Source organism: Somniosus microcephalus, chromosome 15, assembly GCF_052327205.1.
Source record: "Somniosus microcephalus isolate GS21.2 chromosome 15, FLI_Smic_1.0, whole genome shotgun sequence".
NCBI classification, from domain to species: Eukaryota; Metazoa; Chordata; class Chondrichthyes; order Squaliformes; family Somniosidae; genus Somniosus; species Somniosus microcephalus.
In genome coordinates this window covers 55,440,522-55,898,085 of record NC_141001.1, presented here as the reverse complement: position 1 = coordinate 55,898,085, position 457,564 = coordinate 55,440,522, and the positions used below count along the sequence as shown (strand labels likewise).

At 44.1% G+C, this 457,564-nt stretch overlaps 1 protein-coding gene across 1 annotated transcript; it reads left to right on the top strand.

Annotated features, from left to right (window-relative positions):
• Positions 1–75,586: 75,586 nt before the first annotated feature.
• On the top strand, positions 75,587–407,753 carry otog (otogelin). Its single transcript, XM_086008512.1, has 48 exons — positions 75,587–75,608; positions 76,025–76,179; positions 80,476–80,597; positions 85,794–85,999; positions 91,940–92,266; positions 92,767–92,897; positions 95,760–95,866; positions 96,145–96,254; positions 97,126–97,251; positions 97,948–98,056; positions 109,489–109,535; positions 110,947–111,092; positions 114,337–114,469; positions 115,716–115,893; positions 123,764–123,888; positions 127,526–127,738; positions 133,794–133,959; positions 137,895–137,938; positions 140,116–140,281; positions 224,716–224,823; positions 227,798–227,936; positions 229,461–229,595; positions 229,951–230,097; positions 236,400–236,519; positions 239,778–239,894; positions 246,605–246,761; positions 247,670–247,696; positions 249,577–249,744; positions 251,460–251,520; positions 251,867–252,198; positions 301,260–303,568; positions 304,799–304,976; positions 311,116–311,261; positions 333,019–333,205; positions 334,719–334,939; positions 338,086–338,224; positions 342,362–342,553; positions 342,798–343,010; positions 345,123–345,227; positions 347,020–347,124; positions 348,685–348,786; positions 352,080–352,178; positions 360,879–361,057; positions 362,618–362,722; positions 364,507–364,626; positions 378,447–378,492; positions 395,766–395,845; positions 406,729–407,753. Exons 1-48 carry the CDS (start codon positions 75,587–75,589, stop codon positions 406,927–406,929), a joined length of 8,871 nt encoding a protein of 2,956 aa, XP_085864638.1. The 3' UTR covers positions 406,930–407,753.
• Positions 407,754–457,564: the final 49,811 nt, after the last annotated feature.

The window sequence follows — 457,564 nt, the reverse complement described above, 5'->3', positions numbered from 1 at the left end:
CCTTTAAATATTGCTGGAAATGGCGGCCTCCCAAATTGTGCATGGTTTGTGGGAGGGATGAGGAACTAATGGTAGCAATGTGTGTAGAAACAAAAATGCCATTGACAGTCTTGACAATGTCATTTAACCCCGTTTTGCATATATCTATGTCTTACATTTCTGAAAATCCAGGATCCAAAGGAAGATGCTAGAGATAGTGCTCCAGGTGGCAGATAGGTTGCACGCACATAGATGTACTTAAAGTGACTTATGTGGTTTTCCTACATTACAACAGTGACTACACTCCAAAAGTAATTCATTGGCTGTAGAGTGCTTTGGGAGGTCCTATGGCCATGAAAAGTGCTATATAAATGCAAGTCTTTCTTTAGTAGTTTTGGGAAAGTTGTGCGGACATGTTGGACCAGTGGGAGGGGTAGTGAGGAGTGGGAGAAATGGAGAGGTGTTGCAATATGTAGTTATTAGAAATAACAACAGAAAATGCTGGAAAAACTCAGCAGGTCAGGCAACATCCGTGGAGAGAAATTTGAGTTGACGTTTCGGGTCGAAACCCTTTTTCAAAACTGGAAAGGAAATAAAATAGATCGAAGGCAGGGCTGCGATCGAACAAAAGAAGTAAAAGAGACATTAAAAGGTATTCAAAACCAGACGAGATGGTAATAGGCCAGTGGAGACAAAAGACAGCTGAGATTAGGTGTGAAGTGTACTGGCAGGATAAGAGACAGCTGCCAGGTGGGAGAGAGAAAAAAAAGGAAAGGGGGGGGGGAAAGGAGGACCCAAAACAAAGGGATGGAAAAAAATATAAGTAAAAAAGTAATAGGGGCCGAGGTTATGATCTGAAATTGTTGAACTCAATATTGAGTCCGGAAGGCTGTAAAGTACCTAATCGGAAGATGAGGTGCTGTTCCTCGAGTTTACGTTGAGCTTCCATGGAACAATGCAAGAGGCCAAGGACGGTGAGGTCCGAGTGGGAATGGAGTGGTGAATTAAAATGACAGGTGACTGGAAGCTCAGGGTCACCCTTACGGACTGAATGGAGGTGTTCCGCAAAGCGGTCACCCAATCTGCATTTGGTCTCCCCAATGTAGAGGAGACCGCATTGTGAGCAGCGAATACAGTATACTAGATTGCGAGAAGTACAAGTAAATCGCTGTTTCACCTGGAAGGGGTGTTTGGGGCCCTGGACAGTGGGAAGGGGGGAGGTATAGGGGCAGGTGTTACATCTCCTGCGCTTGCACGGGAAGGTGCCAGGCGAAGGGGAAGGGCTGTTGGGGGTGATAGAGGAGTGGACTAGGGTGTCTCGGAGGGATCGGTCCCTACGGAATGCTGAAAGGGGAGGGGAGGGGAAGATGCATTTGGTGGTGGGATCACTTTGGAGGTAGTGGAAATGGCAGAAGATGATCTGTTGAATGTGGAGGCTGGTGGGGTAAAAGGTGAGGACAAGGGGAACCCTATCGTGGTTCCGGGAGGGAGGGGCAGGGGTGAGGGCAGAAGTGCGGGAGATAGAACGGACACGGTCGAGGGCCGTGTCAACCACAGTAGAGGGGAATCCTCGGTTGCGGAAAAAGGAAGACATGTCGGAAGCACTGGTATGGAAGGTGGCATCATCAGAGCAGATACGGCGGAGACGGAGAAACTGGGAGAATGGAATAGAGTCCTTACAGGAGGCTGGGTGGGAGGAGGTGTAGTCCAGGTAGCTGTGGGGGTCAGTGGGCTTGTAGTGAATATTGGTCGATAACCTATCCCCAGAGATGGAGACGGAGAAGTCGAGGAAGGGAAGGGAAGAGTCAGAGATGGACCATGTGAAGGTGAGGGAAGGGTGGAAATTGGAGGCAAAGTGAATGAAATTGTCTAGTTCGGGGCGAGAGCAGGAAACGGCACCGATACAGTCATCAATGTATCAGAAAAAGAGGTGAGGGAGGGGACCTGAGTAGGACTGGAACAAAGATTGTTCCACATATCCCACGAAAAGGCAGGCATAGCTAGGACCCATGCGGGTACCCATAGCAACACCTTTGATTTGGAGGAAATGAGTGGAGTTAAAGGAGAAGTTGTTCAATGTGAGAACAAGTTCAGCTAGGCGGAGGAGGGTGGTGGTGGATGGGGACAGGACGGGCCTCTGTTCAAGGAAGAAGCGGAGCGCCTTCAGGCCATCCTGGTGGGGGATGGAGGTGTAGAGGGATTTTACGTCCATGGTGAAAAGGAAGTGGTTGGGGCCAGGAAACTGGAAACTGTTAAAGTGGCGGAGGGCGTCCAAAGAGTCGCGGATGTAGGTGGGAAGAGACTGGACAAGGGGAGAAAAGATAGAGTCGAGATAGGAAGAGATAAGTTCCGTGGGGCAAGAACAGGCTGAAACGATGGGTCTACCAGGGCAGTCCTGTTTGTGGATCTTGGGAAGGAGGTAGAAGCGGGCTGTGCAGGGTTGGGGAACTATGTGGTTGGTGGCAGTGGGGGGAAGATCTCCAGAGGAGATGAGGTCAGTGACAGTCTTGGAAACGGTGGTTTGATGTTCGGTAGTGGGGTCATGGTCCAGGCGGAGGTAGGAGGAGGTGTCGGAGAGTTGGCGTTCAGCTTCCGCTAGGTAGAGGTCAGTTCGCCAAACAACAACAGCACCACCCTTGTCAGCGGGTTTAATGACAATGTCAGGGTTGGATCTAAGAGAATGGAGTGCTGCAAGTTCAGAGGGAGGTAGGTTGGAGTGAGTGAGGGGAGCAGAGAAATGGAGACGGCCGATGTCACGGCGGCAGTTTGCGATGAAAAGATCTAGAGAGGGTAAGAGGCCAGGGGGAGGGGTCCAGGTAGAACGGGAATTCTGCAAGCGGGAGAAAGGGTCAGTCGTGCGGGGGGAAGACTCCTGGCCAAAGAAGTGGGCACGGAGATGAAGGTGGCGGAAAAAGAGTTCAACATCGTGCCGAGCTCGAAATTCATTGAGGTGGGGGCGTAAGGGGATGAAGCTCAGGCCTTTGCTGAGGACTGATCGTTCGGGGTCAGAGAGTGGAAGGTCAGAGGGGATAGTGAAAACGCGGCAGGGGGTGAGATTGGGAGAAGGGGGGTCAGAGGAAAGTGAAGGGGAAGAAGGTTCCGGAGGGGCGTTGGTGTCCAAGAGTTGATGAAGCTTGCGATCCTTGACATCGGAAAGGAAGAAAAAAAGTTTTTTGTTGAAGCGTCGGATGAGTCGAAGGATGAAATGGAACTGTGGACCTGGATAGCTTTGAGATAGAGTGCGCCGGTGTTGCTGAAGAGAGAGGTCGAGAGTGTTCATGTGGCACCGCATGGCGTTGAGCGTGGATCTCAGGATGCGGCGAGAGCAGTAGTTCGAGGAACGATGAATATCTTGGAGATATTTGTAATCCTGGGTGGATCCGAAACACGAAGGGTGGAAGTTTAGTTGGAATCCACGTGGAATAAGCCGGAACCGGAGACAGTTGCTGAGGAAAATGATGTGGCTGTGAAACTGAGTCTTGGCAGATACCTGATCAAACATGAGAAGGGAAACTGAAAGTAATGAAGATGAACAAGGTTGAAGAGCCAAACGGAGATCCCGTCGAAGAGAAGAGCAGAACTTCTTCAAGGTAGGCATTCCTAGAAGAGGTGTGGCAGTGAACCAAACACTAGTATGATAGCAAAATACTGCAGATGCTGGAAATCCGAAATAACAACAGAAAATGCTGGAAAAACTCAGCAGGTCAGGCAACATCCGTGGAGAGAAATTTGAGTTGACGTTTCGGGTCGAAACCCTTTTTCAAAACTGGAAAGGAAATAAAATAGATCGAAGGCAGGGCTGCGATCGAACAAAAGAAGTAAAAGAGACATTAAAAGGTATTCAAAACCAGACGAGATGGTAATAGGCCAGTGGAGACAAAAGACAGCTGAGATTAGGTGTGAAGTGTACTGGCAGGATAAGAGACAGCTGCCAGGTGGGAGAGAGAAAAAAGGAAAGGGGGGGGGAGGGGAGGACCCAAAACAAAGGGATGGAAAAAAATATAAGTAAAAAAGTAATAGGGGCCGAGGTTATGATCTGAAATTGTTGAACTCGATATTGAGTCCGGAAGGCTGCAAAGTGCCTAATCGGAAGATGAGGTGCTGTTCCTCGAGTTTACGGTGAGCTTCCGTGGAACAATGCAAGAGGCATTGTAGTTATTAGAAATGGGGTCCTTAGATGTCAAAGTAGTAGGGGATCCTGGGTAATGGAACAATGGGAGTTGGGTTGTAGAGTGCTGCTGAAAAAAGTGCCAGAGCTGTGTTTGCAGCCATAACCTGGGAACTGGCTATAAGTTATTTAAAGCATTTACTGCACTTTTATATTGGCCCAGAAATTGGTGTCGGGGGCTTCCCGCGGGTGCAAGCCCCCGACCTACACTTACATAGCGCGCCGACAGTTGAAGCCTGGCCCTGCGTGCATTTCCTCTCTGTGGCCCGGTTCAGCTCCCGGCGCGCTGTGCTTGCATGATCCAACGGCGTAGTTAGTTCGATGAGCCGGCTGGGATCACGTGAGCACTGGGCAACCAATCGGAGGTTGCAAAAGTTCATTCATGAGTTTGATAGTAAGAACTGTCAAACTTAAGAAAACTCCGGGTGCCCAAAACAGTACTTAAACTTCAAATAAAAGTTTTTAAAAATCCCACTAATTAAATGAACTATTAATAAATGTAAAAAAACTAATTTAAACAATTATTCAAATTTTTGAAAAAAATAATTTTTTAACAAATCGGGTCTAAAAATACACTTACCTTACTGTAAAGTCTTTAAAAATAATAAACCTGTGGAAAAAAAATTCTAACTTTAATTGATAGACCACTTACCTTTTAAAACTAAGTACTTACGTCTGCTTTTTTCTCACGTAAAAACTGGAGGCCTTATCGCACGGGCAACCCTGTAAAAAAAAGGAATTTCAGCGCGCACGCGCAGACTCCTGCGCACACGCGTTCCACCTCTGAACCCCTTGGTTCAGAGGAAAGGAAATGCCGGTTTTCTGCGCATGCGCTGTGCATGCTGAAAACCGGCACTTCCATCGGGCCCACGCGTGAGTACACGGTGCTTACTCACGCGTTGGGACCCGAATTACTGGGCCATCATAGTTTTTCCTTTTTATTCCACAGTATTTGTTGTTCAGAAGTGAAGTTAGTGTGCCTAATAGAATTATTGTGCAAAATTTAAATTGTATGTAATAATACAAACTATTCATGTATACAAATGTAATTGTTCTAATGCATATAATGGTATAATGCAATTTTATATAATACTGTTTGTTATTGTACACAATTTCATTTGTTGTATACAATGGGGAAACACATTACTGTATATATGTGTAAGAACATATATAATTTGTTAATATTAACATCCTAACCACTTTATTAACTTCATATCACCACCTAGTGGAAGAGAAATTGCTATGGCAGACATCCCGTGCAAGTGGTTATTTGAAATATTGTGTGATAGAGGCATAGACTACACCGCAGAAACTGGCATTTCAACAAAATACATGGAAGATCTTCAAACTAAATATAGGAAATGATTTTAATCCTACCCGTCCGGCGTAAACCGAGTGTATGGGCAGTTAATATTGCCGAAGTTACTTACTCGCCAGGAGTTGACCGTTTGTGAGTTTAACCTGCTCAAATGAGCAGGTGGCAAAGAACGCCCACTCAAAGCTGGCGGGATTCTGTTTAACATATGGATGTTGGGTCCCAATGATGTCATCGGGCCCCATCGCAATTTTACATCAGCAGCCTGAGCGGAAGGCCACAGTGAGTTTCCCACCAGACCAACCCAGTAGGGAAGAGTAGGGAATCGGCAGCAGAGGCGGCAGCACAGGATAAAGAGCGCGGGGCCACCTAATTCCAAAGGAACGGCAAAAGCAAGGAGTGATGTCACAGGATTTCAGGTAGGTGATTGGTGGGTGAGCATTAGTGTTTTATTCTCTCTAACGTAACTAGATAAACTAATTAATATAACTATAGAATAAAGACTTTAACTAAGAGAGCGAGAGAAGCAGCCAGAGATAAAAGTAGGCCCGACTTTTAAGACTCTTAGAGCTAGAAATTCGGCTCCTTTGCACACGTCGTTGGAGCCTCCAAGGGCCGCTAATGGGGCGCAAAATGCTTATCGCCAAGGGGGGGCGCGAAAAAATCGCCTCCTGAGAAATTCAGCGGGGTGTTGTTGAGGCGCTACCTGATAGCGCCGTGCCCCCGCCGCTAGCACCCCGGGCGATTATGTCATTGCCGTGCGCTGCGACCCCTTAGCGCCCCATCGTGGCCCCTTACCACACCACAGCAGAAATTCAACTGCGCTTCGTGAGACTGCCGTGGGCGAGGTCAGCATCAGCCTCGCGGGTCGCGAACCGGGCCTACCTCCGCTCAGGTGGCGGTATTTTAAGGGGAGGTGCAGTCGCGACCCGAGCCGCCATTTTCTTTTTTTAGCCGACCTCTAGATCAACCCTCTGTGGTGGGACGTGGCGTGGTCCTGGCTGCCATTGCGCAGCCCGGTACCGCAACTCGGTGCCGGGCTGCAGCCGTGGCACCAGGCCGCCCTGGTGGCCTAGTGTGGGACATCGGAGATCCTGCAGAGTGCGCAGCTCCCCTCTCCTTTAACTGAAGGGGAGGTGCATTGAAACGTGGCAGCGCTTCGCAGAGCCTCCGCAGTGCGCTGCCGATCACGCCCCGACATCACCTCGGTTATGTCCGGCCCCAAAAGGGGCGTAACTGAATTTCACACCCTTAGTCTTAAGTTTATTTCTGAAAGTTAGTTAATAGTCTATTAAATAGAGGCATGGCAGGGCAGCTCAGTCCCACGGAATGCACATCCTGTGCCATGTGGGAAATCCAGGACGCTTCTTGTGTTCTGGACAACCACGTGCGTAGGAGGTGTCATCAGCTGGAGGAGCTCGAGCTCTGGGTTTCGGAGCTTGAGCGGCAGCTGGCGTCACTGCGGTGCGTCCACAAGGCTGAGAGCTACGTGGATAGCACATTTCAGGAGGTGGTCACCCTGCAGATAAGGAATGTGCAGGCAGAGAGGAAATGGGTGACCACCAGATATAAGAGGAGAACCAGGCAGGTAGTGCAGAAGTCCCCTGAGTGCATCTCACTCTCCAACCGGTATTCGGTTCTGAGTACTGGTGAGGGCGATGGTTCCTCTGGGGAGTACAGCCAGAGCCAAGTCCGTGGTGCCACGGGTGGCTCAGCTGTACGGGGGGGAGGAAGAAGAGTGGGAGAGCAATAGTGGTAGGGGATTCGATAGTTAGGGGAGCAAACAGGCATTTCTGCGGCTGCAGATGTGACTCCAGGATGGTATGTTGCCTCCCTGGTGCCAGGGTTAAGGATGTCTCTGAGCGGCTGCAGAACATTCTGAGGGGTGAGGGTGAACAGCCAGAGGTCATTGTCCATATTAGTACCAACGATATAGGTAGAAAAAGGGATGAGGTCCTGCAGGAAGATTTTAGGGAGGTAGGAAAGTGATTAAAAAGCTAGTAATCTCCAGATTACTCCCGGTGCCACGCGCGAGTGAGTATAGAAATAGGAGGATAGAGCAGATGAATGCATGGCTAGAGAGATGGTGTAGGAAGGAGGGCTTCAGATTCCTGGGACATTGGGGCCAGTTCTGGGGGAGGTGGGACCTGTACAGGCCGGACGGGTTGCACCTGAACAGGGCCGGAACCAATATCCTCATGGGGAGGTTTGCTCGTGCTGTTGGGGAGGGGTTAAACTAATTTGGCAAGGGGATGGGCACCAGGATGTAATATTAGAAAGGGGAAATAAAGTGCTCAAAGGACTGGGAGAGGCAGAGAGCACTAAAGTAAGAAATGGTAAGGTATTAGGTGGGGTCAAACTAAGAGAGAATACAGGATGGTCTAAGATGAGTTTACAGTGTATGTATGTGAACGCACGAGGAGTAGTAAACAAGGTAAGTGAGCTGCAGGCACAAATAGCCACATGGGAATATGATGTTGTGGCAATAACTGAGACCTGGATCAAAAAAGGGCAGGATTAGGTATTACATTTTCCTGGTTATAAGGTGTTCAGGAAAGATAGGAGGTGGTGTGGCAGTGTTGGTTAAGGAGAATGTTACAGTGCTGGAGAGGGAGGATGTCCTGGAGGGGTCAAGGACAGCATCTGTATGGTTAGAGTTAAGAAATAATAGAGGTGCCATTACACTACTAGGTGTATTCTGCAGACCACCAAATAGTGGGAAAGATATGGAGGAGCAAATTTGCAGTGAGATTACAGAGAGATGCAAGAACTATAGAGTAGTAATGATGGGGGACTTCAACTATCCTAATATAGACTGGGATCGTAATAGTGTTAAGGGCAGAGAGGGGGAAGAATTTTGAAGTGTGTTCAGGAGAACTTTCTTGATCAGTATGTTTCTGGCCCAACGAGGGAGGAGGCATTACTGGACCTGGTTCTGCGGAATGAGGTAGGTCAAGTGAAGCAAGAGTCAGTAGGTGAACATTTAGAGAACAGTGATCATTGTATCATAAAGTTTAGATTAGTTATGGAACAGGACAGGGAGCAATCTAGAGTTAAAAGTTTTAACTGGGGGAAGGCCAATTTCAGTGGGATGAGAACAGATCTGGCCCGGGTATACTGGAATCAAAGATTGGTACGCAAAACTGTAATGGAACAATGGGCTGCCTTTAAAGAGGAAATAGTTCAGGTACAGTTCAGGTACATTCCCACTCGGGGTGGGGGGGGGCAAAGGCAGGGCAACTAAAGACAGGGCTGATGGAAGAGATATTGAGTAAGATGAAGCAGAAAAAGAGCGCGCATGACAGATGTCAGTTTGCAAATACATCTGAGAATCAGGCTATATATAGAAAGGTCAGAACAGAAGTGAAAAAGAAAATAAGAGGGGCAAAGAGAGAGTATGAGAATAGAATGGCAGCCAACATAAAAGGTAATTCAAAAGTCTTCTGTAGGCATATAAATAGTAAAAGGGTAGGAAGAGGAGGGGTGGGCCAAGTAGGGACCAAAAAGGAGATGTATGCACGGAGGCAGAGGGTACGACTGAGGTACTAAAGGAGTACTTTGCATCTGTCTTCACCAAGGAAGAGGATGCTGCCATAGACATAGTGAGGGAGGAGGTAGTGGAGACACTTGATAGGATAAAAAATGATAAAGAAGAGGTATTAGAAAGGCTGGCTGTACTTAAAATAAATAAGTCACCAGGAGCGGATGGGATTTATCCTAGGATGCTGAGGGAATTGAAGGCGGAAATCATGGAGGTACTGGCCATAATATTCCAATCCTCCATAGATACAGGGGTGGTGCCAAATGATTGGAGAATTGCAAATGTTCAACAAAGGGTGTAAAGATAAACCCAGCAACTACAGGCCAGTCAGTTTAACCTTGGTAGTGGGGAAGCTTTTAGAAACAGTAGTCAGGGACAAAATTAGCAATCACTTGGATAGGTGTGGATTAATTAAAGAAAGCCAGCACAGATTTGTTAAAGGCAAATCATGTTTAACCAACTTGATTGAGTTTTTTGATGAGGAAACAGAGAGGGTTGATGAGGGTAATGCGGTTGACGTAGTGTACATGGATTTCGAAAAGGCGTTTGACAAAGTGCCACCTAATAGGCATTCAACCAAGTGTCACATAATAGGCTTGCCAGCAAAGTTGAAGCCCATGGAATAAAAGGGACTGTGGCAGCATGGATATGAAATTGGCTAAGTGTCAGGAAACAGAGACAGTAACAGGACATTTGGATAATCATAATTTAATAGGACAAAGTCAGCATGGTTTTATGAAGGGGAAGTCATGTTTGACAAATTTGCTGGAGTTCTTTGAGGAAGTAACATATAGGGTAGATAAAGGGGAACCAGTGGACGTAGTGTATTTAGACTTCCAAAAGGCATTTGACAAGGTGCCACACAAACGATTATTGCTTAAGATAAAAAATCACGGGATTGGGGGTAATATTCTGGCATGGATAGAGAATTGGTTATCTAACAGAAGGCAGAGAGTTGGGATAAATGGTTCATTCTCAGACTGGCAATCAGTAACTAGTGGTGTTCCGCAGGGGTCAGTGCTGGGTCCCCAACTCTTTACAATCTATATTAACGATTTGGAGGAGGGGACCAAGTGTAACATATCAAAGTTTGCAGATGATACTAAGATGGGAGGGAAAGTAGTGAGTGAGGAGGACATAAAAAACCTGCAAGGGGACATAGACAGGCTAAGTAAGTGGGCAGAGATTTGGCAGATGGAATACAATACTGGAAAGTGTGAGGTTATGCACTTTGGCAGGAAAAATCGTAGAGCAAGTTATTATCTTAATGGCAAGAAACTGGAAAGTACTGAAGTACAAAGGGACCTGGGGGTCCTGGTGCACGAAACTCAAAAGGTTAGTATGCAGGTGCAGCAAGTGATTAAGAAGGCCATTGGAATGTTGGCTTTCATTGCTAGGGGGATAGAATATAAAAATAGGGAGGTATTGCTTCAGTTGTACAAGGTATTGGTGAGACCGCACCTGGAATACTGCATACAGTTTTGGTGTCCATACTTAAGAAAAGACATACTTGCTCTCGAGTCAGTACAAAGAAGGTTCACTCGGTTAATCCCGGGGATGAGGGGATGGACATATGAGGAGAGGTTGAGTAGATTGGGACTCTACTCATTGGAGTTCAGAAGAATGAGAGGCGATCTTATTGAAACATATAAGATTGTGAAGGGGTTGGATCGGGTGGATGCGGGGAGGATGTTCCCGATGATGGGTGAAACTAGGACTAGGGGGCATAGTCTTAGAATAAGGGGCTGCTCTTTCAAAACTGAGATGAGGAGGAACTACTTCACTCAGAGGGTGGTAGGTCCATGGAATATGCTGCCCCAAAAAGCTGTAGAAGCTACATAATTACATAAATTTAAAACAGAAATAGACAGTTTCCTAGAAGTAAAGGGAATTAAGGGTTACGGGGAGCGGGCAGGAATTTGGACATGAGTCTAGGTTCGGATCGGTCATGGCCCTGTGGGTAGCGGAGCGGGCCCAGGGGCCGTGTAGCCCGATCCTGCTCCTATTTCATGTGTCTAATTCTGTTAGATTCAGGAGATGGTTCTGTGATAGTAGATTGGCGGTTAGGATCAGATCAGCCATGATCTTATTGAATGGCGGAGCAGGCTCGAGGGGCCGATTGGCCTACTCCTGCTCCTATTTCTTATGTTCTTATGTTCTTAGTAGTGGTGAATGGTTGTTTTTCGGACTGGAGGAAGGTATGCAGTGGTGTTCCCCAGGGGTTGGTTCTAGGACCACTGCTTTTCTTAATATATATTAATGACTTAGATGTGGGTGTACAGGGCACAATTACAGAATTTGCAGATGACACAAAACTTGGAAGTATGGTGAACAGTGAGGAAGAGAGTGATAGACTTCAGGAAGACATAGACAGGCTGGTGAAATGGATGGACACGTGGCAGATGAAATTTAATGTAGGAAAGTGCCAAGTGATACATTTTGGTAGAGAGAATGGGGAGAAGACATATAAACTAATTGGTATAATCCTGAAGCGGGTGCACGAACAGAGAGACCTGAGGGTATGTGTGCACAAATCATTGAAGATAGCAGGGCAGCTCTTCCCTGCTAGCAAGTAGCTGGAGAGCACCTTGCTGCACATCAGTGGGGCCATGAAAACCCACGTCTACACTGACATACCTCCTAGAGAGGACATCAATGAGCCTCTGCCATCTATTCTCCATAGCCATCTATCCTCTATAAATACCCATCTATTGTCCATTGATAGCCACCTATCCTCTATAAATACCCATCTATTGTCCATTGATAGCCACCTATCCTCTATAAATACCCATCTATTGTCCATAGATAGCCATCTATCCTCTATAAATACCCATCTATTGTCCATAGATAGCCATCTATCCTCTATAAATACCCATCTATTGTCCATAGATAGCCATCTATCCTCTATAAATACCCATCTATTGTCCATTGATAGCCACCTATCCTCTATAAATACCCATCTATTGTCCATTGATAGCCATCTATCCTCTATAAATACCCATCTATTGTCCATTGATAGCCATCTATCCTCTATAAATACCCATCTATTGTCCATTGATAGCCATCTATCCTCTATAAATACCCATCTATTGTCCATTGATAGCCATCTATCCTCTATAAATACCCATCTATTGTCCATTGATAGCCACCTATCCTCTATAAATACCCATCTATTGTCCATTGATAGCCATCTATCCTCTATAAATACCCATCTATTGTCCATTGATAGCCACCTATCCTCTATAAATACCCATCTATTGTCCATAGATAGCCATCTATCCTCTCTAAATACCCATCTATTGTCCATTGATAGCCATCTATCCTCTATAAATACCCATCTATTGTCCATTGATAGCCATCTATCCTCTATAAATACCCATCTATTGTCCATTGATAGCCACCTATCCTCTATAAATACCCATCTATTGTCCATTGATAGCCACCTATCCTCTATAAATACCCATCTATTGTCCATTGATAGCCACCTATCCTCTATAAATACCCATCTATTGTCCATTGATAGCCACCTATCCTCTATAAATACCCATCTATTGTCCATTGATAGCCACCTATCCTCTATAAATACCCATCTATTGTCCATTGATAGCCATCTATCCTCTATAAATACCCATCTATTGTCCATTGATAGCCATCTATCCTCTATAAATACCCATCTATTGTCCATTGATAGCCATCTATCCTCTATAAATACCCATCTATTGTCCATTGATAGCCATCTATCCTCTCTAAATACCCATCTATTGTCCATTGATAGCCATCTATCCTCTATAAATACCCATCTATTGTCCATTGATAGCCACCTATCCTCTATAAATACCCATCTATTGTCCATTGATAGCCATCTATCCTCTATAAATACCCATCTATTGTCCATTGATAGCCACCTATCCTCTATAAATACCCATCTATTGTCCATAGATAGCCATCTATCCTCTCTAAATACCCATCTATTGTCCATTGATAGCCATCTATCCTCTATAAATACCCATCTATTGTCCATTGATAGCCATCTATCCTCTATAAATACCCATCTATTGTCCATTGATAGCCACCTATCCTCTATAAATACCCATCTATTGTCCATTGATAGCCACCTATCCTCTATAAATACCCATCTATTGTCCATTGATAGCCACCTATCCTCTATAAATACCCATCTATTGTCCATTGATAGCCACCTATCCTCTATAAATACCCATCTATTGTCCATTGATAGCCACCTATCCTCTATAAATACCCATCTATTGTCCATTGATAGCCATCTATCCTCTATAAATACCCATCTATTGTCCATTGATAGCCATCTATCCTCTATAAATACCCATCTATTGTCCATAGATAGCCATCTATCCTCTATAAATAACCATCTATTGTCCATTGATAGCCACCTATCCTCTATAAATACCCATCTATTGTCCATTGATAGCCACCTATCCTCTATAAATACCCATCTATTGTCCATTGATAGCCACCTATCCTCTATAAATACCCATCTATTGTCCATTGATAGCCACCTATCCTCTATAAATACCCATCTATTGTCCATTGATAGCCATCTATCCTCTATAAATACCCATCTATTGTCCATTGATAGCCATCTATCCTCTATAAATACCCATCTATTGTCCATTGATAGCCAACTATTCTGCATAGCGACCATGTGCTCCTCTGAGTGGTGCATTAGCTGCTCTATGCAGGTGGTCATCCTATCCATGGAAGAGCCTACAGTTGGCATCGCTTGCGACACAGTGGTGCTCATGTTGGAGATGGACTTCTCCATTCTCTGAACACTAGCAATCATTGCACTCACAAAACCTGTCAGAGCCTCCTGCACTTGTTCCTGCAGCTCCAGAATTGCCCTCTTTCTGGATGGTCCCTGAGGCTCAGCATCTACAAGCAGCTGACCAGAGCTGGGAAAGTCCTGCGCCCTCCGACAAGGAGTCTCCACTGCTGTCCGTCACCACCATCTGCTCTTACTCAGTTGTGATTTGTGAGACACCAGGTGACAACACTACTCTATCTTGCGAGGGACCCACCGAGGTGTGAGTTTCTGTGCTGGTGCTGGGTGCGCTTCTGACTGGTGATGCTGTGCCCTCAGAGGCTGGCGGAGTCATCTTCCTCTTGCTCCTGGACAGTGGTGGGGGCTCTTGATGGACCTGTGGGAGAGTAAAGAGATGAGTTAGATATGTCATATGTAGATTGGGTACAGATACCATTGTGCACATAATGACTGTTCAATGGCTGCTGACATCAGCCCTCATATGAGTGACTGATGTATGCCATGTAGCTGTATGATATGTAATTCTGTCACCAGGTTGCTGAGATGTCCCCCTCTCTCCGTCTCCTACCTATAGGTGCTTGGTGACTCCCGCCAGCTGTAATTTAGCCTCCTCTGCTGTGGTCAGGGTGGCCATTGATGCCATTCCATTGCCAGTTCTCCCCCTCTGCCTCTTATTGTGGGCTCTCTTTTCCTGCAAGGTGGGAAAGAAGAGAAGGTTGAGTGAGAGTGATAGAATGAGTGTAAGGAATGGATGGGTTACATCTTTAGAAGGAGACTATAATGGAGTGGGGTGGCAATTCCAAGTGGCCTCCTTGTGTGTTGTTAGTTGGTATGATTGCACTAGGATGAGGGTGAGTGTGAGGGGTGGCTCGTGAGATGGGGACGTGATAATGTAGATAGAGAGAGATGGGTGGAGGTGCAAGGTATGTTGGTGTGAGTAAGGATGTGCCTGAGTAGGGTTGGGAAGGCAGAGTGATGGGGATGTGATGAGAGGCACAGCAGGATGAAGGTGAGTGTGGCTTTGGACTCACCTTTCCTGATCTAACAAGATCATTGAAGAGTTTGCAGCACTGCACCCAGGTCCTCTTAACAACATCCTTGCTATTCACCTCCTCTGCTATTTGGAGTCGGGCTTCTTTGCTCTGCTGGGGAGGTCTCTTCCTCCCATCAGAAGGGAAGAGAACCTCCCTGCGAGCTCTGACTCCTTCCACAAGCATATGGATGAAGTCATCGGAGAACCTGGGTGCAGCCCTCTGCCTCTGTGCAGCCATATCTGGTGGTGTGTGCAGCAGTGGAATTGTGAAGTGCACTGACTGCACACGCCTAGATGAACCTTCAAATGTAATGTGGCCATGGCTTCTTGAAATATCCCAGCTGAAAACACGTCATTGATGACGTCACCAGACCCGCACCTTTTAATTGGGCCGGGTAACGCGCAGGGCGGGCTTATTAGGCCCCATTAACGTAAAGTTGTTTTGTTGAGCGGGAAGGAGCCAGCAACGGGCTCGCGACCCGCCATGGTGACTGCTTGCACCGGACCCGCCCAGCTATCAAAATTCCAGCCCCTATTTTTATTCATAGTGGTAGTTTTCAATCCTGTTTTGGTGAAAGGTTAAATCTGAAGTATTAACTTGTCTTTTTATTTTATAGATGCTCACTCTTCTGCTGTGTATTTTCAGCATTTTCTGTTTTTGTTTCAGATTTACAACATTTGAAATGTTTTCTTTTTATTTGCCTTTATTTGTTCCTTTATGTATGCATATTTTTTTTTATCTCTTATCTCTTTTAAATTCGAACATGAACAGCAAAATAGTATGCAACATGTACCAGGTTAGAAGTAGGCATTGAGCAGCACAACATGGAGAGAGGAGGGGTAATCAGGTTAAATAACAAAAGGGTCCTGGGCACTGACAGCAATGGAAGAGGAATGGTCCTGCATTTTGAAAAAAACTCAGGTGAGAGTCCTGTAGTTTGGCAGCATCATGACAGGAGCCAGCAATATTTTTCAATTGAAACATTTGTTGCTCAAAAAAGCAAGTGTATGGTGTGGATTGTTTAAATGGCATTCAACACAGACTTTCTTGCCATTGTTAAAGATCAGCTATCCATTTAATAATATTGATAAGGGAATCACAATCCTTTGCATTAGGATATTTTGTTTTGAAATCTCCGCAGAGGTAGACCTTGGCACAGGTCAAAGAAAAAGGCCCAGCCTGGGATAAACATAAGAACATAAGAAATAGGAGCAGGTGTAGGCCAATCGGCCCCTCGAGCCCGCTCCACCATTCAATAAGATCATGGCTGATCTGATCCTAACCTCAAATCTTCTATCACTCTCCATCCACCCGAACCCATGTGATCTCCCAGGAGAGGCGAAAAACCAGATAAAAAACCCAATGGCCAATTTGGGAGAAAAAAATCTGGGAAATTCCTCTCTGACACATCTAGGCGATCGAAACTCGTCCAGGAGATCACTCTGTCCCTATATTTTCTACAGTACTTACCTTCTGTAAAGGCGATCTCCACCCCAGCCAGGAACAGGAATAAAACCATCTCCTGAAATCTAACACAGAATTAGAACACAGTAGGGGCAGAACCAGGCTACACGGCCCCTGGGCCCACTCCACTACCCACAGGGCCATGACCATTCCGAACATAGACTCATGTCCAATTTCCTGCCCGCTCCCCGTAACCCTTAATTCCCTTTACTTCTAGGAAACTATCTATTTCTGTTTTAAATTTATTTAACGATGTAGCTTCCACAGCTTTCTGGGGCAGCAAATTCCACAAATCTACCACCCTCTGAGTGAAGAAGTTTCTCCTCATCTCAGTTTTGAAAGAGCAGCCCCTTATTCTAAGGTTATGCCCCCTAGTTCTAGTTTCACCCATCATTGGGAACATCCTCACCACATCCACCCGATCAAGCCCCTTCACAATCTTATATGTTTCAATAAGATCACCTCTCATTCTTCTGAACTCCAATGAGTAGAGTCCCAATCTACTCAACCTCTCCTCATATGACCACCCCCTCATCCCCGGGATTAACCAAGTGAACCTTCTTTGTACTGACTCGAGAGCAAGTATGTCTTTTCTTAAGTATGGACACCAAAACTGTATGCAGTATTCCAGGTGCGGTCTCACCAATACCTTGTACAACTGCAGCAATACCTCCCTGTTTTTATATTCTATCCCCCTAGCAATAAAAGCCAACATTCCATTGGCCTCCTTGATCACTTGCTGCACCTGCATACTAACTTTTTGAGTTTCGTGCACCAGGACCCCAGATCCCTTTGTACTTCAGTACTTTCCAGTTTCTTGCCATTAAGATAATAACTTGCTCTATGATTTTTCCTGCCAAAGTGCAAAACCTCACACTTTCCAGTATTGTATTCCATCTGCCAAATCTCTGCCCACTTACTTAGCCTGTCTATGTCCCTTTGCAGGTTTTTTATGTCCTCCTCACTCACTACTTTCCGTCCCATCTTAGTATCATCTGCAAACTTTGACAGCTGTGTCTGAGACTTGGGGAAGGGAACTGAATCATCAATTCGCTGTTCCTCTTTGACAGGCAGCTCAGCAGTCAGGGGTTAACAAAGGCAGTATTGTATTGGACTTTATATACTTAGTTCAGGAATCAGTTTCAGCTTTATTTTCATGGACAGAGTTAGCCCAGTTTAAGTATTTTCAGAATGTACAGTGCCAGATTTAGAAGTTTATTAGTTCTCTAGGACATATAAAGTCACTTATTAATAATAACACCCTTGTTTAAGGGCATATGACAAGGATTCTCCTTAGCTAAAGATCAAATTTAATTTTATAATTGCATTTAATGATGTGAAAGTTACTTGAAAATTTCTTGCATGACATAATATTTAATTTATTAGCCATTGGCATGCAAAAAGCCTATTCCTAAACTCTTTCCCCTTCAGAAAAGAGAGGCGACAATGAAAGGGGCTTCTAAAAACATGCAAGTTCTTGCGAATTAAAAATCAGTCACTCGTTGCCAGATGAAAGTTCAAATAACAATTTGTTAACTAAACTGAAATGAAATTACACCTCATTAGATTTTTCTATTTAATGCGAGAGAGAGTTTTAACACATTTAACATTGAAAAGCTAATACCTTAAACTGTGCGTTTTTCCATTTTCTCTGAAAAATGTAATCTTCTGAACCATTCACCTTCTCAAGTTACCTTTAATTGCAATCTTTTGATTACATGCTACAATGCTGCTGCTGCCCTTTTTACCTGCACAGATCATTGCTAAAACTGAATGCCTCTTAAAAAAATTTCATAAGGAAGTAGTAATTAAAAGGGATCTGGAAATTGTTATATTATATTTTCTTTCACCATGACAATCTTGAAATGTTATTAAAAAATAATTAAAAAAAGAAAATGCTGGAAATATACAGCAGATCTGTTAACCTATTTTCTCTTCACTGATGTTAACATTTAAGACCTTTTGTCTTATACGGAAGATCTGCATGGGTCTGGGCCAACAGAAAGCCCGATTGAGAAATCTAGGCCTAGTATTATTATATGAAGCAGGCAATTAAATATGACAATTTAACTTTAAAGGTACGAGTAAAATTATGCTTTTATGTTGCAGGTATCTCCTGGCACTGGTATATGCTTAGAGTGATGCAACTATTAGTTATACTGCCAGCTTCACATCATTCTTTAGTCAGATAAAGCAGAGCTCAGTGCATGTGTACCTTTACTACCATGCACACAGCTCCACTCAATGATGTCCAAATGCTGGTTACATTTTTCATGCTAGCAAAGAATTGCCAGGGCAGTTATTTCTTTGTTAACACTAGAAAGTAAGAAAACAAAATAAGTTTCCAGACAGCCCAATCTGGAAATTGTTAAAAGTTTATTTTGCGCCTATTGGTGATAGATTGGGAAATGTTGATGTACAAAGGGACCTGGGTGTCCTTGTACACCAGTCACTGAAAGCAAACATGCAGGTGCAGCAAGCAGTTAGGAAGGCAAATGTTATGTTGGCCTTCATTGCAAGAGGATTTGAGCACAGGAGCAAGAATGTCTTGCTACAGTTGTACAGGGTCTTGATGAGACCACACCTGGAGTACTGTGTGCAGTTTTGGTCTCCTTACCTAAGAAAGGATATACCTGCCATAGAGGGAGTGCAGCGAAGGTTTACCAGACTGATTCCTGGGATGACAGGAGAGATTGGGTTGACTAGGCCTGTATTCACTAAAGTTTAGAAGAATGAGAGGGGATCTCATTGAAATGTATAACATTCTGACAGGGCATAGACAGACTGGATGCAGGGAGGATGTGTCCCCTGGCTGGGGGGTCTAGAACGAGGGGTCACAGTCTCAGGATACAGGGTAGGGCATTTAGGACTGAGATGAGGAGAAATTTCTTCACTCAGAGGGTGGTGAACCTGTGGAATTCTTTACCACAGAAGGCTGTGGAGGCCAAGTCACTGAATATATTTAAGAAGGAGATAGATAGATTTCTAGGCAGAAAGGGCATCAAGGGTTATGGGGAGAGAACGGGAATATGGTATTGAGATAGAGGATCAGCCATGATCATATTGAATGGCAGAGCAGGCTCGAAGGGCCGAAAGGTCTACTCCTCCTATTTTTCTATGATTCTATGTTTCTATGTTTCTATTGCACTGTAATCTGTGGAAGTTATACTGTAACTGTGTCAGTTTGATTTGATTCCAATGTTGAATCCACAAAATTTGTGGTATAGCTGGCCTAGTTGATAGGAAACCATTTTATAAAATCTGCACTATTAATCACATACAATCACATGCAACAACAATCCATTTTACAAGAAAATATAGGAGTATGTTATTGGCAAGAGACATAAAAACAGATTGTAAACGTTTCTATAGGTATGTAAATAGGAAGAGATTAGTGAAAGTAAACATGGGCCCATTAGTGGCAGAGACAGGAGAAATTATAATGGGCAATAAGAAAATGGCAGAGACATTAAACAAATACTTTGGGGGCGATTTTGCCGGTGCTCAGGGATCGGGTTTGGAAGCGGGACTGCTGGCAAAATCAAAAAGATTGGCATCGGGTCCCGAACCCGCTTCCAACCCACCCCCAATCAATCTTCCTGGGATAACAACAGAAAGTGCTGGAAAAACTCAGCAGGCCAGGCAACATCCATGGAGAGAAAATAGAGTCAACGTTTCAGGTGAACCCTTTGTCAAGACAATCTTCCCGGGAGTCGGGTCCCCAATTTGCGCAGGGACCTGACTCCTAGCGGCGGGAACAGGATTATAGCCACTTAACTGCTTGTTAACAGGCAGTTAACAGGCAGTTAAGGGGTTTTTCCAATTTTGACAATTCTACTGCAGGCTTCCCAATGTCGGGAAACCCTGCCAAGGTAAGTGTGGCATGCTGTGGGTCTACTGTAATGTTTGTGTATAGATGACAGCTGCAGAAGTGGTGTGAAGGATCCAATGGGACACTGGTGAGTTGCAGAGGTAAGAAAATGTTGGGAAAGTCATTTTTAATGTGTTTAGAATTTTCTGTACATGACAAGCTTTGAAGTGTTTGTGTAGTCCCACCTCATTGGGAGAACCTCTCTCACCAGTGATGGATCGCTTCTGTAACCTCACCTGCAGCTGCCATCTGTTATAGCCTAAGGAGAGAGTCACTGGAGAGTATGGGTGCAAGGGCTCACCTTTGTACAGTGATTGTCAGTGTTTGCAGCACCTCAATGCTGTCAAACACTGAAAAAAATCATCTGTCAAAATGAAATGGTGATGGCCCCTTTAAGAAAACCGGCAGATGACGCATCATCAACTGACGTCATCTGACACCGGCTTTCCCTTAATTGGCCGGCAAGCCCGCAGAGCGGGCTTAACAAGGCCAATTGATGCAAAATAGCGTCTGTGCATCGGACGTTGCTGGGAGTGGGACTACAACCCGAAAGGCAGCAGTCCCACCACCAACGCGCCTCTACAGATAAGATCCCAAACTTTTTATCTGCCTTCATGGTAGAAGACACAAAAAAATTCTGGAAATAATGGGTACCAAGGGTCTAGAGAGAAAGAGAAACTTAAAGAAATCAGTATACGTAAAGACATAGTACTGGAGAAATTTATGGCGGCAAACCCCCTGGACCTGACGACCTGCATCCTATGGTTTTAAAAAAGGTAGCTGCAGAAATAATGGATGCACTGGTATTAATCTTCCAGAATTCCCTAGATTCTAAACAGTCCCCAAGGATTGGAAGGTAGCAAACATAACCCCGCTATTTAAGAAAGGAGGAAGAGAAAAAACAGGGAACTATAGGCCAGTTAGCCTGACGTCAGTCATAGGCAAAATGCTAGAATCTATTATTAGGGACGTGGTAACAGGGCACTTAGAAAATCATAATATGATTAGGCAGAGTCAACATTGTTTTATATGGGAACCAGTGGATGTAATGTATTTGGATTTTCAAAAAGTATTCGATAAGTTGCCACACAAGAGGTTATTACACAAAATTAGGACTCATGGGATTGGGGGTAATATATTAGCATGGATTGAGGATTTGTTAATGGACAGAAAACAAAGAGTAGAAATAAACAGGACTTTTTCAGCTTGGCAGTCTGTAACTAGCAGAGTTGATACAGTGTTGGTGAAGTCTTGACAAACTGTCCCAGAAAGTCTCCCAATGTGTTGAAAAAGTCCTCTTCAAACCTCCAGCAGCAAGTGAACAATAAAAGGTGATATGCCTTTAAGTAGTGTTCAAAATCCTCAGGAATGACTTGTTTACTCCCAATCAGCTGGTTGCTGTTAGAAGAGGGTGTTAGGTGAAGCATTATCCACCAAAATGTGTGCAGCCTCGTTAATGAGTGCTAGCAGGCAATTTAAGTGGCAATCAGCCCCTTAACAATCCTCGGGTGTCCGTTCCTGCGGCGCATTTCAACTCCTTTACCAAGATGGCATCTTGCGGCAAATGAGGGCTAAAACGGCGTTGCAGCTCAAGACCCCATCTTGGCCACCTCGGAGGCTCTTTAGTGCCTAAAGTATCTGGGGAAAATTGTTCCTATAAACTTTAGGGACACATTTGAAAATGCAACTGGGAAGAGTTATACTACAGTTGATGTAAAGTGTTTTCAGGTGTGCATTGATGCAAAACAGCTAGTACCACTTGGGAGTCTTTTAAACTTAATTTTGAATCTTTTTATTGTTATCAGAAAGCTGACACTCTGGTCAGTTGTGTCTCAACATTAAAAATGTAACCAAGAATGGGAAACCAATAAGCAAAGCTCGGCAATATGGGAGATAATGCAATGTGGGAACTGACAGCATAACTCAGTCTGTGGACTCTGCATTACATTTTATCAGATGTCAGTCTGAGACCATTACCACATATCCACAGCATAACTAAGACTGCCTATTTCCACTTCCATTGAAGGGATTTTTACTCATCCTAGCCCCTTTGGGGCTATCCCGGATCAGGCGTATTTCTCAGATGTTCACTTTCAACTAAAGTTTGAGGTAGCCGAATCCTAAAGACGCTTAATTGGGTCTAAAGGCTATCTCTCCCTAAAGGAAAGGAACAACCCGAGAATGTTACCATCCTCCAGATAGCGCTTTTAATAAGTTTAGCTAGACTGTAACTTCCTCGATATTATGAGGGTCGGAGAACTCCTTCAGAATTCTGTAACTCTTCACCAAAGAGTGTACAGAGATTGAGTTCACGAGTTATTGATACAGAAGACTTATGTGAGACAATTCTAAAAATATATAGAGATTTATTAAAAGAATATGCAATTTACAGTTGGTGAATCAGTCAATCGCAACGTTAACAGTCCTAAAAAGAGAAAAAATACTATCTTATTATTAACAGAGAATCTTACTTTTAAATCTTAACTTCGCTACAGTATTACAGTTCTTAAAGTTTTCTATACAGGATATCCATCAATATCAAATACCTTTGATCCCCGAGGTACAAAGAGTTGTAGACCACAGAGCCGCCTCTGTAGCTGAGAATCGCTTTGCCAGATTAAAGCGAGTCTGATATCCCATTCGAAACTTCAATATTTATACCCTTTTTCAGTGGTATTTCCTTTAAAGTTTCTGCCGATGCAAGTTAATTATCTCTATTCATCTTTCTGCTGACCTCTGCAATTCTTACTGCTACATCAGCTTGTAATATTCCAGAATCTTGTCTCATCTCCAGGTGTTCTGGGTTGACCATATAAAAACGGTGTGCAGGGCAGGTGTTCCTTATTTTATGTCATCTTTATGAGGCCAGATGTTCCTTATCCTTTGTGCCATCTTTACAAAGTTTAAATTAAAACACCTTACTCCAGTATGGACCATTGTTTTGTTCACAAAAGGTCAGCTTGTCGGAGCCATGCACCTTCTGTTTCAATAAGATTATTTATTCAAGGTCAACAACTGTCTTATCTCAATAGCCAGAACTCTTTCATAGCTATTTCATAGTTAGGTTTCTAAATTTCCAAACCCAGTTTGCTATGTTTAAAAAAGACCAGAATTATTTCATAAGATAGTGTATTTTTCTGAATAGTTTATATGGCTTATTCCTTCACGCCATAACATCGCCCATCTCTGCCCTTGCCTCAGCTCATCCGCTGCTGAAACCCACATCCATGCCTTTGTTACCTCTAGACTTGACTATTCCAATGACTGCTGGCTGGCCTCCCACATTCTACCCTACGTAAACTTGAGGTAATCCAAAACTCAGCTGCCCGTGTCCTAACTTGCACCAAGTCCCATTCACCCATCACCCCAGTGCTCGCTGACCTACATTGGCTCCCCGTTAAGCAACGCCTCAATTTCAAAATTCTCATCCTTGTTTTCAAATCCTTCCATGGCCTCGCCCCTCCCTATCTCTGTAATCTCCTTCAGCCCCACAACCCCCCCCCCCGAGATTTCTGCACTCTTCTAATTCTGCCCTCTTGAGCATCCCTGATTATAATCGCTCAACCATTGGTGGCCGTGCCTTCTGTTACCTAGGCCCTAAGCTCTGTAATTCCCTGCCTAAACCTCTCCACCTCGCTACCTCTCTTTCCTCCTTTAAGACACTCCTAAAACCTACCTCTTTGACCAAGCTTTTGGTCACCTGCCCTAATTTCTCCTTATGTGGCTCGGTATCAGATTTTCTGTCTTTTAATTCTCCTGTGAAGCACCTTGGGACGTTTTACTACATTAAAGTCGCTATATAAATACAAGTTGTTGTTGTTGTTATAGAACTGTCCCCCCCAAGTGAACATTCCCCAAGTTCAGTTATTGCGATGCCAGCCAAGTTTCTTTTATCAGCTATCCTAATTCTCATAAGCACAATAAACAATACAATACAATATATTCAAACAACAGAGAACACTTTTCAGACAAATATCTGTACACCATATTAAGGTATGCAGCTGGGATTCAACAATGTCTGTGCCACAATATAAAAGCCATAATAAGCAGTTGTGACAAAATGTGTATACAAAGGTTCTACTGTAGATCATAACATTTGTATAAAGCTCCTCAATGTCAGATCTAAGTTCAGATCAATGTCTCTCATTGGCTGGAATGTAAAATCATTGCCACCCCTTCAGAAATGTCAAAATTCAACGTTGAAAAATTCAGTACTTTAGGTTTTTTTTCTGCAATACAACTAATGAGATATTGGTCTGCTTAAGTTTCAACAAACTCATGCCTCACTGTACTCAGTGTAATTATTTGTTTTCACGTGTTTAAGGCAAGACTTATTGGGGGAGAAATTCCCCTAGAGGGCCATTTAGGGCGCTAAGTCAAAACTGTTTGAAAAGTTAGCGCCACCTTTTCAAACATTTGAGAAATTCCCATGTTTTGCTCCAAGAGGGAAGTGGAGCGCTTGCCTCTTGGAGTGCAAGAGGCGGGGAATGTCCTGATCCGGGGCGATGTGCTCCACAGCGCCACATGTGGCCACACATGGTGCTGCCGCATTGCAGGGGCTCTTCCCTCAATTAAAGGGAAGGGCTCCCCACTGTGAGCTCTGCATTTTTGGGGCATCTGCTGGAGCACCGGGGTGAAGCTGAGTATCGGGCTGACCGATTGCGGCACGTGCTGAGAAAAAATTTTGTTTTAAAAATCTGCAATTTTTTTCATGTCAGCCAGCCACCGCGCCTTTAAATGGTGCCTCGCGAGTGGCCGGCTGACCTCACTGTTCGCGACCCCTGCAGCAGTTGGCAACATCGCCCGGCGCTGCTGCGGAACAATTTTTCTCCCGAGGCACTATCAGGGCGCTGCGCCCGGAGATGACGTCATGATCTCCGGGTGCAGAAGATTGGGGTGATACCCAGTAGTGCCATCGCTAACCTCGCGGGAGGCGTGGTTCCGGGGGAGGTGAAAAGCTGGAGGCGCTAACGATGGGAATTTCTCCCCCATTGGATTTCATTTTTCATAGATTATTGACTTCTTTCCTCACCTCTTCATATTCCCTTTTGTCATCCTTTCCTTTATTGTCTATGTATTTAGTGTATGCCTTTTTATTTAATGTAAATTTTACCCTTATCTCTTTATTTATTCATGGTTTCTCAGTATTGGCAAGTTTGTTTTTGTTTTTTAGAAGACTATATTTCTCCTGAACTCTATTGATCAGTGTTTTAAATATTTCCCACTGCTGTTTTGTCTCTTTGTCTTTTTTCAGTTTACCTTCACTAGTTCCATTCTCATGCCCTCAAAATTAACTTTTTTCCAATCTATTTTGTCTTATTTATGTCTTTCTCAATCATTATTTTAAACCTTATTATGTTATGATCACTATTGCCTAGATGTTTCCCATGCTTACTTCTCTTATTTGGTTCATTTTCCATTACTAGATCCAATAGTAATTGTTCTCTTGTTGGGCTTCTTATGTGCTGGGTAAGAAAGGAATCCTTAACACACTGTAAAAACTCCATTCCCTTTTCCCCTTTCCCTACCTCTTCTTGCCAGTTTATTTGTGGGTAGTTGAAATCTCCCCCGATTATTATTCTATGGCCTAGAAATTCAGTTGTTTGCGCCAGCCGTTGCGCCTTAGGAGGAGGAGATGTGGGGCGCTAGGCGGCTAGCGGCCGGGCGCTGCGCGATCTGCGCCTCTCCCCAACTTCAGTAAAGATTTAGCGGCGGCGCAAAGCCTTTGCGCGCGCTCAGCTGCACGCGCAGATCCTGACGTCATTTCATCGTGCAACGCCCTTTGTGCGCACCAAACCGGAAATTCAGTGGCGCCGGCCTATTGCGCGCCTGGCGCCCCTAGCGACTGGTAGAGGGGAACGGTTCCCAGTCGCTGCGGGGCGCGCTAATTAAAGGGCACTCCTCCTGCAGTAGAAATGGCAGCCATTTTGCAACACTCCTTCTTTGTGAGAGACGGATCTTTGCAGAGAGACAAAGGTAGAGAGCTTTCTGGTTTGGCTCAACACTCGCACAGGTACTTGTGGCTTCAGGCCACAGCTTTGCACTTGTCTTTAACTTCAGAGCCATAGCATTGATTGGAAACATATAATGGGGGCTGCAATGGGTGCAAACGTTGGCCTTCTCCATTGCATTCAAAGGGCTCAGAGACGCCGTGAGAGAGTGGCAGTCATGGCCAGAGGGAGAAGGGGCAACAGGCGTCGGCTAAGGAGGCCTTACCCACCCAGGGTATACTGCCAGCAGTTCTCATATCTGAACATGTCTGACGAGCAGTGTGTTCGGAGGATGCGATTCCGAAGGGCGTTGGTCACTGAGATCTGCCACCTGCTTCGCGGAGATCTGCAGCCACAGTTGAGGAGCAGGGCGTCTCTGTCGGTGGCAGTGAAGGTGACGGTGTCTCTCAACTTCTATGCCACTGGCTCCTTCCAATCCACTGCTGGGGACATTTCCAACATCTCCCAGTTTGCCGTACATTGCTGCATCCGCCAGGTGACCAATGCCCTTTTCAGAAGGAGACGTCAGTTCATCTCCTTCTCCATGGCCCTTGTCAAGCAGCAACAGCGTGCAATGGGCTTTGCAGCATTAGCGGGCTTCCCCATGGTGCAGGGCGCCATTGACTGCACGCATGTGGCTTTGCGGGCACCTCTAGAGCATGCCGAGGATTACTGCAACCGGAAGGGCTACCATTCGCTCAATGTGCAGTTGGTGTGTGACCACAGGCAGATCATCCTAGCTGTCAATGCCCGCTTTCCAGGCAGCAGCCACGATGCCTTCATCCTGCGCCAGACTTCTGTGGCAGACATGTTCCAGGCCCAGCCTCACCCACGAGGATGGCTTCTCGGGGACAAAGGCTATCATTTGTGCACCTGGCTGATGACCTCGCTCCGTGCGCCCAGCACCCCTGCTGAAGAGGGATACAATGACAGCCATCAAGCAACCAGGAACCTCATTGAGCAAACAATCGGCGTCCTGAAGCAATGGTTCCGCTGTCTGGATCGTTCTGGAGGAGCCCTACAGTATTCGCCTGAGCGAGTCTCCCATTTCGTGGTCGTGTGCTGCATGCTGCACAACCTGGCTATCCGCAGGACTCAGCCACTGCCACCAGACATTGGAGGACCACCAGAGGAGGAGGAGGAGGAGGAGGAGGAGGAGGACCAGCGCAGGAGGGAGGCAGAAAGTGCAAGGGCCGCCCGTCGGCGGCTTATTGAACGTCGGTTCTAGGCCCCCTCTCAGGGAATGGCTTGTAATGGCACAAGATGAATGTAGCCGCTCCACAAGCCCTCAGCCGAGCAGGGCAACCAGGACTTCCAAAAGAAAGCATGGACAGTGCGATTTAAGAACATTTATTACTTTGATACCTCTGTGCCCTTCCCACATAACAAACTAATGGAGAGAAGCCCCCCCAAAAACACAAATCGAGCAGTCTCGGCCTTTCAAAAAACACAAATACACCAGTCTCGGCCTTTCAAAAAAACAAATCCACCCTCCCCCTTTAAGAGCTCACCGGTGCCAGAGTGTCTGCCGTCAATCAGCAACTCGCCGCACCTGCGCTGCGCCCGCCCTCGGGGGTTTCGCCCTGGGCCACCGGCTTAGCGCCTAATGATAGTCGTGCATCGCCTGTTTTTGCGCAGCAGCAACCTCTTGGGGGTGATGCCACTGAATATTGGCGAAGGTGGCGCGAAGTTGCGCCGGGCGCAAACTTTAGCGGCCGCCCGGCTGTAGCGCCCCAAACGTGGCTATACTGAATTTCTAGGCCTATGTCTTTTACTCATTTCACAGATTTTCCTACATATTTCTTCCTCCACTTCCTTTCCACTATTAGGTGGTCTGTAGAATATCCCTATTACTGTGATTGATCCTTTCTTATCCTTTGTCTCAATCCATATGGATTCTATTTCCATCTTAATGTTAGTTTTGTCCCTTTTTTCTACTGCCATGATATTATCTCTAATTAGTACAGCTAGCCCACTCCTTCTTCCTTCCCTATCCTTTCTAAATACATTATATCCAGCAATATTTAACTTCCAGTCCTATTCCTTATTAAGCCGTGTTTCAGTTATCCCTACTACAACTGGTTCCTCGCTACAAATTATGTCCTCCATTTCCCCTGTTTTGTTTCAGATGATATGCACATGCTTGTACAGGCAATTTAATTTGTTTTTATTTATTGTTCCTCTCACTTGGTCATCCCCCTTCATTTGTAATTTCTCTTTCCAGGCTTGGAATTCCCTAATCACTATTGGTTTATGTTACATAGAATTATGTAGAAGGATCTGATTTTGCTAAAGAAAACAATGATGCACAGTGTTAGTGATGCGCAAATCAGCCAGTAACTTGTAGAGAGGACGAGATACCCCGTGAATTGCGAATTGCCACAAATTGCTGTCCGATTTGTGCCACTCCACCATTAGCTTTGCGAAAACGGCATCTCGCGCTTAACCTCCCTGTGATTTTAATGAAGTTGCTGCATTTGCACATTAATTATCCATTAAACAGGCCACAGAAAGTTAAATCTAGTAATTTTAACATGATAATTGTAAATGACTGCCAATCAACCCAGAAAGTGAACAATTATAAGTGTGGAATCTCATTCCTTCAGCTTGTAAATTGTTTTAGTTGATTTTAAAAATGTTGTTTTCAATCTTTTTTCTTTACTTTTCCTTTCTGTCTCTTTTCTCTCTCTCTCTCTTAATCCAATCTCCCTCACTTTATTTCTCTTTCTATACCAGGTTTGATGTTGAATTGACCCACTCGATTTCACCCTCCTTCTCAGTCCTTTCTCTGTTTATTTCTCAATCCTTAAATCTCATTGGTTAAGGAGATACACTGTTTGTCCTGTTGTTCATCAAGGTCCCAGATGCCCTGTTGAAGTTATTGTCAGCTCGCACTTTCAGCAATTTTGTGGGCAATTTTTAAAAAACAGTTAAACATGCACAAACAAATCTAACTAACGGGACATGCTGCAAGAATCTACAGAAGCAGACCATTTTGCCTCCTCCCACTCTAATTACCTCTTCCCATCCTGCCCCTATATTCCACTATTCCCTTCTCAGTGTGTCGTGCATGCACCAATGCTATCTACTTCAACCATTCCATGTAGCAGGGAGTTCAACAATCTCGCCCCTCTCTGTGTAAAGAAATTCCTCCAAAATTCTTTACTTGATCTGTTAGTGGCTGTCTTATATTTATGCTCCCTTGTTCTGGACTCACTCACATGTGTAAGGGGTGGTGTTTGGGGTCAGCTTCGCCTCTGAGTTATGAGCGGTTTGAATCGCTCCCACTCCCTTGGTTCTAGACCTTGGACTTATTTGGGGGTTGTAATGAAATTGTAGCAGACAACTGATTTTGTTGATAGAACTTTGATCTTTATTTGAGAAAGAAAATACAACACAATAATCTTAACACTCTAAATTGGGGGAACACTTCGGAATATATGAGGGAAAATAACAATAGACAGAATACTTCACCCCTCCCAATCCCACTTCACTAGCTAAGTTGGGCTCCAGAGGACCAGGGATAGTGCTCACCAAAACGGCTTCTTTTGACAGTTGTAGAGGTTCGCGATTTCGTGGTTCTCTAGCTGTGTCGGTTGGGGCCTGCCATACTCCGGACGCGGTAGAGGACTTCACCTGCGTAGCTGGTCAGTCTTCGTGAGTCCGCTGATGTGGTAGGGTGCGTATTGGATCTATCAGGTGAGTACCCAATTTCTTTTGGTTAGAAGTAGGGTTTAGAGTCTTTTCAGTAAAATCTTACCCAGGGGTAAGTCAGGATAGATTGTAGAGTGGAAAACTTGTGGATCTTCGATTTCTTTCAAGTTGGCTTCTTGTTGGTCGCGGCAGCCCAATATTACCCGGTTGCTGGTAATAATTTTGGTTGTTTGTTTCATGGGGCCCTGATCTGCCACAATGTTGTGTTACTTCTTCGAGAGGGAGAACTGCTTCAAGATGGAGTTCTTGATCCCGACGTTGGTGGATCTCTTCTGGGTCGATGACTCCTTCGAACTTGAACTGTTGACTCGAACTGCTTGAACCTGGACTGCTCTCTTGAACTCCAACTCGAACTAACTCTGTTACTGTTACAATTATACAGATTGAGGCCTGCTAATCTGCATGCCAAATCAGTTCTGCCTTATTGTTAGTTTTGGCGGGCTCGTTAATTTTGATTGGTGTGAATTGTTTAATTGGTTTCAGGATGGTCCCATCGCTCTTAAGTTGTTTTAAGGATGTGTGAAGTGGTTTCGGGATGGTCCCATCAATTGTTTAACCTCTTGTTTAATTGCAGTAAAGTTGTCTTTTCCTGTGGGGGCCAAGGTTCTTTTGTTGGTTGGTGGCATGTTTTGCATTATGCAAGGTTTTGGATGGTTCTGTAATTTTGGCGGGAACTGCTTTTCCATTGGTCTATTGTCATTATGTAAAATGACTGAGACAGTCTAGATAGTCCCTAGACAGCTTGGTTAATGCCAATACCCAAAACTGTCCATTTACAGAGGCCAATCCCAATTCCTTTGTTGCAGCCTTTTTCCTTCCACAGGCTCGAACATGTTTTTAAAATAAAACCAAAATCCTGGGGTCTTTGATTTTTGAATCTCCCTTAGGCCCAATATTCTTATACCATTCTGACATGGTTTATTAACAGTCCAAAAATCCCTTCTTTAGGGTAATCTTCTTGGTTTTGGAGGATCTGCTGAATTTTGCGAATCTTACACATGTGCAAACAATTTCTCCAGGACCATCCTTTTCAAACCCTCCATAATTTTAAAGACGTCTATCCAGTCTCCTCCTCGTCTTCTCTTCTCCATAAAAAAGAGCCCCAGCCTGCTCAATATTTCATGAAAGTTGCATTCTCGCAACTCTTTTCATCTTTGATCCTCACTAAAATGTCCATTATTGTGAGAATAAAACGAATCCACGGTTTTTTTTTGTTGTAAAGTTATTCAGATTATAAAGTGAGAAGTTCTCGCCTACCATTAATTACTTCTGGATGAACTTCATCATTTTCAAACTTGATGGTGTACTCCATTAGCAAAATATTCTTCATGGCCCTACAACAGAATACATACAAACTACAATAACAACGCATGTAAAATGAAAATAAAAAGTCATGGGGGGGGGGGGGGGGGTGCAAAATCCAGAAAGCAAAACGTTTGCACTGTGTGGCCTGCTCGCGCTCGACCTGCGGCGCCAGGTGCAGCGGCGCCGGGGGAGTTGGGGGCTGCGCTAAATACCGCCGCTCACACGTGTCTCCCTCCCTCAGGGTGAGGCACCCGCTCCGGACTCTGAATCGCGCCAAGCCGGAGTCTGGAGGGAGGGCTCCCTTCCGCTCTACAGTGAGCGCCCAAAAAAAGCCAACTTGGAGAATATGTCCTGATTGCCGCATCTGAAACTCGCCCCCCCAAACTCCCCACTTTTCCTCAGTAAAATGCCATCAATCGTTCTGTACATTTCTTGCTTGATTACATATTCCGCGTCAGTACAGTATGTGATTTAATTCTTGAGGAAGTCCTATATACAAATCATGTAGACCACACAAGTAATGAAGAAAAAAACAAACCATTTTGCAGCTGTAATATTTTATTTTTATATATATTGTATGTGGTATCTCGCATGGTGAGATGTTGAGGGGATTGCAGTTATGGTGCAATGGGGAAAAATCAGAGAAAGGACAATCAAATTAGCTCCAGCATTGATTAATAATTCACTTCTATTTAACGTTATAAATGTTTAGATATTTGGAAAGTATTACAAATAAAAATGTGGATTGCTTTTTTGCAGAGTTGCGTATTGGAATTCAAAATACACTCCAGAAATGTTGAACATTGCAAATAAAATGTTACTTCTAGGGTTAAATCATTCAGATTTCTAGAAATAAAGGTTATGAAATAAGAGGTTATGAATCTTCTTTAAGATTGGACAGGTAATGAGTGTCATGATTTCACATTCTTACTCGGTATTACGAAATGATTTGCATACGCGCCTCCTCTTAACCAGTTAACGGGAAAGCGCAGAACTCAAACCCAGACCTCGACAGCGGGAGATCAGAGGCAGCTAACATCGGAATCATGAGCAATTGATACACATCGAGAGAAATCAAGTGTCTCGCTGCAGGAAACACACCTAAAGATTGAAACCAACCTGCATTGTAGGTGGCACACATGGAGTTCTCACCTCAGTCCAGAATAAAGAGCAACTTTTATTTCATTTCGTACTGTTTGGTAATATTAGCATCGCAAGGTGAGTTAAAATAACATAACGGTGATTTTCAGTGTGCATCACAGCTCAGCGGACATAGCGAAACGAATGTTAATCCGATTTAAAGCAACGCAAACTGTAGTCGGTCATTCGTTAATGTTGTCAATATATATATGAGTTAACGAGTTAAATGTCGCATTAACATCCACAGCCCGTAGAAACTTTAATTCGGAATTGTTAAAAATAAGGCCAATTCCGTTAAAGGTAACCAGTGCATTCGTTTTTTCCCTCCTCAGTGTTCGTTTGTTGGAGTGTGAACAACGTGCAAATGTCCATTGAGGAGACTTCAGAAAGGTAAGTACACCGTTGTCATTCGAAAAAGGCGAAATGGCGTGGGGATTGGAACAATTAATCCATCGCGTACTGCAAAAAAAGTACAGAAAAGGGTCGTTGAAAAAAGTTTGATTATGTTTATCTGAGTGAATGAAGTATTGGAGATGTGTTTTTTTTCTGATTACGGATATAAATGTTGATTTATTTCTGTAAGTGCCAAGTGTTCACGATTTAGTGTTGAGCAGCTAAGCTTTTATTCGCATTCCTTTGCAGCAATGCGCAGCACATTACCAATGAAGGTGCAGTTTACCTGTGTAGAACAAACCTATCCTTGTTCTCTTTCACTAGGAAAAGCAGCCGTATAATACGACAGAAACGAGATATCACTTCCCAGGGAGAGCAGGTAGGATCTCTCTCTCTCTCTCTCTCTTCTGCAACATTTACAATCGTCTGAAATGTTGGTTGAAATGGAATGCAAACGGTGACGGCCGTTCTTGGAAATTACCAGTGTAACAAACGGGTTTGGAATTTGAGCAACTGTTAGTTTTCCATGTGTATGAGTACACGTTTTCGTTAACATAAAAAAGTCAAATCTTATTTTTTTAAAGTCAGTGGCAATGTGGTAAAGTCCAAAGATAACTTCGTATATATTAATATTTAAGTGCCAGTTGCTATACACGCTCCAGCGTACACTATCGTGCGATAATGCTTGTGTATATATGTCCTATATAATGCTTCACTTTTCACAAGTATACACAAAAAAACAAAGCGAACTGAAAAGTATTCCATTGATTGTATTATAATCTCAAGAAGAGACTTGTTCATTAAAATAGTAATTTAAAAAACTACTTGACAAAACGCAGATTGTCAACCGTCCCGTGCAACGGAGTGGATAGCTAACCTTTCTCCAGCTCTGCATTTTCTTTCAATTAAAATACTGGCATCGACACTTTGAATACGTGAATAAAAATACAAATCATGTTCCTGCTGCACATATGATCAATCAGCTGCAAATTGCTAACTGGGAGTTTAGGATAATTGAAATGAGTAACTTTCAGCAATAACAGAAACAATAGTTTCTGCTAAAATAGAATATTGAAGGAAAGGGATTCAGGGTTTTATGTCTGTTTGCAGATGTTTGCGCCACACAGTTCCGTGAAATGATGTGCGGCATCTGTCAACTGAAATAGGCTGTTTAATTTTCCTCAATGTGTGAGGTGTCTCGGTTGAGAATGTCAACAATGCATTCATTTTCCTTAGTCCTTGCCAATTGACAAGTATCTTATTCTATTAACTCCTTCAATGTAACAGGATTAACATTTCCCCCCTGAAATGGGAACATCCAGGTCACAGAATTTTTAGCTATTGTGTTGACTTTCGGAATGTAAGAATATGCTTGCAAATTCCTTAGCATTTTCCATTTATATTAGAAGCGCAAAGCTTCCCCTATTGAGTAACCCCCCCAAGAAACAAAATCACTCCAGGTTAATGTATGTATTTTACTTAGTAACGGGGAATCAAAACCATTGGAGTTTTCTGTGTGAATATTAAAACTTGTAAACAATCACAGAATGAATAAGGTAAATTTTTATGCATTACTCTTGAAAATTTGCTAATCAAATGAATTCAAGTGTGATCCCCACTGTTACATTTTGGTGGGATGCACACTAAAATGAGTGAACTGAATCTTAGAAATTTGAAATGTACTTGTGCTATCTCTGTATGTATGCGATCAACCATTGCATTTTGACCCCCCCCCCCCAAAATGTACAAGTGTTAAATAATATACTAGATAAGTTAGTATTTGTTCAACCAATAAACTCAAATATTAGACTAGAAATTACTACTGGTAATATTAACAGACAAATACTTAACATGTTCTTAAGATATTCTCTGTCCGCTATCTTAATGGAAATGTTAACCCATTTTAAATAAACTAGTTTAAAAAAAATTAGCTGGTTGGCAAATAGAGCTTTGTGAATGGCCAAGATTTGTTGCCACAGAACATTAACAACAAGTATGACATTGTAACACAATTTACTGCCTGAGTATTGCAATTTTGTATGAAAGGTTTTTGAGGCAGCAGAAATTTTAATCTAAGTCTGAGTAATAACAAATCAATTGCCAGTGTGAAGTCAACTTATTAAAAAGTTACTGCCTGGGAACTATTTAAACATAAACAAGTGTTTTAAATTCGAGAGACAGCTCTCCTGCTCAACCTCTAACATTAACATGTAACTGGTTGCAAATGGGGCTCTGAAAATACATGCTTCTGTGTGTGTGCAGAGATCCTTTGTCACTGGGCAGAGTGTGACCTGTAGCTGGCAGCACATCATGGGTCTGCTGACTGTGCCTTGCACTTCACTGGTTGGAGACTGGCATGTCTAACAACACCCCGAAAAACTATGAACGAAGATGCTTTCCTCAATGTAATGGCTAAGTTTCCATAATGAAAGTGTTATGGGAAAGTCCTCACTTTTCTTCAATGCACAATTTCCTCACTTGCGTGTGTGCTGTAATTAAGAAAAGAATCACGAAAAGATCAGGTTTCCATTCATATTTAAGGATATTCTGACGGTTTTCACACTGTGAGAAATGTGTTATATTTAATGTTTTTAAGCAAAAGGTTCCTAGATGAAAAAAATATGATAATTCAAAGTTATTTTCACCAGAGACTAAACAATAAGTAATTTGTTAGTTCATCTGAGTAATCAAAAAAAAAACTCTCTCATTTGTGTTGGAAAATCCTTTAATACATCTCCGGTGAAGAAAGAGACTCCAGAAAAGGCAGATGCAGAAAAAGATAGTGGACTATAGGGTGAGGAGGTTTTGCCCTGGGTGTGGAACAGAATGCAGAGGAGTTATTCTGTTTAATTTAAGTAAGATGACTACTGATGTGGGGAAGCATAGCATGTTCATTATTGTATGTCATTACACAAAGATGAGTTGTATTAATTGGTTACACTTAACTGTTGCTCCATATGATCATTTGATGTGAAATAAAGCAGCTTAATTTGTATCAAGCCTCATTTCACCAAATGTTCACAGTCTGCTTTCAGAGAGATTGAAGAAATATATGTGTGAAACATAGGAATGTCCAGTTTAGATCATAAGGGGCTGTTGTTGCATTCCTGGATTATGCTATCGTACAAGCAGACGTAGAGTACCATGAATTCACTCCCCAAAAAATGAGATGCTTAGACTATTTATGGGAGTGACTGAACCCGAGAAACAAATGCAGGCCTACTGCAGATTCTATCAGTCCTGCTAGCCCTCTCTACAGAGCCTGTGGAAGATTCAGTCCCTAGGTGATACAGAGGGGAAAAGGTATGTCAGGTCTCTGCCCCTTGACCTTGCCCAGGATTTCCAGGGCTTTCCTAGAAAGGTAGATCCGAACATGCATCTACAAGGGCACAGTGCCAAAGCAGCCATGGAAATGAGGTGAAAGGATACATTCTCAATCCTCCCACCTAAGTTACCTCGGAGTGACTGAATCCGGGTAAATCCTGGCACTCTGAAGCCTAGACAGGTGAATCCGGGTAAATCCTGGCACTCTGAAGCCTAGACAGGTGAATCCGGGTAAATCCTGGCACTCTGAAGCCTAGACAGGTGAATCTGGGTAAATCCTGGCACTCTGAAGCCTAGACAGGTGAATCCGGGTAAATCCTGGCACTCTGAAGCCTAGACAGGTGAATCCGGGTAAATCCTGGCACTCTGAAGCCTAGACAGGTGAATCCGGGTAAATCCTGGCACTCTGAAGCCTAGACAGGTGAATCCGGGTAAATCCTGGCACTCTGAAGCCTAGACAGGTGAATCCGGGTAAATCCTGGCACTCTGAAGCCGAGACAGGTGAATCCGGGTAAATCCTGGCACTCTGAAGCCTAGACAGGTGAATCCGGGTAAATCCTGGCACTCTGAAGCCTAGACAGGTGAATCCGGGTAAATCCTGGCACTCTGAAGCCTAGACAGGTGCAGCACACTTCACATGTGCTGCGTCTATCCAGCACCTGGACAAAGGCGTGAGGAATATCAAGACCCAAAAGTTTTAGAATGGAAAACAGTTAAGAGTTAAGCAGGTTAAAAATGAGTTAGCTAATGTCATTCCTATATTTAAAAAAGGAGATGGAATAAGTATGAGGAGAGATTGTGTCGATTGGGCTTATACTCACTGGAGTTTAGAAGATTGAAAGGGGATCTCATCGAAACCTATAAAATTCTGTCAGGCCTGGACAGACTAGATGCAGGAAGGATGTTCCCGATGGCCGGGGAGTCCAGAACCAGGGGTCATAGTCTAAGGATAAGGGGTAAGCCATTTAGGACTGAGATGAGGGGGAATTTCTTCACCCAGAGAGTGGTGAACCTGTGGAATTCTCTGCCACAGAGGGCGGTGGAGGCCAGTTCATTAAATATATTCAAGAAGGAGTTGGATATATTTCTTAAGGCTAAAGGGATCAAGGGATATGGGGAGAAGGCAGGGACGGGGTACTGAATTTGGATGATCAGCCATGATCTCATTGGATGGCGAAGCAGGCTCGAGGGGCCGAATAGCCTACTCCTGCTCCTATCTTCTATGTTTCTATGTAAGTAAAGGGAACTATAGACCAGTTAGCTTAACATCAGTGTTAGGAAAGATAATAGAATTTTTATTCAAAGATATAATAGAAATGAAAAATATAATAAAGAATAGTCAGCACGGATTTCAAAAGTGATAGTCATGCTTAACCAACCTTATTAAATTAGTTGAATTAGTCACAGAAAGAGTAGACAAGGGTAATTTAGTGGAATAAAAACAGAAAATGCTGGAAATACTCAGCAGGTCAGGCAGCATCTGTGGAGAGAGAAACAGAGTTAACGTTTCAGGTCGATGACCCTTCGTCAGAATGGTAATTTAGTGGATGTAGTATACTTGGATTTTCAAAATACTCATGACTAAGGTCAGAGTATGTGGAGTCAGGGGACAAGTAGCAGAAAGTATAGCTAGCTGGCTACAAAACAGAAAACCGAGATTGGGGTTAAAGGTAGTTACTCAGATTGGTGGAAGGTTGGAAGTGGTGATCTACAGGGATTGATGCTGGGACCGCTGCTTTTCACCATTAACAAATGATTTGGACTCTGGAATCAGAAGTACAATATCAAAATTTGCAGATGACACCAAATAGGTGGGTATAACACTGAGGAAGATTGTGATAATAAAATACAATAAGACGTTAATAAACTTGCAGAATGGGCATGTAAATGGCAAATGGATTTTAATATGGGTAAGTGCAAGGTGGTGCATTTTGGTAAGAGGAATGAGGAGGCCACATACTCCTTGGAAAATAAGAAACTAAATGGAGTAGAGGAGCTAAGGGATCTAGGGGTACACATTAACAAATCATTAAATGCAGCAATGCAAGTTAACGAGGCCATTAAAAATGTAAGCAAAGTATTTGATTTCATTTCTACAGGGTTAGAATTGAAAAGCAGGGAAGTTATGTTAAACTTATATAGAACCTTGGGTAGACCACATTTAGAGTGCTGTGTACAGTTCTGATCTCCATATTACCTCACTTGTGGGGAGTCCAAAACTAGGGTAGTCACTAATACGTCCAATAAAGAATTTGGGAGAAACTTTTTTACCCAGAGAGTGGTTAGAATGTGGAACATGATACCACATGGAGTAGCTGAGGTGAATAGCATAGATATCTTTAAGGGCAAGCTAGATAAGTACATGTGGGAGAAATGATTAGAAGGATATGTTGATAGGGTTAGATTATGTAGGGTGGGAGAAGGCTCATGAGGAGCATAACACCAGCATAGTTCAGTTGGGCCAAATAGCCTGTTTCTGTGCTGTAATTCTATGTAAACAGAGTGAGCTTTAAAAATATTTGTTACACCAGCCAGAAATTATTAATGTTCTTGAAGCTTTCCTCTAAATGTGTCGGGAAGAGGGTTACATTACTGACGTGTTCTCAACTGAGATAAACTGAGATTCTGGCAATTACTTCAGCTAGAAGCCTGAATTCAGCAAAATCAGTATTTAGCACATTAAAATAAATAGGTTTATACAGTACTTCCATAGCAGACAGAGAAATATCATATGAACAAGTTAAGTAGTTATTGACTAATAACACCAACGGTAATTTCTAGCTTCTACTGTCTACATGTTTCTTTTTTTATCTTTAAGATTTCACTTTCTTTATCTTTTTGCTCAAATTATACGAAATCTGGTTTTATTAATCGTGCTTTTTACAAAGTGTCTTTTACGTTTCTAATTACTGTAAAAAGTGACTTTGTACAAATATTGGAATATTGAGCACTTTATATATTTTAGTTAACCTCTCACTGTGTTTGAAGTATATCAGATTGTTTTAAAATATAACTAGTATTTTGTAACTATATACTTTAAACTCCAAAATTTATATGGGCTTAAATTGTCACAGAACATTAAATTTTTTAAATATAGCATATGCATGCCAGGAAGATTGTTACCTGGACAGGCATTTATTTTCACAACCTATAGGTAGATGTGAAATTTGCAAAAATAAAGCCTAAGCAAATCTAACCAGTTTTATAGTGTTGGCTATAATATTGAGTGTAAGGTCACCTAACAAGAATCAAATGTACTAATTTAATTTTTTGTAAGTTAGTGATCATAGGACGACCTTAGCTGTCATAGATTTAAAAATGTTTTGATTTTTAGAATTGAGCTTGGACTTTCTTTTGAACTTTTACACTTTATTTAGATATTGCAATCGCCTCCTGTTCCTTCCTCCCTCTTTGCAACCACATCTATTGCATGGAGATCAGCACCTTTATTAGAGGCATCACCAAGTAAGTATGGATTGTAAAATTATTTGTTTAAATTTCCATGTTGACATCAGACAAAAATAAACATGTGTATTAACCAGCTCATCTGCACATCTGTAGTTTTGACTAAACTGATTTGACTCCCAAGTATACTAATTCCAAGAGGTGTGAGGCCAATTCCAGAAGGTATTCTCATGCCACTTGGGTGTCGCACCAGGTGCAGTATAACTACAGCAAGTGATTTACGGTTCACCACCACCTCCTCGAGGGTAATTAAGGATGGGCAATAAATGCTGGCCTTGACAGTGATACCCACATCACATGAACGGATAAAACAAATTGTCACTGGTCAGCATTCAAGATAAGATTGGATAGGTGGAAGAATAAAAAGGAGTTTAAGGTATAATGGGAAGAGGGACGGTAAATGTGTTTGGAACTATTTGCTCACGTGGAGAGTAAACACCAACACAGACTGGTTGGGCCGGTTTCCATATTGTAATTTCTATGTATTTCCACACTTGTGAGTAGCATAAAAGTACCACAAAACTTAACAAAAACAGTGGGGGAAAAAACAGTGGGGGGAATTTTAACCAAAAAAATGGGTGGGTTGGGACGTGGGGTAGTTGACGTGTTAAAAAATCGGAATCCTGACTTGAACCCACCCACTTACAGTTAATAGAGGCAGGATGGGTGGAGGGTGGGGTGGCAGGAAGCCAAGGAGGCAGGTCATTATTTAAATATTATAATAAGGCTGGCAGCCTCTTTAACCTCAATTTTGTATTTAACTTTAGCTGCTCGGGTTTTGTACCTCTCGTGAAACCCGCCAGCTAAAGCAAGGCGAGGACTGCTGGATCCAGGAGCTAAGTGCCTTTACACCTACCTCCTGGATCCAGCGTCCCAACCTAACCCAGCCCCCACGATCGGAGACACCCCCCCCGCCACACCACCCGATCCCCTCATGAGGCCTCCACCGCCCGCCCCCTCAGCCGCTCCTCTGGCCTTCCCCATGCTGCTCCTCTGGCTCCCGATCCCTTCAGACCCCCATTCCCACCCCCCAGCCCGATCCTCCCCCAGCCCCCGATCTTCTTCCCGGCACCCCAAACCCCGACCTCCTTGCCGAACCCCGGCCCCCTCGTGATCTCTCCCTCCCTGCTCTGTGGAACCTAGTGCCGCAGGACTACCTGCCCGGAGCCAGCCAGCCTCTCAATCTAGCTGGCTGCGGGTGGGAAACAGAGGCTCCCCATTCAAATTTGGCAGGGCCTGCGGGAAACCCGTTCTCCAGGATTTCCCGACCGCCTCTGAGCCCCTCTGCCTCAACCCACCTTCCCCATTAAATTCAGCCCAGTGTGTCTGAACTGATCTGAGTGATAACAAATTACTCGCCCTACGTGCAACCTAAATCTGGTGTCAAGGCAACTTTTAAAAATTCCTATTTGAACCTAAATTTGAGTGTTTTAAATTTAAGAGACCATGCTCCTGCTCGCCCTTTGAACATTAAAAAGTAACCAGTTGCAAATGGGGCTCTGTGAATGCATTCTTCTGTGTATATGCAGAGTTCCTTTGTCACTGGGAAGAGTATGACATGCAGTTTGCAGCATAACCATGCATGCACAGATCTCTCTCCTGGCATTGCAGCCAGTAACTGTAAATGGGTTACAGTCGGAGAGCAATAACTGTGCAGTACAGCATTCCTTTCTTCTTCACGCTGTAAAGGATTCTGAGATATCTTCCTGATGTGAGGAACATGCTATAAATACAGTTGTTGTTGCTATAGCATTTGACTTGGAAAGTATTAAAGTTTGAAGTTTTTAAAAAAAAAAAGATAATAAACAAAATTAACCTCAAAAATATTTTTACATCAGTGAGAAATTATCCCATGTTCTCGGAGTATTTCAGTAAATGTCACAAACTGTAGTTTGTCTCAGCCTGGGATAGAAACATAGAATATAGGAGCAGGAGTAGGCCATTCGGCCCCTCGAGCCTGCTCCGCCATTCAATGTGATCATGGCTGATCATCCAAATTCAGTACCCGGTCCCCGCTTTCCCCCCATACCCCTTGATCCCTTTAGCCTTAAGAAATATATCCAACTCCTTCTTGAATATATTTAATGAATTGGCCTCTACTTCCTTCTGTGGCAAAGAATTCCACAGGTTCACCACTCTCTGGGTGAAGAAATTCCTCCTTATTTCTGTCCTAAATGGCATACCCCTTATCCTTAGACTGTGACCCCTGGTTCTGGACTCCCTGACAATCGGGAACATCCTTCCTGCATCTAGTCTGTCCAGTTCTGTCAGAATTTTATAAGTTTCAATGAGATCCCCTCTCATTCTTCTAAACTCCAGCGAGTACAAGCCCAATCGGCTCAATCTCTCCTCATACGTCATTCCTGCCATCCCAGGTATCAGCCTGGTGAATCTTCGCTGAACTCCTTCTATGGCAAGAACATCCTTCCTCAGATAAGGCGACCAAAACTGCACACAATACTCAAGATGTGGTCTCACCAAGGCCCTGTACAACTGCAGCAAGACATCCTTGTTCCTGTACTCAAACCCTCTCGCTACGAAGGCCAACATACCATTTGCCTTCTTAACTGAAATTTGAGAGAGCGCCCTCAGCTAGAGAACCAGATTCAGCAAAATGAGCATTTAGATAGAGGGCACATGTGTACGGTATGTGAAATACATAATAACTGGCTGGTTAGAGGTTCAAATGTTGCTGTTTATCAGTAGAACTAGATTGTTGGGCTACAGGAAGGTTTGGAAAATGTGCAGAAGTTGAGTTTGTATCAGTTAGGTACACTGGTATTTTAGCAATGCTCTGTCATGCACATATGGATCATTTCCATCTGAATCACAAGTGCTGAGGCCATTGACATTGTTGAAAATTCCATCACTCCATATCTTATGGAATAAATATCAGTATTTTAATCAGTTTCAATAAAACTATCTTGTCACAGCAGCTGTATACAGAGATTAAAATAACAAATTTGAATTTTGGCTTTAGTTAATAAAAAAAACCAAACGCGACAGTTATAGCTTCTGTAACGTAAGAAAATGACTGAAAACGTCATGTCATATTTAATATCAGGATTGGCATTTTATTTAAGTAATGGAATATGGTTAACAAATAGCTAAGAGTTATTTTATCACAGCAAAAATGATATTTAAAGTTTATTTTAAAATATTTTCTGTCATTCTGTCTGCCATGATGGAGTCAAATTGCTCACCCCTTTCTTGTGTTAAGTTCGACTGAAAAATGCTTGCTTGGATACATCCCTGTTTTTGTCTGAGAGCAATTATGCTGCAGCTATTTGCAGCAGCAGTATCTTCTGTTGTTGTTTATATTGTTTGGCTGTGTTTTGGACTGTCAGATCCAGGAGCTTGCATGTGTTTACAGAGCACTGCTCCCAGGCATTAAGATTCACATGTATTGAGAGCACAGATGGGAATTCTCAGTACTTTTAAATCAACTCTTGGTAAGTTTATAAAATACCCAGAAGATCTAAGTGACCTACAGAGCAATTTATGAACAGATTTTAAACAACACTAGTTCTCCCTGTTATACGCATTAAAATTGCAGCATAACTGTATCTTTACAGTTTTTCCTGATATTCCACAGTTGAAATCACTCAAACTATAACTTACCTAATTTACCTATGCAAGACCACCAATGGTTAAAGTGGGTTTGGAATGCTTGAGAACAGAATTCCGGCCCTAACATGATTCCTGTCTGTAATGCTCTGGTTTTGACATCCGTGAATCCCCCTTAATGCTACTACTCCCCTTGTGTGTATGTGCCCCAGAATCACCTGCCTCTCTTCTGTCATATATAGACAATTTTACCACAATTCTTACATCACAGTGATGTAATGATGGAAAGGTTAGCTATTATGTTTTACATGCTTCCAGCAGGTTATCTTTACCAGTGCAAGCAAATTGCTGACAGTGTTGATGTCCTCTCTGAGTTTACATAGATGAACAAATTACTTGATTATGAAACATGTTGATCAAGTATAAATAGATTGGTGTGCAGGGATTTCAACTTTATTTGTACTGGTCTCGCTAGACGTGCTCCTATCTAGTTATCCAGCCAGCTAAACACTCATTCAAATAATTCCTCGAGAAGCGGGTTTGCTGTTTTGAAGCTTTACTTGAACAAATTTGTGAAACTGTAAACAAAGACAAAGTATGTTTTGTACATAGAACTGAGTACTATACATTAGATGTTACATAAGATATAAACATATTTACAACAATAGAATAGACTAATTGTATAACTAAATAGTTACCGAAGTTTAGCTCCAGTGCTAACAACTAATAACTTCTTATAGACAAAGTATTGTCAAAATACTACACTGACAAGGTTGCTATCCTGTTATTAAACAAAGATACTCACAGACATTGCGTCTTGCCTAGCATATAAGATGAGATGGCACAGGATTGAGAATCCCTAATGTGAGATTCTCCATAACTCAGCAGGTTCTTCCTGGAATTCTACGTCCGGGTCATAACAGGAAGGTCAAATAACATATTGCTATATACTAACACTGCTATACACTAACTACCACTAGAGGGTGCTATCTGTATGTAATAAGTCCAGAACACTTGCTATTAAAAGGTCAGTGGTTCGATGTATTTGTTATTAAGGGACTTAACAAAAATAATAAAATAATTAAAAAAAAACAACTAAGGATTCTACTTCCATGTGAATCAGGGAAAGTCTGGTGGCCAGAAATAAAGTTACGAGTATCAACTTACAAACAGCCACACAGACACAGCTTTCTACCTGTTATTTTGGTGTTATGGAATCTTTTCCACAATGTAAAATAAACCAAATTTCATAGTAGCAGGAGCCCTGGTCTATAACAGAATGACCTATGTTTGAAAAATTCCACAATATGAAAAGCTGATGTTCATCTGAATTATACTTTGTGTTTTTTCCTTTGATTTAGTCGATGACAAATCATCTAAAAAAAATAAGCTGAGGGCAAAAGATGGAGGCGAAGATTAAAAAGTTTGAGGGTGGGGGGGCGGGCGGCAACTGAATACTTGTTCACAACAAGTTACTTTAATCATCTACAACCTGAAGACAAGAGACAATAACAACCTGTCGGACCAGTGCTGAAATCTGGGGTTCTAGATATTCTGGTTCTTTTCTATGTTTTTAAAATTTAAATTTTAAAGTTGCATTTCTGTCCATTGTCTGCCATCTTCACTGAGAAGCTTCACTTCACATAGTAGACTTATTAGCAAAATTGAAGCCCATGGGATTAAAGGAGAAGTGGCTGCGTGGATACAAAATTCACTAGGTGACAGAAAGTAGAGCGTAGTGGTGAACAGTTGTTTTTTCAGACTGGAGGGAAGTATACAGTGCTATCCCTCAGGGGTTGGTATTAGGACCACTGCTCTTTTTGATATATATTAATGATCTGGACGTGGGTATGTAGGGCATAATTTCAAAGTTTGCAGATCACATGAAACTCGGAAATATAGCAAACAGTGAGGAGGATAGTAACAGACTTCAGGAGGACTGGTGAAATGGGTAGACACATGACAGATGAAATTAAACATAGAGGTGTGAAGTGATGCATTTTGGTAGGAAGAATGAGGAGAGGTAATATAAACGAAATGGTACAGTTTTAAAGGGGGTGCAAAAATCGATATACCTGGGAGGGTACGTGCACATATCTTTGAAGGTGGCAGGACAAGATGAGAATGCTGTTAAAAAAGACATGGGTCTTCCTGATGCCAGGGTCAAGGATGTCACTGAACGGCTGCAGGGCATTCTGAAGGGGGAGGGCGAACAGTCAGAGGTCGTGGTTCACATTGGTACCAACGACATAGGTAGGAAGAGGGATGAGGTCCTGCAACAAGAATTTAGGGAGCTAGGTAGCAGATTAAAAAGCAGGACCTCAAAGGTTGTAATGTCTGGATTACTCCCGGTGCCACATGCTAGTGAGTATAGGAATAGGAGGATAGAGCAGATGAATACATGGCTAAAGAGTTGGTGCAGGAGGGAGGGCTTTAGTTTCCTGTGTCACTGGGTCTGTTTCTGGGGAAGGTGGGACCTGTTCAAGTCGGACGGGTTGCATCTGAACCGGAATGGGACCAGCATCCTTCCGGGGAGGTTTGCTAGTGCTGATGGGGGGGGGTTTAAACTAACTTGGCAGGGGGATGGGCTACGGAGTGGAGCTACAGTAGGGGGTGATGCACTGCCAAATATAGAGGAAAAACAAGTCAGTCTGGAAGGCAAAGCAAATATGTAATGGCACAAGGGAGTATGGCAAGGCTGGATGGCAGTTATTTTAATGCAAGGAGTCTTACGAGTAAGGCAGATGAATTGAAGGTGTTGATGAACACATCAATAAGGAGGGACGATATCTTAGCAGGTTCCTCTAATGAGGCCATATGGGTAGAACTTAAAAACAAAAAGGGGGCAAGCACTTTGCTGGGTGTGTACTATAGGCCCCCAAACAAACAGTCAGGAGGAGATAGAGGAACAGATATGTAGGCAAATCTCAGAGAAGTGTAGAAATAATAGGGTAATAATAGTAGGGGATTTCAACTTCCCCAATATTAACTGGGATAGTGAGAGTGTGAAAGGCTTAGAGGGTGCGGAATTCTTAAAGTGCATCCAGGAGAGCTTTTTGAGCCAGCATGTAGAAAGTCCTACCAGAGAGGGGGCGGTACTGGACCTAATTCTAGGGAATGTAGCCGGGCAAGTGGTAGAAGTGTCAGTAGGAGAGCATTTTGGTGACAGTGACCATAATTCGGTGAGATTTAAGGTAGTCATGGAAAAGGACTAAGATGGACCGGAAATAAAGGTTCTAAATTGGGGGAAGGCTGATTTTAATATGAAAAGGCAGGATCTGGCCAAAGTGGACTGGAATCAGCTACTTGAAGGAAAATCCACATCAGAGCAGTGGGAGTCATTCAGAAAGGAAATAGAGAGAGTACAGTGCCAACATGTTCCCGTAAAGGTCAAGGGTGGGACCAACAAGTCCAGGGAACCCTGGATGTCAAGGGATATACAAGAATGGATTAGGAAGAAAAGGGAGGCTTTTGGCAGATGCAAAGGACTAAAAACAGTGGAAGCCCTAGAGGAGTATAGAAAGTGCAGGGGGGTACTTAAAAAAGAAATTAAGGGAGCGAAGAGGGGGCATGAAAAAACACTGGCGGGCAAAATAAAGGAAAATCCCAAGGTATTTTATAAGTATATTAAGGGCAAGAGGATAACCAGGGAAAGAGTAGGGCCCATTAGGGACCAAAGTGGCAATCTGTGTATACAGCTGGAAGATGTAGGTGAGGTTTTAAATGAATATTTTGCATCTGTGTTCACTATGGAGAAGGACGATGTAGGCATAGAAATCAGGCAGGGGGATTGTGATATACTTGAACAAATTAGCACTGAGAGGGCGGATGTACTAGCAGTTTTAGCGGGCTTAAAAGTGGATAAATTCCCAGGTCCAGACGAGATGTATCCCAGGCTGCTGTGTGAGGCAAGGGAGGAGATTGCAGGGGCACTGACACAAATTTTCAGAACCTCTCTGGCCACAGGGGAGGTGCCAGAGGACTGGAGGACAGCTAACGTAGTACCATTATTCAAGAAGAGTAGTATTATGTCCGTGTGTAATTGAGACATGGACTGCAGGAGTTGGTTATAACAGGTATTTACTGAGTGGAGACAAACTGGAACTAACTATGCAAAGTTACTACACAGGCTTATATACAGGGGTGGTCACTACTGGTACTGCAGTATACAGGGGCTGCAGAATAGAGTTCCTTCTGCAAAGTACATACACTACAATTCCTCCCCTTTTAGCTAAACAGTACATAACATTCAATTAATAATTAAATAACATATTTACAATTACAGTTGTCATATACATTAGCTGAAGCTAAGCAATTATAAGTTCAGTCTTTGAGGAGGCTTCCTGATTCTGTTTAGATAATGCCTCTTTGGGGTATCAGGTTCTTCTGGCAGAGTTGATTTGGAATCAACGTCGTTGTTGGGTTCGTCTGCTTCCAATATTCCCGATTCTGAGGTAGATGCAATTGGTACTTCGGTTTCATCACCAGGTGTATCGGATCGTGGTGTGGAATTGACGTTTTCCAGTGACTCTAGAATCTGGTCAGCACGGCGTCTTCCAATGCTCTCTCCAACGTCCACGGTATAGATTAGAGGTCCTTGCCGTGTACAGATCATTCCTGGCTGCCATTTCTCTGTGCGGTAGTCCCGGGCCAAAACTGGTTGACCTATCTTAAAACTCCTGGTCGGCCTTTCATTCATATTCTGAAACTGTCTGTTCTCCACATCTCTTCTGATGTTTGGCTTAACCAAATCCAAGCGGCATCGTAGTCTTCGATTGAAGAACATCATGGCTGGAGTTTGGTTGGTAACCGCATGTGTCGCATTCCGGTAGGCAAACAAGAAGTTATCCACCTTGTGTTGTAGGGGTATGTCTTCATTACACATTGCCTTGATAGCCTTCTTGAATGTTTGAACGAACCTCTCAGCCAATCCATTGGTGGCTGGATGATATGGGGCGGATGTGTAATGCTTAACACCATTGTTCTTTAAGAACCTCCGGAACTCTTCAGACACAAACTGTGGTCCATTGTCGGAGCAAATCTGTTCAGGCAGCCCATTTCTGGCGAATATGGTTCGTAAGACTGTGATAGTTTTTTCTGTGGTGGTTGAGGACATTTTTATTACCTCTGGCCACTTTGAATGTGCATCCACCGCAATTAAAAACATCAAGTCCATAAATGGACCAGCAAAATCAATGTGCACCCTTTGCCATGGAGATGAGGGCCACTCCCATGGATGTAGAGGGGCTTGTGGTGGGGCGTTTTGGACCTTCTGGCATCCTGTACAGCTCTTGGTCATCTCTTTGATTTCTCTATCGATTCCCGGCCACCACACAAACGCTCTGGCTAAGTTCTTCATTTTTACCCCTCCCAGATGACCCTCATGAAGCTCATTGAGCACTCTATCCTTCAATTTGGGTGGAATTACTACTCTGGATCCACACATCAAGGTTCCTCGGCACACTGACAGCTGTTCTCTTCTCGGCGAGAATGCTGGCAACAGTGGTTCGCCATGTGCTGGCCATCCCTTCACCGTTAAATCATAGACCCAGGAGAGTGTCGGGTCATTTCGTGTTTCCTTTTCTATGTTTGCATTCGTCACAGGTAGACATTCGACTATGGTCGAGTGGAATATCTCCACTGGATCCACTGCAGGTGCTTCTTCCACCGTCGGCAACGGTAGGCGTGACAATCCATCAGCATTCCCATGCTGTTTAGTTCCTTTGTACTCGATGTCATATTGGTGTGCCCCTAGGAAAAGGGACCACCTCTATAGCCGTTGTGCTGTCATTATCGGGACGCCCTTCTGAGGGTTGAAAATGGAGACAAGAGGTTGATGATCAGTTAGTACAGTAAATTTCTGACCGTGCAGGTAGTGATTGAACTTCTTCACCCCCCACACCAGGCTGAGGGCCTCTCTGTCAATCTGGGCGTAGTTACGCTCGGCTGAAGTTAACGAGCGTGACGCAAAAGCTATCGGCCTCTCTGAACCATCAAGGAATTTACGTGACAGTACCGCTCCAATGCCGTAGGGAGACGCATCACACGCCAGTTTTATCGGTAGTGATGGGTTGTAGTGAGCCAATACTTCTCTTGAAGTGATTAGGTCTTTACTCTTCTGAAAGGCCCGCTTACATTCATCGCTCCATTTCCATGCTACTCCAGTTTGTAGTAGGGCGTTCAGTGGGTGCAGAATTGTGGACAAATTCGGCAAAAACTTATGGTAGTAATTCACCAATCCGAGGAATGACCTCAGTTGCGACACATTTTCTGGCGCTGGAGCCATAACTACAGCTTCAATTTTGTCAGGGGACTTATGTAACCCCTCTTCATCAATCACGTGGCCACAATACGATATCTGTTTCTTAAAAAACTCGCACTTGGGGCGATTGGCTCGTAGCCCATGTTCTCTTAGTCTAGTGAGCACCTGCTCTAGGTTGGCAAGGTGTTCACTGGCATCTTCACCTGTCACTAGGATGTCGTCCAAGTAACACTGAGTCCCCGGAATCCCTTGCAGGACTTGTTCCATCGCTCTTTGCCATATCGCCGGAGCTGATGCTACTCCGAATACCAGTTGATTATACTGGTAAAGACCTTTGTGAGTGTTTATCGTGAGATAATTCCTAGAGGATTCTTCAACCTCCATCTGCAAATATGCTTGTGCTAGGTCAATTTTTGTAAAACGCTTCCCTCCAGATAGTGAGGCGAAAATATCTTCTATCCTCGGGAGAGGATATTGTACTGTGTGAAGGACTGGGTTCACCGTCACCTTGAAGTCCCCACAGATGCGAACCTTCTTTGGCTCCTCAGACTTATTGTTTAACGTTTTCTTCATGACAGGAACGATGGGTGTCGCCCACTCGCTCCAGTCTACCTTAGATAACATGCCTGCATTCTCCAGATTCTCCAGCTCTGCCTCGACTGCTGGGCGAATTGCATATGGTACCGGTCTTGCTTTGAAAAACTTGGGAATTGCATTCTCTTCTATTTTTATCGAGGAGGTTACGCCTTTAAGAGTTCCCAGTTCTTGTTGAAATACCTCTTTGGCGTTAGCTAAGATTTTTGACAATCGTCCAGGTGTGACGTCGTCATCCTTTTTACCAGCCACCGTCAGTGCCTGAATGGAGTGCCAGTCTAAACTTATCTTTCTGATCCATTCACGTCCCAATAACGGTGGTCCACCATCTTGCAGTATGTACAGATACAATTTCTGTATTTCCTTGCCATTGTATTCAACAGGCACCCTTATTTTCCCTCTGGGGTATACTTTTTGCCCCGTATACGTCTTCAAGACAATGGATGTCTCTTTCAAGGGTATGTGTGAGAATAGCCGCTCGTAGTCTCGTCGATTCATGACGGTCAGGGCTGATCCTGTATCCAATTCCATTTTGACTTGGGACCCTGCTATCGTGAGGGTGACCCAAATGGTTCGGTGATCCTCTTTTGCGATTACGTTGTGAAGTTTGAGACAGCTTAGTCTCTTGTTCCCGGATTCACTATCGCTCATCTGGTCTTCGGAACTACTGTCCGTCATCTTTTGTACTTTCCTGTACTGTTCCTTAGTAGCCTTTTTGTTGTCGTTGGTCTTCTTCCCAGACCTGCAAACTCGTGCAATGTGTCCCATCTTTCCGCATTGCCTACATATTTTGTCCTTGGACCAGCAGTCCTTCTGGTCATGGGTTGTTCTGCCGCAGCGATAACATTTTTCAAATCCCCGTGTCATTTCATGGGTGCCGTATTCCTGTGGCTTTTGCTGTATTTCCGCAGCTCCCCTTGCTGCTGTTTCGTACGATACTGCCACGCTGAAAGCCTTATCTAGCGTCAGCTCTTTCTCTGAGCGTAACCTCTTCTGGGTTTCTTCACTCAGGAGTCCACAGACAAATTTGTCCCATAGGGTATCTGCCAGACCTGCTCCGAACTGGCAGTGCTTTGATAGCTTGCGTAGTTCCGTAAGGTAATCAGCATTGCTATCATCCTTATGCTGATTTCTCCTGTGGAATTTAAATCTTTCTGCTATCAGCAGCGGTGTAGGATTTAGGTGTTCCTGTAGGATATCAACAATTTCATTAAAACTCTTCGCCATCGGTTTGGCTGGAGTAATCAGGTTCCGCAATAGGCCGTACGTTCTTGCGCCCATTAAGTTTAGTAGTACCGATGCCTTTTTCTCATCGGCTACTTCGTTTGCTTCGCAATATACTTCGACTCTTTCCACATACGTGGTCCAGTCTTCTATTGCATTATCGAAGGCAGTGATATTGCCAGTCTTCGGCATCTTGGAAATCTAAGATGGCGCCTACCGCGCTTTGCCTTCTTCCCCGATTTTACAAAATGGCGCCTCCCGCGACTTCCGTCTTCTCCGCTGCTGCTAGCGCTGTTGCTGGCGTTTTATGCCTTGATGGCGACGCCCTATGGTCTTTGCGCACTTCCCCCCGCACTGCTGCTAACGCCGCTCTCCGTGGTTCCCATGGCAAACTGCAGCTCCTCGCGGCTTTCTGCGCTTCTAATTTCTTTTATTTCCCCGTCGTTGGAGCAACCCTGTGGGACACTTTCCTCCCTCTTCTCAGGTCTGTACGCTGCCCGGCTTCGTAGCACCGGCCGCGCCCTGTGTGCTCCACCCTCTCTCTCTCTCTCCCCGACAACGCTGCTCGGCCCCGTTGAAAAGCCACCCGATCGAGCTCTAGCCCGCCGCAGCCCAGGAAGGATCAGTGTACTACCTGCCACCAGCCCGAATAGCTGGAACACCATCGACAGGATAACCAAGCCCCGCTGTCGACAGCCTCTCCTGCAAATCTTTCACTCCGATGAATCAGAGGCGGTTGCCCACGGTCGACGCCCGTTTCTTCTGATTGTTTTATTTATTTATTTATTTTCTTTCTTCCTTCTGGCCTCGACCTCTCACAACTTCGCTTCAGGGATGGATCCCCATGAGGTGGTGCAGACTGTAGGTAAGTTCGGATCTGCTCGTCGCCAGTATTATGTCCGTGTGTAATTGAGACACGGACTGCAGGAGTTGGTTATAACAGGTCTTTACTGAGTGGAGACAAACTGGAACGAACTATGCAAAGTTACTACACAGGCTTATATACAGGGGTGGTCACTACTGGTACTGCAGTATACAGGGGCTGCAGAATATAGTTCCTTCTGCAAAGTACATACACTACAAGTAGTAGGGATAAACCAGGGAATTACAGGCCAGTGAGTCTGACATCAGTGGTAGGGAAATTATTGGAAAAAGTTCTGTGGGACAGAATTAGTCTCCAATTGGAGAGGCAAGGATTAATCAAGGACAGTCAGCATGGCTTTGTCAGGGGGAGATCATATCTAACCAATTTGATTGGATTTTTCAAGGGGGTGACTAGGTGTGTGGATGAGGGTAGTGCAGTTGATGTAGTCTACAGGGACTTCAGTAAGGCTTTTGACAAAGTCCTGCATGGGAGACTAGTCAAGAAGGTAAGAGCCCATGGGATCCAGGGCAATTCGGCACATTGGATCCAAAATTGGCTTAGTGGCAGGAGGAGGAGGGTAATGGTCGAAGGTTGTTTTTGTGACTGGAAGCCTGTGTCCAGTGGTGTACTGTAGGGATCGGTGCTGGGTCCCTTGCTGTTTGTAGTGTACATTCATGATTTAGATATGAATGTAGGAGGTATGATCAGTAAGTTCGCAGATGACACAAAAATTGGTGGAGTGGTAAATAGCGAGGAGGGAAACCTCAGGCTACAGGACGATATAGACGGGTTGGTCAGGTGGGCAGAACAGTGGCAAATGGAATTTAACCCTGAAAAGTGTGAGGTGATGCATTTTTGGAGGACTAACAAGGCAAGGGAATACACAATGAATGGTAGGACCCTAGGAAAGACAGAGGATCAGAGGGACCTTGGTGTGCGCATACATAGATCTCTGAAGGCAGAAAGACAGGTAGATAAGGTGGTTAAGAAGGCATATCGGATACTTGCCTTCATTAGCTGAGGCATAGAATATAAGTGCAGGGAGGTTATGATGGAGCTGTACAAAATGCTAGTTAGGCCACAGCTGGAATACTGTGTGCAGTTCTGGTCACCACACTATAGGAAGGATGTGATTGCATTTGAGAGGGTGCAGAGGAGATTCACCAGGGTGTTACCTGGGCTGGAGCACTTCAGCTATGAAGAGAGGCTGGACAGGCTGGGGTTATTTTCCTTAGAGCAGAGAAGGCTGAGGGGGGACCTGATTGAGGTGTACAAAATTACGAGGGGCATAGATAGGGTAGATAGAAAGGAACTTTTCCCCTTTAGTAGAGGGGTCCATAACCAGGGGGCGTAGTTTCAAGGTAAGGGGCAGGAGGTTTAGAGGGGATTTGAGGAAAAACATTTTCACCCAGAGGGTCGTTGGAATCTGGAACTCACTGCCTGAAAGGGTGGTAGAGGCAGGAACCCTCACAACATTCAAGAAGCATTTAGATGAGCACTTGAAATGCCACAGCATACAAGACTACGGCCCAAGTGCTGGAAAATGGGATTAGAATAGGCAGGGCTTGATGGCCGGCGCGGACACGATGGGCTGAAGGGTCTCTTTCTGTGCTGTATAACTCTATGACTCTATGAGTTGGATTTTCATTCAGGGGCGGGTTGGTGTCGTGAAATCAGCATTTCGTGTTATCCACGCGAAGATAAATCGATGTGGGAGATTGATGCTATTTTAACTTAATTGTCCAATTTAGTTCCAGTGTGTGGGAACCCATGGCAAATGAGTTTTTCCAGTCAGAAAGTCGCATCTTATGACGTCATCATTGCTGCTGCATTTAAGGCCTGCAACAAGCCTTGCTTCTTCTGCAGGCTGCCAACCTTTTGGCATTTACTGTTAGAGGAACCTGCAGTCACAATGGCCAGCGACAGACCTAGGGCTGCTCCCAGGTTCGACGCCGTTGCCCTGCAGGCTCTGGTTGAGGGAGCTAGATCTCATAAGCAGGTGCTCTTCCCTTCATCAGGGAGGAAGAAGCCTCCCCAGCAGACCAAGGCTGTGTGGCTGCAAGTGGCAGAGGAGGTCAACTTCTTAACGGTTACCCGCAGAACCTGGATACAGTGCAGGAAGAGATTTCATGACCTTGTGCATACTGGAAAAGTGAGTATGCATTTCCCATCACCCTCAATCTGATCCCCATTGCCTTTCCTCACCAGCACTCAGCTTTAGCAATCTCTTCCTCCACATCCCACTTGACACTGACATCCATGCATCTTACCCATTCCCTTTCTCTCTATGCTCACATTCACCTAACTATTCGACTATGCAGCCCTCACACTCACTGTCACTGTGACGCTATGAAAACAACTGACAACACACAGGGAGGGCCCTTGGTCTTGCCACCTCACTCCCTCTTTGTCTCCTTCTAAGTATCTATGCTATGGAATCTCTACACTCACTCCTTCATTCTCACTCAAACTCCACTTGTCTCCCTCATTGCAGGAAAAGAGAGCTCACAATAGAAGGGAAAGAGCCAGGACAGGAGGAGGACCACCATCAGTAGCCCAGCTCACCCCCTGGGAGGAGGCGGTCCTGGAAATCATCAGAGTGGAAGATGATGCGCAAGTGGGGGACGGACATCGGGTGCATCACAGCCAGCTGGTGACAGAATAGTTTTCCATCTCTCTCATTGACATTGCATGAGTCGCTGATAATGATTCTGAAGCTCTAACAGATGCACTTATAATCATCTGCAATATGCAATGTGCGTGTAACCTTGACCTCACATCTCTAAATATTTCCTTTACTCCCCCATAGGACCATTGAGAGCCCCCATCCCCACTGTCCAGGAAGAAAAGCCTGAGCTTCCAGACTCCTCAGAGGAAGCTGCAAGCTCTGAGGGCGCAGCGTCAGCAGAATTCACCGCACCCAGCACCAGCGCAGACACTCACACCTCGGTGGGACCTTTGAGACATAGAGTAGTGTTGTCACCTGGTGTATCACAGCTCACAAGTGAGCATCAGCAGATTGTGGCGACTGGGACAGCAGTGGAGAGTCCTCGCTGGAGGGCGCAGGACTCTGCCAGCTCGGCTCAGCTGCATGTCGACCCTCTGCCTCTGGGTCCATCCACAAGATCAGCGGTGCTGGAACTCCAGGGACAGTTGCAGGAGTCTCTGGCAGGTTTTGTCTCCAGGGTCGCGGCGAGTGTGGAGCGAATGGAGGAGTCCATAGCAAACATGAGCAGAGCCTTTGTGGAGTCATTGGCACATGAACGCATCACCATGGAAAGGATGGCAACCTCCATGGAGGTGATAAGTCGCCAGAGTGCAGAAAACATGGTGAGTGCTCAGAATAGAATGACATCTCTTGATGAGCGATGGGCATCTATTGAGCAGAGAAACCAGACCTTCATGGAAGTCCTTCTGAGTAGGACTGCCAGTGCAGATACGGGTCCCCATGGCCCCCCTGATGTGCAGCAAGGTGCTCTCAAGCCACTTGCAAGCGCTGAGGGGGACCTGACCCATGAGAGGGAAGTTGGTGGCAGACATCAAGGAAGTGGGGGCTCCTCTCCAAGCGATCACACTTCCATGCCACTGTAGAGCCCTCGGTCAGAGCCCCACCAGAGTCCACACCCAGCTGAGATCGGCATCTCAACTCCTGCACAGCCACAGGAGCAGCAGACTGTTGATGAGCCCTCACAGGTTCACAACCTCAGAGGATGCCCGCCAAAGGTGTCGAGACAGGAGCAGCAGGAAAGTGAGCAAGGGGCCTCCACATCTGCTGAAGCCACAGGGGAAGCACCACGTAGGAGCAGGCGTAAGAGAAAGATTCTGCACAAATAGTCATAAGGGTAGTTACTTGGGTGAAATTTGATGTTTTATGTGAAAAAGCCATCAGATTAATAATGTTAATAAAAAATCTGATGGCTACTGCTGTAGTTGTGGTGTGTGTCATTTCGTGAATGGGACTTTCACACTGAGGGCTTAGGATTACTTGGAATTGTCATTATGGTGCTCAAATTGCTAGGAGTCAGCTGGTTCTTGGCCATTGTCGATGCTCAGGTAAGAAGATGCGAGGCAAAAGTTCTTGAGTGGCTAGGCTAAGCAATTCGGGCAAAGATGAGTGCGTTCCTTGCATTCCAGGCAGCAATGTTCTCGCGTACTGCTGCCGCTGGTTGATGGGCCTCTGCAAGATGTTCGTTTTCACTCTCCGCCTCCTCCTCCTCATCTGAGGAGGATAAGTGAGGAGCCACTTGGTCTTCAAGAATCTGCAAGCCATGACGCTGTGCCATGTTGTGACGTGCACAGCAAACCACGATGATTCTGGAGACCCTGGCTGCTGAGTACTGCAGGGCTCCACCTGATCTATCCAGGCATCTTCAGCGCATCTTCAGCAAACCGATGGTTTGTTCGATAATGGATCTGATGGACATGTGGCTGGAGTTGTAGTGTTCCTCAGCTTCGTTGGCTGGCCTCCTCAACGGCGTCATTAGCCACATCCTCAGGGGATAGTCCTTCTCTCCAAGTAGCCATCCGTTAAGTTGGTCTGGCGGACTGAAGAGCGGAGGCACACTAGACTGGTGCAGTATGAAGGAGTCATGGCAACTGCCAGGGTACTTGGCACAAACATGCAAAATTTCCTTCTTGTGGTCACACACCAGCTGAACGTTAAGGGAGTGGAAGACCTTGCGGTTGACAAAAATACCTGGATTGCGATGGGGTGCCTGAAGGGCTACATGTGTGCAGTCAACGATGCCCTGCACCCTTGGAAAGTCTGCCAGATTAGCTAATCCAACCGCTCACGCTGTCACATTTGCGTGATCCCTGGTGAAATGGATGTAATTGTGCACGAGGGCAAAGAGGGCATCGGTTACCTGCGTGATGCAAGTGTGTGCGGCCGACTGGGAGATGCCGCTGATGTCTGCTGATGATCCCTGAAATGAGCCTGAGGCAAAAAAGGTTGAGTGCGATGGTGACTTTGATGGCCACTGGTTAGGGTTGTCCACCTGGTCCTCTGGGCTGCAGGTCTTGTTGCAGCATTGCACAGATGTCACCCACTACCTCTCGCGAAAGTCAGAGCCGCCTTTGGCACTGCTGCTCAGACATGTTGAGGTAGCTGACCCTGTGTCCGTAGACCTTGTTTGGGGGGTATCTCCTGCGCCGACGGGCTTCCATGCGCTGGCCCCTTCTGGCCTGTGCAGCTTCAGGTGGGTGAGCAGCAGCTTGGCGCTCCTGTTGGCGCTGCTGTTGTTGGCGCTGCTGTTGTTGGCGCTGCTGTTGTTGGTGCTGCTGTTGTTCCTGGTTCTGCTGCTGCCGTGGCTGGTCTTCTTCCTCATTTACTGCCCAGAAGGGAAGGAAATAAATGGCTCCCATGCTTCTGGTATATGCCTCAGTTGAGGAAGCGCTCAGTGAACTTGGCGAGAGGGGTTTCCCAGGAGGTTATGCCTTCTAAAAGTTCCCCCAGACCTGAGACAGCTAAGTCCTGCCACCTGCAAATGTTGGCTGATCAAATCTCCTCTTTAATGTTTGAGCTGCAGCTGATAGTCAGCAATCCACTTGTGCTCCCGCCAGGTTTCACCGTCGTATTTCAGAACAGTCGTGTTTCACGTGGGAAAAGGGTTAAACTGACAAAGGCCTTTTAAAATGGCATCATAGAGCCAATTTAGTGGTTGTTAAGGGCCTTAACAGCCTCTTGGAGGCAGGACGGAGACGGGACCACTAGACACAAATTATTTAAAATGGCTTGGAGGCGGGATGGAGACGGGCTTGGGCCTGCCTGCCAGTTTATGGAATTTTAACCCCCCACATGCCTCCAATCCCGCCTCCATGGCGCAGTGAAAATTCTGCCCTATGACTCTATGACATATGGGATCCTTGGCTTTATTAGCAGAGGCATAGGCCATAATTTTTACTTTTAGACCCACCGGGATCAGGGGGTGGGGCCGGTAGACCATGAAATCCAGGTTAGGGTTAATTCCACAGCGTGCATGTAATGTCACAGACAGGTTTCCCGCCCGGAGGTCAGCATGATTGACAGGCTGGTTTCCAGTCGGGTGGGGAACTGTGGACAAGAGGTCACAGGAGCAGGTAGTTGCAAGCCCTGACCCCTGGGAGGGGAGCAGAGTCAGATCCGGGGGGGGGGAGTTCAGATCCCGGGGGGTCCGATCCTTGGTCCCGGGGGGGGTTCCGATCCACGACCCTGGGGAGGGGATGGATCCTGTGGGTGGTGGAGTCCGGGGGCGGGGGTTGGGGGGGGAGGTGGTTTGTATGGGATGAACTGATGTTGGGGGAGCTTAGGGGGCCAGGGGGAAGCACTCCTACTCCTCCTGGCCCACAAGGATTGCTCCATGAAGCTGTTCTCGCTTCGTTGCAGCTGCCAGGAATCCTGAGGCCCGGGAACCCCGGCTGGCCACAGTTAAATCTGCGAAGCATGTTAAGTACAAGGCTTCCAACCTCTTTAACATATTTAAAGTGGCAACCCGCCACCTGGGAATGGGTTGGCTGCCCGTCCCGCCTCCGTTAAATTCGGAAGTGGGCGGGTTGGGGTCAGGATTCAGATTTTCAATAACTCCCACCCGACCCCAAACCACTGTTTTTTTGGGGTTAAAATTCCCCCCATAGAGTACAAAAGCGAGAAAGTTATGCTAAACCATTATAAATCACTAGTTAGGCTACAGCGGGAGCATTGTGTGCAATTCTGGGCCCCACACTTTTGGGAAGATGTCAAGGCGTTGGAGAGGGCGCAGAGGAGATTTACTAGAATGGTACCAGGGATGCAGAACTTCAGTTACATGGAGAGACTAGAGAAGCTGGGGTTATTCTGCTTAGAGCAGATAAGGTTAAGGGGAGATTTAATAGAAGTGTTCTAAATCATGAAGGGTTTTGATAGAGTAAATAGGGAGAAAATGTTTCCAATGGCAGCAGGGTTGGTAAACAGAAGACACAGATTTATGGTAATTGGCAAAAGAACCAGAGGTGAGAGGAGGAGATTTTTTATTTTATGCAGCGAGTTGTTATGATCTGGAATGCACTGCCTGAAAGGGTAATGCAAGCACATTTAGTAATCATTTTCAAAAGGGAGTATTTCTTTAAATACTTGAAAGAAAACAATTAGAAGGCTGTGGGCAATGTTCCTTGGAAGCTGCGCTTTGTTCTGTGCAGCCTGTTTCTTTTAATGTGTAGTCCCTTTAAATTTCTGCACATTCTGCATATCTATATATATAAAACAGTATGTCTCTCTCTCTGTCTCTCTGTCTGTCTGTCTCTCTGTCTCTCTGTCCGGCTATACAATCAAAAGTTATAGAGCGTACCTACACATATGTTATATCAAAAGAAAGTTCATTAGGGGACTCTTGTAGGCATATTTACTTTTTGGTCGGACAAAAATTGTGCCGACGGTATCCAAAAAACGTTCAAAATTCCGCTTATTATCCGCTCATTAGCATCGAGAGGGGGCGGGTTCATTGTGTGTGCGGGCAGGCCATCCTAGAGTTGAGTGACGTGATGATTGACCAATCCTACAGTTCAGTGACCTGACGGTTGACCAATCGGTGCGTGTGTGGGTGGGCCTTATCATTCTGAACTGAGGTGAGTGTCAGCCATCTTGATTCGTAAGTTTATTTTTTTTTCCCACTTTCTGCGTGTTTCTTTTCAAATCTACATTTCCAGCAAAAAAAAAGTTGCTTTTAAAACACAAATTGTTTTTAAACAAAGTTAATTAATTTGTAAATCTTTTCTCTAACCTCTATAATTTTCCTACCTTTCACCGTTTTTGCAGGCCTGGAAGCCTGGGCCTCTGTTGCCCAGCCACACCCGAGCTAGGCACCGCCCCTCCCGCTGGGCCTGCCCCGCGATCACCGCCATCTTGGTAAAGGCTGGCGGCGCGGGGCTGGGTCGAGTGTAGCCATCGTCGCCATTTTGGTAAAGGCTGGCGGGGCGGGAGGGAGCCGAGCGGGAGGTCAGTTGCGGTCACCGCGGGGTTCGGGCTCAGCTGATCGGGCGCTCATCAGGGGTCGGCCCGCAACTCATCGACCGGAGGAGCGGCGGCTCTCTCTCTCCTCCCCCCCCCCCCACCCCCGTGGCTCGGGCGGGGGGCCGGTGCTCGGGAGGGTCGGGCTCGGGAGGGCGTGGGGCGGTGCTCAGGAGGGCGTTGGGCGGGGCTCGGGAGGCGGGGCTCGGGCTGACCGGGGCGCTGCGCTTGGCTGGGCCATGTCAGTGCGTGGGGCGGCACGGAGCTCCGCGGAGCCATCGCCGGCAGAGCGGAAAGGATCTGCTGGCTCCCCCCCTCCCTTTCTCCCTTGCCCCCCTCCCACCTCCTTCGCCCCCCCACACTCTTCCCACCCCCCCCACCCTTCCCAATCCCCCTTTCCCACCCCCACACACCCCCTCCCCCTCCACCCCTCCCCCTCCTTCGCTTCCCCCCTTCCTCTCCTCCCTCCACTACCCCTCCCCCTACCTCTCCCCCCTCCCCCTCCTCCCCCTCCGCCTCCCCCCTGCTCCCGCTTCCCCGTCCCCCTTCCCCCCAGTCACTCTCTCTCTTCCCCCCCCAGTCGCTCTCTCTCTTCCCCCCAGTCGCTCTCTCTCTTCCCCCCCAGTCGCTCTCTCTCTTCCCCCCCAGTCGCTCTCTCTCTTCCCCCCAGTCGCTCTCTCTCTTCCCCCCAGTCGTTCTCTCTCTTCCCCCCAGTCGTTCTCTCTCTTCCCCCCAGTCGCTCTCTCTCTTCCCCCCAGTCGCTCTCTCTCTTCCCCCCAGTCGCTCTCTCTCTTCCCCCCAGTCGCTCTCTCTCTTCCCCCCCAGTCGCTCTCTCTCTTCCCCCCCAGTCGCTCTCTCTCTTCCCCCCAGTCGCTCTCTCTCTTCCCCCCAGTCGCTCTCTCTCTTCCCCCCAGTCGCTCTCTCTCTTCCCCCCAGTCGCTCTCTCTCTTCCCCCCAGTCGCTCTCTCTCTTCCCCCCAGTCGCTCTCTCTCTTCCCCCCAGTCGCTCTCTCTCTTCCCCCCAGTCGCTCTCTCTCTTCCCCCCAGTCGCTCTCTCTCTTCCCCCCAGTCGCTCGCTCTCTTCCCCCCAGTCGCTCGCTCTCTTCCCCCCAGTCGCTCGCTCTCTTCCCCCCAGTCGCGCGCTCTCTTCCCCCCAGTCGCGCGCTCTCGTCCCCCCCCAGTCGCGCGCTCTCTCTCGTCCCCCCCAGTCGCGCGCTCTCTCTCGTCCCCCCCAGTCGCGCGCTCTCTCTCGTCCCCCCCAGCCGCGCGCTCTCTCTCGTCCCCCCCAGCCGCGCGCTCTCTCTCGTCCCCCCCAGCCGCGCGCTCTCTCTCGTCCCCCCCAGCCGCGCGCTCTCTCTCGTCCCCCCCAGCCGCGCGCTCTCTCTCGTCCCCCCCAGCCGCGCGCTCTCTCTCGTCCCCCCCAGCCGCGCGCTCTCTCTCGTCCCCCCCAGCCGCGCTCTCTCTCTCGTCCCCCCCAGCCGCGCGCTCTCTCTCGTCCCCCCCAGCCGCGCGCTCTCTCTCGTCCCCCCCAGCCGCGCGCTCTCTCTCGTCCCCCCCAGCCGCGCGCTCTCTCTCGTCCCCCCCAGCCGCGCGCTCTCTCTCGTCCCCCCCAGCCGCGCGCTCTCTCTCGTCCCCCCCAGCCGCGCGCTCTCTCTCGTCCCCCCAGCCGCGCGCTCTCTCTCGTCCCCCCAGCCGCGCGCTCTCTCTCGTCCCCCCCAGCCGCGCGCTCTCTCTCGTCCCCCCCCAGCCGCGCGCTCTCTCTCGTCCCCCCCAGCCGCGCGCTCTCTCTCGTCCCCCCCAGCCGCGCGCTCTCTCTCGTCCCCCCCAGCCGCGCGCTCTCTCTCGTCCCCCCCCCAGCCGCGCGCTCTCTCTCGTCCCCCCCCGCCGCGCGCTCTCTCTCGTCCCCCCCAGCCGCGCGCTCTCTCTCGTCCCCCCCCAGCCGCGCGCTCTCTCTCGTCCCCCCCAGCCGCGCGCTCTCTCTCGTCCCCCCCAGCCGCGCGCTCTCTCTCGTCCCCCCCAGCCGCGCGCTCTCTCTCGTCCCCCCCAGCCGCGCGCTCTCTCTCGTCCCCCCCAGCCGCGCGCTCTCTCTCGTCCCCCCCAGCCGCGCGCTCTCTCTCTTCCAACAACAACATGCCCTCAAAAAAGCCTAGGCACCGCCGGGCACTCCAGCTAGTTTACAATGTAAGAGCTGGTAGCGGCCTGCGCGGGACCTTGCAGATGACTGCATGGCTGCGCGTGCGAACAGCTTAGTGGGAACAATAGGCATGGGGAAAGAGCAGGGGAGTGGAACTAATTGGATAGCTCTTTCAAAGAGCCAGCACATGCATGATGGGCCGAATGACCTCCTTCTGTGCTGTATCATGCTATGATTCTATGTTTCTTTAAGCTGCACTCATTCCCGATGACCTGATGGATAAAGTCACAAGCTTAATGTCCCAGGTCTGTGCTAAATGAACTGATTTCAGACAGTTCATATGTGACAATTCGCCTCGGCACTCCTGTATTAGGGAAAGGTCAAATCTGCCTAGGTTTCCACTTCTGATCACTAGGCATATAGATTAGATTTGTGCATTAAATAGAGGATATTTTTCTTTTGTATGTGAAATCCCTGCTAAGTACCACTTAAATAGCATTGTAATTTATATATTATAAATAAATAGCATTCCCCTCCTCTGTAATGCTCTACAAGATGTAGTTTAGTGTTTAGTCAAAATTTCAAAGCACCATCTGGGGAATTGAATTACCTACATCACATAGGAAGCAATTCAATGGCCCAGTGATTCTCAATATGAAACGGCTGTTGGGGAACTGAACTTCAGCCATTTTGCATCAGCACAGTCATTCACATTGTACTGAGAGAACAATGCATCTACCGCAACCCTTGTTTAGGAATAAAAAAAAGTCTTAACTTATCTTGTTTAAGTTTTGTTCATGAGTAATAATGACTTCTTTTGAAATGTTATTTTTTTTTTAATGTTGAAATCTGCAATCCTTATTATTTACGGTAATAATTATTAAACTTTCTAGCTTTCTAATACAGTATGCTTCTAATCACTAATAGTAGATGCAAGTCTAAAACATAATGCACAAGTATTTAATTCATACATTAATTACTTTTGAATCATATACACAAAGTTCATGGTAATCAAAGATGTAATTTATTCTGTGTACCTTTCATTTATTTATTATTTAAAGTGATTACTTACTGTATGAAGGTGTTACTTTACTCCATCAAAATAACTGTTCATCCACACAAAAATAGCTTACATTTATGTCACACCTTAACATGGAAAAATATCCCAAATCACTTTGAAGGAGATATTAAGTGGGGTAACCAAAAGCTTGGTCAATGAAATAGATTTTAAGGAGGGTCTTAAAGGACGAGAGGGAAGTGGAGACGTGCAGGGATTTAGGGAGGAATATCGAGAGCGTGGGCCCAAGCTTCTCCAACCTGTTCTTGTAGCTAAGATCCCCCATCCCCAGAACCATTCTGGTAAATCTCCTCTGCACCCTCTCAAGGGCCTTCACATTCTTCCTAAAGTGTGGTGACCAGAACTGGATGCAATACTCCAGTTGTGGCCTAACCAGCGCTTTATAAAGGTTCAGCATAACTTCCCTACTTTTGTACTCAATAGCTCTATTTATGAAGCCCAAGATCCCATATGCTTTGTTAACCTCTCTCTCAATATGTCCTGCCACCTTCAGGGACCTATGCACATTAACTCCCAGGTCCCTCTGTCCCTGCACAGTCTTTAAAGCTGTGCCATTAAGTGTATATTGCCTCTCCCTGTTCCTTCTGCCAAAATGCATCACCTCACACTTCTCTGTATTAAATTCCATCTGCCACTTATCTGCCCATTCTGCTAGCCTTTCTATGTCCTGCTGCAGTCAATTGGTATCATCATCACAGTTTGCCACACCCCCAAGTTGGGTGTCATCGGCAAACGTAGAAATTCTACTCAGTATTCCAATATCCAGGTCATTTATATATATCAAAAAAAGCAATGGCCCCAGCACTGACCCTTGGGGAACACCACTGTCGACCATCCTCCAGTCTGAAAAACAGCCATTTACCACAACTCGCTGTTTTCTATCCTTACGCTAATTCCTTATCCAAGCTGCCACTGACCCACCTATTCCATGAGCCTCAATTTTGTTAACCAGCCTTCTCTGTGGTACTTTGCCAAATGCCTTCCTAAAATCCATGTAGACAACATCCAGTGCATTCCCTTCATCAATCCTCCCTGTTACTTCGTCAAAAAATTCAATTAGATTAGTCAAACACGATCTGCCTTTTACAAATCCGTGTTGGCTCTCAATTAATTTAAACCTTTCCAAGTGGCCGTTAATGTTTTCCTTGATTATTGTTTCTAAAACTTTACCCACCACTGATGTTAAACTGACTGGCCTGTAGTTATTAGGATTGTCCTTACACCCTTTCTTGAACAATGGTGTCACATTTGTCACTTTCCAATCCTCAGGCACCTTCCCCTCATCTAGGGAAGATTGGAAAATTATGGCAAGCCCTTCCGCTATCTCCTCCACCAATTCCCTTAGCAACCTGGGATGCAAGCCATCTGGACCAGGCGACTTATCCACTCTAAGCATACCCAGCCTTTCTAGTACATCCTGTCTATCAATTTTCACCTCTTCCATTGCTTCTACTTTTTCCACTTCTACCAATATTTTGTCAGCATCCACCTCCTTAGTAAACACCGATACAAAGTACTCACTGAGTATTCTAGCCTTGCCCTGCGCCTCCAAGCATATATCACCATCTTTGTCCCTAATAGGCCTTACCCCGCCTCTTACTACCCGCTTATTGTTTACATGCCGGTAGAAGATTTTTGGGTTCCCTTTTATGTTAACCACCATTCTACTCTCATATCCTCTCTTTGTCAATCTTATTTTCATCTTCACTTCCACTCTCAACTTATTGTATTTGGTCTGGTTCTCCCTTGAAGAATTCACCTGACATGCATCATACACCCTCTTTTGTTTCATCATCTTCTCTATCTCCCTCGTCACCCAAGGAGCCCTTGCTTTGGTTCCCTTACCCTTCCCTCTTGTTGGAATGTACCTAGCCTGTACTTGGAACATCTCCTCCTTAAAGATCACCCATTGTTCCGTTACAGTTTTTCCTGTCAGTCTTTGGTTCCATTTTACCCTGGCTAGATCTTTTCACATCCCATTGAAGTTAGCCCTATTCTAGTTTAGAAGTTCCACTCTAGATTGTTCCTTGCTCCTCTCCATTGCTAATCTAAATCTTATGATACAATGATCACTCGTACCCAAGTGTTCTCCCAGACACTTGGTCGACCTGGCCCACCTCATTCCCCAGCACCAGATCCAGCAATGCCTCCTTTCTAAATGGGCCAAGAACATATTGGTCAAGGAAATTCTCCTGAACACATTTCAGAAATTCCTCCCCCTCCTTTCCCTTTACCCTCGCATTATCCCAATCGATATTCGGGTAATTAAAGTCCCCCAATATCACCACTCTATAGCTCTTGCATATCTCTGCGATTTCCCTGCAGATTTGCTCCTCTGCCTCCCTCTCACTATTTGGAGGCCTATAGAATACCCCCAATAGTGTGATCATACCCTTTTTGCTCCTCAGCTCTAACCAAATGGATTATGTTCTTGTCCCCTCAAGAACATCCTCCCTTTCCAACACTACAATGTCTTCCTTAATCATCACTGCCACCCACCTCCCTTTTTTCCTTCCCTATCTTTTCTGAACACCTTGTACCATTGAATATTAAGTGCCCAGTCCTCACCACTTTTAAGCCACGTTTCCATTATTGCCACAACATCATATTGCCACACAACTAATTGTGCTTGTAGCTCACCAACCTTATTGACCACACTTTGTGCATTTATGTACATGCATTCTAAACCCATAGCCTGCTCCTATCTAATATGGTACTACTTCCGCCTCTAATACTACTTTCTTCTCTAGTACTATCCAACACACTCACTATTTTATGCACCTTATTCCTCCTTTCTATTCCTATATGCTGGTGCCCATCCCCTGCCAAGCTAGTTTAAACTTTCCCCAACAGCACTAGCAAACCTCCCTGTGAGAATATTGGTCCCGGCTCCATTGAGGTGTAACCCGTCTGTCTTGTACAGGTCCCACCTTCCCCAGAAACAGTCCCAATGCCTCAGGGATCTAAAGCCCTCCCTCCTGCACCATCTTTCTAGCCATGCATTCATCTGTTCTATCCTCCTATTTCTGTACTCACTAGTACTTGGCACCGGGAGTAATCCAGAGCTTACTACCTTTGACGTCCTGCTTTTTAATCTCTCTCCTAGCTCCCTATAGTCTGCCTGTAGGACCTCATCCCTCATTCTGCTTATGTCATTGGTACCAATATGGACAACGAGCTCTGGCTGTTCACCCTCCCCACTCAGAGTGTCCTGCAGCTGCTCAGTGACATCCTTGACCCTGACACCAGGGAGGCAACATACCATCCTGGAGTCACACCTGCATCCACAGAAACACTTATCTGTTCCCCTAACTAATGAATCCCCTATCACTATTGCTCTTCCACTCTTCATCCTCCCCCCCGTGCTGCTGAACCACCCGTGGTGCCATGGCCTTGGCTCTCCCCAGAGGAACCATCACCCCCACCACTTCACACTTCTCTGCATTGAACTCCATCTGCTATTCTTCTGCCCATTTGACCATCCTGTGTGTCATCCTAAAGCCTATAACTATCCTCATCATGATCTTCTACTTTAATCAAGTTTCGTATCATCTGCAAACTTTATAATGCTGATCCCTATACCTGAGTCTAGGTCATTTATAAAAATTGCAAAGTGTAATGGACCCAAAATTGACTCTTGGGGAACACCACTGCAAACCACCTCCCAGTCTGAAAAACATCCATCCACCACCACCCTTTGCTTCCTGTCACTGAGCCAATTTTGTATCCATACCACCATTTTCCCCTTAATTCCATGGGCTTCCATCTTTTTAAAAAGCCTCCTGTGTGGCACTTTGTCGAATGCCTTCTGAAAATCCATATATATAACATCTACTGCACTACCTTGATCAACCTTCTCTGTTACCGCATCAAAGAATTCAATCAAGTTGGTTTGCATGATTTACCGTTAACAAATCCATGCTGCTCTCCTTGATTAACCCATGCCTTTCCAAATGAAAGTCTTTTTTTGTCCCTGATAATGGTTTCCAATAACTTCCCCAATAACTGATGTTAGGCTGACTGGCCTGTAGTTTCCTGATTTATCCCGCTCCCCTTGAATAGTGGTATAACATTAGCAACTCTCCAGTCCTCCGGCAATCAAATGAGGATTGATAGATTGTGTCCAGTGCCTCTGCTATTTCTACCTTTTTCTTCTTTCAGCAATCTAGGATGCATTCCACCTGGACCAGGTGACTTACCAAATTTCAGTAATGCTAATCTTGTTAGTATATCTTCCCTATCTATTATTATTCTGTCCATTACTTCCCTCTCATTTTAACCTTCACATCATCTGTTTCCTTTATGAAGACTGATGCAAAGTAGTCATTTAATACTTTTGCCATGTCCTCTGCCTTTACATGAGGATTTCCCTTTAGGTCCTTAATAGGCTCAACTTTTTCCCTAGCAAACCATTTACACTTTATGGGCTTGAATTTCCAAGCCCCATGGAGGCGGGTTTGGAGGCGGGAGCGGTGGGAAAATTGCAGAATCGGGGGGCACAAACCCATCCCGCCCCCAAACCATCTCCGTGCCAATGTCCCAGGAGGCGGATATCCGACCTGTGCTGGGAGCCACCTCCCCGAGGCGGGAAGGGGATTAGTGCCAATTAACTGTTTGTTAACAGGTAGTTAACAGGCAGTTTTTTGCCTAATCCCTATTTTTAGCCCTGAAGTGTGGGCTTCCCGACGGCTCCGAATCACGCCAAGTTAGCGAGGCGGGTCGTCGGTCTGAAGGGGTTGGAGGGGTCAGGATGTCCGTTATGCAGGTGAGTGATGGGTGCATGTGTGCAGAGGTAAGTGTGTGAGGTAAGTGTAAAGTGTTTTAATAAGTTTTACTTACCTTAACGGCACAGAAGGAGGCCATTCGGCCCATTGAGTCCGTGCCAGCTCTCTGCAGAGCAATCCAGTCAGTCCCATTACCCCGCTCTATCCCCGTAGCCCTGCAAGTTTATTTCCCTCAAGTGCCTATCCAGTCTCCCCTTGAAAACATTGAGTGGTCGATTTTAACTCGGGAGCGGGCAATTATCGGGTTCCCCGAATTTCGTGATTCCCACACGAATCTAAATGGATGTGTGAGTTTGTTGCAATTTTAACTCAATTGGCCAATTGATTTCCAACGTGGGAAGCCTTTGCAAATGGGTTTTTCATGACTGCAAGTCCCCTCCGATGACGCCATCATTGCTGCTGCATTTAAGGTCCACAGCAAGCCTTGCTTCCTCTGCAGGCTTCCAAACTTTCCCCTTATGATGGCACAGGAGCCTGCAGGAACAATGGCCAGCGGGAGGGGAGGAGCTGCACCTAAATTTGATGAGGCATCACTGCAGGCATTGTTGGATGGGGCTAGAGCCCACAGGGAGGTCCTGTTCCCTTCTTCAGGGTGGAAGAGGCCTCCCAGTCAGACCAAGACTGTGTGGCTACAGGTGGCTGGGGAAGTCAACTCCTTGGGGCTCATACGGCGCACCTGGATGCAGTGCAGGAAAAGATTCCATGACCTTCATCGCACTGGAAAAGCAAGTATGAAGTTTCCATCACACTCAATCTGATCCCCATTGCCTTTCCTCACCAGCACTCAGCTTTAGCAATCTCTTCCTCCACATCCCACTTGACACTCACATCCATGCACCATTAGCCATTCCCTCTCTCTCTATGCTCACATTCACCTAACTATTTGACCATGCAGCCCTCACACTCCCTCTCACTCTGATGCTTTGAACACAACTGACAACACACAGGGAGGGGCCTTGGTCTTGCAACCTCACTCCATCTTTGTCTCCTTCTAAGTATCTATGCTATGCAATCTCTACACTCACTCCTTCATTCTCACTCAACCTCCACTTGTCTCCCTCATTGCAGGAGAAGAGAGCTCACAACAGGAGAGAGTGAGCCAGGACAGGAGGAGGGCCACCCTCATTAGCCCAGCTCACCCCCTGGGAGGAAGCCGTCCTGGCGATTGTCGCAGTTGATACAGATGCGGAAGTTGGGGAAGGACAGACAGGTGTATCCCCGTAAGCTGGTGACAGAATAGTTTTCCATCTCTCTCATTGACATTGCATGAGTTGCTGATAATGATTCTGAAGCTACATCATATGGACTTATGATCATCTGCAAAATGCAATGTGCATGTAACCTTGGCATCACATCTCTAACTTTTTCCTTGACTCCCCCACAGGACCATCGAGAGCCCCCATCCCCACTGTGCAGGAGGAAGAGCCTGAGATTTCAGACTCCTCAGAGGAATCTGCAACCTCTGAGGGCGCAACGTCAGCAGAAATAAGCGCACCCAGCACCAGCGCAGACACTCACACCTCGGGGGGACCTTCGGGGCATAGAGTAATGTTGTCACCTGGTGTACCACAGCTCACAAGTGAGCATCAGCAGATTGTGGAGACAGGGATAGCAGTGGAGAGTCCTCGTCGGAGGGCACTGGACTCTGCCAGCTTGGCTCAGCTGCATGTCGACCCTCTGCCTCTGGGTTCATCCATAAGATTAGAGGTGATGGTACTCCATGCACAGATGCAGGAATCTCTGGCAGGTTTTGTCTCCAGGGTCGCTGCGAGTGTGGAGCGAATGGAGGAATCCATAGCGAATATGAGCAGAGCCTTTGTGGAGTCAGTGGCGCATGAATGCATCAACATGGAAAGGATGGCTACCTACGTGGAAATGATTGCTGCTTCCATGGTAAGGCTGGCTACGGTAGAGGAGAGGAGGGCCATGGAGGAGGTTAGTCACCAGGGTATGGAAAACATGGTGAGTGTTCAGAAGAGAATGACATCTCTTGAGGAGTGATGGGCATCTATTGAACAGAGAAACCAGACCTTCATGGAAGTCCTTCTGAGTAGGACTGCCATTGCAGATACGGGTTCCCATGGCCCCCCTGATGTGCAGCAAGGTGCTCTCCAGCCACTTGCAGACGCGGAGGGGGAGCTGACCCATGAGAGGGAGGTTGGTGGCAGGCCTCAAGGAAGTGGGGGTTCCTCTCCAAGTGCTCACACTTCCATGCCACTGCAGAGCCCTCGGTCAGACCCCCGCCGGAGTCCACACCCAAGTGAGATAGACGTTTCAACCCCTGCACAGCCGCAGGAGCAGCAGACTGCTGATGAGCCCTCACAGGCTCGCCACCCCAGAGGACGCCCACCAAAGGTGTCGAGACAGGAGCAGCAGGAAAGTGAGCAAGGGGCCTCCACATCTGTTGAAGCCACAGGGGAATCACTACGTAGGAGCACGCGTAAGAGGAAAATAAAGCACAAGTAGTCACAAGGGTAGTCACTTGGGTGAAATGTTGTGTATATTGTAAAAATGCCATCAGTTTCTTCATGTGCATAAAATTTCTGATGGCAACTGTTGCAGTTCTGGCGTGTGTCATTTCACGAATGTGGCTTTCACATTGAGGGTTTAGGATTACTTGCAGTTGTCAGGATGCTGGTCAAATAGCTAGGAATCCACAGGGTTTGGCCATTGTCGATGCTCAGCTAAGTAGCTGCAAGGCAAAAGAGTTTGATTTACTAGGCTAAGCAAATCTGGCCAGGATGAGTGCGTTCCTTGCATCCCGGGCAGCAATCTTCTCGCGTAATGCTGCCGCTGGTTGATGGGCATCTGCTGGATGCTCGTTTTCACCCTCCTCCTCCTCCTCATCATCTGAGGAGGGTATGTGAGGAGCCACTTGGTCCTCAGGAATCTGCAAGCCACGACGCTATGCCATGTTGTGGAGTGCACAGCAAACCATGACGATTCTGGAGACCCTGGCTGCTGAGTACTGTAGGGCTCCGCCTGATCTATCCAGGCATCTGAAGCGCATCTTCAGCAAGCCGATGGTTTGCTCGATTATGGATCTGGTGGAAATGTGGCTGGAGTTGTAGCGCTCCTCAGCTTCGTTGGCTGGCCTCCTCAACGGCGTCATTAGCCACGTCCTCAGGGGATAGCCCTTGTCTCCAAGTAGCCATCCGTGAAGTTGGTCTGGCGGCCTGAATAGCGGAGGCACACTAGACTGGTGCAATATGAAGGAGTCATGGCAACTGCCAGGGTATTGGCACAAACATGCAAAATCTCCTTCTTGTGGTCACTCACCAGCTGAACGTTAAGGGAGTGGAAGCCCTTGCGGTTGACAAAAATACCTGGATTGCGATGGGGTGCCCTAAGGGCCATGTGTGCAGTCAATGACGCCCTGCACCCTTGGAAAGTCTGCCAGATGAGCTAATCAAACCGCTCACGCTGTCACATTTGCGTGATCCCTGGTGAAATGGATGTGATTGTGCACGAGGGCAAAGAGGGCATCGGTTACCTGCATGATGCAAGTGTGTGTGGCTGACTGGGAGATGCCGCTGATGTCTGCTGATGATCCCTGGAATGAGCCTGAGGCAAAAAAGTTGAGTGCGGTGGTGACTGATGGCCACTGGTAAGGAGTGTCCACCTGGTCCTCTGGGCAGCAGGTCTTGCTGTATCATTGCGCAGATGTCAGTCACTACCTCTCGCGAAAGTCGGAGCCGCCTTTGGCACTGCTGCTCAGTCATGTTGAGGTAGCTGACCCTGTGTCTGTAGACCCTGTTTGGGGGTATCTCCTGCGCCGACGGGCTTCCATGCGCTGGCCCCTTCTGGCTTGTGCTGCCTCAGGTGGGTGAGCGGCAGCCTGTCGCTCTTGCTGCTGCTGTCGCTGGTGCTGCTGATGTTCCTGGTTCTGCTGCTGCCACGCCTGGTGCTCGAGCTCCTCTTATGCCAAGAAGGGAAGGAGAAAAATGGCTCCCATACTTCTGGTATATGCCTCCGCTGAGGAAGTGCTGAGTGAGGGTGGCGAGAGGGGTTTCCCAAGAGTTCACACTGGAGATGTGTGTGAGGCTCCAACCTTCCACAGGTGTGGTTAAGCCTGGTAAAAGTTGCCCCAGGCCTGAAACAACAAAGCCCTGCCACCTGCAAATGATGACTGATCAAATCTCCTCTTTAATGGTTGACCTGCAGCTGATAGTCAGCAAGCCAATAGTGCTCACGCCAGATTTCACAGGCGTGATCCCCACCAGGCGTGTTTTACGTGGGAAAAGGGTTAAAAATGCAAGGACCTGTTAAAATGGCATTATAAAGGCCAATTATTGCTGATTAAGGGCCTTAAAGACCAGTCCCGCCTGTTGGAGGCGGGACTGATTCGGGACCATCAAACACGCCTGGGTTAAAATGGCTCGGGGTCGGGAACCAGGCGGGCGACGGGTCCCGCCCGCCAGTTTTAGCGATTTTAACCCCCCACATGCCTCAAAGCCCGCCTCACGGCTCAGTTAAAATCGACCCCTGATTGTCTTCACTTTCAACACATCCGTCGGCAGCGAATTCCAGGTCATCACCACTCGCTGTGTAAAAAAGATTTTCCTCACATCCCCCCTGTATCTCTTGCCCAAAACCTTAAATCTGTGTCCCCTAGTCCCTGTGCCATCAACTAGTGGGAACAGCCTTTCCCCGTCTAGCCTATCCAAACCCATCATAATCTTTTACACCTCTATCAAATCACCCCTCAACCTCCTTTGCTCTAATGAAAACAAATCCAGCTTCTCCAATCTGCCCTTGTAGCTAAGATCCCCCATCCCTGGAACCATTCTGGTAAATCTCCTCTGCACCCTCTCAAGGGCCTTCACATCCTTTCTAAAGTGGTGACCAGAACTGGACGCAATACTCCAACTGTGGCCTAACCAGTGCTTTATAAAAATTCAGCATAACTTTGCTACTTTTGTACTCAATACCTCTATTTATGAAGCCCAAGATCCCATATGCTTTGTTAACCTCTCTCTCAATATGTCCTGCCACCTTCAGGGACCTATGCACATTAACTCCCAGGTCCCTCTGTCCCTGCACACTCTTTAAAACTGTGCCATTAAGTGTATATTGCCTCTACCTGTTCCTTCTGCCAAAATGCATCACCTCACACTTCTCTGTATTAAATTCCATCTGCCACTGTTTTCTTCGAAGTTGTGCTGTGGGATCCTTTAGTCCACCTGAGATGGCAGATGGGGCCTCAGCTTAACGTCTCATCCGAAAGACGGCACCTCTGACAGATCAGCACTCCTCAGTACTGTACTGGAGTGTCAGCCTAGATTTTTGTGCTCAGGTCTCTGGAGTGTCCTAACATTACGACTCTATTTTTGTTACAAGCCTTTGAAATTTGCCCACAAATTTGCTCATCTATTTCCTTCTCACTGTTTGGAGCTCTATAAAAAGAACTCCCAACAATGTAACAGCTCCCGCTCTGTTCCTCAACTCAAGCCAAATAGATTCAATCCTAGAACCATCTAATAAATCCTTTCTATTTGGAGCTGTAATATCATCCTTAATCAATACAGCCACACCTCTGCCTCTTTTTTCCTTCTCTATTATTCCTGAATACTTGTTAACCAGGAATATTAAGAACCCATTCCTGGCCTTGTTTGAGTAATGCAACCATGTCATAATCCCATGTAGCAATTTGTGCCTGCAGCTCACCAACCTTATTAGTTACACTACGGACATTGACGCACATATCATTCAATACCTCCTTCGTCACTTTTGCTATTTTCCTCAATCTGCTCCCTGCAATTTTTGGGATATTCCTAATTTTCCTGCTGTTTATATCTTTCTGTCCTCTGATCTCATTTCTGTTTCTCTGCTATTTTCTGGTTCCCATCCCCCTGCCAAATTAGCTTAAACCCTCCCCAACAGTACTAGTTAACCCCTCAGCAAGAACATTGGTCCTGGCTTTGTTCAGGTGCATCCCATATATCTTGTACAGGTGCCTCTTCTTCCAGAACTGGTCCTAATGCCACAAGAATTTGAAACCCTCCCTCCTGCACCACTTCTCCAGCTACGCATTTATCTGCACATTTATCTGCACTATCATCCTGTTTCTATATTCACTCGCACATGGCAATGGGAGTAATCCTGAGATTACAACCTTTTTGAGGTCCTGTTTTTTAATCTTTTTCCCAGTTCCTGAAACTCTGCCTGAAGGACCTCAACACTTTTTCTACCTATGTCATTGGCTCCAATACTGAAATAAAATTTGTTCCTTTCAGCTCTATGTTCGCTCCCATGTCTAAATGCAGGAATATGTGTAAACATGGACCAGTGTGACTGCAGTGAGTTTGAGGCAAATGGAACACGGTGCCAAGCAGGTACAAATTTGATAAAAGGAGAAATTCCAATAGTAATTTTTAAATGTATATTGGTCCATAATTAAAATTTGACATTTATAAGTGTTTTTAATTATAGTAAGCTAATTACAAGAAAATCACATTTGAAAAGCAATTTGTTTAAGAGATTTTTTTCATTTGTTATGATCCCTTAATATGCATAAAATTTCTGATTTACAATGCCATACATTATTATGGCAGTTTGCAAGGGTGAGATGAATCTGAATTACTGGCTCCGGTTTCCTCCCACAGTCCAAAGATGTGCGGGTTAGGTTGATTGGCCATGATAAAAAATTGGCCCTTAGTGTTAGGGGGGATTAAATACGCGGGGTTACGGGGATAGGGCTTGGGTGGGATGGCTGTCGGTGTAGGGACCGGGTGCTAGGGTTTGGATGATCAGCCATGATCCCGTTGAATGGCGGAGCAGGCTCGAAGGGCCGAATGGCCTACTCCTGCTCCTATCTTCTATGTTTCTATGTTTCCAATTTACAAACACTACACATGTTGTTAATCTGAAATTCACCAAGAAAAAATACAAATATGATGTCAAAATCATGGAAATGTTAAGAGTGAGTGTCATATATGATTGGTAATAGTACCTCAGGTTTCAAATCAATTTAAACAGAAGTAAAATCAAAAGGGAGGACCCAAGAGAGTATAACTACAATTGGTAAAGAATCTTCTGGAAGGTGGAAAGTTGCACAATAAACTACTCTAGTTAGGTTTATTTCAAGCAAAAAAAGATAAAGCTTACACTAGGAGTATGCCACAGACGATAAGGCCAGCTCAAATGAAGCGGTAACGGGGGTAATTTTGACATTGGATGATGGTGTAAAACAGGCGATATCAGATTAACCGCCCGTTCTACATCTCTCCTGATTTTCATTTCCACTAACTTCAATGGAAATGAAAATCGCGAGAGATGTATAATGGGCGGCTGATACAATATCACCCATTTTGTACTATCGTCTAAAGTCAAAATTACCCCCAAGGGGTTTATGTGTAAAGAAGAAAATTATATTAAAGGGTGACTTCAATTAACTAAATATAAGTGTGTGTGTGTGTGTGTGTGTGTGTGTGTAACCCCACTGAGTATGGAATTTAAAGCATTATCTGACACTTGCACCCTATTTCAAATCTTGCTAAAGCGTGGTATATGAACGGTGCTTTTATAGTACTGTATGCAAGTTTTATTGGGTCCTTATTGGTTATGATAAAGTTGCATGTGTTCCAAGTCTGTTTTTACAATCCAGCGTAAGCAAATGAACTCTGCAGAATACTTGTGTAACTCCGTCAGAGCGGATGGCAAATGCAGCAGCATAAATTACAACGTATTTACTGTGCAAATTAGATTGTGGAAATACTGGGCCTTAATATATGCAGTGCAGTTTGCTCCTCAAGTATCACAATTTTGCATAAAAAGTTCCAGAGGCAGTAAAAATGCTGTATTCTGTGGGATCTAAGTGATAACTAATTATTTGCCTGAGGTATGAGTGATTGGGAACTGGGTTGATCCATTAGAATTCTATACAAATTAAGAACAAAGGTATAATAGTTTGGAATTTAATGGTTTGACAAATGTGCTTTTATCTAGACTTACTCAGCAACAGAATTTCATCTCTTTGGTCTGAAGGATGGTCCCAAAATGATTTAAAATACTTTAGAATAAAAAAAAAAGTTAACTTTTATCTGTTTTTCAGTTCCCAATAAAGGTAACAATCGTGATTTGATCTGTCGAACTTGGGGCCAGTACAACTATGAAACATTTGATGGACTTTACTATTATTACCCTGGAAACTGCACATACACACTAGTGAAGGAGTGCGAGCAAAGTCAGCAGAGCTTATCAATTCAGGTAAGAATAGAGACTAAAGGGAACATATTTGTAATTAATATTGCTTTTTTTCCCATTTGATCTCGGGATGCAGATGGCACTGACATAGACACATTTTAATTGCCCACCCCTAGTTTCCCTGAGAAGATGGTGGGCCTTCTCCTTGAACAGTTGCAGTCCTCCCACAATACCAGGATTTTAACCTAGCAATGCTGAAAGAATGCGGTATATGTCTGAGTCAGGATGGTGTGCGACTTGGAGGGGAACTTGTGGGTTAATGCATTCCCATGGCATGGCTGCTCTTGTTCTTCTTGGTGGTAGAGGTTATAGGTCTAGGAGGTAGTATCAAAGTAAGCTTGTTGAGTTGCTGCAGTGCATTCAGTAGATAGTAAATATTGAAGCAGCAATGCACCGATGGTGAAGGATGTGCATACTGCCTTGTTCTGTATGGTGTCAAACTTCCTGAGTATTGCTGTACTGCACCCATCCACATGAGTGGTGAGTATTCTGTCACACTTCTGACTTGAGCCTATTAGATGGTGGAGAGCCTTAGATGGGTGAGGAGGTGAGCCACTCATCAGCGTACCCCAGGTCTCTGCCCTGCTTTTGTAACAAAGTTGTTGAAATGGTTAGTCCTGTTAAGCGTCTGGCCAATGGTATCCTGTATAGGACTCTCTGTCTGTCTGTCTGTCTCTTTCTCTTCCTGCCATGCGATGCAATGGCTCCTGGGAATTTTAGTTCCTCAGGGCAGTGTCCATGTTCAGCTGCTTCATCAATGACCTTCCCTCCAACATAAGGTCAAAAATGGGGATGTTCACTGATGATTGCACAGTGTTCAGTGCCATTCACAACTCCTCAGATAATGAAGCAGTCCATGCCCGCATGCAGCAAGATCTGGACAACGTTCAGGCTTGGGCTGATAAGTGGCAGGTAACATTCACGCCACACAAGTGCCAGGCAATGACTATCCCCAACAAGCGAGAGTCTAACCACCACCCCTTGACATTCAACAGCATTACCATTGCCGAATCACCCACCATCAACATCCTGGGGTCACCATTGACCAGAAACTTAACTGGACCAGCCACATAAATACTGTGGCAACAAGAGCAGGTCAGAGGCTGGGTATTCTGAGGTGAGTGTCTCACCTCCTGACTCCCCAAAGCCTTTTCACCATCTACAAGGCACAAGTAAGGAGTGTGATGGAATACCCTCCACTTGCCTGGATGAGTGCAGCTCCAACAACACTGAAGAAGCTCGACACCATCCAGGACAAAGCAGCTCGCTTGATTGGCACCCCATCCACCACCTTAAACATTCACTCCCTCCACCACCAGCGTACCGTGGCTGCAGTGTGTACCATCTACAAGATGTACTGCAGCAACTAGCCAAGGCTTCTTCGGCAGCACTTCCCAATCCCACAACCTCTTCCACCTAGAAGGACAAAGGCAGCAGGCTCATGGGAACAACACCACCTCCAAGTTCCCCTCCAAGTCGCACACCATCCTGACTTAGAAGTATATCGCCGTTCATTCATTGTCGCTGGGTCAAAACCCTGGAACTCCCTCCCTGACAGCACTGTGGGAGTACCTTCACCACACAGACTGCAGCGATTCAAGAAGGCGGCTCACTACCACCTTCTCAGGGGCAATTAGTGATGGCCAATAAATGCTGGCCATGCCAGCGACGCCCACATCCCATAAACGAATATTTAAAAAAATCAGACTTCTGCATATGTATTTTGTTTACATTAGATGGTTACATTGTGCTTCTGAATGTGCAGGCATCCACGCACAAGAATACAAGACCCTCCATACACAAAAAAAGCTAGACCCCAAAAATAAAATCCTCATGCCAACAAAAAACAAAACCTCTGTATAAAAATAATGATACCCCATTTCACATAAAATGCAAGACTCCCATATACCAAAATAGAAACCACCATCTATACCAAAACTGCAAACCCAAAAGTGAGAGCCCCCAACGACACAAAAGAGGAAGATCCCCAATTCGCACAAAAACGGAGATCCCCAAAAGTGAAATAGTTATGTACACAAAAAGGGAGGCCTTCAAATACACGAAGCACAATCCATTATGCAAAAAGGCAAGTCCTCTCTCAATCTCCTTCCTCCTAAGTCCATCCTGCTCCTTCCTTGAAGCCTGAAAATTTGAAAGCTTGGACATTCCCAGGCTTGGAGGATTGGAAAAGACTGCTCTCTGATCAATGGATTTTCAGTGATCAGGCAAAAGTATTTGCTTAGGCTATCTTTTTCCTTCCTCACTTAAATTTATGTTTGTCTTTTTAATGGACTGGAGGACATAATTTTTCCAGATTTTTCCAACCCTCCCAAAGGTTTTGACTCCTTGCTGGAGTACAGTCCCGTGGGTGCTCGTCATCCACTGGTACCTTGCCCAAGTGCCATTATTTATCTGTGAGTTGAAAGTCTTGACGGCGGGTGTGAGCAGGCTATTTGACTGTGGGTTAATGCTGTCGCAACTATGCCTAGATTCTGTCTTCATCTGATGTTATCACACCCACACTTCCCAGTATAACCATTTGGAGCAGGAACCTTAACTGATTTTTCCATTCCTTATCCCAAGGCACTAAGGCAAGTTGTATTGCTCCTTCCGCCACCTGAGCTAAAATCAACTAATTGAGCACAGATTGAGATTGAACCTCATTTTCCTATCTTTATGACTACTTACTGGATTAACTGGGGGAGTTTTTTTTATTATTTTAAATTCACTGCCATTTTCTAGCATTTCTGTTTTATCTACTTCTGCTCAAAGTCCCCGTTGTTTGGGTAGTCAGTTGATTATATGGGTATCTAGCTAAATGTTTATTATTATATTTGATATTTGACATGCTGTTTTGGGGCCTTATAGATCATCTTACCTTTGTCTAAACTTGCATTTGGAATTGTTTTCCCACTATTTTCCTCTGCCAATAAATCTGGTGACCAACAGCACAAGGCCCATTTTTGTCTTATTTTACAGTAATCAATCTCATTTTGATGCAGCCAACAGAATTTCTAGCAGTTAGGGAGATTTATAGAACCACATAATTCATTTTCTTTGATGCAGAGCCAATGCTCCAGTACTGGCTGACATATTTGCCCATGAACATTGCTAATTGTTGGTTACATAACATAAGAACAATTTGCTGAGTTGCAATATTCTATGACATTAGTGACCTCAATGTACCAAATTTTGATTAAATGTGAACTGTTGTTTACAATGCAGTTTGTACCCCGAGATAGAAGGGCAAATTTAGTAAACAGCAAATTTGTTGCTCAAAAACTGTACTTGGTCCGAAGGGGATTTTTTTTCATTCACAATTTTCATTTGTCCTTCGAACCATTGTATAAAAGTCAAATAAAACTTCCTCTGAGTTTATAATTGATATCAGATTTTAGAACAGAACATAAGCACACATTTTAAAATCTAACAAGTGATGATTGATACATGAACAGAGCCTAAGATTCTTGTATAGATCGGTTAAACAAGGCAAATGCGAACCAATGTTGCTTAATGAGAAAAGGTGATCACTTTTTTTGGCTGAACAAAATGAGCTGTAAAATTGAATTGAACTGAAATTGCAATTTGCTTGAGGTTTTCTTATTTTCTATAGGAGCTAATACATAAATCACTGTCATTAAGTATTTAAAACTGTATTTCACACATGGTGATCAATACCTAGGAAATGTATTTCAAAACAGTGTCATTAGATTAATGAAAATGAAAGAGGTTTATAAATATTATCTGCACTGAGGTTTTGAAACACACTCCTGCGTATTGGCCTCATTCATAATTTAAAGCGATTTACTGAAATAATTTGGCTGAATAGAAATGAATGCTTCCCACTTTTGTATTGACTGACAAAACCAATTGTTGCATATAGGTCAGGTTCACTGACAATCTTACATTCATGTACCGTTGACTGCCTGACAAATGCATCCTTGTTCATAAAAATAAACTGTCCACCAGATTGACAGGTGTATTTAATACACTTTTGTGATTTGTGCTCTTCAGAGCGAAGACCCGCAGAATGAATAGAAGGTACTTTTGTGTTCTAGAATGGTCTTCATTATGGAGTTACTAGGCTGAGACTGATAGAACTTATTGAGATATTTAATCCATTGACTGTAAAAGGAAAAAAAATTCACCTTCTTTTCCCCGGGCTGGATTTATACTTGGGTTTCCAGAAGTAGTGAAGAGTGACCGATATTCGTGTAGTTTCGCTGCAGTGCCGCTAAACTGAAATTATTTCTAAATCAAGTTCTTTGATCTGTGTCTATTATATTTCCTGTTCTGCAGGTACACAATGACCCAGCATGCCAATCTTCTCCATATTCTTGTCAGCGATCGGTCAGTTTATTCTTTGCATACGAAGGAGAAATTATTCTGCAAAGCCACGAAGTCATCCACCATGGACAAAGGTAATTATTTTTTCTCTTGATAAATGTCAAATCCTTCTCGCTAATCAAGGATGTGGCTCAAAGAGATTTGGAGATTTACCTAGATAGAAATACTTCCTGTTTGCAATTACGACCTAATATCAATCTCAATGATCACTAAATCATTCAGGCTGCAACCCATATTAAGGAGATCATCTTGACACAATCTAAAGCTGCTTTTTATAAACAGGTTTTTCTGTATCACATCTTTAAATATATTCGACATCTTAAAACCGTAAAGAACTAGGAGGGATTCAGTGATGCAGGTAAAATGGAGCTGGATTTCTGCATTCCCGTAATCCTTTATGTCAGTAGCGAAGGTACCTGACTTCACTAAATTCAGCTCAGTATAATCATTTGAATATGTTCCTTACATGTTTTCTATGAGTCCAAGAAGCACAATGAATGGAAGGAGGTAGGGAACCATGAGAGCAGCAATTCTTAAAGGTCAGCAGCTCCACTGTAACATAGCTGCTGGCTTTTCCTGCATTGAAGAGCATTTATGAAGATCTGCAAGGTCACGATGACAGTTAGGATGTTCTATTAGATGAAGTGCAGCTGAGAAAGGTAGCCATATTTTGAGCTGAGAGGAACTTGCTCTCTGTCCCCCAATGTACAGCAAGCATGGCAGGAAGTGGTTGATTGTGCGATTGCCATCTCTCCTATTCATAGTTTGTTGGAGCAAATGAGCAAGCAATTCTCAGGCCTGAGGAAGAATGCCAAGGTCATTGTGTCCACAGTTTGACACCTCAAATTGCCTTTGCCCATAGTGTGCATGCACAAACACTGCATGCTGAACATCCGTATCAGCAAATGAGCAGGGAAGCACTAGTATAATCTTTCACAGCTTTCACACTTGCATTTATATGCCCATAAACTTTTGGCCTAAATATTGTGGCTAGCACTTGAAACATAGAAACATAGAAGATAGGAGCAGGAGTAGGCCATTCGGCTCCTCGAGCCTGCTCCGCCATTCAATGTGATCATGGCTGATCATCCAAATTCAGTACCCTGTCCCTGCTTTCTTCCCATATCCCTTGATCCCCTTAGCCTTAAGAAATATATCTAACATCTTCTTGAATATATTTAATGAATTGGCCTCAACTGTCTTCTGTGGCAGAGAATTCCACAGGTTCACCACTCTCTGGGTGAAGAAATTCCTCCTCATCTCAGTCCTAAATGGCTTACCCCTTATCCTTAGTCTGTGACCCCTGGTTCTGGACTCCCCCGCCATTGGGAACAGCCTTCCTGCATCTAGTCTGTCTAGTCCTGTTAGAATTTTATAAGTTTCAATGAGATCCCCTCTCATTCTTCTAAACTCTAGCGAATATAAGCCTAATCGACCCAATCTCTCTTCATATGTCATTCCTGCCATCCCAGGTATCAGTCTGGTGAATCTTGGCTGCACTCCCTCCATGGCAAGAACATCCTTCCTCAGATAAGGTGACCAAAATTGCACACAATACTCAAGGTGTGGTCTCACCAAGGCCCTGTACAACTGCAGCAAGACATCCTTGCTCCTGTACTCAAAACCTCTCGCTATGAAGGCCAGCATACCATTTGCCTTCTTAATCGCCTGCTGCACTTGCATGCTTACCTTCAGCGACTGGTGCACAAGGACACCCAGGTCTCGTTGCACTTCCCCTTTTCCCAATCTATTGCCATTCAGATAATAATCTGCCTTCCTGTTTTTGCCATCAAAGTGGATAACCTCGCATTTATCCACATTATACTGCATCTGCCATGCATCTGCCCAATCGCCCAACCTGTCCAAATCGTACTGGAGTTTCTCTGCATCCTCCTCACAGCACACACGCCCACCCAGCTTTGTGTCGTCTGCAAACTTGGAGATATTACATCTAGTTCCCTCGTCTAGATCATTAATATATATTGTGAATAACTGGGGTCCTAGCACCGATCCCTGCGGTACCCCACTAGTCACTGCCTTCCACTCGGAAAAAGACCCATTTATTCCAACTCTGCTTCTTGTCTGCCAGCAGTATTCTATCCAAGTCAGTACCTTACCCCCAATCCCATGTGCCTTAACTTTGCACGCTAATCTCTTATGCGGGACCTTATTGAAAGCCTTCTGAAAGTCCAAATATACCACATCCACTGGTTCTCCCTTATCTATTCTACCAGTTACAGCCTCAAAAAATTGCAGTAGATTAGTCAAGCATGATTTACCTTTTGTAAATCCATGCTGACTTTGTCCGATCCTGTCACTGTTTTCCAAGTGCTCTGCTATTACATCTTTTATAATGGACTCTAGCATTTTCCCCACTACCGATGTTTCTTCCCCGTTTTTTCTCTACCACCTTTTTTAAATAGTGGGGTTACATTAGCTACCCTCCAATCCATGGGAACTGTTCCAGAGTCTATAGAATTTTGGAAGATGACCAGCAATGCATCTACTATTTCTAGGGCCACTTCCTTAAGTATCCTAAGATGTAGATTATCAGGCCCTGGGGATTTATTGGCCTTCAATCCCATCAATTTCCCTAACACCATTTCCCTGCAAATACTGATTTCATTCAGTTCCTCCCTCTCATTAGACCCTATGTTCCCCGACATCTCTGGGAGTTTATTTGTGTCCTCCTTTGTGAAGACAGAACCGAAGTATGTATGCTTTAAATGCCATACATAACTGTTGCATATTGTGCCACCAACAAAATTCCCTCTGAAACTACTTGCATGCTGTTTAGTCGTCCACTCATGCAGGGTGGGTTATAGACTGGCACACTATATGCTCTTCTAAATGCTAAAAGTAAATCGGGCTGAAAATAATTGGCGCTGCTTTGTCAGAGCAGGCACTGGTGACTTTCACTTTGGACCTCACCGGAGTATGTGAGGTCAGGATGGGGTTGCATCATTTGTATTTTTTCAATGAGGACAGTGTGGGCACCCATCAGAGGAGCAGCACAGGCAATGTGGCGCTGGATGACCGCTTGGGTGGGAGGGTGGGGGGAAGTTGCTGTCAGTCCTTCTCCCACGAAGAAGTGCAGGAAGTAAATCTGATTGACTGACTGAATAAAAGTGTCAATCCAGGCAGTCACATCACCGATTTTCAGGGTCTTCTAGGCATGAAGCCAGCTCCTCCTTCAGTACCACACAGGCCAATCAATGCATTGTCACTGTGTGCTCAATTTCCTGCAAGTGTCCCAAAATGACATACCAGCCAGCAGAGATCAGCAGGGAACTGTGCCATTTCACAAGCATTTGTCACCTTAAGGCACTAGCACTGTTGTGTTTGTCTTTATAAACTTGGATTACTTGTGACAGGTTAGGTCCTTGCTTGCTATAAGTTATAAAATCACAGCACAGTTGTAAACATTATGTTGCTTCGCATGCTGTTTTCTTCTTTGCATGGGGAATGTGGTTTAAAAAAAACTTTTCCCTTTACAAATAAGGCTTCTGTCAATTGTTTTCTGCATCAGTTAACTGAAGACTGAATTGATGTGGCAAATATCATCAATGGTGGCTTCAAAGAATCTGGTAATGTAAAACTTTAATGCTGTGGTAATCTTCATACCCACATGCAGGGCTGTTACTGTGGTAGATCTTGTCTGGAGCTTAGCATAATGCCGTGACAATCTTCCTCATAAAACATAAACAGGTCTCTTCAGTCTTCCCCAAGTAGGCATATCTAGATATGAAGACTCAACTGCTAAGACAAGACTAGAAGTTTGAGGTGCACTTGCCTTTGTTCCATCTGGATGAACACCTGTTCACCTCCAAATTCATCACTTGCCATTAGAGTGCCCATTGAAATTCTAATGCTGAATATTGTGGTTGGTGCAAATGAGGCAGCAAGGTTGCCATGGGAAAAAGTATCTGCAAACTGAATCATCAAATAAAAAAATACCAGAGGAAGCACGAGGAGCAAGTTCTAATACAATACACCTGTGTGAAAACAAAACAAAAGCTTTAACCTATCAATCATACCTTTTACATATGAAACTGTTAAAGGTCAGAGCAGAAAATCTCAAGCAACGCTGAAAAGGTTGTTGATTTCAGCATGGGTTCAATTTACACATGACAGACTAAAATTAAGAAATGTAATAGGGCTGATGACATTTTCAAAATGTTAGAAAAATTTTCTTCCACAATTCAACATCTCATGAATCAGTTGCTCAGTCCTACATGCTGAATTAGTGAGGCGTGATCTGGAAGTTTATTGGTGCATTCAGCACATCATCACGGAATCGGCTCGAGTATGTTTTTTGGTTTATATCCCAAACTTGAATTACCTAACTACTGCTTTCAAGTTTATCTCCTCTTCTCTTTCATTGTTTTGACCTGCATTATAGGCTAATGGGCTTTCATGCTTCATCTATGCTTCTCAATTGTCTTTGAAATGACAATGCTATCATTCCAATAAAAAGTTTATTTTTTGGATCCTCCCTGATGCCTGACTATCATTCCCAAACCAAGTCCAAGATCTCCTAGGTGTCTGACAATGCTGCCCTGAAGTAAGTATGGGAAAATACCCTAGGGTTAAGATGGCCTTCAATTTTCCTTCCATCCCTGTGGGAACTGCTTTGCCTCTACTTACCCCCTCAATTGGATGGCTAGGATGAAATCTAAGCCTCACCACATTGGAAATTTTGAGTGTGAACTTGTGTCCTAACTACTTCATGCCTTCAGTCATAGCTATTGTTACAATTATGCAGGATGTCTATGAGCACCACTATACAGGAAACTTTGTGATATCCGGCACTGACGGGACCGGCGTGTTGCCGATCTATCAAAACTGCCGGACATACAAAGTTAATGTTGAAGCATACGGAGGTTTTCATCTCCGTATCTGACAACAAACACTGTTGCTTAGCAACAGCTTCTAAAGAGTCGGCTGCAGCTGCAAGCATCTCTAGCTGAAGCTGTTGCTATAGCTACAGACCTTGCAGTGCCTGACTGGGAAAAAAAAAGAACAAGAACTAAAAAAACTTATAGAAAACGGCTCCTGATTTTTGCTGTTAGATCGAGTATTCGGGACATACAACCTCCGGATTAACCAAAGTTTCCTGTATTTCCTGAATTGTATACAAAGTAATATATGTCCTATTAAGTAAATGTGATGCTGCCATGACAACACTACATTTTTTTATATAAAAAGCACTGGGGTGCATATCTTTAAAAAAAAATGTAAATTTGAATTTTCCTACTTCTGTTCCCCAGTGTTCAGCTGCCTTACATTATTGGAAACCTAAAATTTGAACAAATAGCCGGATATATACTGGTTAGACATCACCATGGATTTTCTCTGGCGTGGGATGGTAGTTCAGGAGTTTACATAAAGATGAACGTAGAGTATGTTGGGAAAACATGTGGACTATGTGGCAACTTCAATGGAAATATGCATGATGACTTGTACACTAGCTATGGTAAGTAATAGAAAATGTTAAATCAGGAAAGCACTAATATGGTAATCTGATTTAGCTGTGTAAAATATAACCTTGGACAAATGTTAGGTGTCTCAGCATGGGTACTGATACCTTCTATCTCAAAGTGCACAAGGCATGATTTTTTTGTACTCTAATTTAAATCTCCTTCATTGGCATCACACAAATGCTAAAGTCATTTTCACTGGATGTACAAAAAGGTCTTAGTTTTAAAAAAAATGTGGAGCAGTGGGCTAATTTACCATCGCCCTTTCTCTGGCCTGGGCACCTTTCTACTGCAGCTTACCATTGGAAGCGCCTGATCATGTAGTTGCCTCTTTATACTTTTTCTCCACCACCCTCATTCACAGAGCAAGAGGCTTAGCACATAGTTTTAATTATGTCATGGCAATGTATAGCACAGAAGCAGTTTTTTCCTCAGGACAAACTGAACAAAATGCAACCTGATGTGTTTAGCTTTTAAAAAGTACACCATTGAGGTGCAATATCTGGGGGTCTGAGTACATTTTTCATGTTTCATTTCTTTAATTAATTTTTTCTTCCATTGGATTTTTGTTCATAACTCCCTGGGACTATTTTCTGCTTTATTAAAGTGGTAGACTTACTTTATGACTTAAATGATTTTATGTTATTGCTTCATTGTATTTAGTTTTTGTATTAATTTAATTTTGTAAGCTTTATTTTCTTTGCATAAAGTTAATGGAACATAGGAGCAGGATTTGGCCATTCAGCTCCTCGAACCTGTTCTGCCATTCAATGAGATCATGACTGATCTGTATCTTAACTCCATCCATCTGCTTTGGCTCCATATCCTTTTATACCCTTGTCTATCAAAAATCTATTGATCTGATTTTAAATTATTAATTGTGCTACTGCTTTTTGTGGGAGGGTGTTTCACATTTCTACCACCATTTCCATGAAGAAGTGTTTCCTAACTACTTTCCTGAATGGCCTGGCTCAGATTTTAATTATATTTCCCCTTGTCCTAGACTCCTCCACCAGTGGAAAAAGTTTCTCTTTATCTAACCTATCAATTCCTTTCAAAATCCTAAAAACCTCAATCAAATCACCCCTTAACCTTTTATATTCCAGGAAATACAAGCCTAGGTTATGTAATCTCTTCTCATAATATAACCCTTGGAGCCTTGGTAATGCTCCACTGCTTCGAAGGCCTTTCTAAGATGCAGTACCGAGAACTGTACACTGGACAAACCAAGGCTTTGTATAGCTGTAGCAAAACTTCTTCTCCTTTTATATTCGAACCTTCTAGTTATAAAGGTTTACATTCTATTAGCCTTTTTGATTATTTTTTGTACCTGACTACTACATTTTAGTGGTCTGTGTGCATGGACCCCTAAATCTCTTTGGAACTTCTTAGCTTTTCACCAATTTATTAATACTCAGATCTATCCTTTTTTGATCCAAACTGGCTCCTCCATCTTCAACAACACTATCCCCCTAAACATAGAAACATAGAAGATAGGAGCAGGAGTAGGCCATTCGGCCCCTCGAGCCTGCTCCGCCATTCAATGCGATCATGGCTGATCATCCAAATTCAGTACCCTGTCCCTGCTTTCTCCCCATATCCCTTGATCCCTTTAGCCTTAAGAAATATATCCAACTCCTTCTTGAATATATTTAATGAATTGGCCTCTACTGCCTTCTGTGGTAAAGAATTCCACAGGTTCACCACTCTCTGGGTGAAGAAATTCCTCCTCATCTCTGTCCTAAATGGCTTACCCCTTATCCTTAGACTGTGACCCCTGGTTCTGGACTCTCCGACCATCGGGAACATCCTTCCTGCATCTAGTCTGTCTAGTACGATAGCAAAATACTGCAGATGTTGGAAATCTGAAATAACAACAGAAAATGCTGGAAAAACTCAGCAGGTCAGGCAACATCCGTGGAGAGAAATTTGAGTTGACGTTTCGGGTTGGACCCTTCTTCAAAACTGGAAAGAAAAGAAACTAGATCGGAGGCAGGGCTGCGATCGGACAAAAGAATAAAAGAAACAAAAGAAGTAAAAGAGATTAGAAGCTAGACGAGATAGTAATAGGCTGGGATTAGGTGTAAAGTGTACTGGCAGGGCAAAAGATAGCTGCCAGGTGTGAGAGAGAAACAAAAGGAAAAGGGGGGGGGGGAAAGGAGTGGAACAATTACAAGAGAAAATGAAATGGGGGCCGAGCTTATGATCTGAAATTGTTGAACTCGATATTGAGTCCGGAAGGCTGCAGACTGCCTAATCGGAAGATGAGGTGCTGTTCCTCGAGTTTACGTTGAGCTTCCGTGGAACAATACAAGAGGCCAAGGACGGTGAGGTCCGAGTGGGAATGGAGCGGTGAATTAAAATGGCAGGCGACCGGAAGCTCGGGGTCACCCTTACGGACTGAACGGAGGTGTTCCGCAAAGCGGTCACCCAATCTGCGTTTGGTCTCCCCAATGTAGAGGAGACCGCATCGTGAGCAGCGAATACAGTATACTAGATTGCGAGAAGTACAAGTAAACCGCTGTTTCACCTGGAAGGGGTGTTTGGGGCCCTGGACAGTGGGAAGCGGGGAGGTATAGGGGCAGGTGTTACAAGCGGAGGAGATGTAACACCTGCCCCTATACCTCCCCGCTTCCCACTGTCCAGGGCCCCAAACACCCCTTCCAGGTGAAACAGCGATTTACTTGTACTTCTCGCAATCTAGTATACTGTATTCGCTGCTCACGATGCGGTCTCCTCTACATTGGGGAGACCAAACGCAGATTGGGTGACCGCTTTGCGGAACACCTCCGTTCAGTCCGTAAGGGTGACCCCGAGCTTCCGGTCGCTTGTCATTTTAATTCACCGCTCCATTCCCACTCGGACCTCACCGTCCTTGGCCTCTTGTATTGTTCCACAGAAGCTCAACGTAAACTCGAGGAACAGCACCTCATCTTCCGATTAGGCAGTCTGCAGCCTTCCGGACTCAATATCGAGTTCAACAATTTCAGATCATAAGCTCGGCCCCCATTTCATTTTCTCTTGTAATTGTTCCACTCCTTTCCCCCCCCCCTTTTCCTTTTGTTTCTCTCTCACACCTGGCAGCTATCTTTTGCCCTGCCAGTACACTTTACACCTAGTCCCAGCCTATTACTATCTCGTCTAGCTTCTAATCTCTTTTACTTCTTTTGTTTCTTTTATTCTTTTGTCCGATTGCAGCCCTGCCTCCGATCTAGTTTCTTTTCTTTCCAGTTTTGAAGAAGGGTCCAACCCGAAACGTCAACTCAAATTTCTCTCCACGGATGTTGCCTGACCTGCTGAGTTTTTCCAGCATTTTTTGTTGTTATTTCTAGTCTGTCTAGTCCTGGCTTGAGGTGGCACCATAGTCCAGTCCATACATCTCCATAGTCAGAGGCCTTAAAACGGATGTGCAGGGGGCAGAGTTTGTGAGTCATGTGCCTGTGTGCTTGATGCCAGCACGTGAAATTGGTGCTGGGATCTCATTATAATGTGGCAGGTATGCAGCCAGCTACATTCATTAGCTGCATTCCTGTTTGGGAGAGGGGATGGAAATTGGGCTTGACTGATACCACTTAAAGGCAACCAGCACCTCTTAAAGGGAAGAGTGCTCTCTGGTGCAGACAAGAAAAATTTCTGAAGAAAGAAATTGCTGGAAGAAGCACTAACAGGGCACACAGATTATGTGACACCGCCTTGGAGGATCTGATACAGGCAGTGGACAACAGGAGGGCGATCCTCTTCCCCTCCAGGAAGCAGAAAGTCCTCCAGGCAATACCTGTGCCGCCAATGCGAAGATGTGGCTGAAGAGACCAATGCCAGGAGCTTAGTTCCAAGGACATGGATGCAATGCTGAAATAAGTTTAATGACATCACCAGAGTTGCCAAGGTAAAAATACTGCTTTTTTACTCTCTGCTCATAACTCCACCACCTCCAGCAATACTACTCACAGTAGGCCCCTCCCCTGCTTCCCTTTACTCTCCTACAATCTGTATCATACGTCTCTACATCTCCTTCTCCTCATACTCATGCACTATGCACTGCATACTCTGACCACTATTCCAACCTCACGTTCACATACGTCACATCTGTCACACTGCAGATGAGCTATTCAACCACTTTCTCAACATCTCATGGGGGTCTCACTGACAATCTCTTCCTTGCAGGTGAAGGTTGCCCACAATCTGAGACCAGAGACCACCACTGGAGGAGGCAGGACCCGCTTCTAGACAATTACCCCTCTAGAGGAAAATGTGCTGGCCTTCACAGGAAGGGCAAGAGTCATGGCCATGGCGATTGGCAGCACTGGAGGAGATGCCAAGCAGAGTTTCTTCGCACCTTATTCTCTTTTTCCCTTCTTCCTTCTAACTCACACTACACACTGCATGGCAAACTGCAGATGCTTTTACCAGCTCCTCCTTCACACCAGAAGCTAACCATTGTCCCTCTATTTCATGTCATATGTAGAAAATGTGGAAGACCCTGTGTCACTAAAGCAAGAAGAGGCCAGCATTCCTGAAGATGCAACATTATTCGATCTGACCCCAGCTCATATATAGGCACAACATGTACTTTAGAAGATAGGATCGAGGAGCAGTTTTCATGTGGTGGATCACCGGGCGCAAGTGTGCAGTAGATACGGCAGTGGGATTGGGGAACATAGGTGCCATCTCACTAGATGGCAAGATTGCATACATGCTCTGCTACAGCAGACTTGGATGCTGAGCTTGAGTGAACAGCCTACCATAGAATGCTTATGAGCATACACCAGAAAATGCTAGGTGCACTCTGTAGTCTGCCAACAAGCTTGCATGCAATTGGCCAGAGCATGAACAAGTCCAGCTCCAACTTGTGTCAGGGCTTTGTGGAGAGCATGGAGAGCATTCTGTCCAAAAAGGAGACTGGTCAGCTCCATGAACAGGATAGTGGCACTATCATGACGGAGCCTCTGGTGACAGCTCTGACAGCTCCCATGGCACCTCACACTGCTGCCACGGAAGCTCAAATGGCTGCCATGGGGCAATGTCAACAGGGGCTTCCAGAGTGTCTCATCACTCCTGCACTCTGGACTCGTGCAGGCGCTAGAGAATGGCATTGGCTCCATGGGAGAGGCACTCCTCTCTCAGGATGACAGCATGCCTGCTATCCTGCCACCCACTCCACTAGTGACTTTATTAGTGCCACACAGCCAGCTGGGCCAGACTGCCCCAGCCCATGCTAAGATTCTGCAGTCTGTAACCAGGCCCTCAATGCCCAGAGCTATTCAAGGTTGCCCACCACAAAAATCTGAAGTGACCTCAAAGGAAAATCAGCAGCCTTCCACCTCCCAAGCCTTAGCCACTAGGAATACACCTCATAAGAGCACTAGGATAGGTAAACAAGCACACAAGACAAGCATTAATGTGTTTCACAAGAGTGATTCTTAATTATTACTTTTAAATATTTGGCACAGCTAGAATTGAGTTATTGTATAAATAGTTTTCTGATATAGATTTGATGGTGGTGGTACTATTTGTAGTGAAGTGAGGGCAAGACCCATAAGGATGGACTGAAGGATGACGATGGGATGGTGGTAGTAGGACAATAGTGATAAGGATTGCGGAACTGTTGTTGTATTGGGGATAGGAGGGATGGTTCATGTGAAGCACTTTTGAATAAGCTGCTTGCTAAGAGCTGTGGCAGCTAGGGGCACTGGTAGTCGACGCTCCTCCTCCTCCTGCATTTCTTGCTAGCCAGGTGGTGGTAAGGGCTGGCCCCTCATGATGGCAAAGCTACAGAGCATGCAACAGACAAATACAAATATGGATTACCACTCAGGGGTGTACTGCAAATCTCCTTCAATTTGAGGCAGCCCAGAAAGGCAGGTCTCTGCGTGGCTTCTGGGAGATCATAGCTACCATCTATAGCCATGGCTGCTGACACCTGTGCATTTTCCCAGAATACCAACTAAGCGCCTATAACAAGATTCATTCTGTCACTGGCCATCATAGAGCATACAATTGGAATTTTGAGGATGCACTTCAGATGCCTGGGTCAGTGCAGAGGTACTGTGTAATATGGTTCAGCTCGAGCCTCAAGATCATGGTTGTGTGCCGCATGCTGCACAACTTTCCATTACAAAGAGGCCTCATCGTGGAGGCTCTGGAGGAAGAAGGCAGCCAAGGACAGCAGGAATATCAGCCAGTGAAGCATGAGCAGCCTAAAGAGGATGCAGAGGATTTGTGCCAATCTGATATGGGAGCCCTTTGCTTGGCCATCACATCTGGTACGTGACATCTGATCAGTCCTGATTACATATTCCCCCTTCCCATCACAAAGATGCCATCATCCACAGACATTTCTTTATGCCCCTGAACTTTCATGTCCCCTCATCTAAGTCACTTCCCAATCTTGTCCAGAACAATGTCTGCATCCACAAAAATTTCAGTGCACCCATAACTTTATTTCCCAGTGTGTGAATGTGTCTAATGTTCTTACTGTCATGCTTCCCATTGATGCCAGTGCATGACACATGAACCTTTAACACTAATCTAGTGCCTTGCAGTAGCATGTAAGCTTCCACTCCCACAATGGTGAGCTCCCAATGGCTGGTGTTCCTGGCACCAGCATCTTGCTGTCCTTCTGCAAATTTGACTGACTGTAGAAACCCTAGTGGGGTCAGCCCACTTTTCAGTGAGTGGGCACTAATTGTGGCCTGCTACTTTTCCTCTTGATTTTCAGTTCAAGTGGAAACTATTATTTTTATCTAATTATTATTTTTTTTAGGTGTGTTAACAGAAGAAATAGCTATTTTTGGCAACAGCTGGACAGAAGACATCCCAGATAAGAAACCTTGTCATGTTACTCCCGTCAACTACCCAGCACCATGTTCTGGACAAAGCCCAAGCGTAAATGAAGTTAGTTATGAATCAATTTAATTTTTAACCAACAGGGTTATTTGCAAGATATTAAACTGTCTGGATGTTGTTCATTGAAATATAAAAATAGGTTCAATGTTTTAGTCTTTGCAGAGATCAGCAGAATAAGAATACGACAAATAAATTGCGTCAATGTGTGTTCTTTAAGCTATAATAGATTCCAGTAATATACTGGTCTCTTTCTGCTGAGCAACAATTTTATCTTCCAGAACCTGTAACTGTGTAATCAGATAACAATTTTCAGAATTAGTATATGTCCTGCACTGTTGCTTGTGGGCCAAAGATAAGGCCATGCTTACAGTCTGATGGGATCAACTGTGGGGGAAGCAGGTGGAACTATTTTATAAAAAACGCATTAGGAGCAGAGAGGTCGAGGTCGACAGAGGAAAAGTAATGGTTGGAAATGGATAAGCTGGTAAGAGAAGAGGAGACAACAGCAGGTGCACATAGCCCAAGATCAGGAACAGAGGCTGGCTATACATAGTGAAGATGAGGTCAGCAGTGGAGAGGTTGGTTACAGAGCAGGAAAGTTGAGGTGAGAAATAGGAATGCATGAATTGGTCCCTAATAAATATGTGGTCAATAATACATAAATAATGAATCGATGAGATGGATCTACATGAATAAACAGCACAGGCGTGGTCAGATTAAGTTTTATATAAAATGTTATCACACTCTAATACATTAATATTATAACATGGAAAAGGATGTCAATAATATAATCTATTCAGTTATACTATTTTCAATAAACTGAACATTATGGATATATTTTAATTTTAGTCATCTTTTTTAGTAGGGCAACTCTAAATTGCTTCTAACTTCCATAGCTGATATTACTGGAGCAGCAGAAGAGAGAATAACCCCAAAAATGCAGGCTTTTCTCAGGACAGATTTTTCCAGATAGAAATTAGAGGATTATTAGAAAATAAAGCCCTGTTTCTGGAATCTCCATCTTCTTTATAACTGTATCATTGTCATGATTATTGTCCAACCAAGTTTCTAAGTATTCAAGATTGGCTTTGTGATGGAAGCAAAGTTTCATCATTTCAAATGAGGAAATTTTAATTTTTTATATAACTTTAGATAGACAGATTAATGTTGTAGTGTATGTGCCTTCAAGAGCCCCAGGTGTGCTGCAATGCCGGTAATTGCCACTTGGGCTATATAAGCCTGTATATTGTGTATATCCGTTAGAACCCCCCCCCAGACTTTGCTTAGTAAATACCTATGAACCAACTCCTGTCTTCAGTGTCTTTATCAACACACGGACACTACAAATGTGAATTTAAAATTTGCTTTGGGAGTGAGCCTTGGCTCATTGGTAGCGTTCCTGCCTCTTAGTCAGATGGTTTTTGGTTCAAGCCCCATTCCAGATAGCCCTGGTGAGTGGAGATGAGAGTTCCAGTCTATGAATACTGGGTTGGCATCTAGCAGGGTACTCGTGTCCGATAAGAGCAGAGTGGCAACCTCCCCGCCCCCCCTTCCCCCCCACCCCCCCCATTGCATCTAGCCGGTCCGCCAGGCATGGAAGAGAAGGAGAAGATGATGAAAGATTGGCTTCAGATTCGCTCTGTCGTTATAGAATCATAGAATCTTAAAGCACAGAAGGAGGTTATTCATCGTTCCTGTGCCAGCTCTTCGAAAGAGCTGTCCAATTTAGTCCCACACCCTAGCTTTTTCCCATAAACCTGCAAATTAGTCCTTTCCAAGTACATAACTTTAAAGAGTTACATTACCTCTGCGTCAGTGAATTACTTATTGGTTTTGCCAGAGCCTCAGTAGTCATTGAATTCCAACTAATCAAATTGGATTGTGCAATTACCCCCATTAAGAATGGTTTCTACGGCTGTCAAGTGTTAAAAAAAATGAACCACGAGTTGGTCAAGAATACTCCATTTACACGGCGGCATAGTGGTTAGCACGGTGGCATAGTGGTTAGCACTGTTGCCTCACAGCGCCAGAGACCCGGGTTCGAATCCGGCCTCGGGTGACTGTCTGTGTGGAGTTTGCACATTCTCCCCGTGTTTGCGTGGGTTTTCTCCGGGTGCTCTGGTTTTCTCCCACAGTCCAAAGATGTGCGGGTTAGGTTGATTGGCTTTGATAAATTGACCCTTAGTGTTAGGGGGATTAAATATGTGGGGTTACAGGGATAGAGTGGGATATGTGTTGGTGCAGGGGTTACGGGGATCGGGTGGGATATGTGTCGGTGCAGGCTCGATGGGCCGAAATGGCCTCTATCTGCACTGTGGGGTTTCTGTGATTCTGTGATACACCTTATCTACTTAAGTGTTAGAAATTATTAATATCTTAATTGCCTGTCTCTTGAAAATTCCATACAATTGTGAAATGAACCTGCTTCAACTTTTAATTAAAGGACAGAAGTATAATAAAAAGAAAGACTTGTATTTATATAGCGCCTTTCACGATCTCCTGACGTCGCAAAGTGCTTTATAGCCAATGAAGTACTTTGGAAGTGTAGTCGCTGTTGTAATGTAGGAAACTAATGGATTAGTAACACTGGCGGACCTTATTTCCCAACTTTGCATTGCCTATTTCACATGAGGTGGCTGAAAGGGGCTCCACACAGTCGTCATCAGTGTAATGTTTTAATTAGATTCAGTGAAAAGTTATTTGGGAACAGCTTATGTATTGTGTAACTGTTAATCTTGTTATGTTTCTGCTTCTGTAAAATTAATCTGACTAGTAACAGTTTCCATTTAAGTTTGTAATATGCTATTGTAAATGTAATGCTGGTTTCCATTTCCATTATGCAATGCGATGTATATTTAATTTACACCTAGACTATTATGAGAGTACTAATATTTTTATGATAACCTCCAGAAAATAAGAAACATGTGTACAGTGCTCCTTGGGTATCCATTTATCCTCTGCCATTACTATGTGCAACCTTATCCGTATATGGCCAGCTGTGTGAATGACCTCTGCATGTGAGTATGTTTAAAAAACTATAAATCTTAATACATATAATAAATAAATATATATTATAAATAGTTAATTACAATATATAACCTATAAATATTTTGTTATGGTAAAAGATTATGGAAGTGTTAAAGAATAATTTGTATCATTCTGAAGATCCAAATTCATTGGCTGGATTGCCAGGGCTCGGGGGCCAGATGCAAGACTTTTGATTAAATAAAGAAGGCAAGACGAATCTCACTCTGCAATTACTGTTCTATGTTGTTAATTTCCCTCATTCTATCAGGTATGGACCTGATAATGCAACATTGTGTGGAGTGCTGACCGAGTATGCAAGGGCTTGTGCACAAGCGAATCGACCACTACATGAATGGAGACAGCTATTCAACCAGTGTGGTATGATACAATGACAACAGACATATAGACCAGCTCTACTACACAGTCTGCATTGATGCAAAGTGATTTTGAATCACAAATTATGCAATTAAAATGAGTATAGTAACCCTAAACACATCTAGGCAAGAATTGTGAGACTACCTTCATCAACCCTAGAAGTGAACAATTTAGGAGCTGGCACTGTTCCTTGGATCTGTGACCCCACTTTGTACTATATAGGTATTAGTCTGAGACTGATACCTGTGGTATAACAATGCCCATAGAGAACAAAATGTTGTAAAGCAGAGTAAACACATTGCATTTGTAAAGGGGAACAAGTTAAATTATAAAATTTGTGTTGAAAATGGAACAATTGGTAGAAAGAAATTTGTGTAGGCAACACAATTGCTGCAAGGCTCTAATTATTCTTCTGTATCTCATAAATCATAGTTAACATCTGAGAGTGTGCTCACTTTTTTATGTACTGGCTTTATGAAAGTTGCTGGCAGTATTGCAGGCTCTCACAAGATCTCATTCAGATAGGCCATTAGGGTAGTTGGTGTGGGAAATGTATGATTCATGTAGACCTAAGTAGAGGGGCTCTATTTAGATTGAGATGAAGGCACATTGTTGGCAGAAGAGTAGAGGGAATTTTATTCTACATCTAGCCCATGCTGTACTGGAGCTAGAAATATTTGGTGTTGATATTGGGTGACAAAAGTAGAAAAATGTTTAATTCCTCAGAGCTGAAGTCCTTCTACTTGATAAACATAAGAATTCACAAACCTAGCACTTTTTAGTATAATATGATAATTAATTATTCAAAAATGAAAATCTCAAATTGTCTTAGTTGCTGACCTGTTGTGTTCTGGTGGTTTTTTTTTCCTCGCAGTGACAATTTGTGAAGGTGAATTTGTACATCGTGAATGTGTTGATTGTTGTCCCGCATCATGTGGCTTGGAGCAGGAGTGCATTGACAGTGATTTTCACTGCCTTGATGGATGCTACTGCCCTGAAGGTAAATTCATTACTTGGAACATTTAAGCTAAAATTAATGATCATGGTAATTAAGCTTCATTTGATTGCTTTTCCATTGTCGGCCTTTCCTGTTTTGGTATATCAAAAATTGACCTGGTTGGGCGACAATGAGAGTACATCAATCTTTACATCCTTATCATTTAATTGCCTTTAAACTGACCCTTGGATGCGGATTTTAGCCAATCAAATGGCAATTTAAAATAAATGTTGCCCTCGCCTCCAAATGAGAATCAAGGAGGAAGGGAAGAGAAATCAGGATGTAAATGGTTTTAAAAAATGAAAGGTGAGAATAGATTATATTAGTTGAGAGAAAAGTAAAATTATGGTTAAAATAATAATACAAAGACAGCGGGAAAAGATGCAGTGAATCAGATGAAAGGGTGAACAGGAGTGTTTACATTTTATTTTTAATTGGAAAAAGTGCTTTTAGTATTTACTTGTGTAGTTTAGAGTTAATGTTAGAGCAATAAAACTCTTCCTGATGCTGAATATTATTACTGAAATATTACTTTGTTCCAGTTTCACCAGCTGACTATCCATGAGATAGTCAGTTCCTATACCTGCTTACAATCTGAGGCTTAACCATGACTTCTAATACAATGACTTATAGAATTTTCTGACACCTATTATTTGCTTTTAAAAATGAGTTATAAATTGATGTAATTGCTTCTCACAGGTTTAATTCATGAAAATGGAACATGCCTGATACCCGCAGAATGTCCTTGTGTGTTTCAAGGTATTCCCTACACACCAGGCTCTGTAATTCAGGAGAAATGCAGCCACTGGTTAGTGACTTATTACTGAAGGAGTCATTTCCATTTTCAGTAGAATTTATTTTACTTTAAAGCACTATATAATCCTATATTACATTCCACGTATTATATGATGTCATAAATGTAATTTCAAGCTTTTATATATCTTTGTTAAATGTACTTGGTAGGGGGAGTTTTAAAAAGAGCTGGGCCTTCAATTGCAAAACCAAAGATAAATTGGAGAAAAATGAGATACTGAACATAAACTAGTGATATGAGTATGTTAGATAGATATATTTGGGGTAATTTTCTGACTTAACTCTCCCAGCAGGGAGTTGCACCTGCTGGGAAAGCAAATCAGAAATTCAGATGTATGCTGAGCACTATTTTTCAACCATTAATTTAAGTGGTTGGAAAATGGAGTGAAGGGTGTGCTCGGATTTCCGATATGCCTTCCCCGCATGTAAGGCTCCCTGCCAAGAGAGCGAGGTCAGAAAAGTACTCTTATTACATATAACAGGAGAGTCCCAGTATTCTATTATTTTGGACCATTTAGGTTCATGATGATCGATTCTCCTTCTTTGGCCCATATGCTAAATCCAGGATCAAATTGTGAGGTGGATTTGTGGGAAAATACTTGCCAGGAGAGAGAGCTCCAGCCTCCATCAACCTGTTCCTTAGCACCCTGGAGGGGGAATCAACCTTTTGCCATAGCCTCTCGCCTGAGGACCTGGATTAAACAGTTAATGATGGAAAAGTTTGGTTCACAATGGGCTGAATTTTGCCAGCACTCAGAGTTGGGTTTGGAGGTGGGTCTGCTGTCAAAATCAAAATAATTGACAGCGGGTTCGGAACCCGCCTCCATGTAAGTTTCCAAAGGTGTCGGGTCTGCGATTTCAGAACAGACCTGACACCAAACAGCGGGGGAGGCATTTAAGATAGTTAAATGCTTGTTAAACGCTTGTTAACTACTATTTTGCCAGCCTATTTCTATTTTACCTATTTTTTAATGAGGTTCATGTCGTTCGGAGATCACGTCAGGTAAGTAGGTCGGGTTCTCTATGTCTCCCGTTGCTGTGAATAGGTGACAGCTGCAAAAGTGATATGAAAGCTACCATTACACAGCTGTTCACTTTCCAATCTCAGAAGCTTGAGCCTTCAGGACTTGGAAGACACTTTTGAGCTGTATGCAGTTTGGCAGTGACATGAATTTTGTCATTCATGTGGAAATGACTTATGAAATGATACTGGGTGGCCTGCTGGTGGCACTGTCCAGGGAGAGTATAAATACTCAGGCATTGTCCCAGCTTGCTCAGGACATTCTTTAACAGGAACTAGTGAAGGACACAACTAGATCTCCATGTTGAAAAACAGTTGATTAAAGCCTTGTTTAATACTCAGACTAAGTGCCTAGTAGTTTTCTTACGCCAGGAAGTGTTTGGAGTAAACTCTCTATTCACTGTCACCTCCTTGGAGCAAGCTCTCACCATTGACAGATCGCTTCTATCATCTCAACTTCAGCTGCCATCTATTCCAGCAACATCAGTGCCCTTGAAAAAAATCTCATCTTGGTCCTCTGAATGACTCCATGATCAGTCCCAGCACCAACATCACCAGGCACCCCAGCATCACCAACAACAACACCAGCCTTCTCCGCAATCACCTGATGCTGCACAGGACACAGGGCATCAGCACCCGACCACATTGCTGCCTGGGACGCCAGCGATGGCCTCACCATGGCCAGATTTACTTCACTTGACGCTGTACACCCTGGCTGCCACATGATGTGCCAGGTTGACACCACCTCACACCAGCACCTTAAAGCATCCCTGCAATTCCCAATTTACACGCATCACAATTGGGGAGGGGGGGGGGTGGAATTTTGTCTCAACATTCACTGGAACTCACTAAGACACTTCCAAAAGTGATCACAGATCTGTCCAATAAGGTAAAGTGTTAAAAATATAGATTTCAATGTTTGACAACACATTATCAGAAAATTTACATGAACATTGCATGAAACACCCAAGTGCCTACCCTTGTATGTTGTTAGTTGGTATGATTGCACTAGGATGAGGGTGAGTGTGAGGGGTGGCTAGTGAGGTGGGGAAGTGATAATGTAGATAGAGGGATGGGTGGAGGTGCAAGGTAAGTTGGTGTGAGTAAGGATGTGCAGGAGTACTGTAGGGGAGGCAGAGTGATAGGGATGTGATGAGTAGCACAGCAGGATGAGGTTGGGTGTGGATTTGCAGTAACATTTTGTGATCTACTGAGATCAGTGAAAGGTTTGCGCCACTGCAGCCAGGGACTCCTGACAACATCCCTGCTTGTGCCCTCCTGTATAATGTGCTGTACAGGCTGTGCTGGTGTCCTGGGGAGGTCTCTTCAGCCCTTGGAAGGGAAGAGAACCTCCCTGCGTGCTGTGACTCTCTCCATCAGCATATGGAGGGAATCATGGGAGAGTCTGGGTGCAGCCGTGCACCTCTATGCCGTGCTTGTCAGTGTTTACAGCACCTCAATGCTGCAGAACACTGACAGCACAACTGTCAAAATGATTGTGAACATGGTCCCTTTAAGGAAACCGACTGATGACATGTCATCAAATGACGTCATCAGACCCTCTTCCTTTTAATTGGCTGTAAGCCTCGCAGGGCAAGCTTAACAAGCCCAATCAGGGAAAAATCCTTTTCACAGAGCAGCGGGAGCGGGACCCGCCAACAACCTCTCCCGCTACCGATGGCGAAATCGCAGCCAATATTTGACTTTGATATACAAAGCATGCTACAGTATTTGGTATTATGTCACTAGTTGTCTTGCATAGATCCTTCAGCATGCTAAAAGTGAATGTCCATTGTATAGTAGATAAGAAAATTATGAAACATAAAATGACAGATGCTGGAAGATGTTATATGGAGGCCAAGTACAAGACTATTTATATATCCAGTGTTTGGTGAATGTGTTGCAACACCTTCAACTGGGATATGGCGTGCTCATGCTGTGATTAAGAAGATGGTGGCAATACAATTACACATTTTACATAGTTCATGTTGAGTTGTACTATTCGCCATGCTACTCATGAGGAATACTTGTAAATTGCTGTCCAGCTAGCAAGGGCTCAAATACACACTTGTCAGTTTTCTAATGGCCAAACTCATTGGGATTTAGGCAGCTCAAAGATAATACACTAAACAATAGAAGATTAAAACGAGTAAACTCACTGTGGCAGACACAATAATCCAATATCTGAGCCAGGTAAGTCAGTAAGTACTCAAGAGCACTATTGAGAAATGACCAACCAGCTCAACTCCTGAATAGGACTTGGAAGGGTTGACCTGTTGGAATTCTTCCCACTCTGCTTCAGATAACACTGCAAGTCAATGTCCTAATGAATAGAATGGTCATAGCTGGTCAAGCAGTGGAACGTTTACCAGCAAATTATGTGATTTTTAAATCTAGCAGTATCCCTGCACAAACTTGGAAACAATAGACGTTTACAGCACAGAAGGCCCATCGTGTATTTGTTGGCTAGAACAATCCAAAACTGATCCCGCGGCCTTGCTCTTTTCTCATAGCTTTGTATCTTCATTTGCTTCAAATATTTATTTAATTTGCTCTTAAAATATATAATGGTCTCCACTTCAATCATTCCCTGTGGCAAAGCATTCCATGTTCCAACCACCTTCTGCGTAAAGACATTTCTTCTAACTTCCCTCGTCACTGTTTAAGTGAACATTTTAAATTGATGACCCCTCGTCGCTGATTCGCTAACCAGAAGAAATAGTCTTTTCTATTTACTCTATTAAAATCCTACGTAATTTTAAAATTCACTATTAAATCTCCTCAGCCTCAATGGAAATAGTCCCAATATTTCAAGTCTATGCTCATAACTATAGTTTCCCATCCATGCATCATCCTGGTGAATCAATCCTCGACACTCCCTGTGGCTTTAATGTCCATCCTACAATGGGGCAGCGAAAGCTGCATTTTGTACTCTAATTATGGCAGAACCAATATTTTGTACAAATTTATCATTATTTCTTTACTCTCTTATTCTACGCCCCTATTTATAAAACCTTCCTAATCTTCCTCTTAAGCAGTCCAACAGAAAACAGTCGGGAGAGTACCACCCTTGAGGTCTTATTTTTCAATCCTTAAGTTTCCTCTGCAAGACTGCCAACCTATCCATATCTATGTCATTGGTTCCAACATGGTACATGACTTTTGGCACTCTCTTTCTCCATGAAGGAAGTTAAAACTTATCCAAGGCTGGATGTCAGACAAGCAGTCTGAGAGTACAGTATCATTTGGAGGGGGTCGAGGGAAGTGACAGAGAGGTAGAGTATGGTACCATCGTGGATATATGAAGCATGTCAATGAGGAAGAGGTGACAGTGTGGAAATGGGAAGATAGCTATTGCTGTAGATGCTTTGGTTATATTCATATAGGTAGGAGTAAACCCATAGAAGGGCAGTCCTCTGAGGTGGGGAGCTGTTGAAAAAGGATTTTGTGATTGACAGTTTTTTGAATGCACTTTGTTAGCTTAGTGCAGACAGTATCTGTTGGAAGGAAGTGCCATGCTAACATTACAATTGATTGTAGGATGGTTTAAGTTGCCATTGAGTCTTCATTTGTACATTGTGTCTGGGTCTGTAAATGTAGGCCCTAGAATAATGACAGGTGCAGACATAACACCCCCAGTATTTATCATACCTGTATTTGCTGACCCTTCATAACCCATTTTTCTCATCTACATCATGGAACGTAATAGGAACTCTCAAAGGAATTCCTATTGTCAACACTTTGTTTGCTGCAAATTCCTTTGCAGCAACAAGCAACACACACACCAACCTAGAAAACTATCAAAAGCTGACCAACAGCTTCAGAAAAGATGACTCAATCCCTAAAAAATTGACACCCAAGAATGACTCTTGAATGGACATGAGAAAATAAAGAGTTACATGGGCTTTGTAACTTAAGCAGTAGGTATACACAACCTTCTCAGAAACAACTATAGATAAGTGTATGGTACTGCACATAGGAATGAAAAATGGAGGACAAATGAAAGGCATGGATGTATTAAAATAGCAAAGGATGAAGTTACAAAAGACCTAAGCATCTTCATACACTTGGCAATCAACATATCCAACCAATGCAGAGCAACAGTCAACAAAACCAATAGTATGTTCAACTATATAGCCAAAACAGTAGAATATAAGTCAGAGGAAGTCCCGAACAAAGTATACAATGCACTGGCCAGACCACACCTTAGTACTGTGTCCAATTTACGTCACTGAGACACCAGGGGAGACACTGAGGGGGAATTTTCCAGGGGGCCAGCGGGCGCGATTGGTGGTGGGTCGGGTGGGAATTTTTTTTTTGACCGGGTCGGGTCCCCGCTGACACGCGCCTTTCCCAAATGTCGGGTCTGCCAGCGCTGAGCAGACCCGACCCGTGGCGGCGGGGGAGGCAATTAAAATCATTAGTGGCTTGTTTACAACCACATAACAGTGCTTTTTTCCCAGCTTTTTTATTTTGACAAGTCGCCCATCGATTTCCCGTTGTGCCTAGAGCTCGTCAGTGAAGCTGAGGCAGGAGGTCACTTGCCATTCTTTCAGTTGATGAGTTGACAGCTTCAATGTTAAGTCAAAGCTCCCATCTGAACTAGATATCTTCCCTAGTATACTAGCTTCTCTAAACTGCATTTCCACTACAGATTCAGAATGCTGCAAGTCTTTACACAAGTTTCCATCCAGTCTGACTTCATAACCTCTCCCACCATTGACCAATCGCTTCTGTCATATCTACTGCACCTGCCATCTATTCCATCAGCATCAGTGCCCTTGAAACTATCTCAACTTGGTCCTTGGAATCTGACCACGATCAGTCCCAACACCAGCAGCACCAGGTACACTAGCAGCATCAACAACAACACCAACCTTCTCCGCAATCAACTGATGCTGCACAGGACACAGGGCATCAGCACCCGACCACATTGCTGCCGGGGAGGCCAGGGATAGCCTCACCCTGACCAGATTTACTTCACTTGACGCTGTACACCCTGGCTGCCACATGATGCACCAGGTTAGCACCACCCCACACTAACACCACAAAGCATCCCTACAATGCCCAAATGTAGAGATTCGCGTATCTCTGGTAAACAGGATCGAGTGCAAACCAATATGGTGGGTATATTGTGTTTAATCGGAATTTAGGACGGAATATAACACACTAGTAATACAGCAAAAACATACGACCATGACAAGCAGCTGGTACTGGACCCAATCGGACAGACAGCTGGCATGCATGAACAGTTCTCTGGCTTCCGACCTTTCTCTCTCTCTCTCTCTCTCTGTAGGGCCTTTGATGGTGAGCATGGGATCACGCTCAAAAGAGCGTTTGACCAGCCCAACTTCTCTTTGCAACTTCTACTCGGCTCTCCCCTCCACCGTCTGTGTGGTCAAGCACTCGGGGTGTCACTTTTATTCTCTTTTTAGGGGTGGCAAGACCATTTAACCTATAGAGATTCCTCTAAAAACTCATCATCCAATGACACCTCAAGTCCTTTGTCTTGGTTCTTGGATGAAAGCCCTCCCCAAAAAGGGGTCTCATTACTTCATCCAATTTGTTTTATTGTTTAATCTTTCTGAAGGTTCTTCCTTTGGAATTTGTGACTTATCTCTCTTGACTCTATCCTCCTTGACCCAGCAAGTACAAGGCCCGGCCCTGTTCCTCTTAATCATGGCCCCAGCCAGAGCTGTCGCACGATAGCCAGTCGCTATCTCACCTTCATCTAGCAAATGGCCCATTCTAAGATGGATACCTTAGCCTCCTCAAATTCCTTTCATTCTATGTCTTTTCCTAATTAACTTTTAATTATCTTCACAAAATTCTGTCTGTGGAGATTATAATATGGTTATTTTAGAAGAAATATAGGTTGGGCCTTCACTGGCCAAATTAAAGATACATTAACAAAGTCAAAACCCTAACTTACAAACAACAGATAACTAGCCTGGCAGGGCCGTCCTATGGACCCCCACGTGGAAGCTTTCCAGGAAGATGAAACTTATCATTTAAACACATTGGGCCAGAAATTCGGGTCGGGGGCTTCCCGCGGGTGCAAGCCTCCGACCTGCACTTACCTAGCGCGCCGGCCGTTGAGCTGTGGGCCTGCGTGGGATTCCGATCCTGGGCCTGCTCCAGCTGCCGGCGCGCAGTGCTTGCGTATCCCAGGGGCGCAGTTAGTTCGAAGCGTCCCCTGGGATCACGTGGGCCATGGAGAGCCAATCGGAGCAGGGAATCTCTATTCATAGATTTGACAGGAAGGCCCGTCAAATCTATGAATAGAAATCGGCCCCAAAACCTAATTAAAATTTCAAATAATTTTTTTTTTTTAAATCACATTTTTAAAATAACTATAAATTACATAAAATAACTATTTTAAACAATAATTTAAACTTTTGAAAAAATTAATTACAGTTTTTAACGGGGCTAAAAATAAGATTACCTTTCTTTAAAGTATTTAAAAATAATAAAAATGTGTTAATTTTACTTAATTCACCACTTACCTTGTTAAAAGCAGGCCTTGCACGAAACCGGCACTTTCATTGGCCCTACGCGTGAGTACCCAGCGCGTACTCACCCGTGGGGACCCGAATTTCCGGCCCATTATTTGTGTAGCCATATACATTTTTAGGCACCCCTAGTTTCTAACACAAGCCATTCCTTTCACACTCATCACCATTGCGGGGATACCCTTATGTCTGGGGTGGGGGGGGGGATACCCTTATGTCTCACCATTCACTGCAACTCACTAAGCCACTTCCAAAGTGCACACAATCTGTCCAAGAACACAAAGGCCTAGAAATTCACTATGGCCCCGCCAGCTGGCTAACGGCCAAAAGTTAGCGCTGGGCGCGGAGCCATGTGCGACCGTCCGATATTCACTTTTCGCGCCCCAAGTCGGAACCGGGCGCTATTCCAGGGTGTGCCCGCCACCGCTTGGGGCGCTGAAACTGAATATCAGCGCTCTAAGTGCCGCTGCGCCACCCGATGCGGTGCGGCAGGCTGCGGTACTGCAGGCCTCCTCCTTCTCTTAAGGTGGAGGTGCCTGCAACGAGGAGATCGCCGCTGGATTGTGCCGGCAAATGAGCCCGGCACCACGGAGAAGTGCCAGGCTCGCGGAAAGCAGCCGGCAATGCCGCGGGGGGGGGTGGTGGAGGAGGCCGGGGAAGGAGGTGCGGGCAGGCGGCCGCCGAAAAAGCGGCCGGCCGCACCTCCACCTTAAAGCGCCCCAGTAGCGCAGCAGTACGGCCCCGTTTTTCAATTGCTGTTTGTGGCCACTGCAGAAGAGGCGGCCGCAACTAAATATGGGGTTTGGGCTGGAAGCGGGGTGGAACCGGGGCACTGCGCACACCGATGACATCATCGGTGTCGGCGCAGCGCTACCGGCTACCGCCGCCATTACCGCAGCGCTGAATATCAGCGCACCCTCTTACACTGGCGCAGAAACCCTATTTGGGCGGTAACTGGGCGCAAAGCCCACTGAATTTCTAGCCCAATGTGTTGAAAATAAAGGTGTCAATATTTGGCACCACATTAACAGAAACTTTATACAAACATTGCATAAAACACCCAAGTGCCTACCTTTGTGTGTTGTTAGTTGGTATGATTGCACTAGGATGAGGGTGAGTGTAAGGGGTGGCTAGTGAGATAGGGAAGTGATAATGTAGATAGAGAGGGATGGGTGAAGGTGCAAAGTAAGTTAATGTGAGTAAGGATGTGCAGGAGTACTGTAGGGAAGGCAGAGTGATGGGGATGTGATGAGTGGCACAGCAGGATGAGGTTGGTTGTGGCTTTGCAGTAACGTTTCATGATCTACTGAGATCATTGAAAGGTTTGCGCCACTGCAGCCTGGCCCTCCTGATAACATTCCTGCTTGTACCCTCCTGTGCAATGTGCAACCAGGCCGCGTTGATCCCCTGGGGAAGTCTCTTCTGCCCATTGGAAGGGAAGAGAACCTCTGTGCAGTGCTTGTCCATGTTTGCAGCACCTCAATGCGGTAGAACACTGACAGCACAAATGTCAAAATAAATTTGCGCATGGTCCCTTTAAGGAAACCAGCTGATGATACAACATCAAATGACATCCTCAGACCCGCTTCCTTCAATTGGCCGGCAAATGCGCTGGGCGGGCTTAACAAGCCCAATCAAGGGAAAATCATTTTGGACAGCGGGATGGAGCCAGCAGCGAGACCTGGAACCGCCACCGACGTCGCCCGCCACGGACCCACCGAGGTTGGTAAAATCCAGCCCTGAATCATTGGAGGCAGTGCAGAGAAAAGACACGAGGCCTATCCCTATTATTAGAACTCTGAATTATGAGGAAAGACTGGAGAAATTTGGACTTTTCAGGCTTGAAATGAAGGCTGTGATTTTGCCGGTGCTCAACGAGGCAGGTCAGAGGTTAAGGTGCTATTGATTGACGGCGGGTCCCGAACCCGCCGTCAATCTGCCTCCAAACAGCTTTCCCAAGTGTCGGGTTCCCAATTTGCGAATGGACCCGACACCTAGTGGTGGGAATGGATTAAAGGCAATTACCTGCTTATTAACAGGTACTTGTCAGTAGTGTTCAGCTTATTTTGGGGTTTTCCTGCTTCTGGTTGGGTTTCCCAACATCCAGACACCATGCCAGGTAAGTGTGGCATATTGTGAGTCTGGTGTAATGTTTGTGAAAAGGTGACAGCTGCAGAAGTGGTGTGAAGGATCCAATGTTGTACCTGGTGAGTTTCAGAGCAAAGAAAATGTTGGGTGCTGCATTTTTAAAACATTTTCAGATTTCTTTAGCTTACAAGTTTTTAAATCCAACTATATGTGCAGTGCCACCTCATTGGGAGAACCTCTCTCACCAGTGACAGATCGCTTCTGCCATCTATTCCAGCATATGGAGGGAGTCATTGGAGAGTCTGGGTGCAAGAGTTCACCTTTGTGCAGTGATTATCAGTGTTTTCAGCACCTCAATGTTGTCAAACACTGAGAAATCAACTGTGAAAAAAAGATTGTGCATGGTCCCTTTAAGGAAACCGGCAGATGACGCATCATCAAATGACGTCATCAGACTCGCTTCCTGTTAATGGGACGGGCTTAACAAGGTCAATCAGGGGAAAATCACATCTGTGGCGTGGAGGCAGCAGGGGGCGGGACTGGAAGCCGGAACCAAGCTGTCCTGCACCCATCCCAACACCGCTGACAAAATCGCAACCGAAGTTTCTGAGAGGTGATCTTCTAGAGCAATGCAAGATAGTGAATTGAATGGAAAAAAGTAAATCTGGAAAACTGCTTCAAATTACAGGAAACTTTCTTTTATCCGGCACGGACGGGACCGACGTGATGCCGGTTCATCAAAAATTCCGGATAACCGAACGCTATAGTAAAAGATAGGGAGAGCTGACAGCTCCGTATAAAGCAACAAACCCTGTTGCTTAGTAACAACTGTAGAACAATGAACACAAGTTTCAAGCGTCTCTGTAGCTTAGCAACAGCTGCAGCCACACCCTTGCACAGCACAGATGGAAGAAGGCAAATAAATATGAAGTAAAACCTACTCCTGAATTTTGCCGGTTAACCGACATTTCCGGTTATTTAGGTGCCGGTAAATCGAAAGTTTCCTGTAAATTGCAAGCGTAGACCAAGGGATAGAGGTTCAAACTAGTAAAATCAAATTTAGGACTGATATGGAATGGACTAAAAGATAAAGGAGGAGAACATCCCGGAATGATTTAAGGACAATTGGATTCTGCAATGGAGAGACTTTAGAGTCACTCTCGATAGACAAATTAAGATGGGCCAAATGACATTTCTAATCTGTAATTATCTTGTGATCGTGTATGGAAAAGAAACAGAAAACATGAAAGTCTGAAGGAAAAAGACAAATGTTGAAAGGACAAAATTGGTTACATGTTTCTAGGAGGCACTTTACCCCTTCCAGATCTAGTTCTCAGAGACACTTGTATCCCATCCAATTCCCACTTTGTAACAGAGACACTGTTTTCTCCTCCCAGTTCATTTTGACACTCTTCTTCCTCTTTTCCCCTCCCTTAATTCAAATTGGCACTCTTCCATCCAGTTAAGCTGGTACTCTATATCTGTTCACCCAGATCAAGCTGACACTCTTCTCCCCACTCCCTCTCAGCTAATGTTAGGCCTCTTCCACACACGACCCACATCTTCTCCTTTTCCCCCCACTCACTGCTTCTGCTCCCTTCCCTCTTTCCTTTGTTACAATCAATTTTCCCCATTTCTCTATTACCATCTATTTCCCTCCCTTTCTGATGATACTAAATATTCTGCTGTAAAAATGTTAACCATTATATTTCTGAAGCATAATTTTAGGTGATTAAAAAGAAGTCCTAATAAGGCTTGAAGTGTTATTTCATGTCATGTCATTTTAAATATTTTTTTTGGTTCCAGTACGTGCGTAGGAGGCATTTGGAATTGTACAGAGCATAGCTGTCCAGGTAAAGGATTTTTCTGATTTTGTTCTACATATAGTGCACATTTGCCATCTAAAGTTACAGGGGGGACCTTTGGCTTGGCAGATGGCCATGATATTGGGGATACGCCTCCGGTGCCCACTCAATATGGCAGTCAGGAGGCCCAAACCACTTTCAGATTTGGGTCTCATTAACATTTTCTTGACAAGCTGCTGATGCCAGATAGGTGCCCGCTAAAGTAGTCAACTGCCAGGTAAGACTGCTCCTACTAACCCTGGCTCCACATTAAGGTAAATTTTTAAAAAAACTTACCTACAGGGGCTGCCTATAGCACCTGAAAAAGTAGTCTGAGTTTACAGCAATGCAAGCTCTGACTACTTTTTAACTTTCAGGGTCCGGAATTGGCTGTAGGAGCCTTATTTCAATATTGACTTCCTTAAAAAAAGGCACTGCTGAATTTAGTAGTGACCCGGGCACACATGCAAATTGGGCACAGGCCTTCCCACTGCTAAATTTATCATTGTTGTACCAGTTTTATGCTTGTAAAACAGACACAACAATGTTGCATTTAGAGCCTATTGAATTTTTACTTTATTAATGAATTATCATTTTGGTAACCTTTGTATCAGAGGTGAGCAACAGGTAGATATGGCATGAATAGGAGGAGTGTTTTCTTCCACAGTGACATTAACAGTTTACGGTTGACCTAAATATAAGAGAGAAGAATTTTTAAATACTAGAAGTACCCATTATGAAAATAAGCTAAAGTTTTCTCAGATCAGCCACACCTATTCCTCTTTTGCATCCCTCAATCACTGCTTTCTCCAGAAACATACCCATTTGTCTCTTGAATTCATTGTCACTGTCCACTCCAATGGCTTTCCCAAACTTATTCCACAACTCTGTTACCCTTTGGCTGTAATAATCATGCCTGACTTCCCTTCTTAGTTTTGATTTCCTAATTTTTAAGTTATGTCCCCTGATATTTAAATGTTGAGCAGCATTTGTTCTAATGAAGTAAAATGATTCCAACACAAGTTCACTTGCCTTTATTCCACTCTAAGGTAGGTTCACGGTCCAGTGAATATACACAACATTCGAGTTAAGACCAGTTGAAATGTGTTGTGCTGTGATGTAGAGCAGATGGCAAGTATGGTGGCACCACATTACTTGAATGTGTATAGTGCAATTCAAAGGCAGACTTCTGTGTCCGTACGGTTGCACGTTGATCGTGGTTTATGTTTAAATTGACATTGAAAATATCAAAATGCTATTAACTGTCATTTTTGTTGGAAACTCTTGTAGTCAACAACTTCTCAGTATATAGCAGACATTCCCCTCAATGACCCCTAAAGATCTGGCTTAAGTTTATACATGTGTAGATTAAAATACTTGCTTTACTGATTTTGCTTTGTGTTTTTCTTACTTATTCTAGCGGAGTGCTCAGTAACTGGAGATATTCACTTCAAGACGTTTGATGAACGGGTGTACACCTTCCAGGCCACATGCCAGTATATTCTGGCAAAGAGCCGCAACTCCGGAAAGTTTACCGTTAGCCTCCAGAATTCTCAGTGTGGCACAGTAAGAAACAAAGTTTGTTTTTGTAAGAGAGAATAAGGGGTTTGAACAAAATTGATTTTTCATAATAAAATAGGATTGAAGGAAAATAAATATATAAAGAGGGTGTTGGAGAAAAAAGGGTAGTGGCAGTGGTTGGTAAATTGGCAATCCAGTGATTGAACTTAGGTGCACACCTGTTCTTAGATAAAAGCCTTTCAGCTTATCTGAAACGGCACAATCAAGGCCATTACACTTCACCTGAAAGAAAAACTACAAGGTCTCTAATCCTTTAACCACAAAGCCAGCAATCTTCTGGTGCCAGTGAGCTGATGAAAGCGATATTCACCAAGACTATGTAGATTTTAAGAATCATGTGAAATTTGCAGACACATTAGGACAATAAATTGGACAAGAAGTTGACTGGATGGAACCTTATCTGTGACTCTGTTGAAATGTCAATGTCTTTGATGGTGTGGAGGATGAGAGCAAGCCAGGATAAAAGAAGTTTGCAAAGTGGTTGGTGAAAGAGACAGCAGTTGATATGAAAACACCTGCTGAATGTGGATTGATGTAGAGTTATCAAAGAGACAATTCACTAGAACAGAGAATTATTGTTGGCTTGAATTTCTCTCCTTTCTGGCTGTTTTTCTTCGTACTTTTCAAAAACTGTTTTGTGTTTTGGTGCTGCCTCCGGCCAATATTTAAGATCCACACTCAGTAGTAAATATTTAAAAAAAAGTAGTGAGAAAGAAGTAATTTTCTTTCTTGTTTGTATCTGAATATTCTGGTAATTTTTGCGTTTGGCCCTCCTTACTCAATGAAAAACTGTGGAACCACAGTGAGAATTTTCCATGCTCTAAAGTACTGTACAAAGGTCAGAAAACCTGTTACAACATGTGTCCCTTGGGACAGAACAGAAAGTGCTGGAAATACTCAGCGGGCCAGGCAGCATCTGTGGAGAGAGAAACAGAGTTAACGTTTCAGGTCGATAACCTTTCGTCAGAACTGGAAAAAGTTAGAAGTGTAACAGATTTTAAGCAGGTGCAGAGGCAGGGAAAGGGGGGAGGAGTGCTGGCTTAACATGATTAAGTCAAAGGAACTCGATGATATTTTCCATGTCAGTGGGCAGAGCCTTTGCCAAAGAAAAGCATACACTCTTAGAATTCTGTACAACTAATATGTGCAGTCCTTTACAAAGCTTTTTATTCTGATTTCAAGAACAGTGTAAGAACATCTTGATACTAAATCATACTGCATTTTTATCATCTAATTTCCAGGATAAATCTATTTGTCAAGGCATTGAGAACATTTGCTAATTTTATTTTTTTTTAAATTGTTTTTATATATATATATTTTTGCAGAGTTGAATAAGGTGAGATTAAGGGGTCATTTTCTACTTTGTACTCCCAGCGAGATGCATTGCCTGCAGGAGCACACATGAGAAATTCAAGCAAGTAATCTGTATGATTTTACGACCATTTAAATTAATGGTCAAAAATCGTGGGCAGTATATGTTCGAATTTCCGATTTGGGCATACAGCAGCAAAGCGCCTGCTGGAAACATGAAGTTGACAAATGACTTGTTCCATGCAGTCCTTGAGAACCAAACAGGTGATTTAGAGCGGAGATGCAAAGATGATAGATCCAGACCTGCCTTCTTGTGTTTTGGCTCTCTAATTATTTTTGAAGGATCTGGTAATAGGTTAATTTCTCACTTTCCATTTACTACACGCAACCTCAAATGCTGGTTGGGCCTTGTACGGGCAGTTGATGCTCCCATCTGAAGCAGGCAGGACCTTCATTTAGACTTTGGGAAAGGGGGTTGGGAAACGAGGTGGGGAAAGGCACAGCATCAGTTTTTGGTCCATGGGCATGCTGGATCCAAGTCTCCAGCATGCCCATGAGAACCTGGCAGGGGAAGGTGGCCTCGAGCCAACCTGCAGATGGGAGGGCCTTTAAAAGGCCCACAGACTTCAAAGGTATGTGGCTTAAGCCCATCTTGTATTTTTTACTTCCATTTGGCACTAGGCTTTCATGAGCTTTTGTGTCAGTTGCTGTGTATGTTTATTAGCCCCCCAGGGTTTGCCACTACAGATTCTCTCAGCTGGCATATTTGAAGGAAGAGAAGGAGCTATTGAGGAATACCACCTGGTCAGACTGCTCAAGGAGTGCTCTATATCCTCCCACTGGAACCCACGCCCTTACATCTGCAGAGAGAGAGAGGTTGCTGATGGGTTAAAATGCCTTTTAAGGCTCTCCAAAAGCTTTCTACAGTAAATGTTTTTACCCCTTCCTGTAACACTCCCTTTAATTGCCCCATTGCTTTAAATTTGAATTACACACAAGGTTTCTCTCTTATAAGTAGTGTCACCCTTGGACTCACCTGAGTTTGCACATGGATTTGTGATTAATTATATAAATGAGCTTTGACTGGACAGTTGAGTGCTTAAGATTCAGGTGGGTCTTAAAGTAGTGCAAACCAAATTAGAACTGAAGACAAAAAAAACCTCTATTCTGTTAACTGTTGTGTGTCAGTTTGTGTTAATTCAGCTCCATCCTATGGTCAAGCTTAGTAACAGTTTGTTGAATTTTATATGATAAAACAAGCACTAACCATTTAAATATATTCACAAACTGAATAAAAATAGAAAGAAAAAATATTAAAAGTAATAGTATTAACCATTTGATGTTTAAAAATGTTTATGTTGATTCAAGGGTGAATAAAGGTTGCAAATAGGAACAAAGGAACTGAAGTAGGCCATTTGGCCCATCAAACCTGCCATGCCATTTTTCTTAGCCATGGCAACTCTGTTTTGTTAATCCCAATTCTCTAACTTTTCTTCATATCCGTTAATACATATCTCACTTTTAAACATTTCAATTGTCTTTGCACCAATGATATTTCATGGCAGTGTATTCCACATTCTTATGATTCTTTGTGTGAAGTTTTTCCTGGATTCAATTTTAACTGATTAGTTTGAATTCTAAAATTATCACCAGGGATTTCCTTGGGTTATCCCAAGCAGCCTTTGTAACTTTAGCAGAAATTCTGGACACTGCATAAACAGAGTTTCAGCCGATCGTTTGGCGAAGATGCACCAGATAATCGGGAGAACCCTGAAGAAATTCTTGGTGTATGTTCCCTTTGTTTGGCTTACCCAAATAATGGATGTGTCAGACAGATTGAAATCGCAAAGCAAAGTCCTAAAAATAAATGGAGCAACACATATTATGAAACGCTAAAGAACTGTCTGTGTTTTCTCAGAATCTAAATGGTGCCTGCATTCAGTCAGTGAGTCTTGTTGTTGATGAAGATCTGAAGAAACAGGTGACGTTGACTCATTCAGGAGAGGTGTACCATTGTAATCAGTACAGGATCAGTTTGCCTTATACAGATGGTATGAAATACTGACCTCTTGCTGGAATACTCTTTGCAAATCTCTGAACTATCTCTTTTGGTACTGGTCTTTCTCTTTAGCCTTCAAAAAGTGCTGAGTGCTACCCCATAGCAAACCTGTGATAATTTGTAAGAATTAAGCATAGCCAAAATCGTGATTAATCACATTTTGTACTCGTTCTTTTTATTGGCTACATTTTTTACAGCTGGTAGCGATTTCCACATATTAAAATATTAACTAATTTAGACAATTTTTTTTACGATGTAGTATCAGCTTGGCTTGGTGACCTTTTTTATCCTTTTAATACAAGAACTGGTGTTGATGATTTTTATATCATTGAGGTGGATTGGGAACACTGCATTTTTAGAGACAATTTCTAATTAGATGTTTAGTACAGTCCAAATCTATTAAAATACTCCACGCCAGAGTTTTGTAGTGTATATATTTGAGAAGAATACAAGAAAGCATGGAATGAAAAATGGTTAATCAGCCTATTTTTTTGTGGATAATTTGCATGTCTGACATGCATGGAAACCTAATATTATGTTTAAGAGTCTTAAAACCCCAGAACAAACAAAAAAATCTACAACCACATGTAGAGTTTTTGTTAGTTAATAAGGAGTACACACTCTCTTCCCCAAAAAGACACATTTCAAGTCCAGAGAACTTGGGTGCCAATTGGCAGAGCCAAGGTGTGCACAGGGGTACTGCTGGAGTTAAACTGTCATTTTCTTCAAACATCCTTTTGCTTGCCAAAATAACATTATTTGAACCTTAACCAGAATGAGCTGATCTTCAAAAAAAATGTCAGTACAAGAAACAAGTTGGTGGGGTAGAGGAAGAGATGTAATTTGTCACATAGGATCATGTGCAGTTTTTTTTTTAAAAAGCAAAGAAATATACAATGAAGGGCTACAAATGGAAGGAAAATCCTACCAATGAAAGCAGGAAATTGCTTAGTTTTTCAACTCATCAAAGGTGGAAAGTCACCTAGTTGGAATTTTCCTGCCCGTTGAAAACAGTCACAAACTTACATAAGCTTGACTAAGATATGTTACTTTTGAATATTCATGAAAAGATGCATTGTGCATGTATGAGAAGTGTATGTGACTTAATTGCTGTTGGCATTACACCTAATATACTTGTTCAAACTTCAGCTAACTTGCACAATCAGCTTGACAGCAACTTGGTCAAGCAGAAATTTCACACCATATTCTCACGAGTACATTTCCTTGTCCTTTAACAGATTTGTTTGAAGTCATTGAGCTTACCTCTGTGTTTGTGCAAGTTAAGACCGACTTTGGACTCCGTTTGCAGTATGATAGAGAGGGGAGACGGCTCTACATCCAGGTGGATGCAAGATGGAAAGAGGACACCATTGGACTCTGCGGAACATTCAATGGCAATATTCAGGATGATTTCTTGTGAGTATTTGTCATGCTTTGAGGCTAATTGGCTTTGATTAGAACTTAATGACTGACTACAGTTTGGCTACAAAGAATGGTAATCATAATTAGAAAATTTCTGCACCTAAACCTTTGTGTTTGTTTTCAACAAGGATTAATTTATAACAGTACTGTAGTTCAACAGTGGGGTTTTGTTTCATATCTATGTCTGAAGCTTGGCAGAGACTTCAACCCTTACCTGCCAACCATATACCCATTCTTCATTTGTGCTTTTCCAGGTGCTCACATAGTTCCTGAAGTATAGGAGAAAACTGACTTTTTTTTACTATTTTAACCCATAGAGCAAATTAACACAGTTATCTTGCTAAAAGTGTTACCAATTACTGAGAGATGGAGACTGAAAATCTAAATTAAGCCATCCTGGGCCCAATTTAAATTTATGAATTGTAGGAATCTCCAGTATTTTCAAAAGAAATTTGCTTGTTTTCAAAATTGTGCAGAAATGCTTAACCAATATTTTAAATTTGTTTCGAGTTTACTCTTGCAATGCTAAATTGTCTCTGAGCTGCACAGTGTGAAATCATTTCCTTATATTAGCAGATTGCCTCATACGAGCAATGATGGTGAATAATGGGTGAATTTTCCTATGCTGGTAAGTCGCCTAGTGATGCCATTGGGGCACCTGGCTCATGTTGACAGCCGGGCCTTAGTTGCTTAGGGCCAGTGGGCTCCTGTCAAAAACCAAGAGCTTCGGCGCAGCTTTATGGCTTTGGACCGCTAGAATATAAGGCAATCCAGCCATCCAATATGGGGGAAGGTAGATTCCTGGGGGGTCCCAATCTGTGGAGTGGGGGGCCCAATCTGTGGAGTGGGGGGCCTGATCTGTGGATTGGGGGGTGGGTGGGATGGTAAAAACTGGAGTGGCAGTGTTCCAGGCTGAGTTTGTGGAGCCTGGTGGAGCACTCCTGCTCTTCCTGGCCCCACAAAAATGATGAGGAACTCACCTATGGGATCCTCTTCGGCCAGACAACCACTTGACACTGGCCGGAGAGTGCACGACACCGCTGTGCCCAGCTCACTCCAAAAATGGCAATCGGGGTCCTATGTACATCATTGGACCCTGATTAGCATTTTAAATTCGTCTATCGTCTCACCTCTAAGAAAATGTAATCTTTCCAATTTCTAACGACCAACAAAATATAGGTGAGAATTAGTGCTTTATAAATTCAACAATTTTGTTTGGTGGGGGGGGGGTGGGGGGGGGGAAATACATACACAATTTAAAATAAGGGTGGAATCTGTGTTTTTCTCTTTGTCTCACTGTGTCTGACAGCTGTTTGTAATTAGAATGTTTACATTTTATGCCAATATATCACAGGTTATTATCAGGTGAGACGATTAGAGGCCAATTTGCTTCAAGTTCAATTAATAATTTTTTTCCGAGATAAACTCAAATTACTGAGAGAGCAGGCGGGGCCTCGGTTTAATATCTCATCGAAAAGGTGGCACCTCCGTCAGTGCAACACTCCCTCAGCACTGCACTGGAGTGTTAGCCTAGGAATGAGACTCTACACATGTAAAATTAAATGTTCAGTGTCGGAGAGGTTGTTTGGCAGTAATTATGACTTACCACACCATTAAAAATTCACTTCCACCTGAATATAGCAGCCCTAACTTTTTCTGGCGTGTTTAGTGGGTAACTACTGGGTAAGTACCACAACTTCATGCCCTTGCATGGATTTCAATGCCGAGTCTATCAGCAAGGTACTGTTAAAGTGAAGTTTGTGGAACAGCAGGGTAACTGAGAATACAATTTCCGCATTTTACTGTGCATGTGTGTACTCCGGAAGTTGCTGTCTGATTTAATCCATAATAACTGTAAACGCTGTTAGACTCACCATTGTTATTATTAACGCAAAATCTGGGCCAAAGTTTTGTAGATAGATGTGTGTGTAGATAAAATTATAATAAGACATAGATAGATATTGTTGCACTGAAATGCCTAGTGTATCTGTTAGAGAACTGGCATGCGAGAATATTTTTCATTTCTCAGCCACAAATTGATACCAATAGAGCAGTGGTATTCAGTCAGTGATCTCAGCAAGAAAAAAAAGGGAACAATTATTCTGCTGCTACAAGGATAAAAATTCCTAGTCATAAGAACATAAGAAATAGGAGCAGGAGTAGGCCATTCGGCCCTTCGAGCCTGCGCCGCCATTCAATGAGATCATGGCTGATCTTCTGCCTCAATTCCATTCACCGGCCTTATCGCCATATCTCTTGATGCCCTTACGAGTCAGAAATCTATCGACTTCTGTTTTGAATATACCCAATGACTGAGCCTCCACAGCCCTCTGGGGTAGTGAATTCCAAAGATTCACCACCCTCTGTGAGAAGAAATTTCTTCTCATCTCAGCCCTGAATGGCCTACCCTTTATCCTGAGGCTGTGGCCCCTGGTTCTAGACTCCCCAGCCAAGGGAAACATTCTCCCAGCATCCACCCTATCAAGCCCTGTAATAATTTTGTATGCTTCAATGAGATCCCCTCTCAATCTTCTGAATTCAAGAGAATACAGGCCTAGTTTACTCAATCTCTTCTCGTACGACAGTCCCGCCATCCCAGGAATCAATCTCGTGAACCTTCGTTGCACTCCCTCTATGGCAAGTATATCCTTCCTTAGGTAAGGAGATCAAAATTGTACATAGTACGCCAGGTGTGGTCTCACCAAGGCCCTATATAATTGGAGTAAGACTTCTTTACTCCTGTACTCAAATCCTCTTGTAATGAAGGTCAGCATACCATTTGACTTCCTAATTGCTTGCTGCACCTGCACATTCACTTTCAGTGACTCATGTACAAGGACACCCAGGGCCCTTTGAGCATCTGCATTCCCCAATCTTTCACCATTTAGGAAATATTCTGCCTTTCTGTTTTTTCTACCAAAGTGGATAACTTCACATTTATCCACATTATATTCCATCTGCCATGTTCTCACCCACTCACTGAACCTGTCAAGATCCCCTTGAAGCCTCTTCACATCTTCTTCGCAACTGACACTGCCACCTAGCTTTGTGTCATCAACAAACTTGGAAATGTTACATTTAGTCCCCTCATCCAAATCATTGATATAGATTGTGAATAGCTGGGGCCCAAGCACTGATCCTTGCTATACCCCACTAGTCACAGCCTGCCATCCTGAAAAAGACTTGTTTATCCCTACTCTTTGTTTGCTGTCTGTTAACCAATTCTCAATCCATGCTAGTATATTAACCCCAATTCCATGTGCCCTAATTTTGTTCATCAACCTCTTGTGTGGGACCTTATCAAAGGCCTTCTGAAAATCCAAATACACCACATCTACCGGTTCTCCTTTGTCTACTCCACTACTTACATCCTCAAAGAACTCCAATAGGTTTGTCAAACAGCATTTCCCTTTCATAAATCCATGTTGACTCTGCCCAATCTTACTATTAGTTTTTAAGTGCCCAGTTATTGCATCCTTTATAATAGATTCCAGCATTTTCCCAACTACTGATGTGAGGCTAACAGGTCTGTAGTTCCCCGTTTTCTTGCTCCCTCCTTTCTTAAATAGCGGGGTCACATTTGCTATCCTCCAATCTGCAGGAACCATTCCAGAATCTATAGAATTTTGGAAGATGACAACCAATGCATCCACTATCCCAATGGCCACTTCTTTCAAAACCCTAGGATGTAGGTCATCCGGTCCTTGAGATTTATCGACTTTTAGTCCCATTAATTTTGCAAGTACTGTTTTTTTTACTAATAATAATTTCTTTAAGTTCCCCATTCTCGCCACACCCTTGGTTTTCTCGTATTTCTGGGAGGTTTTTTGTGTTTTCCTCCATGAAGACACAAACAAAGTATTTATTTAATTTCTCTGCCATTTCCTCATTCCCCCATTCTCCATTATAAATTCTCCCGTCTCTGACTGTAATGGACCTAAATTTACCTTCGCCAGTCTTTTACTTTTCACATACCCATAGAAGCATTTACAATCCGTTTTTATATTTTTCGCTAGTTTGAGCTCATATTCCATTTTCCCTTTCTTTATCAATTTCTTGGTCCCCCTTTGCTGTTTTCTTAAAAGGTCCCAATCCTCAGGCTGACCACTTTTTCTGGCAATTTTATGCTTCCTCCTTTGACTTAATACTAGCTTTAATTTTGTTTATTAGCCATGGTTGGATCACTTTTCCTTTTGGGTTTTTATGCCCTAGAGGATTATATGTTTGTTGCAAATTATGCATTATTTCCTTGAATGTTAGCCATTGTATGTCCTCCTTCATACCTTTTAGTGTAGTCTCCCAATCTACCATGGCCAACTTGTCCCTCATACCCTTGTAGTTTCCTCTGTTTAGATTGAAGACCTTAGTTTCAGATTGGACTACATCACTCTCAAACTTAATATAAAATTCAAACATATTATGGTCACTTGTCCCTAAAGGCCCCTTTACCACAAGATTATTGATTAGCCCTTTCTCATTACACAGTACCAGATCCAGAATAGCCTGTTCCCTGGTTGGTTCCTCCACATACTGATCCAGGAAACCATCTTGCATGCTGAAAGGGGAGGGGAGGGGAAGATGCGTTTGGTGGTGGGATCACGTTGGAGGTGGCGGAAATGGCGGCGGATGATCCGTTGAATGTGGAGGCTGGTGGGGTGAAAGGTGAGGACAAGGGGAACTCTATCGTGGTTCCCGGAGGGAGGGGCAGGGGTGAGGGCAGAAGTGCGGGAGATAGAACGGACACGGTCAAGGGCCGTGTCAACCACGGTAGAGGGGAATCCTCGGTTGAGGAAAAAGAAAGACATGTCGGAAGCAGTGGTGTGGAAGGTGGCATCTCCCAGTTTCTCCGTCTCCGCCGCATCTGCTCCGACGATGAATACCTCTTAATGTCTCTTCACTTCTCTTTTGTTCTTTCATCCCCATTTCCCCGCCCCCAAACTGGCCTTTTAATCTGTTTCATTTCCTGTGTTTTTTCAGTCCTGACAAAGGGTTTTGACCTGAAACGTTGACTCTATTTCTCTCTCCATGGATGTTGCCTGGCCTGCTGAGTTTTTCCAGCATTTTCTGTTGTTATTTCCCACCATTGTTTTCCGCCTTTTGCTGTTTCTTAGCTCCACCCAAACTGATTCTAGTTCTACATCACGATCTGCCAAGCCAAGATCTTTTAGTTCTACCATACCAATCTCACCCTTATTAACAGCGCTACGCCACCTCCTTTCCCTTTTTGTCTGTCCTTCCTAAATATTGAGTACCCTGGAACATTCGGTTCCCAGCTTTGGTTACCCTGCAACCATGTCTCTGTAATGGCAATTACATCATACCCATTTACTTCTATTAGGGCCATTAATTCATCCACCTTGTTGCGAATGCTACGTGCATTTAGATAAAGTGACTTCAACTTTGCCTGTTTAATATTTTTCTGCACTTTGACCCTCTTTACTGTTGGCCTTTGTTTCTGCTCCATACTAGTTTTGCTGACTACTTTTCTAACTTGCACTTCTAGCTTTGTTTCTCTCTGTTTTGGGCCTACACTTAGGTTCCTAGCCCCCTGACAAACTACTTTAAATCCTTCCCAACAGCACTAGCAAACCCCCCTGTGAGGATATTGGTCCCGGTTCTGCCGAGGTGTAACCCGTCCAGCTTGTACAGGTCCCACTTTCCCCAGAATCAGTCCCAATGCCTAAGGAATTTAAACCCCTCCCTCCTACACCATCTCTCCAGCCATGCATTCATCTGGTCTATTCTCCTATTTCTGCTCTCGCTAGCACGTGGCACTGGGAGTAATCCTGAGATTACTATCTTTGAGGTTCTGCTTTTTAATTTATTTCCTAGCTCCCTATATTCTGCTTGCAGGACCTCGTCCCTCTTTCTGCCTATGTCCTTGGTACCGATATGGACCACAACCTCTGGCTGTTCACCCTCCCCCTTCAGAATGTCCTGTAGCTGCTCAGTGACATCCTTGACTCTGGCACCAGGGAGGCAACATACCATCTTGGAGTCACATCTGCAGCCACAGAAATGTCTATCTGTTCCCCTTACGATAGAATCCCCTATCACTATTGCTCTCCCACTCTTTTTCCTCCCCTCCTGTGCAGCTGAGCCAGTCATAGTGCCACGGACTTGGCTCTTGCTGCATTCCCCTGAGAAACCATCTCCCCCAGCAGTATCCAAAATGAAAAATCTGTTGGAGAGGGAGATGGACCCAGCGGACTCTTGCACTACCTTCCTAGTTCTTTTACACTGTCTGTCTGGCAGTCACCCATTCCCTTTCTTCCTGTGCACTCTTTACCTGTGGTGCAACCATCTCGTTAAACGTGCTATCCACGAAGATCTCAGCCTCGCGGAAGCTCCACAGAGACTCCAGCCGCAGCTCCAGCTCCGAAACGTGGATTTTGAGTAGCTGCAGCTGGAGACACTTCCTGCACACGTGTTCACCCTGGACACCAAAAGTGTCCCTGACTTCCCACATAGCAGAGGAGGAGCACTCCACGCTGCCGAGCTGCCCTGCCATGTCCTACCATTAATTTACTCCCTTTACTTCCTCTAAATTAAAGAATATTAAATACACTAGGGACCTTACTTCACTTTAAACACTACTCACTCTAAAGTAGAGACCTTACTTTTACTTTAATGACTGGACTGTAGAAATACTCACCAGGTCCTACTTACCAATCAGCTCCTTCCCTGGTTGTGATGTCACTTTAGCGGTTTTGCAGTTGTTGTTGTTGTTTGACTGCTCCCGCTCTCGGACTCTTTCCTGGGTGTAAAGTAAGAACCAAATCCTACAGAGTCAAAAGTTAGGGAAAGCAAAGGTGAAGCAAGGGAGCTCCACCTTCCACTTCTCACCCACCTAACTCCCTCACTCACCCAACTCTCAGCACTCTGTGCAAACCGCAGATCACGCTGTGAAGCCTGTTTTTATAGGCCTTATTTCCCTACTTAACTGCCTTCAGCTGCTTTGAATTATCCTCTGCTTTCTCCGGGGCTGCCGACTCCTTTCAGGTCCGCTGTCCTCGGCCTCCCGCACTCTTTATCCTCTGCCTTCTCCGGGGCTGCCGACTCCTTTCAGGTCCGCTGTCCTCGGCCTCCTGCGCTCTTTATCCTCTGCCTTTTCCGGGGCTGCCGATTCCTTTCAGGTCTGCTGTCCTCGGCCTCCCATGCTCTTTATCCTCTGCCTTCTCCGGGGCTGCCGACTCCTTTCAGGTCGAAGGGATAGGGCTTTAAGAAAATCATTAGGCCTCAGGTTATAAAAGTTACCTGGAATATACAGTAATGCCCTCAGTTGCTTCTGTAACCATTAGCTTATTAGCTGTGATTATATACTGTGATTACACTAAAGGACAATCATTACTTTATTTTCCTGGCAAGTTTTTTACTTAAATTATTTTTATTCTGTTTCCATGTCCCCATTCACCACATACCATCTTAAACCAAGAGAAGATGCAGACCCACTATCGGGCCTCTGCCAATGTTGCTTTATAGTCAGTTCTTAGGTGGTGAATGAGAAATCCTGCCCTGTGGTCACTTGCTTTTTAATCTTACTTACCTTATGGTCAAATCTTGGCATTTCCCCACAATGACACAGTAGGTGTGGAACATACAGTCAATATAAAATATAGTTAATATGTTCCTGAAAATCATATCTAGTTATTTCTCACGGCATGTTTTGAGATTTATAGTTTTCTCTACAGGATTCTGTAACTTATGGTAAATCTATTACATTTTAATCACAGTGGGGTATAAACTTGTCTTGAGCGGTAGTGGAAAACGGGTGATAGCTAATTGGCAGCCTGTTTTTGCATGCTGCCTGATATTTGTTCCCATTGACTTCAAGTACAACTTTCTCCTTTTATCATTTGCAAAGGTCCCCAGGAGGAATGATTGAAAGCACACCGCAGCTGTTTGCCAATTCCTGGAGAATCTCCACAGCTTGTAACCCAGGCACTAACATTCCTGAGGTGGATCCATGTGACACACATCAGCAGTCTGGTGAGTCCTGGACAAAGTGTATTCAGTTGCTGACAGTCTTGGCCATGTTCCACTATGTTTGATATATTATTAAGAAGATTTGGATGTCCTTACTGAGACCAGTTCATAGTTAGCTGCTACAAAGTAACAAAACAACAAACTTCTGAGGAATATTTGTGATCCCAATATCATGTGGATTCTATCTGCAGAAAAGATAATTTAATAAGGTGCTGCTAGCATAACTTCAAAAATTTTTAACAGAGAAATCAAAATGAGAAGTTCAAAAGAGCAAGGACAATACTGAGGGTGCAGTCATATTTTTAGCTCTATATCTCAATTATTAAGTTAAAATACATGGCAGATCTTTTTTTAAACGTCTTGCAATAAATAATCAGATCAGCATATACCCTAATCAATGGTACAATTTGTAAGGAATAAGATTTTTTTCCCTGAACACTCTATTTGGCATGGAACACAAATTCATCTAAAAACACTTCACCTAAAAAATCCTTTCTGTCAAACAGTACTTTCTTCCCAGAGCAGTGGAAGAATTATACTCAGTCAACTTACTCCAATAAATAAGTTGTGCTGACCAACAAGAGATCAGGCCAAATCCTTTACTTAAACTTAGGCTGGAATTTTCCCCTAAAAAAGGGTGGGATTGGAGCGTGGGGGCAGCTAAATGATTTAAAATAGTATTCCCAACATGATTCTGCCTCCAACACTCTCACTTCAGGTTTTAATGGAGGTAGGACGGGGGGGTGGGTGGGGGTGGGCGCGGGCGAACAACCCACTCCCAGGGGGTGGAATGTCAATTGGAATACTATAATGAGGCTGGAAGCCTCTTTTTTAACCTCCATTTTGAATTTAACTGCATGTGGATGGGTTTCACATAATTCGTGAAACCCAGCATTTAAACAGAGGCGGGGCCTGCTGCACCAGGGAGGTAAATGGCTTTATACCTACCTCCTGGATTCAGGGGCCTCACCTAACCCACCCCCCATGATCAGAAACCCTCTCATGATGCCTCCGATCGCCTCCCCAGTTCTCCGATCCCCACCATGAGGCCTCCCCACCCCCCCCCCCCAACCGATGATGCTGAGGCCGGCCACAATCCTCCGGTGGCTGGCCCCGATTTCCCCCCCCTTTTTTTTTTCCCCTCACCATTTCCCCCCCCCCCCCCACTGTGATCCCTCCCCTGGGCCGACCCCTCGCTCCCTCTCCGCATCTGACGGCCCACCCACCTACAGCCAGCCAACCCCTCAATCTGGCTGACAGCTGGCGGGAACCGAGGCCTCACATGCAAATCAGGCCTTGCCGTTAATTTTGGCCTCCCGGGTTTCCCCATCACCTTGGAGGTCCCCTGCCCCCAACCCACCTACTTGCAGAAAATTCTGGCCTTCATTTCTATCACATTGATTTGCAAATAATTTCAAATCTGTATCGAGATGGGGCAGCATCAGAACAATTCCCAACATGTGTGGATCATTTAATTAGAGAATGTACATAATGGCTCAGGGAATTGCTGGAGCGAGGCATCTCATGGCGAGTGCCATGAATTGGATGTTTTGCTTCACCCTTCAGACTGTAGTATTTATGCTCCGTACTGGGAATGCAAATTGATAATGGCATGATGAGGTCAACGGGACATGTGGGATCTCCTGAACATCAGGTCCAATGGTCTATCTTATTAAGTAATGAAATTTAAGCATAGAGAAAGAAACAGAGCAAACAATGGAGAAGAAATAGGGTGAAATAGAGTCAAATTAGATACAGAAAGAAAAATAAAGGGAGATTAAGAGGGAGAGAAAAGAGACAAAGAAAAAAACATTTGAAATTCAAAATTTAAAAAACCTCTAGGAACAATTTACTACCTGCAGGAGTGAGACTTCACAGTTTCATTATTCCCTTTCTGGGCCTTTGAGGTTGAGTGGCATGTCAGGACCATAAATCATATTATTACCAGGGTCCTTATGACATGAAATACCAGCCCTAAATGGCTGCGATGAGATTAATTCATATTAATGGCATATATCCAGCAATTTCATGACACACTACGGGGAGGCTCACAGCAAGATGGTAATGGCTCAGAATTTGAGGTCGGGGGCGAAGGAAAAGCACTTGCCGTTCACTTCTCTGTCAACTGCCCACAAAGATTTGTCTGGCTTCAGTCATCAGTCTGTTCTAGCGCGATGCCCTCTACAGTGGATCTGTGGCATCTGTAGACAGGGCAAGAAAATAACAAGGTTCTTCAACCAATACAGATTGAAGAATCCTCACTGAGACAAGCAGAGTCCAAACCAGAAAGTATAAAGCAGGAAATATAAATAAGATTTAATCATGTAGAGAATGTGAAATAAAGATTGGGAAATACAGATGGGATTAAGGGAGAGGGATAAGAGACAGACAGTAAAAAGTAGAAAAAACATTTTTTAAATGTACAACATTAATTTTCTTCTGAGGGAGTGAGACTCCACATTTATAAAATTCATTTTTCAGGACCAGCGAGGTTGTTCAGCAGTAATTATCACTTAATATGCCATTAAAAACTCACTTACTCCTGAATGCACCAGCCCTAACTTTTTCAGTCATCTTTAGAATGAAAATAGAAGAAAGTAAGTCTTGCATTTATATAGCGCCTTTCATGACCTCAGGACATCCCAAAGCACTTTACAGCCAATGAAGTACTTTTGAATTGTAGTCACTGTTGTAGTGTAGGAAACGCGGCAGTCAATATGCGCGCAGCAAGCTCCCACAAACAGCAATGTGATAATGACCAGACAATCTGTTTTTTAGTGATGTTGGTTGAGGGATAAATATTGGCCCCAGGACACTGGGAATAACTCCCCTGCTCTTCTTTGAAATAGTGTTAGGGGATCTTTTACGTCCAAGCAGACAAGGCCTCAGTTTAACGTCTCATCTGAAAGATGGCACCTCTGACAGTGCAGCACTCCCTCAATACTGCACTGGAGTGTGAACCTAGATTTTTGTGCTCAAGTCTCTGGAGTGGGTCTTGAACCCATAACCTTGGCGAGAGTGCTTCCCACTGAGCCACAGCTGACACTGAGACAGGTCCTTAGTGTGGAATATCACACCAAAGAATATGCATAATGTGAGTTCTTGCCCCCAAAAGAGTGATCCATACGTAATAAGTGCCACAATAATTTTAAGCAAAATAAAAAGATACAGCCAATGAGATTGCAATTTACAGATCAGCCATGATGTCACAGACAGCATACTTTTTTCTGTGTATAAAGTTAAAGACATTTTTGTTGTACTAATCTGCCATGGAGCAATTCCAGAATTTAGAGCAGGAGAAAGGGGAATATAATCCATGCCAAAAAATGGGGGAAAGGAGAAACACATTTTCCTTATTCCTCCAAATGGCTGTGTCTAAGACATAGGTGTTTCCATACACAAAAGTGATGGTAAATTGACAGATGGGAGTCATCCCAGCCCACTCAGATGCACATCCCTAGTGAAAGCAAAGGAGAATGAGAACAGCTTGTACTCTTAGTGAGGTTTGGCATAGGACCATTTAAAGGGTGGAGAAAATAATTAATTAAAGTTGAGTACAAAAATTGTGACAGCAAGATTTTCATTTTGTAAAAGAAAATATTTCTCAACGTTTCCATTTTTTAAAATGTTTCATTTGCAGCCTCATATGCCACAGAGAAGTGTAGCATTATCAGTGGATATTTGTTTGCACCATGCCATCAGTATTTGAGTCCCGACCTGTATCAACAACAATGCAAAACAGATACCTGCAAGTGTGGAGAAACTTGTATGTGCTCTGCTGTGGCCCACTATGCTCGACAATGTAAAAGTTATGGCATATTCATAGACTTCAGAACCAACGTTTCAGAGTGTGGTAAGTAAATACTTCATTGCCAGTTTGAATGCATACGTATTTTCTCAACAAATAGGACATGTATATTGTCAATATACAACAGAAATTGTTCATAGAGTAATTGGTTGGACTCGCATTTATAAGTGAAGAAATTCCAATGTTTCAATGAATTTTGCTTGTAACTGGATGGATTCATCCTCCTGTTAAACTTAAATTACAACTTCCTTTTTAAATTAAGTAATCAAGGTGAAGGGCCAATGCCTATGGGATACCAACAAGAGTGAAAAGAGCAATAAGGAAACCCGAGGTGAATCAGGAAGTAATAATTATAAACCTGAAGATTGGAGGAGCAAGGAAATAAATTCCACAATTTGGGCGTCCTGGAATGAAAGACTAGGATCTAGTGTAATGGTTCTTATTTCAACAGTTAGGATTCACAACAGAGGAGGGTTTCACAGGAAGAACAAGAGAGGCTTGTTAGCACTAGAAAATGTGTTGGGCTTGTTAAGGGAATTATTTCAGGATATTGGGTATTTAAATCAAAGTACACAATGTTCAAAGGCCCTACAATGCACGTGTGATGCCTTGCAGACCTTCACAGGAAACCAGTGTTGTAACAGAGGATGCTGACGGGTGAATTGCTACATAGCTGAGCTACAACCGGCACTCTGTTGCCTACTATGGGTATTGAATTCGGGGCACCGCTAGCACTAAGAAGACTAGCAAGAGTAGGAAAGGATTGCTCTGGTGTCAGATGGCCCACACGGTATACCGTCAGATCCTGCTGGTACACTAAACTGTAGGAATACTATCCCAGGCACAATTACCTGGGAATGTGTGAAGAGCAGTACCTTAGGTGGCTGATACTAACTAGAAAGGCTGTGACAATGCTCTGTTATCTCTTTAATCACTACCTCCAGACACTATCAACCATCCATGTGGCACTGCCAGTGGCCCCAAAAGTCACCTCGACCGTCGTTTTATTTTGTCAGGTTCCTTCCATTCTATCATTGGTGGCATTTTCAGTGTTGCTCACCAAGGCTTCTTAGACAGCACCTCCCAAACCTGTGACATCTACCATCTAGCAGGACAAGGGTAGCAGCTGCATGGGAACACCACCACCTCCAAGTTAACCTCCAAGTCACACACCATCCTGACTTGGAAATATATCGCCGTTCCTTCATTGTCGCTGGGTCAAAATCCTGGAACATCCTCCCTATCAGCACTGTGGGAGTATCTTTACCACAGGGACTGCAGCGCTTCAAGAAGGCAGCTCACCACCACCTTCTCCAAAGCAATTAGGGATGGGCAATAAATGCTGGTCTTGCCAGAGATGCCCACATCCTGTGAATGAATTAAAAAATATGCTGTTCACAGATGTGTGTCAAAATTACACCTGTGTTATTGTGCAGGGCCACCAATTTAATCATTTTCATCACTGACTATCGGCAGCAGCATAATAAGGAAACACAAATCTACATGTCAGCTGGCTTTTTCAAGAGTGCAGAATCAGTGGCCTAGAATTTCGATGGCACTGCGCCCATTTTTCAGGCACTAACTGGACACCTAAGCCTCCATATGACGGGCAGGAAGCACACTCTCATTATAAGCCAGAGATGCACTGTCTGCCTTAAATAAAAACAGAAAATGCGGGAAATACTCAGCAGGTCAGGCAGCATCTGTGGAGAGAGAAACAGAGTTAACGTTTTAGGTCGATGACCCTTCGTCAGAACTGGAAAAAGCTGGAGATGGAACAGGTTTTTAAGCAAGTGCAGGGGCAGGGAAAGGGGGGGAGGGGAGGAAAGAACTAAAGGGAAGGTCTGTGATAGGATGGAAGGCAGGAGAGATTAAGAGACAAAAGGAATGATTGTGCAAGGCAAAAGAAGATGGTAATGGGACAAGTTAAGAAACAAAAGATGGCTCTAGATGAAGTGTAAATGGCACTGGCAGAATGAAAGACAGCTGCCATGTGAGAGAGAAAAAAAATGGAAAAAAAGATAGGGGCAGAGGTTATGGTCTGAAATTGTTGAACTCTATGTTGAGTCCAGAAGGCTGCGAAGTGTCTGCCATATTGGTATAGGCAAAAAAAATGGGTGTCCAGGGCCCACACCTGAAACAGACATTAGCTGCTTAGCATATACAGATAATTGGCCTAACACCTATTTGAGGCCCCTTGTGCAAAGTTGGGTTGCACAAAACGAGGTCTACATATGACCTAACTGGTGGTCCTTAAAGGGACCACTGCAGGCCACCACCAAAAATGTAAATTTTTAACATATACTTACCTGAATCTGGAGCCAGGAGAAGCAGGAGTGCTTCTTCCTACCCCACTTTAAAACTGTGGGCTGCTGCCAGCCACTGCTCACCTCCCACTCCCCCATCCCCTCTCCAATCATGACCTTGACTCCCCCCTCCAGATCAACCCTTCTCACCTGGTTGCCCACTCACAATCGGCCCCCTCTCCCAGTTCCCCCTCACAATTGCTTTCTCCTTTAAGCGCTTATCTGAGGGGAGCTGCTGGTGATGCAGCAGCCCGATATTGGAAGCCTCTTCATTGGCGAGCTGCCTGGGATGTCCACTAGGTTTCCGCAGCTCACCGGTGTCATTTAAATGAAGACCGAGCCCCAATATCGGATGCACCTCGGGCCTATCCGTTCAGGCACAGGGATCGTTAGTTTACGGCAATCAAGTGTATCACTATCATTTGAAGGAGAAAGAAGAGCGGGCGGATGGACGGGCGGGCAGACGGATGGACGGATCAGGGCTAGCCTCTGAAACCATGGCTCATGATATATTTTAGCAAACCATAGACACAGTCTTGAAGCAACATTTTAAATGTCTAGATTATTCAGGAGCACTTCAATAGGGCCACTGATTTGTCTGAGAGCAGAACTTTGAGTAGCTATGAAGTTTGTTAATCCCTGGTTCAATATTCTTTATATCTGATTTCCAAACCAGCCAAGCCAACATCGTTATGATTTGAGCTTAACTTCTGTACAGTAGCAGTGTGAGCATTCATGAGAGATGCTCCCACCATGCCTATGTTGCACCAATGAGTTCTCCAATGCAGTTGCCAGTGGAATTGTCATGTACTACATGGTAGTCTGCAGTGCAGATAACTGTTCATTCAAGACTGTACAGATTTGAGTAGCGGACTCCTCCAGACATCTCCTCCAGATCTTTCAATGCATTTTGCATGAATATGACAGATAGTCAGCATCATTTGTAAGATGGCATTGTGGCAGAGGCAGGAAAAATACCCAGGGGGAAAAATTCAGTTGGTAGCGCCACCCATTAGCGCCGTAAGAGGGCGCTAAGTGGGGCGCAAACCAACTAGCGCCCGGGCGCGGCACTGTCCATGCCTCCCGCAAAATTCAGCGGAGGTTAGTGGTGGTGCTAACCAGTAGCACCCGCTGGTGATGACATCATTGGTGTGCGCAGTGCCCCGCTCACGCCCCGGCCACGATCTTCAGGATCGCCCCCTGATTTACCGCCGGATGCTATGTCCGACGGGGTCAGGGGGCCTACCTGCGGCCAGGGAGGTGCAATTTAAAGGCGAGGTGCAGGGCGGCCATTTTTGTTGCTGGCCGCCTGCCAGCACCTGCCTGCGCTCCCGTCCCAGACCTCCTGAAACCCCCCCCCCCACCCCCGCGGAGTGCCGGCTGCACTCCAAGAGCCCGGCACTTCTCTTGCGTGCCGGGCTCTTTTGCCTGCACTCCCGATCCCCGGGGGCCCAGCTGGGCCCCAGGTCGCGCTGCACAAGGCCCCTCCCCTTTAAGAAGGGGAGGAAGGCCTGCAATACCGCAGCGCGACGTGCCACAGTGTGTGGCGCTGCAGCACGTAGCGCCACGATATTCACTCGCAGCGCCCCAAGAGGGAGGCGGGGTGCTTCCAGTAGCGCCCCGCTTCCCTCTTGGGGTGCAACCACTGAATTTCCGGCGCGGGGGTGCTAATTTTTCCGGGGCGCTGCGAAGTTAGTGCCTCAATTGGGGCGCTACTCAATTTTTAGCCCCCAGAGTCCAGAAATGGATTTAAACATTAGGATGAGAATTTTAAAGTTGAGGCATTGTGGAACTGGAGCTAATGTACGTCAGCAAGCACAGGGGTGGTGGGTGAGCAGGACGTGGCGCAGGTAAGATATGAGCAGCAGAGTTTTGGATGAGCTGAAGTTTACGGAAAGTGGAGAATGTGATGCCGGTAAAGAGATCATTGGAATAGTCGAGTCAGGAGATGACAAAGGCATGGATGAGGGTTTCAGTAGTGGATGGGCTGAGGCAGGGGTGGAGGTGGAAGTAGGTGGTCTTTGTGATGAAAGGGTCGGAAGCTCGGTTTGGGTTAAATAGGATTTTGAGCTTGCAAAACGTCTGGTTTAGGTGGTGAAGGTGCTAAGTTTGTGATAGGTACTGAAGACAATGGCTTTGATCTTCCCAATGTTTAATTGGAGGATATTTGGGCTCATCCAGGACAGGATGTTGGACAAGCAGTCTTACAACTCCGAGGCAGTGGAGGGATTGAGAGAAGTGGTGAAGAGATAGAGCTGGGTATTATAGATTCTTGGGGAACTACATATGAACAATGATGGACAGGTAAAGACCCTCTGGTCCATCCAGCCATACCCACGCAATTGTGATACCTTGTGTATCATAATATGTGCACTTCCCCACTCCACCCCACCTGAAACAATGTGATCTCCTGGGAGAGGCAAAAAAACAGATAAAAACCCAGGCCAATTCGGAGGGAAAAAATCTGAAATTCCTCTCTGACCCATCTAGGTGATCGAAACTAGTCCAGGAGATCACCATGGCCCTGAATTCCCTGAAGTACCTACCTTTTGCAAGATATGGTTTTCGTCCCCAACCAGAAAAATTGTGAGCCCCTGGTCCCCCCCTAACTCCAGAGGTAACGGTGCGGGGCAGGAAAAGAAACTATTGCTGGAGATGCTCTGTTTACAATTTAATCGGTAAGAGTGGAACCGAGCGAGTTCAGCCCTATTGAGCTTAATAATGGAGATGGGGAATTGGAGAAGTATGGTGTGGTCAAAAAATTTAAATTTCCTCACCAAATGAGTAAAACTTAACGATATGTGTGAGGTTGAGAGCAAAATATGGCTCTTAACGTTTGGATGCTGGAAGCGTTATATCTGTACTGATCATAAACATTGTTAAAACACAAAGGAGCTCCTGATGGGGAAAATATGCATCACAGTCCATTCTACAAATTGATTTCAATGTAGAACTGGATTTGACCTTAACTCAACAGTTATGGGACATGAATTCCAATTTACCAAAAAAATGTAATTACTTATTGAAAAAATACTTAAAAGAAATAATTGTGATTATCCAAGTAAGGAGTTTATACTTATAATGTAGAATTAATTATGCTGATACCACATAACCTTGTCAGCAGGAATTATGACCATTACCAATAGTATTGTAAACATTTCTGTAACATAGAATGTATGGCATGAATTAAATTAAGTGACATGGGAATAGTGAGATATGAGAACGTAATTTAACCCATGGTATCAGGATGCCTGTAAAATAATCAGCTGGTTTCTATTATTCACAGCAAGTAATTCTGTTTGTGTGTGTGTAAAAAAAACAAAGGTGAGCTGTTGTTTTTCAGATCTATACAAGGATGCCGCTTGAAGAAAAAGTCCCATTAATAATTATTCTCAAAGAAAAGTTGATTTTGTTACGAATACATTGTCAGCATGTTCCAAGTGAATCATTACTGTAGTTGAGGGTTTGAGGATTCCACCAATTCATTTGCAGCCTGCTTCTGTGAGGTACATGTGTGTGGGTGTGGCTTGGAAGATGCTCTCCTTCCTCTTTGCCATTCTCTTGTGGCGTCTAGTTCCTGCTCGTTATCACTTCACAGCAGTGAGGTGAGACTGATGACTCAGTAGTGAGAGATTGAACCTACAACGATCACTGACATGGCGCAGCTCACTAATGCTCCAATACATGGCATCATCCATGCTTTGTGTAACAATTAATTTCTAAATGCCAACTGAAAATATCCTGAATCTTCACTGTTAAATTGTACCCTTAATGCACATCTTTAATCTCTGCAGCCATTTCGTGTCCAGGGACAATGGAGTATGGCACCTGTGTATCATTCTGTAATCAGAAGTGCCAGTCAATATCTATGCCAGAAGATTGTTCTGGCGAATGTGCTGAAGGATGCAACTGCCCTGATGGTACATATTACAACACCAGAACACACACGTGTGTGAAGAAGTAAGTGATAATGTTGACAGTCAGTAAAAGATTGGGTGTGAAATGCTCCTTTGGGAAAGTTTAACTACTGCATGAGGTCATATAATTTAAGCAATACAGCTCAAACATCTGTCGCTGGTCATGTTTTCTTATAATGCAAACTGATCCAGAAGTTTCAAATGTGCAAATCACAACTTTTCCCTCCCCTGAAAATAAAAATAAAATTAAACTGAATATCTTAATTCCCAACTCATGCTTAGATTATATACAATAATGGCTGAAAGTTTTTGTTCTACATTTAGAATAAGTGTTTTGCCTGTATTCCTGAGGCATATAAAAGACTTACAACTTTGTGCGTTTAGGCATCAAAGTCATTATTTTCCAGCCAGTAGGCAAATTAGTTGCCAATAGTGTTATGTTACAGTAACTTTAATACTTTTGTGCTGATTAATCAATATGTGGTATTCACAACCCTACACAGGTTCACATTCTTTCAGATAGTTTGGTGCAGTTAATGGGGTTAATAAGCTCCTAGTTTTTGGAAGCATTACCAGTTGTAATGTAATATTATTCTGATTGTGGAATGTGAAGTGCTATGCAGCAAAAACAACCATTAATTCCCTAAAATACATTCCTTTCCAAAAGAATTTACTTCAGTTTGCCAGCTAGAAATTCAACTGCTGTTTTCTTTAAGTTAAGAAATTATTTAATTGTGTGATACATAGAATATGGTTGATGTCAAAGATTTTGTGAAAGTTAAATAGCAGAGTGCATTTTGTAATGACTAACAGAAAATCTCTCACAGTAAAATATATCCTAGCCTATTAATTTCAGTGAATTTCCAAACTGTCTTCGTGTTCATAATAGTATAACTATGAATGCTGTTTACTTCAATTCATGGTTATAGATGTCTCTAGAAAAACAGATTAGAATATAGAAGCTAATGATTATTTTGGGGATAGGTGACACTACATCAAGGCTGGGGAAGTGACTTATCATTCAGATCTGCTCAAAAACCAGCATAGTCACTGCCTCTGGGACTTTCATAATTAAAATGAGGCACTCACACAGCAAATTTCACTACTGATTTAGAAATTTGTAGGCTTTGTCACAATACACCAGATTACCTGCTCCAATAATAGATCAAATAATTACCAATTCCATCCAGCCATATCCACACAATTGTGATACCTTGTGTATCACAATATGTGCACTTCTCCACTCCACCCCACCTGAAACAATGTGATCTCCTGGGAGAGGCAACAAAACAGATAAAAACCCAGGCCAATTCGGGGGGAAAAAATCTGTGAAATTCCTCTCTGACCCATCTAGGTGATCGAAACTAGTCCAGGAGATCACCCTGGCCCTGAATTCCCTGAAGTACCTACCTTTTGCAAGGTATGGTGTTTGCCCCCAACCAGAAACCGGTCCAGCTCTTGCTTGAAGGAATTCAGCGAATCAGCATCCACAATACACGACAGCAGCCTGTTCCACAGGTCCACTATTTTCTGGGAAAAGAACCATCTCCTGACATCTAACCTAGATCTGGCCTTACACAACTTAAAATTGTGAGCCCCTGGTCCCCCCCCTAACTCCAGAGATAATGGTGCGGGCAGGAAAAGAAACTATTGCTAGAGATGCTCTGGTTACAATTTAATTGGTAAGAGTGGAACCGAGCGAGTTCAGTCCTATTGAGCTTAATAATGGAGATGGGCAATTGGAGAAGTGTGGTGTGGTCAAAAAATTTAAATTTCCTTACCAAATGAGTAAAACTTAACGGGGAGAAGGCAGGGACAGGGTACTGAATTTGGATGATCAGCCATGATCTCATTGAATGGCGGAGCAGGCTCGAGGGGCCGAATGGCCTACTCCTGCTCCTATCTTCTATGTTTCTATATGTGTGAGGATGAGGGCAAAATATGGCTCTTAACATTTGGATGCTGGAAGTGTTATATCTGTACTGATCATGAACATTGTTAAAACACAAAGGAGCTTCCTGATGGGGAAAATATGCATCACAGTCTATTCTACAAATTGACTTCAATGTAGAACTGGATTTGACCTTAACTCAACAGTTATGGGACATGAATTCCGATTTACCAAATAAGGTGTTATTGTGATTTTCTTATTATTTAAGACATAAGGCAAAAATATATAATTTTGGTGAGTGTATTGTAAAAACAAGGTTTGAAATTATGTCATTGACCTTTACAGGAATGATTGTCCTTGTTATTTTATGGGTGCAGAATATTCACCTGGGGAAGTGGCAATTAGTTCCTCAGGAATGTGGTGAGTAGTAACTGCAATTTTCTATTCATCTTACAGCATTTATTTATACTGCAACTGAACACTAGTCACAATCAAAACACACTCGCCTTCACTACCACCTTGCTCTCATACAACAAACTAAAGGAAGATCTTTATCTCTCGAAATTACTGTTTAGTTTTATTCAGCTTATAGAATGTAGCATAGAAAACATTCATCTAGCTTACTCAAGTCATTTAAGTCCTTATGCAGGACTCAGTCTGACAGTTTTCAGCTCTTTTGGCTCGATGGGAAGTCCATTTCCCTTTACTCTGCTGAATTGCAAATCTATTCTTTTTTCTGGGTGCTCCAACTGACTTCATAGTTGCTGTTCTAGCCAGCAGTGACTCCAATCAAAGTAGTAGTTGCCCCAATAGTAGTTACTCCTAAGCTGCATTCTTTGAGTATTTAATTTCTGCTACTCTCTATTTACTTTCCTCATTGGTTGATACAGATGATTAACTGAGTATGCACATCCGGGACCCATTGTTCCAATATTGAATAGCGCACAATTATTCAAACAGTCACTGTTTTCAACATTAATCTGTTTATATCATTTGTAAGCATAAATAAATAAATGTGAATAATCTTTTAGGGTGGGGTTAAATGCATCAGAAGATAGGAAGAAAAGTCAGGCAAACGATACAGATTAAGGTCTTGCAACATAACGTGATAATCATAATAGTAGAAAAACCAAGGGGGGCAATTTTCAACTGCTGCCTGCTCTGATTACTGCGTTTGGCAGTAAAAAGATTAGGAAAAAAAATGAGTTGCCTGAGGCCCACCTGACAGCTTTCCAGACAGGTCTTGAAAATGAGTGACTAGAGCACCTTCCCGAAACAGATGAGAGACTTATTAAATTATTTAATTTGGGAAGGTTCATTAAAGTGACTGCTGGAGGCTGCTCAGAAAATGGCCTCTAAAGATTTTTTTTTGAAGTGATTTTTGTGAATGCTCCTCCCCTCCCCACCCCCACCCTTTTCAGGGCTTGACTCCAGGCTTGGCTCAACTGATCAGCTGACAGATTCTTACCCTTCAACCCCCATTGCACATGTGCGCTCATTGAACACTAGTGGGTATAGAAAATACCACCAACTGCTTGATGTGTGCTCCAGATAAAAATCACCCCCCCCCCCCGAGATATCATCTTAAAGCAAAAATCCTTAGTTCAGTTTTATCATGGTTGTGTCTGCAAGGATCATTTCAACTGCCTAATATAAATCTTATCTTCACTGGTGACAGTTTGACTGTTCAGCGAATGTCTGTTATTTTGTGCATGACTTTCTTTAACACATGGGTGAATTAAAGATGACTATTAGAAGTTTAAACTGTGAGAGAGTTTTTGTTGTGTACACATAAGGAATAAATATATTTTTGTGCATCTCAAGAATCTTACTGATGGACTGAACAATGCAGCTGATCATTCTGATACACTTCATGTTAATTTTTCCAACTCAAGTTGAGGGAACATAATGTAAAAAGCAAAGCACTATTGTTTATTCAGCTTTAGCTGGTTAAAGTTGGACATGAAACATTTCCATTAAATAACTGAATTATTCTTCACATATTTCCTGAGGATAAGTTCTAAACTAAAAATAAGTTTATCAATAATCTGAATGTTTGAAAGTAACATCTTTGTCATCATTTTCAGGATTTGTTCCGAAGGTATCATGCAGTTCCAGAGTCATCAACTTGGTAAGTTCTTGATCTCTTTAAAGTTTAGATCTGAGACAATGCTTTCTCTGTGTTGAAAGATTAGATAATTGACAATAGTGATCAACTAGCCAAGAATACATTTGATATTTGAAGGTTTATTGCAAAGATTAATTTTCAAAACTTACCTGTTTTCAGAAAGTTATCTTCTATTCTGCTCCAGACATTCTGTTTGATAAAAAAAATAAACATTATCGTGAGCCCCATAACACATATATGATAGCACATAGTGTGAAATATTGGACATTAATACATACTGGGTTTCAGATTACACTATAAATAGCAAGGAAGAAGCTTGGGGCAGTTTACAAATTAATCTCAGATTTGATATGTGTTATTGCACAATGTAGATTTGAAAACATTTTTTGCAGTTCAGAAGAAGGGACCACACCCAAAATGTTAACTTGTCTGCTTTCTTCACAAATGCTGATTGACCTGCTGAGTGTTTCCAGCATTTTCTGGTTTTGTTTCAGATTTCCAGTGTCTGCAGTATTTTGCCTTTCACTCACATCAGAGATATCTACTTTAATTCAATTTCTCTGCTTTTTCTTGTACCCTTTAATATTTTTCATCTTTACGATAAATATCTTTACCTAAACAGATGTGGCATTGTACCATTTGATATGAGCAGCAATAACTCTGGGATGCACTTCTCTGTATACTGCAGGAGAATGTCATCACTTTATAAAGAATAACATATGGCTAGCGTCTGTCATTTTGAGAAAATACGATGAGGGAGTTCAGATGATGTCACAATTCAAGAGATTCAAGTTTCTGCAATTTATACAGCCACCCAAAACCAAAAATATGTTGCAGCCTTAAACACAGTCCTTGCCATCTATTTATTTATATATATATATTACTAGTAGATCTCATATTGCTTGTGGAAAAACAGATGGTACACTGTTCATAACATGTAATGGACACATCTCAAAACTAAACTATACCAATAACAAGTCAGTGGGAGCAGTCCGGTAGACAATGAAAAGTCATGCACATGCATTAAGCATTAATCCACTAATATCACCAACACTAATTTCTATCTGAATTTCTAGCAGTGTTATTTAATTCAATAAATTTAAATTTCCATTAATTGTGTTGTTGACTATGCAAGTCTCTTTTTCCCTTTGCTCATGAAAAATCAACAGTCAAAAGATTCCAGGTAAGTAATGTGAAATGACATCCTTACTAAAGAATGAAATTTGTAACATCACTGCAAGATTACAGGAACTTAATCTCCAGCAGACTACTGGGAAGCCACACTACTGTGCAAATAATATTTACTTAGGAACTACAAAAATATTGCAGAAATAAATGTAGTAAAATCACCCATGGTATTGTTTTAAGAAATCAGCACAGAATGGTGCTGCAGTGCAACAATGTCATGGACAGCTACTTTTTCCATTGGTAAAATGTTTTCAGCAGTTAATTTCAGCAACTGATCCAAATATGAATAGACAATGTGTTGGGTTCCAGTATTTTGAAAGTCCCAATTATAAGCTATATATTTCAAATAAGTGTTTAAAAGTTCGAGACCAGTGTCGGTAACACATTTATCTGGATGACTTTAAGGGACCAATTTGTAAAGTTTGCTGTTTTTGTTGCAAATCTTTTGCAATTCTAATAATTTCAACAATTTATGACAAAACTTGGAATTCTGTACAAGGTATGTCATTGACACGGATGAGGTAAGATTGTGACAGGCTCGTTGTCAAAAAATGTTCCATGGTGTTTTAGAACTGGTTGTGAAAATCTTAACTTACCAGTGTAGAAATCAATAATGTGAAAAATAATTTAATAACGGATGAACAGGACTACCAAACATTCCAAAGTTAAACGTGGGAGTGCTTCCTCCAGCAAAGGAAATGGTTTGCCACATTCCCTACAATAACAGATAGTTGTTCCAGCACAAGGGGCTTGATTGCATTGAACAAAGAGTTTTTTGGAACTCCATCCCAAACTCAGATCAAGTTTTAAGATTGATGCAACAAAATGTCCTGAGAATTTTCTCAGTCACAAAATAAAATGGAGTATTTGAAATCATCAAGTAATATTGCACCTGCTCTCTTTTGTTTGCTTATTCAAAGCAGATTATTCTGTTTCAACTGAAGGAAAAATAATTACCCATTGTATTATTAAGTATTTTCCTAATTCTACAGGTACTCCGTGTGGTCCTGATCAAGTATACTTTAACTGCAGTGCTCCTGTGAGTGGCTCTGAGGCAAGTGTAGGAGCAGGGTGTAGAGAGACCTGTGAAAATCTACTCTTAAACATTTCATGCCCTGAATCCATGCCATGTCTGTCGGGATGTGTTTGCCCATCTGGGTAAGTGACCATTACTTCAGCTATATTGAATAAGTGATGCATGCCAAGGATGTATAGTTAAACTGAAAGGCTAAAGACTGTTTATTATGTTACAATAATTTTGTCGAAGACTGGTGACTAACGTGTGTGAAGCACAGCCAGTAAGCCCAAAGTTATAATGCAGTCTGCCTGCCAGGAGAGAGCGTTGCATATGAATGCTTATACACATGTCCAGGGCTCAGTTTCCCTGATAGCTATTTTTTAATATGAAGAAGGCTTGTTGGCAGCACTCACTCTCATAAAATTAAAACTATTCAATACTGAATTTCAAAGGTGCCAATTCAATATAAAGGCTTAGTACTTTTTAAACCAAACTTCATACTGCAATGGTGTGTACTCCATCTGTTGTGAAGCTCGCGTAGTGAGATGGCCTCCTGGAGGGTACGCTCACAATTTGACTTGTCTATGTCATTATTGGACTATGATGCTGCTTTGGTTTTCTGATCTTCTGTTTTCCTAACCTGGTGCTGATAATCAATAGAAATTAAGAGTTGCTGTGTTTGCTAGTGTATATTGTATCACAGTTGCATTCAAAATAATCTAACAGATTACAACTTTGAAATTATTATCGCAAATGTAAACAATTACTAGAGTGCATTTCTATTGTAGTAACACTGTACTATCATTGATGTTCGAATCATATGACAACAATGGATTATTGCAGAGGGAGGAGCAGTGAAATACAGCATATTATAATAATAGGCTTAGATTCTGTGACTTTACCTAGATACCAGCAGCAGGGCTCAAAGTGCTGGTCCTTAAATGAGGACTTAATGTACCACACGAGCCCACATAAATAGCCCTAAACAACTCAATTAAAGGTGCGCAACATTTACATTGTTAAACTGATATACCTGCAGGTATGATGATTCATTATGACAGTCAAATCAAGCAATAAATATTTATATTACCCATGTTACCTCTTTTTAAACACTATTAAAACTATTTTTATTATACTATTTTAAGGTTTTTCTCTCCCGCTTTGTTGTGTCTTGTGTAAAAAAAATCAAGTGGAAATCTGAAGTGAATATACTAAATGATGAGGGGCAGGCAAGTATGATCTGGGCTGAAATAAGTGGTTTGAATTTCAGCGTGAGTTCAATTGGACTTTATCTTTAGGATTATTAGAGGTTAATGTTTTAAATATTTTAATTTTTTTCACTTTTATTCTTTGGATGTTTCTATCCAACAGTTTTGGCAGCAAGATCTTTCCTTGTTGCAATTAAAATTCTGGATATGGGTATTTCAATAGGTATTCATCTATATCTTATGTTGATGTTGATATAGAGGAGGGACAAAAGAATGAAAGAAGTAACGCAAGGCAGGTTCACTTACAACAGAAGCGGACCGACCTTACTACACAGCTATGTCTACAGAATGTCCGAGGAAAACTGCCTTTGCAGGTTGCCCTTAGTCAGGGAGGCAGTGACAGAGTTGCAGATAACCTTCATTTCAGGGAAGGACCTTCCAGTGACAGAGAAGATCATTACAGCCCTGAACTTTTAATGTCTCAGGCTAATTCAAAGCTATAACGGACAGCAGGAACATCATTCAATCCACAGATATAATAAGCAGATGACTGATGTACTGTTCACTAGGGTAAACAACTACTTCACTTCACTCATTTGGCATACTGCCCTCCACAAAAACACAGTCTCAAATGATCATCAGTAGCAGGAACTGCTGACTTTGGGAGTCGTCACCACTGACTCGGCCCTTTGGCCATCGTTTGTCTTGTAAGGGTTGGATGGAATGTCTGTCCCTTACAAGTTATTGATTAAACTGCTGGAAATGGCAGAGACCCAGCACAACTGGGTTTATGCCATTGCTCTGAGGTTTCTGTGGGTCTTCCGCCGAATGTATGGCGGACGATTGAGAGAATCCTTGGAGAAATTAATGGCATTAGTGTTTAATGCTGTACTCATCAAAACTATAAGAACATAAGAAATAGGAGCTGGAGTAGGCCATTCGGCCCTTCGAGCCTGCTCCGCCATTCAATGAGATCATGGCTGATCTTCTGCCTCAATTCCATTCACTGGCCTTATTGCCATATCCCTTGATGCCCTTACTAGTCAGAAATCTATCGACTTCTGTTTTGAATATACTCAATGACTGAGCCTCCACAGCCCTCTGGGGTAGAAAATTCCAAAGATTCACCACCCTCTGTGTGAAGACATTTCTTCTTATCTCAGTCCTGAATGCCCAACCCTTTATCCTGAGGTTGTGGCCCCTGGTTCTAGACTCCCCAGCCAAGGGAAACATTCTCCCAGCATCCACCCTATCAAGCCCTGTAATAATTTTGTATGCTTCAATGAGATCCCCTCTCATTCTTCTGAATTCAAGAGAATACAGGCCTAGTTTACTCATTCTCTTCTCATACGACAGTCCCGCCATCCCAGGAATCAATCTCGTGAACCTTCATTGCACTCCCTCTATGGCAAGTATATCCTTCCTTAGGTAAGGAGACCAAAATTGTACACAGTACTCCAGGTGTGGTCTCACCAAGGCCCTATTGACATAAGAAAACTACTAGGCACTTGGTCTAAGCGTTAAAGCTTTAATCAACTGTTTTACAACATGGAGGTCTAGTTGTGTCCTTTACTAGTTCCTGTTAAGAATGTCCTGCGCAAGCTGGGCCCGTGCCCGAGTATTTATACTCTCCCTGGACAGCACCACCCGTAGGCCGCTCAGTATTATTTCATAAGTCTTTCTTCCATGAATGACTGATTCATGTCACCTATATAATTGGAGTAAGACTTCTTTACTCCTGTACTCAAATCCTCTTGTAATGAAGGCCAGCATACCATTTGCCTTCCTAATGGCTTGCTGCACCTGCACATTCACTTTCAGTGACTCATGTACAAGGACACCCAGGTCCCTTTGAGCATCTGCATTCCCCAATCTTTCACCATTTAGGAAATACTCTGCCTTTCTGTTTTTTCTACCAAAGTGGATAACTTCACATTTATCCACATTATAATCCATCTGCCATGTTCTCACCCACTCAGTGAGCCTGTCGAGATCCCCTTGAAGCCCCATCACATCCTCTTCACAACTGACACTGCTACCTAGTTTTGTATCATCAGCAAATTTGGAAATGTTACATTTAGTCCCCTCATCCAAATCATTGACATAGATTGTGAATAGCTGGGGCCCAAGCACTGCAGTACTCCACTAGTCATAGCCTGCCATCCTGAAAAAGACCTGTTTATCCCTACTCTTTGTTTTCTGTCTGTTAACCAATTCTCAATCCATGCTAGTAGATTACCCCTAATTCCATGTGCCCTAATTTTGTTCACCAACTTCTTGTGTGGGACCTTATCGAAGGCCTTCTGAAAATCCAAATATACCACATCTACCAGTTCCCCTTTGTTTACTCCACTACTTACATCCTCAAAGAACTCCAATAGGTTTGTCAAACAGGACTTCCCTTTCATAAATCCATGTTGACTCTGCCCAATCTTACTATTAGTTTATAAGTGCCCAGTTATTGCATCCTTTAGTTTCCCAACTACTGATGTGAGGCTAACAGGTCTGTAGTTCCCCATTTTTTTCTCTCCCTCCTTTCTTATATAACGGGGTTACATTTGCTATCCTCTAATCTGCAGGAACCATTCCAGAATCTATAGAATTTTGGAAGATGACAACCAATGTATCCACTATCCCAATGGCCACCTCTTTCAAAACCCTAAGATGTAGGTCATCCAGTCCTTGAAATTTATCGACTTTTAGTCCCATTAATTTTGCTAGTACTGTTTTTTTACTAATAATAATTTCTTTAAGTTCCTCATTCTCGTATTTCTGGGAGGTTTTTTGTGTCTTCCTCCGTGAAGACAGAAACAAAGTATTTAATTTATCTGCCATTTCCTCATTCCCCATTATAAATTCTCCTGCCTGACTGTAAAGGACCTACATTTACCTTCGCCAATCTTTTGCTTTTAACATACCTATAGAAGCTTTTACAATCAGTTTTTATATTTTTTGCTAGTTTGTGCTCATATTCCATTTTGCTTTCTTTATCAATTTCTTGGTCGCCCTTTGCTGATTTCTAAAAAATCTCAATCCTCAGGCTGACTGCTTTTTCTGGCAACTTTATAAGCTTCCTCCTTTGACTTAATACTAGCTTTAATTTCTTTTGTTAGCCATGGTTGGATCACTTTTCCTTTTGGGTTTTTATGTCCTAGAGGAATATATGTTTGTTGCAAATTATGCATTATTTCCTTGAACGTTAGCCATTGTATATCCACCTTCATACCTTTTAGTGTAGTCTCCCAATCTGAAGGGATAATTACAAGTCCTAGCCCTGTTCGGGCTACCCCAGATCAGGCGTACTCCCCAGACGTTCACCTTCAACTAAAGTTAGAGATAGCTGAATTCTATAAGATGCTTAATTGGGTCTAAAGGTCCAGGCTATCTCTCCCTAAAGGAATGGAATGACCTGAAGATATTACCGTCCTCCAGGTAGCACTTTTAATAAGTTTAACTAGACTTTAACCTTCTGGATATTATGAGGGTCCGGAATACCCCCCAGACTCTGCAACTCTTCACTAAAGAATGTACAGAGATTTGAGTTGCGTGTTTATACAGAAATACTTTGTGAGACAATTCTAAAAATATATACATTTATTAAAGAACCGACATGTAGTTAACAGCTGGTGAGTCCATCGCAACATTACAGTTCAAAAACAAATAGCTTACATTTCTTATTTCTCAGAGATCTTTATTTTCAAATCTTAACTTCGTTACATTTCTTACTTATTTCTAAATCCAGATTATCCACCAAAATCAAGTTATAGTACTGTTTAATCCCCGAGACTCAAAGTTAAAAACTTACAGATGGTGCCTGTAAAGTTGAGAAACGCTTGGCCCATTCAGCGACTTCTGACTTTCTGTTTGAAAAGCTCTATCTTTTATACCCTTTTTGTAGTGGTTTATTCTTTGAAGTTCTGGGCTGATGTAAGCTAATTGTCTTATTCATTCTCTCTGTTGAATGCTTTCTATTCTTACTGTCAATCCAACTGTTGCATGCATAATTATGTCTCTACCTTTAGGTGTTTCAAAAACCATCATAAAAACAATATGACAGCAATGGTTTCTGTTTGATGCCATTCTCATCGAAGATTTTCCATTCAATTCTTAATATCACTTTTAGCTGGTTTAACAGACTTCAAGTCTCCTAACTGCTCCAAGTTCAATACAAACACAATGTAATTGGTGTATCTATTGAAGTCATATCTTCAAAGTGTTCTTGTTGGTATCATATTTACTATGTATAAATTAAAGACACTTTGACTGAGTGTTTACTTGTTTTCTAGCTAGCTCAATTGATTGCATATTTAATCTTATGTTTCCTGTCTTCCAAGTTTACATAAAAACTATTTGACCAGCAGGTGTTTCTTTTACTTGATGCCATCTTTTCAAAGGCATATGCCTCTTTTAAAGTTTGTGTTTCTGTTCAATGTGTTGATTTCCAACACTTCACTTCGGTCTTTTCATTGTGTTTTTCCCAAACTCCAGACCCCCTGGAATTGCCAAACTGTCAGTTCAATAGGGTCATTGTTTTCGTGTATTTAACTAATTCCCATTTCAAAGCTTGTATGTTTACAACTTTGTTAAACAACTGATCTTTATCTCAGAAGCCTGTATTTCTGTTTACAGCTTGTGTCTGAGTTTTTTTTTAGATTTTTAAACCCAGTTTCTTATGTATTAATAGTCAGAAATCATAGGATAGTGTATTTTTCTGAAATATGGCTTATTCCTTCACACCCTCTTCTTGACCAAAAGATGAGCTCATAACATCAGGGCAGATTTTGGTCAATCATACTCATGAGGTTACAATAGCATATGAAGTTCACGAGATGCTACATGAGAATTCCTTTTAAGTCATCCTAGGACAATGTTTTGTCTTATTTTAAGTTGTACATAATTTAAAAGGATGATAAGTACATAGCCATGCAATTAGTGAAACAACATGTACTTAGAATGTCCAATCGGCAGATGTACGTTCCGTAGAGATGAGTTATTCATACGAGTCAAGGAAACATCAGTTGTAATTAGTTAAAGCTTGACACACTGTTCCTTTGATCCGGCATGTGTACAGATGTGTGTTGTCGTAAAGGCCTTGCCATGCACTCAGTTGATTCCTTCTTTCTCTGCGGTGTCTTCCTCCTTTGCTGAAGTTGATCTTTCCTTGTTTCGGTTGTTGTTTTTTGCAAATCCAATTCGTGATGCGTTGCCAAGCAACGTTTGGAAGTGTCGGTGACACCTTCTGACTTCCCGTCATCAGTAATTCGATCAAATCCATTTCCTGTGTCGTGCTCCAAGCTGGGTCTTGAAAGACAATGTACAACTGCACCTTGTATTGTTTCTCCTTTTCGGTATACCACAGGACATCTTTTGATATTGTCTATGGAGACAGTTCTAAAAATATGCTTGCCATTCAGCTGGTTAATATGTATTTGAACTGTTCTTTCGTTAATAACAAACTGTATTTGAACAGGATTTTCCCACTTCGGTCTTAAACCAGGTTTTTGCTCGAACTTCTTTTCCTGTACCCATTCTCCTACTATGGTTTGCCATACTTTATTTGTCAATTTTTTCTGCCTATTTGCTTCCCTTATCCTCTGATCAATTCGATGAATCTCCTCTGTTACTTCTTTTTAAAAATCTAACTGTCGCTGTCGGGTCAAGGACTCAGAGTGTGTAGAGGCAATAAAAGAACTATGGGTAAGCGGTGTATGCATCTCAACCCCATACATCAGATAATATGGAGTTTCTTAGGGGACACTGTCCCTGAAACAGATGTGGGCACATTATTGAGTGATAGCTTTACCTCCGGAATGATGGTGGTCCACTTATTCCCCCTGATTCTCAACAGTTTGACCAATAGATTTTTTACTTCCTGGTTTTTATGTTCCACCAGCCCCGCTGATTGCGGATGACGTGGTTTGTGTGCTGTGCCCTAAGCCAATCCCCCTTTGTTCGCAGTAGTCTTTGAAGACCTTGGAGACAAAGGCTCCTCCTTGATCGGAGTGTAAGATTTTGCGTGCACCAGCTATAATAATTATATCAGAAATAACCCTGGCAAGTGCGCTTTCCGAAAGTTTTTGTGGGGACCAACCAACAAAAGGAAGTGCATCCATCCACACAAACGAGAACATGTCTATATCCCAAAGATGGGGGAAGTGGTCCAATAAAGTCAATAAAGAATTTTCCCATTGGCTCATCAGCTTTCACAGGAGCCAATGGTGGTGGCTTAATTAGTGATGACTTATTGGTCAAATAGCATGGCTCACAATTTGCCACGTATGTTTTACAGGCTTTAAGCATGCCTGACTGCCAATATAAGGGTCAATTTGCAGAATGTTATTCTGGCACTACAATGTGCTTGACTTATGCCCTCGTGAGCTTCTTTTACAAGCTGTTCTTGTTTGTGTCTCGGGGGTACCTCTCAGTTTCCCTTGGGCAACTTAACTAGTACAATACCCGTAGGGGTTTCCGAGTAAGAGTACTTTGGTGGATATCCTAGTTGATTCTCTTTTGTCAGGTCTAATAGCTGAATCAGTTCCTCATCTTGATTAGCTGCCCGTTCTGCCCTAGTGACTACACTAACATTGGCAGGCCCCTCTCGAGGGGGTGTCATGCAGACCGAACGTTTCGCTTGTTCATCTGCAAGGCTGTTTCCTTTTGAGTGTACTGTCCCAGTGGTATGCCCGTTTACATGAATCACCTGACAATTCTGTTTCTCCATTCTCGAACGGAGAATGTCTTCCCACAATGACTTATGTTTTATGGGTTTACCCTTATGATTGGTAAAATTTGTTTGTTCCCAGAAAACTAGATCTTGGTTATATCCTCTTTTACAGTGGTTACTATCCATTCAGATTAGTGTGGGTTTAATAGGATCTGCTTTCTCTAAAGCATACCGTAATGCTGCAGTTTCAGCATATTGCGCTGTCTTATGGCCAAGGGGTATAGACAGCAATTCTTCTGGACAAAAAGAATAGGAATCTCGAAGTCCCTACTACTATCCCCATCCCAGCTGAGGATTATTGGGATGTCCCTCTTTTAATCGTCATCGAAGATCCATCACAGTAAATAACTTGATGGTATTCTGTAAGCGGTCTCATAGGTATTTGTCTGATTTCCTCCTCCGTATCATCACCCTCCATGATGGGGAGATGCTCCAAGTCCATTTCCGGGGAGATGAATTTAAAAATGAGTGTAGGATCATTCAAGAATGATGCCCATTTATCATATCGGATCTGGGTGGCTCTTTTTTCATCAGAAGCCATCCTCAATACTGATCTTAAATCAGGAATCTCAGTATAAATGGTAATGGGGTATTTCCCTTGAAGGGTTTGTGCCTTGATGAGGCATTGGATTACCATAGTCATGACCCTTTCTTTTTTAATGTACCTCCTTTCGACATTGGAAAAGTTATAAGAATGGAACTGAATGGGCACTATTCTCTTTTCATTATAGAAAACTGCATCTGCCACTTTAGGTGATGACCTGAGATGAATATTGAGGGGAACTTGTAGGTCCCTCTGTTCCAGGTCAATGGTTTTTGTACCTCTCGGCATAATTGTTGCAATTTTGAGTTATTGTCTGGTGAAAATGTGAATGGTCCTTTTGCTGCCTCGCCCACTCTCGCATACAGGGCTGCTGAGAGCTCGGCAAAGGTTGGCATAAAGGATCGAGCAAAATTCAGGAGTCCTAAACTGGCTTGCAGATTTTTCAGAGTTTTAGGATATTGAATGGTGGCTAAATTTTCTTTATAGGATTGAGTTAGTCCTCTACCATTTCCAGTTATTCACAGGCCCAGAAAATCTACCTCTTCCCTAACTAGTTGACTCTTTTTTATGTTGATTAAGTACCCAGCAGTTGTAAGTCTGGATAAAACACTATCAATGGCTTTCAAGTGCTCTTGGAGATTGTCATGTGACAGATATATATCGTCCACATAAGAATTGACGTTAGGTTGGTCTTTTAAAAGGTCAATGATGTGGGCTGAAAAAACAGGGCTGTTTTGAAATCCCTGGGGCAATCTGGTCCAGCAATACTGATGACCATCCGGTCCAATCATTGCAGTTTTTGGCCAATCAGCTTTTTCGATTGGATGTGACCAGAAGCCGTTTGCTAGATCAATACAAGATTTATATTTTTCCCTCATGATTCCAGAAAGAAGGACTGTGGAATTTTGCTGTTGTGCAGTATGTGGGGCTGTTACCTTATTTAAGGCTGTATAATCAACCACTAATCTCCACCTCCCATCTGGTTTAGCAACACCAAACAATGGTGAATTAGTTCTAGATGCCATTTTGATTAAGACACCTTGTTCTGTTAGTTCTTTGAACGTTGTTAGGAGATCTATTTTTCCTTTGTGGTCTTGAATAGGCCACTGTTTTTTAGGTTTGTGCCAGCCAGCATCAAGTGGGTGGGGTTTGATGTCTATCTTTCCACATTGATTTGGATGGCATTGTAGATAAGGGTAATATGTATTAATTAGTTTCTCGAGGAGGTCTTTGCCTCCCCCCTCTAGGCAAGTTCGATCAAGTTGTGTTCAGACATGTTTTTCCTTGTCATCCCGGTCTGTGGATGCTTGTACAGGTCTGATTGAAATTTTACGGTAATGTTGCATGTCTGTTTGTCCTATAATGAGGGAGCAGGCCAATTGTGGTACCAGTCCTACATCTAGGGTCACCGTGATTCCATATATACTGATAGGTATCTTGTAAAAATTAATTATTTTGGTTTCGTCTTGTGTGAATCCCTCTAATGGTTTTTTACAAATTGGGTCTCCCAAATCTGTCCACTAAGATTTTATAATTGCAGGATCTATTACAGTGTAATCAGCCTCCATATCAAACAGGGCCTTCACTTGTGTATTTGTGGGCAAGGTTGCCAATGAATAGGGGAATTCAAGAGACCAGGTGCCAGGCCTCCAATCCTGGGATTGCTCATCCTCAGGGTCCTGAACTTCATTTGCTGCGTTGTCTTTAATTATTTTAACTGACATTTGTTCCTCCCTCTTGGGGGTATTATGTTTTCCAGATCCCTTAGGGGGTTTGTCGGACCGTTTATTATAATGGATTTTAAGCTGTCTATAGTTTTCTCGAAGATTCTGGTCATTTATTTCATCATGAGCTTGCCACCTTAACTGGAATCCATGGCCCCCAGGAGCATAGGCTGCTCCGGGTCCTGCTATTCTGCCATGGTTATCACCACCTTGTTGAGTACCTTCCATTAGGCCTCCCAATTGTGCAGGTGTGCACCTTATCATTAAGGAATTTAGTGGATTAGGAGTATTTGTTTGATTATCCCACAGGATATTCTGGATCCCCTGGTTCTGGGGATCAACATAAATTGTGCCATGAGTTCTAACAGCTCCTTCGGCATCAAAGCCTTCTATTTCAAAAATTATCACTTGGTTTTGTGGAGGTACAGGGATAGGATTATTTCCCCTAATAAAGCAATCGTTTAAATTTTCCTGTAAAAAGACTTGGCCAATTCCGACAGGATCTGCCATTTCTTCAAGACCTAACCTCAGTTAGGGTTTAATATTTCATCAGGACCTAACCTCGGTTAGGATTTAATATTTTGTCAGGACCTAACCTCGGCTAGGATTTAATATGAACTTTATAAGAAATTTCTAGACCTCAATGGTATTTTGAGGGAGTTCTGATTTAAGTTCTACAAGGCCTGATCAGGGTCTTGTCATTTCTAGAGACTTAAATCTGGGTCTTAGAACCACTGTCAGTAAACACTCCTTCTATACTTAACAATCTACAGGATATATATAGATATAAATATAAGTATAGGTTCTGTATCAACTCGTTAACACACTCGTTGGGCGCCAACTGAAGGGATAATTAGTAGTCCTAGCCCTTTTTGGGCTACCCCAGGTCAGGCGTACTTCCCAGACGTTCACCTTCAACTAAAGTTAGAAAAAGCAGAATTATATAAGACGTTTAATTGGGTCTAAAGGTTCTGACTATCTCTCCCTAAAGGAAAGGAATGACCTGAAGATATTACCGTCCTCCAGAAAGCACTTTTAATAAGTTTAACTAGACTGTAACATTCTGGATATTATGAGGGTCCGGAAAACTCCCCAGAACTCTGCAACTTTTCACCAAAGAATGTACAGAGATTTGAGTTTGCAAGTTTATACAGAAATACTTTGTGAGACAATTCTAAAAATATATAAATTTATTAAAGAACCGACATGTAGTTAACAGCTGGTGAGTCCATCGCAACATTACAGTTCAAAAACAAATAGCTTACATTTCTTATTTCTCAGAGATCCTTATTTTCAAATCTTAACTTCGTTACATTTCTACATTTCTTACTTATTTCTAAATCCAGATTATCCACCAAAATCAAATTATAGTACCGTTTGATCCCCGAGACTCAAAGTTAAAAACTTACAGATGGTGCCTTTAAAGTTGAGAAACGCTTGGCCCGTTCAGCGACTTCTGACTTTCTGTTTGAAAAGCTCTATCTTTTATACTCTTTTTGCAGTGGTTTATTCTTTGACGTTCTCTGCTGATGTAAGCTAATTATCTTATTCATTCTCTCTGTTGAATGCTTTCTATTCTTACTGTCAATCCAACTGCTGCATGCATAATTATGTCTCTACCTTTAGGTGTTTCAAAAACCATCATAAAAACAATATGACAGCAATGGTTTCTGTTTGATGCCATTCTCATCGAAGATTTTCCATTCAATTCTTAATATCACTTTTAGCTGGTTTAACAGACTTCGAGTCTCCTAACTGCTCCAAGTTCAATACAAACACAATGTAATTGGTGTATCTATTGAAGTCATATCTTCAAAGTGTTCTTGTTGGTATCATATTTACTATGTATAAATTAAAGACACTTTGACTGAGTGTTTACTTGTTTTCTAGCTATCTCAATTGGTTGCATATTTAATTTTATGTTTCCTGTCTTCCAGGTTTAACATAAAAACTATTTGACCAGCAGGTGTTTCTTTTACTTGATGTCATCTTTTCAAAGACACATGTCTCTTTTAATGTTTGTGTTTCTGTTCAATGTGTTGGTTTCCGACACTTCACTTGGGTCTTTTCATTGTGTTTTTCCCAAACTCCAGACCCTCTGGAATTGCCAAACTGCCATTTCAATAGGGTCATTGTTTTAGTGTATTTAACTAATTCCCATTTCAAAGCTTGTATGTTTACAACTTTGTTAAACAACTGATCTTTATCGCAGAAGCCTGTATTTCTGTTTACAGCTTGTGTCTCTGAGGTTTTTTAGATTTTTAAACCCAGTTTCTCATGTATTAATAATGTCAGAAATCATAGGATGGTGTATTTTTCTGAAATATGGCTTATTCCTTCACAAATCTTCTATGGCCAACTTGTCCCTCATACCCTTGTAGTTTCCTCTGTTTAGATTGAAGACCTTAGTTTGAGATTGGACTACATCACTCTCAAACTTTGAATTTTATATTATCATGTTATGATCACTTGTCCCTAAAGGCCCCTTTATCACAAGATTATTGATTAGCCCTTTCTCATTATACAGTACCAGATCCAGAATAGCCTGTTCCCTGGTTGGTTCCTCCACACACTGATCCAGGAAACCATCTCGCATGTATTCCAAGAATTCGTCCTCCACACCATTAGTGGTAATTTGATTTGCCCAGTCAATATGTAGATTAAAGTCCCCCATGATTACCGTATTGCCCTTGTTACATGCACTTCTAATCTCTTGATCGATACTGTGCCCTACATTACCACTACTGTTTGGTGGCCTATACACAACTCCCACCAATGTTTTCCGCCCTTTGCTGTTTCTTAGCTCCACCCAAACTGATTCCAGTTCCAGATCACGATCTGCCAAGCCAAGATCTTTTAGCTCTACCGTACCAATCTCATCCCTTATTAACAGCGCTATGCCACCTCCTTTTCCTTTTTGTCTGTCCTTCCTAAATGTTGAGTACCCTGGACCATTCAGTTCCCAGCTTTGGTTACCCTGCAACTATGACTCTGTAATGGCAATTACTTCATACCCATTTACTTCTATTAGTGCCATTAGTTCATCCACCTTGTTGCGAATGCTACGTGCATTTAGATAAAGTGCCTTCAACTTTGCCTGTTTAATATTTTTCTGCACTTTGACCCGCTTTACTGCTGGCCTTTGTTTTTGCTCCCTACTGGTTTTGCTGACTACTTTTCTAACTTGCACTTCCAGCTTTGTTTCTCTCTGTTCTGGACCCACACTTAGGTTCCCAGCCCCCTGACAAACTAGTTTAAATCCTTCCCAACAGCACTAGCAAACCCCCCTGCGAGGATATTGGTCCAGATTCTGCCAAGGTGTAACCCGTCCAGCTTGTATAGGTCCCAAATTCCCCAGAATCGGTCCCAATGCCTCAGGAATTTAAATCCCTCATTCCTACACCATCTCTCCAGCCATGCATTCATCTGGTCTATTCTCCTATTTCTGCTCTCGCTGGCACGTGGCACTGGAAGCTAGATTATGGGCTTTTGAGTTCTGGTTTCTCCTGTTGATTTGCGCTTTGTATAAAAATGTTGATGAAATCTGAGATTACTACCTTTGAGGTCCTGCTTTTTAATTTATTTCCGAGCTCCCTATATTCTGCTTGCAGGACCTCATCCCTCTCTCTACCTATATCTTGAAAGAATGTTGATAGTTTCAGTTCATCATACTTACAGACCTGTAAGATTTATGTTACATTATTGCTGGAGACAGATCACCTACCTGCTTAGCTTATACAGTCACTCATGAACTTATTTCGCGAGAGTATTGCTCTTGGGTGGTGACTGAGTTGACATTTTTAGTACAAGGTATGTGTCAGTGATTGCTTAAGAATCTTGTAGTTGTCTGTCACTACGTTATAATTAGAGTAACAAAATATACATTATAAAATGCTGGGTCAAAGCCCTTGGAGAGGTCCAGGGATTTAGCATGACATAGCTAACTTTTTTGAGTTAGCAAATTGCAGAATGGTTATTTCGTAAGGGTACTGGTTTGTTTCCACTCAGTAGACTAGATGCCATTTCTGGAACCGACACCAGTGATCTGTGAACAAAGTCTGTGATGGTCAATAGTTACGTAATCACGGTTAGTGTAACAAACTGACATCGTCACGTACCTTTGGCAAATCTAGTACCTTTCCTGCTGGCACAGTGACAGTTTGAAAAATAGAAGATACCGCATGAAAGGTTTATTTTCTCCGAGGTCAGTCTATTATTTTCAAATTCTCTTGGTTCAGCCTATTTGCATCAAGGCTGTCACCTTGAACAAACCCAATACAATGGCCCGTAATTTCCGACAGGAGGCTTCCTGCGTGCGAATGCCTCCTATCAGAAAAAAATCTACGCTCTTACCTGAGGGCTCCCGAAGTCCGGACACTTCTGCTCCTGGGCCTCTCCACAGTCGAAATGCGCAGGGCCCACGTATCCCAGGGGTGCATGCAGTTAGCAAGCATCCCTGGGATCACGTGGGCCAGGCCAACCAACAGGAGAAGAGAATCTCCCTTCATAATTTTGAATAATAGACATGTCAAATATATGAATGGAGATCACCCCAAAAATACACTAAAACATTAAATACATTTTTTAAAAACCATCACGTTTTATAAATGAGTTAAAATTACATTAAGTTGGCCCAGAAATTCCGTTCGCAGGCCTATTGCGGGCGGAGGGCTGCGATCTGGAAAAATCTGCACCTAGACCGGAGGGCTCCCGGGAGGCACAGAGTTCCGTTCCTGGGCCTCTCCAAACTGCCGGTGTGCAGGGCCCATGTATCCCAGAGGCGCAGGTGGTTCGCAGCCTCCCTGGGATCACGTGGGCCATGGGGAACCAATCAGAGAAAGGAATCTCCCTTCATACATTTGACAGGAAGACCTGTCAATTATATGAATGGAAATCACCCCCAAAACATAGTAAAACTTTAAATAAATTTATTTTAAAATCACATTTTTAAAATGGTTTTCAATTACATAAATTAAGTATTTTAAACAAAAATGTTATTTTTTGAAAAAAATAATTAAAGTTTTTAACGGGGCTAAAAATAAACTTATCTTTCTTTAAAGTATTTTTAAATGATAAATCAGTGGAAATTTAAAAAAAAACTTTTTTTCAACTCTTATCCTGGTAAAAGCAGGCCTTACGCCTGCTTTTACCAGGCGCAAGAATTGTAAGTGTTTTCTGCGGGCGGAGGGTCTCCAAAAAACGGAACTCTCTGCCCGCAGAGGCCCTTCTCCCGGGCAGGTGGAGGATCTGTCAAGAGCTTTCTTGACAGATCGGAAATGCCGGTTTCCAGCGCATGCGCAGTGCATGCCTAAAACCGGCATTTTCGTTGGCCCTACGGGTGAGTACACAACGCGTACCCATTAAATATTTTAAACAAAATTTTTTTTTTTTTTAAATAGTTTTTTACGGGGCTAAAAATAAACTTACCTTTTTTAAAAGTATTTTAAAATTATAAATGAGTGAAATTAAAAAAAAACTTTTTTCAGCTCTTATGCTGGTAAAAGCAGGTCTTCCGCCTGCTTTTACCAGGCGTAAGATTTCTAAGGGTTTTCAGCGGGCAGTGGTTCTGCAGAAAGCGGAACTCTCCACCCGCAGAGGCCCTTCTCCAGGGCAGGCATGCAATCTGTCAAGAGCATTCTTGACAGATCGGAAATGTCGGTTTTCAGCGCATGCGCTTCGCATGCCTGAAACCGGCATTTCCGATGTCCCTACAGTTGTGTACACAGCACGTATACACCCTTAGGCATCGGAAAATATGGGCCAATATTGAGAGTGTGACACAAATAAGCTCGTCACAAGAGAAAACAAAGGGAATTTGCTTTGATAAACAGAAAATAATTAATCAGTTTTCTTGGCAATATAAACCAAGCCTAAAAGGAATATTCCATTAGAAATTCTAGACTGTAAAATCACTGCTACATTGTTTTGGAAGCAAATCTGCAGTATGATTCAGCAAAGTTGTGTCAACTATGGCAACAGTTTGATTTTAAAAAGATATGGAGTTCTTCACATCATTATGCAAGGTCTGCCATTTTCCATGCTGAACTGCTTCAATGCCTGCGCTCAATGAGCTACTAACAAAGTATATACTTAGTGCTATGTTTCAGTTACTGGATTATTGACTGTTGTGTATAATCAGAATTGGGAGAGAATGCTGCTCGCTGTGCCAACATTCTGTACAAAATGTGTGTCACATTTAACTGTGATTATACAATTACTACTTATGGTAACATTAGTGGGATAATAGTTCCATGTCTCATGCTACTAGGCGCTAATGTGCTCCAAGTGGCAGTGCAACAGGTTTTGCAATTGCATTCTTGAGGTTAACACAACATTAGTGTCTGTGAGCAGTGATTCTTTCAACATTAATTTGAGCATTTATTGATATTCAATTGAATGGTACACAGTTGAACTATTAATAATGTCTGTGGTGGCAAAACAATCCAGAAGTGCACTATGGCATACAACAACAACTTGCATTTATATAGCACCTATAATGTAGTAAAATGTCCCAAGGCGCTTCACAGGAGTTTTATAAGATAAAAATTTGACACCGAGCCACATAAGGAGAAATTAGGGCAGGTGACCAAAACCTTGGTTAAAGAGGTAGGTTTTAAGGAGCGTCTTAAAGGAGGAAAGAGAGGTAGCGAGGCAGAGAGGTTTAGGCAGGGAATTCCAGAGCTTAGGGCCTAGGCAACAGAAGGCACGGCCACCAATAGTTGAGCGATTCTAATCAGAGATGCTCAAGAGGGTAGAATTAGAGGAGCGCAGATATCTTGGGGGCGGTGGGGGGGATAGGGTGAGCTGAAGGAGATTACAGAGCTAGGGAGGGGCGAGGCCATGGAGGGATTTGAAAACAAGGATGAGAATTTTGAAATCAAGGCGTTGCTTAACCGAGAGCCAATGTAGGTCAGCGAGCACAGGGGTGATAAGTGAACGGGACTTGGTGCTAATTAGGATACAAGCAGCAGAGTTTTTGATGAGTTCAAGTTTATGTAGGGTGGAAGATGGGAGGGTGGCTAGGAGAGCATTGGAATAGTCAGGTATAGAGGTAACAAAGGCATGGATGAGGGCTTCAGCAGCAGTTGAGCTGAGATAGAAATGTCCTAGTAAAGGATCCCCTTGGAATGAGTAACCATAACATGGTTGAATTCCATATTCAATTAGAGGGTGAGAAGGTTGGATCTCAAACAAGCGTGCTGAGCTTGAATAAAGGAGACTATGAAGGTATGAGAGCGGAATTGATTAGAGTGGACTGGGAAAGTAGATTAAAGGGTAAGACGGTACATGATCAGTGGTGTACATTTAAGGAGTTATTTTACAACTTCCAAAAAATATATATTCCACTGAGGGAAAAAGGGTGTAAAAGAAAAGATAGCCATCCGTGGCTAAGTAAAGTAATTAAGGATAGTATCCGACTAAAAACAAGGGCATATAAGATAACCAAATCTAGTGGGAGGATAGAAGATTCGGAAGTCTTTAAAAGACAGCAAAAAATAGCTAAAAGATTGATTAAGAAAGGGAAGATAGATTATGAAAGTAAATTAGCAAAAAATATAAAAACAGATAGCAAAAGTTTCTATAGTTATATAAAAAGAAAAAGGGTGGCTAAAGTAAATGTTGGTCCCTTAGAGGATGAGACTGGGAAATTAATGGTGGGAAACATGGAGATGGCAAAAACGCTGAACAAATATTTTGTATCAGTCTTTACGGTAGAGGACACTAAGAATATCCCAACACTGGACAAACAGGGGGCTCTAGGGGGGGAGGAGCTAAATACAATTAAAATCACTAAGGAAGTGGTACTCGGTAAAATAATGGGACTCAAGGCGGATAAATCCCCTGGACCTGATGGCTTACATCCCAGGGTCTTGAGGGAAGTGACGGTAGGGATTGTGGATGCATTGGTAATAATTTTCCAAAACTCCCTGGACTCAGCAAAGGTCCCGGCAGATTGGAAAACTGCTAATGTAACACCCTTATTTAAAAAGGGTAGTAGGCAGAAGGCTGGAAACTATAGACCAGTTAGCCTAACATCTGTGGTTGGTAAAATTTTAGAGTCCATTATTAAGGAGACAGTAACGGGATATTTGGATAAACATAATTTAATAGGACAAAGTCAGCATGGTTTTATGAAGGGGAAGTCATGTTTGACAAATTTGCTTGAGTTCTTTGAGGAAGTAACATACAGGGTGGATAAAGGGGAACCAATGGGCGTAGTGTATTTAGACTTCCAAAAGGCATTTGACAAGGTGCCACACAAAAGATTATTGCTCAAGATAAAAAATCACGGGATTGGGGGTAATATTCTGGCATGGGTGGAGGATTGGCTATCTAACAGAAAGCAGAGAGTTGGGATAAATGGTCCATTCTCAGACTGTCAATCAGTAACTAGTGGTGTTCCGCAGGGGTCAGTGCTGGGTCCCCAACTCTTTACAATCTATATTAACGATTTGGAGGAGGGGACCGAGTGTAACATATCAAAGTTTGCAGATGATACAAAGATGGGAGGGAAAGTAGTGAGTGAGGAGGACATAAAAAACCTGCAAAGGGACATAGACAGGCTAAGTAAGTGGGCAGAGATTTGGCAGATGGAATACAATACTGGAAAGTGTGAGGTTATGCACTTTGGCAGGAAAAATCATAGAGCAAGTTATTATCTTAATGGCAAGAAACTGGAAAGTACTGTAGTAAAAAGGGATCTGGGGGTCCTGGTGCACGAAACTCAAAAAGTTAGTATGCAGGTGCAGCAAATGATCAAGAAGGCCAATGGAATGTTGGCTTTTATTGCTAGGGGGATAGAATATAAAAACAGGGAGGTATTGCTGCAGTTGTACAAGGTATTGGTGAGACCGCACCTGGAATACTGCATACAGTTTTGGTGTCCATACTTAAGAAAAGACATACTTGCTCTCGAGTCAGTACAAAGAAGGTTCACTCGGTTAATCCCAGGGATGAGGGGGTGGACATATGAGGAGAGGTTGAGCAGATTGGGACTCTACTCATTGGAGTTCAGAAGAATGAGAGGTGATCTTATTGAAACATATAAGATTGTGAAGGGGCTTGATCGGGTGGATGCGGTAAGGATGTTCCCAATGATGGGTGAAACTAGAACTAGGGGGCATAATCTTAGAATAAGGGGCTGCTCTTTCAAAACTGAGATGAGGAGAAACTTCTTCCCTCAGAGGGTAGTAGGTCTATGGAATTTGCTGCCCCAGAAAGCTGTGGAAGCTACATCATTAAATAAATTTAAAACAGAAATAGACAGTTTCCTAGAAGTAAAGGGAATTAGGGGTTACGGGGAGCGGGCAGGAAATTGGACATGAGTCTAGGTTCGGAACGGTCATGGCCCTGTGGGTAGCGGAGCGGGCCCAGGGGCCGTGTAGCCTGGTCCTGCTGCTGCTACTTGTGTTCTAATTCTGTGTTAGATTTCAGGAGATGGTTCTATTCACAGGGATTAGTGGAGACCTCGGGAACAGGCTGCCAGCTAGGAGTCCTTCAAGAGTAAATTGGGCCTGTTCCTGGCTGGGGTGGAGATCACCTCTTACAGAAGGTAAGTACTGTAGGAAATACAGGGACAGAGTGATCTCCTGGACGAGTTTCGATCGCCTCGATGGGTCGGAGAGGAATTTCCCAGATTTTTTCTCCCAAATTGGCCATTGGGTTTTTTATCTGGTTTTTCGCCTCTCCCGGGAGATCACATGGGTTCAGGTGGGATGGAGAGTGATAGTAGATTGGAGGTTAGGATCAGATCAGCCATGCTCTTATTGAATGGTGGAGCAGGCTCGAGGGGCCGATTGGCCTACTCCTGCTCCTATTTCTTATGTTCTTATAGGGGTGGAGTCGGGCGCTGTTATGGAGTGAAAGTAGGCAGGTGATAGAGCGAATATATGGTCGGAAGCTCTTCTTGAAATTTAATGGAAAAATGAGTATGATTGGTGTAATGTATGTAATGTATATATACCTTAAGGGAGAGAACTACTTTTTACAGCTCCTGTATACTGTAGTACTGGCAGTGACCACACCTGTATATAAACCCTGAGTAGTGATCTGGTGAGTTAGTTCTAGAGTAACTCTCATTCAGTAAACACCTGTTGAATCGTTCCCTGCAGTCTGTTGTCTGATTATTGAAGGACATAACAATTGGTGAATTAACTTGCAAGGTTTCATGTGTTTTAGAAAAAAGTAGAGAAAGCAGGGCAAGAAGTGGATTAACATTATTTGTCATGGAGGGATTAAATGTAATTGAGAAAAAGGTGTGAGAAGTGGGACTGAATCTCTTTGGATGAAATTGAAGGGCAGCAAAGGGAAAACACTAGTGATAGGTGTATGGTATAGGTCTGGTTAATCAAGAGGAGCTAAATCTAATGCTCAGGGAGTCAATAAAACAGATAAGTACAAGGTCTGGGTAATGATCATGAGAGATTTTAATCTCCCTAATATTGATTGAGATGCACAATGTGGAAAGTCCAGTTTTGAGCATGAATTTATTGTCATGATGGAGGACTCATTTCTAAAGCAGCATGTGAGGGAACCTAAAGGGAAAGTGCAATACTAGATCAGATTTTGGCCAACAAAAAGGGTCAAATAAACAAAATGGTAATGTAATATCTTGGTTCAAGGGATCACAATATTGTCACTGATAAACATCATATTGAAAAATAGAAGAGAGCCTATAAGGAGGCTTCACTTTACGCAAACTGTCATCCAAGGATTTGGCTCTGGAGATTGTGAATCGTCTCACAGATATTTCCAGAGCTCAGTGGACTCGTATCATATTCCAGAGGATTGGAAAGTTGTCAATATAACTCCTATTTACAAAAAGGACAAACTGTCGAACTACAGATCTGTAAACTGAAAACCCGATGAGAGATAGTATAAGGGTTTATTTTCATAGAACCGTACAACCCAGAAAGAGGCCATTTGAAAATGGCCCATCGAGTCTGCACCGGCTCTTTCGAAGAGCAATGAGCAATTTTGAGGGACAAGGGTTAATTAGAGATAGTTAGCATCGTTTTAGGAGCGGCAGATCATGCACAAAGAACTTATTGAATTCCCTTGCGATGATTACAGACCTAATGGATGTGGATAGTGGATATCCAACTGACATAATAGACCACTGGCTAGAGCAGAAACAGATGATAGGAGAGAAGCAGTGGGAGTACATTTTAAATGTTATCAATTCAGACAGAGGAGAGCTGTAAAATGCAAAAATGACAGGTGGATATGGGCAACTCGCATCACAGTGCCACCAGTGATAGAAGACCTGCAATTGTTAATAAAGACCAGACTTGCTTGACTTAAAGCTTTGAGAATTTAAGCTCCATTTATTCTGATGTCTTTGCAAAAAACAAAAGCTCGCAAATTCTTACAGGATGATGGGGCATACCTTTCACGTCGACTGCTGTTGCAGAATGCATGATGCAAACTGCATATGCTTAGAATGCACAGATGTGGTTGGAAATTTGTTCCAATTTTTCAGAGGTAAAAGTAATGAAGCTCAGGATTTTTAGACAAATTAAAACTTTGGAGTAAAAACTTTAAGTAAGTAATCAAAAGATGCAAAAGACAAGTCAGTGGGTAAATTAAATCATATTGTGAAATACATAATGTATTTATTTTTAAGAAACCTTATTGTCAGTTTCTAAGAAAAACAGTGGACAAAATCTTTGTTTCAGAAAGCATTGAGTTTTTGGATTGGTTCATAAATAAAGTTTGATAGCAATAAAGTATATTGACCTAGTTTCATAGGATTTCCCATTATAAATGATTACATACAGTTTTTCCATTATATGTTGACATAAGTAGAATAATGCTACAATGTGACATAATGACAACAGGAAGTAAGGTTTGTAGCCAGGAAATGCAAGACATATGCAAGATTTTTAATACTGTATTGATAGATAGAGATATCTGCAGGATGAAAAGGGAATAATTACTGGGTCAGGCTAATTGGACTTCTGGTGCCTTAAATACATTACTGTGTTACCTTAATACCTGTATCATATGCATAGATGAAAGTGCCTTCTGTTGCCTAGGCCCTAAGCTCTGGAATTCCCTGCCTAAACCTGTCCGCCTCGCTACCTCTCTTTCCTCCTTTAAGATGCTCCTTAAAACCTGCCTCTTTGACCAAGCTTTTGGTCACCTGCCTTAATTTCGCCTTATGTGGATCGGTGTCAAATTTATTATCTTAAAATACTCAAGTGCAGCGTCTTGGGATGTTTTACTATGTTAAAGGTGCTATATAAATACTTGTTGTTGTTGTAAATGACTCTCTAAACATGAATGTTGTGATAGGCTTTAGGGATTGTTTCTATCCCCCCTTCATTATGATACTACGAGGTGGATTTTCAATTTGCCACCTGGGTGTAAAACTGGCATTGCGAATCAACTGCACGTTATAGAAACTGCATAATATTCATTTCTATTGATGCCAATGGAAATGAAAATCGGGCGATTGCTATAAGAGGTGGGTTGATCCATAATGCTAGTCTTACTCCTGGCAGCAAGTTGAAAATCTATCCCAATCAATGCAACAAAATTAAAAAGGAAACTATTCTGACATAATTACTTGAGTAACACAAAATAATCGGTTATAATGTTTATTTTCTCAGCAGAAATGAATGCTTTGCCATGATATAATCAACTTGTCAATGAATGATATTTGTGCAATAACTGATTTACAAGGCATAAAATATGATGATTAAATGCAGAGGTTCCAGACAGAATTGTTTTATTAAACTGCAAGCATCAGTTAATTAAGATACCATAGACAACTGGAAGTTGTTGCAATTATTCAGAACTTTATTAAAGAACTTCAGTATTTAATATAGTTACAGTACACAATCAGTTCTTTGTGAAGCACAGTACCTGGTTATGAGAAGGTATTTCAGATAACTGCCAACTCATCTCTCAAAAAATCTATTCATTTTTGGATAGTGTTAGGTAACAGAACTGAAAAACTAATATTTCATGTTAAGTTTCAAGAGAACCAAATCAGACTTCAGTATCATGAGAATTGTATTTGGTAATTCTCTTCAGCGAGCAATGTTAACTTTCAGAAAACACAAAAATCAACTGCAAGCCCAAGTATTGAGAGTCTGAGGCCTCAAAGTAAAAAAAAATGAAGGTACTTAAATACACAAAAGCCAATTTCATGTGCAAGTTTAATCATTTGATTGTGAAATATGTAATTATTTAATGTTCTTCTTATGCTAGAAACACTATTTAGAACCCTAAATTTGTGGGAAAAGAAAAATGTTTTTGAAAAACAATTTTGAGCAATGTGATTGTTTCTGTTTCAGTTTCTGTTGTATTTAATTGTTAGATTTTCATCATTTCTCACATTCATGGATTTCTGACTTAAAACATCGAATAGGATTTAATTTTATATTTCATTTTGTGATTGATTTTGTTTGGATCAGTTTGTTTTTTATTGCTGGTGGATGATGCTTATTGGTCAAAGTTTATAGCATTCTGATTTATTGCTCTTTTTAGAAATCATATTTGAGCCAATCAGGTGCAAGAGTGACACAGATATTTGCATAAATACACATGATGGGAAGTATTGTGCCTGAAGTGGGCACAATTGCACTCTTTTTATAATATTATTACTAGTCCATCTCCCGTGGTGTTGCAGCCAGTAAGTCAGAGAATATGGTATCTCACTTACTTCTCTCTGTTGTCTTTGTGTTGCTGTTTTTCTCTATCTGTCCTCCTGCTTTTGTCTCTTTTCTCTTCTGCTTCTCTCTCCCTAACTCTTATTTTAGCTGCTTTCTTTATCCTCTTCTGATTTTCTTTTCTGTTTTCTTCTTTCCTGTTAGATGGTAGGTGTGGTGGGGAAAGGAGTGACTGATGACTGGATTTAAGGTGGGGGTTGCAGGAAAATTGTATTCCTCCGGCTTTCTTTCTGTTCCCTCCCCCCCCCTCAGCCTTCCTGCATTTCTTGCTCATTGTGTTCCCTACCTTTCACCTTCCCACAACCCCAACATCTTCCATTTTGAACTACCCACTCAATCCCTGTATCCTCCCCTCCCTACACTCTGCTGTCATGCACCTCACCCTTAACCCACCATAAAGTTCCCTCCACTCTCTCTCTCTCTCTCTCTCTCTATCTCCTAAAGGTCATGTGGCTAGAGGCCAGATGCCTTCCCACCCTCAACCTGTTGCTTTCCTCCCCTCCCTTGATAGATTTCCATCAAAGAAGCTTTGTTTGCTTTCAAAATGTCACCTTTTTTTAAATAAAATAAATCAAATTAGAGTGAGAAAGGATAGTCTGTCTGCCCCTCTCCCTTTCTTTCTGTCTCACTCTCTCTGTCTCATAGGTGTTTGCAAATAGGACATTTATCTTTTCTAATGTCAACAAAATACGGGTGAATAATTAGTTGGCTTCAAAACTCTATTTTTTTAAATTGAGCTAACATTAGCTTGAGTAAATATACTCTCTCATTCTAATGCACTTTCTGAAGTTTATAGACCAGAACAAGAAGCATAGGGTAGATTTTCATCTTCACCGCCTGGTTAGTAATATGGCAGGGCAGACCACACACCCTTTAGAGAACCTGCCTGATTTTCATTCCAGGTTAAAAATATTTGGAAAGTCTTTTTAGCATTTTGTGGGACAAAGTTAATGCAGCATCAACCAATGGCAATTACAGGATGATTCATTTACATAGTTGCTTTCATTATAAATGTGGTCATAGGAATTTATAATGGCAAAAAGTTGACACAAAAGTGTGACAAATGGAGTGACAACAGGAAGTAAGGTTTTGTAGATAGGGAATGCATGCGACATAAAATAAGATATAGAAGAATAGATATTAGCAGATCTCCTGTGGTGTTTCTCATTGTGAGTCAGCAGATGCACTATTTGTTACAACCAGGTCAATGTATTATAATATAGTTGATCTCCCATGGCATTATGCACAGGTAAAAAATATATATATTTTTCTTGTTGTAATTGGCTTCCCTCTTCTTTTCCACTTTCCAATAAGTGTTGTGTTGCTTTCTTCCCTTTATCTTCCATTCTTGTTTCCTCTTCCTCTATGGCTCTATGGCTGCAACAAATGTTTCTGGCTGTAATGTTTGTATCAGTCTGACTGACTCTTTTTCCTCATTGTTTCTCACTCTTTCTGAAAGTATTTCCTCTCTATTGTGCGTCTCCAGTGTCTGTCACATGCATTATTTTACTGATGTATTCTGTACCTATTGCTCACCTTTTTTCTGGGCCAAGGTATATAGGAGAATTGTGTGTCTCGTGTCTCTGTCATGGGCATTCTTTCACTGATGTGCAGTGAAACCTGTAAATTAGGGACACCTAAGGGACTTGCATAATGTGTCATTTATTTGCATATTTCAAAATGGTCATTGGGTGTACAGTAAACTGGATGAGCCAAATATTCTGGGATATGCTGTATCTTAGGCAGCATTCCTTTTTTTCACCCTCACCTGGGATCGTGCCTAATTCTGTCAACTCTGATGTACTTTCAGTTCACTTTCTGTTCATTGGGTTTCTTAGTTCATTGCCATCCCAGGGTCCTTTTCCATTGAGGGATGTCCTGATCCTGGGATCGGATATGTTGGCAGCCTGCAAAGGGTGAAGTGACTGCTGTAGGGCCGGAGTTCCTAGGAAATCCCAATGAAATTGGGGGGGTGGGGGGGAGGGAATTAATGTCCTACAGACCCCTGTCCAGGACCTCCTACCTCCATGTGCTGCAGCTGCTAATGTTTGAAGTGCTGGGCGATAGGTAGGGGGTTGTTAGCAGCTCATTAGTACCTAACGTACTGGTGGAGTAGGGTTGGGAACTCTGGTTGGAGGCGTTCCTGGAGATTTGATCACGTGATGTTCTGATCCGGTGATGTCAGATCAGGTGATTTCTACAAATGTTATTGGGTTTAACTTATAAAGGTTGGGTCCCCTTTACTTGAAAATCTTATTTGTGGTTTTGCGCCAACAGCTGTTGTGAGAAGTTCCAAGAACCAGGAAGAAACACGTGAGCAGGTGAAGAGGGGAAACCGAGGGTGTGTTAAAGGGGAAACCATTCTCTCCATCTCTCTCCCGAGCTCCATTCTCCAGTCTCCCGCTTTCCCGCGATTTTAGGCCACCCCCTGCAATTTCAGGGCCCCCAATTCTTGACCCACCTCAACCAACGGCAGTTCCCAGCTTTTGTGTAATAGAAATCTCTTTATCCAGTATCCATAGCAGCAGAGAAACCCCACTATCCCTATGATAGATCCGTGCAAACATTCAAGCCCAGGGAGAAAGCAGTTTCTCTGCTGCTATGAATGCTGGGTAAAGAGATCTCCACTACACAAATGACCATTTTTTTCACCCGATGCTGCCTCACACTTACCTGTGTGTCAGTATTTTGAGCTGTAAGTGGATTTGGTGCATTGAAGGCTGTCCATAGTTCGTAATTTGCGAGTGTTCGTGGTTTCAAGGTGCAGTTTGTATCTATTTCAATGCAAGTTATTTGGAACTGTCAGTGTGTGTATGTTTTTTGAGGGTGTCTGTATAGGTTTCACTGTATTCTGTAACTATTTCTCATCTTTCTTCTGGCCTGGGTATGCAGGAGGATAGGAGGTAACGTATACTGGGTTGGAGATTGGGGATGCAGAAAGGATGTTACGAAAAGATACTGCAATATTGGTGGTTGAGATAAAGTTGGGATTGAATGAGCAAGTAGATGGGCTACCAAGTATTTTGAGCAGGTGAGCAAGTTGGCAGCCCAGAAAGTACTCCAGATGATTGGAAGACTTTAGGTACATAGTCTACAGCACAGAAACAGTCCATTCGGCTCTATGCTGGCGTTTATGCTCCACGCAAGCCTCCTCGCACTCCACTTCATATAATCCTATCAGCATATCCTTCTATTCCTTTCTCCCTCATGAGCTTATCTAGCTTCCCCTTAAATGCATCTGTGCTATTCGCCTCAACTACCCCTTGTGAGAGTAAGTTCCACATTCTTACCATTCTTTGGGTAAAGAAATTTCTACTGAATTCTGTATTGGATTTATTAGTGACTATCTTATATTTATGGCTCCTAGTTTTGGTCTCCCCACAAGTGGAAACATCTTCTCTATGTCTACCCTATCAAACCCTTTCATAATCTTAAAGACCTTTATCAGTTCACCCCTCAGCCTTCACTTTTCTAGAGAAAAGAACGCCAGCCTGTTCAGCCTTTCTTGATAAGTATATCCTCTCAGTTCTGGTATCATCCATGTGAATCATTTTTGCACCTTATCCAATGCCTCTATATCCTTTTTATAATATGGAGACCAGAACTGTGCACAGTACTCCAAGGTTCTATACAAGTTCAATATAACATCTCTGCTTTTTAATTCTATCCCTCTAGAAATGAACCCCAGTGATTGGTTTGCTTTTTTATGACATCATTAACCTGTGTCTCTACTTTTAGTGTTTTGTGGGGGAAAATTTCAGTTGGTAACGCCACCCGTTAGCGCCTTAAGAGGGCGCTAAGTGGGGCGCAAACCAACTAGCGCCTGGGCACGGCGATATCTGCACCTCTCGCGAAATTGACCGGACATTTTGCGGCGGCACTAAACACTACCACCATGATCTCCTGTGCCGTCAGATCGTGACGTCAGTCGAGTGCACAACGCCCCGGTAGCGCCCCAGACTTGAAATTGAGTGGTGCCCCCTGCCTTAACGCCTGCCGCTAGCAACGACAGGTTGAGGGGAGCGTTTTGCAGTCGGGAAGGGACTGGGGGAACACTATTGAAAGGCGACCGCTTCCTGCCTTTTTTTGTTGGTGACATTTTTGCACCATGCATTCTGAGAGAGAGAGAGAGAGAGAGAGAGAGAGAGACTTCTGGAGAGATTCTACACTGTGTGAAGGAGTTTTGTATACTGAGCAGCACTTTGCAGGTTCATTTTGATTTGCCCTTCCTTGTATCTATTTAGAAGAGACTGTGGGGGCTGCACTCTGAGCTCTTTCCCTGGGTCTCTCCATTGTTCTTTCCAGCAGCTTTGATGTACAGGTCTCTCCAGGCCGAGACTCAAGGCTGCAATGAACAGGATGTGGATGGAGACCAAGATAAACCCTCCCCTTTAAGATAAAAACAGAAAATGCTGGAGAAACTCAGCAGGTCAAGCAGCATCTGTGAAGAGAGAAACAGAGTTAACGTTTCAGGTTGATGACCATTCATCAGAACTCCTCTTTAAGAATTGGCTGGTGCCAGTGTGTCTGTGTTCCATTGCTGACTGACATCACATGAGCCTCGCCAGCGCTGTGAGTTAGCACCTCGCTCCTTGGCCTTTGCGCCTTAAGACAGATGTGAAGCGCCTGATTTAGCACTCCAATCACCTCCAGGGGCGACAAAAGCCAAGTTTGCAGTCAGAGGCAATAATTAGCGCCAGGCGCTAATCTTTGCGCCTGGCCGATAATTGCGCCCCAAATGGGGCGATACCGAATTTCTCCCCCTGTGTGCCTGTACCCAGAGATCCCTTTGCTCCTATACCCCATTTAGACCCTAATTATCCAAGCATTATGCAGCCTCCTTATTCTTCCTACCAAAATGTAACACCTCACACTTTTCAATATTGAAATTCATTTGCCAATTACATGACCATTCTACAAGTTTATTAATGTTGTCTTGTATTTTGTTGCAGTCTTCCTCTGTATTTATTATACCCCCCAATTTGGTGTTGTCTGCAAATTTTCAAATTGTACTTCAGATTCCTGAGTCCAAATCGTTTAGGTAAATTGTGAGCAACAATGCTCCGAGCACTGATCCTTGTGGAACACCACTTGCCATCTTTTGCCAGATTGATTGAATTCCTTCAGCCCAGCTTCCATTCTGCTGACTGCACTGAAACATCCCTGGTCAAAGTCATAAATGGCATTGTCTGTGATTGGATCTATGGATCATTACGTGCTTTTTTCTTCCTAGACCTCTCCATGGCACTGTCACAGTCAACCACACCATCCTCCTCCATTGCCTCTTCTCTGTGGCCCAGCTCTATGAGACTGCCCTTGCACTGCAGCTCCAGCAACAGCTTCTCTTCCCATCAGTCACCTCAGGAGTTCTCTAAGGATCTATCCTTGGCCACTCCTCTTCTTCATCTACATGCTGCACCTCAGTGACATCATCTGCAGGTGTGGGGCCAATTTCCATATATCTGCTGAGAACACCCAAATCGACATCTCTACCAGTTCCCTCGATCGCTTCTCTATTGTCAGGCTGCCTGACTGACATTAAGTTGTGGATAAGCTAAAATTTGTTCCAATTGAAAATCAGGAATACCAAAGCCATCTTTTTCAACTCCTGCCACAGATTTTGGTCTGGCTCAACTGATTCCAGTCCCATGACTGACCACTCACTCAGGCTGTGCAATACCATGGCATCCTATTTGACCCAGAGTTTAGCTGTAAACCCCACAACCTATTCATCACGAAAACTGCTTACTTCCACCTCCAGATCACAACCCACCTCCACTCGAAACCTCACTTCCACTGCCACCAACACCTTTATCCATGCTTTTGGCAACTCTAGGCTAGATTTCTCCAACATCCTTGTTGCTGTGTTGCTGGGCTCCCACTGTTGACCTTCCATAAACTCTAACCCATTCAAAATCAGCTGCCTGTAACCTGTCCTGCCAAAACAAACTGGCCATGGTAGCCTTGAGGAGGAGTTCATAGAGTGCATCTGGGATGGTTTCCTAGAACAGTATGCAATGGAACCAACCAGGGAGCAGGCTATCTTGGATCTGGTACTGTGTAATGAGGCAGAATTAATAAGTGATCTCATAGTAAAGGATCCTCTAGGAAAGAGTGATCATAGCATGGTTGAAATTCAAATTCAGTTGGAGGGTGAGAAAGTTGTATCTCAAACCAGTGTCCTGATCTTAAACAAAGGCAATTACAATGGCATGAGGGCAGAACTGGCTAAAGTGGACTGGAAAAATAAATTAAAGGGAAAGACAGTTGAAATGCAGTGGCGGACATTTAAGGAGATATTTCATAACTCTCAACAAAAATATATTCCAGTGAGAAAGAAAGATTTTAAGAGAAGAGAACACCATCTGTGGCTAACTAAGGAAGTAAAGGATGGTATCAAATTGAAAACGAAGGCATACAATGTTGCCAAGATTGATGGGCGACCAGAGGCTTGGGAAATTTTTAAAAACCAGCAAAGGATGACTAATTAAAAATAGAGAGAAGATCAATTATGAGAGTAAACTGGCAAGAAACATTGAAACAGATAGTAAGAGCTTCTACAGGTATATAAAAAGGACGAGGGTAGCTAAAGTAAACGTTGGTCCCTTAGAGGATGAGACTGGGGAATTAATAATGTGGAATGGGGAAATGGCAGAGATTCTGAACAAATATTTTGTATCTGTCTTCACGGTAGAAGACACTAACAACATCCCATGGATAATCAAGTGGCCACAGGGAGGGGGGATCTAAAGACAATCACTATCACTAAGGAAATAGTACTTGGTAAAATAATGTGACTAAAAGATGACAAGTCCCCTGGACCAGATGGCCTGCATCCCAGGGTCTTAAAAGAAGTGGCTGCAGAGATAGTGAATGCATTGGTTGCAATATACCAAAATTCCCTGGGCTCTGGAGGGGTCCCAGCGGATTGGAAAACCGTAAATGTAACACCCCTATTTAAGAAAGGAGGGAGACAGAAAGCAGGAAACTATAGACCAGTTAGCCTAACATCTGTCATTGGGAAAATGTTAGTGTCCTTCATTAAGGAAGCAGTAGCAGGGCATTTGGAAAATCATAATGCAGAGTCAGCATGGTTTTATGAAAGGGAAATCATGTTTAACAAATTTGCTGGAGTTCTTTGAGGATGTAACGAGCAGGGTGGACAAAGGTAAACCAGTGGATGTGGTGTATTTGGATTTCCAGAAGGCATTCAATAAGGTGCTACATAAAAGGTTACTGCATAAGATAAGAGCTCATGGAATTGGGGGTAATATATTAGCATGGATAGAGAATTGGCTAACTAACAGAAAGCAGAGAGTCGGGATAAATGGGTAATTTTCCGGTTGGCAAATGGTAACTAGTGGGGTGACACAGGGATCGGTGCTGGGGCCTCAACTATTTACAATCTACATTAATGACTTGGATGAAGGGACCGAGTGTAATGTAGCCAAGTTTGCAGATGATACAAAAATGGGTGGGAAAGCAAGTTGTGCAGAGGACTCAAAGAATCTGCAAAGGGATATAGACAGGCTAAGTAAGTGGGCAAACATTTGGCAGATGGCGTATAATGTGGGAAAGTGCGAGGTTATCCACTTTGGCAGGAAAAATAAAAAAGCAAATTATTATTTAAATGGAGAGAGATTACAAAATGCTACAGTTCAGAGGGACCTGGGGTCCTTGTGCATGAACCACAAAAAGCATGCAGGTACAGCAAGTAATCAAAAAGGCAAATGGAATGTTGACCTTTATTTCAAAGTGGTTGGAGTATAAAAGCAGGGGAGTCCTGCTACAACTGTACAGGGTATTGGTGAGACCACACCTTGAGTACTGCGTACAGTTTTGGTCTCCTTATTTAAGGAAGAATATACTTGCATTGGAGGCAGTTCAGAGATGATTCACTAGGTTAATTCCAGAGATGAGGGGTTTGACTTATGAGGAAAGGTTGAGCAGGCTGGGCCTATACGCATTGGAATTTAGAAGAATGAGAGGTGATCTTATTGAAACATGTAAGATACTGAGGGGGCACGACAAGGTAGATGCAGAGAGGATGTTTCCCCTCGTGGGGAAATCTAGAACGCGGGGGCACAGTTTTAGAATAAAGGGTCGCCCTTTTAGAACTGAGATGAGGAGGAATTTCTTCTCAGACTCATTCCCTCAGAAGAAAGTTAATGTTGCAGATTTTTTTTAATTCAAATAATTTTCTGTTTTTCTATTTAATGTTTCTTCTTTAATCCCATGTGTATGTCCCAATCTTGATTTTGCTTCCTCTACAATGAGTTAATTGTAATTTATATTTCCTGTTTTATACTTCCTGCTTTGCTGTCTGCGTGTCTCTGAGGATTCGCCATCTGATTGGTTGAGAAGCCTCCGTGATGCTTTCCTGCTCACAGATGCCACAGGCCCCCTGTACAGGGCGGCAAATTCAAACAGATGCCAGATGACTAAATCTCTGGTGACAAGCACGCTACAAGTCTGTGGGCAACTGTATGCGAGGTGAACGGTGAAAGCCATCCCTTCGCCGGTCACAACAAAATCCGAGCCATTATTAGCGCAATTTTTAACACAGAAGGCAAAGCTTGTATATTTGGTGTAAAAACCAAACTAGAAGAGAATTCTTGCAAGAGGGAAGTGATTGCCAAGGGTGGGAGGAGTCTGTTTCTAAATCAGTAAATAAACATATGGCTACTTTATAAAAAAACATAAATTGCATAATCAAATGACCTCTTGTATCTAGTTATTTACCTCAGAAGAAGTCTAAAATGTAATAGTCTACGTTGTTTTTGTATAAGTACCTCAAAACAAGTTCCTCACAGGCTTTCAAACATTCCATCACTGAATGGAAAGAGACAGGGCTTACATACAGCAAGCCCGAATATGCTCTGTGATTATTCATTAGACTCAGAAGGGAAGGATCATAAACTGCATTCTAGAGCCAAAATGAAGGGAGAGGTTTGCCACAATTGTTTTTATTCATTCCTGGGATATGGGCGTCGCTGGCAAGGCCAGCATTTATTGGCCATTCCTAATTGCCCCTGAGAAGGTGGTGTTGAGCAGCCTTCTTGAACCGCTGCAGTCCATGCGATGAAGGTACTCCCATAGTGCTGTTAAGGAGGGAGTTCCAGGATTTTGACCCAGCGACGATGATCGAACAGCAATATATTTCCAAGTCAGGATGGTGTGTGACTTGGAGGGGAACTTGGAGGTGATGGTGTTCCCATGTGCATGCTGCCCTTGTCCATCTAGGTGGTAGAGGTCACGAGTTTGGGAGGTGCTGTTGTAGAAGCCTTGGCAAGCTGCTGCAGTGCATCTTGTAGATGGTACACACTGCAGCCATGGTGCACCGGTGGTGGAGGGAGTGAATGTTTAAGGTGGTGGATGGGGTACCAAACAAGCGGGCTACTTTGTCCTGGATGGTGTCGAGCTTCTTGAGTGTTGTTGGAGCTGCACTCATCCAGGCAAGTAGAGAGTATTCCATCACACTCCTTACTTGTGCCTTGTAGGTGGTGGAAAGGCTTTGGGGAGTCAGGAGGTGAGACACCACAGAATACCCAGCCTCTGACCTGATCTTGTAGCCGCAGTATTTATGTGGCTGGTCCAGTTAAGTTTCTGGTCAATGGTGACCCCCCCAAGATGTTGATGGTGGGGGATTCGGCGATGGTAATGCCATTGAATGTCAAGGGGAGGTGGTTAGACTCTCGCTTGTTGGAGATAGTCATTGCCTGGCACTTCTGTGGCGCGAATGTTACCTGCCACTTATCAGTCCAAGTCTGAATGTTGTCCAGGTCTTGTTGCATGCGGGCATGGACTGCTTCATTATCTGAGGAGTTGTGAATGGCGCTGAACATCCCCATTTCTGACCTTATGTTGGAGGGAAGGTCATTAATGAAGCAGCTGAAGATGGTTGGGCCCAGGACACTGCCCTGAGGAACTCCTGCAGCGATGTCCTGGGGCTGTGATGATTGACCTTAAACCACCACAACCAATCTTCCTTTGTGCCAGGTATGACTCCAGCCAGTGGAGAGTTTTCCCCCCGATTGACTTCAGTTTTACTCGGGCTCCTTGATGCCACACTTGGTCAAATGCTGCCTTGATGTCAAGGGCAGTCACTCTCACCTCACCTCTGGAATTCAGTTCCTTTGTCCATATTTGGACCAAGGCTGTAATGAGGTCGGGAGCTGAGTGGTCTTGGCAGAACCCAAACTGGGCATCAGTGAGCAGGTTATTGGTGAGTAAGTGTCGCTTGATAGCACTGTTGATGACACCTTCCATCATTTTGCTGATGATTGAGAGTAGACTGATGGGGTGGTAATTGGCCGGATTGGATTTGTCCTATTTTTTGTGGACAGGACATACCTGGACAGTTTTCCACATTGTCAGATGGATGTCAGTGTTGTAGCTGTATTGGAACAGCTTGGCTATGGGCACAGCTAGTTCTGGAGCACGGGTCTTCAGCATGACAGCTGGGATGTTGTCGGGGCCCAAAGTCTTTGCTGTATCCAGTGCACTCAGCCGTTTCTTGATATCACGTGGAGTGAATCGAATTGGCTGAAGACTGGCTTCTGTGATGGTGGGGACTTCAGGAGTAGGCCGATATGGATCATCCACTTGGCACCTCTGGCTGAAGATGGTTGTAAATGCTTCAGCCTTGTCTTTTGCATTCACGTGCTGGGCTTCACCATCATTGAGGATGGGGATATTCATGGAACCTCCTCCTCCCGTTAGTTGTTTAATGGTCCACCACCATTCATGACTGGATGTGGCAGGACTGCAGAGCTTTGATCTGATCCGTTGATAGTGGGATCGCTTAGCCCTGTCTATAACATGCTGCTTCCACTTTTTAGCATGCATGTAGTCCTGTATTGCAGCTTCCCCAGGTTGGCACCTTATCTTTAGGTACACTTGGTGCTGAACCTGGCATGCTCATCTGCATTCCTTATTGAACTAGGGTTGGTCCCCTGGCTTGATGGTAATGGTAGAGTGAGGGATATGCTGGGCCATGAGGTTACAGATTGTGGTGGAATACAATTCTGCTGCTGTTTAAGGCTCTCAGCGCCTCATGGATGCCCAGTTTTGAGCTGCTAGATCTGTTCTGAATCTATCCCATTTAGCACGGTGGTAGTGCCACACAATATGATGGAGGGTGTCCTTAGTGTGAAGACGGGACTTCGTCTCCACAATGACTGTGCGGTGGTCACTGCTACCAATACTGTCATGGAGAGATGCATCTGCGACAGTAGATTGGTGAGGACGAGGTCAAGTAGGTTTTTCCCTCATGTTGGTTCTCTCACTACCTGTCGCAGGCCCAGACTGGCAGCTATGCCCTTCAGGACTCAGCCAGCTCGGTCAGTAGTGGTGCTACCGAGCCACTCTTGGTGATGGACATTGAAGCCCCGCACCCAAAGTACATTCTGTGCCCTTGCTACCCTCAGTGCTTCTTCCAAGTGGTGTTCAACATGGCGGAGTACTGATTCAGCAGCTGAGCGAGGGCGGTAGGTGGTAATCAGCAGGAGGTTTCCTTGCCCATGCTTGACCTGAAGCCATGAGACATCATGGGGCCTGGAGTCAATTTTGAGGATTCCTAGGGCCACTCCTTCCCGACTGTATATCACTGTGCCACCACCTCTGGTGGATCTGTCCTGCCGGTGGGACAGGACGTACCTAGGGATGGTGATGGAGGAGTCTGGGACATTGACTGAAAGATCTGATTCTGTGAGTTTGTTGATATGTGCAGCAGCCAATCAGAAAGAACCAAAGCTTTTATAAAAAAAGGTCAAGAAGGCCCTACCTAATTCTACAAGCACTGGTTAATTACTCCAAATTCAGCCTCAGGCACATGTCACAGGAATAGGTTTCTCTGAGAAATTGTTTTACATTTGCAATACAGTATGGGCAACTCAATGAGCATGAATAAGCATTTGTATCAATGCTACTTTTACCTGCAGATTTTCAGCTGGGGAAGAATTCAAGATGGTGGCTCAAACCAACTTCAGAATTTTTCTTTCAGTGATTTGATTTTTTTCCTTTCTTTTACTGATGGGTTTTGCTTACTGATCATATTTGGTCTGATGTCCTTAGTAGTTTTTTCATTAGAGGTTTATCTACAAACTTTTTTGTGTTTGATTTGTGTATTCCATACATGTTCAGTTCTGATTTATTGCTGTTATCAATATGAAATTTGAGCCAAACGGGTGCAAGCGTGACCAAAATTTACATGTAAATAAATGTGTTGTCAGATGTGCTGGACGTGTGATAGGTAACATTTTTATATGTAGGTAGAGATGAACTCCCTTTTAACACAAATATACCATCCAATATTCTTAAAACACTCACTTTTTGAGTTTCTTAATGAAAATATATGAAAGCTTCCACTGTTGTCTCTGTGATAAGTATCTCCCTCTTACATCTATACATTTACTCCATTATACAGGTAAACCATAAACTAACATCTCACTACAAATGAATAATTCAGAATGTTAATGGCAAAAAATCAAATGAAAAATAATTTTCCAACTTAAATGTCAATACAATGTAACAATTGCATCTTCTCAAATATTTTGTTTCAGTGTAGCATAAAGGATTATTAATTGTGAAGCAAGCATTTTAACTGTTCAGACAACAGTAAAGTGTCAGTAGATCGGCCTTTGTTCAACCTGAATTTGGCCCACTGAAAGTGAAGCCACAATTAGTTCATAAAAATACTTCCGTAACTCTCTCAAGTGCACTAATAGTAATCTCAGTACAATTAAAACATCAAACCTACATTACAAACATTGAACACTGATGTTTCATTATTGAATACCAGTCCTTTACCTGTGCTCAATACCCAGGATCTACATTCTAAGGTCTGAGGTCTAGCAGCTTTTTCTCTAACCCTTCAATATCAACCCTCTATAATATGCTTAACTGTAAGCTATGTGACTCCCTGAGTGAGACTCTCACCAAAGTTTTCTTTACAATGGCTTTCACTGACCCTAGTTTCTGATTGTAACTACCTTGCACAGCTGTTTTGAGCAACATGGCTCCTTTGAAAAATGCTCTCTCCAGACATTACAACCAAACATCCGCTCTTTCAGGGCTGCATGAACACACAAGCCTATGTCCCAGCCAGGGGGTCAACCATTCATAAATGTAACACGGCCTGCCAGTTGTGCTAATTCCAGCAGGCAGTGACTGGAATTGGAGTGCTGGGGGAGGGGTGGGACGTTTAGTTACCGGATTGTAGTTGGACCGTCATGTGTGCATTGTGCACATGGTCCCAGCAGCAGGAAGACGGTTATAGAAGAAGCCTGAGGCTGTCAGCAGAGCGGGAAGGTCAGGTGAACTGTGGAAGATGTCAAATAAGTTCAGGATCACGCTCTTAATGAGAAATACACACAAGCACTGTTACTTTTACCAGTGATGATGAACAGATTTCAATGCAGAATGAAAAGATAAAGCCAGTGTATAATATTATTATAGATAAAAACAGCAATTGGGGCAGCAAGTATATTCAAATAACACTGACTGCTCCTTAAAACGATCACAGTAAAGAATTTAACAAGAATGAGATATTTATTGCTTTAAATTTCAGGAACAGCAGCATTATTCACATTGCGTGTGACAACATTAAGCAGTTGCAGTTCACCGTAGTATATTGTGATATGATTTGCTTTATTATTAATGCAGCTTATTTCTTCATGCATTTATGCTTTAATGTTCCTTGTGCCCAGTGTCCTAAGGATTCATAATGTGGCCCCGCAGATCTTGCTCTAGTCCAACAAAATTGACTTTCCTCTAGTCTGGTACTTTTGTTGGACTAGAGCAAGATCTGCAGGGCCACATTATGAAGCAATAAATATCTCGTTCTTGTTAAATTCTTTGTTCATTGTTGTGCTTAGCCATCAAGCTCAGGGGTTAGTTACCAACGTAAAAAATATATTTTATTGGAAGCTCTGTGTTGTTAACCCTGCATCATATTTTATTATAATTAAATAAATGTTACATTTCCATAAGTTATATGTGAAGAATGTATATTTGAAGAATGAAATGTGATAGATTTTTCTAACCATTCATGAACAATGGGTGGGAAATCTAGCCCATTATTTTTATATATAATATAAATTACATTTTTGTTTGGCTAAGTTTTATGTTTTAAAGACTGCATTGCATTTCTTTGTGTCCTGAAGTCCTATATTTTTCCATTAAAATATTTCTAATATAATTGATTTAAAATGCATGCCCTTTAGTGAAGACAAAAGAGCTCTGGGGATTTTGAAAATATAATTTATTGCAGCACTATTCAAGTGATGATTTTTTTTTGATAAGTGAAATATATTAGGTGGGAAAGTGAAGATAAGCATTGGACAAATTCAAGAACTTCCTGGAATGAGCGCTTATTCTCAGGTGTTTGGCATATGGTTAGTCAATATGATACAGTCGGGGGGGCCTCCAATGGCTTTTGCTTCTTATTGCAGGTAGTCAATGCTCTCTCTACCAGTTAGAGACAGACTAGCTTTTGTTTTATGAGAGCAATGCTGAAACCTGACCCAGTTCAGTTCATTCTTCCTCTACCCTACAACAAATTTATTTGGCAAATAGGGGAATTAACTTGCTTCAAACTTCGGTTGCTTCTGCCTTCCCAAAACACACAGAAAAAGTAGTGGATTTAACTTGACAGATTTAATTTAAGCTTTGTATTTTTTCCTTAAATTAAATTTGAATGATTGTGTCAACATTTTGTTTGACTTTATACTTGGAACACATTACAAAATGGCACTGTACCAGTAATTCAACATTATTGAGATTATTATCTTAGTGTCGCTGTTGTAGCGGCCTAACACAATAATGATTGTCTGTACTTAATCTTCCAGATTTTTTGCTGCTCCAGTTTAAAATTATTTTGGTTTAAGTAAGTTGCTTATTATTGTAGGTAATTGGGTTTGAGTTATTGTACTCAACAGCCTTTACACTAGGCTACTTTCCATTGCTTGTACAATTGTTTCCCTAAAGGTCCATATTGCATTTTTCCTTAGAGTTGATTGTATTACTCATTCCACTGTTCTATTGGCAGTGAAGCAACATGTTTAAAATTCTACTCTCTGAATGCTTCAGAGATAAACTGTGGGCTAGTATCTTAAAAACAGATATTTGGTATTCCATGCAATAGAAATTGATTTGAGTTTTCTTATCATAGTCTTTGCTATGGAGTAATCCAAGTATTCAGTTTCCCAGTAATTTAAATAGTAATCAATGGTGATCTAAGTATCCACCTCCAGTAAAAATAGATTTAAATTTTTCAACAAAAGGTGAGCTATAATATGAGCATTGACTTTCCTATTGTCTCTGGCATAACATTGCAAGGCAAAATTATGCTTTATGTTTTTACAATTCCTGAACAGCTGGCTGTATGTGGGACATTTTTATTAACACCATTTGTGCTTCTGCTTACTGTATGTACACTACTGTACTGGTACTGGCAGCTATTTTTGTTGTACACATTTCTTGGACAGTGTCATCTTGTCATGTTGGGAAAGTATTTTCTGCTTTACAATGTGAATTGTGTCTTGAGTTCGCTATAGCTCTAAAGCGTTATATTCTAGGCCCTGTGCACGGTCACCTTCTGAAAACGAGTACATAGGTCTTGCCTAGAAACAAATCTTCCTGCTCCTCCGCCAACTTGAAAATGCTGAAAAGCTGGGCCTCACAGATGGCCCTAGTGTCGAGTCTTCTAAAGATACAAATGCCAGGAAATATATTGGAGGATTTATTTCCCTCCTATGCATATCTTTTCCATGCTCCTACCTAAAAATGGTGGGTGGATTTTACACTACTGAGTTCACTCCGTGAGAAATGGTGGGCAGCGCATAGATTCAGGGGTGCGGTGGAGTGCGTCCCCAAGTAATTTTCCAGATCTTCTTACCTCATCTCAGCCAGAAAATCAGCAGCACGGGACCAGAAAATATTGGCTTAAATACTTACACTGGTTTATGGTGGCCTGTACAATGGATGATGTTTTAGGAATCTATATCAAAGCTAGCTGTTGGCTGCTTCAATATAGCAATTAACCTAGCTGCACCAATAGTCCTCTACCTTGATATTTGAATCCTTGCAGTCAAAGTTCCTTGTACCAAAAAAGTATTTGCTTTTGGGTTGTTTAATATAGGGACAGATTAAAGACAGTGGCACAAGTGGTTATGAGAACTCTAAGGAGTCCCTTTGACCAAAGCTGCAACTGTAGCTAAACATTCTAATTGCAACATAATTACCATCAAGCAAGGGTAAAGTACTACTGGCTTATACTATGATGCTTTCATGACCACATTACTGCTGTCAAGTGTGTACAAACTTTCAGTGCTACCATATTTAGGTATAAACATATGCAAGGGCATCATTATACTAGAAATATCAGTCTGAGACTGGTACCTGAATGGATTGACATAGAGACATCAGATTAAAGTTAGGCTATAAATTCACTTGTAGTTTAACTCACAGGGTCAAAGGCACTCTGTGCGCTAGCTAACATTAAAAACATTTTTAAAAGTACCAACGTGCCAAGATAGTCCTAAGAACTTTTAAAGCTTGATTTTGCACCAGGCTGTAGTTATACAGCACTACAGTGTGTGAAGTCAAAGTGCTGTGAGACCACGCTCTGAAGTTAGTATTGGACCTGTTTACTTATTGTGCTTCAGGTGACTTTGCATTTGAATTGCATTACACTGTTTTGATTTTAATTTTAAGAGCCTCCTCGAAAGCCCGCAAACAGGCGCAATTAGCGGAAACTCGCCCTGGTGTTCAATTCAATCTGTGGGCGTGGCCGGCTTCCAGCACAATGTTAAACCAGTGCAAAAAATCGCAGAAACTCGGTTTGCACTGGGCATTCCTCGATCATTTGTGCAGATTTGGCTGATTTTTGAGCGAATTGTGTTACCAGTGTAACCTAGCATAAACTCTACCCCTAAATCTTGATCATCAACCAGTGAATTTTGTTTATTTTAAAACCTTGACAACAGATGGGTGAAGAGTTTACAACCTTTTCTTTTAAAATGAAAAAAGATTTGGTCGGTTTAAGTTTTTAAAAAAAGTCAAAGCAAAGTGTCAAAAAATTAAATTGTACAATGAATAGGGAAGAAAATGAGGAAAAGTGAAGATACAGAAAACACTGAAAAGTTTAAATTTATTTGAAAAATTGCATTTTATATTTTTTACTCATTTAGAGTTATTGGGCTTTAATGGGGAAGGCAGGTTGGGGACAAGGGGGCTGCGAGGCGGTTGGGAAACCTGGGAGAACGTGCTGGGGCCGGGAAGAAGATCAGAGAGTCGGGCCAGGGTCGGGATGAGGATGGGGTTGGGGGGAGAGGGTTGGGCAGATGACCGGGCACCTGGCCAGGCTGGGAAGAGGATCTCGGGGGGTCAGGCCAGGAAGAGGATCGGGATGTTGCAGGGGTGGGGTCAGGCAGAAGATCGGGGGCCGAACGGGAAGATGATAGGGGGAGGGAGAGGATCCGGGGGGGCCGGACGAGTGGTACGGGGAGGGCCGGAGGGGGGAGATCGGAGGCCTGCGGCGCGGGGGGTGGTGGAGATGTGGGGCAAGAGGCCTCGTGGAATGATCCGAGGGCTGGCGAGTGTCTCCGATCGCGGGGTCGGGTTAGGCAGGTACCCTGGAACCAGGAGGTAGGTATAAAGGCACTTACCTCCTGGATGCAGCAGCCTTTGCCTTGCTGTAACTGCCGGGTTTTACAAGGTGTGTAAAACCTGAATAACTACAGTTAAACACAAAATGGAGGTTAAAGACGAGCTTCCAGCCTCTTTGTAATATTTAAATTGACATCCCGCCTCCTGGAAGCGGGCTGCCCGCCTCCGTTAATACCGGAAGTGGCCGGGTTGGAGGCAGGTTCAGGTCGGATTCCAATTTTGAACACTTTAACTACCCCCACTCCTGACCCACCTTTTTTTAGGTTAAAATTCCCCCATTATTACAGTAATAAATCTATTCCTGAGTGTTGAGCATCTTTACTGCTGGAACATTAGCATTATCCTTTGCATCAAATTGCACAAAACCAGGAAGACAGAAGTTTTGCCAGCATTCCAAGGGTTAATCCACTCAAACGTTGCCTATTGTGCAAGAAATTAGGAGCAATCAATTATAGCCAAAATTAGGTTAATATACTCTTAAGAGTAGGAAACTTTACATATTTCCTTTAATTTTGTAGCTGTTTAGATTTTTCCAGGTGACCCATGATTTGCATATTTATTACATATTGGCCCAGAAATTCGGGTCGGGGGCTTCCCGCGGCTGCAAGCCCCCAACCTGCACTCAGCTTGCGCGCCGGCCATTGAGCTGTGGGCCCACGTGGGATTCCAATCCTGGGCCTGCTCCAACTGCCAGCGCGCAGTGCTTGCGTATCCCAGGGGCGCAGTTCGTTCGAAGTGTCCCCTGGGATCACGTGGGCCATGGAGAGCCAATGGTAGCAGGGAATGCTTCATTCATAAGTTTGACAGGAAGAGCTGTCAAACCTATAAATACTATAAGCCCCAAAACATCACTAAAACTTCAAATACATTTTTTAAAAAACCATCACATTTTTATAAAATAACTATAAATTACATGAAATAACTATTTTAAACAATAATTAACATTTTTGAAAAAATTAATTACATTTTCTAACAGGGCTAAAAATAAACTTACCTTTCTTTAAAGTATTTAAAAATAATAAACCTGTGGAAAAAATGTTTTAATTTTAATTAATTCACCACTTACCTTGTTAAAAGCAGGCCTTGCGCCTGCTTTTTAAAAGTGTAACTGCTGGAGACTTACCCTCTCGGGAAAAACCTGTAAAAAATCCGTAAGTTCGATGCGCACGCGCTGCCTCTCCGGCGCACGCACTCCACCCATCAACCCCTTCTTTCAGGGGAACGGAAGTGCCGGTTTCCCGCGCATGCACAGTGCATGCACGAAACCGGCACTTTCGTTGGGCCTACGCGTGAGTACCCCATGCATACTCACGCGTTGGGACCTGAATTTCTGGGCCATTGAAGTTAACCTTTAACCTGCTTGATAGATTCTGGGTAATTCCAGATTTGCTGGAAATGACATATTTTGAAGTTTTCAACTCAAACTAATATTACAATTGCAGGATGCAATTGTCTTGGAAATGGGAATAAAGTCCAAATAATTGGGTTTTTAAATAAATTATGGAGTTAAATTTATTTTTGGTATCACAGAGATTAGAACTAGAATCTTGATGATTCGGGACAATCAATGATCTTTTGTGGAGAATAAATCTTATTATTTAAACAATCAAATGTTACAGGATTAGGGACTTCAAAGTTCAATAAAAATAATTACCAAACAATTCAAAATTAACCACCTAAATGTTCGATTTACCCACTGCGTAGAGATGAATAATTACCATGATACAAATCTACTAGTAAATTAATTTGAATGAATATCAATATGATCCTCATTCAGATACTGTTCAAAATAATGAAAATGATGTTGGATGTCATTGCACTATCTAATATACAGGCTCCTGAATTGGCCCTTTGCTTACATAAAGTTTGTTAGTGGTCTTCACTAACATTTAGCATTTATGTTTAATATGCCCTTTCCATGATTTAAAATATACAAGAAAGTTATAGTAAGAAAAACAATTATTATCCATATAATGGTCTGGCAAGTTAATCATTTTTACATGAATTCCATATGTGCCCAAAATAGGTTATTAATGTACATTCTCTGCCCCAGCCTGTAATGTGGTAAGTTCATGCTCCTCTACATTAGATTTGCATTATGTGTAATGGCTTTCCACTGATAGGGAAAACCTTCAACATTTTAACCTTGCTAGTAAATCTCCCATGGCATTGCCTCTTGAAAATTGGGACAAAGCAAATTTAAAGGCTGGACTGTTAGGTTGAAGACAGTTAGAGACCAGAAGGGGAAGGCAAAGCAGGTTTAAAGGCAGCAGGAATGGGACGAATGAGGGGGGATGGGAGAGGGAAAGTAGCGGGCCTCGGCCCCAGCCGCCCAGTAGTTCCAAGTAAGAAAAATAAGCAAGTTTTAATATAATAGAAATAAGAGTTCCGTACTGTTCGGATATAAAAAAAATCTCTACCAGAAGCTCAAATAGCATTTCCCTCCTCCACTAGCCCAAAATATAACAAAATAAAGGAAAGGGCTCTCTCCTGCCTCCACCGCACCATCCCAGGAGCTGGAATTTAGAAAGTATAAATGCCACCCCACTCTCCCCATAGCTCCATATACTGGCCTACGGTTCTGAGTAGAGGTGTGTTTCTCGCGCAATGTGGCGGGGAGAGTGTCCAGGCTGGGCAGCATTGGGAGCTGGTAAATACACGAGCAGCTATATGATGGGCTGGTAGCAGAGAGTATTGGCGAATCATGAATCAAGCAGAGATTATTGGCGACGACAGAAGGAGGGCACAAGATGGGGCTTGAGGCTGAGGTGGGGGTGCACACATAGGGGCAAAGGCAGCCAAATAATTATGGGCCGTCTTCAGGGTGACCGAGTTGGGGGAGGGGCTATATAGTGGTTGAGGTCTGAATAGGCAATATATAAATAGATGAAAGGAAAGGACTTGCATTCATGTAGTGCCTTTCACAACCTCAGGACGTCCAAAAGCACTTTAATTTTTGGAGAGTCGTCACTAATGTAATTTGGGGAAATACGGCAGCCAATTTTGTGCACAGCAAGGTCCCACGAAGAGGAATGGGACACATGACCAAATAATTTGTATTTTACTAATTTTGCCTAAAACACCAGGAGAATTCCTCTGCTCTTCCAATAGTGCTACAGGATTTTTTACATCCACCAACGGGGCAGACAGGCCCTCGGTTTAATGTCTCATCTGAAAGATGGCACCTCTGACAGTGCAGCACTCTCTCAGTACATCACTGAAGTGTCAGCTTGGATTATGTACTCAAGTCCCTGGAATGTGACTTGAACTCATGACCTTCTGACTCAGGTGAAAGTACGACGGCTAAGCCAAGATGAGCTGAGCTGATGAATCTCGTGCTCCACAATGTCACCTAAAGGACAGAGTGCAGAATTGCAGGCAGACTCAAACTAGGTTTTTTGATGGGGAATGGCAGAGTCATGGGGAGGAAATTCAACATCGTTGTGCCAGTTTTTCGGGCGTAAAATCAACATTGCAGGGACCAATTTGCGTCACAATCTCCCAGGCCCAATCTTCCCCGGAAGTACACTGGCAACCAAATTGGAAGGCGGTGACTTCTAGGCATACAGGGCACCTGCTAGAAACAAACGTTAGGCACCTTGCATATGCAAATCGGGGTCTTAATGCTGGTTGTAGGACCCCAATCAAAATTGGACTACAAATGGGCAGAGATTGTGCCATGCATGCTCCACCCATTAGTTCCGGGTCTTGAGCATATGTGAGAGTATGGGCTAGATTTTCGGGGAGCCGTCGGGCGGGGTTTCAGGCGTTGTGGGGGGGGGGGGAAATCCTGACTTTGGGGGTCCCGTCACCATCCCGCCCAAAACCCCGCCCCACATAAGTTTCAGGGGTGGTGGGTACCTGCCCAGCACTGGGACCCGCCGAAACCAGGCGGGAAGGGATTAGTGCCAATTAACTGCCTGTTAACAGGTAGTTAACAGGCAGTTTTAACAGGCAGTTTTTAGCCTAATCCCCATTTTGAGGGGTTTCGTGTGGGTTTTCCGACGGCTCCAAACCATGCCAGATTAGAGCAGCGGGCCGTCTGGTTGAATGAGTTGGCGGGGTCGCGATGTCGGCGCTCAGGTGAGTGATGGGTGCATGAGTGTAAAGGTAAGTGTGTTTGGTGCATCTAAAGTGTGTAAAGAACTTTTACTTGCCTTTACTTACCTTCACAGCCTTTCTTCCTGTAGCCGTCGGGAGTGCAGCACTCAGCCGGAACTGAAAGCTGAACGGCTGTGATCTGTCAAAGGTGACAGCCTTCAGCTTTTAGTGCTGCTGAGATTTCTAAATGAGTCTGCACAGAAGGACTCATCTTAGAAATCAGACTGTCAGTGTTTGACAGCTTCAAAAAGCTGTGAGACACTGATATTTCATCTGTCAGAAATCTTGACAGATGAAATTTCAGTCTGTGACATCACCTGTTGCCAGGTGGCCCTTAATGGGCCTGCTGAGCCCACTGGGCGGGCTCAACAAGGCCAATCAAGGGAAAATCGCGCGGATTGGCTGGACGTCGAAGTAGGCAGGTCAGAAACCCGAAAGGGGAAGTCCTGCCTTCTTCCCGACAGGTTCGACAAAATCGACCTCGGTCTATAGTTTCCCTTAAACAGTGGAGGGTAGCATTAATTTCTGACTAATGTATACCTCAGTTATAATCACTCCCTAGAAATAGGTTGAAACGTCTAATAACCAATAATACAGATTACACTTGGATAGAGTTTTAAAAGTTGGCATTACTTTTTGGGGTTATATTTCTGTCTATAAGAATTGTTTGCAGGAATCTCTGTTAATCTACCGAATAAAAATAGAAAAGTTTGCAGATGATACTAAGATGGGAGGGAAAGTAGTGAGCGAGGAGGACATAAAAAACCTGCAAGGGGACATAGACAGGCTAAGTAAGTGGGCAGAGATTTGGCAGATGGAATACAATACTGGAAAGTGTGAGGTTATGCACTTTGGCAGGAAACTCAAAAGGTTAGTATGCAGGTGCAGCAAATGATTAAGAAGGCCAATGGAATGTTAGCTTTCATTGCTAGGGGGATAGAATATAAAAATAGGGAGGTATTGCTTCAGTTGTACAAGGTATTGGTGAGACCGCACCTGGAATACTGCATACAGTTTTGGTGTCCATACTTAAGAAAAGACATACTTGCTCTCGAGTCAGTACAAAGAAGGTTCACTCGGTTAATCCCGGGAATGAGGGGATGGACATATGAGGAGAGGTGGAGTAGATTGGGACTCTACTCATTGGAGTTCAGAAGAATGAGAGGCGATCTTATTGAAACATATAAGATTGTGAAGGGGTTGGATCGGGTGGATGCGGGGAGGATGTTCCCGATGATGGGTGAAACTAGAACTAGGGGGCATAGTCTTAGAATAAGGGGCTGCTCTTTCAAAACTGAGATGAGGAGGAACTACTTCACTCAGAGGGTGGTAGGTCCATGGAATATGCTGCCCCAAAAAGCTGTAGAAGCTACATCATTACATAAATTTAAAACAGAAATAGACGGTTTCCTAGAAGTAAAGGGAATTAAGGGTTACGGGGAGCGAGCAGGAATTTGGACATGAGTCTAGGTTCGGATCGGACATGGCCCTGTGGGTAGTGGAGCGGGCCCAGGGGCCGTGTAGCCTGATCCTGCTCCTATTTCGTGTGTCTAATTCTGTTAGATTCAGGAGATGGTTCTGTGATAGTGGATTGGCGGTTAGGATCAGATCAGCCATGATCTTATTGAATGGCGGAGCAGGCTCGAGGGGCCGATTGGCCTACTCCTGCTCCTATTTCTTATGTTCTTATGACAATAAATCTTAAGTAGAATCGGAAGAAAGCTGACACATTGGGGGAAAAATTCATGCGTGCCAACAGAATTGCCGATATCACCGGCAACTCGAGTTAACGGCCGCTGAAAATGGCCGCAAAGCTACCGTTGCAAAATTGGCTCTGGGGTTTGGCGATGTGGAGTGTAGCACTAGCTAACCATGCAAAGCCCTTCGGGTGGCATTAATGGAGGCCTCCGACCTGACGTTCCCGTCCACAGTCGGCGTTGCTGCTCCTTACAGCCTCTGGGAGTGAGGCTGTGGAGTTCGCAAGGCAGTGTGGGCAATTAAAGGGTCTATGAATTAAAGGGGCAATGCATTCAAAACTAATAAAAATTAAAATCAAGTGAAGAAATGAATTTTTCAGCCCTTACTGCCTTTCAAAAAATATATACATTAAAAATCATTCCACAGTGGCAGTCTTCAACTCTTAAAGCTGAATTGTCTTCCACACCTAAAGCAATGGTAAAAGTGCTTCAGTACTGACACAAATGGCTCAGCAAGCCAGGGAAGAGGCACCCAGGGTCTTGCACGCAGCACTCCAGCTTTGTGCAGGGGCTCAACACTGCAAGTGAGGTCTTTTACTCACAGGGGCCAGGAGGCCCTCCAGAAAGAACGATGTGGGACCACATCACCGAGGCCATCACTGCCAGCAGTGTCACCCCACAAACTGGCTCCAGTGCCCAAAGAAGCTTCATGACCTCAGACCACTGGTCAAGGTTAGTGAATTCAAAAGCTGTCTCCTACCAACTGCATCACTAGCCTCACATACTGCTTAATGCACGACTCCTTCCCCCCACCCCACCAATCACCACCCCCCCCACCTCACCTACCAACAATCTGTACCAATCACGAGGCACATCTCCCATTCCTAGTCTCACCGCACATCCTTGGAGGAGATGGTGCAGGTCACTCTTGGCAGGGGCATGGCTGAGCCCTTGGCCAGTGGCGGGGCAGCAAGGATACAAGATGCTGGTATCCTCATATGTTATCCTCCTTCTCACATCCACCTCTTGCTTTCCCACCCTCTCCTCACCACAACTGCACCCTTGTGCCTTCCTCATTTCCCACACCCAAGAAATGCAGCCTGCCCAGCCAGTGGGTGACCAAGAAGGAGGAGAGTGAAGAAGAACAAGAAGCAGAAGATTGATTTGACACTCCCAGTCACCAGATCCTCAAGGTCAACCAGCAAGGCCATTTGCAGTGTCTCCCACTGAAAGTCAGCAGCCTTCCACCATCCATGCTGCAACCACTGGGGTAACACTGTGTGACATCACTAGAATAGGCAAAGGCACATGCAAGACACTCACCAAGGAAATGCACAAGGGTGATGAGTTAATTTCTTGATGTCATATTGGATGGATAGCTGTATAAAGTTGCATTGGAAAGTTTTCTTTGTGGTGGCTTTATTTCAGCAGCGTGGCCAAGAGGATGCTATGATGGCCAGTAACATGGAAGTGTGGGACTAATGTTGAAAGGGGAATTGGCGTTGTGGTCACCGGGACCACATGCAGATGATTCCATCCCAGATATCCCGGCCACAAAGGGACTGTCTGGGATGGATCCTTCCATCTGCTTCCTCCTCTTCTGCTTCCTCCTCTTCCCTCAGCGAGCAGATGCTGTAAATCTGAAATGTCAGCATAAAATGCTGTAAATACTCAGCAGGTCAGGCAGCACCTTGACGTGAGATGTGAACTGTTTCTCTCTCCATGGATGTTGCCTGACCAGTTGAGTATTTGCAGCATTTTCTGTTTTCTCAGAGGCATTACTTTACCATCTGAGGCCTTGAAAGCATCCAGCAATACTCCCTACACACTTCAATAAAATGAACAAAAAAACCAGTCCATAAGCTTAAATGAAACTTACTTGAAAAATGTATGTGTCCCTTTAAGAGATAGCAAGCTGGCTACAAAACAGAAACCGAGAGTAAGGATTAAGGGTAGTTACTCACACTAGCAAAAGGTGGGAAGTGGTGTTTCACAAGGATCGGTGCTGGAACCACTGTTGTACATCATTTGGATAAACAATCTGGACTTGAGAATCGGAAGTACAATTTCAAATTTGCAGATGACACCAAATTGGGGGGTATAGTTAATACTGAGGAAGACTGCAATAAAAATACAAGAAGACATTAATAAACTTGCAGAATGGGCTTGTAATTGGAAGAATAAGGAGGCCACATACTCCTTGGAAAATAAGAGTCTAAATGGGGTAGAGGAGCAAAGGGATCAAGGGGCACAGTTACACAAATCACTAAAAGTAGCGACGCAGGATAATAAGGCTATAAAAAAAGGAAACAAAGCACTGGGGTGCATTTCAAGGAGTAGTTGAGATGAATACCATTGATGCATTTAAAGGGAAGCTAGATAAACACATGAGAAAAGAATAGAACATTATACTGATATGGTTAGATAAAGAGTGCTGGGAGGAGGCTCGTGAGGACCATAAACATTGGCATGGACCATTTGGGCTGTTTTTGTGCTTTACATTATATGTAATTCTATGTAATTAAAAGTTTCATTCAACCTATAAAACTCAGCAAGAAGTAACTTATCCCTTTAAGGTACTGCAGTGCAGATTGGTGTTTTGTTCATTGTTTCTGGTTATCTGGCACACTGGGGTTTTCTGAGCTCTTTGTTATTGAAGATCTTTTACAGTGACAAGGAATGACTAAGTGGCCCTTGTGAAGTTTGTTTTGTGTAAGAAAATATTGTGCAGACCAGTTGACGACGTAGCAAATACTAGATTAGAACTGGATAGAACTATAACTATAACATTTTATAACTATAATGGGCCAGTAATTCCTGTCCCAACGCATGAGTACAGTCGGGGTACTCACGCGTCTGGCCGGAGGAAATGCCGGTTTTCAGCATGCACAGCGCATGCGGGGAAAACCGGCATTTCCTGTCCTCTGAACGAAGGGGTTCAGAGGCAGAACGCGCGCGACTGCACAGGCAGCGCGTGCGCAGTGAAATTCCTTTTTTTTTCAAAGTTGCGCGCGTGTAAAGGCCTCCGGTCTTTACGCGTGGAAAAACAAGATGTAAGTATTTCGTTTTTCAGTTAAGTGGGCTTTTAGTACAATGTAGAATTTTTTTTTCCACAGGTTTGTTATTTTTAAAGAATTTACAGGATGGTAAGTTTAGTTTTAGACCCTATTTTTTAAAAATTTATTTTTTTCAAAAAGTTGATTCATTGTTTAAAACATTTTTTAAAACTTATTTATAGTTATTATAATCAGTGGGATGTTTTTTAAAATTTTATTTAAAGTTAAAGTAGTGTTTTGGCAGCCCATACTTTTCATGAGTTTGACAGCTCTTACTGTCAAACTCATGAATGAGTTTCCCCTCCCCTGATTGGCTGCACAGTGCTCACCTGATCCCAGCCGGCACATCGCACTAACTACGCCGCTGGATCAGGTAAGCACAGCGCGCCGACAGCTGAACCGGGCTTGTGACAGGAAATGCAAGCAGGCCCGGGCTTCAGATGTCGGCGCGCGGCAAGCCCCCGATCCTAATTTCAGGGCCAATGTACTTTGGCCTAGAAATTCAGTATAGCCACGTTCGGGGCGCTACAGTCGGGCGGCCGCTAAAGTTTGCGCCCGGCGCAAGTTCGCGCCACCTTCGCCGATATTCAGTCGCATCGCCCCAAGAGGTTGCTGCTGCGCTAAAACAGGCGATGCACAACTATCATTAGGTGCTAAGCCGGCGGTCCGGGGTGATACCCCCGAGGGCGGGCGCAGCGCAGGTGCGGCGAGTTGCTGATTGACGGCAGACACTCTGGCGCCGGTCGGCTCTTAAAGGGGGAGGTTGGATTTGTTTGCCTGCCACGCCCTGCACACTGCAGCCCTGAAGCTAGGCCTGACCACTTCTGCTTCATCTGTGCAACGCCCAGGGCTATGGAGAAGGCCAGGGAGAGAGCGGTGGGCTTAAGCGAGGGCGACCTGAGGGTGCTGGTTGGCGGAGTGGAGCACAGGCACCATGTTCTGTTCCCTGAAAGTGGCAAGAGGCCGCTGCCCAGCGCCTACCGGAAAGCCTGGAGGGAGGTGTCAAACAGGGTGACCTCCAACAGCGTGGTTGCCAGGACTCCTGTGCAATGCCAGAAAAAGTTCAACGACCTCACTCGGGTTGTCAGGGTGAGTACCCTTTCCAGTGTCCTCCTCATCCCTGCATGTGCACCTCACTTTATGGGCAAAGGGACCTGAAAGCCCTAATGGCCAGCCCTCATCCAGCAGCTATGGGACTGTCACGAAAATCACTTGCACATTCAGCACTTTACACACTGTACAAGCTATTCGACCATGGGAGGCAGTGCAGACAAGATCAGGGCTTCACACTGTACTTAGAGGCCGTCCTTTCTCTTGCAGGCCAAGGTGGCGCACAACCGGAGGTCGCAGCGTGAGACCAGGGGAGGCCGTCCTGACCTCAAAGAGCTCTCCGACCTCGACCAGCGTGTGGAGCGCATTATGGCAGGCTGGCTGATTGGCCCCGTCGCCAGTGGAGATGCCGACCCTGTTCTGGGCCCCAATGGTAAGGGCATCACCTTTTTGACCTCTCTCTTTCCACTTGCGCCTCAGAACAGCATCCTTTGCCACTGTCCGACCAATGCAGTGCATGGCAGCACTCATGCCTCCCTCGCTGCCGCCCTGTCCTCACTCTAAAGCAACTCTTGTGCCTCCCTGCTTTCAGATGATGAATCGCCAGGTGAGGAGGCGGGCCCTCAAGCTGCCACTATCAGTGATTCAGAATTCGAGGAGGAGGAAGAGGAAGCCGGCCCATCAGTGCCACCCTCAGCCGAGGCAGCCCATGGCGATGAAGGGGAGACGTCTTCCCTGGAGGGGAGCCGGGGGGAAGGGTCGGAGGAGAGTGAAGCTCTGGGGCCCAGCGGCCTGCAGCAACGCGCGATGGGGTGGGCAAGCTCGGCGGACTTCTCCCCAGAGGGTGAGTGCGGCCTCCAGTCCCGCGACGGTGAGCGCAGAGGAGATGCGGCTCCTGGAGGAAATGGCCGTCCAGGCGGAGCGCAGGCACACTGAGCTCATGGCTGCAGTGGCAAGCATGCCTGACTCCATAGAGTCTCTGTCAAGGAGTGTGCAGGAATTCGGAGCAGCACAGGCCAGGAGTCTGCAACAATTCAGTGCAGCACAGGCCAGGAGTCTGCAACAATTCAGTGCAGCACAGGCCAGGAGTCTGCAGGACTTCGCAGCAGCACAGGCGGCTTCTAGCCAAGTGCTCAGTCGTGCCGTCCATTCACTGGCTGGTGTCATGCGGACACAGACCAGGGCCACACGGGCACTAACTGCTGCCACCCTCGCTGGATCAGCCAGGCATCGCCAGGGCACTTGCCGCACAGCAGCAGCCCAGCAGTCTGTTCTTCAGTTTGCTGCGCATGCTGCAGTGCTGGCCCATGCGAGTGCCAATGTCTCAGGCGACCAGGGAGTACCTGTGATCTGTCAGGTTGGCACCATTCCTGCAGCCGACACTGCCACTCCTCCATTGCAGCTGCCACCAGCCGCTGGACAGACTGCTGCCGCCCAAGCAGAGTTGGAGCAGTCAGCAGCCGGCCCCTCCAGGGCCAGAGCTGGTCCAGGCCGACCCCCAAGGGCATCTGCCGTCTCGCCATGTCACCCTCAGCAGCCTTCCCCCAGCCTTGCTGCAGCCACTGGGGTCCCATTGAGGAGGAGCTGCAGGGCGGGCAGGGGCCAGTCACGGATGCGAAAGGCATCACCCTCGCAGGGCAAAAAGTAGAAGGTCTGGCCAAATGCTTTGTGTTTGTTGAAAGGCCGAGACTGGTGTAGTTGTCTTTTTTTTGAAAGGCCGATACTGTTCGTTTTGTGTTTTTGGAAAGGCCGATACTGTTCGCTTTGTGTTTTTGGAGGGGGCGTCTCTCCATTAGTTTGTAATGTGGGAAGGGCAGAGGTTTCCAAGTAATAAATGTTCTTAAATCGCACTCCCCATGCTTTATTTTGCAAGTCCTGGTTGCCCTGCTCGGCTGACGGCTTGTGGAGCGGCGACATTCATCTGGTGACATTGGCACAAGCCATTCCCTGAGAGGGGGCCTAGAACCGACGTTCAATAAGCCGCCGACGGGCGGCCCGTGCACTTTCTGCCTCCCTCCTGTGCTGGTCCTCCTCCTCCTCCTCCTCCTCCTCAGGTGGTCCTCCAATCTCTGGTGGCAGTGGCTGAGTCCTGCGGATAGCCAGGTTGTGCAGCATGCAGCACACGACCACGAAATGGGAGACTCGCTCCGGCGAATATTGTAGGGCTCCTCCGGAACGATCCAGACAGCGGAACCGTTGCTTCAGGACGCCGATTGTTTGCTCAATGATGTTCCTGGTTGCTTGATGGCTGTCATTGTATCCCTCTTCAGCAGGGGTGGTGGGCGCACGGAGCGGGGTCATCAGCCAGGTACACAAAGGATAGCCTTTGTCCCCGAGAAGCCATCCTCGTGGGTGAGGCTGGGCCTGGAACATGTCTGCCACAGAAGTCTGGCGCAGGATGAAGGCATCATGGCTGCTGCCTGAAAAGCGGGCATTGACAGCTAGGATGAGCTGCCTGTGGTCACACACCAGCTGAACGTTGAGCGAATGGTAGCCCTTCCGGTTGCGGTAATCCTCGGCATTCTCCAGAGGTGCCCGCAAAGCCACATGCGTGCAGTCAATGGCGCCCTGCACCATGGGGAAGCCCGCTAATGCTGCAAAGCCTATTGCACGCTGTTGCTGCTTGACAAGGGCCATGGAGAAGGAGATGAACTGACGTCTCCTTCTGAAAAGGGCATCGGTCACCTGGCGGATGCAGCAATGCACGGCGAACTGGGAAATGTTGGAAATGTCCCCAGTAGCGGATTAGAAGTTGAGAGCCACCGTCACCTTCACTGCCACCGACAGAGACGTCCTGCTCCTCAGATGTGGCTGCAGATCACCGCCAAGCAGGTGGCAGATCTCAGTGACCACCGCCCTTCGGAATTGCAGCCTCCGAACATACTGCTCGTCAGACATGTTCAGATAGGAGAATTGCTGGCGGTATACCTTGGGTGGGTAAGGCCTCCTTTGCCGACGCCTGTTGCACCCTCTCCATCTGGCCATGTCTGCAACTCTCTCACGGCGTCTGTGAGCCCTTTGAATGCAGTGGAGAAGGCCAACGTTTGCACCCATTGCAGCCCCCATTATATGTTTGCAAACAATGATATGACACTGAAGGTAAAGACAAGTGGAAAGCTGTGGCCTGAAGCCACAAGTACCTGTCCGAGTGTTGAGCCAAAGCAGAAAGCTCTCTACCTTTGCCTGTCTGCAAAGATCCGTCTCTCAAAAAGAAGGAGTGCTGCAAAATGGCTGCTTTTTCTACTGCAGGAGGAGTGCCCTTTAATTTGCGCCCCCCCGCGCCCCGCATCGACTGAGAACCGTTCCCCTCTACCAGTCGCTAGGGGTGCCAGGCGCACAATAGGGCGTAACCACTGAATTTCCGGTTTGGGGCGCACAAAGGGCGTTGCACGAGGAAATGACGTCAGGATCTGCGCGCGCAGCTGAGCGCACACAAAGACTTTGCGCCGCCGCTAAATCTTTAGTGAAGTTGGGGAGAGGCGCAGATCGCGCTGCGCCCGGCCGCTAGTCGCCTAGCGCCCAACATCTGAATTTCTAGGCCTTTGTGTCAATTATGCCATTTTCCAGCACTTGTATGTTTTGTATTGACTAACTTGAAATGAGACAAACTTTGTAAATAGAAGTTATGTCATGTAAAAGAAACCTTTCTGCTAATTTCATTTGAGCAGGGCACCACTTATTAGCAGTCACTTCTGACTGAAGATCTAACTTAATCCCAGCTGAAATCCCCAAACTGCAACCAACAGAAGGCTGCAGATTTATCACAAATCAAAATAATCATCATGCCCACCATCTGTCTCTCCCTGGCAACAATGTTAGGGACAAAATCCCAGTTGATCTTAAGTAGTTTCAAGTTACCCTTTTAAGTACTGAACATTCTTAGCAATTCTTCAACATCTGTATTCTATGACAGAACAAGAGAATGTGATTTTATTCATTTTTCTAATGAAGGATTTTGCAAAGTATAATTACATAAATGTACCATGACATGGAATATTTTCTCTGCCCCCTCCATGATTTTTGCCTTATGATCTTTTTCTACTTTCATGATGAAAGTGATTCATCCTGGGGAATGGTTCCACTGGCACTAGTAGTCATTGGTACCTTGCCCAAGTGGTTATTTTCCATGTGTGAGTCTAGGTTTTAAGTGGCAACTGGCCAATTGACCATGACAGCATAATAATCTAGTCTGATCTTGTTATCACTGGAAGTGTACATTTCTACTTTCCAACGAGGTCCCCGGACTGTAATCAGGAGCAGAAATCCTGGCTGATTCTATTCAATTGACATTGGGGCCAAAGCACCACTACCTTGACAGCTAACTCGGCATCGACTGGGGATCAAAAGTGGCATTCGTGACTGAGTACCAGGCCATACTTTGCATTCATTTACTGAGCCAGTATGGAAGCAACCAGTTTCAGACCTATACCAATGCTGCACTTGACTTGCCTAAGTGGTGCACAAGAGTGACCCAAGGTCACTGCTGATTGCTCCTTTCCTCCTGTGCAGAAGTACAATCCTTCTTTCAACACTTCCTTGGATAACCCATAGTAATGAGTCACAGGGCTGGATTTTACTTACCGAAATGAATTGGGGGCGGGACTGCTGCATTCCGGGTTCTAGTCCCGCCCCCAGCGACGTCCGACACACAGATGCTATTTTCCCCTGATTGGCCTTGTTAAGCCCGCCCGCGGGCTTGCTGGCCAATTAAGGGAAAGCCGGTGTCAGATGATGTCAGTTGATGACGCTTCATCTGCCGGTTTTCTTAAAGGGACATGAAACATCTATTTTTGACAGTGTTTGACAGCATTGAGGTGCTGTCAAACACTGACAATCACTGTACTAGGGTGAACCCTTGCACCCAGGCTTTCCAATGACTCTTTCCTTCGGATAAAACAGATGGCAGTTGCAGGTGAGGGTACAGAAGCGATCTGTCACTTCTCCCAATGAGGTGAGGCCACACAAACACTTCAAAGCTTGTCACCTACAGAAAAATGTAAACACATAAAAAATGACTTTCCCAACATTTCCTTACCTCTGATACTCACCAGTGCCCCATTGTATCCTTCACACCACTCCTGCAGCTGTCATCTATACACAAACATTACAACAGACCCACAGCATGCCTCACTTACCCTGGCGGGGTTCCCCGACATCAGGAAGCCTGCAGCAGAAGTCGCAAAATGGGAAAAAGCCTCTTAACTGCCTGTTACCTACCTGTTAACAGGCAGTTAAGTGGCTATAATCCTCTTCCCGCCGCTAGGAGTCGGGTCCCTGCACAAATTGGGGACCCGACTCCCGGGAAGATTAGTTGGAGGCGGTTTGGGAGCGGGTTCGGGACCCGCTCCCATTTTTTTGGATTTTCCCAGCAGTCCCGCCTCCAACCCCGCCTCCTCAGGGCTGGTAAAATCCAGCCCAGAGTGTGGAGAATGGTCTTGGGTGCATAGCAGCATGAATTCCTGATGCCACCATAACACCACAGCCATCTATTAATTCAGTGTATTATTAAATTACTATTTTTTTGCACAGAAATGCTTCAAGTCATCAAGTATTTCAGTGGAGACAATCTGAAATGTATCTGAATTCTTGTTGCATTAATATTTGAGCAACATATGATGGATGTGAGCTTTTATCTATACTTATATTGTAATGATAGTGGCCTCAAGTGGAAATTTCTGGCACTTTAAAATTAGATTCTATTTCTCAACTGTCAACCAAAGCATTCCACTCATAATAGCAATTCGTCAAACTTTATTACCTTTGCTTTTCTCCCAATAAGTTGCTTATGATTTTAATTTGAATGATAAGCAGGTGGCCTGCTGGATCAGGCAGCTTCTAAGAAGCTTAATAGGGTTCATAGATGAGCATTCACAACATCAGCACATCTTAATCTAAGAGGAGAGTGAACAAGAAGGCAAAGAAACACCATCACTCAATTTCACACTCCCAGCCACCAGCTCCTCGAGGATGTCCTGCAGGGCTATTTGCAGTGTCCCCCACTGAAATAAAGGAGACTATGTAGGTATTAGAGTAGAATTGACTAAAGTGGACTGGGAAAACAGATTAAAGTGTAAGTCGATACAAGAGCAGTGGTCTACATTCAAGGAGATATTTCACATCTTTCAAGATAAATACATTCCACTGAGGAAAAAGGGGAGTAAAAGAAAAGACAGCCATCCGTGGCTTAGTAAAGTAATAAAGGATAGTATCCGACTGAAAACAAGGGCATATAAAGTAGCCAAATCTAGTGAGAGGATAGAAGATTGGGAAGCATTTAAAAGCCAGCAAACAATAACTAAAAGATTAATTAAGAAAGGGAAGATAGATTATGAAAGTAAACTAGCAAAAAAAATAAAAACAGATAGCAAGAGTTTCTACAGCTATATAAAAAGAAAAAGGGTGGCTAAAGTGAACGTTGGTCCCTTAGAGGATGGGACCGGAAAACTAGTGGTGGGGAACATGGAGATGGCAAAGATGCTGAACAAATATTTTGTATCAGTCTTTACAGTAGAGGACACTAAAAATATCTCAACACTGGATAAACAGGGGGCAATGGGGGGGGGGGGGGCGGGGGAGGAGCTAAAAACGATTAAAATCACTAAGGAGATGGTACTCAGTAAAATAATGGGACTTAAGGCGGATAAATCCCCCGGACCTGATGGCCTACATCCTAGGGTCTTGAGAGAAGTGGCGGTAGGGATTGTGGATGCATTGGTGATTATTTTCCAGAACTCCCTGAACTCAGGAAAGGTCCCGGCAGATTGGAAAACTGCTAATGTAACACCCTTATTTAAGAAGGGAAGTAGACAAAAAGCTGGAAACTATAGACCAGTTAGCCTAACATCTGTGGTTGGCAAAATGTTGGAGTCCATTATTAAGGGAACAGTAACAGAGCATTTGGATAAACATAATTTAATAGGACAGAGTCAGCATGGTTTTATGAAGGGGAAGTCATGTTTGACAAATTTGCTCGAATTCTTTGAGGATGTAACATACAGGGTGGATAAAGGGGAACCAGTGGATGTAGTGTATTTGGACTTCCAAAAGGCATTTGACAAGGTTCCACACAAAAGATTACTGATCAAGATAAGAAATCACGGGATTGGGGGTAATATACTGGCATGGGTGGAAGATTGGCTATCTAACAGAAAACAAAGAGTTGGGATAAATGGTTCACTCTCGGGCTGGCAATCGGTAACTAGTGGTGTTCCGCAGGGGTCAGTGCTGGGACCCCAACTCTTTACAATCTATATTAACGATTTGGAGGAAGGGACCGAGTGCAACATATCCAAGTTTGCCGACGATACAAAGATGGGAGGGAAAGCAATGAGTGAGGATGACATAAAAAACCTGCAAAAGGACATAGACAGGTTAAGTGAGTGGGCAGAGATTTGGCAGATGCAATATAATGTTGAAAAGTGTGAGGTTATGCACTTTGGCAGAAAAAAATCAAAGAGCAAGTTATTATCTAAATGGAGAGAAACTGCAAAGTGCTACAGTACAAAGGGATCTGGGGTCCTGGTGCATGAAACACAAAAAGTTAGTATGCAGGTGCAGCAGGTGTTCAGGAAGGCCAATGGAATCTTGGCTTTTATTGCAAGGGGGATGGAGTATAAAAACAGGAAGTCTTGCTGCAGTTATACAGGGTATTGGTGAGGCCACACCTGGAATACTGCGTGCAGTTTTGGTTTCCATATTTAAGAAAAGATATACTTGCTCTCGAGGCGGTTCAGAGAAGGTTCACTCGGTTGATTCCGGAGATGAGGGGGTTGACATATGAGGAAAGGTTGAGTAGGTTGGGACTCTACTCATTGGAGTTCAGAAGAATGAGAGGCGATCTTATCGAAACATATAAGATTGTGAGGGGGCTTGATCGGGTGGATGCGGTGAGGATGTTTCCACTGATGGGTGAGACTAGAACTAGGGGGCATAATCTAAGAATAAGGGGCTGCCCTTTCAAAACTGAGATGAGGAGAAACTTCTTCACTCAGAGGGTAGTAAATCTATGGAATTTGCTACCCCAGAGAGCTGTGGAAGCTGCAACATTAAATAAATTTAAAATGGAGATAGACAGTTTCCTAGCAGATAAGGGAATTAGGGGTTACGGGGAGAGGGCAGGGAAGTGGACGTGAGTCTAGATTCGGATCAGCCATGATCCTATTGAATGGCGGAGCAGGCCCGAGGAGCCGTATGGCCTACTCCTGCTCCTACTTCTTATGTTCTTATAAGTCAGCAGCCTTCCACCAGCACTGCTGCAGCCACTGGGATAGCACTGCATAACGTCATTAGGATAGGCAAAGGCACATGCAAGACATTCACTAAGGGAATGCACAAGGGTGATTAGTTGATTTTTTGATGTAATATTGGATGCATATATTGATAAAGTTGTATTGGAAAGTGTCCCTTGTGGTGACTTTTATTTCAGCATTGTGTCCCAAGAGGACACTGTGATGGTCAGTAACGGGGAAGGTAAGGTGTGGGACAAATGTTGAAAGGGCATTTGGGGTTGTGTTCACTGGTACCACGGGCGGATGATTCGATCCCGGATATGGATATCCCAACCAGAAAGGGGCTGTCTGAGTTGCCTCCTTCCTTCCTCTTCCTCCTCTTCTGCTTTTTCCTCTTCTGCTTCTTCCTCTTCCCTCTGCACGCAGCCTGTCCCCTTTGCTGTCTCTGCTTCATCTCCATGTGATGTTGCAGCCCAAGGGAGACTGCAACTAGAGCCCCCAGGACTGTGAGCAAATGGTGTTCTCCGAGGCCTTCCTTTAACATCCAAAGCATCCAGCAGCACTCCCTGCACACTTTAACAACTTTTTAAATGTATTGCACCAAGGCACTGCTGCAATAAAATGTGAAAAAACAGTCCAAAAGCTAAAATCAAAACTTACCTGGAAGATGTGTGTCCCTTTAAGAAGGGCTGGCAGCATCTGTGGTACTGCTGCATGCACGTTCTTCCATGTGTAGTTTGGAGAGGGCAGTATGCAGAGCGGCAACGTCCAAAATCATAGTCGTGCGTCAATTCAGGTGTTGCACGCCAATTGATGTCACAATCTGCATATTTACATAAAAGGCGAGCACAGGCAATGGCAGCGCTAACGTTCTCTCCAAAATGGTGGCCTCCGTGCCGGAAGCGAGGCAGCCGCCATTTTTTCAGCAAAACCAGCCTTAACGGTCGGTGCTACACTTTCGAATTTCGCGGCCTTAACCTTTTGGGGAACATTTAACCTTTACCATGCCAGACAAGTTTACTCTGGCCATGCTTCTTATCTGGGAGTCAACGACATGTATATTCATCAGTCAGAAGTCTTTTCCTGTTTAGGTTTGGAGAAATATGTCAAAGACTGACTTACTTGCATAATAGATATGAACATGTGAATCTTGAGATATTTGCACCTCACTGGCTGGAAAAACAGACTTTGGAATCAGTATTTTAGGTAATGAAATAGCAAGTATTTCAAAGTTACTCAAATCTCCGAAATGGATAGTGGGAGCAGATGACTTGAGACCAGTGCTAAGTAAAATACTTTAAATTTTAAAACCTAGAGGAAATGTTAGGTAGGTAAAATAGATTATACAGGAAAAAGAGTAAAATAAAAGTTATAGGACAGAGAAAATAGGAAAAAGGCAGGAAAAAAAGGATGGCGAGTGTTTACATTTCTTATGCTCATCGGGTGAGGTGTGCAAGTGTTGAGAAATGGAATTCTTCCCAGTTCAGGTACCCAGTGTTAGCATCAAGCACTCCCAGGTCAGGTACAACACAAACAGATTCAGAGTAAAGATTTTGTTCTGCGCGGCCCGTGCAACAGCTTCAACCTCTGTATAGCACTCAACTGATTGTACTGGGACCGAACATAATGTTACACGACAGTCCTTAATTGAACACATAGGAATCTCAGCCATTAACCTCTTAGCTAAAAATCGTGCTACTAGTAAGTCAGGACTGCAAAATGTCATTGTGAAAGTTTCTTATACTAATTTACATCAAGATGTGTTGCTATATTATTTTATTAAACATAACCAAAGTTCAGTGTTTTTTTTAAAAAGATATCCCTTACATGTATTACTGTAAAATCTAGGACCTGGCAATAAGACTCAACTGCTATCATCAGTTTTGTTGTGTAAAAAAGAAAAACTTGCATTTATATAGCATCTTATCAGGTCTCTCAGAAATGTCTCAAAGTGCTGCACAGATAAAGAATGACTTTGAAGTGCAGTGACTTGTTCTTTGAGCACAACAAGATCCCACAAGCAGCAATGAAATGAATATATCAATAATAAATTAAATGAATCTATTTTTAGTAGTGCTGGTCAGGAAGCTCTGCTCTTATTTGAATAGAGCCTTGGAATCAATAATTCTCACCTGAACAACCACAGTGGGTCTCAATTTGATGTCTCGTCTGAAAGACAAATACTTCAATAATGAGCACTCCTTCAGTACTGCACTGGAATATCAACCCAGATTATGTGCTCAAGCTCTCATGTGGGACTTTTAATACACATTCTACTCACTCAGAGATGAGAATGCTGCTGTTTGATTCCTATTTGTTTAATATTGGAACACAAGCAATGAGAAGATGCTTTACAGAAGTCCTCATTTTAAAGGAAATCAGGCAGAGGGAATATTTTGGTTTTCAATTGCAAGCTATGCAATTCCAGCAGTAATGAAAATGCAACTCATCCCAGTTTATTGGCTTCACCTTTCCCTGAATAAATTGTTATGTATTATTTAAGCGCAAAAGAATTTGCCAAAAGGATCAGATGCCCTCTAAGAAGCTTAATAGAATCTTAGAAGAATACCCAGGACCTCAGCACTATTTAATTAAATCAAACCAAAGCACTTATATTATAATTCAAAGTTGCAATTTTTTCCAACAGTGGTTTCTTCTGTTTTTTTGCCACTAGCACAATGCAGCAATGCATTTATGGTAAACTGCACTGAACTTTCACAATCAAACATGTTTTAACTCATAGGCAGAAAGATTAATTTTTCTCCCAGTATGACTTTTGGAATTAGTTGAAATATTGCACGATTTTCATATTGACTTTCATAACTCTCCTTATTTAAGTTCTAACTGATATGATTAAGCTGATGGCTTCAATACAGTAGTCACAATTAGTTGATGTTTATGGTTCACAGTTAAGAGTTACTTTACAAAAGCATTTTGGTGTTCTTCAAAATGGTATAACTTGACTCCTACATTCCACTCAAACCAAAGTCCACCGGGGGAAACTGGAAAAATTAGACTCGCCACTCATCCTCTCTGATGGCATCAAAGTGAAACTCACTCTTAAAGTTAGCTTGCCACCTATTTTGCTTTTTTTAAATAATTAACAAAGCCATTCCAGTAGTGAGCCTCTTCTATGTTGAGCTGAAGTGATATATAGGCTTATTTCTCATTGGTTATTATTTTCATGTATTTAACCATTTATTTAAATATAGATAGATTAATGGTTGCTGAAATAGCTCTGAATATTCTGCTGTCCACTTTTCAATAATTAATTAGTGGATCTTCTGTGACTCTGCTAGGTAGGTCAGAAGAAATCCTGTTTAATAAGGATAGAAAGACTAAAGCACAATGCATTATTTTATTGCTAAAATACACCTTGTGTAACTTAATGTATCCCTTTAAGACCACCATATGTAATTGCTGTGCCTTCCCCAAATCATTTAGAGACTAGCTACTCTTAACAATCCTTAGGTCAATTAGCAGCCAGAGAGTGCTGTGCACTGCAGGCAGTTAGGAAGTAGGTTGTGGGACTGTGTGTAGCAGAATGCAAGAGTCGGGGTTACCATGTGGGCTAGTAGTGTGGGTCGCTGTGTCGACTATTAGATTGGAAGGTGACCCTGGGATATGGGAGTATTGGGAACAGAGGGACTTGAGGTGTGAGGGCATTGAGGGAGGTGCAACAGTGCTTTGTAAAATATGGGCATACTGGGAGGGCGGTCCTGGTGTTTGGCAGCACTTGGGAACGGATACAAGAAGGATCTGGTTGGATTGGGCGGGGTTCTCAGGATTTGTGAATACGAGTGGGTGTCTTGGGTGCAGGCACAGGTGTATGCTGAGAGTTGTTATTTACTTGCTAAGTTTCTTCAGCTGAGAATATAGCTTATTGAAGCCTGAAGAATTGAAGTCTTGGACTGTTAGACAGGTACAGGACTTAAAACATAAAGCACCATTAAACACACAAATTGCTTTTTTATGGGCAAGCTAAATCATTCTCTTGTAAATGTTATAATACTTTGTTGTTTAAAAACTTTATTGTACTTCTTTTATCATAGGGAGAATCGAAGATGATAACTGAAAGGACTTTCAAAAAATATTTGGGGTGATTTCATTGATTCACCTTTTCCTGTTTTTGTTAGTTTTTGCTTTCCACTCATCATTGCTCAGTTGTTTTTTTATGTCCTTACTAGTTTTTCAATGAAGGTTAATGTGCATGCTTAGTGCCAGTCATGGCTCAGTGGGCAGCACCCTCACCTCTGAGTTAGAAGGTAGTGGGTTCAAGTCCCACTCCAGAGCCTTGAGCACAAAAATCGGTACTGAGGGAGGACTGTACTGTCAGAGGTGCCGTCTTTCAAATGAGACGTTAAACCGAGGCCCTGTCTGCTCTCTCAGGTGGACGTAAAAGATCCCATGGCACTATTTTGAAGAAAAGCAGGGGAGTTATCCCCGGTGTCCTTGCCAGCCAATATTTCTCCCTCAATCAACATCACTAAAAAACAGATTATCTGGTCATTATCACATGGCTGTTTGTGGGAGCTTTCTGTCGCAAATTGGTCATAGAAACATAGAAGATAGGAGCAGGAGTAGGCCATTTGGCTCCTCAAGCCTGCTCCGCCATTCAATGAGATCATGGCTGATCATCCAAACTCAGTACCCTGTCCCTGCCTTCTCCCCATATCCCTTGATCCCTTTAGCCTTAAGAAATATATCTAACTCTTTCTTGAATATATTTAATGAATTGGCCTCGACTGCCTTCTGTGGTAGAGAATTCCACAGGTTCACCACTCTCTGGGTGAAGAAATTACTCCTCATCTCAGTCCTAAATGGCTTACCCCTTATCTTTAGACTGTGACCCCTGGTTCTGGACTCCCCCACCATCAGGAACATCCTTCCTACATCTAGTCTGTCCAGTCCTGTCAGAATTTTATAAGTTTCAATGAGATCCCCTCTCATTCTTCTAAACTCCAGCGAGTATAAGCCCAATCGACCCAATCTCTCCTCATACGTCATTCCTGCCATCCCAGGTATCAGTCTGGTGAATCTTCGCTGCACTCCCTCCATGGCAAGAACATCCTTCCTCAGATAAGGCGACCAAAACTGCACACAATACTCAAGGTGTGGTCTCACCAAGGCCCTGTACAACTGCAGCAAGACATCCTTGTTCCTGTACTCGAACCCTCTCACTATGAAGGCCAACATACCATTTGCCTTCTTAACCGCCTGCTGCACCTGCATACATACCTTCAGCGACTGGTGCACAAGGACACCCAGGTCTCGTTGCACTTCCCCTTCTCCCAATCTATTGCCGTTCAGATAATAATCTGCCTTCCTGTTTTTGCCACCAAAGTGAATAACCTCGCATTTATCCACATTATACTGCATCTGCCATGCATCTGCCCAATCACACAACCTGTCTAAATCATACTGGAGTTTCTCTGCATCCTCCTCACAGCACACACGCCCACCCAGCTTTGTGTCGTCTGAAAACTTGGAGATATTACATCTAGCTCCCTCGTCTAGATCATTAATATATATTGCGAATAGCTGGGGTCCAAGGACCAATCCCTGCAGTACCCCACTAGTCGTTGCCTGCCACTCAGAAAAAGACCCGTTTATTCCAACTCTTTGCTTCCTGTCTGCCAACCAGTTCTCTATCCAAGTCAGTACCTTGCCCCCAGTCCCATGTGCCTTAACTTTACACGCTAATCTCTTATGTGGGACCTTATCGAAAGCTTTCTGAAAGTCCAAATACACCACATCCACTGGTTCTCCCTTATCTATTCTACCAGTTACATCCTCAAAAAATTCCAGTAGATTAGTCAAGCACGATTTACCTTTTGTAAATCCATGTTGACTTTGTCCGATCCTGTCACCATTTTCCAAGTGCTCTGCTATTACATCTTTTATAATGGACTCTAGCATTTTCCCCACTACCGATGTCTGGCTTACCGGTCTATAATTCCCTGTTTTCTCTCTACCACCTTTTTTGAATAGTGGGTTAACATTAGCTACCCTCCAATCCATGGGAACTGTTCCAGAGTCTATAGAATTTTGGAAGATGACCAGCAATACATCTGCTATTTCTAGGGCCACTTCCTTAAGTACCCTAGGATGTAGAGTATCAGGCCCTGGGGATTTATCTGCCTTCAATCCCATCAATTTCCCTAACACCATTTCCCTACAAATACTGATTTCATTCAGTTTCTCCCTCTCATTAGACCCTATGTTCCTCGACATCTCAGGGAGGTTATTTGTGTCCTACTTTGTGAAGACAGAACCAAAGTATGTATTTAATTGGTCTGCCATTTCTTTGTTCCCCATTATAAATTCCCCTGATTCTGACTGCAAGGGACCTACGCTTGACTTTACCAATCTTTTTCTCTTCACATATCTATAGAAGCTTTTACAGTCAGTTTTTATGTTCCCTGAAAGCTTACTCTCATACTCTATTTTCCTTCTCTTAATTAATCCCTTTGTCCTCCTTTGCTGAATCCTAAACTGCTCCCAATCCTCAGGTTTGCTGCTTTTTCTGGCCAATTTATATGTCCTCTCCTTGGATCTTATGCTATCCCTTATTTCCCTTTTTAGCCACGGCTGAGTCACCTTTTTTGTTTTATTTTTATGCCAGACTGGGATGAACAACTTTTGTAGTTCATCCATGCGATCTTTAAATGTTTACCATTGCCTATCCACCGTCAACCCTTTAAGTAACATTCCCCAATCCATTCTAGCCAACTCGTGCCTCATACCATCGTAGTTTCCTTTATTTAAATTCAGGACCCTAGTCTCTGAGTCAACTACCTCACTCTCCATCTTAATGAAGAATTCTTTCATATTATGATCAATCTGCCCCAAGTGGCCTCACACAACAAGATTGCTAATTATTCCTTTCTCATTACATAATACCCAGTCTAAGATGGCCTGATCTCTAGTTGGCTCCTCGACATATTGGTCCAGGAAACCATCCTGTATACACTCCAGGAATTCCTCCTCCATAGTATTGTTACTAATTTGGTTAGCCCAATCTATATGTAGATTAAAGTCACCCATGATAACTGCTGTGCCCTTATTGCACACGTCCCTAATTTCCCGTTTAATGCCATCCCCAACCTCCGCATTACTGTTTGGGGGTCTGTATACAACTCCCACTAACGTTTTCTGCCCCTTGGTATTTCTCAGCTCTACCCATACAGGTTCCACATCATCAGAGCTAATATCCTTCCTTACAATTGTGTTAATCTCCTCTTTAACCAGCAATGCTACCCCACCTCCTTTTCCTTTTTGCCTGTCTTTCCTGAATATTGAATACCTCTGGATGTTGCGTTCCCAGCCTTGGTCACCCTGGAGCCATGTTTCCGTAATCCCAATCATATCATATCCGTTTACATCTATTTGCGCAGCTAATTCATTCACCTTATTACGAATGCTCCTCGCATTAAGACACAGAGCCTTCAGGCTTATTTTTTTTTAACACTCTAGACCTTTTAGAATTATTATTTACTGTGGCCATGTTTGATTTAAACCCTTGATTTCTCTGACTGCCACTTTTGCTTTTCTCCTTCCTGTCTTTTGCTTCTATCCTTGTTTCCCTTTCCTCTGTCTCCCTGCACAGGTTCCCAACCCCCTGCCATTTTAGTTTAAACCCTCCCCCACAGCACTAGCAAACACTCCCCCTAGGACATCGGTCCCGGTCCTGCCCAGGTGCAAACCGTCCAGTTTGTACTGATCCCACCTCCCCCAGAACTGGTTCCAATGTCCCAGGAATTTGTATCCCTCCCCCTTGCACCATTCCTCTAGCCACGTATTCATCTGAAATATTCTTCTATTTCTTCTCTGACTAGCACGTGGCACTGGTGGCAATCCTGAGATTGCTACCTTTGAGGTCCTATTTTTTAATTTACCTCCTATCTCCCTATATTCAGCTTTTAGGACCTCATCCTGGTTTTTGCCTGTATCGTTGGTACCTATATGCACCACGACAACTGGCTGTTCACCCTCTCCTTCCAAAATGCTCTGCTGCCGCTCCAAGACATCCTTGACCCTTGCACCAGGGAGGCAACATACCATCCTGGTGTCTCGTTTATGGCCGCAGAAATGCCTATCTCTTCCCCTTACAATAGAATCCCCTATTACTATAGCTCTCACACACTTTTTCCTCCCGTTTCCTGCATTACAAAAGTGGCTACACTTCAAAAGTTCTTTATTGGATGTAAAGTGCTTTGGGATGTCCTGAGGTCGTGAAAGGTGCTATAGAAATGGAATTCTTTCTTAGGCTAATTTTTGATTGGTGCATTCTCTACATGTTGTGATTTTTCTGTATTCTATGAAACTGATATTTGAGTCGATGAAAATGTGACATGTATTTTCGAATTTGACACTTTGAGGTGTGACTGTAGAGGTGTTGATGGAAAAAGACACGTGCCAAATGTGAGAGAAGAATGATATCAGCGCTACCAGAATGATACCATGGCTTAAAGTGCTAAATTATGAGGACAGGTTGCATAAACTTGGCTTGTATTCACTCGAGTTTAGAAGGTTAAGGGGTGATCTAATTCATGTTAAAATGGTAAAAGTATTTGACAGGGTAGATACAGAGAAACTATTTCCTCTGCTGGAGGAATCCAGAACAAGGGAGCACAATCTTAAAATTAGAATGAGGCAAATTAGGAGTGATAGGGCAAGTGCAGTCACACAAATGTTAGTGGAAATCTGGAATTTCCTCCCACAAAAGGCTGTGGATGCTGGGTCCAGTGAAATTTTAAAAACTAAGATGGACAGATTTTTGTTATCAAGGAATATGGATCAAAGGCAGGTAAATGGTTTTGAGGTACAGATCAGCCATGAACTAATTGAATAGTGGTATTGGCTCGAGGGGCAGAATGGCCTGCTCCTGTTCCGATGGTTGCGATTTCCCCAAACTGGGCAGGTCCATGGCGGGCGAGGTTGGTGGTGGGTCGCGGCCTCGTTGCTGGTTCCATTCCGGCCTCTGACATGACTTTCCCCTGATTGGGCTTGTTAAGCCAGCCCAGCGCGTTTCCCGGCCAATTGAAGGAAGCGGGTCTGATGACATCATTTGATGACGCGTCATCAGCCAGTTTCCTTAAAGGGACCATGTGCAAATTTAGGCAGTCAGTGTTCTACAGCATTGAGGTGCTGCAAACGCTGACAAGCACTGCACAGAGGTGCACGGCTGCACCCAGGCTCTCCCATGACTCCCTTCATATGCTTATGGAGGGAGTCACAGCACACAGGGCGGTTCTCTTCCCTTCCAATGGGTGGAAGAGGCCTCCCCAGGAGACCAACACAGCCTGGTTGCACATTGCACAGGAGGGCACAAGCAGGGATGTCGTCAGGAGGACCAGGCTGCTGTGGCACAAACCTTTCAATGATCTCAGTAGATCATGAAGCATTACTGCAAAGCCACACTCAACCTCATCCTGCTGTGCCACTCATCACATCCCCATCCCTACCCTACTCCTGCACATCCTTACTCACACCAACTTACCTTGCACCTCCACCCATCCCTCTCTATCTACATTATCACTTCCCCATCTCACTAACCACCCCTCATACTCATCCTCATCCTAGTCCAATCATACCAACTAACAGGCAATGGTAGGCACTTGTGTGTTTTAGCCAAAGTTCATGTTGTGGCGGAGCCACTAAGGGACTCCGATCAAATGTATATAATTCCCTTTAACAATATGTTAGCTACAGCCTGAGTCTGTATCTTTGTATATACTGTTTGCATGTACAGAGCGTGGTCCCTTTAAGAGCGCGGGCAAACGCGATGACGTCACGCCGTTCATCACGTGATCCCCCACCGGTGGGAAAAACATGATGACGTCATGATGCCAGCCACGGGACCGCCCAAGCAGTCCTCGTGGAGCCTCCGAACTGACTAGACCTGTATTCGTAGTTCTCTTGCAACTGTTTGTTAAACTCAATTAGTTTTACATTAAACATCGTTTGTTTGATCGCCTGAGTCGACCTCAGTCTCTTGATAGGAACTAGACATTCCTACAATGTGAAGTTTTTGTTAATGTGCCGTCAAACATTGAAATCTTTATTTTCAACACTTTACGTTCTTGGACAGATTTGTGTGCACCTTAGGAAGTGTCTTAGTGAGTTGCAGTGAATGGTGAGACATAACGTTATCCCCCGCAATGCTGATGAGTGTGAAAAGAATGGCTTGGGCATTGTAGGGATGCTTTATGGTATCCAGCCTGGCACATCATGTGGCAGCCAGGGTGTGCAGCATCAAGTGAAGTAAATCTCGCCATAGTGAGGCCATCTCTGGCTTCTCTGGCAGCAATGTGGTCGGGTGCTGATGCCCTCTGTCCTGTGTAGGGTCAGGTGATTGCGGAGAAGGTTGGTGTTGTTGTTGGTGCTGCTGGTGTGCCTGGTGATGCTGGTGTTGCAGCTGATCGTGGTCAGATTCTGAGGAACAAGGTGAGAGAGTATAAACCATACCCATGCTGATGGAATAGATGGCAGGTGAACTTGAGATGACAGAAGCATTCTGTCAATGGTGAGAGAGGTTGTTCCAATGAGGTGGCACTGGATAGAGAGTTTGCTCCAAACACTTGCAACCAGCATAAAGCTCAATCTGTCCTCCAAATGCAGTAAGCAACAGCTTCTGAGCTTGGAAAGTGAACAGCTGTGAGATGGGAGCTTTTATAGCACATTTCAAGCTGTCAAGTAAAGAGATGATTCCATGGCTATTCAACTCCCGCCCAGTTTAACAAATGTGATCCATGAGCAATGTGGACCCAATTGGCGAGCTGGTAAATTCTAAAGGTGAGCTCAAAATTGTTGTTATTCCTTTATTAACAAGGTCATAATGACCTGAATTGCCTCCCCCGGCTGCTGTCTATCGGGTCTACTCAGTGCTGACAGACCCGACATTTGGTAAAGCCACCTGACCTGCCACCAATCCCGCCTGCTGACCCCGCCCCCCCACCCCGGAAAATTTCCCCTATGCTTTTTCAGTCTATAATATAATGCAACAGCGACGACACTTCAAAAATACTTCATTGGCTGTAAAGCACTTTGGGACGTCCTGAGGTCATGAAAGGCAATATAGAATTGCGAGAATTTCTTTTTTCTTTTTTCAAACTTGTGCCGAGCACATGCTTCTTATTGTCATATTTGACCCTGAAATGAGCTTCCAACCACATATGCGTGGCATAACTAGCACCGCCTATTTCCACCTCTGTAACATCGCCCATCTCCACCCCTGCCTCCGCTCATCTGCTGCTGAAACCCACATCCATGCCTTTGTTACCTCTAGACTTGACTATTCCAATGCACTCCTGGCTGGCCTCCCACATTCTACCCTACGTAAACTTGAGATCATCCAAAACTCGGCTGCCCGTGTCCTAACTCGCACCAAGTCCCATTCGCCCATCACCCCTGTGCTCGCTGACCTACATTGGCTCCCAGTTAAGCAATGCCTCGATTTCAAAATTCTCATCCTTGTTTTCAAATCCTTCCCTGGCCTTGCCCCTTCCTATCTCTTTAATCTCCTTTAGCCCCACAACATCCCAAGATATCTGCGCTCCTCTAATTCCGCCCTCTTGAGCATCGCTGATTATAATCGCTCAACCATTGGTAGCCATGCCTTCAGCTACCTAGGCCCTAAGCTCTGGAACTCCCTCCCTAAACCTCTCTACCTCTCTTTCCTCCTTTAAGACGCTCCTTAAAACCTACCTCTTTGACCAAGCTTTTGGTCATCTGCCCTAATTTCTTACGTGGTTCGATGTCAATTTTTTGTCTTATAATACTCCTGTGAAGTGCCTTGGGATGTTTTACTATGTTAAAGGTGCTATATGAATACAAGTTGTTGTTGTTGTCACACTTATTTCCTGTAACATGATTTTGTCATGCCAGGGTGTAACCTCTGGGCATTGCTTTTAGCTGTATACTTATAATTACATTTAGCTTTCAGTCCTCTTAACATTTTGCTGCTCCTCCAAGCTCTACCTCCTAAGGCCATTGCTCCAAATAGTGCTGCAAAAATTTACATTTTAATATTTATTTTACACTTCTTGATCCTTGCAGGCAAGTTATTTTAGTTTACGTTTATGCAAAATGTCTTTAATTTGAATCTCTTAATTTAACTTTATGTAACATTTAGTTCATTTATTACCCAGTTGCCACTTCTATAGGCATCAGGCCACTGCCATCCTTAGCTGTCTACTTTGCCCCAAGCCTACCCATCCTATCTGTTTCCTCAGGCTTGCTTAACTTCACCATGGCATTATAAGCAATTTATAAACAAATTGCGGGTTTCCTGGCTTAATGCTTGGACTAAGACCACCTAGGACTGGGCAGCTGGCAAACATCACCAACAGGAAGGGAGGACCGGTAGGTGGCGTGAGGGCCGAGGCCTGAGCAGAGAAGTGGAGTGTAGAGAATAGGGTGGGGGAGTATGCAGGAGGTGCCAAATCTGATGGGAATTACAGGCAGTCTAAGTCTTATGTCCTGAGACTTCAGAGGAGAGACAGGCCTGGGAAAAGAAAGTAAGTGGGAAGGTGAAAGCCTCTCGGAGGTGGAAGTTTAGTAAATAAATGAAAAGAATTTAAAAATTAAAAATAAAACAAAAAAGGTTAGCTGCTGGGAACATGGGTAAAGAGAAATTAAAATATAAACGTGTCTGCAGTGCCATCTTGAAAAGTGATCTTCAGAGACAGACTTTGGAGGAGCAGCAGCATCACCCGGGGTTGGACTAACTGAAATGTTAGTACAATGGTAAGTATGTATACCTTACTGTCTATCAGTTAAAAGTAAAACTCAGGTGTGATAAGTATGGAAGTAGGTGTGACACAAAATCATGGCACAGGAAATAAATGTGTGAAATGAACAAGAAGTGCATGCATATAGAAAACCTACATGTTCTATTTAGAGAGATAGATGGATTAACAGCATTGAAATTACGATATTGCAAGAAGAGAGACATGCTCGGATTCACATCGGCATTAAAATAAATTTTAAAGAAGTTTATAAGAGTTCTTCACATAGAAGATGCAGCAATTTCTTTTGACCGCTTCCTGGAAAATAAATAGGTTCTGAAATTCTGATGACTCTGCTCCATTATCAGAACTGTAGTGGTGCAGGACTCCTGGCTGCCTGCAGGAAAGAACATTGAACCTCTGCTTGTTACAAGGGGGAGCCTTTAATTATCATCAAAATCTATACCCTGAACAGATGGATAAGGTCAAGAAATATATAAAATTTAAGAAAGAATTAAACTAATTTCCGTCATTCCTTCTTTAGAAAAGTCCCCTGAAACAGTACTTGCAGGATGGATTATCTGGCCTGCAGGATTGGTCCCACCAGTGCAGATTGGGTGAGGATACATTTCACCAACTCCCTGCTTGAAATGCACTGTGTTCAACCTTTTAGACTCATCTGAAGTGCTGTCATACAAAATGTACAAGGACTTAATTTAAATGCTGAAATTATTGTTAATAAAATGAAAATTAGTCCTTGTTGCATTTCCCAATTTTCTTACTGAGAACAAGCTGGGAACTCAGCTTGCTCATATCATATAAAATGAGTGATAAAGGTCAGTGACATTCTGACCTTTCATGAAGTAAATACTTAAACCTAAACTTTTGATTGTTACAATCTAAATCTTAAATGTGGGAATTGCTATGGATGCTCTTCTGTTTGACTGTTTGGGGAAATGAAGAAGAGGATGAATGTAAGGATGTGTGATATGTTTCCTTACCCATGGAACCATAAGTGCAAGCCCTGGAATTATTCTTAGACAATTGCCTGTACAAGCTCTGTTTTATTCGGGAGACAGTGACTGAGTTATAGTGTTTATTAGAATCTGACTTGGAGACAACATTGACCACAAGGATAGCACTGCCAGCAGCAGTGAAGGTTATCACAGCACTGAACTTTTTTTTGCCTCCGCATATATCAGGGTCTGTGGTTGCACAGGTGCTAGCAAACTTCTGGTACCTTGCGCAGGAACCCGATCTTCATATATGAACCAAGATAATGAGGGTCAGCAGGCTATTCACAGCACAGTCCAATGCTGGCCTCGCCTGACATCCCCACATGTGCACTTTCCAGTAGACGTTACTGAATAGCATTCAGTAATGAGAATGCTGGCTAATGTTTCCCCTCCCAAGCTGAGCAGTGCTAAGACCAAGTGCAACATCCCCACTTACTGCACTGACTAAGATTAGCTAACTCAAAACAAACCAGGTACTGAACTTTGGACCCTCTTATCTACCTGCCTTAGAGATACACCAGTCAGTGCATTTACCCCTTAAGACATTGGGGGAGCTGGTCAGGACTTAATAACAAACTATAATGGAAAGAATTTTATGCAGCAAATTATGAAGACTTCCAAACATAACTGCATGTTCATACTTTACTTTGTAAAAGAAGTCTCTCCGGTTTCAGGAAATCATAGTTTGTGCTTTGATTGACAAATCAGTTTTGTTTGATATGAACCTGAGATTTAATGTTCGCTGCTTTCTGGAAAGTGTTTAATCTGGTCCTCAATGAGAGGGTGAATGGTGGATTGTTTAAAATCCTTTGATCACAGAAATTAATCTGTCGTCTTGGCTTGTCGGTAAAGGAATCTGTTAACATCTATGCTATCTGTAGTGTAACATAACGCAGATGAAACTCTCGGCTTCTGCAGCTCAGTGAATGTGCTGTATTTCCTTTGAACACAGTTCTCAGTCCTGGAGTTATACACCAGTGGGAATGAAGTGCTACTGGGTGTTTCTATGTTATCATGAAACTGTTCCAAAAATATTGAATTGGAAACAAAGCAGATGGTGCTCAGAAACACTTTTCAGAAACCTTTCTTATGTGACTGTGGCCTGAACATGTAGCTAAAACTGTTCATTAATTTTTAATATTATTTTGAAAAATGAAAGCAAAATTATTACTCTATGCCCATCAATGCTCCAGTCATATTGTGCTGTGATGGCATCCTATGCTAAATTACGGAAACTTAAAAAAAAATGATCATAGATATACAGGTTAAATGTGTTTTAAAAATAGCAAGGGTTAAGTTCAAAACTGTCTTTCCATATTAACCTTAAAAATTGAAAATTGGAGCTCAGCTGTCTGCAAGACGCAGGAGCATCTGTAGATTAGTCATGATGCAGATGTCTGGTTCTAAATTGGACCATTGAAGAATAATGTGTATTTTTATTTGTAAATTCCAGATCCTGTCAGTCAGACATAGAAATGGTTTTAATTACTGGCAAGTATCAGAGGATGAAAGCTTTACAGTCAAATGCATTACATGCTGAACCATCAAGGGCATTTTGTTCTATGAGAAATTCAAAAATTACGTAGTTTAAAGCATTAATAAATTCTATCCAAATTGTCAACTTGTTCATTAGTATAGACTGCAAATACCTCTGACCATTGGGTCTTTGAAATTGATTGATTGACAACTTTTTACTTGGAGTCATGTTGGCCTAGAATGTTTTGTGCAGACTTTTTTCAACATCTTTAATTTAATTCAGTTCAGTTTCTGAAATTGACACGACTCTGTAGTCCAACATAGGACTACCATCACCCACACACAAACATTGCATTGTCAAAGGCTTATGAAAGATTGTTTCATCCAAAAGTCTCATCAAATAATTAATTGTGTAAAAAGTATATTGCAAAAAGGTATTTTAACCCCTTATGGACAGATTCAATTATTTTCCACAGATTTATACCTTCGGTAACCTACTCTGTCTTTGTTGCTTCTATGTCGCATTTTACTTGTAAATAAATCTACCTATTATTTTTAGCATGAATGTAACAATGGGGGGAATTTTAACCCCAAAAAACGGGTGGGTTTGGGTCGGGCGGGAGGTTAACATATTAGAAATCTGATTCCCGACCCCCAACCCGCCCACTTCCGGTTTTAAGGGGAGCGAGCAGCCAACCTGCTCCCAGGAGGCGGGTTGATACTTTAAGTATTGTAATAAAGTTGCGTGCTTTTTTTTGAAGCACCATTTTAAATTTAAACCAGCAGCTAAAGGAAGGTGAGGACTGCTAGATCCAGGAAGTAAGTGCCTTTCCACTTACCTGCTGGATCCAGTGCCCCTGCCTTGCCAACCCCCTGCGATCGGACATTCCCCCCCCCCCCCCCCACTCCCCCACCCGGCCTCTGACACCATTCTTTTGCTTTGCGCAATCGACAGTAATGTTGGGAGAAAGCCCAAAATTTAAGGTACCAGTATAGTGCCAACTGGAATGGAGAAGGTAGAGATCGATGGTTGTGGACTTGAATGCATGCATGGAGCACTCATTACCAATCTCTGACTTCAATAGCAGAGCAGGATGTTGGAATTTTTAATTTTACTAAAAATAATGTTTGTATGACGGGTTACAGGCTTCAGTTATAGTGAAATAAAATCAGAGGATGCTGGAAATACATAGCAGGTCAGGCAGTATTTGTAAAGAGAAAATATAGTTTTTGGACATTTTTGGTAAGTATTTAACAAGTGTGGAAGGCCAGTAGTTCTTGAGCGACATAGGCACGGGTCAGTTATAATATCTTGATCATAAATTAAATCTAGTAAATCAACGCCACCAATATATAATAAATTTAATCTAGGACATCAATAATCCAGAGAAAAAAACAAACAATTACATCAACGGGTTTTATAAATCACTTGAGGAGCAGACCAATGCCAATCATTCCTGAAGGCAATGTGGAACAAAAATCTATGCTTCACAATGCTGTCAATTGTTCTGGGGAAACAACTGGTGTTGTGAACAGTTGATGTTTTCTTAAGAGTAAATCCATGTGAATGTATATAGAAAGCTATGAAAATAACAGAACATTCATGTTGCATGTGCTATTTTTAAACATGCTACTGGATTTTCCAGGGAAGATTCACTGAGTTCAATCTCTGACTGATAGTCGATCACTTGTGGGGAGCCAGCAGGCAGCCAGGTAGCCATGTGGACGTGCAGGAAGAGAAGCAGTATAGCAACAAATGGCTGCAAGATCAGCAGGGCTCCAGGAGAGGCGGAGATCAGTCTGGGGAAGTCGGATATCAGTCTGAGGAAGGCGGTGATTTTTGAGCAATACAAATGGGCCCAGAAGTGGTAAAGGAGAACCAAGAAGGCACACTACAAAAACACCAGACCCAGAACTGAACATTTATCTTATTTGTATAGCCAGCTGTCAGGATGCTGCTCCTATCTCTCTTTTTATGTGGCTGTACCTCTACTGTTAATCTTCATGCTGTAGGTGTTGATATTACTGCAACATCTTGGCAGTCCATCATTGAAATAACTCAGCTCAGCAGGTGAACACTAAGTACCCTGATCATTCTCCTTAAAATCACTGGGAAACAGCACAGGTTTTTACTGCCAGATTACTATGAAGGCCTTACTTAATTGACCTTAACAATCTGTAGGTTGATTTCTTAATAAATCTAGCTAAATATTTCATTCACTCTTTCTATAAGGTGGAAAACTGGCACAACTGACGTATAATTTTCTTTCCTGGCCCCCTCCCCTACTGTTTTAACACTGTCACCACTAAATATTGCCATTAAATAGGAAATGTATGAAAACAGGACTGGAAAAGATCAGATGGTCCATTGAGCCCGTCCAATCCTGGAATGGTGCATCATCACTCCTCTATCCTCTCCCCCAACCCCTATGAGATTGGAGAAGAATAAAGGGAGGGATACTTTGCATTTAAAGATGCCATACATCACATGTGGAATGCTTGATGCCAACACTCAGTGCCTAAAATGGAATATGTCTCTCACCTTGATGAGCACGAAGGCAATCAAAAAAAATCATATTTATTTGTTTATCCATCAATTAGTTATTGCTTTAAATGTGCCTCGGATACACTGGCCCAGATTTTGCAGTCAGCGCTTGCCGTTCATTACGCTTACAGCTGCCCACAGACTTTTCGTGGACTTTTGAGTGGCAATTTACGGTTACTAGAGATCCTTTTCAGTGCGGCGCCATCTACAGGGGATCTGTGGGGTGTGTGAGCAGAACAAGCAACAGCATGTCTCTTCAACCAATCAGATTGAAGAATCCTTACTGAGCCATGCAGGCCAGAATACTTACCTTGCGACGTGCTGGGGGCGGGGGTGTTCGGTCATGCGCGGGAAACCCGGAAGTTGTTGCAGTGCGTCAGTCAGTGGCTTTTTAACCCAGCCACTGCATTAGCATCTGACTTCCGGGTTTCCCAGACCAATTAACACATGAGTCTATTTCAGCTGAGGTGTTTAAAGGAACACTGGAAAGATCACAGTTGAAGGATTGTGGAGGTGGGAGAAAGATAGGTAGGTGCTTACAGTGGAGTCTCAATGTTCGAAAGCTGTCCCCCGCTTTACTGATGCCTCCCTGGACCTCATGCTGTGAGGTGTAAGGGACCGCAGGGAGGTTTTATTCCCTGCTGACTGGAGGAAGAAGCCAGCTTCACTGATGAAGAAGGCATGGCTGGAGCTAGCAGAGGTTGTTAGCGGCAGGAGTGTGGTGCCACGATCCTGGATACAGAGCAAGAAGAGATTTAATGACCTCATGAGGGCAGGACAGGTGAGTACAATGGCACATTCCACTACATCCTAATGTGTGTGTCACCCCAAAACCCCTCACTCTGCCTTCGCAAGCCTACTCCTGCACATCACTCCTCACACCAACGTACCTTGCAGATGCACCCATCCTGCTCTGTCTATGCATCCCCATTTGACCATCCACCACTGGCACTTAACATCATATTAATGCAATGTCACGCCGCTCCCTCATAGTCACCCTCAACAGATGTTGTCCATCCGTCGTCGGTGGGACCATCAAGACAGATAGTTGTGATGTCACTTGGTATCTGACAGATCACATGTGAGCAAGAGCAGATGATGGAGACAGGGACAGCAGTGGAGACTCCTCGTCAGAGGGCACAGGTCACTCCAAACTCTGCTCCGCTGGATGCAGATGCTGGATGGAGTTCGAGCTATGATGTGCACACTTGCAGAGAGAATGGAGGAGTCCATCTCAAGAATGACTGGCATGATGTCTCAGGCCTTAGCGATGATGTGTTTGTCCATGGAAAGAGTGGCCATCTGCATGGAGCATCAAATGCAGCGCTTGCGCACTCTGAATGCCGCCTTAACTAGGATGGATCAAAACCTAGCCTTGGCCGTTCAGCGCCCCACTGATGCGCAGAAAAGTGCTCTCCAGCTCATTGCTAGCAGGAACGTCTGGGTGGGCCGTGAGAGGGATGATGGCGAAAGGGGACATAGAGGTGCGGACTCTACTCAAAGCACTTCCACTTATGACCCGTTGCGCACCCCCCCCCCACCCTCAGTCAGTACCCCACATGCTGCCTCATTTCTCGATGGCCGAGTCTGCCCCTGCGCAGGTGCAGATGGACCAGTCTCTGGCGGGGCACTCACGGGCTCCAAAACCCAGAGGATGTTGGCCAAGAGCTAATCTGAGCAGTCAAAGCAGGGTTGTGAACAGCCTGCCTCTACCTCTGCTGGAGCCACAGGGGTTGCATGTTGTAGGAGATATAGGAAAAGTAAGATGAAAGATTCTTAGTTTCACAAGTGTATGCACATGGGTGTGTTAGACATGTCACAATAATAAGATAATGTGTAAGTTTTGATCCACATATAAAATCATTTCTTTGCACTACTTTCCAGTCTTGCCCGTTTTTGCCTGCAGCCTGCCAACTGGTGATGAATGGCAAGATAAGATTTCAATCTGAGCAATGGGTGTCTGTGAAAAGGATGCTTTGTTGATTGAGGACTGTTTTGTGCTGGGGGGCGGGGGTGCAAGTGTGTTCAGCATGTGGCTGCCAGATGGGTACAGTGGTGCAACATAACTAAATGTTGTGATGATGAGTCCATCCCAGGCAGCAATGTGCGCTGCTGCATGTGCTGTTTATGCTGGGGCTCATTTTGGTCCTCATCTGAGGTCCAAGGTGAAACAGCATAAACGGCAGCCATGCTGATTTGATATATGACAGATTCAAACCTCCAAAGTAGTGAAAGTCACATCCAAAGAGGTTGTTTGGCAGTAATTAAGACTTATCACGCTGTTAAAAATTCCCTTACACCTGAATGCACCAGCCCTAACTTTTTCTGGCTTGTTTAGTGGGCAAGTACTGCAACTGCACACCTTTCATGTATTTTAATGCCGAATCTATTGGTGGAGTGAAGCTTATGGAGGTGCAGGGCAAATCAGACAGCAACTTCCAGATTTCCGAATTTAACTGCGCATGTGCAGATACCGGAAGTTGCTGTATAAGAACATAAGAAATAAGAGCAGGAGTAGGCCATTCAGCCCTTTGAACCTGTTCTGCCATTCAATAAGGTCATGGCACTATCACCATATCCCTTGATTACCTTAATATCCAAAAATCTACTGATCTCTGTCTTGAATATACTCACTGACTGAGCATTCACAGCCCTCTTGGGTAGGGAATTCCAAAGCTTCACAATCCTTTGAGTGAAGAAATTTCTCCTCATCTCAGTCTTAAATGGCCGACCCCTTATCCTGAGACTATGACCCCTAGTTCTAGACTCTCCAGCCAGGGGAAACAGTCTCCCAGTATCTACCCTGTCAATCCCTCTAAGAATTTTATACATTTCAATGAGATCACCTCTCATTCTTCTAAACTCCAGAGAATATACACCCATTTTACTTAATCTCTTCTCATAGGATAACCCTCTCATCCCAGGAACCTAGTGAACCTTCATTGTATCCCCTCTAAGGCAAATATATCCTGACATAGGTAAGGAGACCAAAACTGTACACAATACTCCAGGTGTGGTCTCACCAAAGCCCTATAAGACTTCTTTACTCTTATACTCCAATCCTTTTTTGTAATAAAGGCTAACATACCATTTACTTTACTAATTGCTTGCTGTACCTGCATGTTAACTTTCTGTGCTTCATGGACAGGTCCCAGGTCCCTCTGAATACCAACATTTCTAAATCACTCACCATTTAAAAATATTCTGCTTTTCCATTTTTCTACTAAAGTGGATAACTTCACATTTCTCCACATTATATTCCATCTGCCATGTTCTTGCTCACTCACTTAACCTGTCTATATCCTTTTGCAGCCTCTTTGCATCCTCCTCACAACTTACTTTCCCACCTAACTTTGTATTGTCAGCAAACTTGGATACATTACACTCAGTCTCCTCATAGAGCCATAGGGCTGGATTTTACCCAGGTAGTTAACAGGCAGTTAAGAGGCTTTTCCCCATTTTGAGACTTCTGCTGTGGGCTTCCCGATGTCGGGGAACCCTGCCAGGGTAAATGAGGTGTGCTGTGGATCTGTTGTAATGATTGTGTATAGATGACAGCTGCAGAAGTGGTGTGAAGGATGCAATGGGACACTGGTGAGTATCAGAGGTAAGGAAATATTGGGAAAGTAATTTTTAATATGTTTACATTTTTCCCAGATGACAAGCTTTGAAGTGTTTGTGTGGCCTCACCTCATTGGGAGAAGTGACAGATCGCTTCTGTACCCTCACCTGCAGCCGCCATCTGTTTTATCCTAAGGAGAGTGTCATTGAAGAGCCTGGGTGCAAGGGATCACCTTTGTACAGTGATTGTCAGTGTTTAACAGCACCACAATGCTGTCAAACACTGTCAAATCATCGGTCAAAAATAAATGGTTCATGTCCCGTTAAGAAAACCTGCAGATGACATGTCATCAGCTGACGTCATCTGACACCGGCTTTCCCTTATTTGGTCAGCAAGCCCGCAGGGCGGGCTTAATAAGGCCAATCAGGGGAAAATAGCGTCTGTGCGTCAGACGTCGCTGGGGGCGGGATTAGAACCCGGAAGGCAGCAGTCCCGCCCCCAACTTGTCTCAGCAGATAAAATCCAGCCCATAGAGTCATAACGGCACAGAAGGAGGCCATTCAGCCCATCGAGTCTGTGCCGGCTCTCTGTAGAGCAATCCAGTCAGTCCCATTCCCCCGCTCTATCCCTGTAGCCCTGCAAGTTTATTATAGTTTATCCTCATCTAAGTCATTGATATAGATTGTAAATAGCTGAGGCCCAAGCACTGATCCTTACGTTACCCCACTAGTTACAGCCTGCCAACCCAAAAATGACCCGTTTACTCCTACTCTGTTTTCTGTCCATTAACCAATCCTCAATCCATGCTAATATATTACTCCCAATCCCATGAGCCCTAATTTTGTATAACAACCTCTTTTGTGGCACCTTATCGAATGCTTTTTGAAAATCCAAATACACTACATCCACTGGTTCCCCCTTACCTACCCTGCTAGTTACAACCTCAAAAAACTCTTTTAGATTTGCCAAACACGATTTCCCTTTCATAAATCCATGTTGACTATGCCCAATCATATTATGATTTTCTAAGTGCCCTGTTACCATGTCCCAAATTATAGATTCTAGCATTTTCCCTATTACTGATGTCAGGCTAACTGGTCTATAGTTCCCTGTTTTCTCTCTCCCTCCTTTCTTGAATAGCGGGGTTACATTTGCTACCTTCCAATCCGCAGGGACCATTCTAGAATCTAGGGAATTCTGGAAGATCAAAACCAATGCATCCACTATCTCTGTAGCCACCTCTTTTAAAACCCTGGGATGTAGGCCATCAGGTTCAGAGGATTTATCAGCTTTTGATCCCATTAATTTTTCCAGTACTATTTCTTTACTGATACTAATTCTTTTAAGTTCCTCATTCTCACAAGACCCTTGGTTCCCCACTATTTCCAGAATGTTTTTTGTATCTTCTTCCGTGAAGATAGATACAAGTTTGTTAAATGTCTCTGCCATTTCCTTATTCCCCATTATAATTTCTCCTGTCACTGCCTGTAAGGGACCCACATTTACTTTTGCTAATCTCTTCCTTTTTACATACCTATAGAAGCTTTTACAATCTGTTTTTATGTCGCTTGCTAGTTTACTCTCATTTATCCTGTTTATTCCATAATAATGGTGAGCGCTGATAGCCTCACCGTTCTCCTATCACTAAATCTGGGCCATTATTTTCCCCAGTTTATCCAACTAATATCCACAGACTCAGATGCTGACCCAAGAATGAGACATTGATTTTAGTTTACAGAAATTAAAAGGTGATAACACCTTGGCCTTCAACAGCCTGGTATCAAATAGATGCTTTTGCTTATTCCTCAATGTCAGATTATCAATTCCTCCAACAGAATATGACCATGGAGTACTAGTCGGTCCAAGTACATTACAAGTATTCTAGAGTTAGAAATCGATTTGCCCAACTTAACCAAAGATTAGTGTAATGCAAATGAAAGAAAATGCTTATGTTAAATAGAAATTGATACTGTTGAAAAAGATTTCTTGGGATTTTAATATTTGATTTTTTCAGGTTTCTTTATTTGATTCAGTGTGCAATGTTATTACCATTTTGCTTTTTTCTGTTCATTTTTGTTAGCTAGCAAACAACACAAGTAATTAGAGACCGCTACCTATTTTTGTATTCCAAGGCTAAGAGGAGGAAAAGTTGCACAGGGTCTGAAATTCCAGTGGAGGGGAAGAGCACAATCTGAGTGATTGCCCAGTGGGATATATGCTTGCTGTGAAAGTCCCAAGTAGAAAGATTCAGCGCAAATCGACCCCAGATGGATTGATTTAATTTCTACAGCTGTTTTTTCCCCCTGATTCCTTCTTTGGGTTTATTTGGGCTTCGGCTGACTCATCTCTGAGTAGCAGGGTGCCATTCCAAGTTCTGCCACTTCACTGGGGCAGGAGCCTCTGTTGTGCCTATATAGGCATGGGTTGCCCACCCTCACCGTGTAAATGCCCCCGCCCTTATCATGTGGAATGCGATTAAGTCCTTTACAGTCAGGAATCGTCTCCAGTGCCTTTCCAGCAGTGGAACAGGGACCCTGCAGTATCGAGGCCAAACTATTGAACGCAGTCCTGAACACAAATCTGAATCCAAGATCATTTCAGACTAGGCTTTAATATCTGGGTTTAAACAAAAATACAAATGATAATTCTGTTTTTATAAAATTATATTAGTTTATTTAGATGTAAAATGTTCTGCCAAATATTCCTAACCATGTACTGCTATGTTCTGGATAAACCCAATTTACAGAATTGCAATCTTAGTGACTTAGGAATGAATATCCCTGACTCTTATTGCCATACTTATATTGAGAATCTGACACAGGTTTGCAATAAAGAGGTATCCTAAATGGGTGTGTTTTAGAGGATTTGCTTACAAAACGTGATCTTGTAGTACGTCAGTTGGAGTAATATTTCCGATAATTTCCCGCACCTGTGATAGATATTAATCCTGGAAAATCCATTCAGTACTAAGGTAGTGACAAGAATGCTGTGTTCCTCATCTTGAAACAAATAGTAAAATTTCAGGCTGGATTTCTCCAGAACTCAAGAAGCATGGTTAGGAATGGACAATAAATGCTGGCCTTGCCAGCGACATCCACATCCCATAAACGAATTAAAAAAAATATTTGAGCCAAAATTGTCATTGGAGTAAACTAATCAAATGCATTATTTTTTTAAAAAAAGAAGTAAGGTAATAGTTCCCCGTTAAACAGGAACTGAATCAGCAGGGAAGCTAGACTTAATGTTAGTTAAATAGATTGTTATGAATTATTCCACAATCCTAAATATTAATCCTTAGCCTAAATTTAAATAGAAACAGTACATTGTAAACTTCAATTCTTATTACAGATTACTATTTGTGTTACCATTTTCTAATATATATTTCAGTTATTGACGTTTATAATGGCGTGCTTAGAATTAGAGGACAATTAATTGGATTCAACTGAGTGGAAAAATGCCTTTACACACAAGCGAAAATTAGGTTAACACCATCATTTTGTTGCAGTAAAAGGCCATCAGTCAGTAAAAATCACTGTTATTTCATCTGTATGTACTTTTACTAGACTTGTGAAGCATGAAGATGAGTGCTTTAAGCCTGATGAATGCCCCTGTCTGTGGAAGGGAAAGGAGTATTTTCCTGGTGACCTAGTAAAATCGCCCTGTTATACCTGGTGAGTGAGTCGTCTTCTAGCCAATTCATGCAATCTCCTTTCTTTAAGTTAATGAGGTTCTTTGTGTTTATTCCACTTTTTCACCACTATTTTTTTTCCTACCTTTCCTGAAGGCATTGACTCTTTGACAGCATTTGGCTACATAGATGTCATGCACTCTCTGGTACCTTGCCCAAATGTCAGTTCTTTAAGTGATAGCTTAGACAGTGGTCCATTGATCCATTGAATGCATGATAGTTGACGCTGTCCTCATCCAGTGTCACAGGTGCACACTTCCAGCAGCAGTTATTCGATTGTGATCACAAAGGGGAATCATGTCCGGTTTTCCTTCATTTAACTAAGGCCACCATCCTGGCTGATGTTAGCTAACTTAGCATAGATTAGACCTCAAACTAAGGATCCTCCTGGCCTTTGGAGTTACTTACTGTCACTTATTCAGCTGAATCTTCAGAGGAATCTGGGGATGTTTAACAAAGTAGCAAAAAAATGTCAGAGCAGGAAATTTGTATGTTTTCTTTTGTCTAGTAATGCCTTTGATTTAGATAGAGCAGTTATAAAAATGCTGGTATTGCCATGTAGAGATGCTAGTGTTGCAATGGCTTGCACTATATTTCATTTGGCAGCGGCTTTCCCAGTGCTTCAATTCAAGAGGACTTTATAATTCTGGTAAAAAGCAAAAATCTGCAAAATGCTGGATATCTGAAACAACAACAGAAAAGGCTGACAACACACAGCAGAATCTGATGAAGGATTACCTGCAAAATGTTAACTTGTCTACTTGCTCCACAGATGTTGACTGACCTGCTGTGTGTTTCTATACTTGTCTGCTTTTGTTTTTTAATTCTGGTATTGTTTTACAGAAAAAGGGACAGCAATTATTACTGTTTATAGTTTATTAACGATGGAATTTCATGTTCATTTTATTAAATTGTTCTGTTGAATCCCTAAAACCATCACCTTTTACTCTGTACAGGGAGATGATACCATCACTCACCAAGGTCTCCCTTCATTCTAGCAGTGCAAAGTTCTTGTGTCTCTTCTGTGTCTTCTCCATGGTCCCTGTTATTTCGGTGTTAGTTTATTTTTTCCTCATTCCTCATCTTAATCAATTGTCTTTCTTTTTTGTTCTCAGATCTCACCTTGTTTTTTCTATTCCTTCAGCATGTTTATTCCCTTTTATGTCTCCTGCTTGATTTAAGTTTCTATGCCCCTTTTTATTGTTTTATTTTACTCTTGCTCCTGCACAAATGTTCTGCTTCTTGATATAAATTTTGTTTGTGTTGTAATTATTTACCTTAGTTTTTGCATTGCAAATAAGAATACATTTTAACTTCAATAAGATGCAGCAAACTGTCTCTTTAAAGAAAACCTGTAATGTATCTATAAAATATTTCACTATGCACGATGCATTTCGTAAAATAGGATAGAGCATCTGATTACCAAACTTGGATATTAACTAGTTTAGTTGGTTTGCAAGTTTCCAATTTTGGGGAGAAGAGGGGAAGTAGGGAAACAGAAGATTTCAGCAATCTACTGGGCTTGGAATATCATCACCCAAGTAATTTATTCTGTTGAAGCACAAAGAAAACTTTAACAGTAACAAATCAGACGTAATATTTACTGATTGGAACACTGTTTAGAATCTTACAATTAACAGCAAATCTTATTGGAATGTACAATAAAAACTAAATGCTGGAAATACAGTTTCATGCTTCTGGTAAAGCCCTTTATTCTCATTTCCAGTGTCTCTGTTTTTATTTTAGATTTCCAGCAGTCGCAATGTAAACAAAAGGTTTTTGGGTGCACCTTGCCTATTCAGATATTGTTCATGTAGATGCTTTCCAGATTCTCTCTTATGTACAAGAAATCCATCTTATCAATTAAACAAATCTTGAAAAAGAGTTTAAAGGCTGAGAACTGGTCACCAGAGGGTAAACAGAATGGAAAATGTAACAAAAGCACATTTGCTGACCAGCCAAGTAATGGGTGATGCCAACCGTGAAATGCCAAACTTTGTTTACAAAAGCTTCAGGCACTCTCACCTCAAAATACAAAAGGTGCATGAAAAGCTTCTAACAATATTGGAATATAAATCGCAAATTGGCTGCTGAAAAATATCCAAAGCAAAAGAAGGACAATACCTCGTACTTTGGCATCAAATGGAATGCAATACGTAAGGTAGATTCTGGATGAGATGGGATGCTGTATAAAAGTTGTTCATTTAATAATTTTTTAGCAACATACCACATGGACAGTCAGTTGTTGGCTCCCAGTTAACTGAATTCTTCCCACATATACTTGGGCTGAAAGGCTCTGGTACCCTCTAGTCCTGTTCAAACTCTGGAAAAGCTATTTTAGTCCCCAATAGTTCCAATGAAACATCAGACATTTCACAGATTTATAGTTTCTAAGTGGTAAAAAATAGTTTCATTCCGAAAAACAGATGTCTTGTTACTCAATGAATACATTTGTAGCAGTTGCAAATGTGAGGAGTACAAATGATAAAACATTTATTTCTAACATATAACATATGTAAAATTTGTATAAATGTAGAGCTGTCCTTGTCAAAGCCACCCTTTCCTGAACTGGAGCCGCAAATGACTGGCAGCAGCAAGAAATAGTTATTCTTTATAAAAGTATTCATTACAGATATTTTAGACATTATTTACATATCAACCTGATTTCAGAAATGATAAAGTGTACCTCAGTGAGCAAAGTTGGTGATGCATGGTTTGTATTATCAGCGGTAATTGGAGACCTGCATAACAGTGTCACTGATATATGAACTCGAGAATTAGCACTTGGCAGCCTCGTGCACGTTGTGAACAGTTGCTCTAACAGAAGTAATGTCACAAAGTTAAAGAATGGTCTATTCTAGATAGAAAAAAACTTTAGTTTAAGTAGTAAAAAGCTGAATGTAATTGTGCATCGAATATTTACATAAGTTTATCCTTATTGGTAACATACCTTTTAGTGTTTGCCAGCAGGGCACATTCCAGTGCACATTCCAACCCTGCCCTTCGATGTGTACAGCATACGGGGACCGCCATTACAAGACTTTTGATGGAGTCCTTTATGACTTTATTAGTGCTTGCAAGGTTTACCTGGTTAAGGTAAAGGTTCATTTTAGTAAAGATTCATTTCTTTATAAAACATATTAATTGTGTAACCTTTAAGAACCTAATTTTTCTATAAGACAGGATCAGGTACAAAACTGGGCACAAGGTCTGGAATCATTTTCATCTGACATATAATTGTGAACAAAATGTTTTTGAATAACACAGACCTAGGTTTCATGGTCATGAATGAGCTGTACACTTGTATTGTTTTGAATGGTAATTTCTGTTTTGAGTATGGTAGGACTGTCAATATCCTGGGGTCCACATGTTACCCGGTTATTGCTTTCATAAGGTCTTTATTCACAACTCCCATCCCTGCCCCCTGTCCCCTGCCCACCCACAAATCTCCAGTCCACACCCACCATGATCTAATTGCATGGCCCAACAGGCTTGAGGGACTGAATGGCCTACCCCTGTTCATATGTCACTATCTTCATATTGTATACATATTGGTCCGTAATTTGTGGCCCCTACAGGCGCATACGAGGTGCGTACGCGCCCGTAAGGGCTGCGCAAGTTCCGGGTTTTTGCACGCGAAGTGCATGTGCGAAAACCAGGAACTTGTGATCTGTCAAGATTTTTCTTGACAGAACCAATGCATCCCCGGGAAAAGGGCATCCGCGGGCACCCAAGTCCTACCCAGCGAATGCCCGTGAAATTCTTGCGCTTGGTAAAAGCAGGCATAAGGCCTGCTTTTATCAGCGTAAAAGTTTTAAAAAACATTAAAATAATATTTTTTCAATCATTTATACATTGCAATAAGGTAACTTTATTTTTAGTTCCTTTAAAACATTTACATTTATTTTTCAAAAAATTAAATTTTTGTTTTAAATATTTAATTAACTGGCATTTAAATTAATTTTAAACATGTAATTTTTAAAAATTTATTTGATGTGTACATGTATTTTTTGGGGTATTCCCATTCATGCTTATGGGGTTTCCGTACATACGGATTCCCCATAAGCATGAATGGGGATTCCATTCTTTTATTGGTTGGGCTGGCCCACGTGATCCCAGGGTGCTTGCAAACCACATGCACCCCTGAGATATGTGAGCTTCTACCCACGGGTACCCAGAGAGGCCCAGGACCACAAATCTCCATACCTCCCGGACCACCAGGTACACGGGCATTTTATCTGCGGATCAGAGGCATTTCCTCGCGGGAAGCCTCCGACCACAAATTCAGGGCCATTACATTCCATTGCTTAGCAAGACATGGGACTATGGCAGGAAAAGATGAAAATGATGGGATAAGGAAAGGACCTGGATGAGGGAGCAAGGCAGTTTCTATGAATGGCCTATTCTGGTTCTTATGTTCTTACCAATCTGTGACACACCACACTAGGATATCAGAGCACTGTGACACCATCAGATAAAGACCCTTTAAAGTACCTCATTCATTGTGCAAATTCTGAAACCAGTAAACAAGAAAACTTGTGCTTGATGTGTAAATGAAATCACAGTAGATGACGCACATCTCTAAATACATATATTAACAAACAACTTTTCTTCTGGCAGAGTCTAGGGACTTTAAGTCTGTCTATCATTGCTGAAAATATTGACTGCTATGGGAGTGGCACCATTTGTAGGAAGGCTCTGTCTATCTCAGTTGGCCATACTTTCTTGGCTTTTGATGATGACAGTGGGAACGTGGTAAGTAGCACAGCAGAAAAACAAGATGAAACGGTTTGTGCCCGCTGCGTTTAATGATTTGCCAAAGATCTGCCTACTTAAAATAGTTTTTTTTTCCACTTAGCTCTTATCACAGGCAATTTCATAGTCACTAGAATTATGTTTTAATTAATATAATTGTTTAAAATTTTAAAATTGTGTCAAAATATTTTATGGAATGAATGTACATAGTATTAAACAAAATAATTTGCTTACCAGTGGCACCAACTGTTAACTGCCTGTCTGACCAATTTTCATTGGCGGCCAATCATATCTAATTTAAATTATGTGTTTTGCTTAGCACCTTTCATCAAGTAACTGTTACTAATCTTCTCAGAGTCCCTCCAGTGTCATGGACACGCAGCAGATTGGACACATATGGAAAGCAGGTATTTTTACTGTGATACATTTCCCTGCTGAAGAAATTACTATACTATGGGACCGAAGGACGACAACACACGTGCAGGTTGGACCTAAATGGCAGGTAAGGGGCATTATATGTAAAATTTTAAATGTTAAACTTCTTCTCGTGAAGATTGTATATTCACATTTGGTGTAAGATCCTGTACAACATGACTTGTACTCAACAGCAATCAGCTAGTCCACATTTGTGTACCACAAAGCAATCAACAAAACTGATGTGTATATTTTACTACCGATTCAACTTTTTTCTCTTGCTCTCATGAAGCATCGACTTATGTTGGGGTCAGTGTCCACAGGCACAGGATGCCCTCTGGTACATAACCCAAGTGGCCATTCTTTATGCGTGAGCGTAAACAATGAGTGTTGGTGAGCTGTTTGACCATGGAGGCATCACCACCAAACCTGATTGTTTCTCGCTTAATATACATACATAGAGGTAGATAGTCATCTGCTACACCTGGGCAGTAATCTGGCAGAGCAGATTGCCTCCCTATTGTGTAACCCGCCTGAAATCAATGGCCTGAAAATCAGGCGGGTCCTATAACGGACGGGCAATCTACTCCTGCAATGAAGACGATTATCTACCCCATACTTTACAGCAAGGTTCATTGGATAGTAATCAGGCCCAAGAGCCCTGGATGATTTTTCCCTCACTGGCTAAGTGATGCTGAAGTCAATTGTGGAAATCCTTTTTCTGTTCTGACTGAGATCAACCAACTCAGCAGAGACTGGTCGGTTGATTTGCGCCTCCCATTAGCACCTCAAGAGGGAGCTGGGGCACTTCCAGTAGCGCCCCGCCTCCCTCTTGGGGCACTACCAGTAAATTTCTGGCCCGGGGGTGCTAACTTTTTCAGGACGCTAAAAGTAACGCCCTGGCAAAGTTAGCGCCCCAAAGGGGGCGCGACCCAATTTTGCCCCGTGGGTGTTGTACTGTGACCTGATCTACCTCTGCCCATTAACCCATCAGGAAACACAAACATTTCATTTAATCTATATATATAAATCGGTACTTCTGTCATTCTGTCTGTCATCGCCTGTGCATCTGGCGGGCTATGCGCTCGAAAGTTACAGGGCATACCTACGCGCGCATTACCTCCAAAGAAAGCTTACGCTTCCGAGACGGTTTTAAGCGTATTTACGTTTCGGCCGGGCTAAAATCGCGCCCGGGGTATCCCAAAAACCTTCATCATTCCGCTCATTAGCATCTCATTATCCGCTCATTAGCGACAGAGTGACCTCGAGGTCGACCAATCGTACAGCGGCTTGCTGCCGCGTGCGGCCGGGCCCTCCTACGGTCGAGTGACGGGACGATTAACCAATCCTACACTTTGGTGACCTGACGGTCGACCAATCGGTGCGTGTGTGGGCGGGCCTTATCGTTCTGAACCGAGGTGAGTCGCCGCCATCTTGCTTCCATTCTTTTTCCTGCTTTCTGCGTCTTTCTTTTCAAATATACATTTCCACCAAAATAAAATTGCATTTATTAAATTGTTTTTAAAAAAATCACTCATTTGTAAACCTAACCTGAACATTCTTTTTCCTACCTTTCCCCGTTTTTTTCTTAGGCCTCAAAGCCTGCGCCTTTCTTGCCCAGCCAGGCCCGAGCTAGGTGATTGCGCTTCTGCTAAGCTCCTCACCTTCCCCCCCCCCGCCCCCCCCCCCCCGCCGTGTCACGTTACCCAGGGCAACGGCGTCAGCCACGAGGGTCAGGGTGCGCGCGCAGCAGGAGTAGGTGAGACGCGGCGTCTCTGTTCCGCGCTCGGCGGGGGGGGCGGGGCTCGGCCGCCGGCCGTCTCTCAGAGCCGCAATCGGGCTCGGCCGGGGGGGGCGGGGCTCGGCCGCCGGCCGTCTCTCAGAGCCGCAATCGGGCTCGGCCGGGGGGGGGGGCGGGGCTCGGCCGCCGGCCGTCTCTCAGAGCCGCAATCGGGCTCGGCCGGGGGGGGGCGGGGCTCTCGGCCGGGGGGGCGGAGCTCGGAGAGCGGGGCTCTCGGCCTGGGCCCCCCCGCCCCTTTCCGCCCCGCCCCCGCCCCCCCTTCCCCTTCCCGCCCCCCCCTTCTCCCCCCCACCCCCCCTTCTCCCCCGTCACTCCCTTTCCCCCCCTCCCTTTCCCTTCCCCCCTCCCTTCCCCCCGCCCCTTCCCCCCCCGCCCTCCCTTCCCCCCACCCGCTCTCTCTCTTCCCCCCACCCGCTCTCTCTCTTCCCCCCACCCGCTCTCTCTCTTCCCCCCAGTCGCTCTCTCTCTCCCCCCCAGTCGCTCTCTCTCTTCCCCCCCAGTCGCGCTCTCTCTCTCTCTGTTCTCCCCCCCCCCCCCCAGTCGCTCTCTCTCTCTCTCTTCCAACAACAACATGCCCTCGAAAAAGCCTCGGCACCGCCGGGCACTCCAGCTAGTATACTTATAAGACAGACATCATATTAGGTCAGTTAGGATATCACAATGCAGTGAACTAAATCCACTTCTGTGCTGTGCAGTGAGCCTACTGCTAAACCTCGTTCCCTGAAGCCAGTTGCTGCTCACTGTTATGTCCTCAGCCAGATTACCCATGACTAACCTCTCAACAAAATTAAAAAACCATACTTCAGTAAATTGGGTACAAGATATACAGAATTTAAAAAAAACATTCCATTATGCCCATCTCAGGAAATAAATAAAACAAATAATACTGGAAAAAAATATTTCAGTTGGGCCCTTCATTATTTCCAGAATTGGCAGTTTTCTTTTGTACCTCCGGGTGCGAATAACATTTATTACCTCAAGTTTCACTTTCATGGCCCCTCACAGCAATTTCTAAACCCCTGGAAGATTATAGCCTTATAACATCCCTAATGTTATTTTATATTTAAGGTATGGTTGAGTAAACTTTAGGATTGAAAATAGCTGGCCAGCATAATCAATTACTGGTAAAAGATTTGGATAGAAGAACTGATTCTAACTTCTTGAAGGAGAGCACTTAGAGGGAGTAGTTTCACCTCTCTCCAGCAAGGCAGCAGAATAAATTAGCAAGAATTTATTCTGGTATGGGGGATCTTTGCTTAATTAACTACTCTGCTTAGGCCTCTCATCATCTACCATAGCATAAAAGCTACTGTGTAGGAATAGGCGTATTCCTAACCAAATCACTGAGGTCGACTCAGGAGAAACAATCCAACAGGTCTTTAATGAAGGATTTGACAAAGTACAGAAAACAACAACGATCAATGCAGGAGAGCCGTGAAACAGGTCTTACCCGAACGGGGACGCCACGAGGACTGAGTAGGCAGTCCCGTGGATTGCGTCGTGACGTCATCGTGTTTTCCCGCGCTTGGGGCGGTCACATGATGTGCGGCATAACGTCATCGCGTTTGCCCGCGCTTGGGGCGGTCACGTGATGTGCGACGTGACGTCATCGCGTTTGCCCGCGCTTGGGGCGGTCACGTGATGTGCGACGTGACGTCATCGCATTTGCCCGCGCTTAGGGCGGTCACGTGATGTGCAACGTGGCGTCATCGCGTTTGCCCGCGCTTAGGGCAGTCACGTGATGTGCGACGTGACGTCATCACGTTAGGTCGCGTTCTTAAAGGGGCAACGCCCCGTGCATGCAAACTCTATACAAACATAGTTAAAGGGAATTATGTACAGTAAGTAAGAGACACTCGGTGGTGCCGCTACATACGCCCTCCCAGAATTCGCTTTAACGGACAAAGTCAAATGGTGAAGTGGTCTAACGAGCCTGTCCGAAGGACTCCGGTAGTGTCGAGGCGGAGGCTGCTGGGCGGCTGGCGGTCGCACTTGGGCTGCCGTAATGCCGATGGGTGTCCGACCTGATCGCGGCGGTTGTGCTGTTCCGACGGGGCGGTGGAGGTCTAAATGTGCTGGTCGTGAGCGGATCCTTATGTGCATCGTGGTGAATAAAACGTATTCAACCTTGTGAAGGACCGTAGAAACATGTGACCTCTGCAGCCCGTGGATCGAAATGGGCGCCGGTGCGAAAAATCTGGCCGCCTTTTAATGACTGGCAGACTGGGTAGATGCGGACCAATGCTCTGTCAGCATTGTTAGGAAGTCCCCATTTGAACAAAATATCGGTGGGAATGCCAAAACGGGCGATCTAGGAGGAAATTAACATGGGTCTTGTCGGTCGAGGAACTCGCCGAGCAGGTGAGCGAACTCATCGCAAGTCGAAAACGCACCGGAGATGGTGCGCGACGTAGTGTTACAACGGTAACACCGAAGCGAGTTAACAGTTGCTGCATTGATCAGTGATGAGAGATGGTCAGCAATAGTCCCGCGTGGCCGATCGCGGCCGTGGGATACCCGTAGACACGTTCCTCAGCGGTTGCGTCAGTTGTTGATTGGTGCAATTGGGGACAACTGTAGGGAGGGCGGCAACGTTGCGCCTTCGCGCCAAAAAGCGTGGTAGAAAACACAACCAGCAGGCTGACGGGCTGGTGTGTCATTGGCGGGGAATGTGAGTCTTCGTGTTTCGCGAGGGATGAGTCCTCGTGGTTTGCAAGGGATGGGTCCTCGTGGTCCGCGAGGGATGGGTCCTCGTGGGTCGCGAGGAGTGCGTCCTCATGGTTCGTGAGGAGCGAGTCCTCGTGGGTTGCAAGGGACGAGTCCTCGTGGGTTGCGAGGCGTGGTTTGCGATGACTGAGTCCTCGTGGCATCTCCGCGGGGGCGCGCTCCGATCTTGTGGGCCCGAAAACCTGCAGAACCCGCGCCTTGAGGGGTTTCATACTTGCTGTTCCATTGGGAGATGTCGAGAAGGCGGACGATCCGAGCGGCGGTAGAGCAGTCGAGTACGGAGACCGTATACAGGTACGTGGTCTGCGCCGCCTCGATGTTGCACAGGGCGAACGGGGCTTCTACCAGAATAAAGCACGAGGGCGGTTGTTGCTCCCTGAATTGCGGTAGCGACAGCGAAATGGCTGGTGCTTCCTTGGCGTGCTTCGTTTGTGAAAAACGTTCACAAAACTCGGGGTCACCAATGTAGGAATTGGTGTTTGTCGGTTGTTGTTCGTCGGTTGTTGTTCGTCGGTTGTTGTTCGGCGGATGTTGTTCAGCGTGCTCTTCTTCTGTGAAACCGTTCACAGAGACGGGGTTCAGGCTGTGCGCTTCTTCCGTGAAAAACATTCATGGAGACGGGGTCACCAATGTAGGTACTGATGAATTCCCGTCCTCACGTCGTTGGGTCACTATTCCTAACCAAATCACTGAGGTCGACTCAGGAGAAACAATCCAACAGGTCTTTAATGAAGGATTTGACGAAGTACAGAAAACAACAAGGATCGATGCAGGAGAGCCGTGGAACAGGTCTTACCCGAACGGGGATGCCACGAGGACGGAGTAGGCAGTCCCGTGGATTGCGTCATGACATCATCGCGTTTTCCCGCGCTTGGGGCGGTCACGTGATGTGCGGCGTGACGTCATCGCATTATGTCGCGTTCTTAAAGGGGCAACGCCCCGTACACGTTCTTAAAGGGGCAACGCCCCGTGCATGCAAACTCTATACAAACATAGTTAAAGGGAATTATGTACAGTAAGTTTTCTGCCCTTGCAGCGCATTCCTATGCAGAGCTAGACAGGTAGCTAACAACTTGATATCTTCCCATAAAAATCACAAGGCTTGACTTTTCTTGTAAACTTTACTGAAAGATTCTTATTGTGAAACTGAAATACAATACAGAAATGGAAGCATACATTAGTACACAAGCACATAACTGATATGCATACACAAATTTAGGTAAGCCTGAGCAACACAGTACATTTGGCATGTAACTTACCAAAACACGTGGAAACACAGCTTACTGTGAATATACATTTAGCAAACTGAAAGGCATTCTCTTTAAATTAGCCCTGTACATAGTGCATCAAAATACAGCTACAAGTTAACCAGCTAGATGCAGAGAGCGAGCACTTCACGGCTAGCTGTGCAGGTTTGCTTACAGAGAAAGGTTACAAACTAAACATTTTCTGCAAAATATAGTGTACACTAATCATCTATAACATTCTCAAGTACTTACAGACAAATAGTGTCCAAGGCCGGAGTGTAACAAGAAAATAACTGCCAGACCATGTGTCGAGCTGCAGGCCTTGTGCTATACAGTAGTTCACTTTACTGCACTTTACTGCACTTGCTAGGTACCAAATATCCACTAGGTGGCGGCACACAATGGAAATCGACCCAAATTACTCAAACCCCTGAATTAACTTGAAACTAACATAAATTCCTAAAGGAAGGCAGCACAGTAAGTAAGAGACACTCGGTGGTACTGCTACAACTGGATCATTCCAAAAAAAAGAGGAGCCAATAATCAATAATATTTGTGGATTACATAAATGTGTAAGCAGTGATATTTATGTTGTGCCTTTTCACTTTTCTGCAGGGTAAACTTTCTGGGCTGTGTGGAAATTTTGACATGAAAACAGCCAATGAAATGAGGACTCCGGATCACATGGAATCACCAAATCCACAAGAGTTTGGGAATAGCTGGACAGCTGTGGAGGTAAATAACTATTAGAGAAATTAAAGCACCCAGCTCACCCCTGGCTCAATTGGATTGTGGGAAAGGGCATGTGTCTGGATGCTGGGTGAGGTTCAGGATTGATGCCTCCTGACAATTGAATAATCTGTTGATACTCGCTGTCCATGTTCACACAAAATGAATGGCCACCTAGTGGAAGAATAAGCACTATCACACCATGGTTTAGACTATAAATTACAGAACAGGGGTGTTAAAAATAACAGAAAAGCAGTTGCGAAAGACAGCAGCAGCTCATTATTTTTACAGAACTTTCAACTCATGGTCCCTCCTTAATTACAAATATAACAAAACATGCAACACTTCACTAATTCTACTGATAATACCAAACCAGGACTAGCATTCATATTAGCATCTGCACTGTAAGTTTTATAAATTGGGAATTGTAACAACCAATGGAGCGCCACAAAAACCACCTCCACATAAACTGCAGCACAAGAAGAGCTGATGAGCAGAGACTCTCTTTGGGATGATAACCAGCGTGATTATGATCCCAATTTAGGGTGATTTACAGATAATATATATATGTATATACACAGCTATCCAGATGGAAAGGTTTCTTAAAGATGTCCTCTGTAACTGCAACTATGGTACATTATCTCTCCTTGACATCTCCACACTGACTACAACATCCTCCTTTGATCCATAGGACTGCACTTGCATGGTGCTACTCTTAAACTGACTGCATTGGGAGGGGTATCTCCAACAATGTCTTCTCTTCCCACCTCTGCTTCTTTCCCACCCTAACACATTCACTTTTGGAGTTACATAGAATTTTACAGCTCAGAAGCAGGCCATTCAGCCCAACAGCCCAACAGCCCAGTGTTTATGCTCCACACAAAGCTCCTCCCACTTCACTTCATCTCACCCTATCAACATATCCTTCTATTCCTTGCACCCCCATGTACTTATCTAGCTTCCACTTAAATGCATCTATGCACCTAAGCACCTATTCTTGACCCCCTACTTTTTCTCATTCGTACAGGCAAGGGGTCATTTTCCCTTTGTATGCTGATGACATTCAGATTTACCTCTCCACTACTTCTTGTCCCCCAAGGCTACTTTTTTGCTTTCAGACTGCTTGACTTACATTAACTCACGGATTAGTAAAATTTCCTCTAGTTGAACACTGGGCAGTTCTTGAAAATAGCACCTCTTGAAAATTTGACTTTGTGTGCGGAGTAATTCTGTAGTAGCTGCTGAGCCAACATTGAAAGTTCATCTTTGGAGGGTGGCATGACTGGTGAATCTATCCGTGTGTATTTATATATCAGTGTGTGTTTATATATCAAGCGATCGGAGTGGCCGACTGTGTGAGTGACAGTTGCTTCAACGAATCAGAGCGGTCCGCTGTGTGAGCGACAGTTGCTTCAACGAATCAGAGCGGTCCGCTGTGTGAGCGACAGTTGCTTCAACGAATCAGAGCGGTCCGCTGTGTGAGCGACAGTTACTTCAACGAATCAGAGCGGTCCACTGTGTGAGCGACAGTTGTTTCAACGAATCAGAGCGGTCCGCTGTGTGAGCGACAGTTGTTTCAACGAATCAGAGCGGTCCGCTGTGTGAGCGACAGTTGTTTCAACGAATCAGAGCGGTCCGCTGTGTGAGCGACTATGGGTGATGTATTGAAGGAATCCCCCAGATCTGTCCAGGCACTGGAAGGATTGCTTTAGGACGCCAATGACTTGTTCAATAATGGCTTTTGTGTTGCCATGGCTCCAGTTGCTTCTTGCTTCTGTCAATGAGTGAGGGCTTCTCAACGACTTCAGAAGCCAGGTGGTGAGAGGATATCCCTTCTCCCCAAGTAGGCACCAGTGCACTGGGTGCTCCTGCTCAAAGAGGGGGGGGATGGACAATTGCTGTAGGATAGAATCATTAGGCATTCCCCGGGACACGTGCACAGACCTGCATGATGTACATTGTATGATCACTTACCAGCTGTGCATTTAGTGAATGAAACCCCTTTCAATTCATGGGTAGGTACTCTGATGGTACATGTATGCAGCTGATTATTTCCTGCACCTGGAGGAAAGCTGCTATGGCTACAAAGCCAACAGCCTGCTCCTATTGTCTATGTGGAAGGAAATGAAGTTATTGACCTTGCTGTACAGTATGTCCATCACCTATTTTACTCAGGAGTGTACCACAGACTGGCTGATATTTGCCATGTCACATAGCTACAGCCTGGAATGATCCTGACGCATAGAAATTTGGGGTTGTGGTAATCTCTGCGGACAGGCAAGGCATGTCCATCTGCGTGGATTGGTTGAAGGTCTTGCTGTTGCAAACAGCACAGACCAGTGTCATCCTCTCTGCTGAAAGACAGACTCCTCAAACACTGCTCCTCATTAAACTGTAGGTATATCACCTTGGATCTGTAGCCCTGTGATCTCTTCAACTGTTGCTGCTGCTGCTCTTCCTCCTCCAACCAGAAGGGAGTTGCTAAAACCACTTCCATTTTCCAGAGTCTCTCAGCCTCCCTAAATGTTAAAAGCAATGAAAAAGTCTGCTGCACACAAAATCCTGACACTGGGAGTAATTTTAACCTGACCACCCTGATGGGAAACCGACGAGATCGGGTCGGCTGTCCATTTTGCCCCCCACCCAATTTTACTTTAATGGAGTGTAAAATCAGGTGGGTGTAAAATAGATGGGCTAGGTTAAAATTATCCCGTGAATCAAGACCTGCTTGTATCTACGTAGATCTGCTGATGCAAAGATTTTCAGGAGGGTGTCCCTTTAAATAGCACTCTAAATGGCCTGTTCCCTGCCTGTACTGCCCACTCTACAGGTAGGTCCATCGTTTGGTCTGAAAATTGAATCAGTGTCCCATCTATGTCATAGGATCCCAATTTACATATTGTAATGATGATGCTCCTGCCAGAAACAGGGATTGGGAGAAACAGGGCAGGTGATGTCTGTGTGTCCTTCTCAGGATCCTTCATAAGATTGGCAACAGGCGGACTGTGAGTGTAAATGTGGTGGTAAAGTCAGTGCTGCAAGTTTGAGGTCACCACCGCCCTGTTTATGCTGAGCTGAGTGAGTTAGAATTGGCTCCATCAAATCTATAACATAAAGTTCTTTCATACCCTTTGAAATTTTAAAAGCAGTTTCCCTGGGTTTAGCAGGGTAGCATTTCCTGTTCGAATCCAGTTTAAAAAAAATTGCAAGTACATCTTGTATACCTCATTAGTAAATTCTTATCAGTTACTTAATTTTTCCTAGTGTACGAACAGCCCTGACATCCGTAATCCATGCACTATGAACCCACTGCGGGAGCCGTTTGCTAAGAAGGAATGTGGAATATTATTGTGTGAGGTGTTCGAGCCCTGCCACCCAGTGGTAAGTGCTGATCCAAACAACAGCCTTTTTCTCTCAGCTATTATCCACAGTACCAACTCTAGCCTCAGATCTCGTATAATGGGAATGTATATAGGATAAATACATTTCTTGCATTCTTGATATTTTTCTCCCACTTCTACTGTTTATCCATTATACTGTCCTGTTTTCCCAGATCCTTTCACTCCAAGAAAGTAGGGAAAAGTGGCATGGAATTCTCATTAATAATTGATACTACAGCACTGAAAGGATAGGAATGTCACATTTCATTGGTTATTTCAGACAACTCAACTTTCCTTTTATGTATCTCCTATTTGCTCCTGACAAAATGCATTTTTATGTTGTTGTTGAGTAGAGAGCAGCACTTGGTAAAGACCTGCAGCCTCTAATATCACTTTCCCAGTGTTCCACCGGTCTCTACTGGAGGACCAGTAGGAATGAGTCCCATGTTTCATGCTGCCTCTTGGGAATCAGGAAAAGTCAGGTCCTGGTTGTTGTCACAGAGGTGAAGTTCACCTCCTTCCTTTTGGTAGCATGCCTGCAATCAGAAACTCGGTGCAAATTGGTCAAATTTGCAGATTTCACCAAGCTAGGAGGGACAGTGGAATCAAAGTAGGCAGCCCAAAAATTACAGAATGAATTCAACAAAATATGAGAGTGGGCTGTCCAACCAATCCATAGCAGCAAGCAATAAGGGTTGAACTACACAGCCAAAACAGTAGAATAAAATTCAGAGGAAGTCATGATTAAACTGTACAGTGTTCTGGTCAGATCTTGAGCACTGTGTTTAGATCTGGTTGCCACAAAACAAGAGAGAGATTTAGTGCAGAGAAAAGCCACAAGGCTAATCCCTAGTGTCAGAGGTCTGAGTTATGAGGAAAGGCTGGAGAGACTTGGGCTATTCAGGCTAGAAGTGATGTGTCGGAGAGATGATTTTAGAGGTTTATAAGATTGCTAAGGGAATGCTAAGGGAGAGGTTGCGGAGAAATAGGACTGCCTGCTCACAGTAACAGGACGTAATTTGTGACTTTTGTTAGGGACTTGCTGGTGCTGGGAGAGGGGCAAAAATGACTTGGTGGTTCAAACATGGTGGCCGGAATTTTCTGGGGCCTAGAAATTCAGTTGCTTGCGCCACCAGTTTGCGCCCAAAGAGGCCACTCAGAGGCTTTAGCGCCACTGGCCACAACCACCGCGATATTTAGCGGGGCGCTAATGGCAGCGTTAGCCTGTAGCGCTGCGCCGCCACCGATGACGTCATCGGTGTGCGCAGCGCCCCGCTACCGCCCCGAGCGCCATATTAGGTCGCGCCCGCCTCTTCCGCGCCGGCCGCAAATAGCGACCGGTACACAGGGGCCTACCTGTGGCGGCAGTGGGGCGAGTTAAGGTGGAGGTGCGGCCGGCCGCTTTTTCGGCGGCCGCCTGCCCGCACCTCCGTCCCCGGCCTCCTACACCCCCAGCCCCGCGGCATTGCCGGCTGTTTCCCGAGAGCCCGGCACTTCTCCTTGGTGCCGGGCTCATTTGCCGGCACTCGCGAGCGGGGATCGCGCTGTTGCAGGCACCTCCCCCTTAACAGTGGGAGGAAGGCCTGCAGTACCGCAGCCTGCCGTGCCGCAGTGGGTGGCGCTGCGGCACTTTGCGCGCTGATATTCAGTTTCAGCGCCCCAAGCGGGGCGCCGAAAGCCTTGTTTAGTGGCCGGCTTCCATTTGGGGCGCTAAAACTGAATATCCCGATGGCGCAAGTGGCTCCGCGCGCAGCGGTAATTCCGGCGCCCAGGCGAGCTAGGCGCCCCAAACTGAATTTTTAGCCCTGGGTTCTGTGTGGGCGCGATTGGAGGTGGGTCAGGTGGTAAATGTGAAATGTCTTGCAGCGGGTTGGGAATCCGACATCATCTGGCCCCCCACGTGCCTTTCCCTCGGGCGCAATTGCCGGTGTGGCAGCGACCCGAATGGCAGAGGCGGGCGACTTAATTCAAATCATTACGAATCTTTTTAACCCTACCTTTCAAATTTCAATGGATGACCACAGGAATCACACAGCTCGGGAACCATATTTGTGAGCTTGAGGTGGACATTGAGTGGCCATTGATCCAGCTCATTAGTGCACAGCATGAAAAGTACAATAAAAACTCCAACCACACAGCTGATCACTTTCCTCAGGCAGAAGCTGTTGCTGACTGCATTGCCAGCACAGATTTAGCTTTCTACAGGTTGCAAGTGTTTCAGCAAAGTCACCATCCAGTGTCACCTCATTGTTAGAACCTATCACATCATTGACAGATTGCTTCTGTCATCTCTACTTGACCTGCTATCTATTCCATCAGCATGGGTGCCATTTATACTGTCTCACCTTGGTCTTCGGAATTGGACCACAATGAGCCCCAACACCAGCAGCACCAGGCACACCAGCAACACCAACAACAACACCACCAACCTTCTCCTCAATGCCCTGATGCTCCACAGGACAGAGGACATCAGTGCTGAGCTACACCATGCCGGACGCGATGCCCCCAACACAGGGTATGCAACCAAAGGTTGAGCTTCCTCAACAGGATGGAGCAGTAGTGCCAAAGGAGGCTCAGCCTATCACGCCAGGTCGTCGCAGACATTTGCACATTGCTGGAGCAAGACCTGCAGCCCAGAGGAGCGGGCGGACTCGCCTTACCCGTGGCTGTCAAAGTCACCAGCGCCCTCAATTTCTTCGCCTCAGGCTCTTTCCAGGGATCTTCAGCAGACATTTGCGGCATCTCAGTCGGCCGCCTACAGATGCATCACACAGGTCAACGATGCCCTGTTTGACAAGTCAGCCAATTATATCAACTTTGCCACTGATGAAGCCAGTGTTACCGAGTGGGTGCTCGGCTTTGCCACTCCGGCTGGCTTCCCACGGGTGCAGGGTATCATCGACTGCACACATGTGGCTAACAGGACACCTCATCATCACCCAGGAGTGTTTGTCAACTGTAAGGGCTTCCACTCCCTCAATGTGCAGCTCATCTGCAACCATAGTAAACCCATCATACATGTGTGCACCAAATTCCCTGGCAGCTGCCATGACTCTTTCATCCTATGCAAGTCCACCCTACCTCAGCTCTTCGATCCTCCAAACAGACTTTCCGGCTGGCTGCTTGGAGACAAGGGCTATCGACTGAAGACGTGGCTGATGACACCCTTGAGGAGGCCAAGTACTGAGGCCCAGCAGAGCTATAATGAAAGCCACATTTCCACCAGTTGTGCCATAGAGCAGACAATAGGCATGCTGAAAATGCACTTCAGATGTCATGACAGATCTGGAGGAGCCCTTCAGTATGCACCAGCCAGGGTCTCCAGAATCATCGTGGTCTGCTGCGCCACACAACATAGCGCAGCAGCGAGGATTAGCACTGCATGAGGAGCAAGGCACTGAGCGCATGGCCTCTTCAGAGGAGCAGGAGGAGGAGGAGGAGCATCAGCTGGAAGATGAGAATGAGGAGGCAGGAGAAACCTGCGGTCCAGATCCCACCAGCACCTGAGCACATTGCTGCCCGGGAGGCCAGGGATGGGCTCATCATGGCCAGATTTACTTAACTTTATGCATTAGACCCATATAGCTGCCATACCACAACAACACCATAAAGCATCCCTACAATGACCAAGTCATTCCTTTCACACTGACCACCATTGCTGGAGCTAACGTTATGTTGCACCATTCACTCCAACTCACTAAGCTACTTCCAAAGGTGCACACAAATTTGTCCATGACCGGAAAGTGGTGAAAGAAATTTTTTTTATGTGTAACATTACAGTAACAGAAACTTTACAGAATCATTTAACAAAACACCCAAGTGGCTACCCTTGTGAATCTACTTGTGTTTCATTTTACTCTTACGCATGCTTCTACAAGGTGCAACCCCTGTGGCTTCAGCAGAGGTAGAGGCAGCCTGCTCACTTCCCTGCTGCAAATGCGTAGACACTTTTGGCGGATGTCCTCCGGGTTTTGGAGCCTCTGATGGTCCCGCCAAAGTCTGCTGCTCCTGCAACTGTGCAGGGACAGATTCGGCCAGTGCGATCCAAGGAGGCATCTGGGGCTCTGACTGAGGGGGTGGCAATGGGGGAGAAGTGTGAGTGCTTTGAGAGGAGCCCCCACTTGCATGTCCCCTCTCACCATCATCCCTCACATGGGCCACCCACACTTCCCTGCTAGCAAGGAGCTGGAGAGCACCTTGCTGCACAGCAGTGGGGCCATGAGGACCCACATCTATGTTGACATCCTTCCTAGAGAGGAGGTCTATGAGCCTCTGCCATCTATTCTCCATAGAGACCATGTGCTCCTGTGAGTCATACATTGCTGCTCCAGGCAGGTGGCCATCTTATCCATGGAAGAGCCTACAGTCGCCATCACCTGCGACACAGTGGTGTTCATGTTGGAGATGGATTCCTTTATTCTCTGCACATTTGCTGACATCACGCTCGCAAAACCTGTCAAAGCTTCCTGCACTTCTTGCTGCACCTACAGGAATGCCCTCTTTCTGGATGGTCCCCGAGGCTCAGCTGCTGTAAGCAGCTGAGCAGAGCTGGTGGGGTCCTGCACCCTCCGGCAAGGAGTCTCCACTACTGTCACTGCCTCCACCATCTGCTCTTGCTCACTTGTGAGTTGTGAGACACCACTACTCTATCTCGTGTGGCACCCACCGAGGTGTGCGTATCTGCGCTGGTGATGGGTGTGCTCATGTCTGGTGACAGTGCGCTCTCAGAGGCTGGAGGCTCCTCTGAGGAGTCGTCTTCCTCTTCCTCCTGGACAGTGGGGTGAGGATGTTGGGTGGGGGGGAGGCTCTTGATGGACCGGTGGGAGAGTAAAGAGATGAGTTAGATATGTCATATGAAGAATGGGTACAGATACCATTATGCACATTGTTATAAACCTCATCATTCATCAAGAAACTACTCGTGAAATAACGCTGGATGGCCAGCTGGTGGCGCCGTCCAAGGAGTATAAATACTCGGGCGTCGGCCCCAGCTTACCAGGGACATTTTGTAAGACAAGGAACTAGTGAAGTACAACTAGACCTCCATGTTCTGAAACAAGTTGATTAAAGCCTTGCTTTATGCTCAAACCAAGTGCGTAGTGAGTTTTATCACGTCACACATGATGACCATTCAGTGGCTGATGACATCAGTCCCCATATGAGTGACTGATGTATGCCATGTAGCTGTATGATATGTAATTCTGTCACCAGGTTGCTGAGATGTCCCCTTCTCTCCGTCTCCCACCTTCGGCTGCTCGGCGACTCCAGAAACTTCGAAGGTAGCCTCCTCTGCTGATGTTAGGGTAACCAATGATGGCATTTCACCTCCAGTTCTCGCCCTCTTCCTCTTATTCTGGGCTCTCTTTTCCTGCAAGGAGGGAAAAAAGAGAAGGTTGAGTGAGAGTGATGGAATGGATGGGTTACATCTTTAGAGGGAGACTATGATGGAGTGGGTGCCAAAGCTAAGTGGCCTCCTTGTGTGTTGTTAGTTGGTATGATTGCGTTAGGATAAGGGTGAGTGTGAGGGGTGGCTAGTCAGATGGGGATGTGACAATGTAGGTAGAGAGGGATGGGTGGACGTGCAAGGCAGAGTTGGGAAGGCAGAGTGATGGGGATGTGATGAGAGGCACAGCAGGATGAAGTTGAGTGTGCCTTTGTACTCACCTTTCCTGATCTAATGACGTCATTAAAATGTTTCCGGCACTGCACCCAGGTTCCCTGACCACATCCCTGCCATTTTCCTCCTCTGCTATTTGGAGCCAGGCTCTTTTGGCCTCCTGGGGAGGTCTCTTCCGCCCTTTAGAAGGGAAGAGGACCTCCCTGCAATCTCTGACTCCCTCCACAAGCATATGGAGGGAGTCATTGGAGAACCTGTGTCTCAGTGCAGTCATATTTGGCACTCTTTCCAGCAGTACAATTGTGCAGTGTGCTGCCTGCACACTCCTAGATGAGCCTTCAAACGCATCATCGATTACATCATCAAACCCGCACCATTTAATAGGGTCAGGTCACGTGCAGGGCAGCCTTAATAGGCCCCATTAATGCAAAGTCGATCTGAGGAGCGGCATGGAATCAGGAACGGGATCACGGCCTGCCACAGCGACCACCCGTGCCCGACCCACCCAGGTACGGAAAATTCCGGCCAGTTTTTGAAATAGATGGGCATGAAGCTGGGAGGTGACAACCTCTTCAAGGACCTCAGAGAAAATGGAGTTTATACATGGATCAGTTGTTGGCGAGGATGGAAGGATCCGAGGGCGTTTTTTTGAGGAGAGAGTGATAATGGAGGTTTTGAAGTGGAGAGGGATAATGCCTAAGGAACCATTGACAGCATCAGCTTAAATGGGCACCAAGAAGGAAAGTTTGGTGGTCAGGAGTTGACTGGGTAGGGGGATCAAGGTCAAAGGAATTAGGTCAGAAAGCTAAAAAGAATGCTATAAAAGCAAGTCAGTTTTTCATTGTCAATGCATATATCATTATCTTGTATTTTCAACTCGTATCTATGACAACTCTGTGGTTTTTGGAAAACATTTTTCTTGATATGTGGAAACTAGCCAGTAATGGTAGCATAGCCAAAAGTTAGTAAATCTGAATTTGTTGGTAAAAATTATATTGTTATATTAACTGGCTTTCCAGTCTTGTTTAATAACATATTTTGTAAATGACCCAATCCTCTTGTGTTTTACCACTTATGTCTTTGTTATTATTCAGGTTGATGTCACCTGGTTTTATTCCAACTGTTTGGCAGATACATGTGCCTGTAACCGAGGTGGAGACTGTGAGTGCTTCTGCACCAGTGTGCTAGCATATGCTCACATGTGCTGTCAACATGGGGTTGCAATTGATTGGAGAACCCCCACAATCTGCCGTAAGTATAGCAGCTATAGAAGGCAATTTTAGATTCCCCCTAGGGCACCAGGAGAACAATGCTGAAGCAGGGACCTACACCCTCCGAGTGTCATTGTCCCTTTAGCAGAGAGGTGCTGAAGTGGAGACTTGCAACCTGTGAATGCCATTGCCCCTTTCTTTTTGCTTTTGCAGCATGCTGCTTGTGATTGTGGGGCTCTTTGGAGGCTCAATGGGAAAGTGGACTTGCTTTCTACACCTCCCACACAGAGCCCAAAAAAAGTTGTACTTCTGATGCTATCAGATGTATGGAGTTCATCTCCTTTACATCATTGCATGTGGTCATGGAATGCTGTGCTCCTGCTGATAACAGCATGTTATAAATTAACAGAGTTCATTTTGGTTCCATAATTTTTAACCCTAAAGTAACCGAATATCAGAAACCTATTTCATATTGAACATAAATATCGGCTACAATTCCCTTTTCTTAAAAAAAAAAATCTGTTATCTTAATGTTTCTATTGACAAAAATAAAATTAATTTTAAGAATCATTATTTGGTGCTGTATTATTCTGAATCATCTATTTTTTAAAACCATATATCACTTTAAATTTATACAATTCACTTACATGGTGAGCTTCTAATCTGGACTTTATCTTCTTTGTGAGATTCTGAGTGGATAGCAGACACTTTCATATAAAAAGAGGGAGAACATTAATGAGCTGGTTATCCCAGGCTGCTTCCCTGCTAGCTAACTAAAAGGCAACTTTGGTAGACACCTGGGAACAGGTAGCCGACCTGTCCTCTCGGCTTGAGAAAACGCATGGCAAGGGGGGAAATATTCAAAAGGAATTTAACTATGTTCATTTGTTAGAAATTTGGCTGCACTAAAGCTCAATTTTAGTGACCTGTTTTTTCCCTTTCTTTCAGCCTATGATTGTGAATATTATAACAAAGGTAAGATTCAACTTTATGATGGTAATCTGTGAATCAGAACAGTTAAATATCTGAGGTTTTTCCAGTGTTTTGATTAAATGTGCTTCTTGCATTTTTGTCATGTCGAAAGATGGAATAATACTGATGGACAAACAGTTGTCATTCATCTTAAAGTAACTTACTGCTTTTACTGCTCAAATCGAGGAAATCTAAACTATAGTATTGACTACATGGAAGCTGACTGTCCAACATATTTGCGCTGAAAAGAGCTGGACAGATGGGTTGAAATATGCTTTTTAATATTAGTAATAAATGCTTTTGCATTAACGTAGAAGGCAAAGGAATTTATACAAATGTGTTACCACATCCGTACCTACTATCACACGGCAGAATTTCAACACCAGCATGTTAATTTACTGTGTAGTCATTAGATAACTGGCACGTTCTTGACGTACAGGTTCATGTTATAGTTTGCCTTCTCTACATTTCAAATGGAACTATCAATATTGTAGATTCCTTAGGATGCTGAACCACTTTTGGACCATGCTTAAAATTTAGTTGTGACACCCGCAAGCTTCGTAAACAACTGATCTTTGCCAAAATTTGATTTAAAGAATGTGTTAAGTCCTCTCAAGTTATTTCAATTCAATGTCTTTATTTTACAACCCCACTGAAAAGATATATAACATAAACTTTTTTACGGAGCATACACTGAGCATGAAATGGACAAAATTCACAACCGGCCATCCTTTCTCTAAAATTTTACAGCCTACTTTGGAACAAATAGTATATTTTCCATACCGCCAGCTGTAAAGTTAAAGAGAAATTCTTTAACTAAGTGGTCAGTTCAGCAAAAGAATTGTTATTTACACACAGAGAAAAATATACCTAATTGTACATCAGCTGCTTACTCTGTTTATAGAGTATAAGGCAGCTAACTGAGAAAAAAGAGAAATTAGTTTGAAGAACATGCCTCACAACACTGAAGCCTGGATACAGAGAAGCGACTGGATTATCAACAAGACTGAGCCCCTAGAGGGGGCTAAGTGTTTACTATATCAGTCATTTGAAAAGTAATATAGTATAATATCTCATTATGCAGATACCGTTTCTTTAAAAAAAAGGTTATTAAGGTGAACTGGTGACTGAGAAATTACATTATTTATAAATTATGTAACTTTTTCAACAAAAAAAATAACAGCAACATTGAGCAATTATAAGCAGTTCATAATTTGTTGTGTAGATGCAGATAGAATTTCATTCACCGTGACCTTGATTTCTAACTTTTATAACCTGATATAGTGTTGCACTTTGGATCTTCAAGAAAGTAATTCAACAGGGCAGCCTTTTCAAAGTTTGGTTCTTGGCATTATAGAAAGGACAGTGGAGCATCTTATCCCTGCTCCACCTCCCTTCCATCTCACAGGTACACCCAATTACATGAGATGTTCCACCTCATGACTGTGCTAAAAGGGATTAACTGCACCCAAACGATTCACGTGGTAGACCATGCTGCTTCTATCAAGTTTGGATGCAGCCAACATAGAAAGCTTTATTAACAAACTACCAAAGTGATACACAAAGGATCTTGGAAAATAAAGATGCCATTAATAACAGAGAAAAATAGAGACTGAAAAGTGGCAGAATCAAATGTTAATTAAATCCTGTTCATTCTTCAATGAAGGCACGAACAGTTTAAAGAGGAATAATAATAATCATAGATGATCTGCAAAAATTAACAAATGCAGTCAGAACAGGCGACAGATTATAGTGTCATTTTTAACATACTAAATTAAACTGATGGGGCCAAGTCAGTTCGGAAATTGTACAGGTACAGTTGAAGTTCACATTTACAATACCTGAATTTTCTAAATGAAACTGAATCTCTGTTCTACTTGCAGTGCTGGGAAAGGGTCCTTACTCACTGGTCAGTTACTTGGATGGCGATACAGTGGTGGCAGCCAATTTGTCAAGTGGTGCTGTTTTTCCAGCTACAAGAGAAATTTCCATGCCAGGGGTACTGACACTTTTTATGCTGACTCCAGGGCTGTACTCGCCGAAGCCACATGGTAAGCAAGTCTAAGACCAAGTCTAACAAACTTGGCAGGTATTCAGCAGCAATCGCTGGATATTTGTCAAAAAGCAACATTATAACTAGCAATGCTTTGCGCACTAGAATCATATGATCATATTCTTCACCTCATGATAAGCATGCAGTGTCAAACATATGTAAAAGTAGCAACCGAGAAGGAAACTTATTCTGCGTTTTTTTGTCATCCTCCTTTGCTTCTGAAAGTTCCCTGTTGCAGTTGCTAAAAGTAAAAAGCTGAAAGATGGAGGAGCCATAATGGTACAGCACTATAATAAACCTCAAAAACAGAGGTCAACAGTGGTCTTTCATCAACTTTTTCCTCTTGTTGGTCCTAGTCATTTTCAGACAGCATCTTCATGTTTTACTGTAAAGAATAGATGTAGATTCACTCAAATAGATGTAGATGTACAGCTTTTGTATAGATGTAGATTGGAAACTTTAGAATAATCCTAGATGTACAACTTGAGAATACAACCTTAGAGTTTGTGTCTGCATATATGTGTACAGGTTTAGTATAGGTTTAAGTGTATGTATACAACTTTAGAATAGTTTTGGATGTATAGAGTTACACACTCTCTTTGTGACTGTTTTCAATACATACATTTTACTAATTTTCTCTTTTATTGCTCCTCCTGAACTGAAGGTGCTTATTTATGGCTCCACCGGGGCTAGGCACCCTCCAGTAGCTCACCCCAGTGTCCATTCTTATATGTAGTGATTGCCAGCAATGTAAAAGACCCCAACCAAGCAAGAACCCAAAGTGATTATTTTTCACTCCTTACCTAGTTCAAGGTCACTGATGCCAATTATATAACCTGTCAAGTCCTCTGAGATCAACAAAGATAGAACCAGTGGGGAATAAACTTGGAATTTTCTTATCTGTGTGGCTCATCTGCAAACTAGGGTACATTTTCTGATGCAGGTGCAGTTTATTCCCAGATTGGTAGAAATGGATTCAAAGTACACCCAACGTAAAGTAAGTTGTTTGCACCCATTTATCTGAGGTTAGCTAATTATCATTATTAGGCATAGCTCCAGCTGCAGATTTGGACATGTGGTGGAGCACACCAATGGTGAGAGCAGAAAATTGAGGTGCAGATGCAATTTGATGGAATGCAGACAGTTAAAGGTGAGTGGCAGAATAGATTGAAGGGAAAGAGGACTAAGAAATGACAAGCAAAAATAAAGTGAAGGAAAACCCAATTTGTAGGCACAAGTCTGCAGGCAAGTAATGGAACAGCCCAGCACCCAGCCCTGTTTGATGGCTGCTGAAGTGAAGGTGGTTCTGCATGAAGTAGTCGCTAGGAAGGTGGTCCTATTTGCTATTCCATGACACCATCCTGAAAGGTCAGCATTGCAACATGCTTGGAAGGAGATGGAATCAACTGAGCAGTACGAACACTGCTTGAGCCAGTCCTATGCTGCAGGTGTCCTTGCAGCAGATGGCATACCTATGTATCTGGCTCTCTGCTGACCCAAATTCCGTAAAGACAGTTGCTTAATGACTTTTTCAGGTAGGTTAGACATAGCCCGTAGATATGTGGTGTGACAATTTGGTGGGTGAGGCCACTGTGCATTGAGTTTTTGCATACAGTACCATTGAAACCATGACCTACTGTAATTGGGGTTTTTCTGAAACCCATCCAGCATTATGGTCGGTTGTGCATTCAAATATCATATTTATGCCATTAGTTTTGCTGTTGCAGCCTCTCTTGGGAACTGAAGCTTCTCCATGTACTAATGCTCTGCCAACGTGAGGTATGTGCACCTCTGTTTGTAAATGCAGGTGTAACCGTACCAGTGAATGGCCACAGATTCAACTCTGGTGCAGCCAGAAAAAAGGATATTCTCTCTCTCTCGGATGTTTTCTATGTTAAAGATGCTACATAAATGCAGGTTCTAGTTTTATTAGGAGACCAACTTGAGAGATATGTACAGTCTGCCAGTGAAGTTGAGGTGCTATTTTATTAGCTGCAGCTGATAAAGATAACCCTCCACCTTCTATTCAAAGAGTAAGACAAGCTTTCTAAGAACGTAGTGCTCTCTAACATGATTCAATAACGTGCTATTTCACTCACAACTTTCCCCAACCACTACAGCGACACCACTTCCCAAACATTTTATTTTACATTTCTTTATTTGTTTTCAACAGATGCATCACTAGTTTCCTTGGAAGTGGCCGACAAACCAAATTACTTTCTTCACACTGGATTTGATGGCGTCTTGCACCTCAGTAAATGGGAATACAACAAAACTTTTCAAAAAGCGGCAACATTTATATTCCACAAGGATGCATGGGTTTTAGGATATGATGCCTTTGAGTCTTGCATAAGGCCAGGATTCTTTGTTCATCACATGAACTCCTTGCTCCACTTGATGAAATACAATCACTCGGAGGGGTTCAGACATGCTACTCTCTTCCAGCTTGCAGGTGAGTAAGTAATGTCCTCAGTCAAAATGTAAATAGATTAATTGTTAATGAACACATTTTAAAAATGTGCCATTTTAAAGCGGGAACCTACTGTTCATTGTAATTCATTAAAATACATTTTGACATGAAGCTTCTGATGGGCAAAGCCTTATTTTCTAATTGACATTCTCTTTTGGGTATCCTTTTATATTTACATCTCTCTGTTTTCTAATCTGGAGTTTTAGTTCTGTTTCGAGTTGGTTATTTCTCAAATGTTGGATGGAGTTGAGCTCTGTAAAGAAAAAAACATTTTGTCCATTGAAGCCTGCCCTTCTAGTAACAAACTCTACCAGCCCAACATTTAACTGCATTTTGAACACCCTAAATATGTCTTCTGGCTCTACAATCTTTACATATCTTGATGAAGTAACACTTTAACCTTCTTTTCTCCAAGACTGTACAGCTTAAACTTCTGTTATTTCTTATACCTAATCTCCTTTACACTTTGTTGTTCTTCATTGCACTCTCCTACTACAGTATGTTAAGAGTTATTAGGGGCAAAAATGTTTGGCAGGAAAATGGAAACGGAGTTTCTTTGAGGCAGCTTTAAAATTGAAGATAGGGAGTTCCTTTGGAGCTTTGAAGAGATAGTGAAGGACTAAAGTTGAAACCATCAAATGTTATACAGTGATTGCTGTTGGTTAAAGTAATGAGAAACATGAAGAAACTGTATTTTGAAGAATAAATACATTTCCCCATTAAGAGGAAGATGTCGTAATTCAGCCATTACACTGTTAGAAGATGGTGTGAACAGTGAAAGGTTGCGATATCAAGGAAATTGCTTACTGTAGAGTGGTATTGTAAGCAAGTAAGAGAGAGGACTGCACTCTGTGGTACCCCTGGATTAATGCAAAAAGGTTCAGAGCATTAGTCATAAACAGCGATTTTGACAAAACTATGCCATGATCATGGTTTTGGTAGGAGGATACATGAGAGCCAATTTTAACTACAGGCGAAGAGCTGCGGGTGGCAGGGGGAGTGCACCCACCGCCCACGTGTTCTTGTTGGTGTGAGGCCTGGGCTTCATTTACAAGCTGATGACGAGCTATGAGAACCAACGGGCAGCCCACTGCAACTTGCTGGTTCTGGGAGAATGGGAAAATCATTCAGCTTCCATGCTGAGCTAATCGACAATTGGCGCTTGGGGGAAGGGGGAAAGGCAATCTAAGGTGGGGGGGGGGGGGTTGGGGTTCTTGGATGGGCTGGCAGTGGCCCGGAGTTTTTAAGATACTTCGCGCAATAAATTACTTTTTGGAGTTTAGCGACTGTTTTTAAGTAAACAAAGTTGAAACACTGCTGAAATAACAAGATGAATGACCAGTTGTTCGGTTTTTCGATGGTATTGGTTGAGGGAGAAATGTTGTCTAGTACACTGGGAGAACTCCCTGCAGTTTGAATAGTTTACTGGGACATTGAATGACCACCTGAACTGCCAAAATGTGCAGACAGCAGTTTGATTTTCCACACAAAGAATGCCTCCTCCAACATAGCAGCATTTTTTTAGGGTTGTACTTGAGTGTTGGCCTAAATTATGTTTTCAAAGCTTGTTGTGGGACACAAATCCACAACCTGATTTTGATTGTTGAAAATAGACACCTGTTTAATGTTTTTGAAATTAAGATGAGAAGTTCAATAACAGATGCACGACCAAAAAAACTTTTATCATTAAGTCAAATTGTCTAAAACGAGGATTCTGTTCACAAGGAGAGATCAACTGTAGTTGACTCAGTTAGCAAAACATTCAATTAATATGTTAATGGTCGCATTATGGACTTCACTGTGTTTTTCAATGCATAATAATGGTAGGCTGACACAGCTGTGGACGGCACGCTCCAACTTAAAAAAAAAAAATGACAGATTTTGTCAATGTTAAGTGCCTGTTGTCCACTGACAAATGTCTTTAATCACAGTTTTGTTGAGAATTTAATAGGTGGTCTGACATGGGTCCTGCCCACCAGTGGTATGTTTAAAAAAGAGCATTTATACTGGAAACCAGCTTGCTTTCAAACAGTACCTCCTCCTTTCTTTTAAATGAGAGATCCTCAGTGGTAATCTATTAAGGAGTACCATTGATTTAGCTTTTAAATTGCAGGGATCTTGCTCTCAAAGCCATTTATGCTAAAAATCCAATCTATGCCAATGAAAAACTAAAACAATTTACCTCAGCAAGTGGGACCAGATCAAATGATCAAGAGGCATTACATTAATCACCACATCCAAGGATTCAAGTTTCAGCATTTTTATAAGCAAAGCACCGTTGTACTTGATTCATTCCTCAGCACACTTTCTTAGGCACAGCCTGGACCTAACATGCTGACACAGGGTAATTACACATTCTAAAAATACAGCACCATTTGTTTAAGTTAATGGAAAAGTTATACCAGCTACAGAGTGCAGAGGGAAAGACAGATTCAGTTTCATGCTGACTATTGTAAATGCCTGGCATATTAGATCAGAGATCAAATCCAACTAGGGAATCAATATTCTAAGGGGAATGGAAGGATGAGTGAAAAGAACAGAATAATAGATAGGTTTTCAACAAGCAAATATCTATTTCTTATAGTACATTGATTAAAAAATTCCAACTATGGAATAGCTATTTCTTTTTCATTTAATTTCAGTCCCACAATTTCCCTCTTTCTCTCCCTGGAAGGATTGTTTGTTACAGTCTTCCACAGCTCCATCACTGCCACTTCATGATTGAAAGGGTGGAGCCAGGGAGTGGTGGGGGGAGGTGGGGGGTGAAGAGAAGACCCTTACACAGCTGGCTGTGTCAGTTTTTCTTACCTTATTCCCTGCCTAAAATGGAATTTACCATCACTGCCAGGTGCTGCAACTAGTGCCCAGAATGAGAACTGACAAAAGCTCCTCTTAAAAATTATAGATAAAAAGTAAAATCAGGAATGCTGGAAACCTGAAACAAAAACAATTCTGAAAGTGGATAACTGGTCAGTCCATGGGCCAGAAATTAGGATCGGGTGCTTGCCGCGCGTGCAAGCCCCCGATGTGCACTCGCCCTGCGCGCCGACATCTGGAGCCCGGGCCTGCTTGCATTTCCTGTCACTGGCCCGGTTCAGCTGTCGGCGCGCTGTGCTTACCTGATCCAGCGGCGTAGTTAGTGCGACGTGCCGGCTGGGATCAGGTGAGCACTCTGCAGCCAATCAGGGGAGGGGAAACTCATTCATGAAAAGTACGGGCGCCCAAAAGACTAGTTTAACTTTAATTAAAATTTTAATAAACATCCCAATAATTAAATAAACTATAAATAACTTTAAAAAACTATTTAAAACAATTAATAAAATTTTTGAAAAAAATATTTTTTTACGAAATCGGGTCTAAAAATAAACTTACCTTACTGTAAAGTCCTTATAAACAATGAATCTGTGGAAAAAAATGTAATAATTTTAAATAATAGACCACTTACCTTCAAGAATCCACTCCTTACGCCTCCTTTTTTCATTTCTAAAAGGTTCAGCCCTTGCACACGCGCAAACCTGTCAAAAAGAAGGAAGACTCTGCGCGCACGCGTTGGACCTCTTAACCACTTGGTTCCATGGAGAGGAAATGCCGGTTTTCCGCGCATGTGCTGTGCATGCTGAAATCCGGCACTTCCAACGGGCCCATGCGTGAGTACACCGTCCGTACTCACGCGTTGGGACCGGAATTACTGGCCCAATATCTGAAAGGGGAAAAAAAGTTATCATTTTGTATGGGACCCATGATAAAACTGGCAAGGGTAACAAGATGTGAGGGGTGGAGCAGCAGGTCGAGGTATGGTTATCCCACACAAAGGGTAGCCTGTCTATCTTTCACATACTAACTTACCTGCGTGTATTTCCCACTCGGACCACTGGGGCTCGGGGTTATCATTAACAGACCGTAAAAATGAGTAAAAGCCTTCAACCCATCCGAGTACAGATTTGGCTCAAACCATTTTCTTGTCTTCTACTATGTTGCTATCAAGTCTGTATTCCACTGCATTCTATTGAATAAGGAATCTGTGTTTTTTGTACTGCTTCCAGACGTGAGACATTCAAGTCACCTCTTGCTCAGTGGGAATCAAGGCTGTGAACCTGCACCACCGTGTCACTGTTACAGGTCTTATTTCTTGAAAACTGACAAATTCCACTTCTTAGTTAAAATAAAATCAACTCGCACTTGCAGAATAAATGAATGTTCAACAGGTATTCTACTACCTGTCGGTACAGATACAACAATCTGTGTGCTGCATATCAAAAGAGACAAGGAAGAATGCAAATGCTTGAAGTAAGAACAACTATTGCTTGAAATACACTGCGGGCCTGAAGGAGAAAGATAGATTAATATTTTGGGTGAAACTTCGGTGGAATGCGGTGGATATTTATTATTTTTTTGAAAGGAGCTGCTCTGCTGGCTCTTTTCTCACCCTCGACAGTTCTGGCATTTTCCACTAGAAGTGATATCGGGCATACAACATGTCTCCCCACATATGGGTAGGCATATCATAATTAGATGCAGATTTCTGGAAAACATCATACAATGTAATCAGTCACTTGTGTCTTAGTAACACTCAGCACAAGGAATGTCAGTGTGTTCTTGGCACTAGCATTGACAGCAACTGTGAGGGACAAGGAGTATTAAGTTCAAGAGCTGTTTAGCGCTTGCAATAATTCATGGGGCAATCATTTGCATAGGTCAAGGTGCTTTAGTTTTCACAACATTTAAAAACACCATTTTTTAGTCTGCGTCCAGGACCGAGTCCACAGCCTTGTCCACTCCTTGGGCTGGATTTTGTCAATGGGGAGCTTTTGGAGGCGGGACTCCCACTTGTCGGGTTTTAGTCCCACCACCATCGACTTGTGGCCAACACATGCTATTTTCCCTTGATTGATCGTGTTAAGCCAGCCCAGCGGGTTTAGCGGGCCAATTAAGGGGAAGCCGGTTACAGAGAACGTCAGTGTATGACGTTTCATCTGTCAAAAATTTTTGACAGATGAATTGTTATCGTTTGACAGCTCTGTGAAGCTGTCAAACACTGACATTCTCTGTTGTTTGATGTGTTCTTGTATTCAAGACTCATCAAATCTCTTTTGTGAGCAGAAATTAGATGGTTGTTGCATCGGAGAATGCAGCAGCCATCTGTCATCTCTGCCGGTGAGATGCAAGAGTCTCTGCATCCCCAACGGTTGAAGCCTGCAGGAAGAAACAAAGGTAAGTAAACATTTTCTATCACTTTCCACTCACCTCACATACTCACCTCTCCACACTTGCATCCATCACTTACCTCCACAGTGCACTTTTGCACCCCGCAGACCCCCGCAGACCCACTGCTCGCCTCGGTGACCCTGGCGGGGTTTCCCGACGTCGGGAGGCCTGCACCTCTGGTGGAAAAATGGGGATAACCCTCTTAACTGCCTGTTAACTGCCTGTTAACTACCTGTTAACATGCAGTTAAGTGGCTGTACTCCCCTTCCGACTCCAGGAGACGGGTCGGCTACCTGCCTCCTGGGAAGATGGCATGGAGGCGGGTTGGGGGGCAGGATGGGTACCCGCCCCCAGATTCTGCCATTTTCCCGGCAGTCCCGCCTCCAAATCCGCCTCCCCAGGGCTGGCAAAATCGCTCCCCTTGTCTTTACTGGCCGATCAGTGAAGACACTAAACAGAGGCAAAGCAAGTACTGCTGAGAGTGAGGGATAATTCAACTGTGATGTCCAGTGAAGAGCTGCAGAGGCTTAGGAGCTAGTCACCCAATTGTATTGAGGCAGAGAATAGTTCCTGGCGAATGGTGAGCTAAAGAGAGGGGGAGAAAAAAAATAGGTGTTCAATAGGATAAAACAGCACCAAGACTTTAAACCTCATGTTTTTGTGTGTTCATAAAAATCAGTAAAAAGACTAATTTTATATGCGGAGTGAAAAACAGCACTCCGCTCCGTGTCAAACAGGAAAATAGGAATTGCTAGACATAAAAAAGACAAACAGTCCATACTGGTAGTCTCATCAGCAGTTCCCCCACTTTCTCTGATGTACTCCAACATATATATCCTAGCATGCACAATGAATTATTTTCATGTCCTAAGACCATGACCCTCTTCTCAATTGTACAATTGCTTGCAGTATCAAAAATTAGAAGAGAGTTCTTACATATAATTTTAATGTTAGCCAAATCTTCAACAATTCTGATACATCCGCCTTTCGGATGAGACGTTAAACCGAGACCCCGTCTGCTCTCTCAGGTGAACGTAAAAGATCCCATGGCGCTATTATGAAGAAGAGCAGGGGAGTTATCCCCGGTGTCCTGGCCAATATTTATCCCTCAAACAACATAACAAAAACAGATTATCTGGTCATTATCACATTGCTGTTTGTGGGACCTTGCTGTGCGCAAATTGGCTGCCGCGTTTCCCACATTACAACAGCAACACCATTTCCAACGTTTACTAGTTTTATTGGTGTACACTAGTCAGTTTTCTTAGTAAATTAAACATTTTTTAACATGTAAAAACTTTTAAATGTGCCTACTAGTAGTTGTGTACCTAAAAAGAAAATTGAGGTCAATTTGAAGAACCTCCTCGAATGGCCGCAAACGGTTGCAATCGGTGGAAACTCACCATGCTCATTATTTCAATCTGGAGGCGTGGCCAGCTTTGTGGGCGGGGCCGGCTTCCAGCACAGTCTTTTTGAACCAGCGTTAAAGATCGTGGAATCTCCATTTACGCTTGACGTAACTTGCGTTTAAAGTTCTTTTCTGCTGGTTTGGCTGATTTTAGCTGATACCACTAATAAAACCAGCGCAAACTAGCAGAAACTTTAGGCCTATATGTCTTTGCTCAGCCACAAACCCTTTATGCTCTATGCTTTACATTTGCCCTTCTTATACGCTCTGTATCTGATCATTTGCGTGCCATTGATCCACAGCTTATGTATCTTCATTCTGTATTAAACAGACGTCTAGTATAATATTTTGCACCCTAATAGCATTAACATCTGCTGCCTTGTCCAGTTATGCAGGATTTCATTCATAAACGTTGGACTTTTTAAATCATAAACTTAAAGATTAATGGGAGAAACCTGACCCAAGGCACAGAACCAAAGGGCGTTATATTATTTAACCAAGTGTGCATGGTTCCAATTAATCTGCTTCTTGTCCATAGCTGAATGAAGTGTGGCAGAAAACTGTCCCACAGCCTCTGGATTATGCCCTATGCTCATGAGAAGTCCCATTTTGTGTAACATTACCAATACTTACTAGTTTGAATTCCTTTTTTTAGTGCGTCCCTTATTATTCACTTCCAAATCATAGCTTGTTCTGTGATGTATGTGCTTACCTCTTCAATCATAATTACTTGATAAAAATACCACTTATAATAATTGTACAAAAACACATACACATCATTTAGTGTTATAAAAACTGATGCACTTTTAAATTATGGTCTGTATTTCATTCTGGGAATTTCTAAGGTACTAGAACAGTCCATCACTTTTTGAATCTCCCATAAACTAGAGCAACAGTAAAGGTTAAGCTGTAGAGTTTCTGCTATGGGTGCAATTGACTTTGGGAGCGCAAATTGCACCCGGAATTTTGCTAGATTTGGGAAGTGTTTTTTTCCTTGAGTTTCTGGTCAAACTCATTTGCATATCGCCAAACATAAAATCTGCCATGAACCAGTGCAATTGGGCAGTGTTTTAGACCATTTTTTTTTAAAGTTTGCTTTAAAAAATACTCCTTGATAGAGTTTGATTAAAATTTTAGCATTTTAATCAAAGTGTCTAGTCCAGCACCTGTGAGTAACCCGATTTTAAATAACTGAAAATGACTTTAAAAGAACTCTACAAAACCATTAGCTAGTTACATTGGTTGTACAGTAGTCAGTTTATTACATTTAAAAAAAAGTTATATACAAAAGCTTTTAAAATGTGTCTTAGTGTCCTTGCACCTAAAAGAAAAAGCTTATCTTTTAGAGCCTCCTCGAAGGCCTGCAAACAAGCACAATTAGTGGAAACTTGCAATGGTGATTAATTCAATCTGGGGATGTGGCCTGTTTTGTGGGCAGGGTTGGCTTCTAGCGCAATATTTTTTAAACTAGCGCAAAAGATGGCCGGAAACTTGAATTGCACCGAACGTAATTTGTGCTTAAAATTCCGCAATCATTTGCGCTGGTTTCGCCGATTTTAGGTGAAATGTGCCAAAAAAAGTGTAACCGAGTGGAAACTCCAGGCCAGGGAGTTCAAAAATAAGAACTGCACAAATTCTTGGCAAGGATTATCAAATAGAGTAATGATTTGTTTATTTAGTCTCATTTCCCCGTTTAATAGTGTATATACTTAGAGGCTTATGATGCTGTCTCATACCAACATGCAATTAATATGTTCATATCTAAATGTATTTACTCAGTGTCACAGTTGTGTAGCTCTACAGGCAGCAGATGGCAGTATATATGTTCCCATTATTTAAGTGCTTATGTTTCCTCATCCTCATGAACCATCATACATGTAATTAACATCATATTAACATGGAATTTAACTAGTTGCCACTTAAATAATTGCATCAGTATGTTCGTAATTACTTTACTTTTTGTCTCTAATGTATCACTAGAAGAGATTTCAGCATTATCCTTTAGAACCACTATCCTATTCTTCGAGTTTCTCCTCATCTTACTTTAGTTTACATGCAGGCTTAAAAAACGCAGTAATTTCTCAAATAAATTAATTTACTGTTGCAAAAAAGGAAGCAATTACCTTCAGTAGGATACTGATGCAGAGTGGAGTGACAAAAATCCAGGTTAATAGGGCTACATTGTGAAGAGAGACTCAGATGAACTTGTTTTCATTGGAGACTAGGTTGAGAAGAGATATGATTCAGATATTCAAAATGCTGCGAGGCATGAATAATTTAAATGTGGACAGGATACTTAAATTGGACTGCAGGTGCACAACTAAATGACATGACAGAATTAAGAAGCCTTAGATTAGAGATAACAGGAATGTCACTACCCACCTATAGTTGTGACATGGAAGAAACCCCTATGGTAAGCAATCAATGTGACAGTTAAATCTCTTAAAAAAGAGCTGAATAGGAATTGTTTACATATGCCTTTCTTATATGATGATCCATATCGGCCTCCTCCTGACATCCCCGCCATCACAGAAGCCAGTCTTCAGCCAGTTCAATTCACTCCGCGTGATCACAAGAAACGGCTGAGCGCACAGGATACAGCAAAGGCTATGGGCCCTGACAACATGCCGGCTGTCGTGCTGAAGACTTGCGCGCCAGAACGAGCCGCTCCTCTAGCCAAGCTGTTCCAGTACAGCTACAACACTGGCATCTACCCGACAATGTGGAAAATTGTCTTGGTATGTCCTGTCCACAAAAAGCAGGAGAAATCCAATCCGGCCAATTACCGCCCCATCAGTTTACTCTCAATCATCAGCAAAGTGATGGAAGGTGTCATCGACAGTGCTATTAAGTGACACTTGCTCACCAATAACCTGCTCACCATGCTCAGTTTGGGTTCTGCCAGGACTTTATTATAGCCTTGGTCCAAACATGGACAAAAGAGCTGAATTCCAGAGGTGAGGTGAGAGTGACTGCCCTTGAGATCAAGGCACCAGTTCACCGAGTGTGGCATCAAGGAGCCCTAGTAAAATTGAAGTCAATGGGAATCAGGGGGGAAACTCTCCACTGGGTGGAATCATACCTGGCACAAACGAAGATGGTTGTGGTTGTTGGAGGTCAATCATCTCAACCCCAAGACATCGCTGCAGGAGCTCCTCAGGGCAGTGTCCTAGGCCCAACCATCTTCAGCTGCTTCATCAATGACCTTCCCTCCATCATAAGGTCAGAAGTGGGGATGTTTGCTGATGATTGCACAGTGTCCAGTTCCATTCGCGACTCCCCAGATAATGCCCGCATGCAGCAAGACCTGGACAACATTCAGGCTTGGGCTGATACGTGGCAAGTAACATTCACGCCACAGAAGTGCCAGGCAATGACTATCTCCAACAAGCAAGAGTCTAACCACTGCCCCATGACATACATCGTCGTTACCATTGCCGAATCCCCCACCATCAACATCCTGGGGGTCACCATTGACCAGAAACTTAACTGGACCAACCACATAAATACTGTGGCAACAAGAGCAGGTCAGAGGCTGGGTATTCTGTGGTGAGTGTCTCACCTCCTGACTCCCCAAAACCTTTCCACCATCTACAAGGCACAAGTCAGGAGTGTGATTGAATACTCTCCACTTGCCTGGATGAGTGCAGCTCCAACAACACTCAAGAAGCTCGACACCATCCAGGACAAAGCAGCCTGCTTGATTGGCACCCCATCCACTACCTTAATCTTTCACTCCCTCCACCACCGGCGTACCATGGCTGCAGTGTGTACCATCTACAAGATGCACTGTAGCAGCTCACCAAGGCTTCCTCAACAGCACCTCCCAAACCCGCGACCTCTTCCACCTAGAAGGACAAAGACAGCAGGCGCATGGGAACACCACCGCCTCCAAGTTCCCCTCCAAGTTACACACCACCCTGACTTGGAAATATATCACTGTTCCTTCATTGTCGCTGGGTCAAAATCCTGGAACAGCACTGTGGGAGCACCTTCACCACACGGACTGCAGCGGTTCAAGAAGGCGGCTCACTGCCACCTTCTCAAGGGCAATTAGGGATGGGCAATAAATGCTGGCCTTGCCAGCGACGCCCATATCCCAGGAATGAATAAAAAAAATACATTCTGTATCTGATCATTTGCATGCCATTCATCCACAGCTTCTGTGTCTTTGTTCTGTATGAAACATTAGAAGTTAGTTAATAATAATGATAATTACATAAAATACCACTGCAGTGTTCTCAATTATTGTTGTGTGCCCAGTCTTCCAGAATTAATTTAATAATTCCCCCTTATCTTTCTACACAAACAGAAATTTCATCTGCCCTATTTAGTGCTTTAAAAAGTTAAATGAATGATTTCATAGTAGCATTGAAGACAAGGGCTTTGGCACAAAGAACCACCTGGGAAAGAAATGTATCCAAAGGCAGACCTGGTAATAAAATTAACCTACTGCTCCTCTCCAGATGTCTAATATAATATTGCACCCAAATAGTACTAACACCCGTTGCCTTGTCCTGTTCTGCAGGATTTCATTCATAAATGTTGGACTGAAACTCATATGGATGTTGCATGCAAACTGAGGTGTCCAAATTATGGCCCTCAAATCCTGGCCTGTGAAGCCCCATTGACATAGGCCCAGATTTAGAATTTTTAGCCACTGGCAGTTTGGCAAAGTCTGTTTTCAGTGCTGCTCATCATTAATGGATAAATCTTATATCCATCAATGACAGGACAGTACTAGGAATAGTGGCCTAGAAATTCAGTTGCGTTCGCCAGCCGTTAGCGCCTTAGGAGGAGTAGATCTCGAGCGCTAGGCACTTAGTGGCCGGGCGCAGAACGATTTGCGCCTACGCCCAACTTCAGTAGACATTTAGCGCCGGCGCAAAGTGTTTGCGCGCGCTCAGCTGCGCGCGCAACTTATGACATCATTTCGTCGTGCAACGCCCTTTGTGCGCGCCAAACCGGAACTTCAGTCGCGCCCGCCCAATGTGGGCGTGGCGGTGTTAAGAACTGTGAAGTGGAACGCAGCAGAGGCCCTGCGGGCCTCGGGGAGCGCTAATTAAAGGGCACTTAGACTGAACTATAAAGGCCAGCCATTTTGCTGCAATGACTTTAGTGCAACGGATTTCTGGACAGAGACCAAGGAAGACACCTTACTGATTTGGCCCAACATAGGAGAGGTATTTTTGGCTTCTGGCCAGAGCTTGGAAATTTGACTCATTGTGATTTCACTGTTTGCAAGTATATTATGGGGGCTGCATGGGGTTCCAACCCTCAGTTCCAGCATTATGTGCGAAGGGCTCACAGACGCTGTGTGAGAGGGGCAGCCATGCCTAGACGCAGAGGGGGCATCAGGCGTCGGCAACGTAGGCCTTACCCACTCAGGGAATACCGCCAGCAGGTGTCCTATCTCACCATGACTGCCGCGCAGTGTGTTAAGAGGCTGCGCTTCAGAAGGGAGGTGGTTGCAGAGATCTGCCAGCTGCTTCACAGAGATCTGCGTCCACAGCTGATGTGCAGGACGTCTCTGTCGGTGGAAGTGAAGGTCACGGTGGCTCTGAACTTTTATGCAAGCGGCTCCTTCCAAGCCGCTGCTGGGGACATAGCTAACATCTCCCAGTTCACCGTGCATCGCTGCATCCGGCAGGTCACCGATGCCCTTTTCACAAGGAGACACCAATTCATCTCCTTCCCCATGACCCTAGAGAGGCAGGAGCAGCGTGCAGTCGGATTTGCGAGGATCGCCAACTTCCCCATGGTGCAGGGCGCCATTGACTGCACGCATGTGGCTTTGCGGGCACCTATCGACAATGCCGAGGATTACCGCAACCGGAAGGGCTACCATTCCCTCAATGTACAGCTGGTGTGTGACCACAGGCAGCGCATCCTAGCTGTCAATGCCCGCTTTCCAGGCAGCAGCCACGATGCATTTATCCTGCGACAGACTACTGTGGCTGACATGTTCCAGGCACAGCCTCCCCCAAGAGGGTGGCTTATCGGGGACAAAGGCTATCCTTTGTGTACATGGCTCATGACCCCGCTCCGCGCGCCCAGGACCCCTGCTGAGGAGGCATACAACGAAAGCCATCAAGCCACAAGGAACATCATAGAGCAAACGATTGGCGTCCTCAAGCAACGGTTCCGCTGCCTGGATCGCTCCGGCGGATCTCTGCAGTATTCGCCGGATAGAGTCTCCCAGCTCGTCGTCGTTTGCTGCATGCTTCACAACCTGGCTATCCGCAGGACTCAGGCACTGCCACCTCACGTTGGACCACCACCTCAGGAGGACGAGCATGAGGAGGAGGAGGAGGAGGAGTACCAGCCCAGGAGGGAGCCACAAGGTCCAAGGGCCGTCCGTCGGCGGCTTATTGAACGACACTTCTAGGCCCCCTGTCAGGGAATGGCTTGCGGCAATGAACGCACATGAATGCAGCCGCTCCGCAAGCCCTCAGCCGGTTAACGTAACAACCACTTGAAACATCACACATGGACAAGCTGAATAAAGAAAAAGCTTTACTGAACAAACTCAGGGCCCTTCCCACATGAAACCGAAAAACAGACAACACCCCCAAAAAACACTCAAATACATATCTCACTCCCACAACCTGGGGAGGAATAACAAAACTTGTCCATCCAAATGGCCTTCATCCTCGGCCTTACCAAAAGAACCCCCCCCATAGACAAGACAACCACCCCCATATAAAAAAACATTTGCCAACACACTCTACTTTGTGTGCCGAGAGGGCGAGTCCTTGTCCAGGCTTTTCCGGCCCCTGGCCGACCTGCTGCTCCGCCTCAACCTGGGCCCTGTGGGTGCTGCAAGGCTGGGGGAAGGCTCCTGAGGGGCACATTGCGTGACGGCAGATGCCCTTGGGGGTCGGCCTAGACGAGCTCTGGCCCTCGAGGGGCCGGCTGCTGACTGCTGCAGCTGTGGCTGGGCAGCATCAGTCCCTCCAGCAGCTCGTCGCAGCTTCGCTGGGGGAGTGGCAGTGGCGGCTGCAGCAATGGGGGCAAGCTGGCTGATGCCAGGCGCTCGCTGCTCGCCTGAGACACTGGCACTCGGACGGGCTGGCACTGCAGCAAGCGCAGCAATCTGGTGAAGGCCAGACCGCTGTGCTGCTGCAGCGTGGCGGGTGCCCTGGCGATGCCTGCCTGACACAGCGAGTGTGGCAGCAGTGAGTGCCCGTACTGCCCTGGTCTGTGCCCGCATCAGACCAGCCAGTGACTGCACGGCACCACTGATCAACTGTCCACTCGCTGCCTGTGCTGCCCTGAATTCGTCCCGACTCGCGTCCTGTGCTGCCCTGAATTCGTCCCAACTCGCGACCTGTGCTGCCCTCAATTCGGCCCGACTCGCGTCCTGTGATGCCCCGAATTCGGCCCGACTCGCGTCCTGTGATGCCCCGAATTGTTCGAGACCCCTGGCCTGTGCTGCCGCGAGTTGTTCGAAACCCCTGGCCTGTGAGGCCCCGAAATCGGACACACTATGAGCCAGGGACTCGATGGCCTCAGGCAACCGTGCCACAACCCCCATGAACTCGGTGTGCCGACGATCCGAGTCCGCGGACATTTGATCAAGGAGGCGCACCTCCTGGGCGAGGACCGAGGCCGGACTCTCCCTCTGGGGAGAAGGCCGCCGAGCTGGCCGACCCTTCCCGCGTGGCTGGACGCCACTGGGCCCAGGAGCTACACTCCCCTGCAACACTTCCCCCCCTCTGGGGAGAAGGCAGCCGTGCTGCCCGACCCTTCCCGCGTGGCTGGACGCCACTGGGCCCAGGAGCTACACTCCCCTGCAACACTTCCCCCCTCTGGGGAGAAGGCAGCCGTGCTGCCCGACCCTTCCCGCGTGGCTGGACGCCACTGGGCCCAGGAGCTACACTCCCCTGCAACACTTTCCCCCTCTGGGGAGAAGGCAGCCATGCTGCCCGACCCTTCCCGCGTGGCTGGACGCCACTGGGCACAGGAGCTACACCCCCCTGCAACACTTCCCCCTGGCTCTCCTCCAGGGAAGACGTGTCCCCTCCATTGCCATCCCCTGGCACGGATGAGGGTTCCCCCGATGTGCCGCCTTCCTCTTGCTCCTCCTCGTCCTCCTCTTCCGAGGGACTGACACTCGCAGCTTCAGGGACCTCCTCCTCACCAGCTGAAAGCAGGAAGGCACAAGAGTAGCTTTAGAGTGAGGACAGGGCGTCAGCGAGGGAGGCATGAGTGGTGGCATTCTGCGCATTGGTCGGACAGTGGCAAAGGATGTAGATCTGAAGCGCAAGGGGAACGAGAGAGGTCCAAACGGTCATGTCCTTACCATTGGGGCCCAGCACAGGGTCGGCATCTCCAATTGCAACGGGGCCAATCACCCGGGCACCCATGAGTCGACCCACGCGCTCCTCCAGGTCACTGAGCTGCTGGAACTGGGCACGGCCTCCCCCGGTGACAGTCCGGCTCTTCAGATTCTGGGCCAGCTTGGCCTGCAAGAGAAAGGACGGCCTCTAAGTACAGTGTGGTGCCCTGTTGTTGTGTGCACTGCCTCCCATGGTGGAATAGCTTGGCCAGTGTGGTGCCCTGTTGTTGTGTGCACTGCCTCCCATGGTCGAATAACTTGGCCAGTGTGGTGCCCTGTTGTTGTGTGCACTGCCTCCCATGGTCGAATAGCTTGGCCAGTGTGGTGCCCTGTTGTTGTGTGCACTGCCTCCCATGGTCGAATAGCTTGGCCAGTGTGTAAAGTGCAGAAAGTGCAATTGATGTTCATGCCAGTGCCATAGCTGCTGGATGAGGGCTGGCCATTAGGCCTTTGAGGTCCCTTTGCCCATAATGTGAGGTGCACATGCAAGGATGAGGAGGACACTGGAAAGGTTACTCACCCTGACAATCCGAGTGAGGTCGTTAAACTTTTTCCGGCATTGGACACCAGTCCTGGGGACATCGCAGGTGGGTGTGACCCTCTGGGCGATATCCCTCCAGGCTCTCCTGTACACCCTCTTGGGAGGCTTCTTGCCACTGTCCGGGAACAAGATATGGCTTCTCTTCTCCAAAGCCCTAACCAGCACCTTTAAATCATGGGCAGAGAAGCGCTGCGCTCGCTCACGGGCCCTCTGCATCCTTCCTGGCGCTATCTCTCTCCAGCAGCAGTGTTTAGGCCTAGCTGGAGGGCTGCAGTATCCAGGGCGTGGCAGCAGACCAAGTCGACCCTTCCCCCTTTAAGAGCTGGCCGGCGCCAGGGTGTCTGCTGTCAATCAAAACATGACCGCACCTGCGCTGCGCCCGGCCTCGATGGTATCAGTCTGCACCGCCGGCTTAGCGCCTAAAGATAGCCGTGCATCGCCAGTTTTAGCGCTCGAGCAAACTCCTTGGCCAAAGCTACTGAATATCGGCGAAGTGGCCTCCACTTTCCGGCGGGCGCAAACTTTAGCGGCCGCCCGACTTTACCGCCCCAAAAGTGGCTATACTGAATTTCTAGGCCGAAATTTCACAAACAACCACACCTGAAAAATTCAAAAAAGTTAATCTAAACACACAAAACATAATCAGCGGCAGCAAGGCTTAGTTTATAAATGATGATCAAAATATGGTTAAGTAAAAATATGATCATGTAAATCTATAGATTAAATGTATTGAGCTAGTGTATATGAAAGAACGGATTGAGCCTTTAGCTTAGCGGTCGCATTCCCACCCGAGTCAGAAGGGGAAGGCATTGAGCCCTGGAGAGTAGAGACTATGGCCATAATTTTAATCATAAGGTCGGTTGGGAGCAGGAGTGGGGGGGGTGAGCTGTTGCCAGGAAACGGTCGGGAAACCCGGGGGAACGGATAGGCCTGAGGCTCTAGGCCACAGTGAGGAGGGAGGGAGCGATTGGATGGGGGCCGGGAGGAGGTAGTCGGGTGTCAGAGGAGGATTGGAGAGGGGGTCGGGGAACGAGAACATCGGGGCTGGAGCATCATGGGGGAGGGAGAGAACATCAGCGCAGGCCTGTTGATCATCGGTGGGGTGGGGGGGAGGATCTGGGAAGGCGATCGGAGGCCTCGTGAGGGGTCTTTGATCGCAAGGGGTGGGTGAGGCAGGGACGCTGGATCCAGGAGGTCAGTGTCAAGGCACTTACCTCCTGGATCCAGCAGTCCTTGCCTTACTTTAGTTGACGGGTTCCCCGAGGCCTGCGAAACCCAACCTGCCACAGTTAAATTTGTAATGCTAGTTAAATCTGAGGCATGCCAGTCTCAATTAAAATTTAAATGGACGACCCGCCTCCTGGGAGCAGGTTGGCTGCCTGCCCTCCCCCCATCCTGCCTCTGTTAAAACCGGAAGTGGCCGAGTTGGAGGCGGGTTGTGGTCAGGATTCAGCATTTTAGCACTTTAACCTCCACCCAACCCCAACCCACCCTCTTTTTGTGTTAAAATTACCCCCACAATATGGTCTCTACATACTGAACTGAGGTTGCGTTCAAACCCCAATCTACAAGTTCCCAGGATGTGGAGACCGAACCACCAGTTCTGAAGTCTGGCCTGTTGTCCAGCATTCAATGGGTGTGGCGGGGCAACATCTGTTATAAAGTGTAGGTGGGACTCCCTAGTCTTAGTTGCAGCCCACCCAGGAGAAGGTACTCCAAAGATAAAAAAAATAATGCGGAAGGCAGCAGGAAACCACCTCAGCTACTCTTCACTAGTAAGTGGCTCAAGAATCTCATGTGAGACTTGAGTTTGGACCTGCCCTAGGGCAGAACACAATGGACGGATATGAAAGAACATTGGGGGAAATGTTAACAGGATAGAGTGAGTGGGTTTGAGAGCGTGTGGGTGTTTTTTTTAATTCAGTGTGTCAGCCAGTGGCTCAGTGGCTAGCACCCTCACCTCTGAGTCAGAAGTTGGTGTGTTCAAAATCCCACTCCAGAGACTTGAGTGCAAAAATCTAGGCTGACACTCCAGGGCAGTACTGAGGGAGTGCTGCACTGTTAGAGGTGCTATCTTTCGGATGAGACGTTAAACCAAGGCCCCGTCTGCCCTCTCGGATGGATGTAAAAGATCCCATGGCACTATTTCGAAGAAGAGCGGGGGAGTTATCCCCGGTGTCCTGGCCAATATTTATCCGGCAACCGACATCACTAAAGCAGATTATCTGGTCATTATCACATTGCTGTTTGTGGGAGCTTGCTGTGCACAAATTGGCTGCTGAATTTCCTACATTACAACATTGACTACACTTCAAAAAGTATCTAATTGGCTGTAAAGTGCTTTGGGACATCCGGTGGTCGTGAAAGGCGCTATATAAATGCAAGTCTGTCTTTATTCATTCATGGGATGTGGGCATTGCCAGCAAGGCCAGCATTTATTGCCCATCCTAGTTGCCCTTGAGAAGGTGGTGGTGAGCCACCACCTTGACAACTGAGTAACTTGCTAGGCAATTTCAGAGGGCAGTTAAGAGTCACTCACCTTGCTGTGGATCTGGAGTCCCATATAGGGCAGACCAGGTAAGGACGACAGATGGGTTTTTACGACAATCCGGTAGTTATGTGGTCACCATTACTGATGCTAGCTTTTTATTGCAGATTTTAATTTTGGCTGAATTTAAATTCCCCAGCTGCCGTGGTGGGAGTTGAACTCCTGTCTCCAGATCATTAGTCTAGGCATTTGGATTACTAGTCCAGTAACCTTATTGCCATGCTACCCTTCCCACCGTTAAATGCGCTGAAATTGACAGCGCGTCGGGAAGCCAGCTTCCGCATTTCACTCGAACGCGTTCGGCTGCGAGCTAGAAACCCCCTCAGGAGAGGCAGGTTACCATTTTAAAACAATGAAGAAGTAGTTAAGAGGCAATTAAGAGTGTTTTTTACATGAGTTTTCAACTTTAACTGTGTGTGCATGGGGTTCCTGGAACTCGCCGGTGAAAGCAAGGCTAGAGCACAGCAGAAATTAAGGGGGCTGAACAAATCGCATAAGTACTGAGACCTCACACCTGCTTCCTTGCCTAAGTGAAAGGCATTTGCTCATAGCACTTGTTCTGAGAGTTTGCTTTCATTACTTTGCAGGTGATTTCTACAACTTTGCAGGTGATTTCTACAACTTTGGAGGTCACTCTCACTACATTGGAGGATTGTGTGCCTGATCTCCACTTTACATCTGTCATTTAGCTGATCAGCATGGGTGCCACTTATGCTGTTTCACCTTGGACCTCAGATGAGGACCAAGATGAGCACCAGCAGCAACCACACCAGCAGGAGCAACAGAAGTCTTCAACTCACCAACCTGCCGCTCCACAGGAGAGAGGGGATGAGCACAGGAGTGCAGCTCGCAGGAGATGATACCCCCAACACCGTGTATATAGGTGGCTCCCTGGACATGACTGAACACCAGTGCCTCAGGAGGCTCAGGCTATCTCATCAGTTCGTGGCAGATATTTGTAGCCTGATGGAACAAGATCTGCTGCCAAGTGGACCTGGTGGACACACATTACCAGTGGCTGTCAAAGTTACTACTGCCCTCAACGTCTTCGCCTCAGGATCCTTCCAGGGATCTGCAGGAGATATTTGCAGGATTTTGCAGTCGGCTGCCCAGCAGCACGGTGGCATAGTGGTTAGCACTGTTGCCTCACAGCGCCAGGGACCCGGGTTCAAATCCGGCCTGCGGGCGACTGTCTGTGTGGAGTTTGCACATTCTCCCCGTGTTTGCGTGGGTTTCCTCCGGGTGCTCCGGTTTCCTCCCACAGTCCAAAGATGTGCGGGTTAGGTTGATTGGCCATGAAAAATTTTTTTTAAAAATTGACCCTTAGTGTTAGGGGGGATTAAATACATGGGGTTACGGGGATAGGGCTTGGGTGGGATGGCTGTCGGTGTAGGGACCGGGTGCTAGGATTTGGATGATCAGCCATGATCTCGTTGAATGGCGGAGCAGGCTCGAAGGGCTGAATGGCCTACTCCTGCTCCTATCTTCTATGTTTCTAAATACATCATCCACGTGACCGATGCCATTTTTGGCAGGCAGGCAGGCAGTTAAGTACACTTTGCCACCGATGAAGCCAGTCAGAATGCGTGGGTGCTCGGGTTTGCGGCTCTGGCTGGCTTCCCACAGGTGCAGGGCATCGTCGACTGCACATGTGGCGATCAAGGCAAGATCACCCAAGAGTGTTTGTGAACCATAAGGGCTTCTAATCCATCAATGTGCCGCTCACCTGCGACCACAAAAAGATCATCATGCGGGTGAGTGTCAGATTCCCAGGGAGCTGATATGAGTCACTTGTCCTGTGCCAGTCCACCCTCCCTCAACTCTTCGCACCTCCGACCATACTTATCGGCTGGCTGCTTGGAGACAAGGGGTAGCGACTGAAGCTGTGGCTGATGACACCGTGAGGAGCCCAAGCAATGAGACCAAAGACCGCTACAATCAAAGCCAAATGACGACGTGATGTGTAATAGAGCAAGCAGTTGGGATCCTGAAGATGCGCTTCAGATGCCTGGACAGATCTGGAGGAGTCCTTGAATACACACCAGCCAGGATTTCCAGAATGATCGTGGTAGCAGCAAGGATTGGAGCTGCAGGAGGAGCAAGGTGGGTGGAGTCTCTTCGAAGGAGGAGGAACAGGAGGAGAAGGAGGAGGAACTTGATGTAGACATGGCACCAGCATCGGCTGCTCAGGATGGCCTCATAATGGCACGATTTAGTTAAGGTTGCACCAGTGCACTCATCTGGCACACAGATGCTGAACCCACTTGTCCCCCCGCCCCCCCCCACCACCACCCTCAGCACAAAGCAGACCTACAATGACCAAACCATTCCTTTCACAGACACCCATTGCTCGCAGTTAAGTTATGTCTTACCATTCATTACAAGTGACAAGGCCACTTGCCAGGCAGCAGGCAAAAATGGGCAAGAAGGAAAAGTGGTGCAAAGGAATAATTTTATGTGCCTCAAAATTTATACATAAACTTGACAGTGTAACATTGGCCAACACACCCATGTGCATACACTTGTGCAATTACTATTCTTTTATCTTCCTCTTCCTAGAAAATCTACATCGTGCAACCCCTGTGGATTCAGCAGAGGTAGAGGCAGGCTGCTTACTTCCCTGCTCAGATGCTCTTAGCCGATGTCCTCTGGACTTTGGAGCCTGTGAGGGCCCCACCAAAGACTGCTCCACCTGCACCTGTGCAGGGGCAGACTCGGCCATTGGGACAGGAGGCAGCATCTAGGATACTGACCTGAGGAGGGGGGCAACAGGTGAGAAGTGGAAGCACTTTGAGCAGAGTCCCTACTTCTATGTCTCCTTTCTCCATCATCCCTCTCATAGCTCACTCGCACTTCCACGCTAACAATGAGCTGGTGAGCACTTTGCTGCACATCTGTGGGGCGCTGAACCACCAAGGCTAGGTTTTGATCCATCCTAGTTAAGGTGGCAGTTAGAGTGCGCAAGCTGTTGGTGAGAACAAGCATGCACTTGTTTGGCTGCCGCGTTTGATGCTCCATGCAGGTGGTCACCCTTTCCAAGGCCTGCGACATCATGCCAGTCATACTTGAGATGGACTCCTCCATTCTCTCTGCAAGTGTACACATCATAGCTGGAAATCCTGCCAGAGCTTCACGCATTTTGCTGCTCCTCCAGAATCAACTTCTTTGTCGACTGCCCCTGAGGTTTAGCATCTGCGCCCAGCTGAGCGGAGCTTGGAGCGTCCTGCACCCTCTGACGAGGACTCTCCACTGCCGTCCCTGTCTCCACCATCTGCTCTTGCTCATATGTGATCTGTCAGATACCAGGTGACATCACAACTATCTGTCTTGATGGTCCCACCGACATGTGTGTATCTGCACTGGTGCATGGTGTGCATGAGTCCTGTGACGGTGCACCCTCAGAGTTAGTGACCTCTTCTGAGGAGGCGTCTTCCTCCTCTGGCTCCACTGCCTGTTGGACACTTGATGGGCCTGTGGGAGAGTAAAGACATGAATTAGAACTGTCATGGTAAGAAAGGTTTAAGTTAACAATATGTACATGATCATAATTCACTGGCTGCTGACATCAAGTCAATATGAGTGACTGTTGTATGCCATGTGGCTGTGTGATATTTAATTCTGTCACCAGGTAGCTGGGAGGCCCCCGTCTCTCCATCTCCCACCGCCATGAACGCCGACACTCCACTTATTTTGAGTGCCTCCTCCTCTGCAGTTGTCAATGTGGCGATGACAGGAGGGCCACCTCCGGTTCTCTGCCTCTCCCTGGTGTTCTGTGCTCTCTTCTCCTGCAAGGAAGGAAACCAAAGACCTTTGAGTGAGTGTCATGGAATGAATGGAACGGATGGATGGGCCAGGTGACATCACAACTATCTGTCTTGATGGTCCCACCGACGTGTGACCCTCACTTTCTACACATCTGTAGAGAGTGACTATGAGGGAGAGGCATGACGTTGCTTTAAGATGAGGGTGAGTGTCACTGGTGGATGGTCAGATGGGGATGTGAGGAAGTGCATAGACAGAGAGGGATGGGTGCACCTGCAAGGTACATTGGTGTGAGGAGTGATGTGCAGGAGTAGGCTTGGGAAGGCAGCGTGAGGGGGTTGAGGTGACACGCACACCAGAATGAAGTTGAATGTAGCCTTGTACTCACCTTTCCTGCCCTCATGAGATCATTAAATCTCTTTCTGCATTGTATCCAGGAGCGTGACACCACACTCCTGCTGCTCACCCGCTATCTCCAGTCATGCCTTCTTTGTCATTAGGCTTGCTTCTTCCACCCGTCAGCAGGGAATAAAACCTCCCAGGGGGCCCTAACACTTCTCAGCATGAGGTCCAGGGAGGCATCACTAAAGCGAGGGGCAGCTTTTGTACATTGTAAATCCATTTTTCTCTACAAGCTATCTTTCTCCCACCTCCTCAAACCTTCAACTGTCATCTTTGCCGTATTCCTTTAAATATCTCAACTGAAATAGACCCATGCGTCACGTCATCACACCCACTGCGTTAATTGGTCGGGAAACCCGGAGGTCAGATGCAAATGCAGTGGCTTCGTTAAAAAGCTACTGACAAACGTGTTGCCTAAACCTCCGGGTTCCCCACACGCTCCAGGGCTCCCCTGCTGCCTCTGGGTAGGACATTGAAAGTTCCGGCCATAGTTTCTAATAATGTCAATGTGACTTGCAGCTGAGAGGTCAATGTGGGTATCCCTCCCAATTTCCTTCCCTTCATCCTCCACAAAACAAATGCTTGGCACGTCACCACAACAATGTGAATGAGATAGGGAGTGAGGGGGAACAAGTTTGTAATCCTCAAATCTGTGGTGTCAAACCTTTGTATTCCAACACCCTTTCCTTAAATCTTTAATTGCTAACTGAAGCTAATGTACTTTTTGGTAAAATCCATATCCAGTTCCCTTATGAGAACAGGTGTATGGATTATTTTATTTTGGAAGTCTTGGCATGCATAACTATATACATATTGGCCCGTATTTTCCGATCTGGAAAAAATCTTCTGATTTACCTGAGAGCTCCCGAGGTGCGTACACTTCCATTCCTGGGCCTCTCCAACTCGAAATGCGCAGGGCCCACGTATCCCAGAGGTTCGCAAGCGTCGCTGGGATCACGTGGGCCATGAGGAGCCAATAGGAGAAGGGAATCTCCCTTCACACATTTGACAGATAGAGCTGTCAAATATATGAATGGAGATCACCCCAAAAATACTCTAAAACATTAAATACATTTTTTTATCACATTTTTAAAATGAGTTGAAATTACAATAAGTTAAATATTTTAAACAAAAATTTAATTTTTTTGAAAAAATTAATTAAAGTTTTTTACAGGGCTAAGAATAAACTTACCTTTTTAAAAGTATTTTTAAATGATAAATGAGTGAAAAAAAATTTTAAAACTATTTTTCAACTCTTATGCTGGTAAAAGCAGGCCTTACGCCTGCTTTTACCAGGCGTAAGATTTCTAAGGGTTTTCTGTTGGTGGAGGTTCTCCAGAAAGCGGAACTATCCGCCCGCAGAGGCCCTTCTCCAGGGCAGGCGTCCGATCTGTCAAGAGCATTCTTGACGGATCGGAAATGCCAGTTTTCAGCGCATGCACTTGGCATGCCTGAAACCTGCATTACTGATGTCCCTACGGGTGTGTACACAGCGCGTACACACCCGTAGGGATCGGAATATACAGCCCAATCTATTTTAATATAGTTGGTTTCATCAATTTTGACAACTTGTAGCTATACTTAAAAGTTTTACTTTATTCTGGTAGGCACTTTACCAGATTTCTAAACAGTGGTAAGTGATTGGTAACAAAACTTACAAGCCAATGGAATTAGCTAATGTAACAGTTCTACAGAATGATGTGGAGGTGCCGGTGTTGGACTGGGGTGATATGCATCTCTTCACTTCACCTGATGAAGGAGCAGCGCTCCGAAAGCTTGTGATTTCAAATAAAGCTGTTGGACTATAACCTGGTTTTGTGTGACTTCTCACAGTTCTACAGAAAACCAAGCTATTGTCCCATGGAGCTGAACTCCACCCTTCAAACATGGTGCAAATTGAGACGGGTGGTCCTCCCAGCTTCCAATGTGTGACAAAAGCTTTTTAGAGCTGGCTGATCCCGTCTTCCGGGGACTGGCTGAAAACTACTCCCAATGTCAAAGTTAAGGTCGATACTATATTTTATTCAGTGGCTTTGCACTTTACTTGATTGCACCATTACTTTCAGAAGGTAACAGAGGAGTCTGACCAAAAAAAGTATTGTGCAAAGTAGTGAACAATCATTCCGTACCTGTGCAAGATATGCTTGCCATGTAAGCAGCAAATTCAGAGAATACCACATACATACTTCTATTCTGTCCTAGTCAAGGACAACATAGCTAAACAGCACAACCAAGAGTTCTAATGGAGGGTCATATCCAAAATTATAACCCATCTTTCTCATTCAGATAATGATTGACCTGTATATTTCTAGCATTTTCATTTTTTAAATTTTAGAATTCCAGCATTCATGGTTTCACTTTTTATCTGAACGTGGTTGTTGTCTACATACTGTTCTGTGGCATATATATTTTAATGACTATTCTGAATTAATGAATGAAGTGCATAAAACAGGCTTAAATAAAGAATATGGAATAAGAGCTGTTTTTCAACAGGTGCTGCTCATTTTCACCGTTACGTGATTTCAGATAAATATCTCCACACCCCAGCTGTGGAATCATGTGCTGAACATTAATCCTGAGTTGCTGAGTAAAAAAGTTTAAATCTGAGCATAGTTCATTGAATTAAAACAGAATAATGGGGATCCAGAGTTGGTTTGGGGCTGATACCTATATGAAAACTCCAAAAAGAAAATGCATAGCTATAATTCATCCCTTGATCATTTATTATTTTGAACCATGCTGGTTAGGCCTTAGCGAGATTATTGTGTTCAATTCTGGGCACCATGCTTTAGGAAGGATGTCAAGGCCTTGGTGCAGAAGTGATTTACTAGACTGGTACCATTGGATGAGAAACTTCAGTTATGTGGAGAGACTGGAGAAGCTGGTGTTGTTCTCCTTAAAGCCAAGAAAAGTTTAAGAGGAGACTTGAGAGAGGTGTTCAAAATCAATAATGGTTTTGATAGAGTAAATAAGGATCAATGGTTTCCAGTGGCAGAAGGGTCAGTAACCATAGGACACAGGTTTAAAGTGATTGGCAAAAGAACCAGAGGTGACATGAGGAAATAGTTTTTTACACAATGAGTTGTTGTGATCTGGAATGCACTGCCTGAAAGGGTGGTGGAAACAGATTCAATAATAACATTCAAAAGAGAAATGAATGAATACAGGGCTATGGGGAATGAGCAAGGGAGTGGGAGTAAGTGGCTAGCTCTAACAAAGAGCTGGCACAGGCACAATGGGCCGAATGGCCTCCTTCTGTGCTGTAATATTCTGTGACCCAGATTTTATGGTCAGCGGAGAAGGAACGGCGCTCGCCGTTTGTTGCGCTTACAGCTGCCCACAGACTTTTCGTGGGCTTTTGAGCAGTAACTTACGGTTACTAGAGATCCTTTCCAGAGCGGCGCCCTCTACAAGGGATCTGTGGCATGTGTGAGCAGGACAAGGAACAGCGTGCCTCTTCAACCAATCAACAACAGCAAACAACATCTTGTATTTGTATAGCGCCTTTAATGTAGTAAAATGTCCCAAGGCGCTTCATTGAATCAGATTGAAGAATCCTCACGGAGACATGCAGAGTCTAAACGAGGAAGTATAAATTAGAATATTTCATTCAGTGTAAAAATCATGTACAGAAAGAAAAATAAAGAGAGGAAAAGAAAGATGGGATTAAGAAGGAAAGATAAAAGAGAATGAAAGAAAAAGTTTTTAAAAATTACTTTAATTTTTCATTTTAAAAATCAATCTCCAACAGTAATTAAATTCTGAAGGAATGAGACTCCACACTTGTAAAAGTAAATGTTCAGTGCCAGAGAGGTTGTTTGGCAGTAATTAAGACTTATCTCACTGTTAAAAATTCATTTACACCTGAATGCACCAGTCTGACTTTTTCTGGTGTGTTTCGTGGGTGACAAGTGGGTAAGTACAGCAACTTCACGCCCTTCATGAAAGAAAGGCAATGCCAAAAGCAAGCAAGTCAGCCCATGAAAGGGGCAGGGCATGTGGTTTATTATTCCCCCATCGTTCTGAAGAGAGAAGCAAGTTTGAACTAAGTAACTGGAATTTACTTTGACTGTTGCTTTTTATGTGCATTTGCTGTTTGTAAAATAAAGCAGCATAATGATTCAAATCTGGACTTCTCAGTCTGTCTTTGAAATAAAACAGGGAAGCACACCTGAGGACACATGCAAAAGACATGATATCCAGTTAAGATCACAAGGGGATTCTATTGTTACACCCCTGGATCATATTATCATATAGTTAGACTGGGCTCCACTTAAACTGGGCTGGAACCAGTGTCCTGGTGAATCGAATAACTAGGGCAGTAGACAGGGCTTTAAACTAATGAAGAGGGGGTGAGAGGATTCAGGAAAGAGTAAATTTAAAAGCAGCGAGAGAAATGTCAAGGCTCTAGAGCAGAGCAGAGTTTGGAGTAAAAATAAGCAGAGTGGGTCAGGAAGGGACAGAGAGAGTAACAAACGTAAAAAGGCATCAGTGACTAAGGTGACATCAGGGGAAAAATAGAAAAAAGTCAAAGCTAAAGGCACTACATCTGAATGCGCGAAGCATTCGCAACAAAATCAATGAATTAATAGCACAGATCGAAATTAATAGGTTTGATCTAATAGCCATTACAGAGACGTGGGGCAGGATTTTCATTGAGCCGTGGAGGTGGGATTGGAGGAGTGTGGGGGGTTAAAATCTTGAAATCGGGGGGCACGAACCCATCCCGCCCCCCAACCCGCTTCCATGCCAGTTTCAAAGGAGGCGGGTACCCGACCCGCACTGGGACCCGCCTCCCCGAGGCGGGAAGGGGATTCATGCCAATTAACTGCCTGTTAACAGGTAGTTAACAGGCAGTTTTTAGCCTAATCCCTATTTTTATTGGTGAAGTGTGGGATTCCCGACAGCTCCAAACCACACCAAGTTAGCGAGGCGGGCCGTCAGGATGAAGGGGTCGAGATGTCCGGTGTTCAGGTGCATGAGTGCAGAGATAAGTGTGTTTGGTGTGTGTAAAGTGTTTAAAGAAGTTTTACTTACATGTACTTACCTTTACAGCCTTCCTTCCTTCAGGTCTCGGGAGTCCCTCATCTCACCGGCACAGAAAGCAGAATGGCCGCGATCTGTCAAAATCTGCAGCATTCAGCTTTCTGTTCCGGAGATATCTCTAAATCATCCTGAGGGGAAGGAATTAACTTAGAGTACAGATTGTCAGTGTTTGACAGCTTCAAACAGCTGTGAAATGCTGATATTTCATCTGTCAAAAGCTCTTGACAGGTGAAATGTCTGTCTGTGATGTCACATGTTGCCGGGTGGCCCTTAATTGGCCTGCTGAGCCCGCTGGGTGGGCTCAACAAGGCCAATCAAGAGAAAATCGCGTGGGATGGCCACAACTCGATGGAGGCGGGACTACAATCCCGAAAGTTGTAGTCCCGCCTCCTACACCCCTCCTCAATAAAAATCCAGCCCGTGGTTGCAAAGTGACCAAGGTTGGGAACTAAATATTCCAGAATACTTAACTTTTTGAAGAGATAGGCAAAATAGAAAAGGAGGAGGGGTAGCCCTGATAATAAAGGATGGGATAAAGACAGTAGAGAGAAAGGATCTTGGCTCGGAAAATCAAAAAGTAGAATCAGTTTGGGTGGAGCTAAGAAACAGCAAGAGGCAGAAAATATTGGTGGGAGTTTTTTATAGGCTCCCAAACTGTAGTTGTAATGTAGGGCAGAGTATAAATCAGGAAATTAGAGGCGCATGTAACAAGGGTAATATAGTAATCATGGGGGACTTTAATCTACATATAGACTGGGCAAACCAAATTTGCAGTAATAGAGTGGAGGACAAGTTCATGGAATGTATATAAGATGGTTTTCTGGATCTGTATGTTGAAGAACTAACTAGGGAACAGGTTATTTTAAATCTAGTATTGTGCAATGAGAAAGGGTTAATTAATAACCTTGTAGTAAAGGGGCCTTTAGGGAAGAGTGACCATAATATGATAGAATTTTATATTGAGTTTGAAAGAGATTTAGTTAAGTCTAAAACTAGGGACTTAAATCTGAACAAAGCAAACTATGTAGGTATGAGGGGCGAGTTGGCTAAGGTAGATTGGGAAACTGTATTAAAAGGTATGACGGTAGACAAGCAATGGCTAGCATTAAAGAATTAATACATAATTTACAACAAATATACATTCCTTTAAGGCACAAAAACCCCACAGGAAAAGTGGTTCAACCGTGGCTGACAAGAAGTTAAAGATATTATTAGATCAAAGGAAGAGGCATATAACATTGCCAAAAAGAGTAGTAAGTCAGAGGATTGGGATGATTTTAAAATTCAGCAAAAGAGGACCAAGAAATTGATAAGGAAAGAGAAAAAAAGAATATGAGAGTAAATTAGCAAGAGACATAAAACAGATTGTAAATATTTCTATAGGTATGTAAAAAGGAAGAGATTAGTGAAAGTAAACGTGGGCCCATTAGAGACCGAGACAGGAGAAATTATAATGGACAATAAAGAATTGGCAGAGACATTAAACAAATACTTGTATCTGTCTTCATGGTAGAAGACACAAAAAACATTCCAGAAATAATGGGGAACCAAGGGTCTGGTGAGAATGAGGAACTTAAAGAAATCAGTATAAGTAATGACATAGTACTGGAGAAATTAATGGGACTAAGTGGCGACAAATCCCCTGGACCTGACGACCTGCATCCTAGGGTTTTAAAAGAGGTAGCTGCAGAGATAGTGAATGCACTGGTATTAATCTTCCAGAATTCTCTAGATTCTAGAACAGTCCCCAAGGATTGGAAGGTAGCGAACATAATCCCTATTTAAGAAAGGAGGAAGAGAAAAAATGGGGAACTATAGGCCAGTTAGTCTGACATCAGTAGTAAGCAAAATTACATAGGATTACATAGGATATACGGCACAGAAACAGGCCATTTGGCCCAACCAGTCCATGCCGGCATTTATGCTCCACTCGAGCCTCCTCCCGTCTTTCCTCATCTAAATCTATCAGCATAACCCTCTATTCCCTTTTCCCTCATACGCTTGTCTAGCCTCCCCGTAAATGCATCTATACTATTCGCTTCAACCACTCCCTGTGGTAGCGAGTTCCACATTCTCACTTGCCAGAATGCTAGAATCTATTATTAGGGATGCGGTAACAGGGCACTTAGAAAATCATAATCTGATTAGACAGAGTCAACATGGTTTTATGAAAGGGAAATCGTGTTTGACAAAGAGTTTTTTGAAGATGTAACTAGTAGGATGGATAAGGGGAACTGGTGGATGTAGTGTATTTGGATTTTCAAAATGCTTTCAATAAGTTGCCACACAAGAGGTTATTACACAAAATTAGGACTCATGGGATTGGGGGTAATATATTAGCATGGATTGAGGATTGGTTAAGGGACAGAAAACAGGGAGTAGGAATAAACGGGACTTTTTCAGGTTGGCAGGCTGTAACTAGCGGGGTACCGCAAGGATCAGTGCTTGGGCCTCAGCTATTTACAATCTATATTAATGACTTATGTTAAATCCGTGAATCTTGATGTATGGTGTCCTTCAATAAATCGACAGAGACTGCAGAGGAACAATCAACAGGTGTTCACTGGATGAGAGTCACCCAAAAACTAACAGTACAGATCCCTACTCAGGGTTTATATACAGGTGTGGTCACTGCCGGTACTACAGTATACAGGAGCTGTAAAAAGTAGTTCTCCCCTTAAAGGTATATACACTACAATTCCTCCCCTTTTAGATTAACAGTACCATAACATTCATTTAACAATTAGCACTTTTAACATGCAACATTAACTGAAAATAGTCCATTTATAAATTCAGTCTTTAGGGCGGCTTCCTGATCCTTTCTGGATAGCGCCTTTCCTGAGTGTCTTGCTCTTGGTGCGGAGGCGATTCTGTTCCCCTGTCATCGGTTGGTTCATCAGCTTCCGATGCTACTGTTTCTGGGGTAGATGCTACCTGTATGTCGGGTTCATCACCAGGTACGCGAGACATGGGGTTGACTCGTTCCTGTGACGCTAGGATCTGGTCGACATGGCGTCTCACAATGTTCTCCCCAACATCCACTGTGTACATTAGTGGCCCCTGCCGTGTGCATATCGTTCCTGGTTGCCATTTCTCTGTTCGGTAGTCGTGGGCCAAGACTGGTTGCCCTACATTGAAGCTCCTTGTCGGCTTCTCATTGATGTGCTGGAATTGCTTATTCTCAACATTTCTTCGTACATTTGGTCTGAGCAAATCCAGACGAGATCTCAACCTTCGGTTAAAGAACATCATGGCCGGGGTCTGGTTGGTAACTGCATGTGTCGCATTTCTGTAGGCTAACAGGAAATTGTCCACCTTATGCTGCAGTGGAATGTCATCATCGCACATGGCCCTTACTGCCTTTTTAAAGGTTTGTACGAACCTCTCAGCCAATCCATTTGTGGCTGGATGATACGGGGCGGATGTGTAATGCCTTACCTCATTCTTTCTCATAAATTTCCGAAACTCTTCGGACACAAACTGTGGTCCGTTATCAGAGCAAATCTGCTCTGGCAAGCCGTTCCTGGCAAATATGGTCCATAGGACTGCAATCGTTTTCTCCGTGGTGGTGGAGGACATTTTGATCACCTCAGGCCATTTCGAGTGCGCATCCACTGCTATTAAGAACATTGAGTCCATGAATGGACCAGCAAAATCAATATGCACCCGTTGCCATGGAGAGGAGGGCCACTCCCATGGGTGTAGAGGGGCATGTGGTGGTGCATTTTGGACCTTCTGGCATTCTGAGCAGCTCTTTGTCAGGTCCTCGATTTGCTGATCGATCCCCGGCCACCACACATAAGCCCTAGCAAGGCTTTTCATTTTCACCCCTCCCAGATGGCCTTCGTGAAGCTCATTGAGCACTCTCTCCCTTAATTTGGGTGGAATTACCACTCGGGATCCACACATCAAGGTCCCCTGGCATACTGACAGCTGTTCTCTTCTGGATGAGAATGCTGGCAACAGTGAGTCGCCATGTGTTGGCCATCCCTTCACCGTCAAATCATATACCCGAGACAGTGTCGGGTCATTTCGGGTCTCCTTCTCTATATCCGCGTTAGTTACTGGCAAGCGTTCAATTATAGTCGAATAAAATATTTCGACAGGGTCCATTGCTGGTGCTTCCTCCGCAGTAGGCAGTGGCAGGCGTGATAGCCCATCAGCGTTTCCATGCTGTTTCGTGCCCTTATACTCTATTTCATATTGGTTCGCCCCTAGAAAAAGGGACCATCTTTGTAGCCGTTGTGCAGTCATCACCGGAACGCGCTTCTTTGGATTAAAGATGGAGACAAGTGGTTGGTGGTCAGTCAGCAAGGTGAACTTCTGCCCGTGCAGATAGTGGTTGAACTTTTTCACTCCCCACACTAGGCTGAGGGCCTCCCTGTCAACCTGGGTGTAGTAACGCTCGGCTGAGGTTAGTGACCGAGACGCAAAGGCTACTGGCCTCTCCAAGCCGTCCGGGAATTTGTGCGACAGCACCGCTCCAATACCATAGGGTGATGCATCACACGCCACCCGAATTGATAGTGCTGGGTTGAAATGAGCCAACACCTCTTTTGATGTGATCAATTCTTTGCACTTCTGGAAAGCTCGTTTACATTCGTCATTCCACTTCCATGGTACCCCCGTTTGCAGTAGGGTGTTCAGTGGGTGTAGTACTGTAGACAAATTCGGCAAGAACTTATGGTAGTAGTTCACCAGCCCGAGGAACGACCTCAGTTGTGACACATTTTCCGGTGCTGGAGCCTTGACTACTGCATCAATATTTTCAGGGGACTTATGTAACCCCTCTTCATCAATAACGTGGCCACAATACGAGATCTGCTTCTGGAAAAACTCACATTTGTGGCGATTAGCTCGGAGCCCATATTCCTTCAATCTAGTGAGCACCTGCTCCAGGTTGGCGAGGTGATCACTGTCATTTTCGCCCGTGACCAAGATGTCGTTCAAATAACACTGGGTCCCTGGAATCCCTTGCAGGACTTGTTCCATTGCCCTTTGCCAGATAGCCGGAGCTGATGCTACCCCGAACACCAGCCGGTTGTATTGGTAGAGACCTTTGTGAGTGTTGTTCGTGAGGTACTGTTTTGAGGCTTCTTCTACCTCCATTTGCAGGTACGCCTGGGCCAGATCAATCTTAGTGAAGCATTTTCCTCCAGATAGCGAGGCGAAAATATCTTCAATCCGCGGAAGCGAATATTGTACCGTGTGAAGAACTGGGTTCACTGTCACCTTAAAGTCCCCACAGATGCGAACCTTCTTTGGTTCCCCAGGCGTATTACTCAACGACCTCTTCATTACAGGAACAATGGGTGTAGCCCACTCGCTCCAGTCCACTTTGGACAGTACTCCAGAACGTTCCAAACCTTCCAGCTCTGCTTCGATGGCTGGGCGGATCGCATAAGGCACCGGTCTGGCCTTAAAAAACTTTGGGCTTGCATTTTCCTCTATTTTAATCATCGCTGTTATGCCTTTTAGTGTTCCGAGTCCCTCCTGGAACACTTCTTGTGCATCAGTTAGCATTTTTGACAGTCGTCCAGGTGTGATGTCGTCATCCTTTTTGGCATCTACCGTCAGTGCTTGTATGGCATGCCAATCTAACTGTATCTTCCGGATCCATTCACGTCCTAGTAGTGGTGGTCCTCCATCTGGCAATACATATAGGTCCATTTTTGGTGTTTCCTTGCTGTTGTATATCACGTTCACCCTTATTTTTCCTTTGGGGTAGACTTTTTGCCCCGTGTACATCTTCAAGACAATCTCTGTATCTCTCAAGGGTATATGTGAGAATAGCCGCTTGTAGTCCCTTCGGTTTAGGACTGTTAGGGCTGATCCTGTGTCCAATTCCATTTTCACTTGGACTCCGTCTATCTTGCGCGTAACCCAGATAGTTTGGTGATCCTCCATTTTGATTACATTATGTAGTTTCAGACAACCCAGCTCCTTGCTTCCGGAGTCTGTATCACTTTTCTGTTCTTCTGAACTACTCTCCGTCACCTTATGTACCTTTTTGTACTTCTCCTGTGGAGATTTCTTGCTGCTGGTTTTCTTTCCCGACCTGCAGACTCTTGCTATGTGTCCTACTTTTCCACACTGTCTGCACACTTGGTCCTTGAACCAGCAATCATTATGGTCGTGTGTTGTTCTGCCGCAGCGATAGCACTTCACTGCTCCATATGACATTTCATTTGTGCCATATTCTTGCGGTCTCAGTTGTATCTCTGCAGCGCCCCGTGCGGCTGCTTCGTGTGATACTGCCATGCTGAAAGCCTTGTCCAGCGTAAGATCCTTTTCTGATGGAAGCCGTTTCTGGGTTCCTTCACTTTGAAGCCCACACACAAACTTATCCCTTAAAGTATCTGCTAGTCCCGTTCCAAACTGGCAGTGTTTCGATAGCTTGCGCAGTTCTGTTAAATACTCAGCATTACTTTCATCTTTATGCTGGTTCCTTTTGTGAAACTTAAATCTTTCTGCTATCAGCAGCGGTGTGGGGTTTAAGTGGTCCTGTAGGATTGCCACTATGCTTTCAAAATCCTTTTCCACTGGCTTCTCTGGGGTTACTAGGTTTCGCAGTAAGCCATACGTTTTTGCACCCATGGAATTCAACAATACCAGTGCTTTCCTGGCATCTGGCACTTCATTTGCCTTGCAGTACACTTCTATGCATTCTACATATGTCACCCAATCTTCGACTTCATTGTCGAACGCTGTGACACTGCCACTCTTCGGCATCCCTGGGTGTGGTTAGACTGGCTAAAAATGGCGTCTCCCGCGTTCTCCCTTCTTCTTCGCTGGCTCAAAATGGCGTCTCCCGCACTTTCCTTTCTTCTCCCGTGCTCAGCCCTTGAACACCGGCCGCGCTCTGCGCGTTTTCCTGTGCACCTCTCTCGTTGACGTCGCTCGGTCCTGAACCCCGGCTGCGCCCTGTGCGCTTTACCCTCTCTCGTTGACGCCGCTCGGTCTTGAACCCCGGCTGCGCCCTGTGCGTTTTACCCTCTCTCTTACCCCGTTGACGCTGCTCAGCCTTTTTCTGTGCCGTCGGTCGGCTCCAGCCGCCGCTGTCCGGGAAGGGTCTGCGTCGTACCTGCTGCCAGCCCGCTGCGCTGGATCGTCGCGACTGGAGAACCAAGCCCAGCTCTCCACAGCCTCCTCTGCGATGCTGAAGTCCTCTCTGGATGGTCGACGCCCGCACTTCTGGACTCGGCCTTCCCCTTTCACTGCTCTCCAGGAGCGAATCCCTGGGAGGGGATGCAGAGTTGCAGGTAGGTTTGAATCCACTCGTCGCCAATGTTAAATCCGTGAATTTTGATGTATGGTGTCCTTCAATAAATCGACAGAGACTGCAGAGGAACAATCAACAGGTGTTTACTGGATAAGGGTCACCCAAAAACTAACAGTACAGATCCCTACTCAGGGTTTATATACAGGTGTGGTCACTGCCGGTACTACAGTATACAGGAGCTGTAAAAAGTAGTTCTCCCCTTAAAGGTACATACACTACAGCTTAGATGAAACATATCCAAGTTTGCTGATGATACACAGTTAAGTGGGAAAGTAAGCGGTGAGGAGGATGCAAAGATGCTGCAGAGCGAAATAGGAAGGTTGACTGAATGGGCAAGAACATGTCAAATGGAATACAATGTGGGGAAGTGTGAAGTTATCCACTTTTGTAGCAAAAACAAAAAAGCAGAATTTTTTTGATTGGCGAGGGACTGGGAAATGTTTGTATTCAGATGGACCTGGGTGTCCTTGTACATGAATCACAGAAAGTTACCATGCAAGTACAGCAAGCAATTAGGAAAGCAAATGGTATGTTGGCCTTTATTACAAGAGGATTTGAGTATTATAAGAATAAAGAAGTCTCACTGCAATTATATAGGGCCCTGGTGAGACCACACCTGGAGTATTGTGTACAGTTTTGGTCTCCTTACCTAAGGAAGGATATACTTGCCATAGAGAGAGTGCAATGAAGGTTCACCAGACTGATTCCTGGGATGGAGAGATTGTCCTATGAGGAGAGCTGGAGTAGATTAGGCCTATATTCTCTAGAGTTTAGAAGAATGAGAGGTGATCTAATTGAAACATATATAAAATTCTTAAGGGGCTTGACAGGGTTAATTCTGAGAAAATGTTTCCCCTGGCTGGGGAATCTAGAACACGGGGTCACAGTCTCAGAATAAGGGGTCGGCCATTTAGGACTGAGACGAGGAGAAATTTCTTCACTCAGAGGGTGGTGAATCTTTGGAATTTTCTACCGCAGAGGGCTGTGGAGGCTCAGTCGTTGAGTATATTCAAGACAGAGGTCAATACATTTTTGGGAACTAAGGGAATGAAGGGATATGGGGATAGTGCGGGAAGGTGGAGTTGAGGTAGAAGATCAGCTATGATCTTGTTGAATGATGGAGCAGGCTTGAAGGACCAAATGGTTTACTCCAATTTCTATTTCTTATGTTCTTATTAGACAGTTTTGGCACACCCATCAACGCAAGACATTCAGACTGCTTATATAGAATTCACAGCATAGAAACAGGCCATTCGGCTCAACTGGTCTATGCCAGTGTTTATGCTCCACACAGGCCTCCTCCCACTCTACTTCATCTAACTCTATCAGCATAACCTTCTACAGTATTCCTTTCTCCCCCATGTACTTATTTAGCTTTCTCTTAAATGCATCTATGCTATTCGCCTCAACTATTCCATGTGGCAGCAAGTTTCACGTTCTAACCACTCTCTGGGTAAAGAAGTTTCTCCTGAATTTTTTATAGGATTTATTAGTGACTATCTTGTATTTATGACCCCTAGTTTTGGACTCCCCCCACAAGTGGAAACATTTACTCTATTTCTATCCCATCAAAGTCCTTCATACGGAGGAGCAGATTTCTAGGCCGAAGGGAAGAGTAGGACCAAGACAGCTCAAGGCTCTGCCATTAATGGCACAGTGGTGAGAGAGAGAACAACATTGAAAGACTGAAGGACACAGGCTGAGATATAGAGATAGAGTTAACAAAATTAATAGAAGTATGAGGCAATAGGTAGATCAGAGCAATGTGGAAGCATAATGCAACAAAGCAATTTAGGAGTATGAGGCAAGAGGTAAAACAGAAAAATTTCAAAATGCAGTATCTATTTTGTGAATGTGAAGGTCAATTGAGAGGCTCCAGACAGTCTGACTCCAGCACTTTCTGCTGCTGGGAAGTGTTCTATACATTGCAAATGACTGCCTTTGTTTCTTTATACTTTTCTTTTTTGAAACATACACAGGTATTTGAGCATGAAACTTCAAGTGTGATGGGCAAGAAATGCATACTGGATGTTATTTCAGATTTTTGATACAAGTATTTTATATATAATGTGTGTATATCATTATGACTCCTGAATGAAACACAAGTTTAATTGTGTATTATACAGATGCAAAGATTTTGTCTCCAGCTCATTCTACCTGTGAGTGGCAATATGAGACTTGCACCAGCCCCTGCATCAGAACCTGCAGAGATCCTACAGGCATGATTTGTCAAACTCTACCAAGGTATATGTGCACAATGGGAATATATTAAAAAAATGTAAACCTCTGCAGCCCTTCTAGGCTGCTAATGAATGAAGATGGAATATTTTAATAACAATTATAAAGTGATTAAGAGAGTGGAAGAAGATTTGTTCTATTTCTGAAAAATACTGTTTCTCTGTCTTCGGATTCATAGCTAAGCATACTTTGGCAAAGGCTGTGCCAACATGCTGTGCCATGGAGTGGTCGTGTGTAGGCTTGTGTTCATTAGCTACTGCACAGTAAGATCCTAAAAAAAGCTCTTTCATCAGGGCAAATAAAGCTAGAAATTTTCCCAGGGAGGAAATATCAAAGGACAAGTCACAGTACATACTACCTAGTGACTGGTTACAAAGAAACACCAAGAGCATGTGGTCTATGGTTTGGCCTGGGGATCAGTACTTGGCACAGGAAAACTAAAACAAATCTGAAAAAATATTAGACCTTGCACAATATTACCGATCTGATACTGCTCAATTGTCTATCCAGATGTGAGAATGCAGATTTTGCAAACAGATTCTCTCAGTCTAAAAAGACTTAACAGTTTGTCATAATTGCATTTTATAGATTTAAAAGAAAAATGATTATTCACACAAGAATAAGAATGTAGAACCAGGGAGATTGCCAAAAGTGATCAAACAGTGCAGACTTTTTCACATTGGACAAAACCCTGCTTTGCAGATGCAAGACTAGTTTGAAATGGTCACAGCATAAGAACGTAAGAAAGAAGAGCAAGAGTGGGTCATTCGGCCCTTCGAGCCTGCTCCGCCATTCAATGAGATAATGGCTGATCTTCTGCCACAACTCCATTCATCGGCCCTATCGCCATATCCCTTGATGCCCTTACTAGTCAGAAATCTATCGACTTCTGTTTTGCATATACCCAATGACTGAGCATCCACAGCCCTCTGGGGTAGAGAATTCCAAAGATTCACCACCCTCTGTGTGAAGAAATTTCTTCTCATCTCAGTCCTGAATGGCCTACCCTTTATCCTGAGGCTGTGGCCCCTGGTTCTAGACTCCCCGGCCAAGGGAAACATTCTCCCAGCATCCACCCTATCAAGCCCTGTAATAATTTTGTATGCTTCAATGAGATCCCCTCTCATTCTTCTGAATTCAAGAGAATACAGGCCTAGTTTACTCAATCTCTTCTCATATGACAGTCCCGCCATCCCAGGAATCAATCTCGTGAACCTTTGTTGCACTACCTCTATGGCAAGTATATCCTTCCTTAGGTAAAGAGACCAAAATTGTACACAGTACTCCAGGTGTGGTCTCACCAAGGCCCTATATAATTGGAGTAAGACTTATTTACTCCTGTACTCAAATCCTCTTGTAATGAAGGCCAGCATACCATTTGCCTTCCTAATGGCTTGCTGCACCTGCACATTCACTTTCCGTGACTCATGTACAAGGACACCCATGTCCCTTTGAGCATCTGCATTCCCCAATCTTTCACCATTTAGGAAATACTCTGCCTTTCTGTTTTTTCTACAAAAGTGGATAACTTCACATTTATCCACATTATATTCCATCTGCCATGTTCTCGCCCACTCACTGAGCCTGTCGAGATCCTCTTGAAGCCTCTTCACATCCTCTTTACAACTGACACTGCCACCTAGCTTTGTATCATCAGCAAATTTGGAAATGTTACATTTAGTCCCCTCATCCAAATCATTGATATAGATTGTGAATAGCTGGGGCCCAAGCACCGATCCTTGCGATACCCCACTAGTCACAGCCTGCCATCCTGAAAAAGACCCATTTTTCTCTACTCTTTGTTTTCTGTCTGTTAACCAATTCTCAATCCATGCTAGTATATTACCCCCAATTCCACGTGCCCTAATTTTGTTCACCAACCTCTTGTGTGCGACCTTATCGAAGGCCTTCTGAAAATCCAAATACACCACATCTACCAGTTCCCCTTTGTCTACTCCACTAGTTACATCCTCAAAGAACTCCAATAGGTTTGTCAAACAGGATTTCCCTTTCATAAATCCATGTTGACTCTGCCCAATCTTACTATTAGTTTCTAAGTACCCAGTTATTGCATCCTTTATAATAGGTTCCAGCATTTTCCCAACTACTGATATGAGGCTAACAGGTCTGTAGTTCCCAATTTTCTTGGGGAGACTTGAGGAAATCTATGCAAAAACCTATTTGAAATAAAATTCCTGTCATGTGAGGTGTAGATTTGAGATTTTTTGAAGGCTTTGTTTTCTAGCTTCACTGAGTATCTAAATTAATTCTTTTAAAAGCATATTGAAGAGTATTTGTTGCATGTGCTCATCCTTATAATGCAAAACCATAATATTATTGTGAAAATACAAGAAAGCAGCAGTGCAACCAGGAGTGAGCAGTGCATGTTCCACTGAATTAATTATGTCCACATGCAATGTTATTGGGACATTAATGCTACCAAGTATTTATATATATTTTTTAATGGAGTGACGTCGCACCATGTGATATTACACATTAACATACATTTCTATGAAATTCCACTGGCTGTAATTTTAGAAAATATCCAGTAAAACTCCAGGTTTTTAAGACAAGCCTGAGAACTTTTACATCAAAAATATTCATGAACGTTTTAAACATAGAAACATAGAAAAATAGAAGCAGGAGTAGGCCATTCAGCCCTTCGAGCCTGCTCCACCATTCAATATGATCATGGCTGATCCTCTATCTCGATACCATATTCCCACTCTCTCCCCATACCCCTTGATGCCTTTTGTGTCTAGAAATCTATCTATCTCCTTCTTAAATATATTCAGTGACTTGGCCTCCACAGCCTTCTGTGGTAGAGAATTCCACAGGTTCACCACCCTCTGAGTGAAGAAATTTCTCCTCATCTCAGTCCTAAATGTCCTACCCTGTATCCTGAGACTGTGACTCCTCGTTCTAGACCCCCCAGCCAGGGGAAACATCCTCCCTGCATCCAGTCTGTCTAGCCCTGTCAGAATTTTATACGTTTCAATGAGATCCCCTCTCATTCTTCTAAACTCTAGTGAATACAGGCCTAGTCGACCCAATCTCTCCTCATACGACAGTCCTGACATCCCAGGAATCAGTCTGGTGAACCTTCGATGCACTCCCTCTATGGCAAGTATATCCTTTCTTATGTAAGGAGACCAAAACTGCACACAATACTCCAGACAATTCAATCGGTAATCATTATAAAATGTGTGTTTTTTTCCTTAAAATCTTATTTTCAAAATTAGAAATTTCACTTACTGAGAAAACAATGGTAGACTCATTTTCTTTTGAAAATACATTTTAAGCGATTCAATTGGTTGATCAACTATATATGATGGCAAAGTGTTTGCATCTTCAGCTAGTTTTTCCATTTTCAATACTAAATGTAATCATAAAAAGTGTGACTGAAAATCATGATGCAGAAAGCTAAAGCTTTTGGACAGAAAGTATGCACTATACACTATTTTTAATATAATATAGAGAAACTGCTGATGACACATCAGAGTTACTGGCTAAGAGGGTTCTTCCCTTTTTTAGATTTTCATGTGTCATGTGCTATTTCCAAACTGCAAAACTGGCCGACATGTTAATACTGTTGCTTTAAGACCAGTCACTAGGAGATGCACACTATGTTTTCATTCCTCAATTCCCTCTCCATAGGGACACATCCAGTTCATGTGGCAGTTTCAAGGATAGTCATTGTATCTCTGAAAATAATTTAACTACCTCATGCTGATGAGCTTAATACAGGTAGGGCTCCTGGTGCCACCTTCAAGGCTCTATGTTTTTCTCAAAATATTGTTTACAAAAGGACAGACTTAGACAAAAAGATGATTATTTATAACCATTCAATGTCAAATGAGTAACATTTTGCTGTTTTAATTTTTGAAACTATGGGCCTTGAACAAATCCAACACATAGATACAAACAGGTAGTACAAATTGCACGTTGGCAGGGAAGAGTGCAACAACTCAACTGTAAAGGGCAATGTGATTCAAGAGATTTTTTGCTCAAATTTTGTGTGTAAACTTGATGTCAGTAAAATGATTAAACTTTCAGCACAATTAAATTGTAGGTGAAAAGCATTAACGTTTTTATACCTATTTGTGAAATACACTAATCTAAAACTCTACAAACTGAGTTATGTCTTTATCCATTAACACCTCGGCAGATTTAAAACAATTTCAGTCCCAGTTATTGTGGTTTTTTCAATCTAGTTGTTTGGTAAAATGTTTGAGCAATGACACAGTTGTATAAATTTCCTGAATTTCACTATACTGTTTATGCCACTGTGACACTGTTGAATAAACAAAAAATAATCATATTTTTTCCCTCCTCTATCAACATTAATCTCCATGTGAGGTCCGTTCTCCAACCTATCAAAAACTGATATACAAATCCTTAGGCATGCCATGTATGCATGTGCTATGTCTAAGATTTTAAGTATCAGTTGTTTTTTGGAGAGACAGACCCATGGTCCACATACATCTGTGCACATTCACAACATTTCATTCTCATATCACTATTTCTTTGGCTATTCTGGGCTCTCACTAAGTAATGTAAGCTTTTGACAACTGAGTGGCCATTTCAGCTTTTAATATTTCCAACATGTGTCTCTTGCTATACATCTGGAAAAATCATTCTCAATTTTTATTCTTAAATAAAATAAGTTGGAATTAATAATGTAGAAAGTTCACACAAAACATTTTTGAACTTGTAGGATTTTCAAACAGAGGATTATAATCTTAATATAAATTGCCCCCTAGTTTTCTACCCTCCTCCCCTGAAAGTGTTGGCTTGTGCTGCCGTTTAGTTCCCCGAGTGTCAGCAGCCTCCAATACAATTCAACGGCTGTTGATACATTTGCATTCTTCATATGTGAGCCGAGACAGTGAGTGTTGGCTGGTTATTCGACCATGAAGAGAAGCACAGCTGAGTTCTTTCTGTCCTCACTCGATATCCACAAATGCACTTTCCATCAGGTGTTACTGGATACTGATCAGGAGCATGAACTTTGGTTGATTTCTTTTCCCTCTAGCTCAGGATCGCTGAGGTGAATTATACTGCCTTGACTGCTGAACTGGCTGAATGAGCATCGAAAGATCAGGGATTGAACCTGGGACCTTTTACTCTATTACTTCATTTAAAAAAAAAAATTGTTCTTATTTTCCTTTAGTACTTAAAAGTTATTCAATCATACAATGGATGTACACTTACGCATTGTTGTACTTCTTTAATAGTTTCAATGACTTCAAAGCTAATATTTATACATAAGTGAGTTCTTATATTGCCTGAGAATGCCACATTCAATACCCCATTGCTGGACTGGTTTCTATATTTACAGAGGTAAAGCCCAGTGGCTAAAGCCAATGGATTAGCCAGCTGCACAGTTTTAAGCCCTACTATTAGTTAACTGAAAAGTACATCTCTATATCAGAAAATAAAACATACTAGTAAAAACAAAAAGTATTAATAATTCCCTTTGCACTACGTGGCCTCCTGAAAAGGGCTGCAATCTTCACTGCATTCAAGACAAGATACTGAAACATGTTTTGCCAACATGCCATAGGTTGTTTCCAGGAGCTGTTTTATACCTTATATTTAGCATTTTTTGGATATGGGGGATAAATTTTAGTCTTCATCACCCTGGGAATTTTATACAAATCATTAGGACAGAAAATTAAATTTCACCCCTCCCCTACCCACCCCACTTCTAATTTCTCCTCTTCTGCAGGCATTGACTCCATGTAAGGTTACGGTTCAGTGGGTTCCAGCCACCTTCTGGCACCTTGTCCAAATGGCCATTCTTCATGCGTGAGCCTAGACAGTGAGTGTTGGCCCCCAATAGCAATTGGCCTGCCATCACAATCAAGATCAATCCTCACCTTGTCCAATATCCACAATTCAGTAAATTCACTTGTAAGTGATGAGCAGTGAGGAACCTGGCCAGTATTTCCCCTTCCTCATCCAAGGGCACTCAGGCTAATTGTAAACATACTGCATGTGCTGACCAATAGAAGGCTCCTATGGAATTGCTCAGAGGAAAATCCTTGCAACATATCTAATGCAGCAGAAGAAGGGGAGGCCAAGTACTGACTGTACCATTACTAGTCTGCAGACTCACCTACAGGTCTCTTTCCCTTCACCCTGCCACTTCTTAATCCTATGCTAGGTCAGCCTTGGAAAAGGTTGCACAGGGGTTGAGATGCCTTTTAATGCTCCCCAAAAGCTTTCTAAATTTATTTCCCTCTCCTTGTAACACTCCCCTTTAAACCTTTAAATTTGACTTGCACACAATTTCCGTCTGCTACAAGTGGTGCCATGCCTAGACTGGCCAATAAATGCTGGCCTTGCCAGCGACGCCCACATCCCATGAACGAATAAAAAAAAAGAACCAGTGGAGTTTGTACCTGCGATTCTAGTGGGTCTTCAAGCAGTGCAAACCAAATCAGAATTCCCTGTATTTTACACTTGAAAACTCAAATCTCCCCCAAGGAGTTGGACTAAAAGTATAGTGGAGTGTGGGCTTGTTATAATTTAGGCTGCAGGTTTCTACAATATTTATACTGGGGATTTCTATATTGTGTCCAGGACTACTTTCTGCATCAGTATGTTTTTAGACTAATGAGGAATGAGGCAGTGCTGGATTTAGTTCCAGGAAATGATGTGGGGCAGGTATGTAATGAAAGGATTAGGGAATGCCTAGGAAACAATGGGTTTGATTTACTTGTTTTCTTGGAGCTTGATAGGGATAAAGCAGTGGATGTGGTGTACTTGGATTTCATGCAAGACCTTTGATACAGTTCCTCTGGAAAGGCTGGCACTGATAATAAAGAAAACGGAAATCAGTGGAAATATTTTTAAATGGATATGCAAATGGCCGATAGAACCCAGAGGGTAGTGGTACAGGGATCGTCATCAGCCTAGGAGAATGTTACCAGTGGGGTCCCACAGGAGTCTGTTTTGGGAAATCTTGTTTAATATCTTTATAAGTGATCTGGAGCTAGGAGTCAGAAGCACAATGGCTAAATTTGCAGATGATACAAAGATAGTGAAGGTGGCAGATGAAATCTAATTAAGAGAAAGGAGGAATACTGCATATGGGGACAAAAGAAAATCCATGAAGGGACAATTACATAAATGGAAAGAAAAAACTGTGAATGTAAAACAAAATAGATCTGGGGGCCCTGATTGACAATAATTTGAAGCTATCACAACAATGCTCGGTGGCAGTGAGGAAAGCAAATCAGATGTTGGGATGTATCAAGATTGAAATAGGAAAGTAATCCTGCCATTTTACAAATTATTGGTGCGACCACACTTAAAATACAGTGTACAGTTCTGGTTAAGAAGTTGGTTAAAGAACAGAATACAGAGTAGTGGTTAATGGATGTTTTAGACTGGAAGCATGAAAGAATGGTGTCCCTTAGGTGTCAGTTTTGGGACCGCTGCTCTTCTCAACATTTATAGTTAATCTGGATTAGGGTATATAGGAATAATGCAGATGAATTACTGAAACAGTACTGAAGTAATCTAATAGTCTATTTTTCTTCTTAAGCGTGGAAGGCTGTGTACCTCGTTGTTCACTCAATATGGTGTTTGATGAAGATACACAGAGGTGTGTTTATCCAGAGGACTGTAAGTGGCTATTTTATTTTTACATTTTCCTGTGCAGAACTATAGATGAAATGTGCCAAGAAAAGTCATTCTTGGCAAAAAGCAAAGTACTTCAGATGTTGGAAATCTGAAGCAAAAATAAATGCAAGAAAAACACAAGACGGTCAATCAGTATCTATAGATAAAACAGACAAGTTTACATTTTCAGGTGCAGTTCTGAAGAAGGTCTACACCTGAATTGTCTGTTCTCCCCTCAAATACTTACTAACCTTTTGTGCATTTTCTGTTTTTATATAAGTTATCTCTGCAACCTGGAGTCAAATCAAGTGCAGACAGATCAAATGCAAGTCTCCTGGCTGCTGGTGTAATGGTCCTATGTGAAGTGTGTTTAGGCACCATTAGTCCACTTTCTAAAAAGCCTAAATAGGCTGACAGCACAAAATTCTCCCTAATTTGGCTCTAAATCAGCAATCTTACACAGAAAATGGAAATATATGAAACTGATGCAGTGAGGCTGAGGCATTTTGTTTGTTGGTTTAATAACCAACCAAGCTGCTTCTGACATTGTGTGCTTGAAATAGGCAAGTATCCCATTCATCATCATTTTTGTGACTTCTCGCTTTTTCCTTTGGGAAACTGTGAAGAAGGAGTCGCAGGCTAATGAACAGTCTGATTGGCCATGTTAACGTTCCTTCCATGGCCGTAACCATTTTTATAACAGCCGATAGGGTGGTTAGTCCTATACGGCGGGAGGGTTTCATGGGCTCCCACAACACATAAAATGGTGGGGTGGGAGGTGGGAGCACTCGCACCCACCGGACGCAAGTATCCCGCTGGATGTCAACCCAGAGCTCCAACTCCACTCGCCGGGACTGTCTGGAGTGGGGTTCGAACCCTGCACTTTCTGGCCCAGAGGCAGGAATGCTGCCACTGTTCCAAAGGCTCACTGGCAAGTATCCCATTCCCCAGCAATGACACTCTTAATCAGCACAACATTCACAAAAAAAGTTACAAAAACACAAGTTTACAGATACAAAGTTAAATGCATTTAGGTGATATATATAGTTATTATCATGTATTAATTAACATATCTGACAGTACTTTAAAATGAACAAAACGCTGCTCATAAAAACAGTTAAGATAAATGAAAGTGCAGACATATTAATACCTAACATACAAACTAAGGGAAGAATAAAAAATCAAAGAATTAAAAAAAAAAATTAATATAGGGCTATGCAGACTGGAAAGTTCCAGGTTCAACTTGTGTTGGAACAACTGATGCTAGTAGGTTGCAGCAGGAAGTGCTTCAATTGGCCTTGGGGCTTTTGGGTTGCATAGGTAAATTCAACCAGCACCAGAACCTGATCGCTATCTATTAACACCTAGTGGAAAGTGTGCATATCAGGTGAGGACAGCATTAGAATTAGGCTTGGCTTGATATCCCTCATGAGCAAATAGCCTGCAGACGCTCACTATCTAGACTCTCTGGTGGACAATGTTCACTTGGGGGAGGTACTGAAGGACAGCTGGCATCCGGCATCCACGCAACCGTATTCCAGCAGAAGAGTTGGAGAAGGGAAGAAAAGGAGAGCGAATTAGCAAAAAACTATTACGATAGCAAAATACTCCAGATGCTGCAAATCCGAAATAACAACAGAAAATGCTGGAAAAACTCAGCAGGCCAGGCAACATCTGTGGAGAGAAATTAGAGTCAACGTTTCGGGTCAAAACCCTTTATCAAGACTAAAGAGGCACAGGGAATGAAATAGATTAAGAGGCCGGGCTGGGAGAGAACAAAAGAGAAGAAGAGACACTAAGAGGTATTCAAAATGAGACGAGATGGTGATAGGACTAGTGGAGACAAAAGACGGCTCTAGATTAGGTGTGAAATGCGCAGGCAGAATGGGAGACAGCTGCCATGTGGGAGAGAGAAAAAAAAAGGAGGAAAGGGTGTGGGGGCGGGGGGGGGGGAAACCAAAACAAAGGTGTGGATAAAATATAAGTAAAAATGTAATAGGGGCCGAGGTTATGATCTGAAATTGTTGAACTCAATATTGAGTCAGGAAGGCTGTAAAGTGCCTAATCGGAAGTTGAGGTGCTGTTCCTCGAGTTTACATTGAGCTTCCGTGGAACAATGCAAGAGGCCAAGGACGGTGAGGTCCGAGTGGGAATGGGGCAGTGAATTAAAATGACAGGCGACTGGAAGCTCGGCGTCACCCTTATGGACTGAACAGAGGTGTTCCGCAAAGCGGTCACCCAATCTGCGTTTGGTCTCCCCAATGTAGAGGAGACAGCATCGTGAGCAGCGAATGCAGTATACTAGATTGCAAGAAGTACAAGTAAATCGCTGTTTCAACTGGAAGGGGTGTTCGGGGCCCTGGACAGTGGGAAGGGGGGAGGTATAAGGGCAGGTGTTACATCTCCTGCGCTTGCACGGGAAGGTGCCAGGCGAAGGGGAAGGGGTGCTGGGGGTGATAGAGGAGTGGACTAGGGTGTCTCAGAGGGAGCGGTCCCTACGGAATGCTGAAAGGGGAGGGGAGGGGAAGATGCGTTTGGTGGTGGGATCACTTTGGAGGTGGCGGAAATGGCGGAGGATTATCCGTTGAATGTGGAGGCTGGTGGGGTGAAAGGTTAGGACAAGGGGAACCCTATCGTGGTTCCGGGAGGGAGGGGCAGGGGTGAGGGCAGAAGTGCGGGAGATAGAACGGACATGGTCGAGGGCCGTGTCAACCACAGTAGGGGGGAATCCTCGGTTGAGGAAAAAGGAATACATGTCGGAAGCACTGGTGTGGATGGTGGCATCGTCGGAGCAGATGCAGCGGAGACGGAGAAACTGGGAGAATGGAATAGAGTCCTTACAGGAGGCTGGGTGGGAGGAAGCGTAGTCCAGGTAGCTGTGGGAGTCAGTGGGCTTGTAGTGAATATTGGTCAATAACCTATCCCCAGAGATGGAGACGGAGAAGTCGAGGAAGGGAAGGGAAGAGTCAGAGATGGACCATGTGAAGGTGAAGGAAGGGTGGAAATTGGAGGCAAAGTGAATGAAATTGTCTAGTTCAGGGCGAGAGCAGGAAACGGCACCGATACAGTGATCAATGTATCGGAAAAAGAGGTGAGGGAGGGGACCCGAGTAGGACTGGAACAAAGAGTGTTCCACATATCCCACGAAAAGGCAGGCATAGCTAGGACCCATGCGGGTACCCATAGCAACACCTCTGATTTGGAGGAAATGAATGGAGTTAAAGGAGAAGTTGTTCAATGTGAGAACAAGCTCAGTCAGGCGGAGGAGGGTGGTGGTGGATGGGGACTGGTCGGGCCTCTGTTCAAAGAAGAAGCGGAGCGCCTTCAGGCCATCCTGGTGGGGGATGGAGGTGTAGAGGGATTGTACGTCCGTGGTGAAAAGGAAGTGGTTGGGGCCAGGAAACTGGAAATTGTTAAAGTGGCGGAGGGCGTCCGAAGAGTCACGGATGTAGGTGGGAAGAGACTGGACAAGGGGAGAAAAGATAGAGTCGAGATAGAAAGAGATAAGTTCTGTGGGGCAAGAACAGGCTGAAACGATGGGTCTACCAGGGCAGTCCTGTTTGTGGATCTTGGGAAGGAGGTAGAAGCGGGCTGTGCGGGGTTGGGGAACTATGAGGTTGGTGGCCGCGGGGGGGGAAGATCTCCAGAGGAAATGAGGTCAGTGACAGTCTTGGAAACGGCGGTTTGATGTTTGGTAGTGGGGTCATGGTCCAGGTGGAGGTAGGAGGAGGTGTCGGAGAGTTGGCGTTCAGTGTCCGCTAGGTAGAGGTCAGTTTGCCAAACAGCAACTTTTCTCCCCTTGTCCAGTCTCTTCCCACCTACATCCGCGACTCTTCGAGGCATAGAATACAAGAGCAGGAAGGTTATGCTTGAACTGTATAAAACACTAGTTAGGCCACAGCTAGAGTACTGCGTGCAGTTCTGGTCACCACATTACAGGAAAGATGTGATTGCATTAGAGAGGGCACAGAGGAGAGTTATGAGGATATTGCCTGGACTGGAGAATTTTAGCTACGAGGAAAGATTGGATAGGCTGGGTTTGTTTTCTTTGGAACAGAGGAGGCTGAGGAGAGACCTTATTGAGATGTATAAAATTATGAGGGGCCTAGTTAGAGTGGATAGGAAGGACCTATTTCCCTTAGCAGAGGGGTCAACAACCAGGGGGCAGAGATTTAAAGTAATTGGTAGGAGGTTTAGAGGGTATTTGAGGGGAAATTTCTTCACCCAGTGGGTGATGGGGGTCTAGAACTCACTGCCTGAAAGAGTGGTAGAGGCAGAAACCCTCACCACATTTAAAAAGTGCTTGGATGTGCACTTGATGTGCCGTAATCTACAGGGCTACAGACCAAGAGCTGGAAGGTGGGATTAGGCTGGATAGCACTTTGTCGGCTGGCGCGGACACGATGGATCGAAATGGCCTCCTTCCATGCTGTAAATTTCTATGATTTCTATGATTCTACAATTCTACAAGTGTAATATGTACATGAACACTGTTTTCCAAGAAAAATTCTCTCTGTAGCAGAGAATTTGCCATAATACCCAAAATAAGATATGCTAAATATATCCAGGTTTTCATTGTTTCCATATTGTTGAAGAGGTAGAAGTCAGGAACTAATATCTGTTTACTGTTTTTCTTAGGTATTAGGCGAGCACTTTATATTCAGCCTTCTAAACCCACAAGCTCATCAGCATCACCCGAAATATCCACTTCTCCAGCCTTTAATGCTTCAGTTAAACCATTGACTTATAGTACAACAGCTGCATTAAGCCAGTATACTGGTTCTCTGATAGCAACGAGTACTGCAAAGACCACTGCTTCTACTCCAACAATAGAAACCCCTATAGTGACTCATCTGTCGACAGTTCCAGTAGTGATGACTACAAGCACTTCTCTAATTCCATCATTGACAGGAACAACCACCTTTGGACAAAAGATAACATCAGCAACAACATCTACCACAGAACAAGCTTTGGTATCATATTTCACAAAGAGCAAAACATCACCTACTTCTGTGTTAGTAGTCTCTTCAGCAAGAGCAGTAACCACCTCAGCAACAGCTTTGCCTGAATTAGCAGAAACCACAAGTACAACTGAATTACGAACAGAAGCACATTTTCTACCCACTTCAATTGAAGCAAAGCCTACTGTCACTACAACGATGCCTTCAACAACTACCACAGGAATACCATCATTGTCAACAGCACTTGAAACTGGATCAGTATGGCTAACTACAACTAAAACAATTTCTTCTAAAACAGAACCACTACCAGGGAAGACTTCCTCTTCCACAACTGTAGCATATCCGTCAGTAGAAACAAAGTCAGTGACACAAAAAACATCTGTATTTCCAACTTCAAAAGTAACCACAGCATATCCTACTTCAAAAGAATCAACTACGCTTCCTACCTTCACCAAGACAACCACAAAGACTACAAGTTCTAGTTATCCAGTCTCTACAGTGCATCCGTTCTCTACTGGAACAGTGTCCTTGACAACTGAAAAGACCAAATCATCAATGCCAGTAGTGTACCCACTTTCAACAGGAGTCTTTATAACATCAACATCAACAGAGCCAACACTGCATCTATCAACTGAAAAACTTACAACAGCCTCTTCTGCAATATTAGTTCCAATAACAGAAAAAAATGAAACAACTACAGTAATTACAACACGACCCATTTCAACAGAAAGGACCACAACTTATCCACTGAGCCCAAGAACACACTCAACAACAATTCCACCTATGACCTATCCAGCTTTAACTACATTATATACAGCCTCAAAAGAAGCTGCCCCCACATCAGCTACCACAGTGTATTCAACATCATCTGCTACAATGTACTCAGAAACAACAGCTGTCAAAGCATCAACGCCTGTAACATATCCATTTCCAACTAAAACAATCACATCATTTCCTGTACACTCGTATCCATCACGATCTACAAAAGCACCAGAAACAAGTTCAACTGTGAAAATATTCAAAACTGTTTCAACTCCACAGACGTCCAGTTCAACAGCGGAACCATATGCAAAAAGTAAATCAACTTCACTACAACCAACCACTGCGCTCAAATCTACCTTCAGTACTTCCACAGCTACTCAAAGCTCAACTCTACTGGAAACTTCATCTGTTCAAACGACTAGATCACCAACCACAGCAATTCCAACTTCTATAAAAATGTCCCCAGTTTCTGTTTCAACACCTAAAACAACCACTGCAGCTACAATCACTCAACTTGGGACAACCACAGTTTTACCTACATCACTTATAACAAATATAACCTCAGTAACACCCCAAACAACAATTGTTTCAGAGCTCACTTCTAAATTGACAGCCGTTGCACCAGCAACAAATGCAACCACGTCTGTTACTTTACTTTCAACAACATCAACTGCAACTTCTTCTACAAGCAGCACAGTCACTGAAAAAGTAACAGCCACAACGGTGGAAGTAGGTGTAACGAGACCTACAATAGTTCTGTCTACAGCACCATTAACAACAGAAACATCAGCAGCTGCAGTGAATGAAACATCTGTTACAGGATTGTTTGTTACAACGTCAGAAGGAGTTACTAATACAACTACAGCATCTGTTACTCCTACAACAATTTCTATTGGAACTGAAAAAGTTACAGGAAAAACAGTACCATCTCCAAAGCTCACTAATACCACAAGACCTGTATCTGAAAGTTTGAGTGTGACTGTTTCAACTGAGTGGAAAGAAACCTCAGTCAAATCTGTTCCTTCAACAAGACAGCCATCAACTACAGCTACCTCAGAATCACTTCTATCTACATTACATACTTCACCCAATGTCACCTTGCCCAATGTCACCTTGTCTACAATTATTGCACCTGGTACATCAGAATTTGTAGCAGGCCCAACAGTATTCTCAGCAACTGCTTATACAACAGCTTTGACCATCCCTCCAACCAGTCAATGCATAGTAAGTAAAAGATCGGCGAACAGGTAATATTCACTGAGTACCTAGTTAGCTGCAAGGTTACTTCCTGTACATGATGTTGTATAGGTAAAAGCTATGATATGCAAAGATAACCCCTGGTTTCTCTTCTCCCTATTTCCATCTCTGTAATATCGATGGTCTCAGCCAATGTTTCTGTTTAGCTGTGCGGCCACGTGGCCACGCTGCTGTCTGAAGCTCCCACGCAGGCCACTTGCCAGTTTTTCTCTCTAACTGCTCTCTAATATCAGCTGTGGATCAGTGGGTAGCACACTCACCTCTGAGTCAGAATGTTGTGGGTTCAAGTCCCACTCCAGGAACACTCCAGGCTGACACTCCAGTGCAATGCTGAGGGAGTGCTGCACTGTTGGAGGTGCTATCTTTTGGATGAGACGTTAAACCGAGGCCCCGTCTGCTCTCAGGTGGACAGAAAAGCTCCCATGGCACTATTTTGAAGAAGAGCAGGGGAGTTATACCTGGTATCCTGGCCAATATTTATCCCTGAACCAACATAACAAAACAGATTATCTGGTCATTATCACATTGTTGTTTGTGGGACCTTGCTGTGCACAAATTGGCTGCTGCATTTCCCACATTACAACAGTGACTCCACTTCAAAAAGTACTTCATTGGCTGTAAAGCGTTTTGGAACATCCGATGGTCATGAAAGGCGCTATATAAATGCGCGCTATATAAACGCAAGTCTTTCTTCTTTCCTCCAGTCCTACAACCCTCCAAGAATTCTGCGTTTCTCCAATTTGGGCCTCTTATACATCCCCAATTTTCTTTGCCCGACTATTGGCAGCTGTGCCTTCAGCTCTCTAGGTCCTAAGCACTGGAATTTGCTCCCCAAAGCTCTCTGCCTCTCCACCTCCTTAAGAAACTCCTTAAAACCTACATCTTTGAGCAAGCTTTTGGTCACCTGTTCTTATGTGGCTCGGTGTCAAATTTTGTGTGATAGCGCTCCTGTGAAGTGCCTTGGGATGTTGGTCCACGTTAAAGGCGCTGTATGAATACAAATTGTTGTAGTTATATTGCCTTTTGTCATCAGTTACGTTTGTTGTTTAGGCATAAGCAAAAGCCATATTCTTGTCCTATTGGAGTATTCATGTTGCTGTTCACCATTGGTTGTACACTGGGATTATAGATGATAAAATATATAGTTTCAATCTTACTTTCAATGTAAATTCATCTGTTTCTTTAAATGTTTTGCAGATTCCACTTCCCCAGGATCTAGATGAATGCATCAAACAAATCTGTGTGGAAGGGCAAATAATGCAAATCAATAGATCACATCACTGTCCCTATATTGTGACTCCACCCAGCTGTGAGCTCCAGGGATTTGCTGTGCAGGTGAACAGTGATAAGTGCTGTCCACAGTGGGAATGCCCATGTAAGACATCTGGCTTTGTTCTAATGCTTTAATCTAAAAATAGTTAATGTTTCATATAAATGTTTCATATAAAGGCGGTACAAGGCTGTAAATCCACACAGCCCATAAAGTGAGTTCAGTTGCTGAGATCTGTCCCAACGCTGGATAATTGTGAATATACTGAAAAACTGGGATGTTCTTATTCAAGAAGTCAATAGAATTAGAGCCAGGTCTACAAAATAGAAAAGAGACTTTATTTTATAACTGTCAGTTCATATCTTTAAGATTCCCAACAAATTTACTTACGTTGCTCATCTCTGCTCTTCCTGTACATAATCTTTTCAGTATTTACTCCCGCTTACAAATACATTTCACAATCATATGCCCATGAATTAACTATTCATTACATAACTTAATGTTACATTAAAAAAATTCACTTAATAGGGCAACATGAAAATCTTGAACTTACAGCTATTACACTCAAAGCCCTTAATCATTTACCTGAAATTATATTATTTAAACCTCAATTTAACTGAAATACTTTGCAACTGGTGTATAACCTTTTGTTAAACTGTTGGAAAGATTATTAGCTTTTATAGTTTAATATTAAATAATATACTATAGCACAAATGGTGATAACATTGGTCAACAGTGAATATGTTATCCCAGATTTTGAACAATGCAGACAGCTATTGTTGCATTAAACCACTTAATCTGGGTTGTTGGTCTGGATCAGAATAATCATGTTGATCTTTTGTTAATATATTTTATAAAGAGAGAATACATTTTATTTTCTAAATATAAAGTTAATTTTTATTTTAAATTCTTTGGTTCAACACTGTTGAATAGATTATTTGTGTATACCTAAACCTTCATGGGAGGAAGCCGAGGAGCAGTTTTGCACAGTTAAATTTTTACATTTATAATGCAAGATTATTACCAGTACCAACCTTTACCTGGCTATTTTATGCCAATTGGGCAGACACAATGGGCTGGATTTTGATTCTGGAGGCGTGTAGGAGGCGGGACTACAACTTTCGGGGTTGTAGTCCTGCCTTCATTGAGTTGTGGCCAACCCACGCGATTTTCACTTGATTGACCTTGTTGAGCCCACCCAGCGGGCTCAGCGGGCCAAGGGCCACCCGGCAACAGGTGACATCACAGATTGACATTTCATCTGTCAAGCGCTTTTGACAGATGAAATATTAGTGTTTGACAGCTCTTTGAAGCTGTCAAACACTGACAATCTGTACTCTAAGTTAATTCCTTCCTCTCAGGCTGATTTAGAGATCTCTCCAGAACAGAAGGCTGAATGCTGCAACTTTTGACAGCTCGCGGCCATTCTGCTTTCTGTGCCGGTGAGGTGAGGGACCCCCGAGACCTGAAGGAAGGAAGGCTGTAAAGGTAAGTAAAACTTTTTTAAACACTTTACACACACCAAACACACTTACCTCTTCACTCATGCACCCATCACTCACCTGAACACCGGACATCTCGAACCCTCCAAGTCCTTCAGCCCGACGGCCCGCCTCGCTAACTTGGCATGGTTTGGAGCCATCGGGAATCCCACACTTCAGGAATAAAAATAGGGATTAGGCTAAAAACTGCCTGTTAACTACCTGTTAACAGGCAGTTAATTGGCACTAATCCCCTTCCCGCCTCGGGGAGGCGGGTCCCAGCACAGGTCGGGTATCTGCCTCCTTTGAAACTGGCATGGAGGTGGGTTGGGGGCGGGATGGGTTCGTTCCCCCCGATTTCGAGGTTTTAACCCCCACACGCCTCCAATCCCGCCTCCATGGCCCAATGAAAATCCTGCCCAATAATTGCAAAGACAAAACCAATGCAGAAATAACCAGTTTATATTGGACCTAAAATTGCAGTCGGAGGTTTCCCACTGGCGAATGCCTCCGAACCGCAAGTTAAATTCGTACTTACCTGATGGCCCCAGACCTACGAAGACTCGCGCTCCTGGGCCTGCAGGCATACACCTGCATAAAGGCCCATGTTTCCCAGGGGCACGTGCGGTTCGCAAGCATCCCTGGGATCACGTGGGCTGGCCCAACCAATCAGAAAGGGGGATTCCCATTATGCTTATGGGGATTCTATTTACGTATGGAATCCCCATAAGCATAATAGAAATCACATAAAAAATACATTATCACACAGCCTAAACAAAAATAAATCATCACATGTTTAAAATGAATTAAAATACAATGTAGTTAAACATTTAAAACAAAAGTATAAGTTTTGAAAAATAAATTTAAACATTTTTCAAGGGGCCAAAAATAACCTAAACTAATTTTAAAAGTTTTTGTATGGTTAAATCATTAAAAAAAATTCTTTTTAAATATTTATTTAAACCCTTATGCTGGTAAAAGAAGGCCTTACGCCTGCTTTTGCTAGGTGTAAGGGTTTCATGGGCATTCACTGGGAAGTAGTTGGGAAAATAGCCCAACTCTCCACCAGCGAATGTCCATTTCCTGCATATGCGAACTATCTGTCAAGCTGAAACTTAACAGATCGCAAGTTCCGTGTTTTCACGCATGTGCATCGCATGCGGAAACTTGGAACTTGCGGGGCACTTACGGCCGCATGTAGGCTCTGGAAAACCCAGGCCATTATTTTAACTATCTGAAATTTAGACCATTTCTTAATCAAAAACTAATGGGATTTAGCTTATGGAATTTATTAACCTCACATCAATTAGAGAATATACCATAGTGAAATCATACAGGCACTGGACTGCTATTAGTCGTTAAACACATTTTCACAGACATGTTTTAATTGCAAACCAACTAGGCAGGCATGATGAAAGATATCAAGACAGATTGTGGTTTATTGCATCTGCTGTTACTGTTAGCTTTTTCAGGAATTATTTAATCATTAATTAAAAGGTGATGGTGGTTTAATGCAATCACAAGCAGCCAGAGCTTTTAGTTATTGAAAGTCATTAATGAAAATATTACAAGTGCTTGCCTACCTTGAAATGTCTTCAGCGAAGCTTTATTGTGGATAATCTCAACAGTGCAACTTACTTTGTGCTGATAATATTTCCCTCTCACAACAGCTCTAAGAAAATTAGAACCAAGATTTTCTCCACTAATTGCTTCTGTCTATGTGTAAAATAGCTGCCAGATATTAGCCTTCACTTTGCCACACACAATTATATATTGCCCAAGCAGGATTGAGCTCCATAGGCCACCAATGACACACTTGATTAATAAAAAGGCCATTAGAGCCATCTTGTCAATTTTTTGGATACTGCCCCAACTCCAAAATGGAGAAACCAAGAAGGCTGAAGAAAACATACAAGTTGAAATACTTAAAAGTTACATTTAAAAAAAAAGTTAAAATGCACAAATCACGTCAAATTAGATACAAAGTTAAAATGGTAAAAAGTGAGAGAACGAGAATGGAAGAAAAGGACAGTGCAAGCAGACGGTATAAATATATGTATTTTAGTTCTATAGCATTATTTCAGTGCTAAAATATTCCTGATTTTTGAGTAGTTTTGTTACTATAATACTGTTTTTTTCAGTGTCACAGAGCTGATCCGATTTCCACAAATCTGAGAGCAGTCTGAGGGATAAGTTAGTGTTTTAATATGCAAATAAAACATATCAAATTTTGATTAACAGATTTATGAATAGTAAATTAGGTAAAACAAATTGGAGAATGTTACATACAAGATAACACCTAGGCTGTTATTATACATGACAAAAGACAGTAACATTTTATTGAGTGGCTCAGATGACCTGATAAACAGAGAACAAAGTTTTGACTGACTTATCATTATTTCCCAAGATGCGCTACATCCTGAAATGCAAACCATGAGGGAAAAAGGAAAGGAGAGGCAACATGCTTAAAATGTATCTTTGATTAAAATTCATCTCCTTTTCATGGGGTTACTATAGCTGTGTTTTTCTCTGCAACACTCAGGTGAAGTTGGCTTGTTAAGAGGGTGGGCTTATTCTACTTTTAAGGTTTTTTTTACTGGTGGGGGTCTTGGCAAACAAGTTTCCACAATCAGATGACATGATTTGCAGTAAATGTTAAGTACCGTTTCCTTCTAAACTTATACTCATACAAAAATAATGCTTTATTCACCTTTGAAACTACAGCTGTAGGACTTTAATAAACATTATATTGAGAGATCATTGAAATGTGCACATTAGCGCAAAAACATGTTTCATTTTGAAGCTTAAGTGTAGAGAAGTCATTTTTCTTTTTGTACGTATTGTGTTAGGAATTCTGAGGAGAAGGCAATTGAATGACAAGATCAACATTTTTTCCTTCTAATTTCCTATACCATACCCTCAAAAAAAAAAAATCCAGAATTGTAATGAAAACATGGATTCTGAATCTCTCTAGTTAGCTTTTGAAGTAGAAAAGGCCATTTGGAATTGCACCAAATTACTTGGCAAAAAATGTAAAATAAACAGAAACTATGTAGAGGCTGTCATAACTGTCTTGTGTAGGCCAGCTGTCTATAAGGGGCCTCCCACTCCACATTAAATTGACGATTGACATTTGAACTTGTGTTAAACATTGTCAGTGAACAGAAATATCCTCACTTATATTCTTAACGGATAGTAAAATGAAATTAAAAAGAGAGAACATTTTCCCATAATCAAGTGAAAAAAGGATAGCTCCAGCATTCCAGGCTGACACTAAAGCTTAACTTTCCGATTTCATGCCAGGGTATCTGGTCATCGGCAATGACTCAGAAATGTTACCCCTACCTGTAAAGGCTGTGGGGCAGATCATCCTATGTGGTGCACATTGGGTGGGCAGAGTGATTGGCATGCCCACCTGATGACACCGAGACTCCCAAACCATTTTAATGGTCAGCTCTCAGTTGAATTTCATAGGCAAGCTGCCCACAATTTTACATCACTGATTGGCATCTCGTTGATTTGGAGGTCGGGTTATCTGGCGGGCCTGAGGCCTATTTTAAGCGAGCTTCCACCTCTTAACGCAGAGGTGTCTTTTAACTCGTCAGTTATTTCTCTCTTTGGGTGAGAGATGTCTCCTGCCAGGGCACCAAGATTTAGTAATGCTGCAGTGGAGTTTCGTGATTTTACTCAGACTGCAAAGGTGAGAATGATGTCTTGTCTTCTCTTTATCTTAGGATGATACCTTACCACAGAACACATCTGCCCACCCCTCCTGCCTCCTCAGCACTCCAAACATTTCCCTCCTCCACTCCACATGCTTCTACTGAAATCACATTAGGACACTGTACCAACTCTCAGTTTCAGAACAGGCACAAACAGCATTCTGCTTTTACCCTGGTAACAACTGGAGAGCATTTCACGTTTTTGCTAACTGCTTTCATATTGGAGCCATTTTCTTGCACATGATTGACCACCTCCCCAACTTGCTCACAACTTGCTGTTTCTCTCTCTCAGCATGCCCACTATATGAAGTCTGCTCACACATCTGTACAACCCTTTACAAGAACCACATTAGTTCACTCCCATTCTTCTTACAGGATAAACTGGCTCACAACAACTGTGAAAGGAACTGAAGCAGGCAAGGCCCAGCCTCTATACAAGCCCTCAGTCAAAGGACCTATGTCCCAGCCCTGATCAAAATGGTGACGGGCAGATCAGTAATAGGAAAGGGACAGCAAGACCTATACCCAATTTTTGTTGCACTACCATCTCATTGCTGCCTGAAAACAGAATGAAAATCAGCCCTCGTGTGTAAGGAAGAGCAGACATGCTACTTTAAGACAATAACCTTTTATATAATGTTATGTAGGAGAGCAGTGGATCTATTAACCATAGTTATCACGTAATGAAAAAAATGATTATGTGTGGACGCTGCTATTGTGTAATTTGGAAGATTTATACATTTATGTGTTGCATGTTTTTACATTTTATAAAATATTTACTGCAGAATCTTTCCTGCATATGCTGTTTAAAATGGGTATCGTTGAGGTAAATAGAAGTTTGAACAGGTTTTGTAACGACACTGTACTTATTTAAGTCATTGTGAAAACACCGTTGTATGATTTGTGTACGATGTGAAAGGAGGTAGGGCTCTCCTAGATGTGTTCCTTCCCTAAACAGGAGTGTTCCTCCCTTTTGAAGCTCTGTTTACTGACTTTGGCAACTAGTTTTTAATTACAGCACAAGCTATTTAATTTTTATAGGTCGGTGTTCCATTCTCGCTAATCTACACATAATTACTTTCGATGGAAGTGGCTTTGGCATTTCTGGAGCTGCTTCATACGTTATTGCTTCACTGGCAAATGAAACCGTTATTGTAGGGATCAGCGAATGTCTCAGCAGCCAGATGGTAAGTGTTCAAGATAATGTAAACCCCTGAGAATCCACGTTACCTCACAGCATAAAGTACAAGGTCGTCTGAATTTCTACATCTTTCTAATTGTTAAATATCTCTCATCATTCAACACAATTACCTTACTTTTAATCAAGTGCGCTTTGGGAGCCGACTTCAAGTAAAGGAATTCCTCGGCATCTATTTTAATAATTCAGTGCAGTGTTACTACACTGGTATTTGTTATAAGAGAATAACATTGACATGAATGTAATTCATTTGCCTTGGTAGGAGGGAGTTTGCAGCTGGTCCACTTGGGGTCCTGCTGCAAGTGTTTATAGGTTGCGTATTATCTCCATAACTTTTGGAAACACTGCAGTTCAGACCTTTTTTTTGGCAAGTTTCTCCCTTCACCTGCAGGTGCTGACTCTTGCTGCGGTACAGCCCCATGAACACCGGAAGCCCTGCAATACTTAGCTCAAGTGATCATTCTTTGTCCGTCAGCCTAGACAGTGAGTGCTGGCAGGCTATTTGATTGTGGAGAGAATCATAGCCAAGCCTGATTCTCCACTCAGCCAATATCCACACATGCGTCCAATATCCACACATGAACACTTTCTAGCAGGGGTTACTAGATAGCAATCAGGAACAGGAACCCTGGTTGATTTCCCCCCTCACTAGCCTGGAGGGGCTGAGGCCAATTTAGCACCCCAACTGCTCTACCAGCTTAGATCAAAAGTCAAAACAGACCAGGGATCAAACCTTGTTATCTTGGGTGCAGTTAGCTTTTCTGCAGTAGAGTATTATTAGTATTGCACTTGCCCCATGTGTTTTTTCTCATATAATTTTATTTATAGAAAAATAAAAATCAGTTTCCCATTTTGAAGTACATATTACACTATTAGTAATGGCCTAGAAATTGAGTTTTGGCTTAGCCAGGGCTTTAGCGCCGGAAGTTAGTGCCGGCGCTAAGTCCCCCTGCGCGCGCCAAAAATTCAGCAGGGCCGCGCCCAAACGGCTGCCGGCACTACTGAAGGGTCTTTGCGGCGGTAAATCGGCGCTAACTGCCGTTTCGCGCCGCAATTCCGGCGCTGCGGCACCCGATGCGGTGCGGCAGGCTCGGGAAGTGCAGGCCTCCTCCTTCCCTTAAGGAGGAGCTGCCTGCACCCGGCCGCGGCCCGCGAAAATCTTTAAAAAAATGAGCCCGGCACCTCGGACAAGTGCCGGGCTTGCTTCTGTTCCGGGGGGGGGGGGGGGGGGAAGTCCGGGGAGGGAGCTGCGGCCAGGCGGCCGGCGGGAAAGCGGCCGGCCGCCGCGGGGCCTTTAATGCGCCGGCGCAAAGACTTGCAAGACTCTGTTGCCAGAGTCTTAGTTGCGGCTGCCACGGGCGAGGCGGCCGCAACTGAATTTCGGCGCTGGGGCCCGTCGGCATGGCAACCGGGACGCTGCGCACACCGATGACGTCATCGGTGCCGGCGCAGCGCTACCGGTCTACCGCGGCGGAAGGGCCCCAGGCAATTTCGGCGCCGGCGCCAATTGCAGCGCTAGGCCCTCTAGCGCCGCAAAATCGGCGCTAAGGGCACTCAATTTCTAGGCCAATGTATGTTAAATGAACAAAGATGATTAAGGAGACTGATAATTCAGAGACATGTCAATGGCCCTGAAATTAGGATCGGGAGCTTGACGCGCGTGCAAGCCCCCGATGTTCACTTACCCGGCGCGCTGACATTTTAATTCTGGCCCGCATTGCATTTCCTCTCACTGGCCCGCTTGAGGTCCTGCCACGCTGTGCGTGCGTGACCCAGCGGCGTACTTAGTGCGATGAGCCGGCTGGGATCACGTGAGCACAGGGCAACCAATGGGAGGTTGCAAAAGTTAATTCATGAGTTTGACAGTAAGAGCTGTCAAACTCATGAAAACTCCTGGCCCCAAAACACTACTTAAACCTGAAAGAAAATTTAAAAAAACATTGCACTACTTAAATGAACCATAAAGAACTCTGGAAAAACTATTTTAAACAATAATTTTAAAATTTGAAAAAAAACATTTTATAAAAAATCGGAGCTAAAACTAAACTTACCTTACTGTAAATTCTTTAAAAATAACAAAGCTGTGGAAAAAAAAATTCTCAATTGTACAATAGACCACTTACCTGTAAAACTAAGTACTTGCATGTGGTTTTTCAATGCGTAAATACCGGCGGCCTTTACACACGCGCAACTCTCTAAAAATAGAGGAAATCCAAGTCGCACGTGCTGCCCAATACCGCACACGTGTTCAGCCTCTTAACCCCTTGGGTCAGAGGACAGGAAATGCTGGTTTTCAGCGCATGCGCTGTGCATGCTGAAAACCGGCAATTCCTCCGGGCACACGCGTGAGTACCCTGTCCTTACTCACGCGTTGTGCCCGGAATTACTGGGCCATTATACTTTAGTAATTCATATCTATTGTTTGTGCTTTGACCGAGGAGACAGTAGGTTGCAATTGATGGTGATGTCTACTGAAGTATGTATTTGCTTCTCAAATATTTAAACGAGAAATCAACCCATAGATTTTTTTAAATCCTCCTCCCCATCACCATTAGGTTTGAATGAGTGGAAGTCCCATCTACTGGGCAGTGGCATCATGCCTCTATGATGTAGTGAAGTGCAAGCTGTATAGCCTCTGTAAACAATGATTTGGACGCAGGAATCAAATCAGAAATGGACAATCACAGAGCTTGTCATTGTACAGAAAACTTTTTTATCTGGCACCGACGGGACCGGCATGGTGCCGGTTTATCAAAAAGTCCGGATTACAGAGAGGTATAGTTAAAAGGTACGAGAGCTTTGTACACAGCAACAAATCCAGGCTTCCCTGTTGCTTAGCAACAGGTGCAGGAACCCCGGCCACAGACCAAGCGTCCCTGTGCAGGAACCCCGATTACACAGCCACAGATCCAGGAACGGCCACGAATATGAAATAAAACTTACCTGAACCTACTCCTGAATTTTGCTGGTTAACAGAGATTTACGGTTATTTAGGTGCCGGTAAATCGAGAGTTTCCTGTACTGGGGCATCAAGGTTCGATTATGAAATCAAGTTTTTCACACATTCCTCCCTCCCCCTCCGGACCATATAAGGCTGAACAACCTTTGGCCTAGAGACAAGAGGGGCAATTTTCAACTTCCAGCTGCACATTTTTTACCTGAAAAATGGTCATCTCGGCCGCCCCATTGAAGCGCAAGGCCTGCCTGATCCAATTTTCAGATGGTCCTGTAAATGGTCGAGCCTGCCAAATTTTGGCCGGAAGCTGTATAAATATGCAAATTTGGGTCCAACAATGGTTATAGGAACCTAATTGCAATTTTCAGCTACAAATGGGTGAACTGTGCACTGAAGCAGGAGTTTAGCGGTCCAATTAGCGGTAATTAAAGCGACCACTGGAGACCACTCAAAATATTGTCAAAGAAATTTTAAATTTTGTGGTGCCAGGAGAAAACTGTGGCACACAGCAGGCCCGAGCAAGACCTCCCCTCCGTCCCCCCACGATTGCCTCCCCCTACCCTCCCTAACGCAACCTGCCAGCCAGCTCAGCATGGGAGGTGACTGATTTCCTGCCCTCCAGCAATGGGTGAGCTGCAACAGGTTGCCTGTTTGGTGCCTGCAGCTTGCTGTCGGCATTTAAATGAGACCCGAACCAGAAATTGTTTCTGGCCTCCGGGCAGCAGCTTCAACCAGGTTCCACCGACTTTGCGCTCATTTCAGGTGGAAGTCGAAGATCGGCCCAAAAATGCAATAAGCTGCCCGCTTACCTTCATCAGCGTGAGGCCTGGTGGATTTTAACTGCCGGGCCTGATTAACATTTGATTGGCAGGTTGCCCGTCCACTTGCAGGGTGTAATTTCTGGCAGACCTTCAGAGGGATACGTAAAGCATGAATGCACCTCTTAAAGTGAGGTTGCATTCACTTTAGTGCCATTTGGGGTTTGTTAGTGCTATAAAGAGATGAAAGCTAGCCCCCAAGTTTTCTGACATTTCCCTGGCGGTCCTTGTTCAAGAGGTAAAAGAAGGGAAAGTCGCCTTATTTTTTGAGGTGTTGGAAAGAAGATGCCAAAACGCAACATTAATCAGGTCTGGGGGGAGGTGTCAGAGGTTGTTAACTCGAAGAGCATTATGCCCAGGACCTGGATACAATGCAGGAAAAGGACCTAACCAGAGCAGCAAGTGTGAGTACTATTACGTCCGTGAATGATTGAGACACGGACAGCAGGAGTGGAACAAAATAAGTCTTTACTGGTGGAAGTCAATAGTGAAACTGAAACAACAGAGGCTCACTAGCGCCTTTTATACAGGGGTGGTCACTGCCGGTACTGCAGTCTGAGACCAGTTATTCTCTTAAAGGTACATACACAACAATTCCTCCCCTTTTAGATAAACAGTACATAACATTCATTTAACAACTAAATGATAACTAATTACAATCACAATTACTGTTGCTAGATACATTGGTTAAGTTTAAGCAATTATAAGTTCAGTCTTTGAGGAGGCTTCCTGATTCTGTCTGGATAACGCCTCTTTGGGGTATCAGGTTCTTCTGGCAATGTTGAGTCAGGATCAATGTCATTGTTTGGTGCATCTGCTTCCAATATTACCGGTTCTGCGGTAGCTGCAATTGGAACGTCGATTTCATTACCAGGTGTATCAGATCGTGGTGTGGAGTTGACGTTTTCCAGTGACTCTAGAATCTGGTCAGCATGGCGTCTTACAATGCTCTCCCCAATGTCCACGGTATACATGAGAGGTCCTTGTCATGTACAAATCGTTCCTGGCTGCCATTTCTCAGTGCGGTAGTCCCGGGCCAAAACTGGTTGACCTATCAAAACTCCTGGTCGGCCTTTCATTCATATTCTGAAACTGCCTGTTCTCCACATCTCTTCGGACGTTTGGCTTAACCAAATCCAAGCGGCATCATAGTCTTCGATTGAAGAACATCATGGCTGGAGTTTGGTTGGTAACCACATGAGTCGCATTCCGGTAGGCAAACAAGAAGTTGCCCACCTTGTGTTGTAGGGGTATATCTTCATTACACATTGCCTTGATAGCCTTCTTGAATGTTTGGACAAACCTCTCGGCCAATCCATTAGTGGCTGGATGATATGGGGCAGATGTGTAATGCTTAACACCATTGTTCTTTAAGAACTTCCGGAACTCTTCAGACACAAACTGTGGTCCATTGTCAGAGCAAATCTGTTCAGGCAGCCCATTCCTGGCGAATATGGTTCGTAAAACTGTGATAGTTTTTTCTGTGGTGGTTGAGGACATTTTTATTACCTCTGGCCACTTTGAATGTGCATCCACCGCAATTAAAAACATCGAGTCCATGAAGGGACCAGCAAAATCAATGTGCACCCTTTGCCATGGAGATGAGGGCCACTCCCATGGATGCAGAGGAGCTTGTGGTGGGGCGTTTTGGACCTTCTGGCATCCTGCACAGCTCTTGGTCATCTCTTCGATTTCTCTATCGATTCCCGGCCACCACACAAACGCTCTGGCTAAGTTCTTCATTTTTACCCCTCCCAGATGACCCTCATGAAGCTCATTGAGCACTCTATCCGTCAACTTAGGTGGAATTACTACTCTGGGTCCACACATCAAGGTTCCTCTGCACACTGACAGCTGTTCTCTTCTCGGCGAGAATGCTGGCAGCAGTGGTTCGCCATGTGCTGGCCATCCCTTCACCGTTAAATCATAGACCCGTGATAGTGTCAGGTCATTCCGTGTTTCCTCTTCTATGTTTGCATTCGTCACAGGGAGACATTCGACTATGGTCGAGTGGAATAACTCCATTGGATCCACTGCAAGGTCTTCTTCTTCCACCGTCGGCAACGGTAGACGTGACAATCCATCAGCATTTCCATGCTGTTTAGTTCCTTTGTACTCGATGTCATATTGGTGTGCCCCTAGGAAAAGGGACCATCTCTGCAGCCGTTGTGCTGTCATTATCGGTACGCCCTTCTGAGGGTTGAAAATGGAGACAAGAGGTTGATGATCGGTTAGTAGAGTAAATTTTTGACCGTGCAGGTAGTGATTGAACTTCTTCACCCCCCACACTAGGCTGAGGGCCTCTCTGTCAATCTGGGCATAGTTACGCTCGGCAGAAGTTAACGGGCGTGACGCAAAAGCTATCGGCCTCTCTAAACCATCAAGGAATTTATGTGACAGTACCGCCCCAATGCCGTAGGGAGACGCATCACACGCCAGTCTGATCGGCAGTGCTGGGTTGTAGTGAGCCAATACTTCCCTTGAAGTGATTAAGTCCTTACTCTTCTGAAAAGCACGCTTACAATCATCGCTCCATTTCCATGCTACCCCTGTTCGTAGCAGGGCGTTCAGTGGGTGCAGAATTGTCGACAAATTCGGCAAAAACTTGTAGTGTATGTACCCGTCTACCTTTAAGGGAACTATTGAATGTAACCGTTCACCTTTAAGAGAACTACTTTAGGTGTGGCACTATTTGTTTGGCTTCTGTATACTGTAATACCGATAGTGACCACACCAGTATATAAGTGTTGTGGCAGGATTGCTGGGGCAGATTCGCCCGGTCCTTCGAATAGTAAAGACCTGTTTTGTTTGTTACTTCTGAAGTCTGTGTATTTATTAACTGCACAACCCACAGACTTTACAAAACTTACGATAGTAATTCATCAATCCGAGGAATGACCTCAGTTGCGACACATTTTCAGGCGCTGGGGCCTTAACAACCACTTCAATTTTGTCAGGGGACTTATGTAACCCCTCTTCATCAATCACGTGGCCACAATACGATATCTGTTTCTTAAAAAATTCGCACTTGGGGCGGTTGGCTCGCAGCCCATGTTCCCGTAGTCTAGTGAGCACCTGTTCTAGGTTGTTAAGGTGTTCACTGTCATCTTCACCTGTCACAAGGATGTCGTCCAAGTAACACTGAGTCCCCGGAATCCCTTGCAGGACTTGTTCCATCGCTCTTTGCCATATTGCTGGAGCCGATGCTACTCCGAACACCAATCGATGATACTGGTAAAGACCTTTGTGAGTGTTTATCGTGAGATACTTCCTAGAGGACTCTTCAACCTCCATCTGCAAATATGCTTGTGCTAGGTCAATTTTTGTAAAACGCTTCCCTCCAGACAGTGAGGCGAAGATGTCTTCTATCCTTGGAAGAGGATATTGTACTGTGTGAAGGACTGGGTTCACCGTCACCTTGAAATCCCCACAGATGCGAATCTTCCTTGGCTCTCCGGACTTGTTGCTTAACGTTTTCTTCATGACAGGAACGATGGGTGTCACCCACTCGCTCCAGTCGACCTTAGACAACACGCCCGCCTTCTCCAGATTCTCCAGCTCTGCCTCGACGGCTGGGCGAATTGCATATGGTACCGGTCTTGCTTTGAAAAACTTGGGAACTGCATTCTCTTCTATTTTTATCGAGGCAGTTACGCCTTTAAGCGTGCCCAGTTCTTGTTGAAATACCTCTTTGGCGTTAGCTAAGATTGTTGACAATTGTCCAGGAGTGACGTCTTCATCTTTTTTACCTTCCACCGACATTGCATGAATGGAGTGCCAATCTAAGTTTATCTTCCTGATCCATTCCCGTCCCAATAACGGTGGTCCACCATTTGGCAGTATGTAGAGATACAATTTCCATATTTTCTTGCCGTTGTATTCGACAGGCACCCTTATTTTTCCTCTGGGGTATACTTTTTGCCCCGTATACGTCGTCAAGACGATGGATGTCTCTCTCAAGGGTATGTGTGAAAATAGCCGCTCGTAGTCTCATCGATTCATGATGGTTAGCGCTGATCCTGTATCCAATTCCATTTTAACTTGGGACCCTGCTATCGTGAGGGTGACCCAAATGGCTCGGTGATCCTCTTTTGCGATTACATTGTGAAGTTTGAGACAGCTTAGTCTCCTGTTCCCGGATTCACTATCGCTCATCTGGTCTTCGGAACTACTGTCCGTCATCTTTTGTACTTTCTTGTACGGTTCCTTAGTAGCCTTTTTGTTGTCGCTGGTCTTCTTCCCAGACCTGCAAACTCGTGCAATGTGTCCCATCTTCCCGCATTGCCTGCATATTTTGTCTTTGGACCAGCAGTCCTTCTGGTCATGGTTAGTTCTGCCGCAGCGATAACATTTTGCAAATCCCCGTGTCATTTCGTGGGTGCCGTATTCCTGTGGTTTTTGTTGAATTTCTGCAGCTCCCCTGGCTGCTGCTTCATACGATACTGCCACGCTGAAAGCCTTATCTAGCGTCAGCTCTTTCTCTGAGAGTAACTTCTTCTGTGTTCCTTCACTCAGGAGTCCACAGACAAATTTGTCCCGTAGGGTATCTGCCAGTCCTGCTCCGAACTGGCAGTGCTTTGATAGCTTGCGTAGTTCCGTAAGATATTCAGCATTGCTCTCATCTTTGTGCTGAGTTCTCCTGTGAAATTTAAATCTTTCTGCTATCAACAGCGGTGCAGGGTTTAGGTGTTCCTGTAGGACAGCAACAATTTCGTTAAAACTCTTCGCCTTCGGTTTGGCTGGAGTAATCAGGTCCCGCAATAGGCTGTACGTTCTAGCGCCCATTAAGTTTAGCAATATCGATGCCTTTTTCTCCTCCGCTATTTCGTTTGCCTCGAAATATACCTCGACTCTTTCCACATACGTGGTCCAGTCCTCTATTGTATTATCAAAAGCAGTGATACAGCCAGTCTTCGGCATCTTGCAAATCTAAAATGGCGCCTCCCGCGCTTTGCCTTCTTCCCCGCTGATTAAGATGGCGCCTCCCGCACTTTGCCTTCTTCCCCGCTGTTGTTAGCGCTGCTTTCCATGGTTTCTTGCGCGTTTAATATTTATATTTTTAGAATTATTTTCCCGTCGTGGAACAACCCTGTGGGACTCTTGCCTCCCTCTTCGCGGGTCTATACGCAGCCCGGCTTCGTAGCACCGGCCGCACCCTGTGTGCTCCACCCTCTCTCTCTCTCCTTCCCGACAACGCTGCTCGGCCCCGTTGCAAACCACCCGCTCGAGTTCACGACCGCCGCAGCCCAGGAAGGATCAGTGCACTACCTGCCACCAGCCCGATTTAGCTGAAGCACCGTCGACAGGAACCAGGCCCTGCATCCGACAGCTTCTCCAGCAATCTTCAACTCTGCAACACAGGGCGGATGCCCACGGTCGACGCCCATTTCTACTGCCTCTTACTTTCTTTTCTCTCTGGCCTCGACCTCTGCTCACTTCGCTGTCGGAATGGATCCCAGGAGGTGGTGCAGACTGTAGGTAGGTTCGTATCTGCTCGTCGCCAGTATTACGTCCGTGAATGATTGAGACACGGACAGCAGGAGTGGAACAAAATAAGTCTTTACTGGTGGAAGTCAATAGTGAAACTGAAACAACAGAGGCTCACTAGCGCCTTTTATACAGGGGTGGTCACTGCCGGTACTGCAGTCTGAGACCAGTTATTCTCTTAAAGGTACATACACAACAAGTACAGGTCTTCACTTCTCCATTTCTTTGCATTTCACCTGACAACAGCCCTTCTCCCCCTTCCCCAGCAGCCTGAATACCTCCCTTCCCTGCATCACACCATTCTCCACTAGTCACAATATATACCACCTTACCTTCTCATTCCAAACACACTCACCTCTTGCTTGCAGCCTTCACAATAGGCACTAACAGCATGGTAGTAAATGCAAAAAATTAACTCCTCTGATGACTCCTTTCTCACTTCACAGTTCAACCACTTTCTTTCCATTGAACACCTCCCAATCCTGCTTGCAACTTGCTTCTTTCTCTCAGCATATGTACATGAAGAAGTCCCACACAAGTGCACATTCCTTTTCAATACACACTCACTAACTGACTGGGCTGGATTTTGCCAGCCCTGAGGAGGCGCGTTTGCAGGCTGGACTGCCGGGAAAATGGCAGAATCTGGGGGCGGGTACCCATCACGTCCCCAACCCGCCTCCGTGCCATCTTCCCAGGAGCCGGGTAGCCGACCTGCGCCGGGTCCTGTCTTCTGGAGGCGGGAAGAGGATTACAGCCACTTAACTGCCTGTTAACAGGCAGTTAAGAGGATTATCCCCATTTTTCCACCAGAGGCGTGGGCTTCCCAATGTCGGGAAACCCCGCCAGGGTCACCGAGGCGAGCAGTGGGTCTGCGGGGGTTGGAGGGGTGCAAAAGTGCGCTGTGGAGGTAAGTGATGGGTGTAAGTGTGGAGAGGTGAGTATGTGAGATGAGTGAAAAGTGATAGAAAATGTTTACTTACCTTTGTTTCTTCCTGCAGGCTTCGACAGTTGGGGAACCAGAGACTCCCGCATCTCACCGGCAGAGATGACAGATGGTTGCTGCATTCTCCGATGCAACAACCATCTAATTTCTGCTCACAAAAGAGGTTTGATGAGTCTTGAATACAAGAACTCATCAAACAACAGAGAATGTCGGTGTTTGATAGCTTCACAGAGCTGTCAAATGATGACAATTCAGCTGTCAAAAATTTTTGATTGATGAAACGTCATACGCTGACGTTCTCTGTAACCAGCTTCCCCTTAATTGGCCCGCTAAGCCCGCTGGATGGGCTTAACAAGGTCAATCAAGGGAAAATAGCGTGGGTTGGCCACAAGTCGATGGAGGTGGGACTGAAACCCGACAAGCAGCAGTCCCGCCTCCAACGCACCCCCATTGGCAAAATCACCCCCAACCCCTCTCTCTTTCCCCCCCACCCCGCCCCACCTTTCCTGCAGGAAAAAAATGGCTCTCAACACAAGGGAGAGGAGCAAGATCAAGTTGGGACAAGCTAACATCCAGGGCTTTAGTGATATGGAGCAGGCAGCCCTGGAGATCATTGGCCCACAAAGAGCAAAAGGTTTTGGAGATGGCAAGCTGTGGGTGCTACAGTGAGCAGGATGTCTGCCCTTTACTTGTACCCTTTCACCTCGAGCAATCCCACATTCAACTAGCTTGCCAACATTATGCTACATAGTGAAGCCTGTCAACTGTTACTGTCTAGTTTGTTAGTACCATGCTAGCTCTTACCCCTTCTCAACACGTGGACCTTGTTTAAGAGAACAATCCTCCCTGGGAGATGCTCCTTCCCAAGTACCAGCACAGAGATTGTCACTCTGGGGGGTCTAGAGAGTGAGTTAGAGGGCTTTGCACTTGGTGTAGCATCCAGCATGAGTGAGCAGGAGCAGAGACAAGTGGGAAGGACAATCCAGGAGACAATTAGCCTGAGGGCAAACTTGACTCTAAGCTCTGCTGAGAAGGACAGAGATGCTGACTTCAGGGTCCGAGCCTTCAAAACAAAGCTGCTATCCATGTAAATGCAACTGTACGACATCTTCTAAAAATCTGCCAAGGAGTTGCCGTATTATGTCTTAAAGTTTGGAGGAGTCTGGTTCCAGCTTGTGTGGTATCCTGTTGCAGGGCATCAGCACTTTTCCGTCATCCATAGAGCATATAACAACCTTCATGGATGCTGCAGCTGCACTCCTCACATCACGAGTATGTGTCAGCAGCTTTGATGTCATTCAGACTCTAATTTCTATTCCACCTCAATAGGCTGATGGACCACTAGGACAGTTTGAACTTTACGTCTGCTCTCCCAAGATCAGTGGGAGTGATGAGCTGCAGCCCCCATGGGAATGGCATGTCTCGCACTCTCGTGTCTGTTACCTTCGCCACCCCTCAACCAATACCCGCTATGGTGTCAGAGAGCCAGTTGAGCCAGACTGCTCCAGCATCAGCTGAGGTGCTGTAGTCTGCAGCCAGGCCCCAGCTTCCAGAGGTCACCAACCATGAGCATCTCAACCTTTTCACATTTGACACTTTTGTCTGTCGTGTAGTTTCATAACAGCTTATGAGTGTGCATCATCAGAAGGTTATATATATGATAGTTGGTTGAGTAGTTTCAATTTTCTTTATTGCAGAGTTGAGGGATTGGTGGGAGAGCTTAACAAGGACTGTAATTGCAGAGGGGAATTGTGTAATGTTTCAGGGGAATAAGCAGGTCAACCAAAGCACTGAGCAATCGGCTCATCTCTGGCTGAAAGGTGTTGTAGTAGTCCTCCCTCTTCTGCTCCTTCCTCACCTTCACCCAAATCTTCTTTGTCAAATGAGGGGAGTTGCTCCTGTTATTCCTCCTCCATGTGCAAACCTCTTTGAATAGTAAAGTTGTGCAATATGTAGCACAATGCATAAGACTCTGTGAGCTGCACTGAAAAGAGCCCCCAGCCATTTCCAGGTACCTAAACTGTTGTTTCAGGAGCCCAATTGTGTGTAAGTTTCATCGCTCCACCATTGGTGGCCGTGTCTTCAGCTGCCGAGGCCGTTAACTCTGGAATTCCCTCTCTGCCTCTCTACTTTTCTCTCCTCCTTTTAAGATGATTCTTAAAACCGACCTCTTTGACCAAGTTTTTGGTCACCTGCCCTAATATCTCCTTATGTGGCTCGGTGTCAAATTTTGTTTGATAACGCTCCTGTGAAGTGCCTTGGGATGTTTTACTACATTAAAGCGCTATATAAATGCAAGCTGTTGTTGTAAGCAGAATCTCCAAGACAACTCTCCGGTGGATATTCAAAAAATGTAATAGCAATAGAATACCCATGATCTGAGTGCTTGCAGGTGATTGCCCCTTTTAATACTGCATCCAAAATTGACACAGAGTCAAAGGGGCTATTTGGACAGGTGATTAAAAACTTGTTCAAAGAGATAGGTTTTAAGGAGCATCTTAAAGGAGGTGGGAGAGACTTCCTAGAGAGCTGGCTGTGCCATCGGCCTGTTACATTAAAGAGATTCAAAAAGTAAAGTTTTTTAAAAAACACCCATTTTAACTTGACTTCACATCACTGCAGTTTCACTGTAGAGATATAAAGCTGAGGCTGTGTGAGCCAACCTCCTGGAGTTAAATAAATGAGATAAGCATGAATGAGCTTGGGGCGAATTTGCACCTACATTACTCTGCTCAGTTTGCATCAATGTGAAGTCAAAGCTACTTTGTATTCAACACAGGCTATGTAGCTTGATGGTCCATAAATTAATGAAAACTTTGGTATTCCTGAATAGGGAACATCTCAATAGGGTGACAAATTATAGGCAAAATCTTCAATGCATGATGGCTCAAAAGCTTTTCTTCATTGGATTTAAGCAGGTGTTCTTTAAAATTAGTGTTTAGCTTGATCATGTCCTCGCATGTACCTAACCAGACCCAAACCAAACCAATCCACTCATCGTTTCATTAATTATGTGTTTACTTATCAGGAACACCTGGTCCACTGAACAAATTAGGCCTTAATTGCCTGTTATTAAATGTCTTTGCTACATAGATATAATGTAACAAAGCAGCTTGAAGGGGGTCCTGATTATTGAAGTGCATCTATTACAATATTTGTGGAAAAAGACAGGATGTTTGATACTCTGTCATGAGAAAAAAATGTGAAGCCTTTAATTAAGCCATATACTTCCACACAATTCCTACTTTATTATACATGGTTTGTATTTTGTCTAAACTTTCTGCTCCTACATCCTCCCTCCTTGAATTTGGCTGGGTATATGATACATTTTTATAATTCATGTTCTAAGCAGTGAATTACTACAGTTTCACTTCCAATTCTCAATTTTCAGAAGTCTTAAAAGAGAAGGTAATGACTTGCAATATAAAATCCTAAGCCCTTGTCATTGAATGCCAGTTGGGAGTCATTCTATAAAAGTTGTTCCTGTTGGTGAACCAGACCTATTGGTTTGAAATTTAATGGGGAAGATGGGTTGAGGGCCGTGGTGGGGAGTGGGCGGCTCCGAGGCATTCGGGAAACCCGGGAGAACGGGTTTCCTGCAGGCCCAGCCGAATTTAACGGCAGGGCCTGATTTGCATGGGGAACCTCTGTTTCCCACCCACAGTCAGCTGGATTGAGAGGCTGGCAAGCTCTGGGAGGGCAGGCCAGCGACACTAGGCCGCACAGAGGAGGGAGGGATCACGTGGCAGCCGGGGGTGTGGCCGGAGGAGCACGGGGGTGTGGCCGGAGGAGCACGGGGGTGAGGTGGGGAGGAGCACGGGGGTGTGGTCGGAGGAGCACGGGGTGAGGTGGGGAGGAGCACGGGGGTGAGGCCGGAGGAGCACGGGGTGAGGTGGGGAGGAGCACGGGGGTGAGGCCGGAGGAGCACGGGGGTGAGGCCGGAGGAGCACGGGGGTGAGTCCGGAGGAGCACGGGGGTGAGGCGGGGAGGAGCACGGGGGTGAGGCGGGGAGGAGCACGGGGGTGAGGCCGGAGGAGCACGGGGGTGAGGCCGGAGGAGCACGGGGGTGAGGCGGGGAGGAGCACGGGGGTGAGGCGGGGAGGAGCACGGGGGTGAGGCGGGGATGAGCACGGGGGTGAGGCGGGGAGGAGCACGGGGGTGAGGCCGGAGGAGCACGGGGGTGAGGCGGGGAGGAGCACGGGGGTGAGGCGGGGAGGAGCACGGGGGTGAGGCCGGAGGAGCACGGGGGTGAGGCGGGGAGGAGCACGGGGGTGAGGCTGGATGAGCACGAGGGTGAGGCGGGGAGGAGCACGGGGGTGAGGCGGGGAGGAGCACGGGGGTGAGTCCGGAGGAGCATGGGGGTGAGGCGGGGAGAAGCACGGGGGTGAGGCGGGGAGGAGCACGGGGGTGAGGCGGGGAGGAGCACGGGGGTGAGGCGGGGAGGAGCACGGGGGTGAGGCGGGGAGGAGCACGGGGGTGAGGCTGGAGGAGCACGGGGGGTGAGGCGGGGAGGAGCACGGGGGGTGAGGCGGGGAGGAGCACGGGGGTGAGGCGGGGAGGAGCACGGGGGTGAGGCGGGGAGGAGCACGGGGGTGAGGCGGTGAGGAGCACGGGGGTGAGGCCGGAGGAGCACGGGGGTGAGGCGGGGAGGAGCACGGGGGTGAGGAGCACGGGGGTGAGGCGGGGAGGAGCATGGGGGTGAGGCGGGGAGCAGCACGGGGGTGAGGCGGGGAGCAGCACGAGGGTGAGGCGAGGAGGAGCACGGGGGTGAGGTGGGGAGGAGCACGGGGGTGAGGCGGGAAGTCAATCAGGGGTTGGGGAGCAGCCAGAGGCGTGGGGGAGGGATCACAAGGATCGTGGGCCAGGAGGCACGCCAGGGGGGTGGGGGTGTGTGTTTAGATCACGGGCCAGGAGAAGCACAGGGGTGGTGGGGGTGATGGCGGGCATGTCAGCAAAGATCGGTGGCTGGGGGCAGGGGAGGCCTCGTGGTGAGGATCAGAGGCCATCGGAGGGTGGGGGGAGGGGGGAATTCAGAGGCCTCGTGAGGGGGTCTCCGATCACGGGGGGTGGGTTAGGCAGGGACCCTGGATCCAGGAGGCAAGTGTAAAGGTACGTACCTCCTGGATCCAGCAGTCCTCACCTTGCATTAGCTGGTGGGTTTCACGAGGCCTGCAAAACCCAACCAGTTCAAGTTAAATTCAAAATGTTGATTAAAGCAGAGGATTCCAACCTCATTATAATATTTAAATAGACGACCCGCCTCATGGCGGCAGATTGTCTGCCTGCCCTCCATCCCACATCAGTTGAAACCGGAAGTGGGCGGGTTGGAGGCAGGTTCAGGTTGGGATTCAGATTTTTAACACTTTGGGCTCGAATTTCCAAGCCCCGAGGAGGCGGGTTTGGAGGCAGGAGTGGTGGGAAAATTGCAGAATCCGAGGGCAGGAACCCATCCCGCCCCCAACCCGCCTCCGTGCCAATGTCCCAGGAGGCGGGTACCCGACCTGTGCTGGGAGCCACCTCCCCGAGGCGGGAAGGGGATTAGTGCCAATTAACTGCCTGTTAACAGGTAGTTAACAGACAGTTTTTTGCCTAATCCCTATTCTTAGCCCTGAAGTGTGGGCTTCCCGACGGCTCCGAACCACGGCAAGTTAGCGAGGCAGACCGTCAGTCTGAAGGGGTTGGAGGGGTCGAGATGTCCGTTGTGCAGGTGAGTGATGGGTGCATGTATGCAGAGGTAAGTGTGTGAGGTAAGTGTAAAGTGTTTTAATAAGTTTTACTTACCTTTACTTTCTCCTGCAGGCTTCCTTCAGTTCTCGGGAGTCCCTCAGTTCACTGGCACAGAAAGCAGAATGGCCGCTGAACTGTCAAAAGCTGCAGCCTCTGCTTTCTGGTCTGGAGAGATCTCTAACTGAGTCTGAGTAGAAGGACTCAAGTTAGAAGACAGATTGTCAGTGTTTGACAGCTTCACAGAGCTGTCAAACGCTGATTTTTCATCTGTCAAAAGCTCTTGACAGATGAAATGTCAATCGCTGACATCACCAGTAACCAGGTGTCCCTTAATTGGCCTGCTGAGCCCGTTGGGCGGGCTTAACAAGGTCAATCAAGGGAAAATAACGTGGGTTGGCCACAAGTCGATGGAGGCGGGACTACAACCCAAAAAGTTGGAGTCCCGCCTCCATCACGTCCCCATTGACAAAATCCAGCCCTTTAACTTCCGACAAGCCCCCAATCCACCTGTTTTTTAGGTTAAAATTCCCCCCATTGAGTCTGACTCACTTTAGCGTATCACTCTTAAGGATACACTTAAACCCTATAGCCTAGAGACCTGTGGATGGGCCATGTGCTTTCGGAGTTGCAGAGCAGAGATATCTGGAGTACAGTGTAGTATAAGTTCCCATCTAGTTTATGCATGCTGCTAAATTGCCACTTGAATGAAATGGTTTGTGAATGCTACAGCACCGAAATGCCTGTCGTATTTATGGGCACCATTATTGCAAGGACAATAGGTATTTAATTCGAAAGAGTACCATGTTCCAAGGCTTTTACTTCAAACAAGTATTGTTTCTAGCACTTATTTAAAACCAACATTGCAGCAGTGTTTGCTGACTGCTGGTCAATATTTGGCTGAGGACCAAGATCAAGAAAGGGCTATCTGTGTCGATAGGCAGCATGCAAGGCACACCATCAATCCTGCCCATATACAACACATTTACTATTCTAAGCAAAGCTGTGCCTGAGGAGGCTGACTATAAGCAGCTTGTGACAGAGCTATGCCATCTCCAAATTCATGAAGGTCTCCAACCACAATCAGCCATCCAGTGGCAGTCAAAGTCACTCAGGGCTGATCTGTTCGCATCCTTGCAGACTAGTATTTGTGACATCTGCAGTTTCCGCCAATTTTCAACTCACACATAAATCAGAGGGCATAGATACATTATTCAGTGGAACTGTGACTGGGAGCTGGGTTTCTACCTGCTCAGCTCCAGGTAACCTTGCAAGCTAATGCCCTTATGTGTAGGGTAATTCTAGCTGGACAAGCAGCAGGAAATCTTACCAGAACTCTCTACTGGTTTCAGCTGGTGAAATTCCACCCGAACCCCTGTGCACACTTGGGGTCTCTGCCAAACTGAACATGAGCTTTCTGGAATAACAACAGAAAATGCTGGAAAAACTCAGCAGGCCAGGCAACATCCGTGGAGACAAAATAGAGTCAACGTTTCGGGTGAAAACCCTTTCACCCGAAACGTTGACTCTATTTTCTCTCCACGGATGTTGCCTGGCCTGCTGAATTTTTCCAGCATTTTCTGTTGTTATTTTGGATTTCCAGCATCTGCAGTATTTTGCTATCGTATGAGCTTTCTGGACTTGGGTAATTGGGGTGTCCCTATGGGAAGAAAATGTGAATTCTCAATCAGATAAGGAGCGATTCTATCAGTATAGATTTTTCTGTAACTTGGTTTGGAGTCATTTAAAACATGGTCATTGGTTTCTCTGTGTATCAGATGCACAGCTGAACAAAAAAAGTGCAAAACATTCTTTGTCTATTATGCCAGTACTGCACTAGGTAACCTCTTACTGTTTTGTATCTTCTATGAGCAAAATGTTGGATGGAATGACTTTACTACACATCTACTTGTCACGGGCGCTCAACATGTATTAAAGTCCTGACGAAGGGTCTTCGACCTGAAGCGTTGACTCTGTTTCTCTCTCCACGGATGTTGCCTGGCCTGCTGAGTTTTTCCAGCGTTTTCTGTTATTATGTATTAAAGTATTACTGGTTTACCTTAGCAGATTTATTCCAATATCATTCAGCACTGACCCCTTCTCCTATACCACACTTCTAACACATTCCTTCTAATAATGGTTCCAGGGTCTGTTCAATGCTTTCCTCTGTCTGGAAGGCTTAATTAATTAGCAAAAATGGCTGAGCAAACAACTCACCTGGGTTCCGCTTTGCTACTGCAGGGATTTAAATGGATGTTTAGTATAGTTAATGGGTGTTAGCCAAAATTACTGATTCTGCTGCTCCATTTAGTGGCCTGCTGATGTAGTGCATGTTACATTACAGCTTCAGAAGACAGTAACATGAGTGTTAATATGTATGATGACATTCAAAAACTTTAGGCAATGCTAAGTTAATCCCTCCATATGTCTAAAACAGTTATATTCAAGCTTGTATATTTAAATAGGTTTGCAATGACTCTGAATTTTTTGAATGTCACTCTCCTGATAGTTGCTCATTGCTTGAGCTCTCCTGAGATGTTCATTATTGCTTTAAAGTGGCATTGTTATGCTTTTGGCACTCTGGGGCAGGCTTGGTTCCCGAGCAAAATCAGTCATTTAAAGACATTATCAGAAAACCAGCAGGGCCATTCTGCATCTCTATTTGCTAACTGGTGGCACTCTTGCCTCTGAGTCAGAAGTTCATGGGTTGAAGTCTCACTCTAAAATGTAAGCATATAATCTGGGCTGGACTTCAGTACAGTACTAAGGAAATGCTCCATTGTTAGAGGTTGGTCCAACCCTTTACATTTGAAGCATGAAAATTTATGAGGACAGATTTTTATGAACATGTGGACAGAAAATCTTGGGCAGTGCACCTATGATTTTCTGATATTCATGGCCCACGAGTGAGGCTCCCCATTAGTAGTACACATTCGTAAAATCAGTCGTATTTTATATTTCTGGAATTTGTGTGTAAGTTACATTTTCTTTCTAAAACTGTTTAAGATGTGATGATTGTTGCAAACAAGCTAAGTATATAAACTTATTACTTTAACTTGTTTTAAAATGATAAAAATGAACATGAGGCATAGATTGTGCAAAATATTCAAAACAAAATTTATGACTTGGGTTAAGAATCAAAAATCAAGATGACTTTATTCGCAATTAGTACAGTACAATACCTAAGAAGAGAGAATGAATCCTTGGATATAGGCCAATGCTCTCCATCCTGACAAAATGGACTTCATTTTATTTTTCTGAAAATGACAATTCAGTGGAATTTTCAGTATAAACATTACCCTGTAGAAACAGAAGTTATCATCCTGTGGAGAAGTTCAACAAAAACCTCTGAGAAAGTGTGCCAATTTAGTTTTAGAAAATAGCACCTACCCAAAATATCAATGGCAATTATTTCAAAGGTTTGCAGTCGATCTTTATCCATAGTTCTTAGTCCTATTTCTCAGAGTGAACATACCCAATGACAACTGAAGTAAAGGGCATGTTCATCAAATGCTTATTGATATTGTTTGTGTTATGGCATCATGTACAATACAGATTCATTTTCAAACAAAAGATGTTCAACCACCATGTTTCTTTCTAATCAGACCACAATGATCCAGCCCCAAGTGAACTCCAGCTTTCTATGTCTGACAAAGCTTAACATAACTCATGGATCAAACTATGTCATTATTGACCGACGGTTGAGAAGGGTAGGTTGATTCTCTTTCATTTATAACTAGCTGCATGTTTCTAAAATGACTCTCAGAATGACCGCATTATGCTTCCAGTTAATACAAATAATCATAGTGCTGTAGTTCATGTTAATAACTACCATTACTAACCACATGCCATAGTGTAGTACAGTGAGATCTGCTAATCTGAGGATGTCTTGGTTCTGATATATTAAAAATGTCAACATAAATACAATGGAACTTAACTGATGCTGTAGAAATGTTTCTCTATGAAGGAATGATCACATTAAACCTATAGGTGTTGTTTACAATTTATACATGATCAGAAACAGTAATACTCAACTCATAACTTAAAGGGCAAAAGTTTTGACAAATACAACATTAATTGTACAAAAATGACATTTGTGTAATAAAACCGATGGTCAAAAATGAATTATAAATGTGCACATCACCTTCAGTAAGTTTTCAAATAGCAGCTATTTGTGCGATAAAGGATGCATTTCCATTCATTGTGTAACATTCAACACCCAAGTGGCATGTCTCATTTCATCATACTTTATTAATTAAGCACTGATTTGAACAAAATGAAGATGATGCAACTGTACACAGACTAAAGATAAGAGTATTATTTTCTGTTTTGGAGTTTGGAGTTTTGGGGGTTTTTTTAAGGGGGAAGTTCACAATGATTTACTTTGAAAATATTTTTTGTTGTAAGTGCACTAGTCAAATGCTTTCAAGGGACCTGAAATATACTTTTATTTTGAGAAAAAAAAGTAACTGTTCATAAATATTGCTCAGGAAACTGCTATTGCTGAATTTGGGCCCATTTATCATGTCATTAGACTCATACAGCACAGAAGGAGGCCATTCGGCCCATTGTGCTTCGGCCAGCTCTTTAAAAGAGCTATCCAATTAGTCCCATGCCTCTGCTCTTTCCCCATAGCCCTGCAAATTTCTCCTTTTCAAATATATATCCAATTCCCTTCTGAAACTTACTACTGAATCTGCTTCCACCACCCTTTCAGGCAGTGCATTCCAGATCATAACAACTCACTGTGTAAAAAAAATTCTCTTCATTTCCCCCCTGGGTTTTTTTGCCAATTATCTTAAATCTGTGTCATCTGGTTACTGACTTTCTTGCCAGTAGAAACAGTGTCTCCCTATCTACTCTATCAAAACCCCTCATAATTTTGAACACCTCTATTAAATCTCCCCTTAACCTTCTCTGCTTTAAGGAGAACAATCCCAGCTTCTCTAGTCTCTCCATAATACTGAAGTCCCTCATCCCTGGTGCTATTTTGGAAAATCTCCTCAGCACCATCTCCAAGGCCTTGACATCCTTCCTAAAGCATGATGCCCTTCAGGGACACATTACTCTAACTGAAGCCTAACGAGTGATTTGTAAAGATTTAGCATAACTTCCTTGCTTTGTACTCTATGCCTCTATTTATAAAGCCAAGGACCCCATATGCTTTTTTAATAGTCTTATCAAATTGTCCTGCCACCTTCAAAGATTTGTGTATGTGAACCCCCAGGTCTCTCTGTTCCTGCACCTCCTTTAAATATGAAATAACATCCGTGGTTCTCTACAAGCTATGGGGAGGTGGTGAGTGGAGGTCAGGTTCTCCTCCATACGGAGGGTGGGAAAGTCACACCAAGCTCCTGCACAAATAGGTAAATCACCCCTCCAAGCCTCTGCACACTTCCAAACAGCTGCCTATATAGCACCGAAGCATGAGGGGTGCAGCTCAGCAGCGTGTTTTCTTAGCCAGGAATGTTTGGGCTTTAAGAGAAAGAAAACTAAGAGAGAACAATAGGTAATTTTGCAGTAGTCTGGCAATGCTTCCCATGCTCATTGGAAAAGTACTGCTGATTCTACATTACTTCATCAGATAGAAATTTGGGGAAAAAGGCACAATTTATAGTTTTGTAAACCAATTATTAACCAGATTCTTTGAGTAATTGCTAGAGCAGCTCTACAACACAATATGATGTGTGATTTCCAAGCTACTCAACAATATTTAAAAACAGACTTTGATAATACAAATGTTCAATTACATAATTATGATTTTTAATTTTCATAGAATTGTACATAAACAAGACTTCTGTTTATACTCCTTTATTAGTTGAACATTAATTCGAGGTTTGGCTACACTCCATTCCGAAGATTTGATTTTGAAATCATAGATACTGGGAGTATGTACACAATCCTGACTCCAGCTGGTATAAACATACAGTGGTTTCACAGTACAGGGATTATGGTTATCGACACAGGCACACCCAATAAAAAGCTAGCTACTATGGGGCTGTGTGGTACGTAAACATTGGTTACTTTACACTGTGTTGAAATTCGCTTGGAAAATGTTTTACAGAAATAGAAAATAAAATAAAGGAATTTTGTTGCAAGCTGTGATATAATGGGCCCGATTTTAAAGAGTGGGGCCGGATACGGTGCGTGTGAGCCCTGAAGCAGGCGGCGCACCTGGAACGTGGAGACCCAGCTGATCTTAATGGCCGGGCCTTGTTTACATGAATTGCCCTGGAGTCTTGCCTGAACCCAGTCAGATCTTGGCCGGCGGGTGGGAGCGGGAGATTGACGGCAGTAGGTCATAGCCGGGGACCCGTGGGAACAATGTGTTTTTTAATTTTTTTAAAGTTTGTATTGAGTTAAGCGATACTCAGAAGTAAACTTCTTTAAAAGAATTTAAATACCACGTGTGAGGGAGGGCACTTGAGTATAGGAGTACATATGCCTGAAATATATTATTGTGCTACATTAAGAAGAGTGTGGAATTTGTTCTTTAATGGTCATAGAATACATTTTTGCATATGCTTTTGCACATTTCACTTTCTATGTAGGGTTCTTATGCTATATGTTACTTTTGCCAGTAAATTTTCAACTGGGGAAAAATTAAAGATAGCAATTCAAATGAACGTCACAAAGTTTGCGGTTGGTATTTGCTGCTTTTTTCCAGTTCAGGATGGGTAGCTGCCAAAATAAAATTGAGCAATTTGATTGGTCAGTTTTCTGTTGCATACTTATTCAACCTTGGTACTTTCTGAGTTAAGAAACATAAGAAACATAAGAAACATAAGAAATAGGAGCAGGAGTAGGCCAACGGCCCCTCGAGCCTGCTCCACCATTCAATAAGATCATGGCTGATCTGATCCTAACCTCAAACCTTCTATCACTCTCCATCCCACCCGACCCATGTGATCTCCCGGGAGAGGTGAAAAACCAGATAAAAAACCCAATGGCCAATTTGGGAGAAAAAATCTGGGAAATTCCTCTCCGACCCATCTAGGCGATCGAAACTCGTCCAGGAGATCACTCTGTCCCTATATTTTCTACAGTACTTACCTTCTGTAAAGGCGATCTCCACCCCAGCCAGGATTGAATTGCTTTTGATGTGTTCATGTTTAGTCAATCAGATATTTGATTGGTGATTTATCAGTTAAGTCCTCATTTCAGCTAAACACTGATTTTTGCTTATAGACATGTGATATTCAAAGAGTATGATGCCCTGAAGTGCAATATATCCAGGAGTCATGATGCAACGGGTACACTGAATGCAAGCCTTGCAATTATATAGTTAGATATATGCTATGTATTAAATTAAATAGTGGTATCTTGAAACAGAACTAGTTTACATTTGTTTTGGTATTATGTGAAATCTTATGCAGATTTATTAAATTCAAATACAACTCAACATCAATATTTTTCGCAATATACAAGGAATAAAGGACCCCCACTGCTACTTGATAACACAAAATATTATTCATTGACTTGTTGAGTTTATGTATATATATATATATATATTTACAGGCTACTGTGACGGAAACCCAATAAATGACCTAACCTTGAAAAATGGCACAGTTCTTAAAAAAGATGATGACCCAGTGGCCTTCGTTGAAGACTGGACAGTGGCCAGAACAGAGACTGGCATAAAAATGAGCCGACGGCGAGAGGTTAATTGTTCTACAAGCAACTGCTCCGAATGCTTCACAATGCTCCAGAGTGAGACTTTTGCCCTCTGCCATGCACAAGTATGTAGTCAAAACTTCTAACAATCCCTCAGAACAATACACTACATAATTTCCTCAGTGTCAACCCTTACTCCTTGTCCATCGTCTCGTAAGAATGATAGGATTCCTCATGTCCTTCCATCCCATTCACCTTTATATCTGCCAGTTCATCGTTTATTATTTCCACCACCTACACTGTCATTTCACCACTAAGCATTACATCCCTTCCCTTGTCTCTTTCACTTTCTGGAAGGACTTTTTCCCTCTTAAACTCTTGTTCACTTTTCCATTATCCCCATTTCAAGTTAGCTTTTCCCCAGGCATCTTCCTGTACATGTGCAGGAAAGGCAATACCCATTCATTTGCCTCTTCACAGATCATGGTCAAAGGGTCCTTCCATATGATTTAACAAATTACATTCACTTCCCCCAATCTAGTATATTCTATTTGCTGCTCTTTTCTTTAACAAACGTAGATTGAGTGACCACTTAGCTGAGCATCTTGATTCTGTCCACAAGCCACTTCAACTCCCCCCTTCCATTCTCATTCCAACTTCATGTGCAGTGTGTCATATTTCTCCTTGACGACCTTCAACCTTTTGATCTGAATATTGACGTAAGCAATTTTGGACCTTAGCTATCTTTCCCATATTCCTGCTCTTGCTCCCAGTCACCTTCAGCTTCATTCTTTCCATTCTTAGCTGCTATGTCACCCTTTAGTCTTTCTAATGCTGATTTGTTACCTGACTTTGATCCTTGTATATCATTCTATACTTTTTTTTACCTCTTTACAGCTTTAAAATAAAACAGTTCCTTGGCTTTTTGGAGCTTCTTTGTGATAGGAGTCAGCATACCTGACTTTCACTTTTAACTGATGTTTTTCCGCCTCCCGTTCATTTTGTTCAGTCCTATAAGGGTCACATTTGTCTCCCATTTCCATTTCTGATAAAGATCTACACATGAAACACTAACATACCTTTTCTCTTTAAGCTGATCTCATGTGTGTATCCAACATTTTCTGTTTTATTTCGACAGTCTATCTACATGAGAAAACTTGTGGATCCTCAATTAGTCTCTAGGGTTTAATTTGTAAAGATTGTATAGTTGGCTAGAAATAGGTTGTAAAGAACAGTGTCTGATGATGCTTTTACACGATTTGAGTGCAGCCAATAGAAGAAGACCCAGTCTTCTTCCATTGGTTGTACTCCATAGTGTGAACTTACCTGGCACCATGAAAATGTGGATCTACAATTCTGCTGTTAGGATAAGGGAGCCAGTTTTAATTATGTACACAGGGGGAGCCACTCCTCCATGTTTACTGTCAGTGAGGCTGTGTGTAAAAACGGAACTCTGTGTTTACTGAGACTAGCTTCCCACTGCCGGGGAGCAGCACGCAGAAGATGCTTTTCTAAAACTAGATTCAGTATAATCATACGAACATATGAAAATAAAGGACAGCAAAAAAGACCAGCTGGTCTATCAAGCCTATCCCATATGGTCATGGTGCAACTTATGGACACCATTACCCCCATCCACCCATCTACACTGCTTTAAGGCAAATAATCCCAGCATCTCTAGTCTCTCCACATAACCGAAGTCCCTCATCCCTATCATAATTTTGGTAAATCTCCTCTGCATCCTCTTCAAGGCCTTGACATCCTTCCTAAAATCTGATACTCAGAATTGGACACAATACTCCCGCTGAGGCCTAACCAGTGATTTACAATGGTTTAGCTTAACTTCCTTGTTTTTGCACTCTATGGGGTCGATTTTGCCGGCGCTCAGGGCTCGGATTTGGAGGCGGGACTGCTGGCAAAATCAAAAAGATTGGTAACAGGTACCGAACCCGCCTCCAATCAATCTTCCCGGGAGTCGGGTCCCTGATTTGTGCAGGGTTCCGACTCCTAGCGGTGGGAAGAGGATTATAGGCACTTAACTGCCTGTTAACAGGCAGTTAAGAGGCTTTTTCCAATTTTGACACATCTACTGCGGGCTTCCTGACGTCGGGAAACCCCGCCAGGGTAAGTGAGGCGTGCTGTGGGTCTACTGTAATGTTTGTGTATAGATGACAGCTGCAGAAGTGGTGTGAAGGATCCAATGGGACACTGGTGAGTTGCAGAGGTAAGAAAATGTTGGGAAAGTCATTTTTAATGTGTTTAGAATTTTCAGTATGTGACAAGCTTTGAAATGTTTGTGTAGACCCATCTCATTGGGAGAACCTCTCTCACCAGTGACAGATCGTTTCTGTAACCTCACCTGCAGCTGCAATCTGTTTAGCCTAAGGAGAGAGTCACTGGAGAGCACGGGTGCAAGAGCTCCCCTTTGTACAGTGATTGTTAGTGTTTGCAGCACCTCAATGCTGTCAAACACTGAAAAAAATCATCTGTCAAAATGAAATGGTGATGGCCCCTTTAAGAAAACCGGCAGATGACGCGTCATCAATGATGTCATCTGACATCGGCTTTCTCTTAATTGGCCGGCAAGCCCGCAAGGTGGGCTTAACAAGACCAATTGATGCAAAATAGCGTCTGTGCATTGGACGTTGCTGGGGGCGGGACTAGAGCCCGAAAGGCAGCAGTCCCACCCCCAACGCGCCTATTTAGGTAAGATCCCGGCATATGCCTCTAATTTTAAAGCCAAGGATCCCATATGCTTTTTAACAGCCTTATAAACATGTCCTGCCACCTTCAAAGATTTGCGTATGTGATCCCCCAGGTTTTTCTGTTCCTGCACCCACTTTAAAAGTGTCCCATTTAGTTTATATTGCCTCTCCTCATTCTTCCTCCCAAATGCATCACTTCACACTTTTCTGCCTTAAATTTCATCTGACATTTGTCTGCCCATTCTCTATGTTCTCCTGAAGTCTGCTACTGTCCTCATGATGTTACATACCTTTTGCTCCTGTGTCACCATCTTTATTAATTATTCACATTCAACACACCCTGCTTTTTGCATGCTTAGTTGTTAGTACTTACCTTAAAAAGTAAGTTACATATTAAAAAGAACAGCAAAAAGCTGACAGTGAATTCATCTAACAAACTGGGTCTCGTGATCCTGATTAAAGATATCTCAAAGCACTGTAGCCATCTTGTCCTTCACTGCCAACCATTATATTACAGATCATCATAACCCAAGCATTGTGAAAGATTTAATTTTTTTTTATGCTAGGTTTCTCCAGAAATGTTTTGTGAGCTCTGGATCCGTGACTTGTTGTTTGTGAACAACAATTGTTCTGCTCTGGCTGCATATGTGGCTCTCTGTAACAAATTCAACATTTGCCTTGAGTGGAGGAAGCCGGACTATTGCTGTAAGTAGCACAGTTTAAATAAACTGATACAAGATTGCTGCATGATCACTGCAATGCACCTAGATGCAGAGTAAAGCTCTCTCTACTCTGCTAAAATAATGGGCCAGAAATTGCTACAATGGCACAGCGAGCAACGTTAATTGGACTTTTTACCTCAACCTTCGGACCGTACTATAATTGTGCCGCAAATTGCTGGAAAAGCAAATTGATAATGGCGCCATGATGTCAGTGTCTCATCTGGGACACTTGTGAGCGTCGTGCCCAATGGTTTATCTAATTAACCATTGAATGAAAAAGATAGAGAAAGAAACAGAGCTGATGCCGGAGAAGGAAATAGGGTGAATAGTCAAATTAGATACAGAAAGAGAAATAAAGAGAGGGAAAGAGAGTGGTTTAAAAGAGAGAAAGAGAAAAGAGACAGAAAGGAAAAGTAAGATTTAAAAAAAAACAAGCAGAAGAAGAGGACATTATAACCCAGTTATGTGTGGGAATTATTATAATGGTCCTTGAGAAGTTGAGTGAATGGCAGGGTAGATGTGCGAAAGGTACAAACATTATTGACCCATGAAGTATAGAACCAGCAGCCCTGTCCATAATGATCAGGAACAGAGGAACTGATTTCATAGGAACATAGTGTTATGTTGCAATTGCTAGATGAAAAAAGACCACAGTTCATTTAGTTCGCCTTCTACCCTCCTGGTAGTCGCATGTTATTATAATGATAATGGAGTTGTTGACTTTTTTTTATTCATTCATGGGATCTGGGTGTCGCTGGCATATCATAGCAATCAATTTCGATCAGTTAGTCTACAATAGACCCAGAAATGACACAAGGAAAACCCCAGTGGCGGAGAGTTTTGTGGCCATCGGTCCAAAGTCATCTTTTTGCTCCCAATCACGCTGCACTTACCATGTCTTGTCTCAATTACTCATATACTGTATCCCAAAATTATTTTTGGAAAGAAATCTTTCTAATTTGCATTTCTGAGTGTCGAAACAGCTTTGCATCCTGAAAATTAATGTCTTCCGACACTAATGTGTGGATGGCAGGACTGGCACAAAAATACTGCCAACAGAAAAGTTTAAAAAACCTATAGGAACAATTCACTACCTGCTGGAGTGAGACTCCACAGTTTCATTGTTCACTTTCTGGGCCTCCAAGGTTGAGTGCCATTTCAGGACCATAAATGACATCATTAACAGGGTCCTTACAACATGAATTATAATTTGCCCTAAATGGCTGCGGTGAGATTAATTCACATTAATGGCATAAATCCAGTAATATTTTCATTCTTTGCAAGGGTAACGGCATGGCAACGCAAATCGCCCAGCAATTTCTGGAGAATCAGAACTCGTGGCTTATCTCTTCTTCGCCACAAATTGCTGTATTTTTTACAAACTAATAATGACGAGCGGTATTAATTCACCATTATTTTTCCAGCAATTCCTGGACCATTATATCCTAACTTAAACTTCAGAAGAGCACCATTTGATGCAGTCTGTAGCTTGGGTGAAATTACCAATAAGTGAAAACTATGGATAGTTTCTTACTGTGAACTCCTGTTTAGGACAGTTATTTGTTATTCCTCAGCAGCCTATTGGGGGTATTTTCACATTTAAAAAAAGGGTGGGTTGGAGGTGGGTTGGGGGGAAGTGAAAGTTGTAAAAATCTAAGACTCGACCCCAACCCGCCCACTTTCACCTTTTACTCAGGCGGGACGGGGGGGGTGGTGGTGCGGGGGGTAGTGGGCAGGCAGCCAACCCGTTGCCAGGAGGCGGATTGGCATTTTAAATATAATGAGACCTGAAGCCTCTGCTTTAACTTGCTGTACAGGTTTAACTGCAGGAGGCCAGGGATCCCGGGGCTTGGGATTCACAGTAGCTGCAGCAAGGCGGGCACAGCCTCGGGGCGGGGGGGGGCAATTTAGGTGTGCTTCCTCCCAGCCCCCCAAGCTCACCCACCAGCAGCCCGCCCCTACCCAGGGTAGGCGATCGGACCCCAGCCCCGGGGTCGGGGATTGGTCCCCCGGGTATCGAACTGAGCTCTGGGGTCGGGGATCGGTTCCCCGGGTATCGAACTCAATTCTGGGGTCGGGGATCGGACCCCTCCCTGGGCTCGGAACCCCGCACCCCTAGACCCCGCACCAACTGGCCCTTCGGCATCCTGGTCAGTGTTCCCCACCTGACTGGAATCCGGGCAGAGAACCCGGCCATTATGTGACACTTCCGGGTTTCCCACAGTCTACCGGGTCCCCCTGCTCCAGGTGGATGGGAAATGGGAAAATCCCAGCCTATATTTGCATTTCCTCTGAGTCTTTTTATGCAAAAAGAAGTAGCAAATAATGCTAAGTGTAGAAGTTCACAGGATTTGCCGTGGGATCACCTGTCATGCCAAATCGCTCCAATATTCTCACAAGGTACAGGTTTAGGATTTTTTGAACTTATCCTACAATCAGCACAAAAAGCAAATTTAAATTCTCACCTTATTACTTTGCTCTGGAACTTGGGAGCGATCCTAGAGTAAAAAGATCGCGGGCCAAAAATTGGTGTCGGCGGCGTAGCTATGGAGTACGCTGCCGACCCCTGAAAGGAATACGAACTTACCTTGTGCGAGGCCCCACACATAGACTTGCTCGGCGCTGCAGTGTTCTGCACAGAGTATTACATCAGGCGGGCCAGGAGCGCATCGTACAGCTGATGTATAAGGGAAGACACACCCGCAAAATCTGTAAAAAGAGTATTGCTTACAACTATATCCACTGCTTGCTCTCAATGTTCAATACAAATGGGTTCCTTTCACAGTGAAACAGGCTCCTGCGCCTGCTTTTGCTAACCATAACATTTTTGGACATACTTGCTGGGCAGTTGGTGGGCAATTAAACCCAACTCTGCACCAGCAATGAGTATTTCCCTGTCGGTGCGTATCCTCTGTCAAAGCATACCTTGACAAGCGCATGCAAAAATCCCGAACTTGCAGTTAATTTCAAAGGCGGTATGATGGCGTACTCTCGGGGCACGATCTTACCAGCCCTGGGGAGGCGGGTTTGGTGGCGGGGCTGCCGGAAAAATGGTAGAAACTGGGGGCAGGTGCCCATCCCGCCCCCAACCCACCTCCGTGCCATCTTCCCAGGAGGCGGGTAGCAGACCCGCGCCGGGTCCCGTCTCCTGGAGGCGGGAAGGGGATTACAGCCACTTAACTGCCTGCTAACAGATAGTTAACAGGCAGATAAGAGGATTATCCCCATTTCACCCACACAAGTGCGGGCTTCCCGAAGGCTGCGAACACCGCCAGGGTCACCGAGGCGAGCAGTGGGTCTGTGGGGGTCGGAGTGGTGCAAAAGTGCGCTGTGAAGGTAAGTGATGGGTGCAAGTGTGGAGAGGTAAGTATGTGAGGTAAGTGGAAAGTGTTAGAAAAAGTTTACTTACCTTTGTTTCTTCCTGCAGGATTCAGTTGTTGGGGATGCGGAGAGTCTCGCATCTCCGCGGATGAGATGACAGATGGCTGCTGCATTCTCTAATGCAACAACCATCTAATTTCTGCTAAAGAAAGAGGTTTGATGAGTCTTGAATACAAGAACACATCAAACTACAGGGAATGTCAGTGTTTGACAGCTTCACAGAGCTGTCAAACGATGACAGTTCATCTGTCAAAACTTTTTGACAGATGAAACGTCATACGCTGACGTTCTCTGTAACTGGCTTCCGCTTAATTGGCCTGCTAAGCCTGTTGGGCAGGCTAAACAAGGTCAATCAAGGGAAAAAAGCGTGGGTTGGCCAGAAGTCGATGGAGGCGGGACTAAAACCCAACAAGCGGGAGTCCCGCCTCCAAATGCTCCTCATTGGCAAAATCCAGCCCTAAGTGTACGCCGTCATGCCCACTGCAAAATCTGCCCCCGTGTTCAACCTGCTGCACTATCTTTGTGGAACTGTAGCTTTTACATTATGCAGGCACAGGAATATTAGTGCAGAGCAAACAAAAACAAAAAACTCACTTTGACATTCATGGTTAATCTCAGTATTCATAGTAATTTGTTATTTATTTGAAATGTACTTCACTGAATTTTTAGTCCTACCTCAGCCTAAATAAATTAAACAATTAGAATTGTATTGAGTGATTTTTTCCCCCTGATTTTTCAGCCTTTACATGTCCTGCTAACATGATATACCAGGCTTGTGTACTGACCTGTGAAGCAAAGACATGCCAGAACAGAATTTTCTTGCCATCTGAGGATGCATCATGCTCCATCCTGAGTGAGGGATGTGTCTGTCCACAAGGAACCATCCTCCATCGCCTTGACTCCACCCTGTGTATACCTGAGGAGAAATGTGGTAAGGCCAATTATCGACTCAATATCTAGCCATGAAGAATTAGACACATTTTTTCCAATACATTTTTATTAAATATAATTTAATATATAATAAAATTGTATATGTGTAGCACCAGGCAGAGTGGACCGTTCAAGGCCTCAGGCATTACCAGTTGTCTGTTCCCTAACCTGTGAGATACTTTACTGCATGAACAATTAACTTGTTGCTAAAGGAAGGTAATTCCATGCCTTTTTATATTTTTCAGCTTGCACTGATAGCTGGGGACTACCCCATGCTGCTGGTGAGACATGGAATGCCTCACTGGATGGATGCTGTATGTACCAGTGTCTGGAGAATGGGACCATTCTTACTGTTGACCACAACTGCTCTGCTGTTCCTGAACCAATCTGTCGCCGTTCTGGGGAAGTAATAGTTAGTCTAGCTAGTGATAAGAGATGCTGCCCCAACAAAATATGTGGTAAGTGTTAAATTCTGTCAGAAGATGACTAATCCTCCATGTCTCAAGAATGTTAGCTCTACGTAAAGATAATTACACTGAAGCTGCACTTAAGATGTTCAGAGAATATAAATCCTGAAAGTAAAACCTAAGTCACTTCTTCAAGTTACCTGAACCCAAGACCACCCCCCAGACGCTCCTGTCCAGTGAGTAGTAGGAAGGTCTCAGGTACAATCTCCAGGGCCCAGAATTCTAATGGCACATTGGAAATCAAGCAGATTGGAACTTCCATCTGCCTTGATGTAGCAGCACTGACCTCACCATAAATTGTGGTGTAAGCCACTTTACATATACAAAGGCATCCAGGCTGTCTAAACACTGCCTGCAACACCTCAGATATGCTGGGGAGGAGAAGAATAAGTGAGGCAGGATTTAGGCACATGGGCCATGATTGTTAAGAACAGTGGCAGCCAGAAGGGGGAAGTGAGGGAGCAGTAAGGATGGGTGCTGGGAGATATCTGAGGAGTCTCTGGAGAATGCTGGGAAATCTCTGGAGGAGGCCTGATGCAGCATGGTGAAGTCCAATGGTATTCTCAGTGCCAGTATCGGAGAAGGATTTGACACGTCGCAATGCTAATTGGAGCACCTGGCAGCACAAAGAACATCTGTATCCATCTCCCCAATAATTAAGTCCTGCAAACCAGTCAATGCATCCAACATGGATTCTTCGACCACCGTTCCTCAGGCCCTGGGGAACCACATGGAAAGAATGATGAAACTCAGCTTCTGAAACATTTGAGGTAGATCAACGAATATGAAAATCGGGCAGTTTCTATAATGTTGGCCGACACGCAATACCTGTTTTACACCCGGGTTGCAAGTTAAAAATATACCCTTATATTTCTTAAGAGTTGTTACAAAGGCATCTTTGTTTTTAGTCAATTAATACAAAGTGTGATGTATTGGAAAAAAGGAATATGTATTGTAATTGTTGTTCACAATTTATCTTAACGATTTAGACTTTGGAATCAAAAACACAATTTCTGAATTTGCGGATGACACCGAATTGGAGGGGATAGCCAATATTGAGGAGGACTGCAACAAATTACAGGAGGACATTAATAAACGCGCAGAATGGGCATATAATTGGCAAATTAAGTTCAACACAGATAAATGTTAGGTATTACATTTTGGTAGGAAGAATAGGGAGGTCACTTATCACTTGGAGGGTGCGAGTTTAGGTGGGGTAGAGGAACAAAGGGATCTCAGAGTACAAATACACAAATCACTAAAAGTTGTGACACAGGTTAGTAAGGCCATAAAAAAATCAAACCAAGCACTAGGGTTTATTTCTAGAGGGATAGAGTTGAAAAGTAGGGAAGTTATGCTAAACCTGTATCGAACCTTGGTTAGACCACACTTATAGTAATGCGTACAGTTCTGGTCGCCATATTATAAAAAGGATATAGAGGCACTGGAGACGGTACAGAGAAGATTTACAAGGATGATACCATAAATGCGAGGGTATACACATCAGGAAAGGATGAACAGGCTGGGTCTCTTTTCTCTTGGAACAAAGAAGGCTGAGGGGTGACCTAATAGAGGCCTTTAAAATTATGAAAGGTTCTGATAGAGTGGATACAGAGAGAATGTTTCCAATTGTGGGGAAGAGCATAACTAGAGGCCATCATTATAAGAGAGTCACCAACAAATTCAATAGGAAATTCAGAAGAAACTTCTTTACCCAGAGAGTGGTGAGAATGTGGAACTCGCTACCACAGGGAGTGGTTGAAGCGAATAGTATAGATGTATTTAAGGGGAGGCTAGACAAGCATATGAGGGAGAAGGGAATAGAGGGTTATGCTGATAGATTTAGACAAGGAAAGACTGGAGGAGGCTTGAGTGGAGCATAAACGCTGGTATGGACTGGTTGGGCCGAATGGCCTGTTTCTGTGCCGTATATCCTATGTAATCCTATGTATTTCAGAGTCCCTCATTTTCTTTTTAACAAGTCAAGAGATTTTTTTACCTTTAACAAGCCTTTAAGGCTCAGTGATGCATTCAGGCCAATGTAACAATGAGCTACTAAGTGTACCATGCATTAACATGACTATCATTCTATTCTACTTTCAGCTTGCAATCAAACAGTCTGTGAGAGCTTTGCTCCTCAGTGTGCATATGGAGAGAGGCTCATTACCCATTACAAACCAGACTTCTGCTGTCCTGATTACTTTTGTGGTAAGTACATAAGATAATACAAAAAATATTGAAGTGCAATCTTGAGTAGAATGATCCAGTGTGCGGTTCTAATAAAGTCTGTTGGAAATTTCCTTAGACTTTTCAGGTCATTTTCAGCCTTGTTTTTATAATATCATGGGAGAAGAATGGCTCTTGTTGCTACACCACAAACATATTTTTAAAACTAATATATAATGTCATTGTGCATAGTGAGGAGCAATTCTACCCCATTGCTGTCCATTATTAATGATCAGGAAACTCATCTATCAAGGTAAAGATGGGAAAAGATAAACAAACTTTTCAGAATAAAGTTGCAAATTATTCTTAATGTCTGCAATTCATATTATAAAATTCCATGTGGCAATGATGCAGCTTAGCACCTGCAGTTCCTCAGATTCATGTGTGCCATCAGAAGGGGTGCAGAATAAACATTGGGCTAGATTTTCAGGGAGCCATCAGGTGGGGTTTCAGGCGTGTGGGGGGGGGGAAATCCCGAATTTAGGGGTCCCGCCCAAAACCCCGCCCCACGTAAGTTTCAGGGGCGGCGGGTACCCGCCCCACACTGGGACCCGCTGAAACCAGGCGGGAAGGGATTCACAGAATCACAGAAACCCCACAGTGCAGATAGAGGCCATTTCGGCCCATCGAGCCTGCACCGACACATATCCCACCCGATCCCCGTAACCCCTACACCAACACGTAACCCCACGTATTTAATCCCCTAACACTAAGGGTCAATTTATCATAGCCAATCAACCTAACCCACACATCTTTGGACTGTGGGAGGAAACCGGAGCACCCGGAGGAAACCCACGCAAACACGGGGAGAATGTGCAAACTCCACACAGGTTAACAGGTAGTTAACAGGCAGTTTTTAGCCTAATCCCTATTTTGAGGGGTTTCGTGTGGGTTTCCCGACGGCTCCAAACCACGCCAAGTAGAGCAGGCAGGCCGTCGAGTTGGAGGGGTTGCGATGTTGGCGCTCAGGTGAGTGATGGGTGCATGAGTGTAAAGGTAAGTGTGTTTGGTGTGTCTAAAGTGTGTAAAGAACTTTTACTTACCTGTACTTACCTTCACAGCCTTTCTTCCTGTAGCCACCGGGAGCGCATCACTCAGCCGGAACTGAAAGCTGAACGGCTGCGATCTGTCAAAAGTGACAGCCTTCAGCTTTGAGTGCCAGTAAGAGTTCTAACTGAGTGTGTGCAGAATGACTCATGTCAGAACTCAGACTGTCAGTGTTTGACAGCTTCAAACAGCTGTAAAACACTGATATTTCATCTGTCAAGGACTCTTGACAGATGAAATTTCAGTCTGTGACGTCACCTGTTGCCGGGTGGCCCTTAATTGGCCTGCTGAGCCCGCCCAGCCAGCTCAACAAGGTCAATCAAGGGAAAACCGTGCGGATTGGCCGGACGTCGAAGTAGGTGGGTCAAAAACCCAAAAGGGGAAGTCCCGCCTTCTTCCCGACAGGCTCGGCAAAATCTACCCCAGCGAGGTGGTTCCACACAGGGATGGTGAGAATAACCAAGAAGACAAGTCACCCCATAGCATCTCCAAGCAGCTGGTGAAAATGTTGAGAAAGGCCTGTAAGCCAAGATGAACAGTGTTTGGGTTAGGGAGATGTATGAGTGGTAAAAAATTAAATATAAATAAATAATATTGAATTTTTTAATTTCATGTGCATGTATGGTATATGCTTTCAAAGTAATTAAACATGAAAAAAACAAGCTTCTAAACTTAATACATGTGATCTATTTAGTACTTCATTTGACCGACTGTTCATTTCCTACAGAATGTGATCCAGGAAAGTGCGAGTCTGATATTCCAACTTGCCGAGAGGACCAAACGTTGATTGCTACCCGCGCTGATGACAGTTGTTGCTTAGCATACATCTGTAGTAAGTTGCACAATAACTTGTATTTGCTTATTTAGTGATAGTTTATTCCTATCAGTTTTAAGTCTTTTGGGGTTGTGATTCATAATTGTCTTAAATAAGTTTCATTTTGTCAGAAATCAAACTCGTTTTTTAAAATATTCAGGAATAGGCCACACAGAAATCCAAATTGGGATGACTTAAAGGTTTACTTTGACAAGTTTCTTTCTATTGTTATTTTATTGATTTTCTTTCATAGATGTACCCAGAGCTGTAAAGATAACATTGATATTTTTATGCTATTTTCTTTTCAGTTTCGTTGCAACTTATGCAAAGAGGGAGAAAATAATAAAGTACTACCTGGCAAAAATAATGCTTACAGTTATGAATGTATTCCCAAAAACCCTAAATGAATTGCTGGATACCAGGTTTATCTTCGTGCTGTGACATTAGTGGAAGGATGCAGCCCGCAGTTGCCTGATGTCAGCAGACTCATTGAAGGACAGGGCACTTCCCCACAGCAAGGCAGGGAAGGCCAAAGACAAGAGTTATCTAGGGCCCTGGCAGTCTGCTCGCAAAGCTCAGAAAACTCAGTTCAATTTGCACCTATATTTTATTCTACATTGTTTGTCTGCTGAATTTTGAACATTTGGAAATTTGGATAGGGCTGTTCCTGGCCTTTGGCTTTTTATAAATTCTCCCCCTACCATTGGCCCCGTGCTCTGGAATTCCATCCATAAATCCCTCTATCTCTCTACCTCCCTCGCCTCCTTTAAGACCCTCTTTAAAACCCACCTCTTTGACCAAGCTTTTGGTCACCCATTCTAATATCTCCTTCTTTGGATTAGCGTCCATTTTTGTGTGATTAAGTCTCTGTGAAGCCCATGAGATGTATTTCTATGTTAAAAATTCTACATAAATGCAAGATGTTGTTTTTTGGTGTTGCCTCGGTGGATCAATCCTAAATTAAATTATCAAGATGAGTTAGTATAGTCAGCTTAAGTTATATGCGAGTCTGCGGGATCATGTATTTAAACTTCAAATATGGCCCCCGAGGTTTCATGATATGCAACCATGGAGCCCACAAAGACAAAATGCTTTGAAACTCTATGTTCATTTGCTGTGACATAAAACCGCTTAAGGGTTCACACTTGGCCTCATCTTACCAAGTGTTTCCATGGTTTGCTTTTGAGAAGATTGAAGAAACATACAAGGGCAGGTGTGAAAGACACAATATCCAATTCAAATCACAAAGGGACACCATTGTTACCTTCCCTGGGTTACACCAATGTATAAATAGATATTGGACAGTGAGATTCACTCATTGCAAGGATAGGGTATAGGATCCACCGATGGGAGTGATTGATGCTATTGAACCCAAGAAAGTGTCTAAGACAAGAGCCTAAACTTGTAACAGCCTCTGTTAAAAGAGTGAATGGAGGAATTCCATACAAAAACATTAAGCTTTAATATAATAATATTACACAGTGCAATGTACAGACTGAAACCTTTTCCTGATCCTTATAATTAATGTCAACACTTTGATCAATATGATGTTAACTCTTTCTTTTTCCCTGTACTTAGTGTGTGGTGCTTGCTCTGATAAAATTCCCACCTGCCAGAAAGGAGAAGTCCTTACCGTAGACAACAATACCACTGAGATGTGTTGCCCAGCCTACCAGTGTGGTGAGAACAATGTTTACCATTCAAAAAGCATATAACTGTTATAGCTCACTAACACAGAAGTGGCAGTATAACTCAAGAGTTAGTTTGTGATTTGACTTCTGAATGCACTAAAGCCAAGCAGTGCAAGACTACACCATCTCACACTGCTAGGGTTTTACCTCAGGAGGAGTATTGAGGACATTTTAAAGACTGATTTTCCTCCCCCTAGGCAGATGGACTGGCCTGAAGTGTACTCCATGTGACTCCATCTGTACTTCAGGATTCAGGTCATCTGCCGTGATCTTATTGGATGGCGGAGCAGGCTCAAAGGGCCAAATGTCCTACTTCTTATGTTCTTATCTGCGTAGACCTGCTCTTTAGTGGAGTTCTGCACCCAGAAACCTGTGAAGGAAAGCAAGTTCTGCTGCAGACCCAAGAGGCATGCGGCAGTGATAATAGCTGCTGGTTTTAGGGCTTTGCAACTGCTTTCCAAAATAGCAGCTAGAAGATCTCAAATCTTGATTGTAACAGCCTGAACATTAGACTTGTAGTGTAGAGGCTCCTCCCACCTGCACTTTGGGTGACTTGCATTACTACTTAGTCTAGTGCAGTCCACTCCATGATAATCTACATCCTAGAGTACTTAAGGAAGTGGCCCTAGAAATAGTAGATGCATTGCTGGTCATCTTCCAAAATTCGATAGACTCTGGAACAGTACCCATGGATTGGCGGGTAGCTAATGTTACCCCACTGTTCAGAAAGGGTCGTAGAGAGAAAATGGGGAATTACAGACTGGTAAGTCTGACATCGGTAGTGGGGAAATTGCTAGAGTCGATTATAAAGGATGTAATAGCAGAGCACTTGGAAAAAAGTGACCGGATCAGTCAACATGGATTTACAAAAGGTAAATCGTGCTTGACTAATCTACTGGAATTTTTTGAGGATGTAACTGGTAAAATAGATAAGGGAGAACCAGTGGATGTGGTGTATTTGGATTTTCAAAAGGCTTTCGATAAGGTCCCGCATAAGAGATTAGCATGTAAAATTAAGGCACATGGGATTGGGGGCAAGGTATTGACTTGGATAGAGAACTGGTTGGCAGACAGAAAGCAAAGAGTTGGAATAAACGGCTCTTTTTCCGAGTGGCAGGCGGTAACTAGTGGGGTACCGCAGGGATCGGTGCTAGGACCCCAGCTATTCACAATATATATTAATGATCTGGATGAGGGAACTAGATGTAATATCTCCAAGTCTGCAGATGACACAAAGCTGGGTGTGCGTGCTGTGAGGAGGATGCCGAGAAACTCCAGTATGATTTGGACAGGTTGGGTGATTGGGCAGAAGCATGGCAGATGCAATATAATGTGGATAAATGCGAGGTTATCCACTTTGGTGTCAAAAACAGGAAGGCAGATTATTATCTGAATGGCAATAGATTGGGAGAAGGGGAAGTGCAATGAGACCTGGGCGTCCTTGTGCACCAGTCGCTGAAGGTAAGCATGCAGGTGCAGCAGGCGGTTAAAAAGGCAAATGGTATGTTGGCCTTCGTAGCGAGAGGGTTTGAGTACAGGAACAAGGATGTCTTGCTGCAGTTGTAGAGGGCCTTGGTGAGACCACATCTTGAGTATTGTGAGCAGTTTTGGTCGCCTTATCTGAGGAAGGATGTTCTTGCCATGGAAGGAGTGCAGCGAAGATTCACCAGGCTGATACCTTGGATGGCAGGAATGACGTATGAGGAGAGATTGGGTCGATTGGGCTTGTACTCGCTGGAGTTCAGAAGAATGAGAGGGGATCTCATCGAAACTTATAAAATTTTAACAGGACTAGACAGACTAAATGCAGGAGGGATGTTCCCGATGGCCGGGGAGTCCAGAACCAGGGGTCACAGTCTAAGGATAAGGGGTAAGCCATTTAGGACAGAGATGAGGAGGAATTTCTTCACCCAGAGAGTGGTGAACCTGTGGAATTCTCTACCAAAGAAGGCAGTAGAGGCCAATTCATTAAATATATTCAGGAAGGAGTTAGATATATTTCTTAAGGCTAAAGGGATCAAGGGATATGGGGAGAAATCAGGGACAGGGTACTGAATTTGGATGATCAGCCATGATCTCATTGAATGGCGGAGCAGGCTCGAGGGGCCGAATGGCCTGCTCCTGCTCCTATCTTCTATGTTTCTATGTTTTTATGGACTGGGGCCCTGGGTAATTGCCCTGGTTGTTGCCCATAAAGCTGGTACTGGACTGTAAAAAAGGTACCTAGCATTTTAGGCCCTCCATATGCTTGCTGCCACCCCTTCTCAGATCCTCAGATTAGAGGGTCTGGGAACAAGCAGTATGGCCCACTAACTCTGGTGATAGCACTCACATCTCGCTTGCATTTGATTACAATGCATGCACCTGTTCCAGGTACTTCACCCCACAATAAAAATGTTTTGTCCAAGAGGTTGGCTTTAAGGAGAGTTTTCAAGGAAGAGAGGACAATGGAGAGAAAGAGCAGGTTAAAGAGGGAATTCCAGACTGTGAGGCTTTGGTGGCTGAAGGCACGGCAGCCAATAGTGGGGTGAAGGAAGAGTGAGGGGAGCACTCAAGGCCAGATTCATAGGAACGGAGAGTTCGGGAAGGTTGTAAGATAGTACTGCTGCAGGAGGTTACAGAGTTAACCTGCGAGAGCATGAAAGGAGTTAAACACATGGATGAGAATTTTAAATTGGGGACATTGGGGAACTGGCAGCCAGCATAGGTCAACGAGAACAGAGTGATGGGTGAGCGGGATTTAGTGTCGGATAGGATATGGACAACAGTATTTTGGATAAGCTGAAGTGTACATGGGCTGGAGAATGGGAGGCTGACCAGGAGAGCATTGGAACACTTGAATCTGGAGGTGACAAAGGCATGGATGATGGTTTCAGTGGATGCTACAAATCCATACAGCTGGTGGGGAGCTTCATCCACCAGCATACTCGAAATGTAGCTGTGTACTGCCTATGATTTTCCAACATATCTCTCTTTATAACTCCACTCCAGTGATGAGGCAGGTTTTAAAATAGCTTAAGTGGTCTGTTGAATCTCATAGATACTTTATAAATCTCGTTTGCAGACATCGCTCATGATGGGGTAGAGTGATATTCCTGGCTGTGTTTCACACTTCACAGCCACCAGTCTTGAATCAGTAGTGTTGTCTAAGAAACATCGCCAAGAGTTATATCTCGATATAGCAAGACCTATAGCTACATAGCAAGATCTATAGCAACAGTTCAATTCATAACCATCCAAACTTTTTTCTTGTTTCTAATAATCTTTGTTCTGTTTTCTTAGTTTGTGAAATCAATCGTTGTCCAAAGTTTCAATGTCCTTTACGAATGAAAGTAGTCCATGCATGGAGTCCAGATCAGTGTTGCCCATTTCGTACTTGTGGTATGATGACAAATTTTTAAATTTGTAAAAATTCTGAGAAATTACCAAATTCCATGACTGAAGTAATTAGGTTTTAATGACTATATTTTTTTTTAGAATGTGCTTGTGACACAGTTCCTAAACCTCAGTGTAAACTGGTAAGTAACATGTTCCTATCTTTTGATTTGATGTTGTGCGCTTTTTTTATCTGCAGAATTATAACCATTCAATCATTTGGCACTTGTAGGGAGAGATGTTAGTAACAGAACAGCAGCATGGAAATAGCACAGCCGATCCATGTGGATGCCCAGAGTACAAATGTGGTAAGTGCACATTTATCATTGTAATAACTTCCCCATGGTCTAATTGCAAGCGAGTAATTTGCATCAAACTGTTGAGAATTATATGCGAGTCCAAAAATGTAACTTTATTCCAAGAATACTGTGAACTATTGAAGCATTCAAAAGGGAATTAGGCAGATTTATGATTAAGCCAGTAGAGGGATAGGAAAAAGATTATCATTCATCAAATCAGTTTCTTGAACAGGATCTGGATTACAAAGGAAGCTGGAATGCCTTTTCTTGTTATGACATTTTTACAAATGAAGAAATGTTCCATAGCAGGCAAAGTGGAACTGGATGATGCATGCCTGTGTGACTTTGGTTCAAATCCACTCCAGGCTGTTTGCCAACTGCAACAGTTCGAAGTAAAATCATATTTGACCATTTTAACTCCGTTCATAGTGGACATAATATTCCCAATAATTGGGAACAAACCGGTACTAAACTAACAATCTCATTTAGAGGGTTCATAAGGTTTGCCAGTGTTGGAAATATAAATATACTGGTGCAAAAGGGTATCCTTACTGAGGTTGAAGTTTGATACATATTCATGTGACAGAGTAGATAATGTGTTACCATGGGGGAAAAATTGAATGTACAGTATTTAAGGTTTTGTTATGATACCTAACTTATCTTCTGCATGATCTTAGGTTAATTGAATTAATTCAAAAGTTCCAGCTATAGTTTGTTCAATAGCAGGATTTCAATTTAGCTTTGGTTGGAGCACCATTTAACTTTTAATTCAGCCCAGTGTCAGCTGTGGTTCAGTTGGTAGCACACTCTCCTTTGAGTCAGAAGGTTGTGGGTTCAAGTCCCACTCCAGGGACTTGAGCACAGAAAGCTAGGCTGCCACTCCAGTGCAGTGCTGAGGGAGTGCTGCACTGTTGGAGGTGCCGTCTTTCGGATGAGACATGGGGCAGTAATTCCTCCCCAAACGCATGAGTACGGAAGGGGTACTCACACGTCTGGCCGGAGGAAATGCCGGTTTTCAGCATGCACAGCGCATGTGCTGAAAACCGGCATTTCCTCTCCTCTAACCCAAGAGGTGAAGAGGCTAGCACGTGCGCTGTAGGGGGCAGCGCGTGCGTCTTGGATTTCCTCTGTTTTGGGGGATTTGCGCATGTGTAAAGGCCTCCGGTCTTTACGCTTGTAAAAAGCACACGTAAGTATTTATTTTTACAGGTAAGTGGTGTTTTATTGCAGTTTAGAATTTTTTTTTCCACAGGTTTATTATTTTAAAGAATCTACAATAAGGTAAGTTTAGTTTTAGACCCTTTTTATTAAAAATTTATTTTTTTCAAAAAACAATTATTGTTTAAATTATTTTTTTAAACTTATTTATACTTAATTTAATGATTGGGATGTTTTTTAAATTTTTATTTAAAGTTTAAATAGTGTTTTGGGCCCCCGTAGTTTTCATGAGTTTGACAGTTCTGACTCTCAAACTCATGAATGAACCTTCCCCTCCCCTGATTGGTTGTACAGTGCTCACCTGATCCCAGCCAGATCATCGCACTAACTACGCCGCTGGATCAGGTAAGCACTGCGCGCTGACATCTGAACCGGGCCTGTGACAGGAAATGCGAGCAGGCCCGGGCTTCAGATGTCAGCGCGCAGGGTGAGTGCAGATCGGGGGCTTGCACGCGCGGCAAGCCCCCGACACCAAGTTCTGGGCCATTAAACCGAGGCCCCGTCTGCTTTCTCATGTAGACGTAAAAGATCCCATGGCACTATTTCGAAGAAGAGTAGGGACGTTATCCCCGGTGTCCTGGCCAATATTTCTCCCTCAACCAACATAACAAAAACAGATTATCTGGTCATTTTCACATTTCTGTTTATGGGAGCTTGCTGTGTGCAAATTGGCTGCCACATTTCCCACATTACAACAGTGACTCCACTTCAAAGGTACTTCATTGGCTGTAAAGCGCTTTGAGATGTCCGGTGGTTGTGAAAGGCGCTATATAAATGCAAGTCTTTCTCAATATCTTTCAGAGATATTGAGGACGAAACATGTTTGATGCAAGTACCAACAACTATTTTATGTCAATAGTTTTATGCCTACAGCTGGAGTCCTCTCCTACATAAACTGCCGCTCACTCTTACCCCTATACTTTTACATTCCACTGGCTTCATATGTTCTTTTAAAAAATTTCTTCCTGGTCTTGGACTACGGCATTTGGACAATCTTCTCCAACCATACTTTTTTCAAATTTATTCATTCACAGGATGTGGGTGTCGGTGGCAAGGCCAGCATTTATTGCCCATCCTTAATTGCCCTCGAGAAGGTGGTGGTGAGCCGCCTTCTTGAAACTCTGCAGTCCCTGTGGTGAAGGTACTCCCACAGTGCTGTTAGGGAGGGAGATCCTGGATTTTGACCCAGCGGCGACGAAGGAGCGGCGATATATTTTCAAGTCAGGATGGTGTGTGATTTAGAAGGGAACTTGGAGGTGGTGGTGTTCCCATGCGCCTACTGCCCTTGTCCTTTTAGGAAGTAGAGGTCGTGGGTTTGGGAGATGCTGATGAAGAAGCCTTGGCGAGTTGCTGCAGTGCATCTTGTAGATGGAACACACTGCAGCCACGGTGTGCCAGTGGAAGGAGTTAATTTTTAAGGTGGTGGATGGGTTGCCGATCAAGCGGACTGCTTTGTCGTGGATGATGTCAAGCTTCTTGTGTATTGTTGGAGCTGCACTCATCCAGGCAAGTGGAAAGTATTCCATCACACTCCTTACTTGTGCCTTGTAGATGGTGGAAAGGCTTTGGGAGTCAGAAGATGAGTCACTCACCGCAGAATACCCAGCCTCTGACCTGCTCTTGTAGTATTTATGTGGCTGGTTCAGTTAAGTTTCTGGTCAATGGTCGATGGTGACCCCTCAGGATGTTGATGGTGGGGGATTCGACAATGGTAAAGCTCTTTCCACTCCATCATCAGAGGATAGTCTCTCATTCACAAAATCCTAACCTTGTGGATTGCTTTCCAAAATCATTTTTTAACATAAAACAACAACAGAAAATGCTGGAAGCATTCCACCTGCTGAGTGCTTCCAGCATTTTCTGTTGTTATTTCAGATTTCCAGCATCTGCAGTATTTTGCTATTGCATTTTTTAACATAACTCTCTTTATTTTCAATTGTCTTTAGGCTACCCCCTTAGTTTCTTTTATTCCCCTCTTGTAAAACACTGATGTGCTTTCGCAAGTGAATAGCAAAATATAAATGTAAGCTGTTGTTGTACACAGGTAATCATAACCATCACAAAGACCACAGTAACCTGACTCCAGAATTCCAACAGCACAGTATTAGTTGTGTTTATTTTCTTATAGTATTGCTGTAATTTTGAGATTCAATCATCACGTGCTTGACCAAATTTGCTTTTTTCAATTCAGACAAGGCAAGAGTCCTTATAAACACTGCAGAGTGATGTAAGAAAACTCACTAAGCACTTGGTTGAGTATAAAACAAGGCTTTAATCAACTGTTTCACAACCATGAGATTCTAATTACGTCACTAGTTCCTGGTTACAAAAACGTCCTGGGCAAGCTGGGCCCACGCCCGAGTATTTATACTCCTTGGATGGCACCACCAGCTGGTCGCCCAGTGTTATTTCATGAGTCATTTCTTCATGAATGATAAGATTCATGACACAGAGTATATAATTTTTGGATTGCAGCCTTGGCTCAGTGGTCACACTTTCACCTCAGAGTCAGAAGATTGTGGGTTCAAGCCCCACTCCAGAAACTTTGAGCACATAATCCAGGTTGACACTTCAGTGCAGTTGGAGGGGCCATCTTTTGGATGATGCATTAAACTAAAGCTCTGTCTGCCCACTCGGGTGGATGTAAAAGATCCAGTGGCATTCAGAGAAGAGCAGAGAGTTCTCCTGGTGTCCTGCCAAATAATTATCCCTCAACCAACATCACTAAAGCAGATTATCTTGCCATTTATCTTATTGCTGTTTATGGGACCTTGTGTACAAATAGGCTGCTTTGTTTCCCTACATTACAAGAGTGAATACAATTTAAAAGTTTTTAATTGGCTATGAAGCATTTTGGGTCATCCTGAGGTCATGAAAGGTGCTATATAAATCCAAGTTCTTTCTTTCATACATATATAAATGGACTCGGATGACAATTACATTGGAAGTTCATTAAATATCGTGAAAAATGTGAAGAAGGTGTTTGCATTGATGCAGTAACCATTCTAACTAATAGATTTTAGGTGGTTATAGTGATGCAGCTATGAAAATTAAATAAGGAGAGTGGAAAATGCTGCTACTCTTATGACTTAGCTTTGTAATGATACCCAGAATTAACAGTAAGTACAATATTTTCATGTGGTCCATGTCATGATTGTTGTTCTGAAATAGTTATGAAAAGCACAAAAAAGTCCCATGTGGAACAAAAATGATTCCCTTTTAATTTCTTTAAAATGTATTGACTATGTTACCGTGTCTTTCTTACCCTCTACTGTTCTTGATCCTACCAATTAGACTTTTTTTTCATTCCTGGGATGTAGGCATCGCTGGCAAGGCCAGCATTTATTGCCCATCCCTAAATGACCTTGAGAAGTTGGTGGTGAGCTGCCTTGAACCGCTGCAGTCTGTGTGGTGAAGGTACTTCCACAGTGCTGTTAGGGAGGGACTTCCAGGATTTTGACCCAGCGACAATGAAGGAATGGCGATATATTTCCAAGTCAGGATGGTGTGTGACTTAGAGGGGAACCTGGAGATGATGGTGTTCCCATGCATCTGCAGCCCTTGTCATTCTAGGTGGTAGAGGTCACGGGTTTGGGAGTTGCTGTCAAATAAGTCTTGGCCAGTTGCTGCGGTGCATCTTGTAGATGTTACACACTGCTCCCAAGGTGCACCGGTGGTGGAGGTAGTGAATGTTTTAAGGTGGTGGATGGGGTGCCAATCAAGTCATAGAGTGATAACGGCACAGAAGGAGGCCATCGAGTCTGTGTCGGCTCTCTGTAGAGCAATCCAGTCAGTCCCATTCCCCTGCTCTATCCCCGTAGCCTTGCAAGTTTATTTCCCTCACATGCCTATCAAGTCTCCCCTTGAAAATATTGAGTGTCTCCGCTTCCACCACTTCTGTTGGCAGCGAATTCCAGGTCATCACCACTCGCAGCATAAACATTTTTTTCCTCACATCGCCCCTGTATCTCTTGCCCAAAACCTTAAATCTGTGTCCCTTAGTGCTTGAACCTCAACTAGTGGGAACAGCCTTTCCCCATCTAGCTTATCCAAACCCGTCATAATCTTGTACACCTCTATCAAATCACCCCTCAACCTCCTTTGCTCTAATGAAAACAAATCCAGCTTCTCCAACCTGTCCTTGTAGCTAAGATCCCCCATCCCCAGAACCATTCTGGTAAATCTCCTCTGCACCATCTCAAGGGCCTTCACATCCTTCCTTAAGTGTGGTGACCAGAACTGGACGCAATACTCCGATTGTGGCCGAACCAGTGCTTTATAAAGGTTCAGCATAACTTCTCTACTTTTGTACTCAATACCTCTATTTATGAAGCCCAAGATCCCATATGCTTTGTTAACCACTCTCTCAATATGTCCTGCCACCTTCAGGGACCTGTGCACATTAACTCTGAGGTCCCTCTGTCCCTGCATACTCTTTAAAACTGTGCCATTAATTGTATATTGCCTCTCCCTGTTCCTTCTGTCAAAATGCATCACCTCACACTTCTCTGTATTAAATTCCATCTGCCACTTGTCTGCCCATTCTGCTAGCCTTTCTATGTCCTATTGCAGTCAATTGGTATCATCATCACTGTTTGCCATGGCCCCAAGTTTGGTTTCATCAGCAAATTTAGAAATTCTGCTCTGTATTCCAATATATTGGTCATTTATATATATCAGAAAAAGCAGTGGCCCAGCACTGACCCTTGGGGAACACCACTGTCTACCACCCTCCAGTCTGAAAAACAGCCATTTACCACAACTCGCTGTTTTCTGTCCTTAAGCCAATTCCTTATCCAAACTGCCACTGACCCACCTATTCCATGAGCCTCAATTTTGTTAACCAGCCTTCTATGTGGTACTTTGTCAAACGCTTTCCGAAAATCCATGTGGACAACATCCATTGCATTCCCTTCATCAATCCTCTCTGTTACTTCATCAAAAAATTCAATTAGATTAGTCAAACAAGATCTGCCTTTTACAAATCCGTGTTGGCTCTCCTTAATTAGCGTAAACGTCTCCAAGTGCCCGTTACATTTTTCCTTGATTATTGTTTCTAAAACTTTACCCACCACTGATGTTAAACTGATGGGCCTGTAGTTACTAGGATTGTCCTTACACCCTTTCTTTTACAATGGTGTCACATTTGCCACTTTCCAATCCTCAGGCACCTCCCCCGCATCTAAGGAAGATTGGATAATTATGGCAAGCCCTTCTCCTCCCCCAATTCCCTTAGCAACCTGGGATGCAAGCCATCTGGACCAGGCGACTTATCCACTCTAAGCATACCCAACCTTTCTAGTACATCCTGTCTAGCAATTTTCAACCCTTCCATTGCTTCTACCTTTTCCTCTTCTAAATATTTTGTCAGCACCCACCTCCTTAGTAAACACCGATACAAAATACTAATTGAGTATTCTAGCCTTGCCCTGCATCTCTAAGCATATATCACCTTCTTTGTCTCTAATAGGCCCCACCCTGCCTCTTACTACCCATTTACTGTTTACATGCTGGTAGAAGATTTTTGGGTTCCCTTTTATGTTAACCGCCATTCTACTCTCATATTCTCTGTTTGCCAATCTTATTTTCATCTTCACATCCCCTCTCAACTTATTGTATTTGGTCTGGTTCTCCCTTGAAGAATTCACCTGACATGCATCATACACCCTCTTTTTTTGTTTCATCATCTTCTCTATCTCCCTCATCATCCAAGGAGCCCTTGCTTTGGTTCCCTTACCCTTCCCTCTTGTTGGAATGTACCTAGCCTGTACTTGGAACATCTCCTCCTTAAAGATCACCCATTGTTCTGTTACAGTTTTCCCTGTCAATCTTTGGTTCCATTTTACCCTGGCTAGATCCTATCGCAGTGGGCTGCTTTGACCTGGATGGTGTCGAGCTTCTTCAGTGTTATTGGAGCTCTACTCATCAAGTGGCGAGTACTCCATCACACTCCTGACTTGTGCCTTGTAGGTGGTGGAAAGGCTTTGGGGGGTCAGGAGGTGAGACACTTGCCATAGAATACCCAGCCTCTGACCTGCTCTTGTAGCCACAGTATTTATGTGGCCGGTTCAGTTATGTTTCTGGTCAATGGTGATGCCCAGGATATTGATGGTGGGGGATTTGGCGATGTTAATGCCATTGAATGTCAAGGGGCGGTGGTTAGACTTTTTCTTGTTGGATATGGTCATTGCCTGGCACTTGTGTGGCGCAATGTTACTTGCCACTTATCAGCCTAAGCCTGAATGTCATCCAGGTCTTGCTACATGCAGGCATGGACTGTTTCATTATCTGAGGAGTTGCGAATGGAACTGTACTAGGGCTCCTTGATGCCACACTTGGTCAAATGCTGCCTTGATGTCAAGAGCAGTCACTCTCACCTGACCTCTGGAATTCAGCTCTTTTGTCCATGTTTGGACCAAGGCTGTAATGAGGTCTGGAGCTGAGTGGCCCTGGCGGAACCCAAACTGAGCATCTGTGAGAAGGTGAGTAAGTGCCACTTGATAGCACTGTCGACAACACCTTCCATCACTTTGTTGATGATTGAGAGTAGACTGATGGGGTGGTAATTGACCGGATTGGATTTGTTCTGCTTTTTGTGGACCTGTAACAATAAATGAGTGTGACTAAGCTTCTTGAATTTCCCTCCCTTTCTATGAGTGGCATCTGCTGAGCATCTCTACCTATTGAAGTACCAAAGATAACAACTCACTTTTGTGGTAGAAGGTTTCAGAGTACCCTCACAAGTTTAAATTTTGAATTGGCTGTTAAAGAATGACGTGAATTAATATAGTGCCTTATCATTCTTCTCAGAAACGTCTCTAAGTACTTCAGTGATCGGATGCATTGATATTATAAGCAGGAGGAAATGGACAGATAGGATGGAAGAATGTACAAAATGTCATTCTAAACCTACTTCCAACCCTTTTCCCAAGTCCATAGAATGAACCATTTAAAGTTTAAAAAGGAATTCTAATTTGAAGATTACGTTAATCACTGTGATTGTACATTTCATTTTGCAAATGCAGTAGAGGTAATACCATCTTTATTAATTGCACACGTTTTCTAAGCATAAGAAGAAAAAGTATTACAGCCTATATTATGACTACTTATGTTATATGTTGCACACTCTCCAATTAGAAGGCAACCATGTGCAAAAAGAATGTCATTATCTTTCTGTTGTTTGTCACAGTAAATGACCACGTCTGTATCGATGCAGAGAGAGGTACATTACGCCCTGGACAGTCCATTGTGGAGCATACAGCAGATGGTGTGTGCTACACTACACAATGTACGTACAATCAGGACAACAAAACTGGCTTCTACCAACTCCGTGTCACCATGGTCAACTGCTCAGCACAATGTGAAATGGTAATAATTCATGAAGTAGTTATATTGCAATACTATTTATCTTTGTTTCATTTCCTGATGATGTGATTAAGGAGGCAACAGAAGATTTAGTAAGAAAAGAAAATCTGTAGCAAAGTTCTCCATAAAAACTCTAACTTAAATAAGCATGCATTCATTCCAGCATCTGATTCAGCACAGTCTCAGTGGAGTAATGGATTTCATTCAGTTTGTACTATAAAGATATAATAGTAACATTTTGGTGAATTATTCTCTTAGGTTGCAAACTGATCGATGTACATCAGTGCCTGAAAATTAAACAGTATTCCACATATTTGGGAGTAGAATTCAAAAAAAAATGTTGATGGATACTGTGACAAAAATGAAGGAATTTTATCTTGTTTCAGCTTGCTAGTGGTTCCTTTAATTAATTTACAATACATAAGCAGTGTAAAAGTCAGCTGCACTTATTAAGTAGCTGCAAATTCTTTGACTTTGAGCACCTATCTACCGATATGTACAAAATGGTAACTTTTGAAAGATATGATTACTTTCTCTTTTTCCTAAACCATCTACAGAATACTCCCATATTGCCATGACCCATACAAAGAGAGATAGAACAGAGGAAAGGTAACAATGAAAGAAAGGGAAAGTAAGAGTAAGAACCCACTGTCCATCTCAAAATGTATAGAGAGAAATTACAAGATGTTTCAATGATGAACAATCGTCTAATGGCTCAACTGATCTCTTGTTCACACAGACCAAAAAGATCCCAAATTTGATCACAGTGTTGAGTGACGCGGCAATAGGGGTGCTACAATTGGCCTCCCTGCTTCTGAGTTAAAAAGGAAAAATCAGTCATTGTGTCTACTCCTGATTTTGATCGAGCAATCACTACTGAAAGTACATGTCTATGTATGTTACATGAGGATATGATCAAGCATCATGTGTGATGCTCCCTACGATCAAATATTATATGTTCACAATCTGGCTCCCAGATGAAAATAAATTACTTCGGCAAGGTACCAAAGCTTTACTGGTGTTTGTAGAACCACACTCAGCTAGGAACCAATGCCTTTAAGAAAAGAAGAGTAGAGAAAGAAAAGTTGGCAGAGAAATGTTATGTCCGTCTATCTTAATGTTGTGTCCTTCAATAATCAGACAACAGACTGCAGGGAACGATTCAACAGGTGTTTACTGAATGAGGGTTACTCTAGAACTAATTGTACAGATCACTACTCAGGGTTTATATACAGGTGTGGTCACTGCCGGTACTACAGTATACAGGAGCTGTAAAAAGTAGTTCTCCCCCTTAAGGTATATTATACATTACATACATTACAAGAAAGGAGGAAGAGAAATACTTTTTAATGCAACATTTAGTGAACCAGTAATAGTGCTGCTATCTTTGTAAGCCTATGAGGAGAATACAAAAATACAGTTAAATCATAATTTCTTACAATTTTGATATGATAAATGTAGTTAACCTTATACAGTTAAGAGTCCTTGTAATTTAACTTACTGCAATTTTTCAACACATTACGTATGAATCATGTTAACATTTGCCATCAACTAATTCAACAGAACCAGGTTTATGTTCCTCCTACTGACCTGACAACGTGTTGTGGTCTTTGCAAGAATGTATCCTGTCTCAATAACTTGGAGAATGAGACTACAACCATGCATAATGTAAGTAAGAAAGATAAAACAAGATCAAAGAGAATACAGAAGTCAACATTTCAGGTCTTGGACCCTTCCTCAGCCTACCAGTCCTGAGGAAGGTTTTAAGACCTGAAACATCATCTTCTGTTTCTCCACAAATGTTGCCTGACCTGCTGAGTATTTCCAGCTTTTTCTGTTTTTATTACCAAATGTCCAGCATCTGCAGTATTTAACTTTGTGTTTACAGAAAAGGTTAGGTCTGAAATTATGTTACATTAGATGTTTACATTGCACAGCCTATCTGATATGTGGGCTAGGACCTGGATTTCATAGTATATAACTGAGCTGCTTGATGCACAATAACTGTAAAATGTGTAGTGTCTTCCAAAAAAAAAATCTGAAATTGGAAAATACACCATGTAGGCAGTTGAGTGTTAATCCGAACACTACCACGCACAGTGGGCACATTACATTTTATCACCAAATGCATTGCTCTACTATTCCACTCTATTATATAACTTGCAATTTGATACTCGAATAAGAAATGATAAAATCTAAAAGTGAAAAGCATTTGCAGCTTTGGAACATCTTGGTAATTGTCCAAGAAGGTCCCAGGTTCAATCCCCAGTCTATACTGATTTAGCTGATTTCGACTGAAATGATGGTAGGAGCACTACAATTACCTCAGCACTGCTAGGTAAAGAAAGAGAAATTCCGCCTGCATTCTCACTCCTGATCACTATCCAGCGATCCCTGCTGGAAATGCATCTGTGTGGACATCAGGTGAAGACAGGGTTGGGCTTGTGCTACCACGGTCAAATAGTCTGTCAACACCTTGTCAAGGCTCAAAATAAATAATGCTCATATTTACTGAGGTACCAGAGGGTAGCCATGGAAATTTACTAAACAGAGTCAACACCTTGATGAGAAGGCGATTTTCCCTCCCTCATCTAGGATCAGTGAAGTCAGTTGCAGTGCTCCAACTGCTGACAAGCTGAGGTCAAATAACTCAGACCAGACAAGAGACTGAATAGAAACATAGAAGATAGGAGCAGGAGTAGGCCATTTGGCCCCTCGAGCCTGCTCCGCCATTCAATGCGATCATGGCTGATCATCCAAATTCAGTACCGGGTCCCTGCTTTCTCCCCATACCCCTTGATCCCTTTAGCCTTGAGAAATATAAAGACTTTCTGCTTGGTATGCATTTACCTACTGAGCCATCAGGGAAGACATTGCCTCTAGCAAAAATGTTTAAATATTATTTTAATTTCATATTAGTACTTTTCCTCAACTGACATCATTATGTCTAACTTTTATACATTTCTAAGCCATTTCCTGACCTTAGACACTCTCTAAGTGCTTGGAATGTGTGCTGTGTCCAGAATTTGTTCCATTCTTGTGGCACCTATCTTTACAGTCTGGGACAGTTTATAAATATTTTATAATAGCACTTGGAGTAACTAACTTTTACACCGAGAATGCTTTGCCTCGACTTTTCTAATACAGCAGAACTGTTTGACTAATGCCTCGCAGTTCTGGAGTGCAGAATGCCTTGAGGAGGTATTCCCTATATGAATATGTGTCACTTCAAATACTATACTGAATAAGAAAGTTTCATCAAATAAACCCAAATATGTACCTTGTAAGCTAAATTCCTCATGTCATCCTGATTTACAACCTGATATTTTCTCTTCCTTTCACTCAATTTTAGGGGAGGAATTACCTTAACAGTGACAAGAAAGTTTACACTTATAAACAATCCTTATAAAAACAATATTTTGTCCCATTTCATTTTTTTCTTCTTCTAATAGCCTGGAACATCTTGGATGTCCAATTGTGTCAGACATGATTGCACGGATACAGTTTCAGGACCTGTCTTGATCAGCTCAAGTATCAGCTGCCCTCCTTTCAATGAAACTGTGTGCTTGAAGGTCAGTGTGTCACATATCAACGTGCTCTGATGTGATTTTAATGAGGATTTATTTTAGATCATTTTACACTCAGAAGCACAGCATTAGGAACCAAATTACAGAACCAAATCAAGCCGTTTCAGGGCACTTTCAAATTGGATGAACCTAGCCCTTTAAATAAAATTGCCACTGTGCAAGTGAAGGCAAATACTTGTGCCTCTGCTTATGCTTTCTTCATGTCGTAACAGAATTTCTTGACATCACTCTGGGTAAATGACTGTCGAGGTAGATGCTTTTATTATTTTTTTTAATTCAATATGGCCTGGCTAAGATTAGCTATTAATTATGTGGGGGAATTATGGGCCTGAGCCTGCTACCTGCTTACCCCATGACACAGGACACCACTAAAGCACTGCCATCACTGCATGATATTTTAAAGAATTATTTTGTTGAAATGTGTTGGCATAACTTATTCGACCACCATTATGCAAATTCACAAAGAGGTGGCATGTGAGTTTTTAGATAGAACTACATAGGATATACAGCACAGAAACAGGCCATTCGGCTCAACCAGTATGTGCCGGAGTTTATGCTCCACTCAAGCCTCTTTCCTTATCTAACTCTATCAGCATAACCCTCTATTCTCTTCTCCCTCATATGCTTATCTAGCCTCCCCTTAGATGCATCTATACTATTTGCATCAACCACTCCTTGTAGTAGCGCATTCCACATTCTCACCACTCTCTGGGTAAAGAAGCTTCTTCTGAATTCCCTATTTGATTTGTTGGTGACTATCTTATATGGCCTCTAGATTTGCTCTTCCCCACAAGAGGAAGCACTCTCTCTCTCTCTCTCTCTCTCTCTCTATCTCTTTCTCTCTCTGTCTACTCTATCAAAACCTTTCATAATTTTTAAGATCCTCTATTAGGTCACCCCTCAGTCTTCTCTTTTCAAGAGAAAACAAACCAAGCCTGTTCATCCTTCCTGATGGGTATAACCTTGCATTTCTGGTATCATCCTTGTAAATCTTTTTTGCACCCTCTCCAGTGCCTCTATATCCTTTTTATAATATGGCGCCCAGAATTGTACACCGTACTCCAAGTGTGATCTAACCAAGGTTCAATACAAGTTTAGCATAACTTTTCTACTTTTCAATTCTATCCCTCTAGTAATAAACCCTAGTGCTTGGTTTGCTTTATTTATGGCCTTTATTAACCTGCATCAATACTTTTAGTGATTTGTGTATTTGTACTCCGAGATCCCTTTGCTCTTCCACCCCATTTAGATTTTTATTTTCCAAGTAATATGTGACCTCCTTATTTTCTTACCAAAATAAAATACCTGTTTTAAAATTCATTTGCCAATTAGATGCCCATTCTTCAAGTTTATTAACGTCTTCTTGTAATTTGTTGCAGTCCTCCTCAGTATTGACTATCCGCCCCGCCAATTTGGTGTCATCCACAAATTTAGAAATTGTGTTTTTGATTCCAAAGTCTAAATCGCTAATATAAATTGTGAACAACATTGGTTCCAGTACTGATCCTTGTGCAACCCCACTTTCCACCATCTGCCATTCTGAATAGCTACACTTTACCCTTACTCTCTGCTTTCTGACTTGAAGTCAGCTAGTTATCCATTCTGCGACTTGTCCCCTGACTCCGCACTCTCTGACCTTATTCATTAGTCTATTATATGGTACTTTATCAAAGGCCTTTTTGAAATCTAGATAAATTACATCTACTACATTACCCTTGTCTATTCTCTCTGTTACCTCTTCAAAGAATTCAATGAGGTTAGTTAAGCAATACTTTCCCTTTTGAAATCCATGCTGACTATTCATTATTATATTTTTTGTTTCTAGATGTTCTTCTATTTTTTTCCTTTAGTAGGGATTCCATTATTTTTCCTATCCTATTTTAGTAGGGATTCCATTATTTTTCCTATCCTATTTTAGTAGGGATTCCATTATTTTTCCTATCACCAATGTTAAGCTGATTGGTCTATAGTTCCCTGGACATGTTCTATCTCCCTTCTTAAATATAGGTATTACATTAGCTATCTGCCAGTCCTCTGGCACTACACCTTTTATTAACAAATTATTAAATATGTGTAATAGTGCCTCTGCTATCTCTTCCCAAGATTCTTTTAAAATGTACAAGTGTAATCCATCTGGACCAAGGGTTTTATCCTCTTTGAGTTTGATTAGTTTATTTAATATATCTCCCCTTTTTATTTTAAATGCACTATATCATTTCTAATCCCATCTTCCGATGTCATGTCCACCTGATCTGTCTCCCTGGTAAATACTGAAGCAAAGTGATTATTTAATATTTCTGCCATTTTGCTATCGCTGCCTGTGGTATTGTCCTGATCGTCCCTTAGTGGCTGTATTCCCATCCTTTTTTTTATTTATATGCCTGTAGAATATTTTACTATTTTGTTTTATTTCCTTTATAATTTAATTTCATAGTTCCTCTTTGCCGTCCTCATTGGTTTTTTTGGACTTCTCGCCTAATCTCTTCATATTCTCCCTTGTCATGCTCTCCCCTGCTGTCCATGTACTTAGTGTATGAATCTTTCATTACCCTCTATTTTTCCCTATGTCTTTATTCATCCATGGTGTCTCATTACTGTTTAGCTTGTTCTTGATTTTTAGCGGAATATATTTTTCCTGGACTCTGTTGAACACCATTTTAAATGTTTCCCATTGCTGTTCTACGTCATTGTTTGCCAATATTTTTATCCATTTTATTTTCCCAAGTTCTATTCTCAGCCCTTCAAAATTGGCTTTTCTCCAGTCTATTACCCTGGTCTTCGTCATACTTATGCCCTTCTCAATTATTATCTTAAATCGTATTATATTATGGTCACTGTTGCCTTGATGTTCCCCTACTTTTACTTCTCATCTGCTCTGCTTCATTCCCCATTTATTAGATCCAGTAGCGAATCCTCCCTTGCTGGGCTTTTTACATATTGGGTTAGAAAGGAGTCCTGTACACATTGTAGGAGCTCCAATCCCTTATCCCCTTTACCTACCTCTTCTGGTCAATTAAATTTGGGGTAGTTGAAATCCTCCATGATTATTATTCTAATTTTTTTACTCATTTCCCTAATTTGTTTGAATATTTCTTCCTCCATCTCCATTAGGTGGCCTGTAGACTACCCCTATTAGTGTGATTGATCCTTTATTATCTTTTACCTCTATCCACAGGGATTCTATTTCTGTCTTACTGAAAGCTGCATCACTTTTTCTAATGTTATCTCTAATAAGAAGAGTTACTCCACCTCCCCTTTTTCCCTCTCTAACTTTTCTAAATATGTTGTACCCTGCAATGTTTAATTCCCAGTCCTGATTTTTCTGTAGCCATATCTCAGTAATTACTATATCTGGTTCCTTGCAATGTATTATTGCCTCCAGTTCCCCTGTTTTAATATGGACACTGAGCTGGATTTCCATGGGGAAGTTGTGTTGTGGGTGGGGGGGGTCCAATGTGGGTGGGAAACTCAGGAGGAGGGGTTTCCCGCAGGCCCTGCCGACTTTAACGGCAGGGCCTGATTTGCATCTGAAGCCTCTGTTTCCCACCCGCAGATGGAGAGGCTGGCTGACTGCGGATGGGTAGGCCTGTGGCATTAGACCGCACAGATGATGGAGAGAGGGATCAATTGAGGGACCGGTGTCGGCCTCCGGAGGATTGGGGGGGGGGAAATGGGGAGAAGAAAGATTGGGGCTGTCGAGGAACCGGGTTGTGGGGGGAAGGAAGATCAGGGCAATCGAGGGACTGGGGATGGAATGGGGGGGAAGGAAGATCAGGGCTGTGGAGGGAGAAGGAAGATCGGGGCCATCGAAGGGGGGGTGGGGGAAGGAAGGAAGATTGGGGCTGTCGAGGGACTTGGGGGGGAGGGAGAAGGAAGATCGGGGCCATCGAGGGACTTGGGGGAGGGAAGGAAGATTGGGGCTGTCGAGGGACTTGGGGGGGAGGGAGAAGGAAGATCGGGGCCATCGAAAGGGGGGTGGGGGAGGGAAGGAAGATTGGGGCCGTCGAGGGACTTGGGGGGAGGGAGAAGGAAGATCGGGGCCATCGAGGGACTTGGGGGGAGGGAGAAGGAAGATCGGGGCCATCGAGGGACTTGGGGGGAGGGAGAAGGAAGATCGGGGCCATCGAGGGACTTGGGGGGAGGGAGAAGGAAGATCGGGGCCATCGAGGGACCGGGGGTGGGATGGGGGGAAGGAAGATCAGGGCTGTGGAGGGAGAAGGAAGATCGGGGCCATCGAGGGACTTGGGCGGGGGGGGGGTGCAGAAGGAAGATCGGGGCCATCGAGGGACTTGGGCGGGGGGGGGAGGAAGATCGGGGCCATCGAGGGAGTTGGGCGGGGGGGGAAGGAAGATCGGGGCCATCGAGGGACTTGGGCGGGGAAGGAAGATCGGGACCATCGAGGGACTTGGGCGGTGGGGGGGGAAGGAAGATCGGGGCCATTGAGGGACTTGGGCGGCGGGGGGGGGAAGGAAGATCGGGGCCATCGAGGGACTTGGGCGGGGGGGGTGGTGGGAAGGGAGATCGGGCCATCGAGGGACTTGGGCGGGGGGGGTGGTGGGAAGGGAGATCGGGCCATCGAGGGACTTGGGCGGGGGTGGGAAGGAAGATCGGGGCCATCGAGGGACTTGGGCGGTGGGGGGGGAAGGAAGATTGGGGCCATCGAGGGACTTGGGTGGGGGGGAAGGAAGATCGGGGCCATCGAGGGACTTGGGTGGGGGGGGAAGGAAGATCGGGGCCATCGAGGGACTTGGGCGGGGGGGGGAAGGAAGATCGGGGCCATCGAGGGACTTGGGTGGGGGGGAAGGAAGATCGGGGCCATCGAGGGACTTGGGCGGGGGGGGGGAAGGAAGATCAGGGCCATCGAGGGACTTGGGCGGGGGGGGGAAGGAAGATCGGGGCCATCGAGGGACTTGGGTGGGGGGGGGGAAGGAAGATCGGGGCCACCAAGGGACTGGGGGTGGAGGGGGTGCTGGTGGGGGAGGGAAGGAAGATTGGGACCATTGAGGGACTTTGGTGGGGGAGGGAAGGAAGATCGGGGCCATCGAGAGACCGGGGGTGGCTGGAGGGGTGGAAGGAAGACCGGGGCCGTTGAGGGACATGGGTGGTGGGGGGGGAGGAGGTGGAGAAAAGAGAAGATCGGGGCAGGCCATCGTAGGATCGTGGCCGGCCTCAGGCTGAACGGGGAGTGGGAGTTGAAGAGAAGATTGAGGTGTGTAAAACCCATCCAGCTACAGTTAAAAGCAAAATGTAGGATAAAGAGGCATCCAGTCTCATTGTAATATTTAAGTTGACATCTCACCTCCCGGCAGCGGGTTGGCTGCCCGACCCCGTCTGGCGTCCTCCCCTCCGCCCCCCCCCCCCCCCCCCGTTAAAACCGGAAGTGGGCGGATTGGAGGCGGGTTGAGGTCGGGATTCTGATTTTTAACAATTTAACTACCCCCACGCTCCAAACCCACCCATTTGTTTAGGTTAAAACCACCCCTCCCACCCCCACTGTGTGCATTGCTGTCCAGACAGTATAACTCATTTTTAATAGCAGTTTCTCTCACTATATTTTTAACCATCTTTTTACACTCCAGTTCTATAACTCTACTTATTCCCTGGCCATTTATGCACAAATCATTGAAGGTGGCAGAGCAGGTTGAGAAAGCGATTAAAAATGTATCCTGTGCTTCATAGAGGAATAGAGTACAAAAGCAAGAAAGTTATGATGAACCTTTATAAAATACTAATTTGACTTCAACTGGAGTATTGTGTCCAATTCTGGGCACCGCACTTTAGGAAGGATGTGAAGGCCTTTAAGAGGGTGCAGAAAAGATTTATGAGAATGATTCCAGGAATGAGTGACTTAAGTTACGTGGATAGACTAGAGAAGCTGGGGTTGTTCTCCTTGGAGCAGAGAAGCTTGAGAGGAGATTTGATAGAGGTGTTCAAAATCATGATGGGTCTAGATAGAGTAGATAGAGAGAAACTGTTCCCATTGGCAGAAGGGTCGAGAACCGGAGGACACAGATTTAAGGTGATTGGCAGAAGAACCAAAATAATTACGCATCGTTTGATTAGGATCTGGAATGCACTGCCTGAAAGGGTGGTGGAGGCAGACTCAATCGTGGTTTTCAAAAGGGAATTGGATAAGTACCTGAAGGAAAAAAAATTGCAGAGCTACGGGGAAAGGGTGGGGGAGTGGGACTAGCTGAAGTGCTCTTGCCGAGAGCTGGCATGGGCTCGACTGGCCTACTGGCCTTCTGCTGTGCTGTAACCATTCTATGATTATTTTCTAGTCTATGATTTTAGATTTATCCACTAATGAGGCAACAATGCTAGAAAGAGCCCTTCCCAAACCTCGGGGCCTACATAATTCTGCCCTGCTGCTTTTTCTTGGTTTTTGCATGTGTAGCATTTTTTTTGTTCAAGAGGGAGGCCACATGAGCATTTCGTCTCCATTGGGACCTGCCATTGCCAGCCTGGCTAAGATTAGGGTATGTGTGAGTCATAGATAGCAAACTGGGGGAGAATCCAGTTGTCATGGTCCACATAGCAACCAACAACATAGATAGAACAAGGAATGAGGTTCTGGTGAGGGAGTTTGAGAAGCTAGGGTCAAATTAAAATGCAGTACCTCAAAGGTAATAATAACTGGATTGTTACCCAAGCCACATGGAAATTGACATAGGGACAAGCAGATCAGAGAGTTAAATGCACGGCTCAAAGAGTGGTGTGGGAGGAAAGGGTTTCGATTCATGGGGCACTGGTACCAGTACTGGGGAAAGAGGGAGCTGTTCCTTTGGGACGGGCTCCACTTAAACCAAGCTGGGATCGGTGCCCTGCCGATTTGAATAACTAGGGCTGTAGAGTTAAAATGGGATTAGAATAGATAGGGCTTGATGGCCAGCACAAATACGATGGGCTGAAGGGCCTCTTTCTGTGCTGTATGACTCTATGGGGGAAAAATTCAGTTGTTTGTGCCTCCCGTTAGCGCCTTAAGAGGGCGCTAATGGGGCGCAAAGCAACAACACCCAGGCGCAACGATGTTTGCGCCGCTCGCGAAATTAACAAGACATTTTGCAGCGGCGCTAAAATCTGCCGGCAGATTGTGACGTCAGTCGAGTGCGCAATGCCCTGTTAGTGCCCCGGACTGGATATTGAGTAGTGCCCCCTGCCTTACCGCCTGCCGCTAGCAACGACAGGTTGAGGGGAGCTTTATGCTGTCAGAAAGGGACTAGGGGAGCGCTATTTAAAGGCGACCGCTTCCTGCCTTTCTTTGTCGGTGACATTTTTGCACCACGCATTCTGAGAGAGAGAGAGAGAGAGACTTCTGGAGAGATTCAACGCTGTGTGAAGGAGTTTTGAATACTGAGCAGCACTTTGCAGGTTTATTTTGATTTGCCCTTCCTTGCTTCGCCAGCGCTCTGAGGTAGCGCCTCGCTCCTCGGCCTTTGCGCCTTAAGACAGGTGTGAAGCGCCTGATTTAGCGCTCCAATCACCTCCAGGGGCAATAAAAGCCAAGTTTGCGATAATTAGCGCCAGGCGCTAAACTTTGCGCACGGCCAATAATGGCGGCCCAAATAGGGCGATACCGAATTTTTCCCCCTATGACTCTATGTAGATAGGGCTTTAAACTATAAAGTGGGGGGAGGGGAAATTTAGAAATCTAAAGAGAAAAGTCAAGGCAATGGAACAGTGTAGCAATCTGGGTAAAGATAAGCAGAGTGTAACAGGAAGGGACAGAGGCCTAGAAATTCAGTTGCTTGCGCCACCAGTTTGCGCCCAAAGAGGCCACTCAGAGGCTTTAGCGCCACTGGCCACAACCACCGCGATATTTAGCGGGGCGCTAATGGTGGCGTTAGCCTGTAGCGCTGCGCCGCCACCGATGACGTCATCGGTGTGCGCAGCGCCCCGCTACCGCCCCGAGCGCCATATTAGGTTGCGGCCGCCTCTTCCGCGCCGGCCGCAAATAGCGACCGGTACACAGGGGCCTACCTGTGGCGGTAGTGGGGCGAGTTAAGGTGGAGGTGCGGCCGGCTGCTTTTTCGGCGGCCGCCTGCCCGCACCTCCGTCCCCGGCCTCCTACACCACCCCCCCGCGGCATTGCCGGCTGTTTCCCGAGAGCCCGGCACTTCTCCTTGGTGCCGGGCTCATTTGCCGGCACTCGCGAGCGGGGATTGCGCTGTTGCAGTCACCTCCCTCTTAACAGTGGGAGGAAGGCCTGCAGTACCGCAGCCTGCCGTGCCACAGCGGGTGGTGCTGCGGCACTTTGCGCGCCGATATTCAGTTTCAGCGCCCCAAGCGGGGCGCCGAAAGCCTTGTTTAGCGGCCGGCTTCCATTTGGGGCGCTGAAACTGAATATCCCGATGGCGCAAGTGGCTCCGCGCGCAGCGGTAATTCCGGCGCCCAGGCGAGCTTGGCGCCCCAAACTGAATTTTTAGCCCAGAGAGTTTAACAGTAATAGTGTATTAGTGAATAAGGTGAATGCAGGGAATAATGGTAAAAAGTTAAAATTAGAGGCTCTTTATCTGAATGCACGAAGCATTCATAACAAGGGATCTACAAGAAATAAAACCAGCCTAAATATAAATGAAACAGGAAAGGAGAACATAGGAAAGACTAAACTAAGGGAGGACACAGATGGCCAGGAAATAAGTACAGTTATAGAACAGGAGTGTAAAAAGATGGCTAAGTCCTACCTTTAAGTCATCCTTGGTTCTGAGGGACTGCCTAAGAAGAAGCACATATACCCCCAGGCCTCTGTTCATGCACCCCTTTAGGATTGTACTCTTTAGTTTATATTGTCTCTCCTCGTTCTTCCTACCAAAATATATCAATTCGCACTTTTCTGAGTTAAATTTCATCTGCCTGGTGTCCGCCCATTCCACCAGCCTGCCTATGTCGTCTTGAAGTCTATCACTATCCTCCTTACTGTTCACTCTACTTCCAAATTTTGTGTCACCTGCAGATTTTGAAATTGTGCCCTATACACCCAAGTCCAAGTCATTGATATATATCAAGAAAAGCAGTGGTCCTAGAACCGACCCCTGGGGAACACCACTGTATACCTTCCTCCAGTCTGAAAAACAACCGTTCACCACTACTCTCTGTTTCCTGTCACTTAACCAATTTTGTATCCATGCTGTCACTATCCCTTTTATTCCATGGGCTTCAACTTTGCTGGCAAGCCTATTATGTGGCACTTTATCAAACACCTTTTGGAAGTCCATGTACACCACATCAACCGCATTTCCCTCATCAACCCTCTCTGTTACCTCATCAAAAAACTCGATCAAGTTAGTTAAACAAAATTTGCCTTTAACAAATCCGTGCTGGCTTTCCTTGATTAATCCACACTTGTCCAAGTGACTGTTAATTTTGTCCCTGATTATCATTTCTAAAAGCTTCTCCACTACCGAGGTTAAACTGGCTGGCCTGTAGTTGCTGGGTTTATTCTTACACACTTTTTTGAACAAGGATGTAACATTTGCAATTCTCCAGTCCTCTGGCACCACTCTTGTACCGAAGGAAGATTGAAAGATTATGGCCAATACCTCTGCGATTTCCACCTTAACTTCCCTCAACATCCGAGGGTGCATTTCATCCGGTCCTAGTGACTTACCTACTAGTACGTCCTCTTTATCAATTTTTATCCCATCCAGTATCTCCACTACCTCCTCTTTCTTTGGCAGCATCTTCTTCCTTGGTAAAGGCAGATGCAAAGTACTCATTTAGTACCTTAGCCATGCCCTTTGTCTCCATGCGTAGGTCTCCTTTTTGGCCCCTAATCGGCCCCACCCCTCCTCTTACTACCCGTTTACTATTTATATGCCTACAGAAGACTTTTGAATTCTCTTTTATGTCAGCTGCCAATCTACTCTCATACTCTCACTTTGCCCCTCTTACTTTCTTTTTCACTTCCCCTCTGAACTTTCTATATTCAGCCTGATTCTCACTTGTATTCTCAACCTGACATCTGTCATATGCATTCTTTTTCTGCTTCATCTTACTTTCTATCTCTTTCAGCATCCAGGGAGATCTGACTTTGGTTGCCCTACCTTTCCCCCTTGTGGGAATGTACCTCGACTGTACCCGAACCATCTCCTCTTTAAAGGCAGCCCATTGTTCTATTACAGTTTTGGTGCCAATCTTTGATTCCAATTTATCTGGGCCAGATCCGTTCCCAACCCACTGAAATTGGCCTTCCTCCAATTAAGTATTTTTACTCTAGATTGCTCCCTGTCCTTTTCCATAGCTAATCTAAACCTTATGAGACTATGATCACTGTTTCTTAAATGTTCCCCTACTGACACTTGCTCCACTTGCCCCATCAGTGGTGGGTAAAGTTTTAGAAACAATAATCAAGGAAAAAATTAATGGGCATTTGGAGAGGTTTAAGCTAATTAAGGAGAGCCAACATGGGTTTGTAAAAAGATTGTGTTTGATTAATCTAATTGAATTTTTGATGAAGTAACAGGGAGGATTGATGAAGGGAATGCAATGGATGTTGTCTACATGGATTTTTGGAAGGTGTTTGACAAGGTACACCTAGAAGGCTGGTTAACAAAATTGAGGCACATGGAATAGGTGGGTCAGTGGCAGCTTGGATAAGGAATTGGCTTAAGGACAGAAAACTGCGAGTTGTGGTAAATGGCTGTTTTTCAGACAAGAGGATGGTAGACAGTAGTGTTCCCCAAGGGTCAGTGCTGGGGCCGCTGCTTTTTTTGATATATATAAATGACCAGGATATTGGAATACAGAGTAGAATTTCTAAATTTGCCGATGACACCAAATTTGAGGGTGTGGCAAACAGTGATGATGATATCAATCGACTGCAACAGGACATAGAAAGGCTAGCAGAATGGGTAGACAAGTGGCAGATGGAATTTAATACAGAGAAGTGTGAGGTGATGCATTTTGACAGAAGGAACAGGGAGAGGCAATATACACTTAATGGCACAGTTTTAAAGAGTGTGCAGGGACAGAGGGACCTGAGAATTAATGTGCACAGGTCCCTGAAGGTGGCAGGACATATTGAGAGAGTGGTTAACAAAGCATATTTGACCTTGGGCTTCATAAATAGAGGTATTGAGTACAAAAGTAGAGAAGTTATGTGAACCTTTATAAAGCGCTGGTTAGGCCACAACTGGAGTATTGCGTCCAGTTCTGGTCACCACACTTTAGGAAGGATGTGAAGGCCCTTGAGAGGGTACAGAGGAGATTTACCAGAATGGTTCCGGGGATGGAGGATCTTAGCAACAAGGACAGGTTGGAGAAGCTGGATTTGTTTTCATTAGAGCAAAGGAGATTGAGGGGTGATTTGATAGAGGTGTACAAGATTATGACGGGTTTGGATAGGCTAGACGGGAAAGGCTGTTCCCACTAGTTGATGGTACAAGAACTAGGGGACACAGATTTAAGGTTTTGGGCAAGAGATACAGAGGCGATGTGAGGGAAAACCTTTTTACGCAGCGAGTGGTGATGACCGGGAATTCGCTGCCGACGGAAGTGGTGGTAGCAGAGACACTCAATATTTTCAAGGGGAGACTGGATAGGCACTTGAGGGAAATAAACTTGCAGGGCTACGGTGATAGAGCGGGGGAGTGGGACTGACTGGATTGCTCTACAGAGAGCTGGCACAGACTCAATGGGCTGAATGGCCTCCTTCTGTGCTTTTATGACTCTATGACCTCATTCCCCAGAACCAGATCCAGCAATGCCTCCTTCCTCCCTTGGCCAGAAAGGTATGAATCAAGAAAGTTCTCCTGAACACACTTCAGAAATTCTTCCTCCTCTCTGCCCTTTACACTATTACTATCCCAGTCTATATTAGGATAATTGAAGTCCCCCATTATCACTGCTCCATAGTTCTTGCACCTCTCTGTAATTTCCCTCCAAATTTCCTCCTCTATATCTTTCCCACTAGTTGGTGGTCTGTAGAATAAACCTAGTAGTGTAATGGCACCTCCTATTATTTCTTGACTCTAACCAAATAGATTCTGTTCTTGACCCCTCCAGGACATCCTCTCTCTCCAGCACTGTAAAATTCTCCTTAACCAATACCTTCACCCCACCTCCTTTCTTTCCTTCCCTATCTTTCCTGAACATCTTATATCCAGGAATATTTAATACCCAACCCTGCCCTTTTTTGAGCCAGGTCTCTGTTATCGCCACAACATTATATTCCCTTGTGGCTATTTACGCCTGCAGCTCACTAACCTTATTTACCACGCTTCATGCATTTACACACATGCACTGTAAACCTATCTTAGACCTTCTTGTATTCTCTCTTAGTCTGACCCCACCTACTACCATACTATTTCTTACTCTAGTGCCATCTCTCTCTCCCAATCCTTTGTGCACTTTGTTTCTCTCTTCTAATGGTACATCCTGGTGCCATCCCCCTTGACAAATTAGTTTTAAACCCTCCCCAACAGCACTAGCAAACCACAACCCCCCCACACCTCCCTGGTGAGGATATTGGTCCCGGCTCTGTTGACGTGCAACCCGTCTGACTTGTACAGGTTCCACCTCCCCCAGAAGTGGTCCCAATATCCCAGGAAACTAAAGCCCTCCCTCCTGCACCATCTCTCCAGCCATGCATTCCTCTGCTCTATCCTCCTATTTCTATACTCACTATCTCGTGGCACCGGGAGTAATCCAGAGATTACTACCTTTGAGGTGCTGCTTTTTAATCTCTTTCCTAAATCCCAAAATCTGCCTGCAGGACCTCATCCCTCTTTCTACCTATGTCGTTGATACCGATATGGGCCACGACCTCTGCCTGTTCACCTCCGCCCCCCCCCCTCAGAATGTTCTACAGAATAGAATCACAGAATCTTACAACACAGAAGGAGGCCATTTGACTCTTCATGCGTGTGCTGGCTCTTTGAAAGAGTTGTCCAATTTAGTCACACACCCCAGATTTTTCCCCATAACTCTGCAAATTAGTCCTCGTGAAGTACATGTCCAATTGCCTTTTAAAAGTTCCTATGGAATCTGATTCCACCACCCTTTCAGGTAGTGCGTTCCAGATCTCAACATCCCTCTGTGTGAAGAAATTTCTCCTCCTTTCCCCTCCAGTTCTTTTGCCAATGATTTTACATCTATGGCCTCTGGTTACTGACCACTTACCAGAGGAAATAGTTTCTCCCTATTTGCTCCATCAAACCCCCTCATAATTTTGAATACCTCTATTAGGTCTCCCCTTAACCTTCTCTGCTCTAAGAAGAACAGTTCCAGCTTCTCCACTCACTCATCCCTGGTAGCATCCTGGTAAACCTCCTCCGTACCCTTTCCAGGGCCTTGAGATCACTTCTAAAGTGTGGTGCTCTGAATTGTACACAATGCTCCTGCTGAGGCCAAACCAGAGGTTTGTAAAGGTTCAGCATGATGCCCTTGTTTTTGTAATCAGTGCCCCTATTTACAAAGCCAAATATCTCATACACTTTCTTAACCACTTTCTCAACTAAGATTTATGGAAATCAATGGAAGCATGAATTTAAATTTTAGCTTATGGCCCTGACTCCTTGATACACATGAATGTGGCCCACAAAGATAAAAGCTTGGGCATCCCAGTTTAGTAACTAATCTCAAAAACTTGGGTTTGCTGGTGTATAAGTATAATAATATTGCTATTACTCTTCATTAACCTACTTTATGCAGCTTTTTGGACACACATACTTAAACTTCAAGGATTCACAGATGTTTTAGATTCATTGAAATTCTTTCTCCTGCCACTTAAACATTTGGATTTGATTTCAATGTGTGCATTTCAGCTTTTGCTATCACTGACAGTAACTGAAGCTTTTCTTCCTCAGACTGGAGGATCAGTTATAACATACATGGATGGCTGCTGTAAAAGCTGTGAGTACACACTTAACTGGGACTTCAGATTTGAATCAAACACTGGTCAGCAACAAATTAAAGTTGCCCTGTCATTTTTACTGTAAAAAAAATCAACAGTACACACAAACTGTTGGCGTTCATGAAATAAATAAGTCATGACCCGCATCATTCCCATTTTAAGGTACATGTTTCAAACAGTATCAGTGTTTGTAACTGGAATGCTTACAATCTGTTTGCAGTGGGTTTGAGGAAAGTTTTTAAAAATTTATCTATGACGATGCAGCACAACAATGGCACACTGTGACAACATCATTATTGTTAGACACAGAAGATGGACCATTGAAATTGTCATACTATGGGGAAATTTTTCAGCATACCACGCGGGGTGTATAACTGGCATTGAGGATAAGTCGCCCATTATAGAACCAGCCCAATTGTCATTTCAAACTGGTGAAGGGATAATTACTAGTCCTAGCCCTTTTCAGGCTACCCCAGATCAGGCGTATTCCCCAGACGCTCACCTTCAACTAAAGTTAGAGATAGCCGAATTCTATAAGATGCTTAATTGGGTCTACAGGTCCAGGCTATCTCTCCCTAAAGGAAAGGAATGACTGAGGATGTTACCATCCTCTGGATAGCACTTTAAATAAGTTTAACTAGACTGTAACCTTCTGGATATTATGAGGGTCTGGAAAACCCCCCCAGAATTCTGCAACTCCTTACAAAAGAGTGTACAGAAATTGAGTTCGCGAGTTTGATACAGAAATATTCTGAGACAATTCTAAAAATATATAGATTTATTTAAGAGACGACATACAGTTAACAGCTTGTGAGTTCTGTGGTGTATGTAACCTGTTCCACCTTAAGAGAACTTAAGCCTGTTCCACCTTAAGAGATGTACTACTTTCTCTGGCTGCTGTATACGTAGTACCGGTGGTGATCACCGGTATATAAGCACTGTGTAGTAAGATTGTATTTCATATAGTCCTGACCTCCAACCAGTAAAGACCTGTTGAACTTTAATCTTGTAGTCTGTGTGTTATTAATTACAACTAGAACACACAGACTTTACAGTGGCGACGAGTCAGATCCTTACCCTGCGGCAGTTATATCCACGGCGGCTTCGTCCACAGAACGGACGTCGAAGAGAGGCTTCCACCCTCATCACCCTGCTGGAAGACACGTCGCGCGGCAGACATCGAGAAACCAGAGTGCAGAAGACATCCTGAACTCGAAGCCTCCATCAGCGGCTGTCAGCTATCTTCTTTCTACCTCGGTAGTGGGTAAGCCGGGCAGCGACGCGACCAGAAAATCGGCCGCGTTGGCTGTACAGACGGGGAGGGAAGACGGAGGAATAAGGGCGGTGAGATCGATCGCGACCGGAGATAAGGGCCGGGCCACATTCGGGCCAAAAGGCGCAGCGTGGGGACATCGATCGCGGCTGGTGATAAGGGCCGGGCCACATTCGGGCTAAAAAGGCGCAGCGTCTGGGGGCAACTGAAGGCGCGAGAGCCGCGGTGAAGCAGAGACAGCGTCGGGGGAAGGGTGAAGACCGCCAAGCGTGGGAAAACCGCCATTTTGTAGGCGGAGGACGAAGACAAGAGCGCGGAAGCCGCCATCTTGGATAAAAATAAAAAGAAATTAAATTGCAACGATGCCTAAACATGGGAACATTAATACCTTTGATAGCGACATCGAAGATTGGGCTATATATGTAGAACGCATACAAAATTATTGTAAAGCAAATAAAATCCCAGATGAAGAGAAAGCACTAACATTATTAAACTTAATGGGTGCGAAGACATACGGGCAATTGAAACACCTTTTATCACCAGATGAACCGGCGGATAAGACGTTCGAGGAGATTGTTACTGTCCTGAAAAATCACCTAAACCCCACGCCGCTGATGCTAGCGGAACGATTTAAATTTTACAGCAGAAGGCAGCTGAAGGATGAAAGCAATGCTGAATATTTAATGGAATTGCATAAGCTAGCAAAGTACTGTCAATTCGGAACGAGATTGACAGAGGCGCTACAAGATAAATGTGTGGTTTATTAAAAGAAGATACACAAAAGCGATTGCTCGAGGAGAATGAGCTGACGCTTGAGAAAGCGGTCACTATGGCAGCAGCACACAAAGCCGCAGCGAGAGGCACGGCAGTAATGCAGCTACGGCCACCGGAACTCAGTACAAATAAATTGGGTTTGAGTACTGTAAAATGTTATCGTTGCGGAAAGACAATGCACGATCAGAACCAGTGTTGGTTTAAAAACCAAGAATGCAGAATGTGTGGCAGGCTTGGCCACATAGCTAAAGTATGCCGGTCAGGAAAGAAGACCAACAACAAAAAGTCACCACAAGGAAAATACATAAAGGTACACAAGGTGACAAAGAACAGTTCGACCGAACAGAAGTCAGATTCAGACGCTAGCAGTAATGAACTGCTTAAGAGTACACAACGTTGGTAAGGATGCAGATCTCCAGACAATTTGGGTCACCCTTCAGATAGCAGGAGTCCAAGTAAAGATGGAATTGGACACTGGATCGGCATTGACGGTCATGAATAAGAAAGATTACAAAAGGTTATTCCAACATATTCCCCTACGGGATACGGAGATTATATTGAAAACATACACGGGGCAAAGAGTGTACCCCGTCGGAAAGATAGAGGTAAAAGTGGTCCACAAGGGCGAAGAAAGCCAAGTAATGGACTTATATGTGCTACCTGAAGGAGGTCCACCACTACTGGGACGGGAGTGGATTAGGAAAATGAATATGGACTGGCACTCCTTGAAGGCACTAACGGTAGATTCCGGGGAAACAGATGTCAAACCTAAACGATTGTCCAGAATATTGGATGATGCTAAAGAGGTGTTCCAGCAGGGACTGGGAACACTGAGAGGAATTACGGCAAACATCAAGATTGATGAACATGCACAACCAAAAATTTTTAAAGCCAGACCGGTACCCTATGCAATACGACCTACTGTAGAAGCGGAACTGGAAGCGCTAGAACGTTCAGGTGTACTGTCTAAGGTAGATTGGAGTGAGTGGGCTATGCCCATTGTTCCCGTTATGAAACGTCCTTCGAGCAACAAGCCAGGAGAACCAGGGAAGGTTCGCATCTGTGGAGATTTCAAAATCACCGTTAATCCGGTGCTTCACACGGTGCAGTATCCGCTTCCGCGGATTGAGGATATTTTTGCTTCATTGTCTGGCGGGAAACACTTCACCAAGATAGACCTGGTGCAGGCGTACTTGCAGATGGAGGTTGAAGAAGAGTCACGCCAATACCTCACGATCAACACGCATCGAGGTTTGTACCGGTACAATAGGTTGGTTTTTGGAGTGGCATCGGCTCCAGCAATTTGGCAGAGGGCCATGGAACGGGTATTACAGGGAATTCCAGGCACACAATGTTACCTGGACGATATTCTGATTACAGGTGATGGTGATGAAGAACACCTCGCAAACTTGGAACTGGTGCTCAACAGACTGAAAGAGTATGGACTTAGAGTTAATCGGCAGAAATGTGAGTTCTTCCAGAAGCGGATCTCATACTGTGGTCATGTCATTGACCGGGAGGGGCTTCATAAGTCTCCTGACAAGATAGAGGCAGCTGTAAAGGCTCCCGCTCCAGATAATGTCTCTCAGTTGAGGTCGTTTCTAGGATTGATTAACTATTACCATAAATTTCTACCAAATCTATCCACGGTACTGCACCCGCTAAACGCTCTTTTACAGAAGGGGGTACCATGGGAATGGAGCGAAAACTGTAAGAAGGCATTTCGCAAAAGCAAAGAATTGATCACCTCAGAGGAAGTGTTGGCTCACTTCAACCCGACACTGCCTATTCGGTTGGCTTGTGATGCTTCTCCATATGGTATTGGGGCAGTACTCTCACACAAGTTGCCAAATGGCACGGAAAGGCCAGTCGCGTTTGCATCCAGATCATTGACCTCCGCTGAGCGCAACTATGTGCAGATCGATAGGGAGGCTCTCAGCCTTGTATGGGGAGTGAAGAAGTTTAATCATTACCTGCAGAGCCAAAAATTCACACTTCTGACAGACCATCAGCCATTGGTATCCATTTTTAACCCTAAGAAGGGTGTTTCAGTGATGACAGCACAGCGTCTCCAGAGATGGTCCCTTTTCCTAGGGGCACATCAATATCAAATAGAATTCAAAGGTACGAAGCAGCATGGCAACGCTGATGGGCTGTCGCGCCTGCCACTACCTGAAGAAGAAGAAACGACGAAAGTTGACCCTGTTGAGTTATTTCATTCGACCATCATCGAGTGTTTACCAGTCACCAATGCAAGTATTGAAAGAGAAACCAGGAATGACCCGACACTGTCCAGAGTCTACGAGGTGACAGTGAAAGGATGGCCAACACGTGGTGATCCTCTGTTACCGCCATTCTCGGCAAGGTGCGACCAGCTGTCCGTCTGCCATGGTACTTTGATGTACGGGACAAGAGTGATCATTCCTCCCAAGTTAAGGGAAAGAGTTCTAAAAGAACTGCATGAAGGTCATCTGGGGGGAGTTAAGATGAAAAGTCTTGCTAGGGCTTATGTATGGTGGCCGGGTATTGACCAACAGATAGAGGAGTTGACGAAAAGCTGCGCTGGGTGCCAAAAAGTGCAAAATGCACCTCCAATCGCACCACTACACCCATGGGAATGGCCTTCAGCCCCATGGCAACGCGTACATATTGACTTTGCTGGTCCATTCATGGACTCCATGTTCCTAATTGCGGTGGACGCACATTCCAAATGGCCAGAAGTGATCAAGATGAATACCACTACTTCAGAAAAGACAATTGCGGTGTTAAGAACAATATTCGCAAGGAACGGATTGCCAGAACAGATCTGTTCGGACAACGGACCACAGTTCGTGTCGGAAGAATTCCAAAAATTCTTAAAGAAGAATTGGGTGAAACATTATACCTCTGCCCCATATCATCCGGCGACAAACGGGTTGGCCGAGAGATTTGTCCAAACATTCAAAAAGGCAATAAAGGCCATGAACGATGACCAGATTCCACTACAGCACAAGGTGGACAATTTCCTAATGGCGTATCGAAACGCCGCTCATGCAGTGACTAACCAAAGTCCTGCCATGATGTTTTATAACAGGAGGTTGCGGTCCAGGTTGGACTTGTTAAAACCAAATGTGCGGAGGGAAGTGGAAAACAAACAGTTCCGGCATATTAATAACAAGTCCACTCGAAGTTTCGAAGTAGGACAACCAGTGTTGGCAAGGGGCTATGGAAACGAAAAATGGCAGTCCGGAACAATTCGGGCCAGACAAGGACCTCTGATGTACACAGTAGATATCGGTAACAATGTGATAAGGCGTCATGCGGATCAACTGGTAGAATCAAGAGCAATGGTCGAACCCATGGTTGCGACAGAGACAACTGTGGAAGACGTTAATGAACCTGAAGCATCTACCTCGGCAGGGACTGTACCTGATGATGACGTCCAATACATAGGAAACCAACAAGAAGAGTCACCTCAGCAACAAGAATCAGAGACCACTGAAAGGCGTTATCCAGACCGAATCAGAAGGCCTCCTGAGAGACTGAACCTTTGAACTGTTTATACCTGAAGTTATATATGTATATATGTTATGATGTTATGTTAAATGGGGATATGACTATTAAGCTAAAAAGGGAGGATTGTGGTGTATGTAACCTGTTCCACCTTAAGAGAACTTAAGCCTGTTCCACCTTAAGAGATGTACTACTTTCTCTGGCTGCTGTATACGTAGTACCGGTGGTGATCACCGGTATATAAGCACTGTGTAGTAAGATTGTATTTCATATAGTCCTGACCTCCAACCAGTAAAGACCTGTTGAACTTTAATCTTGTAGTCTGTGTGTTATTAATTACAACTAGAACACACAGACTTTACAAGTTCAAAATACAAATAGCTTACATTTCTTTTTCTCAGAGATCCTTATTCTCAAATCTTAACTTCGTACATTTTTACATTTCTTATTCTTAATTCTAATCCAGAAATTTGCTTGATCCCCGAGACTCAGACTTAAAACTTACAGAGCATGCCTCTGAAGTTAAGAGAATTGCTTTGCCCCTTTCCAGCGACTTCTGACTGTTTATCTGAAAAGCTCTATTTTATACCTTTTTTTAGTGGTTTACCCTTTGAAGTTTTCTGCTGATGTAAGCTAATTATCTCTAGTCATCTTCCTGCTGACTTTTCTCTACACTTACTGCCAATTCAACTGTTAGCTTGCAGACTTCTGTCTGTTGTTTAGGTGTTTCAAAAACTTATCAAAAAACACAATATGACAGTAGTATTTATTTGATGCCATTCTTATCGAAGGTCTTCCATTCAATTCTTAATATTGGCTTAACTGTTTGAAAGCAGACGTCAGGCTAGAATTTCCCAGGGCCATGGAGGCAGGAATGGAGGCGTGTGGGGTGTTAAAATTGCAAAAAGTGGCGGGCGGGCCCAACCCCACCTCCATCCCGCCTCCAAGCAATTTTCCAGAAATCGTGGTAACTGCTCCCGTCTCTGTCCCGCCTCCAAGAGGTGGGATAGGCCCTTAAGGCCCTTAACAAGCACTGAATTGCCTCTATTATCCCATTTTGAAAGGCCTTTGTGATTTTTAACCCTTTTCCCACATGAAGCACGCCTGCTCTGAAACACGACGGTGAAACCTGGCGGTAGCACAATTGGATTGCTGACTATTAGCTGCAGCTCCACCATTAAATAGGATATTTGACCAGCCATCATTTGCAGATGGCAGGACTTTGTTGTCTCAGGTCTGGGGGAACTTTTAGAAGGCATAACCACAGCTGTGGAAGTTTGGCGCCTGACACCCATCTCCAGTGTGACCTTCAGGGAAACCCCTCTCGCCCCCTTGACTGAGCGCTTCCTCAACTGAGGCATATACCAGAAGCATGGGAGCATTTATTTCCTTCCCTTCTGGACATCAGATGAGGACGAAGACCAGCCGCGGCATCAGCAAAACCATGAACAACAGCAGCAACAACAGGAGCGCCAAGCTGCTGCTCACCCACCTACAGCTGCACAGGCCAGAAGGGGCCAGCGCATGGAAGCCCGTCGGCGCAGGAGATACCCCCCAAACAGGGTCTACAGACACAGGGTCAGCTACCTCAACATGTCTGAGCAGCAGTGCCAAAGGTGGCTCCGACTTTTGCGAGAGGTAGTGGGTGACATCTGCGCAATGCTGCAACAAGACCTGAAGCCCAGAGGACCAGGTGGACACCCAATTCACAATTCACAATTCAAATCGCTTTATTGGCATGATAAGTTACATCTTATGTTGCCAAAGCATCAAAATACATTTATGGTTGAGCACATAAACGCAGTTCTATTCATACAGTGTATAAACAGGTATATCCCTGAGTGTATAAATATACATTCACAATGTTTATATATATTCTATTCTTAGTTTACTGGTTGTCCCTCTGTTCATGGCAAGCTGTAACATAGTGTGCCGCCAGTGTTACACAGCTTCTCTCCTCTCCCAGTAGGAATGGGAGTTTTTGGTTGTCATTCAGATTTCTGAATTCAGGGCATATTTGTGAGAATTTTTGGTAGAAATTCTCCCTGATGTCCTGATATTTTCCACAGGCTGTGAGGAAGTGCATCTCTGTCTCCACTACTCCCTGACTGCAGTGAGAGCATATCCTGTCTTCTCTTGGCAGCCTGGTCTGCCTGTGTCTGCCTTTTTCGATCGCTAGGCTATGTTCGCTAAGTCTGTACCTTGTCAAGGTTCTTCTCAGTTTGTTATCCTTTACCATGGTCAGGTAATCAGCTATGTTGTATTGTCTGTTTAGGGCCAAGTAGCAATTGAGTTTGCTTTGGGCTTTTGTTGTTCCCTACCAGTGGCCGTCAAAGTCACCACCGCACTCAACTTTATTGCCTCAGGCTCATTCCAGGGAGCAGCAGCAGACATCAGCAGCATCTCCCAGGTGGCCGCACACACTTGCATCACGCAGGTAACCGATGCCCTCTTTGCCATTGCGCACAATCATATCCATTTCACCAAGGATCAAGCAAGTGTCACGGGGTGTGTGGTTGGATTAGCTAATCTGGTAGGATTTCCAAGGGTGCAGGGCGTCGTTGACTGGCACCCCATCGCAATCCAGGTATTTTTGTCAACCGCAAGGGCTTCCACTCCGTCAAAGTTCAGCTGGTGTGTGACCACAAGAAGGAAATTTTGCATGTTTGTGCCAAGTACCCTGGCAGTTGCCATGACACCTTCATACTGCACCAGTCCAGTGTGCCTCCGCTATTCAGTCCGCCAGACCAACTTAACGGATGGCTACTTGAAGACAAGGGCTATCCCCTGAAGATGTGACTAATGACGCCGTTGAGGAGCCATCCAACGAAGCTGAGGAGAGCTACAACTCCAGCCACATTTTCACCAGAGCCATAATCGAGCAAACCATCGGTTTGCTGAAGATGCGCTTCAGATGCCTGGATAGATCAGGTGGAGCCCTGAAATACTCAGCAGCCAGGGTCTCCAGAATCGTCGTGGTTTGCTGTGCACTTCACAACATGGCACAGCATCGTGGCTTGCAGATTCCTGAGGACCAAGTGGCTCCTCACATATCCTCCTCAGATGAGGAGGAGGAGGAGGAGAGCAAAAATGAACATCTTGCAGAGGCCCATCAACCAGCAGCAGCAATATGCAAGAACATTGCTGCCCGGGATGCAAGGAACGCACTCATCTTGGCCAGATTTGCTTAGCCTAGCCAATCAAGCACTATTGCCTCGCAGCTTCTTACCAGAGCTTCGACAATGGCCAAGAACCAACGGATTCCTAACAATTTGACCACCATACTGACAATTGCAAGTAATCCTAAGCCCTCAATGTGGAAGTCCCATTAGTAAAATGACACACGCCGCAACTGCAGCAGTAGCCATCAGATTTTTTATTTACAGTAACCATCTGATGGCTTTTTAACATTAAACATCAAATTTCACCCAAGTGACTACCCTTGTGACTATTTGTGCAGTATCTTTCTCTTACGCGTACTCCTACGTGGTGCTTCCCCTGTGACTTCAGCAGTTGTGGAGGCACCTTGCTCAGTTTCTTGCTGCTCCTGTCTTGACACATTTGGTGGGCATCCTCTGGAGTTGCGAACCTATGAGGGCTTGCCAACAGTCTGCTGCTCCTGCGGCTGTGCAGGGGTTGAGACGCCGATCTCAGTTGGGTGGGGACTCTGGTGGGGCTCTGACCGAGGACTTGTCAGTGGCATGGAAGTGTGAGCGCTTGGAGAGGAGCCCCCACTTCCTCGTTCTCTGCCACCATCATCCCTCTCATGGGTCAGGTGCACCTCAGCGCTTGCAAGTAGCTTGAGAGCACCTTGCTGCAAATCAGGGGGGCCATGGGGACCCGTGTCTGCACTGGCAGTCCTACTCAGAAGGACTTCCATGAAGGTCTGGTTTCTCTGTTCAATAGATGACCATCGCTCCTCCAGAGATGTCATTCTATTCAGTACACTCACCATGTTTTCTGCACTCTGGCAACTTATCACCTCCATGGAGGTTGCTATCCTTTCCATGGTGATGCGTTCATGCGCCAATGACTCCACAAAGGCTCTGTTCATGTTCGCAATGGACTCTTCCATTCGCTCCACACTCGCAGCGACCCTGGAGATAAAACCTGCCAGAGACTCTTGCATCTATTCCTGGAGTTCCAGCACCACTGATCTTGTGGATGGATCCAGAGGCAGAGGGTCGACATGTAGCTGAGCCGAGCTGGGAGAGTCCTGCGCCCTCCAACTAGGACTCTCCACTGCTGTCCCTGTCTGCACAATCTGCTGATGCTCACTTGTGAGCTGTGATACACCAAGTGACAACACTACTCTACCTCGCGATGTTCCCTCCAAGGTGCCAGTGTCTGTGCTAGTGCTGGGTGCGCTGAATTCTGCTGACGCTGTGCCCTCAGAGGTTGCAGCTTCCTCTGAGGAGTCTGGAAGCTCAGGCTCTTCCTCCTGGCTAGTGGGGACGGGTGCTTGTGATGGTCCTGTGGGGGAGTAAAGGAAAGAGTCAGAGATGTGATGCCAAGGTTACATGCACATTGCATATTGCAGATGATCATAAGTCCATCTGTTAGAGCTTCAGAATCATTATCAGCGACTCATGCAATGTCAGTGAGAGAGATGGAAAACTATTCTCTCACCAGCTTGCTGTGATGCACCCGTCTGTCCATCCCCACTTGCGCATCGTCCTCCACTCCCACGATCTCCAGGACTGCCTCCTCCCAGGTGGTGAGCTGGGCTACTGAGAGTGGCCCTCCTCCTGTCCTCACTCTTTCCCTCTTATTGTGAGCTCTCTTTTCCTGCAATGAGGGAGACAAGTGGAGTTTGAGTGAGAATGAAGGAGTGAGTGTAGAGAATCCATAGCATAGGTGCTTAGAAGGAGACAAAGATGGAGTGAGGTGGCAAGACCAAGGGCCCTCCCTGTGTGCTGTAAGTTGTTTTCATAGCATCACAGTGATAGGGAGTGTGAGGGCTGTATAGTCAAATAGTTAGGTGAATGTGACCATAGAGAGAGGGAATAGGTAAGGGTGCATGGATGCCAGTGTCAAGTGGGATGTGGAGGAAGAGATTGCTAAAGCTGAGTGCTGGTGAGGAGAGGCAATGGGGATCAGATTGAGGGTGATGGGAAAGTCATACTCACTTTTCCAGTGCGCAGAAGGTCATGAAACCTTTCCTGCACTAAAGCCAGGTTCTGCAGGTTATCGACAAAGAGTTGACCTCCTGGGCCACCTGGATCCACACAGCCTTGGTCTGCTAGGGAGGCTTCTTCCTCCCTGAAGAAGGGAAGAGCACCTCTTTATTGGCTCTTGCTCCCTCCACTAAAGCTTGCAGGGCAACGTCATCAAACCTGGGAGCAGACCTAGGTCTCTCACTGGTCATTCTGCCTCCAGGTCCCTCTCACTTGAAAGGCCAAAAGGTTGGCAGTCTGCAGAAGAAGCAAGGCTTGTTGCAGACCAAACTGCTATTTCAATAGGGCCATTGTTTTAGTATTTTTAACCAAATCCCATTTCAAAAGCTTGTGGTGTTTACAACTTTTGTGTTATCAAACCATCCCATCTCAGAAGCCTGTTTGCACAGCTTGTGTCATTGAGACTTTAGATTTTTAAACCCAGTATGTCATGTATTAATAAAATCAGAAATCTGTTCATAGGATGGTGTATTTTTCTGAAATATGGTTTCTTCCTTCACACTGGTGGCTGATCAATGCTAGTTTTACGCCTAGGTGGCAAGTTGAAAAGCTATCCCCATATCTTTGTGAATGACAACCAGACTTACAAACCCAATATAAATAGCTATATTTATATATGATATGCCTTTGCATTCAAAATTAAAGCTTCAATTCAATCTAACTTCAGAAGGAAATCAAATCTTTTTCCATATGATATACCAATATTTTTTGAGAATTATTTTTTCCTAATAAGTTTGGGAATTCAAGCAATTAGATAACAATAACATTTTACCAGAGGAAGCTTGAGGGGTAATAATTTTCATGACAAACTTTTATCCATTTAATTACAAGCACACAACATAACGATACTCATATCATTTGCATGTAACATCATCATTTGCAGTTCTTAGTCACTTTTACTTTTGAAGTATGATTTCCAAGCACTTTCATGCACACAGCACAAGTACTAAATCTCTTGCTGTATGGAGCGTCCTATATCAGCAGATTGGATATTGTGTTCTCAATATCTACAGCATGTTGTCTTATAACATTCTGAAATCTTATTCTAAGGAATTACCAAAACTCAATGGTGACAAAAATAAAATATATTCCAAATTTTGTTACCAATGATGATGACGTTCCTATAAGAAAATGTTGTTAGGACAACAGAAATACAGAACAGTAATGAGAAAAACCTTATTAGCAATAACAGTATTCCTTTTCAAAATTAAATTAAATGTCATCCATGAACTATCATAGGAAACAAGATCCAGTGAGTAACTCTACAAATAGATCCATTTCATAACTACTACTGTAACAGCTTGACTGTCCCTGCTCCCATTATCCACATTTTCAATTATCAGCTATATTTTTGGTGTCTGAGTTCCATTTTAATATCCATCAATTTCGTAGTTTGCTTATCTAAATTTGGAGGCAGATAGCCGGTTGCAACTGCCTCTGATGTGCTAAAGTCAAACCCACTCCACTGTTCACCATAATATCCAAACAAAATCCTAGACCTGTGTTCATACTGACACTTGTCATAGTCTTGGTCAGCTCCACATTTTCTTTGGCTTGTCCATTACATTACGCCAGTAACAGTATTCGTTGCAACATCCTTGACGACAATCAAAATGACACTGTCATTTTTACTCCAGATATTTTTTGGTGGGTTCAGCATCTCAGCTCACTCCCACAGGTAAGCTGCCACTCCCCATGAACCAGAGAATGCCTTTACCTGCCCAATATCTAGGTAACTTTTAGAAAGCACAGAGGCCAAGCAGAAAACCCTCATTGCGGTAGTTTGGCTTACTGGTTGCATCACATGCCCTCATGTAATCTTTCTAGATTTTAGTAGGTGGCAGAATAAACACTCCTCTGGACCATGGCTGTAAACTGCCAAACAGATCTATGAACCAGTAAATGAATAAGTCAACAGTAGCAATGGGACACTCTAGATTTACAGTAGTTAACTATCCTTCATTAGATGACAGAAAATAAACAGGTCGGTCTGCTGCGCTAAACTTAAATATGAACTGGACCTGGCTCAAGGGTCCTGATTTATCCCTAATTGGTGGTTCATTGCGGGCCTTCACCAAAGTCTCTCTGACTTATATATATCTCTCTGATGGCTTCAGACAGAGTGTCTAATTTGAACAAGGCAAGCTCTCCTTGACTAAGGTAAGTGGGATGTATCCTTATGACAAAAGAGAGTGCACACCATTTTGGAAAACCCTACAGCTGGCTGTAGATTTCTCAGTAGCTTTATTTGAAACATGGCAACAAATTTTGATGCGTGTCAGAAACCCAGCTGACCAAAAAAAAATTATCAGATGTACACAATCGTATATGTTAATCCCATCAGAATACGGGGGTCACACATTACTAATATTTGTTCATAATTATATGAATCACAAATGTAAAAACAACCAAAACAAAGCCTATAACTTCCAAAGCTGTGCAGGAACATCAAAGCAGGAGCAGACCAGCCACTCTAATGAGTTTACTAATGAGCACCACTTTGTTAGGCATGGCAGCTCTTCATCTCTTCAGTCCTAATTCCCTGCCCTTTCTTCATATCCCTTAATACCTTTACATCCCAATTAAGTATCTTCCTTTTAAACATTTTAATTTGAAACAGTAATGCGGAGGTTGGGGATGGCATTAAACGGGAAATTAGAGAAGCGTGCAATAAGGGCACAGCAGTTATCATGGGTGACTTTAATCTACATATAGATTGGGCTAACCAAATTAGTAACAATACTGTGGTGGAGGAGTTTCTGGAGTGTATACGGGAAGGTTTCCTGGACCAATATGTCGAGGAACCAACTAGAGATCAGGCCATCTTAGACTGGGTATTATGTAATGAGAAAGGATTAATTAGCAATCTTGCTGTGCGAGGCCCCTTGGGGCGGAGCGATCATAATATGATAGAATTCTTCATTAAGATGGAGAGTGAAGTATTTGACTAAGAGACTAGGGTCCTGAATTTAATTAAAGGAAACCATGATGGTATGAGGCACAAGTTGGGTAGGATTGATTGGGGAATGTTGCACAAAGACTTGATGGTGGATAGGCAATGGCAAACATTTAAAGATCGCATGGATGAACTACAGAATTTGTTCATCCCTGCTTGGCATAAAAATAAAACAAAAAAGGTGAATCAACCATGGCTAACAAGGGAAATTAGGGATAGCATAAGATCCAAGGAGAGGACATATAAATTGGCCAGAATAAGCAGTAAACCTGAGGATTGGGAGCAGTTTAGGATTCAACAAAGGAGGACAAATGGATTAATTAAGAGGGGGAAAATAGAGTATGAGAGTAAGCTTTCAGGGAACATAAAAACTGACTGTAAAAGCTTCTATAGATATGTGAAGAGAAAAAGATTGGTGAAGTCAAGCATAGGTCACTTGCAGTGAGAATCAGGGGAATTTATAATGGGGAACAAAGAAATGACAGGCCAATTAAATACATACTTTGGTTCTGTCTTCACAAAGGAGGACACAAATAACCTCCCAGAGATGTCGGGGAACATAGGGTCTAATGAGAGGGAGGAACTGAAAGAAATCAGTATTTGTAGGGAAATGGTGTTAGGGAAATTGATGGGATTGAAGGCAGATAAATCCCCAGGGCCTGATAACCTACATCCTAGGGTACTTAAGGAAGTGGCCCTAGAAATAGTAGATGCATTGCTGGTTATCTTCCAAAATTCTATAGATTCTGGAACAGTTCCCATGGATTGGAGGGTAGCTAATGTTACCCCACTATTCAAAAAAGGTGGTAGAGAGAAAATGGGGAAATACAGACCGGTAAGCCTGACATCGTTAGTGGGGAAAATGCTAGAGTCCATTATAAAAGATGTAATAGCAGAGCACTTGGAAAACAGTGACAGGATCGGACAAAGTCAACATGGATTTACAAAAGGTAAATCGTGCTTGACTAATCTACTGGAATTTTTTGAGGATGTAACTGGTAGAATAGATAAGGGAGAACCAGTGGATGTGCTGTATTTGGAATTTCAGAAGGCTTTCGATAAGATCCCGCAAAGGAGGTTAGCGTGTAAAGTTAAGGCACATGGGTTTGGGGGCAAGGTACTGACCTGGATAGAGAACTGGTTGGCAGACAGGAAGCAAAGAGTTGGAATAAATGGGTCTTTTTCCGAGTGGCAGGCAGTGACTAGTGGGGTACCGCAGGGATCGGTCCTAGGACCCCAGCTGTTCACAATATATATTAATGATCTAGACGAGGGAACTAGATGTAATATCTCCAAGTTTGCAGACGACACAAAGCTGGGTGGGTGTGTGTGCTGTGAGGAGGATGCCGAGAAACTCCAGTATGATTTGGACAGGTTGGGTGATATGGCAGATGCAGTGTAATGTGGATAAATGCGAGGTTATCCACTTTGGTGGCAAAAACAGGAAGGCAGATTATTATCTGAATGGCAATAGATTGGGAAAAGGGGAAGTGCAACGAGACTTGGGTGTCCTTGTGCACCAGTCACTGAAGGTAAGCATGCAGGTGCAGCAGATGGTTAAGAAGGCAAATGGTATGTTGGCCTTTGTAGCGAGAGGGTTCAAGTACAGGAACAAGGATGTCTTGCTGCAGTTGTACAGGGCCTTGGTGAGACCATATCTTGAGTATTGTGTGCAGTTTTGGTCACCTTATCTGAGGAAGGATGTTCTTGCCATGGAGGGAGTGCAGCGAAGATTCACTAGATTGATACCTGGGATGGCAGGAATGACGTATGAGGAGAGATTGGGTCAACTGGGCTTATACTCGCTGGAGTTTAGAAGAATGAGAGATGATCTCATTGAAACTTATAAAATTCTAACAGGACTAGACAGACTAATTGCAGGAGGGATGTTCCCGATGGCGGGGGAGTCCAGAATCAGGGGTCACAGTCTAAGGATATGGGGTAAGCCATTTAGGACAGAGATGAGGAGGAATTTCTTCACCCAGAGAGTGGTGAACCTGTGGAATTCTCTACCACAGAAGGCAGTTGAGGCCAATTCATTAAATATATTCAAGAAGGAGTTAGATATATTTCTTAAGGCTAAAGGGATCAAGGGATGTGGGGAGAAAGCAGGGACAGGGTACTGAATTTGGATGATCAGCCATGATCTCATTGAATGGCGGAGCAGGCTCGAGGGGCCGAATGACCTACCCCTGCTCCTATCTTCTATGTATCTATGTATCTATGTAATTGATTCTGCATCCATGGCCGTCTAGAACAGAACATTTCACATTCTTGCAACCTTTATATGAAGAAATTATTTCCAAGATTTTTTTTTTAACCAGTGTGGTTCTAATTTTAAGATCATGTTCTAGATCCCCATACTTGTCAAATTCCTTCAATATTTGAATCAGACAACTTCCTAATCTATAGTTTTACCAAAACTCTTCCTTACAGATACCATCCTGGTGAATCATTAGTAAACTCGTCCCAAGGCTGGCGTATCTTTCCTAAAGTCAGGTGCCTGCAATTGAATGCAATATTACGAATTTGGTCTAACAAGCATGCCGTATAATTACAGTATTATTTCCTTACATTTATATTCTATACATCCTGTGGTAAAGCCTAGCATCCCATTAGCCTTTTTGGTCCCTCTTTGTACCTGTGAGCTAGCTTTTAATGATGTATAGTCCTGGTGCCCTTAAATCCCTTTGTTCATCTATTCCCCTCCCACCCCCACTGACCGCCCCCATTCCACCCTAGTGCTTCAACATTGACTATAATTCCCATCCGCCATTCTTACATCCAAGATTTACTACCTCACATTTTATTATATTGAACTGCATCTTCTATTAACAGACCCATTCACTCAATCTATGCTCTTTTGCAATTTTCTAGGCGTTTTCATAATTCACTATACCTCCTAGCTTAATATCATCTACAAAATTAGAGATATTCCCCTCTATTCCCAAATCCGGGTCACTAAATGTAGAGTGAAAAGCTGTGACCCCATTATCAGTTCCTGAGGACATCACTTGTCACCCAGTGTTGTCAGATACAAATAACATAACTCCTTTAGTAAAGTAAATACAGGAATCCCTCCCCAACTGTGGGGGATCCGTCCCTGAAATCCCCCGCGGTTAGTAAAACCGTGGTTGGCAAATTCACTATAAAGACATGTAAAAAGAATATAAATAGCTTAGTCCTAAATGAAAAACCGCGGATACGTGAATTTCATGGCCGCGGTTGACAAAAATTGTCGCAGAGTGGAAACCGCGTATATGTGAAATCCGCGTATGGCAAACCCGTGGTTGGGTGGGATCCCTGTAGTGTAATGAAAAGGATAGCCTTGTTTCCAGTGTTTAATGCTGCTTTAAGTTGTTTGAAAGAAAACAATAAGGAACTTCTACAAGCAATGAATGATATAAACAGCTAATCAAGCATTTAATTGCAACCATATATAAAAGATCCAAACCCTTCAAACAATTTTACACTTTAACAGAAAGAAGAATTGAGTATTTAAGAGTATTAACGTTTTTTAAAAATTGAACTCTGTTCACCTCAAACTGAAAGACATTAAAATGTACACTGAAATGTTTCTATGGTAATGATTCTGTACAGGTAAAGAGGATGTGAAGTCATGTCAGAAGGTGGTCGTGAGGATGACCATACGAAAGAATGATTGCAGAAGTAACAGACCTGTAAGTAACAATTGAAATAAAAGAAAACATGCTTCTTATACCCGAGCCAAATTCTCCTCCCCACTAAATACCATTTTCTTATTAACCTCACGCTACAGTTTAAGATACACTTAGTAAAATGCAGGCACTGTAGGATTCCACTAACATTTGGGATAATCTGTACGGTTCCAAAGCATAACATCCCAGAGATGTGCATGGATGTTCTGAAAAACAAAGTATGGAAAATTCTGTTTGTGCAGTTACATTTTGTAACCTTGAACAAAGCAGCTCGTACCATTTGGAAAAACAAGGTAATTGTTAGATCCGTGGTTCAGTGGATAAATAATTACACGGATGCTGTACATAAACAAATAACAGGTCTTTACTGGAGGAGGGCAATCTCTAGACTGGAGTACAGAGGCATGCGCACAGCTTATATACCGGTGTGGTTACTGCCGGTACTACAGTATACAGGAGCTGTAAAAAGTAGTTCTGACTTAAAGCACATACACTACAATTCCTCCCTTTTTAGATTAATAATACCCCCTTAATATTCAAATAGCAATTACATTTTTACATGTACATTCAATAACAAAAGTCCATTTATAGATTCAGTCTTTGGGGCGGCTTCCTGACCCTTTCGGGATAGCGCCTTTCCAGAGGTTCTTGTTCTTGGTGCAGAGGCGATTCTGACCCCCTTTCATCGGGTAGTTCATCGAGTTCCACTGCTACTGGGTCTGAAGTAGATACTACCGGTATGTCGGGTTCATCACCAGGTACTCGAGACATGGGGTTGACGCATTCCTGTGATGCTAAGATCTGATCGACGTGGCGTCTCACAATGTTCTCCCCGACATCCACTGTGTACATTAATGGCCCCTGCCTTGTACATATTGTTCCGGGTTGCCACTTCTCTGTTCGATAGTCCCGGGCCAAGACTGGTTGCCCTACACTGAAGCTCCTTGTCAGCTTCTCGTTGATGTGCTGGAATTGTTTGTCCTCAACATTTCTTCGCACATTTGGTCTGAGCAAGTCCAGACGAGATCTCAACCTTCGGTTAAAGAACATCATGGCCGGGGTCTGGTTGGTAACTGCATGTGTCGCGTTTCGGTAGGCTAATAAGAAATTGTCCATCTTATGCTGTAGTGGAATTTCCTCATCGCACATGGCCTTTATCGCCTTCTTAAAGGTTTGTACGAACCTCTCAGCCAATCCATTGGTGGCTGGATGATACGGGGCGGATGTGTAAGGCCTTACCCCATTCCTTTTCATGAATTTTTGGAACTCATCGGACACAAACTGTGGTCCATTATCAGAGCAGATCTGCTCTGGCAACCCGTTTCTGGCAAATATGGTCCGTAGGACTGCAATCATTTTTTCTGCAGTGGTTATAGACATCTTTATCACCTCAGGCCACTTTGAATGAGCATCCACTGCTATTAAGAACATTGAGTCCATGAATGGACCAGCGAAATCAATGTGCACCCGTTGCCATGGAGAGGAGGGCCACTCCCATGGGTGTAGAGGGGCATGTGGTGGTGCATTTTGGACCTTCTGGCATCCTAAGCAGCTCTTAGTTAGGTCTTCGATTTGTTGATCGATTCCCGGCCACCACACATAAGCCCTAGCTAGGCTTTTCATTTTCACTCCCCCCAGATGACCTTCATGTAGCTCATTTAGCACTCTCTCCCTTAACCTGGGTGGAATCACCACTCTGGATCCACTGTCCCCTGACATACTGACAGCTGTTCTCTTCTGGATGAGAATGCTGGCAACAGTGAGTCGCCATGTGTTGGCCATCCCCTCACCGTCAATTCATATACCCGTGACAGCGTCGGATCATTGCGGGCCTCCTTCTCTATGTCCGCCTTTGTTACTGGCAATCGTTCAATTATCGATGAATAAAATATCTCGATAGGGTCCACTGCTGGTGCTTCCTCCACAGTAGGCAGTGGCAGGCGCGATAGCCCATCAGCATTCCCATGCTGTCTCGTGCCTTTATATTCTATTTCATATTGATTCGCCCCTAGAAACAGGGACCATCTTTGTAACCGCTGTGCAGTCATTACTGGCATGCCCTTCTTAGGATTAAAGATGGAGACAAGTGGTTGGTGGTCAGTCAGCAAGGTGAACTTCTGTCCATGCAGATAGTGGTTGAATTTTTTTACTCCCCATACTAGGCTGAGGGCCTCCCTGTCAATCTGGGCGTAGTTGCACTCGGCTGAGGTTAGTGACCGAGACGCAAAGGCTACTGGCCTCTCCAAACCGTCCGGGAATTTGTGCGACAACACCGCTCCAATGCCGTAGGGTGATGCATCACATGCCAAACGAATTGGTAGTGCTGGGTTGAAATGGGCCAACACCTCTTTTGATGTGATCAATTCTTTACACTTCTGGAAAGCTCGTCTACGTTAGTCATCCCACTTCCATGGTACCCCTGTTTGCAGTAGGGTGTTCAGCGGGTGTAATACCGTAGGCAAATTTGGTAAGAACTTGTGGTAATAGTTTACCAGCCCGAGGAACGACCTCAGTTGTGACACATTTTCCGGTGCTGGAGCCTTGACTACTGCCTCTATCTTGTCAGGGGACTTATGTAACCCCTCTTCATCGATGACGTGACCGCAATACGAGATCTGTTTCTGGAAAAACTCGCACTTGTGGCGATTAGCTCGTAGCCCATATTCCTTTAATCTGGCGAGCACCTTCTCCAAGTTAGCGAGGTGATCACCGTCATTTTCGCCCGTGACCAAGATGTCGTCCAAATAACACTGGGTCCCTGGAATCCCTTGCAGGACCTGATCCATCGCCCTTTGCCAGATAGCCAGAGCCGAGGCTACTCCAAACACCAGCCGGTTGTATTGATGGAGACCTTTATGGGTGTTGATCGTAAGGTAATGTTTTGAAGCTTCTTCTACCTCCATTTGCAAGTACGCCTGGGCTAGATCAATTTTTGTGAAGCGTTTACCACCAGATAGCAAGGCAAAAATATCCTCAATTCGTGGAAGCGGATATTGCACCGTGTGAAGGACTGGGTTCACTGTCACCTTAAAATCCCCACAGATGCGGAACTTCTTTGGTTCCCCAGGCGTATTACTCAATGACCTCTTCATTACAGGGACGATGGGTGTAGCCCACTCGCTCCAGTCCACTTTGGACAGTACTCCTGAACGTTCCAACCCTTCCAGCTCTGCTTCAACCGCTGGTCTGATCGCATAAGGCACTGGTCTGGCCTTCAGAAACTTTGGGCTTGCATTATCCTCTATTTTAATTGTTGCTGTTATTCCTTTTAGTGTTCCTAGTCCCTCCTGGAACACTTCTTTTGCGTCAGTTAGCATTTTTGACAGTCATCCAGGTGTGACGTCGTCATCCTTTTTGGCCTCCACCTTCAGTGCCTGTATGGAATGCCAATCTAAATGTATCTTCCAGATCCATTCATGTCCTAGCAGTGGTGGTCCTCCATTTGGCAATACATATATATCCATTTTAGGTATTTCCTGACCTTTATATGTCACTTTCACCCTTATTTTTCCTTTGGGGTAGACTTTTTGCCCCGTATACGTCTTCAAGACAATCTCTGTAGCTTTCAAGGGTATGTGTGAAAATAGCCGCTTGTAGTCTCTTTGATTTATGACTGTTAGAGCTGACCCTGTGTCCAATTCCATTTCCACTTGGACTCCGTCTATCTTGAGTGTAACCCAGATAGTCTGGTGATCCTCCATTTCGGTTACATTATGTAGTTTCAGACAACCCAGCTCCTTGCTTCCGGAGTCTGTGTCACTTTCCTGTTCGTCTGAACCACTGTCCATCACCTGGTGTACCTTTTTGTACTTCTCCTGTGGAGATTTCTTACTGTTGGTTTTCTTCCCAGACCTGCAGACTCTTGCTATGTGTCCTGCTTTCCCACACTGTCTGCACACTTGGTCCTTGAACCAACAATCTTTCTGGTCATGTGTTGTTCTGCCGCAGCGATAGCACTTCCCTGTTCCTTAGGTCATTTCGTTGGTGCCATATTCTTGCGGTCTCCGTTGTATCTCTGCAGCGCCCCTTGCGGCTGCTTCATGTGATACTGCCATACTGAAAGCTTTGTCCAGCGTAAGGTCCTTTTCTGATAGAAGCCGTTTCTGGGTTCCTTCACTTTGTAGCCCACGCACAAACTTGTCCCTTAACGTGTCTGCTAGTCCCGCTCCAAACTGGCAGTATTTCGATAGCTTGCGCAGTTCCGTTAGGTACTCTGCATTGCTTTCGTCTTTGTGTTGGTTCCTTTTATGGAACTTAAATCATTCTGCTATCAGCAGTGGTGTGGGGTTTAAGTGGTCCTGTAGGATTTCTACTATGCTTTCAAAATTCTTATTTACCGGCTTCTCTGGGGTTATTAGATTTTGCAGTAACCCATAAGTTTTTGCACCCATGGAATTTAACAGAACCAGTGCTTTATTAGCATCTGGCACTTCATTCGCTCTGCAGTACACCTCAATACGTTCCACATATGTCGCCCAATCTTCGACTTCATTGTCGAACGTAGAGATACTGCCACTCTTCGGCATCCTTGGTTGTGCGTTAACTATCACCAATGGCGCCTCCCGCGCTTCCCGTTCTTCTCCGCTGGCACAAAATGGCATCTCCCGCGCTTTCCTTCCTTCCCGCGCTCGCCCGTCTTCTCCGGTGCAGCTTCGCAAAATGGCATCTCCCACGCTCTTCCTTCTCCGCGGCTCAATGGCGCCTCCCACGCTCTCCCTGCTTCTCCGCAGCTCAATGGCGTCTCCCGCACTCTCCCTGCTTCTCCGCGGCTCAATGGCGTCTCCCCTTGCTTCACCCCGCGGATCCTGATCAGCCCGTGATCCCTGGCTGTGCTCTGCGCGTTCTTCTCTTGATATTTGTCGACGCCGCTCAGTCTAGAACCCGGCTGTTTCTTACCCTCTCTCTCTCCGGTTTTGCAGTATTTTTCCTCAACGCCGCTCGGTGATCAACCCCCGGCTGCGCCCTGCTCTCTTCACCCTTTTTCTTACCCCGTCGACGCTGCCCGGCTCTCTCTCTCTGCCGTCGGTCGGCTCCAGCCGCCGCTGCTCGGGAATGGTCTGCTCTGGACCTGTCGTCGGTCTCTTACTGCTCGTTGGGGCTGGGGAACCAAGCCCGGATCTCCACAGCCTCCCCAGTGAAGTTGGATCTCTGCCTGACTGCTGGGCGGTTGCTCGCGGTCGGCGCCCGTGTTCCTGGACTCGACTATTTTTTTTTGTTTAATGTTGCAGGCAGATTCGCATCAACACTCGTCGCCACTGTTACATCCGTGGTTCAGTGGATAAATAATTACACGGATGCTGTACATAAACAAATAACAGGTCTTTACTGGAGGAGGGCAATCTCTAGACTGGAGTACAGAGGCATGCGCACAGCTTATATACCGGTGTGGTTATTGCCGGTACTACAGTATACAGGAGCTGTAAAAAGTAGTTCTGATTTAAAGCACATACACTACAGTAATAAATTAACCAATGGCATAAGGAAGTAGGTGACAGCGTTGGGTCATGCTAGGTGGTAATATGGGTCTGTACACAGTCCTTTTCCAAAGGTAGTTTCGTTCGAATGCCAGCCCAAGCTATCGAAAAAAGTTTCCTTTTCTTTCATGACTGTAAAGGGCCAGTTATAGTGCATGATTTGCAAAAATGTAATATGAACATTAAGTAAAATTAATATACAGCATAATGGGTGGATTCAGTTCAATAGCAATAGCTGTTTCAGGAAGTTAGCACACTGCTAATCATAAGAACATAAGAAATAGGAGCAGGAGTAGGCCATACGGCCCATCGAGCCTGCTCCGCCATTCAATAAGATCATGCTAAACTTCTGCATAAACTCCACCTTCCCGCCCTATCCCATATCCCTCGATTCCCTTAGAGCCCAAAAATCTTTCAATCTCAGTCTTGAATATACTCATCGACTGAGCATCCAGAGCCCTCTGGGGTAGAGAATTACAAAGGTTCACAACCCAACTGAGTGAAGAAATTTCACCTTATCTCAGGCCTAAATGGCCGACCCCTTATCCTCAGTCTATGATCCCTAGTTCTAGACTCACCAGCCAGGGCAAACAGCCTCTCAGCATCTACTCTGTCGAGCCCTCTAAGAATTTTATACGTTTCAATGAGATTACCTCTCATTCTTCTAAACTCCAGAGAATATAGGTCCATTCTATTCAATCTCTCCTCATAGGACAGCCCTCTCATCCGAGGAATCAATCCAGTGAGCCTTTGTTGCACCCCCTCTAAGGCAAGTATATCCTTCCTTAGGTAAGGAGACCAAAACTGTGCCCAGTACTCCAGGTGTGGTTTCACCAAAGCCCTATATAATTGCAGCAAGACTTTCTTGCTCTTATATTCGAACTACCTTGCACTAAAGGCTAACATACCATTTGCCTTCCTAACTGCTTGCTGTTCCTGCATGTTAACTCTCTGTGATTCATGTACAAGAACCTCCAAATTCTTCTGAATGCCAACATTTACTAGTCTCTCACCTTCCAAAAATATTCTGCTTTTCCATTCTTCCTACCAAACTGAATCATTTCACACTTCCCCACATTATACTCCATCTGCCACCTTCTTACCTAATCACTTAACTGGTCTATATCACTTTGTAGCCTCTTTCCGTCCTCCTCACAGCTCAACTTCCCACCTAGCTTTGTATTGTTAGCAAACTTGGATATATTACACTCGGTCCCTTCATCTAAGTCAATGATCTAGATTGTAATTAGCTGAGGCCCAAGCACTAATCCCTACGGCACTCTATTAGTTATACCCTGCCATCCCAAAATTGACCTGTTTATTCCTACTCTCTGTTTTCTGTCCATTAACCAATCCCCAATCCCATGAGCCCTAATCTTGTGTAAGAACCCCCTATGTGGCACCTTATCGAATGCCATCTGAAAATCCAAATATACTACATCCACTGGTTTCCCCTTATCTACCCTGCTAGTTACACCCTCAAAAAACTCTAATAGATTGGTCAAACATGATTTCCCTTTCATAAAACCATGTTGACTCTGCCTTATATTGTGATTTTCCAAGTGCCCTGTTACCACATCGTTAATAGTATCTGGCATTTTTCCTATCACTGATGTCAGACTGACTGGTCTATAGTTCCCTGTTTTCTCTCTCCCTCCTTTCTTGAACAGCGGGGTTACATTTGCTAGCTTTCAATTCATGGGGACCGTTCTAGAATCTAGGGAATTCTGGAAGATCAAAACCAATACATCTGCTATCTCTGCAGCCACCTCTTTTAAAACCCTAGGGCATAGGTCATCAGGTCCAGGGGATTTGTCAGCTTTTGGTCCCATTAATTTTTCCAGTACTTCTTCTTTACTAATATTAATTCTTTAAGTTCCACAATCTCATTAGACCCTTGGTTCCCCACAATTTCCACTAAGTTCTTTGTGTCCTCTACTGTGAAGACAGAAACAAAATATTTGGTTAACATCTCTGTCGTTTCCTTATTCCCCATTATAATTTCTCCTGTCTCTGCCTCTAAGGGACCCATGTTTACTTTCACTAATCTCTTCCTTTTTACATACCTATAAAAGCTCTTACAATCTGTTGTTATATTTCTTGCTAGTTTACTCTCATATTCTATTTTCTCCCTTTTCATCAATTTCTTGGTCATCCTTTGCTGATTTTTAAAACTCTCCCAATCCTTAGACTTAATACTCTTTTTGGCAACATTGTAAGCTTCTTTCAATTTAATATTATCCTTAACTTCTCTAGTTAGCCATGGCTGTATCACTTTTCTAGTGGAATTTTTATTCTTCAAGGGAATGTATATTAGTTGAGAATTATGAATTATTTATTTAAATGTTTGCCCATTCTGAAGAATAATTCAAATTAGCATCAATTTGTAATTTGCTAAATAATGAACATCTTCTTGGTAAAAACATACATTTACATTTGAACAAAGCTACCGTGGGCAGAATACTTAACAAAAAGGAAAGATTTTTTTTTAAAACATTCTTTACCTCAACTAAGAACAAATGCAAAGCAGTCATTCAACACAGACTAAAATTATTTTCCTAAGAATGCAAATAGAGTTCTGATCTTTGGGGTCATCAAAAAAAATGAGGCAGGGAGTAAGAAAGAGCAAAATCTTAACCTCTGAACTGACAATTCCAATTTGGCTCAGTTCATTGATACTCAGCGACATATTAAAGCTATAAATCACACATAGGCTTAGGTTACATCTTTACAAAGCATTCATATATGTGTACTATAAGTGTTACATTATTATGATTAACTAAGTGGTCCCATTTTGATTTGAATTACCAAGCCAAGGATGAATCACCCAGTGCTGTCCAAGCCAGCTACCACCAGCCTATAATGGCTGAAATTCTACCTAAAATTACAAAGGATATTAAATAGTATCTCCTGACTGTCCACATCCAAATATTTAAATTGATATTGATCTGTTGTGAGATTTGAAATGGGAGAGTAAAGTGTCCTCATCCCTGTAGTGTATGTACCCGTCTACCTTTAAGGGAACTATTGAATGTAACCGTTCACCTTTAAGAGAACTACTTTAGGTGTGGCACTATTTGTTTGGCTTCTGTATACTGTAATACCGATAGTGACCACACCAGTATATAAGTGTTGTGGCAGGATTGCTGGGGCAGATTCGCCCGGACCTTCGAATAGTAAAGACCTGTTTGTTTGTTACTTCTGAAGTCTGTGTATTTATTAACTGCACAACCCACAGACTTTACAATCCCAAAGTGGAAACTAGTCAGAACAGCCATGTTTCACCGTCACTGCAATGATGTCACACACAACCTGCCTGATTCCTTTGTAATGGAACAACTAAACGTAACATGATCACTATATTGACTATTTGGCAGACATGAAAGCTTTTCCAAAAGCTTTAAAGATACCCTTTTAAATCACACAAAATTCTCTGAAGAAACTCTAAAGCAATAAAGGCTATATAGGGCTGTCTACAGGGAAATAAAGGTATTAATTGTAATCACACAGATTCACTCAGTGAACCAATGAGTTTGGGTTCCTTAAACTCAGAATTGTACGTTTGCCTGATGATTACTAAAATTCCACTTAGAACTTTGCTAAAAAAATTGCATTGAACATGGTCTGTTATACAAATCTCATTTCCTGAATGCCACATAGCAGTGATACCTTATCGACTAAAACTAACATTAGAGATTAACTTGTACCGGTGCATACAGTTCCTGGTATGCCAAGTTTTTAGTTACAGTCAAGCCACCAACAGAAAAACCAGGCATCTCCGTGGGAATGAAGAAAAGTTGAGAGCCGTTTTCAAGGCCTGCTCCTGTGCACCTCCTGGTGATCAGCACATGAACAACAGGGGCAGCAATCTGGCCACTGTTGAGTAGGGAATTATATTTTGGTGCAGAAGTGAAGAAAAATAAATAAGCATAGGGAACGGAAATAAAATGATCATAATTGGTGCAGTAGATGTTGAGTCCTCAATGGTCACGTACAATTCCCACAAGCCACTGACAAAACTCTTTTTTTAATGTTGCATTTGTGTCCCACATAGCTGCAGAACATTGTGGAAAAAAAGCTGCTGCTGTCAATCACATCACAAAGGTGATGATGTAGAACATGCATCAGCATATGTATCACTCCACATTCAAAACAGAAAGCAACATAAAATAATTACCAAACCTGTAAAGCATCATTGTTTACTGTATGAATAGAATATACATCAGCAATTGGAGCTTTACAGGAAAAAAAAAGTAGATGAAGAAGAGGAGGGTGCCAAGGGTAGATCCTTGAGGGACTCCAGAGGTGGCAGTGTGAGGGTGGGACATTCACCAGAATCCAAGTTCTCTGCCAAGCAGCCTGGTTCTTGATGTTCTGCAACTCCAAATCTTTCTGCCTACCTGATTCAGATATCAGACTCATCACCTCCCTAGCTATCAACCAGTACTATTCATGATGTACTTTTTGTAAACTATTGTCCCTGATCTGTTGATTACATTTATCACATCAACGGGTTGATATTTCCACTGGCCTGGCAATGTAACACGGGCTCAACTGATATTCCTGGTCTATGAAAATATCAAATATATAATTGCTTTCAATTCAAATCTTCCTCAAAGTTTATATGTTTTAGGTACTATGCAAGTATTACATGCCAAATATCTTTACTCACGAAATTACCATAATACTGACTTCACTTGTGGAGATATTTATCAAATTACATGGCTGGCTGGGGCAGATTTTCTATCATTTTTGAAAATTGCTGTCCAGTGCGAATTTATTAAAGCTCAAATAGAAGGGTTTAAATTCTTAATATGATGGGAACTAATGTCAGATTTTAAAATTTAACATTCAGTCCAAAGGTATGTCATGAAATCACCACACAACAATGACATTGCTGTGTATACCATGATTACAAACCTGGAAAAGTATCCTGCAGGACGCTTGGCCCTGATGACGGTGCTCCTTTAACTATTACATTATAGTGTCTCAATTGGTAAGGGCTATGCCCAATTGTGGAACTGTGACACGACAGGACACATTTCAGGATCAGTTGTGGGTCTATATTAGCTGAATACTAGAATAGCAAAGAGAAGCTGTAATTGGCTTTGGTGGTCTCAGGCTAAATATGTGGGGTGGTGGGTGGTTACAGGAGTAAACACTTGATAACTATCCAGAGATCTCTGCTCCACTGTCAAATGTTGTGATTACACTCCAAACACCATCAAGGATCGCACAAGAAGAATGTACACTTGGATGAGGTACCAGGGTGGCTGATGCCTGTGGATCCATACTTCAGCAGAAATGAGCATTTTCAGAAAAAGGAGATAATTGGAAGGGAAAGGGGAAATTATCATAAATCATTTGTCTGTATTGCATAAAATTAACACTTTGTTATCTTCTGTTTTCCAGGTAAATATAGTCTCATGCGATGGAAAGTGCCCCTCAGCTAGTATTTACAATTACAGCATTAACACACATGCCAGATTCTGTAAGTGCTGCAGGGAAATTGGGCTGCAGAAACGCACGGTGCAGCTTTACTGTAGCAGCAACTCTACCTGGGTCAATTACCCCATCCAAGAACCCACAGACTGTTCCTGCCAGTGGTCCTAGAGACTGATGGGCAAAAATGAACAAAAAAAAACCTGTATTACCTGTGATTCAAACAAAGGTTTGTGAAGATCTGTAGTTTGGTGCCACATGCAAACTACTCCAATTAATCCCAATTTATATTTAGGCATCTTAATTTTTATTTTAGTTTTACTGCCTTTTCTGAGGATTCTTTATTTCACCCCTTCACCATTCTCTTCATAACTATCTGGAACAGCCCATTGACAAAAGAAAGCTGTATCTTTTACTCGCTTAAGCTTGCCAAAGAAATCCAGCTATTTGGAACCTAACTTGTGCAGGTTACCATTCCTCCAATTGTCCCTGACTTTATAAACTTGCTTCTCTGCAAGTGAACTAAAAATAGTCTACCCAGCCTGAGGTGTTTTATGCTGGCACAATGTGCCCAAATGGAAAGTGTTCCATTCTCTGGCACTAACATCCCTCACCTAGATGAGCACAAACTTCACACAAATATATTTTACAAAAATAGCCTTTCACAAATCATAACCACATCATTTTTTTTTAATAAAACCCTTTTTTAATGAAAATGCAGGCATCTATCTATGTCATAAGGAACCTGTTTTGTACAGAACTGTTGCTTAGTCATACCAATGGGTTTATTAAAATATATTGAATGTTGTATTTTTATTCCTGATAATTTAGGGTAGTCACTGTGATCTTTACCTCAAATATTTTACTGTTTATGATTCTTTTGAAATTATATATCATAAGTTTAAACTTTGATTAAAGAAGATTAATGCAGCAGAAAAATAATCAAAATAGGTTTTGACATAGCTACCTGGTACATGGAGGGAAATTTGTTTATATACAGAACCCAAACAATCAGCTGTATATTTCTGTGCACTTTATTTAAACATTAAAACAAATAAAACCAAACAAACGTTCTTTGTATTTGTGTGTATCTGATATTTAGCCCAAATCATTCTGTTAAACTTGAGGAATTATTTTCTAACATATACAGTGTGTTGCTTTCCAATTATATACACAGAGTATGCTATTCTCTAACAGATATGAACCCTGTTGTCTATGCTATTTAAAAGAAAGACTTGCTTTTGCATTTATATAAATAAAGATGCAAAATAAATGGACAGGCAATTGTGATCAGCATGTCTGTGATTTTCCAATATGCACTGGTTACACGCGTGGCCCTGTGTTGTTAAATTTGCTCGATAGAGTATAGTGTTTTCTTTAATATATAAAGGATGTCTAATCCATAAAACTATCTTAACTCCCTTAAAATCTTTCATAATTTTGAAAACCCTTTAACCGTGTTCCAGTGAAGAGCCCCAATGTTACTCCTGTTGGTACCTCTCCTGTGCCTGTCGTGTGACTCGGTGTAACTTTCCGTTCATTATCATATTCAACTTCACTACTATTTCACCATGAATGTGACCAACGCATTGATTTTATTAGTATCGCACATTGTCTCTATCAGCTAACTGTAAACTGGACCTAATACCTGTAGTAAGGAAAGTAGAACAGGATTGGTTTAAAAAACAAAAGCATGTACAGGTAGACTATCCTTTATCCGCACTTCTGAATACTGAAAACCTCTGAAAACCGAAAGTTTTTTTGTGGAGCGTAAGTCGTGCGCACGACATAACCCGAGTGGCGCACGACATGACCCGACGCGGCCGATGCTTTTCTGACGTGACTTGCGGGCCAGCTTAGCGTAGGAGTCAGCCGATATCTGGCTTTCCCACAACTGGCAGTGGCAGTCGAGCCCCAGACCCCCGCTAAGTCAAGGAATTCAGATACGGAGCAGGGGGAGCTGTAAACAGACTGGGAGCGGCAGCACAGAGAAGCAGGAAGGGGAATGAGACACGGAGCAGGGGGAGCTGTAAACAGACTGGGAGCGGCAGCACAGAGAAGCAGGAAGGGGAATGAGACACGCAACAGTCGCAAGAGGTAGCCTGAACTTTTAAAATTTATATTAAATACAAATACTAATTACCAAATTAATTTAATGTTCAGAGTTTCCCAGTCTGAAATAATACCTTCTGAAATCCGAAAATTTCCGAAAACCGAAACACAGCTGGTCCCAAGGTTTTCGGATAAGGGATAGTCAACCTGTATTTTAATTTTATGATTCACTCAGAGATTGGAACTTCCATGTTGATAGTGTTTTTGTGAAGTTTTCGCTCATGTTCTCAAACTACGAAACATCAGCTGAGCGGTCCTGGAGAGATATGCTAAGCTGCTCTCTTCATATTGTAGGGGGTTTGCACAGGCGTGTTTGGTCAGTCAGCTTTGCCTCTGACTACCTTCCTTGAGCGGTTTGAATCGCTCGCCCCCTGGGTTCTGGACACCGGACTTAGATACAGGCAGCGATACAGAAAATCGAGTAGACAAGTGGTTTGGTGTAAAAGAACCAAGATTTTATTGAACTGAAAAATTATAACGATCTTACATGAGAAAATTACTGGTACAGCACACTACAGACATAAAATGCTTATACTTAAAGGGAATGGGGAACACACGGCACAATCGAGGGAAAACAACTGTATTAGCAATCCCCTTAATTCCCACCCCCTATACCTAACTAGATTAGACTATGAGGGGCCAGAACTTCATGCTCACCAATCCAAGAACTTGTTACGTTTAAAAAAAAACAGTTGAAGGTTTTGGGTTCACTCCTTGTGCACTCTGTGGCCTGCCAACGTCACGTGGTTCCAGCGCGCTGTAAGGGTGCCGTCCAGGTAAAATACCCCAATATTAAAGTCTCTGCCTGGGTATTTTACCTCACAGGACGGGCTCTTCTTCAGTTGATGTTCTTCCTTGGCTGATCCTGTTGGGTTGAATGAGCTGGACTGAGGGCCCGTTTATTCGAAGCCCCACGCGGTCTTCTTCATACAACCCGTCCTGGTTGTAATCTGGCAGTGAGTTGAGAGGCAGGAGGGAAGAGGCAAGAGAGCGAGTGGCTTCCTGATGGGCCCATAGTTATACCCCCATCGGGAGCCCTTATCTGCGCGGCAAATCAGTTCAGTCCTTTGATTTGGATGAGCTCGTTTAAATGTTTAAAAACGTTTATAAAAATGACCTGTAGAGTGATAGTCGTTACGTCTAAAGTAGCCTTGAAACCCTGGCCGTTGTTAAAGACAAGTTGTGAATTGCTCCCATTCAGGCTTAATGTCTCTGGTGAGCGGTTCCCGATTTAAAATGCAGAAATGCAGAAACTTAATGACTGGAATGTACAGTCTTTTGTCCATTTTATCAGTCCTTACAAAGTCTTTGATTAGTTTAAAACTTGAACTCCTTGACCTGCTTATTTTGCAGAACCTTTGTTTAAAAATCCCATTTGGCCTGGTCACGCGGTTTACCGCAGCCATTTTGGGTACCCTGGTTTTAAAATCAAGTCCATCCAGGGTCCCTTTTGATTAATAACTTCGGGGAATGTTGGAATTTTGAGAACCTTACAATATGCCATTACAATATTTTATGAATTGATCCTGTGAACATTACGGACAGTACCTACTGAAACAGACCACTCACTGGTACAGAATGCAAGTTCCAGAAATCTCTCTAGTGACTGAGGTTGTCTGCTGAAAGCTGGAATGCAACCTTTTGATTGGTCAGGAATGCTGCAGAGCTTCCTACTTCAAGGAGTAATAAAGCACTTGGGAGTGAACTGAAAGCATTTAATCTCAGAGCTCTGCTGGCATCAGAGCTACTCCACGGAATTGCGTTCCAGTAATTTACTGCCATTCTTATATTGTCCTATATCTATTATTTAGCTTCACCTTTCAACAGTCCTTAATGTATACTGTATATTTTTATCTATCCTTTTCTGTAGATAACAACACATACTGCCACAGGCAATGGCAGTCATCTGTCACCTCGCCCAAGAGCCCATTCTTCATGTGTTACCCTGGATAGTGAATGTTGGCAGACTATCTGACCATGAAGGGAATCACAGCTCAACCCAAACTATCAGGAGTGGAATCTGTGACTCATTTTTCTCAGGAACATTGAGGTTCATTATAATGTCCCTAAATCCTGCACTATAACACCTTGCATCTCCATGGTACTCCTCGTGTATTAAATAACATTTCAGAACACTTAAAAAAGTGGAAAAGGTGGGAAGAATTTAGAGTGGGGATTGAGGGCACTGTGACCTGTGACAGAAGGATTTTTATGGTAGAGAACACATGGTGACGTGGTTTACAGAGACCATTCCAGAGGACAGGGACTGAAGGAATGAGCTTTATGTCAAAGAGAAAACGGGTAACAAGGAGTAATTCAGTGTCCCCCTACTTGAGATTATGCAGCAGCACAGACCAGGGATTGAATCCAGGACTTTCTAGTTTGTGTGGATCAGTGCCATGTCAGATAATGCATAAACTCATAAAGTCACATTCATTGTAAAGGAAAAAAATTACGTCATTAAGATTTAAACTTTTGGTATTAAAGTGCATTGTTTTTAAATTTGTTGAAGACTGTGGATCTGAAAAGTCTGTAGTGAGATAAGCTGGAGGTTGCTTAAACATGGAGAAAGAATGTCAAAAGTGCACAAATCTAAGCTTAGGATAGTGAAGGACAAGACCCAGACGGCCCATAGATTGACATCGGAAGCAACCCTTATCCATTTATCTTAAACAAATCCCTGCTGTCATCTTCTGATCTATCCTTTCTCCTCCGAGTTCAAAGCAGCTCAGGCCCCAGGATTGCCTTTTTACTGCCTGTTTGAGGAAAATAATTAAATTAGAGGGAAATGAGCACTTGTCCTTGGTGACCATTTTAGCTTTAAAGTATTTTGAAGTCAAGAGGGTCTCATTAGTGGATTCTTTCATCCGATGTCTCATACGAGAAATAAAGACAGTCCAAGAACATGGAAAGTGAAAGGATGTGGACACCTGGGCAAGCCTAGTCAACTGCCTTCCACACCTCTCCTGATCTGAGGAATCTGATTATTACTCTCTTGTATACTTCAAGCGAAAAATGTTAAAGTTGTCACAAGGATAAATAGATAAACAAAAATCACAGTCATCACAATTAAGATAAAGTACAGTAGATTTATATCGGTAACAAACACGCAGTGCAGACTCAGGCAGCCTATATATTGTGCACGCATCATACAGGAGAGGTGCTCTGCTGTAACAGAAGCTGTACCCTGTTAATATGGAGCATACATTATCCCAATGATTTTCTGATGCTCCATTGGTGGCGAACACAGGTTGCAAAATCAGTCACACAAGCTTGCAAGCCTGATTTACATAGAATATACAGCACAGAAACAGGCTATTCGGCCATACCAGCCCATGTTGGGGTTTATGCTCCACTCAAGCCTCCTCCCAACCTTCCTCATCTAACTCTATCAGCATAACCCTCTATTGTCTTCTCCCTAATATACTTATCCAGCTTCCCCTTAAATGCATCTATACTATTCGCCTCAACCACTCCCTGTGGTAGCGAGTTCCACATTCACACCACTCTCTGGGTAAAGAAGTTTCTTCTGAATTCCCGATTTGATTTCTTGGTGACTATCTTATATTGATGGCCTCTTGTTTTGCTCTTCCCCACAAGTGGAAACATTCTCTCTGTATCCACTCTATCAAAACCTTTCATAATTTTAAAGACCTCTATTAGGTCACCCCTCAGCCTTCTTTTTTCAAGAGAATAAGAGAGCCAGGCTGTTCATCCTTTCCTGCTAGGTACAGGAAATTCTTGTTTAAACAGCACCTAATATCCGGAATTCTCTATTAACCGGCAAAATTCATACTCCGAAAACAACACCTCAATAACTGGAAATGTTGCTGAGTCCGAGTCCGAGTTTCCCAAGGTGGCCGAGTTAGTCAGTGGGGGTAGTTCTCCAAACTGCCACTACTCAGCTTCTTGGCGCTGTCGGAAATCCGAGCACCTCAATAATAGGAGTCTGACTCTCCTGCGCTGCCGGTAGTCTCTTAATCAAGCATCTTCCACCATCCATTTAACACAACATTCTGTAGGTGAGTACCCAATTATACAGCACATTTGCGGTTTTCCAGTCCGCTGGGACATCTCCAGAATCCAGGGAATTTTGGTAGATTACAACCAATGCATCCACTATCTCTGCAGCCACCTCTTTTAAGACCCTAGGATGCAGGCCATCGGGTCCAGGGGACTTGTCCATGTTTAGTCCCATTAGTTTGCCTAGTACTTTTTCTGTAGTGATAGTGATTGATTTAAGTTCCCCCCCTTCCCACCCCAATAGCCCCTTGATTATCCATTATTGGGATGCTTTTAGTGTCTTCTACCGTGAAGACCGATACAAAATATTTGTTCAAAGTCTCTGCCATTTCCCTGTTTCCCATTATTAATTCCCCAGACTCATCCTCTAGGGGACCAACGTTTACTTTAGCTACTCTCTTCCTTTTTATATACCTGTAGAAGCTCTTACCGTCTGTTTTTATATTTCTTGCTAGCTTACTCTCATAAGCTACCTTCTCTCTATCATTTTTTTTGTCGTCCTTTGCTGGTTTAAAAAAATTTCCCAACCCTCTGGCCTTCCACTATTCTTCGCAACATTGTATGCCTTTGTTTTCAATTTGATACCATCCTTTATTTCCTTAGTTAGCCACGGATGGTTCATCCTTCTCTTTGAATCTTTCTTTCTCACTGGATCCTTTTCAGAATATGGCAATCAGAACAGTGCACAGTACTCCAAGTGTGGTCTAACCAATTTTTGATACAAGTTTAGCATAACTTCACTACTTTTCAATCTTTTGGAAATAAACCCTCGTGCTTGGTTTGCTTCTGTTATGGCCTGTGTCGCAACTTTTAGTGATTTGTGTATTTGCACTCGCAGATCCCTTTGCTCCTCTACCCCGTTTAGAGTTGCAGCAGCTGCATCTTGCAGCAAGATAAAAGTTATAATTTGAAGGCTGCACTGATGACCAGTACAAGTCTCACTCTGCATTTTATTTAAACAAGTTCGATTGACTACTTTGGCATAAGTGGTCTAAAGTGTGGTTCCCAAGAGTGCAAAACCTCATGGATGGCACAAGTGTACTGTGCCGACAACTGAGCCACCTCCTGACAGACAGGGTGCTTCACTGGGAAGGATGCCCTTGTATCCACCTCATGCAGTAGCACATTCACTTTGCCTGTCATCAACAACAACAACTTGTATTTATATAGCCCCTTTAACGTAGTAAAACATTCCAAGGCGCTTTACAGGAGTATTATAAGACGAAAAATTTGACACCGAGCCGTATAAGGAGAAATTAGGGCAGATGGCTAAAAGCTTGGTCAAAGAGGTAGGTTTTAAGGAGCGTCTTAAAGGAGGAAAGAGAGGTAGAGAGGCAAAGAGGTTCAGGCAAGGAATTCCAGAGCTTAGGCGATATTCCCTCGCAGCGCCCAAAGAGGGGGGCGAGACACTTCCAGTAGCGCCCCGCTTCCATCTTGGGGCGCTACCATTCAATTTCAGCCGCGGGGGTGCTAAAAGTAGCGCCCCGGCGAAGTTAGCGCCCCAAAGGGGGCACGACTCAATTTCCCCCCCCTCCAGATATCTCGGGGGTGGGGGTTGTGGGGTTGGAGGAAATTACAGAGATAGGGAGGGGTGAGGCCATGGAGGGATTTGAAAACAAGGATGAAAATTTTGAAATCGAGGCGTTGCTTAAGCGGGAACCAATGTAGGTCAGCGAGCACAGGGGTGATGGGTGAATGGGACTTGGTACGAGTTAGGATACAGGCAGCCGAGTTTTGGATGAGCTCAAGTTTACGTAGGGTAGATCATGGGAGGCCAGCCAGAAGTGCATTGGAATAGTTAAGTCTAGAGGTAATAAAGGCATGGATGAGGGTTTCAGCAGCAGATGAACTGAGGCAAGGGTGGAGATGGGCGATTTTACGGAGGTGGAAATAGGCGTTCTTAGTTATGCCGCGGATATGTCATCAGACAGAAAGTTAAGTCCTGCTCAAAGCCAGACACATTATCGCCCTAAAACCAACTTAAAATACTGACACATTTATAGCTTCATTATTAAAGGTTCTTAAATAAATACTGCATGAGGAGTATTTTGACATAAACTTGCAAAGCTAAATATTGATATTTTCTTTGAGGCCTACAAACATCACATTTACTGGTCAACTTGGGGATCGATTACTTAATGTCACTATTTACTCATCCTGTAATCCCTTAGACAATAAGGAAAGTTTGTTTGGCACCACTTTCGAGAGCATAGCTTCTGAACATTACTCCTCTCTCTAATTGCCTTTGAAGCATCTAATTTGAAACCTAAAACCCTGTGTTTAAACTATCAAAACAGGGCCAAAGTAAGCTGTCTCTTCCTGCGATGAGTAAAGCTGTTCACTTCTAACAAAAAATAATAACAGCATATTGAGGTCTAGAATTTCTCAATCTGACGCTCGCTTTTATGCAACAAAGAAAATGTTTTCAAAAACAGTTTGCAAATCAGGGATTATAGTAATGAGATAACCATGACAACAGAAGTGGGTGGGGGTTATCAGCTGAAACCTGTCACAGACCAATTTTTCTTCACAGGAAGAATGATCAATTTTGGGAATGGTCTGGTTGGGTAATGGAGGCAAAATCATTAGATTCAGAAGAGGGGAGAAAATTGAAGGGCTCAAGAAAAAACTAGACCTTAAATCAGCATCTCACCAATCTGATCTTCCTCAATGAAACTGGGCTAAGGCCCATCACTAGGGAAGGGTATTGAGAGCTAAATCCTGTACCAACCCCTGCTGTATTTGACTGTGCCAAAATTAAGAAAATGTTCCATTTTACACAAACGTCCTTCGCCTTGATGAGTATCAAAGTTCACCTAATCTATTTTTTTGAAAGAAACATAATGTAAGGCATGGCTTGGGGCAAGGCATTCCACGTTGGATGCAGCAATAACTATGTAAAGTTTATCAGTAGGTTTTTCTCAAACATTGTGACCTGGAAACACTCAGATATGTGGTACATAGATATATAAACAACTCTAGTTAGCCCTTTGGTAGCCAAATGGATAAATGCACTGCCCATTGTAGTATTGAATCATACAGACAAGAAGGTCCTGACTTGCTGTCTGATCTGTGCTGCATTAGTTGATCACAGCTGGGGCCAGCAAATGGAATACAAAATAACAACAGAAAATGCTGGAAAAACTCAGCAGGCCAGGCAACATCGGTGGAGAGAGAAAACAGAGTTAACGTTTCAGGTCTGTTGAAGTCTCAACTTCCGAGTAAGACTCTTTAAACACAAAGTATCGTCAAAGGAAGACTTTATTAGTTCTTGTATACAAGGGAAGCAGACATGTAGACAATGGCTACGCTGACCACTTCTAAGATCATAGGCAAAAGGTAACATACTTATAGTTAAAGCAAGCCTTCAGAATCACATGATCGAAGTCTGAGATCATAATTAGTAACAAGAAAAATATAGTGTTAGTCAAACTGTAATCAAGGATAAAAAGGACTGGAACAAAAAGGAATGCCTATAGATAGGGTTATCTAATCTATAAGTTCTGTTCTTCTTTGACTCCCTATCCTGGTTTATACATGACTCAAGGACTCTCTTCATCTAGCTATGAGAAAGAGATAGGGAGGCTTACAGTATGTACCTTTGAAGGTCTTTGTTCTAATTAATGGTTGAGGTCATTTTGTTAATTGGAGAGTTCTGCTTTTTCAGCAGAACTAGCAATTACTAATCTATGGAAGCCATTTTGTGTTTTCTATTCTGTACCTTGTGAAGCCATTTTGTAATATAAAAGTACACTTCCTCATTCCCCCCTTTTGTCCTTACTAGGACAATCCAATCCTAAGGATTTTACTTTATTCACTGTGCTCTATTCAATTGCCGGGGCCTTTATTGTCTATTGATATATTTTGGGCATATGTCTGCTTTATACTCCTGCAGCTTATGTTAGCCTGCAGGTAACAGTCTATGTCCTGCAGCTTATGTTAGCCTGCAGGTTTCTCCTTTATTTCCTGCAGCTTATGTTAGCCTGCAGGTTGGGCATGACTAAACACCTTCTAAGGAGATAGGGAACAAACAGCTTACAGAGGAGGACTAAAAATGTTGTGGTGACCCGCACAGTTTATGCCTGACCTGTGGGGTCTTCATGAGCTCAAGTGCTCCTGGAGTCCTCTTTCTTTTCCCTAGCCTGTTGTTCCCAAGCTAGCCCTTAAAATGTTATCCTATTCAATCGTAATCCCTCCCGTTGTGTGAATAGGTATATGGGCACAGACCCGACAACTAGATTTGCCACCAGCTTTAGCATATTCGTAAGACATGTACAAAAAAGTATTCACGTGTAATTCTTGTTTCTTTCGGGATCTTTCCCCATCTCCTTGGCACATTATATTCGTCAGTCCAATCAGTATACAAAATATAAGTAACGGCTTCATTGTTTAGGTCCTTCAAGATTCAATTGTCTCTGTTCGGTGCCTTCTTGCAGTGGGATGCGTGTATCCAGGAAGATCTTTCCTTGACCTTTATGGCTGTGTTTGTTGTTAAGAGCACTTGACACGGTCCTTCAAAGCATGGCTGCAGGCCGTTCTTTCTTTTGAAAACCTTTACATATCTCCAGGTTCCAAGTTGTGGCACTTTCCTTCTGCTGGTTCCGTTTGAGCTTCCTTTACCTGTTGGTGAAAGCTGGAAATACATTTAGTTAATGCGATGCAATAGTTTAGCATATTCTCATCCATTTTGTTTCACCGTAAATGGTGCTGAGAATGGCAGTCTTAGGGGTCGTCCCATGACAACCTCATGTGGTGACAGTCCATTTGTCCTGTTAGTTGCTGCTCGCATTATCATCAATGCTAAGGGTAATAGTTCGACCCATTTAAGTCCAGTTTCATTGCAAAGTTTAGAAAGTTTATTCTTCAGCACTCCATTATGTCTTTCTACCAGTCCTGAAGATTGCGGATGATGACTGCAGTGAAAATGCTGATTAATCTGCAAAGCTTTACATAGTTCCTTTACAATTGTTCCAGTGAAGTGCGATCCCCTACCGCTCGAAAGCTGCATAGGTATTCCAAACCTTGGTATGATTTCTTTTAACAAGCACTTTGCTACTGTTACAGCATCGTTCTTTTTACATGGAAAGGCTTCGACCCATCTTGAAAACATATCTATAATTACCAATAAATACTTAAATCCTAGACATGGAGGTAAATCAATAAAATCCATTTGTAAATTTACAAAAGGGCCTGATGGATTCGGGTGGGAGGCAGACTGTACTTTCTCTGTTTTACCTGGATTCATTTCCTGGCATGTGGTGCACCTTTCACTGATTTGTTTTGCAATTGCCGAAATACCTGGTGCATACCATGTTTGATTAATATAGTCTGCCATCCCCCCTTTGCCCACATGCGTGAACACATGAACGCATCGGGCAATCCATGGGAGTAAAGATTTAGGAGCCACCATGCGGCCGTCATGGTGAACCCATACCCCTTCAGGCGTTTTAAAGCAAGAATCCCTTGCCCAACTTAACACTTCGTCCGAGTTAGCCTGTGACTGAAAGGCTAAAACATCATTAATAGAAGGTGGGTCATTGTCTGATTTTTGTTGACGCAGAACAAAGGCTGAAACTCGTGGCTCTGTCTCAGACAAAGCTGCTGACTTAGCAGCTCTGTCTGCACGTTCGTTACCCAGTGATGTCTGATCCCGATTACCTGTATGAGCCTGACATTTAATAACTGAAATCTTAGTGGGACACATTAGAGCCTTTAAAAGATTATTGATTTGTTCAGCATTCTTAATAGTTGAACCTGAGGAAGTTAGAAATCCCCTTAATTTTCAGATCTGTCCGTAATCGTGGGCAACCCCAAAAGCATACCTGGAGTCGGTATAAATATTAACGGTTTGATCAGTAGCCAGTATGCAAGCTCTTGTAAGAGCGAAGAGTTCTGCTTGTTGCGCTGAAAAGGATTGAGGTAGTGAGAGTGCCTCCACAATCGAGTGATCATCTGATATGGCATATCCAGCCCTAGGTGATCCCTTGTCATCCCTAAGGGCTGACCCGTCTACGTAGTACGCTAAGTCACTATTGGAAATAGGAGTTTCTGATAAATCTGTTCGGGGCTTAGTCACCAATTGGGTGATCGTTTCGCAGCAATGTGGAGTTCCGTCTTCTTCTGTGGGTAGCAGCGTGGCTGGATTCAAGGCCGAACATCTTTGAATTAGGAGATTAGAGTTGGATAATAACTCAACCTCATATTTACTGCTGCAGGCTGACGTCAGATGTTGAGTGGCGCATTTTGTCAATAGCACCTCAACTGAAAGTGGGACAAATAAAATAGTCCGGTGATTAAGCATGATACCTTGAGCTTGTTGTACAGCATAATAGGCAGCAGCTAGAATTGGCAGGCATCCAGGCAGGCCGCATGCAATGGGATCCAATTGAGTAGTCGTGTCTTTTCCCGTGCCTTCATAAAAGGCAGTGCAATGCAGATTCATGTGCCAGCTGTCTAATTTCAAATCCTTCTGGTACTCTGAGGCTGTGCTTGAGACACATTGCAGTGCTCCTACAATCATCATTAATGTATGGCTTAATTCTTGGTTTTTGTTTGTCCACTGGTAGACGATGGGAGGGGAGCATTTTTGTAAAGGGCACATAGTACATCTATCGGTAGGGATGTGCACCTGCAGTCCTTTTTCTGAACAAATTATTGTTGCCTGCATTTTGCACAGCAAATCTCTCCCTAAAAGGTTCATGGGGGCTTCATCTGATAGAAGAAAGGCATGCTGACCAGAGAAATTGTCTGCTTGTATTTCTAATGGTTGTGACCACATCATAGTCTGTGAGATGCCGGAAAGTCCTACACATGTGACATTCTTTCCAGTACACGGAGTTCCTCTAGCGTATTGCTTTGTTAATAGTGAAGTTGTGGCTCCTGTGTCAACGAGAAAAGGGACTCTATTGCCCTGCATTTCTATGGATAAATATGGCTCATCGCTAGAATTTAGTGATACTGAAGGTAATTGAAGAATGTGGGTAACGTTCGGGGCTGTTTCTCCGCGTCATGCTGAATAATTTTGCCTGGGGATCCGAATTGTCCTTCCGTATTTTGACCTCCCCAAGGATTCCCTGTTGTAAAACCTGCCTGCGGACGAGTGTGAACCTGGGCTTGGGTATTTACATTGTTTGGGGCACCTCCCCATCCTTGATTCTGTTGCTTGGAGAACGGGCAGTCGGACTTCCAGTGTCCGATCTGACCACAGTTAAAACATGGAGAATTTGCGCCTCTTCCATTCCACTGGCCTCTGCCAGTCCCTCCTCTACTATTTCCTCTAAATCCGCCTCTATTATACCCTCTGCCTCGTCCTCTATAGTGGCCCTGATAATAAATGGTGGTCTGGGCAGTCGGAGCTGCGGGAGCTGTCTGCTCCATTAAGAGGGAAACCTTACTCTTTTGGTCTCTATTTCTCTCCTGAATTCCTTTCAGAATTTGTGTTAATTCAGGAGTTGTTTTGTGTCTCCAATCTAGGCAGACTAAAGTCAATGGTTCTTTAAGTTCTGTTCTGAGACCATTTACAAGGGCATTAATTAAAGGGATCTGGTAGTTTTCCTTGGTCATTCCAGAATGTTGCCCCATAATTGCTTCTATTCTTTCTATATAATCCTCAACGTCTTCGTCCTTTTTCTGAGTGGTTTCAATTATTTTTGTCCAATTAGTTCTTTTTGGGAATTTAGCATGCTTTGTTGTATATAGGTTGGTCCAGAATGCATCGTTTGGTAGTGTTTCAGGATTCCAGTGCTGATTTATTCTATGGTCGTTAATACGGTTGAAACTACCTGGACCATCTGTTAAAAGTTGGTATTTGGAATCTTTTAACCAAGCTCTGAGTAGCTGGTCGACATCCACAATAGTGGGCTGATGGCAAATAACGATGCTTTTGAGCTCATTAATTGCTTTTTCTAAGTCCTCTGAGGGGTCCAGTAACTCATGGACTATTGTCCGTAGCTCGGAACGGGTGTTTGTCTTTCTTGGTCCATTTAGACCATTTAGATAAATCATTTGTGGACATTCGACCATAGTTGTTAAAGATGTAAAAAAAGCGGGAGTCCCTTTTTCTGGGATCTTACTCTGTGAAGCTCCCATCTTAGTAAAGTTTTAGTTCTTAATTTATACTAGGCACTCTTCTTCTAGATTGCAAGTTTCGCCCTTTACCCCCTTACGACTATTACTGACTGTCCAAAGGACCATAAGTGATGAACAATAAAAAGTGATAACAACAATCAAAGAAATGACAAGCAATGCAACAGCCCAAACAGGCAAACAGACATTAAAATGCTCAGACATTGATCTTATACTCTAAACTAAACAAATAGTCAATTCTCAGTTTGCGTTGTACGCCACTACAAGCTGAGCCCTTAACATTTAACTTATACTTTATGTGAAAGTCTTCTGTCTTAATGTTGTCAACAATCAACAAACAAAACGGAAAACAATGGTTGCGATAATTCTTAACCTCTATGTTCATATAAAATCCTTATGCTTTAATGCGAGGGGCTTGAACCCTCGTAGAAGGTATCTCAACAGAGAATAATCCTGAGCCTGGTAATACAGGTCTTTAAAACACAGTGACAATCCTCAAACGATACTTTCTGCTGCAGGACTTTAACCCCGGCTCAAGGGACCCACCCTTGATACTGCGCTCTCTTTCACAACCTGGTACCTTTAGTAGTCCAGGACGCAACCCTGCTGACTTTTCCCTTGTCTCCTTTGCCCGATAGTTTTGAGACCTGAGCCGTCAGTATCCTCCTCCTTTTAACGTTAAAATAAAAGAAGCAAAAGTTACAGGATTCAACTCAAATCTAAAACACGAGTCTTAACTTGATCGCAATACGCCCTTCGGAAGAAACAGACTACACCAATTCAGTATCTAATGAGAAATCCTTATTATGTGATAAAACATCACTGTGGCCATTCAGGATCTGTCATTAGAAATTCACGATGTCTTTGTCCGTGACTTACCGAAAGGCAGCAGGCAATCTCGGTGGAACCTCCAAGTAAGACTGTCGAAGTCTCAACTTCCAAGTAAGACTCTTTGAACACAAAGTATCGTCAAAGGAAGACTTTATTCGTTTTTGTATACAAGGGAAGCGGACATGTAGACAATGGCTACGCTGACCACTTCTAAGATCATAGGCAAAAGGTAACATATTTATAGTTAAAGCAAACCTTCAGAATCACATGATCGAAGTCTGAGATCATAATTAGTAACAAGAAAAATATAGTGTTAGTCAAACTGTAATCAAGGATAAAAAGGACTGGAACAAAAAGGAATGCCTATAGATAGGGTTATCTAATCTATAAGTTCTGTTCTTCTTTGACTCCCTATCCTGGTTTATACATGACTCAAGGACTCTCTTCATCTAGCTATGAGAAAGAGATAGGGAGGCTTACAGTATGTACCTTTGAAGGTCTTTGTTCTAATTAACAGTTGAGGTCATTTTGTTAATTGGAGAGTTCTGCTTTTTCAGCAGAACTAGCAATTACTAATCTATGGAAGCCATTTTGTGTTTTCTATTCTGTACCTTGTGAAGCCATTTTGTAATATAAAAGTACACTTCCTCAGGTCGATGACCTTTCGTCAGAACTGGAAAAAAGCAGGAAATGGAAAGCAAGTTTGGGGACTGGGATAAGGGGGGGGGGGAAGAAAGAACAAAAGGAAAGGTCAGTGATAGGATAGAAAGCAGGAGAGTTTAAGAGACGTTGAGAGACATTAAGAGATATTCAAGGCAAGGGGAGGTGGTAATGGGACAGGTTAAGGAACAAAGGATGGCTCTAGATGAGGTGTGAATTGCGCTGGCAGAATGAAGGACAGCTGAAGGGAGGGGGAAAAAAAGGGGGCCAAACAAAAAGTGTGGATAAAAAAAAGGAAGAAAATATATATATGTGATAAGGGCTGAGGTTATGATCTGAAATTGTTGAACTCTATGTTGAGTCCAGAAGGCTGTAAAGTGCCTAATCGAAAGATGAGGTGCTGTTCCTCGAGCTTACGCTGAGCTTCCATAGAACAATGCAAGAGGGCGAGGACGGTGAGGTCTGAGTGGGAGTGGGGCGGTGAATTAAAGTGACAGGCCACCGGGAGCTCGGGGTCCCCCTTACGGACTGAACGGAGGTGTTCCGCAAAGCCGCCACCCAATCTGCGTTTGGTCTCCCCAATGTAGAGACCACATCGTGAGCAGCGAATACAGTATACTAATGGAATACAATGTTTGGCCTCTGAGATGGTGAGCTATTGAAGCTACTGGGCTTATTCACATCACATTTGATTATATTAACAGTCACCTTTTATTTCACATTTAAAATACTCCCTCCACCGTGTAATGTCCAAGTTTTGAGTTAATTAGTACAAGTGGATATTTGTAAACTTTTTTTTATTGGTTCCTAGAAAAGTTGAGCCAATCAAAAAAGCATGACAGATTGTTTTATGTTACAGATACTTTTAATACAAAACATTTAATATATTAATAGATAATGCACATCTAGGTTTGGGGGAATTTTAGATACTATAGTGATCACATCAAAGTGATTTTTTTTGCATAAAGTGTGCACTGACTTATAACAGTCAGCTGGGGCTCAAAACCGTTGTTCACATTGTAATTGTGACCAATGCCCCAGCAATACCCCCAATCAATGTAAACAGGGCACCCACCCAACCTCCTGGGCACCCATCCATGCTGGGCACCAGCCCACTCTCCCCCATACTTTTCCTTGTTCACATGAACCCAGGGATGCAACTAAACAAATTGCCTTGATCCTTTGCTCATATTGCTCCCAGCATTTACTTCAGCCACACCAACAAAATCAAGATAGCGGTGCATCTAATATTTATCCCCAATCAAACATGGATATGTACAGTTAATTCTTTAAATGTGTACAAATGCAATTTAAAAGATAACAACTATTCCTATTACATGAAAAAAAGTAACAATGCTATGTTTCCATGTTACCAGTCAGGAACCTTCACTGGCAGTCACATTTAATATTACCATCTGTCCTCTTTGTTCCCTATTCCTGCACCTGTGCTCATTTTAAATGTAGATAAGCACGGTACACAATCCAACATAACATAGTATGACATTAATATCTTTAGTTTCTTTCTGTCAGCTTTCCGTGGCTCACAATTTCCTCGACTGAGAGAACAGGGTGGAGACCTGTCAGTCAGACCGCTGTCAGGGTCACTCTTTAACCTGCAATGTTGTGCTGGACAAGAGTGACTGGAAGATGATTTTCCTCGTAAATACCAGAGCTGAGATCAGAATGCCTGTCATACTTCATGGCGCTGAGGCTTGGGGCTCGAGTCTGCTGCACCATCCCCCCCACCTCATTTCCATCTGTTTTTATAATAAAATCATAAAATTGCTAACGATATATCCCAAGTATAGCTGTACAAGGCATGTCCTGCTGGCAGCACATACAATGAGAGACCGCAGAACACATGCTGAGGATCTTCTGTTAAATCCCAGTCACAAAGACTCATTCAGAAATTTACTGAGGGGGTTTCAAGCTGAATATTTCAAAGATTACAAAGCAAGATCAACCAAGTTTTCCCCCCCAAGGGCCCTCCAACACTGGCCAGGCTAAGGACACACTGCCATTATGAACTTTACACATGAAATCAGTAAACTTGGCTCTGGTATTCTGCACATCCCACTTAAATTGCCTTTATGTTTTTGCTGTTTTGTTCTCAAATCTTTGTAGTAAAACAATCAATAGTGCAGAATTTGTGTATAGTTAAAGAATGTTTTAAAACTAAAATGGTCATTAATTTATATTAATTATAAATCATAAACAGCCAACAACAATGTTATTATAGCGGGATAAGAGCATCTCATTGTTTCACCAGAGCTATGAACCCAGCTGTTGTACTGAAATTAATGATGCCATTGTAACATTCTTGTTCTATATTCTACACAGGCTCTATTATAACCTGGGACATTCCCAGTCTGTAAGACTCAGTTTAACAGGCCATGCATTTATCAATGGAGCTGTTGAGGAGCCTATTGTAATTTTATTAACCCCTTGCACATCTATATATAAAAGTTTTGATTCCACCACACTTCAGCCATCACATTTTCTTACAGATGAAAAATAATATTTAAAAAAATATTAAAATTAAGAGAAAGCAAGCAAGCCTTTTTCTGCTACTGTCAACCTGCAAAAAAAAACACTCTCTAATTGGCTTCAGAATGTACCATTATTTACAGCAATTACACTATATAATCTTAAAGGGGCTGATCAGTTTACACACAGCTGCATCATAGCATCAGAATACAATATTGTATGCTTTTGTCCTTATAAGACAGATAGGCCGGTAAATTCGCTGAGGCACCAGCACACTAAAAATATGTAATATTTTTCACTGCAGCAAGGAATTGTTCATAGGTGGATAAATATTTATGTATTATACTTTTCTTTTTCTTTGATGGGTGAATGATCTGGGAACACTTTACGCCAGGTACAAAGAGTGGAAAAAGTCTTCTATTTCATGTTTCCAAGTATCTTGATGAGCACACAAAACATACACCAAACAAAACTGAATCGCTTCAATAGAAAGAAAGAACTTGCATTTATATAGCACCTTTTACATCCTCAGGATGTTCCAAAGCACTTCACAGCCACTGAAGTACTTTTGCAGTGTAGTCACTGACATAATGTAGACAAACACTGCAGTAAATCCATGCACATCAAAGTCCCACTAGCACCAATGACATAATCTGTTTTTGTGATGTTGATTGAGGGATAACTGTTGGCCAGGTCACTGGTGGAACTCCTCTGTTCATCAAATAGTGTCATGCAATCTCTTACGTCCACTTGAGAGGGCAGGTTAATGTCTTATCCAAAAGGTGGCACCTCTGGCAGTACAGCACTCTCTCAGTACTACATTGATTGTGAGCCAAGATTATGTGCTAAAGTTTCTGGAGTGCGACTTGAAGCCCTGACCTTCTGACTCAGATGTGAGAGTACTACCAATGACATCTAATGAATGAGAAACAACGTATAAATAAAGTTCAGCCATGCTCCCTACTCAAGTCATGAACTTTAACCTTTCCAGTGGTGAGTTTAAGATAGGTCTACAATTGACTTGATCACCTCTATGATGTGACAATGTTAGTCTTCAATTTCTCAACATTTGACTGGCTGAAAAAAGAGTATGTAGTTAAAGAAAACTTTTTTAAAAATGTTATGCTGGAAATTTGGTATCGCCCCGGTTGGGGCGCTAAATTAAAAAAAGTTGGAGAATTAGCGCCAGGCTCTAATCGTGCTGACCTCCCGCTAAGTTGATTGTTAGCGCTCCAAGAAAGATTTGGACGGCTAAATCAAGCGCTGATCACCTAACTCAGGGCACTACACACAGAGAGCGGGGCGCTACCCGCAGAGCTATAACCAATTTCAGGTGCAGTCCAATCGGGATTCATCATTCACATTGGCTCCTTCCAGTTCTTAAAGGGGAGGTTCAATCATTCTGCACAACCTCATTCTCAACATTGTTGGCTCTGAAGGCGACCTCCAAGCAACTCAACAGCTGCACCTCTTATCCTCATGGCTGATCCAAGTCCCAGGGAGAGGGCTCGCCATTTCAGCGACCAAGCTTTGGAGGCATTGGTCGCGGCAGTCGAAAGAAGGAGGGCAGTGCTGTTCCCAGCCACTGGCAGGAGGCCATTGCCCCAGGTCTTCAGGGCAATGTGGAGGGAAGTGTCCTAGGACGTCTCAGCCAGCAGTGTGGTCATCAGGACCCTCACACAGTGCTGTAAAAAATACAACAACCTCACTCGGGTGGTCAGGGTGAGTACCTGCTTCAACAGGTCCTACATACCAGCATCTGAACCTCAGTCTGTACACACTGCACAAACCACCACACCTCCACCACTCACCCACCAAGCATCTCCACCTACTAATACTGACATCCACATCTCACACCCTGCCTACAATCACAGCTATTCAACTAAGGCAGGCACATCTCCCAAACACACAGCTGCACACTCACACCCAGGCCAAGCTGGGCCACAATAGGGGGGAGCAGCAACGAACAGGCGGGGGTGAAGCGGACATCCAACAGCTTACAGACCTGGAGGAGTAAGTGCTGAGAGTCATTGGGCGCCATGGCCATCGGCGATGTCGACCCCCTTGGGGGCAATAACATAGAAACATAGAAACATAGAAGATAGGAGCAGGAGTAGGCCATTCAGCCCGCCTGCTCCGCCATTCAATGAGATCATGGCTGATCATCCAAATTCAGTACCCTGTCCCTGTCTTCTCCCCATATCCCTTGATCCCTTTAGCCTTAAGAAATATATCCAACTCTTTCTTGAATATATTTAATGAACTGGCTTCCACCACCCTCTGTGGCAGAGAATTCCACAGGTTCACCACTCTCTGGGTGAAGAAATTCCTCCTCATTTCAGTCCTAAATGGCTTACCCCTTATCCTTAGACTATGACCCCTGGTTCTGGACTCCCCGGCCATCAGAAACATCCTTCCTGCATCTAGTCTGTCCAGGCCTGACAGAATTTTATAGGTTTCAATGAGATCCCCTCTCAATCTTCTAAACTCCAGTGAGTATAAGCCCAATCGACATAATCTCTCCTCATACGTCATTCCTGCCATCCCAGGTATCAGCCTGGCGAATCTTCGCTGCACTCCTTCCATGGCAAGAACGTCCTTCCTCAGGTAAGGCGACCAAAACTGCACACAATACTCAAGGTGCGGTCTCACCAAGGCCCTGTACAACTGTAGCAAGACATCCTTGTTCCTGTACTCAAACCCTCTTGCTATGAAGGCCAACATACCATTTGCCTTCTTAACCGCCTGCTGCACCTGCATGCTTACCTTCAGCGACTGGTGCACAAGAACACCCAGGTCTCTTTGCACTTCCCCTTCTCCCAATCTATTGCCATTCAAATAATAATCTGCCTTCCTGTTTTTGCTACCAAAGTGGATAACCTCACATTTATCCACATTATAGTGCATTTGCCATGTTTCTGCCCAGTCACCCAACCTGTCCAAATCGTACTGGAGTTTCTCTGCATCCTCCTCACAGCATACCCTCCCACACAGCTTTATGTCATCTGCAAATTTGGAGATATTACAACTAATTCCCTCATCCAGATCATTAATATATATTGTGACCAGCTGGGGTCCTAGGACCGATCCTTGCGGTACCCCACTAGTCACTGCCTGCCACTCGGAAAACGACCCGTTTATTCCAACTCTTTGCTTTCTGTCTGCCAACCAGTTCTCTATCCAAGTCAATACCTTGCCCCCAATCCCATGTGCCTTAATTTTGCACGCTAATCTCTTAGGCGGGACCTTATCGAAAGCCTTCTGAAAGTCCAAATACACCACATCCACTGGTTCTCCCTTATCTATTTTACCAGTTACATCCTCAAAAAATTCCAGTAGATTAGTCAAGCATGATTTACCTTTTATAAATCCATGTTGACTTTGTCCGATCCAGTCACTGCTTTCCAAGTGCTCTGCTATTACATCTTTTATAATGGACTCTAGCATTTTCCCCACTATCGATGTCAGGCTATAATTCCCCGCTTTTTCTCTACCACCTTTTTTGAATAGTGGGGTAACATTAGCTACCCTCCAATCCATGGGCACTGTTCCAGAGTCTATTGAGTTCTGGAAGATGACCAACAATGCATCTACTATTTCTAGAGCCACTTCCTTAAGTACCCTGGGATGTAGATTATCAGGCCCTGGGGATTTATCGGCCTTCAGTCCCATCAATTTTCCTAACACCATTTCCCTACAAATACTGATTTCTTTCAGTTCTACCCTTTCATCAGACCCTATGTTCCCCGGCATCTCTGGGAGGTTATTTGTGTCCTCCTTTGTGAAGACAGAACCAAAATATGTATTTAGTTGGTCTGCCATTTCTTTGTTCCCTATTATAAATTCCCCTGATTCTGACTGTAAGGGACCTACGCTTGACTTCACCAATCTTTTTCTCTTCACATGTCTATAAAAGTTTTTACAGTCAGTTTTTATGTTCCGTGCAAGCTTACTCTCATATTCTATTTTCCCTTTCTTAATTAATCCCTTTGTCCTCCTTTGTTGAATCCTAAACTGCTCCCAATCCTCAGGATTATTGCCTTTTCTGGCCAATTTATATGTCCTCTCCTTGGATCTTATGCTATCCCTAATTTCCCTGGTTAGCCACAGTTGAGTCACCTTTTTACAGTATGTTCATCCCCTCTCCTTCTCTCATCCCACTTCCCCTTCACACCACAAGCCTTTTCAACTTTCCAGATCATTACACTGTCTGCATTCCTTGCTCCCTTCCTGCCCCCCTGCCCTCACCTTAACGCGAGTCTTGTGCCTTTATGTTTCAGGTAATCAGCAACCAGCTGACCAGCCTGTCCCTGAGCCTTCCAGTGAGAGTAAGGTGGGAGAAGAGGAAGATGAAGAACACGCCGCGTCACTGTATGTCGCACCCACAGGTGCCACCTCAGATACTGGCACTACGTGATCTTTAGAGGCAAGTTCAGTGGAGAGGTCTGCACTGTGTGATGCACCGGGGACGAGTGGGTTACAGCAAGGCCAGGGGTAAAGGGTAGCTCGGGAGTCAGCTCCCTGGAGGGCGAGTTCGTGCACAAGTTCTGCTGCACAAGACTCAGATGAGGATCTCGATGGGGAGGCGTTCACAAGAAGGGTGATGGGCATGCACACCGAGATGATAAGTGCAATGGCAAGGGTGCTCAGGGAGCATGGAGGAATCTGCCTCCAACATTGCACAGAGCTCTGCGCACACCATGAAGCCCATCCTTGGCAGTCTACAAAGGATGGTGGACTCCCTGAAGAGACCGTGGGGACCCAGACCTCATGCCACCTGTCATGGGCGATGTGGCAGCATCCATTGCACCATAGGCGGAAGCCACGCAATGTCTTAGTGCTGCAATGCAGTCAATGATTGCTGCCATCGAGACTCAGACTGTTCTCATGCAGTCTCAGCTTGATGCCATGCAAGCTCTGACTGCTGCCATCATCGCTGGGTCCACCACAGTCCACTGGGGATCTCACGGTGTCACAGCAGGCCAGCAATGTGTGCTCCAGCAGATTGGTAGTGATGCTGAGGTGCTGCCCTGGGGGAGTGGCAGTGGGTCAGTGGAGCAGGAACCTGCTGTCCTCTCTCAGGATGACAGCATTCCTGCTCCCACCACTGCCACTCCACCATTGCCTTGTCGCTGCCTGTTATCCAGCCAGCCCAGACTGCTGCTGCCCATGCTGAGGTGGTGTAGTATACAGCCAGGCCTTCCAGGCCCAGAGCTGGTCAAGGGTGTCCTGCAAGGCCATCTGCAGTCTCTAGCTCCCAGACTCAGCAGCCTTCCACCAGTTGTGCTGCAGCCACTGGGGACAGACTATGTAGGAGCAGTAGATTAGGAAAAGGCACTGTAAAGAGGGAAAGTAAGGGTTTGCACTGTTGTATATATGTGTTTACTGAATGTTGATAAATTTTGCAGAATTTGTACTGTCTCTCATTTCAGCTTTGCACTGTGATATGGCATGCAAAATGGATGGAATGATGAGGATGTGGTGAGCAACTGGGATGCGGGGTAGAATTTATTGGAACCACTGTCTGATGAGGCAGTCACGGACGGCTAATCCAGAAGGCCGATTGAGTGGCTGCCTCCTCCCTTGCTGCTCTTCCTCCTCCTCCTCATCCTCCCCCTTCCTCCTCCTCATCTTCCTCTTCCTCCTCTCCCTCTTCCTCCTCCTGAGGTGGTCCCGCTATCCCTGGTGGCAATGGCTGGGCCCTCATGATGGCCAAGTTGTGGAGCATGCAGCACATCACGACGAAATGGGACACCCGCTCAGCCGAGTACTGGAGGGCTCCTCCCGAGTGGTCAAGGCAGCGGCACCATTGCTTGAGCACCCAGATGGTCTGCTCGATAATGTTCCTGGTGGCGGCATGGCTATCATTATATGAGTGCTTGTCAGGAGTGTTGGGGTTGCGGAGGGGAGTCATGAGCCAGGTGGAGATCAGATAGCCCTTGTCTCTGACCAGCCAGCCACGAGCTTGATGTGGTGGCTGGAAGAGTGCTGGAACCAGGCTGCTGCCAGGAAAGCGGCATTGACGGTGAGGATTATGCTGTCTGTGGTCGCACACCAACTGGACATTAGGTGAGTAGTAGCCTTTGCGGTTACGGAAGACCTCAGGATTGTTATGGGGTGCCTGCAAAGCAATGTGGGAGCAGTCAATGGCACCCTGCACCATGGGGAAGCCCGCTATCCTGGCAAAGCCACATGCACATTCGTCCTGATTCTCTCTGGTGATGGGGAAGGAAATGTTGCCCCTTCTCCTTCTGTGGAGAGCCTCTGTGACCTCCTGGATGCAGCAATGGACAGTGAACTGCGAGATGTTCGCTATGTCTCCTGCTGCAGACTGGAAGGATCCGCTGGCGAAGAAATTGAGGGTGACGGTGACCTTTACTGCCACTGAGAGAGCCGTGGCGGTCCTGATCTGAGGCTCGAGGTCTGGCTGCAGGAGGTGGCAGAGCTCTGTGACCACCTCCTTGTTGAAGCGGAGCCTCCTAATACACTGCTCCTCAGTTAAATTGATGTAGGAGAAGTGGTCCCGGAGGACCCTGGGAGGGTAAGGCCTCCTGTTGTGAGCCCTGTTGCCCCTCCTCCCTCTGACCACATTTTCCAATCTTTGTCTCTGCCTCTGTTGACTCTGACGTTGATGCTGGAGGGCGAGGTCGAGTGCCACTACAGCCCCCATTAATGTAACCAAGTGTAGGACTTTAAAAGCTTAGCAGAATGAAAGTGGCAAATTTTTAGCAGGCAGAAAACTCCTGAAAGTAAGAAATGTTTAACTCACTGAAAACGGCTGTTTCGCAATGTGAAACTGAGAAGGCAGCATTGATTGGCCACTAAATTAAACTGGATGTTGCTCCCTTTAAATACCGCTCCTACAACGGCCATCGAATGCATTGCGCCTCCTCTTCCTGCCGTTGTTCAGGCCACGCGCTAAGGCAGGGGGCGACTGTCAATTTTGCATCTGGGCCGTTAACGGGGCGTTCCACCCTCATTGACGTCACGATCTGCCAGGCACTAAAGGCCCAGGCGCTAACTATTAGCGCCAGCGCTGAATCCCAGGTGAATTTTGCGTGCGGTGTTGGATTCGCGCCCCCCCCAGGCGCTAACGGGAGGCGCTAACATGCCGAATTTCTCCCCCTTAACTTTGCTCCCACTTCCAAAATAATGGGAGCCAATAATAATATAAGATATAAAAGAAGTAAAAGATTTTAAAGAGGTTTATTAGGAAAGAAAGGTTAGAAAAAAGTTTAAAAAATAAAACAGAGGATGGGAAAGAACAGGGGGTGAACTGAAAAACTTGGAAAACCCCGCCAGACCAGGGAGACTATCATTTCCTTGAAAAACATTGTCAGTTAAGGGATCAAAACTTCTTTAAGAACCAGGAGCTGTTTGTCACTGTGTATGCATCAGGAATCGAAGACATAGGAACAGTCCAACCACAGACTTAACAAAACCTTATGTCACTGTTAAGTAAAACAGCTGGAATTTCTAGGATTCAAGGCATGGATTTTAGATGGTCAGCTGTGGACTTGATGGTTTTGAGGCTCAGAAGCAATTGAAATAAAAATGTTACTCATCATATTCTACCGAGTACACAACTCAAGCATGTAGTCACCAAGTATATTCAAAGGGTAAACATTCTGAATGCCCTGTGACTGAGCCATAGTGTAGATTGATCCAAAACATTTCTTTATGCATGCCACTCTCAGAACTAAAAATTATAATCTAAGATTCCTGTTGCAATCTTCCAAATTTCCATGATATCTGCTGACTGAACTTTGTTAAATTCCTTCTCTAAGTATCCACATCACCTTGATGTCTCATTGTCAATGCCAATATTTTGGATTGAGCACTCTGAATACTGAATGATTATGGTCACTTTTTCAGTCTAATACTCTTGTGGTTATTAATTTTATTGGAGTCATACCTAATGAAGAGGATTTATCTTAAATTCACCACAGAGTAAAGTTAAAACAAGTGGTGCAGTGGCATGATATATTTTTCCATTCTTTATGGTATCTTTACATGGAAGTTAGTTGTGCTCCCGTACAAGCAAAAGCGGGAGGAGGGGTCTGGCGGGGGAGTCACCCCTTTGAATTAAATACATTAAAAGTGGAGATAGACAGATTTTTGCAAAATAAGGGAGTGAAGGGTTATGGGGAGCGGGCAGGGAAGTGGATTTGAGCCCAAGATCAGCCATGATCTTCTTGAATGGCGGAGCAGGCTCGAGGGGCCAAGTGGCCTATTCCTGCTCCTATTTCTTATGTTCTTAAGTTCTTTGCACCTTCACGTGGCTGGCTACAGAGCCTTTTTCATGGATTGTGTGAGTTGGTCTCCAGGCTATCCTTTTGGGTTGAAGGATTCATCGCATGAAAGACTGAAAAGTGGAAAATGGCAGTGTTTTTTAAATTACCAAAGGAAAACATAGGTAAAAATTGGTTAAAGCTATAAATATTTTTGAAAGTAAAATTAAATAACCACAAACCAATGTTTCCTCAGTTTCCCATCCTGTTTATCTTCTCATCCTATGCCATACAATCCCCCAAGCAGAGACAGTGGGTAAACAACCTGCTCACAGACCTTTGTCAATGTCAATCTTGAATCAGACACTAGCCGTGATTTTCCGAGTGGAGTCAGGTTGGCTGGTCGGTGGGTTCCGGTCCCGCTGCCGGTTTAATCTGCTCTGCATTAACTACTTTCCCTTAACTGGCCTGTCATGCGTGTTGCCCGGCTCAATCAGTGGGTTCGAGTCTGCTGCTCGCTTCTGCTGATGTCTTCCATTCAGCTGCATTTAAGGGGCCCATGCAGCCTTGTGGTGTTTCATTCATTTTCTGATGCTTTTCAGTGTGGCAGATAGAGAGATGAGTGGTTCAAGATCAAAGGCCTCTCCAAGATTCGATGGTGACTACCTCCATGCTCTTGTGGAGGGAGTAAGAGGGCACAAGGAGGTTCTGTTTCCCTCAAATGGACGGAGGAAGCCTCCTCAGCAAACCAAGGCAGCCTGACTGCAAATTGCTGAGGAGGTGCGCGCCAGGTCTTTGTGCTCACGCACCTGGGGCTCGATTTGAATAGCCCTGAGGAGGTGGGTTTGGAGGCAGATCTATAGCGAAAATTGGAAAAAATGGCCTCAGACACCAAACCCGCCTCCAACCCGCCCCCACCCGATTTTCGTGAGTGTCTGTTCAGCCGCTCCCAAACTGACCCGACTTCAACCGGTGGGACAGATAGTTAAGGCAGTTAACAGGCTGTTAACTGCCTTGCTAATCCCATTATCATCGTGGTTTCCCATTTTCGTGCTTCTGGCTCCTGTTTCCCGACTTGTCAGAAACAGGCCAGGTTCAAGGAGATGAGTTGCTGGAGGACATGATTTTAAAAGTGCCCCTGAAACATGGCTGACATTCAAATACAACAACTTTGCTATTGTAGGTATGGGATAAGATTTTGCATATCTACTGACCTTGTGACTGTTCAAGCTGACACCCATCTGCAGTGTGACATGAATGGAATAATTTCAGGCCACTTTGATGGTGCGCTTGTTGCCTCAAATGAAATCTATAGCAAGGGGATGGGAAACATTTATGCCCTCTCATCCTGGTCCTCATAATTGGAGGAGTAGCAGCCGTGTGGCTCAGCGCAGATCTTCCTGGGAAGAGGAGTAGGAGGAGGACGAGTGGTGCCTTGCATGCCCTGTTGTGACCACTGTAGCATCCCACCAGTTCACTGCTGCCCGTCAAGCAGGGTATGCACGTGGCCATGCCACATTAGCATAGGCTTACTCTTCAACCATAGGTGGCTACCATATGGCTCTGTAATTGCAGGCGACACTTGTCCAACGTCATTCATCATCTCTGCTATACCCTGTTATTTCCTATCACTTTTACCATCAGCATTTCAAAAGCAAGTCAACCTGAGCCCTCAATGCACTTTTGCCATTTCCCGGAACACATAGGCCACACAATCAACTGTTTGCCATAATTTTTCTTTTACACATCACAAAAGGATAAAAAACCAGCAACAATCAGAAAGAAAGATAAACCACCCAAGTGACTCCCCTTGTGGCTGTAGGTGCTTAATCTTTCTCTTACATGTGCTTCTACGTGGTGCTTCCCCTGTGGCTTCAGCAGATGTAGAGGCACCTTGCTGACTAGGATGCTGCGCCTGCTTAGATATCTTTGGCGGACGTCCTCTGGGTTTTGGGAGCCTGGGAGGGCTTTTCCACAGTCTGCTCTTCCTGCGGGTGTGCAGGGGCTGAAATGGCCATCTCAGTTGTCTCCGTAAACTGGGTCTCTGACCGAGGGCGCCGCAGTGGCATGGTCGTGTGAGCGCTTTGAGAGGAGCCCACACTTCCTTCTGTCCTGCCAACAACATCCCTCTCATGGGTCAGCTGCACCTCAGTGCTGGCAAGTGGCTGGAGAGCACCTTGATGCACTTCAGGGGAACCATGAGGACTCGTATCTGCACTGGCAGTCCTCCTCAAAAGGACGTCCATGAAGCTCTGGTCTCTCTGCTCAATAGCTGCCCATCGCTCCTCCAGAGATGACATTCTATTTTGAACAGTCACTATTGTTGCGTCCGTGTATAATAAGACACAGACTGCGGAGAACGGTACAACAGGTGTTTACTCAACGTGGCTCACACTGCAACTGATCTGTACAGATTACTACTCAGTGTTATATACAGGTGTGGTCATTGCCGGTACTGCAGTATACATGAGCTGTAAAACATAGTTCCCCCCCTTAAAGGTATATACATTACAATTCCTCCCCTTTTAGATTAACAGTACCATAACACTCATTTAACAATTAAATATCAAACTAATTACAATTAACACTTTTAACATGCAACATTAGCTGAAAATAGTCTATTTATATATTCAGTCTTTGGGGAGGCTTCCTGATCCTTTCTGGATAGCGCCTTTCCCGAGTATCGTGCTATTGGTGCGGGGGCGATTCTGGCCCCCTGTCGTTGGTTGGTTCATCAGCTTCCGATGATACTGTTTCTGGGGTAGATGCGACCTGTACATCGGGTTCATCAACAGGTACGTATGGGCGAGGCATGGGGTTGACTTGTTCCTGTGACTCTAGGATCTGGTCAGCATGGCGTCTCACGATGTTCTCCCCAACGTCCACTGTGTACATTAGTGGCCCCTGCCGTGTGCATATCGTTCCTGGCTGCCATTTTTCTGTTCAGTAGTCACGGGCCAAGACTGGTTGTCCTACATTGAACCTCCTTGTCAGCTTCTCATTGATGTGCTGGAATTGTTTATCCTCAACATTTCTTCGCACATTTGGTCTGAGCAAATCCAGACGAGATCTCAACCTTCGGTTAAAGAACATCATGGCCGGGGTCTGGTTGGTAACTGTATGTGTCGTATTTCTGTAGGCTAATAGGAAATTGTCCACCTTATGCTGTAGTGGAATTTCATCATCGCACATGGCCTTTATCGCCTTTTTAAAGGTTTGTACGAACCTCTCAGCCAATCCATTTGTAGCTGGATGATACAGGGCGGATGTGTAATGCCTTACCCCAATCCTTCTCATAAATTTCCGAAACTCTTCGGACACAAACTGTGGTCCATTATCAGAGCAAATCTGCTCTGGCAAGCCGTTCCTGGCAAATATGGTCCGTAGGACTGCAATCGTTTTCTCTGTAGTGGTTGAGGACATTTTTATCACCTCAGGCCATTTCGAGTGAGCATCCACTGCTATTAAGAACATTGAGTCCATGAATGGACCAGCAAAATCAATATGCACCCGTTGCCATGGAGAGGAGGGCCACTCCCATGGGTGTAGAGGGGCATGTGGTGGTGCATTTTGGACCTTCTGGCATCCTGGGCAGCTCTTGGTTAGGTCCTCGATTTGTTGATCGATCCCCGGCCACCACACATAAGCCCTAGCAAGGCTTTTCATTTTCACCCCTCCCAGATGACCTTCATGAAGCTCATTTAGCACTCTCTCCCTTAACTTGGGTGGAATCACCACTCTGGATCCACACATCACTGTCCCCTGGCATACTGACAGCTGTTCTCTTCTGGATGAGAATGCTGGCAACAGTGAGTCGCCATGTGTTGGCCATCCCCTCACCGTCAAATCATATACCCGAGACAGCGTCGGATCATTGCGGGTCTCCTTCTCTATATCCGCGTTAGTTACTGGCAATCGTTTAATTATTGAGGAATAAAATATCTCGATAGGGTCCACTGCTGGTGCTTCCTCCACCGTAGGCAGTGGCAGGCGTGATAGCCCATCAGCGTTTCCATGCTGTTTCGTGCCTTTATATTCTATTTCATATTGGTTCGCCCCTAGAAAAAGGGACCATCTTTGTAACCGTTGTGCAGTCATCACCGGAACGCCCTTCTTTGGATTAAAGATGGAGACAAGTGGTTGGTGGTCAGTCAGCAAGGTGAACTTCTGCCCATGCAGATAGTGATTGAATTTTTTTACTCCCCATACTAGGCTGAGGGCCTCCCTGTCAATCTGGGCATAGTTGCGCTCGGCTGAGGTTAGTGACCGAGAAGCAAAGGCTACTGGCCTCTCCAACCCGTCTGGGAATTTGTGCGACAGCACCGCTCCAATACCATAGGGTGATGCATCACATGCCAAACGAATTGGTAGTGCTGGGTTGAAATGGGCCAACACCTCTTTTGATGTGACCAATTCTTTGCACTTCGTCATTCCACTTCCATGGTACCCCCGTTTGCAGTAGGGTGTTCAGTGGGTGTAATACTGTAGACAAATTTGGTAAGAACTTATGGTAGTAGTTCACCAGCCCGAGGAACAACCTCAGTTGTGACACATTTTCCGGTGCTGGAGCCTTGACTACTGCCTCAATCTTTTCAGGGGACTTATGTAACCCCTCTTCATCGATAACGTGGCCACAATACGAGATCTGCTTCTGGAAAAACTCGCACTTGTGGCAATTAGCTCGTAGCCCATATTCCTTTAATCTAGTGAGCACCTTCTCCAAGTTGGCGAGGTGATCACTGTCATTTTCGCCCGTGACCAGGGTGTCGTCCAAATAACACTGGGTCCCTGGAATCCCTTGCAGGACTTGATCCATCGCCCTTTGCCAAATAGCCGGAGCCGATGCTACCCCGAACACCAGCCGGTTGTATTGATTGAGACCTTCATGGGTGTTGATCGTAAGGTAATGTTTCGAAGCTTCTTCTACCTCCATTTGCAAGTACGCCTGGGCTAGATCAATTTTTGTGAAGCGTTTACCACCAGATAGTGAGGCGAAAATATCCTCAATTCGTGGAAGCGGATATTGCACCGTGTGAAGGACTGGGTTCACTGTCACCTTAAAATTCCCACAGATGCAGACCTTCTTTGGTTCCCCAGGCGTATTACTCAATGACCTCTTCATTACAGGAACGATGGGTGTAGCCCACTCGCTCCAGTCTACTTTGAACAGTACTCCTGAACGTTCCAACCCTTCCAGCTCTGCTTCGACGGCTGGTCGGATCGCATAAGGCACTGGTCTGGCCTTAAGAAACTTTGGGCTTGCATTTTCCTCTATTTTAATCATTGCTGTTATGCCTTTTAGTGTTCCGAGTCCCTCCTGGAACACTTCTTTTGCGTCAGTTAGCATTTTTGACAGTCGTCCAGGTGTGATGTCGTCATCCTTTTTGGCCTCAACCTTCAGTGCCTGTATGGAATGCCAATCTAATTGTATCTTCCGGATCCATTCACGTCCTAGTAGTGGTGGTCCTCCATCTGGCAATACATATAGGTCCATTTTAGGTATTTCCTGGCCTTTGTATATCACTTTCACCCTTATTTTTCCTTTGGGGTAGACTTTTTGCCCCGTGTACGTCTTCAAGACAATCTCTGTAGCTTTCAAGGGTATATGTGAAAATAGCCGCTTGTGGTCCCTTTGGTTTATGACTGTTAGGGCTGATCCTATGTCCAATTCCTTTTTCACTTGGACTCCATCTATCTTGAGTGTAACCCAGATAGTCTGGTGATCCTCCATTTTGGTTACCTTATGTAGTTTCAGACAACCCAGCTCCTTGCTTCCGGAGTCTGTATCACTTTTCTGTTCATCTGAACTACTGTCCATCACCTTATGTACCTTTTTGTACTTCTCCTGTGGAGATTTCTTGCTGTTGGTTTTCTTCCCAGACCTGCAGACTCTTGCTATGTGTCCTGCTTTTCCACACTGTCTGCACACTTGGTCCTTGAACCAACAATCCTTCTGGTCGTGTGTTGTTCTGCCACAGCGATAACACTTGCTTGTTCCATAGGACATTTCATTGGTGCCATATTCTTGCGGTCTCCATTGTATCTCTGCAGCGCCCCTTGCGGCTGCTTTGTGTGATACTGCCATGCTGAAAGCCTTGTCCAGCGTAAGAACCTTTTCTGATAGAAGCCATTTCTGGGTTCCTTCACTTTGAAGCCCACACACAAACTTGTCCCTTAACATATCTGCTAGTCCCACTCCAAACTGGCAGTGTTTCGATAGCTTGTGCAGTTCCGTTAAGTACTCAGCATTACTTTTGTCTTTATGTTGGTTCCTTTTATGGAACTTAAATCTTTCTGCTATCAGCAGTGGTGTGGGGTTTAAGTGGTCCTGTAGGATTTCTACTATGCTTTCGAAATTCTTATTCACGGACTGCTCTGGGGTTATTAGGTTTCGCAGTAAGCCATAAGTTTTTGCACCCATGGAATTTAACAAAACCAGTGCTTTCCTAGCATCTGGCACTTCATTCGCCCTGCAGTACACCTCAATCCGTTCCACATATGTCGCCCAATCTTCGACTTCATTGTCGAATGTAGAGATACTGCTACTCTTCGGCATCCCTGGGTGTGATTTAACTGTCAAAAATGGCATCTCCCGTGCTCTCCCTTCTTCTCCGCTGGCACAAAATGGCATCTCCCGCGCTTTCCTTTCTTCCCGCGCTCGCCCTTCTTCTCCGCTGCGGCTTCTAAAAATGGCGTCTCCCGCGCTCTTCCATCTTCTCCGCGGCTCAATGGCGTCTCCCGTGCTCTCCCTTCTTCTCCCCGCGGACACTGTTCAGCCCTTGAGCCCTGGCTGTGCTCTGCGCATTTATTTTCTGTGCGCCTTTCCCGTTTCCGCCACTCGGTCCTGAACCCGGCTGCTGCTTTACCCTCTCTCTCTCCGTTTTGTTTTTCCTCGATGCTGCTCGGTTTTCAACCCCCGGCTGCGCCCTGTGCGCTTCACCCTCTCTTTTACCCCGTCGACGCTGCTCGGCTTTTTCTCTGCCGTCGGTCGGCTCCAGCCGCCGCTGTCCGGGAAGGGTCTGCGCTGTACCTGTTGCCAGTCTGTTGCTGATCGTCGTGGCTGGAGAACCAAGCCCGGCTCTCAACAGCCTCCCCTGCGATGTTCACTCTCTGCCGGACGACTGGGCGGTTGCTCGTGGTCGACGCCCGTGCTTCTGGCCTCGACTTTCTTCCACCGCCCTCCCGGAGCGAATCCTTGAAGGGAAATGCAGAGTTGCAGGTAGATTCGAATCGACACTCGTCGCCACTGTTAGATCCATGATTCTGAGAGTATGATGTTTTCCAATAACTACACGGATGCTGTAACTTAACAATCAACACGTTTTTACTGGAGTAGGGCAGTCTCAAGACTGGGGGTACAGAGGCATGCTCAAGGCTTATATACAGGTGTGGTCACTGCCGATACTACAGTATACAGGAGCTGTAAAAGTAGTTCTCTCTTAAAGGTACATACACTACACTGCTGCTGTGCCTGGTTCTGCTGCTGCCACGGCTGCTGTTCCTCCGATTCTGAGGACCAGGATGAGAGGGTATAAATGGTTCCCATTCCGCTGGTATATATCTCAGTTGAGGAAGAGATGTTATAAGCGCTCATCAATGTGGGGAGAGGGTATTCCAAGGAGGTCACAGTGCATATGGATCACAGCTTAAACACTTACAAGCTAAATAGACCTGCAAAATGTGTTCCAACACCTCAAAACACAAAGTTCTGGCATCTGAAATTCAGCCATGGTACAGGTCCGCTTTTATACTGCAGGAGCAGCTGTCAAGAATTCAGGTACTTGCTGAACCCGGCACAATCATCTGGCGTGTTTGTCGCACAACAGGCAACATGCTGAAAATGTAGTAAAATGGGAAGAGCCTGTTAAAAATGGGATTGTGTAGGTAGTTAACAAGCTGTTAACTGCCTTAAGTGCCTCTCCCGCCACTTGGCGTCGGGTCTGATCGGGACTCACAGACCCGACACTTTGTAAAGTTGCGTGGAGGCGGGATGGTGGCAGGTTCGCAACCCGCCGTCAATCATTTAGATTTTCACTACTGATCTGCCTCCAGACCCGCCCTCTGAGCGCCGGCAAAATCGCGGCCTAGGAGTTCAGGAGAGTGATCCACAGTGACTGCCTCCCTGCCTGCTAGGCAGTACTCAGTGCTGAAATCAGGAACTAGACATGAGAGAAAACAACATGTGCAAGTTCTCAACCCAAAATTGCAGGACACAATGCACTGGAACATGAATGAAGTGCCACACTCTGTTTCGATAAGATAAGTGGCAACCTTATAATGCAGTGCAACTATTCTATGGCAACCAAGGGTATAATAATGAAGTAGAACATTCTGGAGTTTTATTATACTCTGCCATATTAGTCCAGTATTTCAGAATAGACATGCAGGAGACAAAGGCATAAATTGTATAGCATACTAGCAGCCCAAATCTGATGTCTAAAGCATCTTTAACCACGTATATACAAGAGTTCATTTTAGTGGTGCTCAATCCCATTTCCCTGGGTCGCGTTTTGGGTTTCAAATATAATTTTTTTTGTGCCTAAGCCTCTTCCTGTTCGAAGTATTATTCAGTCAATATCTACATTGTCATGCAATGATTTGAGTTAGAAGTTTAAGCGTGCTGAATTGCAGTCGTCATGGGGCTTCCAGTGTCATTGTTGAAAGGCGATACAACAGAGTGCAGTAAAGTCGTTTGAGTGTAGCATTTTCCACTGAGAGTGTGCCTCTGTCCTCGCACACACTGTGCAGGGGGCTTTGGTAATCCCTGGAGCAAGGCTGGGGAGTAATTTGTGGTGCAGCTGTCTATCGCTGGAACACAGGCAAATTGTCCTGCACAGGGTCAGCTGCACCAACAAATGTCCAGAACAAATGAAGAAACAAGATGTTTAAACCACAGCCTTCAGCCTCGCACAATATGGGACACGTGAGACTGGAGCTGGGTGCATTGTCGAAATCAAACTATTTGAACGGCGGCTTAAAGCCAAGTGGAAGCATCACGTCAGCGGTGGTAGAGGAATGTTCCTGAGTTAAGTAGGGCTCACAGTGGGGCTGATTCATCTCTTTTAGTTCAATGTGGCTTCGGCATCTGATTATTCACACTTGAGTGAGGTAATCTCAATTCGCCTCCTGGCCAAGTTTATAGTAACCCACAGAGCTGACAAAAAAAAGACACAGTTTAATGAAGGAAATAAAACATTAGCATACACGCTAACCTAGAAAACTAACAATAGCTGACATTTCAAAAAGAGCCTTGAATATAGGCGTTATGTTAGATGAGGGACAGTGCTGAAAGTGCAGTGGCCTGTGGGCAGGCTATAACTTAAGCTGCAGGTGGACCCAATATCTGATCACTTTTATTGTAGATACATAAAACTGCACTTTAAGAACATAAGAACATAAGAAATAGGAGCAGGAGTAGGCCAATCGGCCCCTCAAGCCTGCTCCGCCATTCAATAAGATCATGGCTGATCTGATCCTAACCGCCAATCTACTATCACTGAACCATCTCCTGAATCTAACAGAATTAGACACACGAAATAGGAGCAGGATCAGGCTACACGGCCCCTGGGCCCGCTCCGCTACCCACAGGGCCATGACCGATCCGAACCTAGACTCATGTCCAAATTCCTGCCCGTTCCCCATAACCCATTATTCCCTTTACTTCTAGGAAACTGTCTATTTCTGTTTTAAATTTATGTAATGATGTAGCTTCTACAGCTTTTTGGGGCAGCATATTCCATGGACCTACCACCCTCTGAGTGAAGTAGTTCCTCCTCATCTCAGTTTTGAAAGAGCAGCCCCTTATTCTAAGACTATGCCCCCTAGTCCTAGTTTCACCCATCATCGGGAACATCCTCCCCGCATCCACCCGATCCAACCCCTTCACAATCTTATATGTTTCAATAAGATCGCCTCTCATTCTTCTGAACTCCAATGAGTAGAGTCCCAATCTACTCAACCTCTCCTCATATGTCCATCCCCTCATCCCCGGGATTAACCGAGTGAACCTTCTTTGTACTGACTCAAGAGCAAGTATGTCTTTTCTTAAGTATGGACACCAAAACTGTATGCAGTATTCCAGGTGCGGTCTCACCAATACCTTGTACAACTGAAGCAATACCTCCCTATTTTTATATTCTATACCCCTAGCAATGAAAGGCAACATTCCATTGGCCTTCTTAATCACTTGCTGCATCTGCATACTAACCTTTTGAGTTTCGTGCACCAGGACCCCCAGATCCCTTTGTACTTCAGTACTTTCCAGTTTCTTGCCATTAAGATAATAACTTGCTCTACGATTTTTCCTGCCAAAGTGCATAACCTCACACTTTCCAGTATTGTATTCCATCTGCCAAATCTCTGCCCACTTACTTAGCCTGTCTATGTCCCCTTGCAGGTTTTTTATGTCCTCCTCACTCACTACTTTCCCTCCCATCTTAGTATCATCTGCAAACTTTGATATGTTACACTCGGTCCCCTCCTCCAAATCGTTAATATAGATTGTAAAGAGTTGGGGACCCAGCACTGACCCCTGCGGAACACCACTAGTTACTGATTGCCAGTCCGAGAATGAACCATTTATCCCAACTCTCTGCCTTCTGTTAGATAGCCAATCCTCTATCCATGCCAGAATATTACCCCCAATCCCGTGATTTTTTATCTTAAGCAATAATCTTTTGTGTGGCACCTTGTCAAATGCCTTTTGGAAGTCTAAATACACTACGTCCACTGGTTCCCCTTTATCCACCCTATATGTTACTTCCTCAAAGAACTCCAGCAAATTTGTCAAACATGACTTCCCCTTCATAAAACCATGCTGACTTTGTCCTATTAAATTATGATTATCCAAATGTCCTGTTACTGTCTCCTTAATAATGGACTCCAATATTTTACCTACCACAGATGTTAGGCTAACCGATCTATAGTTTCCAGCCTTCTGTCTGCTGCCCTTTTTAAATAAGGGCGTTACATTAGCAGTTTTCCAGTCTGCTGGGACCTTTGCTGATTCCAGGGAGTTTTGGAAAATTATTACCAATGCATCCACAATCCCTACCGCCACTTCCCTCAAGACCCTAGGATGTAAGCCATCAGGTCCAGGTGATTTATCTGCCTTGAGTCCCATTATTTTACCGAGTACCACTTCCTTAGTGCTTTTGATCGTGTTTAGCTCCTCCCCCCCCCCTTTAGCCCCCTGTTTGTCCAGTGTTGGGATATTCTTAGTGTCTTCTACTGTAAAGACTGATGTAAAGTATTCATTCAGTGTTTTTGCCATCTCCATATTTCCCACCATTAATTTCCCGGTCTCATCCTCTAAGGGACCAACATTTACTTTGGCCACCCTTTTTCTTTTTATATAACTATAAAAACTCTTACTGTCTGTTTTTATATTTTTTGCTAATTTACTTTCATAATCTATCTTCCCTTTCTTAATCAATCTTTTTGTTACTTTTTGCTGCCTTTTAAAGTTTTCCCAATCCTCTATCCTCCCACTAGATTTGGCTACCTTATATGCCCTTGTTTTTAGTCAAATACTATCCTTAATTTCTTTACTTAGCCACGGATGGCTGTCTTTTCTTTTACACCCTTTTCTTCTCAGTGGAATATATATTTTTTGGAAGTTGTAAAATAACTCCTTAAATGTACACCACTGATCATGTATCGTCTTACCCTTTAATCTATTTTCCCAATCCACTCTACTCAATTCCGCTCTCATACATTCATAGTCTCCTTTATTCAAGCTTAGCACGCTTGTTTGAGATCCAACCTTCTCACCCTCTAATTGAATATGGAATTCAACCATGTTATGGTCACTCATTCCAAGGGGATCCTTTACTAGGACATTTTTAATTAATCCTGTCTCGTTACACAGGACCAGATCTAAGGTTGCTTGCCCCCTGGTCGGTTGAGTTACATACTGCTCAAGAAACCCATCCCTAATACACTCAATGAACTCATCCTCAAGGCAGCCCTGCCCAATTTGATTTGTCCAATTAATATGATAGTTAAAATCCCCCATAATTATAGATGTTCCCTTATTACAAGCCTCAACTATTTCCTGATTGATACTCCGTCCAACAGAGTTGCAGCGGTGTTGAATTTATAAATTACTCAAGGGAGTTGTGATGCAGCAAGAGAGTCAGCAAAATGTTCATTTAAGGTAAAGCCTGATTTCTCTGATTAGATGAATGAACAATGTAATGTGCAAAATGTATTTTGTTGGGGATCTGGACGTATGTCACCCGAGAAAGATTTGGGCCTAGAAAATCAGTTTGGGGCGGCCAGCTCGCTTGCGCCCAGAAAGTACCGCTGCGCGCGGAGCCACTTGCGCCCGCCGGAAATTCAGTTTCAGCGCCCCAACTCGAAGGCGGCCGCTATTCAAGGGTTTCGGCGCCCCCGCTTGGGGCGCTGAAACTGAATATCGGCGCGCTAGGTGCCGCAGCGCCACCCGCTGCGGAGTGGCAGGCTGCGGTACTGCAGGCCTTCCTCCCTCTCTTAAGGGGGAGGTGCCTGCAACAGCGAGATCGCCGCTCGCTAGTGCCGGCAAATGAGCCCGGCACCACGGAGAAGTGCCGGGCTCCCGGAAAACAGCCGGCAATGCCGCGGGGGGGGGGGGGGGGGGGTGGAGGAGGCCGGGGAAGGAGGTGCGGGCAGGCGGCTGCCGAAAAAGCAGCCAACCGCACCTCCGCCTTAACTCGCCCCACTAACGCTACAGGACGGCCCCGTTTTCTGATCGCTGTTTGCGGCCGCTGCGGAAGAGGCGGCCGCAACTAAATATGGCGGTCGGGCCGGTAGCGGGGCACTGCGCACACCGATGACGTCATCGGTGGCGGCGCAGCGCTACTGGCTAACGCCGCCATTACCGCAGCGCTGAATATCGGCGAAAGCTCAGCAAGTGGCGCAAAAGCCCTCTTTGGGCGAAAACTGGGTGCAAAGCCTACTGAATTTCTAGCCCTTGATCTCTGACATTCTATTCTGGGCCGTTTCCAGCATTTCAGAAATGCTGGACTGTAATTCTGCCTTTCAAGACAAAACAATATTGTCTCCTGGAGGGTAAGAGATCATTAAATGTGGAAATAAAAGTAGTTATTGGGACTTCAATCTTAATTTACAGAGTAAAGTTAAAATAAATACTAACAACCTCCAAAGAAAAAAGCTGATTTTTCTCGTGAAACTCTAACAAGATGACACATGGGTTGAAAAGCTGCCTGACAGATTAAAAAGCTGACAGTTGGAATGTATGCTTCAAAGAAAAGAAAGAAGGATTTGCATCTATATTGCACCTTTCATGACCTCAAGACGTTCCAAAGCGCTTTACAGCCAATGCAGTGCTTTAGATGAAGAGTTGCTTCTTCACAGGAATGCCAATTTGCAGATCTTCAAACTCATTTCCAATCAGCCACAATCTTTAATAAACATGGCACTAATATACATGCACTAATCTCATTACTTAATGTATAAGTTCATCTTTTGTGTCAAACAGAATAAACAAAGAATTTGTGACAGCCCTAAGCTTCTGGAGGTCGAAATCCACAGTGGATGTAACTAACTCCAAAGCCTACTGTATTTTGCTGTGCTTTCAACCGTGGAACATTTTTCTCGAGTTGGAAGCTCTGAGTTTGCAATCACAATTATATGGATGGTGAGCTCCTGATTGTGTCTGCATTGTTAGTTGAGTTGTACAGAATTTCCCCATCCTCCAACTATAGAAGATGGGCTGCCCACCTGTGTCTCTCAGCTGGCATTTCCTGGAGTTCACTAGGAGAGACTTTGGCAGTAGGTCATCCACATTCCCTACTGTTGAGAAATGGTACAGAGTGACCCCGAACTGGGCACAATACAATTGTTAAAAAATACTGGTTATTATATATTAGAAAAGAATAGTAACTTTCAGGAATTCAGGTCTGATGTCTCCACTGTCGCTCTCTTCTCAATATGCCAGTCCAGATGGGATGCATCCTAGGTTGCTGAGGGAAGTAAGGGTAGAAATTGCAGAGGCGCTGGCCACAATCTTCCAATCCTCCTTAGGTACAGGGGTGGTGTCAAAGGACTGATGGATTGTAAATGTTACACCCTTGTTCAAAAAAGGAGAGAAGGATAAACCTGGCAATCACAGGTCAGTCAGTTTAACATCGGTGGTGGGGAAGCTTTTAGAAACAATAATCTGAGAGAAAATTAACAGCCACTTGGACAAGCGTGGAATAATATAGGAGAGCCGGCACAGATTTGTTAAGGGCAAATTGCGTTTGACTAACTTGATTGAGTTTTTTGATGAGGTAACAGAGACTGTGGATGAGGGCAGTGTGGTTGATGTTGAGTATGTGACCTTTCAAAAGGCGTTTGATAAAGTACCGCATATTAGGCTTGTTAGCAAAATTGAAGCCCATGGGATAAAAGGGGCAGTAGCAGCATGTTTACAAAATTGACTGAGAGAAAGAAAACAGAGAGTTGTGGTGAATGGCTGTTTTTTGGACTGGAGGGAGGTATACAGTGGAGTTCTCCAAGGTTCAGTACTAGGACCACTGCTGTTTTTGATATACATTAATAACTTGGATGTACAGGGCACAATTTTGAAATTTGCAGATGACACAAAACTTGAAAGTATAGTAAGCAGTGAGGAAGATAGTAATAGACTTCAAGAAGCCATAGACAGGCTAGTGCAATGGGTGAACACATGGCAGGTGAATTTCAACATACAGAAGTGTGAGGTGGTACATTTTGGTAGGAAGAATGAGGAGAGATCATACATACTAAATGGTACAACTTTAAAGGCTGTGCAAGAACAGGGGGTTCTTACGCACAAATCTTTGAAGGTAGCAGGACAGGTTAACAAAGCAGTAAATAAAGCACATGGGATCCTGGGCTTTATAAATAGAGGCATAGAGTACAAGAGCCAAGAAGTTATGCTAAGCTTATATAAAACACTAGTTTGGCCCCAGCTGGAGTATTCTGGACACCACAATTTAAGAAGGACGTGAAGGCTTTGGAGAGGGTACAGAAGAGATTTACAAGAATGGCTCCAGGAATGAGGGATTACAGTTATGTGGCTAGACTAGAGAAGCTGGGGTTGTTCTCACTGGAGCAGAGAAGAATAAGAGGAAATTTGATAAAGGTGTTTAAAATCATGAAGGGTTTAGTTAGAGTAAACAAAGAGAAACTGTTTCCAATGGCGGAAAGGTCAATAACCAGAGGGCACAGATTTAAGGTGTTTGGCAAAATAACCAGAGGCGACATGACGAAAAAAAATGTTTATGCAACAAGTGGTTAGGATTTGGAATGCGCTGCCTGATAGGGTGGTGGATACAGATTCAATGTTAGACTTCAAAAGGGAACTGGATAAATACTTGAAGGAGAAAAACTTGCAGTAATATGGGGAAAGAGCGGGGGAGTGGGACTAACTGGATTGCTCTTCGAAAGAGCCGGTGCAGACTCGATGGGGCGAATGGCCTTCTTCTGTGCTGTGCTGTACTATTCTATGATTCTATGATATGTACCATTTCAAAGCCACAGGGTTCACTGTTGGTTTGGAGTTTGCCTTCACCAGTAAAATTTCTGGCCCAAAAGTTTCAATGGCAATACTGTGTCACCAGAAGTGAGGTGGGACAGGACTTCCACCGCCCTAAATATCATGACACTGACTCCACCATAAAGGGCTGAGCGAGAAGCATACAGGTCACATAAATCCTCAGATACATAAGTCTAAAATATGTCCTGAAAGTTTGCTAGACGGAGGTGGGGGCCGAAAGCTAGAAAATACCTAGAAGGGAAGCAGAGATCTGGTAGCAGCTGAATATATAACACGCTGATGATTAAAGGGCCAATAGCAGGACTGGAGGGAACAGGCAGCCTGTGCAACAAGAATGGCAGCTTGGTTGAGGAAATGCGTGACAAACTTCAGAGGGTCTTACCTGGATGTCTTCTAATGGAGATACAGATGAGGAAGGATGGGCGGTTGAGGGTTGAGGGCTAGAGATCTACCAAAAACGTGGTTCACACTTTGCGGAGGGAGGTGATTGTGGCTGTGAGTGCCACCTCCTTGACCTCCACCACTCCTTTGTTTATTGATTTTGCCCTAGTAGTCAAGGGAAAGTACCTGCTCCTCCGACCCTTCTTTGCAGTGTCTTATGTGGCATTCCTTCAGCCATTACTCTCACAGTGCTCTTGGACTGTACACTGATCCCTTCTTCCATCCTGTTTCATCTGCTTCCTACAAATACATCTTCCCTAACAGCATGCCATATAGGAACAAGCCTTCCTAATTAACAACACTCGTCCTTTCTTGCTTTTTTTCGCTCCTACAACCTGATGTGTCAAACCTTTGCAACCAAAGACCAGTCTTCACTGCAATAATCACGTCCTTTCCCTCACAGGAGAAGGCAGCTGCTAACCATCAGGAATCTCAGCCATGGGTGCTGGTCCCCCAATGATAGACCACTAACCTCTCGTGAGGAAGAAGTCTTGGCGATCCATGTGATGAAATCTGTTAGTGATAGAGATGTAGGAAGGCTAGTGGCAGCTGCAGGTTTGTCTGAACCAGCTGCAATTTCCCTGGTGGTAAAAGGAAGCACTTGTTGTTATTATATATGTGTACAGTAAAACTACTTTGTGATCTGAATTTCAGTGTACGGAGGTATGTCTATTCTTTGTTTGGTATTTGTGTTTGAGAGGATATTCGGTCAGTTTACATTGGGCACGCAGTTCCTTCTATGCCTCCTCAGGCAGACCTCTCTTGACATTCTTCAGAGAGTGACAAGATCTGTAGACTCTGGAGAAAGGGTACTTTACATTTCCTCTTCCTCCTGCATCTGTTCTGTCTCCACCATAAGAACTTATATGGGAATCTCCATAATAAACCTCATGACAAAGACCCAGCCCAAGGCCTACCATTAAGTTGCCGCCAGATCTTCAGGGCCCTTCTGCCCCCTTAATTTCAGCCTCGTCTCCCTCTGGTGCTGCAGCGGGAGTCCTGCTGTAATACCGGCAGCATTTCTTTCTCCAGCTGCTGCAGGCTACCCCTGTATACATAAAGAGCCCAATATTTTTTAAAAGGTGAGAGACTAGTAAATGTTGGTATGCGGTGATTTGCGTGTCCTTGTACACGTATCACGGAAAGCTAATTTTATTAATTCATGGTATGTGGGGGTATTTATTGCCTATCCCTAATTGTCCTTGAGAAGGTAGTGGTGAGCCGCCTTCTTAAACCACTGCAGTCCGTGTGGTGAAGGTACTCCCACAGTGCTGTTAGCGAGGGAGTTCCAGGATTTGGACCCAGCGATGATGAAGGAACGGCGATATAACTCTAAGTCAGGATGGTGTGTGACTTGGAGGGGAACTTGGAGGTGGTGGTGCTCCCATGCGCCTGCTGCCCTTGTCCTTCTAAGTGGAAGAGGTCTCGGGTTTGGGAGGTGCTGTCGAAGAAGCCTTGGCGAGTTGCTGCAGTGCATCTTGTAGATGGTACACTCAGCAGCCACGGTGCGCCAATGGTGAAGGGAGTGAATGTTTAAGCTGGTGGATGGGGTGCCAATCAAGTGGGCTGCTTTGTCCTGGATGGTGTAGAGCTTCTTAAGTGTTGTTAGAGCAGCAATCATCCAGGTATTCCATCATACTCCTGACTTGTGCCTTGTAGATGGTGGAAAGGCTTTCGGGAGTCAGGTACGATAGCATAGTGATTATGTTACTGGACTAGTAATCCAGTAGAGCTGGACTCATGATCCGAAGACATTGAGCTCAAATCCCATGACAGCTGGGAAATTTAAATTCAGTTAATTAAAAAAATCTGGAATAAAAAGCTAGTATCAGTAATGGTGGCCATGAAACTACAGGATTGTTGTAAAAACCCATCTGGTTCACTAATGTCCTTTAGGGAAGGAAATCTGCCGTCCTTACCCGGTCTGGTCAATATCTGACTCCAGATCCACAGCAATATGAGTGACTCTTAAGTGCCCTCTTAAATAGCCTAGCAAGCCACTCAGTTGTACAAGGCCACTCTCCCAAGGACAAGAGATTGACAATAAATGCTGGAATTGCCAGCGACACCCACATCCTGTGAATAAATAAAAAAGCGAGACACTTGCTGCAGAATACCCAGCCTCTAACCTGCTCTTGTAGCCACAGTATTTATGTGGCTGGTCCAGTTAAGTTTCTGGTCAATGGTGAGCCCCAGGATGTTGATGGTGGGGGTTTTGATGATGGTACTAACGACTGTATCTTGTTGGGGATGGTCATTGCCTGCCATTTGTGTGGTGTGAATGTTACTTACCACTTATCAGCCCAAGCCTGAATGCTGTCCAGATCTTGCTGCATGCAGGCATGGACTGCTTCATTATCTAAGGAGTTGTGAATGGAACTGAACAGTGTCATCAACGAACATCCCCACTTCTGACCTTATGATGGAGGGAAGGTAATTGCTGAAACAGCTGAAGATGGTTGGGCCTAGGACACTGCCCTGAGGAACTCCTGCAGCGATGTCCTGGGGCTGAGATGATTGACCTCCAACAACCATAACCATCTCCCTTTGTGCTAAGTTTGACTCCAGCCAGTGGAGAGTTTTCCCCCTGATTCCCATTGACTTCAATTTTACTAGGGCTCCTTGATGCCACACTCAGTCAAATGCTGCCTTGATGTCAAGGGCAGTCACTCTCACCTCACCTCTGGAATTCAGCTCTTTTGTCCATGTTTGGACCAAGGCTGCATTGAGATCTGGAGCTGAGTGGTCCTGGTGGAACCCAAACTGAGCATCGGTGAGCAGGTTATTAGTGAGTAAGTGCCGCTTGATAGCACTGTTGATGACACCTTCCATCATTTTGCTGATGATTGAGAGTAGACTGATGGGGCGGTAATTGACCGGATTGGATTTGTCCTGCTTTTTTTTGATAGGACATGCCTGAGCAATTTTCCACTTTATTGGGTAGATGCTTGTGTTGTAGCTGTATTGGAACAGCTTGGTTGGAGGTGCGGCCAAGTCTGGAGCACAAGTCTTCAGCACTACAGCAGATTATCGGGGCCCATAGCTTTTGCAGTATCCAGTGCGCTCAGCCATTTCTTGATATCACGTGAAATGAATCAAATTGGCTGAAGACTGGCTTCTGTGATGGCGGAGACCTCAGGAGGAGGCTGATATGGATCATCCACTCGGCACTTCTGGCTGAAGATGGTTGCAAACATTTCAGCCTTGTCTTTTGCACTCAGGTGCTGGGCTCCGCCATCATTGAGGATGGGGATATTCATGGAGCCTTCTCCTCCCGTTAGTTGTTTAAATGTTCACCACTGGATGTGGCAGGACTGCAGAGCTTTGATCTGATCCGTTGGTTGTGGGATCACTTAACTCTGTCTATAGCATGCTGCTTCCACTGTTTAGCATGCATGTAGTCCTGTGATGTAGCTTCACCGGGTTGGCACATCATTTTTAGGTATGCCTGGTGCTGCTCCTGGCATGCTTTTATTTACTCCTCATTGAACCAGGATTTGTCCCCAAGCTTGCTGGTAATGGTAGAGTGAGGAATATGCCGGGCCATGAGTTTTACAGATTGTGCTGGAATACAATTCTGCTGCTGCTGATGGCCCACAGCCCCTCATGGAAGCCCAGCTTTGAGTTGCTAGATCTGTTCTGAATCTATCCCATTTAGCACGGTGGTAGTGCCACACAACATGGTGAAGGGTGTCCTCAGAGTGAAGATGGGACTTCGTTTCCACAAGGACTGTAGGTCAGCAAGTAATTAGAACGAGTGTTTGAAGACCAGGACCTCAAACCCGGCACTAAGCTCATGGTCTACAGCGCAGCAGTGATACCTGCCTTGTTGTATGCCTCAGAAACATGGGCCATGTACAGCAGGCACCTCAAAGCACTGGAGAGGTACCACCAACGCTGCCTCCGCAAGATCCTGCAAATCCATTGGCAGGATAGGCGCACCAACGTCAGTGCTCTTGCTCAGGCCAACATCCCCAGCATCGAAGCTCTGACCACGCTCAATCAGCTCCGATGGATGGGTCACATTGTCCGCATGCCTGATACGAGACTCCCAAAACAAGCGCTCTATTCGGAGCTCTGACATGGCAAGAGAGCCCCAGGTGGGCAGAGGAAATGCTTCAAGGACACCCTCAAAGCCTCCTTGAAAAAGTGTAACATCCCCACTGACACCTGGGAATCCCTGGCCCAAGACCGCACAAAGTGGAGGAGAAGCATTCAGGAAGGCGCCGAACACCTCGAGTCTCTTCGCCGGGAGCAAGCGGAAGCCAAGCGCAGGCAGCGCAAGGAGCGCACGTCAACCCAAGCACCCCACCCACCCGCCCCTTCAACCACCGTCTGCCCCACCTGTGACAGAGACTGTAGGTCCTGCATTGGACTCATCAGTCACCTGCGAACTCATTTTTAATGTGGAAGCAAGTCATCCTCGGTTCCGAGGGACTGCCTAAGAAGAAGAAGAAAGACAAATGGTATGTTAGCATTTATTGCAAGGGGGTTGGAGTACAAGAGTAAGGAAGTCTTGCTGTAATTATATAGGGCTTTGGTGGGACCACAGCTTGAGTACTGTGCACAGATTTGGTCTCCTTATCTAAGGAAGGATATACTTGCCTTAGAAGTGGTGCAACAAAGGTTCACTAGGTTGATTCCTGGATGAGAGGGTTGTCCTATGAGGAGAGATTGAGTAGATTGGGCGTATACTCTCTGGAATTAAAAAAAAAGAGAGGTGGTCGCATTGAAACATGTAAGATTCTGAGGGGGATTGACAAGGTAGGCTTTTGGACACTAAGGGAATCCAGGGATATGGGGATAGGACAGGAAAGTGGTGCTGAGGTAGATGATCAGCCACGATCTTATTGAATGGTGGAGCAGGCTCGAGGGGTCATACGGCTGACTTCTGTTTCTACTTCTTATGTTCTTATGATTCTGAACAGTCTGAAAATAACTCTTGATAAGAGTGACGTAAGAAAACTACTAGGCACTTGGTCTGAGTATTAAACAAGGCTTTAATCAACTGTTTTTCAACATGGAGATCTAGTTGTGTCCTTCACTAGTTCCTGTTAAAGAATGTCCTGAGCAAGCTGGGCCCATGCCCGAGTATTTATACTCTCCCTGGACAGCGCCACCAGCAGGCCGCCCAGTATCATTTCATAAGTCATTTCCACATGAATGACAAGATTCATGTCAAAGAGTTCTGCTCCAATTCTGGGTTAGTGACCACTGCCGTTCGTGTTAAACTCAGAAGAAAACAGAAAGAAACTCTTAGAAACTAACACTGCACATACAAGTCTGTTCTGTGGCTCTATAATAGAGCTGAAATGTCTAGTGCATTTGTTTTATAGCAGCACATTTGTTCAGGATGGTTTATTACACAATCACTTCCACTGGAGCTGCACTCCACTCATCTGTTCTCCAGTCACTCCAACCACTACCATCAGACACCCACAAGTGCACGTCTACCACTTCAGAAACTAACAGCATCCAGGAAAGCCATTCAAGGAGTTGGTGTGACTCATACATCATGTGACGGTCAAATATTCAGATCTATTCCATTGAGATGACAAGTTGGACAGATGGCTACCGGGGGATTCTGGGTCATTCTTGTCTCCTTACCCAAGTAAGGATTTACTTGCCTTAGAGGGGTGCAACAAAGGTTCAATAGATTGATTCCTAGGATGAGAGAGCTGTCCTATGAGGAGAGATTGAATAGAATGGGACTATATTCTCTGGAGTTTAGAAGAATGTGAGGTGAGCTCATTGAAACGTATAAAATTCTTAAAGGGCTTAACAGGGTAGATACTGAGAGGCTGTGTTCCCTGGCTGGAGAATCTAGAACTAGGAGTCATAGCCTCAGGATAAGGGGTCGGCCATTTAGGACTGAGGTGAGAAGAAATTTATTCACTCAGAGGGTTGTGAATCTTTGGAATTCTCTTCCCCAAAGGGCTATGGACGCTCAGTCATTGAGTATATTCAAGACTGAGATTGATAGATTTTTCGACACTAAGGGATTTAAGGGATATGGGGATAGGGTGGGAAGGTGGAGTTGAGGTAGAAGATCAGTTGTGATCTTAATGGCGCAACAGGCTCGAGGGGCTGTATGGCCTACTCCTGCTCCTATTTCTTATGTCCTTATATTCTTATTGAGGGAACTGGGTTGTACAGTGAGGTCGAGGCGGTAGGCGTAAGTCCTACCCTGACCTTCCTCTAGCAGGAGGTGAGAAAACCAGCCATCGATATTTAGGCTTACACAAAGAAGAATGGCCTGTGGACAGTGTACGATGTCTGTGGAACCACTTCTTAGCATTAGTCAATGCCTTCAGAAATGGAGGGGAGAAACTGAAGGGAAGAAAAGAAAAAGTGCCCTGATATACCAGGTGTGTCCTTATATAGAAGCATGGCAACCTAGCAGAAGTGGAACAAATATTTCAAAAAAGCTGGAAAAACCCTCAAAAAGTTGAAAACCTAAAAGCAGCCCTAAATATAACCTGTAACATGGGGAAACAAATAGTTACACTGAAAGTCAAGTGGGCCATGGGCAGGTCACAGCATAAACTGCAAAATTGCAAATTTCTAGGTGAAAAATTAAAATATGTGAAAGTGGGTTTTGTACAAATGGTGGGTTTAAAAAATTCTGTAGTTGTAAATATTTAAATAGAATTTTACAGGGTCCTACTCTCCCATTGGGATAAACAGTGTTGATTTGTGAACTGAAACCTTTTATAACATGGACAAAGTGTGGATGATTGGTATATATAACTAAATTCATTTTCCCACATGACAAACCATTAGGGGACCAGGTCTGTTTATGGGAACTGCCATGTAACCACTGCAAGAGAAGCAGTTTGTTAAAATACTCTCAATTATAACAGGTGGCAATGCCATGGGATATTATTAACAAACCAGACCGGCTGCTGGAAATTTATAATAGACCAACTAAAGCAAAAGGCATTACTAGGGATGCATTGTTAGCACAGGCTCAGCCAACACCCAAGAGGGATAGAGGGGAACACAACAGAAGCTGGAGAAGAAAGAGCGAAATTAGAATTTGTGCAAATTAGAGCTGGTGGTGGCAAAGAGCAACCAGCAACATGAAACATAATGGCCCAGAAATTCGGGTCGGGGGCTTCCCGTGGGTGCAAGCCTCCGACCTTCACTTACCTTGCGCACCGGCCGTTGGGCTGTGGGCCCCCGTGGAATTGCGATCTTGGGCCTCCTCCAACTGCCGGCGCGCAGTGCTTGCGTATCCCAGGGGCGCAGTTAGTTCGATGCGTCCCCTGGGATCACGTGGGCCATGGAGAGCCAATGGTAACAGGGAATGCTTCATTCATAAGTTTGACAGAAACCTGTCAAACCTATAAATACTATAAGCCCCAAAACATCACTAAATCTTCAAATAAATTTTAAAAAAAACATCACATTTTTAAAATAAACTATAAATTACATGAAATAACTATTTTAAACAATAATTTAGACTTTTGTAAAAATTAATTACATTTTCTAACAGGGCTAAAAATAAACTTACCTTTCTTTAAAATATTTAAAAATAATAAACCTGTGGAAAAAATGTTTTAATTTTAATTAATTCACCACTTACCTTGTTAAAAGCAGGCCTTGCAACTGCTTTTTACATGTCTAACTTCTGGAGACTTACCCTCTCGGGAAAACCTGCAAAGAAAACGTAAGTTCGATGCGCACGCACTGCCTCTCCTGTGCACGCGTTCGACTTCTGAACCCCTTCTTTCAGGGGAACAGAAGTGCCAGTTTCCCGCGCATGCGCAGTGCATGCACAATACCGGCACTTCCATTGGGCTTACGGGTGAGTACCCCGTGCGTACTCACCCGTGGAGACCTGAATTTCTGGGCCAATAACAGGAACTTGAGAAGGAGCTGCACAAAGGAAAGGCAGGAGAAAAGGAGAAGTAACGTCACAAACCAGAATGGGTGGGGTTACAGTGAGGACGGCAAACTAGACAAGTAGGAGTACAGTAAAGATGGTTCGAAACTAGAGAAGTGTGAATGCAATAGATCCAGCCCATAGTAAGTTTATTAATGTGCTGGATTTTGCAGTCAATGGTGAACAAATGGTGCCAGCCGTTCATTACACTTGCACTTGCCCATAGGCTTTCTATGGGCTTTTGCCCTGGAAGTTCCTGTCAGCCAACCATCCAAAAAGCACAGCACCCTCTACAGAACATCTGGAACCTGTGTGAACAGGGCAAGAAACTGTGTATCTCATTAACCAATCAGATTGAAGAATCATTAATAAGCAGCACAGAATGAGAACCAGGCAGTTTCAGTTAGATTATTGAATTCAATATCAAATCAGGTAGGGAAAGCAAAATAAAAAGAGGGAAAGGAAGATTAGATTAAGAGATAGAGATAAAAGAGGCAGAACGAAAAGGGGAAAAAATAATGTAAT

Bases quoted from the DNA above. Each gene is read 5' to 3' on its own strand.
- otog (XM_086008512.1), top strand. From the start codon at position 75,587: ATGAACTCTGCAGAATACTTGT. The intron at 343,011-345,122 runs GTAAGTGTTAAA...TTCTACTTTCAG, and splicing joins CTGCCCCAACAAAATATGTG to CTTGCAATCAAACAGTCTGT. The intron at 361,058-362,617 runs GTAATAATTCAT...CTAATTCAACAG, and splicing joins GCTCAGCACAATGTGAAATG to AACCAGGTTTATGTTCCTCC.